The sequence below is a fragment of the Pseudorca crassidens genome, chromosome 10 (assembly GCF_039906515.1).
Source record: "Pseudorca crassidens isolate mPseCra1 chromosome 10, mPseCra1.hap1, whole genome shotgun sequence".
In the NCBI taxonomy this organism is placed as follows: Eukaryota; Metazoa; Chordata; class Mammalia; order Artiodactyla; family Delphinidae; genus Pseudorca; species Pseudorca crassidens.
Genome location: NC_090305.1, coordinates 90,792,435 through 91,369,150, shown reverse-complemented (window position 1 = coordinate 91,369,150; position 576,716 = coordinate 90,792,435). Strand labels below are relative to the sequence as shown.

Here is a 576,716-nt window from a genome sequence, read left to right as displayed (position 1 = left end):
AGTTTTTCTGACTCAAAAGTACACATTTATCAAATTTGTCTTTTCATATTACAATAATCCATCATGATTTTTGGTAACAATCACATGCTTTCTTGTGTTGGTATTAAATTATTTCATGGAGGTAATCTTTATTCATCAAGAGTTTGGGGGCAGCAAATAACAAAAATCCAACTAACTGTTGCTAAAATCACAGCTATGATTATTTCACTTAATAGGAAGTCCAGAGATAGGAAGTTAAAGACTAGTTCAAATTTTAATGTAATCATCAGTGACTTAGACTCTTTCCATTTGCCCATTCTTTTTGACACATTGGCTCTTTTGGTTTTGTATGTTTCATTGCCTTAGTTTGTTTGTCTTAGGTTTATTGCCTCATAGCTGCAAGCTCCAGATGTCACAGTTATATTTAAAATTAGAAAGAGAGGGGAGGGTTTTCTCCTCCTGAGTCTATGTCTTCTTATCAGGAAATAAAAGCTTTAATTGAAGACCCGCCCCCCCCCCCCAAAAAAAAAGATATCTCGTTACATCTTATGGGCCAGAAAATGTTCCCATGGCTATAAGTGACACTGGAAAATTTGTACATGGCAAATAGGAAAGATGGAGACAGGGGTTCACTTAGAACAGTCATGATTTACTCCCTGATATTGGACATATTACTGTTCTTCAAAAAAACAAAACAAAACAAAATGAAAAAACAACTGTGGTTCTGATAGCCAGCAAGAAAGGGGGAGTTGTGGATAAGTAATAAGTAAGGTCTCTCACATAAACCTTGAAGGAGCTCTGCGTTCCCTGAGCAGAGGAAAAGGATCTTCCTTTTTATTAATTTACTCAATGCCATGGGAAAACTGTTCATTTTTTAAGTACTGAATAATCCCATTCATTCACCTATCAATTTATATTCATATTTTGACAAGGGGCATATTTATTTTTAGGGAGGAAGGTAATTTCAGCAGGAAAAAAAAAAAAAGAAACTGAAAGAATGAACAGAAATTTTTTGCCATGAGACTGACTTAATGATTCACTAGATGAATTTGTCAAGAGAGCCATGTCTAGTAGAGTTTAAGCCTTTGTGACTGAAGCAGTCATGAACACATCAAAAGAAATGGAGAAATAGTGGAAATTCCTTCAAATTTAAAAACTTAAGTTTTATGTATATTTAACATTTTAAACTCTCAAACTTTAATTTTTGTGTGTTTATATTTGCTTTGGATTTTAAATTAAACATGAGTTAGAGTTTCAGAGTTGCAAATGACAAATACAAAGATTAAAGAACCCACAAATTTTCCATTAACCCTTCTTCAAGTTCAATGCTTTTATTAAACTATGTCCAATCTGCTCATAATCCCACCTAATGATGTTTTCTACAGATGTTGTATTTTTTAGTTCTGGGATTTCTGATTGCTTCATTTTTACACTTTTTATTCCTTTCCTGAGAAAATGCCTTCACCCATTATGTCCATGTTTTCTTGTAAATTATGTAACATACTAATAAGTTATAAAGCCTGTGTATATCTGAGTCACCTTTGGGTCTGCTTCCATTGGCTCTTTATTCTCTTGAATGTGATGGCACTTCCTGATATTTTCATGTATATAGTAATTTTTTATAGTATTGTTATATTGAAAATTGAATATAATGCTTTGTAGAAATGCTAGATATTGGTAGGTATCTCAGAATTTTTTCTAGCACACATTTATATTGTTTACAGATAGCTTTAATTCTGTGAAAGTTTTTACTAGGTTTTGTTAGGGCAGGACTCTTTTGCTTTTGCCCTTGGTCCTTGGGCATGGCCCTTACTGGAGACTTCATTCCTAAAGTATACCCCTTCTAAGTTTTACACAGAAAGCAAGGTTTTTATCAAACCACCCCAACTTGACAGGACTCCAGCACAAAACTCTTATTCTCCAGTGTTGAAGCTGATGAAATCTTTGCTCACATTTTAAGGATTCTATTTGTTGCTTTCTGCTGGGTCCCTTGAAGTCTTGCTCTATACATTTACACTTTAGGAATAAACTGAAAATTTTACAGGAGTCTGTATGCATATTTAGGTCTTCCTGTTCTGTGTCTAACTACTTTCTATCATTTTCCTCTCAATTTTTAATCTCTTTGTCAGTTTCACATTGTTATGTCTAACTCTACAGTCAAGTAAGACTGCATCTTTCACCTTGAACTCTGGGGTGCTCACATAGACTGGAGAATTCCCTCAGGGAAAAGTCAGTTAAGTGTGGATCTCACCTAGTTTATTTCATTTCAAGAGTTCTATTTCTCTCTATTCTCTCTGCTTCTGGTGCCTCTTTAATGCCTTCAAACTCTTTTTAATTTGCATTGGCAATTTTTAATGTTTCACTTGTGCACAACTGAAATTTGTCTTTAAAGTCACAGAAGGAAGGAAAGGCAGTTGTCACGGCATGAATTCAAAGATACAGGATGCTGGATAAAATCATAGGACTGCTCCTCTTTAGCCTTAGGAAAATAAATAATGTGGCACTAAATTAGATATTTATTTTTAATTATATTTCCATGTAAAGACATCACCCAGATATCTGCTGAGCCACAGACTTTCTGGGTAGATACCAAGGATGCATCATTGATCTTACTTTGGAATAAATCCCCAGAAGGCAGATATCACCAATGGGTGGGAGCTCTAGGGACAAAGTCAGTTCTCATTCAGAAAGTGGACAGAAATTTAAAGCAGTCAAATATGGATCCTTGAAAACTGGAAAAGAAAAATTTTATGACATTTGATTTGAAAATAAAAATTATCTGCATATCAAAAACTATAATTATCAAGAACAGAATCAGGCCTGCTTAAACAGTACTTACAACTTACTGATAAGATTATAAATAAAAAGTGAAACTCTTCTGTCCTTGAAAGAGATAGAAGACTATATTTTTTCCTGCAATATTATAGGAGAGCCACCAGTGTTTCACTCTGTGTCTCTTAAAATGTCATTTCTTCTTCTATCCACATTCTGCCACTTTAAAAACAGTAAAAGCTGTTCAATATGGCAACTTCTGCTAAGTGAAAAGATGCACTGTTTATTGACTAAAAGATTATGAATGAGGAGAAAGCTGAATATTTTTTAAAAATACTAATTTACCCATAATGGGATCATTCCCAGTACGTAGAAGGAAAAATAAAGACTGGGATTTTCTTAGAAACAAAAATAAAGCCCAATGATGTAAAACATTCTACACATAATTTCTAATTTCAAAGCATCATTAGAAACTCCTGATCAGTTTGTAGCAAGAGAGCAAACAGAGAAATTTGGTGTAACAGTAGAGCATATTTCTAGCTACTTTCATTTAAATAACATCAGCCTTACCAATTGTTACTTTTCTTTTTCATTTAAAACACTGATTGCAGGTTAAATCCTAAAAGCATGAAAGTAATAACAAGTCTCAACTCAGGTATGAGCACAATGATTTGGGACTACTATTTCTGTCTTACAGAGAGGACTTAGAAGTGTTGCTACCTCTTTTAAACATATGACCCCAAACTTACCTGATTCCATATAAGTGTGTAAGTAAAACAAGTTCTGTATTTTCTCAAATAATTTTACAAGTTGATGATAAATTTGATTTTAAAGATAAAACTATTCCTTTAAAACTTAAACATAAGACCTGACACCATAAAACTCCTAAAAGAGATCACAGGCAAAACATTCTCTGATATAAATCGTACCAATGTTTTCTTAGGTCAGTCTTCCAAGGCAATAGAAAAAAAAGGGGACCTAATCAAACTTACAAGCCTTTGCACAGGAAAGGAAACCATAAACAAAATGAAAAGACAACCTACAGAATGGGAGAAAATATTTGCAAACAATATGACCAATAAGGGCTTAATTTTCTAAAATATACAAACAGCTCATACAAGTCAACAACAAAAAAATCAAACAACCCAATCGAAAAATGGACAGAAGACTTAAATAGACATTTCTCCAAAGAAGAAATACAGATGACCAAGAGGCACATGAAAAGATGCTCAGCATTGCTAATTACTGGAGAGATGCAAATCAAAACTACAATGAGGTACCACCTCACAATGGTCAGAATGGCCATCATTAAAAAGTCTACAAATAATAAGTGCTGAAGAGGGTGTGGAGAAAAGGGAACCCTCCTACACTGTTGGTGGGAATGTGAGTTGGTGCAGCCACTATGGAAAACAGCATGGAGATTCCTCAAAAAACTAAAAATAGAATTGCCATATGATCCAGTAATCCCACTCCTGGGCATATATCCAGACAAAACTGTAATTCAAAAAGATATATGCTCCCCTGTGTTCACTGCAGCACTATTCACAGTAACCAAGACATGGAAGCAACCTAAATGTCCATCGACAGATGAATGGATAAAGAAGATGTGGTACATATATACAATGGAATACTACTCAGCCATAAAAAAGAACAAAATAATGCCAGTTGCAGCAACATGGATGGATTTAGAGATTATCATACTAAGTGAAGTAAGTCAGAAAGAGAAAGACAAATACCATGTGATATCACTTATATGTGGAATCTAAAATTTGACACAAAGGAACCTATCTATGAAACAGAAGCAGACTCACAGACATAGAGAACAAACTTGTGGTTGCTAAGGGGGAAGGGAGATAGCAGAGGGATGGAGTGGAAGTTTGGGATTAACAGATGTAAGCTATTATATATAGAATGGATAAATAACAAGGTCCTACTGTATAGCACAGGAAACTATATTCAATAACCTGTGATAAACCATAATAGAAAAGAACTTTTTAAAAAAATGTATGTATATGTATAACTGAATTACTTTGCTGTACAGTAGAAATTAACACTACATTGTAAATCAACTATACTTCAAGAAAAACTATGCCTTTTAAAACATTAAGCCTAAAAATTTCATCCATTTTCTTTAAGAAATGGATTATTAAAATCAGTTTTGAAATGAGATATTAAATTTATTTAAATCTTGGATTTTCTGTACTTAATAATTTTTCTTAAAGAAAAAATTAAAAACAGGAAGAGCTAGAATATGCCACCAGGACAAAACTGATCGGAAGTGTCTTCAGTCACAGACTCTGGACAACTAGTCTTGTTTTGAATTTTCCAAAGCTTGAAGTCTCCCTGGTACTAGAGGATGAGAATAATGTGACATTGAAAACAGCCAGTCAAAAACAGGGAATCCCAAGTTACCTTTGTTCAGTTTGGTTAAAGCAGCATGTGTCTTTAGCATCTCCAAGTTTTTTAGCAAATGCATCAGCTTGAAAGTCAAATCTGTGGCTTAGGGCTGTTCGGTGAAAAGAAAGACCATCATGATAAGGTGGAAAAATAAACTGGAAGATGATTAAGATGATTAAAAATAAACTGGAAGATGATCCAATAAGTAGTCCAATTAGAGCATAATGGCTGCCATAATAACCAAACACAGCAAAAAGCTCATTTTCAATCAATTAGTACAGCAAACAAGAAAAAACACAGGAAATAATTCATCTGGCTAATAACGATATTTTTGTGTGTCCCAAATTCCAGTGCCCCAGTTCATGACTTAGTACAGCAAGCACCTCCTCATTATTACATGTTTGTTTCTTATTCTGTAGTGCCCAAGTTGTAATCCCAACCAGCAGCTTCACTCACCTGCAGAACCAAGTTCTGGGCGTCCCCTGACCAGGGAACTTGACAGAGTGCAGATCCTACGTATTCTAATCCTCAAATGAGGAGTTTTGCTGACCCTAGAGCCTGGCCTTCCCGTATCCAGGCAAGCTGCTGAGTCACGGTCTCTCTCACTATGGAGCATACCCTCTAGATTCATCTGACTAGAAACAATTGTTCTTTTTTTTTTCTAATGTGTTTTGTCCAAAGCTTATAATTATTTCATCAGGAGGGCAGGTCTGATATCAGCTATTCCACCGTTACCAGAAATGAAACTCCATTTTGTTTTTAGATGTGATAATGTTGTTCCAGTTATATCTAAAGAAGAGAAACATTTATTAATTTTGACAAATGTATACTGAAATATTTACAAAGGAAATATATATGTCTGAGATTTGCTTCAAAATATTACAAAAGTGGAGTCTGGATCAAGATGGTAGAGTAGGAGGATTCTGAGCTCACCTCTCTCTGTTCATGGACACACGATAACTACAACTACATACACAACAACTATTTCTGAGAACAACCTGAAGACTAGCAGAATAGAGTTTCTGAAACTAAGGATATAAAGCAAAGTCCATGTCAAGACAGGGAGGGTGAGCTCGGGCATGGTCTAACCAGAACCCACACCCCTGGTGCAGTGACCCATAAACAGGAGGGGTATCACAACCGTGGAGGTCCCCCCTCCCCAAGAGGCAAGGACTCCAAGCCCCATGTCTGGCTCTTCAGCCCAGGGGACCTGCACCAGGAAGATGAGCCACCATAAGTCTGGCTTGGAAAACCAGTAGGGCTTGCATCTGGGAGACCTGGAAGATTGTGGGAAACTGAGACACCACTCTTGACTCTTGCACAAACTCACTAGCTGATACTCACAGTGCAGAGGCAGCATCTTGAAAAGCACCTGGTTTATATGAGAAGGAAATTCCTTGACTAATTTTAGGTGTGTGCTAGAGAGGCAGGGGTCTGATGGAGCTTTCTCTTGAGATGGAAGTGCTTGCAGGTGCCATTATGATTTTTGTGCATATCTGTCACTCTCCATCAACTTAGCTAATATCCTGTGCCCCACCCCAGAGTTCCCCCAAGGACCCAACCTGCCTAAGTTGCCCATCCAGGCCTGCCCCTTCAACATGGCTCCTGCCCTGTCTCACCCAGTGGGCCGTCTCTACCAGCACTGGCACCCCTCCACAGCAGCTCCCATTCTGTGGGGACAGTCCGGCATGCCAGTGTGCCCCTAAGAATTTCAGCCAAGTCTCAAAGCCAGCTGGGCCAAGGGCCAGTCCCACACATCAGCGTGCCTGCAGTAGTCATAGCTGGCCCTCTCAGCCAGCTGGGCTGGGTGCCAGACTTGCCCAACAAGGAATCCACAGCAGTTGAGGCCAAGCCACACAGCTAGCTAAGCCGGGGGCCAGCCCTGCCCACCAGCACAAATGTAGCAATGGCAGCCCAACCATAACAGGAGGGCACACACAGTCCACACAGGAGATACCCCTGGAGCACCTGGCTCTAAAGACCAGAGGGTATTGCGCCACTGGGCCTCACAGAGCAGGTTCTACATGAGCCCACTGTTTCCAGACCGACAGAGGTAGTGGATAACACCTAGTACATAGAAACAAATGCAGAAAGTTAGGCAAAATGAGACAAACCACCTTCCAAAGGAAAAAAACAAAATAAAAGACAATCAAAAAAGAACAAGACAAAACCTCAGAACAAGAACTAAACAAAATGAAGATAAACAATTTAATAGATAAAGACTTCAAAGTAATACTCATAAAGATGCTAACCAAACTCAGGAGTAGAATGTCCATAATCAGACAACTTCACAGATGAGCTCTGCCAGATATTTAAGGGAGAGTTGGTACGTATCCTTCTCAAACTGCTGCAAAAAAGGTGAAGAGGGACGAATGCTTTCAAACTCATTTTACCAGACCAGCATTACTCTGATGCTAAAACCGGATAGAGGGAAGAGATATGGGAACATGTGTATATGTATAACTGATTGACTTTGTTATAAAGCAGAAACTAACACACCATTGTAAAGCAATTATACTCCAATAAAGATGTTAAAAAATAATAATAAATGAAAAAAAACAGATAAAGACACTACAAAAAAGAACATTACAGGCCAATATGCCTGATGAACCTAGATACAAAAATCTTCAACAAAATACTAGAAAACTGAATTCAACGATACATTAAATGGATCATACACCATGATCAAGTGGGATTTATTCCAGAAGTGCAAGAATAGTTCCATATCTGCAAATCAAGCAGTACACCACATAACAACATTAAGGATATAAATCATACAGTCGTCTCAATAGATGCAGAAAAAGCATCTGCAAACTTCAACATCCATTTATGATACAAAAAATCTCAACAAAGTGGATATATAGGGAACATCCTTCAACATAATAAAGGCCATATGTGACAAACACACAGCTAACATCATACTCAATAGTGAAAAGCTGAAAGTTTTCCTCTAAGATCAGGAACAAGACAAGGATGTTCACTCTTGCCACTTTTATTCAACATAGTATTGGAAGTCCCAGTCACAGCAATCAGAAAAAAGAAAAAAAGAAGAGGCATCCAAATGGGAAGAGAAAAAGTAAAACTGTCACTATGTGCAGATGATATGGTACTGTATATAGGAAACCCCCAAAATCCCGTAAAACCTATTAGAACTAATAAATGCATTCAGAAAAGTTTTAGGATACAAAATCAATATATAGAAATCTGTTGCCTTTCTATATACTACTAATGAACTATTAGAAAAAGAAATTAAGAAGAGTTCCACTTAAAATTGCATCAAAAAGAATAAAATACCTAGGAATAAATTTAACCAAGGAGGTGACAGACCTGTACTCTGAAAACTATAAGACATGGATGAAAGAAATTGAAGATGACACAAATAAATGGAAAGTAGCAAATTTTGAAGGAAAGTTAGCAAAACCTGGGCTCAGAAAGTCCAGTAACTACATCAGGATCTAGAGAAGGAGAGGAGCTGATAGACTTTCTCAGATCAAGCTAGAGTACCTGGATTATCAGTCTCACCAAGGCTGCAAGAAATGAGGAGGAACAGTTCCCTAAAGGAAAACAGAGTTGCAGCAACTGGAAGAAAGTGAAACGGATGCAGGTAGGAAAACCTATTAGGTATCACCATCCAAGACAGCAGGAAATCATTGCTAACACTACATTAAGAATAAAAAAATTATAATAATACTGTTTTGCTTTAAAAAAAATTCCAGCAGTAGTTAAAGCAAAATGTTCACCAGCATACCCATATTAAGGACAGGTAGGAAATGTTCAAACATCAGCCAACAGAAATAGATTTTCTCTTTTGCTGTACCTGCAGTAACTGGTTGAATTACTCAATATGGTAATATAAAGCAGACAATATGGAGACTCAGATGAAGAACACAGAAAGATTCTGCTCACCGCTGGAACCGGTGTCACACCTTTGAATTACAAATGGAGATTATCCTTCCTTAAATTCTTAGAGCCATTTTTCTTGTATAGAATCCAAAATAAAGGCCAAAATTTCCATTTCATTTTCAGCGAGGTAATTTGGCCATGAAAGAAATAAACCCCACAGATGTGTTCATCATAACTCTTTAATTAAATATTCTAGAAATCAACTTGAGCTAGCTTATAGAGATATAATGGGAATTCATTATGAAGATTCAAAGTGTTTTGTATTTTCCAAGGGTGAGGATGTAGCAAGGCCTCAGAGAAGGATGGTAACAAGGAAGAGAAGAGTATCTGGAAAACAGGAATTATTTGATCTCTATTTTTTTTCTCTGAGAAACTACCCGTTCTTCCTTTTGCTTCTGATTGATAAATAAGGGCACCTTTGGAAAAAGAATATGATTGGCCCAGTTTAAGTCATTCATCTTCTTTCCTGGACATAATCACATGTGTCCAGGAGAGTAGTCTTTTATTTCAAAGTTAACTGCAGCATCCTATTCCTATAGGTAAAAGTATTGATGAATAGATCATACAGAGCCTGAAAGGCATTGCAAAAGTTACCTTGTTCAATGAATATAAGCTGTGTAAACTTAAGCTAACTTTTGTCTGTGTGTATGTCTTTTTCATTTCCCTTTTTTTTTAAACAAAAACTGGGTTTGAGTTTAGAAACAATGTAAAGATAAACAAAATGTTAGAAATATGTGATATGGATCACAAATTAATAATAGTGAGAAAAGGAATTAAAAATCTTGCTGGGGGAACTACCAAAAGAGAATCACTGTTAAGAACAGTGTGGCCAGAGTGGCCTTGTAGCCGAGAACAAGAAGGTTGGTCCTTAAGGATGAAGCTCGGAGGCAGTCACAGCCACCTTCAGGGTGGATCTGTAACACCAGCAGTTACTGAGGTGGGGCTAAATCATCAAGCCTGAGCTAAGAAACCAGACCCCAAGGTCACCAGCCGTAGACTATAGTAGCAGAAAGAGCTAGCTGTCCTGGAGTAAAGCTCACTAACTGTACCTCAGCAGACACCACCAGTGAAAACACGAATACCAGATCCGTCGCCCTGGAGAGTAGACCAGTAGTAGGTAAAACCTCAGACAGCTCTTACTCCATGAAACATAGTGAAGACCTGTCACTTACGTCCAGATGCCACCTGGGGGAAGACTGAAGGGGAAAGGTGAGGCAGCCCTGATAGAGCCTTGACTTCTAACCTGACTAAATATTTAACATAGAGGGTCTACTTAAAATTGAAATGTGCTGTTAAAACTGGAAGATGCTGAAATATTGCTGATAAACAACATATGTCTCCTCACTGCCTAGAAGGATAAGAGTCTGTGACAATGTCTAGGTCAGTTGCATAAAATAATTAAGCTATAATTTTCATGCACATCTGACTATATGTACACTTTGACAATCCAGTTACGTTGGAAAAAGCCTAATAACTTGGATCTAAATGGTAATGGTAATCCCCTAGTAATGGTAATGGATTATCAGCTCATCATAACTTTCCAAATCTAATATTTTGACTAGCCATTTGCTAAAAAATGCCATTAGGATATATGATTAGTCATAAATATGCCAGTTAATTCATTGAGATTTCTGTCCTTTGTTGTTCAACAGAGTCCTTCCTGTTGAAGGACTCCCAAAGAAAAAGTGTTTAATAACTTAGTGCTTTCTATTTATATTCAGAGAACTTTGTATTCTCTATAAACATTTTTACAAGTGCATAAAACATATTTTGTTCCAGTGCTTCATGATCTAAATTGTGATTCCTTAAAAGCATGGTGGAGCATATATTTTTTTAGAAAACACAACCCCAGTGATACCCCAAAAGGTGTGCATTTAACTTTTAAGGAACTTACCACATTTGTTCTCTTTAACTGTCATTTGATTTAGCTACTATAGACATCTGCTACAAAGCTCTTTCAACTTTCTATTAAGGCAAATTACTGGAAACCTGGGTTACTGTGGCAATGAGGGATAGCCCTTATTTTTCCATATCAGTCATCTCAGCAGTGTTAGTCTGGTAGTAAGTGCTAACCAGTAGGGGAGTGAAGACCAGCATACCTTTACAAAGCTTTAGATTGTGAATCCTGGGATGGAACCTCTCAGATGGAAAGGCCTGTTTCCATGGCAACAGGAGCAGCTCCTACTGTTTCAGTTTGTCACTCATCATAGCAATGTTTGCCTTGGGAGACTGCGCTAAGCATTTCTAGCCGCATTTTGTTGTGGATTCAAGAGATTGGATGGCAATGCTGCTATGGTTACCAGGGTTTTTGTCTTAGGGGAAATCCTAGAATAAAGTAATCTCTCTGGTTCCAACAGAAATTTTAAATAACTAGCTGTGGAATAGAAAGAAAAGAAGTTGTGATAAGTAATTCCCTTCTGGGACGATGATAACAAAGTCTGACAAGTCTGACTTCCTTTTTTTTCTTTTTTGGTGCTTGTGGTGATGGGGTGGTTGGAAATGAGAAAATGAGAATTGGGAAAGGTTAAGGAAAATTAGAACAAGAAGGAGAACATAAAATGATTGTTTACCATTTCTTTAAAAAATAAGAATAGAAAAGAGAAGGGCTGAAAGAAAAATGTATAGTAAATATTCATATATTCAAGGAATTTCTTTTATCATTCTCTATATAACTTAATTTAAATGATTTTCTCCCCACACTTATAAAATAATTCATTTTCCTAGTCAGATGATGACCTCTTCCCCAGCACTGATCATTTAGGGTGTTGAAGGAATAGTATAGAAAAAGGAGAACCTTCAAGCTGACAACATTTTTAAAGATTTTATTTGTTCCTTATTCCCACTCTTCATGGGTCCCAAGATTGATGCAAAGAAAGAAATAGCCATTGAGAATTACAGAAAAGGCTACAACCAATATTGTTATCTTTTCTCAAATTATATGGTTACTATTACATCCCTGGAGTATCAGAACACTGCAAACCTGACAATGATTAGCACAAATTTATTTTATAGAAAATTATTAAAAGCACAGGAAACTGTAGTACAAACATTTACAGATGAACACTATTTTTATTATTTTATTTTGATTTCATGATCTCATCTTAGTATTTCTCTTATATAAGATTCTATGATGTGATAAGTATTGAATCAAACGCAATACCTGCATTGTTTCACTTAAATTTCACTAAAAACTTTTGAGGAAATTATTATTATTCCTATATTCAGAGGGATTACAGCTAGCTGGCAGAATTACTTGAAATTAGACACCGAGTTCTACTACTACATCTATCCTGGGATAGAACATCCTCATTTTTTAATCACCCCAAATCAAATCATACTGTGTGTACTCCCTTATTATTTCCTGAGCATGAGTGATCTGTGAATTATCAAGAAGTTGTCAACAGTGAGATGTTATTGTATATGTCTGTAAAGAGTGATAACTTCCTGCTTCATTTGTGGACTTTGACAAATCTTTTACATTGATAGAGTTATAATGCATTCTTTTGATCTCAGCAAATATTTAATGAGCAACTAATTAGTCTGTGATGAACTCTTTAATAGGTTATGAATATATATGATATGCATTGTTTTTTTTTTTTTGTGGTACGCGGGCCTCTCACTGCTGTGGCCTCTCCCATTGAGGAGCACAGGCTCCGGACACGCAGGCTCAGCGGCCATGGCTCATGGGCCCAGCCACTCCGCAGCATGTGGGATCCTCCCAGACCGGGGCACGAACCCGTGTCCCCTGCATCAGCAGGCGGACTCTCAACCGCTGCGCCACCAGGGAAGCCCCGATATGCATTGTTTTATCAGAACATTCTTTTGGAAAATACAGCATAAGATACTTGAACTATATTTAATATTTTGGGCCTAGAAATGGAGTGGATGTAGCCACAGTTGATAGGGCACAAAATACCTAGGAGACATCTGAGAAGAAACCGTGTTCTGCCCATATGGCAGCGACTGACTGTTCACCCATTGAAACGAGAATTTGGCTCTAACTCCCTAGGCACCTGTTCAATGGTGTATGTTCTCCATAAGTTATATCTCCTAATTCCAATTCTGAGAATAAGTAGAAGGGGGTCTGTAAGAAAATCCAGCTTCCCCCTTTTTGTCTTTTCCTGGATTTTGGTCACATTGCAATAAGAATTATTTTTTTAATGCTATTTTCTCTCATAAACTTTATTCCCAGCATAAATAACTTCATGAAGAGCTTTTAGAAGAACTTAGCATGAAATATAAGGGCATTTTGCCAGAAGTAGTCAAGGAATGTACAGTACAGGAGACATGGTAATTGCAGGTGTTGAGAAACAATTTCATCTTGCATGTATATGTACACATATGTGTATCCATAATTGTGTATGTGTGTGTAAATATATACATAGCTAATACCAAGATTTCAGAATTTTTTTTTTAAGGTTTCAGAATTTAATAAGAAGGGTAATGAGAGCCTATAGTAGTGCCTTTGCATAAGTAGTATTCTGTAGATATTTTTGGAATGCATGAATGATGAATGGCAAGAGAAAATGATGAATATCACTGGACTGCCTTAGTTAAAATGGAAGTTTATTATAAATCTCAACTCAGAGTTTAGAATTTTCATAATCATTTTTCTTTATTGTATTTCTCCTTTGCTTAATATTCTAGTTGCTTTTACATTTTATGATTAAAAGGTAATTATTTTGTTATAAACAAGTAGTACCAAGATCTATTTTATGCCTTGCATATGTGCATTCTTGAGTTTAGCAAATTGTTTACTCTTTGTCTTCTATCTGGTGCCACCTCCTTGGAACATTCAGTGTTTTTCTTTCATTCAACAAATATTTATGAAGATCTTCTCTGTGCACTATGCTGGGTTTTGATGGAGGGGAGATGAATGGGTGGAGGGGAGATGAATTAGTCATACATACATCTGTGAAAGCTCACCTAGAGTATTGTGATTAAAGGTCAGTGCATTTTAAATTATCTTAATTGATGAATATATTAAGATCAATCAAAAGTAAATGCCTACCTTAAAAAAAATTAGCCTAACTTGTAACTTCTAACAATAAATTTGTCATCTGACCATGCACATTTACTGAGCATCAGTTATCTAAGTGAAGCTTTACTGCAGAGAACAGATGTGAATCATACAATGTCGTCCAGAATATGAACTGTCCCATGAACTGCCCAGTGCCCCACAGTCTTGAATTCTGACATTCCATCAGCTTGGCAGAACCTTCCTCCCCTGGTCCTCTGTGTCGAGACCCAACTCAAAAATCACTTTCCACTTATGCCTTCCCTGACAGTTTTGTCTCCAAGAATAGGGTTAGTACCCTTTCTGTGCAGTCCCGTAGCAATCCAACCATAACTCTATTATGGAACAGAGTACGTTGATATTTTCATTAAAGTTTTATTTCTAGATAATTTAAAATATACTCAAAGAAATCATGTAGAAAAAGCTCTAATCCAATCTTGGGTGGGGATTTAAAGAAATCTGCTGAGAGCAGAAGCTAATTAAGGTAGAGTATAAAGAATGATCTTTCTCCATCTAGGAAAAAAAAAAAAGATAAAGAAAAAATCTTTTGAGAGGAAAAAGTCATATGTGCCGAGCTCAGGGATAAGAGGGAGCACCAGGCAAACTGAGAAAATGTAAATAGCTTGGGAGGGTAACAGCTTTGAGGAATTTAAGGAGAAGAAGATGTAAAGTTGAGCAGAAATTAAATAATAAAGAGCCTTGTATGCCTCTGAGATTTGGCCTTCACACAGAGGATAAAGGCTTGAGAGAGAAAATGATGGTCTCATTTTGATTCACATCTGCTTCCTCTTCCCAACCGGCACTATCTTAATTTAAACAATTAATATGTGAGCAAGAAAAGAAAACCCAGTGAAGGAGACAGAGGAGGAGTTATCAATGACAAGAGACGAATCCTTTGTAGCCAGAAAACTAGAGGATATAAAGTGAAATAGAAGCCAATGCAGAGCTTAGAGTAGGGATCATCAAACTACACCTGTGAGACAAGTCCAGCCCACAGCCTACAAATAAAGTATTATTGGAGCACAGCCAAGTCGACTCATTAATACACTGTCTATGGCCACTTTTACATATGATGGCCAAGTTGAGTAATTGAGACAGACATTATCTCATAAAGTCAAAAATATTTACTATCTGGCTCTTCACAGAAAATGTTTGCCAGTCCTTTTTTTAAAGCAAAAGAGCAGTTGATTAAAAATAGGACTACCAGGAGTCCTTTGGGTTTATCAGCAAGTAGGTTTTGGGAGACTCTGTGAGAGGAGTTTTCAGTAAAACGGTTGATGCTAAATATAAAGAATAGGATAAAAGAAAGTGGAGAGAATAAATGCAGTAACCTTCCCACCACCAACTCATTCCTGCCCCAGTCTCAGCAATAACATGTATTATCTCCATTCACTGAGGAGGAAACAGTTTCAGAGATTTTGAGTAACTTAGCCAAAGTTGCACAGCAAGTACTTAGGGGTTGGAACTGGAATCCAGTTCTGTTTAATCAAAACCCATGTTCTTTCTGCTAGATTGGATTTTCCCTAGAATTTAAGTTCGAGAGCCCAGAATTCAAGCCTCATGAAATTGTTTTAGATTCCAAAAATCGTGAACTTAGAAGGCAAAATATTCTTGCAGAGAAATGAGATATGAAACCTCATCTGTTATCCCTGTCAACATGCACACTGAAGGAGTGAGACTGTTTAATAACTATGTTCAATTAACCCCAGATCATTCTCTCTGCAAATGTAAACGTATCTTACTCCCCAGACCCTCCTAATGTACAGAAACCACCTACTCAGAGTAAGTTTTCATAGACATAATGGAATTCACTTACATCTATTCTAAAATATTGTGCACAGCAAAGAAAATGAATAAATGAAACCTTTTAAATTAATAGCCATTAAGGGAACAATAATAACAACAAATAACAATGGAGAGAGACATTTCTAATGAAAGGAAAGAGAAAACTGGAAGACCAGAACCTTCCTATCCTATAAAGGTCTACATGAAAAACCTGAATAAAAGAATGTAAACAATTTTTTCTAACATGTAATTCACTATTGTCCAAATTCAGAGATTTATGTTAAATGAGACATATTAGCCTCATTCTTCCTCATTCCTTTATCAATTTTCAGGCCAACAATTTTAAGTATGATAGATAGGAGGGAGAGGTTGCTATAATATATGTCACCATTAATTAGAAATTACTTTAAAGCGGTAGCACTCAGTGGGGGCAATTTTGCCCCTCCGGGGACATTTGGAAATGTCTGGAGGCATTCTGGATTGACACAACCTGGGGTAGGGCAGAGTACTACAGACATCTTGTGGGTAGAGGCCAGGGTGCTGTTAAACATCCCACAAAGCACGGGACAGCCTCCTGCAACAAATTATCTGCTGGCCCAAAATTTCAGTTATGCCCAGGTTGACATATGTCACTTTAAAGGAGCACCACTGTAGCACAATGGCATTCCAGCCAATGGCACAGTCTCCAGCATTTCAGACATACTAATTATGCATAGGCAAATGGTATCTGCAAAGTCATGAAATATAACTCTTAAACTCTCACAGTTGGAAAGGACAGCCTAAAAGAAAGAATTATGTAGGGATGATTGAAAGATTAAAAATATTGTATTATATAAAAAATAATACTATATCAATATTACCATGTATGATTTTTAAGAAAAAGTTGTCCTCTTCTTCAAAGATGGTATTACGTATATATCAAACTGTATACATAAACCCTTTGGACAGCAGCCTATAGCTGCATAAAAACAGTACATTAAAGACCCGTATGAGGCATGTTGCCAATTCATCCACAAAGAGAGAGATAAATGTGTGACTGAAAAAGTACTTGTCGAACACAAGCTGCAGCTGTGTCTAACTAATACCTAATTACTCAACTAGAACATATTATACATCAGGCAGAAAAAAGGTGGGTAATTTGCTATCATCTACTGAGATGATTTACCAAATTACTGCATAAAAATACACTTAGCTCATATTAAAGTTATGACACTAACCAAACACAAGCATATTCAGAATTAATGGTGATCTGACCTAACTTTCCTTTGTGGGGATTTAGAAAATATACTCCACAGGAATAAACCAAAGATAGTATAAAAATCTTAATTGGAAACCTGAAATTGATATCAGAATTCTTCCGGAACTAGTATAAAAGATTTCAATAGGGCTTCCCTGGTGGCTCAGTGGTTGGGAGTCTGCCTGCCGATGCAGGGGACGCGGGTTCGTGCCCCGGTCCGGGAAGATCCCGCATGCCGCGGAGCGGCTGGGCCCGTGGGCCATGGCCGCTGGGCCTGCGCGTCTGGGGCCTGTGCTCCGCAGCAGGAGAGGCCGCGGTAGTGGGAGGCCCGCGTACCGAAAAAAAAAAAAAAAAGATTTCAATAAAGTTTGGTACTCAAAAACTATAATATGGGAAAATGTCAATAATAATTTAAAAATAAATTACATTTGTTACTGTTTTGGTTACTTATCTGTTATAAAACAAATTTATATACAGATATTCGTGTATAATTTAATCTGAACAGAAATGTAATGGTGATGAACACTATCTTCTTGGATCTTAATAATAAACTCTATGGAGACGTGAATTGGAGAAAATTCTTCTGACAGCTAACTTTGTCATCAAGTGAGCACTAGAAACGTCCTCTGGTAAATAGGTTCATTGCTCTTAATTCTTCACTTCTGTCCTGTATTCAAATTACTCCATACCATTTGTCACAGGACTTTGCATTACCTCGCACTAATGAATATGTTTACTCATTCAACTGATGTTGAGTTTAGCCGCATGACTTGTTTGTCCAATAGCATGTGGATTAAAGTGATGGGCCCTAGACACAAGCTGAAGCCTTTAAAGGCATTTCATAACTCTGCTCACCTTTTTTGTTTTCATGCCATTTGCCATTAGAGAAACATGCCTCACGTGACTATTAACTAATTAGAGAAATGCAGAGCTGACCCACGACTTGAAAGCAAAGAAGGTATTTGTCGTTGTAAGCCAGTGAGATTTTTGAACTTGTTTGTTAACAGCAGAAATTACTATTTCCCTTAATAAAGGCTTTTCCAGAAACGTTTATACTATGGATGTTTCATGTTTACCGCCCCAGCATTTGTCTCCCTGATTTTTAATCGAAGATCCACCTTCATTCCATATCTTTAGGAAGGAGTTTCTGGAGTAAACCAAGTCTTGGCATTTTTCTGGTCACTGTAATTTGATTCAGTTATGGACATAAGATTTTAGTTTGGCCAATCACAATAAATTTCAGGACTTCTGGAAAAGCTACCAGAAAAGAATTTCACTGTTTCCTTATAGTCTCTTACTAGAAGAATGGGAAGTTTAAGCTGCTTTCCGACATCTTCCTGACACAAGGAGAAATCTAGTGCTACCTAGACTTAAGCCAACCAAGTTGAAAATAGAGTCAAGAAACAGAAAGAAACAAATCCTGAGGAGGTGGCCCAGTCTCTGAACCCAACTATACTTGAAAATTAATCTAGCTCTGGATATTTATATGTGTTGACAATTTCCATTTATTCCTTAATCTAATTTTAATTGAGTTAATGGTCTCTGACCACAGAGAGCTTCCTAAAGGATACAGTATCTATGGTGTCAATTTAAAGGATAAGAAATAGAGAAAATATTTTTTTTGTCTTTTTAAAAATTAATTAATTTGTTTATTGAGGTAACACTGATTTATAACATTATATGAGTTTCATGTGCACAGCATTATACTTCTACTTCTGTACACCCTACAATGTGCTCACAAGACAAGAAATAACAAGTGTTGGTGAGGATGAGGTTGGTGGGAATGTAAATTGGTGCAGCCACTATGAAAGTCAGTATGGAGGTTCCCCCCAAAAAATTTAGAATAGAACTACCATATGATCCCGTTATCCCACTTCTCGGCATTTATCCAGAGAAAATATTTTTCTTAAACACAATTTTCCTTTATTTGAACTGAAACACTCAGTTATTCTGTAATGTGTATAAAAAGAAGAATTTATCGCAGGAACAGAATAATTATAAAAGCATATGCAAAATACATGTCTAAATCTTCTATTCATATAATTTTCTTGTAAAAGTGAGTATCATTTTGACATAATTATAGTTTATCCAAATCCCAATGTAAAATTAACATTTCAAAGATATAATAGAATTATAATATTTTTCCTGCAGGCCAAAATATTTTATCAGTTCAACCTAAATTTATAATCTTCCAAACTTCACAGGAAGTATAAGAGACTATCTAAGGGAGGCGGGGCTGCCGAGGAGGAGCAGGAGGGGCGCCTGGCTTCCGGCAGCTGGGGGGGGCCTGTCCCGGAGGTGGCGGTGGCGCCATCTTGTCGAAGGGGGGATCAGGAAGTGTGGACGGCGGGGGCGACAGTGGAGCCTGGAGCGGAGGCCGGGGGCTCCTGCCCGCCGGCCCTGGGGCAGCAGCAGCAGCCAGGGCCGCGGCAGCAGCTGGGGGGGCCGGGGGGAGGGGGACAGTCCCGGGATGGGGGCGGGGCCCGGAGCCGGGGCCTTGCCTGGGTGGGGAGCTGAAGCTGCTCCAGTTCCTTCTCCCCCGCGGCCTCGAGCGCTTCCGCATTGCCAGCGCCTTCCTGGACCAGCTGAGATGCGAGTTCCCGCTGGCTGAGGCCAGAGGGGCCGGGACGAGGGCCGCGCCCGGACTGCATCTCTCCCCACAGGGGTCGGTGCCTGGGGATCCCGTCTGCATCCACTGCAACATCACGGAGTCATACCCAGCTGTGCCCCCCATCTGGTCAGCGGAGTCCAGTGACGCTAACTTGGCTGCTCTCTTGGAGAGGCCGGTGGACATAAAGAAGGGGAATACTCTGCTGTTGCAGCATCTGAAGAGGATCATCTCCGACCTGTGTAAACTCTGTAACCTCCCTCAGCATCCAGATGTGGAGATGCTGGATCAGCCCTTTCCAGAAGAGCAGTGTACACAGGAAGATGTATCTTCGGAAGGTGAAGATGAAGAGATGCCTGAGGACACAGAAGACCTAGATCACTATGAAATAAATGAGAGAAGAAGCGCCAGCTGAGGGCAAGAAATCTGAAGATGACGGCATTGGAAAAGAAAACTTGGCCATACCAAAGAAAATTAAAAAGACCCAGAGGCAAGATTACTTAGATGGTGCGGTGTCTGGCTCGGCGCAGGCTACTGACCAGGTGATGAAGGAGCTCAGGGATATATACTGATCACTGAGGTTCAAAGGCAGAAACTATACAGTCGAACTCGTGAATGACAGCCTGTATGATTGGAATGTCAGACTCCTCAAAGTTGACCAGGACAGTGCTTTGCACAACCATCTCCAGATCCTCAGAGAAAGGAGCCGACTTCATCCTACTTAACTCTTCTTTTACAGATAACTTTCCCTTTGACGTGCCGTTTGTCAGGGTTGTGTCTCCAGTCCTCTCCGAGGGTATGTTCTGGGCGGAGGTGCCATCTGCATGGAACTTCTCACCAAGCAGGGCTGGAGCAGTGCCTACTCAGTAGAGTCAGCGATCATGCAGATCAGTGCCACACGGGTGAAGGGAAAAGCACGAGCGCAGTTTGGAGCCAACAAATCTCAATACAGCCCGACAAGAGCACAGCAGGCCTACAAGTCCTTGGTGCAGATCCATGAAAAAAACGGCTGGTACACACCCCCGAAGGAAGATGGCTAACCCGGGAATGCCATCCCCTTCCTCCTTCCCTAGGCATCACTAGACCAATTACCCTTTTTTTTTTTTTTTTTTGCCCTACGCGGGCCTCTCACTGTTGTGGCCTCTGCCGTTGCGGAGCACAGGCTCCGGATGCGCAGGCTTAGCGGCCATGGCTCACGGGCTCGGCCGCTCCGCAGCATGTGGGACCCTCCCGGACCAGGGCACGAACCCCCATCCCCTGCATCGGCAGGCGGACTCTCAACCACTGTGCCACCAGGGAAGCCCCAGGGAAGCCTCTGGACCAGTTACCTTTGAATGCTGTATTTGGATCTCCCTCTGCCTCTGTGGTTCCCTCCCTCACTTTTCCTGGACATGATCGCTCTGCCTATTGCAGGACAATGATGGCTATTCTAAACGCCAAGGAAAAAAAAAAAAAAACAGACACAGAACTGTTTCAAGTACTCAAGACTGACTTACAGACCAACCAGCCACCTGGCTGGAACCTTTGCTAGCAGGCATTCTTATAAAAGAAACTTTCGAGCCTCATTATACGGCTGGAAACTCAGCTGTGCTCCAGACGAGAGCCTCCTTACCTATGCTATGGATTTTTAATTTATTTTCCCTTATTTCATGTACACTGCTTTTTTTGGTTACAGTGTATGATGGATGTTTATGAAAAAAAATGTATCTTTGGGAACACAATTACAGTTTGTTAACTTGAAAAAAAAAGACTATCTAAAACTCTACTAAATTTAAAATGAACAAATTTAATACCAGGTTTATAAACACGACACAAAAACACCTCAGATGAAGGAGAGAATAAATTATATCTGTCCTAGAGTCAAGTCTACATAAACCTATTTTTCTGGATAATATAGGTGAAGTGTTTTTTCTGTAATTGAGTAAAGAAAACTTAATCAGCTTGCCTCGACACAGTAAAAAGTTTTCTTTGGCGACCATCAGTAAAGTGGCCAAGTACCTGATAATTATATTATCAGATGTTAATATTTCACTTCTGGTTGCTTAGCAGCCACCTGTATTTTAGAAAATAATATTCTATTTCTCTGACTATATGATGCATATCATTTTATATTATTTGGAAAATACTGAAAGGTATTAAGGAAATAAAAGCCTGCCATGTTCCAAACACAAGATAGTTATTACTGTTAACAGTGTATTGTATTTCTCTCCAGAATTTATTTTCTAGAATTGTATATATAATCATCTGCATCTTGTTTTTTTAATATACACTTATTATATTTGATATTTTCCTATGACAATCATTTGCTAAAAAAAGAAAAAACTTTCAATAAACATACATCTCACTTTAAGTAAGAGCCTAATTCTTGCAGAGGTCTACATGAATTGCATCCTCTCATTATCTATCTGACCCAACTACCTCCCACTCCTTAACTTTACTCTGGTCGCAACAAATCCACTGCAATTCCTCCAACGTGCCGTGATGGACCCAAGTTAATGCCTTTGTAGTAGCTGTCCCCTTGGCCTGCAGTCCCTCCTCTCCTGACGTGCATGGTTCATTCCACCTCCTCCTCCTCCAAATGGCAAAGTTCTGTGGGATGTACCATGACCTATCAGGTGACTGTGGTCATGGTCTCTGGAGTCAGAATTCACATGCTAGCTGTGTGACCTTGGGAAAACTGCTGAACCTCTCTGTCCTTTGGGGAATAACAATAACTATTCTCAGGGCCCAAACTCCACTCTGTTTTTTTTTTTTTAAGTCTTTACTGAATTTGTTACAGTATTGCTTCTATTTATTTTATGTTTTGGTTTTTTGGCCATGAGGCATGTGTGATCTTAGCTTCCCAACCAGGGATCGAACCCGCACCCCCTGCATTGGAAGGTGAAGTCTTAACCACTGGACCACCAGAGAAGTCCCCAGCTCTTTTCTTAATGCTATTTTTTCCACAGTCCATTTGTATTTCATAGCATACTCTATTACTTACTGGTTATTACTGTTATTATTATAATTTACTGATATGTTATGTTTATTGTGGACTGTCTCATCTCTCACTAGATTGTAAATTCTACAAAGGTAGGTTTTCACCCTGAAGTGTTCCTCAAACAAAACTGCACTAAAAAATACACCCATATACACAAAAAATTAATACTAATATAGAACCTAGAATGCCATCACTGTCCTAAGCTTTTAAAATATATTAATCATTTGCTCCTGCCACAACCCATGGAATAGGGATTATTATTATGATCTCCATTTTATAGATAAGAAAGTTGGGGCATTCAAATATATAAGCAACCTTCCCAACTGGTAATGCTAGTAAGTGGTGAAAGAATTTGAACCCAGGCAGTCTGGCTCCAGACAGAATATTCTTGATCACTATGCTATGCTTCTACTGAATATGTATCGATTGAATGAACTGAACCAACCAAAGAAGGAAGCGCTGTCATATCAACAGGATCACGTTTCTTTGGTAGTCCCTACCTCCTTCTGAAAAAAAGTGAATTCTAGTTCTTCTAAGATTATCTTTTTCTCACCAGAGGAATGCAGGCAAGAAGGTAGAATAGTGAGGTTTTCATTTCTCATCTCACCTTCAACATGAGATGGGCCACCTTCCTGTTGGCTGAGTGTCCAAATATGTTGGATTTTCCTTTATTATTTTCGTCACCTTCACTCAGTTTCCAGCTCCACACTAATGATTTGCATCTGTAAAGCAAATAACCTTTGCTAGCCAGTGTGTTTTCCCTTTAACTTGAGCACGTTACCTTTTTATTTTAAATAAATATAGCACAACTTGCTAGTATACTATTAATAGCAGCAGTTTTCGAACAACTACATCATAACTGTGTTCAATTCACTGGAATACTGTGTTCTTTTGCCACTCTATACATACTGCCCTTTAATATAATTTCTTTTATTGGGATACGAGTTGCTTGCTGGATGCATTATGAAACTCCACAGGGCTGTATTACGAAAGCAATACTTTCTAGCTGTGCGCAGCTCTGCTCTAGCTTTGCTTAAGTATGTCATATGAGGGAGGGAGGAGGGCTTCTCCTTTAGTTCTTGAAAGGGAGTGACAGAAACTACTGTTCACTGCCCCTCTCACCAAAAGAAAACAAAAATACACTTAAACTTAGCTGTCCTCTAGGACTGCCTAGAACACTGTTTCTCAAAATAGAACCCACAGACAACAACTGCATCACAGGCAGCTTGAGTGCTTGTTAAAAAAGGAGGACCACTACCCCTCATCCTGACCTTTTAGTGAACTGAAATTTGAGGAGGTAGGACAAAAGGGTTTGCATTTTTAACAAGTACCCCCAAGTAATTTGTGTGTGTATAATATATACATTAAACGTTATTCAACAAATAAATGTTCAGCCTCTACTAGATGCCATTTCCTATACTGATTTCTGGGAATATAATAATAAACAGAAAGAGATATAATCCCTGTCCTCATAAAATTTCAGCCTAGTGAGGAGCCAGATATTTGTAAACAACCACCACACAAACAAGCACAGACTCTCAACAGGGATCCGGGCTATGAAGGAGAGAAATTCAGAAATATGGACAGTTGGGCAGGAATTTCAAGGAAGGCATCTCTGAACTGAAACCCAAAGCTGAGTATAAATGAACTCAGGAAGAGGGGAAAAGGGGGTTGTGTTCCAGCCAAGAGGAAAATGATGTCATAAATCACGCGGTGGGTAAAGGAGCTTGCAGAGAGAAGGACTAATGCACAAAGCCCAGGGCGTGATAGCAACAGGGAAGGGGAAGCAGATTGTGAGAAGAAGCCATTGAGGTGACAGCTGAGTCTTGTAGACTAGCTCCTCCTTTATTCTACAAATACAGAGGGAACCTCTTGGAGGCTTTAATGGGGGAGAGGACCCTGGCAGTGTTATAGTTGACATTCGTCTTATCCTAGAGCTGCACTGTCCAATCAGGTAGCCACTAGCCACAAGCCACATGTCTATTTATGTTTAAATGTAATAAAATTAGAAGTTCAATTTCTCAGTCACACTATTTACATTTTAAGTGCTTAAAAGCCACATGTGGCTGGTAGCTACCTATCTGACAGCACAGATACAGAATATTCATTGTCCCAGAGAGTTCTATTGGCACAGCTGCTCAAAGTGTAGTCTGCAGACCCCAGCATGGCAGACATCCCCTGAGAGCTAGTTAGAAATGCACAATGTCAAGTCCCACACTGCATTTGAAGGTGATTCTTAGGTGACCTGTATGCATATTAAAGTTTGAGAACCATAATTCTAAAAGGTAACTGACCTTTTAATGGAATCCTATTAATCATTTGCTACTTTTTTAAAATAAATTTATTTATTTATTTTTGACTGCATTGGGTCTTCATCGCGGCACGTGGGCTTTCTCTAGTTACAGCGAGCCGGGGCTACCCTTTGTTGTGGTGCGTGGGCTTCTCATTGCAGTGGCTTCTCTTGTTGCAGAGCATGGGCTCTAGGTGTGTGGATTTCAGTAGTTGTGGCATGCAGGCTCAGTAGTTGTGGCTGTCGGGCTCTAGAGCGCAGGCTCAGTAATTGTGGCACACGGGCTTAGTTGCACTCAGGCTTAGTTGCTCTGCAGCATGTGAGATCTTCCCAGACCAGGGCTCGAACCCGTATCCCCTGCATTGGCAGGCAGATTCTTAACCACTGCGCCACCAGGGAAGCCCCTCATTTGCTACTCTGAATGGGGTGAGAAGCACAGAGAGAATTCCAATATAGAGAATGACTGAAGAGATGAGGATATTGCCTGGTACCAATTTGAGCCTCAATTTCATGAGATCTCCTCAAGTCCCCTTGGGAACTCAGTGAAATATACACACCACTTGGTTCCAATCAAATGCTTTACATCTGGGGGGAAAAAAGATTGTCTTACAGTTCTTTCCAAACATGATTTCCAGGTATTGCCCTGCTGTCTTCCCTTCCCATCCTTTCCCCTGTACTATCCCTCTCTAACGTCTTGCTGTTGTGAGTAGGATTGCTACGTATCATACCAACAGAATACAGGCTGTGATGCAAAAAGCTTAATTATCTTTTTTAGCGTTCCGGTGAAATGTTACTTGTTAGATCATTAAAAGAAACTAATGAACTCACTGGCTTCCTGAAATTGTAGTTCCGTTTTTCAGAAGTATGGTTGCCTATTTATTTTTAACTGTACTATTATTCATACAAATAGATCAACTTGTGGTTGGTACCCATTTCAGATGCGTGCTCCACTCCACTTCTGTTACACAGTCTGTTACATGACAAAATACCTGAGGAAACGCACCAAAATCCCAGACTTCTAAACAAAGCATTATAACATATGGGAGGATAGAAAAAACTTCCAAATAGCTAACCTAGGCTCAGGTTTAATATTTGAGCTAAAGAAAGACTAGGAAAACAAAATGATAATAATCTTAAAATGAACACTTACTAATCATTAAGGACTGAATGTATCCTCTCAAAATTCATATGTGGAAGCCCTAACCCTCAATGTGATGGTATTGGGAGAGAGGGCCTTTGTGGGGTATGAGGGTCAAATGAGGTCATGAGATTTGAGAAAGTGTCTCTCCTTGACCAAATTTTAGTCAGGTTCCTTTGATCTTCTTCCCAACTGGGCCTCAACTTTTGTCCTACTCTTTCTACCTCTTGCATTGTACAATTTTAGCAAGAGTCCTGCTAAGTCAGTTTAGCCAGAATTTCCCACCTCAATATCTGATCACCCTCAATAGCTAATTGGGTTCCTCTTCCCCCCGCCTTACGCCAGGTGACATCTGATCTCCCTGGCCCCTTAAGCAAGAATCCTGTTAGGTTCATTTAGCTAGAATCCTCTCTTACCCCTGATGTTTCTTCTTAGCAATATTCCGTCTACTGACCCCCACCCTGATCCTTGGCTACAAATTCCCACCATTTCTTGCTGTATTTAGAGTTGAGCCACCTCTCTTACTTCAAAAACCTCATTGCAGTAGCCCTCATACCTAGCCTGATAATCCTGAACACAGCTTGCCTTACCACTTTAACAAGGCTCACAATAATTTTTTCTTTAATAGGGTGGGATTCTCATGATGGGATTACTGGTATGATAATAGAAAGATATCTCTCTTTCTCTCTCTCTCTCTCTCTCTCTCTCTGTCTCTCTGTCTCTCTGTCTCTCTGTCTCTCTGTCTCTCTCTCTCTCTCTCACACACACACACACACACACACATTCTTTCTCTCTGTCTACAGAAGCATGGAGGAAAGGCCATGTGAGGACAGAGTGAGAAAGCAGCCATCCACAAGTCAGGAAGACAGCTCTCACTAGAAATCAATTTGACTGGCATTTTGATCTTGATCTTGGACTTTCCAGCCTGTAGAACTGAGAGAAATACATTTTTGTTGTACAAGCCACACAGTCTGTGGTATTTTTTTATGGCAGCATGAGCAAACTAAGGCACTATGTGCCATGCCCAGTGCTACATACTTCACAGATATTGTCTCATTTGATCTTTACCTACATTATTACTAAGCTAAAGTTACTAATATTATAAATACTTTACAAATGAGGAAACTGAGGCTCACTGAGGTTAAGTGACTTCCCAAAATCCCTCTGTTATTATTCCAAAGCCATCTCCTATTTACTTTGAATCTGAGTCCAAAGATACCCCATGCAAAGCTTTAAGCAATAGGTATGTTAAATGCTAGCAGCTATAGAGCCATCCGAAGCACCCCAAGTACTTGAAATGTTAACACATTTTGACATCTATATTAAACTATTACCTGCATTTAAACAGATGCTATTATTTTTACAGGTATAATTAGGCTTTATGTACAAAAGAAATATATCTGTGGCTATTCCTTGTTTTTTTTTTATTCTTTATTTTATTCCTTGTTTTTATCCAAGAAATCTTACTAATTCGGGTTCATGTAGCACAGACAAGATGGCTTGCTAAACATATAAATGCACATCAAAAGCCAAGTCCTGTATGGATAGGAAACCTGAATTCTAATCCTATTTTGTAACTAATTATGGGACGTTGGGCAGGTCACTTTAGGACAAATCTCATAGGACAAGGTGTTCCCTTATGGGAAAAAGGGGCTGTTGGTCTTTAGCATTACCCCTCCCCCAGAGTTAATACTCTGATTTTTGTTCTCAAAGGAAGTCTTATCAAGAACTCCATTATCTCAGCTGGCAAAATAAAATGTTTGATCTTTATAACAGGTTTAGGTCCTGCCACTTGATTACTTTGAATTTTGGTCCCCAAGGTAAAAAAATGAAAGAATGAAAGAGAGAGAGAAGAAGAAGAAGGAAAAGAGAGAGAGAGAGAGAGAGAGAGAGAGGGCGGGAGGGAGGGAGGGAGGAAGGAAGAAAGAAAAAAAAAGAAAAGAAAAGAAAGAAAGAAAGTCGGTCAATCATATGTGCTATTCTACAAAAGAAAAATAAAATAAAATAATAAGAAAGTTCAGACGTTGATTAGCTGATAGAATCTGTCCTGCTAGCAAATGTAAAATAATTAGCTATACTGGTTAGGACTTATTCAGTTACAAGTGACAGAAACCCCTTTCAAAATGGATAAAGCAAAAAAAAAACAACAAAATATTTAGTGATACGCACAAATGAAAAGTTCATGGGTGGTATGGCTTCAGGCAAATATCTTTGCCTGCTGGCAAAGCTCTAGGCTTATACTCTCATCTTCACTTTCCCAGAGAGATGTCCCAGAATTAAATCTCATGGGCCAGAAAGGGCCATGTGCCACATTTGAAGCAGTCCTATGGCCAAGATAGGCCATATGCTTATACTTTGAACCAGAGATGAAGGCAGCCTCACTTTTAAACACCTAGAAACCACAAGGAAAATCCAGTAAAATTACTGTAAGATTCGAGAATGAATATTTGGCAAGCAAAAAACAGTAGTCATCCACCTTATCAAGAAGAATATTAACAGTAAAGACATAATGGTAAGTGACAAAGTGGTTTCCCCATCTTACTAAAGATAATAATAGCTGTAAATTATTGAGCATTTCCTATACATCTGGGATTGTGCTAAATGCTGTACACATGTTATCTACTTTATCTTACCCACAGATGAAGAAGCAGAGGCTCAAAAAAGTGATGTCACTTGCACAGAATCCCTAAAGCTAATAAAAGGCAGAGCTAAAATACAATATGGATTTATCTGATTTCCCAGTTCAGGTTCTTGAGACTCTTAACCACTATACTGCTTCCATAAGAACTAACTTGATATCTTATTTTCAGAGAATACAAGAAAACAGAAGCTGCAAAGTAAAATAACTTCATTACGTGGCTTCAAAATATGATGTTTGTTTGTAACAACAGAAGAGTACAGTAGAATATGGTTGACTAATAATGTCCATAACCAATCTGTGACAAAATCAGTATCATAGTGTCTTAAATAATTCAGTTACCTTATTTCCAAAATACAACAGTGTTCCAAAAAATGATTTTCACAGTAGATATGTACATGTATGGATGTGTATGTGTGTGTACACAGAAAATTAGAAATCAGTGTTTCCAAAAGAGTTATTAACAATTAGAACATGAGAACCATCCACAGCTCTTACTAGTTATATCAGAATTATGAGTTATATCAGTTACTAGTGATATCAGAATTATTCAAAGTCATACTGGGACATCACTACCCAGTAATTTGAAACTTGGCTGTTCATATGCCCGCAACCCACCAACCTCTACAGCCAGTCATTAAGTTACCACTTACGTAAACAATTTTCTACAGTAAGATTTGGCAAATGATGGTCTATCATTCAAATCCAGCCTGATGCCTGTTTTTTTCAGTAAAGTTTTATCAGAACATAGCCATGCACATTAATTTACATATTGCTTATTGCTGCCTTTGCACTACAATGGCAGAGTTAAACAGTTTCTACAGGGACCATCTATCCCCAGAGGTTGAAAATATTTGCTATCAGTCCTCTACAGAAAAAGGTTGCCATGTTCTAGAATATGGCATGCATGCTTCAAGGAGGATTTGAATGTTTAAAGATAAATTCCAAAAACCCAGAAATTTTTCTCCTAGCTTGTAAATCACTGGGAAGGAAACTAATATTTTATTAATACATATTGAATTTCTCATGCTATAAAAGGAATGTGATATCATACCTCAAACTGACCTTTGAAAATGCAGTAATGATGTGTTTATCAGGCAAGCCGCCTCAGAACAGTTGAGATGCCAGGAGTGTCCTCTCCTGCTTTAGGGCATCTTACTTTATATTGTTTCTATTTAGACCTTTAAAAAAGGAGTTAACGAGCTGAAACCTTTTCATTTACTCTCTGTGGGGCAACTGTCAATTGGAGGCTATGACATATACTTTTTCTTGAAAAGTTTCCTTAAAATCTTTTAAACCTTAAACCTTTCCTTAACAGTTTCCCTTGCATTGGTTTCTACAAATTATATATACCTTGTTCCCCTCCCACTAAATCATGTTGACCCTGGAGTCATATATAAATTAGACATGTTCAACTCTTAACAGGCATTCATGGCTACTGAGGGACTTGTCCTTTGAAAGATCAACTAGGCACTTGGCCTTTATTGGTCTGTTCTTGGAATTACTGTGTTTCATCTGTTTTCCTTAAGCAGCTTGGGCTCTGGATGACCCACTTTCAATAAAGAAGGCTATTTGCTTAAGGGAAGAGCATACTGTATTTTCCCTGATTCTGAATTAAACTCTAGGGATAATATTTCCGTTTTTTACACGCAAACTGATTACTCCAATCTTCCCTGATTGGGTGGAACGAGGATATTTTAGATGTGAAATTCAAGTTCTGATACTTTATCCTAAACTCTAGACTGCACAGGGAATCCCTGATAAAATTTCCAGCAGTTACATGAGACATATTAGGCATCAGGGTATACCACTGAGAAATATCTCTATGGTGTGCAAGTTGCTGCAGACATTTCACTTGTGCTATTTAAATAAACTAGTCATGTTTCATCATGCACCATGTTTCACTGTTAGGCACACAAACCTTAAGAATTTTCATATTTTCAACAAACTCAAGAGTAAAGCCATGAATTTGAAAATGTATAAGTGTTCACCCCAAGCCAGAGCAGAATATAATCCCCCTCAAAGGAGGAACACATTTTTGGCTACCAGAAAAGCAAAACAAACTACAATCCTTAGAATATTTTAAAATCAGCACAAGAAAGCTGTTGACAAGGAAAACAGGATTGCAATGTGGATGAGAGAATCATATCTCCCAGTTAAGATCTTACTAAGAACAATTCATTCATTTCTGCATGTTGCTCCACTTATAGAAAGAAGTTGTGGCCCCCATTCCAATTCCAAATAGTCCAAAGGAGCATTTGCATCAGCCCTCATATCTGTAAATTACACTCCTGGAATGTCAATTTCCTGGTACTGAAACTGCTAAAATGCAAATAGGAATGCTTTCACTAATCCTACAGTTACATATGTCTTGATAAGACTGCCTTAAGGCTTGTTTGAAAATATACTGAGTGAGTTTGATATATTTTTTCTCGACCAAGCATCCATCCAAGGAGAAAACTGTGTCACCATGAGGTGGCAATCTGTTCCAGCAGTCAGCATATGACAAACAAACCAGCTGGAGACAGGTCTTTCTTTATCACTCTTAGAAGAAATGCATTCTCTTTCCACTGAGGATGCCCACCTGCTCATGGGTAACCTTGGAGCTTTAAGTATATTTGCTCCAAAAAGGCAGAGTCTGTCTGTAGGTGCAGTCAGCACAAAGAGCAGAGTTAGGGGACTCAAAGACAAATCCCAAAGGGCATCATTTAAGTCCAAGAGAGAAGTGCTACCTAATGGAAGAACCACCGTAACTTTTTAGTTAGTTGAAGTTAATAAGTTCACTTTTTGCTTAAGCTGTTTAGAGATGGGTTATTGTCACTTGCAAGAGGATAGTCACAAGGACAAGGTATTTTTACAAATGCTCAAAACGTAATGAAAGCTCTATTATGATATGCTTATCAGACATCAAAATTTTGAAGATATGTGATACCTGACAGGAACATTTTGTGAGGGAGGAGGAGGAAGAATCTAGAAGCGTAAGCACAATCCATAGGCTCTGAATGGAATGCAGAATAATCAGGTACCCAGAACAGAGAGGTGGGGGGCTGGTGACGGGAGGGGCATTAAAAAGGGAAGCGAGCAGAGGTAGAAGACATGTTTTCATGTACTTGAGTGCAGTGTTTGGGGTTAGGAATGATTTAGCAAAATGTGAGATCTACAGTTTTATGCAGAACTCAATCTAAACTACTCCAACAAAACTATTTCTCCACTGATATTACCTCTGCCATGAGCCAGGGTGTCCATTATGTTAATATTCATTTCATATTTTTTACCTTATTAAGAAATACCTCTACCACTTATTGGCTGAGAGCTTTCCAACCACTACACTGAGCTACTTGATGACATTTCTCTGTATGGATGAACAGGTGGGGCCTGGAATGGCCAAACCCTTGAGCACATCATTGTGAACCATGAAAAGCCATGAACAGTAACAATGGAAATCAGTACAGTCATATATGTTTTGTTCAAGTCCTTTTACCTCCCTAAGACTAAGTTTACTCATCTGCAAAAAGGAATAGAATATAGAGATGATATATTATAGAGATTTGCAGTGAAAATTACACTCAGTATAAAATAATATATGAAAATTGTCTATGTGGCGCCATAATACAGTAGGTACTAATTAAATTATAGCTGCTGTATTTTCTATAAACACATTTTACATTTGTTTGCCAATTACATTTGCCTTTGTCTGTAAATGCACATATTTAAGACAGAATTTACTTTTCCCAGACAAAATGTATACATGAAAGGATCTATAAAAGGAAAAATCTTGATTTTTCAGAATGCTGTATTGTTGTCATGGTTAAAATACTGGAGTTTCAGAAGAAAAATGCTTAGAATCATGTAAATATCTAATTAACCCATCCTCCTAATCAGGTTATTTATTTTTTATAAAGCAGTTATTCACACTGAAATTATTGAATGGCACAATAGAACAAAATTGGGTTTGTGCAATAATTTGAGGCAATCATGTTTTTATAAGTAAATAATATGCATAAATGAAACAGATTAATAATCTAATTAAATTATGACTTCTTTTAGAGCCCGTTAATGTCCTAATTTCAAAAATGTGTGTGTTAATCATGCTGTTTAACAGTGCAATCACAAAGGTCAGTGTACTTTACAAAAGCTGATAAGGGTCTAACAGACTTGCAAAAGGTATTAGTCTCAGCAGAAAGCTAGCATTTGGAAGTCAATGAAAAACCTGCAAAGTTGTGAAAGCAAATACAGAAAGAAGTGTCTATGCATAAAATATTCAGCAAGATAATAAGGTAATACGGCATTGGTGAACTTTATTTTTTTATTGAAGTACAGTTGATTTACAATGTTGTGTTAATTTCTGCTATACAGCAAAGTGATTCAGTTACACACACACACACACACACACACATTCTTTTTTTATATTCTTTTCCATTATGGTTTGTCATAGGATATTGAATATAGCTCTCCGTGTTATACAGTAGGACCTTGTTGTTTATCCATTCTTACATATAAAAGCTTACATCTGCTAACCCCAACTTCCCTCTCCAACCCTCCCTCAACCCTCTCCCCCTTGGCAACCACAAGTCTGTTCTCTATGTCCATGATTCTGCTTCTGTTTCATAGATAGGTTCATTGTGTCATATTTTAGATTCCATATGTAAGTGGTAACATATGGTATTTGTCTTTCTCTTTCTGACTTACTTCACTTAGTATGATAATCTCTAGTTGTATCCATGTTCCTGCAAATGGCATTATTTTGTTCTTTTTTATGGATGAGTAGTATTCCATTGTGTGTACCACATCTTCTTTATCCATTCATCTGTTGATGGACACTTAGGTTGTTTCCATGTCTTGGCTATTGTGAATAGTGCTTCTATGAACTTTGGGGTGCATTCATCTTTTTGAATTATAGTTTTGTCTGGATATACGCCCAGGAGTAGGATTGCTAGATCATATGGTAGTTCTATTTTTAGTTTTCTGAAGAACCTCCATAGTGTTTTCCACAGTGGCTGTACCAACTTACATTCCCATAGCATTGGTGAACTTTAAAAATTGTAATGCAGAGTGCATATGGAAGAGAACAAAAAAAAATTTCAATGGCTAAAGATTTGTGACTTTTTTCTGGGATGAATATAGTAAAAATCAATTAAAAAATTGAACATAAGTATAAAAGAGATACTATGTTTTTCTGATAATAAAAATGGCAATTAAATATAAAGTACTTGCTTCTCATCCAAGTCTCCTCTTCCTCTTTACCCCAAACCCATCCTTTAGCACAGCCTCTACTTTCTCTCTTTTATAATACACTTTCTGAAACTGAAATAAAACATACAAACACAAAAATGCATACAGAAATTTATAATCATTTTTGAAGCTTTTATAAATGGACTCACACAATATGTATACTTTCTTTTGGGGTTTCCTTCACAAATTATTATGGTTGTGAAATTTTCTTCCATGTTGTTACATGTAGTAGTAATTTTCATTGCTCTAATGTATATACCACAAGTTTTGCCATTAAAATAGTGTATTGTTACAAATAGCCTGGACCACCTTTTCTACTTACGTATTTTTGGAATATAACTAGGAGTGGAATTGCTGGGTCAAAGCACTGTGGAGCTCATCCTTTAGGTTTCCAAACTGATAGTGCTAACTTACGCTATTGCAAGCACTGCTTGGATGTTTCCATGGGTCCATAAACCCCTCATTAGTATTACCATGTTTACTTTGTTTTGAATTTTAGCCATTTTTTATATGTAATGACATCTCACTGGGTTCCTGTTTTATTGAGGTATAGTATACATGCAACAAAAGGCACATAAGTATCGATGGGTTTTGACAAATTTATTTACCCATGTAACTACTATCCAAAGCAAAATATATAGAATATTTCCATTATCCCAGAAAGTTCTCTTGCCTTTTTCCATTCAATTTCATACTCTCACCTTAAGAATTACTGTCTGATTTCTGTCACTATAGTTTCTCTTGTTGGTCTTCAAATAAGTAAAATCCTACAGCATAAAATCACTTATGTGTGGCTTCTTTTGCTCAACATTGTGTGCCCGACGTTGTGTTTGTAACATTTGTCATGGCATGTGTCAGCATTATTAATTTCCTTTTCACTGTCAAGCAATATTCCATTGTATGAATATACCACAGATTGTTTATTCCGTTCTCCTTGTGGATGAGCATTTGAGTTGTTTCAAATTAGGTTATGATGAACATTTTTATAAATCTTTTGCAGACAGAGCTTTTAATTTATCTTGGGTAAATACCTAGAATGGAATTCCCAGGGTGTGAGATAGAATGTATATTTAATTTGATAAGAAACTGTCAAACAGTTATGCAAAGTATTTGAACAATTTAACCTTCCTACCAGCATTTATGAAAGTTACAGTAGCTCCACATCTTTGCCAACAATTGGCATTGTCACTCTTAACGGATATATCCATTGCAGTGGGTGTAAAATGATACATGATTGTGGTTTTAATTTTCTGATAATTAATGATGTTAAGCGTTTTTTTACATGCTTGTGCTTATTGATCATTCTTATATCTCCTTTTGGGAAGTGTCTGTTCAAAAGTTTTACCCTTTTTATTGAGTAATCTGTCTTTATAACATTGATAAGTAGAAGTTCTTTATATATTCTAGTTAAAAGTCCTTTCTCAGATTTATGCACTGTAAATATTTTGTTTCCGTCTGTGACTTGCCTATTCATTTTCCTAATTTTTTTCATAAATAGAAGGTTTTTTTTGTTTTATTTGTTTTTTAAAATTTTATTTATTTATTTATTTTTGGCTGTGTTGGGTCTTCGTTTCTGTGCAAGGGCTTTCTCCAGTTGTAGCGAGCGGGGGCCACTCTTCATCGCGGTGCACGGGCCTCTCACTCTCGCGGCCTCTCTTGTCGTGGAGCACAAGTTCCAGACGCGCAGGCTCAGTAGTTGTGGCTCACGGGCCTAGTTGCTCCGCGGCATGTGGGATCCTCCCAGACCAGGGCTCGAACCCGTGTCCCCTGCATTGGCAGGCAGATTCTCAACCACTGCGCCACCAGGGAAGCCCAGAAGTTTTATCTTTAATGTTGATAAAGTTCATATTATCAGTTTTTGTAATGACTAGTGCTTTTTTATGTCTGTCCAATAAATCTTTGCCTACTCAAGATGACAAAGACATTTTCCTACAGATTTATGGTTGTATATTTTAGATGTAGGCCTTTGATCTATCTTGAATTAATTTAATTTTGGAGTGATATATGGAATTGATTCAGCATTATTTGTTTAAAAAAAACTTTCCTATCCCATGGATTTAATTTCGCACCTTGGTTTAAAATAGCTGGCTGTATATATAGGTCTATATCTCAACTCCGTTTGGGTCTACTGATCTATTTGTTATTGCTTATACTGATACTACAGTCTTAATTAACGTAGCTTTATAGTGGTTCTCAATAGCAGGTAATATGTCTTTCAACTTTGTTCATTAAGAAAAAAAAATACATGCTTTTATATAAACATATATTTTATTATATTTTATATAAATATACATATCCTTTGCAATTGCATTTTAATTTTAGAATAAGTTCATGAATTTCTTCAAAAACTACTGCTGGAATTTTGATTGGGACTGAGTTGAATCTACAGATTTCTGACTGCTTTTGTGATTTATTATTTATCTTTTGTTTTCAGCAATATGACATATGGCATATTTTTCTTTGTATCTGTGTTTCTTCGGTTTTATACCACTTCTTGAATCTCTGCCTTGAACACTCTATTCAGTTTTTTTAACATTCTTAATCTCAATATTCTCAACTATTGTTTCTGCCCAATTCACTCTTTTGTCTGCTTCTAAGACCCCAATTACATATTTGTTAGACATTTTTGTACTATATTCTAAATATCCATTATGTTCTTCTCTAAATTTTCTATCCTTTTGGAGCTTCACCTTCAGTTTGAATATTTTCTTTTGACTTATTTTCCAGCTTCTTCTTTCTTCAGCTGTATCTAGTCTGTTGATAAACCCAACCACTTAGTTTAATAAAATCTCCACTGTTGAGATCTTAACCACTCATTTTATCACTTAAGTTCTAGAATTCCCATCTTTTAAAATTTCCAGTTCTCTGCTAAAATTCTCCATCTTGTCACAATTTCTGAACATATTAATTAAGCTATAGTTTATAACTCTAATATGTGGTTGTTCTCTTGGCTTTTTTTTCTTGTTTTTGGCCGGTTCTTGATGTTTTGCACCTGATTGTTTTTTATGGAAGTATAGTTGATTTAAAGTGTTATATTAGTTTCAGGTGTACAACATAGTGATTTGATATTTTATAGATTATACTCCATTTATACTTATTATAAAATATTGGTTATATTCACTGTACAATACATCCTTGTATGTTATTTATTTTATAAGTGCCTGATTATTTTTTATTGCTCACCCACATTGCCTACCATTGTATAGAAAATTAGTATCAATCATTTGAAGCTTTAACTAATGTCATCTTTCTCCAGAGAGGAATTATTTTTGTTATCATGAAGCAGGGGGGTACATCGCCATAATCCACAGAGGAGATGAGATGATTTTAAGCTGGGCATTAGTTATTATGAGAGCTTATTTAGTTCCCATTCAACATCACATGTAGAATGCACTACCTTTAGATACCAACTGACAGATCGGGGTATTTACCCAGAGCCCTTAATACCATAGTTTCCCCAGCAACATAAGACAGCCCATATTCTGCTCAGTTGATTATCCTCTCAACCACTGCTTTAGCATTTGGCATTAATCTTACTGGTAAAAGTGGCTCCAGATACTGAAATAACCTCCCTTGGTATTCCTCATTTTCTGTCTCCTGGTTCTTTAAGTTTTCAATGTATTGGTACCTTTTTTATGTCTTAAAACTGATAATTTTCTAAATATTTTTCTAGCTTATTTCATTGTTCTCAGCAAAAAGGCTGTTCCGAAAACTCCTAGTTAGTCATTACTAGAAGCAGAATTTCTTTATCATTGCTTAAAAAATAAATATTTGTAGAAGTTAATGGACCAGCTTTCAAAAATATTAAAATATTATCTTGTCTGATAAATCTAATAGAGACAAGATTTCCCTAATGTAAATTTAGTTCAATGACATGCAGAAAATTTAGCTGAGATATGTCAGTCTGTAATTGGTAATTTATGATATTGCTTGATGATAAGGAAAAATGCAACTCATGAGTATAACTTACTGAGAATAGAGCAAGATGAAAAAAAAAAAGGAACCAAAACCAAAAAAAACAGCATAGTAAAAGCTGAAAGAACTGAGCTGAAATTTACACCACCACCCACAAAAGACAAGACAGATCTTACAGTTCAGATGTATCCAGACTGGTTGCCTCCCAAAACAAAAATATCCACACTCCCAAGAGGATTATAATAGAAACCAGAATGTATAAAATATAACATTAACAGTGGCCAACATACAACCCAAAATTGACATGGAAAGACGTAGGAAAAAGAGACTCATTTTTAAGTGAAAAGACAACAGACAAGGTCAAGATGACCCAGATTTTGTAATTATCCGACAAGGACTTTCCAGCAGCTATTTTAAATATCACTATTTGTTATAACTTTCATAACAAATATACTGAAATGAATGTAAAGATGAGAAGTATCAGTAGAAAATGAAACTATAAAAAATAACTAAATGAAGCAATTATACTCCAATAAAGATGTTAAAAAAATAACTAAATGAAAATTTTAAAAGTAAAAAGTACACTATCTTACTTACATAAATAGTTCACTGAATGGGCTCAAAACCAGACTATGTATATATATATACGTATATATATAAAAGGTCTAAAGTAAGTTACATTGTTGTCCTAGAAGAAGAGAATAAAGAGTTTAGGGCAGAAGTGTATTTGTAGAAATAGCATTTCAAAATATGCTAAATTTGGTGAGAATCATAAATTTATAGAATCTAGAAGCTCAGTACATTCCAAATAGGATAAATCCTAAGGAAAACATGCATAGATACATAATAATCAAACTGCAAAAAAATCAAAGACATTACAAACAAAACTTAAATATGTTAAAGAGAGGAGGAAAGCCATTTAAATAAATCACTGGATTTCTTATCAAAAATCCATCAAGAATAGTAGTTAGTGAAATAAAATGCTGACAGGAAAAATAAAAACATAAAAGCTCCGATTATATATCTAGCAAAAATATCCTTCAGGAATGAAAGGGAAATAAAGATGTTGTCAAATCAAGGAACAACAAAGACAGTTTGTTGCCAGCCAGTCTAAACTATAAGAAAAAATTTAAGGAAGTTCAAGTTGAAGGAAAATAATAGTAGAGGAAAAATTTAATCTTCAGGAATAAATGAAGAGATTGAGAAAATTCTAACAAAATGCATGCTGATAAAAAGAATGAAACTGATTTGGATAGCTAGATACAAATATCAAAACCTTAAATTAGATTTTTGGCCCTAACTATGGAGATTTTTCAAATGTTATTTTAATTTCAATTATAAATGAAACCATCAATTCACTAGATATATGTAGTAGAAGCTGTGTCGTGCTGCCGAGATACTTCCTAAAAATTGAACAAGACTTAGGGATCTGTGGAACAATAGGAAAAGGTCTAAAGTAAGTTACATTGTTGTCCCAGAAGAAGAGAATAAAGAGTTCAGGGCAGAATTGTAATTGTAGAAATAACATTTCAAAATATGCTAAATTTGGTGGGAATCATAAATTTATAGAATCTAGAAACTCAATAAATTCCAAATTAGGATAAATTCTAAGGAAAACATGCATAGATACATAATAATCAAAATGCAAAAAATCAAAGACATTACAAACGAAACTTAAATACGTTAAAGAGAGGAGGAAAACCATTTAAGTCACTTTTGTCCTAAAGGACAAAAGTTCTTATTTCCTCAGCTGCCAAGACTTGTTGGCTACTGAACACTCACAGAAGAGACCTGCTCAAGAACTGCCCTCATTCACAGGAGCTCCCTCACCCCCATTGCACCTCTGTCCCAGGGGCCCCCACATTCAGTGACTGGTCTGTGCTGGGTACAAAAGTCCAGCCGCCTCGCCGGAATTCAGGACAAATCTGAAGGGTCACTGCAGCTCCACAGCTCCCCACAGAATCAGCCTCTGTTCTCACATCACAGTACAACTTTTTTCTCTGCGTGATCTTATTTCATCCCTCCCTGGTAGGTGTTGCTCGAAAGGCACTCCCCAAAAAACCTTGTGCATGCAAATCTCTGTCTCCTAGTCTATTTCCTGGGTAACCTGACCTAAGAGAGTTTATCATACACAGAGCCCTTCTAAAGCTGAGTCCTTTGAAAATACTGCGCAAGATGAGGGGGTGAGAAAAAACAAGCATAACAGCAACTTTCAGTTGAAAATAATCACTTAGATTGTTTCTCTCAGTATGATGGGCTAAATAAAACACATTAATGGAAAGCCAAATGACAGTGTTGAGACCCACTTTCCATCTAGACTCTACCAACTCTAAGAGCCATGCGTGGGTTCCATCTACCACCAGTCTGCAGTGCCAAAGATAAAATAATAGAACACGACTGGAAATATATGAAAAAATGAGAAAATGCTGCCTTAAGCCATAAAGCGTGTAGAGAAATAGGTGCTGAGTTATCATAAGAAGCCACAGTTATTCACTGGCATTCACAGCAAATAGACCAAATCTTCCTTAAGAGGCAATGACAGCTTTATGCTGGAAAAACCATCTCAAGTTCTTTTCTTAGGTCAAGCACATTTAAAAAAATTACAAAAACATTCTCAATAAGTCTAAAATGGGGATTAAAGGTGTTTTGGTTGAGGTTTTTGCTTACCCTGTTTCTTCTATTTGAAAAAAAATCCAGTCTTCTTAATAATCCCTTTCATTATATAGCTCCCTAGAGTTTAGAGCACACTATTGTATACAGTATCTCATTTATATTTTTGTTACTGCCCACACAGTACACGATTATTGTAGAATTATTGAAAAACACAGAGAAGCAAAAAGTAGATAACAGATTATAGGTAATCCTAGTAACAAGATAAATATTGGAGGCATATTTTCTTTTGCCTTCTTAGTATTTCATCCTCCCAAAGAGCCCACTGTTTTTCCTGTAGCAAACTCAATTCAGTCCTCCGCAATTCAATCCAAGTGTGGGTATGACGTACCCTACCCTTTACTCAACAAAAGCATGTTTGTCTCAGGCCTAACTAATCAAATCTCAAAATGATTGGTTCAGGGAACAGTATGAGGCAAGACAAGCCAGTGAATGTTGGGACGTTTGAGGCAGCAATTAAGGAAGATTTTTTTTTTTTTTCAGCTGGGGATGCTAACCTGGTAGGCAATGGATTTGCATGTGGCCATTTTAGTCAACATATGTGGTGGTCCTACCTGAGACTAAAGCTAATACAATGGAAGCAGAGTACAGGTGAAGCCTAAGAGTTCATTTAAGCCTTTGAATCCAGTTGTGCTCAAATCTCTTTTGAACATTTCAGTTTGAATGAGTTAATACAGTCCCTTTTTTCTTAAGCCTATTTGAATTTCATTTGCATTACTTACAATTGAAAGAGCTCTAATAACACATAACTGTTCATGATTTGCTTATTGTTTTTCCTGGTTATGTTTAGATAAATATACACAGTTTAATAAACAACAGAAAAACAATAAAATTTGGAAGTATTTCATCTTTATTCATAAAGCCATCCAGCATAGCAGTTAAGGCAAATATTATTAATTCTATTTTACAGATAAACAAGGAAGAAAGGACAAGGCTAATACGTTATATCTTGGACTGGAACCTATGTCTTTCTGATATCTGATATTTTTTATATTGTATGACATTGCCCTTCCCACTGTCTCATTATTCTAACAATTTATTTCCTGAATATTAATAAGGATTACCTACCATCTGAGAGAAAAAGTGAAGGAAGAAATTGTGAGTTTATAAAGAACTTTATCAATCCTCAGAATGAGAATTCTAGAAAATAATGATATTGCAAAGAGAGCTAGGACCTCCAAAATTATGGATAGAGGTTTAAAAATATCCATCCCTTCATTCAACATCTATGTGTTTTGTGCCTTCTTTGTACCAGTGTCTGTCTCAGGACACTGGGAATGCAACTAAGATCAAACCCTAATTCGTCCCTACCCTCATGGAGTTAGAGAACAGAAGGACACAGAACACATCCAAGTATGTACACAAATGACATGAAGATTCCAACTCTGACATGTACTTTGTAGAGGAGATATTTTGCTGCTAAAAGAGTTCATATTAGGGCAGTTTGATGTAATGAGAGTTAAGGAATGTCCAAGAGAGGAATGATGCTTAAACTGAGATCTTCAGGATGAGCAGACTTAAAAGGTGATGGAAAAATATTCTAAATGGAGGCAACAGCATGTGCAAAGATCCTATGAAGGTGGGGGGGTTGATGAAGAATACATAGGACCAGGAGAAGGTCTGTGAGTCTGGACTATTTAAAGCAAATGACTGAAGCTGTGGCTGGCTTTCGTTTCTTTAGAACTTAGATTTCTAAGATTAGGTATCAATTTTTAAAGTGCACTCAATCCACTCTGTCCCAACATATAAGTAGACATTTTCCCCACACAAATTAGCTACCTGTTGTTACAAAAATCTGTAAAGAGATTCTTTTAAAAGAATATAACTAAGTTAACAGTTTTTTTTTTTTTTTTTTTTTTTTTTTTTTTTTTGCTTTGCAATATGTAGCCTATCCTTTTCTTGCTTCAATTTAAAATATTTTAAGACAATACCTTTTCTGTGCTAATGCTTCCTAGAATTACACAATTTTATATATGGAAGAGATCTTAAAGATTTTCTAAAATAATCCTTTAATTTTAAGGATGGAGAAATTAACCCCCTCAATGTGACTTACACAATCACCCTGTTAAAATGGCACAAATGACTAGTTATTTCTCCAAAAATCATTTTTGCCAAACTAAATCCCAATTTCTATATCCACCTATTATCTTGTCAATTCTTTAATCCTTTTCATTGACTCTCTCATTTTCCCACATCTTTTGTTAAGCTGTAGAGCTCAAAGCACGTCACGTAGTACAGTAATGACAGCCAGCGTACTGAAATGAAACACCAAAATGAAAACTGCAGAGTTTTTCACATTGTATCCCTAAAATATTTGTGCCTATATGTTACGAATGTGTTTAATATTGCCATCTAATAAGACTGTAAGTCTTACTACAGACATGTAAAAAGCTCTGTGATAATACAACTACAATTGACTTTGTAAACTCATATATTAGGAGGCATATGTTACTCAATCTATTTTTAATAAGAAATTGTCTTAACAGTACATTTGAAGAGAGATCATAAATACGGGAGCCAGAAAGAGATAAGATTTGTAACTAGAGAGTTAAAACCATCTGCTATAAAACTAATTGTTTAAATTTTCCTTTTCTTTTATATAAGTTAAATATTTCACAATGAATTGCCTAATAATTAACAGCTTTATTGGCAGCCTGAAAATTCACATTCGTTGTAAATTTATTCAGCCACTTCCCCTTGCCCTTAAATCCTTTTCAGAATCAGTTTTAGAGTTTAAGTCTGCCTTGGTTTTTTTGTATCACCTTTCGTTTATTTTTTGATAATAAAATGGATTAAAAATTCTGAGCAATTATAAATGGAGCCATCCTCCAGCTATCATGAAATAATTACACCGAGAAAAATGTTGCTTTTGCATAGTGTCACATAAGAGATAAAGTAACATAAAAAGCAAGCAAATTGATTCTCCATATTGCACATAAATTAATAATTTATCATAGTAATATCGGGAAATAATAAAAATTAAAGAGTACATAAAAATTATAATGAAAAGCAACCATCCTCACAATTGCACTCTTTATGTCATTTTTTTGTAATTTTGAATAATATTTTTACAGCTCTATTTCTTATGTCATTAACCTCAGTCAGTATAATAGTTTTGTCAAGGTAAGATGGACATATCATCACCCATGCCCTTCCATCTTATCTTCTCCCACTACTTTTAACCTTCTATCTTTTCTCAAATATTTCTTTGTTTGCATATTTTTAAGATTAAAATTAACATTATATTCTGGGTGTACTCTGATGCTTTCACAAAAATGTTCCTATGAAAGGGTTTCATCTTCAAGGAATTCATGGAAAAGACTCTGACAAGTACAGGTTTCTGGTAACTGACTATACTGCTGAACTGAATGAATAAGCATTTTCAGAACTCTAATGGAAAACTGATGAATTCATGAAAGTGCTAACAAAAGATCAAGATGAAAAAAAAGCTAATTACATGGGACTGAGTGAACTGATGAGGATGATTATAATTTTTGTGACTTTCTGTTTGAATAAAAAAAAAAATCCCACAAGGACTCAGAGGCAAAAAATATACAAAACAAAAAAAACAAAAAAAATAAACAACATTATATTCTATTTTCATAATTTTGTCTGACCTTTTGTACAGATGTATTTGTAAAGTTGAAAACTAATAGTCTGTATCAATATTATTATGAATGTCCTAACTTCACATGTCTTTGCCATATTGAGAACTTTCTACTTTATTGTAGCTTATTTCGATTCCAGAGTAGCTGTGAGGAATAAGTCAAATAAAATTACCTTTTCTTACACTCCTTTACTTCAAACCATTCCACATATTAGTCCGCTTCATATTTTCCTATACAAAATTTGATTTTTCCTGAACAGTCTATTTGCCTTTCCTTTTTCTTCTTGACCAAAAACCAAAACAAGAAAAAGCTTCACCATAGCTTCAATTTATCATATACCTATTGACAAAAATATCACATATTATATAAGATCTTTTCCCCCAAATATAAAAATACCAAAGTGCTATAATCTTCTCCAATCTTAGAGTCATGTGGTCAAAAGCTGTTAACCTAGAACTTCTGCACTCTCCTAGGCTATAACTATACTTTCCTGGATCTCATGAGCTTTGTTTTTCTTGGTTTTCTTCCTAATTTTGCTAGAGTATTTCAAGAAATTTCTATGAAAAGATACACAAATGGTAAATGCTGACAGTCTTGAACATTTTTAATGTTTGAATTGATTGATATTTTGGATGAATATAGAATTCTAGATTTAATATATTTTTTCTCAGAACTTTAAAGGTATTGCTTCATTAACTTTTATCATTTCATGTTACTGATACCTGCCTGCTTTGCTTTACTTTGTACATATCCTATCTTCTGTTTAAGTATTTTTCAACTTAGTTTCAGAGTCTTCTCATCATTCATGAAATCACATAAATGTGACAAGGTGTAGAAATTTTCATGTTCATCAACGAACACTTTTATGTTAGAGACTCGTAGTTCCCTTCCACAGTGTGAGATTTTCTGGTGTAATTTCTTTGATGATTTTTCTCTTGTCTGTTTTCTTAACTCTTTTTCCAGGGCTATAATTCTGATGATGCATGTTCTATACTAGCTCTCTGTTTCTCAAGTTTTTTCAAATAGTTTCTGTGTCTAATATTTTAGCTCTTCATTCTGGGATATTTTATTTAGATTAATTTCCAACTCTTCAATTGATTTAAAAATTTTGCAATCATATTTTTAACTTATAACAGTTATTTTCATGCTCTATAATGCTTTATATCACATAATCTATTCTTCATGTTTTATGAGTGCAATTGTTTACCACTCAAGGAAGATTAAAATTAGTTTTCAGGTTTTATTATATTCTGTTTTGAAGACATCACTGTTTTATTTTTAAGAGATAGTTTTAAAGAATTATTTCTGTATCCTAAGGAGGTCAGTTTTTCTTCAATTTACACCTATCTTTTTCATTATTCTAGCTTTCTTCATAATCAGGTGATATCTAAGTACCATTTCTTATTTAAGAATAAAGAGCTGAGGGGACTACTTTAGGTAGCTAATATGAGTTTCTTTTGCTTTTTAATAACCTTTTTTGTAACAGATCTTTTTGTAACAGACTTTTTTGTAACAGATCTTTTCTCAGAGTGGCATGCCAGATTAGGAAGTCTGGTGTTAACTATAAAGCTTCAATTTAGGGTGATCACGCAAGAAAATGCTAGCAGGCCAAGCATGGTTCTATTAAATGACAGAATTAAGAAGGGTTTTATTCCAAGTCGCCATCACATGTACCAAATGTATTAGTTCTCCCAAGAGACTGCATCTGATTTCTTTATAGAAGACCCTCCTGGATTGGTAGTGGCTGTTTATACTGGGTTGTTCCCTGGTCAATCATTCCCCCAATTCCTACATTCATTCTCATTATTTCTCTCTTTCCTTTCTTCTAACTCCAATTTGAGCACCTTTCTGAAGTTTTGTTTTGAAGACCGAATCTTACCTCCACAAGAGTTCTCTAGGGTCATATGTTGGGCTACAGCTTCTAAGAGTCTGAAATACATTCATTGTTCAAACAACAGACTTTCTAGCTTGCAGAAATGTCTTGAGATCTCACATGTTAATTCTCTTTGTCGTTCTGGGTTTATTATTATTTGTACTTCAATGCCATGATCATAATGGGATCTCCGAGGAAGAGATCCAAACTTTCCAACTTCCAAAATTGAGCTAGAAGCTAAAATTATTTATGTTAATATGTTCAGCGAATTTTCATCCCTTTTGTAATGTTGTAGCTGAATTTCTTTCTTCTGTGTCATTTGCTGTGATTTCTTGAAATGTGCTTTATAATATTGTTGTTACACATTACTTTTGAGTGGTTTGATCTAACCTTTGTATTTTTAAGTGTCACTTGAGGGAAATAAAAGCACACATTAAGCCAAATACTGGAGCAAAATTGGTAAACCCTGATTATTTATAAATTAGTAGCTTTTTAGAATGTACTGGAGTCTACCATAAATTATATGGGCATATTCTTTTTTCCTTTGGCTACCATTTCACCATATTGACAGCAAATTAGTGGAAAATTCATCTATCTGTAACAGATGCTGTCAGAACCGTGCCCATTCCCCCATTACTAATTCAGTGTTCACTGCATCTTCCAACCTGCAGCACCTACACTGCTTTGCCTGAGGGTTTTCTCTGGCAGGATGAAACCTGCTTTTCTGACTATACAACAGATTAAAAGTGCTGAGGATTAACAACCTCAGGAACAACACGCAACTAATGAATGACTGACAGGTGTTTGGGGTATAAATATCTGGTGGCAGGTATTTATTTCTCAGGTGGCAGAATTCTGAGAAGTGGCTTCCAGAGTTTCTCCAACTATTTATGTGACTGTCTGTCTTGAAAAGTAAGCACTGACAATGTCTTTCTTTCTCTGCTCAAGTCTCCTCTTCAGCACCTGGAGTTACCTCCCAAATAAACTACCTGCAGTCAAATCTTGTCTCAAGTTCTTCTGGAGGCACCCAAATTAAGACACCATGTGACACAGAAACTTTAGTTGCTTCATATATTAAGATTCTTTAGCAAGTAATAGTGGGTACAGGAGATAAAGCACTTGATTCCTAACGCTGATCTCACTTTCTAGGAGTTTTACTAATGAGTTAACAAAATCCCATTAGTACTCACTGTTAATGCCTCCCCAAACCCAGAATGAAGCAACTGAGTGGACATCCACTTTATTTTTCCTTTTTGTATTGAGGAGTATTGGAATCTGAAGGTTAATATAAAGAAGACAACAAAGGAAATGACTCAATCAACTAAAGTCTCTACATATTAAATTGAGAAAAAAGTCCAAAGCCCAAGGGTACACCAAAAGTCTCTCCATGAAAAAAATACCAGCCTTCAAATTAGACAGAGTGAAACCTGCTTCAAGACCTTAACCAGAAGCTGAAAAGTGCAAGAACTCTACTGAGTTCTCACTCACCTCATCTTTACATCCCTCGTTCTACTATCCCATATAAATCTGCAGGAACATGGTCAAGATACACAATCCCCAACACCTATCTCTACCTTGAAAGGAAAAGCAAACTAGTGTCAGATATTCCAAGAGGAGAGTCAAGATTCATTCACTCTGTATATAAACGAAAAAATTTATGGGCAGAATAGCCAAACATAACCCAGATGAAAGAAACCACATGGCAATAATGGAGATATACTACAAAGCAGAGAAAGAAGGAAGGAAGGGAGGGAGGGAGGAAGGGAAGAAAGGGAGAGAGGAAGGGAAGGAGGGAGACAGAAAAAAGAAAGAGAGTAAGTAAGGTGTAATAGGAAAACAAGTAATCCAGTTCAGAAAAAATTAAAATTTCAAGGAAAAGAATAAAATTCCTCATAATTATTTTTCACAATAGACAACAAATCAATTAGAACATGAATTTGATAAAACAACACAAAACAGCAATGAAATAAATGATAGTATGAAATGAAACTCAGATTGCAGACCCTCCCAAAGAAACACATTGACCAACAGAATGGCATCATCATTACAGAGCTAAGAAATAAGTTAAAAAATAAGAAGGGGCCGAATAGAGGCCACACTAAAAACTGAATTGTTGACATAAAAAGAAGGCTTAAGCAAAGTGAATACAAATTAAAAAGTCAAAGGGTTTAAAATTATAGACATTGATATAAAACTAAAGAAGCCAGAAATGAGATAGATTTATATATTTTACTTTAAATGAAGAAAATACTACAGATTGAAATAACCCATCCTGTTTCAAAAAAAAGTTGATGTAGACATTCCACACCTAGAAATAGCCTAGTTAGTACCTCAAACATAAAGAATTCTTTTAAATACCCAGAAAGAAAAACAAACAAGCAACCGATAATGGAGAAATACAAAGCAGCTGGCTGTCCTTACCTCTGAGGCAAAGTTCGATGCCAGAAGACAACAGAGCAACATATACCAGTGTCTGAGAGAAAAAGAATATAAACCAAGATTATCCACAATGAAAATGTCGATCAGTTATTTAAAACAAAAATAAAAAGACACATGTGGGTGGAGAGGAGACCTGGGAGAATGTCCGTGTCTGAATTGTTTATGATAGGGAAATGCAGGCTAAAGAATATGACTTCAACTACCTAATGCATTTTATAATCACTTTTTTGAACCTAAATGTCATTTACAAAATATTTCTTGAAACAGATATTTACTTGTTCATTAAAGTAAATTTAATTCAAATAATAAAGTTATTACTCTCAAATTAAAAAATAGCAGTAATTATATAAAAAATGTAATATAGATTACTTACTTTTTAATGTAAGTCTGTCTGTCTACCTGCCTATCTAGCATTCTATTTACCCTGCTACTACATGTAAAACAGGAAATGACAGTCACCTAATGTTCATAGTGGTGCATTTTACAGTTTATTTTATTGCCGTTGTTTTAATTTTGATCTTACAATAACATTATAATTGTTGGATTATTTTAGTTTTTATGCTGTGCAGTTATAATTTTAACAAAATTAATAGAGTAAGAAGTTGAGAGACACAGAATGAGAGATAGAGACAGACAGAGAGAGTGAGAGAGAGAAGAAGGAGGAGGAGGAGACTAGAAATAAAGAAAGCAAGCAAATAGGCTAAGATTTCCACAGCAGTGGAAAATATGGAGGAGTATTATTTTATTATATGCACTTTTATAAATTTTATGAATACTCAAAAGTAATTTTTTAATAAAATAAAATGAACATTTTTGAAACTCTGCTTTCAGCAGCAAATTGTTCCTACAATTAAGCTTTTAAAAGTTCAAGAAACAGCCAAATATGTCCAAAAAAATACAGTGTAAGAGTCATTGAGCTAACCTAATTTGTAGCTAGAAAAGGGGTTAGGGGAAACTAGTTTCACATGTTATCTGTCAAACTTTTTCATCACAAAATTGATTAAGGATGGGTTGTATGTTTATTAAACAGCAGTTTCCACTATCACAGAGATGTCGGCCTTCTCATCTGCCCAGACTGAGTCTGCTTTGCCCTCGCATCGAGTAAGACATGGAATCCAGCCCCTTCACTAGTTTCTACAAAAAATATGAAAATGTCAATTTATTTTTGCAAATTTTATGGTCTTTACTGAGATTTAGGAGTGAGTAGATGTCCTCATGTTACATTGCAATGTATTTCATTTGAAAAATATCATTTCAACTTTTCTCCTCTCCAAAGTTCCTTCATCCCATGCTTTTGGCAGCAATTTTCTTTTAAAAATATTTTACCCACAAGGCAGTGCCTAGCTACTCTTTTATTATACAAGCTTCTACTCTGGGATGTTCTTCAGGCAATTAAAATCCCTCTCCTCATGATAAAACATAGCTCTTCAAACATGGCCCAGATCCTTCTGCCACATTTCCAGGGCCCAGCCCATCACTTCAAGGAATCACAAGTTACACTTTTTTACAGTAATCTTATGAACGTGGAGATGTTTGATATACAATAGAGCAATCCTACTGGTTCATTTTGATTTCCTCATTGTGGCAGACAAATGCTAAGAAGGCTCCCAAGGTTTCTGCCCCTTGGTGTACACACTGAATAATCTCCTTCCCTTGAGTGTATGTGTGACCTGTGAATACCATGAGATAGTCATTCCCTTAATTAGGATACATCGTATGATAAAGTTGTTGCAATGATCTCTCTCCTGACTATGCTATATTACATATGACTCTGCCTTAGGAGACTAATGAGAGCTTCTTTTCCTGGTTTTGAAGTAAGTTGCCATGTTGTGAGAGTACCACATGGCTAGGCTTTGAGAGCAGCCTCTAGGGGCTGACAGTGAACCCCAACCGTCAGCAGGGACATAGATTCTACAAATAAATTCTGCCAAAAATTAGAATGATCTTGGAAGAGGACTCCAAACATCAGGTGAAATTGCAGCCCTAGCCAGGTTGGAACCCTGAGCACAGTATCTAGGGAACACATACCAGATTCCTGACCTCAGAAACTATGAGATAATAAATTTGTGTTCTTTTAAGCTTCTAAATGTCTGGTAATTTTTACACACCAGTGGAAAACTAATATAATGGATAAGTTCACAATAAGGAGACAATCAAAATCAGAACATAGAAGACAAGTGGACAGGTATATGTAGAGAAAAGTAGACAAAAATTCAGTAAAAACATAAAATGTTTAAACAGTACCATCCCCCAATTTGAATGAACTTTTATAGAACACTGTAGTCATCAAGCACAGAATACAATTTTTTCATGTTCTTTTAGAATATTTACTAAGATTTACCATAATCTGGACAATAAAAATGTCCCAATCAATTTATAATAAAATTTAAAATATCAAGCTTAAACCAAAGGAAAATTTTAAAGGAAGTAATAAAAATAGAAAGAAAATAAATGAAGTAAATAACAAATAAATAATAGAGAAACAATCAGAAATTGAATTTTGAAAGGATTAATAAAATTGATAAACTCCTAGCATGATGGATCAAGGAACAAAAAATACAAATGACATAATTCAGGAATGAAAGAGGAGACATCAGAACAGATCCTGCAAAGATGAAAAGGACAATAATGACAATAAGATAATACTATGAACATTATGCTAATTAATTCAGAAACTTAGGTGAAATAAATTCCTTAAAAAACAAAAATTACAAAAAATATTGCAAGAAGATATTGAAAATCTGAATAGCTCTATATACATTAAACACTGAGCTCCTAATCAAAAACCATCCCACAAAAATATCCTGGGTCTAGAGGCTTTCACTTGTGAATTTTATTAATCATTTAGGAAAGAAGGAATGTCAATCTTAGACAGCTCTTTCAACTTAAAAGTAGAAGGAACACAACCCAATTTGCTTTATAAGAGCAGCATAACCCTAATATCAAAACCCGACAAAGAAAAAAATTACTTATTATCACTCATGATCATAAATACGAAATGCTTAAGGCACTATTAGCAAAGAGCATCTAAAAATATATGAAAAGAGAATATATCATAGAGTTTATCCCAGTAATGTTAGGTTAATTTAACATTAGAAAATCAATCAATATTACAATGTTAACAGATGAAAGGAAGAAGAAAAACATACCATCATTTTAATAACTGGAATAATAAAAATGTTTAGTAAACTAGAAATAGAAGGAAAATGCTTCAATCTGACAAAAAGCCTAAACCTCTACTTAATGATAAAACATTGAAGGCTTTGTCCCTGCATAACAAATGAGACAAGAATATTTTCACCCAACACTTCTATTTAACGTTGTACTAGAAGTCTTAGCCACTGAAATAAAATAAGAAAAAGGAAAAAGAAAAGCATACAGAGTGGAAAGGGAAATTAAATTTTTTAATGATTTCTATATGACAGAAATGTGTACATAGAAAACACCAAGAATTTTTTTTTAAATATACTACAATTAGTGAATTTTGTAAGGCCAAGTGACATAAAGTCAGTAATCAAAATTCAATCCTAGTTCTATATCTTGTTAATGAACAATGGGAAAGTGAAATTTTAAGAAAACTCTTTGCATGTCAAAATATCAAATACCTAGGAATAAACGGGGTAAGTTCTCTATACTGAAAACTACAAAACATTGTTGAGAGAGAAACCAAAGATGATCTAAATAAATGGAGAAATATACCATCATACGGATTAGAAGACATCAATGTCTATTCTCACCAAAACCAATGAATAGCTCAAGTAAATCCTGATCAAAATCCTAACAGGATTTTTAGAGAAACTGACAAACTGGTTCTAAAATTTATAATGAAATGCCAACAATCTACTATACCAAAGCAATCTTGAAAGGGTAGAACAGGGAATTCCCCGGCCGTTCAGTTGTTAGGACTCTGTGCTTTCACTGCCGAGGGTGCGGGTTTGGTCCCTGGTCAGGGAACTAAGATTCCACAAACTGTAAGACTCCTACTACATAATGTCAAGACTGCATATGAAACTACGTTAATGAAGATAGTGTTCTCTTGGTTTTAAGTATAGTTAAATGATAAACAGAATAGAGAGTATGGAGATACCCACAAATATTTTGCAAACTGAGTGTTGACAAACCCCAAATTTTTTGTTAGAAAAGAACCTTTTAGAGACTGTTGTTGGAAAAATTGAATATCTGAATATCTGTTTTCATCTATTTAAGTTTTTTAAATATTTAAAAAGAAATAATCATGCAAACTAAAAAAAATTAAAAGTGGTTACCTCAAGGATGGTATATATAATATATATTTTTTTAATTTTTAATTTTTTAAAAATTTTTATTGGAGTATAGCTGATTTACAATGTTGTGTTAGTTTCTGCTGTACAACAAAGTGAATCAGTTATACATATACATGTATCCACTCTTTTTAAAATTCTTTTCCCATATAAGTCATAGCAGAGTATTAAGTAGAGTTCCTTGTGCTAAACAGTAGGTCCTTATTAGTTATCTGTTTTATGTATAGTAGTACATATATGTCAATCCCAATCTCCCAGTTTACCCCTCCCCCACCCTTTCCCTCTGGTAACCACAAGTTTGTTTTCTACATCTGTGACTCTACTTCTGTTTTGTAAATAAGTTCATTTGTACCATCTTTAGATTCCACATATAAGCAATATCATATGGTATTTGTCTTTCTCTGTCTGAATTACTTCACTCAGCATGACAATCTCTAGGTCCATCCATGTTGCTGCAAATGGCATTATTTCACTCTTTTTTATGGCTAATATTCCACTGTATATATGTACCACATCTTCTTTATCTATTCCTCTGTCTGATGGACATTTAGGTTGCTTCCATGTCCTGACTATTGCAAATAGTGCTGCAATGAACATTGGGGTGCATGTATCTTTTCAAATTATGGTTTTCTCCAGGTATATGCCCAGGAGTGGGCTTGCTGGATCATATGGTAGGTCTGTTTTTAGCAAGGAGCCTCTATACTGTTCTCCATAGTGGCCATACCAAATTACATCCCTACCAACAGTGCAAGAGAGTTCCCTTTTCTCCACACCCTCTGCAGCATTTATTATTTGTAGATTTTTTGATGATGGCCATTCTGAGCAGTATGAGGCGATACCTCATTGTAGTTTTGATTTGGACTTCTCTAATAATTAGTGATGTTGAGCATCTTTTCATGTGATTCTTGGCCATCTGTATGTCTTCTTTGGAGAAATGTCTATTTAGATATATCACCCATTTTTTATTTTTTTTTTAATTGGGCTGCATGAGCTGTTTGTATATTTTGGAAATTAATCCCTTGTTGGTTCCTTCGTTTGCAAGTATTTTCTCCCATTCTGTGGGTTGTCTTTACGTTTTGTTTATGGTTTCCTCTTCTGTGCAAAGGCTTTTAACTTTAATTAGGTCCCATATATTTATTTTTGTTTTTATTTCATTATTCTAGGAGGTGGATCAAAAAAGATCTTGCTGCAATTTATGTCAGAGAGTGTTCTGCCTATGTTTTCCTCTAAGAGTTTTATAGTATCTGGTCTTACATTGAGTCTTTAATCCATTTTGAGTTTTTTATTTTGTATGGTGTTAGGGAGTATTCTAATATTCATTTAATGTAGCCGTTCAGTTTTCCCAGCACCACTTATTGAAGAGAGACTGTCTTTTCTCTATTGTATATTCTTGCCTCCTTTGTCATAGATTAGGTGACCATAGGTGCATGGGTTTATCTCTGGACTTTCTATCCTGTTCCATTGATCTATATTTCTGTTTTTGTGCCAGTAACATACGGTTTTGATGACTGTAGCTTTGTAGTATAGTCTGAAGTCATGGAGCCTGATTCCTCCAGCTCCATTAATGACCTATCTGAATGTGTTTTGTTTTATTATATGCAAGTTTTATTTTTGAAATTTTAAAATTCATATATACATATTTTTCAGTAGAACATAAATATCAATGTTTTCCCTTTTATGAGAAATCCACATTCATCTTAAGAGTTGTCCTCACCCCCAGGGTTTGGCATCAACAGTTACAATTTTACTATATACACTTTTCCTGTGGACATGGTTAATTGATAAAGGGCTGGACAGTTGACACCAACATGGGCCAAATTCTGTATTCCATTGATTTGCAACAAAGACACTGATCATCCTGTTTGCTCATACAAACATGAAATTGAGAGCTGTGGCATGGACATATGAATGGAGAAATAGAAAGCTATCTGCAGAGATGAATGCAACAGACAAGTGACTGTGTTTTCTGAAGGGGAGAAAACAAGTGAGTAGTCACTTGATTTCCTGATAGCTTTGCAGTTCCTGATTCTAGCCAGTCCTTAGGAAGTCCAGTCACACTCCTTGCCCTTATGTTGTATAAGACATGTCTATATCCAAGTGATAAAGTATCCACTTTTGCTTATGAAAATATACATTATCAGACATAATACAAGCTTATTTGTCCAGTCCAATAAGATAGTAGAGTCAAGAGGAAGACAAAGGACTGGTAGGCTTTGATAGAAGCATCAGTGGTGTTCGGAAAAAGTTCCTAAGAGCAGATTCTGCTCAGATGCAACTCTGTGAAAGAAGGAGCAGGGTTTGGGAAGGGATTTATGAACCTTGATAGAAGAGATTTATCTTAAGATTCAGAATCATTAGGGTTAGTGAGATAGGGTGGGCGAATTGGATTGTCAAACTCAAGAAAAAAGGGAATAACCTAATGCAGATAATTTAGGGGAGTCCCTTATCTTAAGTCCCAATATTTCACATGAATTCATTTCCTCTAAGGGTAGATTTATTCCAACATGAAGTGAAGAAACAAATGTGCAAATGAACAACAGAGAAAGATGGACTAAATGACTTAGAGCAGTGGTTCTCTAAGTGTGAACCAAGAACCAGCAGTATCAGTACTACTTGGAAACTTACTAGAAATACACTCTCTGCTCTCCTCCCTAGACCTCAAGCACCAAACCTATATCCTGTTTCATATATTTGGAAGCAAAAATTGGGATATAGGCTCAGAACAGTGTTTGATTAAATGAAATTAGGATGCTCCCTGAAACTTTAGCACACATTTACCAAATTTTGCTGCTTAGCTACCACAGTGAAATTTCATCTTCTCCCTAAAAAATACCTCTAATAACACAATTTATTTTTTCATTATTATACTATTTTAGTTATGAGCAATAATTACAGTCATAATTTACTGAGCAGTAAATTCAATTTAGTGTTATCTACATAATGAAGAGATAATACAATTCAATTTAGTATTATCTCAGGGTTAACCCAAGTATCAATACAATAGTATGTGTATCATGGAAGATACACAGATATTTCTTATATTAATATGTATGCATTCATTTTCATGTGAATTAGAAAAATACTGCTTCCATTTATAGTTTTCTTTTTAAATACAATAGTCAAAATATGGGTACATTTATAGAAGCATTAAGTAAATTATAGGTGATATGTAAATATGGCGACGATTGTGAAAGTATTCATGGGAAAATAATATTTCAGAGAAGTTGCTTTTTATCATTCAATCATCAAAATAGTGCCATAAAACAGGTATTATCTCCAAGGATCAGAGAGTTTCTGTAACTCTACCAGAATCCTACAGCTTGTGTGTCCAGAGTTAACATTTAAACCCAGAGCTGATACCTAAATCCATGTCCTTAATCTTATGTTATATCCTCTTCTGCATTTCCAGTTTTATATTTCCCCAAAATATATACATTTGACCCTTGAACAACACAGGTTTGAACTGCGTTGGTTCACTTATATATGGATATTTTCAATGTAAATACTAGAGTAGACAAGATCCGAGGTTAGTTAAATCTGTGGATATGAGGAATTGCATATACAGCAGGCCAGCTATAAGTTACACATCGGTTTGAGACTGCATGGAGGGTCAGCATCCTAACCCCTGCATTGTTCAAGGGTCAAAATGTGTATACATGAAATATATACAAGTAACTGTGTATATATCATTATCATGATAATTTTTAATCTTTTCCTAATTTTACTTGTTTCAATCGCACTACTCTGTACTGTATGCATATTATTTTAAATATCCTCTCTGTCATTATTCCTGGGTTAAACTTTTTGAAATTCTCTTCATATTATAATGTAAATTTTTATAAATTAGGATTGTGTCTGTTTACTTATATCATGAAATAAAATGCATACACAATAAAATGTGTATGACAGTACTATGTGCAGACAGTACTTGGTCGTGTGTGTGTGTGTGTGTGTGTGTGTGCGTGTGTGTGTGTAATCCTTAAATATGACCAAATTTGGTGGCATATGGTGCGCTAGTAAGCAACCAAAAAAATATCAGATAGCATTTTCCTTGGGAGTGGACAATCTTTGATGGACACATTGATTCCATTCATTGCAACTGAGGAATAAAGTGCTGGAAAGAGAAAAATTATGTTTCCTGTCAACGAGGAGTTTTCCATTAGTGAAAGAGTAAATGAAACTTGTAACACAATTATAAGTAAACTGTGGGTAAATGTATGCTGTATGTGGGTCTGTGTTTTGTTTGTAAGTGCACATTTACAATTTAGAGAGGTAAGGTAAAGAGAAGAAAGGAGGAAAGAATGAAGAAAGTGTTAAAATTTAGATTCTCTACAGAAGAGCAATGACTTGTTCACAGTATAAGTGATTTAGAGATGTGGAATTCTGTGGCGAGTGAAAAGAGCAAGTAATTGGCATAGGGAACTTGGAGAGCAGACAGGGATTTCAGGCTTTCATTACTTATTTATTGCATTTACTCATTTATTCAACAAATGCATAATGAATGCCACTACAGTATGTGCAAAGTGCACTGGGAGGTGCTGGAATATAAATAAATCCACGTCTAGAGTAAAACAGAACAGATCGTAATGGTAGGTAGATCTTTGGAGAAATACAAATGGTGATGATCTTGATTACAAATTAGAAAAGGGGAAGATACTTGTCCACATAAAATAATGATGTCAATAACTATAAAAGTGAAAATAAATAAAAGATTGTGAGATAAACTTTATGTTTCTGATACGAACCTTTGAAATCTCAAATGGACACTGAAAGTAATTTTAACAGAGAAGTGTTTTTCACACACCCAAATAAGCCTCTCACTTTAGCTTTTAAGGTTACTCTTTCAAGAATATCCTAAATCATACACATTAAATTCACATTTTTTTAAAGAGAAAATAGCATTTATTTGTACTTTTCTGGGAGAAACCTAAGTTTATATCCTATTAAGTATATAATCTTTCTAAGCATTTAGTTCCTTATGTAACATGGGTATGATAATACTACCTACCTTATTTGTTTTCTCATCAATAATATCAGTACAATAATAACAACTGCCTTTAAAGACAGTTCAGAGTTTCAATAAAATAAACTATATAAAGAATCTAGCTCAGCAGCTGGCACATAATTAGGGCTCCATAAATATTAGCTAATGTCATTATTATCCCAGTTAACCTCAATACATTTTTGCTAATTTTGAATGTATGCTGAGAAACTTTGGGGAAAGAAATCGATCCATTGCCAAGCAATTGAATAATTAAAAACAATATTACTGTATTAATGTGCAATTAGGTAATCACTTTTAGGAACAAAATTGGCTAAAAATAAGGAAACTAAAATTCTTTACAACTTATCCCATATATCTCTATAAAGTTAAGGTTATTTTGTGATCCCAGAGTCCCCAATCATTTATGATAGTTTATATTATGCGAATTCAGTGACATGGAAGTATAATTCAGAACTTTTGCATCTGACTATGAAAGAGTGACAGGTATGAAACTTGCCTTTCTGAAATAAGAGATAGAAACTTGACTGAATATAGGAAAGGACTGTTTTCAAACATTTGAACAAGAAGTGTAGGACTATGATCCCTGAGGGAAGTGAAAGAAGTAGTCCACCTTAAAAACTGCCACAGCTTACTACCTAGAGCCAATTTCAGAACAATGGCACAGGAAGGAGGAACCTGAGCAGAGAATGGAGATCTTGATAAGCTTAAGATACACTGATTGGAGTTTGGGGAAGCGAAATCAGCTGTAATTTGTGGGACAGAGTACTGAGTGGGAGGGAGATACAGAAAAAAAGGGCTCCAGTAGTCTGCATAGGAGGTTTGCAGAGTTTTCAGCTAAATAGTAATCATCATTTTCAAAGGGAAATATTCCATCAGCTGAAGCAAAACAAAACAAAAAGAGTTGGATATCTATAAGCAAAACCTTCTAGAACTCATGGGAAGTAGTGAGACCTTGTTGAACACTGAGGCAATCAGCAGAGCTGCCAGAGAGTCACACCTAAATATTAAGACTAAACCAGCTTTACTGTAAAGGTTACTGTAAATATGCTCTAACAAAGCTTAAAAATAAAAGAGGGTTTTTAAGAGAAGTAAAAGGAAAAAGATAAGCTGATCAATAAATGAGCTGCTTGACTAAAGAAACTTATATTATAGACGTACAAAAAAGTAGCATACATTATGACCCATAATCACAAGGAAAATCCGTCAATAAAAACAAACCAAGAAATGGCAAAGATAATGGAAATAGCAGTGAAGGAGTTTTAAAAAAGCAATTACAGTTATTCTAAATATGCTCAAGGATTTAAATAAAAGCATTAACATAATGAGGAGAAAAACAGGAGATAAGAAGAAGAACCAAATGGAAATTCTGGAGGTGAAAAACACATCATGTGCATTTAAAACTAATAGAATGTCTTAATATCATATGAAATACGAAAGAAGAAAAGATCAATGGACTTGAAGTTAAAAATAATAGAAATTACCTAAACAGAAGTCCAGAAAAAACAAAACACTAAAAAAATAAACGCACAGACTTCTGGTTTCAGTTTTGACATTTAAAGACCTTGAAACTCATCATGCTTGCCCTTATAAACAGAAAAATCCAAACATTGAAAATCAATGACTTTTCTTCAATCCATCAGTTAACCAAGCTTGAGGACAAACTAAGACTCTGAAATCTGGAGAGAGAGAAGAATAAAAGGAATCACAGCCAAGATTTACTTAATTGGGGCAGAAGATATAAACTAGTAGGACCACTTAAGTGATAAATTTAAGGAATTGCTGGAGGCTGAGTGTGGACTAGCATGAAAGTGGGAAACTCCTGGGCCCTCACCCAGGGATCTCTGACACTTTAGTGAGCTTTACCACCTGGTGAAGATCAGAGAATGATTCTCTCATGGTTCTGGAAAGGAGAAGGAAAGATGAATCCTTGAGAAATATGCCCAGAACATTCTCCATAACAAAGGCATGCTCTCCAAGAGAAGAGATTCCAGATTCTCCCAGCTGGTAGAAAATCATTTTGTCCCCCTCTCATCTTCCTGTCTTCTTCTAAAGGGGGAAAAAATGCTGTGCCACTGGAGAAAAACTCTTGAAGGTCAAAGCCCGACCCAGAAACACATAAATGATTTAGCCATAGATTATACAACGCATCCCCTCCCTCCACGTTACAACCACACCAACAGGGCTGTACATAATAACAGTGGATTACAGCTGAAACAGCATAAAGTCACAGTGTCTCTAAGAAGAAGTACTTAGGGAAGCCCAGACCAGATTCAACGAAGGAGCCAAAGATAGCAGTTGAAGAATTTGAAGGCTCTGTAATCTACAGCTTCAGCTAACATTAAACACAGCCCAAGTCCTAGCCAAGATTAAAATAAATCCTCACATTAAAAGCCTGTTTACCGGGCTTCCCTGGTGGCGCGGTGGTTGGGAGTCCGCCTGCCGATGCGGGGGACAAGGGTTTGTGCCCCGGTCCGGGAAGATCCCACATGCTGCGGAGCAGCTGGGCCGGTGAGCCATGGCCAATGAGCTTGAGCGTCCGGAGCCTGTGCTCCGCAACGGGAGAGGCCACAACAGTGAGAGGCCCACGTACCGCCAAAAAAAAAAAAAAAAAGCCCGTTTACCTGGTTTTTTTTTTCCTAATCTATGTGTCCGAAGTGAGGGAAGTTAACTAAATTTGTTGTGGCAATCATTTTGCAATGCACACAAGTCATTATGGTGTACACCTTAAACTTATATAGAACTATATGCCAATTATATCTAAATAAAATGAAAGAAAAAATAATTATATATGAGAAAAAAGTCTGTTTGCCTCAGTTCTTATTACATGATAGAAGATATCCAGTATTCAACAAAAAATTACAGGCATGCTAAAAGGCAAGGAATAGCACAGTCTAAAGCGACAAAGCAAACAACAGCATGAAATTCAGATATGACACAGATGTTGGAATTATCAGATGATAAATCTAAAATAACCATGATTAAGAAGGTATTTTTTAATGATAAATTTAAAATAACTATGATGAAGAAGGTACACTACTTCCATATTAATGGATAGGATGACTCAGTATTGTTGAAATGTCAGTTCTCCCCTACTTGGTCTATAGATTCTGCACAATATCAATAAAAATTCCAGCAAATTATTTCATGACTATCAACAAACTGATTCTAAAATTTATATGGAAAGGCAAATTAACCTAGCATGGCCAATACAATATTGAAGAACAAATTCAAAGGAATGGCATTACCCCAAAATTCAAGATTTAGTATAAAGCTACAGTAATCAAAGAAGTATGGTATTGGCATAAGGATAAAGCTTATAGATCAATGGAGTAGAACCGATGGTATAAATCGTCAATATCAGGAATAAAAAAGCAGACATCTGTACAGATCCTACAAACACTAAAAGAAAATGAGAAGAAAAGATTAAAGGACAATTTTTGCCAATAAATATGAAAAGTTAGATGAAATGAACAATTTCCATAAAAGAAACATTTTTACCAACAAAAATGTAAAATACAAAAGGAAAAAATATGAATAGTCCCATATGTATATAAAAAAATTAAAATGCTGTTAACCTTCCAACAAGGAAAAAAATCAAATCAAGATCGCTTTACTGATGAATTATTTCAAACATAAGATAAAAATGTTAGACAAACTATTTCAGAAAATAAATGGAAAGAACAATTCCTTTTTATCTTATTAGGCCAGAATTAATGAGATACTAAACCAAGTCAAAGGTAATCCAAGGAAAGAAAAGTAATGTCCATATAAATGTAGGTGCAAAAATATTTATCAAACATTAGCACATGAAATCCAGCAACATGTAAAATATATAATACTAAGTGGGATTTATCCTAGGAATCAAAGACTCCTTTAACATGAGGATTTTAATAAACATACTTCACAATATATTCAAAACAGAAAGGAAATACCATATGTTTACCTCAAATGATACATTAAAAGTATTTCATAAATTTTAGTACACATTCATTATAAGAACTTTCAGAAAACTAGGAATTAAATAGATTTTCTCAATGTGATAATGAGTATCTATGAAAAACTTACAATATTACACTTAATGGTGAACAAGTGAATCTTTGTCCTTTAAGTTTGGGAGCAATGCAGGGATGTCTGCTGCCTCGACTTCTGGTCAATATTGTACTAAAAGTTTTGGTCAGTGCAAGAACATAAGAAAAAAAGAAGTCTATAGAATAGAAAGGTAGAAAATGGAAGAAGTAAAAATGCCATTATTCCTGGAAGATATGATTGTGTGCATAGAAAATCTAAAAGAATATACACACAAAAAACTCATACTACTAGAAATAATAAGTGGATTCAGTATGGCTGCAAGACATAAGATCAGTATACAGAAAAATAAATGGCACTTTAATATCTTATCAAGGAACAATTATAAAGTAATTTTTTGAATATCATTTATATCTGCATTAAAAAACACCAACTTCCTAGGGATGAATGCAATGGAAATTGGGCAATATCATTACAATGAAAACTACAGCATTTAAAGAAATTAGAGAGGACCTAAATAAATATATAGATAAACTGTTGTTAAAATTTATATGGAAATAACAAAGATTAGGAATGGGCAAACAATTTTGAAAAAGAGAATAAAGTCAAAATTCAAAATAAGAGCAAAATTTACCCCTGATTGCAAGACCTTCTATACAGCTCTAGTAATGAAGACAGTGCAGTTTTGGTATGAGAGTAGACAACTTGCTCAAAGGAACAGAATAGAGAGTCCCGAAATAGACCCATAGTATGTAGCCAACTGAAATTTTGACAAAGGTGCCAATCGAGTTTAGTGTGGAAAGGAAAAAGCTTTTTAACAAATGGTGCTGGTATAACTGAACATCCATACGGGAAAAAAAAAATCAACATATTTTACTCCATATCCTTTCTGTACAAAAATAATTTTATGATAGTTCTTAGATCATATGAAAAAACTGAATTTGGCCGAATCTCAAAAATATTATGGAGAGCTAAATGAGCCAGATGCAAGAGTACAGACTCTGTGAATTCCATTTATGTGAAGTTGTAAAAGAGGCAATACTTGATCTACAGTGTCAGAACACAAAAGAAGTGGTTGCCTGGAGGTGGACATGAGTGCACATTTGACAAAACTAATTAAGCTATACACTTAAGTAGGTTCATATTATTGTATATGAATTGTATCTCAAAAGAGTCATTTAAAATATCATTTAATGTCTAAAATTACAATAAAGTTAATAAACAAACTGCATTTCAATCACAAGTTATTACAGGACAATACATCCACTGATTAAATCAGAGAAAGTTTCCAGAACATGGAGGAAACTTTGATATGGTTTTGTTTCTTCGATGCCTGAAAAACTGCTTTGTATTCTCAGATGACCTACAAAAGTTCAATGCTAAAGACAGATGCACTTTACAGTAGTTTGACATGTTCATTCTTACACTGCACATATGTATTGAAAGAGTGCATATAGTATTTCAGTGATTCATCCTCTCCATAGTCCAATTTATGAATGTTAATGCTGAAACTCATATATGAGCCGGGACTAAAGGAGAGGAAAAAAGTGAGGGAGAGAGAAAGAACACTTTTAAAAATAGTGGAAATTAAACATTAATAGTGTATGTTGATTTTTAATCCCTGTCACAACTCTAGGTGAATGCAGCATTTTCTGCAGTGATTTTTCATTTAATGTCCACCCTGAGTCTCAGTAATAGATGAAAGGAAATTAGCTTATTCAAAAGAAGTTTTGAAGGAAAGAAGCTAATGTTAGTGAGATTTTAAAAATTCCCAAGTGTATCTGACTCATTCATTTAATAATGTCAGTGCTTAGTACTGAGTCTGGCACGTGTGAAGCATTTAATTAATGTTAGTTCTCGTGGTGATGATAAAGATGGTAATATACGGTATGGTACTCTTTCTACCTCTCAAAGAGTGAAAAATATAAATAAACAGAACTAAACAACTTTTGTTTTCATTATAACTTATTCTCTAATAGTACTAAACGTGATGACAAGTTACAAAGAAAACAAAATTGTTTTGTTTTTAAAGGACCGTTACACTTCACTTGAAAATTTGTTTGTTTCCAGATAGGAAGTTTGGAGAGATTCAGATAAAGAGGTGGCTTTTTTTTTTTTTTTTTTTTGCGGTATGCGGGCCTCTCACTGTTGTGGCCTCTCCCGTTGCGGAGCACAGGCTCCGGACGCGCAGGCTCAGTGGCCATGGCTCACGGGCCCAGCCGCTCCGCGGCATGTGGGATCTTGACGGACTGGGACACGAACCCGTGTCCCCTGCATTGGCAGGTGGACTCTCAACCACTGCGCCACCAGGGAAGCCCAAAGAGGTGGCCTTTGACTTGAGAACTACCATGAGGATCTAGACTTATAAAAAAGGGAAGAGAGACCTGCCTAGATGGTAGGAACAGTATGGATAAAGGCACTGCAGAGAGAAAACAGGCTACATTTAGAAAACAAAAAGTACTCCACCTGTCTATGGCACAGGATTAAGGAAAGAAATTCCTGCTGCTACAATATCCAACAGCCACAAATTCCTGCCATCATTTATTAAGTGCCTTATCTGCATTACTTCATGTCGTTTTTACAGCCTCCGTTTGTCCCTTCTCTGTTGACTAACTTGCCCAAATTATAAAGCAAGTAAGGGGCAGAATTAGAATTTGATGTCTACATGACCTCATATCCCGCACTGGAAGACTTAAGAGGTGTAAAGAAATGACAGGGTTGGCGAGAACTCAAAGATTTAGGACAAAATTGAGGGTATGTGTTTATTTCTGTGCTGGGTCATGCACTTTACAATTAAGTCAGTGAGAAATGATGGCTTGTACCAGCTTTTAAAAAGGAAAACACAGGAAATTATATTGTTTTAAGCAACTACTAATTTATATAATATTTCAAAATATATCCAATACTGAAGCACATGTGGTAGTTGTAAAATCAGCCAAAGTCAAGGACTTTTATTAATACACCTGATAATTAGCAGAAGTTTAAACCTTTCTTCGGTTTCTGACATTTAACTCTTGCCCTACAAAATGGGCTCCTAGAGCTGAAAGTAGCTCCCTGATGGCATTGGCCAAATTGTCTATTTAGACTCTTAGTTCTTTTAAAATACTGGGTACCAAAATTCCTTTGAAGTTAATAGCTTTAAAATATAGGCTATTAACCAGAACTGGCATGCACTGCTGGTGGGAGTGTAAAATGATATAACCGCTTTAGAAGTGAGTCTAGTGGATTCTCAAAAAGTTAACCAGAACTAACTCTAAGACCCAGCAATTCCATTTCTAAATATTTACCCCCAAAGAAATAAAGCATACAGGCACAAAAATGAGTTGTATAAAAATGGTCATAAACACTTATTCATAATAACCTCAAATTAAAACTAACCCAAATATCCATCAAAGGGAGAATAGATAAACAAAGTGTAATATATTCCTACAACCAAATACTAGTCAGCAGTAAAACGGAACAGGTTACTTATATATGTAGAAGCTCAAAAACATGTTGGTAAACCAAAGAGACTAGAGACAGTATGCGAACAGTTTGATTCTATCTATATGAAGTCCTAGAACAGACAAAACTAATCGTTGGTAAAAGAAATAAGAACAATTGCCACAGGTGCTGCTTGAGAAAGGTTATGACAGAAGTTTCTGGGAAGTTGAGAAAATTCTATGTCTAGATAGAGTGAGACTCAGTGAGTCTTGACATGTATGCATTTGTCAAGACTCACTGAGTTTAAGATACATGCTTAATAATTTATACATAAGTTTAAAATGTTTAAAATATTTGCTCTAACATCCCATTGGAATCAACAACTTCAAAATGTTAACTACTTTAAATCCCTCTGGAATATACTTTGGAGGAAGCGTATGCTTTACAATTGACCAACTGAATTTGGATCTGGACATAGTCTTAATAACATTTGAAATATTTTTAAAATACTTAAGTGAAGATCAAGTTGCAGAATTAGTGTGTGTATGTCTACAGTGTAAATCCACTCATTCATACCCAAAATGTTCAATGAATGAATAAAATCTGAAATGATACACAGTGAAGTACAAGTGTGAGCTTCCAATGTGAAGTCTCAGTTTAGCAGTAAACATTAGGAGACAAGGAAGGATAAGAAGGGAGGAAGTATTTCATACTGCTCAAACATTTCAAAGAGAATGTACTAATTTGTACCAATATTACAATTTTTAAGGGAGGAAACGTTTCAATATGTATAGCAAACAAATTATACATTTTTAGATTACTTAGCAATAGAATAATTATTTCTTCACTCATACAATCAAGCATACTCATAGTGATTTAATGACCTGAACATTTTTAAATCATGTTGTCATATTTTACTTTTAGTTAAATTTACAGTTCTTCAAGAATTAATTCTCAACAAGATTTCTTCTTCTGTTTTCAAATATACAGATGTACTACTGTTTCTTCAGAACACAATTTTTTTTTCTATGTTGGATATAGAAATATTAATTTTGGATATAGGCAGCTAGTATTTCAAGATCACTTTTACTGAAATATAAATTACATACTATAAAATGCCCCCATTGTACATGTACAGTTAATGACTTTTGGCAAGTAGATGCACTCATATAATGCCCATCACATTCAAGATATAGCATGTCCATCACCTCAAAAAGTCGTGTCTATCCTTTCCCAATCAATGCCACATCCAACGCCCAGCCCTATTCCACCACTCTTGTTTTCTGTCACTATAGATCAGGGAACTGAGTTTGCAAAGTCCATAAAACATTAGGCATCTCTGGTCTCCATTTTAATCAAGATAAATGATTTCAACTGATAAGAGGTAAGAATATGTAATTCAGAAAAGACTTTCTTCTGCTGTCCCATCTATGTGTCCCTCCTCTATGCAGAAATGTGGCAAAGGAAAACGATGGCAGCTGATGGCAGCTGAATCTGCGCACAGCATATGTTAGTACATTTGAACACTCTTGTCTCTGTTCATAGTTCTTCAGACTACGATGCTGTATCCAAATATACTATACACTATACACTTATATGCCTTTATCCAGAATGTACAAATAAAATAAGCTTTTTTGTTTCAGTTATTAGAAATGTTCTTAATCCTGCTGAGTTAGTTTGAGGGTGGTTGATAAAGACACAGGAGGTGATAGAGTTAAGCTAATATTTAATTGTTACATGTTGTGTAGAGAGATATGCTTGCAGCTTCACTGAAGATCTTTCAATAACCCAAACACACAAAAACATAAGGTTCTTTTCACCAATTCAGTTCTCCAAAGCAACTGATATAGAACCTAGGCAAACAGCAGAAACTGAAAATAAAATATTTTCTTACCCCTTCAAAAAATTATCTGTCAGAATCCTGCCATATGTATCCTGAAGGATATATAAGCAACGGATAGTTTGCATACATCATCACCACCACTTGTACTGACATAGTCATTCCTGCCTTGAAAAGCCTACCTATTTTCTTTGTCCTGAATCTGCACTTTGCTCTTGAGATTCCTCTCTGTTATCAAACATTTGTAGTGAAAAAAAATGTTTCCTGGGTTGAGCAAGCAAATGATAGTTATTATCCCTTAGAGTTGTGCAGTGCACAACTTGAACAGCCATATGTGGTGAATATGTGCATATCCTCAGCATTTTGCGATAGAAAATGATCCACTAATGACTGCCAGTTCTCCATTCTATTTTATAGGGGCTATGCTCCTATATATATGCTCTGCACTGCGTTTACAGTGCTCTGCACTGCGTTTACATTTCCCTTGGCAATACTACAGCTTTATGCAGAGATTGCATAGAATATGAAAAGTATTCTATTATCCCATAAAAATCTTCCAAAATAGGGTATTAATATATTCACTGTTGAAGCAGTCTCTGCCCAGATAGTGCTGATAATTGTGCACTGCAATGACGTGGCATAATCTGGCTGGTGCAGTGAAAAAACTTCAAATGTTAAGCCAGTTTCTGTAGCTCTTCTGATGATGCTTTGCTGTGTTGTGGAGTGGCGTGACTTGCATGAAATGCTGACAGCACCGTAGACTTAACCGTTATTTTAGAGTTTTTGAAAAATATCCTGTGTACTCTGAGGTACATTTAATTATGCTTTTATATGCTTGTGACATATGCATTACTATTGTCCTCTGTTTGAACTGTAAACTCCTTGAAAATATTTAATACCCTTTTCAGCATTACTCATAATTTCTAAAAATCCTTCAATAAATTTTTGGATGGCTGATTAATTGAAACATGAATGAAAGTATGTGTTTTAGTATCCCATTGATTAAGTGGGTCATTATCTTATTAAAACAGAATAATGTATTACTAAAACATGAATTATTTAATACCATTCAACTCAAAGTCACAAAATACTTCAATTCACTTTTAAAGAAGAGAGAAAAGAAGTTGAAGCATGTGAAAAAAATACTATATTCTACATCTGACAACTGAATTATTAGTAACTTAAAACAGTCATTTCTGGAAACTTAGCCTTATAACCTATACTGCTTTTTATTTTTGTGTATAAAAATACCAACAGACATTGTAATTTTTATTACTTTTTAGCTTTCAAAATTTCCTCTATATTATCTTTGATATTAGATACCACACATCAGGTCTCGTATCAGATTTTTAAATATTATGTTAAAATTAAAGTGGGTGACGTACAGTAATCAGAAGCACTGAAAATTACCCTGTATCTAGCTGAATTCCATTCTATGTGTCACAAATTCTAAAAGACCAACTTCTCTTTATACAAATTCATTTCAGACAGTAAGTTTCTAGATAGTAAAAAATCAAATCCACTTAGTATCATCCCCTGTTTTCTCTCCAGCATAGTGGCAATATTCAGAGAAACCAAGCCTTAATCTTTTGGCTACATTCTGAAGGTGTTCCCATGTGGGACTGAGTTAGATTGCATAGTGTGGAAGATGGATTATTCAAAGAAATATATATATAAGGAAAGATCATGCTGTCCTTTTACTTGTGACTCTAATATGCAATCATGGCTTCTCCAATAAATCTATCTGTAAATTCTTGTGCATTCTTACATTTCATGTCTAAACGTAACATAGCTACTCAGAAAATATATGTATAAGATCTAACATTTGTCAAATGTTTCCTATAGGTCAGGTATATTTAAATGCTTTAAATGTATTTTCTCATTTAATCCTCTCCAAAGCTCTATAATATATGCACCCTTAGTATCCCCCACCCCCTCGCATTTTACAGATGAGGAAAGTGAAGCCCAGGATTGCCCAGTATCCTGCAATTAAAATAATGGCACTGAGGCTTGACCTAAGTTAGTGTAACTCCAGAGTCAGCTGTTAGCTTTCACATTACACTATTATTTGAAAGAGCTCATATATCCCATAACATTGTCTCTTGCTTTAAAAATATAGTGCTTTGGAATTGAGTAGAAATTGTGAAGCCATAGAAGAGGAAACATAGGCTTGATTCACAAAATTCTTTTACATATTTTCCCATGTAGAAATTGGGAGCATTATATATGTTTTAACTTAGAAATAGATATAATTAGGAACAAAGACACATGTCAGCAATTATATAATAGATAAGACTTAAATACAAGACATATGGGCCTGGTTACATTATTTGTCCAGAATACAATTCATCATGAAACCTGAGTCCTTGTATTAGACAATAATGATAAAAACTCTAAGTTACGGGCTTTTTGATTATTTTGGTGACTTCATCCAAATAGATTGGGATGGTACAGAGATGTATCAATTACACAGAAGATAAATTTCAAATTTTTAAGAAAATGCTTTCAACGCCAACTTCTTATCTCATGAAATCAGATAAATGATAACCTATAATGACTAAACACTTTCTTTTCAGAGGAACGTCAGATCTGATTTTTTTTAATCTACTCATAAGCCATCTTGTTGGCACAGCAGTCACAGACATTAGATCAAACACAGACTCTGGCAACAACGCATAGTGTCCTTCATAAAATATTGTTATGTATCCAAATGCCACATTATATAAAATTGGCATAAAAGAATTCACATTTCGGTAAGCTAATAAAATTGGTATCCAGAGGCTCTAATTTTTATTACAGGAACACTGTATACTCAGCACTTGGATAGTGGGCATGGCCAATGTTCTGAAACAGTTCCAACAAGAGAAGGAATAGAAAACCCTACCAATAAATCTAGCCAAGAAGAACTAAAGAAGCGATGTTAATCCAACCAAGAATTTGCTTTTGTTTTCTAATTATAACTATCAGCCAAATCTGAAATGTATGAAAGCCAAAGAGTCTGAGAAAAAAGAGACAAGATAAAAGAAAAGAAGATAGAGGAAAGGAAAAAAATGGACAAAAACAGAAAGAAAACAATGGATGTAAAGAGCTGGTAGTCATGGCCAGTGGAGATGTAGAGAGACTAGGAAAAATTACTTGAGTATACAGCAGGTGTAAGTGGTGGTCATAAGCAGAATACACCATTCATAAATGTATTTTCATATGCTAATTAACTGGCCCTTAGGAGCTCCCCTCACAAAATTCACTTTTTTTTAGAACTGCCGTCCAGTAATCAATGTTATTAAAGACGATCCCGATTTTGGAACCTGTCAAGCAAAGTCAAGCGTGTTCTACGTCTTAAGGAAGAACAGAGTACATTACATTTAAAGAAAAAATTGCATCGAAGTGGATAACATTTAAAGTTATGCCAATTAAAGAGAAAATGCCCATTTATCCAAACTTTCATTGTTCTCCAGTGCCTAGTAAACTTGGCACACCGTAGAACTACATCACAGTAAAACCCTGTTGCTGAGATGTGGGTCTCCTAATGCATCATTTAGATTTTCTATAATTTTACCAATATCCTCAATGACAAAAGGAAATTATGTAACCTAAAATGAGAAACGTCTACTAATAACTTCAGAAAGAAATTTTAGTGGAAATGTTAGTGGTATTTTACCATATGGCATATAGACGATTCATTTTATTAATGATACTATTAACACAAACAATAATGTGAATAAATAATAGTCTTGTACATTTCTTAAAATGACATTGGCTCAACAAAGCAGAAAAGTACTACATTCTTAAATCAAAAACAGTAATGGAAAGTCCACATTTTATCTGATTTTTAAAATGACTTACCATACATCAGTAGCTGTACTTTCCTTTTCACCAGAATTGATCAAAAACTCTAAAGATAGTAGCCACTGGGCATTATTTGAGGCGCATCAGGAAGAATTCTTCCCTTCCCCAGCGCACCAAAAGATGGACAGCAAAAACCTGTCCCCTTCGTATTTTTTAAGATAAAAATTATTGCTCATTGTGTGTGTATGATTTGTCATGAGACAGAAGGAAGAAGTGGTGTAATAACCGATGGCCAGGAACCTCAAAGATTGAAAAGAGACTGAAATCGTAATACATACCAAACAGAAGTTGACGCATGCCCTCAATTCTTTACCACCTTGCCATTATCTCCAAGCAACCTGTTAGACAATCAATTGTGCTTAGTCATCATAATAGTAGTGGTTGAAAGCTAGGTATACACAACAGAGCAACAGCTTTGCAAACATAATTGAATCTACAAAGAAAAGTACATCATTGTTATAAATCAACTCAAATACATTTTTTAAAAAGCAGAGTGGTGGAGATGAAAAAATTCTAAATCACGCAACAATGTATCTTTTAAAAAATACACCCTGGTCTTCAAAAACCTGACTGAACTATTCTGAATGACAAAAAGAACTAAGGCATTGGCTTTTGATTTTCCTGCTGAGAGCTTATAGGAATTATTCAGTCATTTGAATGAAAGCTTCCATGTTTAATTGCAGCAGATGGTCTCAGTCTTTTTCACCTGCTGATCATAGAATGTTCATGTGCAAACATCCAAAGAGATGATCTTTTCTGTGATAGTTTTCAAATATAAGGAATTTTTTTCCTCATTTGAGAATAATTATTTCCATGAATAAAAGTGAAAATCCAGCTATCGCTTATACAATTATTGTATTTGATAAAACTTAAAACACCGTTAATTATAAGACAAACCAATAACTTATATTCCCCTGAAAAACAAGAAGAAAGTTGCCAATTTGATGGATTATACATTCATATTGCCTGAAATTTTTTTAAAGATATCGTAGAGATGTTTTAGACTTAGCTAACATCTTTAACATATCACGTTGTGTACACATGAAAAGGGAAATATAAACCAAATAAATTGGGTAGAGTATTCTCAAAAAGTTTTCACATTCAGAGTGCAATTCTCCTGAATCCCTTTTCTACTCAGTCATCCATATCCATGTTCTTTTTTATTCCCACAGTATCTTCCCCATCGACAGCATTGGTGATACAGCACTTCTCAAAAGATTGCTCCTCAGTTGTCTCCAGTTTTTTCCTTTAAGCTGCTGCCACACTTCTGGTAAGTTTTTAGTCAGTGCTTTCTTGACCTTACACAAGGAATTAATGGGAGGTTTCAGACCACAACCAGGACTCATATTCTTTCTTTAACGTGTTCATACATGGTGTGTCAACTGAAAGGCCAAGGGGTAGTTGTTTTCTCATCGTGTCATCATGAGTGAAATCCAAGTTGATGCGTGCACAGCAGGTGACAACTTGCACTGCACCTGCTGCCCTGTTGACAGTGATTGTTACATCCTATTGATTAATCGACACTGTTTTCAGAGTCACTAAATATGTAAGGAGATGTGTATCTTAGCAGCAATAAAATATGAAATTTGGTGAAGTCAACCTAGAAATGATTTCATATTTTTCGAATATATTTGAATATTCAACATGAATAATTTGAGTTAAGTAATTTTTAAAAATTGCCCCAAATATGTCCCTTTACCAGGACGTAAGTTTATCTCCTTTAAAGGGGGAAAAATGGTTAATCAAATATTGCATGCTACAAAATTTACTTATGTATGATACTTAGGATATATTTTCCACCTCCCCCCACTAGCATGTTAGCCTCACCAGAAGAGGGATTTTGTCTGTTTCATTCACTGAGACATCCCCAGTGTTTTGAATAAGACCCAGTACATGGTTAAGTACTTAATGAGCATTTGTTGAAAAAACTGGATCACAGAGAATTTTGATAATTTAATCTTCATTAGAATATAGTTGTGCCATTACTACTTCCCTTTTTTATTCCTTCATCATGATTCTTATCATATCACAGATTGTGATTATTTGAGTAAATCTTGAAGTTCTGAGGTCAGGAATGGTGTCTTACTGCTATCTTTATGAGTAAGGCCCTTAGTGCCTATCATGGTATAAGGCATGCAGTAAGGGCTCAATAAGTTTTTGTAGAATTCTAAGCAAATAGCAAAATATCATAGTTTAGAGAAGTGTTATGCTAAATAACTTTTTAAAATTAAGAATTAATAATTGAATTAGAGAAGACAGGATTCATCAGTGAAACCAAAGTATTAAACATGTAACTTTACCAAAAATTCAATATCTAGATTTGATTTTGAAATATTCAATGAGACTCCATCACTGAATCATCCAGGTACCGATGCTTGATGATTAATGTTGTGTACATTGGGTTTTTACATTACAAGCGTTTAGGTAACTGTGTTTCACATTTAGAGATTTACTTTGGACGGTGTTAAATAGCAGAGATGCAAATTCAATTTAAAAGGGTCTGTGTTAGCTGTGTATTGAACCTCCTGCAGCAATAATAGTAACAATGATAACCGTAACAATAGCTCCATGAAAGGGTTCAGTCTGGCCAGTACATTAAGTTTCTTCAATATTTAATGTTTATAGGCAACATTACTCATGGAAGTGTATCAGCTATTACATTATAACTCTAAGCATTCCTAAAAGATATAAGGTCCCTTTGTAAAATGTTGAAGTAAGTAGTTACACAATTTTCTCTATTACATATTCAGGATTCCCAAGACTCAAAATTCCCAATCTTCTTCATAGCCACTTAGAAGCTAATGTTGATCCCTCTCATTCATACCACCCAGCTTGATTTGCAAAGGGTCTTTACTATATGATGCAAACGGTATGCTATTGCGGAGTGAAGAGTGTTAGCTACAATAAAAAACACCAAATGTTTATGCTTTAGACTCTTTCAGATGAGATACTCAAAACAGCATCTAAAGAGAAAGAAAGATAGTATACTTGAGTGCATATGTTTTAAATTATCCACTTAAAAGAAGCGATGTGTAGTGAAGGTTGGCATGTGGTTTGCTGTAGGACTTGATCTTCAGGCATAGCGCTTATTAACAACGGAAAGAAATGCATTCAGAGACTGTAATTCTTCAAAGTGAAAGGAGACTAAATATATATATTTTGAACTGCATAATGTCAGTTTCAATTGAATTGCATGTTTAAAAATAAAGCTACTGGGACTTGCCTGGTGGTGCAGTGGTTAAGAATCTGCCTGCCAATGCAGGGGACACAGGTTCGAGCCCTGGTCCTTGAAGATCCCACATGCCGTGGAGCAGCTAAGCCCGTGGGCCATGACTACTGAGCCTGCGCTCTAGAGCCCGTGAGCCACAACTATTGAGCCCACGCGCCACAACTACTGAAGCCCGTGCGCCTAGAGCCTGTGCTTCGCAACAAGAGAAGCCACCATGATGAGAAGCCCGTGCACTGCAACGCAGAGTAGCCCCTGCTCGCCGCATCTAGAGAAAGCCCCCGCGTAGCAACAAAGACCCAATGCAGCCAAAATAAATAAATAAAAATAAATAAAATAAAAATAAAGCTACCTCCTTCAGAATACCTAAGTGTTTATCAGAATATAGCCTATATCCAAAACTGGTATTATTAGTCATATTAAATAATATTTAAGAGCCATAGCTCCAGTAAAGAAAACTAAAAATTGACAACTGAATATTTCATTAGAACTTGTCAAAAAGCTGCAATCAATTAAACATAGTTATATACAATACACTGGAAATATGGACTATAGAACAGCTGATCAGGCCACAAAATGTGAAAGTTAAGATGTACAAAATATAAGTTCCTGCAGTAAATATTTCTCTTAATGATACAACTCAGTTGCATTTTAAAACTGAAATGAGAAGCCTCAAAGGGTGAAACATTCTGGATTGCTTCTCAAGGATACCCAGAAGTTTAGAAGGTTAACTGAAATGTATAAATATTAAAGGTTCTTTGCCACCTTCTAACATTTTTATAACTCTACTCATTGTGAGGTGGAGAAAGTGAGCAGAAAAAATCAAATCAAGAAAGCCTATATTAAAGAGGTAATGGTCATATTCGGCAGTGTATCAACCCCATGTAAAAGGAAGTATAACTGCAATTTATGAAAATCTATGCGGGAGAATGCAAATGATCAATGACTAGTTCAATCAGGGATCACTGAAAGAAAACACAACCATTTTGTGCACTGCGTAGCTCTCAGATAATCTATGACTTGCAAGTTTTGCTGCCCTTCTTTCTTCCCACACAAAATGGTTAGCCTCTCCATTCTGCCCACTGATAAATTACAAGTTTCCTGAGCTGACAAGAACCTAAAGAGAAAAATAAAAGTCTTGTGTTCTTGAAGGCACTAGCAAAGCCCCAGGTTGATTCCCTGAAAATGAATTCATCCACTCTCATGTGCTTCTCATGTACTGTGCATTGCCATAAATGTCTTAAATCCATTTTTGATACTGCGAAGCAGCATATTTTATGAAGTATGTGATAAATTCACACATTTGAGATTAGAATTTGGCTGATTGTCCTTTCACACACTAAATAAAAACCAGGTTGATTGCTGTAGCACTTTGTCAAAGATACCAAATGAAATTCATATATCAAAATGGAACTAGGACAAACTCACTCCAGATTCACTGTAAATATATAAATCAATTCTTCAAGAAATGTCCTTCTGTAAACCACCATTAAAAACCACGGTGTCTTTCATGGTGTTAGAATCTCTTCTGAAACATAATTTTCATAAACTATTTGAAAAATAGTTCCAGTGGCATGATCTAAATAATTTAAATGGCATTTTCTTTGTGTTTAGTGGTACCAAACTTTTCCTCCTTGATCAGCCTTCTATAAAATATTTATAAAATTGTATCTAAAATGTAAAATCTTTAGTGTTCTTGCCCTTTGTTAACTCTCTACAGAGTGATATAACTAACAGCAGTGAATAAAATGTGAGATAGGGCTTCCCTGGTGGCGCTGTGGTTGAGAGTCCGCCTGCCGATGCAGGGGACGTGGGTTCGTGCCCCAGTCTGGGAAGATCCCACATGCCGCGGAGCGGCTGGGCCCGTGAGCCATGGCCGCTGGGCCTGCGCGTCCGGAGCCTGTGCTCTGCAACGGGAGAGGCCGCAACAGTGAGAGGCCCGCGTAACGCAAAAAAAAAAAAAAAAAAAAGTGAGATAAATGCATCTGCACAAAAATTATATTGCATCTAAGCAGACTTTGAAGAGAAATATATATTTAAGTTAAAGAGAATTATTCATGGCTTGGCAGTAATTGTTGTAACTGTCATACAATCATCCATATTGATATTCTTTCCTGAAATTAAATTTAAAATAAATTGAATAGTTTTTTTGGTAACAAGTCTTTTGGGTTGTTTTTTTTTGTATTTTTTGGTAACAGTTTTTGAGAAGTTGACATAGACAGTTCATTTTTGTGTTTTGAGACTAAAAATAAGACCCATAAGAACACAAAAAGTGGATTGATGTTGAAAATCTCAGTAGCCAAACTTTTCCTGTTCAAGATTTGTCAAATCAAAGAACATCATTACTGTACCTGATATACCTTTCTACAAAAGTTATGACCTATCAGCACTTATTCAAATAGGGTTGAAAGTGGTCTTTACCTGATTGGATAATATAAATCTTGGGACAATAGTAGAAAAACAACTGAGGAGGAGAAACAAATCTTTTAGTGATCCCATAAATCATGTAAAAGAGCCTTCAGCCCCTATGTACCAGGGTTAAATTTACACATTTTAGCACACTTTAATATAATGTGTGGACAGAGATGAATATTGCATAGGGGGTTGATTTATACTAGTTTTAGAAGTTTCTATAAAACTAATTTTGTGTTTCCTTATAAATTAGTATCATATACCTACTGGAATATTTAATGGAAAGCTTTCATTAATATTTAAACTACAAATGAACACAAAATACAGAGACCTTCAAACAGTCACCATTTTCTACATAAAATTTTGCCAATTCTTTTGACTTTAGTATCTTTCTCCAAGAATAAATCAAGTATTAATGTCAAGGCATTTCTAGTAGCAATAGATCTAGATGTCAAGGACAGTCTGACATTAATTAATCCATAATGAAAAGTGAAAACACAAAGGAAAACAGACTATTCCTTATTCAGTATCAATTTAATTAATCAAATAGTTAGACATAGTAGGACATAAATGTTGAAACAGAAGCTAACTATCCATTTGTCCAAGTTATGGAACAGGTTGGGTTAGATACACTGAAAGGCTTCATGATTCTAGGATTCTAAAATATCACAAGGATAAGAATAAGATTAAGGATTAAAGAGTACTAAGTCTCTAAAGAGAAAAGGAAGCATTTAGTAAAAACTCACTGTAAACAAGTTTTGTTATGCAGTTGCCTACGTGAACTCATGTTTGGTCATAAACCTGCCACATCATGATGGAGTAGCTGCTACTGAATCAGTGGATACATACCCCAGCATCTTTCAGTTGGGATTATCTTCAGCTGCACTCTACCCTGTCTCCCAGGGTTCTCCAGTAGTTGTTAGCCCCAGTTGTCACAGTGGTAAATGTCCTGATAATGCTACACCATTGACTCCTTCCTTTTTCCCTACCTCAGTTTTCCACTTCCTACTGGTGTCTCAGAAGTCACTTGTCAATTAAACTACTTTTGTAGAACTCCTTGTCTCTGGGTTGGCTTTTAGGGGAACCCAAACACAGGGCAAACACTAACTCGAGAATGAATCAAAGAACTTTACATGGGAGACTGACTTATGTTGGACAAAAAAAAAATCAACTTGCTGGTTATTGACTAAAAGTGCATTTTATAAAGTATGAATAGAATATGTCAACGACTGAACACTGCTAGGTATTATAGCAGGGTTAGAAAGTCTTGCCACTGTTGACATTTTGAGATGGGTAATTCTTTGTTGTGCAGACTGTCCAGTGCATTGTAAGATGTTTAGCAGCATCTCTGACCTCTACCCACTAGATGCCTATAGCACTCTCTCTCCTGTTGTGACAACCCAAAATATCTCAAGGCATTGACAAATGTCCCAGGGGGGCAGGATGCAGAAAGACAGAATCCTATTATCTCCCTTTAAGAACCACTGGGTTATGAAATGACTTCACTTAATTTAACCAATTAAATTCACTCATCCAACTCTTACATATAGAGTGAATACTACATACCAGGCATTACATTAGTAAGATGGTGAAAAACACTACATTTCCTGATTTCACTGAGTTTATATTCTAGTCAAAAAAAAATAATTAAAACAAACTATTGCCTCACACTGAGAAACTGTCCATAATTCTGAGGCATTTTCTAATAGATACTGTAGAATGAATCATTTCTTTCCAAACTATTTCAAGTGTGAGCATATGTCTGCAAACGGTGTATGATTTTAATTCTGATGAGGCAAAAGACGGTTAATTTTCATAGTACGAAGTCTGCCTGGTGGGAGTAAAGGATGAGATATTTGCCCTTTGTTCTTGCTTCATGCCTTCTGTGCCGAAATACTGTGGGAGACTGAGCACATTTTGCTTTCTTTCACTACTGCAATTTTACTCTTTTTCTTTCCTCATTGCAAGTACTTAGCCCATACCTTCCACCTACCTTCTCCCTGTAAATTTTTTTTTAAAGAGTATACATGCTTCTGTTGAAAAAAATTTAAATGATTATTCTAACAGCAAAAATGGAAGAAGCATTGGAAGGTGATTTTTTGTTTATGTTTAGTCTTGGTTTCTTAGAATTTCTATGCAATTTTCCCTCCTAACCTCATATAACTTTCTTTTTATGAATCATACAAAAATCATCTTCACTCTATCCTGGTATGACAGTTGCAAGAGGCACAACTGGTCTCCCCTGATATCTCTTTGTGCTCATCAGTTCTGCAGGTGTGGAAGTCCTTATCCTATGATCACCTGATACTTTCTACCTAAGGGCTTCTTCTTGTCCTGTTGAGCTCTACATGGGACAAAAAAAAAGTGGAAAGTGCAAGGGCATTAATGCCTTCACAACAGCCCACAACCAGTAATACATGAGAGCTGGAGAATAACTATTCCAGCTTCTCAGTTGTTTCCCACACTCCCTTCTAGAGTTTTCCAGAGGAATTGAACCACCACCGGTGCTACTTACTGGCTTCCTTCCCTTCCCTCTCTCAGTTCCTCATGCCCCTATGATACAGTTTGGATCATTTCACCAATAAAGCATTCCAAAACATCCTGCATTGGAATGATGGGCCTAAAGAAAGATCACCAATTTTTGGAGTTTACAATGTAGGGTGAATTGTAGAAATTATTATTAATGTATGAAATATGACTATTCTCTTAGACACTAATAGGGTCTGTAGTTGAAGGGAGAAACCAGGATAGGGATATAAATTTATAATATATCTGCATCTTTTCTCCACATTGATTAAAAAGTTTTCTTTCTTATTTTGTTTTTCACTGGGGGGGGGACAGTAATGTTACAATAGTATTAAGTTCCTTTGGCATTCTGACCTTTTAATACCTTGGATATTTTTAATGTCATACTGGTCGCCTGAAAGTTAGAATTCTGACAATCACTTATTAGGAAGGTATGTAAGAAAAAACATAATTCGTTCAGCTTGAAAATAATCCTTCATATTCACACTCTGATCTGGCGAAAGCTACATTAGTACAGAACATCATTACCTTGATAGTTCTAAAGACACAGGGAAGCATCTGGTATATCTGGCATGACTGGATTTTTTGCAGAAACTCAGAGCTGACATTAAGATAAAAATCCTACCGGGTCTTCCTGACAAAATGCAACTCTTCCGGCCCCTGGTGTATTCGATGCGTAGATGAGTAAAAACTTCCTTAGGGTCCAAACAAGCAAGTAGACTCAGCTTTGGGAGCCAAGACCCTGGTCCACCTTGATGTGTCAGCACCATGCAGAGCAGCTTACTGCATACCCAACCCTGTAATGCTCGAGTCACTCAAATGCTGGTAAAGAGGCACACTACATTGTTTCTAGTCGCATGTGGCTGACAGGGTCTTGGTGCTCCAGCCAGGTGCCAGGCCAGAGCCTCTGAAGTGGAAGAGCTGAGTAGGTCATTGGTCCACCAGAGACCTCCTGGCCCCACGTAATATCAAATGGCGAAAGCTCTTCCAGATATCTCCATCTCAATGCTAATACCCAGCTTCACTCAAAGACCAGGAAGCTACAGTGCTGGACACCCTATACCAAACAACTAGTAAGACAGGAAAACAACCCCACCCATAACCAGAGAGGCTGCTTAAAATCATACTAAGTTCACAAACACGCCAAAACACACCACTGGATGCGGTCCTGCCCACCAGAAAGACGAGATCCAGCCACATCCACCAGAACAAAGGCACCAGTCCCCTCCACCAGGAAGCCCACACAACCCACTGAATCAACCTTACCCACTGGGGGCAGACACCAAAAACAATGGGAACTACAAACCTGCAGCCTGTGAAAAGGAGACCCCAAACACAGTAAGTTAAGCAAAATGAGAAGACAGAGAAATATTCAGCAGATGAAGGAGCAAGGTAAAAACCCATCAGAACAAACAAATGAAGAGGAAATAAGCAGTCTACCTGAAAAAGAATTCAGAGTAATGATAGTAAAGGTGATCCAAATTCCTGGAAATAGAATGGAGAAAGTATAAGAAACATACAACAAGGACCTAGAAGAACTAAAGCGCAAACAAACAATGATGAACAGCACAATAAATGAAATTAAAAATTCTCTAGAAGGGATCAATAGCAGAATAACTGAGGTAGAAGAATGGATAAGTGACCTGGAAGATAAAATAGTGGAAATAACTACTGCAGAGCAGAATGAAGAAAAAGGAATGAAAAGAATTGAGGACAGTCTCAGAGACGTCTGGGACAACGTTAAACACACCAACATTCGAATTATAGGGGTCCCAGAAGAAGAAGAGAAAAAGAATGGGACTGAGAAAATATTTGAAGAGATTGTAGTTGAAAACTGACCTAACATGGGAAAGGAAAGAGTCAATCAAGTCCAGGAAGCACAGAGAGTCCCATATAGGATAAATCCAAGGAGAAACACACCAAGACACATATTAATTAAACTATCAAAATTAAATACAGGGACTTCCCTGGTGGACAATGCAGGGGAAACAGGTTTGATCCCTTGTCCGGGAAGATCCCACATGCCATGGTCTAACTAAGCCCGTGCACCACAACTACTGAGCCTGTGCTCTAGAGCCCACGAGCAACAACTACTGAGCCTGAGTGCCACAACTACTGAGCCCGCATGCCTAGAGTTGGTACTCCACAACAAGAGAAGCTGCCGCAATGAGAAACCAGTGCTCTGCAATGAAGAGTAGCCCCTGCTCACTGCAACTAGAGAAAGCCCATGCACAGCAATGAAGACCCAACACAGCCAAAAATAAATAAATTAATTAATTAATTTTAAAAAATTAAATACAAAGAAAAAATATTAAAAGCAGCAAAGGAAAAGCAACAAATAACATACATGTGAATCCCCATAAGGTTAACAGCTGATCTTTCAGCAAAACCTCTGCAAGCCAGAAGGGAGTGGCAGGACATATTTAAAGTGATGAAAGGGAAAAACCTACAAACAAGATTACTCTACCCAGCAAGGATCTCATTCAGATTCGATGGAGAAATTACAACCTTTACAGACAAGCAAAAGCTAAGAGAATTCAGCACCATCAAACCAGCTTTACAACAAATGCTAAAGGAACTTCTCTAAGCAAGAAACACAAGAGAAGGAAAAGACCTACAAAAACAAACCCAAAACAATTAAGAAAATGGTAATAGCAACATACATATCGATAACTACTTTAAATGTAAATGGATTAAATGCTCCAACCAAAAGACATAGACTGGCTGAATGGATACAAAAACAGGACACATATATATGCTGTCAACAAGACACCCACTTCAGACCTAGGGACACATACAGACTGAAAGCGAGGGGATGGAAAAAGATATTCCATGCAAAGGGAAATCAAAGAAAGCTGGAGTAGCAATTCTCATATCAGACAAAAGAGGCTTTAAAATAAAGATTATTATAGGAGACAAAGAAGGTCAGTACATAATGATCAAGGGATCAGTACAAGAAGAGGATATAACAATTGTAAATATTTATGAACCCAACATAGGAGCATCTCAATACATAAGGCAGATACTAACAGCCATAAAAGGGGAAATCAACAGTAACACAATCCTAGTAGGGGACTTTAACACCCCACTTTCACCAATGGACAGATCATCCAAAATGAAAATAAATAAGGAAACACAAGCTTTAAATGCTACATTAAACAAGATGGGCTTAATTGAGATTTATAGGACATTCCATCCAAAAACAACAGAATACACATTCTTCTCAAGTGCTCATGGAACATTCTCCAGGATAGATCATATCCTGGGTCACAAATCAAGCCTCGGTAAATTTAAGAAAATTGAAATCGTATCAACTATCTTTTCAAACCACAATGCTATGAGACTAGATATCAATTACAGGAAAAAAACTTTAAAAATACAAACACACGGATGCGAAACAATATTCTACTAAATAACCGAGAGATCAATGAAGAAATCAAAGAGGAAATCATAAAATACCTAGAAACAAATGACAATGAAAACACGAGGACCCAAAACCTATAGGATGCAGCAAAATCAATTCTAAGAGGGAAGTTTATAGAAATACAATTCTACCTCAAGACACAAGAAAAATCTCAAATACACAACCTAACCTTACACCTAAAGCAATTAGAGAAAGAACAACAACAAAAAAACACCCAAAGTTAGCAGAAGGAAAGAAATCATAAATATCAGATCACTTATAAATGAAAAGGAAGTGAAGGAAATGATAGCAGATATCAATAAAACTAAAAGCTGGTTCTTTGAGAAGATAAACAAAATTGATAAACCACTAGACCGATTTATCAACAAAAAAAGGGGAAGACTCAAATTGATAGAATTAGAAATGAAAAAGGAGAAGTAACAATTGACATTGCAGAAATACAAAGGATCATGAGAGATTACTACAAGCAATTACATGCCAATAAAAAGGACAACCTGCAAGAAATGGACAAATTCTTACAAAAGTACAACCTTCTGGGACTGAACCAGGAATAAATAGAAAATATAAACAGACCAATCAAAAGCACTGAAATTGAAACTGTGATTAAAAATCTTGCAACAAACAAAAGCCCAGGACCACATGGCTTCAGAGGCGAATTCTATCAAACATTTAGAGAAGAGCTAACACCTATCCTCAAACTCTTCCAAAATACAGCAGAGGGAGGAACACTCCCAAAGTCATTCTATGAGGGCACCATCACCCTGATACCAAAACCAGACAATGATGTCACAAAGAAAGAAAACTACAGGCCAATATCTCTGATGAACACAGATGCAAAAAACCTCAACTAAATACTAGCAAACAGAATCCAACAGCACATTAAAAGGATCATACACCATGATCAAGTTGGGTTTATCCCAGAATGCAAGGATTCTTCAATATATGCAAATCATTCAATGTGATACACCATATTAACAAACTGAAGGAGAAAAACCATATGATCATCTCAATAGATGCAGAAAAAGCTTTCAACAAAATTCAACAACAGTTTATAATAAAAACTCTCTAGAAAGTAGGCATAGAGGGAACTTACGTCAACATAATAAAGGCCAGATATGACGAACCGGCAGCCAACATCATTCTCAATGGTGAAAAACTGAAACCATTTCCACTAAGGTCAGGAAAAAGACAAGGTTGCCCACTCTCACCACTATTATTCAAATTAGTTTTGGAAATTCTAGCCACAGCAATCAGAGAAGAAAAAGATATAAAAGGAATCCAAATTGGAAAAGAAGAAGTAAAACTGTCACTGTTTGCGGATGACATGATACTATACATAGAGAATCCTAAAGGTGCTACCAGAGAATTACTAGCGCTAATCAATGAATTGGTAAAGTAGCAGGATACAAACTTAATGCACAGAAATCTCTTGCGTTCCTATACACTAATGAGGAAAAATCTGAAAGAGAAATTAAGGAAGCACTCCCATTTATGAGTGCAACAAAAAAATTACATAGGAATAAACCTACCCAAGAGGACAAAAGACCTGTATGCAGAAAACTATAAGACACTGATGAAAGAAAGTAAAGGTGATACCAACAAATGGAGAGATATACCATGTTCTTGGATTAGGAAGAATCAACATTCTGAAAATGACTCTAATACCCAAAGCAATCTACAGATTCAATGCAATCCCTGTCAAACTACCACTGGCATTTTTCACAGAACTAGAACAAAAAATTTCACAGTTTGTATGGAAACACAAAAGACCTCGAAGAGCCAAAGCAATTTTGAGAAAGAAAAACAGAGCTGGAGGAATCAGGCTGCCTGGCTTCAGACTATACTACAAAGCTACAGTAATCAAGATAGTATGGTACTAGCACAAAAACAGAAATATAGATCAATGGAACAGGATTGAAAGCCCAGAGATACACCCATCAATATGGTCACCTTATCTTTGACAAAGGAGGCAAGAATATACAGTGGAGGAAAGACAGCCTCCTCAATAAGTGGTGCTGGGAGGGCTTCCCTGGTGGCGCAGTGGTTGGGGGTCCGCCTGCCAGTGCGGGGATGCGGGTTCATGCCCCGGTCCGGTGGGATCCCACGTGCCATGGAGCAGCTGGGCCCATGAGCCATGGCCGCTGGGCCTGCGCATCCGGAGCCTGTGCTCCGCAGCAGGAGGGGCCGCAGCAGTGAGAGGCCTGCGTACCACAAAAAAATAAAATAAGTGGTGCTGGGAAAACTGGACAGCTTCATGTAAAAGAATGAAATGTAAAAGAATGAAATTAGAACATTCTCTAACACCATACACAAAAATAAACTCAAAATGCATTAAAGACCAAAATGTAAGTCCAGACACTATAAAACTCTTAGAGGAAAACAAAGGCAGAACACTCTATGACATAAATCACAGCACGATCCTTTTTGACCCGTGTCCTAGAGAAATGGAAATAAAAACAAAAATAAACAAATGGGACCTAATGAAACTTAAAAGCTTTTGCACAGCAAAGGAAACCATAAACAAGACCAAAAGACAACCCTCAGAATGGGAGAAAATATTTGCAAATGAATCAACAGACAAAGGATTTATCTTCAAAATATATAAACAACTCATGCAGCTCAATATCAACAAAACAAACAACCGAATCCAAAAATGGGCAGAAGACCTAAATAGACATTTCTCCAAAGAAGATATACAGATTGCCAACAAACACATGAAAGGATGCTTAATATCACTAATTATTAGAGAAATGCAAATCAAAACTACAATGAGGTATCACCTCACACCAATCAGAATGGCTATCATCAAAAAATCTACAAGCAATAAATGCTGGAGAGGATGTGGAGCAAAGGGAACCCTCTTGCTCTGTTAGTGGGAATGCAAATTGATACAGCCACTATGGAGAACAGTATGGAGGTTCCTTAAAAAACTGAAAATAAAAAAAAAATTAAAAAAAAACTGAAAATAGAACTACAGTATGACTCAGCAATCCCATGACTGGGAATATACTCTAAGAAAACCATAATTCAAAGAGTCATGTACCACAATATTCATTGCAGCTCTATTTACAATAGCCAGGACATGGAAGCAACCTCAGTGTCCATTGCCAGATGAATGGATAAAGAAGATGGGGCACGTATGTACAGTGGAATATTACTCAGCCATAAAAAGAAATGAAGAAATTGAGTTATTTGTAGTGAGGTGGATGGATCTAGAGACTGTCATACTGAGTGAAGTGAGTCAGAAATAGAAAAACAAATACCATATGCTAACACATATATATGGAATCGGAAAAAAAAAACCAAAAACAAAAGGTTCTAAAGAATATAGGGACTGGACAAGAATAAAGACGTAGAGAATAGAGTTGACAACACAGGGAGGGGGAAGGGTAAGCTGGGACGAAGTAAGAGAGTGGCATGGACATATATACAGTACGAAATGTAAAACAGATAGCTAGTGGGAAGCAGCCGCATAGCACAGGGAGATCAGCTTGGTGCTTTGTGTCCACCTAGAGGGGTGGGATGGGGGGTGGGATGGAGGTGCAAGAGGGAGGAGATATGGGGATATATGTATACATATAGTTGATTTACTTTGTTACACAGCAGCAACTAACACAACATTGTAAAGCAATTATACTCCAGTAAAGATGTTAAAAAAAAAAAAAAAAAAGATTAAAATCCTGCCTTCCTGGTACTCCAAAATGTAGAAAACATAAATTGGCCAGTTGCAGCAGATAACAACTGTATATTATTGAAGTAACAGACTCTTGAAGTCCCAATCTACTATTTAAACTTTTACAACTGAATGTTTTATCCAGATTTTTAAAACTCCTGTTGTGCATGATTTATACAGTGCTATTTTGCTATTTTCAAGTCTATGTTAATATAGTGGTGGGCGTAATAATTTCTTAATACATAATTGTAAACCGTTCTGTGCTCCTTTTAGCAAAGTGTGATAAAAGATAAAATAGTCATATAATCGTGTTTGTGAGAAGGATGTTTCTAAGGAAAGAAACATTGTCTAACGGAATAATTTTGCAATTGGAATATATATATTTCCAGTATTTTTTTCCACTAAATATAAGAGATTATATGACAACATAGACTTGATATGTACATTGTTTGAACTAATAAGTACTTTCTCTAGATAAAAGTACAATGTTTTAGGGCACTAGTTTTTTGTTTTTATTTCTTGTTTTCTTTTTCTCTCACCAAGATACCTCTCAGAATACATTTCTTAAGCTCATGAACTAAACCATATAGGATTAGAAAGGAAACACATTCTGAAATGCAATGATAAAAATATTAATAACATATATTTGTAATATAGAAATATGTGCACTTCTTTAATTACATATTAAATAACACAGTCTAGCAATGAGTTTAACAATAACCATAATTTCAAAGTAAAGAATAATATTTCAGGATATCAGAAATATATGTAACGTTGTACAAAAATATCTGTAATTTTTATTAGGTACTACTAATACTAGGGTGGTTTGTTACCTACAATCATAATTAGGGGACATGCTGAAAATAAAGATGTAATATTTTATATTTTCCCACTCCAATTCAGAAACCTCCTGGGTTCTATCAAGGACCACTGGATAAGAATTGTGGTTTTGGAGTAATAATATGATATTGATAGATGTTGCTAAAAGAACCTTGAGGATGTTTTAACCCAAAGTGATTTTAAGAAAGAAATGACTAGGGGCTTCCCTGGTGGCGCAGTGGTTGAGAGTCCGCCTGCCGATGCAGGGGACACGGGTTCGTGCCCCGCTCCGGGAAGATCCCACATGCCGCGGAGCGGCTGGGCCTGTGAGCCATGGCCGCTGAGCCTGTGCGTCCAGAGCCTGTGCTCCGCAACGGGAGAGGTCACAACAGTGAGAAATCTGCGTACCACAAAATAAAAAGAAAAAGAAAGAAATGACTAGAAGTTCTCAATGTTTCCACAAAATAAATTTTCATTTCTGAATTCCTAAGAGCTGCAGTAGCAACTCAAGTATTTACAGAAAATGAATTAATAAAATGGGCCAACAGGAACATAGGACTTGTGAAGAACACACAGGCTCTTTCTGAAAGAAATCACATACATAAGCCAAATAAACCGTCTTGGGACCCGACTAGTCCAAGGGCCAACAATTTGTAAACTCTGATAAAATGTGCAAAACCAAAAGATAGTTTTAAATATTTATTTTTGAAAGTTATTTGCAAATAGTGTCTTCTTTCTTTACCAGCTATGTATATTGCTACAGGTAAACAGATATTATCTCTGCTTCACAACAGACAAACAGATGAAGAACAATCTAGGTCACATAGTTAGAAAATCTAAGCGTAATAGCCAGTATTCCACTTTCCTCTAAGGAATAAGTCATTCCTGAGACCTTGTGTTGGTGACACATATTTAGAAAAATAAAAGCCAAATTTAGCATATTGTATGAGCAAACAGTAAAACTTAACTTGAAAATGAATGCATAAGATCGTAAGTCCCTGTGTGCTGAGCTGTCTACTATATGTGTTGTGCTCAATTCTTGACAGGTATGTATTCTGCAAGGGAGGTGTTGGCATCAATATTAGATACTGTAAATAGTATTAGACAAAAAGGGAGTTCAGTTAGGGAAATCTCAAAGTGTCCAAGGGCACCATATAGCCAAAGTCTCATCATAACTGTTCTGTCACATTTCCAATTCCATTATTGGCATAAACTGAATCTTCCAAAACCAATGCCAACATGGAAAGAATCTTTTAATCAGAATGTTACTAAGTCCAGCTTTGTTGATTCAACATTTCAGAGAATGTTTTAACCTCTGTATATCTGTTGACTTTAAGGATGTCAAGTAGTATGGATCAATTTTAATCTATGAACTTTTTAAAAATTGAAATTATGCAATCCGTACTTTATGGAAGAGAGGAGCAAATCTATGGCAAAACTCAATTTTGTTAAAAAGGTTTTATTATTTTTTTTAGTCAACTGAAAATAAAATTTAAATAGATACATCTGCATAAATATCAGTGAATAACAGTTAAAATCTTTAATCCTCTTAATAATACACTACTGGAAAATTTGAAGCTATTCATAGCTTTCCAAAGGTTACCATGGTCCCTGAGCAGGGAGGACATGTAAATTCATGAAATGTTCCATATTTTTTAAAGCATAGCTCTCAAAAAAAATTACAAAAGTTAATATTAAAAGTGCTTTATATATACACACAGATAATGTAAGATGCATTTTATACTTTCAGAAGAAACCATGTGAATATAAATACATAGGTTAAAGGTGAAACGATGGAAATAAATATACCATCCAAACACTAATCAAAACGGAAAATGTAAGAATGGCTATAATAAAAAAAAACAGGAAATAAGAAGTGTTGGTGAGGGTGTGGAGAAGTTGGAACCTTCACAGATTGCTGGAGGAATATAAAATGGTGCAGCTACTTCTTTTTTTAACATCTTTATTGCAGTATAATTGCTCTACTATGGTGTGTTAGTTTTTGCTTTATAACAAAGTGAATCAGTTATACATATACATATGTCCCCATATCTCTTCCCTCTTGACTCTCCCCCCGTCCCACCCTCCCTATCCCACCCCTCTAGGTGGTCAAAAAGCACCGAGCTGATCTCCCTGTGCTATGTGGCTGCTTCCCACTAGCTAGCTATTTTACGTTTGGTAGTGTATATATGTCCATGCCAGTCTCTCACTTTGTCCCGGCTTCCCCTACCCCTTCCCCATATCCTCAAGTCCATTCTCTAGTAGGTCTTTGTCTTTACTCCCGACTTGCCCCTAGGTTCTTCATGACCATTTTTTTTTTTAGATTCCATATATATGTGTTAGCATACGGTATTTGTTTTTCTGACTTCCTTCACTCTGTATGACAGACACTAGGTCCATCCACCTCACTACAAATAACTCAATTTCGTTTCTTTTTATGGCTGAGTAATATTCCACTGTATATAGGTGCCACATCTTCTTTATCCATTCATCTGTTGATGGACACTTAGGTTGCTTCCATGTCCTGGCTATTGTAAATAGAGCTGCAATGAACATTTTGATACATGGCTCTTATTGAATTATTGTTTTCTCAGGGTATATGCCCAGCAGTGGGATTCCTGGGTCATACAGTAGTTCTATTTTTAGTTTTTTAAGGAACCTCCATACTGTTCTCCATAGTGGCTGTATCAATATACGTTCCCACCAACAGTGCAAGAGGGTTCCCTTTTCTCCACACCCGCTCCAGCATTTATTGTTTGTAGATTTTTTGATGATGGCCATTCTAACTGGTGTGAGATGATATCTCATTGTAGTTTTGATTTGCACTTCTCTAATGATTAATGATGTCAAGCATTCTTTCATTTGTTTCTTGGCAATCTGTATATCTTCTTTGGAGAAACGTCTATTTAGGTCTTCTGCCCATTTTTGGATTGGGTTGTTTTTTTGATATTGAGCTGCATGAGCTGCTTGTAAATTTTGGAGATTAATACGTTGTCAGTTGCTTCATTTACAAATATTATCTCCCATTCTGAGGGTTGTCTTTTTGTCTTGTTGGTGGTTTCCTTTGCTGTGCAAAACCTTTTAAGTTTCATTAGGTCCCACTTGTTTATTTTTGTTTTTATTTCCATTTCTCTAGGACGTGAGTCAAAAAGAAAGGATCTTGCTATGATTTATGTCAGAGTGTTCTGCCTATGTTTTCCTCTAAGAGTTTTATACTATCTGGCCTTACATTTAGGGTTTTAATCCATTTTAAGTTTATTTTTGTGCATGGTGTTAGGGAGTGTTTTAATATCATTCTTTTACATGTAGCTCTCCAGTTTTCCCAGCACCACTTATTGAAGAGGCTGTCTTTTCTCCACTGTATATTCTTGCCTCCTTTATCAAAGATAAGGTGACCATATGTGCATGGATTTATCTCTGGGCTTTCTATCCTGTTCCATTGATCTATATTTCTGTTTTTGTGCTAGTACCATACTATCTTGATTACTGTAGCTTTGTAGTATAGTCTGAAGTCAGGCAGCCTGATTCCTCCAGCTCTGCTTTTCTTTCTCAAGGTTGCTTTGGCTCTTCGGGGTCTTTTGTGTTTCCATACAAATTGTGAAATTTTTTGTTCTAGTTCTGTGAAAAATGCCAGTGGTAGTTTGACAGGGATTGCATTGAATCTGTAGATTGCTAGGTTAGTAGAGTCATTTTCACAATGTTGATTCTTCCAATCCAAGCACATGGTATATCTCTCCATCAATTTGTATCATCTTTAATTTCTTTCATCAGTGTCTTATAATTTTCTGGATACAGGTCTTTTGTCTCCTTGGGTAGGTTTATTCCCAATATTTTATTCTTTTTGTTGCAATAATAAATAGGAGTGTTTTCTTAATTTCACTTTCAGATTTTTCATCATTAGTGTATAGGAATGCAAGAGATTTCTGTGCATTAATTTTGTATCCTGCTACTTTACCAAATTCATTGATTAGCTCTAGTAGTTTTCTGGTAGTGTCTTTAGGATTCTCTATGTATAGTATCATGTCATCTGCAAACAGTGAAAGCTTTACTTCTTCTTTTGTGATTTGGATACCTTTTATTATTTTTTTTTCTCTGATTGCTGTGGTTAAAACTTCCAAAACTATGTTGAATAATAGTGGTGAGAGTGGGCAACCTTGTCTTTTTCCTGATCTTAGTGGAAATGGCTTCAGTTTTTCACCATTGAGGACGATGTTGGCTGTGGGTTTGTCATATATGGCCTTTATTATGTTGAGGAAAGTTCCCTCTATGCCTAATTTCTGGAGGGATTTTATGATAAATCGGTGTTGAATTTTGTCAAAAGCTTTTCCTGCATCTATTGAGATGATCATATGGTTTTTATCCTTCAATTTGTTAATATGGTTTATCACATATATTGAATTGCATATATTGAAGAATCCTTGCATTCTGGGATAAACCCAACTTGATCATGGTGTATGATACTTTTAATGTGCTGTTGGATTCTGTTTGCTAGTATTTTGTTGAGGATTTTTACGTCTATGTTCATCAATGATATTGGCCTGGAGTTTTCTTCCTTTGTGACATCTTTGTCTGGTGTTGGTATCAGGGTGGTGGTGGCCTCGTAGAAGGAGTTTTGGAGTGTTCCTCCCTCTGCTATATTTTGGAAGAGTTTGAGAAGGATAGGTGTTAGCTCTTCTCTACATGTTTGATAGAATTCGCCTGTGAAGCCATCTGGTCCTGGGCTTTTGTTCATTGGAAGTTTTTTTTTAAAATTAATTAATTAATTATTTTTATTTTTGGCTGTGTTTGGTCTTCATTTCTGTGTGAGGGCTTTCTCTCGTTGTGGCAAGTGGGGGCCACTCTTCATTGCAGTGCACAGGCCTCTCACTATCGCAGCCTTTCTTGTTGGGGAGCACAGCTCCAGACGCGAAGGCTCAGCAGCTGTGCCTCACGAGCCCAGTCGCTCCATGGCTTGTGGGATCCTCCCAGACCAGGGGTCGAACCTGCGTCCCCTGCACCGGCAGGCAGACTCTCAACCACCGTGCCACCAGGGAAGCTCCGTTGGAAGATTTTTAATCACAGTTTCAATTTTAGTTGCTTGGGATTGGTCTGTTCATTTTTTTTATTTCTTCCTGGTTCAGTCTCAGAAGGTTGTGCATTTCTAAGAATTTGTCCATGTCTTCCAGGTTTCCATTTTATTGGCATATAGTTGCTTGTAGTGATCTCTCATGATCCTTTGTATTTCTGCAGTGTCAGTTGTTACTTCTCCTTTTTCATTTATAATTCTATTGATTTGAGTCTTCTCCCTTTTTTTCTTGATGAGTCTGGCTAATGGGTTATCAATTTTCTTTATCTTCTCAAAGAACCAGCTTTTAGTTTTATTGATCTTTGCTGTCATTTCCTTCATTTCTTTGTCATTTATTTCTGATCTGATCTTTATGATGTCTTTCCTTCTGCTAAGTTTGGGGGTTTTTTGCTCTTCTTTCTCTAATTGCTTTAGCTGTAAGGTTAGGTTGTTTATTTGAGATGTTTCTTGTTTCTTAAGGTAGGATTTTATCGCTATAAACTTCCCTCTTAGCACTGCTTTTGCTGCATCCCATAGTTTTGGGTCGTTGTGTTTTCATTGTCTTTTGTTTCTAGGATTTTTTTTTTTTTGCTGTACGTGGGCCTCTCACTGTTGTGGCCTCTCCTGTTGCGGACCACAGACTCCGGACGCACAGGCTCAGCGGCCATGGCTCACGGGCCCCGTCGCTCCGTGGCATGTGGGATCCTCCCAGACCAAGGCATGAACTCATGTCCCCTGCATCGCCAGGCAGACTCTCAACCATTGCGCCACCAGGGAAGCCCTGTTTCTAGGCATTTTTGATTTCCTCTTTGATTTCTTAAGTGATCTTCTCATTTTTCAGTAGTGTATTGTTTTGACTCCATGTGTTTTGTATTTTTTACAGATCTCTTCCTGTAATTGATATCTAGTCTCATAGCATTGTGGTCGGAAAAGATACTTGATACGATTTCAGTTTTCCTAAATTTACCAGGGCTTGATTTGTGACCCAAGATATGATCCTGGAGAATGTTCCGTGAGCACTTGAAAAGAATGTGTATTCTGTGGTTTTTGGATGGAATGTCCTATAAATATCTATTAAGTCCATCTTGTTTAATGTATCATTTAAAGCTTGTGTTTCCTTATTTATTTTCATTTTGGATGATCTGTCCATTGGTGAAAGTGGGGTGTTAAAGTCCCCTACTATGATTGTGTTACTGTTGATTTCCCCTTTTATGGCTGTTAGTGTTTGCCTTATGTATTGAGGTGCTCCTATGTTGGGTTCGTAAATATTTACAATTGTTATATCTTCTTCCTCTATTGATCCCTTGATCATTATGTAGTGTCCTTCTTTGTCGCTTGTAATAGTATTTGTTTTAAAGTATATTTTGTCTGATATGAGAATTGCTACTCCAGCTTTCTTTTGATTTCCATTTGCATGGAATATCTTTTTCCATCCCCTCACATTCAGTCTGTACGTGTCCCTAGGTCTGACGTGGGTCTCTTGTAGACAGCATATATATGGGTCTTCTTTTTGTATCCATTCAGCCAGTCCCTGTCTTTTGGTGGGAGCATTTAAGCCATTTACATTTAAGGTAATTATTGATATGTATGTTGCTATTACCATTTTCTTAATTGTTTTGGGTTTGTTATTGTACGTCTTTTCTTTCTCTTGTGTTTCCTGCCTAGAGATGTTCCTTTAGCATTTGTTTTAAAGCTGGTTTGGTGGTGCTGAATTCTCTTAGCTGTTGATTGTCTGATTAAAAAATTAAACGTTTTAATTTCTCCGTCAAATCTGAATGAGATCCTTGCTGTGTAGAGTAATCTTGGTTGTAGGTTTTTCTTCTTCATCACTTTCAATATGTCCTGCCACTCCCTTCTGGGTTGCAGAGTTTCTGATGAAGGATCAGCTGTTAACCTTATGGGGATTCCCCTGTGTGTTATTTGTTGTTTTTCCGTTGCTGCTTTTAATATTTTTTCTTTGTATTTAACTTTTGATAGTTTGATTAATATATGTCTTGGCGTGTTTCTCCTTGGATGTATCCTGTATGGGACTCTCTTTGCTTCCTGGACTTAACTATTTCCTTTCCCATATTAGGGATGTTTTCAACTATAATCTCTTCAAGTATTTTCTCAGTCCCATTCTTTTTCTCTTCTTCTTCTGGTACCACTATAATTCGAATATTGGTGCATTTAATGTTGTCCCAGAAGTCTCTGAGACTGTCCTCAATTGTTTTCATTCTTTTTTCTTTATTCTGCTCTGCAGTAGTTATTTCCACTATTTTATCTTCCAGGTTACTTACCGTTCTTCTATCTCAGTTATTCTGCTGTTGATCCCATCTAGAGTATTTTTCATTTCATTTATTGTGTTGTTCATCATTGTTTGTTTCATCTTTAGTTCTTCTAGGTCCTTGTTAAACGTTTCATGTATTTTCTCCATTCTATTTCCAAGATTTTGGATCATCTTTACTATCATTACTCCGAATTCTTTTTCAGGTAGACTGCCTGTTTCCTCTTCATTTGTTAGGTCTGGTGGGTCTTTGCCTTGCTCCTTCATCTGCTGTATGTTTCTCTGTCTTCTCATTTTGCTTAACTTACTGTGTTTGGGGTCTCCTTTTCACAGGCTGCAGGTTCGTAGTTCTCGTTGTTTTTGGTGTCTGTTCCCAGTGACTAAGGTTGGTTCAGTGGGTTGTGTAGGCTTCCTGGTGGAGGGGACTAGTGCCTGTGTTCTGGTGGATGTGGCTGGATCTTGTCTTTCTGCTGGGCAGATCCACGTCTGGTGGTGTGTTTTGGGGTGTCTGTGGCCTTATTATGATTTTAGGCAGCCTCTCTGCTAATGGATGGGGTTGTGTTCCTGTCTTGCTAGTTGTTTGGTATAGGGTGTCCAGCACTGTACTTGTTGGTCGTTGAGTGTAGCTGCGTCTTGGCGTTGAGATGGAGATCTCTGGGAGATTTTTTCCGTTTGATATTACATGGAGCTGGGAGTTCTCCTGTGGACCAGTGTCCTGAACTTGGCTCTCCCACCTCAGAGGCACAGCCCTGACGCCTGGCTGGAGCACCAAGAGCCTGTCATCAACATGGCTCAGTATAAAAGGGAGAAAAAAAAGAAAGAAAGAAGAAGATAAAAGAAAAGAAAAGAAAAGAAAGTATTAAAATAAAAAATAATTATTAAAAATTTTTTTAAGTAATTAAAAGAAAGAAAGAAGAGAGCAACCATACCAAAGAACAAATCCACCAATGATAACAAGTGCTAAAAACTATACTAAAAAAAAAAAAAAAAAAAATACGGCCAGAGAGAACTCTAGTACAAATGGTAAAAGCAAAGCTATACAGACAAAATCACACACAGAAGCTTAGACATACACACTCACAAAAAGAGAAAAAGGGGAAAAACTATATATATCATTGCTCCCAAAGTCCACCTCCTCAATTTGGGATGATTCATTGTCTATTCAGGTATTCCACAGATGCAGGGTGCATCAAGTTGATTGTAGAGATTTAATCTGCTACTCCTGAGGCTGCTTTCTCTTGTTTGTTCACACAGCTCCCGGGGTTCAGCTTTGGATCTGGCCCCGCCTCTGCTTGTAGGTTGCCTGAGGGTGTCTATTCTTCGCTCAGACAGGACTGGGTTAAAGGAGCACCTGACTCGGGGGCTCTGGCTCACTCAAGCCGGTGGGAGGGAGGGGTACAGAGTGTGGGGCGAGCCTGCGGCGGCCGAAGCAGACATGACGTGGTGCACCTACTTTGGAAAACCATTTAGCAATTTCTCACAAAGTTAAATATAGAACCTCACAACCCAGCAGTTCTACTCCCAGTGTATACCAAAGTGAAATGGAGACATATACACATGAAGTGTGCAAGTGTATTATTCATAAACACCAAAAAGTAGACACAGCCAAAATGTCCATCAACTGACAAATGGATAGATCCAAATGGGGTAGGTAGAATAATGGCTCCCAAATATGACCATATCCTAATCCTCCGAACCTGTGACTGTATTAACTTACATGGCAAAAGGGACTTTCTAGATGTGAGTTAGTTAAGGACCTTGACATGGGGAGTTACCCTGAAATATCAGGGGGCCCAAAGTAATCACAAGCGTCTTAACATTGAAAGGACACAGAAGGGTCAGTCACAGGAATTCAATGTGAAAACTCTGCCTGCTTTTGTTGGTTTTGAAGATAGATGAGGAGGCCCGTAAGCCAAGGAATATGGGCAGTCCCTAGAAGATGAAAAAAAAAACAGGGCATGGATTCTCCCCTAGCCTCCAGAAAGGAATAGAGCTCTGCCAACACCTGAGACCTGTATTGGACTTCTAACCTACAGAACTGTAAAAGAATAAATGTGTGTTTTTTCAAGCTACTAAATTTGTGGTAATTTGTAATATCAGCAATAGAAAACAGATCCACACAGCTACAAAGATGAACTTTGAAAGCATTATGCTAAGTGAAAGAAGCCAGTCACAAAGACCACATATTATATGATTCCACTTCTATGAAATGTCCAGAATAGGCAAATTTACAACAGCAGAAAGTAGACTAATGGTTGCTTACACCTGAGAGTGGGGGTTCTAGGAGAAATGGTAACTACTAATATGTGTGGAGTTCCTTTGAGGGGGAAAGGTGTTCTAAAATTAGGTTATGATAATGGTTTCACAATTCTGTGTAAATATACTAAAAAACAGTTATGAGTGAGCTGTATGCTATAAGAATTATATCTCAATAATGCTGTTTTTAAAACAGAAAGTAAAAAACAAAGTTGGGATGACTATGTTAATGTCAGATAAAGTTGACTTCAGAACAAAATCATTACCAGAGATAAAGAGGAAGATTATGTAACAATAAATGGGTCAATTTACCAAGAAAACATAGCTATCCTAAATGTGTTTACATCCAACAACAAGAGTTTCAAAATACATGAAGGAAAAACTGATAGGTAAATAAAAGGAAAAGTAGAGAAATCCAGAAGTATAGTTGAAACTTTCAATCCTCCTATTTGGTAGGTCTGTTTGCTGAAAAGACCTGAAAGCAATGAAACCCTAGTGGCAAAATGCACACCTAGCACCCATATCTTGGTTTCTAAATACCATCTCCAATAAAAGGAACCAGAGCTCCTTGAAGAAATGGCTGACATGGAAAGTACAACAGGATGAACTTAGAGTATTTTGTGCCAGACTGTAAGAATGTTTTCAAAGATTCATTGAGGACTTCCCTGGTGGCGCAGTGGTTGAGAGTCTGCCTGACGATGCAGGGGACACGGATTCGTGCCCCAGTCTGGGAAGATCCCACATGACGCGGAGCGGCTGGGCCCGTGAGCCATGGCCGCTGGGCCTGCGCGTCCGGAGCCTGTGCGCCGCAACGGGAGAGGCCGCAACAGTGAGATGCCCGCGTACCGGCAAAAAAAAAAGATTTATTGAAACATATCAAAACAACAGTGGAGTCAGGTTAAAAGGACTACTACTGGCAAAGTCTGATACACCTGAGCAAAATAAATTATCATGGTGATGAATTATAAGCCACTTAATAAAATAAGTATCCATGAGTCCATACTGATATAAATAAATGTGAGAAACTAAAAAAAAAAAATGGAGGAGAAAGATAAACTCTTCTTTAAAAGAGGATTCCAATCATAAATACAGAACTGATGAAAGAATTAGAAAATCACTACATGACAACCACTATAGTAATAATTTTTTCAGGCAAGGACTATAAATAGATGCTAAGATGGGTGAGCAAAAATCTAAAAGTGTCTCCTAAGAAGACACTTACTAATTATAAAGAGGAAATTAGTCACTTTATAGTAAAGAAAACTGGTAGCTGCCACCTAAACCAAGTGACCAAAGTTAATATCACCAGTAATTGGACAAACTGCCTCATTTTCCTACTGGTATGATGCACTGAGAAGGGTACTTCTGTGGTATTCCTGCCAAAAATGCATAACCTGAATCTAATCATGAGGAACCATCAGAGAAACACATTGAGGAATCTTCTGCAAAATAATTGGTCTGTACTCCTCAAAAATGTTATTGACATGAACGACACAGGGCTGAGAAAATGTTACAGAAAAAGGAGACTAAAAACTCATGATAACTAAATGCACTGTGTGATCCTGGATTGGATCGTTGATCAGCAAAAACAAAACAAAACAAAACAAAAACAAACAAACCCCCGCCCCCCCAAATTTTGATTAAAACGGCATTAATGAGACAAAATTTGACTAAGGACAACAGATTGAAGTATTGTGTTAATATAAATATCTAGATTTTCAAAACTGTCTGTGATTGTGTAAGAAAAGGTCCTTATTCTTAAGAAATACATGCTGAAGTATGCAGAAGTTACAAAAGTGCTGTGGACAGGGTACTAAAAAGGGATATCTGAAAAACATCTAGCCAAATTTGGGATATAAGGGAGAGTTTTCCATAGGAACTGATAATGGTACTTTAATTTCCTATTTCTATTGTAACAAATTACCACAAACTTGGTGGCTCAAAACAACACAAATTTATTAAGCTTTGGAGATCAGAAGTCCAATGGGTCTTACTGGGCTAAAATCAAGATGTTGTCAGGGCTGTGCTCCATTTGGAGCTTTAGGGGAGAATCTGTTTCGTTGCATTTCCGTTTCCTGGTGATTGCCCACTTTCCTTGGCACTTTGCTACAGACTTCCATCTTCAAAGCCAGCAATAGGTGTTTGAATCTTTTTCAAGTTGTATCACTCTGACACTAACTCATCTTCCATCTCCTTCTTCCAATTTTAAGGATGCTGTGATTACTTTGGGTACATCCTGGTAATCCAGGATAATCTATTTAAGAATCAGACAATTAGCCACCCTAATTCCATTTACAATCTCAATTCTCCTTTGTCATGTAATTTAACATTTTCACACAGGGATCAAGGTGTGGACATCTTTGGTTGGCCATTATTCTGGCTACAGCAAAAGGGCTTAGTCTTCCTTCTGTACCAGGTACAATATTGTTAATCTTTTTTTTGGAAAAACAACTCATATCGACTAAGAAATTAAATAACGTTTTTGGTTTATGAAAGTAAAAAGTGCAGAAGAGGCTGGATTTAGGACAGGCTTGATATCTTCAAATAACTGGTTTCTATCAATCTCTCTGTTCTGCTGTTTTCAGCATTGATGTCATCCTAAGTCATTCACCCTCATGATCCCAAGATAGTTGTCAATAGGTCTCACAGATACAAAATTATCCCTTCACGTAAGAAATAGAGAGGTTATTGTTGTCTCAGCAACCTGAGCACACCTTCTGAGGTTCATTCTGATTGGAGCAGCTCATATGCCTTTCACTGCACCAGTTCTGTGGCCAGAAGAATGGAATGTGGTAATTGGCTTAGCCTTGGTGCCAGGTCCCAGGAATGGATTCAGCTTCTCCAAAACAACCAGGATCTCAAATGGAAAATTCTTGAGAATAGAATAAGGAGGAATGGATGGAGGGGGACAGCTAACAAATGTCCAGTCTATCCCCATATCCCAATCTCATATAGACAATTAGAATATTTTATTAATAAATTGTGAATAACCTAGAATATTTTAGAAGTTCTGTAATTTTACCCAATAGTATCAAGTAAAGCAATGCAAATTAAAGGAAATATGTGGACACTAAGCTCATTATTACATGAGTTACTGAATCTCAAGGTAAAACCAACCAGGCAACGTTGTCTTGTTTGAAACAACATCTGCTCAGTCTTCCACGGAAATTAGAAAACAAGAAGTCTTTGGTTGGTTCTTGAATGCAAAGGAGAGACAGATGGACAACTCTGCTCAACATAATCAGATTTCTGCCTTTTTTTTTTCCCCACAGCAAATGTATTTTGCCGGTAGTTAATTTTTTACTTTAATTTTAAATCTTTTATTTATTTATTTTTTTACTTTCATATTAAGAAAAAAGACTCATGAGTTACCCAGCTAGTTTTTTCTACCCCACTCAGTTTGCTTAAACCCAGACTTAACAAGTAAAAGTCCTTTGGTGCCTCAGGTTTTTTACACCCTATAGTACCTTTCCTTTACAAAACCAAACTCCTCTCATGAGAGACTCAGTTTGGAAATAATCTCATTAATTAGCTTATAACTGAATCACAATTTTGCATGGCTGAAAAGTTAAGTTACATATAGAAAAACAAAACGGTCACTTAAATTCTTCATTGTAAGTTTTTTTTAAATGTAAAATGTATTTATTTATTTGTTTTTGGCTGCGTTGGGTCTTCGTTGCTGCACGCGGGTTTTCTCTAGTTGCGGCAAGCAGGGGCTACTCTTTGTTGTGGTGTGTGGGCTTTTCATCGTGGTGGCTCCTCTTGTTGCGGAGCACAGGCTCTAGGCGCACAGGCTTCAGTAGTTGTGGTGCGGTGGGCTCAGTAGTTGTGGCTCGCGATCTCTAGAGCGCAGGCTCAGTAGTTGTGGCGCACGGGCTTAGTTGCTCCATGGCATGTGGGATCTTCGCAGACCAGGACTTGAACCCATGTCCCCTGCATTGGCAGGCGGAGTCTTAACTACTGTGCCACCAGGGAAGTCCGCATTGTAAGTTCTTAAATATATACTGTAAAAATTTCAAAGGGGGGCTTCCCTGGTGGCGCAGTGGTTGAGGGTCCGCCTGCCGATGCGGGGGAAGCAGGTTCGTGCCCCAGCCCGGGAGGATCCCACGTGCCGCGGAGCGGCTGGGCCCGTGGGCCATGGCAGCTGGGCCTGCACGTCCGGACCCTGTGCTCCGCTACGGGAGAGGCCACAGCAGTGAGGGGCCTGCGTACCGCAAAAAAAAAAAAAAAAAAAAATTTCAAAGGGGAGTTTCTTTTTTTCTTCTACAAAGAGTAGAGTGCTATATTAGTTGTTCTCTTTGTTATTTCTTTTAGATTTTAAAATTAACAAACAGTAAAATGACTTTTTGTCTGTATAAAATTCTATGAATTTTAATGTAGTCGTATACATGTAACTACCGTCACCCTGAGTATACAGAATAATTCCAACACCTCCAAAACACCCAAGGGTAATTTCTTTGCAATTACACACTCCACCCAACTTCTGGCAACCCCTGGGTCTACTCTCTATCACTATAGTTTTGTCGTTTGGAAAATGTCATATAAATAGAATCATACAATATGCAACTGTATTAGATTCTGACTGCCACTACAACAAATTAGTACAAACTTTGTAGCTTAAAACAATGTAAATTTATTATCTTACATTTTGGAAAGTCAAATGTCCAAATTCAGTGTCAGCAGGCTAAAATCAATGTGTCAGCAGGGTTGCTTTCCTTTTGGAGACTCTAGTGCGGAATCCACTGCCTTGCTTTTTCCAGCTTATACAGCCTGTCCTCATTCCTTGGTCCATGCCCATCATCGTGTTGCTTTGTTTCCCTCTGCTTTCATCATCACATCACTTTTTTCTGCCTTTTGACCCTCCTGCTTCCCTCTTATAAAGACCCCATGATTACACTGGACCTAAAAGGATAAGCTCCCCTTCTCAAGATCCTCAATTCAATCACATCTGCAAAGTACCTTTTGCTATGTAAGAAAAAAATGCATTAATGGGTTTCAGGAATTAGGACACAGACATCTCTGGGGGGCTATTATTCTGTCTGCTGCATCCTTTTGAGACAGGCTTCTTTCAGCAAAATGCCTTTGAGACTCATCCAAGTCTTGTTTATCTCAGTAGTTCCTCCTTTTACTGATGAGCATTACGCTCTTGTGTGAATGACCACGATTTATGTATCCATTCACCAGTTAAAGTGTATTTGAGTTGTTTCAGTTTAGAGCAATGATTAGCATCACTATTAACATTTCTATATAGATTTTTGTATGAATAAATTTTTAAATTTCCTTGGTGTATACACCAAGGAATGGGATTCCTGCATCATATGTTTAACTTTATAAGAAATTGCCAAGCTGGTTTCTAGAATAGCTGTAGCATTTTGCATTTCCATCAGCAGTGTATGAGAATTATAGTTGTTCAGCATCTTCATCTACACTTGATATTGTTAGTTGTTTCATTTTAGCCATTTTAATAGGCTGTAGAGGTATCTCAGCATAGTTTTAATTCATATTTCCCTAATGGCTAATGGTGATGAACATTGTTTCATATGTTTATTGCCATTTTTGGAGAAATGTCTGTTCAAGTAATTTGCCCATTTTTAATTGAGCTGTTTTCTAACTTTTAAGTTTTGAGAGTTATTTACATATTTTGGATAAAGTCCCTTGTCTCCACTTGCAAATATTATTTCCTAGCATGTCTTTTTACTGGCTAGGACTTCCAGTACAATCTAGAATAGGGGTGGTGAGAGGACATCTATATTAGTTGTATATTGCTACATAAGAAACTGCTAGAAACTCAGTAGCTTTAAAAAAAAAAACACATATATAACCTGCTAATTTCCTGTGTGTCAGGAATCCAAGCATGGCTTGACTAGGTTCTCTGTAGAGGATCTCAGAAGTCTGAAATTAAAGTGTCAGATGTGTTCTCCTGTAAAATTTGGGGATCCTCTTCCAAGTTCATACAGGTTATTGGCAAAATTCAGTCCTTTGCCCGTGTGGGATTGAGGATAGGTCTTCATTTTTCTGCTAGTTGATGGCTGGGGTCACTTTCAGAAAGTAGAGGCCACTCTCAGGTCCTAGCCATGTGGCTTTCTCAGCACATGGCAGGATACTTCATCAAAGTCAACAGGATGCTCTCTCTCCAACTTCCAAGACAGAGTTTCATATATTGTAATTTTGGAAGTTACAATTCTATAACCTTTGTCCATTAACGTTAACCTAATCAAGAGAGTGACTATCCCAACATCTTTACAAGTCCTGCCCACACTCAAAGGATAGGTATCATGTGAGACATTTAAACTCTGGGGTGGCAATTTTGAGACCATCTCCAAATTCTGCCCACCACAAAATCCTTACCTTGTCCTCAATCTTAAAGAGAAAACATTTAGTCTTTCAACATTAAATATGATGTTTGCTGTAGCTTTGATTTAGAGTCCTTTTATTAAGTTGAGGACATCATTGTAATTGCATCCTATTCATCCCACTGGTGAGGGAAAGGTTCCTGCCCTAGGGTTATGGAGATGGCAGAACACAGGACAGTCAACACTGGACAGATGAGATCAACAGCAGTTTATTAGTCACATATATTCACAGCATGGGGGAGAAGGACACTGTACACGATGCAGGGCCACAGGGGTTTGAGCTTGGGAACAGAATAATCAAAAAGGGGCAGTGGGAGGCAAGGTTTGTAGTATCAAGAAGGTACCGTTTAAAAAAAAAAAAAAGATTCCCTTGAGGATATGATTTGTTTGTTTGAATAATTCCATGAGGTGGCAAGGAACTGAAACTCACTACTCAGGGATAAGCACAAATTGTGCCAGATTCCCTTGATAAAATGGGATGTTTGGCTAGGGGACCTTGTCCCCAAAAGCAAAGGAGAGAAGGAAACTTGTGCTCAGGCTACTTCAAGCCCTCCCAGTCTCACCAGATGACGAGGCAGCCCATAACATCAGACCTTACACAACATAAGTTTTCTTATATTCTTAGTTTCCTGAGAGTTTACATTACAAATGCAAGTTGAATCTTGTCAGGTGCTTTTTCTGTATCAGTTGAAATGATCATGTAGCTTTTCTTTTTTTGACTGTTAAAATATGATTTAATTTTATTGATTTATGTTCTAATATTTTAAAGCCTTGAACTTCTAGGAGAAATCTCACTTGGTCATGGTATATTATTCCTTTTATACGTTGCTGAATTCTATATGCTGATGTTTATGGAGGATTTTTACAGCTATGCTCATGAGGAGTATAGGTTTGTAGTTTTCTTCATTCATATTGTCTTTGTCTGGCTTTGGAATCAGGGTAATGACAGCCTCAGAACACAAATCGGATGTATTCTGCATGTTCTGTTTTCTGGAAGAGACTGCATAGAATTGGTGTTATTTCTTCTTGAAATGTTTGGTAGAATTCACCATTAAATTGTTTGAGCTTGGGTATTTCATTTTTAAACGTATTAGTAGCAAATTAAACTTCTCTAATACATAAAGCAGTATTTAGATTACCAAATTTATCTTGGGCAAATGTTGGTAGTTTACGGTTTTTAAAAAATTGATCTATTTTATCTAGTTTGAAAATTTATGTCCATAGAGCTGTTTGTAGTATTCCTATCATCATTTTTATGTCTGTAGGGATATTCTTTCTTTCCTGCTATTGTTAATTTATGTTTTTTCTCCTTTTTTGTCATTCTTGGGAGAGCTTTATTTATGTCATTGACTTTTCAAAGATTCATATTTGTTTCATTGATTATTCTCTATTGTTCCCCTATTTTAAATTTCATTGATTTCTGCTTGTTTTGATTTATTTTACTTTTTATTTTCCAGTCTCTTATGGTGGAAGCCTATAATGTTGAGTTGAGACCTTTCTCCTTTGTAATATAAGCATTTAATGCTATAAATTTCCCACCACGCACAGCAGCAGTTGCATAGCACAAACTTTTGACATCTGGTGCTTTAATATCTATTCAATTTAAAATATTTTCTAAAATCCCTTCAGACTTCTTCTTTGATCCATGGATCATTAGGAAGTGTATTGTTCGACTTTCTTGGGTTTTAAGATCTTCCTGTTTTCTTTCTCCTAATGATTTCGAGTCTAATTCCATTATGATTACTGTATACAATTCGTGAGTATAGTCTATTTCAATTCTTTTAAATTTTCTTTATGATTCATGATTAGGTCCACATTGGTGAATGTTCTAGGTCAACGTCAAAAGAATTTGCAGGGCTTCCCTGGTGGCGCAGTGGTTGAGAGTCCGCCTGCCGATGCAGGGGACACGGGTTCATGCCCTGGTCCAGGAAGATCCCACATGCCGCGGAGCGGCTGGGCCCATGAGCCATGGCCGCTGGGCCTGCGCGTCCGGAGCCTGTGCTCCGCAACGGGAGAGGCCACAACAGTGAGAGGCCCGTGTACCGCAAAAAAAAAAAAAAAAGAATTTGCATTTTCCTGATGATATGGATTAGGTATATCAGCTAGATCCAGCTGGTTGATGCTGTTTTCTAGTTTTTCTCTAAGTTTGTGATTTTTCTGCCTATTAGCTTTATTGATTACTGAGAAAAAATATTGAAATCTACAAATATATTTGTATATCTGTCCATCTCTCCTTTCAGTTCTATCAGTTTTTGCTTTATAATGTTTTAATATCCTACTGTTTGGTGCACACATATTTAGGATGTTATATCTTCTTAGTGAATGAATTGAACTTTATCATTATACCTGCAAATTATTTTTTCTCTATATTATCTTCAGAGCACTGTAATTAGTCACTTGAGCTTTCTTTGATTACTGTTTGTATTGTATATCTTTTTAATTTTAATTAACCTGCATGACTGTATTTAAAGTGAATTTCTTATGAGCAGCATATAGTTAGGTCATATATTTTATATGAGACTTTTAATTGTTGTGGTTAGAACATTTATATATTATGTAATTACTGATATATGTGGATCTATCTCTACCATGATTTGTTTTTGATGGCTCTCTCTGTTTCTGTCTCCCTATTTTTCCCTTTCCTGTCATTTTTTGGGTTTTTTGAATGTATTTAGGTATCCAGTATTAATGTATCTTTTCTATGTACATGCATATCTCTGGAATCTCTTCCTCTTCTTATAAGGACACCAGTCGTACTGGATTAGGGCCTCACTCTTATGACCTCATTTAATCTTAAATACCTTTTTTAAAGACCCTATCCCCAAATACAGTCATACTGCAAGGTACTGGTGATCAGGACTTCAGCATGTGAATGTGGTGGGGAGACACAATTCAGTCTATAATACCATCATAACCAAATTTAAGTGTACAGTTCCATAGTATTAAGTGCATTTGAATTGTTTTCAGATCATCACAACCATCCATCTCCAGAACACTTTTCACTTTGCAAAACTGAAATTGTGCACCCATGCAATAAGTCCCCATTCTCCCCTCCCCTACTTTCTGTGTCTATGAATTTGACTATTCTAGATGATGTATTTAAATGGAATCATACAGTATTTGTCTTTTTGTGACTCGTTAATTTCACTTAGCATAATGTCTTCAAGGTTCTTCCATGTTCTACCATAGCATGTGTCAGAATTTTCTTCCTTTTTAAGGCTGAATAATATTCCATTGCATGTATGTTTATCCATTCATCCATTGATGGAAATTTGGGTGTTTCCACCCTTTGTCTATTGTGAATATATTTACTTTTAGGAGACATAGAATAACTGATTCATGCATGCTATCCAGGTTTTACAGTTGCTTCTGGTAGGAGACACAGGGTGGAGTGTCTTTACTCTGTATTGTCTACAGTCAGAACCCACTGAGAAGTTTCATTTTAATATGCAACCAGGATACTCATTATAAGCATAACAGAAATTGTCCTATGGTATTTGATTTGAAAGATAGCATACATCCAAATATGTCTACCTCTTCTACTACTATCTAGAGATGCTTTGTTTAAATGAAAATATCTCCATCTTTAGACATTGTGTTTGAAGATGCAAACGACCTTGGAAAGACTAATACAATTTTTTTGTACAATATTAGTCATTGATATTTTAATATGACTTAGTTTATGGGTTCTTTTTTCTTTATAATTAGTTGAGAGTGGGGCATTGAGCAACTTATGATTAAATAACAACTCAATATGCAAAAACGTAATATTTCCACTCCCTCTACTTATTGCCTCCCATTATCCTCAAATAACATATATTTTATTTGAGGTAATTATATATGATGATAAAAAGTCTTTATGAAAAGGATATTTCTATCAAAAGAACCCCTTAACTCCCACCACCATGCTGAGGGAACTCAGAGGAACCTTTAGATTCTCCTTAGGGCTTATTTAAATTTGCACAAAATAATCTCAAGCCAGAAATTGTCCATAGATGTTCCCTGATGATTCTGAATTGGAGATTATACTCTTAGGACTGGAGAAATGACTGACCATCCCAGTAAATGCATTCTAGGCACTATAGAGTAGTCAATCCAATTGCCTTGGACCTAAGAAGTTTAAATTAAGCCTCTTCTAATTTGGGGAAGGTTTCAATTGCTAACAGGATACTTGTACCTGATTTCAAAGTACAGGCTGTAGTTTTCTTTTTAAAAAAATTCATTTTTGGAAATAGAGCAATTCCCTCAGAGGAAGGATGATAAAAAACAACAACTGGGGCTTCTCTGGTGGCGCAGTGGTTGAGAGTCCACCTGCCGATGCAGGGGACACGGGTTTGTGCCCCGGTCCGGGAAGATCCCACATGCCGTGGAGCGGCTGGGCCTGTGAGCCTGCGCGTCCGGAGCCTGTGCCCCGCAACGGTAAAGGCCACAACAGTGAGAGGCCTGCGTACCGCAAAACAACAACAACAACAACAAAAAACCAATAACTGAGTTTTCCCTCATGCCTGAATTTACTGCTGTATCTCATACTGACATAATTAATAATAAACAGACGTGTCCTTTTTCTCTTTACTTTCATGTGTTCCCATATTGTCTTACCATATTATGATTATAGCAATTAGTAATGGAGGAATTAGCGCTGCCTCTGCGTATTACCATCATCCTATTAATTTACATTGGAAATTCCCTGTATGCTTTGATATTCTGTGCTCTTCTGTGTTGAGCCATCTGAAGTTTCAAAGAGAGCTCTCATTATCAAATTAATTCTGAAACAAGTAAGCTTTTGCCCTTCCCATTTCTTTCAGGAGAGACCTACTAACAGATGTTCTTTTATGTTATACACATATCTCTGTTACCCACTTTGGGGGGGGGGGTGTACATGATTTATCTGCTTTGTATGATGCAAATGAAGTGAGAATTTGAAAAAATGGTGTCATGGACTTCTTTGTACTTACCTTCTTAACCCTTTAAATTTTAACAGAAAGTAACCTTTTCCTTATTTTATGTTTAATTAAATCTTCCCCACTCTTCAAAGAAAACCATTTTTTCTCTCCATAACGTAAACTGGAGATTGCTATTGAACCTTTCTTCTCAGTCAGTAGTTTTTAAATATTCTTTCTTCAATCAGCAAATATAGTGCCTGCCAAAGTTGCATTTATTGGATGAATGCTTATTGTGTGTTTACAGTGAAAATGTCTGTCTCAAAAGATATTATTCTAAAAACTTAATTTATTTTCAGATCAAAAGTTGATATCTATTTAGATTTTATTTGAATATAAACTAGAGTACAAATTAAAAGGGATAAAGATAGTTCCACAGCTTTAAGTTAAAAAAATTTTTTTAATTCTTTTTTTAATAGCATCTGTAATTTGGACAAAATACTCTGATAGGGAAAAAAAGTTATTTTCTACTCTGGTTGAAAGATACCCATGATTCTTTAAGGAATCAAAATCTGCCATTTATTTCAGATATGTATCTTTACAAAAGTTTCACAACATATCTGCTTCTGCTCAAAAAATGTTTTGATGATGTACAGTTTTACTGATGTTAAAATGTTAGAATATTTTTACTTCAATAAGTACAATTCTCTAATAGTATTCTTTCTAAAGAATAAAGCAGGTGCTTTGAATTTTTCTTACGATTTGAGGCTAACAACAAAAACTGAACTGTCACATCACATTTGTGGTAACTAACCTGTAGTCATTGGTAATTATTTTATTCTCTTTGCCAGAGTATATGCTTTACACCCTAACTTTTAAGAATAGTTAAGAATATTTTTGGTATCTTTTATGGAACTGCTTTGCAATGGAGATAAGCCTAACAGATGAAACAGGTCATGTGAAATCATTCATTCATTCAGCAAATAATTATTCAGCTCCTACTCTAACCCAGCACTGTTCTAGGTAATTAAAATATATCCCTGAGCCACTGAGACAAATATTCCTGTCCTTATAGAGGTTATAGTCTAGGATGGGAGTTAAAGAAATATATGAGAAATATAATAAGTAAATTATCTACAGTACAGGATGATGAGTACTACAGATAAAAGGAAAAGTCAACTAAAATGAAAGGAACCAGGAGTTGGGGTGTGAGCGTATTTTTCAGGATTCAATAAATGGTCAAGGTAGGTCTTTGAAGACATACTGGAAGGTGGGGAGGGAGTTAGCCATGTAGATTCTGGGGAAGAGCACTGCAGACAGGGAATGATTGAGGAAGAGCCTAAGCAATGGTCAAGGAAGGGAAAAGAAGTCATATGATTTAAGGGAAAATAGCAAAAGGGGGAAAACAGCAGGTCCTCCAGGAGGTTAAAGCGCTGAGAAAGGGGGCTTGATCGCTGTGTATAAACAGCAAACTCCCCTCATTTCCTGAGGTTTAGGTTTTCATGACTTTCAAAATCTCAGCTTTAAAAAATATTTTTCCATAAATCTTTTGTAAATAAATATCAGAATTGAATATTTAGATTACCCTGAGTTATTTTTGCCTCATTTAACAAAATAAAATTGGGTAAGATTGTGTCATTAGAAAGTAATGAATCAGATATGTTCTGTTCCTATTTGGGAGAAAAAGACATCTGCAACAATCACCCTATTTTGATGCCAGCACCTTATTGTGATAGATTGCTGCCTTGCTGAAGAAGGCTCTGAGAGTAAATTAGCGTCTTAAGAGTTTTATAATTGAGAAAATGTTACCAAAGTTGGATCTGAAAGCTAGGCTCAAGCCCTAACATACAATAACCACAGAAACAAAGAATTCTATTGAAAAGAAAAGAAGGAAATTATGAAAGAGGGAGAGGGGAGGAAAGAGGCATTGTGGGAAATGTGTACAATGGTTAAACAAGCCAGACGCAAAACAAAATATGGTCTAAAATCTTGACAAGTCATGTGCACCATTTCAATATGGAAATTAGATCTATTAGGAAGAAAACATGAAATAAGCAACCAGAAAAAACACACTTGTTTCTCTCACAGTTTGACCAAATGGCCACAGTCTACTAGAAACTATATAGACATTAAGATGAAATACCCCTGGCGGCTTTCAGACTATAGAAGGTATTTTAATTGGTATTTTAAAATCACAACACATTGAACCTAGACAATTCAAACTAAAACCTTTTATCTTCCAATGCAGAAGTAACCCAGTCAGCTATTCCTATCCTACCGTAACTTCAATATGCTTTATAAAGAGTTACACTTACCCCGTTTAGTATCATTTGGGAGTTTAATAATTGTTACTTCTCTTTCATCATGCCTAGGAAGAAGTCTATTTATTTGATATTAAAATTTTTATAACCCTCCAGATTTTCACTAAGGGTTCTATTATTTGAAAAGCATCAACAGACTTGAATATATTTGAAACTTTGAGTGATCCGAAGTCAAATAGTTGAAACCCTTATCCTAATTAAATTCCTTACTGATTTAGAAACATGCATCAAGTTAAATTAACTATAATAAACTAAAGAATGTCACTCACCATCTGGTTCTACAAACTACTGCAATCACTAACCTGCAGTATACCCTGAAAGGAATTCAAGAGTGAAGATCAGTAATGAGGCACTCTGTGCTTGAGGAAAACAAGCAGAAAAGACCCTCAGATAGTTAGATATATTTTCAGGAGAAAGTTTTGTGAACCTAAATTCTTGCATCTTCTCATACTTAGAAAAGCACTAAAATATGACCTAAGATATCTGTTCCTCGTGATAGCGGCAATCTTCCACCAAGATGTGTGCTTGACTGCACGTACCCCTTTGCCAAAGTCACATATATTCTACTCCCCCCACACACTTCTTCTGAACAGTTCCTCAGAGCTATCTGAAAGGCTGTCTCCCAGGCAAGAGTCCTCAGTAAGATATAGAATAAATTCAACTCACTGCTCTTACACTGTGCATTGTTTCCAGTTTACTCCATTTTTGTTAAGTGTAATAAAACCACAAAACTTGTCTATTATTATCCATGACAGATTATCCATGATAGCTCTGGTTACCTATTAAATAAACAAGACATTTTTATTATATGAATATAATCTGCTTACTTAGGTCTAAACCAGTCAAAGAGAAAAATATTTATATATTAACTAAGCTTAAACTTTGCTTTGGTTTCCTATGTAAAGATTAATTCTCATGCAGGTAACCCCCAAACACGACAACTTCAAAAAAAAAAAATCCTATGTAAATCACTTATTCTTACAATTAAAAAAAAACGCAGGGGCTTCCCTGGTGGCGCAGTGGTTGAGGGTCCGCCTGCTGATGCAGGGGACACGGGTTCGTGCCCCGTTCCGGGAAGATCCCACATACCACAGAGTGGCTAAGCCCGTGAGCCATGGCTGCTGAGCCTGCGCGTCCAGAGCCTATGCTCCGCAACGGGAGAGGCCACAGCAGGGAGAGGCCCGCGTACCACACACACAAAAAAAAAATTGCAGTAAATACTATCCTTCAAGGACACTGATAATTATGGGATTGAACAGGGTCATTGCTAAGATGATTCTCACCTCTAATTACAGTAATGGCAAATGTGTGCATAAATTAATACAGTTGTTTTACAGACTATCGTCTGCTTGATACCTGGGATAATTCTTTTCCTTTTAGCTTCTACAATAAAGCAGTGAACCTCTTTTACACTAAACCCTATGGCCTATAAAATCTCATCATTAGTAAAAGGTGGTTTCAAGTCTAGAAAAAGCACAATCAGTAGAGTTAGAATGCCAACTTGACAATTGTCCACAGTTGGCATTTCTGTAATTCCCCTACACTCTTTGTCTCAACGAAGTGAAATCTGCATTTTTCCTCTTCAGAAATTCAATATAAATCATAGATAGAATCCACTAACATGAAAAGGTATTCCAAGTAACTGATGACTATTATCTTTCCAGAATACAAATGAAGAAATTTTTGCCAAAACAGCAAACATGACTTACCTTGTTTATCACAGAACTGTGGCATTTACAGTACACTCTATTCTGTGATACCACTTTACCTCTGCAGATTTCACTATAAGTCACATGCCTTTAATAAGAACAATGAAAAAATACAAAAGAGATTTGTAGGTTTGAAAATCTGCAGAAAAGAGATACCTACTGACATTCAGCACAGAAGCTGATACTTTCTCTTATCGTCTTCTTTTCAACACAGATATTTGTATACAGAAAAAATTCCACACATATATAGGAGATGACAAAATAAATATGTTTTGTGGAGTTTGCAATGTAAGAGAATTCAAGAAAATGAAAGATAATCCAATGAAGAAAAGAAGGAAATGTGATGGAGGCAGATATGAAATTTAGAGTTTACTAAAGAATAAAATACAGAAGACTCACCTTTTAAAAATAAAACAGTATCTCATGAAACATAAAGAACCCTAACATTTAATAAATGACTACCCTAATGACTGCAGTACAATTACCCACCCCATTCCCTTCTCTGGAGACATATTCTGCTCCTGACCTATCTACTTTATTTTACCCTAAAATTCTCAGCTCTCCCAGCACTTCATCATTCCTTACATAGCTGTTCATTCCACATTTTTTATGGGTATCACTAATGATGAATGTAATGGGATATTTTTGGACACTTAACAGAATTAGGCAACATAATCTTATTTACCTTTGCAACTTCCACTTGAAATTTATGTCCAAAGCACATTATCACAATACTCTGTCCTACCCATAATCCACATGAGATTGGGGCAGTGAAATTACAATAGCGAAGATGCAACATTTCAGCTATTGCCTCTGATTCTATAAAAGAAGCAGTGGGCTACACAATTCTCTTGAGACTTGTGATATCTAGTTCCCTAAGTTAGCTACAGTGGTGGTTTACACCAGAACTATTAACAAGGGACTAAGTTTATATATGCTTCCGTTAGGGTGTATATATAAAGGTGTGGAGATATATTTACATACTGTTAGTGGTGGTTTGCAGACTTTGTAAAGTTTATCACTGAAGCCCCAAGTTACCCATGAACTTGACGTTAAGAACCCTGCCTACAAGAAATCCTTAAGAGCATTCTCTGCCTACTTCCTCCCTCATCAGTCATCACTCAGGGCAGGAGCAGGCAGCTGTGCTGAGAGTTGCTTTTTACTGTGTCTACAATGAATTACTGACTCCAGCCCCTCCAAGAAACCAGGAGGTGTTTTTGTTCTGTGAGGTTTACCTTCAGTAAGTCAGTGAATAATATTTTCTCGGTATTTTTTTAGTGTATGAGAACGTAATCCCTATATTCAGCATTATGGGGAGAATTCAAAAATAAAAATAAGAACTCTGAGATGTTTGTTTTCTCAGGAGTGAGCCCAAAGCATAACTGGGCATCAAAAAACCCGGTATCTCATACAAGTGAATAGTGTCTTTATAGGCTGCTTTCTGATGGAAGATTTGCACTTTTAAAATTGAGTTTTATCATTAAAAACATGCTTTTCCTAAGCAAATATTCAGTACTGTATTAGTAATTCCAAGGAGGAACCAAACAGACATGAAACTAACCATATATAGGCTTTCATTTCAACTGCATCAGCAGAGCATATTATTTTGCTAATATGTTTCTGGTTATGAACCTTTTTCTTCTCTTGCTACATTTGTTTTGGGGGTTTGAATTGTTCTTGTCTCCTAGTGTTATAAAGCACTATTATGCTCACAACAAAGTTGACACTTGTCAACTGACTGGAGAGTTGATGGCAAGAGGCACAAAGTTCAGACCAAGTTAAAAACTACCCATTGCATAATGGTCTGGCCCAAGCACTCTTGAAACTCACAACCAGCTGATGTGATAGGGAGAACACTGAATCTGGAGTCTAAAGGAAAGGTTCCTTTCCTGCCTACCAGTGACTACAGTTGTATGACCTTGGATAGTAAACCTATCTCAGGCTGTTTCTCATTTTTAAATTGGCTATAATTATAACTGCCCTATATACAACACAGGGATATTTTGAAACTCAAATTAAACGATGAGCTAGATCTCCTGTCCCAGATATGAGGGAAAGAAAGAGAAGGAAAAAAATTAGGAGAGCACAGGTAAGGTTAGGTAGAAATCCTTTCCAAATTATTACTTTTATGTTGGCTAGAGATTACCATTAGAGGAAATGAAGGCCAAGAAATACTAAAAGAGGTCATCAAGAAAGCATCATTAGGGCTTCCCTGGTGGCACAGTGGTTAAGAATCCGCCTGCCAATGCAGGGGACATGGGTTTGAGCCCTGGTTCGGGAAGATCCCACATGCCGCGGAGCAATGAAGCCCGTGTGCCACACCTACTGAGCCTGTGCTCTAGAGCCCGTGCTCTGCAACAAGAGGAGCCACCGCAATGAGAAGCCTGCTCACCGCAATGAAGAGTAGCCCCTGCTCGCCACAACTAGAGAAAACCCGTGAGCAGCAACAAACCCAACACAGCCAAAAATAAATAAATAAATAAATTTATTTTAAAAAAAAAGAAAGCATCATTAAAGATTTGTGTTCTCTTTTACAAACTAATTCTCCCTCCTACATCTCCATTTTCTGATCTGCTTGATCGAGGGGAAAATTTGCTGTCTCTAAAATGCTAAAGAGTCTAGAATAAGACGCTGCCCCACTTTAAAAAAGTGCAACTAATTTCACTGTATGCATGAGAAAGAATTTTAACAGATTATGTAGTCAGTTCACATTCTTGTAAATTTCCTCTCGTAATTTTGATAATTTTCAAAACTTACATAAGTTTTTGTTTTGTTTTGCAAGTGATAGCAACAAGAGAATCACCACACTAGCAGATATTGTACTATGTGCCAGGTACTGTGCTAAGTTCTTCGTACATTTTATGTTATAGAAACCCAATAGTACCTATGATCTTGGTATTTTTATTACTCAAAATGTATAAATGAAAAAAATGAAGCTTGTTCTCAAGTATCAAAACCTAGATTTGAATTCACATGTGAACCCATATCTTTCTGACCACAAAGCCCATATTCATTTCTAAGTACTAATCATTGTATAAGATAATAGTCATTAGAAAACAAAATTAGCAAGATAAAATCTTTGTTCCGTAGAACTTTACAATATAGATGAGAAAATTAAATGAGTACACAAATGATAAAACCAAAAGAAGATTGAAAGGAGAGTAATAGAAGGTAATATTTATTTTTTCCAGCTTTATTCAGATAAAATTAACGTATAATATTGTATAAATTGAAGGTGAATAATGTGATGATTTGATACAAGTATCTATTGTGAAATGGTCACCACAATGAGGCTAATTAACACATCCTTCACATAATTACCATTTTGTTATTTTGCTGTTGTTATGGTGAGAACAGTAAAACTCTACTCTCATGGCAATTTCAAGTGCACAATACGATATTATTACCTGTAGTCACCATGCTTCCGTTAGATCCCCAGACCTTATTTATCTTATAACTGAAAATTTGTACCCTTTGACCAGCATCATCTCACAGCCCCGGGCAACCACTATTCTACTCTGTTTCTGTGAGCGAAGTGCTTTTAGATTCTACATAAAAGTGAATCGTACAGTGTGTATATTTCTCTGTCTGACTTATTTCACTTAGCATAATATCTTTAAGGTCCATCCTTATTGTTGCAAATGGCAGGATTTCCTTTCTTTTTTTACAGCTTAGTAACATATGTATGTGTGTATAACATATATATATATATATATATATATATATATATATACCACATTTTTTTTAAGAGCTAATATTCAATGACTATTTATATGATGCCAGTCCTGTACTAGGCACTCAACATCTCCCAACAGTCCTACGAGATCAGTGTAATAGCCATCCCAATTTTATAGATGGCAAGACTGAAACTTCAGAAAAGCTATGTAGTTTGTTCTAAATCACACATCTAGGGAATAACCGTTTTGGGGAAAAGCTCAGGCACAAAGACTCCAGGGGCATCTTGCTAACTAATAAGAGTAGCACAAAAGTCAATGGAGAACAGAGAGTGTGAGTTAATGAATGTCCAGTTAGGGAGATAGGGATATAAAAAGATCTATGGTTTAAGAATATGTAAATATATATTCATTGTGATATTGTGATATAATAAGAAATACATACTTTGGTGTTCATCCTCAGCTCCCGGCCAGAGCTCTTAAATCCCTTGGATAAAGGTGCTAAAAGCAACTTTTGTTCTAATATCTGATCTTTACCCCAGTTCCTGACACAGAGCTCCTAAATCCCTTGGAATTTCCTTGGTGGTAGGAATGTCGTTTGTTCTAATGAGGCAACCCTTGGTGGGCTCCTAGATAGCTTCAGGATGGGGGCTGGTCCCCAGAAACTCCAAGCCATGATTAGAAACTTAGAACTTTAAGCTTCATCCTCTGTCCTCTGGGGAAGAAATGGAGAATGATAATTATTAATCATGCTTATGTGATGAAGCCTCCAAAAAGTCCCTGAACTAGGGAGTTTGGAGAGCTTCCAGGTTGGTGAACACATCCACATCCGGGAGGGTGCTGCACCCCAACTCCACAGTGATAGAGGCGCCTGTGCTTGGGGCCCTTCCAGTCCTTGCCCCATGCACATCTTAATGTAGCTGTTCATTTGTGTCCTTTAAAATGTACTTTGTAATAAAGCAGCAATAAATAAGTAAACTGTGTCTTCTAGGTTCTGTGAGCTGCTCTAACAAATTATCAAACCTCCCATTTATAGCCAAGTCAGACAGAAATTCTGGGTGACCTGGGGGCCTACTACTTATGAAGTAGGGGGCAGTCTTGTGGCACTGAGCCTTAATCTGCGCCCTAACCTCAGGCCGTTAGCATCAAAATTGCTTGGTGTAGTAAACCCACACATCTGGTGTCAGAAGTGTTAAGTATGAGAGTAAAGGAAAAAACAGTGAGTTTTCCCTACAGGTGCACATACAGGTACAACAATATACGCATATGTATAAAAATAACTTGAATTTTTGACTCCTTATCTGGGAATTATCTGTCCAAAACTCCTGAAGAGCTGTCAAAGAAATCAATGACTTTTGGCTGCCAAAATCTAAGTCTGGATTTTGTAGCAGATAAACAGGAAACGCGTTAGAAAATATGACTAAAACATGAAACCGCCGTTCACGGTACCTGATCCTTCCACAAATACCAAATCACTGTGCAGACCTCCAAGCACTGTCACTCTGTAAGAAAAAGGGCTGATTTTCTTTTGTTCAAATTGCCTCTGACTTTACATACACATCATCAGTGGTATGATCTCTACGATGCCTTGAGAATTAAAGGTCAATGTCAACCAAGAAAGAAGGAAAGGGAGCTAGTCCTAATTTAGAAGGATTTCAGGACCAAGTTTAGGATATTAAAATGTTCAGTCATGCCATATTAAAATGAAGTTGCTGAAGTTTTACAAAAATGATCCAGATAAAAGAAAATTCAGAGAAGTGTGGAGGGTGTGTGAACATGGACATGTGCTTACTGAGGCTGCAAGCAACAGATGGCAGGGTTATGCTTTTGTACCACATTAGAAAATAAATTTAGGTCCAACTGAGTCCAAGAATACACACATTTAACATTAGCAAAATAAACCTGAAGAAGTCAGCAAAAAAGTGAGATCCATTCCTTTATTTGTCGTAATGACTGTGAAGGTATTTTGTAAATTACAGAGCACTCTTTACCTATTTTCAGAACTTAGGGAGCTGATTTGGCTGTTGATAGTGATATTAAAATCTGAATAATCTTCAGATTTGCACTTCTGTTCATGCACATGTTGCCAACGTTTACCCTCACTCCAAAACAATTAAAAATGGACTAGTCATCCCTCAGTCACCTATTTTAACACACTCATCTTTTAAGGCATTCCAAGAGTTATATTTGTATTGTGGATTTGAGCAATGGTGATTTCAAAGGTATTGATGAAAAGCAGTTTATGTTTTTTTAATGAATTCAGTGGATTCAACAAATTGAACTGATTAAATTCAATGAATTATACCTCATTCCTCTTCACAGACTTCAGTTTGCTTTTGAGAAATAACCAAAGGTTTATTTTTAAGTTGTGTCTAAATTGCAGGTATCTATGTTAATAAAAGAGACTATGACAATTATTGTTTCAATATGTATATAAGTATTCCTTATGGCAATTAGCAGGAAAAAAAATGAAATTTAAACTTATTAATGTCAAATAACTAGATTCACAAAAAGAAACATGCTAAAATAAAGCAAAATCTTTCTATCAGAATCAAAGATCAAAGTTTATGATCACCCCACAACTCTGTAGCCTTATTTTTATTGCCCTCAAATTAAAAAAAAACAGTATTTCTTTCCTATAAGACTGAAAGGAATGTGGTGTTAATGCTCTTTTGAGTATATCACCTATCTTTTCTTTTTTTTTTTTTTTTCTGCTGCTGGCCTCTCACTGTTGTGGCCTCTCCCGTCGCGGAGCACAGGCTCCAGACGCACAGGCTCAGCGGCCATGGCTCACAGGCCTAGCCGCTCTGCAGCATGTGGGATCCTCCCGGACCAGGGCACGAACCCGTGTCCCCTGCATCAGCAGGCGGACTCTCAACCACTGCGCCACCAGGGAAGCCCTATCACGTATCTTAATGATAATAAGACTCTTTGGAATGTTTGCAGAAAAAAGTTTTAATTGTAACTCTCTCTTTATGGTACTATATTTAATTTAAATTTCCACTTAGTAAATGTATCAATAGACTTATGCCCATAAATTAATATGTGATACAGATCTGTTTAACTAGAAATTAAAAGATTATTTCTGAAATAAAAGATAATCATTTTTAATTAAAAGTTTATTTCTTATTTTTGCCATAAACTAGAGACTTGAGTCTATTTTTTCTCCTTCTCTGATGCTTGTATCTACCATCTTTCTCATCTTCTCTTCTAAACAGCAATCTGCTTCCTCTGATAAGCACTCTCTCCTAATGTATCTTAATATCAGCTTCTCCATGTGATACTGAATGTGATGTGTTATACAAGCCTGGAAATGCATGATGGTGAGATTACTCATGGGATTGAAAGTAGAAGTAGCCACGGCTTAAGGTCATCTCTGATGTAAGATCCACTTAATTGATCCCACATCTAAACTAAGAATTGTGTGTTATATAATAGGAATGGCCACAGACTGAGAGTCAAGAGACATGTTATTGCAATCCATGCAGTGAGTGACCTTGGATAAGTCACTTAGCTTCTCTGTACTTATCTTTGTCTATTTACTATTTAGTACTCCTTTCTTAAACTTCAGACTACTTAAGAGTCACCTAGGAAATGTGTTCAAAATACAGATTTTTGGGGCCCTACTCCCAAGATATTCTAACTCAAAATACCTGGTGTAGCCTGCAAAATTAACAAGCAATTAATTCTGATGCAGGCAGTACAGTGGGTGTTTTTGTTTGTGTGTTTTTAAGTTAACTTATAAATTTATAATTGCCTGTCCTTGGCTTATAAATGGAATCACTCATGCATAATTTGGCGTGGGGAGTCTGACTTGTGGCACTCAACACAGTGCTTTTAGTATTGGTTCATGGTATTATATTGGTAGTTATTTTTGTTCAAATGCTCTGTTTCATTACATTTAAAGTCTGTCTCTTATAAACAGCACATAGTTGAATCTTGCATTTTCATCCAGCCAGAGAATATCAGATTTTTAATTGGAGTGTTTTTTGAACCAAACAAAATTTAAAAGTGAGATCCCTGTAATCAAATTTTGGTAAGTGTATGAACATATGCTAAAACCATATCCAGTTCCCTGTATATTCTCCACCTTTTCTGACCATGTTGACACCTCAGCTTAACATTCCTGACAGTCAGCTGGTTAAGAAGACAACACTACTACGTATATACAAATTGGGGTTGACTTTACACTGTGGTTTCATAGGTTTTATTATGAAGTGCAAGCGCATAAAACCTTCAAAACACACTTTTTTTTTTTTAAAGAAAAGAAACAGAAAACACTCACTGAAAAACAAAGTTTGTAAGTCAAATGGATAGAGTTGTCAAACTAAACTGCAAGGATTTTATACTCCAAAAAAAAAAGTATCCTTTTAAAAAAAGAGATAAGTTTTAATAAAATAATACAGCATAAGAGAAAAGACCCAAATGAAGAAAGAAGAGAAAAAAGTTAAGTGATTGCCATTGGAAAATTTTAACTAAGTAATTTCTATTGAGGTAACACAATAGAAATGACTTTTGGGAAGTTATGATAACAGACTCTATTTTCTTGGAGTAGTTATTAACTATCTACCAGAATTAGTGATTAGTTATACATATAGGATTATGTTTAAATCCTTTGTCTAATATATTAAATCTTTAGTTTGAAAATGGAAATATTCCATTTTCTTTAGGACTAATTTACTAAGTATCAGCACCAGGGTTCTATTATCCAAAATGTTCAATATTTGCAAACTGTTTTTTAAATCCTCATTATCTTTGGTTGTTGTAAACAAAGAAAGCATTTGAAGGGGATTAGAAGTATGTGAGTGAATTACCATTTAAATAAAGTTGATTCAGCCCAGAAGGGGCAATAGAAAAGCTTTCAGTCTCAGTAAATCCACTTTAATGTCAGTAAACAAATGGCCCAAAGTAGTTTTATCTGGTTCTGGCTGTAAAGGGTGACATGCAAGAGACAAGATTGGGAAAACAGTCTTTTTCTGTATCGCAGCCAGCAAGAGAGAACTGACTTTGATTCTTTGATTGTGTGCCAGTGTGCTCTCAGCTCTTTAGCTTAAATGTTATCTGTTTATATAATCTCATAACTCAATTTATCCATCTATTTTAATGTATTTAAATGTGGTTTTCACACATGGCCTCAATTTCTTCTCTAAATGGTCATAATAAACATCCCCAAACTGGCATTATGAATGACTGTGATGGAATTTTAAATTGTGTCATTTAGAGATCCAAAATATATTGCTCTTCTTAATGATTTAAATTCTAGTAGTTGATGTTCACACTCTTAAATGATTTGTACACTGGCAGGACCATTCAACATTGTTTTTTTAAATGTCCCAAATATTCACCTCTGCAGAATGAAAAATTGAAATGTATTTATTTTGAAACATAGAGGTTATGAGAATCAAGAAAATTATATATATATATACTAAAATTTACAGGTGATAGAATTAATGCAAGGATAGTTGATATAGTACTGCTAATAATGCCAAACTGATGTATCTGATCCTTATAATAATGACATAATACCTAACATGTGGTTGTGGCTCAGGGCTATGTATAATAGCAACTAGATGTTAGATGTGCATTATTTCCATTACTTTTCACAACTCTATAAAGTTAAGTACCATTCTTATCACCTATTTTACAGTTAAATAAACTGAGGCACACAGTAGTTCAGTTTTTTGAAGCAAATTGAGGATTTGGGTTCAGATAGTTGGTCTCTAGAGCACATGATATATAATGTAGGCCTATGGCTATTTACTTCTAGTGCCTGACACATAATGAGATCTCAAAAATTACTTTGTATGATCAAAAGATTTTAAAAGGCTTTTTTAAAGTTCCCAGTCAATCTGGTATTCCTCATTTGGGGGCATCTACATTAAAATCAGCTAATTGTATCTAAGATTATTCCATTACATTGTTTCTGTTACTTTCAGTTAATCATTGACTTCTGGATATAAAAGTGTCTACACTGAGGCAGTGGTTCTTTCTCTCTTTAGTTAATAAAACTTTTTTATGTTGGAATAATTTTAGATTTACAGGAAAGTTGCAAAGATAGTACAGAGAGTTCCCTTACACCCTCTGTCTCGTTTCCCTTAATGCTATCTCACATAACTATGGTGCACTTGTCAAAACTGAGTAATTAACATTGGTTCAACACTATTAACTTAATTACATCCAGTATTTGGATTGCATGGTATTTTCACTAATATCCTCTTAGTACACTAGGATCCAATTCAGGATACAACATTTCCTTCGTCTTCTCTGATCTGTGAGAGTTTGTCAATCTTTTCTGTTTTCAATAGCTTGACCTTTTTTTAGGATACTGATTAGATATGTCATAGAATATCCCTCAATTTCGTTTGTCTGGTGTCTTCTCAGGATTAGACTAGGGTATGGGTTTGAGGGAAGAATACCAGAGAGGTAAAGGGCCCTAGTCATGACATCAAATCGGGGGTACATGATATCAACATGAGTTACCATGAAAGATGTTAACCTTGGTCAAGGTCATGCTTGCCAGGCTTCTCCACTGTAAAGTTATTCCTTTTCCCTTTCCATACCCTATTCTTTGGAAGTGAGATACTAAGTCTAGTCCACACTCAAGTGGAGGAGAATTAATTTCCCCTTCCTGAAAGGGAGAATATCTATATACATTAAATTCTTCTGCAAGGAAGATCTGTCCTTTTTTAAAAATGCATCATCTACCTCTGGAAGAGAAGAAGAGAAATCAAGAAGACAGAAGAGGAAATCATTATTAGTCATGAATGTATAAATCTGATCCATCACTAGGGTCAATTGTATATTTGGCCTTGCTATTGGAGTGGCTCATTCCATCATTTAGCCATTGAGCAGATTTTCCACTCAGCTCTCCGTCCCCAGTAAACTGGAAAAAAAACCTATCATCTCACCCTCTACCATATTATTTACTGCCTTCTAAGATCAATCATACAGAAAAACCTTCATCAAAGCCTTGCATCTCTGTTATGGGTAAGATGTCTAAAGGAGGGAAGCAAGAATAGGGCAGAGAAAGGACATACGCAAGGGTGTGGGATATGGTTTTATTTAAGTCTAACCTTGCCTGATCCATGGGGGACTCTGCAACATAAATTGCACAACATAGGTGAATCACCTTGAGGTAAGGGAGTGGCCTTTAGGACCTCCAGATCAGTGATTTACTATGTGACTTCCTGGGTGGCATGGATGCTATCAACCGAAGCTAACTCTTTGGAGAAGGAAGGCTAATTCCCTTGGAGTAGCAAGCCACTAGCTGCCATCATTCACGATAGCTGATGAATGGACGTACTGGGCTGGAAAAGCAGGATCTAGGTGGGGAACCAACAGCATCCATTACATTGTGCACCTTACCTCTCAATCCAGATGACCAGATATTTACGGAGAATTACGGTACATATACAAGTTCTAATAGCTATCATGCGCTTGGTTTTATTTAATTGATGGTTTCAAAAGAGAGATGCATAATATACTACACATTAGTAACAGCCTTCCTTTCCTTTGTCTGTTTTTTCATGAATTACAGGTGTTAGTTTGCAGGATGGTTTGTTTTCTTCCCTTGCAGAAAACAGGCAGATATCTATTTTGAATAGATACGGCCAAAATAATAACATCACATTTTAGAAAGTAAATTAAGATTTAATGATTTACAGGGGAAAATCCTCCAAAGCAATAGGGTACATTTTCACAATCTCTAGAGCACAAGAACAATACGCAATTCTTTATGTGAAAAGCAAATGCCATGCTTTTCTTGTGTAAATGGCATGAAATTACCCTTATAAATAGGGTATTTGATAACAAAAGGGAGTCAAGTTTGCTTAAACTGAGCATTCAAGATAGATGGCTCAGCATTAAAAGAATTCAGAAAGCAAGGTCTTCAAACAAGTGCATGAACAGCCACCAGTGTGTATCTTGTGACTGAAGAAATGTATAAAGATCTGTTTTGTAATAATAAATCAGCCCTTTGGAGAAAACAGGAGGTGTTGGAGACTATAACTGGGTCAGATGCAGAATATAAATTCTATCACTTCTGCGTCAGTTGTTCAAATCCAGAAAACCCTATGACACAGAGATGGGCAGAGGTTCTCAAAAGTCTTGCTGAGAGTAAAATGTGAAAGCAGCCTAACAAAATTGGAGTGACACTGTGCATCTTAAAGAAGCATTCATGTTTTTCTGAGCATAGAGGGAAAATACTGATTTTAGAGTTAAAAAGTGCTAGGCCCATAGAATTTACTTTAAAGTCTCAAAAGTTGAAGGATAGAAAATACCTCAAAGTTTTAAAGAACTAAATTTATGCAACAATTAATAACACCCCTCATAAGTGTAGAGACCACATCTGATTAGAGTTATGTCCTTATGACCTACCCAAGGACTAGAAATTTAGAATATTCTCCACTATCTGTGGAGTGAATTAATGTGTGAATAAATGAATAAAAATATGTATGAGGTAGCTGTAGAAGCATCATCCTTTCCTTGCCCTGTACAAGTAAACAGCCACAGTGCTCATCAGGCCTGGGTCTCCGTCCAACCCCTGCTAATAGCTACCTCTGTGACCTTAATCAACAGCCTTAACCCCATGTAGCCCTCTTGTTCCAACTGTAAGCTATGTTATTCAAAAGGAGATTAAAGGTCTTCAGCAAATCTCACTTTCTAAAAATTTGCTCGTTAACCATAGCTATCATCTTAGTGCCTAGAAGGGACAGCATATGGAAGCCATGAAGAACCGTATTGTGCAGTCATCAAGTACAAGGACTTGGAATTCAGATGGGGAAACAGACCTGATTTCAGCCTCATTCATGTCTACCATCTACTAGCCTTAGGATCTCCAGCTGGCTATTTAACAACTCTTTATTTGTAAAATTCTGATGTGATAAATATTAAATAATTTAATTCTGTAACAGACTTAGCATAATTCCAGGCACATAACTGTTACTATGGCTGTTGTCAGAGATTGAGAGAGTAAGAGGTGTTCCTCAACAGCATCACTGTTCTCCTTGTTTTCCTAAGACCAGATACTTTTTCATTTTTAGCTTAGCAAACTACTACTATCACATGAAAGCAATACTCTGAGAACAGAAACAAATCATTTCGTACTGTCCTCAAGTAGAATTATAGAAAAGTAACAAAACCCACAAGATTCTTGTCACCCTCCCCCATTTCTTTCTTTCTTGCTCATATACATGCATACATGTACGTATGTATGTATGTACACACACACACACACACACACACACACACAGAAGGTTTGGTACCTTCTTGGATGGTGTGACCATTCCAGATCAAACATGAAGATTTTTATGTCCAACACTGTTCGCAGAAACAAAACAAAAAAATGTAGAAGTCACACATATTTTACTGAGGGAAAAAAATGTTTTTTAAGTGTTACATGGTTTTAAATTTTGCTGTTGTATCTAGTAAAGGCCTCTTGGTGTGTGTGGTTGTTATTCGTGCTAGTTCACCAAATATCTCCTGGTTTCTATTTCTAATCATATAGTAAACTTATTAGTCAGTGTTCTCCAGAGAAACAGAATCAATAAAATATAGAGATATACATATATACTTACATAGAAAAAGATCTATTATAAGGTACAGACGCATGTGACTATAAAAGATGTCCCACAATCTGCCCTCTGCAAACTGGAGCCCCGGGAAAGCTGCCGGTGTGGTATAAGCCCTGAGGGCCAGAGAGCTGATGGTGTAGATTCCAGTCCAAAACTCAAGGCATGAGGGCCAGGAACACCAAGGGCGAGAGATCAGTGTCCTACCTAGAGCAGTCAGGCGGAGGGCCAGTTCCACCTGCCTCCACCTTCTTGTTTTATTCAGGCCCCCAATGGACTGGATTATCCCCCCCACCTTGGGCAGAGCCATATGGTTTACTCAGTCCATCAATTCAAATGCTAATCTCTTCTGGAAGCACCCTCACAGACACACCCAGAAATAATGTTTAGCTAGACATCTGGGTATCCTTTGACCCAGTCAAGTTGACATATGAAACTAAACCATCAGAATAGGCTCACATTTCCTGGACCCTCCTGCTGCTTGGTGGGACCAGGAAATTTGATGGGGTCATTATTGTGAGCAGAAGTGATATATGTTGCTTCTCACTTACAGCAGTTAAATTGCCAGCTCAAGACCCCTCGGAGCCCTCCTTCCGTCTGCCACAGTGATTGGCAATAGATCAGTACCGTCCAGGAGAATTTTCTGCGAAGATGGAAATGTTCTCTGTATTGTCCAATATATTAGCCATTAGCCACAGTACATTGGGCTACTGAGTACTAGAAACGTGGATAGTGTGTCTGAGGAGCTGTATATTTTATTTTATTTCATTTTAACCAATTTAAAGTTAAACAGCCACATATGGCTGGAGGCTACTACCTTGGACAGTAAATTGTTAGGTACTGACTGCTCTCCCAGCCTTGGTCCTAGAGTGAGGACAATGCAGAGCAGAGCCCCCCCGGGCAATCAGCAATGGAAATGTGCCCTAAGTAAGAAAACTTGTATGAGTCACTGGGACTTTAGGTCTGTTTGTTACCAGAGATAGCTCAGCTCTTTCTGATAAATATGGGTTGTCTTCAGGCTCTTTCAGTTGCTATAAACTAGCTAAGCTACCCACAGGCACACTCTTAGCAAACATGTTACTAATGAGTGATACAACTCCTGCTCTAGCTGATTGGTCCAAAGGTAGACAGTTCATCTGAGGTGGGTTAGAGTCTCTTTTCTGAAAATGTAAAGACAGACTGGGCTGTATCAGCAGCTAAACCATTATGAAGAAGCTGTTGAATTTGCTATTATTCTTGACCTTCGTTGTCAAATTTTTTTCCCCCTTTGGATTCAATGAGGTAAGCCAGTATCTTTCTAGTAGACTCTCCTTTTTCTACCTTGACAGTAGTAATTAATACCAAGGAACACAGATTTACATGTCTAATGAGGAAAACAATCACTTGAATGAAAACTGACAAGAAAATAGATTAGCTAATGTTTTTCAGAATGTTAAGAAAGAAGGAGGGTAGAAGCTTTGCAATGGCATTATGATTTAATGTCCTTTCTGATAGATTTATTCAGCAAATATATATTTAGTGTTTGTTATATACATATTTTGGACTCTAGGCTAGATACGGGGAATTCAGTGGAAAACAAAATAGATATGGTCCCAGTCTCCATGGCATGTATAGAATACAGATAGGTTTGAGTGCTTCAATGGAGTCAAGTGTCTTTCATTTCTAAAGACTGTGCGTAGATCCCTACTGGTGGGTAGGGAAGTATTCTATCATAGTCCGGGTGGCTGAGATAACAACAAATGCTTCCCCTCCCCCCTCCCTGTTTTCTGCACTTAAGAAAATCCCAGCAAGTTCAGGGATTTAGAATTTGGTTACAGAATGAAAATCTACTAATATACTTTATCCTTACTAGCTTTACCCAGACATTCACAGGTAACTAATTACTTATATCTTAAGAGATCAAAATGGTATGACTGCCTGATTAACAAACCATCTTACCAGCAGGAGACAATAATAATAATAACTACAATCCAGTAAGAGAAGTATCATTAACTGTTCCTTGATTTTTTAGCCAGGCAGTATACTAAGGGATTGGATATATTTGTCATTTATTCCTTATAACAACCCTATGAAGTAGCTGTCATTGTCTCCATTCTATAAATTAGGAAATTGATGCAAGATTAGAAGGAAAGAGACCCAGGACTCAAACTTAATTATATCTGACATCACAGCCTTTGTTTCCAATCACTGCCTCCCTCCCAAACAAAGAAAGGCTCAACAAAGAGTAATGACAGTACTTAGACCTCCAACTTCTAGTATGTGGGATGCTTTAAACTTTTTGAAATAAAACTTTTCCATTTTTTCATGCTGATTCTCTAATTGATGTACTTTAACATATTGATGTGTTTTTAAGGTTACTAAACACAAAAGTTTTTACTATAATCAGCCTCCTTTCTTGGTATTTTCACTGAAGCCTGGGATTGATCTAGAATCAACATTTGAAAACCAAATTACTTCAGTAGTTCTACACACAGTGGAAAGTTTGGGGCAGGATGGGAAATAATCAACCACTACAGTCTCCAAAATATATGCTTGTTTTTGTGTATTTAAAGCATACTCAAAGCGTGTGACATTCAGCTTCCTATATGTTACCAGTTTCAGTTCAGTAAGTTAACTTTAAATAGTCAAAAATAAATTTCCAGATGGTAAATACTAGAGAATGTGACATAAAAAGAGAAACACGTACAAATTCCACCCAATGACAGTAAATGGTATCAATCTTTGCCTTCTTTTATAGATGATAAACACAGTATTGTATTAAACATTAGTGAAAATAATTCTTTCTGAAGACTTACTATAAAAGTCATCCCTTAGAAAATAATAAATACACAGTCAATTGTATAGATTACAATGTGGAAAAATTATAATACACAATAAATTAATTTGCCCACATTACTGACAGATAGATCTTACTAATTAAACAAAATAAAGAATATCCTTTCTGGTAAAGCAAACACAGAAATGTTACTTGAAAAAAAAGATACTTATAAACTTCAATGGAGTATAATACCACCAATAGTACATGATGCCATCTTCCCAAAGGTGAATTTAGAATCAACAAATTCTTTTAGCTTGAAGAAAATTACACTTTTTTTTGAAAATTACACTTTTAATGAACAAATGAAGAAATAAAATTAATTTCCATATTATTCTGATGCTAATATGTTTGTAGGTGCATACGGAAAAAGGTTTAAATTTGAAAAGTTTTCCAGAAAGCACTATAAGAATTCAACAGCATTAAGTGAGAAAAAAGTGAATGAAACTAGTTTCCTTTGAAACCATAAGAGACATTATATATTACAAATTTTTAGTGTTAAAATCTATATCTCAATATACAAAATTCAGTATACTTTCATTCTATCAAATTCACTAATTTATTTGAAAGTATATATCTATATCCAGTTTCAAAAATACTTTAAAATTGCTTGTACTCTAATCAGATTTTATTTTGCTTTGAGAAGGTTCAGCCTAACCTTAAACACTGTTTTTAATCTCTTACAAGTTCTCCTCTCTTATCACAGCAACATTGCAATGATGAAGAAATACCCCCTAGAGATGGGTTAAGATCCCTTAATGGAGTAGGAACCTGGTTAAAATGTGATCAATCTCATTTAGGTAACAATTAGAAAAATATCAGTCATGATGGGACTAACCACACTGGGTAATGTCTTCTTATGGAATATATAAAATAAAATATGCTTTATTAGAAGAATATATTCACTTTTATTTTTTAAATTTTATTTATCTATTTTTTTGCGGTACGTGGGCCTCTCACTGTTGTGGCCTCTCCCGTTGCGGAGCACAGGCTCTGGACGCGCAGGCTCAGCGGCCATGGCTCATGGACCCAGCCGCTCCGCGGCAGGTGGGATCTTCCCGGACCGGGGCACGAACCTGTGTCCCCTGCATCGGCAGGCGGACTCTCAACCACTGCGCCACCAGGGAAGCCCTATATTCACTTTTAAAAACACACGTTCACTATGTACAGTCGTCCAATAGAGTTCAAAAAGATGATGGATTTCCGAGAACATTCCTCAGACATGCCAGCAAAAAATCCTCTGCTTTAAGCCACCCTAATCACTGCCACTCTACTCTCTCATTAAATCACACCCAAAATATTCAGAGGGGAGCCATCCTAAAAAGTGATGGAAAATACATGAAAATATTTGCAGAAAATAAGAAGTTTCCACCTAGTATATTGCACCAATAAGCTGCAATATGTTGTTGGAGAGAGGAGGGTTTACACTTTTCTTTATGGACATTCTTTAAATTGTTTTCTAAAATATTGCTTAGCAGCGAAAGTAAAAATGATTGCTCTTGTCATATATGTCCTACATAAAAAGTTCACTACCACAACAGTAAGAGGCTGGCCTTTGCTATGGAACCAGCTAAGTGTGGTAAAACACAGACACTGAGAAAAGGTGCCCCTTCCTACCCATTTTCCGATGCTTAATTGTGTAGCTTGATTCTCACGTTGTTTGTTTTCTTTTGCTTTTTAGCCCCTCATCATTTTCAGGTGAATTTTTTTTGTGATTTGGAACCTATTTTTTAAAAAACAATCTGGGCACAGAGAATAAAGAAAGGTTGGCTTTTCTGGAAGAAAAGGAATTGATCATACAAAAGATGCCATCATCTTTGACTCTGATATAAAGAAACATTCACTTTTGATGTTTCCACCAAAAAAGGGTGTGTACGTCAACTGTGTGTGTGTGGTTAAACAACAAAGCGAGTAAATTTAAGATGTTTCAACCTAATATGTTCAAATTATTTCTCACTTTCCTTTATCATTCAGGAATATCCTATCTTTCTGAAGACCTGAACATCTCTGTATTTGTCCTATGCTTTTAAATCAAAGTGTCTTTCAAAAACCTACCTGAAAACTAGGAGGGGGAAAAAAAATGACCTCCTTGAGGTGGATTCATTTCCCATTTTTGCTGCTTTTATTCTAACAATCTCATCGACTATTACACTTCCTCCCACAAAAATTAATTTGTCTCACAGACCTCACCAATTTTTAGATTAATTCTAATTAATTCTTTTATTGATCCTACAACCAAATGCAATATTTTTCTATTACGTGTGTTGTTCAATTATGGGAAGAAAAAAATACATCTTAGTCTTTTGAATTGTCTCTCCATCATCCCTTCCTTTGAGGAAAACATGCCTTCACTCCCATTTTTATAATAATCATTGTCAGTCATAAAATTAGCATGAATCCAGTCTTCTCCCCCTAAACTGAAAGCGAGTGATCCAGGTTTGACCGGGGCTCTGGTGTCAGACAGCCTGGATTATAATTCCAGTTCCACTACTCACTAGCTTGGGTAAATTATTTATCTTCTCTATGGCTTAGTCGTCACATCTCTAAAATTGGAAATAATAGGACCTACCTCATAGAACAGTCCTGTGGATTAAGGAGTTCATACATGTAGAGTACTTATAACATAGTAGATACTTAATAAAACATTAAAGTATTATTACTTTGATAGCAATAATTATTTGAGCTGCCTGTCATCATCTGGCTGCCCAATGGAGATGGCCTAAATGATGATGACGCTGAGGCAAGTGGAGCCAAGATAGGGAAACAAAGTCTTAATAACAGCATTTGAAATCTGGAACATGCTGATTTAAAGCAGGTCCTGAGACGTGACAATCATGTTACCCAATACGATACACCCTCCTGTTTCCTTTCTTTTTCCTTTTTCTTTCTTTTCTTTTTCTTTGCTTCTCCTTTATTCTTTCTTTCTTTCTCCCTTTCTTCCTTCTTTCCTTCCTTCCTTTCTTCTCTTCTTTCTTTTCTTCATAAGCTTATTTGAGTTGGATGCTTCTTATCTGTAACTCAAAGAGCCTTGAACTAATTAAAGTGTAAATCTTCACACAGGATAAAAGGTTTATTTGCCCCTCCTAAAATGAATTATCCAACTCAGGATAAAAAGTATTATAGGGGGCTTCCCTGGTGGTGTGGTGGTTGAGAGTCCGCCTGCCGATGCAGGGGACACGGGTTCGTGCCCCAGTCTGGGAGGATCCCACATGCCGCGGAGCGGCCGGGCCCGTGAGCCATGGCCGCTGAGCCTGCGCGTCCGGAGCCTGTTCTCCGCAACGGGAGAGGCCACAACAGTGAGAGACTGCGTACCGAAAAAAAAAAAAAAAGTATTATAGGATTTTTCTGCCTAAACAGACAGCCAGGATATAAAGTTATTCCAACTTCACTTTCAATCATTGTAGGAAGAGAAGATTCCATTAATGGAGTCATCTGGAACCAAGAAGGATCCGACATGGGTCACAGTGTGATTATCTTTAAATTACTCTTATTAAGCTGAGTACAAAAGACCACAAGAATCCTGCTGCAATGAGAAGTGTCGTGACCACTGCTGTGAGTATTGAGACCTACCTTGTCTCTTCCTTATACCTAGTAAGTCATATTATCATTTCTGCATTTATATTGTGTTTTGTCACGAAAATTCCCATAGTGCTTACTATGAAGTCTATGTGTAATTAATTGAGTTAATTACTATCTGTTCTTTTCCCACAAGTTCCAGATTCATCTTTTTGTTGGTCGATTTTCTGTGAAAGGTGCATGCATGCCATGTTCCCTGTATGTTTGGAAGCTTTCTCTGTAATCTTTTAGAAAGTCCATTTTACTTTATCTCAGAGAAACAAAGTCTAACCTCAATATATGAACTGTTTTGAACTGTTTATAATGGTATTGTTTTTTTTATAATGAACTTACAAAATATTATGTAGCTGGATCTGGTCCTTCTGCAACTTCCTAGTTTCATAAATTTTATGTCTGGAAAGAAACTTCCCCAAAAGATGGACTATTTCTGTGTTTCAAAATTTGATAGCATATAAGCATCATCACAGTGTTCCCAGTGTCTGGAACTCTTTCCTCTGAGATAGTGATTCAATGGATTTGCCCTACAGCTCAAGCACCTGCTTTGCATAAACTCCACAGGTAATTCCAATAAACTGTATGGTGAACTACTGGATGATGAGGAATGCAAGTCCTGGAAAAATCTAGGAATTAAGAAAGTTCCTTAAGGACCTACTGCTAGCTTGAGCCAAAGCTAGAATTAGAATCCAGAGTTTTAAATGCCAAATCAGGACTGTTTCCATATTACCACACTGCCTGAATCTGTGTAGTGTTTATTTCTTACAGTCAGCTGCTCTTACCCCTTCTATAGCACTCCATTTTCCAAGGAAAGAGAGAGAGAGGAAGTCAATCCGACCACTAGGCTTACCAAGACATTTATCATAAATTCTCTTTTTTTTTTTCCTTAAGGTAATTTGAGTCAGGTTTGTCACTGAAGAAAGTATCCTAAATAATAGATACTCATTCTGAATGCTACATACGATAAAGACAGAACTCAAGTTGGATGAACTCAATATATATTGTTTTGGCATAGACGTTCTCTGGCATCATAAGGAGTCAAGAATGGTTTCTAGGAGGTAGTTAGTACTGACCATGACCCTGCATGTGGGAGAGCAAAATGTAGGAGTTCAATCAGCAGATGGACAGTGGCCTTGCAACAATATCTGGGCCCCAAATGAGGCCAGGAAAGAGTGCCTAGATTAGGAGAGCCTGGACAGCAGGAATCAGATTTTGTTCTGTTTGGCATGACCACACCTTCCCACCACGGTATCTTTGAAACAGTGAGGGGGCTGACTGTGTTCTTTTAAGTGCTGCTGCTAACATGCCTATCTGGGAGAAAACTGTCTTCATCCAGAAACATTCCTGAATGGGCACAATTACTTACGAAGGTGAAGTCTCCTGGGTTCTGGCTGGATGGCTTTGAGGTAAAAAAAAGTGATCATTGGGCTTCCCTGGTGGCACAGTGGTTGAGAGTCCACCTGCCGGTGCAGGGGACACGGGTTCGTGCCCCGGTCCGGGAAGATCCTACATGCCGCGAAGTGGCTAGGCACGTGAGCCATGGCCGCTGAGCCTGCGTGTCCGGAGCCTGTGCTCTGCAACGGGAGAGGCCACAACAGTGAGAGGCCTGCGTACTGGGGGAAAAAAAAAAAAAGTGATCATTAAATTGTTCTACATAAGAAATTAAGAGAGTTTGGGTTGGTGGGAGAGGTGAGTGAGGAAAAGCAGAAGAAATGAGACTGAAAGATAAAGAGAAAAGGATGCAGGGACCAAGAAGCACATCAACAGGTACTGGCCTTTAAGAGAAAGCAGGGCAATGAGACGTGCCCAGCATGCTAGCTAAATGACTTTAAGAATGAGGATGGCTAATATTTAACTTCTATTCACTTCGTAAATTCATAATTTATAAATGTCACTTGCTGGGTAGAATTGGGGTACAAACTCTCTAGTTCCCACCCACAGTGTCCCCGTTCCACACATCAGTGAACTGCAAGAATGGTGTCAGAAGCGTGGTGCCTGTTTTGTCAATAGTGCAGGGACGGGAGTAGGACTCCACAGGAGCAATGCTAGATGGGGTAAAGTGTGGATGGAGCAAGAAATCAGAGTACAGGATAACCATGAAACTTATGCTCCTTGACCTTCAGACATCTCAGAGGGAATATTATACTTCCTGGGGACAGCAAGGTAGATTTGAACTAATTTTATCTGCATCTCAAAGGACAGAGTGAGTTACTTCGGTTGTTATCTGGGTTATACCTAGAACATAAATGGTACTCAGGAATTCTTCCTGAATGACCTACTTCTAAGTGGATACTTTGAAAGTTTGAAAACTTGCTTTTTACAGTAAAAATTTTCCCAGAGTATTACATATTCTGTTAGGCACTTCAGCTGGCACTAAATGGTGAAATCTGAGAAGCAGAAGGATATCACTTTGCACCCATCATTTTGGGAACCTTTAATAATAAAGTTTATTTTAATTACCTAGTTTTATGTGGGGTAAATGAAAATAGCCTGCTTATTAAACTGGCATGGTAAAAACTTTCTGGAAGGCAGTTCCAAGAGATCTATCAAAAGCCTTAGAAGTATGAGTTCTGACCAAGAAATTTCATTTCTAGGTATTTGCTATAAAAAATGCTCAGAGAGAGATATACTGCAAAAAGTCCTATGATAATGAATTGGTTCACTAAGTCCTGCCACATCCATACAAAAGATAAAGTAACTTTTTTTTTTTTTTTTTTTTGCGGTACGCGGGCCTCTCACTGTTGTGGCCTCTCCCGTTGCGGAGCACAGGCTCCGGACGCGCAGGCTCAGCGGCCATGGCTCACGGGCCCAGCCGCTCCGCGGCATGTGGGATCCTCCCGGACCGGGGCACGAACCCGCTTCCCCTGCACCAGCAGGCGGACTCTCAACCACTGCGCCACCAGGGAAGTCCTTTCATTGACTTTTAATCTAAATATTAAGTCTTCGACGTTAGTCTATGTCTGTATATAGAAGGCCATCTCCTTGTAAAATGTCTTCATATTATTTTATGGTATGGATACATTGAAACTTATCCAGTCATCCCAGTACTAGACATTTAGTTGTTTCTATGCTCTGAAATCATTTATACAATGTAATTTATATCATGTAATAACATCTGATTTTTGAATCATTTATAGAAATTAACTTACTTTAGCCTATTATGGTTTAGGGGCAAATCTCTGAATGACTTTTCGATTTATTCCTCATATAGCCATTTGTACAGGCTTGCTACTACCTGAGTCAACTAGGAAAACGTATTTGGATGAGACCTTTCTCCTCATAATTAAAAGAATTCCACATATAAGAGAACTTCATGTCCTATGAGTTGAAAACTTAAGGAACAAAAACAGACGTCAGTGATTTACTCACTTGAAAAATACCAGGACTCCTTTATAGATTTTCAGTGTAAAACGACCCCCTAACTTCTGAATAAATTCTCTGATTCCTCAAGTTTTCAAATGCTTTTGCCCTCTTTTCAGGTGTATATCATCAATGCTTTCCTTTCTAACAGCCTTTTAAAAAATGTGTCTATTTTATGAGTTAAAGGTCCTTTCTCCACTCTAGATTGCAAAACCAATTTGGAGAAGCTTTTTGGAAGGCGAAGGTGGTGGAGGTCCTTGGGTTACAGTCATGTACATGTAGGGAGGGAAAAAGTTCCCCTTGACCCTCTTAGAGTACCTGGCTGGGTCTGAAAATTAAACTCACAAATATAGATTAAAAGGGAAAAAAGCACACACATTTATTTTTATGTGATGCGGGAGCCTTCATTAGGAAATAAAGACCCAAAGAAACAGACCTGAGTGTAGGTTTGATGAAGAGCAGGTGGAGGAATATGAATTTAAAGAATATGAGAATTAAGTGTAGTAAACTGGGGGAAACAGCAAATACCTGTTTATTAGGATTCTTTTTGGTGTCTGTCATCAAAGATAAAAGATGCTCCATTCTTCTGGGTATACGGAGGGCACCCCTCATATGAGAGTTTTATGACCTGTTTCAAGGGAGAAAGGTCAGAGTAACCTTCCTACTTCTCCCACTTTCTCAGACTCCTTCAGCTTAAAATATTCGATATGCCCAGGGGTCATACTTCCGGGTAGTGTCTCTTCAAACAAACAGCATAAGCCCTACATCACGATTTCATACCCGTAGTCTTGGCCCTTTTTTTCCTCAAAATATTGTCTGGAAACTCATATATTTGGGCAAGATAGAATTCACCTATTTTTAAATCTCTTCCATACAATTTATGTCCACTGTATCCTTCCTATTTCTATTTATTTCTGTCTTTTCTTCTTTTGCTAACTCAGACTTTCATGTTCACATGTACATAATTTTTTTTTTCTGTGCAGCAATATGTTTTAGGTTTAACTATAAGGAAGTTTGTACTAGGTTCTTAGCTTACCACAATTTTTTATAACCAAGCTTTTAGTTTCCCTTCCTTACTCCCTCCCTCCCTCTCTCTTTCTTTCTTTCTTTATCTTTCTATGTATGTATGTTTGTATTTACTGCTGGTACATATCCTTGAGTAATTCTTTCAAAGACGTAATAAAATTCAGAGTCCTTCCATGATAAAAATGATTGTACACTTGAATCCGAGGAAATTCTGAATTTTAAATTATTTTCTTCTTATTGTTCTCTTATATTCACTGTTATTGAAAATAACCCTGATGTCATCTGCATTTTCATTTATTTGCAGGAAATTTGTTGTACGCTGTAGTGTTTTTTTCCTCATTGTTTGCCTTTTCACTTTTATTTTTAATCCTTGAAATCCTAGACTTTCACTAGAGTGGCTGAAAAATGAATATTTTTTGTTTCATTCATCCTATTAGCTGCCCGTTGAGAAATTTTTCCATTACTTTCTTTCATCCTCTCTTCATCTCACTGAAACTTCTAGATGCCTCCTCTCATTCCTATTACCTTTTAGTCCTTGCTTTCCATCTCTTTTGACTTTTGCCACATATTTTCCGAAAATCCCTGGGCTTCCTTTTCTTGCTCCTTCATTTCCTCTGTAGTGGTGCCCATTCTGATATTCAGGAAATTTATTATTATTTCACAAGAGTTTCTTTAAAAAAAATTAAGGTCTTGAATAGGTTACTTTTCCAGCCTGTTGTTGAGGTTAGGACGCTAATCCCCCCTGATGGCTCTGATACAACTTAATTAAGCATTCCTGAATCCTCTGCTAACTCTTCCCCCCAACCCCCCACCCCAGCTCGAGTGTTTCTCTTCCCTTGCCTGAGTTTTCCTCACATATATAAAGATTGTCTGCTATCACACTGCAGTTGAGAAGCTGACCATGATTACAAGAGTCTGCCCTTGGCAATTTGGAGAAAGGAGCAGAACAGGCTATATGTATGTATGTATGTATATACATAAACATATATATGTATACACACATACATATATAAACATATTCTTTCTCTTATTTGAAGGGATTTGGAACAGAAGGGTGTATTAGAGACATGTGTTTATTTTGTCCTCTGAATCCAGATTTCTCAGTATTTTGTGTATGTTTTCACCCTTGGATTATTGCCAAGATTGCCTCACTCACTTCTATTTTTAAATGATATGATGGGTATCATTTTAAAACCATTACAATTCATTCCTAGAAACAGATGCAATAGAAAGAAATACATAATATTAAGCATATAAAACGTAGGCCCACATCTTCCTTACAAGGTTTTATGAGCATTAAATAGGACAATATGTAAAAGAACAGCATAAAATGTAGAGTGCTACGTAAATATTATGAGCCATGTTTTAATTTCCATTGTAAGCCCTTGTCTATTCAATTGATTGATGAGTCACATTTTGCTGAATGAATAACCTTGTCCATATCACATTTCATTTTCAAAACATACAAATTATGAGAATATCATATTTTATATGCACACTAAAAGCACCTATCTATGAAAATAACAAATACACACCAGTTTACATTTATTCTACACTTACAATGTATGAGATACTGTTATGGGCTGAACTGTAACTCCCTCACATTCTTATGTTGAAGCCCTGACTCCCAGTACCTCAGAATGTAACGATATCTGGAGATAAGGTCTTTCAAGAAGTAATTAAGTTAAATGAGGTACTTAGGGTGGGCCTAATTCAATATGACCCATATCTTTATAAAAAGAGGAAATCTGAACACAGACACATGCACAGAAGAAAGACCATATGAGGACACAGCAAGAAGGCTGCATCTATAAGCCAAGGAGAAAGGCCCTAGAAAACAACAAACCTGCCAACACCTTGATCTTGGACTTCTAGGCTTTAGAACTCTGAGGGGAAAAAAAAAAAAGTTCTGTTTTTTTAAGCTTCCCAGTCTATGCTATTTTGTTATGACAGCCCTAGCAAATGAGTACAGATACGCTGCTGTGCTTTAAGAACAATATCTCTTTTAAACATCAAAATAGCAATACTGAAGTAGATGCACTGATCCCCCAGTTCATGGATGCAGTAACTCAAGTTTAGGGTTACTTACTCCAGAGTTCGGTACAGGCCGGGCTAAGTCATCCAACAAGGTTTTCTGATACTCCTGTCAGCGCTAGGCTTAGATACAATAAATACTTTACTATATGCTTAAATACTATGCTATTCAACTTTAGGATGCTCAGACAAAAACAATTTGACCTTTTTAAGAAAATTGTGGTAAAATACACATAAAAAGTTTACCATCTTCCCCGTTTGTAAGTGTACAGTTCAGCAACATTAAGTACATTCACATTGTTATACAATCACACCGCTATGCAATTAATCCCTAGAACTCTTTGCAGTTGAAAAACTGGAACACTGTACCCGTTAAAGAATGTCTCCCCACTGTCCCCTCCCCCAGGCCCCTAGAAAACTCTATTCTACTTTATGTCTCTATAAATTTGACTACTTTAGGTACCTCACATAAGTGGAATCAAACAGTATTTATCTTTTTGTGACCGGTTTATTTCTCTTAGCGTAATATCCTCAGGGTTCATCTATATTGTAACATGTGTCAGGATTTCTTTCATTTTTAAGGCTGAATAACATTCCATTGTACTTATATATTCAACTTTTTTTATCCATTCATTTGTTAATGGACACTTCGGTTGCTTCCACCTTTTGGCTATTACAAATAGTGCTTCTATGAACACGAATGTACAAATACCTCTTTGAGACCCTGCTTCCAGTTATTTCAGGTATACACCCAGAAGTGAAACTGCTGGATCATATGGTAATTCCGTTTAATTTTTTTTAGAAACCACTGTACTGTTTTCCACAGCAGCTGGACCATTTTACACTCCCACCAACAGAGCACAAGGGGTCTAATTTCTGTACATCCCCAGCAATACTTGTTATTTTCTGTTTTTTACCAGAAATTTTAAGTTGCTGGGATTTGAGTCACTTTCATGGTAACAATTTACATCTATACATGTTCTACTATTTACAATATTATTTTTTTCTTCCTTAAGTCTTCACTATAAACCTACGGGTATATTACTGTCCTCAGGTTATAAACAAAGAAACTGACATTCTTTCAGTATAAATAACTAGTCCAAGACCTCATGACCAATGAGCAGAGAAACTAGGCTGTGATTCTAAGATTCCAGCTACAATTTATAGACTTTTCCCATGACTCTATGTTGCCACCTTCGTTATGTACTCAGCTTTTAAACATGAAAAAAACAATTTATAATCATGCAATACTTGAAACTAGGAGGAAAACATAACCTGTAAAAAGTAAGATTATGAACTCTTTTGCTCATAAATGTGGTAACAAAATGCCAGTAACTTACATATTATTATAAGGCACTGATGTCAGGTTTGAAGAAAAGTAATAGAACAACAAAAATAAAACTGCACAATAAAAGATTTTTTTAAAAGTTTGAAAATATTTGATGCATTAAGATGAATGACTTAAAATGTCAAAGTTCATCATCCATATGCCCCAGTAATCTAAACTAAGGCCAAGATAACGTATCTATTTAGACCTATTATTAGGGTTCAGATACAGTAATTAAAGCACTGTGTGCATGATGTGTAGATACTAAATAATTGACCTGCTGCTTCAAAACAGGCGTCTGAGATTGGCCAGTAAATATGCATGTTATAGTGGCTCTGCAGTAGTATCAGTAATAGTAATAATAGAGAAATAAAATTTATTAAGCAATTAATATATATCATGACAGTCACTCTCTGATCAAGGTTATAGTTCCCATTTTAAAGATGAGAAAATGAGGCTTAGCTATTTGCCCAAGTTCACAGATCCAGGAATTAAACAGTTAAGACTAGAGTGACCAGGTGAGACTGGCCACAAAACTATGTCCTCTAGCACTGTACTATACCACCTACAATTTAGTAGAGGATGACTAAACTGCCATAAACCCAGCACACATCCCATCAGACTATCCAAGTTTTCCTTCATTGATCATAACTCTGATTGAAGTTTAAGTGATGTTATTAAATTACCTCTCTCCTTGAACAGATTTAGATGCAGATGTTATTGTGTCATGTGCTAGTTAATACTGACAAAGTCTAAAGGGAGAAAAACGTAATAATAGCTCCATTATCAGAAAAATATGCCTAAGTTATGTGAATATCATTTAGAATGACCAGCAGTATTTGTATTTTATAACTTTCAAAGTGCTATTCATCTATAGGAGAAAATTAAGCAAAAAGTTGCTTCAAGAAATTCAAATTACAGGGCTTTCCTGGTGGCGCAGTGGTTGAGAGTCCGCCTGCCGATGCAGGGACACGAGTTCGTGCCCCGGTCCGGGAGGATCCCACATGCCGCGGAGCGGCTGGGCCCGTGAGCCATGGCCGCTGAGCCTTGCGCGTCCGGAGCCTGTGCTCTGCAACGGGAGAGGCCACAACAGGGAGAGGCCCGCGTACCGCAAAAAAAAAATTCAAATTACAAAAATTCGCTGATTAGTTGGAAGAGGGTGTGTTTACATTATGCTAATGAAAGCATTATCCTTTAGTGTGATGTCTTACTGAAAGACATCACACTAAAGGATCATAAGTGGAAAAAAAGGGGGTGAGGTTGGAATAGAGTATATATTCTCACGAAAGAAAAAAGGAAAAAATGTATAAGATCCATAGAATAAGAAATAAAGGCAGATGGGAAGTAAATTAACCTTCAGGTTCATTGCAGCATGATAAAGGGAGATAGAACTGAAAGTTACATTCAGCATTTCATTCCAGATGTGAGGAAATATTCTAACTGTAACTTCTCTTAAGGTGATTTGTTACCAGTAATGAAATGATTATATTTAGACTCTAACTTTGAGGTAGAATAAATCACTGTTCCACAGTTAATCAGTGAATTGTTCATTCATGTAAGATTTCACAAGGGGAGGTTCAAAACATATATTGCAGAATATTAACTAACTACATTTGTCTAGAAGTTTTATTTATTTTTAAAATAAGTTTACTGGCAGTCTGGTGACAACATCTGTAATATTTAGGGATACATTTAAGAAAAAGATGTTGGTCCTTTAGTCAATTTTCCAAAGAATCTTAAACAGAAGTGAACATTTTGGAAAAAATTAGCTCAATGATTATGATTTCATGTTAATAAACAAATTGCCTCTTTCTAAACTTCTTCTTCAAGTGAAAAAATTCTAAGAACAGGATGTGAAGGACTGATAATGGGCCAAATCATACACACACACACACATAAATACCCTCTCCTTTCAAGCACAACAGAAGCACTTGCCTCACGAAAACCCACCAAATTTGCAGCAAGCATCTTGCTGCTTTTGCTCCCTTACCCTGAAAAGTCCCTCTTATTCCCCAGGTTTGAGGAGATACTTACTTCCTTTGAGAGTTTTTCCTGTTGCAATGACCTAAATAAAATGCTCATTCCCTTACAGTTTGAGTCTCAGAGAATTTTCGAGAGTTCAACATAACTTATTAAAAATGACAACTTTAAAAAAAAAGTCATAATCTACAATATTTCATATTATTGAAATAGTCCTTAGGTATCTATATATTTTAATATATCATTATTATGAAAAATAAATCGAAACTATAGAAATTGGAGTATCTTAGAAAAAATATATTTATGGTACAGATACTTAGGCAAAATAGAGAAAGCTTCCCCAGTGGTATATAACATAACTAGTGTTTACTTACATTTCAACACTATACATTCAAGATGAAAATCCACTCACATAGAATAGGAATTCTTTTTTTTTTTTTTTTGCAGTACGCGGGCCTCTCGCTGTTGTGGCCTCTCCCGTTGCGGAGCACAGGCTCCGGACGTGCAGGCTCAGCGGCCATAGCTCACAGGCCCAGCCGCTCTGCGGCATGTGGGATCTTCCCGGACCGGGGCACGAACCCGTGTCCCCTGCATCGGCAGGCGGACTCTCAACCACTGCGCCACCAGGGAAGCCCGAAATTCTTTTTTTTACAAAATAATATATTATTATCCCTATGAAAGTAATCAAATGATATTTTTGCACCTAGTCACAGATGGTAACCAAACATTAATAATATTCTCATATGTTCTTCCTTATTAAAAATCACACTAAAAGTTAATGTGACTGTATTCAGTCAAATCTCTAGCTTAAACTCTTTAAAAGGCAAAGTCTTATCTTTTCTATTATTTCCCCCAAATTGCTGAGGAGTTAATAAATACAGTGTCAGGTCTGGGAATTGATGTTTACACTACTTACAACCTAATGTGACCCTGTTACTGTTCATGGATGCTAAGACACAAGATTCGTGGGTCAGAGACGAATGACTTTATTACACACAGCACAGGCAGCAGCACACTGTCACCCCTGCTCCCGAGTCCTGGGGTGGGTGTGGAGAGGCAATGTGTTTGATGCTGCACACACAGTGGGTCTGTGGCATAGTTGAGAACTCTGAGTTTTGGGAACCATCGTTCTTATAGCGAATGGTAAGCAAGCCTGTGCTTTGTCCACACAAGATGTAACCTGGTCGCTCAAGGTTACTGGCTGAATAAATAACCCCGAGAAATACCTGAGAAGGGCTGTAAAAGCCTGTAGCTTTAGCAGAGCCAGCCAGACACATAGGAGAGCAAGAGGCCCAAGGACGCTGTGTCTACCAACTGCCTCTTCGAACACGGATCAGAAAATAAAGAAGAATCAAGGAAGAGAAAGAAAGATCTTCTTGGTAAAAACAAGCCTAATCCTTATCCTTAACAAGTTGTTCTCCCAACTTCCCTGCTCTCCACTCCAGCCACTTTGGGCTCCATTCACTACATCTTGATTTTTTTAACTTCTTTCCCATCTCAGGACATTTGTACGTACTTTGTGTGTGTGTGTGTGTGGAATGTTCTTCACTAGTCTTCTCTTGTTATTGTCCTCACATATAGCATCTCATTCCTGGTGTGTTATCTCACAATGTATTCACCAAAGCCATCAGTAAAATGTCAGGTACCTAACGAATTTAATTTTCCATATACTTAGGGCATATGTTTTTTTCATCCAAAGCCTGTCTTCACAGTGCATTCAAACATTTACATATATTTTTTTTCATTCAGTTAATATTACCGTACTAAATGCCTACTTTGTCACAGGTTCTGTATTAGGTGTTGAGGACAAAACAGTGAACAAAACTGGCATGGCTTCTGTTCCCTTCGGGAGCTCTGTCGTGATCTCATACCCATATCTAAGCTGCACTGGAAAATTATCCCTTGTCCACTTATAGTTATACTTGGGTACATGTATAACTATACATGTACGAACGATCATTTTTAACAGCTGTGAAAAACATGAGGTAAACCACATCTGAGAGGGATTCTCCTATACTACTTTAGACCTAGGCCAAGAATGATACTGAATTTCAAACTGTACGAAGTCCATCTGCATGATTTAGAATAATTTCTTTCATGGATTAATAGTTTGAACCACATGAAACTGCCACTTTGGTCAGTCCAAAATGGGTGGATATTAGTATTTCATCAGGTTTAAATATAAACAATTGTATGCAAAGTCCAGAAGAATCACATTAGTCTCATATCTATGGGCTATTTAAAAGACTTTTGAAATATCTCCCTTTGTAGGATCCTAAATCAATAAGCTTTCATCTTCTAATACAGAATAGTGGCTTCGTGTAAGAAGACATGAAACATTTCGGCATATGGTCCTCAATTACTTGGGAATTGGGAATGAAATGCGATGTATGTTAAGAAACTTAGCATATGAAACATGATAAAAAAGTAAAATTCACTTTAGTATATATATGAATCTATAACTGCCGCTATCATTCTAATTAAGAATACCAGAACCATTTAGATGCTTGGAAATAGAACTTAGGACCTGCTAAATCACTTCAAATTTGAAAAGATCAGATTTTTGTGCTCCAGGTGTATTTTCATGGTTTAAGTTCTCATATAATAAAGATTATATTATTGGCCTTAAGTTATTGAAATATATAAAATATTTTATTAGAACTATTTAGTAACTAATTTCTTAGCTCTCTGTCCATTTTTGCATCCTTCTTCAGATCATAGTAAAAGACCACCTGGCCCCAAGGGTGGCATGTGACTGAGGCCTGATCCTCATTCAGTTGAACCAAAAGAAACTGCCTATACTTGACTATTTTGAACCTATAGAAACAGAAATCACATATGATTCAAACTAATAGTTTTCCAAGGCCAGGCAACTGTGATTGGTCCAAGAGGTGAACAGGTGAATCAAAGCAGGGCCAATCAGATGCCTTCCCCAGATAACCAGGCAATGAGAGAATTTGCTGGTTTTGAAATTGCTGCTTATGGCAGTCGTGATCCTCACTACGTGGAAAGGGCTTTGCTGAGGTGGAGGAAGAGGCCCACAGAGAGATGCAGAGATGGAAGGCATACATACAAACAGTATCTGGGAAGCACTGAGACTTCATTTTTAGTCCCTAAGGCCTTAGATCTCTTCCTTTCATTCTGAGAACTACCATGTTTCATTCCCTCCTACATCACGAATAAATAAGTTCTTTTTGTTAATCTTAAGGTAGTTTGATTGTGTTGTCTGTTACTTGAAACTGAAAGAGTCCTTACACAGGGATTGCAAGTGTTCAGGGAGAGCATGACAGGTGCAAGAATGAAGATGAGACAAACTCTAACCTAAGATCTTTCTCTACGTGGTAAGAAAATAAGACTGGGAAATCAACACAATCATTGTTATTGTATGGAAAGTATCCCCCCTTTACCCCAGGAGAAAACTGCAATGGGGAGTCTGGATCCAGAAGCATAAAGGTTAATCAGCTCAATCCAAATTTGTGTTAAAAGGACATATATGTGACAAAAGTAATTAATTAATTGAACTGAATTAAATAATTAATTAGATTAGTTCTAGCCTTAGGAAAAAAAATCACTTTATGTCGACATTTTTGAAAAATAATTTTTATGCTTAATTATTTTACACGAGCTGGAGATAATGTGAAGTAGTAGAAATGAGAAGGGAAGATAGCCTGGACAGGTCCTAACACATAAATAAATGAACAAGAGTAGCATTTTGAAAATGCTATTAAAGGCACAGGGTCTACTAAAACAGCATACATTGTGAAACATGGAAGAGAAAGCTGGAAACGAAAGGCCAGATTATATGAAGTCTTCACATAACAGCAACCTGTGGAAAATACCGTTAAATGACCTTTATGGCTCTTTTCCCTGTACTCCCGTACATGGCACAGTTCAGAAAGGCTCTGTTTATAAAGGACACATGTATATCGCCTATACCATTTAAAGATTAGCAACAAAATATGGACATGTAATTTTATCCGTATTTCTATTTTACATTTTGATATATGATTTTGTGTGTGGCTTTATGAAAAAGGCAAAGAAAGAGAAAGAGAAATGGAGAGAGAACCGAGAGAGAGTGCAAGCAAAAGAGAAAGAGCGAGAGAGGAAGAAAAATTGAGATCAGAATTTACCATTTTGCCCTCAAGGTCCCTTCCCTGGAGGTAAACCATTCTATTTTTGATTTACCATCTGAGAATCTGTGTTTTACTTATCAAATGATGTCAGACTGGCTTAGTAAGTGCTAGTAGGTGTGATTCAGAGAGCAACAGACAAGGTCTGCAAAACCTGCTTCTGAACTTGTTACAAGTTGAGAAAATTGAAGTCATAAAGATAATGATCAGTAGATGTGCCACCATTCTAATTAAGAACACCAGGGTCTGTCAGATGTTTGGGAATAGAATTGATGACCTAAAAAATAACCTCGGATAAGAAAATATCAGGTTTGTGTTGCTCCAGAGGCTACTGAGACAGCTGTGTCAGCTGAAATATTCTTTCAACAGTGGATTATAAAAGTGTGGGAAATGGATAAGGCTGACCACTCTCAATGTCCTAGGGCATTCAACATAAACTAGGGCAGTCACACAGATGTTTGTACAGGTATAAGGGTTTAGAAAGAAGATCTACTTGAATCTCATATTCTTCCATTTAAAACATTTGTCAAAAAAAAAAATTTGTCATTCTAAGTGATCCTTTCACTTTGATGAAACTGTTCACCTGTTATGAACAAGAGCTGGAGAAAGTTTTAGATATAGCTACTTTCTTCCATCTTATGAAAGGCATTATGGAATTGAGATTTATGTTATGTTTGAACCTAACTTGAAGAAATTTTAGGCTGTCTCTGCCCTTATGTGGAGACCTTTAAATGAAAGTGTATGCCAGTGGATAATGTCTTTATCATTCTCAGTAATGCACTGTTAAGAGGTTATGGCATTTAAATTTACTTGCGAAACAAAAAGTTATTTGTTTCCTTATAATTCAAGTACTGCATAAGCTGACAACCTCTTTTGTGTAATGCAGAACAGAAAATTACTAGCTTGTGGCTTTCTTAATAGAAAGTACCATTTAAGTCTCAGTTTTTCAGATATTTAGTATTTCTGTTTCTTGATATTTTGGGTTCTTATCAATGGGATTTAACCTAAATATATTCCAAAATCCACCTATAGGGAAGGCTTTAAAGGGATTTTTCAGATCTCTGCATCCAATAAATTGTAAGCTTGGATATTTTCAGGTTAATGTTCATGAATTTAAATTTCATCATATATTGTTTATGCAAGGAGAGTTACAGAATCATATTCTCAAACTAACTGCAAAATGAAAGACTTTTATGGGCCAAGTGGTCTTCTAATCTAAGGCTTTCACTTCATGTCCTAAATCACTTACTTTTCCACATCTGCTGTAATTCTCTGTTTTTTCCCCAGCAGAGGGTGCAAAATAATAAACCATAAAACTATTACATCAAGTTGTATTAAATCATATTCATTTACAAATTCCAAAAAAAAATCCTTAACTGTTCATGGGGTCTGACTTGATTATGGGGAAGAAGGCAGTTAAATAACACAGCCTCTCTGAAGGGAGGGTCAGGATTGTTAGTGAATTATTAAGGAGGCAACTTACTTGGGGGGGGGGTGTGTGTGTTAAAAATGAGGGCCATAATAAGGACAATCTAGTATGAAAGAAACTAACCTTAGATTTAGTAAGCATAGCACAGCAACATTTTGATATCCGTAAGTGTATACAATTTATACTGTAAGTGCAGTAAAAGGACAACTCACAAGCATCAACTCAGGGGATCTTCAAATATGATTTCAAATAGAATCATCCTTGGGTATCTTGGATGCTGACCACAAATAAATCCCAGAACAGCAATGGCTAAGTGAAACTATCCAACTCTAGGATTGCTATTTCTTTCACGAATCTTCTCTATAACCCGATATGCCAGATGGAAATTTTGGCCACAATTCTCCACCCCAGCCTGCACCTATGTATGCCCTTTGCTCCAAGATTTTTCAGTTCTCATACACTCAAAGTATACTTACCCACCCATTGACTTCAGGCTTAGCCATTTGGATGTTTTTTACCAACTCAATATTATTGTTTTTTAACTGAAGTATAGATTCTTTATAATATTGCATTAGTTTCAGGTGTACGACATAGTGATTCAATATTTTTATATATTATACTCCATTTAAAGTTCTTACAAAATAATGGCTATATTTGCCTGTGCTGTACAATATATCTTTGTTGCTTATTATTACCAACTTGATATTCACATCATGATGCAAGCAAAGGCTTGAAATATTTAAGCGGTAGGGCTTGCTCGCTTGCATTTCTGCCATCACCATGAGAAGGTGATGGGTAATTTGCTGCATCTCCCGCCAGGCCTCCAGCGTCAACACGTGGTTAAAGACTGAGCCCAATTTGTGGTGAGGAGCCTAGACCAGCCAGACCCACACTTGGAAGCACAGCTAGGTCACCAAACCACAGACACATGAGCATGAGTAAATGATTGCTATTTTAAGCCACCAAATCTTGGGGCAATTTGTTATGAATGAAGTGTTATCATTGTGAAGATTAACTTTTACACCAGAGTCCATCCTCCTCTAAAGGAACTGTCTTAATTATCTTAGCTTCAATACGTTGTTCCATTTATATAACATGAAAAATACTTATAGACCAAAATTTATCATCTAGGCACGGGAGATAAAAAAAATGGAAAAAAAAATAGCTTTTGTCTTTTGAAGGGCTCACAGAATAAGGAAATGTGACAGGCACATAAACTAAGAAACGTAACATGATAGAAGCCTATGTATAGTGGAGTGAAAGATATGTGGAGTGAGCCAAAGATAAGTGGTCAGTTCTATCTGACTGAGGGTTAGGAGTGTTGATAAGAACTACTTCTCAGAGGGGCAACCCTTTATAAATTCACGGGAGCAAGGCAAAATACGGATTTCACTACCAACTACAATCCAGACCATCAAGGTACACACAAGACACAGACAGTTTAAAGACAAATGCAAAAGATTCATGCTATTCCAACAACTATGAACTATGTACCAACTTTGTACACAGAATCCTGTGCCAGGCTCTTAGTAGATACATAAATGAATAGAATGAAGGTCCTGTCCTTCAGGTAATTGTGACAATATTGTAAGGCTTAAACAAGCACATCATAAAAAAATATAAATATCACATAGGCAAGGTATAAATAGGCCTTGAACTCAAAAGGTTACTACTATCTACGGCTTGCACACAACAACACTAATTCAAGGCAGAAGATAATGAGGACTCAGTGTGAAGTTCAGAACTTGCTATGAAGGTTTAGAGGAAAGTGGCTTCTGGAAAGTTTCAATAAAGAGAGAGATAATTTTAAAGGTGTTGGAAACAGAAGGCCAGAGGCTGCTCCCCTTTTTTGAGGCTTTCGGGATATTAAAAAAAAAAAAATGTTAATGCCAAAAGTAGGTTATAAAAGTTGGGGTATATTTTTAATGTCTTTGCATCCTATTTTCTACTGGGGGATGCCCTGCTTAGCAGAATTATACCTTTCATAAATGGCTTTTGGATAGGTCAGTGGGGGAGGCAACCAGAAGGCTGTACTGAGATGCCAATTTGACCACTACACTGCAGTGAGGGTCTGAGTGGCTTAATGCAATTGGGAGGTCCCAGGTGTCAGAACAATTATCTTACCCTCCTTGCTATGGGATGTTCAGTATATGATTAAACCTATGTTGAACATATAATTAAACATCTCAGAGAGGTTACAGCCACGAAACTCTGGGCCAAATTTAAGCCTTTGACTTAAAAGAGACTCAGTCTCCCTAGAGACAGCCATCTTTGGGAATGAGACTTGATTTCCAGACTAGATTTTGGACTAAGAACTGGTAGAAAGATTTCCTCAAAATCTTATATGGCTGACTGCAGTCTCTTGGGAAGAGGACTGTATCTCCCTAGACCATGCTTGATATTCATGACCTCCAACTAGGTACAGAATCTCCACTACCATTCCCTTGTGCAGTGGCTGATAAAACCAAAGAGGTCTCCACAACAGGTTGTTTTAGGGACATAGGAGAAGATAAGAAATGTAGGCTATGGCTTCTGATGGATGTCTGTTGTTACTTCCTGCCCAGCCTCAACTCTCTGTTTGTCTACAAGATCTTACTTTTCCTATGAGTATCACAGCCCATGCGGCTGTGGGGGGCTGGCTCCTAGGTCTATGCCTAGGTCCAAGGGTGGGACTATGGCTCAAGTCCATCAATCATAGCATCATCTCCTCTGGTTCCAGAGCCTGGATCAAGGATAAGCAAGTAACCTAAGGTAGGCCAAGGAGTACAATGAGATTTCATTCTGGAACTTCTTTTGGAACTGCTAGGATTAAGAGCAGTCTCATTCAGATACCCTTGAACCATTAAGGATGTAGGCCTGGAGCTGCCAGGAGTTGCCAAATGGTGAGAACACAAGTTTGACACTGAATTTAATGCAAAGGATAATAGAGGCACAGGAGAAGAGAGAGACAAAGGAGAAGAGAGCTGATGAGATGATTTAAGGCTCTGGATCTAGGGTCTCCCTGGTGGCGCAGTGGTAAAGAATCCGCCTGCCAATGCAGGGGACACGGGTTTGAGCCCTGGTCTGGGAAGATCCCACATGCCGCGGAGCAACTAAGCCCGTGAGCCACAAGTACTGAGCCTGCACTCTAGAGCCCGCAAGCCACAGCTGCTGAGCCCGCGTGCCACAACTACTGAAGCCCGCATGCCTAGAGCCCGTGCTCCACAACCAGAGAAGCCACTGCGATGAGAAGCCCGCGCACCGCAACAAAGAATAGCCCCCCTCAATGCAACTAGAGAAAGCCCGCGTGCAGAAATGAAGACCCAATGCAGCCAAAAATAAAATAAATAAATTTATTTTTTAAAAAAAAGGCTCTGGATCTAGCTTTATCTAAAGCTAACTCTAGCTCTGGATTTTGGGTTCTATGAACACATTTTCCTCTTTTTTTGTTTGAGTATCTACTATTTGGTACCCAAAGCATCCTAATGCTAATAGAATACTAATAAGAAGCATCATGTAAAGTTGAGGAATTTATATTTGATTTAGTCGGCAGTTGCAAGTTTCTAGAATTTAAGGTGTGGGACGGTTGAGGAAGAGGTGACTGTGAAATGAATTTGCTCTAAGTCAACTATAATTTATTTTAAAAAAAAGAGAAACAGAGAGAGTTAGGTGGATAATAAGATGGTTAAAAGGATAAATGAAAGTTTCTGTGGACTTACTTCATGTATACATTAAAATACTTGGAGTCCTCCAGTCTCTCTTAGAGTTTAATCATGCAGATGCATGTGAAGAGGGGAAGGACATCATACAACCAGAGGTGTCCTGTTCATAGTACATACCTATGAAATCATCTGTAATTGCGTGCGTTTCATAACAGAGAGCAGATCACATTTAAGACAGATTCAGAAAGCAACAGTGCTTTCCAAATATCTAATCTACAAAACATTGTAACAGATGCAGGAGGTTGGAGGCTTTGACCATTCTATTTAACAAGCAGTAAAGGGAGAAATAAGGAAGGAGAGACACATTTTCCCTTGTTCTCCCAGATTTAATGTCCAGAATACTTCCTGGCCCATTGAAGCCCATATGCCTCTACCCGCTTCATGTTTTAAGCCCAAATATTTTATTCTCAGATTAAGGGTAGTCGAACCAAGTGTTTTTCCAGTTTTCAGGATGAAATGTTTACCACAAGCCAGAAACCACTTTAAAAATCACCTACTAGTTTCCCATGAGTCCTGCAAGCAAACAGATATGCTATACAGAGAAAATGCATGTATCTTACTGCTGACAGTTATCCAAGTAGCAAGGGGAAAATGGTATATTGGGAAAAACAGGTCTTTAAAACAGATATTTATATTTAAAAATCTATATTTAATCTGGGAGGGGGAGAAAATAAATGATGCATGGAATATAACAGAGACGTCCCTAAAATGAAATAATTGTTTTCATAATACTACTCTTAGCCTGTATTTTACAGACATGCTTCCTTTGTATTGTTTTTGGAAATGGGGTTTTGTTTTTGCATTGATGGGTCTCCGTCAGTGATGAGATTCCCTATGACTATTCATTACTTGTTACAGCTCAGTCTCTGGTGAGTTGTGAATATTTATGAAGGCTGTTCCTTTTTTGATTGGCTCTGATCCTGGTAGCCTTTTTAAAAGTAAGGTTTACAGGAGATTTGCACTCTTGGTAAACAGGGCAGCATACCAAATACAGGGTAGAGTTGGAATGTTTTCAGCAAAAGCAGCACCTGGGAGTATTAAAACTTGGAAGAATGTGTGTAGCCCCCAGGCTGCTTTTGTGGAACGTATGCCAGTTTTGAGATTCTGCCACTTCTTACTTAAAGTTAATGATCTAAATGTTAAATGCAAGAACTCTCTAAAAAAGAGTGGTGGCAAAAAGAGATTAACAATGCCGAAAAGGCAGATTTACCCTCAAAGGCTCTATCAGTGAATCACAAGCCCACATGTCTACGAACCCTATCATCACTTTTTAAACACGCAGTATAAAAGCTGTTCCCTAAGAAAAAGACACCAAAATCAATGGCTACACTAATTTAAGAAAAGAGGGAAATGCATAGAAATGTGTGCAGCAGAGGGAGGGTATGACTGCTTGTGGAATTATATTGTTCTCTAGTAAATATTAATTGCCCGAGCCTTGTTAGATAGCTTTGGAGGTCCACAATGTGGATTGTGGCTAGTTTCCAGTAGCGAACTTCCAACATGAATCAAAGAAAGGACACTGGAAAAATAAAGAAAAGGAAAGAAAGGAAGGAAGGAAGGCAGGCAGGAAGGAAGGAAGGAAGGGAAGAAGGGAGGGAGGGGAAAGGGGATGAAATATACTCAGGGACACAGTGCTTACCTATTTTATACAAAAGTAATCGATTTTTAGTGAGCCAAAATTTGGATATAAGAGCTAAAAAATGATAGCACTATATATATATTTTTTTTTCTTTTTTTTTTTTTTTTTTGCGGTACGCGGGCCTCTCACCGCTGTGGCCTCTCCCGCTGCGGAGCACAGGCTCCGGACGCGCAGGCTCAGCGGCCATGGCTCACGGGCCCAGCCGCTCCACGGCACTGGGATCCTCCCGGACCGGGGCACGAACCCGTGTGCCCTGCATCGGCAGGCGGACCCTCAACCACTGCGCCACCAGGGAAGCCCGATAGCACTATTTTTTTATACATCCCCAGTTACCTACTAAATTGAATGTCTTTAACTATCACCTGAAAACCTACATACAAATCCAAGACATTTTTATGCTAGTGGGAGGGCAGAGTTGAATTCGAAAACTACAGTTATAGGCTTACAGCAGCTTTGCCAGGGGGCTTCATGGTGGCGTGACCCATGCGGTTGCCCTGCTCTTGGTTTAACGCTATGTTGTGGCTGCCTTGAAATTCTTAATAATTTTGTCTTTGGACTTGTGTTTTGTTAATGAAATCCACTGGACAACAGAATATGTGCTTGCGCAGAGGAGATGCGTACAATGCCGGCGTCGACAGTCCTTGTTGTGCCATTCACAAGTGTTCTTGAAGGCGCATAGTCACAGACTTCTGGTACACTCACTGTGCCTGGGAATTCAGCAAGAATCAAACTTAAAGTAAAAAGTAGGCTAGTTACATCCACAACTGAGTAAGCAAGGTGCTGATAGCCCTGAGAGGCCACATTTTCCATCGGAATCAGAATTTTGCTTCCAATGCAGAAAAAGAGCAATGGCATTCTGAGAAATCCTAACAACCAAAGAACACTATTTATCCTTTCTTATTTGCTATTATTCCCTGTACTAGACAATTTTCACAAATGTGAAAATTACGGCACAGGAGGAAAGTGAAAGATAAAGCAACCCACGCATGCTTTTCTTTCAATCCTTCCTCATTCATCAATAAGCAGAAAATAGAGAGTTTTGCATATCAGATAAAATAACAACAGCTGAGTTAGCTTTGTCCAGTCTTTCCATTGTTCTGGGAAGAACAAAATACATATGCATGTAAAAGCTACAAAACACAAATTGTATAATTTCAGTGATACCACATATGAGTTAAATGCTCTTATATTTGCATTTAAAACTGGCATTGCATAACATAAATATGCATGGTAAAATTCATGCTAAAAATTAACATTTTTAATTCTCCTTTATTTAGAATGACATTAAACGGAAAATAAAGAAAATCACGACAACTCAAGAGAGATCAACTGTGGGAAAAAGAAAAAAAGCTACATTTATAGACAACACTTTTTTCCTGTGTTTCGAGCAAGGGGTCCCACATTTTCATTTCACACTGAAATTATACCACAAATTATGTCGCCCACCATTAGTTATGTATAAAATACTGGCTGTCCATAGGGAGAGAGAGCTTTCCTCTCCAATCATCTGGGTAGTATTATTGTAATCCACCACCTTCCTTTTATTATGTGTGTTTTCCCTGCTAAGAATCCTGAGGATGTAAAAGCCAGAAATAGCCCCAAAGATATATGCCTAGTGGTCAAAATAGGACTAGCCAAAATACCCGTAATGCTTATTTCTAGAAACTAGCAACCTTTGCTAACAGAAGTTAGAAGCCCTCTCTCTCCACCAGTGATACTTCTATTCATGTGACTCACTAACCCTTAATTGTTAAGTTACCTCTGTTTTGTGATTTTAACTGTCAAAAAACATCTCACTTGATAACCTTCCCGATGCTTTCCTATTTGCACATCTGCACTTGTGGGTCTAATTTGTGATAGCTGGGGTGTCAGATACACAACAGTCATATTGGGGATTATAATTTACAAACTTCTAGACCTGCTCTGAAGTTTCACACACATTCATGCTATAACCAGAATATCCTTGTTAACTGGAGAATCACACTGCAGTTACTTATTTTATCATCTAAAATGGCTCACTGGGAAGAGGGCTGCTTCCTCAGCTTTTGATTACTAGGTTGTTTGCATCCATGTCCAAATCATGCCTATACGTGTCTTCCCAGCAATTGTGATAATTGTGATAATAGTTTGAAAATGATTAAGAGTCACCTAAAGTCTCTTTGAATCTCATTTTTAAAATAGTCTGTAGTGTAGGAACATTTCATAAATACTGAAGAAACAATTGGAAGAGATTGTTTTATGGGAAAATATAGTTGGGAACTTATTACCTTGACAGAAAGAAAAGAAAGTCACCTCTTCCTTTCATTGTTTTCAAGTATTAAAATGTTTTAGGGGCTTCCCTGGTGGCGCAGTGGTTGAGAGTCCTCCTGCCGATGCAGGGGACGCGGGTTTGTGCCCCAGTCCGGGAGGATCCCACATGCGGCGGAGTGGCTGGGCCCGTGAGCCATGGCCGCTGAGCCTGCGTGTCCGGAGCCTGTGCTCCGCAACAGGAGAGGCCACGGCAGTGAGAGATCCCCGTACTGCAAAAAAAAAAAAAAAAAAAAAAATGTTTTGATTATAGTGATTGAATCCTGCAGCAATTGAACTTGCCTAAAAGAGAAAATACTAGAGTAATGTGACTCAGTATTTTATGGACCATGATAGAAAGAATGTAAGCAAACAAATGCTTGGACTAACAAGTGGCAAAGTCTAATCCTTAAAACTATAATGACCCAAAGAAATGTTTCATCCAAATAAGTGCTTTGAATTTTTCTGCCTGGCTTAATGACTGAGGTGAGGCAGAGGGAGGAATGGAAGGAGGCAGAATATTTGCTCTGGCATAGTCAGTGAAAATGGCTATTAATTTAGAACCCACCCACCAATTCAGCTAGCTGACTAAATGAGATGAAAAGGAGGAATTACAAACTGCTGGCCAGCCTACTCCTTGGATCCATTAAGAAGCGCTGTATTCATTTGCTAGGGCTGCAGTAACAAATTATTATAACCTCAGTAGCTATTTTTTTAAAATAAATTTATTTATTTTTGGCTGCATTGGGTCTTTGTTGCCGCGTGCGGGCTTTCTCCAGTTGCAGCGAGCGGGGGCTACTCTTCATTGTGGTGGGTGGGCTTCTCATTGCGGTGGCTTCTCTTGTTGTGGAGCATGGGCTGTAGGCCTGTGGGCTCAGTAGTTGTGGCTCGCGGGCCCTAGAGCGCAGGCTCAGTAGTTGTGGCTAATGGGCTTAGTTGCTCCCCAGCATGTGGGATCTTTCTGGACCAGGCCTCCAACCCATGTCCCCTGCATTGGCAGGCGGATTCTTAACCACTGCGCCACCAGGGAAGTCCCCCTCAGTAGCTTAAAACAATAAAAATTTACTCTCTCACAGTTCAAGAGGCCAGCTGTGCAAAGTCAAGTTATCAACAGGATGGCTTCCTTCTTGGTGGCTCAGAGGGAACAACTGTTCCATGCTTCTCTTCTGGTTTCTTGAGATTTCTGGAAATCCTTGGTGTTTCTTGGCTTACAGCTGTACAATGCCAGCCTCAGCCTCCACCTTGCATGGCTGTCTTCCCTCTGTGCCTCTCTCTGTGTCTTTTCAGGGCATCCTCTGCTCTCCGTATGTCCAACTTCCCCTCCTTATAAAAGGACACCAGTCATTGGATTAGGGCCCACTCCAATTCTGTAAAACATTCCCTTAATGTAACTAATTCCATCTACAAAAAACTGATTTCCAAATAAAGACACATTCACAGGTACCTGGGGTTAGGACTTCAACATCTCTTTTGAGGGGACACATTTCAACCCACAATGCTTCTCAAACTTATCTGCATACTAGAATTACATGGGAAGTTAAAAAATACTGATACCTGGGTATTGCATCCCAGAGATTCCGAACTAATCAGGAAGAGGTAAAACCAGGGCACCCAGATTTTTTTAACTCCCCCAAGTGATTCTAACGTGAGGCAAAAGTGTCAGAACCACTAGAATAAAGGATTCTAGTTGTCAGTTTCTCGAAAGGATATTTTAGCATAATGAAGTGTGTGCATTTCAATGAGAAAAATCTCTTTCCTTTAATCATATTGACAAAAATGAAAAAAATTGAAAGTAGGTGATCAAAATAAATGGCATGTAATCAAAAAGAATTTTAGAAATTTACCACTTGACACATGTTCATTCAGTGAACATTTTAATGCATGCTGTGTGTTGGGCCCTGTGAGAGGTCCAAAAGTGGTCATCAGAACCTTAGAAATCAGCTGCTTTTCCTCCAAACTCTGGAGGAAGGAAAGGTTTCCTTGCATTTTGGCCAGCTGTGACTAGGTGTGGAAATTATTCCTTCTCCAAGACACTGCCCAATTATTAGTAAATAGTGGAAATAGAAAACTTAATGTTACATTAAGTTATTAAAGAAAAAGCACTTCACTGGGGTAAACTGGCTGAAATGTAAAACAATTTCTTACATTTCTTTTTTCAGAGCCTAAAAGACCCACTTCATACAGATGCCTATAAATGTTGTCAAAATACTATTCACCATACTACCCTGTAAGCTCATTAGGAGCTGATGATAGCAACTAAATCAACACAAACTTGTTCTTTCTTGTCTCTTGGTCTTCTGTACGATGGTTTCTACCTAGCATAGATTTACCTCAACTTACTTTGTGTCATTGTTATGGACTGAATGTTTGTGTCCCCCCAAAATTCATATGTTGAAATCCTAACCCCCAGTGTGACAGTACTGTGGAATGAATTACAGAAACCTCAGCTAAAATTGGAGTCTGTGCAGGTTTATAGGGGGAGCTCTCATGCCTGCCATGCGTGGTCATTTACTACAAATAGGAAAAGACACATGCCTACATCTCAGGGAGGAAGGGGCTGTCTACTTTACTATCTAGCAGGGAGGAGAAAATGTAACTCTGCCCTTAGACAGCCCAGCCCATCAGACCGTAGCAGCTCAACCAATGAGAAGCCTCCATACTTTGTACTCCCAGCTTCCTCCAGTGGACTCTTTGGTTATTACAGCCCCTTCCAAACCACCTCCCCCACACACACAAAAAAATTCCTTATTAAAGCAGGTTCCCCTTCCCTGTTCCCTGGATTTGCCTATGAGCCACCATAGTTTGGGTATCCCGAACTGCAATTCCTCTATTTCTGCATAAACTCACTTTTGCTGGTAAAATAACTGGCTATTATATTAAAAACTTGACAATATTAAAAGGTAGAGCCTTTGGGAAGTACTTAGATCATGAGGGTGGAGGACTCATGAATGGGATTTGTGCCCTTACAAGAAGAGGGCAGAAAACACACTCTCTCTCTCCTCCCCCACCTCTTTCTCTCTATCTGCTCTCTGCCATGTGAGGATACAAAAAGAAGCCACCATCTACAAACCAGTAAGAGGGCTTTTACCAGAACCCAGCCATGCTGGCACCCTCATCTTGGATTTCCAGCCTCCAGAAGTATGAGAAATAAATGTTTGTGGTGTAGGCCAGCCAGTCTATGGTAATTTGTTCTAGGAGGCAGAGCTGACTAAAACAATCTTTGTTTTCATTCTTTATCCCTCATCCAAGATACTTTTCCGGCTAATAACAGTCATCCTCTATTCATAAAGAAACAGTTTTTGTTTTTCATTCTCAAACTCCCCTGTGAAGAACTTTATTTCATCTTAAGTTTAGAAAAACGCCCTGTGTCTCACCATATCAGCTAAGATTTTTTAGATATAAAAGCATGTCAAAGATACACATAGAGCAGAAGCCCAGTTTTAACATCAATATATTAATTACTGTCGAAAAATTTGCATCATAATAATATGAGCAGAATGAAAATATAAATACGTAAAGGATGTTTTTCTGCATTTCAGCGTATGAAAAAAATCTTCATTTTTATTCCAAGAAATATTGGCAGTCTTGGGGAAAACATTTTAGACAGACAAACCAATAAAATACTTATTAAAACCCACAGTAAAAAAAATGATGAGGTAAATTAATGAAAGGCAAGTTACTTTGGGCAAAAGCCCATATTTTCAATGAAGTGACATATGTACCTCTTTTTCAAAACATGATCATATTTAAATAGGAAAGACAGTGTTATTCCCATTAATATTGGGAAAAAAAATCCCATAAATAGTTACTAAATGGGAAACTTTCATTGCTTGTGCATAGTAACATACATTAGGGGGAAGGGCTCTTACATGTAGCAGTCTTCAGCGTGCTGTGTAATAGGTTTTCAATTCAGGAGCTCTGAACTTCAGGTGCCCTCATTTCTTCCTCAGGGTGCAACAACCTCATCCCTATGAAAGTGCAACCGCTAAGTACATCTGTGCACACCCTCTTTACCAACTCTCTTAACCTTGTCAGTCTGTTGCCATTTCAAATTTCCATGAAATCTACTTTTAAAAAACTGATCAGGGCTTCCGTGGTGGCGCAGTGGTTGAGAGTCCGCCTGCCGATGCAGGGGACACAGGTTCGTGCCCCGGTCCGGGAAGATCCCACATGCTGCGGAGTGGCTGGGACCGTGAGCCATGGCCCCTGAGCCTGCGCATCTGGAGCCTGTGCTCCGCAATGGGAGAGGCCACAGCAGTGGGAGGCCTGCGTACCGCAAAAAAAAAACACAAAAAACAAAAAACTGATCAAGAGGCGTCAGCGCTTTCTGACCAAAAAGAGCACAGGTATCAGGTGGTCACTATCTCAGCTCTGCCACCAGTGAACTGGGAAAAGTTACATAACCTTTCTGTGCCTCAGATTCTTCTTCTGTATAGGAAATTAATATACGTTGAGATTTTACTTTGGACTAGTCACTGTAAACCTAGAAGAAATAATTCTAAGTCAAACTCTATGATTTCATAACTATTTAAGTAATTCCAATATTGCTTTTTAACCTCCATTAATTTCCGTCCCTAAAATTTGGGATGGGCCAACTGGATTATATGTTAACATGAAAACCTAGCTCTTCGAAGTCTGGTCTCTGGACCAGCAGCTCCATGCATCGCTTGGGAGCTTGGTAGAAATTCAGAGTCTCAGGCCTCACCCCAGTCCTGCTAAATCAGAATCTGCATTTTAACCAGATTCCCAGTTGCAGGCATATTAAAGTTTTACAAGTGTTGGACTGGATGGGTAGCAAAGTCCACTTAAACTCACAGGGATGCACAGAAAGCAGAGGGTCTGGCATTGGACCCCACAATTCGAGGCTAAGCGTTGCTACTTACAGCTTATGTAATCTTCAAACAGAGAGCTTCCAAATACATGAGTTCACTTTTATGTGTCTTAGTTCCTTCATCTGTAAAAGACAGTAAAACAATAGTTACCTGCTGGGGTTGTTTTAAGGGTTGCAAAGTACTGGGTATAAGCAACGAGTACAATGCCTGGCACACCGGAAACTCTTTCAATCATTAAACGAACATTTACGGAATCTGAATCATGTGTGGGTCAGATATGTGCTGGGGGCTGTGAATGCCACAGGAAACAAACAAATAAAAGACCACACTTTCATGCAGCTTGCATTCTAGTGAGGGATTCTGGCAACAAAAAACATGTAAAAAATAGGGTCACACAGGGATATGTTCTGTGACATAAAGAGAATGACAGCAGAGCTATTACAGACAGAAAGTTTGGCAATCACCTTTAGAGGACAAAGCAAGTGAGTAAGATACTTTAATTAGTTATATTTGATTAGCACCCAGAGCTAAGTTCCAGGCACAGTGCTAAGCGTTTTACATGCATTCATGTTTCCAGAATCCTCCAGTTTGACCCTCTTACCAGAGAAATGGAGAACTTGCTTGAATAAGGGTATTCAATGGACAAACATTTAAGGTGAAAGTTTCATGGAAGATTTTTTGCCTCTGTTATCCAGTTACTGTAACAACTTTAATTTTTACTCCCGTTGGGATGCTGAAAACTTACTACTGCTCTTTAGCCTGACTCAAGGAACCTTTCAGAACCACCCACCCCAGCACTAGAGACGACAATTCTGTATACTCAGTAATATAATCTTTACATCTAGATATGTACTTGGGGACAGTAACATGGCAAAGTCCATAAGACTTATCTTTCCACCCATGGAAACTAAAAGACTCCTCACCTCTTTTTATAGAAATGGGTATGTTTAACTTAGTAACTTGGCTACATTCCAATTTATACTTTTACCGAAGAATGTCAGTCTGTGGGTTTAGTAGATATTTTTCTTCATTTCCTTCTGCTACACAAGAAACAGGCAAACAAATAACTGTTATGCGGTGTCAGTGGCATGAAATAGCTTTTATATTCCAACACAGACGGGGTATCTTAATAATGGGAAGATAATCTCACACTTTAAAGAGCTTTGTTATAAAAGATGCCATATAAAAAGGAAGTTATTATTCTTAGTTATAATATACCCTAAAAAAAGGATTTACCATCTAAATGGCTGCTGAAACGTAACTGCAGAATTGTTTATAATGCTACAATCAGTTGAGGCCAAATTCAAGAAAAACTCCATCCGGCATTCACACTGAGAAGACCCACATGTGCCTTTAATTTTTCTTTTTTTTAATTTCCTGGGCTTCCGGCCCAGAAATTGGATGGAAATTTTATTTAAACCTGCTCTTGTGTATCAACTTCTGGTAAATATCAGGTCTTCAGTTGACTCAAATTATGCTTTACATTTTGAGCAAAGGGAGGAAATAAAATGATGCATATCTCCTTATATACATATATTTATACACCTCTTACCTCTTCTGACTATGAAACTGTGCCTCACACGAAATGGTCATCATTACTCCTGCAAATTTAGGATGTCCTCCCTTCTGCTGCGACCATAGATTCGAAATTTCATTAAATTCCTTTCCAGCGCTAATCAGCTTTCACCAGCACAGGCAACGAAAGTAATCTGAGCTTGGAAATGACTAATTATTTGGAGACGGCAGTGGGGGGTTCAGGTTTAGATTTCTCTCCCTCTAATTTAAAGCAACTTCTCTCCTGTCTTTTTCCCGTCATTTTGCTGCCTGGGGAAAGCTCCTCCTCCTTGATAAAAATGCTCTTTCCCTTCCCATTACATAGGGTCTATGTTTATGTATGTATTAGAAGGAAAATGCATTATGAGACATCGACTTGAAAATATTAAGAGAAGAGGCACTCCTGTGATGGATGTGGGCCTGGCAGTAATTGCACCTGCTAGGTGCAAGGCATGAGCATAATTTGCATGGAAAGTTTTCTCAGTTCCTTCCAGAATACACCAGTTCTACCCAATAAAGCATTCTGTCACACTCAGGGGGTTTGCCAACACATTGCCAGATTGCAAGCAAAAAGATTATTTACAGTAACCAATAACAACTGAAACGACCATAAACCACAGTTCTGTACCTGTTCTATTTTTTTCTTTTGCTAAGTAGAGAGACCTTAAGGAGCCCAAATTTACTGCAATTTAATTCTCACAGGAAAAAGCACATTATTTTTATTTATAGTAGTGAGCTCCATCTATCCTTGCCTCCCCTCTTTTGAAACATAAATAACCCCATCTTTTTTTTTTTTTTAATCCAGCCATTACTTTGACAGGGAAGAACAGTTTTCCTGGTAAAGTGAGAGATAGGATAAAAGTGGCCAAGAGCAGACAAAGTTACCCAGTGTATCCCAGGACCCTGCTGTGTGCTCAAGGGAAAAGGAGACATCACTGCCGAAACAGCTCTGGGGGAAACCCCGCCTCACTGGACCCTTTGAAGCAGTTGCTTTCCACCAGCAAGAAGGACTGGGGCCCTGCATGTAGGCTTCAGTGTAGGCAGCAGTGCTCTGCATCTTACTGACCTGGGTTTTCTACCTGTTATCTTTTAAGCCCCCTGAAGGAGAGTTTTCCAAAAGTTCAAATTCCATTCTGAGTTGCAGGGGACTAAACAGGAGCACTTATTCCTGGGAGAAATGAGCAAAAATGAGATAGAGGAGCCAAACAGCTATTTCCCTTAAAAGCCCTCTCAGGTCTTTTTCGCCCTGGCTGCTGCCCTTGATGAGCGGTTGTGTCCCTCTGACAGTAGGAATCAGAGAGAGGAAAGGAGAGAAGAGGGGACACGGCTGGAAACGCTTAAGTCTAATTAAACAAACAGGAGTAGATTTTTTTTTTCTATAAAGAGAAAGTAAATTTATGCTACACTTTAAAAACAATGTCAAAGAGTTATAAATTTCAGCCCCAATTTCAGTTTTATTCACAAGGACTACTGTTAACAGTATCCTGGGTCATCCTTCTAGAAATGGTGAATGCATAAACATGCATGTGCACATGTATATAAGCAAAAAACTGAAAATACTTTTCCTGAAACTTCTTCCTCCTAGTAATACCTCTTGGAGGTCATTTCATGCCAATACTAGTAGATGTACTTCCCTCTCTGTAGGTGGCTGCATTATATTCCATCCTGTCTCCACTATACTTTAATTAGCTGTTCTTTTAATTAGCAGGCTTTCATTCAAGCCTAGGTTGTCCAACCAAACACTGTCTTGTATGTATTTAAGACAATAAAGGCGATAAGATCTACCTTATAGGGTCCTTGTAAAAAGACAAAAAAAATTAGTGATTATTCTCATAACTAACTCATTTCAGCCTTAGGCAAGTTAATTTCCTCATCACTAAATCAGGGAGTAATAATAGACCCAGGGGTGTTCTGGGGACAATCAAGAACTAATTCACTTAAATTGCGCAATCCGCTACCTGGTACGTAGGCGGCCCTTAATAAATATAAGCTTTAATACTAAAATTGCCCATCTTTGCGCACTTGTGGGAGAGCAGCTGTAGGAGGCTTTTCTAGAAGTGGAACTCCTACCTTTAACCCGTGCTCCCCGGGGCCCGACTGTGCGCGTACAAGGCCACCCAGCGGTGATACGCTGACCGCCGCCCCCCTCTGGAACCGCGCCCAGGGCCCTGCGGAGGCCGAACGCACGTGGGCGCACGCTGCCTGAGCGCAGGGCGACGCGGGGTCCTGCCGGGCGCAGGGGCGCGGAAGCGCGGGTTGGCACGCGGGCGGCGCGAGGCGCGGGACCCCGTTGGCTGCTCCGCCGCGCTCCCCGCCCCTCCCGCCCGCCCCTCTCCCCTCTTTCCCGTGCCCGCGCCGGAGCGGCGGAAGCGCAGACACCGCTCGCTTGGCGCCAGCAGCGGCCACAGCAGCCTGGCGCGCGGCGGCGGCGGCGGCGGCGGCGGCGGCGGCGGCGGCGGCTGGCAGGCGGGCGCCGCGGGCTCGGCCGGGAACGGCGCGGACCGGGAGGCTGCGGCGGCGGCGTCTCGCGCGGGCGCGCACGGCTGCCCAGCGAGCCCCGGCGAAAGGCGGCTGACCGGCCGGCGGAACTGGCACCTGGTGAGCTAGCTGCAGGGACAGGTAGGTTGGGCATGCCCGGCTCCTCTCGCCGGCCCGGGTACTGGGATGAGCCAAATGCTGGGGCAAACTTTCCGCCCTGGCTTCACGGCTCCTCAGCCCCAAAGTTTGTTTGCGGGGTAATACACTCGATGGGTCGAGAATAAAGGCTGCCTCTCCTGGCTCTTTTGCTTGGGGGAGATTATTTTCCTCCTTCTCGGTAGAGGATTGGTTTTCTGATGGGAAGACTCCGCATCCTCGGCACGAGCGTGGGGTAATGCGAGGTGGGTTCCCCTGGATTGTCCTTATCTCAGCGGATTTGGCCAGGGAAAGTTGGGGGAAAAAAAAAAGTTGTTTACTGTAAGGGTGCAGAGGAAGAATCCCAGGTCCATGGTGCAGAGGATGGAAATGAGATAATTTTTTGCCAGAAACCCCCTTCCTGGCCTCCAGCTCTAAGGAAGCCAGGGTGGGGGATGCCTCCGTTAGCCATCAAGTTTGCCGAGATGCATTTTCTTTCCACTTTCAAATCTGCAGTCTTGGATGGAATGCCCCGTTGCGTTTATTTGACAGGTTTTCTCTGATGGGCTGTGATCCAGTTTAATTGAGATCGGCCCCTGTTCTTGGCTGCTTCTCCGTTCTCTAAGGGGCCCTGCAAAGCTAACCAAGCAGGTACCAGAATGTTGAGAGGTCGAGATCAGAAAACCAGGAAGTGCCAACTGCACTTGGGGTGCACAGCACCTTGGGGGATTTTTTTTTCTTTTTTCTTTTTGGTTTGTTTGAAATGAACAGCTTCTGGGTTCTGGTTGTGCAAAGCTCCGCACGGCTCGCCAGTCCTTGTGTCCTTTCCTGTATTGCATTTGCGTATTGATTTACAGCAGGGAGATGCACCCAGAGGAATGATTTAATAACAAACGGTGACCGGTATGGGGAGGAGAGGAAATCTCCGTTCTGAGCCGAAGGGAGGGGAACAGAGTTCTGGGAAAGGGGTGGCCAGCCTGTTCATCTCAAACCAAGATGTGGGGAAACAGAGCTAGAGAAAGCAACAGACAGGAGTTGTGTCATGTGCAGGAGGGAGGTCAGAAGCCCCAGCTCATACAGTGAGTAGGTAAATCTAGAAATAATTTTAAAATGATTAAGCAAGAATAACTGGAAAAAAAAAAGTAGGAACGCTGTATGTGCTGTGGTTTCTGTCTGCCCACATCTGTTTCCCATCTCCCCACAGAGATGAATATCACACCAGTTGAAAAAGAATTCTGATCTGTTAATAGATTAAAAACAGGAATTAATCAGAACAATGATTCAGAGCCCTTCAGAGATTGAAAGGAGTAATTGCCTTTGAAAGAGCTATTGCCTCTCAATACTGAAGTCAAATGTGTTACTTTTGCCTTGTTAACTGTGTTTACTAACAGTCATAGGACTTTGGCTGCTGTAACCTGGTATCTGTGTCTGTGGTTTTAACCTTTTGTGAGCCATGGTACTAGGGAGGAAGTTGTCTGCCGGTTAATATTCATACCCATTTGAGCAACATTAGCAAAATGCCTAATATGTGCCAGTTACTGAGTACAGTAAGATAGGTTCTTGTAAATGTTGTTCATAAAAGATGTCTGATTGGGTTCAGCCTCCTTAATGGAAAGACTGTGCCAATTATAAAAATAGTGGCTTCAGGAATTGCTGATCTTTGAATGCTTGCTTGAAGTCAGTTGAGAGTCAACATGTGGTTTGAGGACCCTGGAAAGGATCCATGTCCACCAGGGACATAGAGCAAATTGCTGCACATTTTTTTTTTTTTTTACATGAAAGGTGAGGTTGAATCCATATGTGTGGCCCTCCTATCTAAAGATGGGATATCGGAGGCACTGAATGGCTAATTGATCTGCAGGGGAATAGATTCAGGCAGTGGCTGCCTCAGACAGTAACATTCAGCCCCATGTCCTATTTGCTATGTGGATGTCATTAAGGTCAGCCGGAAGACGTGAAGGCATTAAGTTCATTTCTCCAGGAGAACTCTAATTTTTAAATATCCTTCACACCACAACTGGGTAGCCCAAGTGTTCCTTAAAATGGCAACAAAACATTTAATAGGACCAAAGTGCTGAGCAGTTTCAACTGGAGCAGAAGATTAGCTGCAGCCTTTCCGTTGCTGATTTATGTTCAATTTTATCACTGTCACATTTCATCTATGCCTAGTTATTACAAACTAATAGCCTCTTCACTCTGCTGGCGAAGTGTCTTTCTCTTTTGTAAGTTCCTAACTCCTTCTCATGCATTCAGTACACATCTTCCAGCTTTGTTTTAACTATGTAATTTAAGTGTCCAACTTGAAGTTCTCATTAACTCTTAATATGTTTTGTGCTGAAATAGTATATAAGTGCCCCTTTCAAACTGCCAAATCTATGTATAGTTCACTATATTGTTGCAGTGCCACCAGAGAATTGTATGACTGGTTCAATGTTCTGTGTTTTCCAGTCACCAGTTAGTAAGTTGTTAGCAGTAAAATAATGTTAATTTTATGCATTGGGAGATATTCAGATGGCAGGAGAATTTTATAGATGCTGTGCATGTTTGCTTGCCGTCTCTGATTCAATGATCCCCATCAGTCCATCTTTAATAAGGCTTCTGATCTTAGGGAGTTACTTTGTCTCTTTGAAGGTGGGCATCTCTGAAGTGCTCCCATGGTTTTAATAAGCATTTATTAATCATTTAATGCTGGTGGACTACTTCCTTTCTTATGCTTGATAATAATGCATTGGATAATACCCTGTTCGCAAAGATATTTGGCAGTAATTAGCATGTTGGAGCCACAGAGTATTTTAAGATAGAATATTGCTTTAAAATTGATGGGTTACAGATCTTAGTCTCAGATCTAATTTGCATAAAAAATTCAGAATCGGATCACATGTACTAAATGGTTTTTGTAAAGGACACCCCCAAGTGTCCTCCCCGCCCCATTCCCCTTCCCCACCATGGCTTAGTCTATCTCCTAAACACCATGGAACATTCTTTTTGAAAACTTGCTGCACTAGAAATGTACTTTCTTGTCGAGACTTTGTATGCCAAGTTTCAATCCATAGTATGGTTTTATTTCCCCCCTTTTTATGTGCATGTTGTGAACAAGAAATAAGGCTTTGTAATAGAAGTGCTGGCAGAACTTTATTGCATCTCAAACAGCTCTGCTACTTGGAATGTAAATATTTGTAGAATCTTTACTGTGCAAGAAACTGCCTTGCAAAAAAGTGAGGAAAAAATGCCTTTTATTAAGTAGGATAAGATAATTCACAAGGTATGCATGTTCCTTACTGCAGACATATTGACATTTTAAGAAATAGATTATATACGTTACAGAAATTCCATAGCACTCTCTTAGGTGCCTTTAGAACTCAGACTAAATTTTCTGTGTTCTAAAACAGAACAACTTTGTCCCATTTGTTTTTCTAAATCTCTTGATTTTTAATGCCTTTGAAATGTTAAAAGATGAGCTCTGTAATTCTAAAAGCAATTTGATTATATTTCTGATAAATAAGCCTGACAGTATACTATTTTTAATAGGAGAAAGAATTCTTGGGATCATTGCAGTACTTCAGAAAATCTTATTTTGGGAACTAGTGCGACTCAGTTCTCGTGTCCTTTTGATTCTAACTCTGGAATATTTCTTCAGTTGGCCCACTTCCCTCCACGTCCACTCACATCATCCTACTCCAGGTCACCATCTTCTCTCCTGGGACAACTGCACTGGCTTGCCTGCCTCCTTTCTTACTTCTTTCCCCAAATCATTCTCTGCACAGCAGTCAGGGCAGTATTTTTCTTTCTTTCTTTTTTTTTTTTAATTTAGTTAAATTTAGTACTCCTCTCCTTCAAGCACTTAGGTAGCTTTCTGCTGCATTCAGAACTATTCAGTATTACCTAGAGAGCGATGTAGGATTTAAACACTGCCTATCCCTCCAGCATCATCTCCTCCCATGCTTTTGGGAATAAGAACTTAGTAGGCTTTTTTTTTATGTCTGTGGTTTTGTTGACCTCCTTCCTACCTTAGGGCTTCTTCTGTTCCTTTGCCTGGTAGCTCCCCTTAGCCTTTACCCCCAAACACACAAAACATGCTTGTGTGTGTGCGTGCGTGCACGCACGCACACACAGAGGCACACACATTACAAATTCTGACTAGTGTTCATTGCTTCTTAGCTCACAGTTTAAATATCAGTTACTAAGAGAGGGCTCTCTTTCATATCCTTCCTCCTCTAAATTAGGGCACCTCTGTTACGCTCTTTCTGTTCATGTCCTCCTTAACTTTCTGATAATATTCCTCCTTATCATAACTTGGAACTATTTCCTTACCTGATTCCTTGTTGACTGTTCTGTAAGCCGTCTCGTAAGCAGTTACCACATCTGTTTTACTCGCTACTGCAAAGCAGCTCCTATCACAGTACCTGGCTCACAGTGGAGTTTGATCCACCCATGAGAATTGTGCTTTTGGGGGTGCTGAGTTTGAAGCATGTGACGGGGCACCCCTGTGACCAAAGATTCTGTCAGGAATGTCCCTGTTCAACAGAAGTCTGCAGCTGGCTTTCAAAGGGTTCTTTCTGTGGCTTCGCCTACAGTCTCTTAGATCTCTAGAATATCTGCTACTTCAGACTTATTTTGTCAAAATGGAATTAATCATTTTTCTTCTCAGGCTGGTTCCAGTTTAGATGATCTCTTCTTTCTTTGATTCTCATTGTCTTCAAGGCAAGTGACACCAGTGGTCTTTAGCACCATCCTCTTCCTTTGTTCTGTAACCAGTCAACTGATTAAAAATACAAGAAGTTTTATTTGGGTTATTATGCACCAGCTTAGGGTTCAAGTGCTTTATTCCCTTTACACTTCTTACCTAAATGCAGCAGATTAAGAAATGACCCTCCTCCCCACACTCCCTTTCTTGCTCCAGTCTTTCCAACACATGGTGCTATATTAATCCATCTTGTCATTGGACACCCACTGCCGAGAGAAAAACTGCCACTGATGCAGCCTGTCTACGTGAGACTTCTTCCCCTCATTTCCCTCCATATAGAGTGTTCCAACTACAGGTGCCGTCTTTAACTTCCCTTACAATTCAGTGTAACACTTATGGCTTCACGGTCCCTGCACCCATGGGTTCCACCCCAAGCCCCTCATTCCTGTCTCAGCTCATGTCTACCCTCAATTCACTGTTACTTCTGCCAGGAAAGCTCTTTACTTTTAATCCTACCATTTGCCCAGTGATACCCATCCATCTGTTCCTCCAAGAAGGCTTTACTCTCCCTCCCAGACTAGATTTGAGCCCCATGCTGTCTGCTCTCACCTGTGTTTTAAAATGTTCTTCTTTAGAGGGAGAATGGATTAGAGTTTAATTAACACTGTACATTAGTTTAATATCTGCCTTTCCTGATAGTCTGTGGGTGGAGTGGAACACACTTATTAGGATTTTGGTAAATATTTGTGGAATGAAAGAAAGATAGTCAGATTCTACTCTAGTTATATTAGGGCATCTTTTTTTGGACTTAAAATTATTTTAGTGTATATTTAAAGAGTTTTATTTTATCTTGCACAGTTTCTGGGTGACAAGTCATTCATTGACAATAGATGAATATCTTGATATGGTCTGAATTTAGAAAATTCTCTGACAGACCTATGCCCTAGAAGAAGCATAAGCTAGGGACTTCCTTGCTGGTGCAGTGGTTAAGAATCCGTCTCCCAATGCAGGGGACACAGGTTCGAGCCCTGGTCCAGGAAGATCCCACATGCCGCAGAGCAACTAAGCCCATGCACCAGAACTACTGAGCCTGTGCTCTAGAGCCCATGAGCCACAACTACTAAGCCTGTGTGCCACAACTATTGAAGCCCACGCACCTAGAGCCTGTGCTCCGCAAAGAAGAGTAGCCCCCGCTCGCCTCAACTAGAGAAAGCCCACGCACAGCAAGGAAGACACAACACAACCAAAAATTAAAAAAAAAAAAGCATAAGCTAAAAGGTTGCCAGTACGAAGGATTGGTCCTTGGTGTAATTGTTTTATTTTAGTGCGAGGGGGGTAATTTGGAATTCTCAAATTTCATTATTTTATTAGAGTAAAACATTGGCATAAGAAAGAAAGAACTAAATGACTGCATCACAACAAATCAAAAGCACTTCTTCCTAAACGGTAACTAATTACTTAAAAATGGAGGAAAGCCTTATGGGCATTAAACAATCTCACCAATCATCCGTCAAACAGAAAGCCCCTCTTACAGTGCTGAATATACTCTACTTTTCTTTCACTGCTTCCCAATTAATGATCTTTTTAGAAACATGAACTGTCCTGTTGAAATCATGGAAATTCCTTGGCCCTTACAGGACTTTCTGAGTTACCTGTGGGAGTGAGTCTTGGTAACCTGCATTTTAAAACTTTTTGTTTTGAAATAATTATACTCACAGGAAGTTGCAAAGATAGTACAGAGTGCTGTATATCCTTCACCCAGCTTCCCCTGATGGTCACATTGCCTATAGCTGTTGTATGATTCCGGAACCAGGAAATTGATCCTGGTGCATTACTCTTAACTAGACAACAGATCTTATTCTGGTGTCACAATGTTTTTAGCCTGATTGCAAGAATATGTGTATACCTCTATGCCGTTTTATCCCATATATAGATTCATGTATCTAGAATTTTAATTTAAAGAACAACTATCCTGAGAGCTACAGTTTCCATGTAGTCATACACTGATGTAATATTTTTGCAAGTATCTTTGAGGTTTCAAAAGTTCCACTTCCATAGACCTTTTTCCATGCAAATATTTGTCTTCTTAAATATCATGAAATTCTTTACCTTGGAGTTGCCTGTATGTAAAAGTTGCTATGGAAATGGAAATCTTGGCATTTTATAAACCAGGATGTGACATTTGGGTTGTTCTCTGGGGTCATCAGTTTGGGAATCTGTGTTGACTTTCCATACTACTTTTAAAGAGTTCTGCAGGTAAGAATGTTTGTTTATCAGTGTAATCAGACTTGGACAGTATTTTTATGCCACCAGGACAAAGACCCAGCTGAATACTTTCTTGTACTTTCTAACTGAATCAGAGTCCATTATTATTTCTTACATAGAAATAGTTGCTCTTTAAAATAACTTAACACATTGCAGTAGTCGGTAATGACCCTTTTCAGGCAATTAAAATCAACCCGAACAATGTAGCTAGTGATCTAATCTGATGGCTGCTACTCAGTTGGGCTGGCTGCTTCTGTGAATGTAAAGCAGCAGAAAGTTGCTGATTACCATTCCTTGTTACTAATTCTGATGAATATTCTGAAGGCTCTGGAATACAGATAAGGCACAGTTGTACCAAAGTCGGGTGCATGCAACAGTAGACAGTACCTCCCTTACCTCTATCCATCCCCTATACTTACAAAGGCATTTACATTTGTATATACTAGACAGTTTGTCATTTTTCTCAACTATTCTTAGTGACCCTTTACTAGGACTTTTTATTTTTGCCAAGTAAAACCAACTAAGAACTGGGTATATCTGTGCAATTTGGAAATTTGAGCCTTGTGTGTCAAAGATTTTCTCTCTCACTTTTTCATACCATTAAATGAAATGTTTCTCATATGCAATGGAAAGATATAATGTTTATATTTAGTACTAATTTACTGAACTGTTATGGTGAGCCCACCATGTAAAGAAGCCCAGACAAGCCTTCACTAATATTAAGCAGTAATTGCCCCTGTGGAGTTGGTTCTCTAGTATTTAGTAGAAATATGTTTTTAAAAATAACAAAAGGGTCTCAATATATGCGTTCTGTTATGTCATGAAACAAACCACATATTCTGTGAAGATGCTTATATGTGGAGGGCATATTTCCATATAATGCGAAATGCTAGACTTATAGGCATTATTTCTTTTTAATCTAGTAGGGTCTTAATTGTCTGTTGCTGTAAATGGTTTTGCATTACGACTTGCTTGGAAATATCTTTTGTCATTTTTCTAGAAATTTCTCATGGGGTTTTCCTCCTGAATCTTGATCTTTTTAAAAATTCTTACATCTGTTTATTAATAATCTGATTATTTCTTTGTCATTCTTCTCACCCACTTTGATCCTCCCCACACACAGATTACCCAAGACATAGATTAGAATATGGAATAGATTAATACCAAATCATAAAGTCATAGGGTAAGAAATACATCCATTTTGTATGCTTTCAAGCCAAAGAGAATAAAATCAAATATGGGGAGGTGTTTGCACTTTTATATAGGATTAAATGCCCGTGTTATTTAAAGTTAGTTTCTTCTTCCTCCTCCTCTTTTTCGTCTCTCTTCTCCTTCTCTTCTTTTCCTTAGTTTTCTTTCTTGCTTTAGGGTCATATTTTTGAATTGACTCTTCTGTACTGACCCCTAGTGGGTAAATGTTTTCAGTTGTCTCTAATTGAAAATATTACATGTATTTGTTTGCAGGTGTTCCACCCCGAACACCCAGGGATGGGAAAGGCAAGTCTAAAATATATCAAGTTTGACCATCAGAGAAAAATAACCTTAGAAAAAGATAAAGCACACATCAGCCCTGTGGGAGACTGTTTGCAAAGATGGCTGCAATAATACTGTCCTTGGTACTCTGCACAGTGACGTGCTCTTTCTTTGCTTTAAGCAATGAACCTATTTCCCGTCCCTTTGAATCTGGGCTAGCCTATGGAATTTGAGCTATAAAATGTGGACAAAGTGAAGTGGCATGATTGTGAAGGCCGAGCCTCAGCCTCAAGACACTGAGATTCCATTGTTGCCCTCTTCCTGAGACCACCATGTAAAGAAGCCCAGACAAGCCTTTTTGACAGGAGAGGCCAGGTAAAGACAGTGTCAATAGCCAGAATTGGTAGTCAGTCATGTCAGTGATCAGTTAAGTCGTCAGAAGATTAAGATAACGTGAGTGACCCCAGGCAGAACTTGCAAACAAATTGCTCAGCTGAGCTCAGGTCAAATGCATAATCAGCAGCAAATAAATATGGTTAAGTGGTTCAATTCGGGGGTAATTTTTGCAACAGTCACACATTCGAATTTAAAAAGCATATTTTTAAAAATGTAGCTAAATATTTTAAAAATGTGGGGTCTTATCTCTTTTTTGTTATTTTTATAAATGTTTTAGTTAGCTTTTCTTGGGTAACAAATGATCTGAAAATCTCAGGGACTTCTAACAACAGATTTTCCTCACCTGTATTACCTGTGAGCCGAGGCTTGATTCTGGGACAGCCTGGCTCCCTTCCATGCTGTGGACTGACTGTGCACCTGCCCTACGTGACTTTTCATCCTGGCGTCCAGGTTGAAGGCACAGCCATGTAGTGGATACTGTAGTGCTCCATCCAGGGCCACCAATTTAGGGCCAACATATCTACCCACGTCTGCTTGGAATATCAGCTGCCGATGGCCCACTGGTTCATCCGTCACCTGGGAATTTCCTTTTGTGCAGGGAACTGTCTCAAGCCAAGGCTGTGCCTTTTCTTGGGTGATGGCTCATGCCAGCGACTGGCTGATACAGGGGCAACAAAACTTGGTCCCCTGGTCTTAATTTAGGACAACTCTGGAGGGTCATCCCAGCCCCAAAAGCCCTTTAGGACCAACTGATGCCCCCATTGCAACTACTTTAAGTTTCACAGTCCCCTCTGCCTGTTCTTGCTTTGTTTATTACTTCCTTAAACCTGTTTTTTTCAAGAGCATTTCTGCATAAACCTTCTTTGTCTCAGATTTTGTTTCTAGTGAATCCAAGTTAAGAAAGGCCCTTATCTGGGACACATTCTCATGGCAGGGGGTGGAAACCCAAGAGGCTTAGCTGAACTGTGCAGTTGCTTAAAACTTTGGCTAGAACTGGTCATATATCAGGTTTTCTAACATTTCATTGGCCAGAAGTCACTGTAAGACCAGTAAAAAAGGTAAAGATAAGTGAATGTTTACAAAGAACAGTATAATCTACCATAGTCTACCTTATACACACAAAATATACTTTTAGTCACATGTACACAAATTATGCTCACTCCCTCCACAAGAACTATACCCAAAAGTCTTACCTAATCATGTCATCAGGCTGGAAGTCCAAGATTTTATTAAGGTCCCAGTATCTTATGAGACGGAACCAAACCAGTACTAGCACATTATAGTTTCTGCTGGGTCCTGGCATACGGCTCATACCTTGATATGCTACTGAAAAACTGCATGCCCAAGACAATGGGCAGAAACGTATCCTACATATAGGCCTGGGGGTGAAGAAGGAATATTTGTGAATAAGAATACAGTTTACCTATATGATTTAGCTACTGCCACAATGATTCTACATAAGAAGCAACCGGAAAATTTCAGTAGCGTCAGAGAAGAGGCATTTATCTAGTTCTCACTACTGTGGATTGGCTGGGGTAGCTCTGCTGAGCTCAGCTGGGCTTGCTCATGTTTTTATGGGTGAGCTGAGAGTTGGCAGATCTTGACTGGGCTTGGCTGGGGTGCTTTGCTCAAGCTGCAGGTCTGGCTGGCTCAGGTATTTCCACATGCTATTTTGGGGTTCAAGCTAAAGGAAGCTCTGTGGTAGAAAGTATGCTTATGCCAATTGCATGGGTGCAAAAGGTAAGTGGAAACATATAAGGTCTGTTTTGATCTTGGCTTGCGACTAGCGTGCTATCACTTCTGTAGTGTTCTGTGGGCCATCACAAGAAACATGGCCAAACTCAAATTCAAGGGAGGCGAATTCTCCTCTGCCCCTTAAGTGGGAGGAACTGTAAAGTCACATGGCCAAGGGCGTAGGCACAGGAAGGGGTGGAGAATTGGGGCCAGTAATGCAATCTGCCATACCACCAAATCTCATATCCATTAAGCATTGTAAATTCCCTCTAGATTTCAGTTGCTTTTCAGATAAGAAACAGGAAATGTAAATGTCACTTTATTGCCCATGAATGGATTATAACTCTCTAATTGCTGCCTAAGTGGAGGAGTCCTGTATAAGGCCCAGGAATACAGAGAGATAGAAAATATAATGAAAGCTCTCAGGGAACGTACAGTTGAATGGCAAGAGCTGACATGTATTTAGAAACCTAGTGAACAGTATTATGAAATTGTGCCTCGTCATAATGCCTATGCTTCTTAATCCAGGCAAACTTCGTTTACCACTTAATAGTTTGTGCCCTTGGCTACATTAATTGACTCTGTGCAGTCTAGTTTCTTCATCTGTAAAGCTGGAATATTGGCTCCAGCTGTGTAGATTTGTTGTAATAAATGCAGGAGGTAAGGACCTTAGGAGATGCATGAGGCCCTTAGGAAAACTCAGTAGTTTTGCTACCTTTTGATGTTTGTGTTTGTATTAGTGTTGGTGTCCATATTATTCACTATTTGCATTTTATAGTATATATATGCGTAGAATAATGGAGATGTGGTTTATGCCAAACGACAAGAGAGTTGAAAAGAAAAGGAAACTGAGGTGACTATCAAGCAGAATAATCAGGGAAGGCTTCCTGTCAATCTAGGACTAGGCTGAATCCTCAATGCATGGAAGGCTGGAAGTCAAAGCACACGCTGTTTGGTTGGTACGAGCTGCCCTGGGCAAGTTCTTGAACCAGTGAGTCATTTCCTTGCTTGTTGTAGTTGAGAGCTTGTTAAGGGGCTACTTGGCAGGTTGTAAGTTGTAACAGTAGAAGATGTTGCTTTGGGCGTAGTGTCAGATATTAGCACGTGGAGGTAGATTGGAGGCGTGTCCTGTTGTCAATCTCAGATATTAGGAGACCAAGGAGGGGGTGGATCTAGGTAAACTCTCTCTGTAAATATCTTTCATGTTTTTGTCCAAAAATCCTTATAAAGCTTAGCATGTTGGAATCTGTGTTACTAGTGAGGCCAAAAAGATTCATAGAATGCTTTAGATCAAATAACAGGTTAATGACCTAACCAGAAATGGAATCCATATTGTCCCATGTCTGGAAGCAACGCATTTTTCACTCCAGAACAGCCTCCACGTGTTTTTTTGTTTTTTTTTTTTTTTTTTTTTTTTTTTTTTGGCCGTTCACGGGCCTCTCACTGTTGTGGCCTCTCCCATTGCGGAGCACAGGCTCCGAACGCGCAGGCTCTGTGACCATGGCTCACGGGCCTAGCCGCTCCACTGCATGTGGGATCTTCCCGGACCGGGGTACGAACCCGTGTCCCCTGCATCGGCAGGTGGACTCCCAACCACAGCACCACCAGGGAAGCCCCAGCCTCAACTTTTGAGAAAAAAATTTATATGACTGTAAATGGGAGCTATTGACTTGTCTTCCATAGTGATTGTGAGTGAACTTTTCTACTCATCTCAGACCCCAAGGGACCCATTTGTCTCTCAATGTAAGATTTCATCTCTAGGACTAAAATTGAGTTTACTTTTCAGGACCTCTTTCAGCTTCCCATCCCAGCTTAAACCTGTCTCTTCCCTTCTTTGCAAGGCGGTCCGCCCTCTGCTCTTTTGGTCATGGAGTCTTTGATTGGTTCATTTTCCTTCTCCCTCATATGAATCATTTATTTTTTGCCTCTTTTTCTGTTCATTGTAAAGAGAGGAACACAGAATGTAACAAAAAGTTTCATCCACCACTGGTCCTTTCCTTTCCATTTTTCCGTATTAATATCTGGAATCCTCTTAATGGTTTTCTTTACTCCTGTCAAAATCATATGCATGTTTTAAAAAATTCAGTTTAACGACTCTCTTTTTTCTCTCTCTTTAGCTCAGTTAGCTTTATCTAAAGGTCTAAACCTATTTATGTTGTTTGCTTTATTACTGATTAGAAACTGTTGGTAATTATTTACCCCTCCCCAGGAGAGGATGATTTTTTTCCTGCCCCATCGTCGATGGCAGGCTTGGTCCCTTGACTTACTTTGGCCAATGGAATGTGAACACTTCACATTTAGTTACTTCCTGCAGGGGCTCTGGGAGCCAGTACATGGTTCTGTGTGTCCTCATCTGCTTCTGCCGCCATAGAAGCCCATGTTAAGATGGAGTTTCTGTGAGCCTGAAGCCTGAGTGACCGCCATGTGCAGAGCGCTCTGTTGACCTGCAGTAGACATCATATATGAGCATGAGATAAACTTCATTGTCACCATCTACAGAGAGTTTCAAGTTATTGGTTGGTACAGCATAACCTGCCTTATGCTGGTCAATATACAACATCTACTTGGATGTTTCAGAGCCCTTCAACCTCAATATGTGTAGAGCTGAACTCTTTAGCATCCTGGCCAGAGTTACTTTTCTACCAGTGTTCTCCACTGTCCCCACAAGAAAGCAACACCAGGATTGAATCACTTGCTCAACCCATAAACCTGGGATTTCCTGCTGACTTCTTCCCCTTTTTGAGCCCATATTGAATTAGCAACAAGTCTTGTCTTTCCTACATCCAAAATATCTGCTGAAACTGCCCAGTTCTCTCCACCTTTAAAGCCAACAGCTTCAATTAAACAACCATCATCATTTTTCCCAGTTATTACAAAAACATCCAGCCTGGTTTCTCCTGTCTCCAGTATCTATTCTTGACTATTTTGATTCTATTTCCACACCGCAGCAAGTGTTTTAAATATGCAACCCTGTTGAAATGCTTACCAAAACTTTAGTAACTTTCAGTTGACCTTAAGGTAAAGTCCAGGTTACTTGACCTGGCTCCTAAGGACTGTGTGATCTCTCCCCTTCCTGCCCTCACTGGCCTTACTCCGGGGAGCTCCTCCCTGTGCTTTCTGATGCTAGCGATGACGGGCATCTTCCGTTTCTTGAGCAGGCCTTTGCGTATGCTGTGGCCACTGGCTGGAGTACGCTTCCCCACCCCCATTGCTTCTGCCCCATCCCCGCACATACATTCATACACACTCACCCAGCAGCCATTGCCTGGCTCACTCCTGTGCCTCCTTCAAGTTTCAAAGTAAACAGCACTTCCTGACCAGATGACAGTCTTTTGCTCTACCTTCTGTATCTCTCATTATTCTTCCTGAGTGTCTGTTTTCCAGACTGAGTAGTTTGAGGGAAAGGAATGTGTCTTTCTTGGCCCCTCCTGTCGTACCCCCCAATGCCTGGCAGAGAGTAGGCTCTCAAAAATCTCCAGCCAGTTAGATGAAATCCACAAATAACCTGCAAACCACTCATGAGCCTTCCCTGTTTGAATGCTTCTAACTCTTTGTATAGTTGAGATTTTTCAGCACCATTTAATGTGGAATAATTATGTACTAAGTGCTATGCTAACCACTTCATTTAATCTTTACAACAAATGAGCACCGTAGCTACCTTTCTGATGATGCTTATCATATTGCTTCAACACAGTTATTTCTAGATTTGGAAAAAAATCTCCACATCTATATTTTAACTCTTTGTTACGATAGCATTTGGTATACTGTATTATAATTGCCTTTATACCTCTCTATGCTATAAAATGTTCTACCTGCTGGTCACTTGTTCCCGGCATACAACCTGTATCTTCATAGGCATTCCATATTCATTTGATGAATTACTAATCATGCTTAAACTCACATTAAATTGTTGATATTACTGTGGTTAATTTTTTCTCTGTGGCTTACAACTAGAGATGCCTCACTGGAAGGAAATATTTGTTCATTGATTCTTTTGTAGAATTAATAGGAATTCCTTACAGTATTAAGGAAGGTAGTGTAACTATGGAAATGACCTGGCATTGAATTCAACTATAAATGTATCGGTTACTTTTTGCAGGGTGACAAACCATCCCCGAATTTAGTGGTTTAAAACATTCATTTTTATCATTCACAATTGTGTGAGCGGGTTAGGAATTCGAACAGGGCTCTTCAGGGATAGCACATCTCTAATCCATGCGGTGTTGGCTGGGGTGACTTGGCTGGGCCTGGGAAGTCTGAGATAACTTCACTCACAAGCTTGGTGCGTCAGCTGGGGTAACTGGAGTGACTGGGACCTGAGTGGGTTGCTGTTTCTCACCTGTCATCATTCAGTAACCTAGGCTTACTTTACTTTCCACGAGAGTGAAAGTGGAAGCCTCTTAAGCTCTAAGCTCAGGACTGGCGGAGCGTCCCCTCTACTGCATTCTGTTGAGTAAAGCATGACACAAGGCCAGTCCAGAATCAAGAGTAGGGGAAACACTTGATTGGAAGAAGCAGCGTGGTGCACAGCATTAAGAGGAATTGTTGACTGCCATGTTTACAGACAATCTGCCACTCTAAGGGAACTTTTTATCTTCTAAATTTTCTTCTAGAAGTTTCCAAGATACTCTTAATTGGTATGGGGAATAGAAAGTCTATTCTGTTAAATTCAATATCTTGTGATTTACTAAAAGTTAATATTTTTTTGTAAAACCTGAAGTCATTTCTAAAACTCCTAAAGGACTTATCCATTCTATTTCCCTCATTATTACCACATTTATTTTTAATATTGCCAGAAGTGTCTAATTTTTAATGATTAAGAATAATAAACAGAAATTAATCCTGATGAGTGAATTAGAATGAAAAGTGTCACCTGCAAAGATGGCTTTGAACATTGTAAGCTTGTTTTAAGTATGTTGTGATGATACTTGTTTGGTTTTAAAATTTACATATGCAAAGTACAAATCCCTGAAAAAGAAACTTCCAAGTCCACAGTAATGCAAGTTTGCAAGAAGTTTTCTTCTTCTATGAGTGCTGCTCTAACTTTATCTGTTTTTAAAAATAAAAGTGCTGATCAATGTCATGAATAATTAAGTGAAAGGAGTTGTGGGATTTGGGGCTGTTTTCTTTTTAGTAATTGTAAATTCCATTTCACAAAGCCACAGCTCAGTGGCTAGGATGAAAAAAGTCTGGGTTTTCCTTATTCATGAAAAAAAATCTCCCCGATAAAATGGAGTTCTAGAAAGATTTTTGCTTAGAGTATAGAGATTTTTCACATACGATATTAAATCATGTGAAGAGGTTTATATGCCTAATGAAATCATTCTTCCAAAGATAATGATAAAGTTTCTCTCTGAAATGGTTAGAGAGGGTGGTTTTCTGGTACAGGACCAAACCTTGTATAAGTCTGATTGATAGAAGCTTGTATACAAGCAATCTGCATTGATAGATTCCTGTGTTGGACCTCTGAACTGATGAGATGGTGAATGGAGGCCTCTTACCCTTTTCATTACTTTGTCGCCTTAGAGTTCTATGTAAATGGAATGGATGGTGTATTTAAATTGACTGTTCTCCTGCCAGTGTACCCAGGGGTACGGGAGGGACCTCACTTCCAGGGCAACATTGGTCATGCTTCCCTTGAAGGGAAAAGGATTAATTCTGGGTCCGTTAGGCACATGTTGATGCCATGTTGGAGACATTGGAACTCTGCCTCAAAAACAGTAATACCTCCTGGTGACAGAATTATACCCTTTCCAACTGGAAAGACCCTTGGTGCTCAAGTCCATTGCCTTTTTAATTTTGCATTCATTGATTTGCCCAGGGAATGGGAGCCATTGATTTCAGTGCTGGTGATACATTGTGGGGTTTTTTGTTTTTGTTTTTGTTTTCCATACGTTGTTTAAAACTTTTCTGAAATAGGAGATGCTATTTGGAATATGTAACTAGAGTACTGTGATTTTAATTTAAGTGCAAACACTGATGGACTTGCCCACTGCAAACAACCCTGTAGCCTAGCACACCCACATGGAGTGCAGTAGGATATTTCCAACAAACTGGACGCTTACAGTCTATTGAGAGGCTTCCTATGCTAATTGGCGCACCCTCATCTCTCACTGGGCATGTAGCAAGGAGAATAAAATCTTCCCCTTGGAGTTTCATCTCTTCTCTTCCATGTTCCCTTGGTCTTTTCTCTCTCTGTCTTACAAAGTGCCGTGTCTCCTTCTCCTCTAGAGAGTGAATTGTCAGTCACTCTGTTCACGTTACTCCACTATACTGTGGCTTGGTGGTGGAAGGGGGTCAGGAGAAGATATATATGTATATATATATATTTGATAATTTTATAACAATTTTTAAGTCAGTGACACAGCTTACTCTCTAGGGCTTCCTCTTAGCAGATGCTCAAATAACAGAGGCTGCAGCTAATATTGATCCTGTTCTCAAAACAATACCAACCAGTGAACAGGAACAAAGCCCTGTATATATTTATTTTAAAAAAAAAGAAAAAAATCAAAATGTGTGTATGTGTATGTATATACACACACATATATGTGGCCTTTAAAGTTAAACTGAGCTTGTTTTCTCATCTATAAAATCAACTTTTCAACATTAAAAGTAATACATTTTCCAGCACAGAGATACTCAGTCATTGGTACTTGTAATTACTCTGCTAAAATAGCAATCGTATTTTCTTAGCGTTAATGAGAATATTTTCTCTTCCTGTGAGCACATAGACTTTATAACACCTTTAGGAATTCTGGACTAGTATGTTATATTTTTGGAAGTTTAAAGTCACATGTAGTAATCTTCTCTCAACCTTACAAGTCTCTCCATTGTTCTTTGATGTTCAGTAACAAATCACCTTTGCACCAGAAGTTGTTACAAAAAAGAAGAGAAAATGGAGTTTCTATTCTTTCAACCACTTACATGCATTGAAATTTGAGAGAGAGAGAGATGATTCAGTAGGATCTGAGGAGAAGGTATCACAACGCTAATGTATTATGTATGTCAAACCACATAAAAGTCATTAATTAGCCACAATGCATTTTAGACTCTGTGTCATAAATTGTTCTCCAGTGAAAACAGATTTGCCAAGCTATAAAACTCTCAGTTAATTTTCCAGTCAGAATTTGTGCAACATCTTCTAAAAACAAAATTCAACATCTAATAATAAATGTTAGACTTGAGTCAGTTTGCATATTCATTTACATTTTAGGAAGCTAAGGTTATTTTAAAGCTATATTTGTACCTAAAACCTACTAGCCACTCAGTGGCTGCTAGTTTTATGAAGTGATTAAAGGTAACGATTGTTGACTTAGTAAATTGTGCATATTTTGTTCTGTAACCTTACTAGAAAAGGAGATTTCCTAGAGAGAATGTATGATCAGTGAGACGTATAGACCCAGAGATTTGTTTAAGCTTTTTAAAAGATAAGTTTATTAAGAACACTAGAGGTGAATCTTCAGTTAGGTGTGACCCACAATCATTTGCTGTGAAGAAAATTCCTATTAAGAATCTGTGCTTTGGGCTTCCCTGGTGGCGCAGTGCTTAAGAATGCGCCTGCCCAAGCAGGAGACAGGGGTTCGGAGCCCTGGTCTGGGAAGATCCCTTGTGCCGCGGAGCAACTGAGCCCATGAGCCACAACTACTGAGCCCTCGTGCCACAACTGCTGAAGCCTGTGTGCCTAGAGCCCATGCTGTGCAATAAGAGAAGCCAGCATACCGTAACGAAGAGTAGCCCCCGCTCACTGCAACTAGAGAAAGCCTGCACACAGGAACAAAGACCCAACGCTGCCAAAAATAAATTAAAATTTATTTAAAAAAAAAAAAAGAATCTGTGCTTTTACCCTCATTTTTGTTCAGGGAAACAGTGATCCAGAATGTCAGCCTCATAGCCAAGGCCCGTGGGGCAGCCACATCCTGACGTCTGAGGGCTGAGAGAAAATGTGTGTTACTTTCTTTAAGAATTACTAGATATAATTTGTATGTGTTTCATTTTGTTTTTCTTTTTTGCCAAGTGATGCATTTTGGAGTAGATGTATTTTTCAACCAGTTCTCAGTTCTAGGTTAAAATGAATCAACAAATCTTTTCATGTTTCATGTGGAAATCAGTAATCATTGACAGGAGGTTTCTTCCTATTGCCCTCCTGTACACTGCTGAGCTTCTAGAACATGCGCCCTACACCTGCCCCACTTGATTTCTTGTCCTCTCCTGGTTTGTATGGCTTTCCTGTCTGCCTTCTGATCTCACCCCTATACAAGTGGCATTTCTGCAGTCACAGGCAGCTTCTTAGGTCAAGATCAGTGGTTCTGTGTCAGTCCTTGTTTCCAGGCTCTCAATGCTATTTGCTGCCTATCTTTGCCATCACTTTACCTCTTTTGACTTTCATACCACTGAACTTTTGGTGTTCTTTTATTTGTCTGCTGTCGGGCTGATTTTTATCCTTCATTCCCTTGCTCATTGTAGATGTTATCTGAGCTTCAGTCCTTGACTGTCTTTTCTTTTTTCCCCATCTTTCTTCCATTAGAGAGTCCTTCCATCCTCTCTATAACTCTGTTATTCCTGCGTCCTGATTATGTATTGTCAGTCCCAGTTTGCCAACTGCTGTCCACCATTTCGATTTGAATGTCTTAGTGTTGATTTAAACTTGAGTGTGTCTGAAATTGAACTCATCTTTCTCCTCGGATATGGCTTCTTGACTCACACTGCCCAATTTCTGACTCTGGACCATCAAGTCTTCCCTATCAGGGGAGCCAGAAACCTTGGAGTTCCCACTGATTCTTTCCTTACCTCCCTAACCATGCACTTATCATGCTGGAATCTTCTTTATGTTGTTCCTCAGATCCATCTCCCCCCCTCCATTCCCCTGGTTTAGGCTTTTATTGTCACATTACCATGGGTACATCTGCAGTCTCCAGGTTTCTCCTCTCCTCCTGTCACTCTTTATGGTACCATATTGGTTACCTTTGGACACAGCTGTGTTCACACAGCTTTCTCACTGCATGAGTGTAATACCTTCCTGCTGCTTGTAGGGAAAAAAAAGCTATTAACCTGGCATTCAAGGCTTCCTACATTTTGACAACAGTATTATTCTTTCAATTGCTCTCCTCGGAGTCAGTCGTTCTCCAACATCATGCACGTGAACTAATACGTAGTAACATCCCCTTTATATACTGACATGACATTTATAGTTAATACAACAAAATTATCCACATGATTTCAAAAGGGCCAACGTAAGACCTTGTGCGTAATAAAAGGAGAAATACAAGGAAACTGATTCATAATGTAATCTGTTGTTTTTGTTTTAATCTTTTAATGCTCAGTTATGCCCACCCCAGAAGATAAGATGAGGTTGTCTGTCCTTGCATATACTTACAATAAAGCTTGGATTGAAGAGACATTTAGACAGTAGTCAGCTGAACATCAGAGACAGTTTTCTTGATATTTGACATTGAACATGATAGCCAAGCAGGTATATGTGAATATATTCATAAAATCGCTGTGAATGTGGTGGCTGCAGCTGCAGACCAGTTACCTGTGAGTCAGGTTGTTGATCGGGTTCCCATTATGAGTTTTGCCACTGGTGATGTGATTTTCTGACATGATGGACAACTCTTGGTATCATCGGAACATTCATTGCAAATTCGGTCTTCCTTTGATTCACACAGGAGTTGCATCCTTATATATTAAGACCATGCAAATAGTTCTTTGTAAGCTCAAGTAATGATAGATAGGATTTTTTCTTACATAACCTTTCCATTTGAAAGCCCTACGGGAATTGCATTGCAGGACATCCAGCCTCCATGGCCTCTGCTTTCTTAAGACCCTGGTATTCCCCAGTGAGCAAACTAGAATGCCCCCAGATGTTTTCCAAAGTATCTACACAGTAGGGTAGGGGACGGCGCCTTGAGCACTGCATAGGCATCCCTGCCTCTGTGCTGTACACTCACCTTTACCTGTGTGTGCCCTTCTTCTCCTGGGGAAAGTCTGCCCTCATCTGGCTGCTTCTCAAAATCCAGTCTATGCCTAAGGCTCACACTCTGATCTCCCATCTGCTTAAACGTGCCCTGTGGTAATTTAGCATCTGTATTATAATTGTATGCTTATTTTTTGTATATCAATACTGCCTCTTGTGTAGTAGAAGGTGTACTTTTGGTTGCAAATATCAGATATGCAACTCAAACTGGCTCACGCCTCTACCCTCCACTCCCTCTAAGTGCATTGGCTCTCCTTACTGAAAAATCCAGGACAGATTCACTGGGCAGAATGAGACCAGGAGTTTGTCCATGGTTAGTGGCTAGTTCTGTCTGTATCTCCCTCTTTTCTTTTTTGCTCATGTATCAGTCGGGCAGGCTAAGTCCTCAAATTCACTCTAGCTTCATGCAATTACAGCTTATTTCTTGCTTGTGCTACATGGATAACCTAAGTGGCAGGTGGAATATGCTCATTGTAGTTACTCAGGGACCCAGGTTGACAGAAACACAATTCTGACATGTGCCTCTCTTCTCGCAACCATGTAGAAAATGGAACATGGCAAAATGTGTAATTGTCTCCAAGCTTCTGCCCGCGGCGGGTACAAGTCACTTCTGCTCACATCTCAGTGACCAAAAACAGTCAAATGGCCGTGTCCATATTCAAAGGGGGTTGCAGTCCTATCCTGTGCCTGAACTGAAAGGAAAAAAGATGACATTTGTGGACAGATAAGCCCTGATGTTGAACACACTTGGGTTTCCTTTGTGTTGTCATTATCTGCCTGCGCTGTCTCTGCATCCACACCCCCTCTCCCATGCTTTACCTGACTCCACTATTATTTTTTTTAATGCTTTTTTATTCCTCCATGGAAAAATAGGTCATTTTCTTACTAATAGAGACCAAGTTCTGAAATTGATTTTTGGGGGCCAGGTCTGGGCCATATGTGTATCCTAGAATCTGAGAGAGAACGAGAGAAGTGGGAAATGCCCCACCTGAATTATAAGTGGGGAGAGTAGCTGGGAGGGGGCAGCTCATTATGGTAAATTCAACACAGAAGAGATGGGAGGCAAAGGCAAGGAAACTCCATGGACACTCCTATGTTCCCTATTAGATTAAACATTACATGAGCAAAGAGTGTTTAAGATAGTACATTCCTTGAGTTGTTGGCTTTATTTATTCATTCATTCATAATACAATTATTATTATTAGGTAACCTGTATTACAATATTCATTACAGTATGTTTCAGATACTTTTTAAGTGACTTATGTCTATGAATTCATTGAATCCCACAAACACCGCATGAACTAGATACTATTGTTAACCCATTATACCAGATGGGAAAGAAGAGGCTCAGAGAGGTGAAGTAGCTCAACCAATTTCTCAGGACTACACAGTTCTGTACTGGGGATTTGGACCCAGCAAGTCCAGCTCTGTGCTCCACCGCTATAGTTATTTACCGAGCAGTCACTTGATATGTTTATTAATACATTTTGCCTCAGACTACACAGTATATCTGTCATCATTAATGCAGGTTGGAAGACAGAGAAGGGCTGTTAATTCCACAAGATCAACGGGAGTGTTTCTGACAGTCAATGCAAGTAAGAAAGTTAATGGGGTATATATGTTTTTTAGCATTCTTCCTCCAGTCTCCCACTTTATTAATGATCTTTGTATGTTTTCTTTATGAAATATCCATTACATGTTTGGTTGAAAACCTCTACCACTATAGAGGAACAAATATTTTGATAAGTGGGTTTCTCAGATCTGGAATCTCTATAGAGAAATCATTGCCCGAGGCTACATGCCCTACTTTGTTTGCTGTCTTGTCCTGTGCCAGCCAAGATAAGGATATTTTGCTTTTCTTTGTAGTTTGAAGACACCTAGCAGCTTGTCACAACTTCCGAAGTCTTTGAGGAAACGAAGTCTGAATACCAAGACAGTAATTTTACCATTATCCCAGTGGTTTGGTATTCTACTTGATACATTGTAATTTTAACAAGGAAGTTACAAGAAAAGAATTTCATGCTGTGCCTCTGTAGAAAGGTGAAATAAAATAGAATGCAATTCCCATTTGTTCTCCTGTAGCTCATTTTGACAGCTAAGAAAACTCTTAAATGGGCACAAATAGATCCCCTTTTAATCTGTATTTATCCGATGTTAAAATAACATTTTTAGTTTTGTTTATTTCAAACAGTACAATCATTAGATTTTGTTAAGACAGCCATTTAGTATTTCAGGATGATAGATATAAAAGTTTTTGAAAGTTAAGAGTTTTAATTTTACACTGTGCTTTAAAATGTGCATATACTTAATATTTAATGATCAAATCAGCATGTAATGTTTTCTTATGTCCTACAAAAAGCCAATATTTTTCCATAAGAGCTTTCAGTTCCATTGCAAATACAACATTTAATTCAGTTTATAAATTCATCCTTTATAAAGGATGGTCAGTTATTTGTAGTGTTCTGCTTGTCTAAAATCTGATTTCAAAATAAGAAGTCTAATGCAATTTAAGCCCACAGATGTCAGTAAATGATTAATTCTGTAGTTTGCAAGGACTCGATTCCCACAGTTCTTTTGCAGAAAATCCATAGAGTTTAGACTTATGTACCATTTTTCTTTAACATTGAAGGTAATGTGAATTAGATACTCCAACTTCTGTTTCAATCATATATAAAAGCAGTCCAGGATTTACAACTTTTAATTTGATTCTCCCCATCTCTCTCTAGCTTGGATTCATTTGCACAGGTCCTCACTGTGACTTGTGAATACTGACCCATCAGAATCCTTTAGTGTAATGACTCTCCATACATGTAAAAATCTCAGCTTCAATATTTTATTAACGCAAGATATGCCACTTACTACCCTTTCAAAGGAATTTTAAAATGGGGAAACACTCCTCGTATGAGTTATTCAACTGGTTGGATTAAAAAAGCGCAAAGCAGAAGGACCCTTTTTCTTCCCTCTGGACTTTGGATTCTGTATAAAGATGTGATGCCCAATCAAGAACAGCCATCTTACAGTCAAGAGGGTATTAGCCGATTTACTGAGGCTGTCAGGATGGAAAGATGGAAGCAACCAGAGTTCTTAATGATAAGGTTGAAATCCCGGCTCCACCCGTTATCCGTTTGTCATCTTTCAGCTTGGTGCTTATCTAAGTCTCAGTTTCCTCAACTGTCAAATAGGAGTGATAACAGTGTTTATTTAATAGGCATGCTGTAAGGATCATATGCAATAATACACGTAGAGCACCTTATACGTGCAATCCTGCAGTTTATACCTTCTGAGAAACAAGATTATATAATGACATGTTATTTTCCTATATATTGTCTCATTTGGACGTCAACGACTATATAAGGTGTCACATTCTACTGTAAAAAAAAATACAAAATTTATGTATTACATAGAGTAATCATATATTACCATTATATTACATATAATTGTCCATCCTGGAGACACGTTTGATGAAGGTTTTAACAATATAATCATTGATATTAGCTTTGCTGTGATTACGATGATTATGATTAGATTACCGTCAGTATGTGGCTCACCTATATTGTCATGTTGTCAGAGTGGTTATGCAGGTAAGAAGTAAGGACTGTTAGCCTAATTTTTTTCAGGTGAAAAAGCTGAGGCTTTGAAAGGATAAGTACCTTGGTAAAAAAGTCATAGAGATTTTGGGATAAGAACCAGGGGCAGGAGCCAGAACTGGAAGTTAGGACTGTCTGTCTGCAAAACCTGCGCTTAGAACCACAGTAGTTGTCTCTTATTGGACTCGAAGTAAAGGATAAACGCGAAAAGCAAGCAGTAAAAGTATACATAGCAATTCTGTGCTTTAAATGTATAATCTTCCTTAACAGATTTTTTTTTCATTTTAAAATGTTGAAGTATAATTAGTATCCAACTAAATGCACAGATCTTATATGTTCAGTTTGATGCATTTTGACAGTTGCTTTTGACTACCCAAGTAGTCACAAACTGACAACCACAGCAAGATATAGAACACTTTTCATTTCCCCAGAAATTTCCCTCGCGGCCCTTTCCAGTCAATCCCAGCCCCCTGGCCCCCCAGGCAGCCACTGCTAATCCCTACCACGATAGAATTTTACTTGTTTTCAGGCTTCATATAACTGGAAACATAATGTATATATTCTTCATAGCAGTGGTCCCCAGCCTTTTCGGCACCAGGGACCGGTTTCGTGGAAGACAGTTTTTCCACAGACTGGGGTGGGTGGGTGGGTGGGTGGGGTGGTTTCGGGATGACTCAAGCGCATTACATTTAATGTGCACTTTATTATTATTACATTGTAATATATAATAATGATACAACTCACCATAATACAGAATCAGTGGGAGCCCTGACCTTGTTTTCACTCACCACTCACTGATAGGTTTTTTTTTTGGTGGGGGGTACGCGGGCTTCTCACTGTTGCGGCCTCTCCCGTTGCGGAGCACAGGCTCCGGAAGCGCAGGCTCAGCAGCCATGGCTCACGGGCCCAGCCGCTCTGCGGCATGTGGGATCTTCCCGGACCGGGGCACGAACCCACGTCCCCTGCACCGGCAGGCGGATTCTCAACCACTGCGCCACCAGGGAAGTCCACTGATAGGGTTTTGATATGAGTCTGCAAGCAATTGATTTCTTACGGTCTCAGTGCAGTCAAACTTCTCTGCTAATGGTAATCTGCATTTGCAGCCACTCCCCAGTGCTAGCATCACTGCCTCAGCTCCACCTCAGATCATCAGGCATTAGGTTCTCATAAGGGGCGTGCAACCTAGACCCCTCACACGCACAGTTTGCAGTAGGTTTCGCTCTCCTATGAGAATCTAATGCCTATGCTGATCTGACAGGAGGCGGAGGTAATGCGAGCGATGGGGAGTGGCTGTAAATACAGAATGGGGAGTTAGTGTTTAATGGGTAAGAGTTTCAGATTTACAAGATGAAAAGAATCTAGGGGATGGATGATAGTGATGGTTGCACAACAGTGTGACTATTTAATACCAGTGAACTGTACACCTGAAAATGGTTAAGATGGTAAATTTCATGTGTGTGTATTTTAACATAATAATTAAAAAAGAAAAAATGAAAAAAAATACAGATAAAGCTTCACTCACTTGCCTGCCACTCACCTCCTGCTGTGCGGCCCCGTTTCTAACAGGCCACAGACTGGTAGTGGTTTGTGGCCCAGGGGTTGGGGACCCCTGCGGTATAGTCTGGCTATTTTGCTCAACATCATGTCTTTCAGATGTATTTAGGTGGTGTTGAGTCCTATCATTTTTTTTTTTAATTACTAAGAAGTATTCTTTTACTACAGGGGTATACCACAAACTATTTATTCACTAGTCTCCTCATGGACATTTGGTTTGCTTTCCACTCTTGGGCTGTCATTATTCTAACTGTGTTTCTTAGATTCTGTATTGGTCTATTTGGTATCTGTTAATTACAGGGCCAAACTACTGGCCAAAGTTGTTTATAACTCCCCTGTGATTCAGAGTCCATACTCTGAACCACCTCCTTTATCTACTCTCACACACCAAGCCAGGATTTCCACTGCCCTAGATGAATCCAGAACCAGGTGCCAGACAACTGGGGACAGTCCCTATGCCCCAGAGCCCTCGGTAATTTTTCACACCAGCCAATCCTAAGCTGTTTATGCAGCCCTGCCTTGTCCTTCCCCCAATAAAGGCTAAGGCTTATGCCTTCCACTCCCTCCTGCTTCTGCTGCTTCTCCAAAACTGGTGTTTTCCCATGTGGTCCTTTGTGGTCTGGCATGCCCCCTTCTCTTGGGAAATGTAAGCAGTGAATCTTCTTTCAGTGGCATTTTCCTCTCTGTGTCTTCTCTCAGTCACCTCCATAATTTAAAATCCCACAGGTAGAAATGACACAGTTATAAATATGGATTATAGAAACGTGTGTACTGTTCATTTTGTGGGCATGCTTTCATTTCTCTGGGTTAAATACCTAAGTGTAGAGCTTCTTTGTCATAGGGTCATACATGCGTGTGTGCACACACACACACACACACACACACACACAGACACTTAGCAGTTATCTAAAGTGGTTGTACCATTTTACATTCCTATCAGCAGTGTTTGGAGGTTCCTATTACATTTCTTGTCTGGGGATATCTCTGCCAACATTTGTCAGTCTTTTTTATTTTAGCCATTCTAGTAAATGGGAAAGTGTATAGTACTCTGGTTTTAATTTGCATGACTAATGTTTGTTAAGCATCTTTTCATATGCTAATTTATCATTTATACATCTTCTGGGAAGTGTTTATTCAAGTGTATTGCCCAATTTTATAGGGCTTTTTATATTTTCATTTTTTTTTTTTGTACGCGGGCCTCTCACTGTTGTGGTCTCTCCCGTTGCGGAGCACAGGCTCCGGATGCGCAGGCTCAGCGGCCATGGCTCACGGGCCCAGCCGCTCCGCGGCATGTGGGATCTTCCCGGACCGGGGCACGAACCCGTGTCCCCTGCATCGGCAGGCGGACTCTCAACCACTGCACCACCAGGGAAGCCCTATATTTTCATTTCTTACTTACATATTCAGCATATAAGTGTACTGTTAATATTTTTCGTAAACTGGCTTGTGTGTTAATTTTTTAAATGATATTACTGTTTATGATGAGATATTTTTAATTTTGAAAGAATCCAACTTATCATTTTTTTGAAGTTACCAGTGTTTTTGTGTGTCCTGCCCATGGTCACAAAAGTATTCTCACATATTATCTTGAAGCTTTCTGGTTTGCTGTTTGACATTTAGATCTATGAGTCATGTCAAGTAAGTGTTTGTTGGTGGAGTGACAAAGGTATTGAGGATTTTTAATATATAGCTATCCATTTTTGCAATAACATTTATTAAAAACACTTTCCCCCCATGAACTGCCTTGGTGCCTTGTAAAAACAAAAAACCCCAAAACATTGACCTAGTATTTGGGGTCTATTTCTGAACTCTGTCTTCTCTTCCAGTGATCTCTTTGTCTATCTATGCAAACTCAACACTGTCTTAATTGTTGTAGGTTGAAATCAATTAGTGTCCTTTAAATTTGCTCTTCTTTCAGATTTGTTTGACTCTTCTAGATCCTTTGCAGTTGCATGTAAATTTTAGATTAATCTTATCTGTTTCTTCAAAAGGGCCTGTTGGGATTTGGGAAGGAATTGCATTGAATCTATAAGGCAGTTTAGAATGAATGGACCTCATAACAATATTTAATCTTTAAATCAATGAGCATTGCATAGCTTTTTATTTAGGTCATCATTAACTCACCAATATTTGTGGTTTCCAGTGTAGAAACATTGCACATACTTATTTTATTTCTTCCTGGGTATTTGATGGTTTTACATGCTATTAGAAGTATAATTTTAAGATTTCATTTTCCAATTTGTCATTGTTGTATTTAGAAATATGATTGATTTTAGTGTATCGACCTTGTATTCTGCAACATTTTAATCCAAGTAGTTGTGTGTGTGTGTGTGTGTGCGTTTTTTGTAGATTTTATGGTGTTTTCTAAAACACAGTTATATTGGCTGTTAATAATGAACTTTATACATATATTTTTCCATCTGAATGCCATTTATTTTCTATTTTCTTTGCTTGCTTTATTACACTGTCTAGGATCTCCAGTACACTGGTGAATACAATTGGTAACAGACAACATACTTACCTTCTCCCTGATGGTACTGGGAACAGGTTTAATTTTTACCATTAAGAAAAATGTTAGCTATAGGGTTTTTGTGGATACTCCTTAGTGTATTGAGGTGGTTCCTTTGTATTCCTGCTTTGTTGAAAGTTTTATCATGAAGGTCATGACTTTGGTCATAGGCATTTTCTTCATCTGTTGAAAATGATTATGTTTCTTTCTCTTTTATTTTATTAACATGGCAATATTACACTGATTGGTATTTTGAATGTTAAACCAATCTTATATTTTGGGGTAAACCACATTTTTTTCATGATGTATTTATTACTTGTTTTATATATTTGTGTGTTTAACTTGCTAATACTTTTAAGGATTTTTGCATTTTTTAGGATTTTAAGGGATTTTTTTTCATGAGAAAATATTGGTCTATAATTTCTTGTAATATGTTAGATATTTTTAGTATTATGATAATGCTGCCTCTTAAAGAGTTAGGGAGTATTCCTCCTTCCTCTATATTCTGAAACAGTTTGTGTAAAATAATTATTATTTTCTTGATGTTAGAATTCACCAATGTAGTTATCTGGCCTGAAGCTTACCTTATGAGAAGGTTTTGATTTCAGGTTCAGTTTCTTTAATAGATACGGGGTAACTTTGATTTTCTACTTCACCTTGCATCAGCTGTGGTATTTTTTGTTTTCGAAGCAATGTGTCCTTTTTATCAAATTCCATGAATTTATGGCATAAAGTCGTTTGCAGTATCTTCCTTTGTTATCATTGTAATATTTGCAGGATCTGTTGTGATGCTGTAATTTTTTATTTTCTCTCTTTTCTTTCCTGTGTAGAATTGCTAGTGATTTATCAATTTTATTAATGTATTCAAAGAAACAATATTTTACTTTGTTGATTTTCCCTGTTGTTTGTTCTTTAAAATTTCATTTATTTATGCTCTTTTTAAAATATTTTCTTTGTTACATTTATTCTGAACTTCAGTTGCTCCTCTATTTTTGCTTCTCAAGTAGGATCTCAGATGATTAATTTAAACCTTTCTTCTTCACTATTAAGGCTTAAAACTGTAAACTTATAAGAGCTGCATTTTCTGCAACGCACAATTTTGATAGGTTGGTTTTCATTTCAAAATATTTTCTGTTTTTATTTCATTTCTTCTTTGATTTATGGTTTATTTAAAAGTATATTGTTTTTTTCCTAATATTTGTGGATTTGTCAATGTGTTCTTTTTAGTTCTAATTTAATACTTTTATTGTCAGAGAAGATACTATTTATTATTTCAGTTCTTTGATGTTTTCAAAACTTATTTTATAGAGCAACATGTGGTCTATCTCCGTAAATGTTCCAGGTGCTCTTGAAAAGAATGCATTTTATGTTGTTATGTTAGTGATATATACATTCTGGTTAGGTACAATGGGCTGATTCTATTTTTCAGATTTTCTCTGTCTCTACTGAATTTTTCTGTGGGGGGTGGGCAGGATCTACCTGTTCTATTAATATTTATAACTGAAAAAGTGCATTTAAAATCTTCAACTATTATTGTAGATTTTTCTTTTTCTGATTTGTCAGTTTGTGCTTTTTTGTATTTTGAAGCTCTGTTGTTAGGTGCTTACACATTTAGGATTGTTATCTCTTCCTAATGATATGATCCTTTTATCATTATGGAATGCCCTTTTTAGTTTTAGTAATATTCTTTGGCTTAAAGTCTACTTTGTCTGCTGTATAAAATAAACCTAAATCTAGGTTTATAACACTAGCTTTCTGATATTTAAAGTTTGCATGATAATTTTTTTTTTACCTATTTACTTTTAATCTGTTACCTCTATTTAAAGTATATTTCTTTAAAAAGCATATGGTTGCCTTTATTTTTTTATTTAGTCTGATAGTCTGTGCCTTTTAATTGCAGAAAGTAGTCTGTTTACATTTAACTCAGTTGTTGTTTAGGTAAGAGTGTCACATATTGGCATACATGAATTCACACGACTCCTGTTGAGGAAGGGGATGAATTCACCATTTTAATTTTTAAAAATTTATTTACTTATTTAATTCTTTAACTTTGTTGAGGTATAATCCACAAACATGGAATTTTTAAATTAAAGCTAGGCAAATCTTTTAAAACTAGGTAAACTTTTGCAGCTAGTGATTAAAACCTTGTAATTTTTGTCCCCTTCCCTAAGGCCTTTCCAGAACACATAGAAAATATAATAAGTCATGGGGTCCTTTATGTCACTTTAACCTTTCTGGAACATGCCACTGTAGCCAGCTGTGAATTGTTAATGATTCCTGATTTCTTGATGCAATACTCTCAGGTTAATGAATGTGATTGTAAATGAATTTGTAGCATGGGCTTGTAGAGAACAGATGTCCATATTCCACTGTATGGAGGAACACTCCTGTCATTTAACTCTAGATGACCTGTCAGTATTTCACAGAACAGGATTTCATTAATTCACTACTGGAAGTGTTGCATTGCATGAGAATCTCCTTAAGTTGTGTGTTACTTGTAATTTTTTACATGAATTTCCAACAATGGAGAAACCTTTGACTGTGGCATCTGGTAGTATAATACTGGACTTTATTTTATTTATGCACTCTTTCCTATAGTGTATTTATAGCTTCAACTTTTTCTTTTATATTTTATAACCAGAGTCTGGTTACAGGGCTGTTTAATAGTCTATCTCTATTGATAACTTGCTTAACAAAAATGAGAAATTTCAGTATATAATCATTTAGGCTTTTAAAATAGGGAGTTAAAAAAGAGCATTAGCTTTACCTTATAAGGAAGTTGCTATTTTTAATGTTTACTTTGCAGACTGATATGGATTTATCAGAAATTTATTGTAATGGAATATAGAAAATTTAAAATAAATATATCCTTTTTAAAAAATCTAAAATGAAACTTACATCAGTTAGATATTCATTAGTAAATTCAACAAATATGTATAAAATGCTTGCCTTGTGCCAAGCACGTTTCAAGATTCTGCAAACTGCATATGTATCGGTAACATAATTAATATTAAAATATCTAATTATAGGTTTCTGTCAGTAACATCCATCGTTGGTTCAGGAGAAAACTTTTGCCAAAAACTAATGCTAGTATGTGACACAAGTCTTTAGCTTTTGCCAATGTTATAATGATTATTTTTTGAAATACAAAACCTTCTTTCATTGTAAAGAAAGGTGATAGGTTAGAAATGCTACTCATCAAGAATGGAAATGGCTTTTCTTTTTTGGGTGAGTGAGAACATATGGATGTTACTGGGAAGGAGTGATCATGAATAATTTAGAATAACTTGAGCTTTTGTGTGGTAGTAAAAATGAAATATGCATTGGTTAAATGAGAGAGAACTATGCTATTTGGGTTTGAGGTCATTTCAGTAGCATACACGTACTATAATTCTTTCTCTTTCCTTCACTGTTGGAAATGTATAATAGAATAAGTAATGCTGTGAAGCCAATCGAGGAATGAAGCCAGATGCATTTTAATGCAATCACTTGGGAAGTTTGAGCAGTTAGAAATCACAACTTCCAAGAAAGAAACTGCTGATATCCCTTGGATTAACAATCTGTTTTAGTGAAGTCTTCATTTTTATAGTGCATGGAAGCATTTGATACTCATTTGATATTAGTTTATCCATTCATGTAAAACATCTGTGGCATGGTTCCCTGAATGGCATTTCTCCTGATTTTAGGTCATGAGGACTTGACTTTGTATTCTGGGTATAGCAAGTGGATCGTTCTCTGTGGAGAGGTGTGTGTTTTGTTTTCCTTCCTGAATGAAGTAGGGATACCGTAAACTCCCAGGAGGTGTTTATTTACGTTACTCTCAGGTATAGTAGGAAGACTCTGCTTATGAATTCTCTGCTGCTTCTCCTTAGAAAGTCAAAGATGGTCACTAAGATTCTTCAGGAATTGGCGGTTAATCTGAGAAGTAAAATCAGCTTCAAAGTGGGAGTCTGAGCCCAGAAAATAAACACTATACTGGAAAGTAGGGAAATAGGATTTAAGGCTTTCTTTGAATTTGTTTCTTTGAAAACATGTACTTGTTAAAAAAAAAAAAAAAAAAAAAAAAGGAATTCCTTGGCAGTCCAGTGGTTAGGACTTGAGGCTTTCACCCTGGGGGCCTGGGTTCCATCCCTGGTCTGGAACTAGGAGGATCCTGCAAGCCGTGCAGCATGGCCAAAACCAAACCAAACAAAACCACAAAAAAAGAAAAACATGCACTTGTTTAAAAACAGTGCATAGGAATACTTTTTGTCTTTTCTAAATAGAAAAAAAAATCATTAAGCATCAGGGTATGTGCCCCCCCCCGCCTTTTTTTACTTAGTATAAATTTAAAATTATAATATCAGAAATACAAACTTTTTAAAAGAGTAGATACAGTTTAAGGGCTTTTTTAATAGAAAAAAATGTACGATCACTCTTAATTTTTATCTCAGCCATTAAAAGAACTTCTTTTCTGGTTTACATATAAATGATTAATGTAATTTCAATTTCTATTGATTTGTGAAATTGTTTCTTCCTTGCTTGTGGCTAGATGAAGGATTATTTTTTTCCTACACTCAAAAAATTGTGTTTAGTCTGATTAGGTTTTGGGGGTGAATTTCTCTTGTTCCATTTTAACTAGACATATTATATGTAATATTGAATTTTTTTTTCTCTTTTAAATGGGAAGGAAGAGGCTAGGAAGATTAGCTCTCCAACTTCTTTCATTTTACTGATGAAAATATTGGAAGTTTATTTGATATGCTTAGGTCAGAGACCTGTATTTGTTTTCACATATCTGCCTGGCAGGATAATTTCTGAAGATATAAATTTGTGTGATTTTCCTACTATATTCCTTTGCACTGCCTCTCAGGAAAAATTTCAGATTCTGGGTATGAGGGAAGGAAAAAGGAAGAGGAGAGGGATGAGGAGGGAGGGGAATGTGCTCATAGGAGGCAGGAGAAGGGAACCTAACAGAAGAAGGTGGAGGTCTTGGGTGTTGGAAGCAGTAGTGCCTGTGGCCAACCCTGCACAGGTGGTAGAATCTTCCTGGGCTGTGGGGGAGGTTTGGTTGGGGCTGCAGAATGTATAGGGTACCTAGGAAAGCTGAGCTCTGGGTACCACAATGGCCATGCTAGTGACAGTTTACCCACCCAGGCTCGGCTCTGAAAAAGTACAGGTGCTGGGTTCCCTGGAACCCCGTGGGCTGGGATAGCGGGTATTTCCATAGTAACTCTGTGGGCTGAGAAGCCTCTCAGAAAGATTTCACATGGTTTAAGACAGGGACACCCAGAAATGAAGGAAACTTCGGGGAACAAAGCCAGGCATTGAGACACCCCCCCAAATCAAGGAGCCACAAAAGATTTGGCTCCGCAGTTTGAAACATCATGTGTGTAGGGGTGTGTGTGTGTGTGCACTTGTGCGAGAGACTGAAGGGGCGGTGATTCACAATTACATATCTTAAAAATTAATCACTTTATTTTTAATAGGTAGAAAATTCTTTGGAGAAAAGCATATATTTTCATCACAATTATCAATATGCTCTTTAATATCTCATATTCACTTTCTCACCAACAGTTTTAATTTTTTTTCAGTGGTAGGACTAAGTATAGGGAGGTAATGTGGATCCTTCAAGAAATGTCTGGTAAAAGCTGATTTTTCCAAGAATCTTACAAAAATAGGTTAATTCAGTTTGGTAACATCTGATTGCAAACGTGATTGGGGCTACTGGAATGACTGAAAACATAGGTACGACACTGGGAAAAAGAAAAACCTTGTTAGAGAAAAAAGACATGAATTCTATGGGAAAATCTTTAAGTTCAAAGGCAAACCTAAGTGGCTTTGGTTTCGTCACGATGAAATATGGCCAGGAATTAAAGAAGTTCAGTTTAGTTCTTTAAAAGCGTTCTAAGCGGTAGTTTTTTCTTGAAATACAGTATAAATCACCTACCATTTAATTCACGATTTTCAAGTGTACAGTTCAGTGGGTTTTAGCATATTCAAAAGGTTGTGTGACCGTCACTACTGTCTAATTCCAGAAATTTTAATCACCCTAACAGAACTCTGTACCCATTGGAATCACTTCCTATCCTCCTCCCCCTCCAGCTCCTACCAATGACTAATCTACTTTCTGTCTTTATGGATTTCCTGACACTGGAAAGTTCAGATAAATGGAATCATACAATAAGTGGCCTTTTGTATCTGGCTTCCTGTACTTAGCATTATGTTTTCCAGGTCCATCCTTGTTGTAGAATGTATCAGTGTTTTATTTATTTTATTTTATTTTATTTTTTTGCGGTACGCGGGCCTCTCACTGTTGTGGCCTCTCCCGTTGCGGAGCACAGGGTCCGGACGCGCAGGCTCAGCGGCTATGGCTCACGGGCCCAGCCGCTCCGCGGTATGTGGGATCTTCCCGGACTGGGGCACGAACCCGTGTCCCCTGCATCAGCAGGCGGACTCTCAACCACTGCGCCACCAGGGAAGCCCAGTGTTTTATTTTTTATTGCTAAATAATGTTCCATTGTGCATGTATAGTTCTAATAGTTATTTTGTTGATTCTTTTGGATTTTCTGTTTATAAGGTCATGTCATCTGAAAATTCTAACCAGTTTCTTTTTAATTCATTTATTGATATATTGATTTTTGGCTGCGTTGGGTCTTCATTGCTGTGCAAGGGCCTTCTCTACTTGCGGCAAGCAGGGGCTACTCTCCATTGTGGTGCACGGGCATCTCATCGCGGTGTCTTCTCTTGTCGTGGAGCACAGGCTCTAGGCTCGCAGGCTTCAGTAGTTGTGGTATGCGGGCTCAGTCGTTGTGGCTCACGGGTTCTAGACCGCAGGCTCAGTAGTTGGGGCTCATGGGCTTAGTTGCTCCGTGGCATGTGGGATCTTCCTGGACCAGGGCTCAAACCTGTGTCCCCTGCATTGGCAGGCGGATTCTTAACCACTACTCCACCAGGGAAGCCTCTAACCATTTTTTAGACTTGTGATAGAAAGCAAAAATTGACATGATGCTTTTATGTCTGGCATGTATATTAAAATCATTTGATCTTCAGTGATCCATGTGGCATGGTAAATAGCACGATTTTTAAATAAGTATTTCATTCTCATTTAATGTAGATATAAATGTTATTACCGTTTGACATATGAGGAGAACTGAGGCCCAGAGAAGTTAAGTAAATTTCCCAAGGTTACAAGGTAACAAGTAGCCAAGCCAGAAATTAAACACTGATGATCTGGCTTGAACAGCTGTCCTATTCAGATAAGAGAAGAAATAAAGAGTACTCAATAACAATAGCTGGTTTTTCTTTTCAGTGGTTCCTATATCATTGAGTTTTGATATATACATATATGTTTTTGTGTATTTGATCTATTTCTGTATCAATATAGATGATGTATAAATCTATATGCTTTTTCAAAACGGGAAAATGTTTCATTGACTTATGAGCTTTTTGTGCCATTTAATGGCAGTTCTTGAGTAATGATAATGTTAATAATAATAGCTGTTATTTACTGAGCATTTACTCAGTCCAAGGCACCCTTCTGAGGGGGGTGTGTGTGTGTGTGTGTGTGTGTGTAAATAAATTTAATTCTCACAACAGCCTCTATGGGTCAGATGCTTTATAATACTAAGACACAGCTTAAGAGTCTTGCTGAAGTCTTAGCGAAGAGACTTGCTAGGAGATTTGCTGAAGTTTCCACAGATCACAAATGACATATCCTAGATTCAGTTCTAGGCTGTCTGCTTCAGGGCACCTCTGTTGAAATTCATCACTTCTTGTTTCTGTTGAGCAGTTTTCTATGTTGAACAAGCTCTTTCTCCACTACCTCCTTTAATAGGAACATAATATTCCAGTAGTGGGTATACCATAATTTATTAATCAGTCTCTAACTGTTGGATATTTGAGTCGAGTATAACTTTTACATGTCTTGAACCTTTGAAAACATTTTCGTGTATAGGTAGACCATGACTCCTAGACTATTATATAGCTTGGCTTGGGCATTGACTACTCTAAGCTTTCATTCCTACAGAATTTATCTTCCATAATCAGAATACCAATGGTGATTGTGACTTATATAGATTCTGAAATATAAATGCAGAGGGAATGCATTGAGCTTACACTGTGGTAGCCCAGTGTTTTGGAGCTGGTGCTTATGAAAGCTGACACAATTAAAGAGTCTTTCCTTTCTTTAACCTGCCCCGTCGCCCACCCCCATCTCATGCCACCTTCAGACAGTCTGCTGTGCCAGTCTCTTTATGTCCTTTCCCTGAGGCTTGGGCTGTCCTTCAGGTTAAATAGGTCCTTCCCAATTTAGTGGTGTCCAGTTGATCCCCTCCATTGGTTTGGGTAGGAGGCATGCAGCTCTGGGCTTTAGGCATTCAGGCAGGGAATCATGTGCCTTATGGAAACTGCTATCCCCACTTGCTCTGTGGAGATAAGACAGGAACTTCCATTCTCTTCAGTCCGTCTAAGCACTAAATGTATTCCAATATGGCGATTTAAATATGGCTCTTGCAGTCCCCCCAGGCACTCACAGAGAACTACTTAAAAGGTAGATGAATTCAGACTTTACTCATTCTCTAGATTACAGGTATCCTCCCATGCATGCAGGCAGGCACCTCGTCCCCTGGCTTCTCCTGGCTTCTCATAAAAGGTTTTACTTATCACCAGTTAATCTGCTGCAAGGGGAGAAGAATAGAGGTCAGTTATTCTTATTTTAAAAATTGGAATTTGATAAACAAGTATTTAATTATACAATTAATAAATATATCCTTTAATAAAATCCAAATAGCAGGTAAAATTCCCCACCATTCCAGAGATAATCAAATTTAAGAGTTGCATTTGTGTGTTGTGGGCCTTTTTTGCGAACACACACACACTTGCACATACACAGTAGTGTTGTATGTTCTCTTAAAAAAATAATGTCATAATGTGTCATTCTTCATCATCCTTTTATCACTTAACATTATGTTATGTTGTAAGTAGATCAAACTCTTCCTTTTATCCCGTAGTGGAATATATCATAGTTTAATTAGCCATTCCCTTTCTGATGAACATTTATATTGGTCCCAGCTTTTTGTTATTGGTCCCAGGGCTGCAGTGAATGTCACAGGCTATGCCTCTTTCTTCAAATGTGGGAAGATTTCTTTTTCATGTGATATTCAGAATTAATTGTTGATTCATCAGTAAGTGTATCATGCAAAGATAAGTCCATTTTAAATTTTGAATAATTTCCAGTTGCCGTTCAAAGCGATAGCACTCATTTCATTCCCTCAAGCAGTACAGGAGAGTTCTCATTGGCCTACTTTTTACCAGTATTTGATATTACCAGATTTTAAAATGTTTGTTAACCTGATGGGTGAAAAGTGGCATTTGCTTTTAACTTAGCCATCCATGGAGACCCAGGAAACTGAATTGCATTATGTATGTAAGTTGGTGACCTTTGCGTATAGTAGTTCTTAGTGAAGAAAGTAGAAAAGCAAGGCAGGCTCCTTTACTCATTTAGAAGTAACTCAGAGACCCTGAAGAAGTTGATGAGAAGATTTGCAAAGCCTTGGGGCCCACGGCAGGTGGAGCGCAGATGGTGGGGCAGTTAAGGCAGAGGTCAGTATATGACCTAAAGCCACCAGTGAGACGTTTAATAATATTATGCCTTAGTTGACAGCTGTGAAAGCCTGCAAAGCCAGAAAGAGAAAAGATGAACTTGGGCAACTAATAGTTGAACAGGAAGAAAGTGACAAAGTATGTTAACATAGGATTTATAATTGGTGTTAATCAAAGAGAGACCTCAAGTTCTGTAAGTTTTGTTTCCTAGTTTCAGAGTGTAAAATGATGGTTCCTAATGTGTATTATCTAAAGAAATGACTAGATTATTTTTTGACAAAAGTCATCAATAAATATGAGTTCATGTTTCCTGTTGTGATAGATTTTTAATGTGTCTGAATAATAGCTACCACTTTGTGAACATAGAGGACAGGCATTATGCTAAGTGCTTTACGTATATTAAGCCATTAAAGGCTCATAATAACTCTGTTATGAAAGGGTTCTATAAAGCAGGCAATAAAATAGTTCCCATGTTACAGATGGAGGAGCTGAATCCTGAGAAGTTAAGTGTCTTGTCCAGGGTGACACAACAATGAAAGGCCCAGTTGTAGGTCTGAACCACCAAGCTAATCACCATCTTCATAAAAACCCAGGCCACATCCCAGGCCAGTCACATTAGAATCTGGGTGCGTGGGGTAGGGGTGAGGAAGCAAGCATTCCCAGGAGATTTAAAGCTCCCCGATGATCCAGTGGTCAAGCCAGGGTGAGAGCCACTGATTCTGCTGATCATAGGAACACTGTCTGAAATACAGTGATGCTTGTTATGTGCCAGAGACCACATTAAACACTTCAGATGTATTAAACGGCTTTCAAATTACATTTACTGCAGTTTACAGTATGAAGTGTATTTTATATTGTTACCGAGCACACATATACAGATATATGTAATTCAGAAATTATAGTTTCATGTAAAAGCACTTATCCATGCAGATGTGACACACTATGATGTTTCTGTTCTTTTGAGTTCTATATTTTGTTATCTTAGAAATGCCTTAAATTTAAACATGAATAAATGCTTTATTATCATATACCCAAGGAAAATGTTCAGTCTAAAAGTCAGATCCTTCTCAGAAGTTAAATAGCAAACACGTTCAAGTTCAAATGCATTAAAATCTGCAATCAAATTCCTTGTCTTTCAGTTACAATTTCAAAACCGTTAGTAACAGTAGATTCCAAAATCCGTTCCCTCCAATTTATTCTAAGTGATGCCTCAGAAAATTGGTGATCCCTGCAGTTTGAGGAAGGAAGACCTCAGAAATTGAGGCCAAGACTCTGATGCCTTTTCGTTTAAAAGAGCCAGAGAGTTAATGTGACACACAAGATTATCACACAACATTGGCTCCACTGCGACATAATCTGAGTTGGAAAAAAAAAAAAAACCCTGTCTCCAGTCTCCAGAGCAGTTATCCTAGGCAGCATATGTTTGTGGAACCCAGCATTTAATGTTGCCAGAGACCCAATGCTCCAAGACCAAGAGAAGCTGATAGAGTATCTTGATTTCAGCTTCACTTGCAGAATCTTCCCCATGAACAGAAACTCTGTCTCTTCATAAGAGCTTCAAGTTGACGCTATCCATGTGCCGTACCTAGTAGAAGAATCCACCTTTGCATACGGCTTTTCTAACTCAGAGAATGGTATTTTGGACATTACTCTGTTTTGCAAAGTGTAGTAGGCAGGATTGTAAGGTGGCCCCAAGACTCCTGAGCCTCTGGTGTACTTGTATAATCTAATTGAATATGGGTGGAACTCTGTGAGTATAATGAGATCTCACTTTTCTGCTACTGTTACCTTATATATGACACAAGGGAGATTATCCAGGTGGGCCTGATCTAATCAAGTAGGCCTCTAAAAGCAGAGCATTTTCTCCAACTGGTTGCAGAGGGACGAGCTTCCTTTGGCTTAGAAGGAAGCAGACATCCATGTTGTGGACTGTTTTGGGTTCCTATGTGGCAAAGACTCGGGTGTGAACTCCAGGAGCTAAGAGTGGACCTTGGTCGACAGCTAACAAGTTAACGTGAACCTAGTCCTACAACTTAAAGAAACTGAATTCTGCCAACACCCCAAGTCACCATGGAAGAAGACCCCAAGTCACCGTGGAAGAAGACCCCGAGTCTTGTGTGAGGTCACATCCTCAGCTGACACCTTGAGGTCATCGTGGTGAGACCCTGAGCCGAGGATGCAGCCAAAACGTGCCCAGACTCCTGACCCACAGAAACTGTGAGAGCATAAATTTGTATTGTTTTAAACCAGTAAATGTGTGGTAATTTGTTACGCAGCAACAGAAAATGAATACGCAAAGTGAAAAAAATTGCAGCGATGGTAGCTCTATTAGTAGGTCTTATTTATCTTATCCAGTAGACGTGCGTTCATTTTCACTCCGTCGAGCACTGAGTGGAGCGTGGGCTTTATCTCTCGATGCAGCAGTTCTCTTGATGCTGGGCATTTTCACTTCCTCGCCTCTGTAACCCTTCTGCTACCTAAGTGTCTCCTTAGCTGATCCTTGGACTGGAGGCTACTGTCAGTTCTGCTGAAGCTTGTGCCTCAGGGGCTATTGAAGACCAGTACTTCTGTTTGAAAACTGGTTCGAATTCTATTTATTCCTCTTCCATGTTTCCTCAAGACCCAGACCTTACTAGTTCACCCACCTCTATGATCATACCTTAAAGTCACTGAGTAATTTGTGGGCTTTCTGTCCTTGAACCCGTGGAGAAGCAAAAGGACTTCAGCGTGAGTCTTACCACAACTTCCTGCCTGTGGCCCAGAATACAGAATGGCTTCTAGGGCTCTGGACTTAGTGCTGCTGACCTCGGCCTGGCGCTCCAGTTCTCTGTGGCAAGTGGAGAAATTCTGTTAAAAATTGCAAAAATTGTTTTGCCTCCCAAAGCCTACCAAGGTTTTTTTTTCTGCGATAGACAGCCGGCCCTTGAGGCTTGAGGCCGCCCACCTCACCTGTTTGGAAACAGTCCTGCCTCCCCTGCCACTGCTGTCTGGCTTGGCTTACCTGCCTCTGCACTTGTGCTTAAGGCCCGGGTTGTGCTTTAGTTCCTGCCTCTGTAGAAATAGTTACTCATTTGGGGCAAAGCTCTGGTGTCTCTTTCTTAGGTTGGATACCCGCACACTGACCCCTAGGTGAGGACGTTTGTGCTAGTGAGTTTTTGAGGAAATGTGTCCCGAAGAGACTGGTAGATAAGTAAGGAACAGGACAGGAAAGGGGAATAAGCCAAGCAGTGGGCAGATTCAGGGCAAATCCTGGCTGATCCTGATCCTGCGAGGAACTTGCAGTTTAAATTACCCCCCAAAGTCTGTCCCATTTTAAGGGAAGGGGGCTGGGCTTTCCACACATTCAGCTCTTGGCTTTGGGTCACACCAAGGAATGTAATTCCCAGGCATTTTCTGTTCTGTGCTTGTAAAGGTGATCCATCTCCAGTAACACAAGGAAAGGCCTTTAATGGAGGTCACAGGTGACAGGTATGAATGTCTAGACACAAAGCATACAGAAACTGGGAGTGAGACACACAGGACCTGTCAAATGGATCCCAGTGAAGCTTGGTAGAATACCAACCGTATTCCCTAAATCCTCCAAGTTCAAGTTACCATAGGCCCCAGGCTTGAATTCTTTTTCTCAGGTCATGGCTGTTTAACCCTCTTGGCCTCATATAATGTTTATCCAACCATTAACATTTATTTTTGGGACTTCTCTGGTGGCGCAGTGGATAAGACTCCACGCTCCCAATGCAGGGGGCCTGGGTTTGATCTCTGGTCAGGGAACTAGATCCCACATGAAGGCTGCAACTAAGAGTTCGCATACCACAACTAAGGATCCCGCACATCACCACTGAGGAGCCGGAGAGCCGCAACTAAGGAGCCCTGGAGCCGCAACTAAGAAGCCTGCCTGCTGCAACTAAGACCCAGCACAACCAAATAAATAAATATTTTTTTAAAAAATAATTTTTTTTTCCATACACTAAAGTCCAAGACTCAGCCATCAACATTCATTTTCCTTACCCCCATTCTAAAATCTAAGACTAGAAGCCACAGATCTTAGTGTTTGAGAGCACCATTTGCTACACCAACTTTGGCACTTTGATGTGTACTTCATATCACCCTGAGATGGCTCACTGAAGGCTGAAAGCTTTGAGAGGGCCCCCAATAAATAGAACCCGTTTACCTACTTACATTCTGAAACAATGGAAAATAAAGCAAAGAAGAGGCTATGGAAGCCAAATTGTTACCTTTGTTACTGGTAGAGGCCAAGTGGGAGAGCACAGTTTTAGTGCTGTTGGCTAAGTGGGCTTGTTAAGGCTGAACCCTAGAACTAGCACATGTGTCTATCCTCTAGTAAGCAAAGATGTACAGGGTAGGCCTCACTGCACAGACCCTGTTCCAGAAGATCAGTAGAACGAGCTTGGAATCAAAGGAGAGCAGCATGTAGTGAGCTGAGCGTGTTCAGTTTATTGTTTCCGACAGGACCAGGCACTTGTCACTCCACATCGCCTGGAGGAGGGGAATAAGAAGTACACTAGTAAGTTAATGAGATTTAGTCCACATGGAAGGAGTGAAGGAAATTGTTCTCCCCAAACACATATACATATGCTCACATTGAAGTGCAAACACACGTATTTAGAGTCTGCATTAGCCCTTCTTTAAATACAAATGAGAATATTTCCATTTGCTGTTGTTAAATCACTTAGGAATCCCTACTTAAATGTCACATACTTTTTTTAAAAATTATTAAACACAACAATTTCTTTGTTGGACAGCACTGATAGAATATTGTCTTGCAGTCATAGAAAACTGATGGCTGCCAAAATGCTTAACAATCTCCTTCTCTTTTGGTTTAGAAAGTTTTGGGACTGCCATTAGGAACTATGTTCTTGAGAGCAGTCACCAAGTGGACCTCAGTTACTAACTCCCAGTTTACAGAGAAAGACCAAGAACTGTTCCAATCTTGCTAATGCAGATACTCCTGTAGTTATTTTTCATAGATTACCAATTTTTCAAGGAGAGGGAATCCAGTAAATTATAACCAACAGTGTATTGAACCCAGCAAATTGTTCCCTCTTTGTCTTCTCTTAGCTCTTTTCCATACTCTTAAATCTCCCATCAAATTGTTTTTGTTGAGCTGTGTGTCTCCTCCATGAAGCTCTGAGCATCTTGAAAACAGATACCCAGAAGCCGTCATCAGGTTGTCAGCAGAGGAAATGATCTTGTGGTAAAAGCCTTCACCCTTTATCTCCTCAAGATTCAAAGGGGCCTCGCTCTTGGAAGATAGGCAGGTGCCTTCTGTTCTCCACCAACTAAGTCACCGTAGGTGCCATATTTCAGGTTTTGTAGTTGCTCTAGTGCTTATCCTGGTATGTGTCGCACAGCAGGAACTCAAACATGGTGAGTTGATTGCTGCCTGATACACATCTATCAAGGGTTAGGAGGCCTCTTGAAGTGTTGTGTTCATGACGGTCCCTGTGGCAGAAGCTTTAAGTGCCCGCTATCGCAGACTCTGCATTTCCACATCCATTCTATACCCCTCTCCAGTGAGCTCTGTGCCCTGAGAGGCTGACTCGTATGGATTACTCTAACGGACTTTCTTGCTGCCCAGCCCCACCTTCTAGTTGAGATCAGCCAGTGGATGACAAGACATCAGAGGGTGAGGAGAGTGCAATCACAGTGGTTACTCCATCATCTGTATCCATGTTGGGTTGTCATAAACTGGTTTTGTTCGTGAACTGGAGGCCACAGCTTCTCATACACAGCGCTCTGTTAAGCTAGAGCCCCTCTTCAGTGCCTGGTAAAACCTCTATTGTGGGTTGGATTATGTACCCCCCAAAAAGCTGTGTTGAAGTCCTCACCCCCTATACCTGTGAATATGACGTTATTTGGAAATAGTATCTTTGCAGAGGTAATCAAATTAAGATGAGGTCATACTAGATTAGGGTGGGCCCCTAAATAAACCCAAGGACTGGTGTCCAGTGTCCTTATAAGGATAGAGAAAGAGATTGAAAGACCAGTGGAACCATGTGAAGATGGAGTCAGGGTTATGCTGGTACAGACTGAAGGAGGTCAAGGATTGCCAGCAACAACCAGAAGCTTGAAGAGGTAGGGAAAGGGTTCTTCCCTGGAGCCTTTGGAGGGAGCCTGGCCCTGCCAACACCATCATTTTAGCCTTCTCTCCTCCAAAACATTGACAGAATAAATTTGTTATTTTAAGTCAGCTGCTTTGTGGTACTTTGTTATGGCAGCCCTAGGAGACATACATTCCTCCCTTTGCCCCTTTAGGCCTACGAGTGGTAAGAGCTCTCAGCTGTTGCTAATTTTAACATAATATCCCACGATAATTTTCTTTAACCTTGTTCATACATTTGTGAATAGTTCCTTGATTGAACTCTTCTCAGTTACACCTTTTGAATCTGCCATCTCTCTCTTGCTGGGACAACCTTGACTGACACACTTAGTTTCCATTCTTCTCATCTTCCTTTCAGTTACAGAAAACCTTGCCCATTACCATTATTACTAAGTTTTGGCAGGGCACAGGTTCACAAGGTTTTTTGAAATGTCCAGGCTCCCTTGCAGCTAGGGGTGGACATGTGGCTAATTGCAGATTGGTGGGATATGAGTGAAAATGATAAGTTCTACTTCTGGGTTCCATTCTGTGGTTCATCGAATGATGGTCCTTCAAGTGTGCCCATGTCCTAATCACTGGAACCTGTGAATACGTGTGTTAACTTCTGTGGCAAAAGGAACTTTCTGTATGCAATTAATTGAAGAATCTTTAGATGGCATCCTGGATTATCCAGGTGGGTGGGCCCAGTGTAATGACAAAAGTCCCTATAAAGAGGGCTGCAGAGGATCAGGGTCATAGAGGTGTAATGAAAGCAGAGATTAGAGTGTTGGCTTTGAGATGGAGTAAGGAGACCGAAGCCAACGAATGCAGGCAGCCTCTAGAAACTGGAAGACCTCTAGAAGGAATGCTTTTGACACCTTGATTTTAGTTCATAAGATCCATTTTATACTTCAGACCTCCAGAACTGCAAGGTAATAAGTTTAGGATCTTTTAAGCCACAAAGTTTGTGGAATTTTTTTTACAGCAGTAGTAGGAAAAAAATCAAAAAAGAAAACTACTTGTACTCCACTCAACTATTTTCCTTTTCCTCTGTGTTGAACTGTGAAAATGGTGGAAGCTAAACTGGACCTTGCAGAGGAGGAGGACGGAAAAAGCTGTAAGGAAGCTAGATCCCTGGGTGACGTTATGGCACAGAGCTATTGACATCTGACATGTGGACAGTTAAGAGAAAAAAAAAAGTGTCTGTCTTATTTGGGTCACTGCATGATGTGTTTCTTTGTACCAGCTTATATGCTAACCATCACATATCATTGTTCTCCTCTGGCCATATTTGTCAGGATTCTTAATTTGTAAGCAGTATAGGCTGACTCTGCCTGTCTAAGCAGAAAGGGAATTTATTTAAAGGATGTTTGATAAGTGAAGGAGAAAATATCTCTGAGGGCCAGAGAGCTAAGCCGAGAATTTACACAGCCGAAAACCGTGGACCTCACACCTTTTGTCATGAATATCTTGACCCGTATAAGATCCAGGTGCTAGAATCGCTGCTGTGTGTTCTCCAGGAAATGTACCACCATGGCCATACCTCTCTACTGAGATGGATGCTGTCAGTCCCTGTGACTCTGTGCCATAAGCTTCCCATTCAGAGTCTGGGGAGGGTGGATTTACTGGTCAGAGCCTAGGTCATGGGCTCCTGGGAAAATAGGTTTCTGGTGACTGAAAAAAATAGGTTTCTCGTTCTGTTCTGGGGGATACTGCCTCAGAATTTGGGGAGAGCTCTCATGTGTAGGAAATGAGGATGGTGGCTACCCAGACAGAATGGCAGAAGTCCACTCCACCTGCAATGGGAATGTGAGGGTGACTGGAAAGTGGATTCCATTCTTACTTAGCAGTAACATCCTGGAACTTGGCACTTGCAGATGTAACCTTTTCAATAGACAGTGATGTGTCTGTTTTTAACTCCCACAATTTGAAGAATTAATGTGATTTTTTTTTTTTTTTGGCTTACTGGGTTTCAAATGAAAAAGGTATTCTGAAGAGGGGAAATGAGAAGGCAGAAACATCTGCAACTTGGCAACCAAAAGAAGCATGAAAGAAGAGGTGGGTTGAGTAGCAGAATGTGTAGAAACAAATAGATGGAACCCAGCATCTGTGCTGGGTATGCTGTTTAAAGCCATTCCCCCAGAAAAGGAACGGGGTGGGGGGGCAACCCATTATTGAGTTGTATGATGCATTGGAACGTTGAGCTAATCAGGCGATCTAATTGACTGAACATCTGCAGCTGCTTTATCATTATTCTCAAATGGGCGTTCTCTCTTTGCATGCTGGCGATGCCTCAGTGTCTCCTAGCCTGTCTAATAGAAGCTCACTGGGGGGTTTACATTTTGACTGCTTTTAATTGCACTGAAATTCAGGTGATTAGATTTAAGGTCAAATACAGTAATTTTTTCTTTCTTTTGTCTGAACTGCTTTGAAGGAAAGGGTTGGAGAAGTTAAAGTGTCCTGGAGGGAGAGGCAGTCCCGGTGACTTGAGTGAAAGTGCTCTGTAATTGTGTTAACGTAAAGCATCCAGGCAGAGTTCAGTGCTGAGCCAGGGTTGCAAAGGGACAGGCAGAGAGGAAAAACCTTGTGCAGCCAGTGTTTTCAAGAGTATAGAAGCTTTCACCAGCTTATTTTTGAGCAAAAGGATTTACCTTTCTGGCCCCATCATTAGCCCCTCATTTTTTTCTTTTAAATTTATTACCTGGATATAATTTGTGTCAATGCCTAGGTCCTAATTATTTTCAGTAATCATTTTCTGGGTGCTGTTGCCATAGCATCTAATTCTTTGGCAAACAGAGAAGAAATAAAAATGATGTGTGTGCTTTCCCTTTAGACACCAAAAGAAAGATTTAAAGGGGGAAGAAAACACACACAAATGAGAAATTTAAAAAGGGAGAAAAACAGTATTATTTTGGGAAATTATGAAACTAACACCAGATGCAACAAAAGCAGGTCTAAATTTACTTTTACTCAGGTCTGACTGTGTAAAACTTGGATTGTGTTTATTTTCACAGCTAGTCATATATACTAGAATCCATTACCTGCAAATATGTTAGCAATTTTTTTTTGTTTTGTGTTGTCAGTCGTTTCTGCTGGGAATGAGAATATAAAATGATGTGACTGGTGGAAATACGGGGAATATGCCAAGAGGCTTATAGGATCTCAGTCCCAAGGGTTTAGGTGAATTACTGTCCTGGCTGAGTCAGATTTGTGAGAATAGCTTACTCATATCTTCTGGAAACGTTTTCTAAGACTCTTGCAGAGCTGCATTTTGAATGCTAAATCCAATTCAGTCTTTCTTACTTGTGAAATATATGGTCAGTAGAAATAAAAATAAAATGCATTTCTATAAAAAACATGATTGTATGTTCTCTTGGTGTATGAGAAGGCATTTGCTCTATAAAAAAATGATTTCAGGAAATCATTCATTTATAAAGTACCTGGTGAGTTTTAACTATGTCTGAAGTATTGTAGAAGGTGCTGAGGATGTGATGGCTATACCCAGTCCCTTTCTCATGGAGCTTCCATGTGAAAGGAAAGGAGATGAACAATAAATGTAAAAATAAATGAACGGCATAAACCAGAGAGTGATAATGGTTATGAGGATGATGCAACAAGGTTTTGTAATGGAGGAGGCGAGGGATAGAGGACCCTTCTGGAAGGAGGCTTCTCCTGAGTCGAGACCAGAAACATGAGAAGAAAAGCCAGTCTGGGGCAGAAGGAAGATTCGCAGACCGACTTTAGCAAGTGCAGGTACCCTGAGGAGGGAATAAATCTGACTTATTTGAAGAACAGGAAGAAGGCCACAGTGGCTGGAGTGTAGTGCAGGAGCCTGAGCGTGAAAGAAGAGGAGGTTACAGGGAGAGACAAGGACCAGAGGTGGAGGTCCTTGTGGCCCATGGTCAGGAGTCTGGATTTTGTTCCATTGACAGTGGGAAGCCATTGGAGAGTTTGAAGCCAGGGGCTAAGTGCTGATTTGATTTTTAAACTTTGGCTACTGAAAGGGGAATGAAAACGAGGAGGGCAAGAGTAGAAGCAGACTAGTTAAATGTCGATTTCAATAATCCTGTTAAGAGACCAGGGTAGTTCTTCCTGGGATGATAGCCTGGAGATGGGAGGCACTGATAGATTATTTCTAAATTTCTATAAATTTGTGTTTGCATTCATGTATACACATAAATGTGTACATGTGTAAATAGACATAAATTTCATTATATAATTTATTTCACATGTAAAATTAAAAATTATAAGGCATTTATACAAAAGACATCGGAGGCATGTATAAAAAATATCTTGACTTCTCTTGAGGTTATCATCAATAATAACATCATCCATAATAAGGGGGTAGATCCAAAAAAGATAATGCTGTGATTTATGTCAGAGAGTGTTCCGCCTTTGTTTTCCTCAGAGAGTTTTATAGTAATCAGTCTTACATTTAGGTCTTTAATCTATTTTGAGTTTATTTTTGTGTATGGTGTTATGGAATGCTCTAATTTCATTCTTGTATGTGAAGCAGTCTAGTTTTCCCAGCACCACTTACCGAAGAGACTGTCTTTTCTCTATTGTATATTTTTGCCTCCTTTGTTGTACATTAACTAACCATAGGTGTGTGGGTTTATTTCTGGGCTTTCTGTCCTGTTCCCCTTGATCTATATTTCTGTTTTTGTGCCACTACCATACTGTTCGATTACTGTAGCTCTGTAGTATAGTCTGAAGTTATCTTTTTGGATCTACCTGCTAGAGTAATGAAAATAAGAATAAACAAATGGAACCTAATTAAACTTAAAAGCTTTTGCACAGCAAAGGAAACCATAAACAAAGTGGAAAGACAATCCACAGAATGGGAGAAAATATTTGCAAATGAAGTGACTGACAAGGGATTAATCTCCAAAATATACAACCAGCTCAAGCAGCTAAATATTAAAAAAAAAAAAATGGGCAGAAGATCTAAATAGACATTTCTCCAAAGAAGACATACAGATATCCAGAAAGCACATGGAAAGATGCTCAACATCGCTAATTATTAGGGAAATGCAAATCAGAACTACAATGAGTTATCGCCTCGTACTGGTCAGAATGGCCATCATCAAAAAATCTACAAACAATAAATGCTGGAGAGGGTGTGGAGAAAAGGGAACCCTCCTACACTGTTGGTAGGAAAGTAAATTGGTACAGCCACTATGGAGAACAGTATGGAGGTTCCTTAAAAAACTAAAAATAGAGCTAACCTATGATCCAGCAATCCCACTCCTGGGCATATATCTGAAGAAACCCATAATTTGAAAAGATACATGCACCCCAATGTTCATTGCAGCACTATTTACAATAGCTAGGACATGGAAGCAACCTAAATGTCCATCAACAGAGGAATGGATAAAGAAAATGTGGTACATATATACAATGGAATATCACTCAGCCATAAAAAAGAATTAACGGGACATCCCTGGTGGTCCAGTGGTTAAGAATCTGCCTTCCAATGCAGGGGATGCAGGTTCGATCCCTGGTCGGAGAACTAAGGTCCCACATGCCGCAGGGCAACTAAGCCTGTGTGCCGCAGCTAGAGAGCCTGCGCGCCACAACTAGAGAGAGAAATCGGCACATCGCAACTAGAGGAGCCCGTGCACAGCAACAAAGAGCCTGTGTGCCACAGTGAAAGATCCTGCATGCCGCAACTAAGACCCAACACAGCCAAATAAATAAATTTAAAAAATCAATAACCACTTGTCAAAAAAAAAAAAAGAACTGAGTAATGCCATTTACAGCAACATGGATGGACCTAGAGATTATCATACTAAGTGAGGTAAATCAGACAGAGAAGGACAAATACCATATGATACCACTTATATGTGGAATCTAACTTAAAAAATGATACAAATGAACTTATTTACAAAACAGAAACAGACTCACAGACTTATGGAATGAATTTATGGTTACCAAAGGGGAAAGGTCGGGGGGATAAATTAGGAGTTTGGAGTTTGGGATTAACATATACATACTACTGTATATAAAATAGATAATCAACAAGGACCTACTGTATAACACAGGACCTCTACTCAGTATTCTGTAATAACCTATATGGGAAAAGAATCTGAAAAAGAGTGCATATATATGTATAACTGAATCACTTTGCTGTACACCTGAAACTAACACAACGTTTTAAATCAACTGTACTCCAATATAAAATAAAAAATAAATTAAAAAAAGTAACCCTTATCAGGCAATCACCCTTTACCAGGCACTGCGTTTGGTGCTCTATAGGTATTAACTCATCTAGTCCTCAAGAGGTAGGTGCCATTGTTATTCCTGTTCTAGAGGAGGAACTGATGGTAGCCAGCCAGTGAGGTTACTGCTGGGATCTGTACCCAGGGTTGTCTGGCTTCAGAGCCTGGGTGGTGCTGACACTGTGTACTGCCATGATTTATAGTCATCCAGTCCACATGGGTGACAGGAAAAATAACGTGCCTATTGAGTTTCCCTCTGAGTAAATGATACAAGATCTTACTGTCCTTGGAGATGCGTGTTCTGGACTCAGCGATTGGACTTCTGGATAATTTGAGTGCCCCAGTGTCTTGGATGCTAAATTCCATCATAACCGACACAGTTGTCTCCATGATTCTGGTAATGGGTGCCTAAAATACACTTTGGTGAGCCACACAATCTATATTATTATATTAAGCAATTGCATAGTGTGATCAGGAAGCCATCTAAAAGAGACGGGAAAAAATCGAAGTAAAATTAGAATGGCTGCATCTCCATTTCCTCTAAGGAGGCAGACTTTCTTCCTTTACTCTTTTTCTCCTTTGTGCTCTGCACAAGTGCTAAAATATTGCTCAGTGTTGCTTTTCCTTCTTTTCTTTTCTTTTTTTTTTTGGTCCAGGTTGGTTGTGTTTGTCTTTGTTTATTTGAATCTTCTATGTTTACCCTTCGGTTCTGTCAAGACTGGCTGCCAGCGACAGAGCTCCCTGCTCGCTGGAGTAGGCTGGGTAAGTCACAAGGTGCCCACAGCCACTGCCAAACACCGAAGTCCCTGAGAACATGGGTTCCTCTTAGCTGCTGGGGAGCAAGGCTCTAACAAGGCCCCAGAGGAGCAGGGGCGGCCAATGCCTCTTTTTCACTGCCGAGGAATCAGCAGCATCCCCGGGGTTGTTAATACCAAAAACCCCACTGATGCAGATCATTTGGGTCTTTGTATCTAAAGAATAACAGGGTTTTTTTTTGGAGAAAATAGCTTAGCAGTTCTTCCTCTGCTTTCTTCATTTTGCAGTTAAGGAAACCGAGGTATAGGCTAGGCAAGGAAACTTGGTAAAGCTTTCACAGTGTCACAACTGGGGCTTAAACCCACTTGTGTGAGTTTTTTCCTAGTAATTTTAATTATGAAAATAATAGCTAATTTTTGTTTGGCTCTATGCTTATTACCTTTTGTGCCTTTGATTATTTAGTTCTTAACATGACTCCCTGAGCACAGGTCCTTTTATTTAACACCATGTTACAGGTAAAGAAAATAGTGTGTATATATAAGATATTAAGTAATTTACCCAAAGACAGAGACACTAAATAGCAGGTTAAGGACTCAAACTCAAGACTATGAAAATCATCTTTATGCTGTTCTTTTTTCCATTTGACTCTTGGAATGATATATATCTGATTAAAAAAAAAAAAAGAACAGGAGGACTCAGATCACCATTTTTAATATATGGCATAGAAATACATGGATGTGTCAGTCACAGTTGTTGAGGAATGTTGCAAAGATTTACTCCTAAAATTGGAAGGTACCTTAGATTGTGTTCTTTGGAAGACCAACTGTGAGACAGAGATCTGCATACCGGAAGTTTAGTTGCGAGTGCTCTCAGGATCAGGCCCTGTGAGAGAATAAAGGAAAGAGGATTGAACCAAGGAAGGAGGTGAACTGTGATGCAGTTACATTAAAGTCCAAGCACCTCCTATGGGGAGATCTGGGCTGTGATGGCTCTAGAGGGTTGCTTTGCCCTGAGTTCTAAGATTGTGCCTTTATACCACCTTACAAAAGGCAGTAATTGCATGCAGGCTATCATTAAGGAGGGAGGAACAACTTTGAGTGAGGTGATTCTCTTTAGCTGAATCTCTTCAGCTCCTGTACGACTCAGTCACCTGTATTTCCAGTAGCTGAGGTCATGAATGCCTCATTCTGAGGGGACCACTACAGTCTACCCCTATGTTGAACACATCCACTTGCTTTGTGTAATAGGTTTTGGAAACAGCTTCTCCAAGATTCTTGTTCGTCTTATTTTTTGGAGAAACTTACCAAAATGTTTTGTCCTATTAGGGGACAGCCAATAGGACAAAATACATGATTTACCTCTGCATTTGGTCTCCAAGTGCAAAATCTGTATATCATTATACAGATAATATGTTAAAAATACTGTATAAATAAGTGTTTGTGGAGACAGTTATTGTTTTTCTACTTTACTGTCCATTCTAGATTCTCTTTGGCTGGTATTTCCTTTTTCCTCTTTCTTTGTTTATTGTTTATCTTCTAGCATGAGGACCCTGAAGTGACAAGGTTCAAACTATAACTTAAAGTTTAGTGGGACTCTGGATATGTCCTCTAGTGGAAATGTTCCCTTTCTGCAAACAAAGATTCTTAAATTATCAGTTTCAGAAAATGTAAAGAAGAAATTTTTGATGTGGGTTGGTGAGAGTCACAAGTGAGGCCACTTCTACTTCTATTCCTTGGTTCCTAAATGTATGTGTTGTACTTATTAAGGACATAGCACCATAAAATGGTCATTGATTTAGGGCATATTCTGTGTACTGGAGAAGGATACTTCATTCTTGCAGGGAATACTGTACAAGCTGATGCCTCACTGTACCTTCGAAATGCCATTACAGTGGTGAGACAACTGGGTATCCATATGCAAAAGAGGTTAGACCACTACCTCATAATATAGGCCAACTTATTTCAAAATAGGGATAGGCCTAACTATAAGAGCTAAAACTATAAAAATCTTAGAAGAAAAGTGTAAATCTCCATGACTTTGGGTTAGGCAGTGGTTTCTTAGATATGTTATCTAAGTGTCAAAAAGAAAAAAAGACAAGTTGGACTTTGTCAAAAGCACAACATTTGTGCTTTAAAAGGATACCATTAAAAAAGGGAAAAGACAACCAATAGAATGGGGTAAAATATTTTAAGTCATATACCTGGTAAGAGACTTGTATCCAGAATGAATAAATAACTTTTACAAGGCAACAATAAAGAGATAACCCAGTTTTAAAAATGGGCAAAGGATTTGAATAGACATTTCTCTAAAGAAGATATACAGATGTCCAGTAAGCACATAAAAACATACTCAAGACAGTTAGAAGATTAGCCACTGACTTGGAAAAAATATTTATGAAAGATATTTCTGATAAAGAACCGTTATCCAAGATATACAAAGAACTCTTAAAATTCAGCAATAAGAAAACAAACCACCTGATTAAAAAATGAATCAAAGATCTTAACAGAGACCTCACCAAGGGAGATATACAGATGGCAAATGAATATATGAAAAGACGTTCCACATGATATGTCATCAGGGAAATGCAAAAGAGAACAACGAGATACCACTACATACCTATTAGAATGTCCAAAATCCAGAACACTGACAATACCAAATGCTGGTGAGGATGTGGAATGACAGTAAGGCTCATTTGTTCCTGGTGGGAATGCAAACTGTAATAGTCACTTGTAAGATACATTGACAGTTTATTACAAATGAGACATTCTCTTAGCATACGATCTAGCAACATGTTCCTTGGTCTTTACCCAAAGGATCTGAAAACTTATGTCCATGCAAAGCCCTGTATATGGATGTTTATGGCAGCTTATTAATAATTGCCAAAACAGGGCTTCCCTGGTGGCGCAGTGGTTGAGAGTCCGCCTGCCGATGCAGGGGACACGGGTTTGTGCCCTGGTCTGGGAAGATCCCACATGCCGCGGAGCGGCTGGGCCCGTGAGCCATGGCCGCTGAGCCTGTGCGTCCGGAGCCTATGCTCCGCAACGGGAGAGGCCACAACAGTGAGAGGCCCGCGTACGGAAAAAACAAAACAAAACAAAACAAATAACCCAAAATATTTGCCAAAACACTGAGGCAACTAAGATATCCTTCAGTAGATGAATGAATAAATTAAGTATGAAACATACAGGTAGTGGAATATTATTCAGCATCTAAAAGGAAATGAGCTATCAAGTTATGAAAAGATATGGAGGAACTTTAAGTGCATATTACTAAGTCAAATGTGCCAATCTGAAAATGTTATATGCTGTGTGATTCCAACTGTATGACATTCTGGAAAAGTCAAAACTATGGAAACAATAAAAAGATCAGCATTTGCCAGGGTTTAAGGGGAAGAGAGGGATGAGTAGGTGGCGCACGGATGACTTTTTAGGGCAGTGAAACTACTCTTTATGATACTTTAACGGTAGATACGTGTTATTAAACACTTGCCAAAACTCACAGAAGGTACATCACAAAGAGTGAACCCTAAGACACCCATGGACTTTGGGTGATAATAATGTGTCAATGTAAGTTGATCAGTTGTAACAAATGTACCCCTCCGGTGTGGGAGGTTGATAGTGGAGGAGGCTGTGTGTGTGTGGAGGTGGGGAGTCTACGGGAAATGCATGTATTTTCCACTCAGTTTTGCTGTGAACTTAAAACTGCTCTAAAATATAAAGTCTGTTTTAAAAAGTGGCCTTTATATTTATCAGGCTGACAGCTTCTTGGTATTGTGGAATGTTAAGACAAGTGGCCTTTGTACCATTGTGCCCTCTGGCATCTCCATGGCTGCAGAGTAGTTTTTTTGACCTGAGGCGGTGTTATATGTGAACTCATGTTGGATGATTTAGACACCCGGTAAGCCCTTGTATAGTGGTGCTAGCGTGGACACATGGGCAGAAAAGGCAAACCTATATCTAAAATATAGATCAGTTTCCATCAAGATGAATTACTGCACCTTCCAGTATGGAAGGAGTTTGATATAATCAACCCATTGCCAAGTTGCTTGTTGATTGCTTGCGGGATAGTACCATTCTGGGGCCTCAGCACTGGTCTCTTGATGGCAGGTTGGCCTAGCTCTGGTGAGTGGGGAGACCATGCTTTTGGGCCCATCCACAGCCTCTATCTGTGCTGCCATTCCATTCATACACCAGCTCTATGGTAGATGGTGACAAAAGTGGCTGATACCATCTGGTGAGCTCTTCTGCCTGACTTGGGTATTTGGTGACTCTCTGCTGTCTGTTAACTTGTAAGGTCTTCACATTTTGTTCCCACTTCTATTTCTGCTCACATGACTGTTCCCCAGGTTACCCTGTCCATGGTCTATAATTCTTCATTATTTTAGGCTCCTGACCAACATAGCCAAACTATTTACCACTGCCTGTCAGTCCATGTATTCTTACCTTGGGGTACTTCTTTCTCTTTTAACAGAAAATGGGTGTTCTGCCCATTGTGAAGGTTTTCCTTCACTGCTGTCTTTCAGGGTCATCTCTGATTGAAGATGTCGTACAGTGGTTTATGTTTGATTTGCACCCACATACACAACGGGCTGGTTTGTCCCTGCTCATGCCTGATCCCAGGAATGCCATTTTCATGTTATGATGGATTTCTGATATGCCTGCGTGACCATATGATTTGGTGGGTTTGACTGAACCCAGGTTGTGATGGTCAGTTGCGTTGCAGTGGTTATATAATGTCCCATATAATGTCAGGCATCTCTCTTTACCAGGGCTCAGTGGCATTCCTGGGACTTTTTCAAGTGATGTGTAATTCTTCACTGCAGATGGCGTGTACTTGCTCCAGGACCCTGAGGGGATATGCTGTGATTCTCTTATTGGGACTTGCCAGAAATTTTACAGTGTGTTTAGCCACCATTGATACCTCTAAACCCATAGCATCTGCTGGGTCATATGGCCCTAGGAGAAGGGCCATTTGTGTTACTGGCTTGGTCTGCTGTGGAATCTTTTCCTGCTCTGGGCCCGCTCAACCTTTGCATCACATGGTGAACAGGTCAGAGAAGTATTCATAAGCAAAGAGGCCAAACTGGTGGTGGGAGGTTTGACATACAGTAATTTGTCCTTCACTTTGATGAAAATGTCCCCACATGCCCCAGATCATAGGACCATAAAAATTAAAAAGTTTGGCTATGAGTAAGACCCCTGGATGTTGGTAGGGTTTTCCTCCCACCTTCTGGAACACATGTATTTTATCAGGTTTTTCCTTTTTTTTTTAACATCTTTATTGGAGTATAATTGCTTTACAGTGGTGTGTTAGTTTCTGCTTTCTAACAAAGTGAATCAGCTATACATACACATATATCCCCATATCTCCTTCCTCTTACGTCTCCCTCCCACCCTCCCTATCCCACCCCTCTAGGTGGTCACCAAGCACTGAGCTAATCTCCCTGTGCAGGGTTTTTAACATCCTTGACGTATCTTGCTTATTTGGTCTGATTAACATGATGTTATTGGCATAATACCATGTTCTGCAGAGGGTCCATGTTGTCTAGGTCCCTTGAAACTATATTATGTCAATGAGTGGAAGAGTTACCATATCCTTGGGGCAAGACTGAAAATGTATACTGTTGTCTGTCCCAAGCAACTGCCTGAGAAAAATATGGAAAACTCAGCAATTCATATTATGAGTCCTACATAATTTCAGTGTCAAAAGCTGTTATGGTGTATTAAAAGGAAGTGACCAAAATACATGTGATTTTAGGAAAACTAATTCTAACTAAAATGTAAAAATTCTAACTAAAATACCAATAATTGGTATTCAGCAGTGTATGAAGAGGATAATAATTCTGACCAAGAAAGGTTTATTCCAGGAAAGTAAGAATATTTTACTCTGTCATCAGAAACAACAGGTTATTTTGGAAAAATCATATGACCATAGTAATCCGATAAGGTCCAGTTGCCACTCCTCACTTAATACATAGACAGAGTAAAAACAGAAAATATTTAGATATGAGAAAGGCTGTGTACCAAAACTTGTCAAAGCCACATGTATTCATCTAAATTGCCAACCACTAATATTAAATTAAGAAATTGACAAAAATGCCGTAGATCACCATTATTTCCAAAAACATGTTATTACCAAATCAACATGATTTGACATAAGAAACAGACAAATCAATTGGTGGATTAGCATATAGAATCAGAAATAGATACTAGTATTTGTAGGAATTTAATATATAACAGAGTTAGCATTTCAGTGTAATGGGAAATGGATGCTTCGTTTAAGAAATAGTACTGGCACAAATGACTATCCATCTGGAGTAAAATGAAGGAGGACCCCTTGCCTTACTCTGTGTGTGTGTGTGTGTGTGTGTGTGTGTGTGTGTGTGTGTGTGTGATAGATAACTAGATAAATATGAATTATATATGGATTAAAGAGTTAAAATATGAACAAAGTAAAATTGTAGAAGGACATTTAAGAGGCTACATATTTAATTTAGTGATGAGAAAACAATTCTTAATCAAATATAGCAACCCAGAAAAAAAATACATATTTTCTATGTAAAACTTAATGTAAATTAATTAGATAGAAAATACTAGCATAAAGAAAATCAGTAGGAAATCTATGTTGAGGAAAATTTGCAAAGTAGATGACAGGTGCAAAGGGTTAATATTGATAATATACAAAGAGTTCTTACAATTTGACATTTGTAAATTATATGTCTATATGGATAGTTCAATAGAAAAATGAACAAAGAAACAAACTAGCAGTTCATGGAAAAGTAAAACCAAGGAGCTAGCAAATATATAAACAGATGCTCATATTCATGACAGAGCAACAGTGAAAAAAGTGATGACATTTGCTTTCCTGGTAGAAATACAAATTTTTTCACACCTTTAGAAAAGCAATCTGGTGTTGTCTTAAAATTTTTCAAATTACATTTTACATATATTTTCATTTCTGGTAATCTATTTAATATACATCAAAGTGCATGTGTGTGTGTTACATGAGATCTATCAAAGCTTTGGAAAGGGTTGAACACGTATACATCTACTCGTATATTATATAACTATTAAAAATGATGTGTGAGAGTTATGCCATTGACTTGGAGAAATTTTCATCGGGTGCTACTAAGAATAGCAAGTTGCAGAAAAAACTATAAATTTTCCAAATCAATGACACTTCATGTAAATATACATGTGTGAATGAATATGTATGTATGAATGTATACATGTATATTTAAATTAAATTAAATTAATAAATATAAGGAAAACTATGGAAGAATAGCTGTGCTATTGACTTATTAACCTGGAAGAAGTGAGATGGGAATGACAGTTATGAGTGTGGATAGGGAAAAGAGTAAAGTGGAGAGAAGAAGTAATAAAAGAAAATAATTTTACTAAATCAAGAAAATTTAAACAAATAAAATGAAATAAAACAATAAATGGAAATTTTAAAATTATTTTGGATGCCTGTGAATGTAGATAGTTGTTGACTGATGGCTTAAATTATCAAGAAAGGAAAGCAAATGAAGATGAACTTTAAAAAGTTACTAAGAGATGGTGCAGTTGAGTGGTTAACAGCAAAGAGTGTACCCAGTTCTCAACTCGGTCCTTCATCTCCTGAGTATGGTACATATGGTGCAGGCTATCAAAATCAAGACAGCTTTATTGATGTTATGATTTAAATGGTTCATGTTTTGTTTGTTTTTGATTATCAGAGTTTTTTTCTGGTAGCAAATCACACAACTAATTTATATTATTTGCTTTATATCACTGAATATCTGGGTATCCCTAAACAATGAGTTTCATATTTAAAGATTCTATGTTTTGTCAGAACAAAAGAAAAATCAAGAACTTAACCTTGAAATGCAATTTAAATAAAAGATCTTCCCCTTGATCATAATGAATTTATAGCGTAAATTAATGAAGCTACCATGTCTGTGAATTATAAATAAAATAATTACACTGATGCCTGTGAATAGACAGGTGGAGTTTTATGGCCACTTCAGGCGTGGTGGTGGCATTTGAATCTGGTAAAACTGACACCAAATGGATTTTGAGTTATTAAAATATTATGGAGGGTTGAGTGGATTCCAAGAGGATGGTTTCCACAAAGCCCTAATTGAGGATGGGGCTGGTCAAATAGCATATGTACCTTCAGAAAATTATTTTGACAAAACTGAAAAGACTAAATTGACAGCCCATCAGAGATTAGAGAAATGTTTAGGATAGATTTCTGTTTAGAAAATTTTAAAGCAAATAATAGACATTCTAATTTTAGTTTGGGGTAATAGCCACTAATTGCTGTGAGTTAACTAGTGGGTTATTAAAACAATAGCTCTGCAGGGCGAACACCTCCACAGTGTCTCCTGGAACTTGTCATATTGTCATATTGTATATGGTGTTTTAGAATTATGTCAGGTTTTTTTTAAGATTGCTTGTTCTTTACCTTATAATTGTTTTTAAAGACTTCTCCATTATTTCTCAACCTCATTATACCAGAGAATCACCTAGGCTGTATGTATAAAGCGTACATTCCTTGATCTCACATTGGTGTCCTCCTTAGTTAATCCAAGAGTGGGAAGCTGGCTGTATAATTGCTTTTTAAAATAAGCATCCCAAGGGATTCCGAAGGGGATGGTTTAAGCCTTATCTTTCTAAGAGCCCTCATACATTCTTTATTTTAGAGTAGAAGATTGTCTATCTTCACCCTCTCAACTTTAGAAGATTTATTATGGACTTATAAATGACAATGTCTATCCATCATTAAATAACTTTTAGTGCAAATGCTAAAAAACTATATTGCAAATACTATATTAAAAGCAAAACATGGTTCAGTGTTCAGCAAGATGATCTGCAACTGGATAAAGCCTCCTTTAAATTTCAGAGTTTCTCAACGTCAGCGAAGTTATACTCTTGAACTGGTCAATGTACATTGTTAGATCTTAAGGTTGTGAGTTCATATCATAATTTATTGAGAAGGAGTTCTAATAACGTCTTTTCCCTTTCAATGCCAGCCTGACCTACCATGTCAGTTCCTCCAATTTGTTTCCTACCTTGTGGTCTGTGATCAATACAGAAAAAACAGTTTGTGTTCTTTCTGACTCTTGCATTCCTGGAGTTTCTGATTAATTTATCCTCAATGACTCTACAAACTCCACCATTGCAAATTGAAAGTTTAACTTGAACTTGCCAGTCAAGTATGATGAAAAACCATTTGCAAAGAAGTAATAATGTTCGTTCGTGTTCTTTGAGCTGTCTTTGTACTTGACCTTCCTTTCCACTGGAAAGACTCTTAATTTGAGAGCTTGGTTGGATGATAGCCACGTCGCTGCTCTGTCCAGTTACATTTCCCATACTGTCTCAGTTGTTCTGCCCAACCTTGGCATTTCTGTGGTCTTCTGATTGGAAAAGTGGGGCTGTCAGGTCTTTGCTAACCATGGTCCACACACAGGTTTGACTATATATCGCCTGTGCTTGTGCAGTTGCTGTAATGAAGTGTCCCTCTGGTTTTTTTGGGGGGATAGAAATAAAAATTAATACCTGTGCATAACATATCAATGTTACAAATATCTTCCAGGTAAAATTAGATAACAGTATTGAAGATCTAATGTGTAGTACTTGTGACCTTCTACTAAATTAATTTATATCATTAGACCTGGAACTATTTTAGCTTATTCATATTAATTCACATTTCCTGTGAATGAATTTTTTATCTTTCTCCATTTTGGATTTCAGAGTGTTTTCACTTTAACTACTTTTTGTAGAAAAACAGTAAGTGTCATAACCAACTCTTTGCCAGGAGCGTTAAATCCCCAAAGTCTTAGCTTGACTACATCATTTTTGAACTGTTCTCAGAAGATCTGTTACCACCAGGGTTTATTGTTCCCAAGCAATAAATTTTGTGCTAGTTTTAAACCTTTTCTCTGGTAACATTGTCTTTTTAAATGCCTACGTGTTCTCTTTTATCTTGAAGACTGTATCCCAGTTTCCTACGTGTTTTCTGCCTGTTGAATACCATGAAACTTAACACACTGTTTTTTACTGTCAAGTCATCTTGGGTAGCATTGAAACTGTGTTCTTTTAATGAGTACTTTTTATTTTATAAAGGAAATATAAAGCTATAAGATAACTTTTACGGTTGTAGAAGTAGAAAGAAAGAAATAGAATCAGAATTAACGATTTTTTTGCACACTATTTACACAGTATGTATGAACTGACACATTTACACTGCTAGCTACAGTAAATCAAGCCTGTGTGGTTACTGTTGAGTCATGTCAGACTGGAACAGTCATTGTTTCAGATTCATCATATTATCTAATACTACTTAGTGCATTTGAGTAGAATAATTACTGATAACTTACTTAGTGATTCTCACATAGCTGAGTTGATCAGAATTACGTTAAGAATCTTTTTCAAATATGTACATTCTCAAGCCTCAGATTTGTCTTGGGTAGATCAAAGACGTGTGGATTTCAAAAACTCTCCCTCGTAGTAATCCACTATTTCAATGGTCTGATTTATCTTATTATAATTTTGCAAGTTGCTACCGGGTTAATTTCCCTGTATCACTTATTTATTCATTCATTCATTCATTCATTCATCCATTTTTGGCTGCACCTCGCAGCTTGTAGCATCTTAATTCACCGACCAGGGTGGGATTGAACCTGGGCCCCGGCAGTGAAGGTGCCAAGTCCTAACCACTGGACTGCCAGGGAATTCCAAAATCACTTCCTTAAATATATCTTTATTCCAAGAGCTTGGTGGTTCCTCATATTTATAGAAGGAAATTCATACATTGTAGTGTTTCATCAGCCCCTCCTCACCCTAGAGAAGGCTGGAACGTGCTACAAATACAGCCTTAATTCTAACATATCATGCACTACAAACCCATGGCCATTGCACTAAACTCTGGGTGGCTTCCTCTTGAACCCACGGTAGACGCTGGCAGTCAGTCATGGCATTCCTTCCAGGTGAACTCACTTTTGGTCTGAGCACCCTTCTTAACATAGTTTTAGAGAAAGCTATAACCCAACAGTGAGTTGACATGCAAAGTAAAACCATTTGCCATCATATTCTAGCTGAACTTTTTGTTCTAGTCTCCATCTTTATAGTGTTTAGGAGAAAAACTGTATTATTTGCTTTTATAGTGAAACATTTCATTCATAGAAAAGCGTATATGCTGCGTGTACATAATTTATAACGAACAATAAACTCTCATGAGCTCTCTGCACACCTAAGAAAGAGAACATTATCAGTGGCTTTGAAGGCTATTTTATGTTCCTTTCTATCCCAGTCTCTCTCCTTACCCTAGATGTTGGCACTGTTTGAATTTTACATTTATCATTTTCTTGCTTTTTGTTTTAGTTTTTATTATGTATTCATGTACCTCTGTACAGCTGTTACGTTTTGTATTTTTTTGAAGTTCACATAAATGGGATTCTACTCTATTCTTCTGCAGTGTGCTTTTTCATTCAGTATGTTGTTGAGATTTCATTATGTGCATGTGTAAAAGTATACTTCATTAATTCTCTCTGCTCTGTAGTATTCCACGGACTGAATCTACCACAGTTCATTTATCCAGTACTTGTTGAAGGATGTTGGGTTGTTTTATGTTTTTGCTACTACCCATAGTGCTGCTAGGATCGTTTTTGTACATCTTGAAAGGCGTACGTACACGTGCAAGAGTGTCTCTAGTGTGTGTATATCCAGAAGAGGAACTTCTGTGCCTTCACGTTTACCAAATGATGGCCCGTTGTCATCCATGGTAGTTAGTATGAAAATACACTCCAGCAATCAGGGTAGAAGAGTTCTTTTTGTTTCACTGACTCACCAACGCTTGATATTCTCTAACTTTTGAACTTCTGCCGATGGTTTTATGTAGATTATGAGATTTTTGGTAATGTTTGACATTCTTCTTTTTCACTTTTTATATTTTATACAATGAATTTGTATTACTTATTAAATTAAAACCAAAAGTTTAGAATATTTTAAGTGGAAAAAAGTAGTCTACAGAACGATCTGTTATGATTGCAAACATGTAAATAAAATATACTACCCATCTGTATGTATGTGTGTATATGTCTATACACATATAAAATAGACAAATGCTTAATTAATATTGCTTGATTCAGTGAGACCACTTGGCAGTGTCATGTATTCTTTGTATACTTGTTGGCTTAGGGATTAATTATGTAGTTTGGATAGAGAAAACCAGAAGAAAGTCTTGGACAGCTAGGAGGGTGGTGTAGAGGAGTGAGAATAGAGAGAGAGAACTCTGGGGATTGTCTACCAGCTATGTCACTAATTAGCCAAGTGCAAATTGCTTAATCGCTCAAACTCAAATTCCTTAGTGTAAGAGTAATGCCTACCTTATCTTTTTGTTTGAAGTTTAAATGAGGTAATCCATGTAAAACACTGTCTGTAGAACATGGCATGTAGTAAGTGCTCAGCAGACTTCCGTGAGCATCTGCTTGGAGAAACAGGATGTGCATAAAGCAAATAACAGTACAGGAAACATATACTAACTGCCAAAGCCAGGATGATATATCATTTATAATTAATCAGTGTTCATATAAACCCATTGCTTTAAGGATAGATATATTAACTGTTAAGCACTACATGAAGAGAAATCCCCCAAACCTGAGGATCTAAAGCTGTTCCTTATTATTTGTCTATCCACACTTTTCCACATTACCCTACCCCTTTTACTGAAGAACCGATGAGGGGAATCGCTGCAAAAAATCTCAGAAAAAAAGTATAAGCAGAAATAGAAACCAGAGAGGAATTAACGATGTTCAGAGAGCTGGCTTTCTATTTCAAGTATCTACTTCGTCGAGCACGGATGGCTGCCAGCCCTCAGAGAGAGAAGTGTTTTGCTAGCCATGCACTTCCCTAGTTCTTAGAAACTTCATCCCCTGGAGTGGTAACCTTGTAGAAGACGAGCTTCCCTAACAGAACATGCTTGCATGACAGGGCTGGGCTGGATTTTATGTGTGCGGTTCTAGAAGGCTCTCTGCCAGGTCATTCTGTCATTTCTTAGAGCAAACGGAGCCTACTTTCTGAACAAACACAGTGTGGAAGTGGGGAGTTAAGCCTTGATATTTAGACTGCATTGTATCTACATGTTCCTTTTTTCCTACTCCTTTCCTGTCTTAGTTCTTCACCCACCCTCTCCGTCCCCTCCTCAGACTCTCAAAGGAGCAAGGAAAGTACAAGCATGTCAGTGAATTCCAATGTAAAAATGAGAAGTGATAACCGGTACGTAACAAAAAAGCAGCACGAGAATTTCAAGGTGGAAATATCTATGTAGGGACTGCCTGGGGGACAGTATATTAAATTATTATGTTGTTGTTGTTCTATCCCAGAAGGAATGGATGGGTTTTTTCTTGTTTTGTTTTTGTTTTTGTTTTTTTTAAATTTATTTATTTATTTATGGCTGTGTTGGGTCTTCGTTTCTGTGCAAGGGTTTTCTCTAGTTGTGGCAAGCAGGGGCCACTCTTCATCGCAGTGTGCGGTCGTCTCTTGTTGCGGAGCACAGGCTCCAGACGCCTAGGCTCAGTAACGGGCCCAGTTGCTCCGCGGCATGTGGGATCTTCCCAGACCAGGGCTCGAACCCGTGTCCCCTGCATTGGCAGGCAGATTCTCAACCACTGCGCCACCAGGGAAGCCCAGGAATGGATGTTTTAAACTGATGAACGATACACATGGATATTTTAGGAAGCAGAAATATAGCAGCACAGTCTTAAGATTCCACTGGAGTGGACTCCAAACTACTTTTCAGTAACTGGGTGATGATAGACATATTACTCCCTTAAGCCTTAGTTTCATTCTCTCTAAGGAACATTCTTATTGCACCAAAGTGTTTCACAAAGGGTTACTAATTAATCTGCACAAAATCCTTTCAACTAAGTATCACCCCCAAGTTGATGTAAGAGGTGTTAAGGGTTGGAATCGTGACCCCCCCCAACCCAGGTTCAGATGGCACAAAGAATTCCACTTCCCATATTTCTGTAATTCAACTTTAGTGTGTGTGTGTGTGTGTTTTTAATGGCAAACCCTCATCCTGCCTCCCCAGGTGTCCTGTTATATTTCTCAGAGGCTTCACAGAGCCTGTGCCTTGGAAATTGCGTGGTAACGACCAAGACTTGGAAGGATGGATCATAGGTCATTCATCCGTTGAGGTTGTCTCTTCCCGTCAGGCTGCCTATCCCAGCTCCTGTTTCTTGGCATCTTTCCCAAGTTCATCTCCCTGAGAGCTCTGCGTTCCTCCCTCTTGAGTCTAGTCACCCCCTGTAGACTTCCAGACCTCCATAAATGGGAAGTATCTTCCTTCTCTGTTCGAGTGTTTCCAGCTGAGGCCTTCGTTGAATCTTCTCAGTGTTTTCTTGGAAACAACTTGTGCTTTTGGAAGCAATTAGTTGGGAGAACAACTTTAACTTTCCCTTCTGCCTCCTCCTTCCCTGTATCAGGGAATCACAGAGCTAGTGAAAGGGGGATATTCAGGGGAAACAAACCAAGTTTAAAATGTTAACAGTAGCCACAGAGGTGAAGATGCCTTTCAGTCTTGTCACCGGCAGCTAGGACAAGAATTTGGAGGCTCACTGAGGCCTAGCCAGTGCTTCCTGTATGCATCAATGACCCTGCAGCAGAATTACTTTGGGAAGTTAAAAAGAAAAAAAAAAAAAACAAGCAGTTCTGGGCCTGGTGCCTGGAATTTATGGTGCAGCGGGACCAGGGGATCAGCGTTTCTGCCTAGCTCCCCCAGATGGTCAGATATGTAGCCAAGTGTGGCAACTAGTGCCCTAAATCTGATGTTCATTAATTCCACACATATTGCTTTGAGTGTCAGCTGTGGGCCAAGCACTGCAGTAGGCTTTGGGCATATAGTGGGGTGCATGGAAATGGCTAGGCAGGCAGTGCGCGCAGCAGAACTTATCTCCATGTGAAGAAGAGCGTCTCTCTTAAGAGGATTTTTGCTATTGTTATTCTATTCTTTTCTCCCCTGTGACTGTATATCCAGAGACCTCAAATTCCTGGCCTATAGGCCACATCATGTCTACAGGCAAGTTTTGTTAGGCCAGCCCCCTGTTAAAAAAGGAATTGCCAACATGAAAAATAAAAAGACATGAGCAGCTATTTCCTAAAACTGAAAAGCAGCCGTCCCTTTTTACAGCTGCTTCTCAGCAGCTCCGTGCCATCCCCACCTGGCACTATCACTAACTTAAATGTTCTGGTTCTCGTGTTATGAGGATATTAAGAAAATTGTGTATGTGTTTATGAAAACTGTGACTTGTTTTTGTTATTTTGAAATGTGAGGGTGCAATGAACAGAACTTGTTGTGGATCTACAAAATGAAATGTGTCTTCATATGTCCACACAGTGGGACTTCATTTGGAGGGTCTAGAGGAGCAGGAAATAAGCAGAATCTGTGTTCTGAACAAACCAGAAATCTTACAAGTCCATTCCCAGAAGCATATGTATTATAAATGTATTGCTCCAGGTAGAATTCTAGGTGCTGAAGAAACAGCACCTGGTATTCAGGGCTGGACCTTCACCTACAAATCCGCATGTAGCTTTTTGGTTAAATTCACTTCCATCTCCTAAATCAAACTATGTGGGGAAATGAAACCACAGTGATGACTGTTGTGTGAACTGAACTATATCAACTCTTAGCGGAAGCTCCAAATCTTCACTAAGGTCTTCAAGCTTTTCCTGCCAGTAGTTACAAATGCTTCCCTAGTATTTCCTATGTGGCATGCATAGAAATGTTAATATCTGTGTGGCACATCTAGGTAGACAAGGGAGGCTTCTTGTGGCCAGAAGCAGCCTGTGTACCCAGAGCTGAGGAAATCTCCATTAGGGGCACAGTCTTTGGGACCTTCTAAACTTTGCTTGCAAAGTTTTGGTTCTTAGACCAGAGGTCATTACTGGATGAATGAGAACCATCTCATTGAATAAAATGGAATACTTTCCACGTAACAGAGATCTCCTACTCTGAAAACTGAGGGGGATGCATCCTTTCCTTTGTTGTCACACTTCCCCCAATGGAAAGATAAAACAAAATTTAAAAAAATGTATTCCTGATCAGAAAAAATATTGAAATGTTTTTAATAATGAAGTGTTGCATATTTCTCAAGGAGCAACAGAGTGATCAGTTATGCTTTTCCTAATTTTAAGCAGTCGCATGCATTTTGGTCAGAGGTTTCAAGATGGATTGTATCTAAATTGCAGACATGTTTTGTTTGGTCAACACAAATGTTTTGGCGTTGTGGTTTTAAATAGTTGCTTGCTAACATTTGAAAACTAGGAAATCTTATCTAAAGCTCTGTAGGTCTGGGCCTCTCATTGCCCCTGAGGCTAAGATGGGCACATGCACTCCTGTTCTCAGGCTCCACCCTTCCTTAGGTGTTATGTCATTACATTCCAGATTATTCCATACAGGCAGTCAACTTGTGGTTTATGGGCTTCATCCGAACTATTATTTATTTGTTTGATAACAAATAGAGGTTTGTTGCAGTGGGGGAGGGGGCCCGGGGTACTTTTCCTTTCTGTCTCCTCAGTTGAAATTGATACTGTGGATATAAATTCAAGCTACTATCACAGTTTGCTTCAATTTATATTTACACTTCTGTCTTGATAGATAAGCAGATAACTATTCACAGCCACGATTAGCATTTCCTAAAGGTGTCAAAATCACTCCATTCATTGTGATAAAGCAACTTGAAAAAACACAGTCAAGCAGCACAAGTGTTTAAAAAAAAAAGATGTAAGCAGTCCATAAGGTGTTAGTGTCTCTTTAAAATGAGTTAGAGACCTATGTTTGAGTTAGTACTTTATTTAAGTCTTTGATTTGTCTCCAGTGAAGGTACCAGTTATATTTAATCTCTTTGAAATAAGAGCAGTAACTTTCAGATCTTGGACACCAAGGAGCTGGCTCATCATATACTCACAATCATATTTAATTCTTACAATAAACCGATTACATACGTACTTACCACCCCCATTTTACAGATGCAAAATTCAAAGGCAAAAGAGATTTAAGTAACAAGTAACTTGCCCAAGGTTATACAGCTGCGTGTGTATATACATACACATATACACATGCATATATATTTATGCCATATATATGTATACACACACATATACACACATACTGTGTTCATTCTGCCTCTCATGTTTTTAAACTATTTTTGACGGCCATTCATAGTAAGAAATACCAGTTATTTCAGGTCTTAATGCTTAATATGTTGTCCTTCCATAGTATCATTGTAGAAACCAGTCCTAACCCTTGTTTAAATTGAGTACATTTTGATCATTTATGTTCTGTTCAATTTTAGTCTAGTCTAGTCTGTTCTCTCATTTGCTCCCGTAACAAACACACAAACAAATTTTTTAAAAAACCCTATTCATAGCCCTCTAAATGGGACATAACCTAAAGTTTGAAAAACACTGACTTAGAAGTTACATGTCAAGGAAGCTCTTTCTGGTGGAGTATGTGAGAGAGAATGAAGAGGGCAGATACTTTTAAAATGAGGCCACAATACAGGGGAATTTGCCATCCAGTAATTCATGGAGACATATATTTGTCTCTCTGTTCATGTTTTTCTTACATCAGAAAGATCTTTGTTTTATTTTACAATAAAAATAATTCTTCAAAATTCCATATTAAAAATTACACGGAGATGTTCATGTATGCAAATTATACCTTAAATAACTAAAAAATAATAATCAGGTGGGAAATGGGGTGAGTGGAGCTATAAAAAAACAAGAATGGCAGATTTTTGGTATTTGTTGTAGTTGCTGGTGGGTATATGAGTGTTCATTACCCTATAATGTTTACTTTGTATGTGATTGGGGTTTTTTGTAACAAAAACTTACTTTGAAGAAGTAGGTGGGGACTTCCCTGGTGGCGCAGTGGTTGAGAGTCCGCCTGCCGATGCAGGAGACACAGGTTCGTGCCCCGGTCCGGGAAGATCCCACGTGCCACGGAGCAGCTGGGCCCGTGAGCCATGGCCGCTGAGCCTGCGCGTCCGGAGCCTGTGCTCCGCAACGGGAGAGGCCACGGCAGTGAGAGGCCCGCGTACCGCAAAAAAAAAAAAAAAAAAAAAAAAAAGTAGGTGGGTCTCCATGGTCTTTTATTCTGTTTTCCCACAAGGCTCATGGTTGAATGAGAGCAGGACCCTATAGGTTGAAGTGTGACCTTTATTCTGTAAAGTTGTGAACAGTAAGTAGCCAGGCTGGACAGAATCTGGTTTTAGGGTCTTCTGATACCAAATTGCTCTAAAGTGAGGCTTCTTATTCCAACATAATTGACATTCCGGGTTGGATAATTGTCTGTTGTGGGGAATTGTCCTTTGCACTGTTGAATTATAGTGGCCTCCGCCCCCGGCCTCCATTCTCTAGATGCCTGTGGAACATCCACACCCCTCCACTCCGTAGCTGTGACAACAGAAAACCTCCTCAGACATGGACAAATGTCCCCGGTTGAGAACCACTGCCCTAGAGTCTGAACCTATCGCCTCACCTTGTGTATATGTCTAGCTGAGCTTTGAACAGAGATACAAAGCTTCAGAGAACCACATTCTACCTGTGTCTTAGGGTAAATGAAGAATAGATTAGGCAGAATCATCACAACTAGGGATTGATTTAGTAATACCAGACTCAGGCAAGGCCACCTGTGTGAAACTGGGCATGGTTAACTCTTCTCTACGTTAGTTACCTCATCTGTAAAATGGGGATGGTGACAGTTTCTTCTTTGTGACATTACATGTGTTTTTAAAGCACCTAGAATCTTGCCTGGTACACATGAAGTACTTAGGGTTTGCTGTTGTTACCTACCGAGAACTTGTTGTGCTGGAATTGTGGTTTAAATAGTTGGGGGATAAGGGGATTCTGTGGAGCACTGTAGTAATAGCATGTTTGGTTGTTAGTGTTCCTCAACATATCTCAGTGCTTAGAATGTTTAATCTGAGTCTGCTGTCGGAGTAGGAAATGGGGTGGGTTCTAGAGCGCCTGAAAATGGTGAAACTATGGTTTCTAAGTTAATTTACCTCACAAAAATAAAAATAAAATGGGAAGACAGGACATGCTGAGCATCTCATGCTCTGTGACCCTCTGGAGACACTAATAAAGAGCTACAGAGACCAGCCTGAAATGCTCCAGAAACTGTCTCCACCCCAGAGTTCACCTTTTCTCTTTTAGTCATTGAAGAGTGGGGAATCATCATTGCTCTTTCCTTTTTAAGATATATCGATACTTTGAATCTTGCTCATGTGATTATGGCTGAGGCAGAGTCATTACCATGCAAGTTCACTCTGGGAAGATTGTCTCCACTCGTAAAATGTACCTTTTGTTTCCCATGTTTTAAATTCTTCCTCTCAGTCTATAAAGAATTTTCCAACTTAGAAATATCCCTCACTGACTCTCTATCGACCTGCCACCCATCTCTAACCACAGTCCCATCTCTTTCGTTCTGAATTATTGAAAGAGTAGCTGATTTTAGCCGTTTCCATTCCTCGCCCTCTATTCACACTTCTACCCACCACAATGAGGCTGATGCTTCCCCAGCACTGGCCATGATGACATCGCGAAAGGCATTTGCAGGCCTTGATTTACTGCCTCTCTTTCTCTTTTTTCCCCCTCTAGCTTTCCTTCTTGTTCTTTGTTGCCCTCTTTCTCTCTTTATTTCTACCCTTTTTTTTTTAAGTAGCCTTATTGAAGTAAAAGTTACATACCATAAAATGCACTCACATTAGTGTACAACTCAACGATTTTAGTAAATTCACAGAGTTGTGTGACCATTCCCACGACTCAATTTTAGAATACTTCCATCACCCTAGAAAGAACCCTCCTGCCTGTTTTCAGTCACTCCCTGTTCCCACTCCCAGCCCCAAGCAATCTGTTTCTTTCCGTGATCTCCAGCACGCCCTTGCGAAACTAAACACTCTGCATGCGCCCTTAGCTTTCATAACGCAGTCACGCATGAGTTGCTTTGGACCTCTAGGCATGTTCCTTTTCTGTCATCCTCAAGGATTTGATCTTCCTCTGCTCACACCCTGCACACTGGGCTTCTCCATCTTTTTGACTCAGCCCACTGTCTCTGGATTTTCTGTGAGTCATTTCACTCACTCCCGTGAATTACCTCTGGTGCTAGGTTTTGCCGTTGCGGTTACATCTCCCCATACCTTTCTCCTTACCTTTCTCCTAGGTCAGCCCTCCCTTTTAAGAATGACCTCAGATGCCACCTATACTATAGAGTCTTCCCATTTTCTAACCACCATTCCTATTCCTTCTCTATAACTATACCTTAAAGAAATGTAGCTCATGAGCTATGACCCTCAAGCAACTTTGTTGTCTCTCTTTGTCCCCTTATGTTCTTTCTGTGAATTTCTTTTCTTAGTTCCTCTTCTGCCCCTGGAAGAAAACCCCAGTAGCCCTGTCCAATCCATATTTGGTGATGCTTAAGTATCTGACATAATTTCATTCCAAAAATTAGAATATTCTGTCCTGTTTAATAGCTACAACTTAGAACTTGATTTAAAGATAAAACTAATCTCCCTCCCTACTGCTTCGCTGCTGCAGAGGGGAAGTCTGCGATCAGAGAAAGAATGCTTTGGCTTCTTTTCTCACCTAGTATGTCTACATCTCCTCCCCCTAACTTGCTGTTTCTAGTTCTGATTACTGTGTTGCAAAGGAAGAGAAGAGGGGGCAGCACGTTTCACCTGATTAATTCCGTTGTTGTGATTTAGGATCATGGCACTTTGGACTTAGCGGGAGTGTAGAACTGGTGTTTTCTTTCAGTGGTTCTGTCCTTAGATGCCCTGCCTTTCCTGTGGAAGGTCTTCCCCTGCCCCACCCTGCTGATTCTCTTGCTCCGGGTGATTGACAGCTGCATCCCCCCAGGCACTCCCAGGTGCGTGTCTGGCTCACAGAACACACCATGCATTCTGTACCCGTAATGTCTCTGAGGATCCATCTCCTTCATAAATTGCAATCTTCTATTCTGCTTAGCCTACTCTTTTTCCTTAGTGTGATCCTAGACCCCTGCATCCCTCAAAACGCAGCTCTCTGTGGTCTCCTTATAGCATGTCCCCGCTCAGTGGGTTTAAACGAAACCCTCCTCCCTCCCCCTGCGTGGGTAGAACTCATCAGAATTCTCTCGGAAGAAGCTTTTCTCAAATCCTCTACTGAGGCTCCAGACATCTCTGATGTGAGCAAGGGTTTCAGAGCCAGACAAATGGCTTTGCAGTATCTCCTTTGAAAATTTGTTCCTCAGCCTGTTCTGACACCTCCCTCACCTTTAGGGTATAACACTGCTATGTCTTGGAGGCTGAAGAAGGAACTTCCTGTTAACATCCTATTACAGACCTCTCTCCTCTGGTCCAGAAGCTTGTTTTAAAATGTTTCTGGGTCAGTTTGCTTCTTGAGAGTTTAAGTACCTGGAGGTCAAAGATGATGATTTATTTTAAAATATTGTCTCTGTGCTTGTACCTGACATGCAGTAGGCACTCAGGAAATGTGAGTTTTCTCACCAAGATCATTCTCCTTTATCCAAAATTACAAGTAAAAAAAAAACAAAGAAAGTATGGCCTTGCTTAGTGTGCACAACCAGACTACCTGCTGAGTACTGCTTCATCCTGGCCAAAAAGCACTTTTTAGCCCTTTTCAACCTCTTGACCCCTTTCTACTTGACCCTCACAACAAAATTATTTACATATTTTTGAACCTGTTGTCTTGTTACAAATGGAGATTTTTTTCCCCCTTTTTCAAAATGTTTGGTAATGTTTTGAGAAATCAATATGTGGCCATCGTAGAAAATTTAAAATATATAATTGAATGTAGAGAGAAAAGTAGTTTACCTGGTTTCTGTTTCGAAATACACAGTTCCCCTTCGCAGAGACAACTGCTTTCTCCAGTTCTCGAATATTCTTTCAAATTCTTTGCGCTCATAAATGTATATAAGTGTATATTTTTTGACTCCGTACGAAAGGCATCATACTTTTCACACATTGTGCTGTATCTTATGTTCGTGGCTTAGTGTATCTTTGAGATTTCTTGATTTAATCCCAAACAGAGTTGCTGCATTCTTCTTAATTCTTGCCTGCAATAGGGATGGTACGTTATCACAGTGTATATGCTTGAAATCAAAGCAGAAGGGTTATTTATTTAAATAGTCCAGTACTTTCCCTTTATAAAAGAAATTTAATTTGTGAAAAATGTAATGAATTTAACTGAAATTTAATGCAGTATCAGTTACAGAACTAGTTTCAGTTGTCAACTGTATTAATACAAACCTTTAAAAGTATATAAATGATCAGAAGAAAAACAAATATTGTATATTAACGCATATATGTGGAATCTGAAAAAATTGGTATAGATGATCTTATTTACAAAGCATAAATAGAGACACAGAGGTAGAGAACAAACGTATGGATACCAAGGGGGAAGGAGGGCGTGGGCGTGGGATGAATTGGGGGATTGGGATTGACATATATACACTATTGATGCTGTGTATAAAATAGATCACTAATGAGAACCTACTGTATAGCAGAGGGAACTCTACTCAGTGCTCTGTGGTGACCTAAATGGGAAGGAAATCCAAAAAAGGGGGGATATATTTATATGTATAGCTGATTCACTTTGCTGTACAGTAGAAACCAACACAACATTGTAAAGCAACTATACTCCAATAAAAAGTTAAAAAATAAATAAATAAAAATGTATAAAAGATCAGGTTATACTTTATGGTTCCCTAACAATCTGACTGCATAAACATTCCATTTGCTACATATCGTGTGAAAAATAATTGAAAATACAGAGGTTCTGTCTTTATCTATCTTGGGTAAATGTCTTAACCCATGTGTGTCTTTGTTTCTTTATCTGAAAAATGGGGGTGATAATAGAATGAAGTGGGTTAATGTATGAAACAATATCTGGGAAATAACAAACAATAAAAGGTAATGATATCACAGTTCATTTTCCTTTCTAATATTTGGAATATTGTCTTTGTAGAAAAGCATTTGCATCATATGGTGGTTTTTTTTAAAATAAATTTATTTATTTAATTAATTTATTTTTGGCTGCATTGGGTCTTCATTGCTGTGCGCAGGCTTTCTCTAGATGTGGCGAGCGGGGGCTACTCTTTGTTGGGGTGCGCAGGCTTCTCACTGCGGTGGCTTCTCTTCTTGCAGAGCATGGGCTCTAGGCGTGCGGGCTTCAGTAGTTATGGCATGAGGGCTCAGTAGTTGTGGCGCACGGGCTTAGTTGCTCCACGGCACGTGGGATCTTCCCGGACCAGGGCTCAATCCCGTGTCCCCTGCATTGGCAGGCGGATTCCTAACCACTGCACCACCAGGGAAGTCCCTGCATCGTATGGTTTTTAAGGTATTTTTAAATTCTAAATAAATATATAGTGGCAAGGAATGTTGTGATGTAGGCTTAAGAAAGTTACATTGCTCCTCATTACCATATCATGAGGTCTATAGTAATTTCCCATTCAGTAAGAAAGGAAGAAAACCCATGCATCATTTATAATTATGGAAATTTGTCTTTGTTCATTTTGTTCCTTGTTTAAGTTAGAAAATGTCAAGGATAAGTATATAGCAGAATTTGCTTATCGTTTAGTTTTCTAGTTATCATTAAATGTGGTAGGACCCAAAAGTCCAAGTCCCAGGGCAGGGTTCTTTTCACTGGAAGAATTAAATTAAAAAAAAAATCCCCACAAGAGCACCTTCGTTCTGACTACCTTGGAAAAGCATTGGACAGTGTCAGTCATTTTTTTTAAGGATGAAGATTCCATTAGAAGATGCTGCAACTTTTCAAAACTTGGACCTGCTCCAAAACACAACATGCTTCAAGGGTTGTTCTTGCATGCCAAGTAGTAGTCACCTATGATTGGAGAGATGTTTGTAAAAACATTGTGCCCTGGAAATGGCCACGTTTAGTTTGAGGCTTAAAGGAAAGCAAGAGAATTGAAGTAAACCCTCTGTCAAGTATACTTAGAAATAAGGACATTTTGTCTAATATTTTGAAGCAAGAAACCGGTTGGCATGATTTTGTAGCTGTGTCTTTTCTCTTCACCTTGCAGTTGCATGAAATTAGTGGAACCAACTGAAAAATGGAATTGCAATTTTTTCTGAAGTGGTATCAGTGAAACTCTCTTTGAGTTGAGGACCTCTTGAGTTGCCAGAGAAGACCTCGTTGAGTTGAGGACAAAGTAAAAAGAGGCTCTGAAATCAACATGAGGTGCCTCAGGGTGTTCTGGCAGTATTTTTATATAGCTGGTTCATCGACCGCAATGTATGCCCCAAAAGAGGTCTGATTCGCTTTGCTACTGCCTTTGTACTCTGATTGCTAAAAGATCAAAAGAAAAAAATTAACTGGATGTCAGAGATGAGATGCTACTCCATACCGAAAACAGGTTCATGATTTCAACCTATTTATCAAGCTTTTCAACAGTGACCTTCTCAGGAACAATTATTTTTCAACATAATTTTTTTCTTTTCAATCTGCATAATTTATACTTAATTCCATTTTGATGAAGTCGTCATTAATTTCTGCATGAACAAAGAAAGAAGAAATAAATCTCCAAATACACACATATATATATACACCCACACACATATGTATATAATATATACACCCATATAGAGGTACACACACATGTAATAGCTATGTAAAAGAAATTATTTTCCAGTGTAATAAAACAAATTGTGTACAAAACAAAAGTTAGCTTATGTCAGTCTATCTGTATTTGGAGTAGAGAGGTAAGAGGGTCCATAGATTTGGCTGATTTCTCAAAAACGACCTTAACCTACAAAAGGTTATGAATCACTGTTGTTTTGCAGATTGTAGTCTAGTTAGAGAGAAAAGCCATAGTCTCTGTAACTATAATGGGAGGTGTTGAAAGTGCTGAGGGTTGGAGGAAGGACTATAAAGGGCTGTATGTGTCCTCAAGAGCATGAGATAAATGGCTTCTAGCTGGCATTCGCCTTATTTGTTGATTGTGCTACTGTAAATACAGAACTGTTAGTGTGAAGGTCACATCAACCTGGGCACATTATATTCTCCCCTCTTCTTAGCTGCGGAACACTTATGAACTGTAGGGAGGATGTGTGTGGAGTTGTCAAGAATGTTGGACTTTGAGCCCAGTATTCATGTGAATTTCATCCCGTCTGTTCAGTTTAAGCAGGAAAGAGGTATAGTATGCAGAGTAGATCAACTACATTTCTGGAAGACGTGCAGATCCTGAATGAATGATTATGAATGAAAACAAAGTGGGTGTGTGAAGCCTGATTTCTGAACTGGCAGGATGTGCAGTCTTATCAAGTGTTAAACTCATTTATTCATTGACTACCATGGTGTTATGTTGTATACCACGATAGTGAGCTAATTTCTCTACAAGACTGAAAATACAACACCATAGGCATCAAACTTTTATGCATTAATGATTAAATATTTTTCTCTACTAAAAGGCTCTAATCTGCTCAAGGTTTTTTGTGGGTTTTTTTGGTACAGGTTGGGAATAATGTATATTCATGAATAGATTTTGTGTCTCAAATATCAGAGTTGGAGGTGAGTTTTTTTTGGATGTGAGAGATGTGTTCAGCAATCCTCTCAACAAATTGCTGTAGGGTTTGTCTCTTTGAAAAGGAGAATGCGCCTTAGGTACCTGTTACTCTGATATAAATGAAGTCAAATCATTCTCACACAACTTTCCACCGCATAAAGAAGCTTAACTCTGAGCATTTGCCAAGACGGCATTCAGAGCTGTGTAGTATATTCAGTATAAATATATATCAGTATTTCATGATCCACAAGCTTAGTAGCACGTTTGTAAAGTGTATGACAAAAGCCACAAATGACCTCTTCTTTTAAAGCAACTGGGAACAACTATTTAGAGCATTTTTTGTTTTAAGTCCAAGGTCTAGCATTTTTAGCTGAGTTGACATTAAGCATAGATAGTACAGTTGTTAATATATACTAAATTTGGGGGCTTTTTAAAGACCACCATGAGAAATGTGTTGTGAATTTATTAAGCTTTAACCCCTAGAAGCAAATGTCTATTAGCAGAGAAAATTCTAAAGGGTATCTATTTTTTTCTTTGATTTAAAACATTCCTGTGAATAGTAGAATATTTTTATTGTAGCAGATGACATTTTGATTCATATCTGTCTTGCTTCAGTAGCTTCATTTGTATTTATTTTAACTTGGTGATTTCAGAAGTGGTACGAGCTTTTATATGACCTTTCTCTCTGTGACAATACTTGGCAACACTGAGAAGTCAGGTCACAACTGTATTAATTACCTTCATTATTTATAAAGTCAGTGCCCTACTTTAGCATTGATTAAAAATGAGCAACATAATTTTTAAAAATAGTATTCCTAAGTGAAGTTTCTTTTTATCTTTGAACTTTATACAGTGTGTGCCTGTGTGTATGTGTATGTGTGTGAACCAATATAAGACTATTGGAATATACATATTTCTTCTCTTAAATTAGATAGTTTGGTTAATATTGTCTAGCGTCTGACTTCTATGAATTTGAAGGCAAGAACAAAATTGGTGTGTTGCAAAATGTGTTGTCTTTTTATCCTTTTAAGCCTGATACAGATTATAATATCGTCTGATTTGAATGTTCATTGTTAATCTGATCATGTCAACTCCTGGTTAAAATTGTACTGCGTTTTCAAAGGGCTTTATCCTGGTACTAATATTCTTAGCCAGGCATAGAAGCTTGACCCCTATTATACATCTGCAGTCTCATTTCACACCACAGTGAACTTGGCCATCTGCATTCTATCTCATCAATCTTCTTTCTGTCCGTACAATAAGCCATGAACACTGAAGCCACAGGGCCTTTTGCATATTCTATTCTTTACGCCCAGGGGTGATTGCCAAAATATTTAACCAGCAGTAGGAACATGGGCACTGATCAATCAGAAGTGACATGGGCTAGAGCAGAATTCTGGAAACCCCCTGTAGAGCCAGTCACTAATTTTTAGGTGGTACGTCTAGTTGGTGGGGTGGGGTTCTCGGCCAGCCTGGGAGACAGGGTGGTTAATTGATAGGAGAGGGTCCAGACAGTGGCTACTCACCAGCCTGTTTACCAACTCAAGGCCATACCAAGTCTTTGTCTATACCTGGAAAATTTCTTCCTTTTCTCATCCTGCAAAACATACACACATCTGGTTATGTCATCTCTTCTTTTCTTCCATTCACTGCAGTTCTTCAGAGGAGCTTCTCCTGACCTTCCTGATGAGGGTTGTTCTCATTGAGATTTTCACTAGAAACTCCTATCCCTTCATTGTACCTTTCACAGTGGTCAGTTTACATATACTTTGTAAGTAATTGAATCATATATCAGTCCCATTAGTTTGTATATTCCATGAGGGCAGGGATCATCAATTATCTGAGAACCCCATCTTCATCTTCCTCCAGAATTAAAATTCTAGCACCTAATAGGAGCTTAATAAATATTTATTGAATGAATGAATTTTCAAAACGACTGTAGGACTTCTTTGAACATACTTATACTTTGCAAATGTAGCTGATATGCGTGTTAGTTGTGGGGTGCATTGTTGGGAAGATAACTTTTTTTTTTTAATTTACCATCTACTTAATGCCTTCTTATACATTTTTCTGAAATAATTTTCAAGTGGTGGCTAGATCCCATGCTGTGGCTTATCTTTTCTTTCCGTAGAAATGCTTCTCACTCACTTGATGACCAGTGAAATGGTTTAATCTCCCAAATTGACTTATTCATTTTTCTTAAAGCTCAGCAAGAAAAATTACTTAAAAGCCTAAAATGATGTACAGGGTGTTAGAAACATTGCAGCAACCAGTGGTGGAAAAGCTGTGGTCCTACTTTCAAAGATGTATCAGTCTAGTAATTTTCTCCTTTTCCTACTTACAAGTGTTTATAATATTTTCTTTTCCCGTTGCAGTATTAGAACATAGACCATATGTTTTGTTCTCTGTATGACATAGAGCAAAGCCTCACACATTTATATGGATGCATTTTAATGATTGTGATGATGTTACTACAGGATCTGCTGCTAAAGTTTGTCCTTTCTTCTTGAAAATTCCAACAACCTGTTCTTTTTAAATCTATTATTTTGTTATTACCAAATTCTTTATAAGTCCATTTAATGGATAGCTTTAACTCCTCAAAGAATGAAATACTAGTTTGATAATGTTTTACTCCTCAAGGCTTTCCTGTGTTTGAGACTTAACCGTTGTCCCCAGCCTTTAATATACCTTGCAACTGCTCCCTAACTTTTTATGAATATTTGACATTTCATGTATCATATTACTGCATTTAATGTTTCCAACGCCTTTTATGAATAATTGTCATTGTATTTTATTTGAAAAGTTTAAAAAAGTTTTTTGCTTTTCTACTGTGTATATGTGTGTGTATGTCATTCTTCTCATGATTTCTGGACTACGGTTTCCTCACGTGCATGATTAGAAGGAAGTTATGGTGGTTATGGCTGTCATATTTAAGTGTAATCTAGAATGATTTAAGTTATTATTCAACTTAGTAATTGAAAATAATTATGGATACAAAATGTCTTACTGATTAATCAGGAAAAAGGAAGGCAAGCTAGGTATCTGAAAGCCTTTGGTCCAAGTGGGGGAAATCAACCACTGGAAAGGCTTGAGAAGTAATTATTGAATGAAGTAGAATGTGTGTCCTTCCTTGTATACTTAAATAATTTCATGATTTTGGCCATAAGTCTCCCGGGACTGAATGCTATTGAAAATAGCTTCAAAATGTCTCAGTTTCATATGCACAGTGTGACAGACACCACATGTGACTCTTGCCATTATCACTTCAGTGCACACATCACTTCCACTTGCCACCAAATGCATTGTTTGAGTGGACATAATGTTTTGTTTTGTTTTTTTTTTGCCTCTGAAGCCATTTTGCTGTCCCTATGAGAGGCTAGAAGTGCTATATCATTAATACTCCCTGAAAATAGCCTCCAAACGATGACTCATGGGAGTTGGCGTATAAATACCCCAGATCCCTTGCCCCTTGGCAAGGATAACTGGACAACTGAAGCATAACTCTGGGATTACTCTGAGGCATACGTTCTACACAGGCTGGACTTCCAGAGTTTCCCCAAAAGGAATAAGCTGTACTTAGACACAGGGGTTGATGGGTTCATATCTTACCCTTTATCAGCTGCCTTCCTTTCCCTCTCTTACTTTGCCAGGTCCTGACTGTTTTTGTCATTCACCTCTCAAGTAAACTGCTTGCACTTGAATTCATTTTGCAGTGGTTGCATTAAGGGGAAACTAAACTAAGACACTTGCAATTTGTAGTAATGGGGACAGTTAGAAACGGTCACAGATCCCATGATGGTGTAAGTCGCCAACCTGCAGTTCCTAGAGGAGTAGTTCTCAATTGTATTTCCACCTGTTTCAGAGTCCCATGGGCCAAGTCAGAGTTATGCCGAAATCCCGGAATTCTAGCCATTCCACCACTTACTCTCCTCGCCTTCCCCAAGAATGTGTATTATATTGCAAGTGAACAAGAGCAGCATTACTATAGGAATAACTGATTTAATATATTATTTTAAGTATGTAACTTGCAAGATGTCATATTTTCACACTTGAAATTATTATTATTTGGAACACACTTAATTCTAATTGAATATATCCCATCACATGGCAGGATCCCATAGTTAAGAACTACTGAGATTTCTCCCGTTTGCTTAGCAACAGCTAAGACAGCCCAGTCCATAGCAGCTACTGACTGAGAGTTGTACAGCTCTGCTAAAATGGCTGACATTAAAGTCATTCATTTCCCTGTGTGGAACCAGCTGAGTTTTAGCAATCGAAAAAAGTTTCTCTGATTTTAAGTGTGTGCATCCAGCCTACTTGATCATTAACCATGCAGTTTAGGTAGTTTCAAATGGCCATTGAAAATGACACAGGGTATTCACACAATTATTTACTCTCAGCCAGCACATTCAAGTTTATGAAAATTCAGGACAGCAAAAAATAAAGTGGTTTCATTTGCAAGATTCTCATACTGAACAATTTTCATCATTAACATTGTTGTAACATCTTTATTGGAGTATAATTGCTTTACAATGGTGTGTTAGTTTCTGCTTTATAACAAAGTGAATCAGTTATACATATACATATGTCCCCATATCTCTTCACTCTTGCATCTCCCTCCCTCCCACCCTTCCTATCCCACCCCTCTAGGTGGTCACAAACCACCTAGCTGATCTCCCTGTGCTATGCGGCTACTTCCCACTAGCTATCTATTTTACGTTTGGTAGTGTATATATGTCCATGCCACTCTCTCACTTTGTCACAGCTTACCCTTTCCCCTCCCCATATCCTCAAGTCCATGCTCTAGTAGGTCTGTGTCTTTATTCCCGTCTTACCCCTGGGTTCTTCATGACATTTTTTTTTCTTAGATTCCATATATATGTGTTAGCATACGGTATTTGTCTTTCTCTTTCTGACTTACTTCACTCTGTATGACAGACTCTAGGTCCGTCCACCTCACTACAAATAACTCAATAACGTTTCTTTTTATGGCTGAGTAATATCCCATTGTATATATGTGCCACATCTTCTTTATCCATTCATCTGTCGATGGACACTTAGGTTGCTTCCATGTCCTGGCTATTGTAAATAGAGCTGCAATGACCATTTTGGTACATGACTCTTTTTGAATTATGGTTTTCTCAGGGTATATGCCCAGTAGTGGGATTGCTGGGTCATATGATAGTTCTATTTGTAGTTTTTTAAGGAACCTCCATACTGTTCTCCATAGTGGCTGTATCAATTCACATTCCCACCAGCAGTGCAAGAGTGTTCCCTTTTTTCCACACCCTCTCCAGCATTTATTGTTTCTGGATTTTTTGATGATGGCCATTCTGACCGGTGTGAGATGATATCTCATTGTAGTTTTGATTTTCATTTCTCTAATGATTAACATCATTAGCATTTTTTAAATTCAACATATGTAATTGAGGGCTTTCTGCAATTGTTTCTGAAAAAACAGGCTTAAAATGAACACTGATAATGTTATTTATAACTTATATGCCTATGAGGGATTCAGAGACTATGAAAAGCAGTGTTTCAAGATATCAAATCTGCTGATTTGACTCTTAGTTTAACCAAAAATATTATCATGAGAGAAAATGAGAAAAATTACAATTTCAGGGTGATATTTTACATGTTGTAATTACTATCTAGCAAAAGTTTCAATACTTAATATACTAATATTTAATATTTTAGTATTGTCAAACATTTCTAATTTCGTGACGCCTCTCTGTCTGCCTATCAGTTACATAAAGAGTTTTTTAAGTATCTACATATCATACATCTTTTTTGCACCAAAAAAGATTAATTTCATTTGGGGATTTTGAGTGGTTGAGAGTGGTACAGTTTTATGAAAAGAAGAAAATCTATGTTTTAAAGCAATTCATTTTTTCAAGTCTGACTTCTTTGTATATTTATTTTACAGATTAAAGGATTCACCTGAAGACACAGCATTCTATTCATCAGAGACTGGACAAGAGTTACTCTTGCTTTTGGCAATTAAAGATGATGTTGTCATGGAAACAGTTGATCCTGCTTTCATTCATTGGCTGCCTAGGAGGTAACAATAAGCTATATCTTCTAAACTGAAGTTAGAACTATACTTGAGTCATTTGTTAAATAATTTTTTAAAGTTGAACTAATCCTCCCTCCACAAGTCTTTTTTTTGTCCCAGAAAGGAAATTCTAATTTTCTCTTCTGATAACTGGGTTCTCATTGTGCTCCCTAATGTTTGCAGACCATTATATTTTCATTACAAATATAATGGCATTTAATATCAGGGATCTAATAAGAACCTGCTGTATAAAAAATAAAATAAAATTCAAATAAAAAAAAGAATAGATACATGGGTACAAAAAATATTACGGATCTACTGTAGTGTTATGAATATAACAATTAATCAGAATTTGAGAATGTTAATTCATGACTTTGTTACCAAAATGGCTAAATCTTGTAATCTGTAGTGTAAAGGGAAAATACAGATTTTAAAGAATATCAGTATTTTCATATCTAATCTTAAAAACAATACTATTTTTCTTTCAGCAAATAACTTATTTAAGGGACCAAAAATAAGGATAGAATTTTTATTTGTTAATATTGAAAATTTGAAGTTTAGAACAAAACAGAAAGAAAAAGGAATAATTCTCATATATTCACCATACAAAAGCAACTCTTAAAAATCATTTGACGGGCTTCCCTGGTGGCACAGTGGTTGAGAGTCCGCCTGCTGATGCAGGGACTCGGGTTCGTGCCCCGGTCCGGGAAGATCCCACATGCCGCGGAGCGGCTGGGCCCGTGAGCCATGGCCACTGAGCCTGCGCGTCCAGAGCCTGTGCTCCTCAACGGGAGAGGCCGCAGCAGTGAGAGGCCTGCGTACCGCAAAAAAAAAAAAAAAAAAAAAAAAATCATTTGATGCATTTCCTTTTTGTTCATTTTGTTTCATTTTCTTGAACAGGGGAAGAGTAAGACAAGGATTTTTTAAAATGAAGTAACATGTGTACAACGATTAGTTTTTTGCTTTATTTTATTGTATTTTATTTTTTTATTGGGGTATAGTTGTTTTACAATGTTGTGTTAGTTTCTACTGTACAGCAAAGTTGAGTTCCCTGTGCTGTACAGCAGTTTCTCATTAGTTATCTGTTTTATACATATTAGTGTATATACTGTCAGTCCCAGGCTCCCAATTCATCCCACCCACCCTTTCCCCCCTTGGGGTCCATACGTTTGTTCTCTACGTCTGTGTCTCTATTTCTGCCTTGCAAACAGGTTCATCTGTACCATTTTTCTAGATTCCACATACAGGCGTTAATATCCGATGTTTTTCTCTTTTTGACTTACTTCACTCTGTATGACCATCTCTAGGTCCATCCACATGTCTACACATGACCCAATTTCGTTCCATTTTATGGCTGAGTAATATTTCATTGTATATATGGACCACATCTTCTTTATCCGTTTGTCTGTCAGTGGCCATTTAGGTTGCTTCCATGACCTGGCTATTGTAAATAGTGCTGCAGTGAACATTGGGGTGCATGTGTCTTTTTGAATTATGGTTTTCTCTGAGTATATGCCCAGTAGTGGGATTGCTGGGTCATATGGTAATTCTATTTGTAGTTTTTAAGGAACCTCCATACTATTCTCCATAGTGACTGTATCATTTTACATTCCCACCAACAGTGCAGGAGGGTTCCCTTTTCTCCCTACCCTCTCCAGCATTTATTGTTTGTAGATTTCTTGATGATGGCCATTCTGACCGGTGTGAGGTGATATCTCATTGTAGTTTTGATTTGCATTTCTCTAATGATTAGTGATGTTGAGCATCTTTTCATGTGGCTCTTGACCATCTGTATGTCTTCCTTGGAGAAATGTCTATTTAGGTCTCCCATCCGTTTTTTGATTGGGTTGTTTTTTTGATATTGACCTGCATGAGTTGTTTTTATATTTTGGAGATTAATCCTTTGTCCGTTGATTTGTTTGCAAAGTTTTCTTTCTTTTTATTATAAAAACACTCCAGCACCTAAAGGGTTGAAAGAATAGTACAATAAGTACCTATATATGCACAATTTAGATTTAACTATTGTACCATTTACTGTACTTGTTCTATATATATACATATGTGTGTGTATTTTCCATTCGTTGTTTGATTGACTACACCATTTGAAAGTAAGTTACAGAAGTTATCACCTCTTACCTCTAAAAATTTCAGCATCCATCTGAGAAGACGACCTACCTTCTAGATAAACACAAGTGCTTTATGATACCTAAGGAAAGTAGCAAAAAAAAAGTAGCTTGTCATTTTTCTTTTCTAAGAGGAGGAAATTGGTATGGAACGAGGCCAAATGCATTGTCAGGTAGAACATATGTTATTTGAAAACATGTTTATATTGGAGTAAACTTCCAAGCCCTTATCTCAAACTTAAACATTCTTGAAGTATTTAAATGATATTCAAACCTCCAACTTTTAAAATAAAGTTTTTTTAAACAGGTTTTCCGCTGTGATGCCTCAATTTTGTTTCCTAAAACATTTTCTTTCCTACTAATCTAGCACTGAGGAAAAAAGGAGTAATTATTTATAAATTTCTACTGTTTTAAATAGTTTTTGGAGAAAGACCAATACAGATATCAAAATAAATCTTTTTTTGGATTATTTTCATTTACAAAACTTTAAATTTGAGTTCTTTTGTACAACGAGAAAATGAATACACTACAGCAGTATTATTATTCGCAGTATCAACTTTCATAGAAATAACCTTGAACTTCTACAATTAGTTGGAAACTTTTACAATTAGTATTATTATTCGCAATATCAACTTTCATAGAAATAACCTTGAACTTTTACGATTAGTTGGAAACAGGTAGATATACTCAGAAAGTAGAAGTATAGCTAAAGAAAATGAGATCAGTATTTTAAAGGTTTAAAATTTTGAGTTGTAATTTTACACTGTGTGCAAATTGTATTGCTTGTTTTCAATATTTTTTAGAAATGTTTTACAGACTTATGAATGAATTTATGGAGAAAGCAGTATCCATTTTATTAAAATATTAAGACATTACAAAATTTAAAGGTCAACTTGATTTTCTGGGTATGTTGGTAAAAAAGCTATAAAGGTTGGTAAAGGAGAACTGGACTAATTGATATATGATAAATTATATGTAGGGTATTACTTAGAGAATTGGTAATCTTTATAATTATAGTATGGAGAAGAATTTGTCTCTAATTTTCTAAAGAGTATTGATTGCGTACAGTTCTTTATGTACTGAATATTGGTACTCGTTTTGGATTTACATAAAATTTAGATTAAAAAGCCAGCTTGTGAGTGTGATATTCTCTTAACCAATATTGGGTCATTTTTTAAGTATTAAAGTTAAAATCTGTTCATGAGGTAGGGAAGATCTCTAGATAAATGCCAAGTAAAAACATGTTATGTGAATTCAGTTGTGTAGAGTAGAGTTTATCCAAAGACGTAAACTCAATAAATATAGCAAATGTTTGATAATTTGTGTTTTCTGTTTTCTCAGATTTAAGCTTTTTGTTATCCATTATTTTCTGCATTTTTAAAACTGTTTCCTTCTGTTGTTCTGTCTCTGCTTGTTTCTCTCTGTAGCAAAGGGGCAAATAGTAATTTTTGGCTGGGAATTTTTCCGAAGGTGAATTTAATCGTGTTTTTCCTCCAAAACACCAGGCTGCATTCATTCTTTTAAAAATATTTATTAAGCATCTGTTATGTGCCATACATTGTTTCCAGTGAAGAAAATGGACAGAGATCTGTGTCCCTGTGGGGTTTATATTCCATCATGTTAGGGTAGAAAATGATATTGATTTAGTAGATGCTCGTGCTGTGAAGGAAAAGAAGCAGAATAAGATGAGAGTGTGGGGGACTGAGAAGTGAGTTACCAGAGGTCATCAGGTCCATCCTCATAGAGAAGGTGACATTTGGGCTAAGACTTTGTGGCGAATGAGTTGACCTCGTGAGTATTTAGGGAAGGGAGCTCCAGGCAGAGTCAGCAGTCCATCCAAGTGTTTAATATATGACATGCTGAGTATTTCTAGAAACAGCAGGAAAGTTCGCCTGGTTGGACAAGGAAGAGTTATGGAAAAGAAGTCGTAGGTGAGAGCCAAGAGTTAACGTGGAGATGGATGCAGCAAAAATGAAGGCCTTGTATATCACTGAAAATATTTAGAGCTTTTGCTCTGAATGCCCTCAGGAGCCACAGTGTGGTTTGATCAGAGAAGTGATGTAATCTGGCTTTTTCTTTTCTTTTTTTTTTTAAGGATCTGGCTGGCTGTTGTGTTGTGGATTGATTGTAGAGGTGCAGGGGAACAAGCAGAGGTATCAGTGGGAAGTTAATCAGGCAAGGGTTGTTTATGTCTAACTCCAGGGTAGTTAACAGGGGCAGTGGTCAAATTTTGGATATATTTTGAAGGTATATTCATGAGGATTTGTGGATGGAAAATATGTAGGATATGAGAGAAAAGAAACCCTTTATGATAACCTCAAGGCTCTATGTCACCTTGTACCCACATCAAGGGGTGTACCTTATGAATGAAATGAAGACCCTGCACAAAATAGGGATGAGAGTTTTCCAAACTAAAAGTCACTACCAAATAGTGGGTTAAAAAAATCAATTCTGTGGGTCACATTTAGCATTTTTTATTAGAATAAATAAATTAAAATTAAAGTAAGAATAGAGTGTAATATATCAGCATACACTGCCCACTTAGTACATGTTGTCTGTTGAGCACTTCTGCACATTTGGGACATGGCAGTGAATAAAGCAGACAGTGTCCCAGTCCTCATGGAGCTGTCCTTTGAATATTGTGTATTGGGTCTTGATCTGACGTATATTTCTTACTGAGTTGCTATGAAAAAAGTTTAAGAGCCAGAGTCCTAGTTAGAGAACAGAGAGACAGAGACAAGAAGAGGAAGGAACACGCAGATGAGGAAAACAATAGTAATGACAGGAAAATTAATAATACTAACAATAGTAATTAATGGATGCTCATTCATTGTGTACCAGGCACTGTGGAAAATGCTTTACTTAGGTCATCTAGTTAACAAAAATAAAATGAGATAGATATTATTTCTATTTTGGAGATTAGGGAACAGTCTCTAAGAGTTTAAGTAACTTGCCCAGTCTGCATGGTTGTCTCAAGATTTCTGTCTATCTCTGAAATCAGAGTATAGTTCCCTATCATTAGAATTTACCACTTCAGTAGTTTCTCTTCTGGAATAAAGTCAGAGGTATAGGCCATGGGCTAAAAATCATCAAGGACCCAAGGAGATTGTAATCTTGCTCCTTAATTACCTATTAGTTCGTTGCTTAACAGTATTAGATACTTCACATGTTCACTGTCCTATATGGGAGCTGCTAGCCACGTGTGGCAGGTGAAGATTGGAATTGTACCTAGTCCCAACTGAGATGTGGCCCGATGGAGACTCTAAAATGCAGTAAAAGTCTTTTACAGAATGTAAAAGACTTGTAACCAAAAATATTCAGAGTTTAAAAAAATTATTTAAATATTTCAATAATTTTTATTGATTAAATTTTGCACTGATAATAATGTAATTATATTTGGTCAAGCAAAAATATTATTAAAATTAATTTCACCTGTTTCTTTTAACCTTTTTTAATGTGGTTACTAAAATTTTAAAATATGTGTGTGACTTGTGTTATATTTCTATCATTTATAAAATAGAAACCCGACCATTTTGCAAAGGTTTTCTAATATCTAATACCCCAAAGGGAGCCCAAATCATAGAAGATAATGGGGACTTTTTGTTTTTAATTTTTGAATTTTATTTAATTTACATTTTATACAGCAGGTTCTTATTAGTCATCCATTTTATACACATTAGTGTATAATGTCACTCCCAATCTCCCAATTCATCACAACACCACCCCCCACCCCCCACTGCTTTCCCCGCTTAGTGTCTTTATGTTTGTTCTGTACATCTGTGTCTCAGTTTCTGCCCTGCAAACCAGTTCATCTGTACCATTTTGCTAGGTTCCAATATATGTTTTAATATACGATATTTGTTTTTCTCTTTTTGACTTACTTCACTCTGTATGACAGTCTCTAGATCCATCCACATCTCTACAAATGACCCAATTTTGTTCCTTTTTATGGCTGAGTAATATTCCATTGTATATATATACCACATCTTCTTTATCCATTCATCTGTCGATGGTCATTTAGGTTGATTCCATGACCTGGCTATTGTAAATAGTGCTGCAGTGAATATTGGGGTGCAAGTGTCTTTTTCAATTATGGTTTTCTCTGAATATATGCCCAGTAGTGGGATTGCTGGGTCATATGGTAATTCTGTTTTTCGTTTTTTAAGGAACCTCCATACTGTTCTCCGTAATGGCTGTATCAATTTACATTCCCACCGAGAGTGCAAGAGGGTTCCCTTTTCTCCACACCCTCTCCAGCATTTGTTGTTTGTAGATTTTCTGATGCTGCCCATTCTGACTGGTGTGAGGTGATACCTCATTGTAGTTTTGATTTGCATTTCCCTAATAATTAGTGATGTTGAGCATCTTTTCATGTGGCTCTTGACCATTTGTATGTCTTCTTTGGAGAAATGTCTGTTTAGGTCTTCTGCCCATTTTTGGATTGGGTTGTTTGTTTCTTTAATATTGAGCTGCATGAGCTGTTTATATATTTTGGAGATTAATCCTTTGTCCGTTGATTTGTTTGCAAATATTTTCTCCCATTTTGAGGGTTGTCTTTTGGTCTTGTCTATGGTTTCCTTTGCTGTGCAAAAGCTTTTAAGTTTCATTAGGTCCCATTTGTTTATTTTTGTTTTTATTTCCATTACTCTCGGAGGTGGATCAAAAAAGATCTTGCTGTGATTTATGTCAAAGAGTGTTCTTCCTATGTCTTCCTCTAAGAGTTTGATAGTGTCTGGCCTTACATTTAGGTCTTTAATACATTTTGAGTTTATTTTTGTGAATGGTGTTAGGGAGTGTTCTAATTTCATTCTTTTACATGTAGCTGTCCAGTTTTCCCAGCACCACTTATTGAAGAGACTGTCTTTTCTCCATTTTATATCCTTGCTTCATTTGTCATAGATTAGTTGACTGTAGGTGTGTGGGTTTATCTCTGGGCTTTCTATCTTGTTCCATTGATCTATATTTCTGTTTTTGTGCCAGTACCATATTGTCTTGATTACTGTAGCTTTGTAGTATAGTCTGAAGTCAGGGAGTCTGATTCCTCCAGCTCTGTTTTTTTCCCTCAAGACTGCTTTGGCTATTCAGGGTCTTTTCTGACTCCATACAGATTTTAAGATTTTTTGTTCTAGTCTGTAAAAAATGCCATTGGTAATTTGATAGGGATTGCATTGAATCTGTAGATTGCTTTGGGTAGTATAGTCATTTTCACAATATTGATTCTTCCAATCCCAGGACATGGTATATCTCTCTATCTGTTGGTATCATCTTTAATTTCTTTCATCAGCGTCTTATAGTTTTCTGCATACAGGTCTTTTGTCTCCCTAGGTAGGTTTATTCCTAGATATTTTATTCTTTTTGTTGCAGTGGTAAATGGGAGTGTTTCCTTAATTCCTGTTTCATATTTTTCATCATTAGTGTATAGGAATTCAAGACATTTCTGTGCATTAATTTTGTGTCCTGCAACCTTACCAAATTCATTAATTAGCTCTAGTGGTTTTCTGGTGGCATCTTTAGGATTCTCTCTGTATAGTATCAATGTCATCTGCAGACAGTGACAGTTTTACTTCTTCTTTTCCAATTTGTTTTCCTTTTATTTCCTTTTCTTCTCTGATTGCTGTGGTTAGGACTTCCAAAACTATGTTGAATAATAGTGGTGAGAGTGGACATCCTTGTCTTGTTCCTGATCTGAGAGGAAATGCTTTCAGTTTTTCACCATTGAGAATGATGTTTGCTGTGGGTGTGTGGTATATGGCCTTTATTATGTTGAGGTAGGTTCCCTCTATGCCCACTTTCTGGAGAGTTTTTATCATAAGTGTGTATTGAATTTTGTCAAAAGCTTTTTGTACATCTATTGAGATGATCATATGGTTTTTATTCTTCAATTTGTTAATATGGTGTATCACATTGATTCATGTGCATATATTGAAGAATCCTTGCATCTCTGGGATAAATCCCACTTGATCATGGTGTATGATCCTTTTAATGTGTTGTTGGATTCTGTTTGCTAGTATTTTGTTGAGGATTTTTGCTTCTGTATTCATCAGTGATATTGGTCTGTAATTTTATTTTTTTTTGTAGTATCTTTGTCTGGTTCTGGTATCAGGGTGATGGTGGCCTCATGGAATGAGTTTGGCAGTGTTCCTTCCTCTGCAATTTTTTGGAAGAGTTTGAGAAGGATGGGTGTTAGCTCTTCTCTAAATGTTTGATAGAATTCACCTGTGAAGCCATCTTGTCCTGGACTTTTGTTTGTTGGAAGATTTTTAATCACAGTTTCAATTTCATTACTTGTGATTGGTCTGTTCATATTTTCTATTTCTTCCTGGTTCAATCTTAGAAGGTTATGCCTTTCTAAGAATTTGTCCATTTCTCCCAGGTTGTCCATTTTATTGGCATAGAGTTGCTTGTAGTAGTCCCTTGGAATGCTTTGTATTGCTGTGGTGTAACTTACCCTTCTTCATTTCTAATTTTATTGATTTGAGTACTCTCCCTTGTTTTCTGGATTAGTCTGGCTAATGGTTTATCAATTTTGTTTATCTTCTCAAAGATCCAACTTTTAGTTTTATTGATCTTTGCTACTGTTTTCTTTGTTTCTATTTCATTTACTTCTGCTCTAATCTTTATGATTTCTTTCCTTCTGCTAACTTTGGGTTTTGTTTGTTCTTCTTTCTCTAGTTGCTTTAGGTGTAATGTTAGGTCGTTTATTTGAGATTTTTCTTGTTTCTTGAGGTAAAATTGTATTGCTATAAACTTCCCACTTAGAACTGCTTTTGCTGCATCCCATAGGTTTTGGGTCGTCGTGTTTTCATTGTCATTTGTCTCTAGGTATTTTTTGATTTCCTCTTTGATTTCTTCAGTGATCTCTTGGTTATTTAGTAACGTATTGTTTAGCCTCCTTGTGTTTGTGTTTTTTACTTTTTTTCCCTGTAATTTATTTGTAATCTCATAGCGTTGTGGTCAGAAAAGGTGCTTGATATGATTTCAATTTTCTTAAATTTACCAAGGCTTGATTTGTGACCCAATGTGTGATCTATCCTGGAGAATGTTCCATGTGCACTTGGGAAGAAAGTGTAATCTGCTCTTTTTGGATGGAATGTCCTATAAATATCAATTAAATATATCTGGTCTGTTTCCTTATTAATTAACGTTTGTGTTTCCTTATTAATTTTAACGTTTGTGTTTCCTTATTAATTTTCTGTTTGGATGATCTGTCCATTGGTGTAAGTGAGGTGTTAAAGTCTCCCACTATTATTGTGTTACCTTCGATTTCCTCTTTTATAGCTGTTAGCAGTTGCCTTATGTATTGAGGTGCTCCTGTGTTGGGTGCATATATATTTATGAGTGCATATATATTTATAATTGTTATATCTTCTTCTTAGATTGATCCCTTGATCATTATGTAGTGTCCTTCCTTATCTCTTGCAACATTCTTTATTTCAAAGTCTATTTTATCTGATATGAGTATTGCTTCTCCAGCTTTCTTTTGATTTCCATTTGCATGGAATATCTTTTTCCATCCCCCTCACTTTCAGTCTGTATGTGTCCCTAGGTCTGAAGTGGGTCTCTTGTAGACAGCATATATATGGGTCTTGTTTTTGTATCTATGCAAAGCAAGCCTGTGTCTTTTGGTTGGAGCATTTAATCCATTCACGTTTAAGGTAATTATCGATATTTATGTTCCTTTGACCATTTTCTTAATTGTTATGGGTTTGTTTTTGTAGGTTCTTTTCTTCTCTTGTGTTTCCCTCTTAGAGAAGTTCCTTTAGCATTTGTTGTAGAGCTGGTTTGGTGGTGCTGAATTCTCTTAGCTTTTGCTTGTCGTTAAAGCTTTAGATTTCTCCATTGAATCTGAATGAGATCCTTGCTGGGTAGAGTAATCTTGGTTGTAGGTTCTTCCCTTTCATCACTTTAAGTATATCACGCCACTCCCTTCTGGCTTGTAAAGTTTCTGCTGAGAAATCAGCTGTTAACCTTATGGGAGTTACCTTGTATGTTATTTGTCGTTTTTCCCTTGCTGCTTTCAATAAGTTTTCTTTGTCTTTAATTTTTGCCAATTTGATTACTATGTTTCTCGATGTGTTTCTCCTTGGGTTTATCCTGTATGGGACTCTCTGTGCTTCCTGGACTTGGGTGCCTATTTCCTTTCCCATGTTAGGGAAGTTTTCGACTATAATCTCTTCAAATATTTTCTCGGGTCCTTTCTCTCTCTCTTCTCCTTCTGGGACCCCTATAATGCGAATGTTTTTGCATTTAATGTTGTCCCAGAGGTCTCTTAGGGTGTCCTCATTTCTTTTCATTCTGTTTTCTTTAGTCTGTTCTGCAGCAGTGAATTCCACCATTCTGTCTTCCAGGTCACTTATCCATTCTTCTGCCTCAGTTATTCTGCTATTGATTCCTTCTAGTGTAGTTTTCATTTCAGTTACTGTATTGTTCATCTCTGTTTGTTCTTTAATTCTTCTAGGTCTTTGTTAAATATTTCTTGCATCTTCTCAATCTTTGCCTCCATTCTTTTTCGAGGTCCTGGATCATCTTCACTCTCATTATTCTGAATTCTTTTTCTGGAAGGTTGCCTATCTCCACGTCATTTAGTTGTTTTTCTGGGGTTTTATCTTGTTCCTTCATCTGGTACATAGCCCTCTGCCTTTTCATCTTGTCTGTTCTGTGAATGTGGTTTTTGTTCCACAGGCTGTAGGACTGTAGTTCTTCTTGCTTCTGCTGTCTGCCCTCTGGTGGATGAGGCTATCTAAGGGGCTTGTGTAAGTTTCCTGATGGGAGGGACTGGTGGTGGGTAGAGCTGACTGTTGCTCTGGTGGGCAGAGCTCAGTAAAACTTTAATCTGCTTGACTGTTGATGGGTGAGGCTGGGTTCCCTCCCTGTTGGTTGTTTGGCCTGAGACAACCCCACACTGGAGCCTACCTGGGCTCTTTGGTGGGGCTAATGACAGACTCTGGGAGGGCTCACACCAAGGAGTACTTCCCAGAACTTCTACTGCCAGTGTCTGTATCCTCACAGTGAGACAGAGACACCCGCTAATGGGGACTTTCTGATTTCCCATGAAAAGTTGTAAGTGTCTCCTGAGTGTGTATTAGCAGCAAATACTGAATCCCTTTTCAGATGAGTTCTGATTTCAGGTGTCAGTACTTGGTGAATGTAGGTAAATCCTTAATCAATGCATGTGGAAATTCTAAACTTTGCAGAGACTCTTCTGTTTTTACTTTTAATCTTTTAGTGGGACTGCTAACAAGGCAAATGAAAGTCTTTTGGAAAGGGAAGCTTCCTTGGATACCTGAAATCATTGTCGATGCCTAGTTTAAAACACCATCGTGGAAAATATCATATATCTGTAAAAGTTCTAGTGTTGTTATTTCATCAAATTATTCTCTTATAATTGTAGTGAACAATCAACCCATTGCAATCTATTATTATTTTGGTAGTAGCTAGAAATTACTTGTGAAAATAAGTAGCCATTAATCCAAAAGGGAAGATGATTTTTAGTTGTGTTTAACTTTCTTGTAGTGGATATTGTGTTGGTATCTCTGATATCTACTGTTTTCTGCAATGATGAAGCAGCCCTGAGGCCTGGAAGAGATTGACTCCATGCAGAGCTCCATATATGGACCCATCTGATTTGCCCCAGTGATTGGCTTAAGCCATTGAGCTTATGGGATTTTTTTTTTTTTTTGGCCATAAGATTTGATTGATTCAAGGACTTTTTGTTCAACCTTTGTGGGAAGTGCCCTTTCTCCCAGTATATCTGAATGAGGAATCCCGACATCCTGTTTGCTGAAGGTGGCTAACCTATAATCACCTGGGAAGCCAGCCTGAGGGAAAAGCTGATTCTTGCATTGAGGTCAGAGAAATCAGAAGACACCAGGTCCTTGATGAAATCATCTTGACATGTCTCCCACCCCTCCCCCTTTCTGGCTTAAACATCATCAAAAGTGGTAAATGCCCCACCTCTAGCCCCTATGACCTGGCATAACCCTATTCCACAGAGCTGCATTAACCTATGAAATTTATGTTGGCCTCTTTCAGGAGTTACCAAGGCAGTAAAGGCTTGTGTCCACTCACAGGTATCCCTAAATATATTATAACTGAGACTATGAGACCATACCTTTACGAGATGATTTAGATCACCTAGATTAAATTATTTTTTTAAAAATTGTTGATATTATAAATAAGGATAAAATGCGTGATCGTCAAGCATGAGATGAGCCTTGGCTTCCTTTAACAGTGTAGTGTGTAATGGACAATATATACAAACAAAAGAGACATGTTTGGGCTGCATTTGCAAATCATAAACTCTGCTTGTTTTAAAGCCAGTAGTTTGTGTGCAAATACAAACCAAGCCTACTGGTACCCATCTTTGAGTGCCCTTAATCATATATTCCATCCTGTTCTTTGTCATCTTAATGTGAAAGTCTTTCTGTGCTAGTCTGTCATACAAATAGTGATTAAGGAAAGCTTTGGAAGCAAAATAAACTTTCCAAGTTCTCTCTGAGATAATTGGGGAATATTTTTCAATTGGTTCTAATACCACCACCCTGTAATCACTGAGAAAATGAGTTTGTGGCATTGGATGTGGCACTTCAAGTAAACTGTTGTCATAAGCTCAAATGACTGTCGTTTTTTTCTATAGTATTTATTTGTGTGTAGTGTAATATGATTTGATAGCATTGATACTGGCGAAATGGAGGTGTCGCTGATCTCTGCTTATAAATCTTGACATCCTCCGTGTTTTCACCAGTAAACTTACTTCAGATAATTCCCTCAATTGCCTAAATCTTGAATTGCTTTTCATTTATCCTGTTTAAATCTTGATGGCTTATCAGAGTATGCATGTGAAAATCAGGGGGGGAAAAAGCAACATTGTTGGTGTGTTTTGTTCCTATAACCTTGATCTCCACCTATTGCATTTTTGTAAGCTTCACGGTGCCTAAGAAGGCTTTGGAATAATGTGTATTTGAAATGCTATTAGAGTTCAACAAACACATAAGCTTAAATAAAACCCATAATTTTATTTAGCTCTTAAGGTAGCTGTTGTTTCGAAAGTATCTGTCGGTTGGTTCACTGATTCCTGCAAATAAAGTGCTCATTCAAACCAATTTCATTGACTATTGCTTAAGTGTTAAGCAGTCTTAAAGTACTCATCATATGAAAGTGTTTTTAAGTACCCCTGTGCAAATTACGTCTTTCCATGAATTGTATTAGCAGAGCTAAATGGATTTGGGTTCCTGGTATGTAAGGGTACATTCTTAAGTGTTAACTCATGAATAATGGTGAACTTTGAGTATAACATACTCACACATATCTATGCATTTATACAAGCCACAACAAAAGGAATCTTGATTCTAGTCAATTGACACATGTTTTGCAAAGGGAAGGCAGTGGTTATGCTGTTACACTAAATTACTCTTCCTCTTCCTTGTCCCCTATTCTCACCCCATCCCTATTCCCACTTCCGGTACACCTTTCGTAGGCAGGTCCTGTCTTTATTATCTCTCATCTCAACTATTGCCCTGGCCTTGCTCCTCATCTTTCTGCCTGCTTTTCCTTCCTTTCTACAGTGCATCTCTTACATTGCGACCGGAGTTGCCATTTGTCAGGCAGTTACTGAGTGTTTGCTTTGTGTGAGGCATTGTGGTAAGTGCTGTGGAGGAGTCCAAGATGAATTATTCGGGTTGCTGTCTGTCTAGGAAGGAAAGAAGACACATGCAAACAATTGAGAGGAGAAAAAAATGCTAAGATTTAGGATCCTATTTAAGAAAAATACTAAAAAACAGGCATGGAAGCTCTAAGAAGACAGATCTTATAGAAAGGAAGGAAGAAAAAATATTTATGGAGAGAACAGCATTTGATATGAGTCTTAATATAATAATAATTAGAGTGAACATGTAGTGAGTGCTTGCTTTGTACCAAGCACTGAGCAAAGGGCCTTGCCTGAGTTATATCCTCTGAACCTTGTGCTATTGTGATCCCTATTTTGTAAATGAGGGCCTGAGGTTCTGAGAAGTTAAGATATTTCCTAAAATTCACACAGCTAATAAGGGAAGTCAAAGAGTAATCTATAAGACAGCTTCATTCCATAGCCCATGGATATAACCATTATGTTAAAACTGGACATAATCTAAGAGAACAAGGCAGTGTCTTAGTCTGCTCAGATTTCTGTAACAAAATACCATAGCCTGAGTGGCTTAAACAGAAATTTATTTCTCATAACTCTTGAGGGTGAGAAGTCCAAGATCATGGTGCCGGCTGATCACTTCCTCACAGGACACTCTTAATGGTTTACATTTGGCTCTGTTCTTGCTGTATCCTCACAAGGCAGGGAGAGACAAAGAGCAAGCTCTATGGTCTCTTCTTATAAGGGCACTAATCCTATTATGAGGACCCCACCCTCATGACTTCATTTAATCCTAATTTCCTCTCAAGGGCCTTTCCTCCTAATGTCACCACTCTGGGGTTGGGGCTTTAACATACGAACTTTGGGGAGGACACAAACATTCAGTCAGGCAGAAAAAATTCATTCACGGTTAGAGCAAAGTGTAAAATAGAGTGGGCTCCTAGTTATATGTATTTGTGGCAAGCATGCAGTAGCTTTGTTAATAATGACGATCAATGTATATTGGAATGTATTGCATGTCAACCCCAGCTTAATCAATCTGTTTGTGTTAATTAATTTCATTTAATTCTCCTAATAACTTTATTTTTGTTACTTTACATGAGGAAACTGAGGTACAGAGAGATTATTACTTTGCTTAAAGTCACATGCAGTTGAGTGGAGCCAGGTTTCAAATGCAGACTATGTTTCTCTAGATCTGTGCTGCCCAGTGTGTTTGGTACTAGCCACATGGGCCTGTTGATCTCTTGAAGCATGGCTAATCCAAATTGAGAGTTGTCATAAGTGTAAAATACACACTGGATTTCAAAGACATATTATGAAAAAATATGCAGTTATATTGATTGCATATTAGATTGATAATATTTTGATATATTGGGATATATACAGTATACAAATAAATTAATTTCACCTGTTTCATTTTCCTTTCTTATTACTAGAAAATGTAAACTTATATATGTGTTATGTATCTTTCTTTTTTGGTGATAAAATTTAAGTTCTACTCTCTCAGCAAATTTCCCTTATAGAATACAGTGTTATAAACCGTAGTTATACTTCCATTGGAAATTATAAATCTAAATTCTGCCCATTGCACACTTGGAGAGAAGAGGTAGAGGAAGGCTAGATAAAAAGGTTGGGCCTAGAGATTGCTAAGTCAGGAATGTTGGCATCTTAACTTTGCTATATACAGACCTTTGCCCCAATAGGATGTTCGTAGGATACATTGGAAGGAAGAAAAACTAAAAAAGGCTTGCTTGGAAGTTACTGTCAAGTGAGGGATAACTTATGTGCAGACTAGGGCAGGTGGAGTCAAAAAGATAAGATGGGAGATGAGAGAAATTACAGAGTCACAACTGAAAGGATGTGAAGGACAATTGGATGGTTGTGCCTGGTGAGGGAGAAGAGATTGCTGAAGGGGACTTTGAGGTTTTGAAGTTGAGTGGGGAGATAATGAGAAAATTAACAGAAATAAGAAACACAGAAAGAGGAAGGGATTTGGATGTATCTTGGGCATGTTGAGTTTTGAGGTGCTTGAAGAGTGTCTGGGTGATATGAGCTGGAAGTCTGTTGAAACCAAAAGATTAAAACCCAGTTTATGTGCGCATGTATACGTGTGTGTGTGTGTGCGTGGCTGGGGTATCAGAGCAGGAGATCAAGATCAAAGGGAGGTGTCTTCATAGTGACACCAAGAAGAAATAGTTGGTGAGAAAGCAAGGAAGCACATTGATAACAGTAACCTTTGGTGAAACTGGATTGCATTTATGCTCATGCACATACAGTATGCTTTTGTACACATGCTTCTGTGATGCCGGCTCTGCTCACATTGTCAGTGAGAACAGTACAGTTCAGAGTGTTTCAGGCCCTGTCTCACACACAGCCGTTACTGAGTTACTGGTCCAGTGCTGTCTTGTTCTAGATTGCCTGAGTTTCTGTCTGGAGCTTTCAGCTGCACTAAGCCTTTTCTGAGTGTGGTGTGTTGTAGATCCTCCTACAGCAAAGAACCAAATGGTTCCTCTGTGGTGCTGGGTCAGGGAGAGTGTTGATACTTTGCAGTGTTTGGGAGGCAGGTGTGTGTGTGCGTGTGTGTGCGTGCGTGTGTGTGTGCACAACAGACTAGGGGTGCACTGGAAGGAGTTGTGTGTTGAAAACATTTTAATGTATTTTCAACATCTTCTACTTGCTCTCCAGGTGAATAGGCTCAAGTGAATTGACAGAAAGTGTTGCCCCAGGGAGACTGGGGTGCCGGAAGGAAAATGGTGCCTATGAGGTAGATAGAGCTGCTCCGAAGTCAAAAAGTGGGAGGCTTAGTTGGTGTTAACTGGCTCGGGATTGCCTTGGTGGGCCAGGTGGCTGAGGGACACATTGCCATTCATGATACAATTCCAGCCCTGGCCTCTGTGTTTATCTCCTTTGTCTTTCCCTCTTGAGGACTGTCAGGTGCTTTTCTGGAATGGATTGTGGACACCCACTAATGTGTATCGCTTCAGGTCACTCTGCTGATTCATCCAGCTCACTGCTGAGTGTTTGGAAATGATCACCAGTGTGGAAATCAGCCGTTTCCTCACTAATACCAGCTGTCAGTCAGTGCCTCTGAGCTTGCATAAAAATAATGCCCATCATTGCTTGGCTGTCCTCAGTGGTAGGCACTGTGCAAGGTGTTTTACTATGTTTTTCTGTAATTCTCACGTCAGCTGTGTGGTGTCCAACTCTTACATACTTTTTATCTTTTGTTTTCTCTCAGTTTTAAAACTTTTTTTTTTTTCTTAATATATCATGCGGATCCTGTGACAGTGAAAAAGCCTGAGGGGTATTCCATGGGGATCCCTTTCCCCACTTTCTAGGATCACCTGCCGTTGGCCATTCATCTTTTCCAAGCCTCACCTGCACCTAGACCCCCTTCCCATTTCCATAAATTCGTAGCTTGGATGTAACAGAATATCCATAAACAGGCACCGTTTTGCATCCATATTACTTTCAAAGGAAAACCTTTGAAAAGTAATATGGATTCTTACTCAAAAACTGCTGCATATTTTAATTGGGGAAGTGGCAGGGCTCCTTAATCCCGTTTTGTTGGTGAACCCTAAGGTGCCCTGTCGCTTTTTCCTCCCCATCCATGAGACATGCAGATACAATTATGTTCACTTCTCCATGTTGCTTTCTTTGATCATTAGTCCACACTTTAAGCTTGAGACAATGTCAAGTGACAGAACTTTGTGATTAGATATGCAACACTGGATGCTATTTTAGATAAAGATATTTTTAAATTTAAAATTATTTTATGTGGTAGGGAACAATCAAATTACGGATGCATCTTTACATATATAAGTTTCTCTGTGTATAATTTGAAGAAACTATAGGAGAAGATAGTCATTTTATCTGTTCTGATACGGCTTTCCATAAGCTTAAAGCCGTATCACATTATTGAACAACTTTTTATTTGCCAACTGTGGCAAGGAGAGGCTTAGCCATTTTTCTGTGGTGGGTAATTGTCCAGTGACTGCCAGTTTTCTTTTGTTTTTACAGAAGGCTAACTAACAATGCCCACAAGGAGCACCACATTTATTTCTTTGAAGGGTGTCAGTGAAAGTGAGAAGGTAAATGACGTCTATAAATGGCTGAAATGTTAGAATTTATTTGTCCCTCAGTAGATAAATATATAAATGAAAATTATTCAACATCCTTTTTTATTTATTATTTCTTTTATCTTTCAAGTCAGTGACACAATCATTGGAGCCTGAAATAACTGACCTTGGATTACAAATGCAATCCTGCAGTTTTGGGTCAGTGCAATACTACTACTTATAAAATCCCATGTTAGATGGTTAAGATTAAAATATTGCTGATAATAAAATGTTTGCTCAGCATTCTATTCATTTTGAAAAGCATCTGCTGAGTGTGAAACACTGCTTTTTGGTCACACTACATTTTGGGTATTTATTGCTTAAAAAGAAGGAAAAACAATAAACTTGATCTTGGCAGAAAAAGAAAAGACAAAAAACTCCTGCACCCCTCCCTGACCCTAGATTTGCTAATGTGCTTCCTCTTCCAGCTTCTGCCTGGAAGCTGAGGAATTAAGCTCTTACCTTGGTATTTGACTTACTGCTTTCTCTTTATACCACCTGGGTTTACTTTTCTTATTTATGACACTGCTGGAGACAAAGGTAATATTCCCACCTGTCACTTAAACAGGAAGCAATTTGTTCCTTTTAACTAAAAGGACAGTTAAAAAAAAAAAAAAAGAGGACTGTCTCAGGTAGACCTGAGCCCCAGCTTGTGATGAGTGACCTTGGGAGACTATTTCAAGGAAGAAGTGGCTCTTTTCTTCAAGGAAGAAGTGGCTCTTTTCTTCGTCTTATTGCATAGTCACTGAAGACCCATCATCTGTGGAAGGTAGTCAAGAAAGAAAACCTAAGGCATGGTGTGTGATGGTGTGAGATGGTGTAGTGACTCATGAATTCACATCCTCTGAACCTGTGACTCCATTCACTTTTTTGTGTGTGGACACCTTTATGGTGTCTGTTGACGTGCGAGAGAGAGTGGAATTTGTAGGCTGCTGTTTTGAGTGGCTCTGGTGACTAATTCATTGTTAATTCCAAGCATGTGAACATTCTTTGCTCCTCTAATCCTACAAGCAAGGAGGGGTGGTGAAGGCTGCTATTGACTGGACTTAATGCATCCAGGCAGCACTGGGATCAGTTGCTGCCCTTGTGATGTTGATTGGTTTTGCCCCTGGACAGAGAACACCTGAGTACTGGGAATAGCATTTCCCTGTTCTACCTTGTTCATTGCGGCATCATACACTCTCTTGTTCTGTACAACATAAAGGGCAATCTGATGTACCACCTTGTCTGTTTACAGACAGAGGGCAACATGTGTGTTTTTTGTGTGTTTTTGTATTAGCCTTAAGTTTCTGTAGCAGGGCTCCTGGAATTTTAGCCTCCAAATGAGATTTTCATTACTGGGGGTTCTTTCATAGGATTTTTAAATACTTTGACTGTATAGGAAAACAGAGCTTTTCATTCTGATCCCATGAGTATGTATGTGTGTGTGCACACTCTTGCACAGGATATTTAAACTCAAACATATGTACAAGAAATATATAAAAGTGGTCATATGCAGAGCAGAATTATGTAGGTAGTTATGAAGTGTTGGCTGTTGAACAATGTGCTGCATGGGTTTCTGAGTAAGCTTCCATCTTTTAGTTAAGATATAATATTTAGTGCAGCGTATGCAGTGCCCCACATGCCTTTTTTATGTGCTTGATTACACAGCAGAGTAAAATGAGAATCCTTAGTGCTGTGGCGCAGTTATTCCTATTACGGGAGAAGAGAGAAAATAAACATTCAGCTTACAACAGTATAAGAGAATCTCATGTTTTTTTCTGCTTCATGGGGTTTTTGAAAGCTGTTTGCTCTGGTTTTGTTGAGTTTTCCATTGATAACTGCTTTGGTGAGTAATTATTTGGAAACAGAGTGGAGAGTAAATACTTGTTGGAGGATCGTCTCTCAGTGAGAAATGGTGCCGTGGGTGTTATTAAGATTCCTTTTTTAAAAAATATTTTGACGTTATCACCCTCCACAGATTAATAGGCACCTTTTGTCTTAGGCATAATACTTGCAATTATTTGCTCAAACCAGATTTAGAGAACACAGGTGCCAGTGTTCACAACCACCATGAAGATAAGGACAATTCCTTCCTACTTTTCATGCCATGTAGTTATGAGACTCTAATGAATTAAGTCATTTATCAGACCACAGTGTCATAAGTTACTAGTCCTCAGTCAGAGGTAATTAAAAGTTTTATTTGAGGGCTAAGCACAAATAGGCAATAGCAATACCATTTATGGCACTGCTGCTGTATTAAATTTTTTTGCTTATCCTTGCAACAAAAGCCCTATAATATTGGTATCATTCCTGCATAACAGTAGAGAACTCAGGGGCTCTGAGAGCTTAAATGACTTGCCTAAAGCTAGATGGAAGTATTAGGGAAAAAAATCTTGTTTATCCCAAGGCAAAGTCGCTGTTCTGCTAATAGACATGGTCCTTCCTAAAGCAGTGGTCGGCACACATTTTTGTACAATATTCAGATAGTAAATATTTTTGGCTTTATGGCCCATATGGTCTCTGTCATAACTACCCATCTCTGCTACTGTAATGTGAAAACAGCCATAGACAATACATAAACGAGTGGGCATGGCTGTGTTCCAATGAAACTATATTTATGGACACTGAAATTTGAATTTCATATAATTTTCATGTGTCATAGAATATTATATTTTTGAATAATGTGTCATAAAAAAACAGAAGGCAGTTGCGTTTGGCCCATGGCCCATAGTTTTCTGACCCCTGTCCTAAAGCATAAATACATGTTTTTTAAGATCATTTTTTGTCAAGCACTTGCTGTACTATCGTGGGCAAAGTATTTTGCTGTAAGGCAATAGAAAGCCATAGGTTGGGGAAAAAGGAGGAAACCTGCTCACAAATTACTAAAATACAGAGGCTGGAGAGAGGTATAATCCAATTGAATTTCTGATAAAGTGGGATTAATTTTGGCTGGACTATCAAAAGAGACGCTGTGTCTTGAATGATAGATTGGGGAAGCATTCCAGGCAGAAGGATGGTATCAGTCAGTTCAAGACAACTTATTTGGTAAACACAGTTATTTTGCACGTAATTATAGGTGCAGTTCTTACTGACAACCCGGAATGTGTTACTCCCTGTAGGGCTGCCTGCAGGGAGAGCTGAGAATGTGCTCTCTCTGTATGACAGTGCCCAGATGAGGCATGCCAGGAGAGAAAGAAGGCCCAGTATTGCTAGACCTATGAGTTTTTTTAAGGGTGAAATTTGACTTTGTGCCAAATACATTTGGATTTTTAAATGAGTCCAAACCAAAGTTTCCAAATATATATGATGGGTCACGTCATACACGTTTCACGTAATTAAAGAATCTCAGATTTACAAAACCCTGAAAAGACAATCTAGCTCAGGTTCTATCTGAAAAACAAACGTGGCTTCCTAAGTAAAGCTCAAATTCTGAGATAAAGAGACAGAACTGTGGAGTGTGTTCAGGCAGCCAACAGGTGACTGATTGAAATCCTAACATTCTATCCTAACCTTAGAAGAATTAGACTATAGTAAGAATTCCATGCTGGTTACACGTTAAGTAAATTTGTGGTTCACATAAATGATGTATCACCGATGTGGGGTTGTTTTGCAAAGAGATCCACTCCATGGAATGGTAAAACTTGTGCAGATGCTGATGTTTTGAAACCCTCTTGAAACCCCTCTTGAAAGTAACTTGAAGCACAGAAAACTTCCTTGGAGATCTGGGCAATAAACAGCCTACCAAAAGCTCAACTTCTTTTTTTTTTTAATGACTCTGGTGGCTGTTCAAACAAGTCATTAAAATCCAGAAATGGGGCTTTGCTTCAGCACTCAGCAATTATACAGGAGATTACTAATAAAGTGCTGCTGCTTATAAAAGTGCCATTCATATGTGGCTTTAGGGAAGCAGCTCCTGCGTAGTACCTGTGTTTTCAGTGCTCTGAGGGAGTGGCTGAATTGTCGGTGACCAAGATCCTGCAAATTGCCCAAACAGAAATAGCCACCTAATAACAGTGAATGCCTTGACTGTAAGAACACGGGGGGTATTTCTAAGAGTCAGAGATGCAGTTACTCAGTTAGCTTCTGTAAGTTCATATTTTCATGTAATGGATTATTTTGTAGTTGGACATACATATTGCAGTTGGAGATAGGATAGCTGCTTATAGAATTGTCCTGAGAGTGGCCAGATTCTTTCTTTGATCAGCAATAACATTTTGTAAGGTAAAACCATTTGCAATGAAGCATAAACACACACATTTCCTTTCAAATGTTAATTTACCAAGTTATGCAATATATACAGTATGATGGGGATGCTTAGGGGGGTTGAAATGTGTGTTCAATATAGTCACTGTCTTATAAAGTTTTAAAGACTGGGGATGGAGGAGTTGTGAGTGAAAAACAAGTAACGGTAATATATAGTAGGCTAGGGAAATTGTGATGAATGAAATACACAAAAATTGTTCTGAGAATTCAGAATGGGGAAAGATTGCTACTAAATGGTTATATGGAGGAAGGATTAATGAAATAATCTAGTGGAGTTTCTTTAGACTTCCTACATGACTGTGGCTTCTCATACCTACCACCAAAAGGTTCTCCAGAATGGTGGTACCAAAAATATAGTGAGATGTAACTCATCCTCACCAGCCCTCAGGATTCTTATTTATAATCCATGTCAGTATTAACGAAAGCAGTACCATTCAAATGAGTACCATTTTTTATTCAGTGTTTAATATTCACTTAGAATTAGGTGACTTGGTGGATGCAAAGTGTCTAGAGTAGGGCCTGATGGTCAGTGTTTATTTTTTCTTTGTTGACATTGGAGACTGTGCATGTGTTTGTGAAGTATTTATGATGAGGGATTTTGCTCCATATTATACAGAACTGAGGAGCACTGTTTTTCAGAATAAAATATGTTTCCTTCATTGCCAAGGCTAGGAGTAGTGCACAATATTGTTTGTTCTCCCCAAGCCTACGGAGGATGTAGCTGGTAAACAGATTTGGAGAAGGCTCTCTTGTCATCACTGCATCTTGCAACCACCATTTTGAATGTGGTTGGTTCTTTTCCTTCATTGCCAAGGTTGGTATCATTCTTAAGTGAAGGAAATGAAAGAAATACCTTATAATCATTACAATTCCACTCCCCCCCCCAAATAATAATCTAGGACACTGGGGACAAGAGAGGATGCTTCTAGACCATGGATTATCAAATTGGGGGTAGAAAATGGAATAGAATAGAAGAGAATAGAAAAAATGTTATGATTCAGCATGCAGTGAGAATTAGTATTATTTCCAGAAACTTTTTAATCAGTTGTATGTGTGTATATACACATGCACACTGTGTCTACAATAAATCACGATGAAAAATAAATCTTAATTGTGGATCAAATGAAACATAATTTGAAAAATTATTTAACTATTTAAGTTTCTGCAACTCTGAGAAACTTTCCCCCACCAACACCCGTAGTTCCAAATACAGTTTTGGGAGTGGTTGTCCTTTGTCCTGCTTTCTTTGATCTCCGTACCTACCCTACAACCCACCTTAATTCCCCTCAGTGGTCTAGAAATATAAAAGCAGGATCCTTGTTTGGGGAAAGAAGTGGGAAGAGAGATCTAGATGGTGTTTCATATACTTAGACATTTACAAACACAGTGCTGGCTTCTGCTTATGGAGGTGGAGTCAGGAAAAGAGTACGCTCTTTTCTACTTCCTGAGATTACAGCTGCAAAAATACTACAAAATGTAATCACCAGTTCCCGTTACTTTTTTTTTTTTAAAAGCTTAATTTATTAGAATTTAAGTACTCAAGAAGATTTTGTTTGTCAGACAAGTGAAGTTTGTTTTTTTTTAAATTTATTTATTTACTTATTTTTGGCTGTGTTGGGTCTTCGTTTCTGTGTGAGGGCTTTCTCTAGTTGTGGCAAGCGGGGGCCACTCTTCATCGCGGTGCGTGGGCCTCTCACTGTCGCGGCCTCTCTTGCTGCGGAGCACAGGCTCCAGACGCGCAGGCTCAGTAGTTGTGGCTCACGGGCCTAGTTGCTCCGCGGCACGTGGGATCCTCCCAGACCAGGGCTCGAACCCGTGTCCCCTGCATTGGCAGGCAGACTCTCAACCACTGCGCCACCAGGGAAGCCCCCCGTTACTTCTTAATGGCTTCTCCATTACAACCATAGGAATCCTTTATTGTATAATTATTTTTTCATAGAAAACAATAGCCTTCAACTAGAGTTTGATATGAAACATTCTTTCTAAAATACACAAAGAAAGTCATGCTTGGGCCCCAGAAAGCCTTGACCCAATCTCTTTGGTAAAGAAGAGAAACCACAAATATAACCAGCTCTATTAAATTCTTTGACAGAAGTATACTAAAGAAATATTTTTAAAAGAGTTGATTAATGAAGTGTTTTCAATTCAGTATGATCGGGGAGAACCTTATGAATTGGCACACTTCAGAGATACTCAGTATAAGTTGGTATAATAGAAAGTGGAGTTATAAGTGTTTTTTTTCTTTTCAAATAAATGAGTCATGGATTGTGTATTCCTGGGTATATTGTACACATGGCGCACTGCATCTAACAATAGTACTGTAACATTTTTTTATCATGTGGAGTTGCTATTAAGCCATCTAGCAAGAAGGGTATAATTATGGACTGGGTATTACGGAAAGATGTCAGGGAGATTTAAAAGCACTAAAACTCACATTCATAAAAAGACAATAACATGTATTTAAATAAAGAAAGACAGAGTATTATGAAAACATTTTAATCTACTAAGACTTCAACCCATCTCCTCTAAGTTTGTTTTCTCCCCAGTACATTATTTCCTGCAATATGACTGTAAATTGGTTAAACGTATCATTGAAATGTAAAGATATTTCACAAATCAGAAATATAGCCATTGGATTAAAAGCATCAAGATAAAATATTAGCTACCCTCAGAAGTATTCCCAAATTCTCTTATTTTACTCAACTATATTACATACTGAATATTCATCCATCCAGTGAAACAGATGACAGCTTTCATCAAAATCTGTGATTGGTTTACTGAAGTGCTAAAGTCCAGATATTTGACCTTAAACATGACTATTAGGCAAGTAAACGTGTATGGGTATGAGCCTTATTGTGTTTTTTGTAGGCACGTTGCAGTGAGAGGAAAAATACAATTCTTGGTTTAAAAAAATTGTCATGCGTTGAAAGGGATCTGCCACTTTAGGGAGGAGCATTCATTTATGTGAACATTTATTTCTAGTACTTGTAAAGCTTAAACAGCCACTTTCAGTTCTAATTCTGTAACTATTGAATACTGCTTCTCACGCAGTTTCTCCCTTTCTGTTTATGGACAAAGCATGAAGTAACGATTGAGCAAATCAAGTAGTGAACTATTAACTTAGCAATTTAAAGAATTTTATCACTTTCTAATGCTCTCTGTCATGCTGTCATACTCCAGATATATGTCATACTCCAGCATTTTTCCTTTTAACCTAATTGCTTGATAACATTTCCAGGCGTGGGAAATGGATGAATTAGTTATTCCTCGTGTTTTATTCTTTCTCATCTAAAGTATGCTATATTATCTTTTCCCTGTTTTCTTTTAGCATGTGAGTTAGAGTAGATTGAGCTGCAGATGACAACAATGAGTCAGAGGTTTATTTTTCCAACACATGATGTTTAGAGTTAACGTGATTCATGTTGGTTCAAGAGCTCAAAGATGTGAGGACCCTTTCCTAGAAGCCTCTAGCAGATTTTCCTTTACCTCTTGTTATGGGTTGAAATGTATCCCCTCAATATTTGTGTGTTGAAGCCCTAATCCTCAGGACCTCGGAATGTGACCTTATTTGGACACAGGGTCATTGCAGATGTAATTAGTGAAGATTAGATAATCAGGGTGGACCCAAATCCATTATGGATGTATCCTTATTAAGGGGAGAAATTTGGATATAGAGACACACGGAGAGGGAAGATGAGGTGAAGAGACCCAGGGAGAAGAGGACACCTATAAGCCAGGGAGACAAGCCTGGAACAGATCCTCACCTCAGAGCCCTCGGAAGAAATCAACCATGCCCACACCTTGATTTGAGAATTCTAGCCTCCAAACTGTGAGACAAATTAAGTTCTGTTGCTTAAGCAACCCAGTTTGTGGTACTCTGTTATGGCAGACCTAGCAAACTAATACACCCCTTTTTGGCTGTTACTGGTCTCATAACCCGATCTCCCCTGTCTACCCTGCTTTCCAGTCAAAAACTACAAAGAGTCCTAGAAAGGTAACATATCTGGTGCTTTCAGCATCTCTGATGAAAAGGCAAGTTCTGAAGGCAAGGAAAACACTTAGGGAAGAACTGCTGTATAGACAACCGACAGTATCTGCCACAGCTAGTTTTGCACATGGTGTGCGTGTCTGGCCTTCAAATAGTTGTTAAAGAAATGAATTATCTTAAGATTGAATTCTTCGGCCTCCCCTGACATTGGAAGAATATAAATGGAATTTTATTCTAGTCATCCCTTGCTTTTTTTTTTTTTAAAGCATTTTCTAGCTGTAGACTGCTGATACCAAAGTCAAAGGTGATGTCCCACTGCTACAGAGTGTTTCCATCTTGAATTTTCTTTCCTGTGGAATAGCAAGGCCTGGAATTTAGATCTCATCTCACTGGCAGCATATTCTTTTACTTTCTCTGATGTGGGCTAGAGATCCTTCTGTTTGGGTCAGGTATCTCTTTTAAGTACATTGAATATTCCTTTCTAGATCCACCCTCTTATTTACATTCTGCCTTAAACAGCACTACCAACCCTAGCTCTCTTTTTGGATTTACCCTCTTCATTTCCTCCTTTTTTTTGGTCATGTAGCTATGATGTAAGTCAGCAAGAGAAAATGGGGTATGCTTTCCTCTTCTGTAGGAATTTCAGAGATAACACTGTAGTATTTTAGGACTTTTATTTCTTTTAGTAAAAGTAATGCAACTGCCTGCAATCCTTTGTTCCTCTCGCTCATTCTTCATAGAAATTGTATGCAGTATGACCATTAGAATTGATTGGCCACAGCTTGATCTTTTAGTGACATTACCTTAGGAGCTCATAAAGCTTCTGCTTACATTCAAAGGGAGTTATTACTCGTAGCCTCTGGGTGTTCGGAGGGGAAAAAAACCACCTCAGGATTGGATTTTTGGAATTATTAGTCCTGTTCAGAAGTGTTATATGCCCTTTATTTTAGGTTATAAACTTAAAATGGAGCTTAGGAGCCAGGCCAGCATAACAAAAAAATGCCCCCGTCACAAAAAGTAAAGTTTAGCATCAATCTAAATGTTACACGGAATCCATTTGGTTAGGCATGAGGCCCCCTTCTGTTTTCAGCCAGGCTGCTTTTTGCTGGTTATGAATATCTGTATGAATAGTCAAGGTTTTGTCCTTTGGAGGATCAAAATTAGCTTTGAAGAAACTGTTGGATAATTTCCTTTAGGTTAGCAAAGACTTCAGAATCTTTTCCTTTTAAGCTTATATTGCCAGCAGGAGACTAGAACATTATAACCCAGCATCTCTCATCACCGATATTATTCTGGGGAAATAAGATTGAGTGGCCTTTGTGTCTTTTCTGCGTATGAAGCATGGACCAACCTGTCATGTTTGATTTTTTTCTTTATAAATTTATTTATTTTATTTTTTATTTTTGCTGCGTTGGGTCCTCATTGCTGCGCACAGTCTTTCTCTAGTTGCGGCGAGCGCGGGGCTACTCTTCGTTGCGGTGCGCGGACTTCTCATCGCGATGGCGTCTCTTGTTGCGAAGCATGGGCTCTAGGCGCGCAGGCTTTAGTAGTAGTTGTGGCACGCGGGCTCAGTAGTTGTGGCGCATGGGCTCTAGAGCACAGGCTCAGTAGTTGTGGCACACGGGCTTAGTTGCTCCGCGACACGTGGGCTCGAACCCACATCCCCTGAATTGGCAGGCGAATTCTTAACCACTGTGCCACCAGGGAAGTTCCTGATTATTAATTTGTACTTAAATTTTAGGAGTCCTTGGAGACTCTTGAATGGCTGCTGATGGTCTGAAAAGCCTTTAGGAGCCTTAAATTTCAGAAATGGCGGGTATGTGCCTCATAGGCTGTTAACTCCAGTATCATCAGGAAATACTGAAGTTGAAGAAGCGAACTGATGGTTAATTTTCACCTTTGAGCATATTGAGAACAGTGTGGTTTAATGGAAACGGAAACAAACCAAGACTGTGACCACTGGGGTGTGATCCCAGGGGTCTCACTAAAACATTGTGTTACCTTGGTTGGTTATATAACCTCTCTGGGTCTCATTTCTTCTGGGGAGGCCAAACAGCTACCAGGTGAGAAAATAAGCTCTGGAATTAAAATCTTAGCTTTATCAGTCACCAGCTGTAAATTAATATCTGCCTTATATTGAGTTATTGCTAGAGTTTCTTCATTCATCTTAATTGTGCATTCAGCAGACAGATATTGAGCGTTGAGTATTTGCTATGTTCTAGGAGTTGGGGAGGCAGCAATGAATTAGATACAGATAAATAACAAACACTCATATAAACATGTATACTGTTTACACGTAGTGAGAGACAGCTGATATGTGGTGGAAGTGAGGGGTGAGTAATGACTTGGGGGGGGAGGGGCAGTCTCATTTAAGCTGAGAAGATGACAGTTATGCTGAGTTCTGAATGACAAAAGGAAACCAGAGCACAAGAAGAAGAAGGAAGGTCAACCCAAAGCTCAGCATGTCTGAGAGGCAAAGACAAGGTTGGCAGTGCAGTTGGACCTCAGAAAGTAGGGGATGCGTCAAAGGCATCCTGGGAATAGGGAGATGAGGCTGACACAGTGCCTGGCACATAAATGTTAGCAAATTAGCTATTATCCCTCTTTCAGAAGGGTCTCAGAAAAAAATGTTTCTAAGTATTTAATACCATCATCTAAAATTTATAGCAGTCTCTAGAGAAGAATTAGTACATCATTTGGGAATTTGACTTTTATTGGATGATGATGAATGTTTGGGTTTTCATAGTGGTCACTTGTAGGAAATTTGTTAAAACACCTCTCTTTGTCTTTTGCATTGAAATCACCCCCTTCTTATCTAGACCCAATTTTCCTTCTGTTGGTTTTCTTCCGCAGTTTACCTGCTAGTTTCAAATGTATGCCATTATGTTAAAATATTATTGCTTTCAAGCCCTGTGTACATCAGTTTGTCAGGACAGTGGTGCTATACCATCTCCTAAATGAATAAAATATATGTCACTGCAAATAAATCAGAAACCATTACACTAGAAAACATGCTATGAAGAATCCACCCTCTTTGCAAATATTTACAGACATTGTAACAGACAGAAGGATATTCAAATTAATAAAACACTGTCATTTTTGTATTTATTTTTATGCAGTAAACTGTTTGAAGGGAAAAAATTCAAGAAAATGACAGCATTGGTTCTTTTTTGATTAGGGACTATTTGATTAGTAGCTGTTTCAAAATTCCTTTCTTCTGGAGGTTGTCCTTTTCCACAAAGGAAAAGTGAGATTTTCTTTTTCTTTGTGACGTTTTCCCCTTATGTGTAAATAAAAACCAGGTACTTGTGGCATTGACATATATACACTACCAAATGTTAAATAGATAGCTAGTGAGAAGCAACCACATAGCACAGGGAGATCAGCTCGGTGCTTTGTGTCCACCTAGAGGGGTGGGATAGGGAGGGTGGGAGGGAGACGCAAGAGGGAGGGGATATGGAGATATATGTATACATTTAGCTGATTTCATTTTGTTAAACAGCAGAAAGTAACACAACATTGTAAAGCAAAAAACAAAAACGAAAACAAAAACCAGGGACTTCCAAGGATAGCCCACTGCTTTCTTAAATCATGGTGAGCAGTAGTAAGGGTTAACTGCATGGTGATGTTGCAGTGGAAGGCTTCCCAGAGTTAGCCAGACTTTGAAGTTTGAGCGCACAGTTCCCAGACTGCCCTCATTTATATCATCAAATGTGAATTCTGAGTTTGGTTATTCACAAGAAGGACTGACAGGAGTCACTGAAAGCTATTATACTCATGATTATGGCTTATTACCGGGAAAAGACACATATGAAAATCAGCCAAAGGAAGAGAAGCATAAGGCAGACTCTAGAAGAGTCCTGAATGCTAAGCTTTTGTTGTCCCCAGGATGTGTTACCATCCTGGTGTTGATGTGTGACAGCACACGAGGAGAATTGGCAACCAGAAAGCTCGTCAGACCTCAGCATGCAAAGTTTTTACTGGGGCTTCATTCTGCAGTCATGGTTGATTGATTGCATATGGGGTTGAGAGCAGTTTCCAAGTCACCTCATCCCATGTGACCAAATCTCCTACTGTCAGTCATGCGGTTGGTCTTTCTAGTTTGGTCAGCCCCCATCAAGGACTATCAGGTGTGGCCACTCCCACCCTCAGACCCAGGCGACCCGTCCTCACACTAAACAAAGGCATTCCTATCAGGTAAGATATAGATTACCTCCCAAAGGCCAGATTAACGGCAAGGCCAAATTCACTGGGCAGAAGTCCAGAGGGTATCACTACATGGACTGGAATCAGATAATCTCCAGTGTGTACGTTCTGAAAAGCTGTGTGTACTTGCTCACTTCACCTAACCACTCTTATATTCAACACTTCTCCTCTGTGCGTTGGGAATAATTACGGTACTTACCTCACAGAGCGTGGTGGAGATTAAAGAAAAGATGTGGGCACGTGGGGTTCATGTGGTGGCTTTGCTGCTTTTTCATAATTTCAGTGATTATTTTCAGTATTATGTTATTTTATTATTCCAGTTATTATGGGAAACATTTTTATTAATGTTGTAATGTTATTACTTAGTTAAGTAGCCAAAATGGTTTCTGGGCTTTCGGGGGTTATTTTCCGTCTCGTTTTCTTTGTCATCTGTTCATGGGTTGTCTTTGTCTCTTAGTCTGATTATTCATTCTCTGCAACCTTACTGAGCATTTCAAGATAGGAGAGAAAAAGAGCGCCCCCCCACCCCGAATGTTTGTATTCAGAAATGTTCTGGTAATGATTATACAATTGCAGTAGCACAAGCATTTGGTGATGGCATTATCTCATTCCTTTTGAAATTCATAGTACAAAGACACAGGTTTTTAATTTTTTTTGTGTGTGTGTATGTGGGAATTCTCGGAATGTTCAAGTTCTCTTAACCAACGTAGAAACACTTTTTAAAGGACACTTGTTCAGTGCTGTATCCTTCTTTTCAATTTGCTAGTAGTAAAATGGAAATCCCACCAAATATTGAGTGTTTTGAGGTCAGAATGCAAAATAACATTGTCCGCATTCAGGTTTGCAGGCATGGTAGGGCTTTAGGAGAAAGACAATACTCAGGGATTCAACTGATTTCCAGAACAGCTTTAGTTTTGTAAAGAGGCTTATGACAGAAAGGCTTCCTAGACTAGGTAATTTACCAACGATAATTTAGGTAGAGTTTATGTTACAAAAAGTAATTAGTACAGCCTTATTTATTCTTTTAAGTAATCTTATTAATATGGCAGTGGTTTTGATAGTAATTTTCATTCTCTTAGAAGTGTTACCAGGCTGTTAAAGATGGCTTAAGTGATGCTTATAAACAAAGCAGTGCCTACAGGGCATCTTCGTGGATGAGGGAAGAAGCAAAGCCTGCTTTTTCTTCCTTTTTTTTTTTTTAAAGAGCAGACACTAGTTGCTTGCTTTTCTTCTTTGATTGTAGAGTGCAGCTTGTACAGTAGCTTTTACTTATTACGATTATTTTTCCCACCCATATAGGTGAGCTGCTCTTACAAGGCCCAGTGTTTATCAAAGAACCCAGCAACAGCATTTTTCCGGTTGGTTCAGAGGATAAAAAAATAACTTTAAATTGTGAAGCACGAGGCAACCCTTCACCTCATTACAGGTACAGTGGAATGTTTGAAAATCCAAATTAAGAAAAAACGATGTGGCGATTGTGAACTTTTTTTTGCTTCAGTATATTTATGCTATCGGTAAGAAATAATACATGAAGCTATAGTTGTCTGCTGTATTCAGCAGAGCTCATACATAAACATTTGGCTCCATATTGTATATATTGATTGATTATTCATTTTACAGTAAGATTTCTTGATTAAAGAGAAACGTGGTAGCGTCTCTTAAATAAACAATGTATTTTCTTTGATTTGTGGTAAAACAATGTATAGATTTGGATTTACATGTAGTCCTTGGGAACACATCCATTGTGGGGGTGAAATTCAGTGTGTTGCAAAGGTATGTAGCAATCATAGTTTGTGAGAAAGGTAACAGCATCTATCCTTCCTTTGCTATTTTACTGAGTATATGTTAGAAGGTTCATTAAGTATAGAAGAATAAAATGCATTCCTACTGAAGTCATTTTATTTATTCTTGAAGGGAAAATAAATTTATTATATTTTTTCATGTGAAAGTGTATATCTCAGATTATATAAACAATAACTTGTTCACTGAAAACTTTCAAACAACACAGAAAGGTACAAGGAAAAAAGAAAAAAAAAGTGAACTCCCATCACCTTAAGATAAAAATATTAACTTTTGGGAGATGACGGTGGATTATTTGGATGGGATGGATATTTACTTTGTTAAATAATACAAGATTAACGATTTTCACTTTTAAGGATGCTCAGGGGGCCCACTTTAATGAAGAGATGAATTATTTATCAATAGCATATGCTGCTTTTGTATAAATGGTTATGAGAAAATGCTTGAGGTACCTTGAAAACAACATGCTCTTTTGAGTACTGTGAGCATTGGTCTGAAACACTCTGTTTACAGTATTAGTTCGCTTGGCAAAACCTTTTCTATAACCTGCAGAACAAGCAGACTTCAGCCTTTTATTAGTGAAATTCTAAATGTTTCGAGTAGATCTTCTATTGTTTGCTTAACCCGTGTAGATAATAGAAACGAACAGTCATTGTTAAACTGGGTCAGCATTAGGCTAGAAGGTAGACCTTGGTATTTTTGCATCTGGAAGTAATCAAGGTCAGTTTCTTTCAACAGTATTCAACAACATATTTATTGAGCACCTGTTGTGTGTTTTCAACAAAATAAATGCAAAGATTCCAGGTTACTGGTTAGAATTGACAGAGGTGATAGAAAGTTTTCTGTCTGCCTCTTCCTTAACCTATAGAAATAAGAAAAGTATAACATGATTTTATTTTTTTTTGGCTGCACTGTGCGGCCTGTGGGATCTTATTTCCCCGACCAGGGATTGAACCCGCGCCCCCTGCATTGGAAGCGTGGAGTCTTAACCACTGGACCACCAGGGAAGTCCCTAACATGACTAAAAAAACAAGAAACTGTGTTTTATGAGCGAGTTCAATTAACCAGACATAGCACATACAAAAGCTGAAAATATTTTCTTCTTTTGGGGGAAGATAAACTGATCCGCTTAACAAGACATGATCCTGGAAACATTTATTCCTGGCATTTTTGTAGGACATTCTAACACTTCCTAAATATATCTGTTTGTTTGTCCCTGAAATGGAAGATTATCCTTTTAGATACGACTGTGAATATTATAAAGAATCCATGTAAATGACTCATGTGTGGGCTGGGTTTGTTTGTTGTTGTTGTCAGTAAAGTTATTTCCTGGCATTTATCTTGTGAATAATTTGGTGATAAATGTGTTCAGCTGCAAAATTGTCAAGGTACAAGATACAGTCATACAGCAGTTTATTTCTAAATGAATAGATGAATTATGTTTGTAAAGTTTAATCAAACAGCAAGAAGACCTGAGCTTAGAAATCCAGAAACAGCCTTTTGTTGTAATTATTTCTTTATATATCAGGTATTTATTTTAATTCCAGATTAATACATTTCAAGCGATACCAGGTATTTGCACGATGCCATTGTGTAAACATAATGTATTTGTTTAAACATACTGATAACGTGTATAAAATGTTGATAAAATTCTGCCTTTTTCACCATACTTTTTATGATTTGTTGTATGTCCTGAGATATTATATGTTGAAATTTAAGAAAGATCTGTATCTGAGATTAGGAGATGTGTGACTGAAATTGACTTATCGGGTTTAAGTCTGATAAATGAAGAAATTTTACATGCTAGTTATTGTTTTAAAATATTTGGTTTATAGGAAAATAGAGCAGACGCTTTCATTATAGCTCGAACGATTTTCTAAAGCTAAGAATTCTAACCAGTATTCATCCACGTCTCTACAAATGACCCAATTTCGTTCCTTTTTATGGCTGAGTAATATTCCATTGTATATATGTACCACATCTTCTTTATCCATTCAATCTAGAGACTGTCATGCAAAGTGAAGTAAGTCAGAAAGACAAAAACAAATATCGTATATTAACGCATATAGGTGGAATTTAGAAAAATGGTACAGATGAACCAGTTTGCAGGGCAGAAACTGAGACACAGATGTAGAGAACAAATGTATGGTCACCAAGGGGGGAAAGCGTCAGGGGGGTGGGGTGGTGGTGGTGGGATGAATTGCGAGATTGGGATTGACATATGTACACTAATATATATAAAATGGATAACTAATAAGAACCTGCTGTATAAAAAAATAAATAAAATTCAAGAACAAAGAAAAAAAGAATTCTAACCAGTATAAAATTTCACTTTATAGTCATTAGAAATTGAGACCTTGGGGGCTTCCCTGGTGGCACAGTGGTTACGAATCTGCCTGCCAATGCAGGGGACATGGGTTCGAGCCCTGGTCCAGGAAGATCCCACATGCCACGGAGCAACTAAGCCCGTGCGCCACAACTACTGAGCCTGCACTCTAGAGCTTGCGAGCCACAACTACTGAGCCTGCGTGCCACAACTACTGAAGCCTGCATGCCTAGAGCCAGTGCTCCTCAGCAAGAGAAGCCACCGCAATGAGAAGCCCGCGCACTACAACGAAGAATGGCCCCAGCTCACCGCAACTAGAGAAAGCCGGCACGCAGCAACGAAGACCCAACGCAGCCAAAAATTAATTAATTAATTAATTTAAAAAAAAAAAGAAATTGAGACATTGAAAAAGCACTAGGGAACCTCCTTTCATTGTGAAAATATTAGACTTTCCTATAATAAGCAACAACTCCCTGTTATCTATGGTATCTGTATAAGTAATAGATTGTGCTAATGGAATAAATGGGAATATAGACTGATGTGGGTTGTAATCATGACCGTGTCTACCTAGATAACACCTTCATTTATGGCCTGATTTTTTCCCTAGCTTTTGACTTTAGTAGTCAACCAGGTAATATTCTGCATTTTTCTTTAATTGTTCCAGAAGAAAATATGCTTGCTTGTTCTTATTTTTTGCTATCCTTTAAAAATTACAGATAAATAGTGTAAATAGGTAATGACTTTGAGGACATAAATAAATAGCATGGTTTTTTTTTTTTTTTACATGAAGTCAGAGAAAGGATACCTTTTTGTAAGTATTTACAAATCTAAGCACATAGATAGAGAGAGGGAGGGAGGGAGGGAAAAGAAAGATATCAAGGAGGAAAATTAGTGGTTCGTGTGAAGCTGTAAATTAAAAGCAGTCCAAACACATTTCCCAAGTTTCAGAATAAAGTGTATGAGTCTTATAAAAGAATGTCCTTTGAAAGCCCAGAGCTTGTCTTATAGACTGAGGCAAACTTCTCTGATGAGAAATCTTGTCTTTGTTATTATCCCACTGGGTAAAAAGAACTCTTAATTGGCCATATTAGAAATCCAAAAGTTCAGAAATTCTCAAGAGAAATTACTTGTTTTAGGGTTTAATTGAGAATTTTTTTCCTTCTTTTGCATCTTCCCGCCTGAGCCCCAAAGCCTGTATTTAAAGGTTAATTAGTATTCAGTCTCATTTTAATTGCTGACGATGCTGAAAGAGGTTACCCTGAGGACGTATTAATAACTTTTTTAAATGGGAAGGATTTTCTCCAATTTTTAAAGGGTTAAAAATGCCCATCATTTGCTAAGATGAAAGATCCCAAACAGGAGGCTCCCTGGTCACCTCTACTGATTCCATTCAGGATTAAAAGGGACCACATATTTGGGTTACACTGGAGTATAGTATTCAAATGCCAATGGGGACCAGGTGAGTAACAAAACTAAAAGAGGTGGCCCTGCCTTAGGAACTTATGGACATATTGAATAATGACTGGAGACCGTCCCACATTCAGCCACAAGTCCGTCCACTGGTCACGACTGCCCCTTAACACTAGCCAGTTGTTACCATCCAGGAATCATGGTCCAATATTACAAAACCTTTTCAAGACATGTTTAAAATTGAGAAACTGTCTTTTTTGAACTACTTCTAATGTTGACTTTTTCTTTTTAAATATAATGTAGACCAAAGAAGATAAGCCTTAAAAGTGAATGTGTCCCATGTGGCCTTTGTGTTCACAAAGTTTAGTCTAGCTGGAGACTTACAGGCTGTGCTGTCCAATATGGTAGCCGGTAGCCAAGGGTGGCCATGTACGTTTAAATCCGTTAAACTAGGAATTCAGTTCCTCAGTCACAGCAGCCTCATTTCAAGTGCTCAGCAGTCACATGTAGCTAATAGCTACTGTAATGGACAACACAGATGAAACTTGTGGTGCTTGCAGAAGGTTCTATCAGACAGCACTGCTCTACTCTGACCCTTGGATCCACAGCCCTTTTCTATAAATGCTCTTCTGTTTTTCTCTCATCACAAGGAAGCAGCCAGAGCATCATTCTCTTCCAGCTTTATATAACAAATAATTTTAATAAAGTACAGTGTGAGGAATCTTGGATATACATGTTGTAAGGACTATATTACATTGCAAAATGCAGATTTCTCAGCCACAGTTTCTCCCTTTTAAGTTCCCTATAATGGAGTTACATCCTGCACATGTTTAATTTACTGAAATGCATTCAGTCTAAGAACGAAGAAAAAATAATGGACTAATTTCTGCTCACCATTTATTCAAGGAGTAAATGTAAGGTGTTTACTCGTTATCTAAACACACATCCGTGTGGAGACCCACCCCATAATACTATACATGGTACCACATACAGTGTATAGGATAGAGCATATATAGCATATGTATTGTGTATAATATATGATACATTCTATTTAATAAAATGTGAAATATATTTAAAGTATATTTTTGATTATATGCAATTTGTCCCTTATGTATATCTTGTTGCCACATAAGATCTGATGTCACTGTTATTTTACTTTTGTGCTCCAAGGCAAGTAAGAATTATTGTTCCTCTAAATTCCCTTGGCCCTAAGGAAATGTAATTTGTTCTGCTAGATTACGAGGCCCAATTCTCTGAGCCTGTCCTCAAGCTCAACTCCTTTTAGCATCCTGACTTCTCTAGCTGATGAGCTCTGGGCCCCGCACAGAGTCAGCTACTAAGAGCAATGAAATGTTTACAAGGTTGGAATGATCGCACACCATAAAGAAGAAAGAATTTCTTTGGTGCCTGAGGCAAGCAGAGGTGGACAGTGTCTCTTACAGGGCATTTGAAACTTGGCTGTGCTACTGTCTCTCCCATGAAGCCTTCTCGATATCCTCAGAGCTGGGTTCCGTGCTTCAGCCATGTACTGCCCATTGCACCTAGGCCTTCCTGGATTATAAAACTTACCAAAATGAAGTGGGTTTGCCTGGTCGGATGTAACTTCCTTCAAGGTGAAGACAGTGTGTTCTTCATCCTTACATTCAGAATGCTTAGCAAACAGTGAAAGCTAAATTGGTGGCGTGAAAAAAGAAATGGAATGAAGTTAACAGGGAGGAAACAAAGAGAGGCAGTTTGGGGTTAGATCGTATTTCGGGAGTCAAGAGTGTCTTGAAGGATCACAGGATCAGAAGTGGTCCATTGTTTATTCTGTAGGATATTCTTAAATTTGGATTGAGTCCTTCTTTTTGGCTCTATTTTAAGACAGATTGCCCTTGAGGTGACAAAGATGACTGCTTAGGTCTACTTATATCCTCCACAGAATATTAACTGGAAAAAGAGGACATCTTTCCTGTTAGAGTCATCAAAAGCTCTGAATGGCGTCAGAAAAACATGAAATAAAAACATAGCTAATACTGTCAGCAGTCAGAACCCAGGAGAAATGTGGAGGTTAGATTTTAGATATTAAAGATGACAGTTAAAAAATTAACATCTTTTTGCTGCTGGTCTTATGTTTTGGTAGTGAGGCAAGGGGGAAGGAAAACACATACTGATCAAACACAAGTTAAATCAGTTGGGTCACAGTTGTATTCTTGACTAATCACTAAGGCCTGAGATACGGACTGTGCTCATTGGCCACTCCTGGGCCCTGGGAAGAGTGGCCTCTTCAAAGGAGGAGGAGAAAGATGCTACCAGAAAAAGCTGAAATGGATGCAGGGAAGGCAGAAATAGCAGCCGTCTTCTATAATTCTCAGAGTAATTGAAAGACAATCAGTGATGAATTTAAACGAGGCTTTACCTATGTAAACTGAACAGTTGTTTTTAATCACAGTGTAGCTTTAATCTCTGTTTGCCTCCTTTTTTTATTATATATGTTTAAAATTTATCAATGAGTGACAAATGAGAATCTGTGTCATAAAACACATTTAAAAAACTTGATTTTTAAAAACACAGCATCACAATTTAACTCATTTGTATCTTCAGCAATAATTGCTGAAGCCTAACTAGTTATTTTTGGATAAAGTATTGAATATGCAAATTCAGACATTCATTCTTTCAAGGACTGCAATTATTCTCATCACTTCAGTAAACATATTAACAAACATTGCATTTGAACACAAATTCATTTGCTTATTAACTTGAAAGCTGCATCTAAAACCACAAATTGCTTCTGTGACTAAATTCCTAATTTTCCTCTCAAACCCCAAATAAAGTATTGCCTGTTGACTTAACAAGTATTTAATGTGGGCATATTTTCCAAACCCAGCCCCAGCCCCCTAAAGATGTTAGTAAATTATTTTGTCCTTTTTGTTTGGTTTTAGATCAAAGTCTAACACGTGATATTTGTTTTTCTTTGGAATATTGTTTTTGTTTCCATTTTCCTGACCAGACTTTATAAGATGGGTGTAGATATCTTGAAGGACAGTATTAATACAATCAACCATGAGCTGAATGACATCCTGGGATTATTTTGAAACTACCTGATGTCACCCAGTTTATTGTCACTCAGTTTTGTTAGTTTCAATTTCAAAGGGTGACTTGTTACAAAGTTCTAGTGGAAGACCCAGTTTAGGACTCGGTGCCTTAAATTATACTGACAACAAGATACAGCTATGTTTATCTTCATTATTTTCATTCCATACTAGTGTGGTTTTTTGTAAGAGGTTGCCATATACAGTAATAGCTAGTATGGTAAATTAAATAACAACTCGTATGGTAAATGAAAATAATTATGCATTCATTCCCTGTCTTTGAGATGTTTGTTGGTAATATGGATGGCCACAGTTAGGGACGACTGTATGGAGGCTAGTGATGGCTAGGTTTGAGGGTAAAATAAGATTGCTCCAATTCAGGAAGCTTCTGTGAGCACCTACCATGCATAACCTATTATGCCCGATGGTGGGAATTCAGCAGTGATTGACAGTCATCCTCCAATGAGGCTTATATGGTTTGAAAAGCACCTCTCAACACTGAGAATCTAGGCTTTTTATACTGATTTAACTCACTGTTATGTAAATTTGTGTTTGCACACAAACACACACACACACAGTCTTACACATAGTTTGTTCTTTGTGTTGGAAGGCAGCGATTCACGTGCTCTCAGTTACTGATGTTTTAGTTATTTCCTGGAAGTCACCACTGTAGTTTTCATCACTTAAAAGTAATAACTACCAGTTGAAATATCTCTCATGTCACATACCTTATGTTTTATATTCAAGATTCAAAAACTGTTAACCTGAGGGCCTGTACGATGTTTTAAAGAAATTGTATTTGAGATTTTTAGGGGAAAAGGTGCCATAGCCTTGACAGTTCTATCGTGGCAGGCTTGGCCCGGTTTTTCATGCTCACTTTACCTCCCTAGCCTCTCTCCAATGAGGTCGATACCAGCTTCCTGTTGTGTAGAGGATGTAACTGAGACTTAGAAGTGGACTGATCCAATCCATGCTGCCTCAGGTCAGCGATCAGAGTAAGTGGCCCAGGACTTCTTCCAGACCCCCAACCTCAAGTTACTGGCCTAGAAACAAATTCACATATAAGCTCCGCACCAAGCAGTTAAGGGGGATGAGAGCTCATTGCCTGATAATCAGAGCTGTGAAATATGAATAATAAACCATTTCTTACTTGTGGATTCTAAAAGCAAATCCTAATTCATGTAGAATGAGCGTTTGATCACTGAAGGCAGACAGTGAACTTACAAGATCATTCAAGAGTGTTACAAGATGATGATTATGCAGAGGTGCTTAATCTTGTGACATTTGCCACTGAGCTAAAGCTACAATGTTAGTGTGATTCTAGAGCACAGTGTAAATGTTACATGATTGAAATGCTGGTGTACGTAGCCCCAAGAGCCCCAGAGCTGTCTTCTTTTACTCCAGATCACTGCATTAAGCCTTTTGGAATGGAATTGGGGTATGCAAATGTTACTTTTATGAAGTTTTAAACAATTTCCATATTTCAAAAAGATTTCACTCTGAGATTTTAGAGTCCTCAGGAACTTCAAAATTCCTTCATAAGGTAGACATCTGTAACTTTTACAAAGGATTGTGAATGTGCAAAACTAAAAGTGTCTACCTCTGAAAGCTTCCCAAATTTATGACCCAAATGTGCCACTTACCTGTCACAGTCTTACCACCATGCATGATGTTATGAACTCTGAACAGCTGGATTACAATTTACTGCAAAGGAATTAAGTCTAATTTGTAGATTTATTGGACACGTTCTTTGTCTAAGGAGTATATGTGTGTGCCTTCAGTTTTCATGAATATTTCTTATACAGAAGATCATATTAGAAATATTCAGAAATCGGGCCCAAATATGAATATTTTGTATTAGGAACTTAAGTACATTCTTTCCTCAGGATAAAATAATATTTCGATGCCCAGGCCCAGAGATTGCTTACACATTGCAGAGTTTAAACCAAGACAACCCTTTTGAATTCATATATTTTCAGCAAGAGGAAAAACAACCATTGTTTAATAAGATATTAAGAAATTTTATATCACCTGGGGATGAGTTCCATTTAATGATGAATAGTGTTAAGGAGGAGAGAAGTAATGATATTGCTTTGTTAAAAGAAAATTAACCTTCTTCAGAGTATCTCAAGTATATCTTTGCTCGAAGAGTTTGCTAAAGCAAATGCACTTATACTTTCGGTCTAGCAGAAACATACGTAAAAGAGAGTAGCTTTTACCTCTTCACATAGTGAAATAATATAGAGATTTTGTCTATATGACAAAGACCGAGCTAAAAGAAGTAAGAAACACTTATGCATAATAGAAGAAATGTTTTCCATTTTGGATCTTCAGTCAAAACTTTGAGATGATAGCTTTTAGATCTTAGACATTTACTGAAATACGGTATTTTCCCACATACTTTATGATCTCTAAATCTTTCCAGCTATTAAATGGGCAAGAAGAAGTGCTTCTCTATATTTTTATTTAGCTTTACAATTTTCCACATAGCCATTGTACCTTTATTATTCATCAGCTAAACAAGAAAACAGAATTTTCAAATGAAGCCATCAGACATGCTTCATCAGGCCGTAAACATTCTAGACTCTGGAGCTGAAATCCTTTTTCCTTGGTACAAACTGTTCTTTGTAGGTAACAAAGCCACAAGTACCCTTTGTCATGAGAGTTTTCCATTCAAAAAGTATGTGAAATTAACTATATTTTTCCTGCTTTGCATTTAGAGGAGATCTCCCCTCCCTCCTCCCCTGCAAGTATTAAACCATTTAGGAACTGGCAAGCCATTTGCAGCTTAAAAATTCAACCCACCCACTTGTGATTTACTATCAGATTTATTCTTTGAAGGTCAAGCCCAGCATGTGTTTCGTCCCATGTTTCCCTGACTTCTCAGGCAGGTACAAATGCAGACAAACCCTATGTGGAAGACACAGCCCGTTCCACACGAGAGGAGATCACCAAAAGCATTGAATCAAGCAGGTTACGAATAACCCACGTCTACTCTAGGAGGGTGGCAGAAGAGAAAAACAAAGCAGACAGATGGAACCTCCTCCCTTGTTAACAATGGTGCCGGCCCATTTGTTGGCTGGCTGCCCTGAGCCACCGGCTTTACATACATTGTCTAAATAAATTGATAGAACAACCCTATGGGAAAGATGACGTTCTCTTTATTTTACATGTTAAAAACTTAGGTTTAAAGGAGTTAGCTTAATTGCCCATGGTCACACAGCTGGTGAGGGATGAGTCCAACCCATAAAACATGGAGCATTTGTTTCTGAATTTCATTTCTGTTCTTTCTGCTGTTACATGGTAGGATTGGATAGAGCCTGGGACTGGACAAGAGGGAAAGGGTAGGAACTATGAATCATAAAAAAGTCTCCCCCAAAATGTAAGTTCCATGAAGGCAGGGACCTTTTTCACCCCATTCTTAGAACCTGGAAAGTTGCCTGACATATAGGCGCTCAATAAATGTTTTTTCACCAGGAAGGGAAGGTTGCTTTTTCTAATCATACTTGTTGAATATGAAATAGGCTAAATCAAGAGCAGGGAATTCTTATCTATGTCCCTTATAGGCATGGTTGCTTCTTGGGGATATTATAGACCAGTTCTTCCAAACTTGAATGGGCATATTAAACACTGGCAGATCTCACTAGGATGCCAATTCTGGTTTAGTAGATTTAAGATAGAGCCCAAGATTCTGCATTTCCAGCAAACTCTCAGATGGTGTTGAGGATGCTGATGATATTGGCCTGCTGACCACGTTGTGTATCGAGTGCAAAGTATTCAGACAGAATGCAGATGGACAATTTCCCTTGATTTCATTTCCTTTTCTGAGTTTCTGTGGTTCTAGGATTTGGGCAGGAATAAGATGAAGAAGGGTTAATAAGTGTTCGTGGTTCGACTTCAGATTTCTAAGGGCAGGATTAAAGTCATGAGAGAAGAAAGTGACCTAAAATGGACATGCAAATATGGACTTGCCTTGGGAAGGAGCGTAAGAGAGATACTCTACAAACAAAGCAGAATCAAACCCATGGCGGAAGTCTGCCACAAACGAGAAAGCAGTTATGGCTTTTTCATATTTCTTTGTAATTTTGCTCTTTTACGTTCAAAAGAATAGACATGGGGCCTCCAGTTTTTCCTCTTAATTTCATTTTGATTTCTCAGAAGAAATATTGCTTTAGACCTGGGAGACTTGTATGTGCATAAAGAAAGAAAAAATCAAGAAAGTCTTGATTTTTAAAATGAGCAAATGATATAATATTGCTTTGAGCTGTAGAAACTAAACTTCTAAATTTATTCATTTTCTGTAGCCTCCATTATTAAAATTTTACTATGCACTATTTCAGATATAGAAAGTGATATAAACATATAATTAAGTGTAATGATGAACATCCATATAACCACTATTCAGTTTAGGAAATTAAACCAAAAAAGCTAAATTTCCCAGTGTTTGCCCCATAACCCTTTCTCACTTTTCTCTCCATGAGAGCTCTAAAGTACCTTAAACTTGAAGTGATTCATCTTCATACATCTTAAAATGTTTAATACATTCTTAATATTACTTTATATGTTTTAAAACTTTATATACATAGTATCACATTGCACTGTAAAAAATGTTTTCACCTTTGTAAGACTTTTCTATGTTTGCAAAAGCTCATACATTTTCACAGCTGTATAATATTTCATTTACCTTTATGTGCTTTGGTTTGTGATAATGTTCACATTTCACCTCTTTTTATGCTTTCACAATATTACTATTTCCAGGTTAAATATTTAATATATTAATACAATTTTTATATGACCTATGACATGGTTAAAGACCTCTGGGCTAGAATTCAAATGGGTACTAGTTCTGATCCAGTAATTAATAGTTTGGGGAGAGTTGCAAACTCACTCAGCTGTTTTATTGAAATCCTCATCTGTGAAATGGTCATTTTATTAACCACTTCCTCAAAGTTATTATGAAAAGCAATTGAGATTGTTGCCATAATACTCTAAAATTTATAGAACGGATACCAGTGTAATTTTATTATAAAAATCAAGTCCTCCAGGAGACAGATGGCTTAATTTATACAATGGATGTGTTCTTGAGACTGTGCAATGAGTTTTTAAAGGTAATAATCTACTTGGATGTGTCAGGTGTGCTTTTGCTGTTTAAAAAATTCTGGTTTTTCTGTTTGAAAACTCTTGTTTAAAAACCAGCTTCTTTCTTTTTTTATTTTGGCTTCCCATTGATAAATATGGCTCTGGGGTTAGTGCCTTTACTATTTCCGACCCCCTAGGTGGCATTTAGAATCTTTTACCACAGTGTACCATTTAGTAAATATCACTGTGATGGCTTAGAAGAGCGGAGGGCCTCGGGGACAGGTATTTACTCAGACAAATTGAAATGGATAGTTGAGCACTTACCCAATTAATTTATTAAATGTGCTCAGTCAGTCTGGATAAATCAAAGAAATGTGCTCTTTTCCCCCTTCTTTGGCAGCATGAGACTGGCCTGAAGTATATGATATAATTACCTCAACTTTCTACTTCGTCTTTGTCTATACAGACCAAGCCTAATTTTCCCCCTAGTGAACAAACTAAATTATTCTCACCTCTTCAGAAAACCTTGAAAAATCGTTAGCTTTTAGATGCTACTCTCTTGTGCTTTCTACTATAATTTAACCTTTTGTTTCTGATAACAAAACTTAGGCATGTTTGATTTTTCAGTTATGTAATAATTGAATGATATATTTGTTACCTTTCATTTATAAGAGAGCTGATGTTTAAAGTAGATTATATAATGCAGATTTTTTAAAAAGTTTAAATATACTAAGGGGAAAATCCTGGACATTTGTTTTACAGATGGCAGCTGAATGGAAGCGATATTAATCTGAGTATGGAGTATCGTTATAAGTTGAACGGAGGAAATCTTGTGGTTATTAACCCCAACAGAAATTGGGATACAGGAAGTTATCAGTGTTTTGCAACAAATTCAGTTGGAACAATTGTCAGCAGAGAAGCTAAACTCCAGTTTGCCTGTAAGTATATGTTCACACATATAAGTCCAACATTTAAAAATATATAACTGAATTTGTGTGGTCGTTTCGGATTTCAGAAACAATATGTGGAATTTATTAATTAAGGAAATAGGTTGAGAAAGTAATTCAATACGATTGAATTATATACTGTACAAATCAGAGTTTAAAATGTGTGTGTATGTGAATGTGGGTGTATGTGAATGTAGGTGTATGTGTGTGTGTTATCTGTTTTACTGTTTTGTAAGGATTCTGTTTAGGGGAGGAAAAAGAATCTAGTTAAGGATGTATTTATTCATTAGTTACTCTGTGCTTTGTACTATGTTAGAACTGAAACGCATATGAACGAACTGTCAGGCATGACCTTCGTTCTGGCAGAACATTGAAATTAGAGAATTACATCTAACAAATCTGAAAATATAAAGGAGCAAAGACAGTGAGAAAGAAAAGAACGTGACATATCTTTGACCTCCACTGCAGTTTTGCCCAGCTCATGATGACCTTCAACACAGGCCCCCACTGAGGCCTGGCTCTGGAAGCCAAGTTTGTACCTTGTTAATTGGACCAGGGTGAACCCATGTCCCATCCTGAGAAAACCACATGCTTTTTAGCAGGGAATTTAGAATTGGGACCAGAGACCTAATTTAGTGTTTATCTTCCTGATCTATCTTTTGACTATTTTCTAATTTTTGTTTCTTCTTACTAGTCTCTCTTCCTTTGTTTTTGTTGTATGTTTCATATATAATGCATATCAGCATTACCTTGGTTCTAAGATTTCTTTTAGTTCCTTACACCTCAATTATTCTGAAATTAGAATGCAGATGTTCTTATAATGTGGTAGTAGTCTCCCCCAACTGCCACAGACCGTTAATAAATTGATGATGTGTCATTTAATGCATAGCTTATTCTATTGCTTCTGTTTTTATAATGGCAATGGTTGGTTTTGTTCCTGCCATTATATTCTGTGTTCCGTTTTTCAAACTTCCTTGCTCTTTCTTCTGCTTCCTCTGTTTCTTTTCCGTCTATGAACAGGTTTTTTTTTTTTCTTCACCTGTATCTTCTCTGGGCATTTTGATAGCTATATGTCATATTTATGTTACACAAGTTTATCTTTTAGTTTATAAAATTACTTTTTAATTTATAAAAGTTTACTTCTCTAGTAGCCAGAATTTTAAATTTTTGGAGTCCCCCCCCATTTTATTTATTTATTTATTTATTTATTGTGGTACACGGGCCTCTCACTGTTGGGGCCTCTCCTGCTGCGGAGCACAGTCTCCGGACGCACAGGCCCAGCGGCCATGGCTCACGGGCCCAGCCGCTCCGCGGCATGTGGGATCCTCCCGGACCGGGGCACGAACCCGTGTCCCCTGCATCGGCAGGCGGACTTTCAACCACTGTGCCACTGGGGAAGACCCCCACCTCCTTTTTTTGTTGTAATTATTTTTTGTTTCTCTTGGTTGACCATGGGATAATTTTTTTCTTCATTCTTTTAGCTAAAAACATATATATATATAAAGATAAATATATATATTTCCAGCATACAGATGGGTTTAGATCTCTTTTTTATTTGCTTTGCTTACAACTTGAAAAATTATTTTATTATATCGAAACTTAGACATCTCATACACAATTCAGGAACTTTTCCTCCATCTTTTAGTTGTATGTTTGATTTATTTATATTTTTAAAAGGATTGAAAGGGATTATTTTTGTCCCATTTTTTGAAATACTATTTACTTCAGGTTGTTCTTTCCTATGAATTTCTGTTTCTGATTGATTGAAGCCACATCTATTTGTTTGTTTTATTCTGAAGATACAGGCAGTTTTCTGAAATGCTATTTTGGATCTTAGAGGCAGTCTTTCCTCCTACTTCCATTTGATGTTTCCATTTTTATGCTTAATACCTTTAATAGGTTCTAAAGCAAATTTTGTCTAAACTCAGCTTTTGTCAACACATGTCAGTCGGTTACCCTGATTTTGCTTTCTTTGCCACATGCAGAGATCAGATTCACTTCTCTGATCTAGAGGGGAATGTGAAGTTTCCAGTCTAATTCCCTATTCCCCAGAGTCTTTGACAAAATACGTTATTCCTCTTAAGCAGTGCTATTTTTCTACTACAGATCCTTGATGCCCTCTAATACCGGGAGAAGTATCATTAACTTGTAGGTTTTTCCTCAGTCTTTTCTTCCTGGAGAGAGTGGCTTGTTTGCAAATACTTCTAAAGTTATATCATGTCTCTTGCAGGCTGCCCCTACTTCCTGGCCAGAACATTATAGGCCAAGGGGGATAAAGTTGTTGAGTCTGGGATTTTATTTTACCCTACTTACGAGCTAATAAGCTAGGCTGCTACTCTTCCATGGATGCTAGCAGAGGACATGATATTCCTGGGCTCGCCCCCAAGTCCCACAGAAGTGATATGATTTAGCCAGGAGAGATGCTACACCCGCAGCCGAGGAACACTGAGATTAGAGAATCCATCTCTTTTATAGCAGGGAGTAAGCAAGCCTGCTCTTTGTCCTAGCGGGAGAGCTTGTCTTATCCCTCCTGGTTGGTCTCTGAAAACACATCCCTGAGAAATGGAGCAACTGGGCCTTTCATTCTTGGCACATCCAGGAACACTTAACAGGAAGCTAAGAGCACATAGTGAGTGGATTCCCTCTTCCAACAAAAGTTTTCCTTTTTTTTTTTCATTTGGTGCTGTCCTTGAGTTTCTCTTTGGGGTGCATCCTATCAGGATACGTGTGATGAATAAGGCACAAAATATCTTCCTACCTTTGTTGTGAATTCTCTCTTTATACAGAAAACCCAGGATGTACCTACCATTTAGTCCCTTGTATTTCCCCACAGTCTGCCTCATCGGCCTCATAAGTTTTATTTACTCATATGCTTGGCATTTGATTGCTTTTGCAGTTTTTGATGTACAGTGAGATTCTTTTGTTTTGCAATTTTTTTTTGGCGTTTTCACAAGTGGTTTTGGGAAGTTACAAAGAGCAATATTGGTTATTCTTAGCCTGATGCCACATTAAGCTGGAAATATAAAAAATGAATGTTTGAATTCATATGTTTGAGATAATAGGTTTCTGGTAAAGAAACCAAAGAAGGTGGCAAAAAACGTGGAGGATATGTAATATATCAGAGATTCCAAATTACCAGGTATAAGAGAGCATTCCTTTAACTTGACAACCTTGAAGGGATGTAATACATTAAGTGAAAGAAGGGGTTAATAAGAAGAGTCTTGCACTGCTACATATACATCCTTCTAGATGCTCATGACTCCAGTTCAGGGGAACTGTGACTGTTTTTGCCACAGGTAAGTAGATAATAAAGTGTTGTCATGGAAAAAATGTTCTAATTATTCACTATAGCTATGTTTGCATGCTTAGTAATACTTCTTTGTTTCTGTCAGCCATGGACAAAGTACTTAAAATGTGCTTCATGGAGAAACGAGTAAATGACATTATCCTCAATGCACCACTTTTAACACTGGTGAAAATCCAGTGAAATTTTATCTTAATTTTCAAGATGCTTAAAAATAGTATTTGTAATTAAATGAAAGTGAAAAGCTCATTTATAGTTTAAGAAGGGTACTTTCTGTAGGCATTTTTTATTCCTTTTAACAGATTCTTTGTGGAGCAATCACAAAATTTAGGGAGGGGGAAGATACGTAAAATGATGCAATGTTTGAATTGTAGACATTTTCTCAATGATTTACTGTTACGTTGCATGTGTATAATTTTTGAAGCTTGTTTAATATATTTACAAATGTTTTTGTCAGATTCTTAATTCCAACCACGAAAAGTGAGGGTAGTACCTCCAAAACCCCAAATATCTTTGCTTTATTGATAATTAGTTTTACTTCTCTTATTCTTGAATTTCCTGTCATTCTTTATTAAAATGTTTTTCTTTTAACCATTTTTGAGGTGCAATACATTTTTAATCATGAATTATATTAGACGTATAAATGGTATGGAGAAAAGTGTAAAGAATCTCTGTGTAGCCACCACTTATCTTAAGATTTAAAGATTCAAAGTAATTAAAGCTACCTGATAACTCACCCTGATGGCATTATCTTCTCTCTCTTAAGCTCCCTCTGAATATGTGGCCCGTGTTCTGAATTATATGTGCTTTTTTAATCCTTTGAATAAATATGTATGTGCTTCTAAGCAACATGTAAAATTGTTTTACCTTTTTCATTTCTTAAACTTTTATGTAATGACATCAGACAGCATTCCTACATCAACAACTTCCCCCCAACAATATATTTGTATCTGTTGATCTACGTCTTTGCCAACATTTGTTATTGTTCAGCATTTTAATTTGTGCAACTCTGGTGAATATAAAATTGTAGTTTACTTTTTAATTTGCATTTTTATTTTTAAATTAAAATGTAATTTTGGTTTTAATTTGCATTTCTATAATTACAATGAAGTTAAGCTCATTTTCATAGATTTGCTGGCCATTTATGTTTCTGTTATCCAGATACTTTTTCACTGTATGGTAGTCTTTTTTTTTTTTAACTTAAGAGTTGTTTGTATACTCTGGATTAATCCTTTGTCAGTTATATACATATCTTCTTTTTAGTGGCTTTTTTTTCCCTTGATGGTGTCAAATGATAAACAGATGTTCTTAATTTTACATTAAAGTATTGATTTTTTTATAGCTCATGTTCTCTCATGAGTTGTTTAAGATTTTTTCTTCCTTTTCCTGAAATGGTAAAAACATTCTCCTAAATGTACTTATAAAAGTTTAATATTCTCCTCTTTACATTTAAGTCTTTAATTATCTGGAATTGATGTTGTATATCGTGTGAGGTAGAGGTACTGAGTTATTTTATTCCAGGATGGGAAGTCAGCTGTACCAGTGTAACTGATGGATGAGGCCATTCTTTTTTTTTTTTTTTTCTTGCGGTTTTATAAATTTTTTAATTTTATTTTTGGCTGTGTTGGGTTTGGCCCATGTGAGAAGCATGGGCTTCTTTTGTTGCGGAGCACAGGCTCTAGGTGGGTGGGCTTCAGTAGTTGTGGCGCACAGGCTCAGTAGTTGTGGCTCGCAGGCTCTAGAGCGCAGGCTCAGTAGTTGTGGTGCACGGGCTTAGTTGCTCTGCGGCATGTGGGATCTTCCCAGACCAGGGCTCGAACCCATGTCCCCTGCATTGGCAGGTGGATTCTTAACCACTGCGCCACCAGGGAAGCCCTGATGAGGCCATTCTTAACCAACTGAAAAGCAGTGTGTGGTCAGCATGTCTGGCTTCTTGGGACTTCTGTGTTTGGAGAATCATATTATCTGCAAGCAGTGAGAGTTTTTCTGTTCTTATCAACCCTTGCTCCTTTTATATATTTTATAGGAGTGCACTTTCTTTAGTCCAGTACAGTGTTGAATAGATATTTTGAGTGTGAATATCCCTATCCCTGTTTTGCCCTTGATTTTCAAGAATGAATAAGATTAACATTTCACCATTTGGTATGATGTTTACTATAGATTTTAAAGATACTCTTTATCAAGTTAAGGCAGTTCTTCTCTAAGTTAGTTGTTTTTTTTTTTTTAAAATCAAGTATTCTTGTAAATACTTTTCCTACTTTTACTGGGATATTCATGCTGTTTTTCTCCTTTAACCTTTTAATGCAGTGAACAGTTTTTAGTATTAACCAAACTTCTAGTCCTGGTTTAGTTTCAACTTGGCTTTTGTGTAAGGTTTTTTTTTTTTTAATAGTTGGATGTTATCTGTTTTTCAGTATTTCATTTAGCATTTTGCATATATATCAATATAGGAGCTTTTCTTTTTGTTTTTTCTTCTCATACTATCCTTTTTTGGCTTTAGTAGCAAAGTTATATTCGTCTCTATAAATGAGCTGGGGAGTACTCCTTATTTTATACTCCCTATAAAATTTTGAGAAATATTGGAATTATCTACTCCTTGAATAAAACATAGAACTTACAAATAAAACTATCTGGGTCTGGAATTTTCATTCAGGAAATAGTTTAACTATTGATTGAATCATTTGAATAGTTAATAGGACTAACCATATTGTCTCCTTTGTGAAAAATTGTGTTTTTTCCCTAGGAATTATATCCATTTTGTTTATGTTTTCTAATGTATTGTCAAAAAGTTGTTTCAAAGCATTTTCTCTTACTGTCCTTCTTATCTGTGCCTTATCTATACATACATTCCCTATTTCATTCTAACTATTATTTTAGTATCACACTTGTCAGAACTTGATGTTGTTATTCCTTACCTTTGCATCTTTTTATTATATTTCATTCATTTTACTCTTATGTTTATTGTTCTTCCCAGCTTCTTGGATTATTTTATTGTTCTTTTTTTAGTCCCTTAAGTTATATGGGTAACTCATTACCTTCCTACCTTTCTTTGGTCTATTTTAAATATGTGTAGCTTTAAATTTGCGTTCTGACATATAGCATGTTTATTATGGTTCAGTTCTACACATGTTATGATGTCATTATGATTTTCTCTTGAATCCATGAGTTATCAGACATGTGTTTTTAAATTTCCAAACATATGGAGTTTTTCTAGTCATCTTTCGTTACTGATTTCTAACCTAGTGACCCATTGACCAGAGAAGTGTCCTCCTTATGCTCTTTGGGTTAAAGTTGGCAATTGTGTTGCTCAAATCATATATATATTATTAATGATGCTTTATCTAATTAATCTATCAATTTCTCTCACAGTGATGGTGGATTTCTCAGTTTATCTAGTATTTCTATTTTGCTTTTTGTAATTAGTAGGTTATTGATGTATAGAAGTTTAGAATGGGTATATTTTTGGTCCAAATGAGGTGACTCGCTATCTCTAATAAAGCACTTTGCCTTATAGTTTAAATATTAATATATTAATATGAAAATGTTAATATTTGTGTTCTTCTCTTTGGACTGATTGAGAATTTATTTCCCCCTGAGTAACATCACAAGTTATACACTCTATTTGTTTTCTTATAGTGATTGCCCTAGAAATTTTAGTACACGCATTTAACAAAGTCCAAATTTAATTAATATCTCCAACAATAGAGGACTCTGTAGCATTTTACACTGTAATTCCCTCCTCCAGCATACTGTACTATTGTTGTCCAGTAAGTTGTTGAATTTTTGTAACATCATGAATGAGATATTATTGGTATTGTTCCTTTCATCTTCTAGTTTTTCTCTTATATCTGAAATAATGTAAACCTGTGCAAACTTCCACATAGTTGGCAGTTTTTTGTTTGTTTGTTTTTAAGAAAAATGTCAGACTTCTGCCCGTATTGTTTTTATTTCTCCTTTCCTAAAGGAAATTACTTTTAACTTTTTGACTGGCTCTTGATATTTACTTCAGTTTTTTAAATAACTTGCTTATTTGCTGCTTCTTGATTTTTCAGTTTTAAGCATTAATATTGGCCGTCAGATCTGGCAACTGATGCTATAATACTATCATACCACCACCTTGCCACCGCAGAAATGTGAGGTTGCTTTTTTATGAGGTTTATGAAGAAAACAGCATTTTTAAAGTCATGGCTCTTACAAAAACACAAAGTTAAAAATAGGGAAATCCACACCATATTCCACTTACTGTACTTTGACTGGATAGAGACCCAAGTGATCACAAGCCCTTTCCCCAACCCAATCCCCATCCAAACCTCCACAAAGAATAAACATTTCACCTGTCTCTGTTTGAAACTGAGGGAGCTGCAAAGAATCCAGTTGCCAAATGATTAACATTTGAATATACATGAATTCAGAGCATGTTATTACAGGATTTTATTGGGTCAAAATTTGAATTAGGTCAATATTCAGTGTTTACATTACTCTGATTTTGTAAATGATATTCAGAGCTGACTTTTGTAGCAGACTGTAATTATGATTGTTTTTCCTTCCGTGCATAATTTTCTTGTCCTTCAAATTAGGAACCTTAATTTTTAATTTCTTAATTTTCTGTAGTCTTATACTTGTGTCCACCAAAATTTTGGCCAGTTTTCTGGGGGTCCTCTCAGATTTTGAGAGGCCTCCGATATTCTATCAGTTTTACCTTCCTGGAGAAATCTGTCTTGCAGGTTTTGGGATGCTCCAGTTTAGATTGGTTTTCCTGCACATTAGGGGCAAAACTCTCTTTCCAGGATCTCCCTTCAGCTATATTCCATGTCCACCTCTTCCTCGTTCTTGGTGTTCATTGTCTTAGAGCACCATGTCCTCAAGTGTCCCAAGAAAGGAGGAAGACTAGCTGTGATTGTTCTGGACCATGTGTTCTAAAAACTATACTGGCACACGTGATTGAGAGACTCAGCTTTGTAAATATACGATGTTAGAAGTCATCTTCCTTCAGAAACCTGAAGATATTTCTCCTTGTTTCTTGGCATCCAGTGTTGCTGTTGAGAGATCTGTTGCCATTTTGATTCCTTATGTAGAAGGCCCTGTTTTTCTCTAGAGGAAGCTTGTGGGATTTTTTCTTTGTCTCTAGTGTTCTTAAATTTCACAGTGATTTGATTTGGTATGTGTCAAATTTTATCTAACATCCTTGATACTCTCTGAGTCCTTATAGTTTGAGAACATGAGGCCTTTAGTTTTGAGAGCTTTTATGATTACCTCTCCCTGGTTTTCTCTATTTTCTTTTTGACATACATCACTATTTGCATTTTGGACCACCTAGATTGGATTGCTTCTCTCCTCACTTTTCCCACCTCACCACTCCCCCGCACACCTTCTATCCAAATTTTCTTCTTTTGACTCATATCTCTGACTCTTGGTGAATTACTTCAACCATGTTTTGAACTCTTCTGTTGAGTTTTTGATACCAGCTGTCATGTTTACAACTTAAGAGACCTTCTGTTCTCTAAATTGCCTCCTTGTATCTTATTCTAGTTTAGTAGTTTTATCCTTTCAGATCTATATGAAGATATGAAGGATGCTTTTCTTCCTTTACATTTTCTTCCCTAGGACAAACTTTTTTCCAAGTAGTTTCATTTCTGTTTTATGCTGGATGGTTTCTGTATTTCATATAAGAAATTTTTCGTAGATATCTGGTAATCCTTGGTTGTTTGCACAGACTTAAAGAGTGGGAAACTAATAACCTAACAGAAATCTCCAGTTACTTGGTGGAACTTGTCACGATGAGGTTAACTATACTGTGGCTCATCTCACTGGGGATCCCTTAGTATCAGTAGTTTTAGTTCTTCCCTTTGGGACAGGTCATATTCCGCAGAGGAGAAAAGAGTCCAGACTTCCCTGTGGGTGGCAAAAGCCACCACTAGCATTCTGGGAGCCTGGCGGGAGAAGAGGCCTAAGAGATTGCAGCAACCAATGTGTATATATTTAGTTAATCCACCTGTTTCCTCACACTATCCTTCATAAAATCTGCCTAGTGACCTGTTGTCAAGACATCCTGTGTCTTACCTTCTTTGGAGAATAAGCCTCCTCTCTCCTGGTGTGGAGTGGCACTCCCTGGGTATGTAGGTGGGACAGGGGATCTGGGTACCAACCATTGCTTCAAATTCCGACTTCTACCACCTCCACCTCTTCATTTCCTCACTGTGAGTTTAAAAGACATCTTCCTCCATGATGCCAAGCCTGTCAACACCATCATTTCTGTTTTCTAGTTTTCAAAATTTTATTGCAGTTTGCTCTTCTATTTTCCTGTCTTTGTGAGTGTGTGCCTTCAAAAAATATCTCTTTACTGCCAGTACATCTTACTTTGGGGAATATCTCAGAGGAAGAAAGAAAGTATAGATGTGTGTGTTTGCCCTAGAAGACTTATTGTTATTTTACATAATCCGTGTTTCTTTTAGATTTATCCACATGTTTCCTGTTTCCTTTGTGCACCCTCGTTCATGCATCTGTGATCTTTTTTTTTTTTGCATCTTTTAGAAATTCATTTAGTGAGTTTCCATTGATGTGTCAGTACTGTTTTGGTTTTTTTTCTCTTCTCCCCTTTGGTCTGAGAGAGTGTGTTATTTGCCCTTATTCTTCCAAATATAATTCTGCTCTAAAACGTAGTGTTAAAGATGTAGAGACTGGAGCCAGACTGCCTGGGTTTGAATCCCACCACTTAGCAGCCATGTGACTTTGGACAAATATTGAACCTCTCTGTGTTTCTGACTCTTCATCTGTAAATCAAAGGTAACAGTAGAATTTGCTTCATCAGCTGTGAGCATTAAATGAGCTACAGTATGTCAAGTATCTGGAGCAGTGCCTGGCCCACAGTGCCTGCCGTACAAGGATAAGCTGTTATCATATTTAAACAATTCTAAGCTATGATTCTCAAATCTCGAAATACACGTCTTATGGGAACTCTGAAAATTTCACAGCTGTTATCTCTTCCAGTTTTGTTTATCCCCATGCCTGTTCTTTACTCCTTCTGGTTTTCCTTTTTTAATATATTTTGAAATTGCTCATTTCACCATGTCTGTTAACCTGTCTTTCATGTTTTCTATTTCCACTTGCTTAGTTCTAGCATGTGGTTCACTAATCTTTCATCTCCTCCCAATTTACTATTAAACTATCCTTTGAGTTGTTAATTCCAGTGATTACATTTTTCTCGTCTAGACATTCTGTCTGGTTCTTTTTCATATGTTCTTGTTCTCTCTTCAGAGCATCCTGTTTTTGCTGATGGTTTGACACCCAACCCCATTTTTTATTACTTTGTTTAATTGTTTAAAGTTTACTTAGGTATTCTTTCATAATGTTGTTCTGTAAGCTCAGGATATCATTGATGTTAGTCTGTTGACTCTCATTTGTAGTACATATTAGCATTTTTTGTAATGTTTGATGTGAATCTGTTCTTTAAGAGAATTTCCCCCTCCCATGCCAATGTGAGATTCTTCTTAGCCTTGGTTGACGAAGTCCATACCCAACAGCTTTTATGGCTTTCTCCAGGAACCAGGGATATAACCAACCTGGGAAGTGTATTACGTTAATATATTGGCTCAGTGTAGCCCCCATGTAGAGTCAATTTTTCTTATCAGTCACCAATAAAACTGAATTAGCAAATACTGCACTATCGCTTTTAGGAAATACAGGGTTAGCAGGTTCCTGCAAACTTCTGGTCATGAGGTTTTTGTCCACCATTGGATGCATAACCTTGTTTTATGGATGTTTCTGTTTAAAGGCATCTTATGTAATATACATTGTTGATTTGCTAACATTAACCACATGGTCAGGAACTCTGCAACTCATGCCTGAAGGAAGCTTATCTAACATGTGTTTTCTCCATAAGGCCCAGCACAGCCTCTTTGTGCTTGAGAACATTAGATAGCATTTCAGCACTGTGCTTGGAGTCCAATTTAAATAGCACTAAGATGCAAAAAAAAAAAAAAAAAAAGGCACTAATATACAGCAAAAAAGATCTTGTTTACAGTCCGAGAGCTGAAACAAGAAGGCAGAGCATTGCTTTATTCAACCTCAGCTGGAAACGTGCATGTGGGAATGACTCAAATTTTTCACCATTTTGAGCATATCTGAGAATGACCACAAAAGTCTCACAAATATTGATTCAGGTCTTTACAAATACATTTTAGGGAGTAGGTGAATTCACAAATATGAAATCCACAAATAATGAGCATCGATTATATGTTAAATACATATGAGACCCCAAATCATGTGAGATATAGGCCCCCAATCATGAATTCTTCATTGAAATATCTGCTCCCTCCAAATCTCCCACCTCACCACAACCCACTCCAAGGAGAAAAGAAGATGGACAGACTAACACCCTAGCCTTCTCCCTAGGTCCATGGGTGGGTTTAAGCAAGAGTGCAGCCCTTTAGGCATGCAGCTGTGTGCAAAGGGGCTCATTTTCAAATGTCTGTTTCCTAAGCCTAGGACCTCCACACCTCCTGTTTCCACAAGGGCAATTCAACCTAAGCTATCAAATGGCCGAGTCTGATCTGCTGTTCTCCACGCCCTCATTCCACTGCCCCAGCTGCCACAGCATAGGCTCTAGAAGGAACTGTTGTGCTTTGCGGCTTTGTTTGCTCAGCTATGCTATGCTTTCAACTAAATTTTTGTTATATTTTAACCAGCATTGCAAAGCAATTTGTGGAACTCGAAGTCTCCTACCATTTTTTGTGCTTCTTTATATTTCTGTTAAGTTTGATTACCTAGGAAGATAACGTTCATCACTGAAGCCAGCTTTGTATAAACAATAAGGAGTAGTGAGGTCTGGGACGGACCAGAGACGATGGCGTGCTTTTCCTATAGGGGGCGCTCACTGTGCAGCTGCCCAGGTTTTGTAGACACTCGTTTAGTATTAATGAGTGAAATACTGAATGAGAAATGCAGGAACTGTGTTACTGTTGGGTTGCACCCTTCAGGTCTACAAGCCCTGTGCTTGCCCAGCTTCAAGACCGAAGAAAGAGCTGGGAGTCAGTGACAGAGACATCAGTGGTTTAATGGATGGGGGATCTTCCATGTCTGCAGCAAGGTCCTGGAGAGACACTCCACTGTGTGCTGTGGACAGGGGGCAGGACATGGCAGCAGTCTTCGCTCTTGGGGGGAAGAGGAGATTGCCAGTCATGGGGGAATTGAGGTCCAGTTGGCTCATTGGTTACCAGGGAAACTAGGAGAGGGGCAAGCCCCTCACCAGCCTTTTGGTAAGAACAAACACTAGGTGGGGCCTCGAGCAAGTATGTAGGGAGATCAGTCAGGTGAGTAGGGTATAGGTGAAGCAGACACTGGTCAAGCAGGGGATGTACAGAGAGCAAGAGAACAGCTGTCTTGGGTGGCCTGATCATACAGTTACCAAAGCTAATCGCTTTTCAGGATAACGCAGAATCCATTATTAACATACAATGCTTGACGTTTTACATATTAGAGACTAAATTTAATTTTTATGTAAACACTGCATGGGTCAACCCTATCTGCAGCAATCGAGTCTGAAGGCAAGATATAGCCCAGGGGTCACCATTATTGACCTCCGACCTAGATGTTGAGAACAGATACACTATGAAATTAAAAGGACTACACTGGATTATGAATGATCCTACCTCCTTCTCAGAAGATATGTAAGAGCACATATATTAAGCCCAAAGTTTCTTTTTCCTCTTTTTAATTCCCTTTTAGCTGCTGTCTGTTTTGCACTTTGTATAAAACAGAAATTGACCATATTGCCCCTATAAAGGGTTACTCTTTCTTCTACTAGCAGAGGGGTTGTAACATTATTCACTTTTCTTAGACCTTAATCTTTAAGAGCACGTGGAGACTTAGTCAAATAAGTATGAAGAAAGGTTAAAGAAATGCAGAAATTTTAGGATGAATCCCAGAGTGGCTGGCTGTATCTGAAAAGAAAAATTACTAAAGACTAATTAGCTAAAATTGTTCTGTTATAATTAGTAGGTGCTTAGTTTGCTGTGAGTTCTAGGCAATGCTATTTCTCATAACTAAATAGTGCAGCTAAAAACATAAATTTCATCTTTGAACATAATGACTTTGATGAAGTCCAAGGCTGCTTTGCTCTGATGGTCCAACAACAGTTAAATCTCAAACAAAAGGCTGTAACTTTACCAGTACACTATTCATCTATATGAAGTTGGAAAACAAAACAAAACTTTTTGTCAAACACAATACTTTTCAACCTAGTCACATAGGAAGGTTGTGATTTTAAAACTAAGATTCTATAGAAGCCAACATTTTTTTCAGTAACTGCTCAGTCTGTGTTTTATGCTTTTCCATATAAATGGAATATGTTTGCTGTTTGCCTTTTGAATCAAAAATATTTTAGTTTGTAAAATAACTGCAGCTGTCTTAGGATATTCATTATATGACAATGTACTGTTTCAGAAAGTTACTGCAGAACTTAACAGTCCCACCAGGTTCCAAGTTTTTAAGGTTCCAATTTTTCCCATGCTAGCCAACACTTGTTATATTTGTCCTTTGGATTAAAACTGTCTTAGTGGGTATGAAATGGTATCTCACTGGCTTTGATTGGCATCTCCCTGTTGACTCATGATTTGAACATGCTTTCATGTATTTATTGGCCATTTCTCTGTTTTGGAAAATGGTCTGTTAATATCCTTTGCTCATATTCTAATTGGGTTATTTTTCTTTTATTAGTAAGTTGTAAAAGTTCATTATACATTCTAGATGCAAGTACTTTGTCAGATTCATGCAAATGTTTCCTAACATTCTGTTGGTCAGATGAGTTTTTGAGTCACCTTTTTAAAACTCTGGGGTCAGTGGTAGAAATGTGTGATTAACACGCTGAAAAGTCTGAGGGTCATCCAACAGGGTTAAAATGAAATACTATAGATACTATACTAGTCACACCAATGCGATAGGGTAGAATTAATCCAAGATGAGATGTTGAAGATCTTGGTTCTAGTTCTGGCTCAGCCATTAAATGCGAGTCATTTGACCTCCCTGGGCTTCAATTGCTTTATCTGTAAGGAGGAATTTAGCACCTAAAAAGACTGTCCTTTCTACCGTTGCATGATTCTAAGTTTCCAAGTTAAGCTGAACAGAATGAACCTAGGTTTCCTTTCAAGGCAAAGATTCTAACTTTAAGCCTTTGAACCAACTGAGAGCTTTGGATGGAATATCTTTTTTCCTCCTATTTTATTGAGAATTCTCCAAATATCAAAGTTCGCCAATGGTCCTTAGAATCCCCTTGCCTTTCCCCCTTCCAGGGAGTCCTTGTTGAAACTAACAACTAAATGACAGGCTTATAAACTCTGTTTTCTATAAAATGATATAATTCACAATTTAGAGAGTATTGTTAAACTCCTCCAGAATCTGTGGTCTGAAAGAGCCTCATCTGTCGTGTGGATGTTGATTATTGGGAGTGGCCCTTGTTTGCTATAACCACAGGGTTGTTATTCTGATACCTCCCTTTCTGTGTTGAAATATAGTAGCATTCATGGAAATCCAGTTGATTGTTAATGTGTTTTTCTTTTTTTTTGCTTTTTCCCCAGCTGTGATTTTTGTGTTATCCAGATGGTTTTGGCTAATGGCATCATTAAAAATTTGATCAGTTAATTCTGTGAATTCAAATAGGTCATTTCCCTCAGACATGTTGGTATTAGAATGGAGCCATCTCCATCAATATGGGCCAATTGCTGGATATTATATGAAATTCATTAAGTTAGACTCTGGTAATGACGAAAATATATCTCATATGTGAGCGTCTAAAAGATTTCTGATCTCTTAATTACATGTACATTTTAGTTTTTATTACATTTCTTTAAAAAAGAATTTAGATCGCCTTTGATATTAAGCCTTGGCTGGATTTTAGCCCTCTTCCCTTTTCTGTCCATTATCCGTCATGGAAAACTTCTAGACTCAAGATTTTGCTTGAGTAGCAATAACATTTTATTTTAACTTCCTACAAATATTTAAAAATACAAAACATGTATACAAAACATGTTGTATATATCATTGTAGGGATCAAAGAAAGAATGTTGACTAGCTTTTTATGAAGCTGATTCAGATTGCTTTCAAATTGAAAACAATTATATATATATATGTATGCAGTTATATATATACACATATATATATATGTAAACACACATATATATTAAATTCGTCTTATCAGAGTCCAGTATCCCAGAGACTTGGAAGTTTCCCTAAGCTGGCAACATCATCAGCCCATTTGGCCCTTTGATTAACTGGCATTCTTTCATATGGATTTTCTTCTGTTCCAATTACAATGCCATTACAGTAGAAGTAGATTAGATGCTTCTCAGGCTAGATCAGTTTTATTTCCTTGAACCTCAGAAAAGTTCTTGCTTAGAAGTCATCTGCCTGTTGTTTTGTTTTACTGTCCTCCTTCGGTCACTGTAGAACTGTGCCTTTATTGCTGCTCTGTTGGGAATTTTCTTTTTTTTAATCACTTCTTAAGAACTCTAAAAGCAATTTCTTGTCTATAACAGAAGTGTTACGGCTTGTCTGTGAAAGAAACTGTTGCCTGGTGAAGGAAGCAGCTGCTTGAGTGGTATATTTAAAGTTAAAATCAAATAGCTTGTGAAAAGGCTAGAACTGAACTCAACTCTTTAATTTAGGATAAGGCACTATTATATGTGTATGGTATTTTCTAGTGTGTCTTGTACCATAATTTTTAGGCTGTTGTGTTCTCCTGCTGTAGCATGCTAAAAATATCCTGTAATTTCTTCTTCTACAGGAGCATCTATTTAATTGAGTCCTGGTTTAATGCTCATCCATTATACTGCTGTGATTCTATTTTGCAGATGTTGGAAAATATCTTTAAAGTCATACCTGAAATCCTGTAATTTTCAGAGTAATGATCTCTTTTAGAGGATTTTTCTCTCTCTTCTTCCCCCTTTCCCTTATTTTTGTTCAATTTGGAGTTATGGCTTTAAAAATCAAACAAGCTTTTATAAACATATTACTTCACTTTACATCTTTTCATTATTCTGTGTTTGGTAAGGAATCTCTTGTTTGTCAGTTTTAAAATGATTTGATTTGCAAAAGACATACAAATATTACCTTCTTTCCTTTTGTGAATTGTCTCCCCTAATTCTTCTGTGATAAAGCAAAGAATATGCTACTCAAGAGTACATTATATCGTTCTTTAAAATTGTTTGCTTATAAATTATACTTCAGAACTTTAATTTCAAAATCTCAAAGGACAGTACTTTATAAAATAGAATATTTCATCACTTCAGTTATTTGATTTGGTAAAGTTATTGATAAAAATTTCCCGCTGTGAACACTAATCAATTTTTCTCCTTTATATGTGCAGATTATGATTAACCGTGCTTTCTGTCACTTTCCCACTAAATTTGTATTCCTCTCTTCTCAAAAACACTAATATGTAATGATTTTAAGTCAGTAGATAATATTCATTTCTTTAACATTTGTTTTTTATTCCTAATATCTTGATTATGACCTTGATTACCAAGTTCACATTTTTTAATAACTGCCTTCTCAAATTGTTGTTTGTTTTAATGCATACACTAAGAATGTTTCCTAAAAATCTATATTTAGCTCCAGGTTGTTCAGGAGACAACTTATTAATAAAACGTCTCCCTCAACCCAGGATTTTCAGATAAATTTTCCTCCAACTCATCTAGGCTTGAATCTCCTTTCAGAATAGATATTAATGATAAGGTGTATAATTATACATATTATAATTTATGTATCAAAATAGTTATGTCTCCAGGGGCTTCCCTGGTGGCGCAGTGGTTGAGAGTCCGCCTGCCGATGCAGGGGATACGGGTTCGTGCCCCAGTCCGGGAAGATCCCACATGCTGTGGAGCGGCTGGGCCCGTGAGCCATGGCCGCTGAGCCTGCGCGTCCGGAGTCTGTGCTCCGCAACGGGAGAGGCCACAACAGTGAGAAGCCCGCGTACAGCAAAAAAAAAAAAAAAGTTATGTCTCCTAATGCATAATAATAGTTACAGAGCATAAATTTTAGGAATTGATCTCAATTTCATTATTTTTTTCTTGACTATGAATCTTTGTTATTCATGTTTTAATTATGGATTTTTTCTATCATTGTGTCTCGTTGGTGTCAGCAATTCAAAATCCCTTCGTCTTGACTAGACCCTGAGTTCCTCTGCAAGGAATTCAGTGTCCAGTAAGACTAATATTATGCCACATAACATGTTTACCTTCTCCCGTTGTCTGTTACTGCTTCCTAACTAGCCTCTCTTCCTGCTGGGAGTCACTTGCCCACCCGCCAAGCTCACTTGTATTCTCCATCTTTCTCTCCTGCTGGCAGCATCTTTCTATGTCTGTTCAGGCCCCACTTCTTTTAGCTTGGACTCTTTTAGTGACAAGTGATAGAAACTCAAAAATTAAAACTGGCTTAAGCTCCAAAAGGGATTTTTGGCTCCTGCAGCTGAAAAGTCCTAGGCAAATTGACTGTAGTCAAGACTTGACTACAAGGGTTCAAATGATGCCCCCAGGCCTTGGTTTCTCTGATCTCTACTTTCCTCTCTGTTGGCCTCACTCTGGGTCATCTATGTCTAGTCCATGTCAGGATTGCTACCAGAATCCCAAGCTTAGCAGTCTCCGGAGAACGGAACGTGCTTCTCCCTCAGGGGTCAGACATGGATCCCAGGTGTAAGCCTTATCCACCTGAAATAGGAGGTCTGCCTTTTCTGGACTAACTCTGACCAGGTGGTTGGAATATACCAGTTGGTAAGCCTCATTCAGTATTTTTATTGATACACTGAGGAGTTGTGGGGTGGGGGGATGGTGACTGGAAAGGAAATTAAACGTTCTTTTACCAAAGGAGGAATAGAGGCTGCACAGGTAGAAATGAGTGTTGTACTGTAACCATTTTCTTGGACAGAGAAATATATTTTGTTTGTGCATAGATGGCTCCTGGACAAGGATAATAAAGTATTTAATGCCTTGGAAACAGTCACCACTTTACAGTGCTTTCTACATTCTTTCTTTTAGAGAAGCAGCAGGGGAAAACCATTTCAGAGGTAGTTGGTTAATTGAGGCTGTAGTCCAATTGCTTGCCTTTTTTTTTTTCCTATTGTAACTTTTTACTATCTAGTTATTTTTTTCTTTCTGAAATAATGTACCAGTCACCACCCTCCTTAACTGATTCGTGAGCCTAACAACAGCGTTAAGGACCTTTATTTTTTGTGCCTTTGGTCTATACGTGCAACACTTAGGTACTCTGTGTGGGATCGTTTTATAGACTTTGTGTCCCCAGCATGGTACACAGTGCTTGAGGGAAAATAATTTTGGTAGCTCACTGATAGTTACTGAGGGCCTTCCGTATACCAGCTGCTTTCTTAAGTATTTTGGGAAGCATTTAAGGAGCAGCTGAGTTTAATAGGAAACCGAGAGTGTCAGAGGATTCTTAGAGAATATCTATTTACTAATTTCAACAGAATCATATTTAATAGAAACAGTAGAACATGGTACATATATTGTCTTGGCTGGAAACCACCATTTCTTTTCTCTGTGGATTTTGTTTTCAAATTCGACAGTTGTGTAATATGGGTTTACCATATAAGACAGACTTCTTTCCTGAGTTGGCACTTTTCACATACTGTCCTCTGGGTTCAGTGGTTCTTCAGTAAATGGTTTTGATAGGCCTCCTCTGGACTGGGGTATAAGTACTATGGGCTTTAGCCCCTGATTTTTAAGCTGTCAGCATGTTCTCCTACTGTCATTCTCTCCTTTAAATCCCTCTTACGTCCTGTCTTAGCATTGTTTTTCTACACCCCTGCCCTTATATCCGCATATACCATCAAGTATTTCAGCAAAGAAGAAATCACAATATATTAGCTTGGGTCCCATAACCAAGTTTATTTGGGGGCCAACAGGTAATACATTCACTTGAGAATTTTAAGTGCTACTTCATAAAGGCATACAGTTTATGAGTTTTCGCATATGCATATTTGAGATATTGTAACAGTAAATATTATCTGTAAAGCAATTGCTATAGGTTTGTACAGTGCTAATAGAGTCATTTGCATATTCATGTCATTTAATCCTTATAACAACTCTGAGGTCACACAGCCAGCCAGAGGAGAGCCATATTTTGAAGCCTAATATTTCTCATCCAAAATCCATGCTTTAACCACTACTTAGATTTTGACCCTAGGGGAAAAGAACTATGGAAGACATTTAAGGACCAGCTAGATTTATTGGGAAACTGACATTGTCAAGGGATGCTTAGGGAAAGTTTAGTTACATATTTCAACTGGATCAAATGTAATAAAAACAGTAAAACCAGACACATACACCCTTGGCTGGAAACCACTACTTCATGTCCCTGTGGATTTTCGTTTTCAGATTCAACACTTGTTTAATATAGATTGATTTAAATATGCTGGTGGACAAGACAGAAGATTATTTAGACAACAGCATCATTTCATTAGAGAGAAAGTGAAAGGTGTGAATAAGACACACTAGCTCTCCAGGAGATATTGACCTGAGAACAAAACGACAACATAAGACATGTTTTCCCAGGTTTCCCTAAATGACCAGGAAACCAGCCAGAACAGTGTTAAACTGGTAACATGTAACGTTTCTAAGATAGTCTGGTCCCTGCTGTGAGCTGTCTGCGTGAGGTGCAAACTCATTTGACATCTTATGTAGGAAATCTGGAATTCAGAAAACCAATTAGTTCCTTATAGAGGCATTCGCGAAGGGAGTTGGCTTCATAATGAGAGAAAGAACCATGCATTGTAACAGCAGGAGACTGCGATAGGTATGCCCCACTCCCTCTCCAAGCTGCCCAGAATCCTACGTAGAGAGCTTGTAATCATCTACTTTTACTTACTAACTGAGATTCATGTCTAATCGTATTGATGCTAGCTATAACTCATTTGCAGATATTCATAAATATTAAGCATTATGGGAGAGACAAAAGGACATGGCACAGACTCATGGGGTTTCTAGTCTTTTGCAGAAAAGAGATACACAGAATATACAAATTAACTAAGTCTAGATGTTGTATAATCAAACACTTAATGGATCAGAGCTGTTACAGATCTTCACTGAACCAATGATCCTGAGCACATTTGATGCTTTATATAAATTAATACTCCTTTATGAGCAGGTTCTTTGTGCCAGTCTTTACGCTAAATATGGGGGTTATAAAGACATACTTCCATGACCTTAATTGACTCATAGCTTACCAGGAAAGACAGATTAATCTACAGGTAACAGCTTGAAGAAATTACTTTAATACAAAGTAGGGAGAGATGATTAACAAGTTCAAGAAGGTTATGCAAGGTTGCACTTCGGAGATTCCAGTTGTTCTTGGACTTCAAAAACGTATAGGTCTTTCTTAGATAAATAGAGGACAGGTTTTGTTTTAGGGATAATAAGGGCATTAAAGATGAATCTGAGAGCTCTTAACCTTAGGACATTTACAGACTAAAAGGGAAAATGACATATGCTGTAACTGTTGAAAACAAAATGATGTGATCCTTACTTCAATATCTATACAGGACTAAGGAAATCTGGGGGAATCAATAGAAATATTGTAGAGGAAGTAGCCCAATACATAGTTTCCTGAAGAATGCTGAGGCTTGGGGCTTCCCTGGTGGCGCACTGGTTGAGAGTCCGCCTGCCAATGCAGGGGACACGGGTTCGTGCCCCGGTCTGGGAAGATCCCACATGCCACGGAGCCTGTGCTCCGCAACGGCAGAGGCCACAGCACTGAGAGGCCCGCGTACCGCCAAAAAAAAAAATAAAATAAAAGAATGCTGAGGCTTTGGAACCAGACTGCTCTAAAACTTTACCAACCAGTGGGATTTATTGGCTGATAGTCCATCTGTTTGTTGGTGCCCATGTCACACAGCTCATCAAAAACTTTCAATACTGACACTGCTTTCAATGTTTAGAGATAACATTCTAGGTAGTAGTCTTTTATTTTTAAAAATGTTTTTGCCCGTGCCACGTGGCATGTGGGACCTTCCCCAGCCAGGAATTGAACCCATACCCCCTGGGTTGGGAGTGCGGAGTCTTAACCACTGGACCTTCCAGGAAGTCCATCTTTTTAAACAAAGTATAGACATACGGATACAAAGGAATAGGTTTTTTTGGTTTTTTTCTTTTTTTTTAGTAAATTGTGTACAAAGGAGACTGGTGAGAAATAAGATTAGATGACATAGGTCTTATATGACATTGTATGGAATTTGGGACTTAATTTCTAGGCAACGGAGAGATATTAAATGTCAGAGTTGACAAGGTGACCAGATTTGTGCTTTCGGATGTTTCACCTGGCAGGATGATGTGATGGTTTGGAGGTGAAGAGGTTAGAAAAAGGAGGGCTAATTAGAGTGTGTATATAGATGCAGTAGGAAAGGAGCTGATAAACCTGTCCAAGCTAGTGTTGACTAGACTGAATAAAGAAGCAGGATGACTTTGAGGATGATTCTTAGCTTTTAGATTCATATAAAAGGAAGACTGAGAGTGCTGTGATAGATGGAGAAGATTGGGTAAAACTACGGTTTTGTTCTTTGAGAAGTTTGCTGTAGTATTCAACAGCCAATATTTTAGTTGTTATGCATTAGGGGAGAGAAAAATTTACATGTAATGTAAGGAAAGGCCACATTGTTGTTGCTCTGCCTAGTATATTCTAATTTAGAAGGATAAATTATAATGGCAGGGAAGGGGAGACAGGTTATTTGAGAGATAGGATGCCTTCTTAATATACAAGTAGTCATTATCTGATTCCTTACAGTTATGAAGTACAGTTGAGTAGAAAAATGATTTTAACAAGAAAATATTCATTAGGGAATTGACCACTTATAAAAGGTTTACACATTGAAATATTCCTCCTTAGTAATATCCCTAGTAACAGCCATGCCTATTCCTTAATTTTTTTCTCAAGCCATCTCAGCAATTATCTGATAATTTAAGTATCCAATAATATGATGCAAATTAGATGCAAATAGATTGAAAAGTGAAAGTGCAGTTTTACCAAAATTCCAGAGTAATGGAGATTAATGCATCTAGGTGGGGAAACAGATAATACCTGAACCTACTGATCAATTTTAACATCACAAAAAAAGTGTCATCCAGAATTAGGTGCCTCTTGATTTGATGCCATAGAAAGTATACAGCAACACCTATGAATGATGGTTAACTTAAATAAATAAATAATAACTTGACTCTAATCAAGTTTCTAAGTCAAACTACCAGTTTAGGGGATAGAAGTTCAAGTTGAAAGAAATCACAGAAATGCAGTTAGTCCACATTATAATCATTTGAACGGCACAGATAACTGATTTTCTTCACCCAGACTTCTCCTTGTATCCTTACATTGTGGAAGGAGCAAAAATCAATCAGTATATACATCATATCAACATGCTACAGAAGAAAAATCACATGGTCACGTCAGTTGACACAGAAGAAGCATTTAACAGTTCTGGCACGCATACATGATGAAATCTCTCACCAAATTAAGAATACAAGGGAATTACCTCCACTGTAGTTAAACATTTATTTAATGGTGAAAGACTGAATGGTTTCCACATAAGATCAGAAATAAGTCTGTGATGTCCATTCTCCCCTTTCTTATTCAACATAGTACTGGAAATTGTAGCCCCTGCGATGAGTCGTGGAAAAGAAATAAAAGGCATACATATTGCAAAGTAAAAAGAAAAAAATAAGAAGTGTATTTGCAGATATATCTAAAATCCAAAGGAATTTACAAAAATCTCTTAGACCTAAGTTCAGCAAGGTCAAAGAAAACAAGTTCACACAAAAAACAATCATGTTTTTATATGATGACAAGTGAACTCACTGAAACCAAAATTATAAACACAATCTCAACTGCAGGTGCTCCAGAGAAAATGAAATCCTAAGATATATGCTTTGCAAAATACATTCAGTATCTTTATGCTGAAAATTGTATAATGCTAATGAAGGAAATCAAAGAATACCTTAATAAATGGAATAAAATACCATGTTCATAAACTAGAATACCAACATAATAAAGAGGTCAATTCTCCCCAAATTGATCTGTAGGTTTAATGCAATTCCAAACAAAATCCCAGAGAGGTTGATTTTGATTTTTGTTTTGTTTTAAGATACAGAAAAACGTATTCTAAAATTTATACTAGGCACAGACTCTGAAAGCAATCCTGTAAAAGAAGAATAAAGTGTGAGGAATCACTCTGATTCCTGATACTAAGGATTAATATTTAGCTAGAGTAATGAAGACTGTTGTATTGGCAGATAGGTGGACACATAGACCAAAGAATAGAAGAGAGTATCCAGATAGAGGAGCCAGACATAGACCGACACATATATTCTAAATTGATTTTTGTGTGTGTGTATGTGTGTGCGGTACGCGGGGCTCTCCCTGTTGTGGCCTCTCCCGTTGCGGAGCACAGGCTCCGGACGCGCAGGCTCAGCGGCCATGGCTCACGGCCCCAGCCGCTCCGCGGCACGTGGGATCTTCCCGGACCGGGGCACGAATCCGTGTCCCCCGCATCGGCAGGCAGACCCTCAACCACTGCGCCACCAGGGAAGCCCCTAAATTGATTTTTGACAAAGATGCAGAAGCAATTCAAGATAAAATAGCCTTTTCATCGCATGGTGTTGGAGTAATTGGATATGCATAGGCAAAACAATGACTCGACCTAAACCTCATACTTTATACAAAAATTGACTCAAAATTAATCATGAACTTAAGTGTAAAACGTGAAACTATAAACCTTCTAAAAAATAGGAAAAAAATTCTTGAGACCTAGGGCTCACTAAAGAGTTCTTAGGCTTGGCCCCAAAAGCATTATTCATAAAAGGAAAAATTTATGAATTGGACCTCACCGATTAAGAAAATGGGAAGAGGATGAAAATATATCCTACAGACTAGAAGAAAATATTGCAAACACTGTGTGCTAATGGTAAAGCTGTTAAATGCTAGCTGAATTAAAAAATAAGGTCATAGCTATTAGAAATAATACTGCAGTACAGATGTCTCTTTGTATCTAAGGGGGATGGGTTCCAGGACACCATCCCACATACCAAAATCCGCACCCCCATGCTCAAGTCCCTTATATAAAATGGTGTTATATTTGCATATAACCTATGCACATCCTTCTGTATGCCTTAAATCATCTCGAGTTTGCTTATAATACCTAATACAGTGTAAATGCTATGCAAATAGCTGTAAATATAATGTAAATGCTATGTAACTAGTTGCCAGCTTCAGGCAAATTCGAGTTTTGCTTTTTGAAACTTTTTAGAACTTTGTTTTGAATATTTTCCATCTGTGGTTGGTTGGATCCCAGGATGCAGAACCCATGGATACAGAGGGCTGACTGTATTTAAAGTAAAATAATGAGCTGTTTGGATTTGCTTTAAAGTACTCCGGGAAAAATAGAAAAGTAGAAGTTAAAAAACCTAACTAAAAGTGTGATTGGAGGTAATGAAAGATGGACGTCATCCTGTTCAGGAGCATTTAGGCAGGCTACCTTCAAGGTTAAAGGCAGCTTTTAACTGAGGACTAATTGGATGAATAGGTGGTGAAGACAAAAAAGTGAAAAGGTTGAAGAAGAGTTTCAACAGAGGGAATGGCATGTGTAAAGGTTTAGCGGTTGGAAAAGCAGCAGGCATAGGACATTCAGGGGCATGAGGGGAGTTTGATGGTTGTACCCTAGAATTTATAGAGATTAGTGGAAAGAGATGAGGCTGAGGAAATAGACGTGCAGAGATCTTACAGGCCTTGTTAAGAAGTCAGGTCAGTGGGAAGACTTTGGGGTGGTATAAGCAGGGCAGTAGGGGAGTGAGGTTTGCACTTGGACGGTTTGGGGGGATGTTTGGTAGAACGGATTGATGATGGTGGCCTGGATAAGGATCTTAGCCCTGGAAATGAAGAGGAAAGGCTCAGGAGGTATTCAGAAATAAGTGTCAGCACTTGGTGACAGATGGTTAAGCAGAAGAATGAGTGAAGAGTGGTAGCAAGATCCCTCTGGGTCTGGGAAGACAAGAGGGTGTGAAGAGGCAACACGGAGTAAAGAGGGCGAGGTCTGTGGAGGAAACTTTGGACAAACACCCTGTTACAAGGCAGAGAGCTCAAGATTCAGGGAGCCCCGAGGGCTCCAGTCAGTGCGAGTTGGCTGTGGAGTGCTAGGTCAGGCAAGTGGAGGAGGGCTCTGGCTGACCTTCACACGAGGCAGATGAGTTTAGCAGCCTTTTACTGAATAAAATACAGCTCTTGTATTGAAAGATACATAAATTGAGAATGGAGATTTACAGCTCGTCTGTAGCTCCCAGTTGGAAGAAAACAGAACTGGAAAGATACAAAGCTGTGTTTTATTGAGTCTGCATGGCTACCGGGTTTGGAACCAAAGAGATTTTTTTTTCCCCTTAATTATATAGTTCACGCCATTTGGTGTCTATAGATCTACAGGTGTGGACAATTGCACCAATGGCACAATCAAGAACCTTCTTTCCAGCTGCCCCTTGTAGTCCAATTTCCCATATCCCTTACCTTTGGCAACTTCTGATCCCCTCTGGGTCCTTGGCTGTGTCATATAAATGGGCTCATACAATATATAACCTTCTGAGTCTGGCTTCTCTGAAGGACATATTCGTCTCTGTCATACGTACTCAGTTCTCCCTTTGCAGTCGATGGACAGCCATAGGACATGTATAGATAAAATGGGCTTGACTGTGTTCCAGTAAAACTATTTGTGGGCACTGAAATGTTCTTTTCTTACAATTTCACATGTCTCCAAAGAGAGACGTGTGATTTTTCTTTTCGTTATTTTCAACTAAATATAAGAAACAATAAATAACAAAAATAGATGGCGGGCTGGATTTGGTCCTCAGGCAGTAGTTTGCCAGCTCCTGAAACCATTAGCCCCAGGTACCTAGTAAATCCTGGAAAATGTAAACTACTTTTATTATTGATAACTATATAAGTCTTAGGAATTTCCGTTGCTGATTAGAAATGGATAAAGTATGTGTTAACTCCAGCAGAGAGCTGTGTACCTGGACCTCATCAAATTTTCAGCCACTCCATCCCTCAATCTCTATAGAATTACTTGTACTGATAGATTTCAGCAAGGATGACCACTGATCTCAGTTTGCCTGGGACATTTTCAGTTTACATCTGTTTGCCCTTCTTCAGGCCTAGTTAGTAGCTGTTGTCACGTTCAAAATTGTCTTGGTGTAGATCATGTTATATGGTCAGCCCAGAGCTCATCAGCCAACATGGAAGATGCTGTGAGCAACAGCCCTGAAGTACTCACCATCGTCTACCCCAGGGAAGATGTAGTTGAGGGTGCTGCTGTTTATACCAACAGAATCCTCTTTATGGGACTGTGTAGTATCAGGTATGGTTGTGTTTCACTTGTGGAATGAAAAAAAGAAAAAAACTTTCTGGACATAACGAATTGCTGAACCAAACAAATATTTGTTTTCTTAATAATTGTTAGAAAGCTCAGAATGAAATTTATGACCTGAATGTAAGTAGGTAGGACTTTATAGCAGTACCTGACTCTGTTTTATATAGTTTATACCACTGCTTTTACTTTTTACATTCCTTAGATCTTTCTTGTTTGTTTGCTGTCTTGTATTATCTGTCCTTCTGAGTCATGCAGAATGTTTTCTTAAACAAGGCAAGGCATTAAAAATTTAATGAGTTTTATGTTCTATCAGACTTTATGAACACTAAATGTAAAAGATTTTTTAGTTTTAACAATGAGTATGAGGCAAAGTAAACATAAGGAGTCAAAGTAAACATTTTTTCATTTAGCCAGTTTCATTGGCCTAATTATTTTATATATCTATCTATTTATTTTTTTGCGGTACGCGGGCCTCTCACTGTTGTGGCCTCTCCCGTTGCAGAGCACAGGCTCCAGACGCGCAGGCTCAGCGGCCACGGCTCACGGGCCCAGCTGCTCTGCGGCACGTGGGATCTTCCCGGACCGGGGCACGAACCCGTGTCCCCTGCATCGGCAGGCGGACTCTCAACCACTGTGCCACCAGGGAAGCCCTGGCCTAATTATTTTTAAAGGGCAGTAGGAATGGCTCCTTAGCTTCTCCTATCCCACTGTGCTACAAATGCTATTTTAAATGTGAATAGTGTTTTTTTGTTGTTGTTGGGGTAGTTTCTGGGAGGGGTGTCTTACTTCATTTGGTTGAGGTAAATGATATTATTCTCTTATCCCCATTTTACTGCCTTAGGCACATAGTTGATAATAAAGTATAAATACAAACTTTGGCTGAACTCCCTGCTGACAGTCATTGTCAACTCGCTGTCCTGGAAGAAAACGTTCCAGTCCCAAGTAGCTGCCCTACCTGATGTCACATGGAGCAGAGACGAGAGTTCCCTGCTGAGCCCTGGCCACACTGCATATTTGGGAAGAAAATAATTATTATTGTTATTTTAAGCCACTAATTTATTGGGGGTGGTTGTTACACAGAAGTTGATAACTGGCGCAAGGGCTGATCAAGATCTCATAGGCTTCTAGCACTCTCAGAGCCATGAAGGTCGAGGCAGATGCTTAAGAATAATAGGGTTAAAGTTAAGTACTTCGTGTTCTGAGTTCTCCAGTCAAACCCACTTGGAACTGAGCTTTTGGAGTGATCAAGTCCTTAAATTCAGAATAATGTATGGACTGCACATATGTGTAATTAGTCTAAAGCGTTGAGTCCCTGATGTGCGCAGGAAATTGAATACTTGGTATATGTCTATATTTTTATAACTAGAAGATTCAAAGGCCTTTTTTTAAAACTGTGTATCCAAAAACTGTATGTATGTCAAGTATATTTCAGACAGTTACAAAGCAGAATATAAAACCTTGCCTACCAAAGTAGAAGATGCTTACAGCTACCATTTACTCAAACCCTACTATGTTTTAGAAATTGGGTAACTTAATTTTCACAAGCCTGAAAGTGAAAGACTGTTTTCATCTTTTAGGTAAGGGGTGAGGGGAATACACTCAGTGTATTTCATTCTCTTGCTACTAAATGATTATGTAACTACTTATGATCCCAAAAATTATCATTAAAGTAAGAAATATACTTTAACGTGCTCTTTTGAGAAACATGGAATTAAATTGCCTTAAGTGTCCAGAAGTTTCAAACGCTTCTCTTGTTTAATGACAAGTTTCCAAGGATATTCCTCTGGATCTTAGGGTCCTGCGTACATATTTTTTACTTACTCCATGATGGAGTAGTCAGTTGTTCTCCTGAATATTTGGAAAAAGAGCAAGTAATGCCAAATGGCTTTTGGTAAATGTCAGAATCGAAATGACTTCAGTCAACCCAGGCTTACATTTTAAAGAAACATAAATTCTGTCAGCGGGTTTTTCTATCAAGTAGACTACCCCTTATGCAAAATATTAAAATGTGTGGCCCTCAAATCACTAGCCGGACATATCTATTTTATATTTATATTTATATATATTTTCTATTTAATAAATCCACAGGGCTTCCCCCACCTGCAGAATCCGAATCTTTAGAGTTGGAGCCTGGGAATCTACACTTTAAACATGCTTCCCTGCTGACTGTTATAAACCAAAGTGAATTTCATTCTTTTCTCTATTAAAAATGATGGCTGGTTTTCTTTTTAATTGAGCAAAGATGACTAAAGAGATTAGTGTTCTAAAAGAGTATATAAATAATTCAGATTTAAACTCTTTACTGTAATGGTATGATTTAAGACTCAGAATCTCATCTAAAAAATGATCAATTTAATTTTCAGTCTTCTTCTCCTACTTTGTATTTCTTGTGGTAGGATGTCAGTTGCCAATGAAATGGCCCCAGAGCAGATGCAATAAGAAGCCACAATGAATCTCCATTAATTTTATTATAAATACATAGATATTTCTTCATGATTTATACTCAGTGGCTTCTGAAAAGACTTGAGTTGGCTTACAGAAGGAAATTAGTACGAAATAGGACAATCACAGATAAAAATGGAAGAAGACCATTGAAAAGAATTAGAGGCACCTGGGAGATATTGATTCTAACAGCTGGGAAGTATCCTGATAGCTATAACCAAATGAAACATGTTGGCTTATACATTTTTCATCTAGGTTATAGAAAGCATATATGGCTGTCAGAAGAGACTGTGTTCCTTGAACTAAATAAGCATGGATGAATGTGGGATGTATAGTGATGGATATTGTATAACAGAGAAAACAAGGAATGTTTTGCAAAAGAGAGAAAAATATTTGTGAAATGTATTATTCTGGTAGACTGAGGGCCTTGCCGTGAAAGGCCATGAATAGACACTTAAATACAGCCATGAAAGACACTTCTGGTTGGGCTGATGCCTTATAATAATAGCTAATATTTAGGGTTTATACTGTCCCTGTATATGGTCTCTCATTTAATCTTCAAAAAAACCCCAGAGGGGCTTCCCTGGTGGCACAGTGGTTGAGAGTCCGCCTGCCAATGCTGGGACACGGCTTCGTGCCCTGGTCCAGGAAGATCCCACATGCCGCGGAATGACTGGGCCCATGAGCCATGGCCACTGAGCCTGCGCATCCGGAGCCTGTGCTCCGCAACGGGAGAGGTCACAACAGTGAGAGGCCTGCGTACAGCAAAAAAAAAAAACCAAAAACCCCAGAAATGTATACAATACTGTTCTCCTTGTTTTACATCTTAGAACCTTAGGTGTGTGTAGGGAGGCTAAGTAATTTGAGTTGCTTGGGTTACCAAGTGGCACCCTGACTTGAGAGCCTATTATACTCTATACGTTATGCACTTGTCAGAGTCATCCAAGTGGTTTGCCTTCTCCTGCCCTAAGTTAAAATAATAAATTGCGCATATTGGAGAATAAGGATGACTAGAGAGTTTGTATTTACATTATCACAGTCTTTCATTTTCTAGACCAAGACAAAGGTCTCAATCCCTTTTTATCTAGTGTCCTGAGGTGAAACTGGTATCTAGTGGTTCTGTTGTTATTCTGTGTTGTTGGTTAAAAGAAGCCCACCTACTTATGCGTCTTTCCACCCCGCAAAAATATTTGTTTGTAACGGATGTAAACAAGGAAGGAAGGTGAAGTTGCCTTCTTATTCTCACCTAGACCCTGGGCTCACCGATTTCATTGTGGGTGTGTATCACGGATTTCCTGAAGGTAGCCTGGAAAGATTCACTGTCCATAGAAGATCTTTGAATCAGGTTGAATATGTGTGTAAGCAGTTGGTTAAAAACCCTAGAGTTCTGCCCCATGTAGCATAGAAGACAAAGCTTTAACCTGGAAAATCTTAAAGCAGATGTTCCCAGCTGAGTGCCTCATCCATGAAATGACATCAGGCTGTGGGCTGCAGTGGATCGTGCAGTTGGAAGCTGGGCTGCATCCCGATGGATCTGCCAGAATGAGTTATTCTCCAAGTAGCTGAAAAAACAACCTATTGAGGTTGTTTTCATCTCTTCATTATAAAATGCATCATGTTTTTCAAGTAGAGCGATTTAATTTGAGGTCTAAACGATCCCTTTTCCTACCATTAAAAACTTGGAGCAGTGGAGCTCATTATGCGCTCCTCACCTAAGGGATAATAATGTCTGAAAACCAGGTCATTCATTCTAAGAGAGAAAGTTGATGGTAAATCTTGAACTTGAAAATAGGACAGGTGGTGAGAGGACTATTGTGACCTCACTGGAGACAAAAATGCCAGATCCTTCAACTAAATTCAATTAAAAATGTTTGGGGGAGCATCTTAGTATGTCTTATTTTCCATGTAATTACTGATCCCTTTATTCACTTGGTTGACAAGAAAACAATAAAAAAACAAGCTGTGCTAGTTGTCTTCCATCTGTCCTTCCACATCCACTTTCCACCCTGTTGTCTGCCCAAGGAGACCCATATGGACTACATCAGAGGGTTCCCTTACCATGTGGCTTTTGGGTGGTTTTGGCTAATGGGAGGCAGTGGTAGGCAGTTGGAGAGTGGGAAGAGGAATGGTCAGGGTATTTAATAACCCAGCTCTTTGGCTGCTAGATTACCGTATGTTACCTAGGATTCCTGTGCAGCCATGGGTGGCAGGCCTGACATCAGGTCTCCAGACCAATAAGCATAGGCAAATTACTAGAGTTTCCCCTGTTTTTTTCAAACGTTAATGAAGCGTATATGCTGATGCCATCACAGAGGCCCTCTCTTGTCCTGTGATTCCTAATGACGGGGAGCACATCTTTCTCCACTAGCATGATTGTCACATTCCTCATTTTTGTTACCATTGCTTTGGTGATACACATCAAAGTACTGCATAAAATGTATTGCTTTCCAAATTAATGCCTTAGTAGCACTACTTTTGCCTACTGTCTTAGTTAAATACATATCTTATTAAAGCATTTCTCTTTAATTTCACTGATTCTAGTAGAAAGCATTCATAAAACACGAGTAGTTTTGTTTTTTGTTGTTTGTTTTTTTTTGCGGTACGCGGGCCTCTCACTGTTGTGGCCTCTCCCGTTGCGGAGCACAGGCTCTGGACGCGCAGGCTCAGCAGCCATGGCTCACGGGCCCAGCCGCTCCGCGGCATGTGGGATCTTCCTGGACCGGGGCACGAACCCGTGTCCCCTGCATCGGCAGGCGGACTCTTAGCCACTGCGCCACCAGGGAAGCCCAGCCCTTTCTTTTTTATCAGTATTTCCACACAATATTGATTATCTAATTTTATCTTGTAGAGGTATTGCTAAAATCCCTCTCTTCCTCTCTGATTTCTACAGTCTTACTTTGGACACATTTCCCATCTAATCTGTTTTACTGTAACAGCCTCCCACCTGATTATATAATCATTAAACAAGAAACGAAATTGAATAGAACAGGAATGTAGCAATCTCAGTGTTCAGAAAGTAAAGCTTACAGAATATATACTTAGGGAGAAATATTTTAGAATATTTAGAATGGTTAGAATGGTAACCTAAGTTTTCGTGTTGGTTAAATGCAGAAGATTCATTTATGGAAAGAAGCATCCTCTACAGAACTGATGGAGTGCATTTCTCCTACCAGCTTCATGATTGCTGGCACTTTCAATGAACAGGTCCAAAGGGTAATATAACCCATTTAATAAGTTGGCCCATTTATTCTGACAACACTATATTTACATTTGTCCCATTTTCACTTTATTTTACCCTCTGCATCAGCACATTTGCCCTAATTGCTTTCTAATTTGTTTACATGTTTGTGCTTTAAAAATTTAAAGCAAGAAACCTTTTTCAGGAGTTCTTTAAGTACTGAAGTGTAGGGGATCTAGTAGACTAATGGAGCCATGTGTCACCTAGTATCATGTGTAATGCATTTCTCTAGCACAGAACTGCACTCTTGTACTTTGCTTATTCCAGAACTCAGATATAACTTACAAAGAAAACAAGTAGTATGAATTTGTGCTTGCTTTCTTCAGAGAAACATAGGCAAATGCACATTCAGAGGTCTGCTGATAGTGATGTTTCCATGGCAACAAGCAGGCTGTGCTATCATAATATTTATATCCGTCTATTATGCTTTAGTTTATTTTAGGGTTTGGTGTTAAAATGACAAAATAACATATGCCTTTATTTTCTTAAATATATCTTAGGTTGATTTTTTTTCTGGGTTAAATATTTTTAAAGACCTCATAGAAATTAACAAGAAATCATTGTTACACATGTAGATTTTTGTTATTCCCTATTAGTTTTAAATTTTGTACATTTGTTTATAAAAGTTTTAAAATAGATGTACATGACACAGTAAGTGGCCAGTGTTAAAGTTAGGGAGAAATACACACATTTCTTTAAATTTCACAGTTATATTTTGGGGGAGATTTTTTTTTTAGCTATTTTTCTTTGTAACTTTGTAACTTAAGCTTTAAGTTAATAATTCAGGAGCTCTGCAACAGAACAACAGACATCAGCTGTGCCCGAGGTAATGATCTAAGATAGTATAAATCTTTCACCAATAGACAAATTAGTTTTTATGTGTTGTTAATATAGGGGCATAAGAGAGTGAGAGGCTTTATTGAAATCATATGATAACATCTGTTTATATGCTTAACACGTAATATGTGCCCAGGATGTAAAAATGAAGCAGAAGAAAGACTATACTTTTGTGAAGCTTACTTTCTAGCCAGGATGCGGGGGGGTACTAAATAAATAAACAGTAAATACATTCTACAATATTGTATAATGACTTTGAAGAAACATGAAGCTACATAAGGTTATAGAGTGATGAGAAATAGGAGCATTTACACCTAAATATTTTGCTGTCTGTCGTTTACACTTTGAAAGCTCTATTTCCTTGATCATTACCTTTGATTGTTATATCAAACCCCAAGGGGATTCCTGGGTGGGTGTTATCCCTCCTTGTTGACAAAGAGGAAACCAAGGCACTGCATGGTTAAGAAACGAGTTGCCAAGTTTCAGAAGAGTAAAGACATCTTCTTTCAGCCTTGTTTGGCACTTGTTGAATAATTTGAATGAATGATTGAAAGAATGAACATACCTTAAATATGACTTGCGAATTATCCATTTCAGTTTTCTAAGGTAGAACTTCTAAAGACTGAAAAGGAGTCAAAAGCTTAAACTGTAATTCAGATATGACGGTCCTCCTTTTTCTCCAAGTTAGAAATCAGAGGATGTGTCACCTGCCTGGCTCTGACACTTAATTAGCAGCATGGCTTTGGGCAAAATCTAACCTCTCCTGGACTTGGTTTGCTCTTATAAAAATTGGGAATAATTACATATGCATTGCCTGTCTCACAGATTATTGCTGAGAATCATATGAGATAAACTATGTCAATCTCAAGAGGTCTGTACACATGTAAGTCATTTTGATTCTTTAGAAAGTAATCTTCATTTAACTTGAGTTAGGTAAGTATTTTTTTCAGGCGGTCCATAACTAATCTTTGATGTGTGTCTCTCTCTTTCTCTTTTTGATGAAAATTGTCAGTATGAAGTGATCATATAATTAAAATAAATCTAATTAGCTTCTTTCTCTGTAACAAAGGTGATCTTTGAATGCCAGACCATAGGTGTTCTTATCATCTGTGATCCCTGCTGTTAGTCTGGTAATGTGCTGCTGAGGGAATCATTCAAAAATGATTCAAAAAAAACTATTTATAAATAAGGGTAACGATTCAGTATCTGATATTTTTTCTTGTAGTGTTGGAGGGTTATTGCATTATGCTAATTTATTTTCCATTATTCTAATAATGGATAGAAGTAAGCATATAATGTAACACCATATATTCGTTGCTAAAATCACATGTGTCTTAATGGCAACTGTTCCATGAAATGTATAAACAGTCTCAGTGACTCAGCCAGTTTAGCAAATAACAGGAGCTTTTTTTAAAAAAACTCACCTCAAGTGTTGAATTTCAACAAGTATTACTTAGCATCTATTCTACTAATTGCAGGGGGAAAACAATAGAAATTATGATGTTCCTGGGAAGACAGACATGCCTGTTGAAAGCAAGAGGCTAAATATAGACAAACTGGAGTAACTGTTGAAGGCTTCAAATGAGAAAGGATACTTTCATCTGGGTTTGAATGACATAGGTCTGGATTGATGAGGATAGAAGGATATCTAGAGCTTATCCTTGCCCGGGGAGGGGAAGCAGCTTGCTAATACTTACTGAGCACCTAATACATTCCAAGAATTTTGCGTTTATTTTCTCACATAACCTCTCAGCATGTTTCTAACGCAGGTCATATTATCTGCATTTTTCAGAAGAATCTGCATATCAAAGAGTCTGAGAAAATTGTATAAAACCACAGAGCTTGTTTTAGTAGGAGAGACTCTAACGGAAATCTAACTTCAAATTCTTTGCTGAAGAAGCCACTAAGACATTTTAATCTAGGCTGTTAAAAAGCTTTTTTAAAACGTTTGAGAATATTATAACTGCATTGATAACTGCATTGAAGTGGCGTGATTTGTTCAGATATTCAGAATATTGTCATTTTATGTGATCTTTTTATTTCCAAATTGGCAAGTAGATGTTTCTAAGTGAAAAGACCAAGCACATCCTTGTATAACTAATCATTAGAATTCCTCTGTGACACACCCAATGATGGTTAGTTTCTGAAATATAACATTCTTAGATAGTCTTGAAAATAGTTCTCTATATTCGGTAACGTTTTATGTATGAATGCTGGCTTTTTCTATGGCCCTGTTAAAATCAAACTGACTTTTAAAATATGGTTTTCATGCAGATTTTCTGAATTATCTCAAACCTCTGGTATACTTGGAGATCTTAGTTTCAAAGAGAAGGAAAATGATTTGTAGTATTGCCACATAAATTTTTTACATGTGGTTTTAATGATAAAGCTAGCTTTTTTAAGGTACATGAAGTATAAGAAGAAAAAATTTTCAGAAGGTAAGATTTATAGTACTGTTCAGCTTACATTAAACTGTTCATGTTTTAAAATTTAGTATTACAGGTGAAATTAATATCCATAATCAACTGGGAAGAGTTTTTTTTTTCTTTTTCTTAGATTTAATATACTGGAAGAGCAAAACTGTCAATATCAGAAACATTATTCTTAATTTTTGTTGTTTGATTTAATAATCCAGCATTAACTTTTTCCCAAATACATAAGGGGCTTTTTTATTTGATATAGTCAGGACCAGTAGTTGGGCTCTTAATTGAAAAGCTCCTTAATAAATTAAAATAGGTAATCATTTAAAGAAAAGTTATCTTTTATTATAACAATTTTATTTTTGCTTAAAACATGAAACTATATATGTCTTCTGCTTTTTGTTTTTGTTTTTTAATGCAGTGCCAAGCACTCTTCGTTGATGGAAGGTAGGAATTCGTTGTGTTATTTGTATAAAACACACCTATTATGAATCTCCTGTGATTTCCAGCTATTGTTTTTCTTTGAATTTGAGTGATAATTTAAAAAATATTTCTTAAGTAATCTGGGTACAGAAATAGTCTAAAGATTTTTATTTTTTTATTTATAAGCTTTTATGGTATTTTGCATCATGTATTCTATTTTAGCATCAATCTTGGGAAAGGGTGAATTGCTTTCGTTGAGTTTTTCAGAAGTTTAAAATTTTTTTTATAAACAACAGTTCCCTTTTTTTCACACACTTATTCCCTCAACTTTTTAAGTATTTCACTAGTAATTTAATTTCATGTAAAAAGGGTGATTCAGTTCTGTTAATAAATACAGGCAGTTCAACTGATGGAAGCAGAAGGGCTTGCTAGAGAGCAGCTACTAGGCACAAGCATTCTGTGTGCTCTTAACAGTGGACGGTATCTTTTCTAGAGGGGACAAATCATACTGCTTGAGTTGAAGCCATTTGTACTGGATAGGTGCTTTTTGAGGTCTGTGGAAGGCAAAAAGGAGATGGAGGTGAACTGAGCCCTCAGCCTTAGTCTTGTGAGACAGACTAATCTAAAACTCAGTTATCATGTAGTCCAGAATTATCGGAGAATTCTTCCTTCACAAAGCGTGAACATTTTTAACTAGACCTTGAAATATAGATGCTTAACATAAGTTGAAAGGAGAATGATGGGGCATAAGTAAAGTTTTAGAAGCTGAAATACTCCAAATGACAAACCGAGCTCTTTTGTGGCAATACCTGGAACACAGGTACATATTTCACACACATATACATATATATGTACATATACTAATACATACATGTCAAGTGAATGACTGAATGTTAGGACAAGAAAATGGACTTCATCATCTAGGCAATGAGAAATTCATGTAAAATTTTGAGCAGGTATTGAAAACTGGATATGTGTTTTATGAAGAAAACTGAACTCAACTCTCTGGGCACAAGACAGATGGATTGGATGAGAGGGGAGAGATCGCAGGTGGGGAGACCAGCCCAAAGGTTGGATGGACTTATCCCATAGTATAAAGATGAAAAGAGCTGGACTTGAAATCAGTTGAACTGGCTCCACCTCTCACTGCATCACCTTCGTCAAAGTCTGTAATTTCTTTGAGCCACAGCTTTTTTGGAAAATGGAAAAATGATACCTTTAAATAGAGCTTTTGTGAAAATTAAATGAGATAAATTCCAGGAAATTCTATCACACAGCCTAGCAAATTCCTTCATCCATTAATTCCTTCATATGTGAAATTAGTCAGTTTTGGTAGAGCATATTCTTATGACATTGGGGATGCAGAGTTTTGATAGACAAGCATACTGGAGCCATATGCTTAATACACGCCAGGTGAATTTGCATCATAAAAATTTTCCAGTAAAATTAAAACGGTGGTAGTGAGAAATTAGAAATGGGACGAAAGAGGCTGAACTTTGCAAAACAATTAACATGATAAAATGGAATGGATTAAACAAAAGTAGGAATGAGGAGTGACAATTTGGAGGTGGGAGTCTTAGAAAGTAACAACACAATGATGGAAGTTGTAGGGTTTTGTAGGGACTACTCTAAGCGTAGGAAAATGAAATGTTGAATATGAGTTGAATAGCCAAAATGTGTCTGGAAGGCATGCAGAAAATGCATGTTTTGAATCAAAATTTTGATGAGCACATCTTTGGTATAGGCACAATGGTAAAAGCTTCAGACATGGTGAGATCTATGAGAGGATGTAAAGAAAAATGATAGCTATTATTTTTTGAACACACCGTTTTAAGTAAATGATGTAGACTGTCTTATTTCTTTCTCACAACAATAGCAGAGATAATTGCTATTATTATCCTCAGTTTACAGATGATGAAACTGTGGATCAACAAGCGAAGTAATCTACCACAGGTCAAACACTTAAGTTTCAGGAAAGGGATTTGTAGATGGGTTTATCTGACTCCAGAGGACCGAGACTTAAATTCAATCCAAGTTAAAAAGTGGAAGGAAACAGAGAGATGGTCGTGGGGGGAAGGAGGATTTGTTTAAGAAAAGTGGAGCATGGGAGTTATTGGAAGATATATTTTGCTTTTTAGATGAAGTGATCTTTGCATGTTTGAAATCATAGATGAGATGAGAGAGACTGAAGTAAGGAGAGTTGTAAAACCAGAGTCTCAGAAGGAATAAGGGAACCTTGCACTTCTATAATTCTATTTATTTATCAAAGGGCTTGCAGATCTACGATGCTAGAGAGCCTCTCTCAAAAAACTCTGTGAGGTTCAGAGGGCAGGTGTTGTCCCCAGTTTACAAATAAAAATCTGGGAAGCACAGATGATCAAGGGGTAACTCCCCAGTCTTGCAGGTCTGGATTATGGTGGAGCAAAGACAGGATCCCTGGTGGGCCCACTCCTGTTTTCTTTTCCTAAATCTCACTGGTAGAAAGTTAAGAAATCTGCAACCCAGTCACAGAGGATTCAGCTTCGGTGGGGGACCCACCATGGAGATTCCAAGGAAAATGATATGATGGATGCAAATGTATGTTGATGACCCACACAATGCCAACAAATATGTAATAGCCTAGAGATACAAAGATGAAAATGACAGTGTTCTAATCTTGGTGGACCCCCAGGATAGGAGAACAAAATAGAAAAATAGAAAAATACAGAAAATACAGAATTGGGAGCTTCCCTGGTGGCACAGTGGTTAAGAATCTGCCTGCCAATGAAGGGGACACGGGTTCGATCCCTGGTCTGGGAAGATCCCATATGCCACGGAGCAACTAAGCCCCTGCGCCACAACTACTGAGCCTGCACTCTAGAGCCTGCGAGCCACAACTACTGAGCTGGCACACCACAACTACTGAAGCCCGCGCGCCTAGAGCCCATGCTCTGCAACAAGAGAAGCCACCGCAGTGAGAAACCCGCGCACTGTGGCGAAGAGTAGCCCCTGCTTGCTGCAACTAGAGAAAGCCTGTGCGCAGCAACGAAGACCTAACACAGCCTAAATAAATAAATAAATAAACAGAATTGAAAGGATGGAGGTAATTTCGAGAGTTTCAAGAAAGGGATGTGGATGAAGCTGGTTTTGAAGATGAATAAAAGTGCAACGTCAGTGAAGGAGTGGGAGAGCACAGTTGCGTGATTTTTGACAAGCGTTTTGTGCTTGGGGAAATCCAAATAGTTTGTTATTGTTTCAGTGTATGTGGCTGAGAGTTGGGGTTGCTGGAGCAGTGGGGTGATGAGAAGCAGGGAAGGAGCTGAATTATGATATATTTGTGGGGAAAGGTCTTGTAAAGTATTCCTAGGTGCTTAGAGTTCACCCATTGTACCAGTATTTCAACTGTGTATAAAAAGCAAAGACAGTTCCTGAAGATGTTAAGATCTTATTAAGTACTTCCCTGTTCCCTAAGGAGGCTTAGAAAATACTGAATATGTAAGTCTGCTTGGAAACTTACAACACAAACCTGTTGTAAAACCTGGAAAAAGGCTGGGCTTTTAAGTATGAAATCTATTTGCAGTAGACATTTTTGGTATTCCCCAAATGTATTAAATCCCCTCTGCCCACCTCTGATTAATGTGCAGTGGGGGGTGGACAGTTCCATGAAAGTTCACAGTGAGAGCTCTGATGGGAAGGGGAAAATGATTGCCCCCAGGGAAAACCCTTCACTGTAAGGTTGGGAGCCTGTATTCAAATACCCCTGACTCCCGTCTTTCAAGGTGATGGTTCTAGAAGGCATTCTGTACACTTATCAGAGGTTCATGCAGAATCAATCCCTTATTGACTACAGTAGCAGCTTCAGTAATGTAACCAGCTGGTGGCTTTTCTTCCATCCCTCTTTTATTCACCCCACTCCTTCCCTCCTACTTTCCGAGATCATCTTCCATATACCGCAGATCACTCAAGTCCTTTCTTGGCTCTGCTTTTGGGGAAGGAAAACTAAGATACTATTGAACTTGTTGAGCAAGCCATTGTTTTTACATAAGGAACTATTTTTGTTTTCCTAGGACACACCTATAGCCTGCCATGGTAGAATTTTCCCTTAGAAACTTTACTGGTTTTTTTTTGGCTGCGTTGGGTCTTCGTTGCTGTGCACGGGCTTTCTGTAGTTGCGGCCAGCGGGGGCTACTCTTCGTTGCGGTGCGCGGGCTTCTCATTGCGGTGGCTTCTCTAGTTGAAGAGCACGGGCTCTAGGCGCATGGGCTTAGTTGTTCCATGGCACATGGGGTCTTCCCAGACCAGGACTTGAACCCATGTCCCCTGCATTAGCAAGCAGATTCTTCTTCTTTTTTTTTAACATCTTTATTGGAGTATAATTGCTTTACAATGGTGTGTTAGTTTCTGCTGTAAAACAAAGTGAATCAGCTCTACATATACATGCATCGCCATATCTCCTCCCTCTTGCGTCTCCCTCCCACCCTCCCTATCCCACCCCTCTAGGGGAGATCAACCTGAAAGTGTGAAGTGTTTGAGCAGCCCATAGAAAACCTAGCCCAATAAATAAAATTAACAGACAGGTGTCAAGGTAGAGTATTTTATACACCAGGAATGGTCCATGTGAATATTCATAGGAAAAGCAGTCAAAGTAAGGAGTGTATTTCTCTCCTGGCTCTGCATACCTCCTTTTGATATCTTGGGAGATAATGTCTCCAGGGTGTGACCAGAACTTGGGATATCTTAGAGCAGCACAGCATAGGTGGTGACCAGAAAGGCAATCAAGGTGAGCCACTTGTGGCCTGTAGGTGGGGTGGAGGAAGAGGAAAGAAAGTAAAAAAATATGGAGAGCTAGATTTTATCTTTGTTTTTTAATTCGGATTTCCCCAGTTGTATATGTACTTATTTGTGTGTGTGTGTGTGTGTGTGTGTGTGTGTGTGTGTGTGTGTATTTAGTTCTCTATAATGGTATCATGTATAGTTTGTGTATCCACACTGTGGTCGAGATCCCTCACAGTGCCCTTTTATAACCACACCCATATCCCTGCCCCAACTTCCCTAAACACTGACAACCACTAATGCATCCTCTGTTTCTGAAATTCTGTAATTTTAAACATATTATATAAATGGAGTCGTACAGCATGTAGCCTTTCAGGATTGCTTTTTTCACTTAGCATTATTCTCTGAAGATTCATCCAAGTGTGGGGTGTGTCAATAGTCCATTGCTTTTTATTGCTGAGTAGTATTCCAGGAAATGTGTGCACTACTGTTTGTTTAACCGTTCATCCATTGAAGGACATCTGGGTTGTCCCCAGTTCAGGGCTATTATGAATAAAGCTGTACAAACTTTTCTGTACAGGTTTTCTTGTGAAAATATGTTTTTGCTTCCCTGGGATAAATGCCCAAGAGTGCGATGGCTGGATCATATGGCAATTGTGTGTTTAGTTTTTGAAGAAACTATCAAACTGCTTCCAGAGTGGCTGTGAAATGCTGTACAGTCATACAGCCACCAACAATGTATGAGCGATTCTGTTTCTCCACATCCTTTATGGGGTTTAGTGTTGTCGCTGTAGGTCTGATAGGGGTTGCTAACCATTCTGATAGGTGTGCCGTGATACCTCATTGCAGTTTTAATTTCTATTTCCCTGATGGCTAATGATGTTGAACATTTTTCATGTCCTTATTTGCCATCTCTGTATCTTCTTCAGTGAAATGCCTGTTCATTGTTTTGCCCATTTTCTAAATGGATAGTTTCGTTTTTTACTATTGAGTTTTAAGAGGACTTATTCTGGATACTATTCCTTTACTGGATAAGCGATTTGAAAATATTTTCTCCTGTTGCCTGTCTTTTCATCCTTTTCCCATGCACTTTCACAAGGCAAAAGTTTTAAATTTTGTAAGGTCCAGTTTATTACTGTCAAGCCTAAAACCTTTTTGCTTAACCCTAGATCCCAAAGATGTGCTCCTATATTTTTCTCTAAAAGGTCTATATTTCTATATTTTTGTGTCTTACATTTACATTCAAATCCATTTTGAATTTTCATATATGAGTGAGGTTGAGGGCAAGGTTCATTCTTTTCCCTATGGCTGTCCAGTTGCTCCTGCACCGTTTATTGAAAGGCTGTCCTTCTTCCATTGAATTGCTTTTGCACATATGTCAAAAATCAGCTCAGCATATTTGTGTGCATCTGTTTCTGGATTCTCTGTTTTATTACATTGTTCTATGTGTCTGTCCCTCTGCCGTTCCCACACTGTCTCGCTCATTGTAGCTACATAATAAGTCTTAGTACTAGGTAGAGTGGTTCTTTCCACTTTATTCTTCTTAGTCAAGATTGTCTTAGTTATTCTAGGGCCTGTGCTTTTTCTATGTAAGTTTTAGCACAAGCCTGCCTACATCTACAAAAAATATAAAAGTAAAACAACCAAAAACCTTGCTGGAATTTTGACAGGAATTACATTAAATCTATCTATCAATTTGGGGACAGTTGAAACTATGCTGAATCTTCCAATCCATGAACACAGTAGGTGTCTTCACTTCATTTAGACTGATTCTTTTTTATCAGTATCTTGGAACTTGCAGCATATAGATCCTTTGTATGTTTTATTATCTGTATACCTAAGTACTGTATTTTCTTTGAAATGATTGTAAGCAATTTTGTGTCTTTAATTTTGGTTTCTGCAGGTTTATTGTTACTCTCTAGAAATTGTATCTTGTGACCTATTTATAACTCACTTTGTAGTGGGAATTTTTTGGTTTGCTTTTTGTTTTTGTAGGTGCCTTCCTATTTTCTATTTAGACAATCGTATCATCTGCAAATAGGAGTCATTTTATTTCTTCCTTTAGAAACTGTATGCTTCTTATTTTTTATTCTTTTCTTATTGCAGCGGTCAGAACTTCTAGTATGATGTTGGCTGCAAGTGGCTAGAATGAACATCCTTGTCGTATTCCTGATGTTGGCAGAAAACATTGTCTTTCACCATCAAATATGATGCTAGTTGTAGTTCTTTGTAGATGCTCTTTATGAAGTTGGTTTCTTCTTAAAATCTGGCTAATTAGAGGCTCACAAAATGTGAATAATGTCACATTTTGCAAGAATTAGGAGACAGGAAGAAAAATCTGAGAGGTTTCTACCAAATAATTTCTGGAATGACTTCTTATTTACTTTGACTCCTAAACAGGGCTTGTTCTGATACAGTTCTTGTCAAGATTGGACCATATGCAGCCTTGACTTGGGTTTAGGTTGCATATATAATCTGCCAGGATATTTCAGTAATCTGAGACTTTTTGGATATTTTTACTACTTTGATCTCTATAGTCCCTAGGGTTAAAAAAAAAAAAAAAGCCGGGAAAACACTTCAGGCCACTACAGTTATTTTTGTTTGCTCTTCCTAATGCATGTTCTCCATGAACTGGCCACATCAGGTATCCAAAAATAATGTTCTTTGCCCTTATATACTGTAGAGATAGTATCACTGCAAATGTCCAGAGCAATGGACAAACCTGTGACAGTGTTAGTGTTTAGGCAAAAGAGGTTTTCACCTATGGAGGAGAAGAGACATTGTTAGTTTCCGTAGAACCTTTTTTTTATCCTTTTTGGTGTAGTCTAGGTAAAATCAGTGATGAATATGTTTTATGATATGAAGTTATATAACAGAAGAAAACAAGGAATTGGACAGAAAATCAGTAATTATGATGCATACTTGGTTGTCAAAATATAATGATTTGAAATTATTTTTCCATGTATGGGCTACATTCTGATATGATGTACTCCTCCACTTAGTCTTTGGGAAACGTTTAGATAGTACAATTTTGCAGTTCCAGCTCAGTTACACTTCAAAAGCCTTAATGTTTTGATAATGCTGCATTTGGTTATAGATTTAAGATGATATAATGCTACGTTATATCACTTTTGTAGGGTAACTTCTGAATAAAATAAGTCCATAAACACTATTTTTTCTCCTTTTATAGTCACACATTTGTGAGTTTTGCTGAATTGCTTTATTCCATGCTTAAAAGCTAGCAATTTAATACTGTTTTTCAGTAACAATAAAATGAAACACATAGGCCTTCTAATTTCCCATTGATGTATTGATTTATGGTGCTCAGAAAATTCATACATGTCTACAGTTGGTAGTTTTATCAAGTTGAAGAAGATTATTTTGGTTTTTGCATTTTTCAAAGTTGAAATTTTTCAAGTTGTGTTTTAAAATACGTACACTCCTTACTTTTCATAGTCACCACATAGGCAATTTATATCAACCCTTAAAAGCTATGAAATGAGTATATTCTTTCACAAATTGACAGTGTAATTGTTCTCATACAGAAAGTGACACCACAGTATATATTAACTATGGAATGCACAGTCCTTTTTTTTTTTACTGTATGCGGGCCTCTCACTGTTGTGGCCTCTCCTGTTGCGGAGCACAGGCTCCGGACGCGCAGGCTCAGCGGCCATGGTTCATGGGCCCAGCTGCTCCGCGGCATGTGGGATCTTCCCGGACCGGGGCACGAACCCGTATCCCCTGCATCAGCAGGCGGACTCTCAACCACTGCGCCACCAGGGAAGGCCAGTACTTTTTTTTTAAATCATAGTTTAGAGAAACAAATGTTTCTTCTTTTTTTCCCCGTAGGCTTAAGCTTTGTTCAAAATGAAGCCCGTAGAATTTTCTCCATGCTATAATTTAAGCTGGAGAATATGAGTTGGAATTTGCTGTCCTGGATTATTATTGAAAGAAATTAAATGGTTTTTAAAAATAACCACTGGTGATCAAAATAATATTTGCCTTAATTGCTTTATTAAATACTTGAAAAAAATTATTTGACCAATAATAAAAACAGTTTGTATTTTTTTTACAGCTACAGATAAAGAGGGATATGTGGGTTTAATTTACAGGATTAGTGGGTACGTATTTTTGTTTCTATTGCTGCATTTCTAGAAGCCTTAATAAAGAAATCAAAATCCTACTTTTCCTTCTCAAAGCAAATGTTAAATGTTTTCCTCCTGAGGTTCCTGAGACGGGATTTTTTATTCTAAAAAAGAGGAATGTCTCTGTGTAAACATTTTAAATTTATGGTCCTTTCTGAAATTCTGTTTTGTTTTGTTTTCAAATCAGATCTGGAAAATTTTAAAACCAAAATGAGAAGTACAGTGTCAGTGCGTGAAGGACAGGGAGTTGTCCTGCTCTGTGGCCTCCCGCCACACTCTGGAGGTAACAAGTGCTCTGTTTTTGCTTTTATGTTTATTAAACAAGTTTTGGGGCGAGACCCACAGCATATGTACTGTTATTGCTTCCATAAATTACCCTGAGAAACTTGATAATCCAAGCATTGGATTCTGTCAGTTGAGTTGCAGTATAAGAAACTCTACAAAAAACAGTCTATCCAGAGGAGATTATAAACGTAATTTACTCATTTCAACAAGGAAGGTTCTAAAGGCAAGCAAGATCAAGTTAATTTCAATTACCTAATGGTGCTGAACAATGCTTCATCCTTACACTATTATCATTCATTATTTAGTTGTAGACCGTGACGTACATTGGTGTCTTTGTGGTTTCTCTCTCTCTCTGTCTCTCTCTCCAGCCTTATGCATACACGCTTACACATGCTTATTGATATATGCTGTTGCACCTCTTGATATATGTGTAATATATATATTGAAAATGAAATATGTATGTGTATTCACATCATTTTATTGGGGTGTTGGAATTGCAAATTTTATGCTATATTGCTATAAATTGAAATATTGCTGGAAATTCACAAGGTTAACAAAATAGTTACCAAGAATGAAAATGAACTTCTGCACATATGAAAATAATTTAATAAGTACCGCTCCCCGGTAAGAGCCTGAAGTGCTGGTTGGATTTTCCTCTCACGCTCACTATTACAAACTTGGTCACTTGCAGGAACAAAGAAGGCATTATTAATGTATGAATCATTGTTGTCAGAGAAGCAGACACATTCTGTTATGAGAGGATGAGAATTCCTGAGAGATAAATAGGTTAGAGAGAAGCTTTCTGAGATGAAACTGAGAAGTCTTCTTCCCATTATAATAAAGCTTATTCAGATGTCAGTATGCTGGACTTTCTTTGTTCTGTGACATCCAAACCAAAGTCCTTTTTGCCCAGTGGCTCGGCAGTTTTAATCACAAAATCCTCAGCCCAATGAAACAGACATTTCCCGTCTTCAGTATTTGATCATTTGAAATGTCTGAGCCAGCTGCAGACTGCAGATTTGGGCCTTGATTAGCTGCCGTGCCTGCCCTCGCGTTGGTGAGTATGGGTTTAAATTGGGCTCCCCAGTCTACTTCGGGAGTGTCTATTTTGCTGAAATCATGAAGTTTCCGAGGACCTGTGACTTTGAAGGGAAGCATGGACTCTCTTGATGAGCAGTAAAAGTAACTGAGCTCAAACTGGCTTGAAGAAAATAGGGAGTTTATACGGCTCATATAACTGGGTTGAGCATGTGCTTCCTACTAGAGCTGTGTGGTTGACACAGCGATGTACCACCCAGAATGACTCGCCGCCTCACCGTGGGCAGCAGGGTCAGCCAGTGGCCTCCAGCTCTCAGCTTCTCCCTGATCTCCTTGGCTACAGGAGCCGCTTGCCCAGGGTCTCGCCCTTCCAGGGACTGCCTGCATCTGGTGACCGAACAAGGAGAGGATATAAGGGGTCAGCCCCTTCTGCCCAACACTGGACAGTTCTAGTGGGGAGGGCTCAATCCAGAGCTTCCTTCCAGCATGACCAAGGCTTTTTGGGCCACGACAGTCTGACTTCTTTCTTATCTCAAATCCTGCTTCTGCCTCCTTGCTTTCACAGGTTTTGAGCTTTGGTCAAAATCTTTATCCCAGACTCTAATATTTGCTCCCTGAGAACCCGATCTACTGGACCCAATGGTTTAACCAATTTCATAAGCGGCTGGTCTTTCTTGCTGTTTCCTGGCTCTGCTTCCCTCCGTGTTGATTCCATTGTCATGTAGACTCCCTGTGGTAGCACAGGTGGCTCCTGGCACCTCCAGGCCTTCTGGTCCTTAGTGCTAAGGATCCTAACGGACCAGACAACCTGTTGCTCAGTGCCTTCTGATTTTCATTGGATCAGCCTTGCTCATGAGATTTTCCCCTCCAGCAGAGAACCAGAGTCAGCTCCATCTACTGGCAAGCACTGAGATGAGAAAGGCGTACTTTCCAAAAGAAAAGAAGGGTTTTTTGTTGTTGTTTTGTTTTTTCGTTTTTTTTTTTTTTTTTGCGGTACGCGGGCCTCTCACTGTCGTGACCTCTCCCGTTGCGAAGCACAGGCTCCGGACGCGCAGGCTCAGCGGCCATGGCTCACGGGCCCAGCCGCTCCGCGTCATGTGGGATCTTCCCGGACCGAGGCACGAACCCACATCCCCTGCATCGGCAGGCGGACTCTCAACCACTGCACCACCAGGGAAGCCCAAGAAGGGTTTTATTATGAGAAAAAAAAGGGAGTGATGTTTTAGGTAGACATTAATAATGGTTAGAAGTACACCTAGTAAGCAAGTATCAAAATAACTAAAGTTTATTCTTTAAAAGCAACATAAAATAGTAGCTGGGCGGTCTTGTGTATGATGTGTGTTGGAACTGTTGACCCAAATTAAAAGTCTAAGTGATCTTCTTTAAACATTTTTATGATTAGATGTACTTGCTGATAACAAAGGAGGGGATCTTTTAGTTGACTGGGCATGCACACAGTGAGGAAGTCTTAATAAGCTGTTGGATAAAACATGTTCCAAAAGGTGAATCTTTTCCATTGTCATGAAATTGGAGAACTGCTGGCCAGTCACAACTCTCCTAAGTAATGACAACCTCTAAGTTATGATTCCTCTCTGCCTTGGCGACTTCATATAGTGGTCTTTTCATTTTTAAAGCTCACAGTCCGGGGTGACTGTGAAAGTCAGTAGAATTGTTGGCAAAGAAGGAAAGAGATCTTTCCAGATGCGGTGCATTAGCTCTTAAGACCCCGTGGCATGCATGGGGGAGCGAACCACTGAACAATAGCATATCTTCCTGCATGCTAGATTGTGCAGGAAAATGATAGGGACCAGAGCGTCAGGTTTAGATGCTGAGAACAGGATTGTCACTGATCCAAGTCTACCTAATGTTGAGTCTGCCAAGTCACAATTTACATCCCCTGCCCTGACTTCTTGGTATGGGAGCTTCTTGAAGACAGAGCCTATGTCCAGGTTTGCTCTGCACCCAAGTGCCTGACACAAGGCTGGTTTATGACAAGCAGTCAGTAAATAACGGTTGAACAAATGAACACATTCATGAAATGAATAAAGGAATCCTCTTTAGATTGGGCCAGTTACAGATGCTTTCTGAGAATGCACTGCAAACTCTGTTTCTAGAGGTGAAAGCGTTTAACAACTAATACGTGCTGGGTGCCAAGCAGACAGGTGCAGACACTGACAGATGACGGTGAACTCTGCCCACAGCAGCTGGTATCAGCTCCGCTTCATCCCCTTGTGGACTGAGGGACTTTTCATTCAGTGGAGGATGTGAGGCAGTACAGAGCAGCTGAAGCCGTGACTCCAGGATTTATCAGTACATGTGATATGGGGCACACATGGCCCCGCTGTGATCCATTGTGTCCTCTTTCCACAAAGTCCCGTGGTCTCTGCAGGACACGACCTTCCCTTCTCTGTCTTAACTGCTGTATTACTTTTACTCACTTCTACTTGGTCCCTTCTCAGTGGTCGGAAATTTTTAATTTTGTTGTTGTTTTCTGATTACTGAAGACATCATCGTATTTTATTATATCATATGCTCTAACAGAATCACAGCCTGACAGAGTAGACACAGGGGTGAAATAATAATAATAACAAATAATAATAGTAGTCTCTATTTATTGAGTGCTGCTTAGTTGCTAAGCAGGGTGCTGGCTGTTGGTGGAAATAAATCATCTGCTAGGAGATTCTTTTGATGAAACGTATGGAGAGGAACTGGATAAGTGACAAGGGAGATATGCAAAAAAAGAACCCAAATAGGAGTCCCAAAGTATGGAAACTGAATATATTATTCAAACTCCCTTAAATCATTTGTCTATGCAGATAATTTATAAGCAAGTAGCTGCAACCTGGGGTTGCTTTGCTTAAGAGCAGTTGCCATTTATATGACGCCAGAGAAGGAAAAATTGTTTCCTGATGGGTGACAGAAATGTTTCCTGGGAGTCCCCGTAACTCCTAAGCAATGCAGGTTACTGTCATCTGAGAGGGGTCTCATCTCCCACTCATTCTGTGACACTTTCTGCCACTTCCTATTCATTGTCTTCTCTGCAGGATAATCCAACATCTCTCTAAGGTGAAAGGAATTAGTATCCTCTTGAAAATTCGTTGGAAAATCAGGAAGTGACATGCCAAAAATAAGTTACCAGCCATGGATTATCCGTGGGTTAGTTATCAATCTAATTACCAATAGTGTGAAAAGCTGGGAATTAGTGTCGTTACCAGTCAGTTGCTGATATCACTACAAGATCGTTGAAATTCAAATGCACAAAAATATTATCCTAATATAAATAAGGATACAAGACTAGTTCATGGGCTTTTCATGATAAATACTAATTAGACAGGAATTCATAGGTTAATCAAGTTATTGCCTCCATACATGTTAATAAAGACTTGGTTTTTGTCCAAGGATGCCTGATGAGATTTATTCTGAGTTAAAAATAGACCTGAGTATTTCCCAGTGTTTCATAAGCAAACAGCTTTGGTCTCTGATCCAGCTTCCAACGTCTGTGCTCTGTGCATATTCTTCTTACAATGACAGCCCTGGACACTGCCATCCTTTGGGATGTGAAAAGGAAGAGGGTGAGATGCTAAACAGCAGGTAGTGGAGGCTGAAGCAACTTCATGCTAAAAATTTCTTTGTAAATCCTGGTGTGACAGAGGTGACAGCTGTTAGCAACATAACCAGATGGCATGGGATTTACACCCTCTGTGCCAACATCTTTTTTTTTCTTTCCCTAGGACCAAAAAACAAAAGTCACCTCAGGTAGTTTAGATGGGGCAACTTGAAGAAAAATTTCCAAGTAGGAATGTTCTGGAAACACTTGTGCAGTTGCTAGACCTTGCTTCAGGGCGATGAGACATTACCTAGTGTTTTGGGATGTGATTTTGACCCAAAACAGTAGTTTCCCCAAATACCTTAATGTGTAACCTTAGCACCACCTTGGCTTAGGCATTCATCTTTCCTTGAACTACACTCTACTATTCATGTTTGTAGTCTAGTCAAATTTAAAACAACAGCTTTTTACAAAACTTTGAAGTAGGGAATATATAATACGTTCATGGGCAGAATGTGCTTTCTGGCTCCCATGGCATTTGCATCACTGGTCACTATATAAAACGTTGCTTTGAGAACCCAAGGGTTTCCCCTTCCCTGAAGCAATGTATCTGAAAGTTGCATCGTAGCAGGTCTTTCTGCCATCACAAATTATGAAATCTAGAGAAAGCTGATGGTTGGTGGGTTATTGAGGAATAAGCATCTCTCTGCACTATAGAATATCGCTCCTAATTTATTGCTTCTAAGCCTGGGAGTCAGATATGTTAACATGTCACAAGAAAGAGAGAATCCATCTGTAGACTGCATGAATAATATATCACAATTGTAAAAGTGTTTTTTGAATATATGCCAATGCTGATGTGACTGTTGACCTTTATGGGTGCCCAGAATATTAATAAATTCGCAGCACTATTCAGACAGGTATGTTCTGAATCGGTTGACACATAAACCTCAGGTGCTACTATGTGGATAACAGTAAAATTGATCTCTAAAGGGAGTATCTGTTGTCTCATATAGTCTTAATTGCTGAACATCCATTTTGTAGTTGGAAATGGAGATGAAAAATCCTGGGTTTCTCCGAAGTGCTTGAATGTGGAAACTGTGAACTAAAAATATTCATTGAGTCTGCCCTCCTCCCTTCCTTCCTTCTTCCATCTGTCCATCTATCCATCCATCTATTTTATTCATATTTTGATTTACTCATGCATCCATCAAATATCTGTTGACGTGTAGAAGATGTTTATGTCTTATAATGCTATTTTACTGTGATATATATGGCCCTTTACTTGAATAATCTTAGTATTGAATACAGAAGAAACTGAAAGCACTGCTGATAAACTTGATAGGAATGTATTCAAGTCAGTATTTTTGAACCCTACCCAAACCACTTTCCGAGTTAAATGTACTTTTCTCAGGGTGCAAGACAATAGAAAGATAAATAGGAATCCCCCTGTCCCCAGGAGCATATGTGTGAGTGGCTTGAAATGTCTGATTTATATATATAGATAAAAATATACTATAATCCTAATATGTTTACTAGGTAGAAAAATATAAAATTAAAATATGTAAGTAAATTTTTAAAGAGGGCTTACTATATTTTCTTCATGTACCCCAGGGTACATTTGTACATTTTTTACCCCGTTTTAGAAAACCTGTTTCTAGACAGCGCTTGGGTTTCCTTCCTCCAGCCGTCAGGGTTGGATTATGTGGTGGAGGTTTTAGATTCGCTTGCGTTTTGTTTAACGACACAAGCAGTGACTGCCTCTCCTCCTGGGTATTGCCTCCATTGCCTCCATGGGCTTGGAACCACACCTAGCATGTTCCAGCAGGCCACTGCTGATTGGCCCAGAGGAGGACACCTGACACAAGCTGGGCCAATCAGCTGCTCTCTCCTGCCAGTTTGAAAATTGACCTGACAGGCTCTAAGTTTTGAATTTGGAAGTTTGAGGCAGATCCTTTCTATCATGCCAAGAAAGCTGACGCACATGGTGTAGAGATGCAGCCCTGCAGAGGCTAAAAACAGAGACCAGGAACAGCGTAAAGACTAGGGACTGCCTGGCTGCGGGCCATCCAACCTTTCTCCCTTGGAAGCTGCTTTCTTGCCCTTGGGCGCTATGCAGCAGCCCCAGTATATGGATATATATTCTGTTCCCTTTGTTATTTTCAGCTGAGTCTAGTGGGTGTCTGTTTTTTACAACCGAAGTCTCATCACTAATGTAGAGGGCATTATTGTTAGGGCTACACCCGTCCCTGGGCTGTCCCAGCATCCTTTTATGACTGAAGTCAGAACTGAACATACCACAGATGGCCCTGGAAGGAGGCAGGGTCACAGAAGACAATTTAAAGAAACTGTGCATTCATTATTATTTACGTGTTCAGTCTACGAGTGAGTTTCCCCCAGATTTCAGGGTTGCCAGTGACTACTCCACATACATTTCATCAGAGCAGCATGGGTTCAAGCCCGCTCCCCCCGCCCATTTCATTCTCAGATCCCATAAATAGTCTGCTATAGTACAGTGAGCAAATCATTTTCTCCCACTCGAAAGACCGCCGAGTTTTCCTTGCTGTGATTCCATCCACCCACAAACAGAAGTCAGAAGGAGTGTTAAGCTCATCAAAAAAAAAAATCACGTGTGTGAGCTGCAAGTTTAAATCCACTGTTAGAATGATAGTGCTTCTACAAGAACTTACTTTAAGATAGGAGAACTCTGATGTTTTCTGCTTTACGTAAACATTGCATTGTTAATTTAGTACAAATCAAGGATGGTAAAGGCTTTGATTCCTGACATCTTAAGCAGAAATTAAGGGTGATTGTTAGTCAGTGCTTTTTGTCAGAAAAAAACAAATAACATAGTAGCGCTAGGTGAAACCTAAGACTTAATCTGTACGCTAGCAAGAGGGAGAGTTAAATGTTCGTTGCTTTGCTGTAGAAATGCATTTATATGTACTGGTGTTTTAATTAAGCTTACGTGAGCTACTGTTAACAAAGAAACCTGAAAATATATTAGCTTAAACTGAACTGTATTTCTTGCTCAGATAAAATCCACATCAAGTGCTTTTGATCATAGATCTCTGGCCTCATCCATTTATGCCTCTCCGTTTCAGCATCTAACATCTGTGGTCTCTGCCTCTGTCTTGGTCCAGCTGGCAGGGAAAAAAGGGGAGAGATGACCCATGGATGGTTCTTGTGGACATGTGCCTGGAGGGGATGGCACGTGTCACTTATGTGCACATTCTGCTGACTGGTTCCCAATCACATGGTCACACTGAGAGCAAAGGAGGTCCATTGTGTGTCGTGGGGGAAGTGGGAATGGGTTGGTAGTATAACTGGCTTCTCTCTGCCACCTTTAGATAGACCTGTGCTTTTGAAAATAAGCACAAGCAGGTTAGGACCAGAGACGTATAAGATACAGTGTGTCTTAAGAGGCTGTGTTTCATGATTTCTAGTGGCTGTATAAGAAGCTCATTTGGAGGACTTGTTAAAAATGTGTATTCCACGATCCCACTCTCAGAGATTCTGATTCCTTAGTGTGGAGTCTTTTCTGGGAATCTGCATTCTTTATGAATGACCCAGGGGATTTTTGACTCAGCGGGACATTGAGCCACACTTTGAGACCCACTATCATCACGTCGTACAAATTTAAATGCCTTAAAGAAATGTTTTAAGGAGTAGAGAAATGTCATTTATGATGGAGCAAGTGTAAGCATTGAAGTATTTCAGGAGTTGCATTTTAGTAAGTAGGACATTTTGGACTTTAAAAGGGAAATGGAATTCTTGGCTTATATAGGACATTGATGTTCATTTATTTATAAGCTAGGCAATTCCTATCCCAGCTGAATTTTTCCTTCATTAACATTAGCTGCCTTAGAGAGCACGGTTGACGGTGTGCCTAGGCGTGTAGCTGAATATTTCACGGCATTCATCCACTTTCCCCTGTGTGGAGTAGCTGGTAGGTGCCGGGCAGTCACCTGTGCTTGTTGATAATCACAGAAACTGGGCATTGGTTAAGTGTGCGTAGCTTTTAATCCTCCAGGCACTGCTTGGCATCTTACCCCTGAGTAGTTTGGATTTGTTTATTGTTGTTATTGTGTCTGTGTGTTTCTGTGAGAGTGTTCATCTCAAGGGAGTATGCCCATCTGGAGTAAAAATCAGACTGATATTGTAGGGGAGGATTTTCAAAATCAGTTACTTTCCTTCTTCCCTTTTAGACCTGGCTCTTATTTAAAACCTATTTTTCCCTATTAACTTTAGGAAGTTTGACTTTGAAAGGATACCAGTATTGAAAACTAAAATTTTAAAATGAAACATGTGCAATGTTTTCAGTAAGATTACAAGGGTCAGTCAATGCATCCAAAGAACCATCACAGTGACCACCTTTCTGTATTCTCAGAGGTCTGCAGGGGCCAGCCAAGTGCTTCAGATTAATGAGCAGGGCCAGGTTTTGAGACTTGGGCAATTTTTTGTTCTTTTCTCAGTAACATATTGAAATCACTTAACAGCATCATTTACTTCATATGCAATTTTCACAACACAGAAAATACAGTTCTTTTCTGAGTTTATTAAGCGTTTTGTCACACATATCTTCCATTTGCTGGTTAAGTTATTACTATGGCTTTTTTCCTAATGTCCTCTTAAGTTAAATTCACTAGACACAGACACGCTTGGCATATTAAATACATAGAGATGTTACTTTCACTATTTATATAAAATTTGCTGCGTATCAGTCAGCTTTTACTAGGTTCTGTTGCAGTAACAAATGACTCCAAAGTCTCAGTAACAAATGACTCCAAAGTCTCAAGGGCTTATAATAATGAAGAGTTATTTCCAGTTTTGTAGGCTCTATGCTATGGGTTGGCTGCAGCTATATTCCATGGGACCTGTTTATTTTGGGAAAAAGTAGCCCTTGTCTGGGATATGCCATTCTCATGGCAGGAAGAAAAGAAACTTGTCAGACTCATTCAGTCTGTTCACAGGTGGTATATATACATCATTTCTGCTCCCATTCTATTTTTTTAATTAATTAGTTTATCATTTATTTTTGGCTGTGTTGGACCTTCATTGCTGTGCGCAGGCTTTCTCTAGTTGCAGCGAATGGGGGCTACTCTTCGCTGTGGTGTGCGGGCTTCTCATTGCGGTGGCTTCTCTTGTTGCAGAACATAGGCTCTAGGGCACACGGGCTTCAGTAGTTGAGGCTCGCGGGCTCTAGAGCACAGGCCCAGTAGTTGTGGTGCACAGGCTTAGTTGCTCCGTGGCATGTGGGATCTTCCCGGGCCAGGGATCAAACCCGTGTCCCCTGCATTGGCAGGAGGATTCTTAACCACTCCGCCACAAGGGAAGGCCCTCCTGTTCTATTTTGCGAAACACATATTATGGCCAATACTGATCAAATGGGCCAGAAACCATTCTGTCACAGAGAGGAGCAACAAAAAATTTTAATAATAATGTAATCGACCATAAGTTCTCTCTTATTTTCTTCTTTAGCTATTTGGCCTTTGTAGTCTTTCTTTCAGTTTCCCCAGATGTGATGAGATCTAGATCCAATAACTAGTTTAAGTTATCCTAACTCTTCCAACAAGAAGATGTAAGAACAACAATATATCATGATGAAAAATGACACCCAAAATGTTCAAACCACCCAAAGCGTTCAGATGCTGCTCAGTTCTAGCTGATTAGTGCCATGGAAAAAGCAAGAACAGGTAGAAACTCTATGTTGGCAAAATTTTCCAAAACGCTAACAATATGGGTCAGACAGTACTTGGTTTGAGGGTGCCTTTAGCCTGTGGGCCACAGTTAGAAGTCTCTTCCTCAAGGGCATTCAATTAATGCTAATCTTTAAAAATGCCTCATTCACTCAGTAGCCTAAGTGTATACGTGTCTAAGAGTTAAGAGTATTTTTTATAGCCTTTAAAAATTCACTTTGGTTAGATTCAAGAGTACAGAAAATAATTCCAAACAAGGCTAATTAAAACAGCTAATTATGGGCTCTTGGAGGCCTGCAGTATTTGGAAGTAGCATCTCAGTCCTTCTGGAAACAGTTTTCCAGATTCATTTTACATTCTCCCCATCTAGTCTAGTTTACATCATTACTTTTCTTAGCAAATGTTTTATGCCCCCAAAGTGGGGATAAACCAATCAACTAAACAGAGCAAAGCCACGGGGGTCTAATGTGTGAGGTTTTATTATATGTAAGTACAAACTCTGTAATTTTTGAGACCACATTTGATTTTATCTAGAAAGAGATGAACTTGGAAGGTCAGTGATGTCAGCTAAAGCCCAGTTCCCATGAAGAAGCATTGTATTCCCAAGAGTAAACACAATAATTAAGCAGAATTGTAACTAATTCTTCCATTGTAGCTATGAGTAAATCATTTGTTGTTCCTAAGGTAAATTTTTATGTAAATCTAGAAGTTTAAGAATTTGGGGGGAATTCCCTGGTGGACCAGTTGTTAGGACTTGGCGCTTTCATTGCCGAGGGCCCAAGTTTGATCCCTGGTCGGGGAACTAAGATCCTGCAAGCCGTGTGATGCAACCAAAAAAAAATTTTTTTTTCTTTTTTTTCTCATTTTTCTAAAATAATCTTAATGTTTTCAGTGACATTAATGTATTTGGAAATATTATGCATTTTGCAACCCACTCCTATCATTTCTTTTAATTTCCCCTTTGATTTTTTTTTTTTTTTTTTTTTTTTGCGGTACGCGGGCCTCTGACTGTTGTGGTCTCTCCTGTTGCGGAGCACAGGCTCCCGACGCGCAGGCTCAGCGGCCATGGCTCACGGGCCCAGCCGCTCCACGGCATGCGGGATTCTCCCAGACCAGGGCACAAACCCGCATCCACTGCATCGGCAGGTGGACTCTCAACCACTGCACCACCAGGGAAGCCCCCCCCTTTGATTTTTATACAACATGACACATACATACTCTCTGCACTGAGTAGTATTGATCACCCTCCACAGATAAGGAACCTTCCTGTGCACTGTGTCCCTGACAGGATCATCTGATTCATGGGTTGATATATTAAATACAATAGGTAAAGTTACATTCTGTGTTCCTACCATAGACTCCTTATTTTCTCTTGTGGTTTTATACGTTTGCTCACAGACCATTCGTGTGACACTGAGCAACATTTTTTCACTATGTATTCTTATGCAACAGGCATCATACAAAAGAGTGAGGCAGTTTTTTAAAAAAAAAAAAAACACTTTTGCAGAAATGCTGGGGAAAGCAAAAGAAAGCATCTTTCTTTTATTTGTCAGAGCTTTTATTTTATTTTTTTAACATTTACTTATTTATTATTTATTTAGGCTGCGAGGGGGTCTCAGTTGCGGCATGCGGGATCTAGTTTCCTGATCAGGGATCAGACCCAGGCCCCCTGCATTGGAAGTGTGGAGTCCTACCCACTGGACCATCAGGGAAGTCCCTGTCAGAGCTTTTAATAGTACAGTACTAATTTTACATATCCTAGAGGAGGAGTCTAGCGGACAGCTTCTCCCAAACTTACTTGACGAGAGAACCCTTTGTTTATATAGCATCTTGCGGGACCAGATATTCTGAGAAGTCCACTTCAGGAAATGCTTACATAGCTTGAAGTTCATGCATACCAGTAATTTTCAGACTATTCTCTGCTAAATGCTCTAAGGGTTTGTGAAAGGGTACAGCTTAGTGTACAGACCTCAAATTTCCCCAACCCCCTCTTCAAATAGAGCAATTCTTTTTTTTACCAATTTTAAATGTTGTAGTTCCACATAAATATTCTTTAAAGATAGAATTCTGTACTGATAAGTTATAAAGAGAAAGGGAGGGAGGGAGGGAGGGAGGGAAGGAAGGGAAGGGGTAGAGGACAAGTGTATCTTATTTTATCAGTGAGCAGTTGGAGTCAGTTCCCATTATTTGTTCTGATTCATCTTCACTGTAACTCTTGATATATTAGGGGGTGGATTCTTCATTATATCATTATGAAAACTGGGGGAGAAAATTAAGGGATGTTTTTGACTAAGTATACTTCTGGCATTTTATAAATTCAATTAATTATGTGTGGATCACATTACACCTGTTATAGTAATAACAACAGACTCGTGTTTTCTGGTGAGGAAACGAGTCCATCAATCATCTGTAATCACTGATCTTCAGATAAGGGGACCTGTGCTGGCTGGCTTACAGAAACCATAGTGTGTTTTCAACACTACTGCCAAAACATAACTGTATTCCGCAAAGTTCTGAAGAAGGCCTATTCTGTTTTCCACTTGTGATGTGAAATGACATCTGAAGTGGTGACATATGTAGACTTAAAGCAAAATCTTTTTCAATCATTATAACCTTTAAGCACCACTAACCTCCCTCAGGATTCTTTGACCTTTTCTCTCTGTATTAGGCTTTTTGACAGCTCAGAGAGAGAAGTGGTGTACCTGACATCTGGTATAAACATGAAATGTTAATTCTTGACTCATACTTAATATTGCCAGCTGCTTTCAGATGCTCATGTGATATATTTTGTTTTTCCCATGGCTATAACACAGAATCTGTATGAGTTTTTTTAAATCCAGTGCTGTAAGGAGTAAAAGTTATTTCTTAGTTCTGAGTCTTGGATTCCACACCGTAGATTAGGGGGGAGGCAGAGACTCAAGAGTCCTTAGCCAGGCAATGAGAGAATTTTGTCTGCTCCAGTACCAGAGTAGAGAATAAGAAAGCTTAAAGGACTATTAGAACAAGATATAGATGTAAAATGAGGGTGAAATTAAGGCTTTGTTAATCTATTTTTGAAGTAGAACAGAGACAAAATTCCATATCTCCAACAGGCATTGGAAGGTATTAAAGTGACCATGACTTATTTCTGATTCTTAATGAAGTATATTGGGGGTATGTATTCCAAGCTACAAAGCATTGTTAAGAATCCTCACCTAAATTGGAAGAAATGCTGTTCGCTAAAACCAAGTCATGATCAGACCATAATAATACAATGAAGGAAATCTCCAGGAAGTAAAAGGAATAGGTGAAATACAAAACTCACTGGATTTCCAGATATCTCCAAGTTGGGAGAACTAGAAAACAATGCAAGAATTGGCTTCCGAGTCAAAGGAAACAAACCTTCGGAACAGCCTGGGAATTTCAGTTGGAAGTATTGTGTAGAGAAAATTTAGAACTGAAAATGAGAGAGTGTTCTGCTGAAAGAATAGCACCTATGTATATCTCTTGTTACATTTGTGAACCTCCAGGTCTTATGCACATGAATAGAGACAGATTCCTTGAATCCATTTTTTGTTTTTTTTTGGGCTGCATTGGGTCTTTGTTGCGGCACGCAGGCTTCTCGTTGTGGTGGCTTCTCTTGTTGCAGAGCACGGGCTCTAGGCGCGCAGGCTTCAGTAGTTGTGGCTCGCTGGCTTCAGTAGTTGTGGTTCAATGGGCTCTAGAGCACAGGCTCAGTAGTTGTGGCACACGGGCTTAGGTGCTCCACGGCATGTGGGATCTTCCTGGACCAGGGATCAAACCCCTGTCCCCTGCATTGGCAGGCGGATTCTTAACCACTGTGCCACCAGGGAAGCCCCCTTGAATCCATTTTAATAAGAATTGAGACAACTAGCAGTTGGGATATTAGGACTATGATAAGACATCCTTATAGGGGACATAACTTACAACACTTACATATATGCAAAGTTCTTGAACAGTTTGTGTCATGAAAAACTGATTCATCTAAGCCGTGTGTAGTGTGTTGGCAAAAGGACTTGAGAACCTTTACACCTGAAATTGAAAAAAATATAATCAAGTTCATAAATGTATAGACAATCATACTCTATCTTAGTGCTAGTAGAATACTAGTGTTACTTAGGGAAACAACCTTCAAATGGTCTCCGGAACAACGGGAGGCTTCACTAGAAGACAAAAGGACAGATGAATTCTATGAAAATTCTTCTGGAACCAGAGGATGCAAGAGCCTTCTTCGCAGGGAAATTGCCCTGAAGAAGGGAAAGGAATTCTTTAACAAAGCTGCATACAAAATTCCCCATGGAAAATGAAGGACATTTTCTAGAGAATTCCAAGTTAGTTTACAAAAGTTCAGCATGATCTCTGTCAGGATTGGGGGGTCGGGTGTGAAGGCATATATTTGAGAATGTCTCCAGCAGTCTGGCCCAGTTTGGAAATGCATCAAGAGACATTCAAATTGTAAGTTAGTTTCAGGCTTCAGTCATGTCCCCTCCAAGAAAAGGGACAACTTCCAAGTGCAGTTGAAAGAATGAAAACATGCACTGCCTCTTGATCATGCCCTATTCTTGTCTGTCTGATTTCTGTGATACCCTTTAAAAACCAGCCAGTTACTGTACTAGGGAGATAATCCAGGGATAAGACTTGCTCAATGCAAACCTTTTATTAAAGGCCTACCACGCTTTGTTCTGAGGAATTTTGTTTTCCTTTTTTTAAACTCTAGTTAGATCAGATTTTCAAAAGCACATCAGAAATATTCCTAGTCTTAAATCCAGGGATTTATATAACACAAAGTTGCAAGACCAGTGGGAAATTAATTTCCTTTGAAGCGCGTGAGTTTGAAGTCTGCAGCCTGCCACCATGGCACAGAATTTATTCAAGCACTGTTGATGACCTCTTAAGATCCTTCCTACCCCGAGTTATAAACTGACTGAAGGAAGCCAGTGATTGCCTGGGCCATTCTGGCTAAGCTGGAAAGTATCAGGTCAAAGAAAGGTCAACTAGAGACTCATCGCGTTGCTCACAAACACCAACCCCCACTGGAGATGGTATCCTGTATATACATGGTGTCTATGATATGTACCCTACCCACATAGGAGGGAAAATATGGTTCCTTATACTTTATCAAGCTGAGACATCTTTGAATGGATGCAACGTGGTGTTACATTTTACCATCAAGTATTTGTTTACCAGTATTCCAATCTTGGTATGGGTCTTCTGCGAAGAACATTTGGCCTGGCTATATTTTACTCACACCTTCGTTATTTTCTCAGTTACGATTCTCCTACTGCCCACAGAGGTTGTGTGTTATTCTTCAGTTCATTGTTTCTCTGAAGTTCGATATTGCTCTGTCTTGGGCATTACATACAGAAATACAACAAATTTCAGTTGATGACTAAAACTGAAAGACTTCCGTCTTCAGTTGTAAGGGAGAATGCAGGACCCCTTCCACTCTACCACATTGTTCTGTAAACCTGAGGTCTGAGAACAGGATGCTGAACACAAGAACTTTCATTTTTCTTATATCCCTTTGTACAGTTTTCAAGATACAATGTAACAAACGAAGTGGAGTTGTCATTTTAGCCTGGAAAAGAATTAATAAGTACGTGTTCACTGCTGAAATTCTCCTATATATCTTTTCTTTATTGCTTTCTTCCTCTGGCAGAAACAAATAAATACTAGCAATGAGAAATAACGTATCTGTTGCATTTTAGCTATTTCCTTTGTGTGTGCGTGTGCACATGTAACTTCTTTTCCTTTTGGAAAAATTATAGATTCGCTAAGTAAGAGAATTGTCTGGATGAAGGAGAATGGCACACATGGAGAAGGAGGGTTTTATTGGCACATACTCTCCACTGAATATAGTTAAAGTAAGGAACATAAAAAAGTAAGATTCCAAAATGAACCCAGGCTTTTTCAAAAAAAAAAGTTTGTGCTGTTTTTAATTTTTATCAGGTGATAAAATAAATGATACTTATTATACACAGCATTTAGAAAACTTAGCAGGTTTAAATCACAAAGGTAAAATCATCCATATTACCACAGTGCCAAAGTAGCCATCATTTTGGTCTGTTTACTCTCTTATTTTTTTCTTGAACATATTTTTTTCCATAACTGAGAGCAACTGTGGTGACATATCTGTATTTTTTTCTATTAATGTTATATCTCAAGCATTTCCCTGTTAGTGTGAACACCTTAAAAACAATCTTTTTTAACTAAAAACAATTTTAATATAAAAATAATGCCTTTAAATCATTCCTTATATTTTAAGATGATTATCATTTTGTTTGTCATATATGGCACATTTTTTTTCTGTTTTTTCCCATAATTTTTCACATTTTCGTATTTTAGTTAGTGGATTTCATTTTTGTTTCCTTATTTTGCCTTATTAAAGTATTAAAATTTTATATAGTAAAATCTCTGATTTACATATGTTTTTCTGCCTTGGGTGTCATTTTTGATAACGTCTCCACATTATAAATATTTTCAAATATATATATATATATTTAGGACCTTTATGATATTTTTTATTTTAATATTAATCCATCTAGAATTTGATGTCATGTGTGAGGTAAGGATTTGGCATCATATTTGTAACATGGGTAGCTAGCGATCCCCACACACTTCAATGGATAATCCAGTCTTTCCCCTACTTCTTTGAAATGCCACCACAATCATATAAAAATACATATAGATTGATACATACCTACACACACACACACGCGCGCGCACACATGCACACACGCATGGATCAATTTTTGCACTCTTTATTCTCTGTTATTGTTCTGTTCCTGCAGCATCACTATGATATTTTAAATGCTACGCCTATTTTAATTCCATAATGTTTTAATAATTTATAGGACAAGTCCTCCTGTTGTACAGCTTACGTTGCCAAAAGAGAAAAGAAATATTGTCTTTCAAATACATTCATTCTTCTAAATGCACATCAGAATCATTACATTTAAAAGATTTTTTAATTTACATATTTTTTAAAACATTGTGACCAGTATGAGAAGACTACCTAGTTTTTTATATTTATTTGCAAATTTTCTGGCCACTGTATTAGTGTCAGTGAACTCTTGGATGACCCTCATGTGTTCCCAGAAGATACAGTGACAGGAGCCATTTTTGAAATACACCATTGCTCTTGTGTAACTAAGGGTACTGCTTTCTGTTGTTCCGATAGATAATCATTATCATGTTGAAGGAAGTAGCCCTTCATTTCTCATTATTCTTTTGTTTGGTCATTTAGATTATTTGGACGTTTGCTGTTATAATGCTATGATTAATATCTTTGAGTGTAAAATTCTGTTCATATTTGAGGTTTTTGTGAAAGATTTTTCTACGTTTGAAGTCTCTTTCAAGAGCACAAGTAGTGAGGCCTGATAATACAATTTCTGTAGTTGGAATATGAAACATTTTTGTCTAATCCATCTTTCTTTCACTTCTTTTCCACTACTTTAAAAATGTCCCTACAGATAAGCAAACTACATTGTTCTATAATTATGTCAGTATTTTGCAGTAGTGTGCTGAGCGTTAAACACACTGTAGAAAAAGGTAGTTTAATTTATTTATTTTACAGATGAGGAAACTGAGACCTCTATAGATTAATAGATTTGAGCAAAATCACATGGTGTATGTCAGGGTCATACTCAAACTCAGGTTACCTGATAACTCTAATCCTTTTAACTCCAGCAGGCTTTCTCCTGGGTTCTTTTAAGGACATGATGAGTTCTACAAGGAAAATTCTTTTTTAAGCTTTTCTTAAAAGGAAACAGACTTCAGTTTCAGTTGGGGGGAAAAAGTGAAGTTGTAGTCAAAGAGAGACAGGCATGGAAATGATTTATCATATTCAAGGCCCCCCAGTTAGAGAAACCAGAATAATGGACCTTGAGAAGACTTAGCCATCCTCCTTTTCTTTTTTTTGTCCAATGTGTACAACATCCCTAGCTTATTGGAAAGGCTTAGTAAATAATTGGTGAATTGACAAATGTTTGTGAGTTCACTTTTACCACGTTCAATTAAGAAAGAAAATTCCTGATCCCTTGCTATCTTTTCTAAAATAGAATGGACTCCTTATAGAGATGAATTTAGCCTAAAAGTTTAGGTAATTGTTTATTTTGTATATATTTATTTTGTGCCTGTTGTGCTGGGGGAAGGGGTCCCATCAAAAAGATAAATCAGAAATAGTTTGTGACGTGTAAGAGGGAGGCTTAGACATTGCTCTAAATAAGGAAAGAGAGAATGGTGAACCGGTTAAGATCCAAATGAATGAAAGTATTAGGAGCTTAGAACAGGGAAGACTTCAAGGAGGAAGCAGCTTGTGAAAGATTGTTTTACCTGATAAAGAGGAGGAGTTTCCTGGTCAGAGTAGCCTCGCGGAATCAGAGCATGGAGTATCAATAAATCTAGACAAAGGAGAGAAAAGAGAACCAGAGGAGAATTAATTGAACTCCCTGCGTTAATGAGTTTAATGGCAAATGAGAAGAAGGAGGTCTGAATATTTCTGAAAGCCCAGGAACTTCCGTGTGGGTTCATGGTCACCTTGAACAGGCTCCTATTTCCTGTAGCATTTCTCTGAGTGCATATTCTTGCAAACAAAAAACTGAAATTATAAAGTATTGAACACCCACTGCTTTGCGGTATGGGGGCTGGGAGGGATGTGGCAGAGGGCACTCAAACACCAGGTTAGGCAGCTTGGATTAGACCATTACGCTCTTTCTGGCTGTATTGCCTTCCTTTCTACTGAAGAACTAGAATTTCTGAACTGATCAGTTGACATCACAAAGTTTGTGGGTGGAGTCACATTTTTGGTTTCAGCCCTGATTCAGCCACCTAGCACCTTGTGACCTTGCATGAGGGATCATGAGACCTCCTGACTCCTCAGGCTGGGAGACTGCATGTGAGGTGAGCCGTGTTCTTCTCTTCCCTTCATCTTCTCTCAGCAATTAACACTCAACAAAATCTGGCACGTTTTTGCAATTCCCCGATTCTGGTGGAAAGTGCTGGTGTCCGCACTGAGGAGTCTCCTCTCTGATTTCCCAATTCCACTATAACCTCTCGGTACAGTCCTGGTCCACACAATAGCCAGTTGTGGCTTTAAAATGTAAATTCAGTCACCTAGCTCCCTTGCTTAAAGCACTTCGGCACCTGCTTATCACAGGTGAAAAGTCAAATTCAGATTCATTGCCCTGCTCACACAGCCTGGAACATCTGCTATCAGCCCAGGGCAAGACACTCTCTCATTCCACTCTCCAACTTCTCCTTCTGCCTAGACCTGCTATCCCCTTACTCCTCAGAAACCCCAGCATTTAGGGCAGTTCCACTGTTGTTCTTTTGCCTCGAATATTCATCCCCCATATCCTTCCTTGGCTGACTTCCTTTGTGTTGAGGGCTCAGTTGATATGGCCTGTTTCCCAACCATCAGAAGCAACTCCTCCAATCACTGTCCTATCACCCAGATTCATTTTCTTCGTAGCATGTATCATTTTCTCCCATTTTATTGCTCTTTTATTTTGTATATTATAAAAAATGTTGCCCCTTTGCCAATGCTGTTAGAATCTACCTCCAAGTGAGTTAAGACTTGGCTAAATGTTTTAGCCCTGTATCCTCAGAGCCAAGAATAATGCTTAGTGTATAGCATACACTCAATAAACAGGTGCCCAGTACCTGCTGGAGCATGTAAAATGTTCTTTACTGCTTACTTATTCAAAGTAATGTGCTCTAGGAAGTTTCCATGACAAAGATTAATCAGGTATTGTTGTGAGAGAGAAGAAGGAAAAAAAGGCATGACGCTAAATAAGACAAGGTAGAAAGTGGTGAGTTCCAAAGATTTAAAATTTTACGATCTTAGATGCGGCTTCATTTGGTGGGGCTGTCATTAAAAAAAGACCATCATTAATGACCCACCCAGCTAGATTATTAGAAACCTCATGTATTCTTGACATAATTCCATATCCATGCCTTAAGCAGTGTTTCTGTATTTTTTTTTCCCTAAAAAGAGGAGAGAAAAAGCACAGACCTTAGGGGTTCGGGGACATAGCCATGGGAAAACAACCATAAACCCAAGAATCCTTTGAAGTCTCAGATCTTACTTTGAAGGTGCTTGCAGTTTTTGCCTCCTACCCTATACTATATCCACGTGGTAAAATGGATGCCCGTGGAAGAGGTGCGGTGTGTGCCCCAGGGCCTCACGTATCCCCAGAAGCCAAGCTTCTGCTCCTGGGGACCATACCCTTCAGTCTAAGAAACATAACAGACCTTGTATCTTTTGCAAAGTTTATTCTTAGGAGAAGATGGGCTTCATTCATAAGAGTTTTCCGAACCAAAGCCTGTTGCTTTAAAGTAGATATAAAATGCTGCTATAAAAGCTTAGCTCTTGAAGAAAGATGAGGGTGGTTAGAAGAATGGGCTATTCTGGAAAAATGACTCTGAGTAGCAGAGATGTAGGGTGTGTGGAGGTGACAAGATGAGGGAGAGGAGAGGCTTGGGGAGCATTCGTCACAGTGTCTTCACCTCCATCCCTATGGCTCCCTGGAGCATCTCTTAGCATCAGTTTATTATGTTAATGAATGCTTATGCCATAAGAGTTAAATTAAGTTCCTCAGACTCAGTATACTAAGAGAAAGAAGTGTGCCATACATTTTAGAATGGTTCTTACAAATACTTGCAAATGGTTCTTACTAATTTTTTAATGTTTAATTAGGCCCCTAAATCAGCTTGTGTCAGATAACTGGGGCTGGGGGCGGGTGGGGAGAGGAGAATGAATGAGAATATGAATAAAACATTCAAATTCAACTAGATGGATTAAAGATCTGTGGCGTATAGGTGAGTTGGTAAAAAAATGTTTCTGTAAATACTGGTTTCCTATATTCTCTTTTTGATCTTGAGCACAAGATTTATGAAAACTAATTTGGTTACAGTAAGGACAGTTAGAATCTCTTTTAGTATAAACAGTTAAAAAGTTGTGGTTAAAGAAGACCTCATCTAGTGTAGTGATTGAGCTTCAAGAGTTAATTAAATTGGATCTTTGTAAGCAGTGGAACCAAAATGCATGAGCCTTTTTTGATATTTTCATTAATAACTGAGTTGGTCTCTTAGTAGACAGGCACATATAACCTGTCAGTTAAGGTGCATTTTTCTATTACAAGGTCACAAGTTTATCCCTCTTGAATTTTTCTTCTCTCCTCGTCTTACATGAGCATTAATATATATTTAATAGAAGTAGTCAAAATTCTGAATGTCTTCTTATTTGGAAATTCACAATAGAAGGACTCCTTCTTTGCTCTGATCTCATAACTGGTACTAAACACTGGTCCACAAATTTATGGAAACAAATATAGTAAAGTTCCCCTTGGTATGCAAATCAGTTCGTAATATGTCATAGTTATTGCTGGATTCCTATAACCTATAAATGGTTCCCAAGAAATTAAATTTTCATATATACCTATGTAACCCAAAGTAATCACCAGCACTCATTTACAAAGGTGAGTACCCAGGGCTTTTATCTTTTCCTTTGTAAGGTCACCTAGTATAGCATGCATGGTAATCTTAATCCTTAAATAGTCCTCTAATTCTTTAAGAGTAAACAGCTAGAAAGGGGCACATTGCGTTGCCATGGTTGCAGAGAATTGTTGATCACAACAACACTTTTAAACCTGAAATGGCATGGTGATTTTCACAATGGCCTGCAATTGCAAGTTCATATAAAGCTTTCCGAAATAAGTCTTTCTCAGATAAAAATTTTCCACACTGGAGTTCTACAAAGGGTGATGATTTTGCAGGCTAAAGAAAATGTGTTAATTACTCGGAAGCGGATTCTAATTGGAAGATCTAGGACTTCTATCGTGACCCCACCTGGGATGGTGCCCCTGTTGCAGAAAGCAATTTCACAGCATCTCTGAACTTCAGTGTTCCCATCTGTTAAATGGAGATGATTATGAACACCTCATGTTTGAAGATAAACAAATGGGAAAGTTAAAAGAAAAAAAGTTATGGGATCTTTGAAGGAGAAAAGAAGAGCCTTGTATTAATTTGGAGACTCTTTGTGTAAAATTTACTGACAAATTTTAATTAGACACTTCATTCAGAAATTTATTTTTAACCTTTTAAGACCCAGTTATAAGTCTCTGTCCAGAGCAGTTTAACTTTTTCATTTGTGTTATACAGCCAGGCATAAGCAGACTGCTCATGAGTTTTTGATGCTCCTCCAGTATCACTGGTTCATTTAATTCAGCAAGCATTTATCTTACTCTACGCTGGGCTCAAAGGATATAACAGTAAAGGAGACGTCACTGTTGCGTTGATGCTGCTCCTGTAGTCTAGAAATGGAGAAGCAGGTAGACTTATAAGCCACATGGTAAGCAGTGAATGGAGGCTTTTACAAATTGTTCTGGGGGTAGACAGGTGGAACCCACAGGTTAGCAAGGGACTGATGTTTCACCTTTACCTAAAACTATAACACCTCTCTTACTGTATGACTTTTCATCATCGAAACACACTATACCAATAGTAACCTATTTAAGAGTAAAATTAGAGACACACATCACAGCAGTTGAACTAGATCAGTTTTTAAAGTGTAGACAGAGCAGTAGGGAGAAGAAGTAATGTTTTTTGAACACCTGCATGCTAAATACTTTCCTATTCATTTTCATATTTTACTCCTGACAAAAGCCCTGTGAAGTAAGAAGTATTCCATTTTTCAGGTAAGGAAACCCAGGCTCAAAGCAGTAAAATAAGTTGCCCAGGATTGACATGGTAATAGCCAGCATGGGATGGCCTCGATTGGTTTTTGTTTTAATAAATCAAGCACTTATATAACCTTTACTAAATACGAGACACTATCATAAATGTTTAATAAATCTGTACTTATTGGGAGTCAGACTCAAGTATGTCTTGCTCTAATTTCAGGGTCTTCCTAATTTCCGTGTGTACGTGCGAGCGCGCGTGCGTGTGTGTGTAAAGTTATAGCAGGCAGTGATGAATGCTTAACATACTGATGATTACAGAAGAGCTGAATCAAGTCAATCTTGGTTTTGTTCTCCAAAACACGTGCCTTTCCCTCAGTTGCTGATTGGGTACAGCAGTTCAAATGCATGAGTTCGTACATCTGCTGACCTCTTACACCATCCCACACTCTGGGGCCACGGAGGTGAGGACGATGTTCCTGCTGTGAGATGCTTAGAGTCCAGTAGGAGAAACAGAAAAGGACATAAACAGTTTGCACGGAAACAGAATAAACATTATAGGCCTGTGTAAGCAAGTGTTATCTAATCTAGACTTCCCAGGCTATTCAGTTAATTTCAGTTGTTTTGATCATTGTACCAATTTATATTATTTGCATTTTTATCTTATAACTTTGTTAACATATATATCATTTTCATTGCATGTTAAACATTTTCCATGTATTTATTTATTTGAAAGAACGAGAGTTCTATGTTTACAGACTCTTTCTGTGAGTTCAAAGCACTTCCATGCATATCAAATTTCTGATCATCACAGCAGAGTAACAAGGAGTGATTAAATTCATATCTTCTTTTAAAATTAGAAGCCACCAATAAAGATTAGAGAGGAATCAAAGGTTTTCTTAATTGTGATGGTTATTTTAACATTTATTGCAAAAGCTTAAAAATTAGTTTCACCCTAGCTGTGTTATTCCACACCGTCTTTTCAAATCAAATGACTAAAAAGAGAGACTAACTTCCCTATTAACATTTGAAAAATTTTATTTATGTCAAGGTAAACATAAATATACTTTCCTCCATGTCTACTGTTCTTTGTTTTTGTTTTACCATGCTCATCATCATCTTCAGAATGACCTTTTACTGTTGGCCAAACAGACAAATTGAGGTTAGGTGTCATGTGTCCCAAGGTCACGTGTCACTCAATTAACAGATCCTTTGTCATTTTGCTCTATACCAGATTAATAAGTCTTCTGTTTCTGTTTTCCAAGAGCCTTAGTGTATATTGCTTCTGAATCACATTATTTTTCTATTGCAGTATGCTTAGTTAACATCTGAAAAGTTGATGTATTTTTTTAAGACTATAATGTTCCCACTCATCAGTTGCCGGCTTGTTTTTTTTTTTTCTTTGTATTTTATAGTTATTAACTTACTACCCTTTGAGTTTTTACTTAAAAAATGAGAACAGTTTGTCCTTAAATTTAAATCTCAAAATCCCTTACCTTGTGTAGACTCATTTCAATAGTAATTTGAGATGAACATCTCCACAGACTGGTCTAATGAAATAAGTGTATTATTATTATTCTTTTTAGCTTTTCCTGTGGGGAGTAAGCTATTTTCTGAGCTCTCTCAGTGATGTGTCTTATTCTGCTACACAAATTCTCCTCTACCTGATATGTAATCTTTTACCTCTTTGCTACTGAGATTTTTATAGAATGTACTTTTATGGTGTTCTAAGTGCTTCGAATCACAATTGTTGATCTACTTGTATTACTAAACTCTCAGAGGCACATCAGCTACAGTTGTGCTTGGCATTCTTCATTTATTGATGGCAGGTAAAAGGTCAGGTTCAGCATTAAAAATTCTGCACATGGAACAGGAAAACTCTGTGCTGTCTGGCAGATTTTGAATCACAGGCTACTTCTGGCCCTTTCTCCCTCTCAGACCTCATCTGCCTCCCTTGCCCCCTTTCCCACCGTGTTCCAGCCACACTGGTGGTCTTCCCTGTTCCTTCTACACAGCAGCCTCAGTCCTGCCTGAGGGCCATTGTGTAGGATGTACCCTCTGCCTTCTCCTCCCTGTCAATCACATCTCAGCTTAAGTGTTACCTCCTTAATAATACTATTCTTGCAAATCATCAAGAAAGGGACAGCCACACACTTTGAAAAACACGCCCCAGGGAAGGAAGGATGAATTTTAGAGGAGGAAATTCAGAAGTTTTAGAGTTGTGTGAAAAGATTTTCTAAATTCTGAGATGTCAGAGCATGTAAATTTAAAGAACAGTCAGATGAGAACTGCTGGTGGGAGCACAGAGTGGTGTGCGTTCTGTAAAGAAGTCAGGCGTTGGTCAAATTATTCTTCTTGTAGATTCAGAGAGCAACTTTCTGCTTCTACTCAGGAACTGAAAAAGATCATATAGTTCAGTAAGCATTCATGTTTGAGGATGTTCCTTTCAGTATTGTTTAGACGTCTGGAATGTTGGAAGCAACCTTGGACCCATTACTGGGTTAGAGGATAAGTAGACATGTGGTTGATGCCCATCACAGAGTATGTACAGAGGTTAGAAGGCACAGGTAAAAGGTGCAGTAGAGATGGGTGTTAAAATAGTGCCTGGTGAAAAAAAAATTAAGAGAGTTAGATATATAGCACAGTATCATTTATGAAAAACTAAAGTACATAAACCAAATCTCTGAGCATGTTCTGGACTCTGATCTTGGTGATAGTTGCACAGGTATATACAAATGTAAAAACTCACCCTGTTGTGCACTTAAAATGGTGCACTCTGTGGATGAATGCTAAATCTCACTTCAAAATTTAGGGAATTAAACCCTGTTGCTGAGCACCCTGTCCAAAGGAGTTCTCTCTCTCGCACCTTCTGACACTTTGCTCATAGCAGCTCTCATCAAATGATATGATTCTGATATAAATTTTTGTGTTTGTTAATTAATAGAGTATCTTCCACTACTAAAATATAGGCTCCCTGAGAACAGAGAATTCCTCTAACTTGTTAGTTACAGTACACTCACACATATACTGGCACTGGATTCTCTCTGTCTTGATCGGCTATGCAATATCCTCTCTACCTGATACCTAGTCTTTTGGTTTTTTTTGTTGAGGTTTATGTAGAATGCACTTTTATGATGTTCTAAGGGTTTAATGACTCCTGAATAAACGTTTCTTGGGTGAATGAAGGAAAGAAGGAAGGAGAGAGGGAGCGTGGGAGGGATGGAGGGTAGGAGGGAAGCAGAAAGGGGAAAAAAGGAGGAAAATAAATAAGGAAGGAAGGAAAGAAAGGATGAGGAGGGAGGAGGTGTCAGTAGAACAAGGAGAGCCATGGGCCTTCTCCCCTTGCCTTGTCACCTCTAATTCTCTCCACTGGTAACCCTCCTTGGCCCAAGCACGGCCCTCTCCATTAGAGTAATGCTTTTGAATTAATCCCCCTGAATTAAATACTCTGCATTCCTAGACCCTGGTTTAGACTCTGTCCTTTTTTTCTGCCCTCTCTCCTTCCTCACTTCCCCCTCCCTCTTACTTCCTCTTCGTCCCTTTTTCCATTCCTTCTCATCCCCTCTTTGTCATTCCACAGCTGATCTCTGCTTACATGAATACGGTCACATAACAATTCTCATCGAAATTAGAGGGCACTGTCTTTCTCACAAATCTAGTAGGAGAGTGCAAAATAATAATACAAGGAATAAACTATACTAGTACTAACATTTATTGAGCATTTAATTTGAGCCACTGAGGTATATTAAGTTATTTAATCTTCACAACAGCCTCATAAAGGTCAGGGTATTATTTTCTCCATTTCACAGATAAGGACATGGAAGCTCAGAGATAGTAAATAAGGTGACCTTGCTCAAGGTCATGTAGTTGATGGGCAGCAGAGTCAGAGTCTATCCTCTTGAGCACTACTTAACACTGCCTCCCAACCCAGGAAACAGATATTTACTGTTTACAGAATGTCCACATTCTTAGCAATTTTATGTCTATGATAATAATATGCCTTCATATGTTCTTTAATCTGAACCCATATCATTTTAAGGAGGAAACGTAGTTAGGCAAGGATAGATTATTCATGTGGAGGCTGTTTGCATTAAACAGGGCTGCTAACTTCAGCGTGAATCCCAAGATGATCATAATGTTTTATTGGGCTGCCAAACCCAAAGTTATTAAAACACCTTCATTCATATCACAGGCTGTTACGTGTTTAATTCCTCTGGTTAAGACCCATCTCCCGTAATTCATGACCACGAATGGGCTCTTATTATACTTTGATAAATAGAATCGTGGCAGAGAAACTAATAAATGTGAAAGGGAATACTTTCGGAGCGCACGATGCCTTAATAATCCTACCTTTTGACTTAAATTAACGTTTGTAACATAACTCTGATGGCTCAGTTATGTTTACCCGTTTGTCTGAACACTGCTAAACCTGACTTTTATTGTTTTCCCATTACCACCTTTATAATGGTGTAGTCTGTGTCGGGAAAGCGTCTGTAAGTGTTAAGTAGGGATCTGAAGAACAGGTGAGTGGGTGGGTACTGTGCACTAGGGGAAGCGTCAGGCTGGCCCAGGTTGCTTGGCCCGCTGAGGTTGGTCTGTTCATGACAGTGATGACAATGACCTTGTGCAATTCTCGGAGGAAGGACTCCTTTCCTTCTGTGACTTCTGCTTTGTTTCTGGTGCCTCATTTTTAGACTGGGCTGTGGAGCTCCCAAGTGGGTTGAGTCTATTTCTTGAATTTTTTTTTTTTTTTTTTCACAATGCAGCTCAAAGCATTCTTGGGGCCTCATGGAAGAAAGAACATTGACATAGAAAACTGTGGAATCAGAACCAATTATTCTGTCATGAAATAGCCTTTTCTCTGAAAAAAGCAGACTCCCAGCAGAGAGAGAAAGTATAAAATGGCGCGCTGTTAGGGCTGTTTAACATTTTTCTTCTATTTAGTCCAACCCTTTAACAAAAGCTGGCATTCTGGGCCTCTGTCCCACCCAGGTCAAGTACTGAGGGATCTGGGAATCCAGCTCAGTTACAGCTCTACGTCGATGGTCAGAGTGGTGCTCCTTAATGAGATCAACTTGGCTAATAAATGACAATTTTGTCCCTAGTGCTTCACAAAGTACTTTTTGAAGATCATTGCATATAATTCCTGGTACCATTTAGCTACAGTGAGAGGGGAGACATGTGAATAGGGGATCAGTTTAAAAGAAGAGATCTGAAGAAAGGTAGGGGTGTATGTTGACTCTTACAAGTTATTATCATGCTTGTTCTCCGGAATCTTAATTACTTCTTCCAGGAGTGCCTTATTTATTTCAGAGAGAATAATAAGGCTTCCTTCCAAGTCATTAGGCTCGGAATCTAAATTTTAGGGCTTCAATTTCTCTTTTATCTTTGGCATTTAGAACAGAGCTTGGATTAAAGAGGAAAAAGCGATAATGGTGGCAAGTCTGAGTTAGTGGGTGCGAAGCTGCTTAGATTTTAAGAGCAGGGACTTGGGGACCAGGCTCCGTTCAACTTTGCTTTCCTCCCTTACTATGTATGAGATCTCACTTAACCTTTATGGGCCTCAATACTCTCATCAGTAAAATGGGATTAAAATTACCAAGAGATACTCTTCTCATGTACGTACTACTTCTCAGAGCATAGCATAAAGACAAAAATAAAGTCATGGCCCTTATGTGAATTTTTTTTTTTTTTTAACCATGTTTGTAAGAAGTGGTTTTTAGATAGACTATAAGAGTCAGAAATACTCGTCCCATGAGAAAGGGGGATACCTGTTTCCTCTCATGTAACTAGTAAACTCTTCCTTTATTGAGCACCGTGTTAACTTCCCAAATTAATCCAGCCTGTTAATTCAGTGACAATATCAGGGTCATTTAATTTAATTTAGTCTTTCTGCAAATGTTAAAGCTAATGTAATTCCATAAGTTTATCTGTACGTTATCTACTTTAACATACAATAGTTGAGAGATAAGGGTCAATAGTTTTAATAGTTAAAATTACATTTTAGATGCCTTAATTTCTTCTGCCAATAACTTGCGTACAAAGTCAGTTGAAGCTTCACAGTAACAGACTGAATCCAAACTGAAAAATTAATCCGTTGTTTGGAATAACTGCCAAGAGTATGTATACTGACCTCTAATATAGAAAACAGAGGGCATTAGCTTCCGTAATCAAATTAAAACTCGGTAACTAACCTAAGAGATGAAAAAAGGAGCGTCTGATGGACTAGCCATCCTTTTCTCTGAAGTAAGTGTAAGTAAAGGATAAATCCTTATAAAATCTGATTTCCCTGATTTTATCCAGGACTTTCTGCCACGTGGCCTACAAGAGTGCTTTCTTTGTTGAGATTATAAAGGCCAGTCCGTTTTCTCTTGCCTGTGTGCCTGTAGGCAATTTTGTGAGATGTCCTGTGAAGGAAAATGGGTAACCTATATTGCGTATCCAAAGACTATTTTAGCTGCCCCTTAGAGTATAACTTTTCAGGAAACACTTGTTAAATATAAAAATTAGGATTTATTTTAAAACTTTTTTGTGGGGTAGGAAAGTTTTTAATAAAGATAAATATATTACTGGGTTGTAAAAGCTATTTTCTGTGTATGTTTCTTTCTTTTCCTTTTTAAAACAATTATGAAACATCTCTGAGTATTCATATGCTATACTTTCTCTGACACTGATTTTTTGAGCCATATTTAAAATACTTGAAATGCTAAAATCCGTGATTTGACAGCCACTCAGTTTGAATGTATCTGATCATAAAAATTATATAATTAATATTTCCAAGATGTTTAATATACTCAGTAAACTTCTAATGTGTTATGTTCTCATAAACATTTGCAATGTAGACTTTTATTTAAATTCATGTTCCTTTTAAAATTTGTCCATATTTATTTGTTTTTTACTATCTGTTAGGTGCCTACCTTTTGAGGAACACTAGGCGTATTTTAATTCAGCGATATGGTTTTTATCAGAAACCATCCTGGCACTGGGATGGGCTATTCAGAGAGCCTAGAATAAACCATCCTGACTCACCCGTCAGCCAGGAGAACTAATTTGGCCTGATCATCTGCCTTTAAACATTCTCCCTTTAACCCCAGGATGACAATTCATCAGCTAAAGAAAAGTAGAGAACATTCTTAATTACTGGGGTCCCATTTTATGTGTATGATATTAGAATATTAACTATAAATTGTTTCTTTTCCTACCTGTGTCATTATGTCATCATCAAGGTTCACAAGTTGAGTGGGATGGGGACCTGTTCTCATTTTACTTTTATTTATTTATTTATTTAATTTCTTTTTGGCTGCCTTGGGTCTTTGTTGCTGCGCGCAGGTTTTCTCTAGTTGCAGCGAGCGGGGGCTTCTCTTTGTTGCGACGCATGGGCTTCTCACTGCGGTGGCTTCTCTTGTTGCGGAGCACGGGCTCTAGGCATGCGGGCTTCAGTAGTTGTGGCACGCGGGCTCAGTAGTTGTGGCGCACGGGCTTAGTTGCTCCGTGGCATGTGGGATCTTCCCGGACCAGGGCTCGAACCTGTGTCCCCTGCATTGGCAGGCGGATTCTTAACCACTGTGCCACCAGGGAAGTCCCTTTAACCACTGATTTATTATTTTTTTTTTTTTGGCCGCACCGTGCAGCTTGTGGGATCCCCCACCAGGGGTCAAACCCAGGCCCTCGCGGTGAGAGCGCTGAGTCCTAACCACTGGAGCGCTAGGGAATTCCCTCTGTTCTCATTTTCATTTAATATCTGTATACATCTCAAAACAATGGCACACCGATGAGCATTTAATTAACAGCCCTTGCAATTTTAAAGGCAAAACCTCTCTCAATATCCTCATAGAGATGTCAGGAGGTACTTCTTTGACTTAAGATTATAGACAGTCAGTTGATATTTAGAAATGATTATTCCCATATGGAAATATTCCAAGAGCAAGTTAGAAATAGAACTCCAATTCATTGCTAGCTTTCAGCACTCTGCAGAGCAGCGTACCCACTCCCCAGCTCACTTGACACCACCTGTACTGTGAAGCCTCGCTTTTGTGGCACACTTAGCTCATCTGATTAATTGAGCAGAAAGGATGCTGCATTTTGTCATGCTTGCATTTTGAATATTTCTCCGCATCAGTATTTGCTCCTATTACCTTTCTTTTCAAGTGAGATTTTCAGCACACTTACCTTGGCTTATATTTTCTCTTCAGAGTAAACTTTAATCTTGGTTGTGCTATATAATGATTTTAATCTGCTCTGTTCAGTTCTGTCCATTCTTTTGTTTGAGGAAACTTTATTCTTGCCAAGTTCCCGTTCTGTTTTTCATACGTGTTAGTAATTATATATCCAGCAGTGCATATCTCAGTGTCTCCTAAAAGTACATCAAAACACTGTCAACAAGCAACTCGCACCGCTCAACCTAGCTGGTAATAGGAGTCAAACATCTTCGTGCACGGCCTCATTTTAGAGCTTCTCACTGTCCATAAAGCATAGACACTTGTTTGAGCCCTGTTTGCCTTGCCCTCTGCTAGCAGCATCTTAAGCACTTCCAGTTGGTTTGATCTGCTCCCTAGATCAGCCAGTGAAAATGACATCTTTCCTGCTTGCATCTGGATGGGCTGCAGTGTCTGTGTTATGCGGTCCTGCCTCTCTGCTTCCTCCACAAAATCTGCGTTTTGCGTGTTTAACTTCTTTGTAGGATCCCCACAGAGGACAGTCAAACAAGAGCAAAACAATAGCCACAAACATTTATTGAACCCTCACTAATTGTCATGCATGCCTGTAAATACTTTGTATGTATCTCTTAACTAATCCACAACCAAAACTATGGGGTAGGTACTACTATGATCTTTATATTACAAACAAGGAAACTGAGGCGTAGAGAAGAAAAGAGCCTTGCCCCTTGGTTACGTAGCTTTAGGTACCAGAACCAGGGATGGATCTCAGTCATGGTTTATTGCTGTTGTTTGTTTTTTCCAATAACTTTTGTTTTTAACCTCTACCCTAGACTGTCTTTTCTTAAGAAATAAAACTTGTAAAGGAGAATATTTAAGGGATAAAAGGAATCTGAAATACCAATAGTCTTCAACCCTTTTGAATTTTTGGATTCCTCTTAACTGTCAAAATTCTACTATTGTCACATCATTTAGACACTACACAGAGAAGACAGCCCTGTGTAGTGGGTTAGCTTTTGTTCCACATTGCCTGGATTCAAATCCTTCTAACGTTACTTATTACCTGGGACTTCCTTAATTGTCTTAGTTGCCTCGTCTGTGTAAAATGTATGTTAATAGTACTTGCCTCATAGACTTTTGTGAAGATTAAATAAGGTAATATGTTTAAGTTGGCTAAGAGCAGTATCTGGCTCGCAGTAAGTACTCAGCTATTTCTATTGCTTTTTGTGTTTTTGAGAAAGTACATGATACCCAAAAGTCACGATGACTTCAGTAACACTTTTTAATTGAATATATGTTTTTGTTAATCACAGTATGGCTCTCACATTTTAAACAGCAGGATCTGTTTATATATTTTGTAGTGTAAAATTTGTTTGGTCTCTCCCATCAAGTAGATGCATGTGGATTCTCTAATCTTACGGCAATTTCACAATTCCCAAAGAACCCATATCCTATAGGTTAGCAACCAGGGCAATCTCATACAACCCACAGGTTGGCATCCAGGGCAATCTTATGTGACCCTGTCATTTTTCATATAAGAGAAGAAACTGAGACCAGAGATTTTAAGTGAATTTACCAAAGGCACATACCTAGGATGAGAGAAAGTCAAGTTTAAACTTCAAATCCTAGGACTCAATGCAGAAGTACTTCTTTCTTTCAAAGATGCCCCCATGGGCTTCCCTGGTGGTGCAGTGGTTAAGAGTGGTTAAGAGTCCGCCTGCCGATGCAGGGGACACGGGTTCGTGCCCCGGTCCGGGAAGATCCCACATGCCGCGGAGCGGTTGGGCCCGTGAGCCATGGCCGCTGAGCCTGCGCGTCCGGAGCCTGTGCTCCGCAATGGGAGAGGCCACAAGAGTGAGAGGCCCGCGTACTGCAAAAAAAAAAAAAAGCAATATTGTTAGGGAGAATAAAAAGAAGATGTAATATTGAATTAGAAGTTAAAGGAATGAAGTTCAGTATCCCTCTCATTGAAAGAGGATCAATGAACATTTATGTCAAGCACATTAAAATTTCTAGATAAGTTTATTCTTGACTTTGATCAAGGCCAGATCTAATGCTTTTGTACTGAGGATCTACATATTTGCTTCTTGGAAAGAAAAGCTTTTCATCATGTTGGCTGAAGAATACTCACATGATTGCTGCCGTTCCTTTTCAAGAGGAAACCTGTCTCCTTGATTAGAAGCACTTTATAGAGAAATGTCTGAAAGAGTGAGCAGATGGTGGTTTTGTATTTCTTCGTGTTGTTTCCGGTAAATATATTTAGAGCCAAAAAGAAAGAGCCAGTGCTCTTTAACACTTCTGTTATCACTGTTTCTTGTTTGAAAAAAGCAAAAGGAAAGAAATTAATTAAAGTTAGTAACCATAAAATTTACTGCATTTTAGGGACAATTGTCAGTAGAACTGCCTAGAGGCAGACCTCAGAGATACTGCGGGTTTGGTCCAGATCACCACAATAAGCAAATAGTGCAATAAAGTGAATCACACGAGTTTTTTGGTTTCCCAGTACATACAAAAGATACGTTTGTACTAAGCTATAGTTTATTAAGTGTGCAATAGCTTTATTTCTACTAACTTTGTTTTTTTTGGCCACACCACGCGACATGCGGGATCTTAGTTCCCCGATCAGGGGTCGGACCCACGCCCCCTGCAGTGGAAGTGTGGAGTCTTAACCACTGGACCTCTAGGGGAGTCCTAGCTTTATTTCTAAAAAAAAAAGTTTTAACCTTAATTTAAAAACATTTTATTGCTAAGAAATGCCAGCCATCCTCTGAGTCTTCAGCGAGTCATCATCTCTTTGCTGGTGGAGGGTCTTGCCTCGATGCTGATGGCTGCTCACCGATCAGGGTGGTGGTTGGTGAAGGTTGGGTTGGCTGTGGCAGTTTCTTCTTAATGAAGTTTGCCTCATCAATTGGCTCTTCTTTTCAAGGATGATTTCTTTGTAGCATGCAGTACTGTTTGATAGCATTTTACCCACAGTAGAACTTCTTATCAAAATTGGAGTCAGGCTTCTCAAAGCCTGCATCAACCAACTTATGTAATATTCTGAATCCTTTGTTGTTGTTTCAACAGTCTTTACAGTATCTTCACCAGGAGTAGATTTCTTCTCAAGAAGCGACTTTCTTTGCTTATCCATAAGAAGCAACGCTTCATCTGTTAAAGTTTTATCATGAGATTGCAGCAGTTCAGTCACATCTTCAGGCTCGGCTTCTAATTCTAGTTCTCGCACTGTTTCCACCACAGCTGCAGTTACTTCCCTCACTGAACTCTTGAATCCCTCCAAGTCACTCATGAGGGTAGGAATCCACTTCTTCCAAACTCCCGTTTATGTTGATATGTTGACCTCTTCTCATGAGTCATGAATCTTAATGGCATCTAAAATGGTAAATTCTTTCCAGAAGGTTTTCAATTGACTTTGCCCAGATCCATCAGAGGAATCACTATTATGGTATCTGTGGCCTTACAAAATGTATTTCTGAAATAATAATACTTGAAAGTTGAAATTACTCCTCGATCCGTGGGCTGCAGAATGGACATTGGGTTAGCAGGCATGAAAACAACATGAATCTCATTGTACATCTCCATCAGAGCTCTTGGGTGCATTGTCAAGGAGCAGTCATATGTTGAAAGGAGTCTTTGTTTCTGAGCAGTAAGTCTTAACAGTGGGCTTAAGGTATTCAGTCAACCCTGTTATAAACAGATGTGCCGTCATCTAGGCTTTGTTGTTCCCTTTACAGAGCACAGGCAGAGTCGACTGAGCGTAATTCTTAAGCCCTAGGATCTTCAGAATGGTAAATGATCATTGGCTTCAACCCAAAGTCACCAGCTGCATTAGCCCCTAACCAGAGAGTCAGCCTGTCCCTTGAAGATTTGAAGCCAGGCATTGACTTCTCTTCTCTGACTATAAAAGTCCTAGGTGGCATCTTCTTCTAACATAAGGCTGTTTCATCTACATTGAAAATCTGTTGTTCAGTGTAGCCACTTTAAGTTATTATCTTAGCTAAATCCCCTGGATAACTTGCTGCAGCTTCTGCATCAGCCCTTGCTGCTTCCCCTTGCACTTTTACGTTTCGGAGACGACTTCTTTCCTTAAACCTCCTGAAATAAGCTCTTTTAGCTTCAAACTTTTCTTTTGCAGCTTCCTCACCTCACTCAGCCTTCATAGCATATAAGAGAAATTAGAGCCTTGCTCTGGGTTAGGCTTTGGCGTAAGGGAATATTGTGGCTGGTTTGATCTTATATCCAGACCGCAAAAACGTTCTCCATATCAGCAGTAAGGCTGCTTGCGTTTTTATCATCCGTCTATTCAAGGGACTGGCACTGATCATTTCCTTCCAGAACCATTTCTTTGCCTTCACAGCTTCCTAACTGGTGCAAGAAGTTGTGCCTGTCTCAGCTTGCCACGCGCCTTCCTCTAAGCTTAATCATTTCTACCTTTTGATTTAGAGTGAAAGACGTGTGACTCTTCCTTTCCCTTGAATATCTAAGAGTCCGTTGTAGGGTTATTAGCCTACTTTCAATACTGTTGTGTCTCAGGAAAGAAGGAGGCCTGAGAAGAGGGAGAGAGACGGGCAAATGGCAGGGTGGGTGGGTGGTGGTGCAGTCGGAACACAGATTGGTAGGGGCAATATCCCTCCTCTACTCTTCTTAAGTTCTTGTGGCTGCACTAATCATAAAATTGACACAAGATAGAATAACAAGAGGGAAAGAAACACATTTTGATTCATGTGCACAAAGGCCTCATAGAAATGGGGCCTAAGAAGTAGCCACAACAAGCAGCTGTTATAAGGGTTGGAACGAGAAACAGTAAATCTGAGAAGAAATGACAGGGCAAAGAAACTTCAGCTTTGGGTTCTCCATTAGTGAAGAACTTAAAGGGTGGGCTTGGGGTAGTAAAATAACGAAGGAACAAGGCTTGTTTATACAGGCCTCTTGGCCCAGGATTCCTGTCTCTGGTGATAAGGGGGTCCTTCTACCTCCAGATACGGGGAATGTACCTTTCACCTGAGAAATGTATTTTCTGCTTTCAGGGAGATAGAAAAGAGGCTCAGAGTGTACCTCTTGCATTGGCCATTTAATTTAATTCAAAATAATCAGTATGCCATCGAGGCATATTTTGGGGTGGCCTGCCCTGGGCCCCAGTAGCTTGCTGTCTTATGTGGATGCCCTAAACGCTTAGAGTAGTAACATAAAAGATCAGTGATCACAGTTCCCCATAATAAATACAATAATAATGAAAAGTTTGAAATATTGCAAGAATTACCAAAATGTGACCCAGAGACAGGAAGTGAGGAAATGCTATTAGAAGAATGGCCCCAACAGACACAGGTAACACAGGGTTGCCACAAGCTTTCAATGTGGAAAAAATAGGATATCTGCGAAGCAAAATAAAGTGAAACTCAATAAAGCGATGTATGCCTTTATACACGTGTTATTTAGCATAGCAGGCAGGGAAACGTGAAGTGGTCTAAAAGGTATTTGTCTGACTCTGTCATCTGTCACTTTTCTGAAAGCCTGCAAACTACTGTCTGTATTTGACTTGAACCTGAGGTGGCTGTGAAATCTCCAGAGCATATCCTTTAGCGCCTAAAGAAACTGGCACGGATAGAGCCCTGCAGGTTTGAAGGAAGGGAATTACTTCTGGTGATGGATTTCTCTGGGCCTTGTTTTTTGTCACCATGTTTATTTCAGTTATTCAGGCATAATTGCACATCCGTCCATAATCAAATATTTATGTGATGTGGACTCATTTGATTTTGGTTTGATTTATTTGATTTGTTTTTTTAATCAGGTGACTTAGGACTATTTTAGTAGTATAATTTATAATGGAACCACCACTTTCTAAAGTGTGTTATTCAGAAGAGCTAGATCGGGAAGATCCATTTTAAAATACATTTTTAGATGGTATTTAACCCTATTTTGATGAACAGTTTGATATGTTACTAATAGGTAAGTAGTAGTACCACTTTGTGTGTGTGTGTATGACAGAGTGTGGGTTTGAGTGTGCGTTTGTGTGTGTCTCTGGAGGCTGGACAGGGAGGGAAGGAGAAACATTAATTTCTCCAGCTTCCTGAGGACTCATTTGTTGTCCCCACTTGGAAGACCCCTGTGACTTGGCAGAATGACTTTATCTTCTGCTAATAACTTCATTTCTATTTACCAGTGAAAATGAACATTTATTCTGCTTTAAAAAATCACCCACATGGCAAGAAGGGAAATAGCAAGTCCCCATGACATTCCTTAAGGAAATCATTTTAATTTTCATAAAAGAAAATGAGACCTCATGAGGAATGGACAGAGTTATTGTGATGCTGCTTCTTTATTCGCTAGCCCTTAATTATTTCATTTATTCTGTTGCACATTTTCCCCCTCCGTAGACTTCTTTTGTATTATTTGCAACCCAGTGAAATCCCTCTCTGGAATTAGCTTCTGAGAGTTGATGTGCGAGTTATAACCCAGAAGCACCACCTTTGGATTCATTAAAGGGTGGGCTTCTCACAGTTAGCTTGTAGTGAAGAAAATTTCCATTTTGCAAGGGCAGTGTAAATTTTGCATATCATTTTAATAAGCAAGGCAGGTCAATCAAATTATAATTGGCTCCAATTAGCACTCGCATGAGCAGTAGGACTCTTTCACTTCTCCTGGACTGCACTTAAAAAGAAAATGTTATTTACTGTCACTGAAGTCATAAAAAAAAATGTCTATTATTCAGTATAAGTGATGAAGCAAGTGCAAACCTGGCCAGAAGGATTTGGCATATATTTAAGATGCGTGCACCCAAGTGCACATTGTATCAAGCGTAGCAGTGTGCAAAAATGTGTTTATTACAAAGCATTTTCTTTTAGCTGCACAAACAGGTGGTGGCAGCGAAGCTTCTAGTGTTGGCAACATTTGGGTTTAGAGCTGATCTTAAAGTCGCTTTCTAACATTTTCAGGGTCTCTGAACTCCTCTGGAAAGGTATATTTTAATAATAAAAATGAGGAAGCCCAGAAGAAATGCATTATATTCCCAAAGTCTCTTCTACCTTAAGTTCTGAATCTGCCATTTTGGGGCACTCCTCCTGAGTTGAGTGTCAGCACGATACCAGCAAGTCCTCATACGAGCTGGGGAATAAGTAACTGCAGTTTGGGTCTGTGGCATGAAGGTCTTGTCCTGTCTTTATAAAGCATCACGGTAACTCCATCCTGTCCTTGTTAGATCTCATCTTCTCTAATGAATGTCTGAACCACTTTCTGTAGCAATGCCTTGCTTCTTTAGCACCCTTGCGAAGGAAGTATGTCATTAAGTGGCTTGCCGGTGTCTTTGCTAGTCCGTCTCCGCATTAACCCCAAATCATTGCTAGGCATCAGGTATTGAGTGTCAAGCTCCCACTTGTATTTCCTCATCTTGAAATTTCCTTGCAGCAAGGAGACAATCCCACCAAAACAACTTGAACTAAGAATGAGAGAGAGGAGGGTCACTGGAAAAATAAATAAATAAATGTTCTTCATGAAAGGAAGAATGTGTATATACAAGCAAAAATACAAATAGCCTCTAGAGGGCACCACACATTTTTGCCTCAACAAATATGGAAGAAAGAGCTTCACTTTGGCACCGTATCAGTTTTAGCAGCCGAGGTACCAGGAGAGAGATGAAGGCCCTTGTTAGGAGAGGAGCTTCCCTGGCAGAAGCCTAAAAATGAGACAAGGATGTCAGTGCCTACTCCAGTCAGAATGTGATGGAAGATGTGGGTACCCACTGAAGATACTCCCCATTCCTAAAAGAAAATAGTAGAACTAAAAGTGGTGGTCACAGGGCTGCATTATTTCTTGGAAGCTTCTATTACACAGTGGAATGGTTGGTATGTAGTCCCTGATGGTAGCGACTAAAGCAAGAGAGAGGAACAAAGAAATGTGGAGTACAAGAGGCTAACGGTCTCGCATGACCTTTGTGAAATATTTTTTCACAAAGGTAGGACAACATGACAGCCCTATAAGGAAAAGAGGAGGAAAAATAAATAAGACAAGGGATCTTAAAAGATTGCCAAACTCATAATTTGGTCTGGAGATAATATTAACCTAGAACAGGAGTCAACAAACTTTTTCTTAAAAGATCAGATAAATCTTTTAAGCTTCATGGGCCATATAGTCTTTGTCGAAGCTACTCACTCTACTCTTAAAGCCTGAAAGCAGCCCTAGACAATAGCAATTGAATGTGCGTGAGTTTGTTCCAAAAGATGTAGTTTACAAAGCAGGCAGCCGTCTGGGCTTGACCTCCTAGTCATTCCTTGCTGACCCATGGTCCCCCAAGTATGAAAGGAGGAAAGAGATGTCACCTTTAGTGTTTTCCCTCCCTGATCATTGTTCTCCTAATCTTAGAAGCTTAACAAGCCAGGCTTGTTAGTACTCTGAATCAGAATGGATTAGGCAGACCTTTATGGGCTAAGCAAGGAAACCTATATAAATAATATTGTCACCAAAGCAACAACTTACAAAAAAGCTTTTGAAAGACAAGACACTGAAATGACAGAAGTGGTGATAGACCCCTTCTGCTTCGAGGTACAGACTTTTCATTCCTAACCATTGATCTGTCTGTTCTTCTTTGAAACTTAAATTGTCTTCAGTTTTCTACATTTTAGATTTTTGAGTGTGTCCCAGACCTTCCATCAGTGTGGTGTCATGTGTAAGCTCTGTAGCAAAATTTCCTTCCCAACTTGTATGAATCAGTTAAAATCAAGATAAAAATCTTGATGACATCAAGCAAGCTCTCAGACCCTTTTAAATATGTTTTATTTAAACATACTTAAATATGTTTAAATATTTAAAAAGCAGGTCAGACTTCCCACTTGGCACCACAGAAAACTGCCAAAGTTACTTGCACAAATTTGCCCAACTGCAATTTTATTTGACAGAATTTCTTCTAGAAAATGCCTATACAAAGGATTAGATACCCCTCACAATAGAATTTTATAATGGAACTAGAAGTAAACCCTTAAATGTCAGTAGTATGTGTATTAATGTATCTCCAGGTAAACACTAAGGTGACATGTTTCATGTTAAATCTGACTGGCCTTACACTTAAGTGACGCAGGAAGGAATGTGATTGGAGGAGTGATGTCCTCCATCAAATATTACTTTTTAGAAAGCAGAGTTTCAGTGCTCCATTTTGTTAATTTATGGCTTTGATTGGTAAAACCTCTTTGTCCTCTAGTAAAAAATATTTCACATTCCCAATATTCATGTAGCATTGTTAATAGAATGTCCAGCAGCCCAGAAGTTTTGGGACAATGTGCTTGTGCACATTATACACAGGAGGCTGGGAAGGGTTCTGTAAGGCCTAGCTTGTTTGAGTATATAAAATTATCATTTTTATTATAGCTCTTTATTTATCATCATGCATAAAATGATGTTGAAAAGTCTCCAAAGAATGCTGATTTGATATATATGTTACTTTGCAGTATACAATTAACATTTATTGCAAATGCAGATTTTTATGATGAATAAACTCTGAGAGTATTACGGCAGGTATTTTTTTACCTTATTCAGAACACAGTAAATCACATGATTTTCTAATGTTTTCAGTCAGAGTGATGCCATATATATTTCAACAAAGACATGCAAGCAATACATGAAATAGTGCAGATCTTCTCTCTCTTCACTCTAAGACATAAAACTTATATTTCGTTCCATCTCAATGAGAAAATCTATAAAGAAACGTAGGTCAGTGCTACAGAATTCTGTGTACCTTTCATTACAGGTTTTATTTCTTTCCATAAGTCTTTTTTTTTTTTTTTTTTGCGGTACGCAGGCCTCTCACTGTTGTAGCCTCTGCCGTTGCGGAGCACAGGCTCCGGACGCGCAGGCTCAGCAGCCATGGCTCACGGGCCCAGCCGCTCCGCGGCACGATGGGATCTTCCCAGACCGGGGCACGAACCCGTGTCCCCTGCATCGGCAGGCGGACTCTCAACCACTGCGCCACCAGGGAAGCCCTCTTTCCATACGTCTTTAAGGGTCTGAATCTTTGTACAGAACGATCAGTCACTAATTGATTTGCTTTGAGGTTATCGTAGTTTGATACCACTTTTGGAATTACCCCTCCCTAATTGTACTGATTTTATAAACGGATTATGTAAAATCTAATTCTTCCCTAGGCATTAGGAGCGGAGGCTTTCTCCACTTTTTTGTCCTTGGTTGTTTGCTTTTCTTTGAAAATTGTGTCTACAGCACTTAGTACCTGATACATAGTGAACACTTCATTGTTAGCTGGCATCGTTGTTTGTATTAGTTTCCTGTTGCCACTGCAGCAAATTACCACGAATTTCAAGGCTCAAAATGCCACAGGTTTATTATCTTATAGTCCTGCAGGTCAGAAACCTGTGGAGGAGGAAAAATAATTTTCCCTCTACCCTTCCAAGCTCTCTCTCTCTCCATATATATATATATATATATTTATATATTTATATATTTATATATTTATATTTATATATGTTGTGTGTGTGTGTGTGTGTGTGTATTTCATATATACATAGGCGTTACCCAGGATAACTGAAATGGTGCAAGCCACCACCTTAAATATAAAAGAAAAGAAAATGTTGGGGTGTGGGAGGAAGAGGCCTGTTATGGGAGGTGGTCAGGAAAACTACAGTAAACAAGGGTAAGGTGGTTATGCAGATTTAAGTTCTTGTCTTCTCCATTGAGAAGAGTTTAGTCATCCTTTTCTTCCTGGTACAGGGAGACAGGCATCCTTACAAACAGAGATTCCCCTTAAAAATGTAAACGTCTCTTTAAAAAGTGTAATTTCTACTCAAGCTTTCAGAGCTTTTTCTGTCGGCTCCTTCTTAAAAATCATCAACTTAAAATGATCTTTTTGCCAAAGAGACATATTTTGTGGTGGTATATTCTGCTCCCCTTCAAGTCCAACACGAGTCTCAGTGGGCTAAAATCAAGGGCTTTGTTCCCTTACTCTTGCAGCTTCTAGAGGCTGCCCGCATCCCTTGGCAATCTTGGCCCCCAGCCAGCAATCCCATCACCCTGTTCTCTGTTTTCTTAGTCAAACTTCTGACCCTCCCGTCTCTCTTTTTTCCTCATAAGGACCTTTGTGATTACATGTTTGCCCTCCCAGATCCATTTCAAGATTCTCAACTTGATCACATCTGCAGACTGCCTCTGCCATGTATATTATTTCCCTATTGCTGCTGTAATGCATTACCATGAATTTAGTAGCTTAAAACACACAAATTTATTCTTTCATAGTTCTGAAGGTCCAAAGTCCAAAACCACTTTCACCTGACGGAAAATCAAGATGTTGGCGGGTCTGCCGTCCTTCTGGAGGCTCAAGAGGAAAATCTGTTTTCTTGCCTTTTCCAGCTTCTATAAGCCAACTACATTCCTGGACTTACGGCCCCTTCCTTCATTTTCAAACCGAGAGTTTAGCATCTTGAAATATCTTCCTCTGACTACAACTTCTGCTTCTGACATTACATGTCATTTCAATGACTTCCCTCTTATAAGGACCCTTATGGTGACATTGGGCCCACCCAAATAATCCAGAATAATCTTCCCATCTCAACATCCTTAGTTTAATCAGATCTTCAGAGTCCCTCCTGCCCCACCAGGTAACATGTTCAGACTTTAGGGATTAGGAGGTAGACTTCTGGGGGCCACTGTTCTGCCTATGTTTATTAGGCCCAGGCTCTCTCTTAAAGTTGTATTTATGTCTCTACCCACGTATTGGGCATTTACTTCTAGGTTACCTGCCTGAGTCTCAAAATCTGTTTTCAGTACAACCTTTTCCATCCCCAGAGTGGTTTTTCTTCCTAATTTTCCTGTTTCTTCTGCTTATTCCAGCTCAAAACCTTAGAGGTAGTTTTTTGTGTTGTTAGTTAAAGATCTTTTTTTTTTCTCTTACTTTTCTGAGGATGCGTTTGGAAGAAACAGTGGAGGAAGACCATTGTATTATTCTAGTTACATCATATTCCAATAGATAGGCCATTGTAAGCCAGTGGTTTAAGGCTTCTGCTCAGTAACTTAGCAGAGAAAGATGAACTTTCTGTCAATGGTGGAATTTTTCCTTCTTTGCTTGTTGGGGTTGGGGGATGGGGTGGTGGTCTCAGGATAGGCTTACACTGACTCTGGGATGCTGACTTATCTGGGCTTGTCTGGAGGGCAGGTACTAAGAATCAACCAGGGATTGGTTTGTATATTTGAAGAGCTTGGGGGATGAGGTGAGGGGACTATCTGGATGCAGGTTGGGGAGAGGGACAGTTATCCGAAAGGTACTCAGTGAAAACAGACATTTCCTCCAAGGGGAGGGGCAATTTTTAATACCCAGGCGAGTGTGTTACTCAATTTCAGCAACACCATGTCAGTTCAGGTCCCCTGAGGAGACTACAAGATGGCATCAGAGAATCAGACATTAAAAAAAAGAAAGACCTGAGGAAGTGCCTGTGAAGGATAAGGGGGGAGCGAGCAGAAATGGGTAGAGGGAGACTCAGACCGAGATTCAGGTCTGATAGCTTTGAACAGAGAGGGGAGGAAAACTTGCGCAGGAAGAATGCCAGGGCACAGCACAGTTCTGAAAATATTGTGGCCCTTCTGTTGGGGAGTCCTCAAGCCGTAGTTGCCCTTATGAGGAATCCTGCAGGAATGCCAGCATTAACACCCCCCTGGAGCCCCATTAGCAGGTAGCAACCTGGGGAAGTGCAGCCACAGCACGCTTGCACGAGTGACTGGAGGCCATCGGTTAACTGTGTGCCATGCAGTAGGTTCTTCTCAAGCGAGACCTACTTGGGACCCTTCCGTGTCTACCACAGTCCACTCTGTGACTCTTACATATGCGCTACTTCACGCTCATTTTGGGAGCAGCCTTAAAATGATTTTAATTTTGATATCCTTCCCTTACTTCTCTTAACAGTCATTACTGGGTCATATAGGCAAAGCTGCCACAATATTTCTTTAACAATATAATAATAGTACAATATTTAAGTAGTATCCATTTTAATTTGGGATTAAAAGAAATACTACAAATGCAGTCTTGTTTTATTTGGTATCGAACATTTTCAGTCAAAATTACATAGGTAGTATTTATTCCAAGTTGTTGCATGTAGCTGTTGTTCATACATTCTTCTTGCTGTATAATATTTTCTTTCATGAATTTATTAGATTTTAGGATTTCTGAATCAGTTTCTTTCCAGCAGCCACTCTCACTTTAGTATAAACTAGTTTAATAAGATTGACTTTTTCTAATACCCAGCTAAGATCTATTATGTCAGGGAGCAGTAGATGTTTTACTCACCCTGGATTAAAGGGAGAGGTACAGTCATATTCACATCATAAATAGAACACTCTGGAAGAATAAGATTGCTTTGCTTCCTTTAAAGCAAGGGGAGGTTATGGGGCCATGGGGAATGTTGGGATGGGACTGGATACTTAGAGCCAAGGGAAGAGCCTAAAGGTTTATTTGCTTTTACAGCTGTCAGTTTTAACCATCCCAGAACACATTAAGCCTACCTTACCAGCATTCTTCAACTCTGTGGTTTGTTTAGCAGTAGTGCAAGAGAAAGCACCATCAGGGTAGACAGGAAGCCAATTGTGGAGTGGATGTTTGAGATACATTTCTTTTCATACAATCCAACAAACAAATTTAGATTTCACGATCTATCACATGACTGAGTGGAATTTCATGAAACTCTCTACTGATATGATAGCATGACATAAAGATCAGTTCGAGATTACAAACCATTGTTTCTGAACATCTGCACAGTATGCCATTGACCTGCTAACCTTTGGAAATCATCAGAATTTGCTTTGAACATGGAAGAGAGGCACAATCATGTTTCATTTCCATCAGGTACTTAACTGCCCTTTACCCTGTTCCCCTTGCACATGCTCTTCCCTCCACCTGGAGCACTTTTATCCCTTCATATTCACCTGTTCTTTAAGACCTGTTCTTCAGTCCTGAGAATGTCACCGCTCCTTCCTTTTGAACCCCACAGGAACTCTCACCCAGTCCTGACACATTATCTCACTGTATTTTTGTACTGACGTACTGTCCCCCTCTACCAAGCAGAAAGACCCTTCACCATCGGAATTATGCTTTAAATACATTTTTGAACTTGTTATTCATTAAAATTGATTTTGATTACATATATTTTCTAAAGATTCTCTTGGAAAAGCATTACAGTATGAACCAGTGCCATAAGGTTAGTGGAATTGTAAAAGAAAATAGGGCCACAGAAAGAAGGAATCAAATAAACCAACCACAATAACTATACTTAAATAACAACTTGCTTCTAAAAAATATAGGCGTCTGGAACAAAGCAGCATAGTATTATTTAGTCCTCATTATCTCAGAGGAGGAAAACAACAGTTCCTTTGGGGAAAGTTAGTTTTCCTTGATCCCAAAGTTCAGGAAAACTCTAATAGTGGACCTGACGTAGGAGATAGTAGCATAATTTTAACGTAATTAACTCAATAAATATTTATTGAGGACTGTTAAATGTTCTTGGATGTTTCAGTTTGCTAATTTTAGGAGGAGAAAGCAGGCAGGATAAAATCTGACATTATTTGTTTACCAAGTGGTGGGAGGACAGATAAGTAAATAGAGCATTGCATAAAAAGTGGTAAGTACTTTAAGTAGTATAAGCATAGAGTTGTTCTGTACAGAAGCACTTACTCAGAGGATGAGGGTTGAGGAAGACTTCTCTGAGAAGGTGATTCATGATGTTGGAACCAAGCTTTGAAAAACATTTGGAAGTTATGACAGAATGGGGTTTGGTGTTGAAAAGGAAAGAAGCCTTGGAGAGAGAAAAAGGACACTGCAGCCTCCGAGAGCAGCATATATAAAAACCCAGATGCAAGAAAGAGTATTGGGCTTCTCAGTTGCTAAAGCCATAAGCAGGGGCCTAACCATGCAGGGTCTCATTTTCATGTTAAGCAATTTTGCATTATTCCAGAGACTACCGAGGAATTGCTGCAAGTGTTATGTCAGGAGTTGACGTGATGAGATTGGTAATTTTAAAAGATCATGGGACATGTAGTATGGAGATACAAAATAAAAGGGAGCAAGACTGAAGCCAAAGATACTTGTTAGGAGGTATCTGGAGTGGCGATAATGATGACAGTGATAATATCGCTCCCAGAAGAATGCTAATCAGCAGTGACCTCCATAATAGTTTAGAATGAACACAGCATCATGTCTCATAACCGTTTCTCTTCATGACCTGCAATAAAAGCACTCAGCATTGCTTTGCAGTAAAGGTGATTTCAGATATTTTTAATATACTGTGGAAAATTTTCCTTCATGATGGAATTTCTTTTCTCTAAAAATTTTATTAGAACTATCATATGCTTGGATCTTCAATGAATATCCATCATTTGTCGAAGAAGATAGTCGGAGATTTGTCTCTCAAGAGACAGGCCACCTCTACATAGCCAAGGTGGAACCACTGGATGTGGGAAATTACACGTGTGTGGTGACTAGTATGGTGACAAACGCCAGAGTGCTGGGTTCTCCAACTCCTTTGGTGCTACGTTCTGATGGTAGGAAATGTTTCAAGGGGCAATTCTGAGTGGAAATGCTGTTGCGAATACAAGAAAAAACAAATTGAGAGAAGTGAAAAGTATATCCTGAAGAATTATCATTTTGGTTTTTTTCAGAAGAAAAAATATTTATGAGTACAATGGCTAAAATGATTCCGTCAACCATAGGTCCCTGTACATAATTCTTACTCAGGACTGGCTTCCTGATTTGCAGGGACCAGTGCAGAATGAAAATGAGGAGTCACTTGTTCAAAAATTATGAAGAATTTCAAGATGGTGGCAATAGGTCATTAAGCCAAACGCAAGGCCCTCTGAGCCTGGGGCTCACCTTGCGTTCCCGTGACGTCAGCAGTCCTTATTTTTGCCAGTTTGAGGTTATTAAAGCTTTGGATATTTTGTTATAGGCTAAAAAGCATCTCTAAAGAAAATTAAAAGAAAAGATGTGTACATTAGATCCCCAGAACTTATTCATCTTATTATTGAAAGTTTGTACACTTTGACCAACATCTCCCCCATTCCCCTACCCTCACCAGCGTAGTGATTATATAGTAACGTTGTGTTGTGTACTTGAAATTGGCTTAGAGAGTAGATCTTAAGTGTTCTCACTACAGAAAAAAAAGTTAATTTTAAAAATTGAAAATAGTAATTGTGAGGTGTTAAATGTGTTAACTTGCCTGGTGTAATCATTTCACAGTGTGTACATATATGAAATCATCACACTGTATGCCCTAAAAAAATCACATTGTACAACCTAAGTACATGCAGTGTTTGTCAGTCATACCTCAATAAAACTGGAGGGGAAAAAAGGAAAACAGGTGTTTCTTCAGCCCCTCAATGACTGTTTCAAGGGAGCCCATGAACTGCAGAGTAAGCAGATTTGGAAGCTTGGGTAACTGTCCCACTTATGCAAAACCGTATCTGATACAGCACAATGCCATGGCCACAAAATACTTTCCAGTCAGTTATAATTGAATTTGACCTTTCCCATTTATTAAGTTACCATTTCTTGTCTCCTGGTAGTCAATTAGTTTAAGATTGGTGTCTGTGCTACCAGGGTACCATTAAGTAAATTTCCTCCCATAATTTTTGCTCTTTAGGATATTTTAAGAACTCATAATACATTGTATATTTCGGTTTGACTAGAAATGTCCAAATTGAATACAGAATAAAAAAGCCTCTCGTTTTATATAATGTAAAAGGCCTAGTGGTTTTCTCAGAACTGCTCTTTAAGCTGTAACTTAGGAATCACGGAATCCAAAGTTCCCACATATTTATTAATGTCGCAAGTTTGGCCCAAGGTAGCACTGCTTCTAAAAGTACCTACCAGACGGCTAGTGAGTAATTCAAATCATAAGGAAGAGTTAGTTCAAAACAGAGCAAAAAAAAAGAAAAGTTTTAAGAAAAATGGGACAATTCCAAAGGAAACGTTGAAACCACTAATTTTGTATTGTGGATTCACAGGAGTGATGGGTGAATATGAACCGAAAATAGAAGTTCAGTTTCCAGAAACTCTTCCAGCAGCTAAGGGTTCAACTGTGAAGTTGGAATGTTTTGCCCTTGGAAAGTAAGTTTTGTAACATTTATACCGATACGCTAAAATATTAGGTTGCTGTAAGAGATCAAGATAGCTTTTAACAGCCTCTTCTTTTCCTTCTTTTCTAAAATTTTCTTTCATTTAGAAGCAAAGAAAAAATTAAAATACAGGGGAAATGTACATGTATAATTTAGTTTGAAACTTTAAAGGAGATTTACGGAGAATGACTGTGTCTGCCTAATTTCATAAACTAAATCGGTGTTATTTTTCTTTTGCTTGTTCATTTGTTGTATTATAATACAGTGAGTATACATTAGACTTTTTTCTCTAAATCATGAATTAACTAGAGAAAATGCACAGTTTATTTTATTAAAATATCAACTTAAAGAGATAAATCTTTGCATTTGCAGGTTTGTATCACTGACAACTGGCTGTGTTCTGCATTTGAAAATCTGTGCCTTTTTTGTTCTAGCCTAAGAAAGTTTTATTTTGTCAAGCCTAAAAGGCTTCCAGACATCTGTTTAAAACAGCAAATAACTTGAAAAATTTCTTCTTAGTCCTGTACCTCAGATTAATTGGAGAAGAAGTGACGGACTGCCTTTTTCCACTAAAATTAAATTGAGGAAGTCCAATGGTGTGCTTGAAATCCCCAACTTCCAACAGGAAGATGCAGGTTCCTATGAATGCATTGCTGAGAATTCACGAGGAAGAAATGTCGCCAGGGGGCGTCTCACTTACTATGGTGAGCCTTCACTTTGGGCATATTGGATTTTTAACTTTCGATCTCTCTAAAAGTTATTGTTATTGGGACTGGGTGGGGGTGAGTAGGAGGTTTTAGCAGAATCCCAGTGTCCAGCGTTTTCTGTTCTACATTTTGTTAAATGAGGATATTTATCATAGAAGGAATTTAAAAAAATTAATTTCTGCAATGAAGTTGGAGGCATGATATACTCGTACTGCATTTTAAACTGATTGATATGATAATGAAATATTTCACTTTTTTTCCTAAGAGTAACCATTTACTCACTTAACCGTAACAAGGAGAGATCTTTCTATCGCCCTTACCTCTAGAAAATGGGATTTTGTATCTTTCTTTATGGTCTTCACTAAGCAGAAAGAAACTGTCTACTGGGAAAACTTGCAATTACTGCGTTAGACAAACCACATAAACCCAGGCTTACTTGACTTCCTCAGTGTTATTCTATCCTTTCCAATAGTGTAGGTGTACCATGTTTGCTGCCTTTAATTTGTAAGCACAGTTATTTGATGTACTGCTCAATTTGGGTAAAGAAAGGTTAGTAACGTTACCTTTATTTAAAGTCTATTTGTAGGAAAATTAGATTATCCTTTTTCCCCAAACTTGCTTTCAAATCCCTTTTATTAAAAAATATACTAGGTATTTTGTTGAAAGCAGGTTTTAGAAAGCAGAAATAAATGATTTTACAAAATGTACTATTAAATATGGGAACATGTAAGCTCAGTGAATAATATTTTGCAGTTTAATCATTAGAAACATTGTAAAACTAACAGGAATTGAACACTTGTGAAAAGCAAATGGCAATATATTCTGTTTATTTCAAAAACTGGAATTTGAAATAATTTTCAGTGCAAACTTGTACAGTATATAAAATGTTTCAGAGAGGAAAAACTTTGCAAAGACAAATACTAAAATTATAGAGCTTATTATGAACCCCTTCAAAAGAATGTGAAGTTTGTGCGTACATTATGTGTGATTAGATTGACACTTATTTTATGGTAAGGTTATAGGATTCGTCAGGAACAAAATGGAGGCATGGTTTAATAGTATGAGTCATTCCATGTTCTAACTCTCCCATCTTGTAACAGGATTAGGTTAGAATACGTAGCACCAAGTTGGAATTTCCCAGGTGTCAAGTTCTACATGTTGGTGGGATGATACGGAGATAAGTTGGGGACACTTAACCCATGTGGCTGTATAGCTCTAAGTCGACTGCAAACAAGTCCTAGTTTATTTTCGCCTTTCTAAGCAGCCACTACCTGACCCAGGGTAAGAAGTGACCATGACAGGAAAACACAGGATATTCCAACTGTCTTAATGTTTCATTAGGAATGTTTTTATCTGTATGGAACAGTGACCCTGCACAAATAATAAAACACTTGTATGACAAGACATCCAAAGCTAAGTTGACATTTATGTGCCTTATATTCAGGTCCTGGCACATTTTCTCTGTGGTGTGTTTTCTGCCCTTATCTACTTTTTCCCTTTCTCTGCATGTTGGTTGCCCTTACAGTCACAGAATGGCTACCAGCAGTGGCTAGCACATTAGTTTTTGTTCATCCTTCCTTTCTCTAAAACATCTTGCAATTCACTTCTCAAATCTCATTGGCTGCGTGTTCATTCCTAAACCAATCACCAGCTAGAAGAATTGGCATAAACAACGTAAGAGCCTCTTTTTGGAACATGGAATATGGTCAGGTTTCCCTGGATTTTGTGGGCAATGCGAGGTGATGGAAGAGAGGATAATTCAACGAAAAGTTGGGTCATCTTAGAAATAAAGAAGAGAGGAAATGGCTGCACAATAGACAGCCAACATCATCCACTATTCTTAGTAAATGAGGTAGACTGTTGCTTTAGTCCATTATGTAGGTAATGTGATACATACCTAAGAAACAAATTAGAAATAATGAGATAGAAGGACTTCCCTGGCAGTCCAGTGGTTAAGACTTTGCACTTCCACTGTGGGGGATGTGTGTTCGATCCCCGGTCGGGGAAGTAAGATCCCACAGGCCGCGTGGGCCAGCCACAAAAAAAAAAAAAAAAGATAAAAGAAAAGAAATCAATGAGATAGAAAGTTTCATGAAAGCTACTTTACAGTTCTGGCTTAAGACTAGTATATTCAGGGCGTCCCTGGTGGCGCAGTGGTTAAGAATCCGCCTGCCAATGCAGGGGACACGGGTTCAAGCCCTAGTCTGGGAAGATCCCACATGCTGTGCAGCAACTGAGCCGGTGCGCCACAACTACTGAGCCTGCGCTCTAGAGCCCTTGAGCCACAACTATTGAGCCCACCTGCCGCAACTACTGAAGCCCACTTGCCTAGAGCCTGTGCTCCGCAACAAGCCACCTCAATGAAAAGCCTACCCACTGCAACGAAGAGTAGCCCCTGCTTACTGCAACTAGAGAAAGCCACACATGGCAACAAAGACCCAACATGGCCAAAAATAAATAAATAAAATAAATTTATTTTTTAAAAAAGACTAGTATATTCAATAAATGCTGTGCAGTTCTCTGCTTATCTGCTCTAATATTTCATGTAAAAAATGGTCCAGTAGAATATTTGAATCTCATATGATGGAATAAGGGGAAACATCACAATAAATGTACCAGTTGTAATCTCAGGATTGGCTTAGTCCGGCAAATTATCTTCCCATTTGGAGAACAGTAATATGAGGAACCAGTGGAAATTTTTGCTAGAAACTTGAGTCTTAGTCAAGGGATCATGTGTGAGTTTATTTGTAGTCTCCATCCACCGAGGCTGATAATTCCTGAAAGAAGAAAATGTGTTTTAATATAGAGTAGAGAGGAGTGATTTGGGACTGAACTACACTTCAGACTGGGCAAGTCGTTTATATTTTTTAAAAAACAAAATAAGGTAAAACTCAGATGGGTACATTTTCTCTAAAAGCGAAATAGCTATATTTTCATTTCAATTTCAGTTATTAAAAAAAGCAATTTTATGAGATAGAAAGGGAAAGACAAACCTTCCCATGGTTAAAATCAAATAGAAATAGATAAACTGTTTCTGCATATGGAGGATGCAAATGTAAATCCCGAAGTACACATCCCATGCATAATGCAATGTGAAACCAGGAAGACATCTCACCTCCTAGTCTCGGGCCTAAAACACAAGCTGAGACTTGGCTGAATATACTATGAGTATTGAATGACTTTCATCATGAGTGGTACATTGCTTTCATCTGTAAAAGGATTTCCCAAGTGTCTTTTAAAACGTAAGTAAAAATGACAAATGAACCTGGTGCAGCTGATTTGCATACATCATTTAAGGTGGCACGAGTTACTTCTTTTTCATAAAACATCATTTGATTCAAATTGAAGCAATTTTTCCATCTTTCCCTGCCTACACTTTCATTTGCACAGAGGTTCGTAAGATGTTCACTAGTTTGTATTTAATTAAGAGTTATTTCTACATTGAAGGAAATAGTTTTTTCCTCCACTGTAGAAGTTTCTCTTCTACGGATGCTGATTTTTAGTGCAAATTTAGACTACTGATGCTGATTTTTAGTGCAAATTTAGTGCAAATTTAGACTACTGTCTAAATTTACACTGTCTAAATTTACATAGACTAAATTTACACTGTCTAAATTTACATAGACTGCTACGTAGACTGCTGTCATTCACATATTAAGTTGTTATCAATTGTGATCTCATAATTCAAAAATGCACTTGGACAAGAAAATCTGTTTTGTGTACCTGCATTTTTTTCCTACTAATAGACATCTGAAGAATGTAATACAGTGCCCAGAATTTCAAAAACAGAGAAAGCATAATGAGTTTGACTTAGGGAAAGGCAGATTGTAACATCCATCCTCAAATATAGAAATGTTTCATATACCCACTTAGTAAATACTTAGGGAATTAAATATCATTTTAGCCACTGTGCTTACGTTAATCTGTTATTGCCCATAGTCATATCCATTTATGTGGATAAAGTATTTGTTTTTTATTGTGGAGTGGTTTGAATTTCTTTCCTTTTTCATTGCAGCAAAGCCTCATTGGGTTCAACTCATAAAAGATGTGGAAATAGCTGTGGAGGACAGTCTTTACTGGGAATGTCGAGCGAGTGGTAAGCCCAAACCCTCCTACCGATGGTTGAAAAATGGAGAAGCCCTTGTGCTCGAGGTAAGGTAACATGCCTGCTTAATCCACCCTGTCCCCACTTTGTGTAAATGAATGCCTTCCCTAGTGACCAGTGCCAGAGTCAACTGGTGAGTTTGCATACATTCATCTGAACAGTTCATACCACGTTCATCTAAGAAGTGGTACAGAGGTAAAAAGGATAAAGTCAAGTACTCAGTGTGCCAAGGAGGAAATATTTTCAATATTGAATTTCATTGGGAAAAGGTGATTTTATGAATTTAGTACATAAAATGATATACAGTCAACCCATGAACAATGCAGGCGTTAATCCTCGTATAATTTATAGCCTGTCCTCTGTGTCCTCAATTCCTCTGCCACAGATGCAGCCAACCAGGGACCGTGTAGTCCTGTAGTATTTACTGTTGAAAAAGTGTCTGCAAATGAGTGGACCCCTGTAGTTCCAACCTTGTTGTTCAAGGGTCCACTGCACTATTTTTTTTCATTTTGAAATTAGAGAAGGCTTTATGTTAATAAAATGTAGAATGTAATTTCCTTTTTCGTATTTGATAACTTGCATGGCCTCTGGAGAATAAATGTATCGATTACTTCTTTACCTTGTTACATGAGTACTTATTTTCTCAATCACTTCTCTTCTCAAGCCAGGTAATTTTTGCTCTTTTTAAAAACTGTGTACTAAGTTATATTCCTTCAAATTTCTACACATAACCATTCATAATACCTGCGAACCTTTAATAAATGTGTTTCCCAGAACCCTTTTTAATACATAATGTATAATATCTTCAATTTGCATGATTTTAAAAACTGGTGAGAACCTTTCCAGTTGATGGGGTGGGAAGCATGGTAGATTTCTTAAAGTCTGCAACTTTATCCACGGGGAAAAATGAAATAGTTGCAATATTTTACATTGTGCTTTGTTATTTATTTTACTGATATACTTTTTGATTGAAGGACGTTTATTAGTATTTCCAATGCTAGCTGTTATGTTAAGTAATTCTCACTGTTTCAAATAAGGGAAACGTTTAAACTTCAGGTCAGTTTGCCTAATCCCATGAGAAAAATTAAGGAGGTTTGTGTATGATTGATACAAGATTCAGTGGTTATCTTTTTTCTTCTAAAATGGTATATACAAGACATTTTTGTTATCATCTAGGGGAGAACACAGATAGAAAATGGTGCCCTTACAATATCCAACCTAAATGTGACCGATTCTGGCATGTTCCAGTGCATAGCAGAGAACAAACATGGTCTCGTCTATTCCAGTGCTGAGCTCAAGGTTGTGGGTAAGACTAATTTTCTTGTCTTTTTTTTTTTTTTTTCTTAAATCCTCCATACTTGCCAGAAGCAGAAATATTTACTTTTCATATTAGAGTCCTACATCTAATAACATTTTCAGTATCACAGCAGAATCATGCAGGGTTTCTAATCAAGGCACACATTTTAATGATTTCTAAGGGAAAGCAGCAATTATGACCAGAATTAAGGCCCAAAGATTGAAGAAGAGAAGCAACAGGGAGAGTGTGTTGACCTAAGATATCCTTATTATCCAACTCCAGCAGTACCAACTAAGTAGTACCTTTTAAGAGAATAAGTGACTCTGGTGTTCTCTGTTGCTGGTCCATAAAAGTAAATATCAAAATTCAAATCAGTAGTTTTTTGATCCAAAAGGAGTTGTCTTTGTGTTTAATAACTCTGCTGAAAACATCAAGCATTCGGCAGACCAAAGCTTTAATTGACCAAGGCTCAAGTACTTGAAATTATGAATTATTTATTTCTTGTACTTTAGGTATAGGAGAAGAAAGGAGATGTTATATCATGTTTAGGGCAGTTGTCCAGAAAAACAGTTTAAGATGCAAATGACTTAAAGTCCAACCAAAATTGTCAGAGCATAACATAGTATGTATAAATAAGAAAGAAAGAGGGGGTGGGGGGAAGGGGGGAGGGAGGGAGAGAAAGAGGAGGAGAAGGGGAGGAAGTTTATTGCTCAGTGTTATTAAAATGGAGAATTTGGATTTCAGCTGGACTTGACCCAGGGCTCAAACATCATCACCACTCTCTGGCCCCATATGATGTTACCCAGCATGTTGTTTTCATTACCACAGTCAATCTAGTGGCAGAAGGATGGCTTTCTTAATTGTTCAGATGGAAGTCACAGTCCTACATGTCATTGGCCCCATGTACCTGATTTGAGTCACATACCCATGGTTGGTCCAACCCAAATGGCCAGAAGGTTGAAAGGCCCTGATCTAACTCAGTATTTCCCAACTGGGGATGATTTTGTCCCTAGGGGATAGTGGGAAATTCTGGAGACCTTTTTGGCTGTCACAGTGTAAGGGGAAGGTGGGGAAGAAGGGAGCTAGCGTGTGCTACTGGCATCTGGTGGGCAGCTGCCAGAGAAGCTTCTAAATATCCTACAATGCCCAAGATAGCCTCTCACAACAAAGTCCTGTCTAGCCCGAAATGTGAAGTGTCTCATTGAAAAACACTGGTTTGAGGAAAACAGGTCTTCCTTGGTGCCTGGAAGTTAAGAAACAAATTATATGCACCAGGAAGACTGAAGCTTGGGAGGGGCAGATCATCAACTCAAAATCTGGCTAGTGTTATCCATGACAGAGAAGTAGGGTGTCATGACGGAAAGAAAGTGGGATTTGCCCATATCTTAAGTCGAAGCGTGGCTGTGCTCTTACGTTAAATTAACCTTATGAGCCATAGTTTATTCATCTTTCAAATGGATGGGTCCCTACCCAGTGTTGCATGGGGTTTTCATATGGGAAAATATATGATCTATGCTTAAAAAAAAGATTTCATTGAAATATAAAAGTATTTTTCATTTGTGTTAGTGAAAGTTACTCTCTCAGGATCCTAATTCTTAAGGGCAGCAACCTTTGGATAACATGTCTTCTTTATCTGCAATCATATATATATATATATATATATATAGTATAATTCCTTCTATGATTTCCACTTATAAAAAATAAGTTATATTAACTGGGATATGACATAAGACAGGGGATTAGCTATTTGGGGAAATGCACTGGGTTCTTAACTTTTTTCTGCATTTGAAGTAAAAGGAAGGATGATTTTCTGAGTTAACATACTTAATTCAAATGATACATTTTTATGTCTCTTGAATGTTCAGGTATTGTTTCAGGATCAGCATTCCATCCATTATTAGCCAGCATAATGTTTTCTACATATTATAGTATTTAATGGAATATTGTAACTTAATATAATAATGCATGTTATAATATATTTCTCCAACTTGGAAGTTAAAGCTAACCACGTGAAAATTTTGTAATAGATCTTGTTACTGTTTATACAAGAGAATAAGAATTCAGTACTCGGCCTTCATTCTGAAAACATACTGAGCATCTAATGAGTGCCAGGCCCTGTGCCACATCTATGTCCTTGAAGTCACAAGAGAGACCAACCCTACTGTTGTCCTCATGGAACAAACTTTCAAGATTCTATTAAGTGCTTTTAGTTTTAATAAACTCATGATTGAGCTATTTCAAAACTTCATAGTAAATTTTAAAAATTCTCATATAAAGTAATTGTCTCAGGAATTGGAACTTGCCAGAAAACACAATGGTAGGACTTACTTTTTAAGCATTGAAATCGTCCTGTAGGTGGTACCCAGTCAATCAAATAAATCAAGTACCGATATCTTATGTGTCAAGAAACTTTAAAAAATCATAAAGTCAACCTTTGAAATTTACGGGAATTTAAAGAAATGAAATCAGACATGCAATTGTCATTCTTTCTTCTTTCGTCCTTTCTAGCTTCTGCTCCAGATTTTTCAAAGACTCCGATGAAAAAGTTGATTCAGGTGCAGGTGGGCAGCGAGGTCAGCTTGGACTGTAAACCCAGAGCTTCCCCCAGGGCGCTCTCTTCCTGGAAGAAAGGAGATGTGCCTGTACAGGAGACTGAAAGGTATTCTGTTGTCCAGAAAGGTGGTGATTTATGTGCTTCTCACTTTCCATCGTGATGCCAAAGTAGGTGTTCAGTATGAAGTGAAATGCAGTAGCATTTCAATAAAATGTGAGGTGTTCCAAGAACCGCAATAGCAGTATTTTTGTTTGTAATTCTCTCAAGATGATACTCACCAGGTTTTGAAATCTAGAAACAGAGATTTATCTCACCTCTTCCAACATAGAGTATTTTAGAAAGGAGTTTCCTCCCCATTTGCCTGGTAAGACTCAAACTGGGATGACAAAGGAATGCGAGCCCTGGACCCAGGCCCTCTCTCAGCTCCTGGTGGCCCAGAGCATCACAGGGCAAAGAGAATATATGACGGCAGCATACGCCAGATGAATACCAATCTTGCCGTTGCCCTATATTGAAATAACTTAGCTTTACAGGTATTAGGTTAAGCAGAAGCTTTCTTGATTTCCTGTTTACTGTAATAATATTTAAAATGAAGAGGCAGAATGGGGCCTACTTAAAAGCACAGCTTCTGGACCCAGACTGCTGGGGTTCAAATCTGTTTTCTTCTGCCAGCTACACGAAGTGACTTACACTTTGTGTGTTTCATTTGTTAATGATTATGATGATATTAGCACATACTTCACATTATGAGGGTTGCTATGTGGATAAAAGACGTAAATATCCGTATAGCACTTAGGTCAGTACCTGGCATAGAGTAAACATAAGTATTGGCTATCATTATTGTTTATTGAGTACTTACTACCTGCTGGAGCATTATGCTGAAAGCTTCTGGTAAGCAGAATAATGGCCCCAAACATGTCCATGTCCTTATCCTGAAGACATATGATTTACATTATTACATTACATGGCAAAAGATAATGAAAGTTAAAGATGGCATTAAGGTTGCTAACCGTTTGCCCTTAAAATGGGGAGATTATATTGGATTATCTGGGTTGCCTTAAGTATTCACCTGGGCACTTGAAAGGGGAAGAAGACAGAGGAAGTGTTTGAAAGAAATGTATGGTAATGAGAGAAGAGCAGGAGAGATTTCCAGCATGAGGGGGACCCTGATTGGGATTGCTGGCTTTGAAGATGGTAGAAGGGGGCCGATGAACAAAGGAATTTCAGACTCCTCTATAAAATGGGAAAATCCTCAGCTGACAGCAAGGAAACAGAGATCTCAGTCCCATAACCTCAATGAACTGAATTCTTCCAGCAACCTGAAGGAGCAGAAAATGATTCTGGGACCTTCCAAAGTAACACAACCGTGACAGCACCTTGATTTTAGCCCATTGAGACCCATACTGGACTTCTGACCTCCCAAACTGTAAGATAATACATTTGTGTTGTTTTAGGCCACTAAACAAGTTTACAGTAACTTGTTATTGGAGAAAAAGGAAACTAATACAGAACTCTACACGTATTATCTCCTTTCAATATCTCTGCAACTCTGTGCTGTTAGATCTTATTATCATCTCCATTTTTACTAATGAGAAAACTAAAGCTTAGAGAAATTATGTAATTTGCCTAAAGTCACATAGCCAGGATGAGCCCCATAGCTAGGGCATAACCATCAAGCTTTTTCAATGCCACATTGTGTACAGGGAGCCCCGAATCTGAGAGGTGGTCTCATCCTTTGAAGTCATGGGGTCCAAATTATTCTCTTGGGAGATGGGGGAAAACAAACAAACAATTTCTTAGACTAAGAAATGTAGATTTACTTTTCCAAAATTGCAAAGTCTTATTGTAGACAGACAAGCAGGTTGCGCTGCTTTTAGATTACAGTCCCAAAGATTTTTTTGTGAGTTGCTTATGACAACACAATCTGCTCTCCCTCAGATATTTTATGGGAGACACCTCCGTTAAAAGGCAGCCACAGCAGGAGGACAAGGCCAAGTTGTCAGCTGAGTGGTTACAAAACACAATCCAACTAAGTGCTAGGCGGCACAGAATAGATTTCTGGAACAGGAAATTAATTAGTGATTTGGAGTTTAGTTGTTGAAGCCAGTTTAAACAATTATAGGCACAAACTAGTTAATTTTGGCTGTGATGGAAGTTAAGTGTTCGTGTATAACTGGTGACTTTTTGTTGTCAAAAACATTTTAGAGTTTTAATTGTATGCATAAATTAAATAGTGATTATGTTCCAAGGACTTAAATGCTTTGCAAATAATAAACCCACTTGTCCTCACAGTAGTGCCTAGAGGTTTTTAATCTTAATTTTAATTTTAAAAGGGGATAAAAGATTAAGAAATTTAGCTAAAGGCACACAGGAGAGATTTACTCCCACTTTAGAGAGTGATGGGACAATGCAGGGAAAGAGTTTAAATTCTAGAATCTCACCTGGTATTTTGACTTGGCCACTTGCTACCTTGGTATCGTTAGGTCAGTTATGTAACGCCTCTGAACATTAATTTCCTCATCTATAAAACAGAAAGAATAATTGCCACCTTATACAGTTGCTATAAGTAAGCATTTACCATGATGTCTGATATCTGTAGATCCGCTGATCAGGAAAACGAGGTTATGTTACAGATAAAAAGTTGGAAGTAACAGTGGCTGAAAGAGAGAGAATTTGTTGGTTGGTTGGTTGGGCAGTTCATTGGCTGGCTGGTCTCTTAGAAGGTAGGCAGTTAAGACTACCTGGAATCCACAGTCATCAGAGATGCACGCCCCTTTTATCTTGCTGCTCTACCATCCTCACATCAGGAACCAGGACGGCTGCTGGGACATCAGCCTCCCAAGGCATCCTTCCCAATGTCATCCCAGTGTCATCCCCCAATGACAGGAAGGAGGAAGGTAGAAATCAAGATACATTTACTCCCTTTTAAGAATCTTCCCAGAAGCCCCATCCAATAATTTTCCTTATGCCTTACTGGTCAGAAATTAATTCCCTGGCCAAACTTAGCTGCAGAAGAGGCTGGGAAATACAGATTTCTTTCCTGGGTGGGAGTGTGCCCAATGAGAAATTGGGATTATGTTTTAAGAAGAAAGGGGGGAAAGTGGTGGTTACTCCAACCATGTCTTATGTTCATAAAAGTTATTTCTCTGACCCTTTCAAGCTTACTGACCCTGTACTTTGTATTAAGTATTTCTAACATCTCCCCAGTGAATAAGGAAACTGTCAGGTATAAAAATAAGGTTAAAAGAGGAAACATGTTTAGGAGAAGGCTCCATAGTGCTGCAGTCTTTCCTAGGTATCTTAGTTCGAGCTTTTATAACATAATACCATAAACTGGCTGGCTTGAACAGTGGAAATTTACTTCTCACGGTTCTGAAGGATGGAAGCCAGAATCAGGGTGCCAGCGTGGTTGAATTCTGGTAAGGACAGCTGCCTTCTCCTTATATCCTCAGCAAAGCAGAAAGGGAGCCAGAGAGCTCTCTGAGGTCTCGTCTATAAGGACAGTAATCCCATTCATGAAGGCTCTACCGTCATGGTCTAATCACCTCCTAAAGGCCCTGCCTTCAGATACCATCACATTGGATATTAGGATTTAACATATAAATTTTGGGGAAACCCTAATATTCAGTACATGGCACTAGGTCTGGTGGTTTGGATTTTGCTTTTATCTCTTTGGACAGCAAAAGCACTGATATGCCAGGGCCTTGACGCTTAGGGGAAAAGCTGCTAGAAGCAATTATGGAACAAGTTGCAGAGTTGAATCTACTCCAAGTTCATGTGAAATCAGAGTGGGTCTCAGCCATCACTTGGCAACAAAAGCGCCATGTCCATCCCTCTCGGTCTGCAGGCTTAAGCCAAACTGGGGAAGCACTTTAAATGATAGATTTATTGTGGTTGTTCAGTCATGGGCTGTTCCAACATAAAACATGCAGACTCAAATCTCATCTTGGGGACAAATGAATTCATTGATGCATTTGAAAATATAAGAGAAGGCAAAAATTTTTGATGGGATATTTATGGCAAGATTTTAAATCTATAAAATTTTTACTTAGTTTTTTTCCTTGTGTTTCGGTTTTTGTTTTGTTTATTTGGGGTTTTTTTGGTGGATCAACATGGGTTTGTCAGTGAATAAGACATGATAAATAGGAAAGCTTTCTCTAGCCTAGCATATGGGCTGTTGACAAATGCACTTTTGATTAAGCCTATATATACATACATATATATATATATATAGTATGATATAAACATAGATATCTATGTATTTATATAGATATATAGTATCATTCAAAGCCTGAATCAGAACAAAAATTCAAGGATTAAGTATGTCTTTTAAAAATTATATAAATTGATAAATATGTCTACTATGTAAACCACACAATATGTTTGAATAATTATAATCTATCTAGTTTGAAAGTTTTTATATCAGCACAGTTACAGTTTTGAATCTTGCATCAGCCATAGTAATGTAGATCTAAGTGAGCGAGACGCCTGAATTACAGAAAGGTTTTGAAGAAATCAGTTAGTGCTTTCAAGTAGAGAGAGCATTTCAAGCTAAGGTAATAAAGGGATTACTTCCCAACAGAGGTCTCAGTAAAGCTTCTGTGAATAGATAACAAGGGCTTATAATGCACATAGTGATTCCTGAGCTCTTAAAATTAAGTGCTCATTCATTCATTTGAAAATATTTTGAATACCTACTGTGTGCTAGGCACTAGGTATTTAATTTTCACCAGAGAAGTTAATCCCATTATTTGTAGATTTTCAGGGTATCAGGCAGGTAACACAGGACCTTTATAATAAAACTCAATTGACAAAATACAGAATGTTCGGTGATTATCTGAGGAGGCCCCATCTCCAATTTAGGGTGCAGAGCAGGCTTTCTGGAGGATGTAGTGTCTATACCAAGGCTTGAACGATGACTAGGATTCACTGGAGAAGAGTGCTCAAAGTAGGAGGAACAGCCTGTGCAAAGGCACAGAGGCAAGGACAAGAATAGACATTTGATGTTCAGTGCAACTCGAGTGAAAAGTCACTTAGGCGGGAGGGCTGCAGAGGGAGCGAGGCCATGGAGGTAAGCGAGGATCTTATTGTGAATGACACAGGAAGCCAAATGAGATAGAGTTTGGGCTTTATTTCCTGTGAAAGCAACATAATAAGGTAGCAGTTAAAAGATCAAATTTATTTTTTAAAAATTTATTTTATTGAAATATAGTTGATTTACAATGTGTTAATTTATGCTGTACAGCAAAGTGATTCAGTTATACATATGTATACTTTCTTTTTCATATTCTTTTCCATTATGATTCATCACAGGATACTGAGTATAGTTCCCTGTGCTATACAGTAGGACCTTGTTTATCCTTTCTATACATAATAGTTTGCATTTGCTAATCCCAAACTCCCAATCCTCCCTACCCTACCCACTCTTCCCCTTGGCAACCACAAGTCTGTTCTCTATGTCTGCGAGTCAGCTTCTGTTTCGTAGATAAGTTCATTTGTGTCATATTTTAGATTCCACATATAAGTGATATCATATGGTATTTGTCTTTTTCTTTCGACTTACTTTGCTTAGTATGATAATCTCTAGGTCCATCCATGTTGCTGCAAATGGCATTATTTCACTCTTTTTTATGGCCGAGTAGTATTCCATTGTATGTATGTAAGTGTGTGTGTGTGTGTGTGTGTGTGTGTGTGTGTGTGTGTGTGTATATGTATCACATCTTCTTTATGAATTCATCTGTCGACGGACATTTAGGTTGCTTCCATGTCTTGCCTATTGTGAATAGTGCCGCAGTGAACATTGGGATGCATGTATCTTTTCGAATTATAGTTTTCTCCAGATATGTGTCCTGGAGAAAGATCAAGTTTATGTTTAAAAAAAGTCACTACAGTGGCAGCAGAGAGCATGAATCGGAGCAGTTGGAACTTGAGGCAAGATTCCCAGTTAGCAGCAATTGAGCAGTTTGAACAGGAGAGGATTAGAGCCTAAAATAAAGAAATGGCAACGAGAATGGAGAGAAGTATTGAGGGGTTGTGAAAAAGTTAAATCAGCAGGACAGAGGACTCCATTAAAGATTTGGAGAGAAGATGCTAGTCAAGGCTGAATCCTAAATTTCCAATTCAGGCATCAGGATCGTGGTAGACCTATCCCTGTCGTGAGATAGACCTATCCCTGTCGTGAGACAGGGAACATACAGAAGGAGCAGAGGTGAGGGCAAATATGATAAATTCAATTTGAAATTGTTTCAGTTTGAAATGCTTGTTGACAAACCAACTGGCTATATCTGCGTGCTTTTAAAGGTTGACTCTCTAAATCTGGAACTAAGGAGAGCGGCCTGAGCTACAGATAGAAATTTAGGTGTTACGTGTATACAGATGGTAGCTGAAACCATGACAGTGGATAAAAGTTTCTAGGAAGGTACATATCATTAGACAGTAAATCATTACATTAAAGGAGGGTCTGTATCTTAATTCTGAAGCTTATGGAAATTTAAATGTAATTCGAGGATGCCTGTTTTTACAATATCATTTAAATGACTAACAGTCACGATGTATAAAGCAATTGATATATTAAGTCAGGGTCCAGTTAGGTCACCTGGAATGCAGATATTCTAAACTTTTAAATTACTAATATTAATTCTGAGTAGAGTTTTTTTTCCTTCTTTTGGTTTGATATTTGCATCATCCAGTACTGAGAAAAACTATTCTGCTTTTCACCCTTCAGAAAGGAGGTTTTCTTTTATAAACAGAAATGCTCTACCCTTTGAGCATCCAATGGTTTTTCACTAAATTTCTACATTTTAGTGCTGTTGGATTCATTCACTTAAATCCACATGTTTTCAAAAGACTTGAAATAAAACAGGAAGTTTTGTCTCCTTTAAGCCAAGGAAAATTCTAAAAGACCCTGGAGACTGTGACTAGGCTTGGGATGCAAGAAGAAGTAGCCACAGCTGGCATGTTTTAAAGAATGTTTAGCTTTTCTGTTTCACTTAGTGGTACTTAAAACACATTAGCCAATTATCTTTAAAAACGGGGCTTTCACTTGAATGCTATTGCTTATATAGTAAATATTTTATTACAATGGCCTCAATTCAGAAGAGAGTAAAAAAATGGCCCATTATTTCTAATTAAACACATTAAAATTGTTTCAAAGGTTCTAGGCAGCATTTAATACTATAGAAATTTAAATGCTTTTTAAAGAAAGAAAGATTTTCCCCAAATATTAATAGCCATAATCCAGACAGTGTTTTTTTAAAATGTATTAACCAATTTTAATGTATTTTTTGCATGTAGTTAGAAGCTGACTTTAAAAGACAGTGAGCTTGGTATGCTGTATGATTCCGTTTATACGACAGACCGGAAAAAGGCACGCTTTACAGACGAAAAACAGTGATCACTGCTTGTCAGGGGCTGGGAGTGGGTGGAGAGATTGACTATTTTGGGGCATGGGAGAATTTTGGGGGGTGCGGGAATTGTTTTAGATCTTGATTATGACAGTGGTTACATGTCTACATTCATTTGTTAAAACTCACAGAACTGTACAGCAAAAAAGGTGGATTATTTTCTCTATAAATTATACCTTAATTTTTTAAGCAAAATTTTGCAAGCGATTTTACAGTCATCTCATCCTGATTTCATGAGTGGCTTCGTATAGGAGTTTCAAAGCTCAAGAAACGCCCCCAACTGGTCATTTTGGCCCTTTTGTGAAACACTGAGTGGTTGGATGACGTTACTTCGAAGTAGAATCTAAACTTTTGCCGGTAAACAGGATAGTTCCATCAGAGCGAGAACCACTTGGCATTTCTGCCATCGCTACTACTAGTCGCCACAGTCTTGCTTTGTAAAGATGTGTCTGGGGACTCTGTTACTATCCAGCGAATCTGTTAGATAGTATTTCCCTTGGCTTGAGCTCTTAGATGACGAAAAAGAGCTCATTTGCCAGGTCGTTTCTATCTCCATTCCCTCCGCATTTCCTCACATTTCTTGGCTTCTCTGTCTCTTATCACAGTGGAGTGGATTTTTCTTCATGCTGTTCAGAATACTGCTCTCTCTCTGCCTGCCATTGCTCCTTTCACCAGACAGCCATCTGGGTTATCTTCCCCATCACCCTTTGTCTCCCCATCTCAACAGCTGTCCCCTCACAACCATCAGAGAGGTAATGAAGCCCAGAGAGTATCAGTTCATCTACCCTTGGGTACATAGCCAAGATCTCAGCCAGTCCTCTACTTCTGTACCCTTAACTCCAGATTGATCTCTCACTGGTAAATTTACAAGACCAAAGAGAATTTTATTTAACACATGTGACGTTGCCTCCTGTCAGAACCTGGATGTTAGTTGTATCGAGGTTGATGTCCTTGCTTCCTGTCTGCAGGGAAGGTACTCAGGCTGTCCACCAGTTTGTCTTATCTTTATTCAGCACTGGGGACAGTGCCCAGCACTGGGAATACAGCCCTCAAGGAGCCCACACATTCTTTTAGGATGTGGAAAATTTACCCATCAGTTATTCTGGGAGAGACTGTATAATTAAAGTGACCGTATATAATTTATTCTACAATCTGGGACATTTTGAAAGAGAAAGGGGACCCTGTTAGTAATTCCCGCCAAGACAACACGTAGAAACCAAGGTTGGCCCGAGGAAGCAGGACATTGCCACCCTGTCTCTCATGGGGTGTCTATAAGCCAGTAAGAAGCACAGAGAAGAGATGCTGTCTCAGCCAGCACCTTGGGGCAGTGGACAGGCAGTTCCATACAGAGAGGTGTCTCGAAGGAAGTGATGTAGCTCTATTTTGAAGGATCTGTGAAACCAAGGAAAGCAAAAAAGTAGGGAAAACACCATTTGAACAAAATGATTGCATAGACAGGAGGTGAAACCGGTTATGTATTGCGATTGGGTCCAAGGTAAAGTTCACATGTGATCAGGTAAATAAGAAAGCCTAAGCTGAGTTCCTTCCCAGATCGAGAACCATCTCTCTCCTTCAGAGGAGGTGAACATCGAAGTTAGATAATTTTTTTTGAAGGCGAGATTGAGATGCCTGGGTAAATACGCAAGAGTCTCAGAGAATAGAGAACAGTCTCCTTCTGTCTCTCTGTTTCCCAACCCATATTTCCATTTCTCTCATGCTTCCAGCTGGAAAGAGAAGAGGAAACGGTGCATTTGCCCCATAACTCCCACACCCTATGAGAAGATTCAGCTAGTATTTGAGAGTGAAGATAATCAAGAGAGGAGTTAATGCAACCCAAGACTTTGGGTTTGGAATGCAACTCATGGGAAGGGTTTGAAATGGGACTCATGGGAAGGGATCATAATCACTTTCTCTCCTCCATTCCCCATTCTCCAGCCACCAACAGAGACCTACAGGTCTTCTCCTCTTATACGCAGGCAGCTTAATTTTCTGCATATTTGTATCATTACTTACATGCATTATTTATGCGTGATTGACATGCAGTATACTAATCACTCTGCACATTATTCACCGTGTCAGATGAAGTTAAGTGTAAGTTTTATTTGCTGCTTGATTTAATTTTAGTACTTGGTAAGAGCAGAGCGTCGAAGTCGAAAAGACATGGGTCAAATCATACCACCTGTGTGATATTAGGCAGGTTACTTAACCCCCGAGCCTTGGTTTCCTTACTTTGTGCAACAGGGCCAGAAATTCTTACTTTGGAGGGTCAGTTGGTCTGTTAGGTGGCATTTGCTTGGTGGCATAGCCAACTCTGAGCAAGAGGTTGGCTAAAAAAACCCTGATCTCCCCTGACAGGCAGAGAAAGGACAAATTACTTCCAACTCTGCCCTGCCCCATTTCTCTCACATTCATTCCTTCTTTTTCTCAGGAGACTCAAGTTGCAATGATAAAAATAATAAAGTATGTGAAGCATCTACTCTGGTGGCTTCTACATAGGCTCTCAAAAAAGGGACCTGCTACTGTTGATACAGTTTCTTTTTTTTTTTTGCGGTACGCGGGCCTCTCACTGTTGTGGCCTCTCCTGTTGCGGAGCACAGACTCCGGACGCGCAGGCTCAGCGGCCATGGCTCACGGGGCCAGCCGCTCCGTGGCATGTGGGATCTTCCCTGACCAGGGCACGAACCCGTGTCCCCTGCATCGGCAGGCGGACTCTCAACCACTGTGCCACCAGGGAAGCCCGATACAGTTTTTTTTAATTTATTTTATTGAAGTGTAGTTGATTTACGATGTAATAATTTCTACTGTACAGCAAAGTGATTGTTATAGAAAAAATATGCAATCTTTTTCATATTCTTTTCCATTATGATTTATCCCAGGATATTGAATATAGTTCCCTGTGCCATACAGTAGCACCTTGTTCTTTATGCATTCTATATATAATAGTTTGCAGCTACGAATCCCCAAATCTACAGTTTTTAATTTTTTTTTTTTCATCGTGTTTCTCAGATACGTTAAGAGTAACAAGACTGGGTTAAAAGAAAGGTGAGTAAAGACCTTTCTTTTTTACAACAACCAGATTAGTTTTACATTATTTAACCATGAATAAATTCTACGCAAATGTTATTAAAGAATTTGCAGCTGTGAAATGGTTTCTAAAATTATATCAACTAAATTTTGCAGATGACCATGTGGTTCTTAAATCCATATTTTAAATTTGATTTTTATGGATTATAAAAGTTAGGGCCCCTTTAAAAATATTTTGTCAGTTTTATGATTTTGGTAGGGGAAAGCAGGTTAGTGAATTCTAATGCTAGGCATTGGAATCTGCTTCCAGCCAGTTCTGTGTTAGAACCGGGTACATGAATTCATAACCGTGCTCAGCATAGATGTTTTATTTACTGGGTGTGTCCCTCTGTACCGCATCCATTTGGTCATACAGAATTTCTCACTCAAGCCCCCAAATCCCACATGCATTTTCCTACGGCTCAGTCAATGTTCTATATCTCTGCTTTCACTGAAAAGTCAAAGAAAAAATATTTTATTGAGGACCCCTGTCATATCATAACCTACTACCATTGCACTTTTTCTCGTAATAATGTTTAAGACAGGAAAAAGCAGGAGACTTCTCTCAAAATAAGAATATTGACTCCTTTAACATTATCAAGAGTGCCTACCATTGCCTTCTGAGTAATTCTTAAAAAGAAAGGAGGACAAAACAGAATTCTCATTGCACTCTGCATTTATCCTCCTGTGATTTACTCTGGCTGGAATGTCTTTTCTTGTCTTTCTTGCAAACCCCTGCTTATCACTCAAGGCCCAGCTTAATGTTACTCACCATGAGAAGCCTTTCCCAAGCCCAATAGGTGAGGTTAATTGCACTTTCTTCTGCTTTACCCTTGTGGTTTCTTTAGGCCCAACTGTGTCATTTAACACAGCGTATTGTGGCTGTTTGTGCAGAAGGCCATCTCACCTGGATTCTCACCTTCTCTATCTTTGTAGACTTGGTCACTGTTCCATACATGTTTATTCATTTCAACATTCATTTACTCATCAAATATTTGTTCAGCACCTACTGTTCCCACTAACTATTGCTGCATAATAAATCACCCTAAAATTTAACGGTGTAAAACAGCAATTGCTTTATTATCGCTCGCCGTTTCCATGGGTCAGGAATTGGGGAAAGGCTTGGCTCGGCAGTGTTTGTTCGGAGTGTCTCATGTGGTTGCAGTCAGGCTTGGGCTGGAGCTGGAGCTGCTGGGGGCTGGCCGTGCACCGCTTTCTCTCTGGCAGGCCCATAGCCTCTCCATGACCACGTGGTCTCTCCACGTGGGCTAGTTTGGGTTCCCTCAAAACATGGTGGCCTCACGGGGAGTTGAAATGCTTATATGGCAGCTAAAGTCTTCAGGAGCGAATATTCAAGCAAGCAAGGTGGAAGTTGAATAGGCTAGGCTCAGAAGACACAAAACCTTACTTTCCTTGCATTCCATTGGTTACCAGTGAATCACTGAGCTGACCAGGTTCAGGAGGAGGGGGATTTGACTCCACCTCTTGATGGGAGAGTACTGTAGCAAGATTCTAGGAGAGCATTTGGGATGGGAAATCTTACTGTGGCCACCTTTGGGAAATACAATCTGGCACACCCACCCGGCATGCCTTGTTCCAGGCTCGGAGAAAACCACAGTGAACAGGACAGATATGGTCCCTTCCTTGTGGAACTTGCAGAAGGGAGAGACAGCATACGAATAAGTTAAGAAGATAATTTCTTTAGCCATTAAGGGCAAAAAGTGTATAATCATATAGGGTATTTCAAGAAAGCCCTCCTTAAGGAAGTAACTTCTGGACAGAGAACTAAATAGTAAGAAGCAATGGGTCATGCCAAGAATTGGAAGCTGTGCCTCGCAGGAAGAGGTCCCAACAGAACAAAGGTCTGGAGATGGGAATGAAATTGACTCATTTGAGAATCAGGAGCAAAGCCAGTGTGACTGAAGAATCATGCATAGAAAGGGAGAATGATGAAATATGAGGTCCCAGAGACAGGCAGAATCCAGAAATGGGGCCTTTGAAGACAGTGATAAAACTGCTGGATTTTATTTTAAATGGAATAAGAAGTCATTGGTGATTTTAACACAGAGTGTGACGTACTCTGGTTAAAAAAGGTAACTCTGGCTGTAGTGTGGAGAGTGGGTTGAGGAGAGAAAGGGGGAAAGCAATGAATCTGGTTAGGAGGCAACTTGGAGTTGTCAGGGTAAGATGTACTGGAGGCTTGATTTAGGGTAACAGTGGAGGAAATGGAGAAAAGGATATTGTGTGTTTTGAGGTAGCGCTTGATGAATTTGTACCTCAGATACAAAATTTCATACCAGAGCATCAGATTTTCTTGATAGTTGTGGTGCCCCCCCCGCGCCATTAGATTGAAAGTCTCTAAAGGATAGGGGCTAGTTCTTACTCATACATGTGTTTTTCAAAACACTTAGAGTGTCATAAGTACTCAACAAATATTTGTTGAAGTGAATTTTATTCTTTTTTGGATCGCTTCCCATGTCTTAAAAGTACCTATAATTTTCTTATTTAATTTATTACAGCAATTTCTTAGAAATGTATAAAATTGATTTTTTTATAGATTTCTACTTGAGGCTTCCTATTCAAATATGAAAAGTGCTATATTTTAGTTTATTCTTCCCCCTCCCTGAAGCCCTTAATAGAAATAGGGGGGAATGGATGGAAGAATGGTTGAATGAATGATTAGGTGAGGTGCAATTGCACTTCTGTGAAAAAGGAATAAACACGCGCGTTGTTGTTGGTGATGTTTGATGCCTCCCACATAGTTATACTGGAAAGGAGTTATTCATAATTTATGATCTGTTCTGTAAGTTCTAATGAATTGGTACACTGAGTTACATTTCTTACTACCTAACAAATTTAAAAAAAAACCATTTTGTACTTGCAGGTGTTTTCCACTTCCTGATATTATCTGTGGTATTTTATAATCCTGCCTTAATGTAGATGTCATTGCTAGAGCAGTTTTTGTTGGCGCACGAGAGCGTTTGACCCTTTGAGAGTCTTGCAATTCTGAAAAAAACCTCTGTAATTGGGACTGAATATATAAAATCTGTCTTGTTTTGGGAAAAAATTTTTTTCTAACCTGTTACAATCAAATGCTAAAGAAGGAAATACCTTTAACTTAAAGATTGTATTAGGCACTTAATTTTCTGCAGTATTTATTGATTTACATAAATGGGAAAATCGTAGTTTTTAAAGCTTGATATGAAGTATATGTTTTTCTAGTTTAGGCTCTTGAAACACCTTATACCTTACTTAGTTTATTATATATTATTTTCTTATGACTACTCATTTTAATACCTTTATGTCTTCTGGTTTATTTCATTTACTAACATCATGCCTCATTCCAAAAAGAACTTGAGGACAGTTTATTAGAGTACACACAAAATGAACATTGAAGACAAAAAATATGCCAGAGTTCAAATTTCCTAGAATGTAAGTTTTATTAGGACAGAATAAATTCTTACCAGTAAATCCTTTTTGCTTATTGCAGAGCATGGTCCATAGTACATGTTCAGTAAATACTTGTAGAGTGAATATCCGACGTTAGTGTACCAAACCTATGCCAACAGATCCATTCGCTTAGTTGAGATCCACAATTTTGGCTCAACACTTTTAACAAATGAGCAGAGAAAAATACTGCTAATAACACAATCCACACTGTCTGTAAGATTGAATGAAGCCATTTGATAAGGAGATATGCAACTCTTCCTAGGCAAAAGTATACAAATGGATCTGTCCAAATGCCATGGATTGTGATGGAGAGAACATTGAGTAATATATAAGTTAATGTCCTTAAAATGAAATATGAATTTTAATTTTTTTTCTTTGTCATAATCCAAGGGTAACTTTGAGTTTTAAGACTTAAGACGCTTGAGGAATAGATAGACACTGTTTTTCAGCTAATCTTACATGAATATTATTTCTCACATGTATGGTTTAATAAGCATGTAAATAGAAATTATTTCAAGGTTATTTTCAGCGTCGAGAATCTGAGGTAAAGAGAAGGTGCTGCTGTGAAAATACAGAGTCAAATGCTTAAAGAGTCAACTGAACTAGTATTAAAGCTTATATCATCTTATTAGAGGTGTGATGGATCACCAGACCCTGTGTCTGAATAGATGATGGTGATTAAACTCTGCATGGAAGAGGGACAACAAAGTTCAGATTATTGGGGCTGAGATTTTTCTCAGAAAACCTTGGGACCCACTCCAGTGTGTGGATACACGTCCGAGCTAAGACTCTGCCTTCTTGAGCTATGCAATATTCCCTCTCTCTTTCTGTGCAAGATAATTTTTAAGGAGCCAGTCATCAAATGTACACAGTCATATAAATAGAAAATCTCAATAAAGCACATCTTAAAAGATTCACACTAAAGCATCCAAGACAAAGAGATTCCAGTGCACTCCTGTGTCATTGGATGAGTTGAATTGCTAGCAGGAGTCGCTAACCTGATGTCCACAGAAGCTTAGACAATTCATCCTGAATCGTATCAGATCTTTTGTTATTGTTATGGTTGTATATGTGTTTATCTGTTCTGCCGAGAGAGTCCTCAGATTTTTCAAATATTCAAAGAACTTTGTGTCCCAGAAAGGTTAGAAACACTGCATAAGGTTGTAAATGAGTCAGTTAAATATTGATGGACATCTATAAAAGAGGACGACCTTGGAATTGAAATAGTGGGGCTAAAACCATTTCATCTTGCAAGAGCTCAACATCAGGGTATGTGTTTGGGGGGGGGCCATTCTTGATTTGTGATAGAACCTTGTAGAAAATTAGAAAATTGTATAGAAAATTGTCTCAGAACCCTTCATATTCATTAAGACAACAAATATTTATTGAACAAATACTATGTGTGTGTCACCAACTATTAGTAACTTGTATTTTTTAGGGATTTGGGCACTCTAGCTAAGAATTAATACAAGAATATTGAACAAAATTGTTAGATTAGCTGTAGAAACTGACTTAGGAATGGACAGGAACTAGTTGGCTCCAGGAATCCTGGATTGCCCCATCTTGTCAGGGCAAGTGCTGGAATGAATAAACTAATCATTATTTTCATCCTTGTGTCTCAAATCAAAGTCTGCAGAGGGAGAGCCCAAAGGACGTAGCCTAGATGACTGTTTTTCAAAGTGTGGTCCTCATATCGGCAGCACCAGAATCACCTGGGAACTTATTAGAAATGTAAGTTCCGGGGCCCTGTCCCACACCTTATCTGGTGGTGGGCCCAGCAGTGGGTATTTGAAGGACTGAGTCCTCCAGGCGAATGGTGCATAGTAAAGTTTGGGAAATGTTGCCCTGTGTCCGGTATTTCCCCCTTGGCTAGGATAGGATGGGGCCCATGACTGGTTCCTACTAAGACTGCATACAGTAGTGGAAGAGAATTCTCCAAAGGAAGATCTGTGTTGGTTCCCAAAGAAAGGGGAATAGATTCTGGGCAGCCAAAAAGTATCCAGCACCTTCTACATCCCTTGAATCAATGAAATTTCCCTTTTGCGTACAAGGTATCTTGCTTCTAGCATTATTGTTGGAGGTGAGCTCCATTCCAGGACTGCTAGTCTCTAGGGGGAAGGACACCCATTTGGGTAACACTTGTGTCTCTCTTCAACCCTTCCCCAGAGAAAGTGTCTGACTCCTGAAATTGGGTGGAAGACCTTGACATTGTAGCTCAGACGTCTTCCTTCTTTCTCTTTGGTGTCTGCCTGCCTGCCTGTAGAGAATGAATGTATTCTGCTGTTCTGTTTACCATACAGGAAGGGAGCTTGCCCTTACAGGGAGGGCCTGTGCTCGTCTGCATGTGCCAGGAAGCTTAGGCCTGCCTAATTCTGGAATGAAGTGTCAGGAAACCATAGCTGCTCACTTAAGCAGTTTTGCGTCAGCTTTCTGTGTATTACAGCTGACGTCTTGATTTGCATTGCTTTGACTCATGAATCTCTCAGGCAAAGAAGAATAGTGTCGAGTATGAGGCCCCTTTGAATCTTATTTAGTATTCTTTACGAGTTTATCTTTGAATACATGAGCCATCAGAGAACTGTTGATTTGTCATGTTTGTTTGTTTTACTAACTCATCTGAGCATTTATAATTTTTGCAGATCCTCTGTTGTATGAGGATTTAAATGTTTCAAATGGACTGTTGCCTGGGCCTCACGAATTACTTAGATGAATAGTTTTATTTAATCATTCAAGCTGGAAATCTTATTTTAGAGGCATTTTGTTCTATAGTGTGAGTCCATTTTAGGAGGAAAAAAACTGTTGAGTCTCTGTCTTAATATATTTAGCTCCAAATATATTTGTTACGATAGATGTACATTTGGAAAGGTTTTATACGTGTAATGAAAATGTTCCTTTATTGTTGGTTCTCTTCTTATAAATATGAGGAAGTATTAATTAATGTGAAAAATGTATATTTATCTTGGCTACAGTGTGGAGCCACACCCTGTTTCTCTAGGACTTCAGGTGCCTGTTCTGTGTAACATGTGTAGCAACAAAGTAACACAGCTGCATATTATTAGCCTGGTGCTTACTCAAAGAAAGGATAATTAACTGCTGAATCTTCTCTACTCTGCCTGTCTTTTCCTTGGAGACTTTCTAACCAATAAATCACTAAACTGACACTGTTTAATTCATAAGATGAAAGCTCAACATGGTATAACTAAAAGAATGAAAATGCTAATATTATTTTCCTAAATACTATTTGTAGGTTATCTTTGGACTCAAGGGGGAGACGTTATTTACCAAGCATATGGAAATGAGATCGGTTGTAAAGGAAAATATACACTATATGCTCTTTGTCTCTGGCGTTTATTTTCTCATGCGTTTTCATCAATTTATATGTGATTTTCTTAACTGTCATTATTTATCCTGTCATATATGCATTGTGAGTACTTTTCTCTTGTAGCTAATTTTAAACATCCGTCTCTTACAATATGTACTAACAAAGTGAAGTCCAAAATAGCCTTGTTATTTTCTATAGAACAGTTTAATCATTACAGTCTCATGTGATCTCATCTCCACTGAGATGAGCTTCCTGAGAAAATGTAGAGTTGCAGTGTGTTTGTTAAAATTCAAGTTGAATAAAGTACTGTAATATTCAGAAAATAGGCAGGGGGAAAAGAATGTTTTCAGAAATCCTGCCTTGCGTGCATAATACTGCATACCTTTCTCATTCTAAAACACGGTGTCTTATTATGGGTGCTTAAATGTCATCATACAGTATAGGTCAACGTTGCCTAGACAACAGTCTACTTTCAGAGCAAACAGTGTTTCTTAACAGTCATACATTCAATTCCATCACTGAACTACAGCATGGACCATTAGACCAGCTTAGAGCAATTAAGTTTACTTATCCCAAACTAACCACAGGCTGCGTGAAGTTAAGTGAAATAACCTCTTTTCCTACAAAAGGAGAAAACCAATGAAAGGGTACATAAAAAGGTATATTATAAAACTGATCGAGGAGTTAAAATGCCACAGTGATTAAAATTGCACATGTTTCAAAGCAACCTGGAGTGCCACATTTCTGAATATTAATCTCATAAATCTTCATTTAACTTTTTGTGCCAAGACTAGAGTTACTCATGGTTATCTACATTTTCAGCTCTACCCATTTGCAGAAAAACGTGTTCCCAGAAAGCTCAGAAAGCAATTTCATTTATAGTGAAGTGGTATAAAATTTTCACTTCAGATCTCTGTAGGGAAGCATGGGTTATTGAAGGTTTTCTGTTGAGAAGCAATTACTCCATCCATTTACTCAATATTGTTTATTTTTATGTGTGTGAAATGCCCTGTGGGCCTCTTAGAACTTCCTGGAAGAACCAATTGAGGAGGAAAATATCCAATTAGCTCAAAATTTCACAATGTACAGAGTTTTCGTTCTTTGAGAGTCAGTATGTTTGTTTTGGACTCTGTGTGTGACTCCCGAGGTGTTAGCCTTGCTTTTGAAACTGTTTCTTATCTCATTGTAGTCATGAGGCTAGGCCTGCTCATTTAGAGTTATTAAACCTCCTACACTAAAGGATTTCTAGTTCTTCCATCATTGCTAATAGTTCTATATTTGTAGTGAAAGGTTGACTGTTAACACAAGTTCATAGCTTGGGAAGATACCTGAAATTGCCCGTCTCTGCTCTGTGGTACCCAAATCAGAAGCTCTAAGCTTAAGTTGAATATTTGTTCAGTCAACAAGAGACATCATTACTTTGTTTTATTGCTTACTAATCTCGGAAGTGGTTGATCACCCAGCCTCCTGGAGCTTTCAATTCTATTTCCACCCTCTATCTCAGAACAGATAAGGTTGCCTCACCGTTTGAATGTCTTCAAGACCTTCTGATAACCATCTTTCTGATATCAGCTTGCTTTCTTTACATGGGAAAATCTCTAGCAAATCTACACTTTCTTTTTAAAGCAACGGTAGGTAAAACTTACTGAGCAGTGCTGTGGATCGAGGACTATGTTCTTTGGGGGTCTTGGCCAAAAATTTGACAAGTAGGATTAGCAGTCAGAATGGGTCAGGAACATTGCCTTTGCTTATACTCATTCCTTCCACGTCTGAGACTTTTCTCAACAAGTTTTCTCTCTCATTCTCTTTCCTCCCTCCCTCGTTTCCCCTGTGCTTCCCTTATTTTCAGTCCCTTGCCCTTTATTGATATCTTCCTTAATAGTACAAGTGCATTTTCAGTCCTCTTATCCTAGGAGTTGTTCAGTTCTCTTCATCCAGCCCTCTACTGCTTCATCTTTCTTTGTTCCACATATATGTTTATGCACATATGTATAGATGTGTGTGTATATATATACACACACAGACATTTATATAGAGAACATGTATACGTATGTGCATATGTATATAAATTTATGTGTGAGTAAAAGTCTGCACGCTTTCTGAATTTCCTTCCTTGTAATTTGTAAAGTTCTCAGTGCCTTGCAACCTGCCATCACTAATCCCATCTCTTCTACAGTGACTCTTTAAAGGCATACAGTCACTTATTCATTCAACAGGCATTATTTTTGGCCATCTTCTCTGTGCCAGGAATAGTTCAAGGCTCTAGGAATGCAGTGGTGAGTAATCCAGACACTATTCACTCTCCCTGCTTCAAGAGACCTTACTGTCTCTGAGCTTACAGGAGGAGAAAAATATTAGTCAAATAAGCACACAGATATATACTTGGCCAGTTGCCAAATGCTATGACAAAAGCACAGATGATTAATAATCAGTACAGGAAGACGTAATCCAACGCATGGCTTCAGGGAAGTGACCAAAATCTGAAGGTTGAGTATACATTTATCAGACATAAGGAACAGGTTTTATAAAGGCCCCAAGACAAGAAGAGCATAAAAGCAATTAAAAGAAGGCTTGTGACACTGGAGAAGAGCAAAGGGTAGAATTCACGAGGCCTTATGTAGGTAGAGGGGCGGGGTCCTGATGGGAGGGTATGGCTTAGGATGTGGTCTTCGTCCTTCAGGCAGTGGGATGCTAGGGAAAGGGGTCTAAGCCTGGGTTGGGCAGGAGGGAGTAAGGCAGGGTTAGTGATCAGATTTCTATTTCCTTAGCTTATTCCCCATGTTTCTCAAAAGACTCTTCATTTCCAAAGCTTTCATTCATGTGTACCTCCCTGCAGACTTTCCTCTTTCAGTTATTATTGCACACTGTTTAAGAAAATCTCTGCTCTATGACAAGATATAAAGAAATTTTTTTTGATCGTCTCTTTGCAAAAAGTGATCAGATTACACTTCACACCCAACATAGTGGCCAGGATTTCATGAAGGAAATCAGACATAGCACCTTTTTTAAAGCTTCTTACGAAAGTTCTTGGAATTTTTAACCCTTCAGTGTAGTTCCTCAAATTGAAATATAGTGCTATGTGTTCCCTAATTAGCTGTCCAGGCCATTGCTCTCAAACCCTGTATTTGAAATGTATCTTGATATGTTAAAAAAATCACATGAGCAACTAACATTCATGGAAAGCTCTACCCAGGATCATAAACAGGTCCCTATGCACCACCTCCAATTCCCCTACAACTTTCTCACCCAAGAAAATATAACCAGAATGCAAGCAAAAGTGAATCACAAGCTATGAAAACACACATATATATACATAAAACATAAAATCCGTATCTTGTGTATTTTTAATACATAAACTTGTCCTAATAATCACATTTTTGGCACACATCTAAAAATCTTACAACCAATGGGGTAATATTTAGAGATTGAGTTAAGATCCTCCAACTCTAGTCTCATGTCCTCAGCATCTTTCCTGTCCGCTCTACTGTATCACCCAGAATTGGGAGGCATTTATTGACGGTTTACACATACCATGCCATGCTGACGCTGGAGTTGCAAACCTTCTAAGAAGTTTACCATCCATTTGGATAGATACTAAACTCAAGTATCAAAGCTGTGAACCATAAAAGATAAAAGGCATTCTAAGTATTAAATGCATGGTATGGATAGTAAAGAATATAGGGATTCAGAGAAAAGAAGAAGAATTCTGGGTAGACCAGATGAGCAGTAAAGATTCATGAATCAGACTAATGACAGGTCAACTCTTTCTCATTCTTCTTTCTCAGTTCAAATGGCACCTTTTCTAAGAGGCTTTTCTGAAGCACTCTCTCATGGGAACACTCCCTAGAGCTATTGCTTTTATGGTATCACCACTTCTGAATACTTCTCAAAAATCTGAACTTATCACATTTACCTATTTCATCATCTGCTGTCTGTGCCACTCACTAGACTGTTCTTTCCATGAAGGAGGGGACTTTTTTTTTGAATTTTATTTTATTTTTTTATACAGCAGGTTCCTATTAGTTATCTATTTTATACATATTAGTACATACATGTCAACCCCAATCTCCCAATTCATCCCACCACCACCCTGCCCCCCCCTTTCCCCGCTTGGTGTCCATACGTTTGTTCTCTACATCTGTGCCTCAATTTCTGCCCTGCAAACTGGTTCATCAGTACCGTTTTTCTAAGTTCCACATATATGCGTTAATATACGATATTTATTTTTCTCTTTCTGACTTACTTCACTCTGTATGACACTCTCTAGATCCATCCACGTCTCCACAAATGACCCAATTTCGTTCCTTTTTGTGGCTGAGTAATATTCCACTGTATATATGGACCACATCTCCTTTATCCATTCGTCTGTCGATGGGCATGTAGGTTGCTTTCATGACCTGGCTATTGTAAATAGTGCTGCGGTGAACATTGGGGTGCATGTGTCTTTTTGAATTATAGTTTTCCCTGGGTATATGCCCGGTAGTGGGATTGCTGGGTCATATGGTAATTCTATTTTTCGTATTTTAAGGAACCTCCATACTGTTCTCCATAGTGGCTGTATCAATTTACATTCCCACCAACAGTGCAAGAGGGTTCCCTTTCCCCCACACCCTCTCCAGCATTTGTTGTTTGTAGATTTTCTGGTGACGCCCATTCTAACTGGTGTGAGGTGACACCTCGCTGTAGTTTTGATTTGTATTTCTCTAATAATTAGTTGAACTGGTGTGAGGTGACACCTCGCTGTAGTTTTGATTTGCATTTCTCTAATAATTAGTTGAGCAGCTTTTCATGTGCTTCCTGGCCATCTGTCTGTCTTCTTTGGAGAAATGTCTATTTACATTTACAAATATCTTCTGCCCGTTTTTGGATTGGGTTGTTTGTTTTTTTAATATTGAGCTGCATGAGCTGTTTATATATTTTGGAGATTAATCCTTTGTCTGTTGATTCGTTTGCAAATATTTTCTCCCATTCTGAGGGCTGTCTTTTCGTCTTGTTTATGGTTTCCTTTGCTGTGCAAAAGCTTTGAAGTTTCATTAGGTCCCATTTTTTAATTTTTGTTTTTATTTCCATTACTCTAGGAGGTGGATCAAAAAAGATCTTGCTGTGATTCATGTCAAAGAGTGTTCTTCCTATGTTTTCCTCTAAGAGTTTTAAGTGTCCAGTATTAAATTTAGCTCTCTACTCCATTTTGAGTTTATTTTTGTGTATGGTGTCAGGGAGTGTTCTAATTTCATTCTTTTACATGTAGCTGTCCAGTTTTCTCAGCACCACTTATTGAAGAGACTGTCGTTTCTCCACTGTATATCCTTGTCTCCTTTGTCATAGATTAGTTGGCCATAGGTGCGTGGGTTTATCTCTGTGCTTTCTATCTTGTTCCATTGATCTATATTTCTTTTTTTGTGCCAGTACCATATTGTCTTGATCACTGTAGCTTTGTAGTATGGTCTGAAGTCAGGGAGACTGATTCCATCAGCTCCGTTTTTTTCCCTCAAGACTGCTTTGGCTATTCGGGGTCTTTTGTGTCTCCATACAAATTTTAAGATTTTTTGTTCTAGTTCTGTAAAAAATGCCATTGGTAATTTGATAGGGATTGCATTGAATCTGTAGATTGCTTTGGGTAATATAGTCATTTTCACAATGTTGATTCTTCCAATCCAAGAACATGGTATATCACTCCATCTGTTGGTATCATCTTTTTTTTTGTGGTACGCGGGCTTCTCACTGCTGTGGCCTCTCCCATTGTGGAGCACAGGCTGGCTCCGGATGCACAGGCTCTGCGGCCGTGGCTCATGGGCCCAGCCGCTCTGCGCCATGTGGGATTTTCCCAGACCGGGGCATGAACACGCGTCCCCTGCATCGGCAGGTGGACTCTCAACCACTGCGCCACCAGGGAAGCCCTGTTGGTATCATCTTTAATTTCTTTCATCAGTGTCTTACAGTCTTCTGCATACAGGTCTTTTGTCTCCTTAGGTAGGTTTATTCCTAGGTATTTTATTCTTTTTGTTGCAATGGTAAATGGGAATGTTTGCTTAATTTCTCTTTTAGATTCTTCATCATTAGTGTATAGGAATGCAAGAGATTTCTGTGCATTAATTTTGTATTCTGCAACTTTACCAAATTCATTGATTAGCTCTAGTAGTTTTCGTGGCAACTTCAGGATTCTCTGTATATAGTATCATGTCATCTGCAAACAGTGACAGTTTTACTTCTTCTTTTCCAATTTGTATTCCTTTTATTTCCTTTTCTTCTCTGATTGCTGTGGCTAGGACTTCCAAAACTATGTTGAATAATAGTGGTGAGAGTGGACATCCTTGTCTTGTTCCTAATCTTAGAGGAAATGCTTTCAGTTTTTCACCATTGAGAATGATGTTTGCTGTGGGTTTGTCATATATGGCCTTTATTATATTGAGGTAGTTTCCCTCTATGCCCACTTTCTGGAGAGTCTTTATCATAAATGGGTGTTGAATTTTGTCAAAAGCTTTTTCTGTACCTATTTAGATGATCATATGGTTTTTATTCTTCAGTTTGTTCATATGGTGTATCACATTGATTGATTTGCATATATTGAAGAATCCTTGCATCCCTGGGATAAATCCCACTTGATCATGGTGTATGATCCTTTTAATGTGTTGTTGGATTCTGTTTGCTAGTATTTGGTGAGGATTTTTGCATCTATGTTCATCAGTGATATTGGTCTGTAATTTTCTTTTTTTGTAGTATCTTTCTCTGGTTTTGGTATGAGGGTGATGGTGGCCTCATAGAATGAGTTTGGGAGTGTTCCTTCCTCTGCAATTTTTTGGAAGAGTTTGAGGAGGATTGGTGTTAGCTCTTCTCTAAATGTTTGATAGAATTCACCTGTGAAGCCATCTTGTCCTGGACTTTTGTTTGTTGGAAGATCTTTAATCACAGTTTCAATTTCATTACTTGTGATTGGTCTGTTCATATTTTCTTCTTCTTCCTGGTTCAGTCTTGGAAGGTTATACCTTTCTAAGAATTTGTCCATTTCTTCCAGGTTGTCCATTTTATTAGCATAGAGTTGCTTGTAGTAGTCCCTTAGGACGCTTTGTATTTCTGTGGTGTCTGTTGTAACTTCTCCTTTTTCATGTCTAATTTTATTGATTTGAGTCCTCTCTCTCTTTTCTTTGTGAGTCTGGCTACTGGTTTATCAATTTTGTTTATCTTCTCAAAGAACCAGCTTTTAATTTTATTGATCTTTACTATTGTTTTCTTTGTTTCCATTTCATTTATTTCAGCTCTGATCTTTATGATTTCTTTCCTTCTGCTAACTTTGGGTTTTGTTTGTTCTTCTTTCTCTAGTTCCTTTAGGTGTAACGGTAGATTGTCTATTTGAGATTTTTCTTATTTCTTGAGGTAGGATGTATAGCTATAAACTTCCCTCTTAGAACTGCTTTTGCTGCATCCCATAGATTTTGGATCATTGTGTTTTCATTGTCATTTGTATCTAGGTATTTTTTGACTTCCTCTTTGATTTTTTTAGTGATCTCTTGGTTATTTAGTAATGTATTGTTTAGCCTCCACGTGTTTGTGTTTTTTACATTTTTTTCCCCTGTAATTGACTTCTAATCTCATAGCATTGTGGTCAGAAAAGATGTTTGATATGATTTCAGTTTTCTTAAATTTACTGAGGCTTGATTTGTGACCCAAGATGTGAACTATCCTGGAGAATGTTCCGTGCGCACTTGAGAAGACCACGTAATCTGCTGTTTTTGGATGGAATGTCCTATAAATATCAATTATATCTCTCTGGTTTATTGTATCATTTAAAGCTTGTGTTTCCTTATTAATTTTCTGTTTGGATGATCTGTCCATTGGTGTAAGTGAGGTGTTAAAGTCCCCCACTATTATTGTGTTACCTTCGATTTCCTCTTTTATAGCTGTTAGCAGTTGCCTTATGTATTGAGGTGCTCCTTTGTTGGGTGCATATATATTTATAATTGTTATATCTTCTTCTTGAATTGATCCTTTGATCATTATGTAGTGTCCTTCCTTGTCTCTTGTAACATTCTTTATTTTAAAGTCTATTTTATCTGACATGAGTATTGCTACTCCAGCTCTTTTGATTTCCATTTGCATGGAATATCTTTTTCCATCCCCTCACTTTCAGTTTGTATGTGTCCCTAGGTCTGAAGTGGGTCTGTTGTAGACAGCATATATATGGGTCTTGTTTTTGTATCCATTCAGCAAGCTTGTGTCTTTTGGTTGGAGCATTTAATCCATTCACGTTTAAGGTAATTATCGATATGTATGTTCCTATGACCATTTTCTTAATTGTTTTGGGTTTGTTTTTATAAATCCTTTTCTTCTCTTGTGTTTCCCACTTAGAGAAGTTCCTTTAGCCTTTATTGTAGAGCTGGTTTGGTGGTGCTAAATTCTCTTAGCTTTTGCTTGTGTGTAAAGCTTTTGATTTCTCCATCAAGTCTGAATGAGATTCTTGCCGGGTAGAGTAATCTTGGTTGTAGGTTCTTCCCTTTCATCACTGTAAGTATATCATGCCACTCCCTTCTGTCTTGTAGAGTTTCTGCTGAGAAATCAGCTGTTAACCTTACGGGAGTTCCCTTGTATGTTATTTGTCGTTTTTCCCTTGCTGCTTTCAATAATTTTTCTTTGTTCTTAATTTTTGCCAGTTTGGTTACTGTGTGTCTTGTCTTGTTTCTCCTTGGGTTTATCCTGTATGGGACTCTCTGTGCTTCCTGGACTTGGGTGGCTATTTCTTTTCCCATGTTAGGGAAGTTTTCGACTATAATCTCTTCAAATATTTTCTCGGGTCCTTTCTCTCTTCTCCGTCTGGGACCCCTATAATGCGAATGTTGTTGCATTTAATGTTGTCCCAGAGGTCTCTTAGGCTGTCTTCATTTCTTTTCATTCTTTTTTCTTTAGTCTGTTCTGCAGCAGTGAATTCCACCATTCTGTCTTCCAGGTCACTTATCTGTTCTTCTGCCTCAGTTATTCCGCTATTGATTCCTTCTAGTGTAGTTTTCATTTCAGTTATTGTATTGTTCATCTCTGTTTGTTTGTTCTTTAATTCTTCTAGATCTTTGTTTAACATTTCTTGCATCTTCTCAATCTTTGCCTCCATTCGTTTTCTGAGGTCCTGGATCATCTTCACTCTCATTATTCTGAATTCTTTTTCTGGAAGGTTGCCTATCTCCACTTCATTTAGTTGTTTTTCTGGTGTTTTATCTTGTTCCTTCATCTGGTACATAGCCCTCTGCCTTTTCATCTTTTCTGTGTTTCTGTGAATTTGGTTTTTGTTCCACAGGCTGCAGGATTGTAGTTCTTCTTAGGTGGGGTCTTCCTGTCTTGCTCACACTGTGATCTCAGAGACCCTCATAGCGTCTAGCTCATGTAAAGTTCATTTCTGTTTCCTTAGTTAACTAGTTAGACCAAAAGCTTTAAGTACTTTAAGCGTATGCTCAGAAACTCAGATGTGTTCATTTACGTTGCCCACATTTTTGCAGTAGTTCATGGGTGACCATGCAGATGTTCTTTTGCAAAATATGGATTTATACTAGGTTAGATCTGACTCTCTGAAGTTCATAATGAAACACCAGGGAGTTTCTCATTTCTCACAAACTGTTTCAGATTTATGGAAAATAGTGTCATGTCTACTTCTTATTTTCTCCAAATTGATAAGGCTAACCCATGAGTAATCTACCTCACCACATATCTTTGGAAAACGTTTCACACTTAATTGATAAAGCCATCCCTAAAACCATATGTAATGTTAAGTCATGCTGTTAAGTAAAACTGTGTAAAAATATCAAGAAATGTTCAAATTGGTAAAGCTTCATTTTTAGTCTGCTGTGTGCATGTGTGTATAAATTTTCTTTTAATTTTCTTTAGACCCAAGGAGGCTAAGGGCTGGTTTATGTTGCCTTAAATATAGTAGCTTAAGACAATACTTCTGTTAACAAAAACTCTATTTATTTTGAAAAAAAGTGACTAGTATACATTTATTTGTCTCATTTGTATATTTAGAATTTCTTTTTTAAAAGATGGAGGACTCAAAATTGCCAATGTGACTAAAGCTGATGCTGGAATTTATACGTGCATAGCAGAAAACCAGTTTGGGAAAGCAAATGGCACAACACACTTGGTTGTTACAGGTAGGTGCATTTCTGAAAGATTGCTTTACGTGGAGATAGACTGTGTGGTATGTTATTAAGATCAAAGAAAAATGTTTTTCACAATATGCAGTGCACTACGAAGGTCGACCTTACGTTTGCACTTGTGTTTTCTCTAACAAGTGAAAGTCAAGGGAACAATCCTTAATATTTCTTTATACACCACGGTGTGTACCAGGGACACATGAGTTACCATGCTGTCAAAATTGGCCGTAGAATTATAAGTAGCATATGTGGCTGGTCTGCTTTTATTTCGTGCTATTCTAGTATGTCAAATCTTTTGGGTACACTTTTTCCTTTTCCATTATCTTTGATATTTTCTGGAGATGTTTGAGTTCGTGGAATAACCCTTGCTATCAAAAAGAGTCACTTAGGATTGTGGATGTGTTTGTTCATTTATTCATTGAAGAAAAGCATTGAGTATCTACCATGTGCCAGGTGCTTGGGTTATTCAGTAACAAACTGACAAAGAATGCTGCCCACATGAAGCTTACCTTCTACCAAAGGTAGAAAGAAAATAAATGGTAGGAATATAAGGCAAAGAAATTCTTAGAAGGAAAGAAATTGCAAACGATTGTAAAATACAGAGGAGTGTTTGGGAGAAGTAAGCTGGAGCATGAACCCAAGTGATCAGAGAAGGAGAGATGTGAACAAAGATTTCATGGAGATGGAGTTCAGTAGATTTCTTGGGGACAATCGTGTAGAGGTTTTGTAGACTTTGTTAGGACGTCAGCTTTTAGTTGGCATGAAAAGTCGAGGTTAGTGCACAGTTTTGAGCAGAGGAATGAAATGATGGGAAATATATTTTTAACGGTTACTCTAGCTGCTCTGTTGAGAACAGACTGTGGGGAGTCAAGGGTAGAAGTGGGAGCAATGTCAGGAGACATTGCAGTAATCCAGGCGGGAGTGATAATGACCCAGATGAGGGTGGCAGCGGAGCAGTTGATGGGAAGGGATTTGATTCTGCATGTATTCTGCATGTAGTCAGTAGGCGTTGCTGGCAAACTGACTGTGAGGTCTGAGAGAAAGAAAGAGAAGGATGCCTGCAGAGTGTTTGGTGAACAACAGGAAGAATAACAGTCAAAACAACTGAGATGGGAAAGGCTTGAGGTTGCACAGGTTTCGGTAGGAGGAAGACTGTTGTTGTAGAAAACATAATCAATGCCTCTTTGAAGACTTTTGCTACAACATGGAGCAAAGAAATGGGGAGCAGTGCTGGAAAAGTGGAGTCAAGGGAAGCTTAATTCCCAACTATGGAACTATGGTGATGATAGAAAGGACATTTGCATTTGGGAAAAAACAAATTAGTGAACATTTTAACTTAGTATCCTACCTATTCGAAACATTTTTGTAGTCTTTCAAAAGTTTGAGTCTATTTAAATTTTGGTAGTAATACATTTTCCAGTCATTGAAAATACAGTGGTTTCTATTTCTACTGGTATATTTCATGAAGCAATAAAGCTAAAATGAAATTGATTTTGTAGTAGTATTATAACCCTTGTTTACAGGTGACTTCAATTTTTAAACTTCAATATCCCATAAATGTAGATACCCTAATTCATTTAACAAGAATTTGTGTATCCAGTGAAATATGTTATGGGTCTGCATCAAAATGTCTCTTTTCATCTTGAAGACTTTTCATGATACAGAGGTATATGTATGTATATAGAAACATATGTATGTCTACACACACATACATACTATGTTAGATTAACAGTCTGCCTGTTGAAAACTGCTTTCATCAAAATAAAAATGCTGAAGTTTTACTTAAAACTTTATTATTTCCCCAATAGAACCAACAAGAATAACTTTGGCACCATCCAACATGGATGTCTCAGTGGGCGAAAGTGTCATTTTGCCCTGCCAGGTACAACACGACCCCCTATTAGACATCATGTTTACCTGGTATTTCAATGGGGCCCTCACAGATTTTAAGAAAGATGGATCTCACTTTGAGAAAGTCGGTGGGGTAAGTTGTGACCCTTTCCTCATGCTTTTTACATCTGTCTCTGACATACTGTCCCTAAAGAAACATCGGGCACATATCTGTTGCTCCAGTAATGTCTGTTCTGTGAGTGAATCGGGGCTTGCAATTCTGTAATGGTCTAATTTTATTATAGTAATTACCAGAAAGTGAGCATATTTACTTCAACCCGTAAACTATAATTTTAATTAAAATCGATGTTTGCTGTGTTTATGTTAATTGTTATTTTGCACGATACTTTTGTCATTAGTATTCCACAGAAGGGAAAGTGTTCTTATACAACTGTTTACTTTCAACATGATATATTATGAAGTTGAACGAAGTCACATTTGCTAAATGCCTTCCATGTATCAGGCCAGGTGCTTCATCCCAGTTCATCCTTGCAGTGACACTGGATGTCAGTAGTAAGCATTGCCCTTTTACAGGTGCATAAACTAAGGATTTGTAAAGATATTAACTTGTCCAGGGCCACTGAGCTAGCTAGTGGTGGAACTTACATCCAAGCCTAGATCTGTGAGTCCCCAAAACACAAATACTTTCTCTTGTTTCATTCTGTCTCCTTGTTTGCGATGGTTCTATGTGAGGAAGAATTACAGATTTCAAGGGAAAATGGACACCCTGAGGAGAACTGTTAAGAAGGAATGCAGTGTTGTGAACCACACAGACTAACAGCAGGCCTCGCACCTGGCCACGTGTCTGTGAATCCATCGTCACAAGGCCAGTTTCCCTTGCAGGCCTGTTTTCTTTGACACAGGGTTTAGCTTCGTTCATTTTGGCTAAGACGTCAGTGGTACATCATAGTAGAGTCTGGGTTTTCTCCTTATGGACAAAACGATATAATGGTCAATTCAGCTATATTTATTTTAAGATATTTCTTGGGAATTCTCTGGTGGTCCAGTGGTTGAGACTTGGCACTTTCACTGCCATGGCCCGGGTTCAATCCCTGGTCGGGGAACTAAGATCCTGCAAGCCACATGGCCAGGTCAAAAAGAATTAAAAACAAAACCACCACCAATATTTCTTCTTCAATGTATATATGTATATACATGGGGTCTATTAATGTGTTAGGGTTGTGTGCAACTTGAAAGGATGGTGTTAGGACTTGAATTATGTTTCCTCAAAAGAAAAGTTCAAATCCTAAGGCCTAGTTGTGATAGGATTGTGGTAGAGGCTAGTAATAATAGGATTATTAGCCTCTGCCCCTGGATCCTGGCACAGACCTCCTAAAACCCCTGGAATTTCCTGCGTGATGAAATGTCTTTTTGTCCTAATGAAGTGACGCTGTGGGCTCCTGGATAGTTTCAGGATGGTCACCAGAAAGACCAAGCCGTGATTAGAAACTTGGAACCTTCAGCACTCCCCATGGATCATAAATTCAGTGCCCAGCCCTCCATGCTTCAGGAAGGAGGGAGGGGCTGAGCACTGAATTATGATCGATCAGGCCTATGTGCTGAAGCTTCCATAAAAATCCCAAAAGTAAAGTACTTTTCATCACAGAGCGCTTCTGGGTTGGTGAACATATCTACCCGCGAGGTGGGTGACACACTCCGCCTCCCCTGGGATAGAAGCTCTTGTACTTGGAGCCCTTCTGGATCTCACCCTATCTGTCTCTTCATCTGGCTGTTTATATGTATCCTTTATGATACGTAAAGTATCATAAAGTAAATAAATGTTACCCTGAGTTCTGTGAGCCATTCTAGCAAATTACTGAACCCAAGGAGAGTGCCATGGGAGCTTCAGTTTATAAGTGGTTGGTCGGAAGTACAAGTGACGATCTGAGACTTGCAGTTGGTGTCTGAAGAGGGGCCAGTCTCAGGGGGCTGAGCCCTTAACTTATGGATCTGATGCTAACTCCAGGCAGATAGTGTCAGAATTGAATTGACTTTTGGGACCCCCCACCTGGTGTTGGAGAATTGCTTGGTGTGGAAAACACACACATCTGGTGTCAGAAATGTGACGTGTTCCGAGTGTGCGTATAGTATTGACTGTAAAGGAGATACAGAAGAGTGTCCTTTACACTAGCACCTCAGAATGTGACCTTATTTGGAAAGGGTTGTTGCAGATATATGTAGTGAAGTTATGATGATGTCATACTGGAATAGGATGGGCCCTAATCCAGTATGACTGTTGTCCTTGTAATAGGAGGGAAATTTAGGCACAGACCAACACACAGAGGGGAGAATGTAGACACAAGGAGATGGCCCTGTGAAGGCGGAGGCACAAGTCACAGAATGCCTGGGGCTGCCAGAACCTAGAAGAGGCAGGGAAGAAGGGTCTTAGCCTAGAAATTTGGGAGAGAGATCTTGATTTCGGATTTGTGGACTCCAGAACTCTAAGAGGATAAAGTTCTGTGGCTTGGAGCCACCCAGTTTGTGTTACTTTGTTACAGCAGCCCTAGTGACCCACTACAGCTGGTCTTTAAAAAAATAAAATAAAATTCAAAAAAGGCGATATTTAGATACCTAGCCACAATTAAGTACAGTTTCGATGCTGTTTCTATGTTCTATCATCTGGCTTACTCCATTTTCGAAATTCTGGTTTTCCAAATTGTTCTGACTGATTCAAGGCTTTCAAGAACTTCACCAATTGCTGCAAACCATTGGCATTTCTTTTACTATTGCTTTAAATGCTTTATTTTTTACTTTTATTTTTATTTATTTATTTATTTTACATCCTTATTGGAGTATAATTGCTTTACAATGGTGTGTTAGTTTCTGCTTTATAACAAAGTGAATCAGTTATACGTACACATATGTCTTCCCTCTTGCGTCTCCCTCCCTCCCACCCTCCCTATCCCACCCCTCTAGGTGGTCACAAAGCACCGAGCTGATCTCCCTGTGCTATGCGGCTGCTTCCCACTAGCTATCTATTTCATGTTTGGTAGTGTATATATGTCCATGCCTCCCTCTCACTTTGTCACAGCTTACCCTTCCCCCTCCCCGTGTCCTCAAGTCCATTCTCTAAGTCTGTGTGTTTATTCCTGTCTTACCCCTAGGTTCTTCATGACATTTTTTTTTATTTCTTAAATTCCATATATATGTGTTAGCATACGGTATTTGTCTTTCTCTTTCTGACTTACTTCACTCTGTATGACAGACTCTGGGTCTATCCACCTCATTACAGATAGCTCAATTTCGTTTCTTTTTATGGCTGAGTAATATTCCATTGTATATATGTGCCACATCTTCTTTATCCATTATTCTGTCGATGGAAACTTAGGTTGCTTCCATCTCCTGGCTATTGTAAATAGAGCTGCAGTGAACATTTTGGTACATGAGTCTTTTTGAATTATGGTTTTCTCAGAGTTTATGCCCAGTAGTGGGATTGCTGCTTTAAATGCTTTTTTTTTTAAGTCACTGATTTCTTCTGTCACAACTGGAAAAGGCATATGCCAGTATCCTCAGCCAACTCTTTACTCCATACTTAGGGTTTATCATTTGCCTTTCCTTGGAGACGAGTCAAGGGAAAAAAGAAAAGGCTAGACTGTTACCTTCACTGCTGTAACCCAGCTCTTGCCCTAACTTTAATTCATAAAGAATTTGATTTGAAACATTAATTGCCTTTGCTGTATAATGTAGATAACACCGTGATTTATCTCCTCGATCGTGAACTGTTGATAATATTGTATCCAATACAATGTCCTTCGTCTGCACTAATGCTAAAGAAATACACATTTAAAGACTAAAAACCCAAAGTACTTTGATTTGATTTTTTTAAATTAATTAATTTATTTCTATTTATTTTGGGCTGTGTCAGGTCTTAGTTGTGGCACGCAGGATCTTTCGTTGATGTGCCTGAGCTTCTCTCTAGTTGTGGCGTGCCAGTTTTCTCTTCTCTAGTTGTGGCGCGTGGGTTCCAGAGCTTGTGGGCTCTGTAGTTTGCAGCACGCAGGCTCTCTAGTTGAGGCTCGCAAGCTCAGTAGTTGTGGTGCACGGGCTTAGTTGCCCCACGGCATGTGGGATCTTAGTTTCCTGACCAGGGATGGAACCCGAGTCCCCTGCATTGTAGGGTGGATTCTTTACCACTGGACCACCAGGGAGGTCCCAGCAGTTTGATTTTAATATGCATCAAACATCCTCAAACAAACATTTCACTGACACTGAGCTAGATGGCTGCTTTCTCTAAGAGGGTCTTGGGATTAAAAATATTCAAGATAATACTTTAACTTAGCTGCTCCTGTGCTACTGATAGGTTCTACGTAAGTTATTGGGTCAGTCATCTCTCTACAGGAATCAAGTATCTGAAACATGAAACTGCATGAATTAACCCTATCGCTTGCCAGTTCTGGTCTTTTTCTAACATGTTTGTTCATGGCCTATGAATTTTTTTATTGACTTGTGCCATTAGTAACTTAGTATTCTCCCATCAGTATAAAATGTAAGCCATACAAGATGACATTACCCTTAAGCACAAGCAATTAAGTAAATTGCTCTCCTATTGCATGAGGAGGGAATCATATAACGGCTCTTGTCCTCTGTGTATTCATTGCAGCATTCACGTTAATACCTAGGAAGTCTGCTTGTCTTTTATCCCAGTGTGTTCATAGATATATCCTCTGTTTTCAAAAGCAACAAAATGTGAGGGAGAAGCCGGTAACTGGGAAGGTTGCTTAGAAAGCTGGATAGTGTAGGAGCCATGTTTTAAAAAGAGGGTGGGTAGTTTAGAAAATGGAAAATCTAACTGACAGCTTTCAACTGTTTCAGCCACTTGTCATTGAGACGACTCTGGGTATTCAATATTCATTCATTCATTGTAAACAAACAAACAAACCCACACCTTTTGGGGAAAACCCAAAAGCTCCAATTTAGATCAGATCTGTTGTGTAGACTTGCATGTCATGCCAAAGGAGTGTGATGTCAGTGTTGGAGGAAAGGAAATTGTCACGTCCAGGGTCCCGCTCAAGTCCTTGGGACAGACCTCCAAGTGAGGGTCCTTGGCTTCAAGCCGGAAAGAATTCAAAAGCGAGTCAAAGTAAAGTGAAAGCAAATTTATTTAGAGGGTCACATTCCATAGGCAGAACGTGGTCCTGCTCAGAAAGTGAGAGCGGCCCCAGGGCCTGGGGTTGGTCTTTTTTTGTGGGCTGAGTAATATCACATGCTAAAGAGTAGGAGGAATATTCTTGCTATTCCAGGAAAGGGTGAGGATCTCCAGGAATTGGGCCACTTTTAGTATTAAAATGAAGGTATAATGAGCTAAAGGTCAAGGACCAGACTGTTCTCCATGCCACCTTGCTTTCAGCCGGTTCCAGCCAGTTTTTATCACATCCTAAGGGCTGCACCCCTTCTTCATTTATCTAGTGGCTGTATCCTGCCCCTTTCCCTCCTGTCTCAACAGCAGTTATAGGTTTCTGCACTGTCAGAATGTATAGCATTCAGAAGAGCTTATCAAGCCAAGTGTCCAGAGGAAACTGACATACCACAAAGGAGAAATAGGGGTCATACACAGGCTTTGTTCCATGGGACAAATCAGCGTTGTATAAATAAGTCAGCAGTAAAAGGCAGCCACTTAAGTCCATTGTTTGCCAAGCAAATCTTGGTTATAGGCGGAGTGTGGTGTAATTAGAGAAGCAGGGGATTTGGGTTCAGATACAGGTGAGGTCTAGATTCTGTTGCTTACTAGATGATGTCCTTGCATGAGTCACTTAACTTTCTGTTCCCCATTTTCTGGTTTCTTTTCACATCAGTTTTTAGTATTTGCCATGTTCCCTCCCACCACAAGATTTTGCACACACTGGTCCCTCTTCCAGGAACATTGTGCTCTCTCCTTTTGGGCTATATCTAGATATCTCCATATGTAGTTGTGCATATGTAGGTAAGAATGTATGTAGTTATGCGTATATGAATTTCATATATGCACAGTAATAGGAAGAGACACAGTCCCGACAATATGTCTGCGGTAGCATTCTATCATAGCCATGTTTAACCAACAGAATTCCACTCCATGCAAAAAAAAAAAAAAAAAAGCAAGAGAGAGAAAAAAGAGATTGCATCATTCACCCAGTTCCCAGTATAACATCTTTCTTTCTCAGCTTTTAAATATATCGAAGCTTCCACTGACAGGAAAAAGGAGATAATAGCCCCCAAATTCAAGAGAAATGAAAGAACATTTTTGCCTTGTACCTGAGGATTTAGGGGCCTGGAAATTTAAGTATGCTTTTAAGAGCGTTCAAGAATAATTTGGCTTGCCTTGATAAGCTAACCTTTGGACTTAGACGTATTACATTATGGAGACTGACTGTAGCTAGAAACTGTTGAACCTAAACACCCCAGAAGTTCCCTGTATATTGTAAGGATGTTTAGATAGATATGCTTTGATAAACTTGATGTGCGGCAGATACTTTAGAAATGAGGAATGTATAGAGCCAAGCTATAGAGCTTCACACATTTTATGGGATTGGATCTATGATGAATTAGAATGTGTGCGGATAAAAGTCACTGGAAGCAGTAAGAGGTTTAGCAGTGACAGCCCATCTGCGACTCACTGAACTGGCTGCCTTCGGTGTGCTTTATCTCCCACAGGCCGCAATCTCAGTCTAGTGCTTGAGAGCTTGAGACCTGATGTATTTCCCAGCTCTCAGTGGCAGAAAAGAGTGTCTTTGAAAGAAACCTTTTGTGCATAGTAATACAATATGGTCACCTTGACTTGATTTATTTCATAGAATTACTTGGGTGTGAGAACTAAAAGTTTGACAATAGCAGTTATTTTACAACACAAAATTCTGTAAGAGGTTTTGTGTGCATTGTAAATACAGAACTGAGGTAAAGCACTCATTCAAACACTACCTGTGGTGACACACTGCGTTTGTAAACATCTCCCACTTAGAGTGTCTTACAAATTTTATATCTTGTCCAAATTCAAAATATAAACTGACTTGGAAGGATCCTTTAGAGAATACATCCAGTAATGAGTCCATAAAAGTTGGGGATTAGACCAGGGGAATTAATATTATTCATCTTGAGCATACATCCCTGAAGCCCAGCCCCTCCCACAAAGCTATTTGGGGATGAAAAAACAAAGATTCTCCAATGCCTATTGGAAACGGGGAAATGCACAAAAGAGTTGAAGTTGAGTTTATTTCACTAACTCATTGTTTGCTCAGCCAGGCATCCTAGAGTCTCAGTTCCTACCTAGGGTATGATTAGTATCCCAGGGCTGCGTTTATTACGTACGATGTTTGTTAAGATGAATGGTCCAATCCACCCCTAGTGGAAGCCCTGGAAGATTTAAATTTATAAGAAGACGAGCAGAAGTCAAACCACGTAACGTGTAACTTGAATTAAAACCCATAAAGACAGCGGAGTTACAACAAAAACCAAGGCTGTACATGAAAAGATGTGCAAATATTTATCAGTCAAATTCAACAAAAAGAAACACGGTAACAATTACTAATTTAAAAACTAATAAGAATTCAAGGCAAGCCTTAAGAGTAAAAAAGGTAAGTTTATTTTGGAAAAAGTTTGCTCTGCCATGTAGGGGTAATAATCATAAATCATAATATTCCAGTTAATGTACCATTAAAATATATCAAGTCAAAAACAGAGAAAATGAGAAACTACATTGTCATGTAGTCTGCTGAGAGCTCCTCTTTCAACCATCAACAGATCAATTTGCCAAAAATCAGAAACACAATTTAATACTATTTTGTAATGGAAGTAACAGATACACATAAAAAATTGATCCTAAAAATAGAAAATACACATTCCTTTTCATCTTTTTCACACCCTTGTAAATTTTAGGAAAGAAAGTAACAAAACAACTATATATTAAGGAGATGGAAGAATAAATGGATGGATGGAGCAATGTCCAAAAGCAATAGAGGAGCTCTGGAAAATATTAATGAAGAATAAAGGTTAAAGCAGCTAAAATTAGAAATGAGAAAGAGAATGTAGTGGGTGAGAAAGAATTAAAAATAAACAGAATATTCCATGTCCAAGTCATATATATGAAAACCCAATTAAGTAGAAAACTTGGGGGAGAATGTAAGTGATCAAAATTAATAAGAATTTAAAAAGCCAAGTAGATTCATAATCATGAAAAACTGTAAATTAGTAACATCCCCCCCATAGAAAAAGATTCTAAGGCTAGAATTTTACTGGTAATTTCTTTTAAGAAATAGATAAATTGTTATATAGACTATTTGACAATATAAAAATTTTTAAATCTTTTCAGTTTATTTTGTAAGCTTAGCATATTCCTGAGAACAAAACCTGGCAAGATAACAAATAATTGGTAAATGTGAATCGATTTCATGAATATAGTATGAAAACCTAAATAAAATTTTAGCAAAAAACAACTGAACGTCATACTGAGTCAACTTTCATAAGCACTAGGTGATGATCTAGGAAATGTGCATGCTTCATATCAATAGATATAATAAAATAGACCACTGTATTCTCAATGGGCATTTATAAGACATTCAATAAAATTAATGACCAGTTGTAGGAACAGAAAAATACTTCTTCCACATCTCAAAAATGTCTTTAAAGGGAATATCAGGAATACTTTTATTTAAATCAACAATAAGACAGAATGCACACAGGTACCATTACTTTAAAACCACTTGGAGGTGTTTGGGCCAATTCAGTAAGGGATGAACAAGAATAAAAGGTCTAACTTTAGAAATAAGGAAACAAAATTACCATTATTTGGACAAAACGATATCAGGGCTACTCAAAACCCAATAGTATCAACTCTAAAAATTTAAAAAAATAATCAGAGTTCAGTCAACTACTGGGATACAAGATAAATTCACAAAAAGTAATAGCTTACTTATGTATCAACAGTAACCAATAAGCAGTATAACGGGACAAAAAGGTCCCTCAAAAGATGTATAAAATGCATGTTAATAATTTGCACAAGTACACAAGGCCTAAATAAAGACAACTTCGGTTCTCTCTTAGGGTGGATGGATGGATGGATGAATGGATTGGATGTGGAGCGAGACAGGGAAAGAATCATGAAAAAAAAAATCAGTGCTCCTAGATGAAATAAAGCAGCTATTATATTGTAAGGCTTTTCATTTGTCTTCGATTTTTTCCCATGCTTCTAAAATGAATAGCAATCAGACACCACTTTAGACAATTCTGAGAGTATTTAGGTAAGGAAAAGAATAGTTAACAGTATTTTGAAAGAAGAGTAATGACACCTTGTCAGTAATTCCCAGGAAGTTTTCTGGGGGATACAAGATAGGACTGGAATTATAAATATAGTTGCATCATGAAAACATCGGAACTCAAAATTCCATCTCTTGTAACCTATTTCATTCTCCTATGAACTGTTGTTAATCTGTCTTTGCCTCAGTTTCTTCATCTGTAAAACTGGCATGATAATAGTCATTTATTCTGAGGTATGTGTATAAAATACTTCAGAACAACCCATGTTAGCTGTTGCTGCGGTTGTTCTTGCTGTTACTGTTACTGCTACTAGCACTGCCGGTAGGATTGCTTCTAAAGTGTTCTCTGGGAAAGCTGCGGCAATTTACATTCCCATCAGCAGAGCAGGAGGTGCCTGTTGCCCCACATTCTTTTCCACACATGATTTTTTTCCCTTGATTTTTTAAATAAAAAGTTTCCCAAACAGATGGTTGAGAAGTGATATCACATTATCAACAGTTTCTCATTTCTCAGATTAATAGTAAGATGGAGAATCTCTCCATTTTGCTTATTAGTAATTTGGATACTTAAGAAAGATTCAGAATGATGACTGACTCCTCCAAATCAAGAAAATTGGGGGCTTAATACTGACTCATGAAATGCATCGTTACTTCTGCAGAAAACAAAAAATTACCTAATTTCTAGTTAGAGAAATTCGCAATAGCCCAGCTGCCTGGATTATTGTGTAGAAGAGTGTTCAAAAAATTATTTTAAATCTAGCAATAGAGAATGACTTCCGAAAGTTACAAAAACAAAACACACACTGCTTCAAGACAACCATCAACCAGATAAGACCTATTTTATTTTTGCTAGAAACACAGTAATGATATTGACATTTGCATATAATAGATTTTCATCTCATGTATATTTTGTGTCCATTGGACAGTGTTCTCCTTAGGCCACAGCAGGAAATCCTTCACTTACACACAAATTCACAGTGTGTACTGGCCATTTCCTGTCCCTCTTCCATACCTTGCAGATTTGTATCTGTTCATTTCTTCCATTAGAAGTCAAGTCTTTTGCTTTACAGATTTACAGTAGGTCCTTATGTAGTCAAGCTATTAATTATATCTTAGTGTGATTCACTGGAAATACCTTCCTTTGGTTTGTCACTTTTATGTTAACTTTGTCTATTATTTTATCACTCATAGAGTAAAAGTTTTCATTTTCATGTAGTCAAAAAATCTGTATTCTTCTTTTCCTAATAGCTTTCATAACTTTTCTTGGGTTGAATGGGATATTCAAGCTGTAGGAATTTGAAGGGGAATATGAAGATTTTAGAAGTAGTGTTCCAGGAGGGTTACATAAGAAACTTTGGGGAAGTTAGATAGGCTAGTGATACTAGGAGAGAAACTTTGGGAGAGATGCAGATGTTTAAAGAATATTTCAGGGAGATTTTGTTGTGAATTTCATATTTTTCCCTACAAATCTTCCATAAAATGACATCACTCCAATTCTTAGGAATTGACTTTTTTTCTCAGGGGTGGGGTTGTCAGTTGTTCACTGTTGAGCTTAGGACATACTGGGAATCCACCCCTGGACCCACCCTACTGTTAGCCAGTTGAAAACTGTAAGCTACCATCAAAGAGACAGTAATGTGTATGTTTGTGTACCTGTAAATACGTTTGTGTATATACCAGCACATGAAAATCCAAACACCATTATGTACAGATACTTAAAAAAAAATCTCTAAAGAAAGTTCTAAGAGAGTCAGAAACAATTCATTCGATATTATGATTACTTAAGATCCTCCAAATTGTGATTAACAGATATTTACCTGCATCTGTGATGTGCAGAGTTAAAATATCTCATCTCTGGAGGCAGAGGAAAGAACTAGCAGTTTATAATTTTGGTTTGGTTTTGTTTGGCAAAGGGGGTGGGGCTAAGGTTCATGAATACATTCTGAAAAAGAGGACTTGTCAAAAATAGGCGTAAATTGGGCTTCCCTGGTGGCGCAGTGGTTGAGAGTCCGCCTGCCGATGCAGGGGACACGGGTTCGTGCCCCGGTCCGCGAAGATTCCCACATGGCTGGGCCCGTGAGCCATGGCCGCTGAGCCTGCGCGTCCGGAGCCTGTGCTCCGCAACGGGAGAGGACACAGCAGTGAGAGCCCCGTGTACCGTAAAAAAAAAAAAAAAAAAGGCTTAAATCTAATAAATCCAATAAATGAACAGATGAGTCAAACTGAATGAGGAGGTAAATGGTGTCTGCTAATCATAGCATTAGCTTTTATTCATGATGGCTTATTTATTTAACACTTTTATTGAGAAATAATTCATATAATTGAACTAACGTGTACAATTGAATAGCTTTTACTATATTCAAAGAGATGTGCCTCCATCACCATCATCAATTTCAGAATATTTTAATTACTTCAGAAAGAGACCTCACACCCATTACCCATAATTCCCCCAACTCCTCCACCTTCAAACAGTCCCAGCCCCAGGCAACCACAAAGCTACTTTCTGCTCTGGTATTTGCCTGTTCTGGACATTTCATATAATGGAATCATGAAGGATGTGGTCCTTTGTGACTTGTAAATTTTTTATTTATTTTTTACTTGTTATTAATAACTATTTTAGTAACTTTATTAATAAATTTTAGAGCAGTTTTAAGCTCACAGCAAAAGTGAATGGCAAGTACAAAGAGTTGTTCCCATACAACCCCTGTCCCTCACACGTGCACAACCTACTCCACTATCAATATCCTGCATCACAGTGGTCCATTTGTTACAATCCATGAACCTACATTGACACATCATTATCACCCAGGGTCCGTGGTTTACATTAGCGTTCATTCTTGGTGCTGTACGTTCATTGGGTTTGGACAAATGTATAAGGACATGTATCCACCATTAGAGCATCGTACAGAGTAGTTTCGCTGCCCTAAAATTCCTCTGTGCTCCATCTATTCATCTCTCCCTCCCCCAACCCTTGGCAACCAATAATCTCTACTATCGCCATAGTTTTGCTTTTTCTAGAATGTTCTATAGTTGGAATCACGTAGTACGTAGCCTTTTCAGATTAGCTTCTTTCACTTAGTACTATACATTTATATTTTCTCTGTATCTTTCAATGGCATAATAGCTCTTTTTTCTTTTGACTGGATATAGTAGTTTATCCACTCACCTACTGAAGGCCACCTTGGTTACTTCCAAGTTTTTGAAATTATGAGTAAAGCTGCTTTAAACATCTGTGTGCAGGTTTTGTGTGGACATAAGTTTTCTATTTGGGTACATATCAAGGAGTAAGATTTCTGGGTCATAGGGTACGAGTATGTTTAGTTTTGCTTTCCTCCTAGCAGTGAATTATTATTTTGAAAAAACTGTTATCTATTAGATAAATTAGGAATATTACACTTATTTATTTTCTAATGCTCTTTCCTTCTTTATGGAGGGCCGTGTTTCTGACCTATCATTTTCATTCTTTCTGGAGAGAGGCCTGTTGTTTGATTTCAGATATAAATTTGGGAAATTCTCAGTCACCACTGCTTCAAATATTACTTTCTTCCTTTTTCTCTTTCTTCTCCTTCTTATATCTCCATTACACAGTTCTTAAGTATTTTGTTCTTTATTTTCAGTTATTTCACCTTTCATTTTAAGTTTTGGAAGATTTGATCATCAGATCCTCAAGCTTAGAGATTGTCTTCTCAGCCATGTTTAGTCTACTAATGAGCTCATGAAAGCCATTATTTATTTCTTTACAGTGGTTTTGATCGCTAGCATTTCTTTTTTGTTTTTTAGAATTTCCATCCCTCTGCTTACATTATCCATTTCTTTTTGCAATCTATTTTTTCCATTAAATCCCTTAGCATATTAATCATAGCTCTTTAAAATTTCTCGTCTGATACTTCACGCCATATCTCATGCCTGTTCTGATGTGTATTCAGCCTCTTAACACTGTGTTTTTTGCATTTTCACATGCCCGGTAATTGTTCTGTTGAAAGGCATGCGTGACGTGTAGTAGCGGAAAGGAACTGCAGTGAGCAGGCCTTTACAAATATCGTGGTGAGTCTGTGGGGTGGTGAGAGGAAGTGTTCTCCAGTCCTGTGACTTGGTCTGCTCTTTTGGTGAGCCTGTGCCCCTGGACTATGAACTTCCACAGTGCTTCTTCATCTCCTCCTTTCCCATCTGGTGAGACAGGATGGCTGGAGGTACTGGAGCTGTGTATTTCCCTTCCCCCGTGTGGGAAGCTAGAGGGATCAGGATTTGGGTATTTTACTTAGGAAGAGGTATTAGGCTCTTACAAAACCCCAGCAGGTTGGGCTCTGGTAAATTAGTTTCTCCTAAAGGCAACCTTGGTTCAGAAGAACAGAGTGCTCTGGCTTATGTCATAATGGTTCATTTTCCCTTCCCCTGCCAGAAACATGAGGGGATCTTTCTTCACCATTCAGCGTGAGGACCCAGTAGAGCTCCTGGAGGTAAAACTCAGAAAAGTATGGGGAACCACCTGTGTCTGGGTTCCCTGGAGTGTTAGCTCTCAGACCTGTCCACGCTGACCCTCCAGCAATTCATCCATCACAGTTTGGGTTTCTCTACCCCAGTCTTGGCTCCCAGGGAAATTTCTGCTGGCGGATTTCTGCTCCAGTAAGTTGTGCTTCTCTGTATTTGTCAGTCTGTCTCTCCACTTTTGAAGGCAGTGGTTTTTTCCATGGCCTCACTTCTCTGTCAGATCGAAGCGGAATTACTTCAGCTTTTACTTGTTGTTAGAACAGGGTGATGACTGCTAAACTGCTTATATGCCAACTGAAAATCAGAAGTCAGGGTGACTGGCCTGTGTTTTAATCGGGTTATTTGCCTTTTTATTACTGAGTTGTAATTGTCCATGGTGGCTTGGATTTTTATGCTCCGATTTCAGAAAGAAAAGTATTCTACTTCGCAAGACAGTATTTAATTATACCATTTAATTGATCTGGACATGAATAAGAAAGTGAAGAATAAATGGCTCATTTGGGGCAATTTAAAATTTTAGACACAAAAACCAGGAATTTCAGCTGTTTTTTGTAACAGCAAACACTCTGATTTTGTAAACCATTTTTTAATATTAATTAAATAATATAATTAAACCATAATATATTAAACCATATTTAATATTGACTTTAAAATTTTAGATCATAACTGTTTACAAAAAAAATAGTCTAATGATAGATTGGATTTGGCATCCAACCTAGTCGTTTTTGTCATCTTTTTAAATATGACTTTGATATATATATATATATATATATATATATATTTATTTATTTATTTATTTATTTATTTATTTCCAGAGTATCAGGAAAACTGTGGGAATACATTGGTCTGAAGTTGTAGTAAAGTTGGTGTGATCTCTTTGGGAGCAACTCTCCTGGGAGAGAGTGTAATTTTATTCTCTCTGACTGCGGGTATCCTTTCTCTGGCTCACACGTAGGCTCCTGACATGAAAGGGCGTCTAGATCAGAGTTGGTGGGGTGGTTTTAAGTCTGTCTTGGGTTCTTGGCACAGTCAGAGTAAAACAACCCTGCAGGGATGAATCTTGATAAACAAATACCACGAACTCACTATTCTCCCTCCCTCAGATTTCCTGATGGGAGGAACCCAAGGAAAAGACAGAAAGTAAGGGCACCATTTTATATAGTCCATGTAGGTCAGCTGCCTCCAAAAGAAGCAGTACGGCAGGTACAGAATGGATCTGGAGGGACGTGTCCAATGGTGTTTTCCAAAGATGACTGCAAAAGCACACTTTGTGCCCAACTTGCTCGTCTTTCAATGTGACTTTTACAGTCTTCCCCATCAAGTGGTGAAACGTATGCCTCTTGTCTTGAACCCAGGTAGACCTTTGTGACTGCTTTGATCAATAAAGAAAAGCAGGAGTGATGTTCTGTGATTGCTGAGGCTAGCTCATAAAAATGCATGCACTTCCACCTTGTTCCATTGGTGCAATTTCTCTTGGAATTCCTGCTTGGAAGCTCAAGCAGATGGTGGAGAGGTCTACCTTAAGGGAATGGCTGAACTCCCAGCCAACAGCCAACACCACTCTCCAGTCATGTAAGCTGGCTTGCCTGTCCCCATTCTAGCTGCCCCAGCTGATGAGGTTTACAACAGAGATGAGCTGTCCCCCTACTGATCTCTGCTCAGATTATATATTGCTGAGCAGAGTAAATGATCATCAGTTTTTTAAGCCACTAAATTTGGGGGGTAATTTGTTACACAGCAAGAGTAATTGGGACTAGAACTGAGCACAAGACATTTGCACAACTTGGTCAAGTTTCCATGAAACAATGGCTTTTTGTGCCTTTGTATCAATGGATTTCCTTTTTCATACACTAACATTATAATTCTGCAAGGGGCAGATCTGCTCCCAGTATATTTTAAACCTCTAATATGAGGGTAAAAGCAACAAAGACAAAAAAAAGACCTGTGATCTATGAGATAAATTGTTACTCAGGGTAGGCTTTTGTGACTTGAAATACTTGCATTCTAAACTGTCGTCACATCAATTCAGAGTAATCCTAGGGTGATTCACATTGACTAACAGTAAGTTTCTATATGACTCTATAGAAATCTATCACCATGTTGAATTATTTCAATGACTACTTGTTTTTAAAATGACAAGTACACCAAGGCAATCTAATGTCAAGGAAATGCACCTTGTACTTGACATCTAGTACCTGTTTCACAGACACTAGTTTTCTCACCCATCTTCCAGAATGAAAATATGTACAGGTGTACTGTTCTCAGCTTATAAACCCAGCACTAAACAACATAACTTAAGGATTATTTTATGCATTTATTAATTGCAGAGTTTTAGAACTAGGGAAAAGAGTGACTATCTTGAAGCTTTTATTTCCAGGAGAAGTGATGATGTGAAGAATATAAAATCTCGGGCATTTAATGCTTTTAGATACTAACTGATCATTAGAATCAGCTAAAGCGTCTCCTCTTTCTAGTTCATTTTGATTTAACTGTTCTGGGATGTGGCCTAGGGATTTCTGGTATGGTTTTTTTTGTTGTTTTTTTTGTTTTTTTTTGCGGTATGCGGGCCTCTCACTGTTGTGGCCTCTCCCGTTGTGGAACACAGGCTCCGGACGCGCAAGCTCAGCGGCCATGGCTCACGGGCCCAGCCGCTCCGCAGCATGTGCGATCTTCGCGGACCGGGGCACGAACCCGTGTCCCCTGCATCGGCAGGCGGACTCTCAACCACTGTGCCACCAGGGAAGCCCTCTGGTATGTTTTTAAAGACTCTCCAGGTGAATTTACTGTACAGCCAATGTTGAAAACAACTGGGTTAAGTGATCTGGGTAGCCCAGTGTTTTGCAAAGCACAGACTAGGCAATAGGCAATATTAAATAATGCAGAATGAGATCTATTCTATTTTCAATTTCATTTCAATCATTTAGGTTAAATCAAGGAGAATAATTCAGTATGGTGTTAGGTTTGTCACGAATGATTTTCTAATTTTTGCTAATCTCCCTTTTTAATTAAAAAAGTAAAGGTCCAGGTCTCAGAGACTTTGAGAGTGCCCAGCTAGTGTCCATTTACATTATTTTCCACTCACTGTTTTCATTTTATCAGTTAACTATTACTGTGATCAGCAGTTTTCCATGTTAGATAAAAGTACACATTTTCTGTATTGACTTACATATTATTTAAGAAAGTTAAACAGTTTAAGAAACAAGTAAATAGTAGAGCATTTAGTACTGGAATATGGCAAAAAAAAAAAAAATGTGGAGGTGTAACTCTAGTGGGTGAAGTTTAGAAAACACTGAGGTACAATCACTGTGGGAATAGACACTGGATCCTGAGATCACCAACTTCCAGTAAGATGCTCCATAAACACTACACTGGCCAGAAAAAGAAAAAAATCCCCAAGTTGTTAATGTGAACTTGATGTTGAAATAGAAAAGCTGATACCTTTAAGGTAACTTGGGCATTTGATACAGTTTAAAATATGCATGAAGGTCTTTGACCAAGTTTTTATCTTTCATGTGTTATTCTTTCAAAACACTTATGACGGGACAAGCTGGGGCGCTAAATCCTGTAATGGATCAATTATTTCAGTTTATTGGTACCAAAGAAAGTCGAAGAATTTTGATGTGAACAGATTGCATATTACCTGCCCTAGATATCACCTGTTTGGACAACCAGGCATCAGACCGTTTCAGATGAAATTATTAATCAGTCAGAAAACCCAAAATGGTTTACAGTGTTAGGGCCCATTTTCATGTTTCAGTGGTTGCCAATTATTTCTGTTCCTTGGATGAACAGTGTCCATTTGTAACAAAGGTGGCCTTGTTGCAGCCATTTGGGGTAGGGATGGGGCAAGATTTGGTTGGTCAGAAATACAGAGGTGACCCATCTGCCACCAATTCCCTTAGGGACCTTCACAGAGAAAAACACCACTCAGGTTTCAGAAGTAACCTGGAGGCTTGACTGTTCGCTAGTCACCTGTGTATGACTTACGTGCAGTGTCAGGACTTGGAAGGCAACCCAGTGACGGGATGAACGATTAACATTAGAATCTATACAAAAACAGGCTGTGTAAAGTGATTTTTAAAAAGGAGGAGCTTCTATTCTACCTTGCCTTCCAAATAGTTGTCAAAATGCTTTTCTCCCCCTTAAATTGGAAAATTATGCTTCTTGGCAGTCCAGCAGCAGCATTTACATCACGAGTGCTTACTAGGAAATTAGTTTTTGCTGAAAATTTGTTGTATTCAAAGTGCATGCTACATTTGCAGGGGTCAAGAGGTTTTCCAAGTTCCAAGGTTTCTTTTATACCTTGATTTGTAGCGTATGGTAGATCTCACAATGTACTCTCAGCTTACGTGTAATTAGTAATGAGTTGTCTGCTTTCTTACCTTCAGCTGGCGTGGGTTATCACATCATGCAGTGTTTTTCTTTCAGTGCAGAGTGGTTTTTCAACTACATCAAAAATTCCACTGGCATCATCACCTAAGAAAATATAGGGAGAAAGTTAACAAGCTTATCTTCTTTTTCGTCTCATGCGCTCACTGGATTTTCTCTTAGCATTTATTTCAAAGGTGACTTTACTTATAAATCTTTGTTTATACCTGTAACATGTTCTGGAAATATGATCTTTTCTAGGGGAAACCTATATAATTAGGTGAACAGCTAATTAGATAATTAAGTAATTCTAGAAAAGCTTACAAGTTTTTTCAAATACAATAAAAATTACTATCATTAAGACATGAATATGAACCTGAAATTAGCTACGGTGAAATTTTAGTTTTCTGGGGACAGAAATGGAGCTTTTGGTAGTGGGAGAAGCCTATTCCTATGGATTTGTGGATTAACTATCCCCCCTGACATTGCCTATCCCTCCCACTCCCAAAAGAGACTATGTTGTCACCTGCCTTAGAGTCTCTGCATGTGTGTAAGTGCTCTAATGTAGACTATTTTTTTCTTCCCTCTTTTGCTAGATAGCTTGTATTCATATTGCAAATCTTAGCTCAACTATCAATACATTGAGACTCGAGAATCATAGATTCGTCTGTGTATTTTGAACTTGCATTACACCGTAATTTTACGTTGATTTGTGGTAGTCATTTGATTAATGGCTGTCTTTCAACTGTAAGCTCCATGAACATAAGGACGGTTTTTTTCCCTCACTATTGTATCCTCAGCGACTAAAGTATAGCCATTGCTTAATGAATAGTTTTGGAATGAATGATCCTATTTAAAAAGGTAGAGCTTCTGAGAAAGAGCTAAAATTCATATGACTTAGGGAAATGTCTCCCTCTTCTTAAACCCCCGTTTAAGCTGTAGGAATAGGCCTCTTGCACTGTTAAAAGCTCCATTTTCAAATAATACTGTGACCAGCGGCATAGGAAAAGGACTTGTTTTCTGGAAAGACTGGGAATTATACTGCTGCACTTTGAGGGGGACGTTTTAAGGGCAATAGGGATAAGCGAGGTGAAGAAAATGAAGCTTTGACTCTGCTTTGTCCCAATTCTAGTCCGTTCTATTTGAGGGAAGGGGGCCAAAGGAGAGTTTAGGAAAACAATACAAAGAAAGACTAACAGACTAATTTAGCAGATAATAAAGTAGAAGCTATTTTTATTCCAAGGGTTATTAGTGTTCCTAAGAATTTATTCAAAGATTATTAATGTTTGTAATGTTTGTAAGTTGTTTTATACTTACACTCTGAGGAATTAGAAGCATGTTTCTAAATTTATCTAAATAATAGATGCAATTTTACTGATAAATATACTGAAAAATAATCTGTCAAGTGCTATTTTACCACAGTTAGACTAATGCTACTTGGATTTTTTTGGACGTTCCTCTCCTGTCCCCTTTATCATAGTTAATCAGTAACAAACTATATTCTAACCATTAGCAGTGAAAATTGATGGGGACAAGAATTGGTTTGATGTAAGTGAAACTTCCCTTTGGAATTTCCTTTTCCTTTTTTATATTTTTTTAATGTCTGGGAATAATCAATTGCATTTTAATAAGAAGTTATAGAATATTCTAATTAATTGCACTTTTATTATTAAACGTTTAATTCTTGTGAAAGAAACTGGACTTTAGAATAACAGCCATGTTATTTGACCTTTTCAGTGATGGTCCTATTTATAGTGGAGCGTTTAGAGCTATAGTTGTACATTATAACAACTGCATCTTGAGAGTCATTATGTTCTGCCAAAAAATACACAAATTATAAGTGTGTAGCCCACTGAATTTTCACAAAATGAACACATTCAGGTAACCAACGATGAAATCAGGAAGCAATATGACCCCTATTCCAGAAGTCCCTGTGATGCCTCGTTGCAGTAGTAAATATCCCTCCAAAGATAGTCACAGTCTAGATTTATGATAGATTAGTGTCATTGTACTCCTTTCTATCTGATTTATATTTTTTATGTTGAGACTTAGCTATGTCAGTCCATATAGTTATAGTTCATTGATTTTCATGGTCTAATAGTATTTCCTTAAATGAGTGTTCCACTACTTACTAAGCTACTTTTTGTGATGGACACTAGGTTGTTTCCGTTCTTTAGCTATTATGGTTAGTACTGCCACAAACGTTCTTTTAAATGTCTTGATGAACATACACACACACGTCTGTAAAGTATGTATTACTTAGGAATGGAATTGCCAGGTTGTAGATTATGGGTATATCCTGCCTTAGTAGATATTTCTAAACAAGGTTCCAGAGTGATTGCATCAGTCTCCATTCCCATTAGCAATAGCAAGAGTACCGGTCACTCCACATCCTCGGCAGGACTGAAAAATTTCCTGCCTCCTGCGTTCTAAGGTTGTGTACACATGGTATGTGCCATGTGATTTTATTTAACCTTTATTAAATAACTTCTCTAATTTTTTTTTTTTTTTTTTTTTTTGCGGTACACGGGCCTCTCACTGCTGTGGCCTCTCCCATTGCGGAGCACAGGCTCCGGACGCACAGGCTCAGCGGCCATGGCTCACGGGCCCAGCCGCTCCGCGGCATGTGGGATCTTCCCGGACCTGGGCACTAACCCGTGTCCCCTGCATCGGCAGGCGGACTCTCAACCACTGCGCCACCAGGGAAGCCCCTCTAAATTTGTAAACATAACTTGTTTCATATATATATATATCCCTGACTTGGGTTTACATCCTAGAGAGCAGAGGTCATGTATAACACACTTCTCTAACCTCGAGTGAATCTAGTATGGCAAGCATTCGATGAACTTTTGTTAAGATGAATCTTGACTCTTCATATTGCTCCGTTAAAAGACAATAGATAGGGTGAGAGAGAAAAAGCACTAGAAGAGGAACAATATAAATATAGTCTACTGAGAAAGACAAAAAGTAAGTACAGGATCCTTAGTTTTTGCTATATTTTATTTTTCATTTATGTATTCATCCACTCAGTTTCATGTTGGTGCTGAAAAACAAAATCAGTGGTTCCTACCGTCTACATGTTTATTGCTTCCGTTTTCACTCTACAGTGTAAAATATAATTAAAAATTATATTTCCCTACATGGTGAACCTAACTATATTTCTTCAGGAAGATGGTTTGGTTATTACACAAGCTAGCTAAGTTATATCTCTCTTTACCCATCAATACCAAAGTGAAGAGAAATGACAAACCCAACATCAATCTCTTTTTTTACTCCTTCAAGAAAGAAAACGAGCTTATGTGCCTAAAAGCTGTATTCGTGTGTCTGAGGACCGAAAGACAGTACTACTTCCAATTCTCTTTTTTTACCCAACTGCTTTCAAAATAAGCAAATAAACACAGGGAAGAATAACAACTTACCCCAGTGCCTTGATGGAATTTCATCGTAACAGTTCTTACTTCACTGAAAATAAAAGATTCCTATAGAAATGATAATCTCCTGTGAGTATATGGAGCTCATAAAATTTAAAGAGTTTCTAAAGGTCAGCAAGCATTGAAGGCTTTGTCCTGGGGATAAATTTCTAAGTAACCCTGAGGAGAAAGAGAGAGGGGGGGAAAGGAAAAGGTTTAACTTGATGAAAGTAAAATGTGCAAACTCAACAGTTTCTGGATTATCATTTAATTACAGCCATCAGTCAGCTCACATCTGCCTTTTCCCGATACTCAAGAAATTCAGGCTAAAGCCATACAATCCAACCAACGGAGAATACATAGCGCATTAAGAGTCCTAAGGATAGGAAGCGATATTTAAGAAACTACCTGATAGGAGATCTTAGGAAGTTACCTGAAAGCAGGATAGTGGAATCCATCTTTCAACAAATATTGGGAAAACCCAAGAGTAAAATTATCCTTTAATTAATAAGACAAACTACTTATTGCTTCCTCTTCCGTACCAGTTTAGAGATTTTCCATTAAGTGATCCTTTTCAAAGGGCTTTGCTTTCTAAATCGTTTTATTTCAATCCATACTTTTACTAATGCATGAAACTGGCCTGCAGTTACTCATTTTATGAACATGATTTTACATTCTTTTAAAACAAGGACGATTTGAAGTTGAGCTTTTAGAAATACATTTGCTTCATTAATTGGCACTGGAGAATGCCAGCCTGTGTCTTTATGGGCAGTTATTATTTTTTGGTTCAAAATGTTTTAATTTCTTCTTATTGAGGGGTTCATACTGACTGTCCCTAAATTCTGTAGCGAAGGAATTAAATAGCATTAGGCTTTTTAAGCTTCAAAGTGTTCAGAAAAGTGTTTCAACCATGGTAATCCCCTTGTCCTGCTGCCTTTATCTCCCGCCAGGTACCTAAATGCTTCCGTCTTCTTCTCGGGCAGATAATTGCAAAGAGGATGGAACTAGAGAAAAGAGTTGAGCTGGTGCCGAGCAATGGATATAAAAAGAAGTGTCACCCTAGTGAAAGTAAATAGACTCTGAGACTGTAATCTCTGCCCTTATTTATCTTTGAAACCATAAATGCCCAGGGGAAAGCTTGTTGTTCATGTAGCTACAGAAACCTATGTCTGCAATCATGTATGGTTTTAACCTGTTTTTATTTCCATACTTTCCATCGTAGCAATCTTGGAACCACCTAGGTTTTCTCTCTAAATTTGGGTTTTATTCCAGTGGCGTTGTTGGCCATAGCCTTCGAGAGTCTCTGTGTTTTCAAACTAATAATATGTTCATTACCTGTTTTTTCCAACAGAGTTCGTCAGGCGATTTAATGATCAGAAACATTCAGTTGAAACACAGTGGGAAATATGTTTGTATGGTGCAGACAGGGGTGGACAGTGTTTCATCTGCCGCTGACCTCATAGTAAGAGGTAAACATTAATGGCTCCGTGTGCTTCTTTAATTTCGCCTCTTAACTGAGCCTTTCTAACTGAAAAACCATGATGAGATAGCATATGAACATGTGAGTTATATAATATTGATTTGATCCCCCTACCCAAATAGACCAGAAGATGTGAGAATAAGGATGGGTGCTAATTCAAAGAAATAAAAATCTCAACTCTGTCGCTCCAATAGCTCTCACTGTAATAAGCATTCCACAGCTGCTGTCAAGCTGATGTGTTTTTGAGTATGTCATTAATACAGCAGTAGTGTTTAATATGAAAGAGAGTAGCGATAGTGGGTGTGTGTGTCTGCTTCCAAAATAAAACACAGGATCGTCTAGGATGCCCGAGAAAATTTGCCAGTCTGAGCTACCGGCCAAAGTACTGATTTGCTACTGAGCTGAAAAATCACCCAGCGTGCATGGTAGAATAAAACAGCTCTGAATTACAAACTGGGAACTACAGAGATGTCCCAGGAGATTAAAGAAAAAGGTTTCGCACCCGAAGTAAAGGATATTGAATTTGGAACAGGGCAGGAACCCTGCTGAATAGAGGGCTCAAAGAGCAGGTTTCATTTGCAGTTGTGGAGTATTATGCCTTTGGAATTCATGGTTCAAAATGCAGATTTAATATCTAGCAACAGGAATGTGAAAGAAAAAAAGTGGAAGTTTTGTTGCCAGGTAAATGTCCTCTTTCCCTAAGTGCTTTTGAAATTGGGATCCGTTGAAGGGGTCCAAGTGCTATGGGGCCTGTTCTTCACATTGGTAGAAGAGAATGACGTTTATGGAACTGCTAAATATTGTTTGCATTTTTGCCTTAGGTTCACCTGGACCACCAGAAGACGTAAAGGTAGATGAAATTACAGATACAACAGCCCAACTCTCTTGGAAAGAAGGTACAGACAACCACAGCCCAGTTATATCCTATTCTGTCCAGGCACGGACCCCTTTCTCCGTGGGTTGGCAGACGGCCACAACAGGTAAAGGGGGAGAGGCAAATGCCACCGGTACCTATGTATGGATTTCAGGTCAACCTTAAGACGTGCAGACGTTTACCTCTCTGAAATATTCCTTTGTAGTGCCTGAGGTCATTGATGGGAAAACACACACAGCTACGGTAGTCGAGTTAAATCCATGGGTGGAATACGAATTTCGGGTTGTAGCCAATAACAAAATCGGAGGTGGAGAACCCAGTTTACCCTCAGAAAAAGTAAGAACTGAGGAGGCAGGTTAGTGGTTTTTGTTTTCTGAGTCATGGCTTCATAGGTTTTTCTGGGTGTGTATTTCCACTTCCCTTGCGCTTGATCTCCAGCGTCGATAATGCATTGTCGCAATTATCTGAACTATCTAACGGCAGACTGGCCATATGGCATTTGTCAAAAGACACGTGTAAGTGATTCTGATGTAGTGTGACATTTGCAAGAGTTCAGTCCATCGTCAGCATTCATTAGTGCATGTAGAGTGAATATGTTTTTGTCACTTAAGGTTATAATTACTATCTGATACAGTCACCCTGTTAACAGGGGAAGTGCTGTTTTCATTTATAACAAGCATTGACAAATTGGTAGGATAATGACTTCTGGGAGTTCAGCTGCTAGGAAATCTCATTCTGCCACCAAGCTTAAGCGATTGATGAATAGGTATATTTTGGCCCCTTGAGTATTAAATTAAGAGAGAATTATTGTTAAAATTTTCCATGTGGGGCAACCATTAATATTAACCATAAGACTCTTTTTATAATGCTAAAAATAGCCTAACATTGAAACTGCAAAGTAGAAAGTGTACATGGTATCACGTTATTGAGGCATCAGAGAGGACTTAAGACTTTCCTTTTCAGAGTCCGTACTATTAATTAAGACTAACTAAAATTATGTTTGAAATACAGCCAATATATCACTTTGGAACAAAGCCAAGATAGAAGTCATGGAATACATTTCAATAATTTTAATGATGCTCTTTTACACGGGACAATGCATATAATGTTTATGCCAGGTATTGTGAGAAATCGGGGAGCCATGTCTGTCTTGGTGCTCAGTTCATTTATTCACACAGCACATATTCAGGAAGTACCTTCTGTGCGCTGAGCACTTTCTAGGTACAGTGGGTACAACTCTGAACGCAGCAAAGACCCATCTTCAGGGAACTTACGTTCTAGGTGTGTCATGGGATTTATTAAGCATAAATTTCTCAGCATAAAAGCCTGTGTGAGGTTCATAAAGATTATCTCATAACGGGATTTGAGGATTTAAGTATGGGTCATCTGTATATAGAGGCAATGTTGTTCTGAGAACTAAATCTGTACTTGAAATAGTCACAAGTTAAATGTTCATGCTGACGTGGATGGACCTAAAGATTATCATACCAAGTGAAGTCAAGTCAGACAGAGAAAGACAAATATCACTTATATGTGGACTCTAAAAAAATACTGATACAAATGAGCTTACTTACAAAACAGAAATAGACTCACAGACATAGAAAACAAACTTATGGCTACCAAAGGGGGAAGGAGAAGAGCAGGATAAATTAGGAATTTGGGATTAACAGGTACACACTACTATATATAAAGTAGGTAAACAACCAGGACAACCAGTTCCCTGTATAGCACAGGAAACTATATTCAATATCTTGTAATAACCTATAAGGGAAAAGAATCGGAAAAAGAATATATATGTGTGTGTATATATGTGTGTATATATATATACAAACACTGAATCACTTTGCTGTATACCTGAACAATTGTAAATCAACTATACCTCAATTTAAAAAATCGCTTTGAAACTGGGGGAAGAAAAATGTCCATATGGGATTGATTTATCATCATCCCTGATGAATCACTTTTTCTTGTTTTATTAACCTTCACACTGAGTCATTGTTTTCTTACTGTTTGAGATATTTTGAATATTTAATAATTTTATGCAAATATAAAGCATGTGATGATCTCCCTCAAAGATATATATATATACACATATATATGCACACACATATATACACACATATAATTGCATATATACACCCACGTGTGCACGTGCGCGCGCACACACACACACACACACGTGTAATGTGCCAATGATCAAATTATTTTAAGTATTAAAAGTAAACAACAGGGCTTCCCTGGTGGCGCAGTGGTTGAGAGTCTGCCTGCCGATGCAGGGGACACGGGTTCGTGCCCCGGTCCGGGAAGATCCCACATTGCCGCGGAGCGGCTGGGCCCGTGAGCCATGGCCACTGAGCCTGCGCATCCAGAGCCTGTGCTCCGCAGCGGGAGAGGCCACAACAGTGAGAGGCCCGCGTGCCGCAAAAAAAAAAAAAGTAAACGACATTGCGTCTTCTTTCAGGTAAATATTACTAGATGCTAGCAGGGTTTCAGTCTTTCTTTCTAACCTTGCAGTGCCGGAAGTGCCTCCTTCAGATGCCAGTGGAGGAGGTGGGAGCCGGTCTGAACTGGTGATCACCTGGGATGTAAGTGTCTGCACAGCGCCTGCCCCTCAGGGTGACGCCCTTCCCACACTCATGGCATCCTGGGTGGTGCTAGTGGTGGTGGCTGGAACTAATAGCCAATAGTTTTGAGTGTTCACTCTGTGTAAATCATTGTTCCTAGCATTTTGAAATTTTTTTCATTTTATCCTCGCAACATTTTTTAGGTGAAATCACTAAGGCATAGAGATGTTAAATAATTTGCCCGAGGTCATCTGGCTGGTAAACGTAGGGGTGAGAGTCTAGTCCTGGCTGTTTACTCTGGAGCAGCACCTCTGGAGCTGCTCCCCCGCTGGTGATGCACACGCCACTTCTCCAGCCAGGGCTGCGTCCTAGCCATTCTCTCAGCCCTTGCTTTAAGTCATAATTAGGAAGAATATTAATTAACAAAGTCAGAAGGCACTAGAATTGTCTACATTATTTGAAGATGTGGATGGAAAAATAAGAAGTCGAGAGATTATGGAGTGTCAATAGGAATTTTTGGCATGATGCAAATACAGCTTTGAGTTTAATATATTGTTTTTATTTCCTTTTTTAAAGTTTTACTCTTGCTCTGAATTATCATGTCAATGTGTAGCTTTTTTCTATAAAATCAGCATTATGGATGAGTTGATTTTTATTTGATTTAGAGATGCAGTATTTCAACTGAAAGTATATCTTTATTATTCAGAACTCAAATTAGGGCTGCAAGATGCTCAAAAACCTGAATAATTTAGGAAAATTCCAGTGAGTTATCTGATGGCTATGAAAGAGTGGCATATGTTTATTTAAAAGCAGCTGACTGTCCCCCTGACCTTTTTCTCCTTTTTTAATCCAACCACTTAATACAATGTGGATTATTATTTGATGGTTTTTACAAAAGACTCCGCATTAGAGCTGCATTTATTTTTGCCTTGCTCTCGTGTGAAAGCGTGAGTTAATACGCCTTTCCTTTACAGCCAGTCCCTGAAGAACTACAGAATGGTGAAGGTTTTGGATATGTTGTTGCTTTCCGCCCTGTCGGAGTAAGCAACTGGATCCAGACAGTCGTCACATCTCCTGATACCCCAAGATACGTCTTTAGAAATGAAAGCATCCTGCCATTTTCACTGTATGAAGTTAAAGTGGGTGTTTATAATAACAAAGGTGAAGGACCATTTAGCCCAGTGACAACAGTGTTCTCTGCAGAAGAAGGTATGGAAAGGCTATGATTAGACAGATGGTCTTCAACTTAATGATTTTTTGACTTTACAGTGGTGTGAAGTGAGACACATTTCATTAGAAATTGCACTTCGAGTTTCTAATTTTAATCTTTTCCTGGGCTAGTGATATGGAGTAAAATGATCTCTCAGGATGCTGGGCAGCAGTAGCTACAGCGCCTAGTCAGCCAGACAACCACAAGGGTAAACAATGGATATACTTAAAATTATTCTGAACCATGCAACCGTTCTATTTTTCACTTTCAGTACAGTAGTCAATAAATTACAGGAGATACTCAACACTTTATTGTAAAATAGGCCTTATATTAGATGATTTTGCCCAACTGTAGGCTAATGTAAGTGTTCAGAGCCTGTTTAAGGTAGGCTAGGCTAAGCTTTGCTGTTTGCCATATTAGGTATATTAAATGCATTTTTGACTTATGATATTTTCAAATTAAGATGTGTTTATCGAGATGTAACCCCATTATAAGTCAAGGAAGATCTGTATGTCAGTTCCACACTTAATCAGCCAATTGTGCTCCAAAAACCCATTTGGAAGTCCTTTGTGACTTCAGATATATTTCTTGAAAAGGGGAATGACTGAAGTCATAGTTACTAGTCCAGGTAATAAAGATCAACCATGCTTACTTGAAGTGTGAGACTCAATGGGTAGTTAGAGGGGGTAATAATTAGTTAAAAATATGCTTCTGAGGAATATATTGAGTTCCAGTCTGTGAAGCAGGAAGCAGCACAGCCTTCTACAGCTTTCTTTTCTGGGAGGTAAGATTAAGATATTCTTTTTGAAGTGCTGTAGTCTGAAGTTTTATAGTGGTTCCTAGACCTGAGAAAGAGGTTTAGCAGGTCGGAGAGGGACGACCAGAAGCCTGACGTTGGGGAGGTATGGAATATGGAGGTTTGAGGATGGGTTTCACCAGTTCTAGTCAGTATAGATTCATACATACTCCACTCTGGACTCACTCCCTTTCTCTGCCTTTCTGTCCCAGAAAGTAATAGTAAAAATAATAGTAATGTTAGGAGAATCCTATGAAATTGCCATTTTATAGGTCAAAAGCAGCTGAATATTGGCTATCTCATGCGGTTCTAGCTAGTTAGAATGGCAGGAGCTAGCATGTATTAGATGCTTACCATCAGCCAGACATTACCTAATTTGAATTTTCCAAGGAGGAATGACAAGTAGGTACTTGTCATTTGTTATTTCCCACTTACACAGGAGAAAATGGAAGCTTGATGAAAGAAATTAATGAACTTGCCAAAATCCATACAGACCTATTGAGCTAGTATTTTAACCCCGGGCCTTTGCTCTTGAGTAGTTTGAGCTCACGAAATATGATTTCACAGTACCTCCTCTATCCTCCAAGCCTTACAGTAAATTGAGAAAGTGGGTCCACAGTTGTCATTCCTAAAAACAGTTAGGAGGCTCAATTTTTCATCATGCTGTCACCTCCTATGTTTGTTCTCTCTTTTCCCACTGAGTTCTGAGAGAAAAAGGGAGCAGGATTTTAAAATTTTTTGCAAAACCAAGAGCTTTTATATTCATAGCCAGACCCCATCTCCAAGAGTTGCTGAGAAGGATTATCATTACAAGAGCAGGTCAGGAGTCTGAGGGGTGATGACAATTCAATTAACCAGGGAGTTTGGGTAGACGGGGTTGGGGGCGGGCGGCAGCTGGGAAGGAGGGATGGCCAGAGCCTTTTAATATCGTCTTGCCTCCTGCACTTTCCTTCTCCTGTTTCCATTCTTGCCACCACTGATGATTTGGTTAAAGGTCTTTCTGTTCCAAATGTCAGAAACTGATTTGACTTGTCTTTTAAAAAAGCAGGGATTGGGGCTTCCCTGGTGGCGCAGTGGTTGAGAGTCCGCCTGCCGATGCAGGGGACACGGGTTCATGCCCCGGTCCGGGAAGATCCCACATGCCGCGGAGCGGCTGGGCCCGTGAGCCATGGCCGCTGAGCCTGCGCGTCCAGAGCCTGTGCTCCGCAGCGGGAGAGGCCACAACAGTGAGAGGCCCACGTGCCGCAAAAAAAAAGCAGGGATTTATTGGAAATATACTCACACCTTTCATTGAATCAAAGAGAGAGGTAAATAGCAAACCTCATGAAGAGCCTTAATCAGAGAAGCTCTGGGCCCTCAGAAACCTAGGGCTTCTCTAGGGCACCAGGGCTGGATTGATTGGCCTCAAGTCTTCCTCGTTTCTCCAAAGCACATTTCAAATTCTCAAGAGAAAAAAATCTAATAGGCCCATCCTTGGACCAGGGGTCTATCTCAGTATGCATCAGCCATGGCCAGGGGGCAGGATCCTTTAACGTAGAAATGGATGTTGGGGGAGGACGCATCTCTGCTCAGAGCTCCTAAGAGGAAAGAATCGCTGTGAGATCCATGAAGCCCCAAGAGTTCTCCATTACAAAGGGGATTTCCTCCTGTGTACTAAGCTCCGTGTGTGCTTATCTCCTCCAGAAGAGTACAGGATCTCATTTAACTTTGCCCCTCTTGTGGGCCTGGCTAGACAAGGCACTCACTAAATGCTTATTGAATAGATGAACTCTGGAGACCTTGACCTTTATTTGGAAAAACAAAAAATAACCTAAAATAAGTAGCACTTGTGGGCATAGGATGTCCCATAGGCACTGTGGGACGGAGAGGAGAGAAATAATGATGGGGGGAAAGTAGGATGCCAAGAAGGGAGTGCTAGAGAGGGAGCAAGTTGCCCTGGCTGTTCAGCAAGGAAAAGCCTGTGGCTGTGATGCTGTCTCTTCCTAGGAAATGGAAAGTGACCAAGACATGGTTCATGTTTTCAAATATTTTTACAGAATATTTTACATGTTCAAATATGTTAAAATGCTTTTTTTAAAAAAATAAGAACTTCAATATATCTTTCTGTTCCCAAATAGAGCCTACAGTAGCTCCATCTCAAGTTTGTGCAAATAGCTTGTCTTCCTCAGAAATTGAAGTTTCTTGGAACGCTGTTCCTTGGAAGTTGAGCAATGGACACTTGCTCGGCTATGAGGTAATGTCTTTTAAAATTAATTAGCTCGTGTAAGTATGTTGCCATGCTACCTTGTCTGCTTTCATTTAAAAGTCTTCTTAACAATGACATCTTAGCTAAAGTCTGACTTTTGTTCAATTTTATCACCGTATTTTTCTGTGTGACTATCAAAGGATATTGACTTTAACTCAACCAGTTGAATGAAAGTGACTTTAGTTGAGGTATAAAAGAAAAAAAAAATAAAATGAAAGGAAATCATGTATACTGTGGGCCTAATCTGTAGCTAGTTTGGCTAAAAAATAAGAGTGAGATCAAAACATAGTATTTAAGTTCACTGGGTATATCTGCTAATAGCTCTTCCAGTGCTTTGTCTTATTTTCTTGGTGGCCTTGCTACTTCTAGGCTCTAGAGAAGTCAGCCTTGTAGAATGTAATTCTTGCCTTCAAATCATTGCCTTTGGTGAAATAAGATGAAAGGTCTGAAACGGCATAGCACAAGACCAAATGTAATGGAGTTCGGAATAGGCCACACAGAAAGTGGTTGAGGGATGAGTGACCTTGAAAAGTTTCATAAGGGTAGTAAGGTTTAACAGGACTTCAAGGAAAAAAATAAGTAAACGTAGAGAAAGTGGAAACATTCCAGACTGAGCGTGGCACATTGAAAGAGTGGAAGGAGTAGAGTTCCACCTGCAGCAGGTGGTTCCTGTAGGGCAGGTGATGGTAGAAGGGTACAGCGGGGCCAGGTCACAGATGGCTCTGAATGTTAAGAAGAACCATTCTGGACTGGGCTCCATGTTTAGGACGGAGCAGTTAGAGAAAAGTGGGAGCAGTTGAGCTGAGAGCTGACAAGATAAAAAGCGAAGTCTTAAAGGTTTCTGTGACGATGAAACTGTGGTAGCCACAGCTGTGATTTCACCCCGACCCACAGCTATCTTCTTAGCAAGCTTCCCTCCTGCTTCTAATTCCTGATTCAGTGGCATATTTACATGCACGTGTTTGCAATACAGGACCGTGTACCCTGCCGCTTGCCAACATAACCTCAGTGGCTGCATGAGGGTGGCCACTTGCTCAAAGGCAGCTGACCCATGGACAGTTAAGCTGAGCTAGTCAGAGTCTTTTTTTTTTTTGTGGTACGCGGGCCTCTCACTGCTGTGGCCTCTCCCGTTGCAGAGCACAGGCTCCAGACACGCAGGCTCAGCGGCCATGGCTCACGGGCCCAGCCGCTCCGCGGCATGTGGGATCCTCCAGGACCGGGGCACAAACCCGTGTCCCCTGCATCGGCAGGCGGACCCTCAACCACTGTGCCACCAGGGAAGCCCTAGTCAGATCCTTGTTTGAAGTATTGAAGCAAGCAGCATAGAGATTGTGTTTAGTGAGTATAATGCAGTGATATGTCAAATTTAGGGCCCAGTTCAGACTTCCCAAGCGAAGGCCATGGGCAGATAGGACAAAGCTGATTTACAGAGATGAGATGGAGCAGACATACTTTCATGCAGCCCTAAAGGATGGAGGCGACAAGGACCCATGGAGCTTAAAGAGCAAAGTAGAAGAGCTCTTTGACAATTGTCCAGTTCCTGAGTTGGCTCTTCTCTTTCTCATAATGTCACCTTGTCCTCCTTTTCAGCCATCAGCTCCCTTTACATTTGAACTTGAGAGAGTTCCTGGTCCTTGTAACCAAACAAGCAGTGACTTGAATAAATTAAAGATAAAGTAGAGAAAGGATTGGCTAGAGCAGTGGCGTTCAAAGGATGCACCATGGGCCACCTTCACCACAATTGCCTAAATTTTTGCTGAAGATGAGCCCCCAGAATCCTCCCTGGGCCCACTGAACCCAAACATCTAGGGGTGGGTGTTGTGGATGTGCATTTTTAGTAAATACCCGTAGGGAAACATCTTCCTGCACACGTATGTATAGGAAGCCCTGGTCTTGACAGAGAACCTGATCAGAGACAGAGCTGTCCAGACTTAAGGAAACCGAAGTGATACTGAAGAAGCAAAACACCACATAAATACAGCAGCATCTTAAAGGAAGCCAAGAACACTTGGATGGAAAATTCCTTTAATTCCCTGACAGTGAGTAGAAGCAGTGAAAGATAGTGGGCAACCAATAGTAGCTCCCCAATGATTAGAGAAATGGCATTGACAGGAATGGTAAGTGGGATGGAAGGAACACAGATGTAAAGGAGCATGATCCTGAGGTCGAACCTGTGCCAGACCCCAACTCTGCCACTCGCTGTGCTGGAAGAGTTACAGCAATTCTGTGAGCCTCACTGTCCTCGCTTGCAGAATGGGAACAATGGGCCTAACCTCATTAGGATTTTGAGAGGATTGAATGAGATTAGGCACCTGTGCTTCTCACAGTTTCTGGCTCGTAATAATAAGTAATGAATACGTGTGAGCCATGTTCCAGAAGAATTTTTCAGATATTAATTTATAGATTTCTCCCCAGTAACTATTCTCAAGCAGTTCTTCGACTCCAAGCTCTTTTGCCTCATGAGAGTTTGTGACAGCTATCAAGATGGGGTTACCTGTGAGATCCCTTCCTTCCTCGCTTTGTTTCCAAAGCTCAGGCCTTTAAGGAGATTATTTCATGTATCCTAGAGGGTGAAGAGAGAGAACATGCCACAGAGGAAAAACTACAAGAGAAATTTCAGGTGACCTTGGAGGAAACGAAGCTATGAGGCTTACAAAATCTCGTGGGTCCCACAGCTTTCGACCTGGCAGTGCCCGGGTTGGTGGCCAGACCACAGAAGGGAACAGCTGTGCTTCCCACACTCAGCAAGGACTTCTTATTCCCCAAGCATGGCAGAACTGCTGGGCCTAAAGGGATAAGACCAATGTAACAGTTAAGTTATCTTGGCCAGGCTTTCGGAAGGGAGCCCCAGGAGTGACTGAAGTGGAATTTTCCATGAGCTGAGCAGGATGTGAAATTCAGTGTTAAATAAAATTTACTTAAAGAAAATAAATGAGCACATGTTGCATCCCTCCAACAGCAGACTGAAGTACACATCCCCCATTCATAACTTTGTCCTTTACAAACTGTATGCTAGGATCATAATTTCTGACTTGGTTGTAGCTTGTGAAGTAGTTAAGAGTAATAAGCAAGAGACTCTATATAAATGGGCTTTGTGGGCTTCCAGGCACCACAGGAATGTTACCAGTCACTGGCGATGGTTCTGACAGCTTGGCGGCAGGTAGATTTTAGAATATATCAGTTTAAGCTGATCATGAGTCGTCCAGATATGCATACTCCCTAAGAACGTAGAATTACACCACTGTGGCTCAGGTCAGGAGAGAGAGGTTGATTGAACAAGAGAGAAAACCAAAGAATCCCAGTAGTGCCACTGTAGTATCGCATGAAGTCCACACCATTTTGGAATCAGACAAACCTGCCTTCAAATCCACTGGGACAGGATATAAGCTCCACCAGCGACAGGGGATTCTGCCCGTTTGTTCACTGATGTATTCCAAGTGCCAAGAGTTGTATCTGGCACACAGGAGGCAGGCAAATCGTTCATGTTGATTGAATAAATGCAATTTTGGCTCCATTATCTTACTGCTGTCGGCTTTGAGCACATTACGAATGCTCTCCAAGGCCCAGTTAAACCAGTAAATAACTCTCAGCATCACTGGAGAAACTTTAAGTGAGATAAAGCAGCCATTGTGAAAATGGCCCAAAGAGACTTTGGGAGCTTCTCCTTTTCTGTTTTGAATATTGGGCATTGGGATAAGATTTCATTGAAAGGGGAAATTTGAAAACCAGTGAAGTAATACAGAAACACTTAGCACAATCTGAGTATGGGACGCGATGCTGTTGTTTGTGTTGCTACTGGTGTTGCTCTTAGGTGGGGGGCAAAAAGATGCGGAGCGATGAGCATATGGGACTTTGCTCGAAATTAATGATGACGTCTTGCCTATCTGTGTAAAGAGTACCAAATTTAACATCCAAATGGAGGCTGAATACAGTATTGAAAGGACACAACTAGTGAAAGTCTGTTCCCCAAGTGCTTGGTATGTATGGAAAGAAAGAAGCAAGCTCAGGAAAAGGTATACTAATTGGGGCAACTTAAGAAATAATTTATATAATTATGCCAAGATAAAAATATGTATTTTCATAGTCTCAGTAATGATTTAAACAGTAACCTGGAAGAATAAATGACTTAGCAGAGCATTTAACTCTCAGGCATGTGGCTAACTTTCTGGGTTGCAGTTTCCCCAGTGTGGCTTTACACTCGTTAATAGCACCTGCTTCCCTCTCGTCTCATCATGTGCCACATGGCGTGCTGAGCACACATCATCATTAGTATCTAGACTCATTTTCTTTCTGATTTGACCAAGTAGTCGTCGAGCAGCTCATTTCCCTGGGCTCCAATTTATTTCATCTTCTAAGCCACAACACTCAGGCTCAGATCTTTTCTTGTGCCCTTTGCATAGGAACAAGAGATACGTACAGACAAGATAAAGAGGATGCAGATGATTTAAGTTCATGGGTAGTGGGTGCCTGAGGAACAAAAGCTCCAAAGTTCTAGCTTGGTATATACAGTCCATTTCTTTAAAGTCATTTTGTGTCTTGAGAAGATAAAACTTGGGAGAATGACCTTGATAAGTGATGGAAACAAAAATCTGTACTTGTGAAATACTACAGGTAAGCATATTTGTGGGACTGTTGCAGGAGGGGGACCCCTTCCAGGGCCCGAGAGTGGGCTCTTGTCTAACACTCAGAAGTGAAGTGTCCGGAGAGACACACGTGCTGACAAAGCAGAAGACTTTATTGGGAAGCGGCTCCTGGGTGGAGAGCAGCAGGGTAAGGGAAGCCAGGAGAACTGCTCTGCCCACGTGGCTCAGTCTCGGGTTTTATGGGAATGGGGTTACTTTTGGGGTTATCTCTGGACAGTCACTTTGACTCACGGTCCTTCCTGGTGGCACGTGCATCGCTTGGCCAAGATGGATTCCAGCGAGAAGGATTCTGGGAAGTTGGCAGGACATCTGGGCTGGCATCTCCTCTTTCCTTGTGACCTTTCCCGAATTCTTCCGATTGGTGGTAGCTTGTTAGTTTCGCATTCCTTACCAGGACCTCCTGTTGAAGATAACTCATGCAAGTGGTCACTGCGGTGCCTGGCCAGGGGCGGGCCATTTCGGTCAGTGTTTCCCCGGGAGGGGGCGCGAGGGGGAGTTGTAGATTTTTTTTAAATGTTTGGCAGCGAAATAGAACTTGGGTAGGGAGGGAGGGGAACATAGTAGATTTATTTTTTTTCATGTGTAGCAGGGGAACATAACTAAAAATGTGTACAGAAGGCCAAACTAAAACTTCACTGATACCTCTATCCTACCTCCTGTTCTAAACAGCTGTACAGAATGTGTTTAGCTCCTAAAGTTTTAAGTAGAATGGAAAAAGACGTCAAATATTTGAATACTTTTTTGAGAATACGAAAATTCTACTGGAAGAAACAAAGACATATGGAGAGAGTCTAATTCCTTACTATCAGACAGAGAATTAACTTCACTCTAGAATGAGTCACATGTACGTAGGAAAATTGGATAGAGACAATTCAGGTCCATATAAATAAACAGGAAGGCAGCAAAAATGAATTGAGTAAATAAAATGCAGACTTTCTGGAGGTGGTGGAAGGATTTGTTATGCTGGAGAGAGCAGTAAGTATGTGTGTGAGTGAGAGCCACCCAAACAAAGCTGGGTTTGTTATTAGGCAAATATAGTCCCTACCAGACTGGCTCAGCATTGAGGGATCCAGGGGAGTAAATATCCCAGCCTCTCTCTCCTCGCACCAGCCCGTCTCCTGGCTTCTCTGTTTCTGAATTCAGGTTCGCTGCTCTCCTCTCAAAAGCCAGTACTCAAGAGACAAGTGCTGGTAGGAATGGAAAAGTGGCTTTATTCAGGAGGCCAGCAAACTGGGAAGATGGCGAACTGGTGTCCAAAAACCAACTCTGAAGATGCTGCTCGACCATGGAAGTTTTTAAAGGGAGAATGATTTGGGGAGGCCTTCAGGGTCTTCATTTACCTTCCACTGTGTGCAGACTTTCTTCTGATGGGTTGGTGGTGAGGTAAACAGGGCTGTGCTCCAGGAAACTTGTGCTCAGGCTGAAGTTACCATCCTCCACCTGGGCAGGGCCCTTAGTTCCTGCAGAAGAACTCAAAGGTGTTGTTATGTATATTCCTTGAGGTGGAAGCAGGACCCTGTGCCGCCACTCCCACCCCAGGCACTATTATTTCTTGCCTGCTTCTCCTTTGTTTCTGTATTCCCTCCCTTCCCTGATAAGCAGTTATTTGAATCCTCCCTTTGGAACTCAGGGTAGGTCACGGAGGCTAAATGAAGCCTATTTCCTACAAACAAGAAACTGGGTATACAGAAAGGATTTGTACTGGGAGGGCCGTACAGGGTCCTGCTCCATTTCCTCTCCATCCGGTGAGAAGCCAGAGGGTCAGCAAGTTGCTACGTAATTCACATCGGTCAGCCCTCCAGGGACTGAGAGCTAAGTAAAGAGTAGGAGATAGATCTGGATGTGTCTTCTAAAACCTGTCGAATGCATTTGCCTGCCCGATATTTATTGAAATGTGTTCCGTCTAACAGCTAAGATGAAATATTTGTCTTCCTGAAAATCTGTAAGTATACACAAAATTATTTCAGTCTGTTCTGACTAAATACCTGTACTTTAATGGCTAAAAAAGATGCCGTTTTTCAATATATTATTTTTATAAACTGCATTTCATTTTAAGCTTAAGTGAAATCTCTGATACTGTGATATGAGGGACTCCTCACAGCAGGGACATTCGTTTTTGGAATAACCAAATTACTTGCAGAAATAGAGATAGCATTTTAAATCCTGACATTCCTCAAGTTTATTTCTGTTTACTTACCGAGATAAACAATATATTAGCTTGTGAAAGGGTATCACATTTCTGAAGAAAAAATTATTATCAAGAAATTGGAGTCCCAGTGTTTCATGGGCACATAGAATATTAGGACTTGAGTAACTAGCTTGGTGAATTAAGGAAAAAAAAAATCTTCCTCTCTGCTCTATCCACAAAACAGTTCTGACACCAGAAATGTGGGGTTTTTCCTCTGCACCAACCAGTTCTCTGACACCAGCTGGGGGGTCCTAAAATTCAATTCAGTTTTGATCCTCTCTACCTAGAGTTAGCTTCAGATCCTACGAATTGAGGGTTCAGTCCCACAAGACTGCCCTCCCCCCCCCGCCACACACACACAAACGTCAGATGCCAGGCACAAGTCCAGCCCTCCACTGACCAACTGAGGGGTTCCCACAGCCCCCTCCTTGGGTTTGATAACTTGCTAGAATGGCTCACAAAACTCAGGAACGCACTTTACTTACCATTATCCATTTATTGTAAAGGATACAACTCAGCAACAGCTAAACGGAAGAGGTGTGTAGAGCAAGGTATGTGGGAAGGGTCACAGAGCTTCCATGACCTCTCCATGCCCTCCACTCTCCCAGCACTTCAATGTGTTCACTTACTTGGAAGCCCTTCAAACCTCTTCAGTTAGGTTTTTTTTAATGGAGGCTTCACTGCATAGGAACGATTGATTAAATCATTGACCGTTAGTTAACCAAATCAAATCAACCTCCAGCCTTGTGTCAGGAGGTGGACCTGAAAGTTCCAACCCTCTAATCACAAGGTTGGTTACCCTGGCAACCCGTCTCCGTCCTGAAGATACCCAGGAGACCGCAGCCACCAGATGTCTCATTAGCATACAAAAGACACTTACCGGGGCTTCCCTGGTGGCTGTGGTTGAGAGTCCGCCTGCCGATGCAGGGGACACGGGTTCATGCCCCGGTCCGGAAAGATCCCACATGCCGCAGAGTGGCTGGGCCCGTGAGCCATGGCCGCTGGGCCTGCATGTCTGGAGCCTGTGCTCCGCAACGTGAGAGGCCACAGCAGTGAGAGGCCCGCGTACTGCAAAAAACAAAAAAACAAAAAAAACCACACTTACCACTTCTGAGATTCCACGGGTTTGGGGGGGCTGGTGCAGAGACCAAATACGTATTTCTTATGTGTCTCTGTGGTGGGAAGAAGGGAGGCATTTTTAAACTGCCTGTGTTTAAGTCATTCAAGAATTCACCAATATTGGGTACTTAGTGTGTACAAGCTTCGACCCAAGCGGCAGAGCTATGGTGATGACCAAGACAAACCTGCCTCCAGAACATGATTCCACCTTAGCATTCGCCCCTCCTGCTGTTTTCTGTGCCAAGGGATGCAGTTGCTGGCACTGGCGCACACTCACACTAGCAAACCAAGGCAGGGTGACCCGCTACTGATGGAGAGAGTGGCCTGTGTCTCTCAGGCTGGGTGATGAAAAAAAATGTTGAGAGCCACAATTCAGTCTTAACCACCTTCTCCTTTGGAGTTGATTTACCTTTTATTTTTCCTCCCTCTGAACTCAGAGTGAATCTACAACATGAAAATATCTGTGTTTCTTCAGTTCTGGGAAATTCTGAGACATTTTCTCTTTTATTGTTGCCTTTTCCTTAACCTCTCCTTCTGGAACTCTGGTTGGAAAATGTCATTCATCCTCAGTGTTTCTTAACTTGGCTTTCATAATTTTTCTTTCCTTCTCCGTGTTCTGGATTTATTCATTCTGTCTTCTACCTTGCAGTCTTCAGCTCAATCCTAGCACTGATTTCTTTTTTACTATTGTATTTTTCAGGTGTCAGAATTCTACTTGATATTTTTTAGATTCGCCCCATCTTTTTTCTTCGTCTCCTATTCTTGCATTATAAATTTAGTCCCTTCTCTGGTAAATTCGAACATTTTAAATATACTTATTTTAAGATCCATGTCATCTAAACGTATAATAGGCAGTCCCCTGTGGTCCAGTCTGCTGACTTTCTTTCGTGTTAGCAGAGTTCCTCATGTGCTTTGTAATAGTTCTCTCTCAGCTCATCTTTTGTAGATGCTGCCTTCATGTTCTGACAATGTTATATTAACTCTTTTCTGCACAATTATATTTTCAGAGTTTGTTCCTTCAGCCTGGACACGTTTCCTTTCTTCATCCCTGTATTGTGGTTGTGCCTATAAAATCCATATTAGTGTGGAGTTATATTCTGTCCTCTCAAGTGTAGAACTTTTACCATTTAAACCCAGAACACAACTGAGAGGAAAAATGGTGTCTTTTCTTCTTGGCTTTTTCCTCTATTTAAAAAAAAAAAAAAAAGACTATCCTCATATAAATATTTTTGAACAAAATTTTTATAGAACATAACTGATTATTACTTGGAAATATATATGTCACTGCTTTATTTCTTTATGCTTTAGTTATATGCATATTTATTCAACTTTTAAAGTAAAGCTATTTAAGAAGATTATATAATAAGTTTGAACTAATATCATGCTCAATTTTGGCACTAATTTTCTCTATGATTAAATATTTCCAATACCTGTCAGAAACTAATATCTAAAAATAAATCTCTCATTCTGATACATGGAGATTGGTTAAAGTACTTCAGAAACAAACTGCTATCAAGAGCTTTCAGACACCTTCTATGAACTGATTTATAAAAGATAATCCATATGCTAATTGAAAATTATTTTTATTCTTTAAATCAGTCTCCTAAGGAATGATTTCTTAGGCAACTTATATTGAAGTAATTTGAATACAGAAAGAATGGCGCATGGATGGAAACCTAACAAGAGGCCAGTGTGTATCACAGGATGATATTGATTGAGTTACTTGAGTTCTCCCTGCCTTTGCCATTCCATGTGTTGAATGACAATTATTAAAGCTCATAATTATGTGATTTTTTTCCCAATCTGTGCTCTATTCTAGGCCACAAGTTTTCAGGCTGACTACAGTGTTTTATTATAATTATCGATTGTGTCATTCTTAGTTTCATAACTAGACAGTGTTTTAAAGAGCAGGGAGCGTCGTATCATGGTGGTCATCTAAACCTAAGCAGTACCTCCGCTGTTTACAGTTGGTGGATTTAGAATGTTTGTGAGTTTTCGGTATCCATTAACAATTGGCGGGGTGTGGCTTTATAAAAGACAGTTTGGCATGTTATCCTTAATTAGTGAATAAAATCTTTGTGGTTTTCTTTGATAATGGTAAATGGTATCTGTCATATCTGTGGATGTGTTTTGCTAATTTATATTTGATGCTTTAAAGCTGTAGGAGGTGCATATTCAATTCAGTCCTAATTATTTGGGTGTACGTCCTCCTTTCAAGGTTTTTCTGAAAAGTAATAACTTCTTTCCAGGGAAAACGCACATATACACATACATGAGCCCAGCATTTTGCATGAATTTAAGGGGGCCTTGATATCATTATAAATATACATGCATAATATACACACACATATATACATGCACATATATAGGGAAAATATTGATCTTGCATGATATTAATATGCTAATTTGGGATTATTATGGAAAAACTTGAGATTTTATATTTTGCTGTTAATCTTTTTTAAAGAAATAATTTTATAGTTGCTCATTTTTTTAAAGTAACTTTAGGTGTATTTTTCTCAGAGGCCTGAAATGGGTTTACCCTATGCAACCCATAAACACGTTTTGTTTAGCCCACAGACAAATGGGGCCAACTCTAAATTTGGGACATTTGACATTAAAATCAGGATTTTTTGCTTTCTTTTAAAAAAAGACCTGTAAACACTGGGTCCATCTTCCCCCCATCGACCAGAGCTGCGTAGAGGCTCCATTACGAAGATGGAACGTGCCTGTCTCCTTTGCCGCAGTTTCCACACGTCTCTACTGCCTTCATGACTCTGATGGCTGAGCATCGATTGCCGTTTTCATTGTGCTCAAGCAGCCGTTTACTTACAGAAATTATAGAACTGGTTTCCTGTTTTCATATTTTGCTATCGAAGTAGATAAATGAAAGTCAAACCAAAAGGGCAAAGACTGCAAGAAAAACAGGAAAGTGCCTCTTTCTTTCTTTGTTATTTTTAATAAATTTATTCATTTAATTTATTTACTTTTGGCTGTGTTGGGTCTTCGTTGCTGTGCGCAGGCTTTCTCTACCTGCGGTAAGCAGGCTTCTCATTGCAGTGGCTTCTCCTGCTGTGTAGCACGGGCTCTAGGCTCCCAGACTTCAGTAGTTGTGGCACGCGGGCTCAGTAGTTGTGGCACACGAGCTTAGTTGCTCTGCGGCATGTGGGATCTTCCTGGACCAGGGCTCGAACCTGCGTCCCCTGCATTGGCAGGCGGACTCTTAACCACTGCGCCATCAGAGGAGCCCCAAGTGCCTGTTTCTTTAGGAAAGTAAAAAATATGTACTCAGTCTGCTTTATGTATTTGTGTTACATGTCCAACCCCTGCTTTAGATGGTCAGATGGTGATATCTGGTCTCAGCACGAGGAATAGTTGCACTTTTCATGAGCCATTTGTTTGGTGGTTTTGTTGCTGTTTTTATTTTATGAAGGATCCAAACTGTCTAGCAAAGCATAGTAGGGCTTTATAGCATAAATCGGAGTTCACTGGGGAACATGTCTTCTTATTGTATTTTTCTACTTTTATTTCTTTATTTTGTCAAATACTCTCAAAACATTTTTATTTTTTATACTGTAAATGTATATATCTTCATAAGCAGTCTCAGATCATTTTGCACAATTCACAACAATGAAATACAAGTAAAACATTTCAATATATCCATATATTAACCTATGTTACCTGCCTTCCTGTTCTCTGCAGCAGCTCTGCCTACTCGGGGGTCTTGGTGACACTTGGCCATCACTGTAGGACGAGCCAGTGGCCAGCTGGCTTTTCAGTGGTCTTTGCTCTGACAGGTCCCTTTCTTCACAGAAAGCATCTTCACCATCCGTCAGAGTTTAAGCATAGCTGTCAGCCTTCCAGCGTTGAGCCTGAGCCAGGTTGAAGGAGAAGCAGCTCACGCTCTTAGAAATGCAGATTTTTTCCCTTCATTTTCCCATTTATAAGGCTATGGGCTAGTAGCATGTAGCACTTACTGTCTTTGAATTTATCTGGTTTATTTGTGTACTTATTACCTGTCTCCCCCAGGAGTCCCTTTTCTTTCACGTCTGTGGCACAGAGCCTAATGCAGCACCTAGCACATAGTAGGTCCTTAAAAACTACTTGTGGAACAAATGGTAAAGTAAATAAATTACAGTGCCCATTTTAATAAAAATCACTTAATTTAAAGGATGCTGTTTTGTCAGTCCTTCTCATCTTTTATGTTTTCTGTCCACCAGGTGCGGTATTGGAATAATGGAGAAGAGGGATCATCGAGCAAACTGAAAGTGTCAGGAAATGTGACATCGGCCAGACTCCATGGCTTGAAGAGCAACTTGGAATATTACACGGCTGTCCGGGCTTTCAACAGCGCTGGTACCGGTCCCTTCAGTGCCACAGTTAATGCAACCACCAAGAAAACTCGTATGTATCTTGTGATTTTTTTAACGTCAAAAAAATACTTTGCATTTAAAATGGTAGCCTTCTTTATCATTTTAGATGGACAACACAAGTCAGTAAGCCCAATGAATGATGGAAACCCAACTCCAATCCCTTGTAAACTCAGAGGCACACATACATGTCTTCCTGATACCCCTAAATCTTCAGTTAGAAACCCCATGTGAAAATGAATGTGCATCTTTTGAAAAATTTTAGAGTGGGCTGTTTAGTCACGTCCGTCCACTTTTCTTTTAAAATGTGATCAAGCTAATTGGTTTATTTCATGTATTTTTAGTTCTCCAAAGCTTGAGGATTTTTGATAAGCATGAATAACTTAAAGTTCAGGCCAAAGAATCAAGAGTGATGTTTTTCTTCTTTTCTTTCCTACTTATTCAAAAGAGGGCAATGTACAATAAAAGGTTACCAGCCAAAGATGTTGCTTCACATGAATACATGGATATTTTAAAAAATCTGACCAGAGATGTCAGTCAGTGTTGCCTTCAAAGCTGAATCTTTGTTAGCTGTGTATTCACAGATACATTCACAGGCACCAATTATGAGCTATATATTAACCTGGCTTTAAATTAGGCTACAGAAAAATCAGTGATTTGCAATTTTGTAGTGTTTCACATATATTTCCATGAAACTGATAACAGCAGTATATATTTAGTTATTGTATTGTATTGTTACTTTCTCACAATGCAACCATTTGAATTACTCTTGTCATCATCATCGTAGCTAATAGCAATTAGAACATTTTATGTTCACATGCTTTACATGTATTCCCACACCTAAACTTCATACCTACCACATGAGGTAGGTGTCGTTTTTACTTCTTTTTGAAAGATGAGGAATGTGGGCATGACAGGATTAACTTTAATTTTAAAACAATGGTGCAGTAATTTTTTCTTCTTAATTTATTTTTCTTCTTAATTTATTTTCAAAATTAATTAACCCAGTAAAAGTGTTTTGTTAACTGGCCCTATATGGGAATGAGACAGTTATTGTGTTTGACTGCCAATTTCATTAATGCATTTCTGTTTCCGTATATAATTCCCAAACTTTCGTGAGAACGTACGTTGGCTGGCTAAAATTGCTAAGAACAACAATAGTATAAAATCTAATTTTATTACTAGTGTTATTTATGGGTAAGTTAAAATATATATAAAACACAATTCTACTATGGATTTTCATTAACCAGTGTTCATTTGATCAGGAAAGTTCATATTTTTACCTTTGTATTATCTATTGAAAAGAGAATTTGGAGAGAAAGTTTAGCAACCAAACATTTTAATCCCTTTAAGTAGCATATATTTACAAGCAACCAACTAATGTGGTAATTAATTATCCTTCACTAATTATTAGGCGAAGCCTGACTCCATCTCTTAGAACACATGGTTGGGGCTAGACCAAGGAGCGTGTCGGTTTGCCAATAAACTGAATATATTCTGCGTTTAGAACTTTTCGCTAAATATATTTGGTATTCCCAGTAGCGCTTCTGAATTAGTACGATTTAAATATACATAATTATTATATGTTCAAAGCACAGCATCAATCAAAAATTCTGATTGCACTGATGCATGCATACAAGGTTATCTGGCTCTTCCCTCCGACTTAATAATTGATGTGATTACTTGCTAAGAAATTATGATTGTAAAAGACTGTGTGACATCATCATGAAATCAGTGAAGAGCTTAGTGAATTGGTTAGACAGAAGGAAGAGATTGATTATAAATCAATAGGAATTTCATGGTAATGTACAGTGAGTGAAATAGAATTATAAAAAAGCACAACCCTTTAAAATTTAAAGATAGCATATAAATACCCAATCTAAAGTAGGAATTTGCAGGTTACAGTAATGATGGTGATTATGATTTTAATGACTAACACTTACAGAGCAATTTCCAGTCTCTGTTCTAAGTATGTTTCATGTATTGATTCTTAATTCTCACAGCAACACCGTGACTTGGAAACTATTAGTAGTCTCACTTTAGAGACGATGTGGAAGCACATAGAGGTTATATAACTTTACTGAGATCACAGAGTAAGTAGCAAGAGAGCCATACAAACCCAGACATAGTCTTAACCGCTGTACTAGCCTCTTTTTCAACCATATAATTCGAATGTTCATGCCGTATATAACACCGGTATTTATTGGGTTTTTACTCTGTGTTTAGGAAGCAGGTAAGGTGATCAACAATAGACAGGACTTCTGTGCTCATGGACCTGGAGTCTCATGGGAATTCCAGTAATTGAACAAAATCCCCCCTGCAAATGATACATTCCTATCGCCCCAGTTTAACTGGAGTCTGCATGTGGGGCTGTAGGTGTTATTAAAGAAAGGTTTCCTACTTTGAGTGGGAAATTCATAGAGATAATTAAAATCCCTAACTATTCTAAGATTGTGTATAAAGACCATCGTTAAGTTTTAAATTTTACATTCATAATTTTTCTAATGTACCAAAATACAAGTAAGACAATCTTTGAAAACTATTTCTAATATTATTTTACTGGCAGCTCTTAATAGTTATACTAACGTTTGACACGGTGTTAGCTTCAAATCCTAGTTACAAATTTTAATAAGGCTTTTGTGATTATCACTATGAAGAGAATTATTGTCATGCTTCAGGCATAAAGAACGAAGATAACATCTTCGAGTCTTTGCTTGCTATCTGTCTTCCCCTCTGGATTGTAAACTTTATGGGGAAAGAGTCCCTCTGTGTCTGTTCACCCAGCCCCAGTGCCCAGCCTGGCACTGGGAGCCACTCATTAAATGTTTAGTGGGTAGCTAGATGGATGAATGAGATCTAAAGAAGCAGGCCAGCCTGAAGTACTATTATTAATCCCATATACTTCCTCTTGACTGAACATGGTGAGTTCAGAACACTTACTGGAGTCCTTCACCATCTTACTTAAAATGTGCAAGTTTCATGTACTTGTCATCATGGAATTCTGTATGCGAGGCTTTACATCCATACAGATCTTGGGTGATATTTTTGATTAATGTAAATAATACAAGGATTCTCAGGTTAAGGACTGTAGCTTCCATTACACACTTAATTCTTGATATCCAAATACTTGTGTTTTTTTAAAGCATTTCTAAGTTAAACACTAATTAGCCTCTTTAAGTAATCAAAGATGGATTTTTGTTACTTGCAACCCAAAGAGAGCTAACTCTTAAGAACATCTTTTATCTAAAGGCACTGATGAGGAAAAATTGCAGATAGCATATAAATGACGAAATGGAACGGCTTCTAAAAGGAAACATACTGAGAAGTTTATGTTCGGAGATTGCAAGAAAGAATGTGGAGGGCAAATATTCTGCTTTGAATGACTGAAAAGTCAAGTGGTAATCGTGGCTTTCAGTATGGATAAATTTAACACTCAACATCCTCAGCGATCACCTAACATCTCAAATTGATTATTTCTAAAACTAAGTTCTTTAAATCATCCACCCCATTTAAAACCTGGCCCTTCTACCCTATCAATATTCCCCATCTTGGTAAATTCAATCCCGTTATTGCAGTCGCTCAGCCACAAAAATTTGGGGGTCATCCTCAACTCTTCTGTTTCTCTTATACCCTGCACCTGGTCCAGAATCTGCCTGCTGCAAGAATCTGCCGCTTCTTAAGGCATTCACGGCAGTCGCCCTGGTACAAGTTGGTACAACCCTCACATGGATCAGGGCAGCGACCCTTTATCATTCAGCCCATCTGCCTTTGTCTCCCTTAGGCCAGAGTGGTAGTGATGATGTTGCTTCTCTGCTCAGAACCTTCCAATCACTTCCCATCCCACTGCAGATAAATGCTAAATCCTTAAAATGCCCAACAAGGCCTTTACAGTCCATCCTGAAATCCTACTTAGACTCATTTCGTACTATTTTCTACCCGCTCCTTCCACCTTCCTTTCAGGGGCTCTGCATTTGCTGTTCCCTCTCCCCCGAAGGCTGTTCCTCCAGATGCCCAAGTGGGACTCTCCCCCATGCTCACATGTAACCTCAGTGCCACCTGACCGCCATATGTAAAAGTACAGCCCCTCAGTTCCCGACACTCCCTGTCTCCTTTGCTGCTTTATTCTTGGGCATCGCACTTAGAGCCACCACCCATGCATGTTCGTAATTATTTTATTGTTGTCTCACCAGCCTGCTTTGACTGAAGGCCAGACTCCTTCAGGGCAGAGATTTTGCCTGTTTTCCTCATTACTCTATCCCCAGAGCTCTATCTTCAGTGTCTCAGTAATCACAGTTGGTGCCCTGTAAGTATTTATTAAACAATCAAGAATGTCTTCATCTCTTGGCTCTGTTCCATGATGGCGTCATTCTCACCAGGTCCCCTCTTCAGAGTAACAGTATTGCCATTAAGCACCTCAAAGCCTATTCCTGTCAACTAAGCATGCTGGGAAGAGGGCCAGCTCCTTCCTCATCCCTCCACTCAGAGCCAAGGAGGGGTCTTGGCTCTTCTGGAGCCAGGTTTTGTGGCAAGTAGGTGGAAACGCTAGATTGGCCTGGCCTGCATCACTTGCCCAGATTCTCCCCTAGAACAAGAGAATCCTATTTTTAGTGCCTTCACCAATGATTATACATGAGTATCTACTTGAGAAAATAGTGATATTACATGGTGAAATCAGTTTTTCACTTGAGTGTTTGCATTTCCAAGTGGAATGTTCATCCATGTAGGTTGAGCCAAAATTAATTGTCTGAATTTAAGGAAACCAATTAAGTGTGTCCTCCGGAAATGAAAAGGAAATGTGAATAAAACAAGCCCTGAAACAATGTGAGTCAATATCTCAGAGGTTTTTGATAAAATGAATATTTCTGCCTCAAACACCTAATGTAGAAGTTTTCAAGTTTTCAAAGGTACGATTTCATTATATAATCATCCACTCTAAGTTAAGAGTCAGGTACATATCAGTACAATGTTTTCCAAATTTTAGATGGTGATCTGCCTTCTCAATGTTTGCCATTTCTGTGGGCCTTCTCTGCTAATGTGTACCTAGTATTTTTTCTTAAAAACTAACTTACCATTTTTACTTATATAAACCTAAAGAAAACGGAAACTAATTTCCTGAGTATGAAAACCAGTATCATTGCCATAAGTAGATGTTAACAAAGTAATAATTAAACAATGAACAATGCCAATAATAGTAAATATAATGAAGAAATAAGCTGTTCTCCATTTTAAATATTAGCAACGTGGTCTTGCCTATTCAGACAACTGAACCTGCTTCCTCTTTGTTTGTGAGGTTAGCACTGAAGGCATATGAAAGAGCTAGTAGCCCCCAAATCCAGCTTTCTCTTGAAACTAATGGGAAGACTAAAAGGGAATTAATTCCTCCCTAGGTGACTAAATGTTATTTGTTGGCTTTTCTGTGTGTCACATACCACAGATATATGTCACCCACTCGTGTTTGTGTATGATACGCCACAAATCACACATACAACATTAGAATACACTGTTTACTAATAATGCACATTCTTCAGATTTAGAAGGGTTTTCTTTTCCTGTCTGTGGACTTCAAGAAAGTGATGTCTGATTTTGTAAGCTCTGAAGCAAGATAGCAATATAATATTGAATTTAATCAGAATCCAATTAGGAAGTTTCAGCTAGTATAGAAACAAATACTTTGGCCAAATGTATAAATCTTATGAACTTTAGTTTGTAGGAGCTTTGGTACTTTTGTCCACCTTGCCCGTGAATTCTCTAGAAGCTTGTAAACGTTCTGATTATAGGCTACAAATTTTCATGTTGTTATTATCCGAAGAAGGAGAGATTTTGGTCACAGGAATTCCCATTCATTTAAAATGAAGAAAGGCTTTCTTCCCTGACATTCTAGATTAGACCCCAAGTAAGGTCTTTTCTGAGTTTTAGATGTGTTAAGAAGCACGTGTTTTTGTCTTGTTTTTTAAAATTGTGTCAATCTCTTATGATAAATTAATTTATAATAACTTCAATGATGTCAAGACAAGTATATCTCATTATTTGGGAAAAAGTGGCTTTTGGTAACTTGTTTTCTACACAGTGTCAAATATTTAAGCTGTTTCATGACAAATGTTGATGTTTAACTCAAGTGAAGTCCAAGTGGAAAGTGTACCTTCAAGCTACCACTTATCATGTAAGTCAGCTCATTACCATCAGGTAGTCAAGACATCTGTTGAGTTTTACATAATTAAGTCACGGCAAATATCTTAAAATTCCATGTTTTGAAAGTCAATGCCAACTTCACTCTCAGCACTGTGAAGATATCACTACTGAAAATTCTGGACAGTAATATTCTTTATTTTAACAACCTCTACTTTTTATATGTAAAGGAAAATGTATTCACTGCTGAAATTAGGGGAAAATCATCACCCATAATCCCATCCCTCAGAAAGACCATTGTTAGTATTGTTGATCTTTCTTTCCAGACTTACGTTCTATAAAATGTTTCTCTTAGAAAGTGGAGGTTATGCCATATATTTAGTTACCTGGTATCAGAATTTTCCCCAGGTCATTAATAATTTTCATAAATATGTTAGTGTGTGTGTAACATTCCATTGTGATAATGCACCACAGTTTAGCCATTTTCCTGTTGGTAGACACGTCTTATATTCCCAGCTTCCTCCATTCAGCACCCTTGCGGTAATCACCTAGTAGCAGTCAAGTGGCTATAGATTTAGTAAAATCTATGGGGCTGTTGTTGAGGAGCCTGATAATCACATACACGGAGGATGTCAGGATAGGTGCTAAAAGAATGGCAATAATAATAAAAGCCTTCGACATACTATTATTCTTGTCACATACCATTTGAAATTATTGAAATAATGGTACAGCCTGTCAATTAGTGTTGTGCTATAAATCTAGTGATATGCTACTTTTCTACTAGAATTAAATTAGTTTTTATCATTTGTTTCTATTTTAGTGTACTGTCAACACACTAGAAGTTGAGTTGACAGAGGAAAAATCTACAGGATATGAAAGTTGAGATATGATTTACAAAAAATTTCAAAATGTAGACCATATATCTAGTTAATTCTCATAAGATGTGGAACTCAGCCAGCCTTCTGGGTTGGGCTTCCAACGTCATAGAACATGAAAAGTGAAACTGGAAGTCCTAAAAGATATGCTGTCAACTCTCTCCTGCCCATTTCCACTTCAGTATGTGACTCAATGCCTTTACAAAATTTCATTGTGTTACATTGAAGCTTAGGCTACTGTTTAATAGCTGTATTAGTCAGATTGGGCTCGTATGGGTAGAGTATCCAAAACTCCCAAACCTAGAGGCTTTAAGCTACAAGTGTTTCTTTCTCATTCATACTACATGTCCATCATAGGTGCGATTCAGATCTGATCAATTGCATCTTCACTTCAGAATCCTGACTGAAGAAGCAGCCACTCTCTGGGCCATGCTGGTCTCATGGCAAAGGGAAAATGGTGAACCATGCTCTTCAGTTGCTTTTAAAGCTGTCATTTCACTTTCGCTTACATTCCACTGGCTGAAACAAGCCATATAACAAAACCTGATGTCTGTGAGATGCCAGTGAGAAGGGGAAGTATGTCTTCCTAAAGGCATGGGACCACAAGTCCCATGGCCAGGCTGAATGTCAGTGAGAGTGAGGCAGGGAAGCATAATCTTTCCATGGAGGATGAAGGACAGAAGACATGCAAAGACTAAATAATAATACACCCCAAATAATCTACCCCAAAGTATTTTTAAACAATAATACAGTCAATCCTACCAGCCAATAATAAGGACCATTTAAAAATGTTTCCAGAGGATCTAAGAATAAATCACAGGTCCTGAGAGATCCCTAGGGGTCCACGAGTTGTTCTTTCATCTGCCTTTACTGTCTGCACCTTCCTCCTTCATATCCCTTCCCTCAGCATCTACAGCCTCAAGCCTTTACAGAAATAACAAGGTAATTTATTCCATCCAGATAGATTACTTATATAAATATGTCAATAAAATATCCTCAAAATATGTAAAAACTACCCCAAATGACTCTTTATTTAAAAAGAGGAGTAAGGGCTTCCCTGGTGGCGCAGTGGTTGAGAGTCCGCCTGCCGATGCAGGGAACATGGGTTCGTGCCCCGGTCTGGGAAGATCCCACATGCCGCGGAACGGCTGGGCCCGTGAGCCATGGCCGCTGAGCCTGCGCGTCCGGAGCCTGTGCTCTGCAACGGGAGAGGCCACAACAGTGAGAGGCCCGCGTACCGCAAAAAAAAAAAAAGGAAAAAAAAAAAGAGGAGTAATAAAGTCAAGTGCCTTCAATGGCCAGGCAGGTTTAAATGAGCATTGGTGGGTATGTGGGGCAGTCTCTTGTTGCTCCATCCCATGCTTTCTATCCATCATCGTAGGACCAGTGTTCCTGATCGTCTAGTTTTGCACAAGAAACCAGAAATCTGGAACATAAATGAAAGCTCCCAAGTTCTAAATGTTGGTAACTAAACAAAATTAAAATACAGTATTTGGGTTAGGCAGAAAATGTGTGCAAGGTGGATCTAGCTGAAGTTTCAGGTTGCAACCTCTGATGTGAAGCTTTACAGTTATAGACATTTCACTATCTTGTGTTTTTTAATCCAGCAACAGCTCTACCAGCTGTTTTCCTTCTTTTGCAGTTGAGACTCTGTGGCTTCTGCTAGGTTAAGGGACTAAAATCAATACAGGTGAGTTGTAAGTGGCCACATTGCTTCTAGTACATTAAGCCTTAAGTATATTAGGTAGACCTTGTCTGTGGTGGTGCAAGCTTGCTGTTTGTTGGTGCACAAGGGTAAATCGTTTTTATAGAGAGTTTGTGGAAGGAAAGAATTAATATTTGAAGTTTGACATTAGTAAGATAGAAAAGAAGGGCATTTAAGGCTTAATATGAGGTAACTGAAGGTTGGTAAGGATGGAAACCAAAAGTAGGGATAAAGATACTAAAGGGAAGTTTGGATCATACAATAATCAAACTTTACTTTACTCATAACTTGCCCAGTGTTTTGCAATCTCCAGTCACTGAATGATCCTTGCAAGATTTTAGCCACATACTCAACAACCTGGATTATTATTTCCCTAATGTATTTAATACTTAAATATATTTATTTTAAAAGGCTTTGTATCATTGCTATAAACAGAACACGACTAATACTCTCTCCTTACAAGATAGTAGTTTTAATTTTCTTCCCATAAAAATGAAAGCAAAGCAGTTACTTAGAGAAAAGTTTACAACTTAAAACTACAATGAATAGCAAAAATAAACATACTTGATTTGCCAAAAATGTGTACCTAGAAATAAGTTTTGCAGTGAGCTAACCAGAGTGTTGATGACTGTTATTAATAGAGTGATATTCTGTTCTTGATCACTTAGTTTAAGATGAGTTATTTACTGTAAATATATCCTTAGGTCAGAGTCAGTTTGAATTATGACTGTGTTTTTTGGGGTGTTTACCAGACATCTGTGTGCTACTGAAAGCATCTGAGTTATTTATGTTTGTGTAACACCCTATTTTTTGTGTCGTTATTTAGAACCTAATTTTAATCTATGTGTGTAAAGTATATTACCACTGATGTACCAATATTGGCCTCATCCAAAAGAATTATATCTATGAATCAATTAACAATTAAAACAATTAAAAATGTCATCCACCTAAAACCATCGTATTTGTACAAGTACTGGTCTCTGGGAACCACTAATGTGGTCCATGATTAGAAGTCAGAGAATATCTTTATCTCTGTGCTTACTGTACTCGGGAGAATCCCTGACACATGCGAAATGCTTATTAATTCCGTAGTGACTGAAAGGGAATTCTGGATAGAAACGTTGTTCCCCGAGATGCGTGTCATTCACCCGGGCTGCCGAGCTAGAATTAGCCTGCCTTCTTGTTAGCACCACCCATATGACCTCCATCATCAGGACCTATTCGCAAATTCCAGGTCTGTTCCATCCCTCCAACTCTACTGCCATCACTTGCACATGAAGCTTTATTATCTTTTAGACAAAGTGCTGCAGTGCACTCCCTACAGAGCTCCCACCAAGATTCTCCATCTTCTCCCTCTGTCCCCACAAAGATCTGTGAAAGCACAGACCCGATGGCATCACAGATCTGATCCTTCTTCAGTGCCTTGCCCATTGCCTGCCCCCCAAAATTCCTTTTCTCGTTCCTTTGGCCTTCTAGACTCTTTAGCATATGGCTGCTACCTGTCTCTCCAACTGCCTTTGCAGTTCCTTCCCATCATCCCTACCTGTAACCCGTCAGAACTGAGCTCCCTACGGCACTATGCTAGTTCCTGCCTCTGTGCCTTGGCGTGTGTCATCCCTCTGCCTGGGTTACCACCCCCAAACCTCTACATGTGAAACTCACATTCATCTTTCAAAATCTACTCGAGATGTTGTCACCTCTTTATGCATGTTTCCCTTAACACTTAAAACATAAATATTTAGTAAATACATCATTTAAGTATTGAATGAATACACTAGTTGTTTTGCTGTCTTTCTTATTCTGTTCTTTCTTTGTGTTTTGTTCCTTATCGTCTTAGCCTCAATATAATCAGCCATATTCAAGCTCTCAAGCTGATGGTCAGTGTTAATGTCCCAGTTTTGTCTTTGTGAAATTTATGCATTTATTGGGATGTGTCTTGGAGGACTTTCAAAACCATGGAGCTAGAAAATTCATTCTAAATTCTGAGCTGCCACATTTGAGAACTGTGACCAGCCACATGTTACCCCGCTGACACCATGGTGAATTGCTACTGATACTTGTTCTGAATCTTTCCCCATTCAGCATTACTTTGTCATTGCATGACTCATCCCTTAGGGACACGTAGGGAGTAAATCAAACTTATTTTTTGATAACACTAGAGAAGCGTTTTCTTAATCCTTGGGTTGTGTTTCTTGCATTAAAATAGCAGTCAATTACATACAAAATCTAATTTGGTATCTACCTTTAACAAGACGTTAGGCTAGTGAATAAAAACTAGCATATGGGCCTATCGATGTCAGAGACCATATAGGACATTTTGTCTTCAAGGAACTTATGAATTAGTAGGAAAATTGGATAATAAACATAAAACCACAATTAAATGTAAAATGTTCCTTTGCTGAAAATGATGAAGAAAGGGAACCTGGTATATGAAAAGAGGCCCCATTTTACGTTTAGTCTGAGAAGTCAGGAAAAGCAGTCCTAGGAAAGTGAAAATTGAGTATATTTTGAGATGAACATGTTTAATATTCATTTTTACATCATTGACAAATCATTTGTCAATGGTTCAGGAGTTAACTAAAGTCACAGATAGTTACCACAACATAATAGGGGAGGCATAGACTTTGGAATTAACCGGAACTGATTTGAATCCACATGATACCTCTTACCAGCTGTGCATCTTAGCAAGTGCTTTGCTTTTATTTATTTTTTTAACATCTTTATTGGGGTATAATCGCTTTACAATGATGTGTTAGTTTCTGCTTTATAACAAAGTGAATCAGTTATACATATACATATGTTCCCATATCTCTTCCCTCTTGCGTCTCCCTCCCTCCCACCCTCCCTATCCCACCCCTCCAGGCGGTCACAAAGCACCGAGCTGATATCCCTGTGCTATGCGGGTGCTTCCCACTAGCTATCTACCTTATGTTTGGTAGTATATATATGTCCATGCCTCCCTCTCGCTTTGTCACAGCTCACCCTTCCCCCTCCCCATATCCGTTCTCCAGTAGGTCTGTGTCTTTATTCCTGTCTTACCCCTAGGTTCTTCATGACCTTTTTTTTTCTTAAATTCCATATATATGTGTTAGCATACGGTATTTGTCTTTCTCTTTCTGACTTACTTCACTCTGTATGACAGACTCTAGGTCTATCCACCTCATTACAAATAGCTCAATTTCGTTTCTTTTTATGGCTGAGTAATACTCCATTGTATATATGTGCCACATCTTCTTTATCCATTCATCCGATGATGGGCACTTAGGTTGTCTCCATCTCCGGGCTATCGTAAATAGAGCTGCAATGGCCATTTTTGTACATGACCCTTTTTGAATTATGGTTTTCTCAGGGTATATGCCCAGTAGTGGGATTGCTGGGTCATATGGTAGTTCTATTTGTAGTTTTTTAAGGAACCTCCATACTGTTCTCCATAGTGGCTGTACCAATTCACATTCCCACCAGCAGTGCAGGAGTGTTCCCTTTTCTCCACACCCTCTCCAGCATTTATTGTTTCTAGATTTTTTGATGATGGCCATTCTGACTGGTGTGAGATGATATCTCATTGTAGTTTTGATTTGCATTTCTCTAATGATTAATGATGTTGAGCATTCTTTCATGTGTTTGTTGGCAGTCTGTATATCTTCTTTGGAGAAATGTCTATTTAGGCCTTCTGCCCATTTTTGGATTGGGTTGTTTTTTGTTATTGAGCTGCATGAGCTGCTTGTAAATTTTGGAAATTAATCCTTTGTCAGTTGCTTCATTTGCAAATATTTTCTCCCATTCTGAGGGTTGTCTTTTGGTCTTGTTTGTGGTTTCCTTTGCTGTGCAAAAGCTTTGAAGTTTCATTAGGTCCCATTTGTTTATTTTTGTTTTTATTTCCATTTCTTTAGGAGGTGGGTCAAAAAGGATCTTGCTGTGATTTATGTCATAGAGTGTTCTGCGTATGTTTCCCTCTAAGAGTTTGATAGTTTCTGGCCTTACATTTAGGTCTTTAATCTTTTAATTTTTAATTGTGATAAAAATACACATGACATAAAATTTCCATCTTACCTATTTTTAAATGTACAGTTCCTTAGTGTTGGGCTTGGTTATTGTGCAGCCGATCTCCAGAACTCTTTTCACCTTACAAAACTGAAACTCTGTACCCATGAAACAGCATCTCCCATTGTCCCGTCCCCCACCCCTGGCAACCACCATTCTACGTTCTGTCTCCATGGATTGACTACTCTGGCTACCTTGTATATGTGGAATCCTACAGAAAATTTGTCTTTTTTGTGACTGGCTTATTTCACTCTGCATAATTTCCCCAAGGTTCATCCAGGTTGTTGCATGTGTCAGAATTTCCTTCCTATTTAAGGCTGAATAGTATTCCTTAGTATTTTGATTATTTTGATTATTTTGATTATTCACCTGTTGATGGACACTTGGGTTGATTCAACCTTTTGTCTGCTGTGAATGATTCTGCTATGAACATGAATGTACAATCTTCTTTTTAAACTTTCTGGGTCCAGATTACCCATGTAGCAAAATGGGCTTTATTATAATGCAGTGTAATGAGGATTAAGTAAATTATATTATATAAAACCACATTCTACCTTGCCTAACATATTATAGGTTTTAATAGGCATTAGTTGCTAACAATAATAGGATTTTAAATTTGGAAGGAAAGTTTATCTGATCTAGGATTTTCCAGAAGATGTTATTCTTACCAGTAGCGATAAAAAATGATTTTAGAATAGTCCACAAATATTTTTGAAAATTTAATAATGCTTCATTTATTATATAGAGTACCATAGGAATGTAACAAGCATACCAAGGCTCATGACTGTGTGCATATTAGTGTTTAGGACAAGGCTAAAGTTGATGTTTAAGTCAAGTTCATTTTTTAAAAAATAGCAAAAATGATGAAAACGGGACGTGACTATCTGAGGCTTGGAAACACCGATATGGAAAATAAGAGTGATCAGACCCAGAACAAAACTTTTATTTTTTTCCCCTTTCCCATTTCCTGTTTTTTTTTTATCTTTTTGTCCATTCAAAAAATATTCAATTCAGGCTGAACTCTCATCTGTCTTCGGACTCATACAAAATAAGCCCAAGTTTTAACCTTGCAGTTAATTTTTTTGCAAGGCTAGTGTTGGAATAAGTGATTCAACCAAAATCAACTCAAGTTTTCTATAATCTACAAGCACACACCTCTCGGCAGGACACACCATGCTGAAGCACGTTATCTGAGCTGCCTCAAATGGAACCTGTCCTTTTATGGTGCCGCCAGGCCACAGGAAATCACAGACTTTGGGAAACTGTTCTAACAATCGTGCGTTCATAGCATTTGGATGGAGCCCCGCAAAACACAGTCATTAGTATTTCAGCCCTAAGTCACTGCCATATCTATGTTTTGTTATCTAAGCATTGCAGCTTAAGAGTGCTCTGAGCTGACCTAAGCTCACTGTTAATACCAGATCACAAATTTTAAAGGCAATGTAGAATTGTGTTAAAGAGCAGACAGTAAGCCAGAATACCTGCAGGGAGTACAATCTTGTTTGGCGTCATTAGTCACATGACTGTATCTGAGCCCTCTTCCCATCTGTAAGTCCAGCCGTCTCTCCCTCATGGCATGAGTCAGTGATGTTGAGAAATTTCTCAGCCTAGCCAATCTTTTATTTCATTTTCCCATGACAAATTCAGTTAACCAAATCACATTCTGTGGCTAAATCCACAAGTACAACATATTTCAACACTGTTTTGGGCAGTTGTGATGTTGCCAAATGGATAATATTATGTTTGCTGTTTTGTGATTGACAAGAAACTGAATTTTCAGTGTCCTATGTTGCTCTTGACAAATGCTATCAAACCGCCTTCCCCCGGCCGGCATCTAGTGTTCATGAGAGGGAGCTAAATTATGAATCCAAGTTTTTAAACCTCAGAGAGTTGCATTAATTATCTAATGGAGCTCTCATTAACGTTTCATTGTTTTGCCTTATTTTTCTCAAAAATTGATTTAAACTTGGAAAACGAAGGTAAAATAGAGACTCTGTGCTGCAGTTTTTCATGTGTATAGCTATTACTTCTTGGGACTAAATCTAGGTAATCCTTATCTTTGATTGCCTCCTATTTTGCTCATCTCATCATACATGGATGGTTTTAAAATCATCCACACTTCATTTCCTGCAACTCTAATCTGCTCAGTTGGCAATTTCTCTCAGCCTCTGGATGTGTCAGACAGGACACACTGCCTGCCTTTCCTAGCCCATCACAAGCATCCCTCTAGTGGTGGATAAAAGAATTTCTTTATCTCCACTATCAACAAGTTTTCCAGGAGACCATGTCAACAAGTGAGAAATGCCCTGAAGTATATGATGAATATGATAAAGCAGATTGTCTCACAATGTTATGGAAATGCCTTTGTAAAAGGAAATTTAGCTGCTCTGTTATTTTCTCTGATTCTCCTTATACACTATGTGTTACCAAAGAGATTCTGCTCTCCTTTGGCTGCCTCCTATGACTGTCATTTATCTGTTCTATGTAAGATATCACTCCATGCTCAAATCTATTTTAATTTCTCCTTTTGCATTTCAAGCTCCCAGTCAGCCACCAGGAAATGTTGTTTGGAATGCTACAGACACGAAAGTGTTACTTAATTGGGAGCAAGTGAAAGCCATGGAGAATGAATCAGAAGTAACCGGGTACAAAGTAAGTTGTGTCATTTGCAATGCTTTCTTTTCCTACCTCTGGCAGTACTTTTCAAAGGAAGCTAGATTTGAACAGTTTTTCTAAATGTTGATGTGTGATCTTTATAAACTACTTCTGACATACAGATGTCAAGCTGTTTATGAAAAGGGTATTTTTCCAAAACATCTGATTTCTTAAATACAAATTTAAGTGACATGATTCTGTTCACGGGGGAATTTTAGGCCAAATGTTGGTAAGTTGTTCATTATGTTAGTTTCCTATTTCTGACGCTCACCCATATACTACTTAAAAAACAACTAATAGCATTGGCTCTGATTCTTTGGTCTCCTGTTCAAGATCTATACAGTAGGACCTTGCCCCCATCTCTCCATCCTCACAAATACCCAAGCAGCTGAACTTTTCATAGAAGAACTTTTTCTTCCCCACCTCCTTCATTTTGAGCACTGATGATTCTACCACGTGCTGATCCCTAGTCTAAGGTGACAGAGCTATGAATGCAGCCTGTATTTTAGTGGGTATGGAAAATAAGCAATATAAATGAAGTAACATCAGAGTAATACGTTTATGAAAAAAATAAAAGAGGGCACTATAAAAAAATCAATGTGTTTGTTCATGCATTTTAGGTTTTCTATAGGACTAGCAGCCAAAATAATGTGCAAGTGCTAAACACAAACAAAACTTCAGCCGAACTTCTGCTGCCCATTAAGGAGGACTACATTATTGAAGTTAAGGCCACAACGGATGGCGGGGATGGGACCAGTAGCGAACAGATCAGGATTCCAAGAATAACCAGTAAGTTGGTCGACGTCAACATCTCCTTAATTCCCAGCATCAGTTATGAGCCCCCAAGAGAGAGTCAGTCGGTGCCTCCCTCTCCACTCTTTGTTTTCCTACCGCTTCTTTCATCTGAATGCTGAGAAGGTCTTGGAATATGAGAGATGACGGCAGGAGGAATTCCTCACGAGTGGTGCAAAATAAGAACGATAAGAACAGAATAACAGAAAAAACATTGAGAAATATTTAGCAAATTTTATTAATTTAATTTTTTTCTCATTCTGAGCTATGCATAAATTTGCCTTTGGATTGTCATAAAACAGAATTCCTTAAGCATGTCTCAAGGGCGACGTTGAACCCACAAAGTGTTTTTAAGATCTTTAATATTCCAGTTGTTTGCCTCTGAGAAATTATAGATGAATCTTATCAGTTCTTTACCAAGTAGAAAATTTAGCATTGTTAAATTAAGGTCAGAACCCATTTGGCCAAACCAAAAGACACTTTTTAAAAAAAATTCTTAGTTTCTGATTTCAGTGGAGTTTCATACTTGCTTTTCTTTTCAAAATCCAAATGAAGCCTATTGTATTATAGAAATTGTACTTTTAGAGTTCAGGGAAACAGACTTTTCATACGTATTTTACCAGTGACCGTGTTAGAAGAAATTTTTTCTTTTAAATCTCAAGGGTGGAGTTTTGTGGCCTCAATTTAAGTACTGCAGAAGCCATGCTATTCTGCGGTTCTTAGTAACCTAAATTACTTTGCTCCCTGTTTCTTTTCATTGAGGTTGGCCTAATCTATAATCTTGGGCATTCAAGATTAAAACCCTTATTTGTAATCTTGGAAAACAAAATGAGGGACATCATTAGCAAGTAAAGAGAAAGGGAGATGTGGAAACTTGGAGGAATTGTATCTCTTCATGAAATCATAAAGACTGCAATACTTAGACCAAAGCAAACAGTAACTAAATGGAGAAAATGGGAAATATTTATCTCAGAACTGAGTTCTGCAACATAAAAATATGTAAAAACCATTTAGGACTACAGACATTTTTAAAACTGTATGTGCTTCAATAGAGCAAAACCAGGAATTAATTTAAGCTTATTATTATTATTATTTAGGTTTTTAATTAAGACCTGCTATCTTGTTCCTAAGATAGCTCAAGGTTCAGAGGTAAAATTACAATATGGCCAAAGTGGAACTGTTGAAAGGAGTAGGTTCTGTGCTTTCGCAGGAACAGACAGATGTTAGCATTTGAGGGTCGCTGAGTCAAGAGTAGCCTTTCCGTCTGACATCTGCCTTCTTGTTGAGTTTGCATAGATTGGTGCAGACAAAGGCCAACTATAGGAAAATGGAGCTTTTATTGATTGCTTTTTTAAGATGATATTTTATATTATACATAATAACTTATCTAAAAATGTACAGAAGAGAAACAAACATATTTCCTAACCCTTCTCCAATGAAGCCTTCTATAATTAAACCATTGAATTATCTCAAAAATGTCTGTAATGGAGTATAATTGTTTTCAAAATGATGAAGTTGTTTTTCCACTTTCAATTGAAGTTAAATAATACTAGATGAACAAAGCCCAGAATCCCTTAAGAAAACTTAAGTATATAAGAGTGTTTAGAGATACTCTTGGCAAATAATCTATACTACATTGTTACATAACATGAAGGCTAATGTTAACTTGTGGTAGTTAAGTTAGTTACTTAAATTGATACAGTCCTTATTAATGAGCTCTTTATCATCTTTGACAGATACGGATGCAAGAGGTTGTACATCAGCCATCTCCAATGCCCACCCTGTGTCAAGTTATATCTCTACAGTACTGTTCTTTATTGTAAACACCCTGTGGTGATAGTCACTTTTTTTTATTATTATTTATGGGAAAGTTCATTGGTTACAAAAAAAGTGCTTTCATGAAATGCAGTGATTATGCATGTTTTTTTCCAACTCTGTATTTTTAACTTTCTACATAGGTAAAATATGAATATAATAAAAAAACAAACCCAGTAAATCCTTTTAGGGAATCTGAAATGCCTTAATATTTACTTGATACACCAAAGGAATTTACATATTACATACATCCGATTTTTGATAGAGACATTCTTATGATTTTAAGCACTGCCTGTGGATAAAGGCTCACATGCTTCCATGTATACACACCCACATGCAGACACATACTTTTGTGGGTTTGGTTTTGTTTTTTTTTAACGTAGAAAAACTCATTTACTCCAGATGCTTTGCTCCCATTGTAACAGCACTGTTTGGAAGACATAATTAGTGTTATTTGGAAATGCTCATTTGAAATACTCAAGGGTGAAAGATACATTTTAAAAATTACCCTGTTGGGCAGAGGGTGCATGTAATTCAAAAGCATGTTGTTGGAGATGCTACGGTAGACTTTGGAAGAGTGCTGTTTCGTCCGGGTATACTGCTGCGTGGTTGTGACATTCTTTACAGATCACTGCTCTCTCTACTTCTCAAGCACTCACCCTTAAAATGTGGAGATAATAATACCCATCTTATCTGCCTCTCCCCCGTGAATTACTTGCTAAAAGATAAAGAAGGAAATGTGAAAGTGCTTTGTTAGCCCTAATGCACTAGGCCTGTGCAATATATTAGTATGAATTTATTTAATCATATTGAAGTTCTGAGGACCAGCCACATTTTTAAAGTTTGCACTCCATTCTAGGTAATGCTTTCCTTTTCATTCCATGATATTATAAAACTGAAATGATCACATTTTATCCTCTCTCAAAAGGTTTAAAAAGTGAAATAAAGTAAAAAGGGATTGTTTCCTTCACACCTAAGAAAAAGCTTTCAGGTTTTATTAAAACATGGTGGAGAAAATTAGGAACAACCTGAATCTTAATCCAGATATTAAACAAAATGTACGTGATCCTTCATTTCCAATCTCTGATTCCATCAAGGGACCCTCTCTTTTTTGGATGGTGGAGATGGTTTTTAATGAAATCCAACCGTTTATGAGAGTGAGTCTGGCAGGCTTTTTAGTTCCTGAGCTAAATTTGTAATAGAACCATGGCCATGCTGCTGACTTAGATATGTATGACTCAGTCTCTCAATACATGGTGTTCAAAGGATTGTCGAAGACATGACTTCATAGCAGTATGTAAAAAATATATGAAAATCAGCAGATTGAGTGTTACACATTGCAAAGTCAATTTTTTACCTCTTTCCTGTCCATTTCACATTTTGCAGGAACTTGTTCTTTGCAAAGATATCTGAATTTGAAACCAACAGATATCAAAGGAGAATACATATTAGCAAAATTCTGATATTACCATAGAGGGTTACTTTACATTTAGAGATCACATTTAAGATAAAGTCATTATACACAAAGAAGAAAAATATTTCTAACTTTTCTCTTCAAGGTCTGTATATGCTGTATATATCTAGAAAAATTCTGAATGACGAGTAGATTTCATATGACCATTGTTATTTCGGGTCAAAAAGTGGAGAAACACTTTCTCCAATACCTGTATTTTATGCTACATGTAATGGAGTTGTACCTTTTTATTATTTGGTAATTCCTATAATATGTTCCTATACTTTTCATTTTCAAGGCAATTACTCTATTGTTTCATGGTGTTTCTAGAACTATATCTCCATGAGATATGTACTTTGTTTCATATTGAAAAGTATAAAATTTACCTTTAAATTCCTGTGTGTGTATCCTATGGTTATCTGTATGTATTATTTTTTATTATTCTAATAAAATTTATAAAAATCAAATTCCCATGCATGTTGAATTGTGGTATGGTCAAAAAGAACATTTTAAGGGGGAAATAAGTGGGCACCATAATAGTTATGCTGATGCTATCATTTCTTATATTCTTCAGCCTACTTTTAGTCTTTCCATCTTTTAATCTTTTTTTTTTTTTATACCCTAATGACTGAGTAAAATCAGCAGTTTGAGACAACGCCCTCTCTATTAAAGGGATTTCAGCTCTGGGGAGACGAGAGGAAAGAGAAGCAGAAAATTCACTTCATAGAATTACGGTATCTAGTTTCTTCTGACTTCTTCTGAAGTTAATGTGGCTACTCCCACTTTTCTGACAAATACCCTCTTAAGATTAATATCAATTTATAAGCTCTTTCGTTGACTTTCTCCTTGGTATCAGTGTTAGAGACTTGCTTCTAAACAATCCTTGCGGTATAGTATATTCTAAATGTTTGAAAATGTATACCAGAAAAAGATTAGTTTTCAATTAGTAAAGAGTGTAAAAGTTATTGTTGATGTAAGGAAAATTAGAGCTAAAATAATAATCATTTTCTTAAATGGAAATTCAAAGATATATTCAGAAGTAGGAGAATTAAGTGAGAAAAGTATATGTAGGGGTGGTACCACGGTATGAAGGTGTGTGTGTGTGTGTGTGTGTTCGTGTGTGTGTGTTTGTGTGTGAGTTAGTGTGTGTGTTCATGTGTGTGTGGGTGGCTGTAAATTTAAGTCTAGTTGTACTAGGTGTATTAGTGTACCCTAATAAAGGGCAAAGAGCTGGGGAATATGGAGAAACAGATTATAACACCAGAACCAGCCCTGATGTCCTCTCCCCCGAAGCCAGGGCTGTTTGATGTGGCACAATCAGGTCAGCAGTGAGTCATACTGCCTTGATCTGAATTGCATCCTCACCAGTTAGTGGCCCTGTGATCTTGTACTAGTTCTATAACTTCGCTAAGCCTCCATTTCCCTGTCGGCAGAATAGGACTATGGTGGTATTATCCTCATAGAGTTGTCAGATCTTCAGTGACTACTAAACTCCTCTGCACTGAAATTTCCTCTTTTATGAAAATGGAGGTTATTGGTGCTACCCACTTAGAGGGCTGGGAGTTAGGAAACAAGATGATGTGTGAGTGCTTAGAACCATGCTCTCAGCATTCTTCTTCCCATCAGTAGGTAACTATATGACACTGGAAGACAGAAGACGTCGTTCGAAGGTGGCTTTGTTGTATACATTTAGAGCTCTCCTTTGATCTCATTCTACTGAGAAGAAAGGTATATGATTCCAAGAGTTCCTAGAAGAGAGGGTAAAGTAATGCTAGTATCAGATTAATTTTTCATAGTAATGTAATACTGATCCTATTAAACAACATATCTTCACCCTCCATGTGCCAGGCTCTGAGTTAAGCACTGTACCTTTGCTAAATTCATCTTTACAACAGTCTTCTTAGTTAGGTACTATTATCAAACCCATTCTACAGATGAGGAAACTAAGGGTCAGGAAGATTAAGGACATTGTACTAGGTCATTCTAGCAAGGGCATAGTAAAACGGGAGTCTAACCCAGGTAATCTGGCTGTAACCCCTGAGTCTGAGGCATGAAGAGGTTTTTAATCCCTTTCAAAATCAGACCCATTAGATTTAGAGATTCTGAATAAGCATCTGTAATGTCAATTTGTAGTATAATTTGTTCTGCCCTCTATTATTGATCATAATTCAAATTGGAGAACTGAACACCTGGAAAGACTTCTTTTGTCTATCATAAATTTTGATATTCTCTAATTCTTACATGGAAGGCTATCCAAGCTAAAATTGATCAAGCGTAAGTATTCTTTAAGTAAAAATTATAAAAATATCTGTCTGTTTTTTAAAAATAATTTTTAGGTTTTCTGTTTAATTTTCTCCACACATTTTTTTTAAAAAATTGAAGATGGTTGATTTTCTTTTTTTTAAATTTTTTTTGTTTTTTTAATTTTCATTAATATTACCATTTACAATGAAAACCTAACAATATAATGCAGTTAAATAAAGAAAAATGATTAGAATATTACAAGTTCTTATTTTTCAATTAAAATCACCCCTGTCGTTTCATGTTCTTATAACTCCATCTTTTTTTAAATTTAAAATTAATCTTCATTGGGTTCATTTTTTTCTGAAGTATTTTACTCTTTTTAAAAATGAAAATTGTGCCGATACTCATTATCATTTGGAATCACTTCAGTAAATATTGGAGGTAAAATCACCACAGCGGCTATTACAAATTTAGCAATTAGTAAGTTGTACCATTCTTTTGAAAGAAAATATGTAAACAGAGAGGACTATGGTTCATGGAAATGGTTAGGTGTTTCTGCTGTGATTTTTATTTGAACCCTGTGCCCTAATTTAACATGTCTTGCTTTACATGTAGGTGATAATTACCTCTTGAACTTGCATGTGGAATAAATGCCCTGATACAGAATTTAAGTTGTAAGCGAGGGTGCTTCTGTTATTTGTCAGCATTCATTCTTATTCTTTACTCTTATTCTGCCTGCTGAAATTATCTTATAGCCTGATGATTCTACCTTGGTCATTAATACTGTGGGGAAGAGAAAGAATTATATCCTGTGTAATTGGATGTTACCTGGGAAAACTCAGAAAAAAACAGACACAAATGATAAGAACAGCAAATTGAATTATTTTACCATCGGACAGTAAAATGGGACAGACTAATATAAATGACAATGCTAATGTAAAATGTCTATCGAGACTGGCTAATGAGGAAGTGAAGGGTCCATCCAGTGTGATTGGCGTATTGGCCTTTCCAAAGCATCCAGGCAAGAATGGCTGCCCTTCCAATACTAAATTTCAAGGTCACATATGGAAATGCTCATTGGGATCGTAAACTGTGGCACAGTAAGTACACGCATTGTGTGTAGCTCATATTTATCTGTTCAGTACCTAATTGTTGAGTGAAATCAGGGAATTACCATTTTGTCTTAACCCTCACCGATTTTGCTTGCTTAATTTTTCCTCCTGTGCGACCCCTGAAGATATTAAGATATGATGATTAGGAGACTAAGAGGTATTTTAAAATGTGTTTGAAATAATGATAAGCAGTAGATCATCTATGTTGGGAAAGTTGACCAAATTGGGATGAAACAGTATAGCATAGTGGTTAAGAGCATTTGTTCCCAGTCATAGGTCTGGGTTGGAGCCCTAGCCATGTCCCTAAATAACTGTGTGATCTTGGACAAGCAGGTTAAATCTTTCTAAGACACAATGCTTACCTCTAAAAAGACACCAATGGAAGGAAGGACCTGCCTTGGAGGATTGTCATGGTAAGAGGACATGATCTAACCATAGAAAGCTTTTTATCATAGTTTGGCTAATGGGTACTCAATCAGAAAGTCTAATAAGTTAATAATAATATTATTATTGGGGTTTGTTTTGTTTTTACAAGGGAATATTATGGTTTTCCTTTTTATTTAATTAAAGAATGGCGGATAAACATAAATACAGCACGGTTACTCCAGATCACTTTTCATATTGTATACAAACAGACCAATGAACGTAATCTGAAAGAAAGCTGCAGTCAGCGATGAAATGCATGGAGCTTTTCCTTCCCTCGCTCAAAAAAGTTTAAAAACACACAAACTTAGAATCTCATCAGCACACACTCTCCTGTGACAAATGATTCAGCCATCAATAGTGGGTGCAAAGAAACTATATGCTAACATATGTATAACCTTTGTTAATGAAAAGCAGAAGCAGCCATAATGATTAAGATACATTTGGTTACTGATAACTAGTTGTACCCTAAAGGGCATCATCAGAAGAAAAATTGTGCTGCAGAGAAAACCTATATATACATACACAATGGAAAATAAACTGCAAGATTAACGCACGCATGTTTAATACTGGAAAAATCACAGCCCTCCAAAAATTTCTCCACATTTGTTTTAAAAGCCCTCTGCACTCAACTAAAATTAAAATGATCTTAAAAGGATAATACTTGTAAAGTTTACTTAAGTCTTTTCAGCCACAGAGACTGCAATGTAAATAAATGTTCAGAGTCATTTTCAAAACAGAAACAAACATCTATTCTCCTGATAACATGCATGGTTAAAAGGTCTATGCAAGAAACATTGCTCTACATTCCCAATGACTAGGAAAAAAAACCTCATCAATTTTTAGTTTGCAGATGGTCAAAGGATTTTGTATTCCAGCAGGAGTTCAAATCTGGATCTTTTCACCAACAACTACTGGATTTTCTTTTCTGATTTTCTCAGCATCAGCTTTGTAATTGTAAGAGCAATTGTGTACATCTGAGTAACGGTGTACACCACAGTAAACATTTCCACACCGGCATTCAAACCCCATAAGTCCCACTTTCTTCCTGCACGTGAAACGGCGATTCTTTTTTTGTTTTGATTTTTCAAGAGACTTACTTTGCTCTTCAGATGACTGCTGTGCGGTTTCTGATCCTGAAGCTTGCAGGTCTTCTGTTGCAGGTATTGCTTTGTTCACAGATGTGCTGTCCACTTGGGAGGATGCTACAGATTCTGATAAGAGTGACTGATCTGATACAGGGCTTGGCTGCATAGACGAAGATGTAGAGTCTAATGCCAGCTGAGCTTCTGGGACACTGCCATCTGTGCCCTGAACTGGTAAAGACTCAGACTACTGACAGAAGGTGCAGGTGGGCTTATTCTACCATTACTACTATTCTGTCTCTGAAGATGTTCTTTATAACACATTGAACACATGCCATTTGTACGAGGGTTTCCATGAAATCCGCAGCCAGTGGAACAAAGTATAGGCACTTGGCTGTGGTTAGTTTCTTGAGCTATGTTCCTCCGTTGCGCACTCTGATGAAAGTATAGGGACTTTGGATTAGGGTTCCTACTGCACTGAGGATGCTTTGTAGTTCTTTCTCTGTAGAGCAGTCCCCACTTCCCTATGTCAGGTTGTCTTTCCTGCTGTTGCTTGGGCTGGCGGCGGCTCTCTCCGCCTGACGCGCTGCCCGCTGCCGCCGGTCGCCGCTGGTGAATGAGGACAGGTGAGGCCACCGAACTCCTGCTCGCTCGGGCCCGGCCGCCACCTCCAGCCCCTCCGCCTGCTGTTTATGAAACTTTTCTGTTTGGTTGTTCGGCCTGTGCCGCGACCGCGGGGGAGAGCTCCAAGAATGGCCGGCACCCGGCGCTGACCTGATTATTGGGTTTTAAATGCTCAATTATTCTTCAAGGGTTACTTGAAAATACACAGGATGACAGTATTAAACCTCAAAGAGTAGTTCATTAATTCTTCCAGAGTTTCAGATACTGGTATTGGGACAAGATGTCTCGTCTCCAGGAGGTTACATGCAAGTTATAAAGCAAAGGAAAGGACTACAGAGTAATTTGAGGATGAGAACGATATTGTAGAATATATGCTCAAGTAGTTGTGAGAACTAAGGTAATGTTTATAGAGCTTTTAGCAAAATACTGGGCACATGTCAGGCACTCAGCCTCTGCTGGTTGCAATCCTTATTCTCTCAAAACAAGATCCAGATGGCAGATAGCTCAAAATGTTGCCACCGTCAAAGCCAGTAATACTATTCAGAGAATGTTATTCAGAAAGATGTTAAATCTCAGACTAAAAGCTTCACTGCTTCTGCCTTAATCAATAAGGCCTATTCATGACCTCATACTTGTTCCTCACGAATTATGGTAATTAAGTTGAAAACTGGGTCCCTTGGCCTGGTAGAGCTCGTTTGGCTACAGAGAAGGTTCTAGATGTTAGACTGAAGAACATGAGGGGCTGAGAGTTTTTAGAGAGGCTTGGGAGAGGGGAATGTGTTGAGCAAAAGGAAATCATGGGACTGTCATACAGAGTGAAGTAAGTCAGAAAGAGAAAAACAAATACCGTATGCTAACACATATATATGGAATCAAAAAAAAAAAAAAGGTGCTGAAGAACCTAGCGGCAGGACAGGAATAAAGATGCAGATGTAGAGAATGGACTTGAGGACATGGGGAGGGGGAAGGGTAAGCTGGGATGAAGTGAGAGAGTGGCATGGACATATATACACTACCAAATGTAAAACAGATAGCTAGTGGGAAGCAGCCGCATAGCACAGGGAGATCAGCTTGGTGCTTTGTGACCACCTAGAGGGGTGGGAGGGAGGGAGATGCAAGAGGAAGGGGATATGGGGATATATGTATATGTATAGCTGATTGTTGTAAAGCAGAAACTAACACAACACTGTAAAGCAATTATACTCCAATAAAGAAGAAAAGAAAAACAGAAATCATGGGAAGAGTGTCCAGAAGCCGCATTTTGAGAACGGTACTTAGTTTAGTGTTCTTACCTAGAGCGGGTTACCTTCATCTGCCAGGACCACTGCCCGTGAGTGACAAAGTCCTGCTGGCCCTGGAAGTGCCAAAGGAGATTTCTCTGCTACCATGTGGAAAAAAAAAAGCTTTCTTACTTGCGAAATTAAGCACATTTGTCTAAATTTGCAACACCTGACTAGGCCCTTTCTGTAGGAAAGAAAGCCATTCTCTCCTTGGGTTTTTCCTCTTCTATAAGAGGAGATGCTAAGGAACGCAGAATGGGGGGCAAAAAATTCTAGTTGCCTCCTGCGGTAGCTCGGGAGGTTCATTATGTAGTAATGAAATGATCTCAAAGAGAGAGAAAACGATAAATCTAGGCCAAGATTTCAGTTTAAAGAAAAGGCAAGGGGTAGAGTAAGCGCTAGGTATATTTTCCAATGTAATGCTAATTGAAAACATTTCACTTGTGTTCAGGGACATTCACCTCTCACTGAAAGGTCGTTCAATACCTTCAAAGAGAGTTTTCTTTAAAACGGCACGTACCCATACTTCTAGCCAGAGACTTAAGTTATTTGGATAGCTTTCAGCTGACAGCCTGTGTTGTTGAAAAGGCAGCTAGTGGCTACAGGTGTTGTGAAGGTAGATGAGCCCCAGCTGCTCAGGAGAGAAGTGGGGACGCGGAATGCTCCTAGGCAACCGGAAGGGACTTGGCAGCAGACGGTGGTTTGCCTGGGGGAAGAGCTTCCAGGTCTAAGCAACAAGCCGGTGGAAGGAAATGATGCAAGCTGTGAGCTGAGCATCCAGGCTTGGTAGGTACACTTAAATTGTATTTTAGAAGGGATGGTAGAGGAGGATTTGGGGAAAGATGACGATGGTGTGCTTTGGAATCAGATAGCCTGTAATGCCTGAATCTGCCTCTCACTTGCTTGGGGCTTTTGAGCAAAGTGCCTGAGGGCTCTAAATCGCTTTCCTCACCCATAAAACGGAGGTGGGATATGCCTGCCTCTAGTGCGTGATAAATAAATGAAATAATACACAGAATGGGGTTATTGCGCTACGTGAGGAAGGAAGCCCTCACGGCTCCGAACTTAGAATCAGTTTCAACTTTTCTCCCATCTCCAATATTGCAGGAATGAGAAGGCTAGCGCTAATTTTTCTTAATACTTGAAATTTCATTCTGTTTATCATTTTCTTTGACCGCATGTGTAGACTTGCTTATTGCTCAAGGTGAAAACTGACACAGAAAACGCCATATTGAAAGGAGACGCCCACTGTTTTTTCTTGGGCTTAAAAGGGAGGTCAAAAAGAGAAAGCCGGGCTTCCCTGGTGGCGCAGTGGTTGAGAGCCCGCCTGCCGATGCAGGGGACACGGTTTGTGCCCCCGGTCCGGGAGGATCCCACATGCCGCGGAGCGGCTGGGTCCGGGAGGATCCCACATGCCGCGGAGCGGCTGGGCCCGTGAGCCATGGCCGCTGGGCCTGCGTGTCCGGAGCCTGTGCTCCGCAACGGGAGAGGCCACAACAGTGAGAGGCCCGCGTACCGCAAATAAATAAATAAATAAATAAAAAGAAAAAGCCTTCTTTACTGGTTCAGAACAATTTCCCAAAATGGTCATATGTAAAGAATTTTAGGTTTCTGCATCCTTAAGTGTTCGATTTCAATTATTTTCCTTAAAACTAAATGGTATTTTCAAGAGAAAAAAAATTGCATCAAAAATATTGTTTTCTCCTCTTCTCAGATAGCATATTCCCATCTGAGTGTTTCAGTTGTTCTAAAGCCTTTCTATACAGATAATGGAAAAACTTGACTCTTAGATACCTTCACATTTTTATGAGTAAAACATGCATGACATCCTGGAATACCTTCGGGCTCATTCTTATTTATGACATGTTTTTGAGAATTTGAGTAAGACTCTAACATGAAAACAGAGTTTAATCGTGACGTTGTGATTTTTAAGGCGAAAAGTACCTTAATTAAACATATTGATCTGGATTTTTTTTTTTCTTGGACAAATGTGAGATCACTTGTCACTTAATAAAAGAGGAGTCACTTTTCCAACAGCAGAAAACTCCCAGGAAGCTTTTCAGCCACTCAACCTGAGATAGAAAACCTTTGAGTGCTTTTCTATCAGCATCTACTACAGATTCTTTTCTTGACTCTTCCTTGAAAATCCTGTGTTTCCTAGGTTGAAATAGACCCTGTGCACAGCTGTTTGTGATTTATAGATGATCTTGGTGTTGAGAACTACCAGCAAATCCCACAATTTTCTGTATTAGGACATCAGAGGTTACTCTCTAGATAACGCTGCCATGGCAGAGCATGGAGTATACATGGAAATAACTTATCCTGAGAATTATCTTTAAGTAAAGCTTCATAGAAGGCGGAGGAGTTTGTTTTCAGGTCTTCTTTCTGTATTAGAGGTTTTTAAACCAAAGTATCAGAATTGGGTTCCTGCCCAGCTGTCTTGAATCAGAGTCTTTGAGGCTAAGTCAAGGAATCCACAGATTTTTGTCTAATGAGCTGATTAAAATGAACCATCAGATGTGGTATCCAAGGTTCTAAAGTACAAATGAGTAAAAAATATCTGGGGCAAGACAAAAACATTTCTTAATAAGACGGCGTGTAAAGTGAAATCAGACATCATGATTAAGATCTATGAAAGAATGAATCTGATTAAAGCACAGCCTTTTGGCCTTAAGAATTTATAAACTGTGAGATTTACATCAAAATGCTTTCTTAGTAGTATAAGAAGGATATTCACTGTTGTCTTTGAAAGAAAAACAAATGTTAACAACAATTTAAATGTCCACAGAAGGAGATAAATTAAATACGATATGATAAATAGATGCTGTGGACTAGCATGCAGTACTTAAAAAGAAATCTGCGAGTAAAAAATATACAAGACAGGTTGTTGCTTCATAACCTCCTCAGGAGCTTCCTGGGTGTAAAAGGAAACAGCCTCCCCGCTCCCGACCCCCAGTAAGCAGAGGGCAAGAGAGACCAAAGAAAAAGGCAGACCCTTCCAGATTGCTAGGTGGCAGGTTTAATAAGCAAGAGAGCTTACTTAGAAGAAGCTTTGTCTTGTGTGGCTGCAAGACGAGTAGATCTCCATACTCACCAGCCAAAGGTGAAATGTTTATATAGAGCCCCTAACTGGGTTTAGTAACATACCCAGTCCTATTTCGAGGCTGTTTCCTTGGTGCAGTTTCTAGGAGCAAAGAAAGCAAGCTGAACACACATCCCAAGACAGTGGAGGCGGGATGGGAAGCCTCCAGTGGCCTGGGTCCAGCCTGTAGTTCAACTGGCGGTCGAGTCTTCTTGATGACCTCCTCCCACACAGGTTTTGGGGTGTTACAGGCAAATATAAGATGAAAAAATGAATGGTTCTAATTATGTGAAAATTTAAATGATAATTTTCATTGTTATACGTTCATGTATAAAACCATAGGTCTGGAAGAGAAGGCACTAAATCAGTAATAGTGGTTACTTACGGAATGAAGTGGCAGTATTGAGATTAGGAGTTGTGCTCAAAGATTTATTTAGCCTTATCCGTGCTATTTCTGTTAAAATATTCACCTTAAATAAAATAACGTATTGCATACTTTATAATTTGCTTAGGTATGTACAAAAAACAAAGTGGCGTAACTGTTGTAAAGTTACGGCAAACAAGCAAGCCTCATGGGGTATAACTATAAAGCATCTTATTTTTGTCTTATCACCTTGTTTTATGTTTTTTCCCACTTTTATTGAGATATAATTGATGTATAGTACTGTGTAAGTTTAAGGTGTACAGCGTAACGGTTTGACTTACATATATCATGAAATGATGCCTGCACGTTTTGTTAACATTCATTATCTCATATAGATAAAAAACAAATAAAAAATATTTTTTTCTTACAGTGAGAACTCAGGATTTTCTCTCTTAACAACATTCATATACATCAAATGGCGTTGTTAACTGTTGCCATCATGTTGTATATTCCAACTCAGGAGGGCAGGCTGGACAGCTTGTCCTTCATATAGTTCTGTATGGGAAACGTGTTACCGAACTAAACTTGGGTCCATCTGCCCTCATGTGGTAAAGCTAATCTACTAACACAGGGCTGTGGTGGAGGAAAGTGCAGCGTTGATTACAGGCGCCATACAAGGAGTCCAGGCAGCTCATGCTCTAAAAACCCAGAAGCCGCAGCAGATTTCAGGGAAGCATTTTTAAAGGCAAAATGAGGGAGGGAAGTCACAGGTTATGTGGTCAGCTCTGCACAAGTCTCTGATTGGTTGATGGTGAGGTAACAAGGGTGGTGTCACAGGGGTTAACATTATCAATCCTCAGGCTCCACTCTGGGGGCTATGTGCTCATGGTCATCAAGCAGTTAACTTCTTCCATTTGGTGGGGGCATTGGCATCTGAAAAACAACTCAGGGACTGTGCATCAGATGCAGTTATCTGGGTACTTCAGGGAGGAGCTAAAGATTCTGTGGTTGACATATGGCTGATTTACTATTCAAATTCTTACCAGTTCTCCTGGCCCAACTGCTGTTTTTGTCACTACATGTTCACACCCTTTCAATCATTAATTCTTTTTTTTATAATTTTAGCATCTTTATTGGAGTATAATTGCTTTACAATGATGTGTTAGTTTCTGCTTTATAACAAAGTGAATCAGCTATACATATACATATATCCCCATATCTCCTCCCTCTTGCATCTCCCTCCCACACTCCCTATCCCACTCCTCTAGGTGGTCACAAAGCACCGAGCTGACCTCCCTGTGCTATGCGGCTGCTTCCCACTAGCTATCTATTTTACATTTGGTAGTGTATATATGTCCACGCCACTCTCTTCGTCCCAGCTTACCCTTCCTACTCCCTGGGTCCTCAAGTCCATTCTCTACCTCTGTATCTTTATTCCTGTCCTGACCCTAGGTTCTTCAGAACCTTTTTTTTTTTTTTTTTAGATTCCATATATATGTGTTAGCATACGGTATTTGTTTTTCTCTTTCTGACTTACTTCACTCTGTATGACAGACTCTAGGTCCATCCACCTCACTACAAATAACTCAATCTCATTTCTTTTTATGGCTGAGTAATATTCCATTGTATATATGTGCTACATCTTCTTTATCCATTCATCTGTCGATGGACACTTAGGTTGCTTCCATGTCCTGGCTATTGTAAATAGAGCTGCAATGAACATTGTGGTACATGCTTCTTTTTGAATTATGGTTTTCTCAGGGTATATGCCCAGTAGTGGGATTGCTGGGTTGTATGGTAGTTCTATTTTTAGTTTTTTAAGGAACCTCCATACTGTTCTCCATAGTGGCTGTATCAATTTACATTCCCACCAACAGTGCAAGAGCATTCCCTTTTCTCCACACTCTCCAGCATTTATTTTTTGTAGATTTTTTGATGATGGCCATTCTGACTGGTGTGAAGTGATACCTCATTGTAGTTTTGATTTGCATTTCTCTAATGATTAGTGATGTTGACCATCCTTTCATGTGTTTGTTGGCGATCTGTATATCTTCTTTGGAGAAATGTCTGTTTAGGCCTTTTGCCCATTTTTGGACTGGGTTTTTTGTTTTTTTGATATTCAGCTGCATGAGCTGCTTGTAAATTTTGGAGATTAATCCTTTGTCAGTTGCTTCATTTGCAAATATTTTCTCCCATTCTGAGGGTTGTCTTTTGGTCTTGTTTATGGTTTCCTTTGCTGTGTATAAGCTTTTAAGTTTCATTAAGTCCCATTTGTTTATTTTTGTTTTCATTTCCATTTCTCTAGGAGGTGGGTCAAAAAGGATCTTGCTGTGATTTACATCATAGAGTGTTCTGCCTATGTTTTCCTCTAAGAGTTTTATAGTGTCTGGCCTTACATTTAGGTCTTTAATCCCTTTTGAGTTTATTTTTGTGTATGGTGTTAGGGAGTGTTCTAATTTCATTCTTTTACATGTAGTTGTCCAGTTTTCCCAGCACCACTTATTGAAGAGGCTGTCTTTTCTCCATTGTATATTCTCGCTTCCTTTATCAAAAATAAGGTGACCATATGTGTGTGGGTTTATCTCTGGGCTTTCTATCCTGTTCCATTGATCTATATTTCTGTTTTTGTGCCAGTACCATACTGTCTTGATTACTGTAGATTTGTAGTATAGTCTGAAGTCTGGGAGCCTGATTCCTCTAGCTCCATTTTTCTTTCTCAAGATTGCTTTTCAGTCATTAATTCTTCAGCCATGCTTTTGTGACTCAGGGGGCCTGGGAGACTACAGCTTTTCTACAAATAAGAGGCAAGCAGAGGACATAGTGGAAGGGCTCTGTCCTGGGAAGGCACCATATGGTCCTACTCAGGCACACACATGTCAATCCAGTGTGTCCTCAAAATACAGATGACACACAAAGTGATCTCCTTGAAGCCTCTCAAACTGAAATAAAGAGGAAGAAATCATTCTCTTCCCAGTTCAGGGAAATAAGTGTTTGTGATAATAAGACCCAAAAGCCTCATCAAAATTCTTTTAATAACTTTGTATGGAGTGTATTCTATATAAATATTGCGTTATTATGTATACCTGAAACTTATATTGTAAGTCTTCTATACTTCAGTAAAATTAAGTAATTAATTTAAAAAAATCTTTCTCTATTTCCTCACCCATAAATTTCTTATGCTTTTTTAGCATGAGTCAGGGGTTTGACTCATAAAACCTGTTTTGCCCCATGCTGGGCTTTTTAAATTATTAATTTAATTTTTTTTTTTTTTTTTTTTTTTTGCGGTACACGGGCCTCTCACTGTTGTGGCCTCTCCCGTTGCGGAGCACAGGCTCCGGACGCGCAGGCTCAGTGGCCATGGCTCACGGGCCCAGCCGCTCCGCGGCATGTGGTATCTTCCCGGTCCGGGGTACGAACCCGTGTCTCCTGCATCGGCAGGTGGACTCTCAACCACTGCGCCACCAGGAAAGCCCCCTCATTTTTTTTTTTTGAAGTACAGTTTGCAAGTCTCACTTGGGGGTTGAGCTCCACACTCAAAAATGTGGACTCTGGTGTCCTCAGGCCTCATCTCAGATTTCTGTTTCAGATTCAGTTACCATAGTGTTATCTTCTCAGGGGTGGCCTGAGCGTGTTTTCTTTTATGGGCCCATAGGCCTGGCAGTGGGTGAAATAACGCTAATCCATGCAAGAGTCTTAAGGGACAAAATATCAGTACTTTGTTCTCCCCAGTCCTTAGAGCCAGCAAGTTGGACTTCAAATGTAGGTTTTCTTCATTGATTCACATAGACAAATGCTTGAGGATATAAGTGGAAAGTTTACCTTTTCTAATCTTAAATCATTCTTGGAGCCAAATAAAACAGGACAAGGATGGGCTCAGAATTTGAATAATACAATAAAGCACAGGACTGATTTGCATATGTAGGTGAAGGACGGGGGCTACGAATGGAGGAGTTACTTAGGGAGAGATTGGGTGATTAATCAGAAGTGGTCAAAGGAGTTTCTGAAATGCTTGCTTGGGAGGAGGCCCTGAAGTCAAATTAAGGTTACTAGCTAGAGCCTGAGGGAAAGCTCTATTTCGTAAAATCTCGGTGTTGTATATATATCTTTCTGTTTCATTTTTCTTTTTTCTAAAGAATATATATAAAATATAATTGTGTAATATGTATGGTGTATATAGATCATGTATACATTATAAAATAGGCATATTCTTTATATTCCTTAACTTTTTAAAAAATATTTATTTAATTTGGTTGTTCTGGGTTTTAGTTGTGACAGGCAGGCTCCTTAGTTGTGGCTCCAGGGTTTCTTAGTTTCAGCTTGCCACCTCCTTAGTTGCAGCACGTGGGCTCCTTAGTTGCAGCAGGTGGGCTCCTTAGTTGTGGCATGCATGTGGGATCTAGTTCACTGACCAGGGATCAAACCTGGGCCCCCTGCATTGGGAGCTCAATGTCCCATCCACTGAGCCACCGGGGAAGCCCCTATATTCCTTAACTTTTTAAACTTTAATCTCTAAAAATCTGGAATAATGTAAAACAAGCATACTTGAAAAAAAGAGAATATGGAAAACTGAACATAGAAATTATAATGAAATTTAAACAAAGTTTTTAACTATGGGAGTGTATAATAATTAGTGTTATATGAATGTCAAAGCAGAGAAATGTATTTGACTATAGGGTAAGAAAGGAAATAAACTGTAAAAGTCTTAAATAAAAATAAATATTCCAGGAATGGAAATGCTTTTGTCAGGTATCTGTGTTTACAATAATGTGTTTATACTCCTAGCAATGTTAATTTGAATAGATGCTTTAACTTTGAGTTGTCAGTGTAAAAATATCACTTGGTTTACGAGACAATCGACTGTCAAATACATTGCATAGATATGCTGGATGTTTTATAGCTTTGTCGTCTAGACACTAATTTTATCCTTAAGAATTATTGGAAATCAAATTTAGATAGTTTTCCTGAAAAGGGTAAACTTGTCTATTTATTGTGAGAATAGAAAAGTTGAAACCATCTGTCAGGCAGTGGCACTTAGGAATTAACTTCAGACAATCAAAGATGAAGTTTTGCATGAGAGCATGCATTAATCTGACAGCTTTATGTCTAAAATAAATAACAATATGATATGATTTGGTGGAGTGGGATAGGTTTGTAAATAGTCAAACATTAAGAAACTAAATTTTCTTGTTTTACGGTCATATGGGTTTTTCTGTTTCCTTCTGAAAACTTTTTTCAGTTATGTATCTATATACTAAGATGTGTATAATTATTTATTTGATGAATTGTGCTTTCAGTGTTTCCCTACTGTCTCATAAAAGCATCTGACACTGATTGGTTTTGCACTGTTTCATTTACTCAGAAGTTAGGTATATAGTTAACTCTTGCAAAGTGTTCTATAAATACCATCTATTAAAGAAGTTATCACAGCATATTTTTATCATTGGTTTGCTGGTCTCTCCACTCAAAAGACAGTAACTGAGTCTAGGGCAGGGAATGTGTTTTATCTGTCTTTGTATCTCTGGCATAGAGGCATTCTGCTTGGTAATTGGTAGACAATCAGTAAATCAAATAATTAATGAAATAAATTAATAAATGAGGGTTCTGGTGCCTTCTTTCCCATCTTGCAGTCAGATGTAATCCTCTCATTCCTGTTGCTTCCTATGCCAGTCTCTAATAACTGACACTTCTGCATGAATCATGGGAAAAGACACGAAATGTCTTTTCTCTTAATTAAGTGAACATTCCACAGTCTCTCCATTCTCCAGCAAGAGACAGAAGTGAAACCAAGATTCATAAATGATTAAGCACAGCAGTAAAATCTGCAGTGTTTTTTTTTTCTGTAAGCCTAGCAGACGACTTGCTGAAATATTCTTATTTCTATGGCCTGTTGAGATAAGAGAGTCAAGATTTCCTAATCTGCAAAATGAGAATAATTGTCATAGCATCTCAATGAAGTTGTTGAAATGATTAACATAGAATACACATAAAACATGGTGCATAGTCTGGTATTGTTAGGAGTGCACTAAATATCGATAGCTGTCATTTACTGAGACCTGACATTTTCATAGAGGAGTGCTTCAGATCAGGCTCCTGTTGAATGTGGGGACAGAAAGTCAGTAACGTAAACAAAATCATTCTCTTCTTAAGCTGTGTTGTACTTTTCCAGCGTAAACAAAGAAAGGGTTTTTGAAATTTTATTACTATAATATTTTCCCTCCCTTGTCTCTACATTTAATTTCCATTTATAATTACGACATTTTCAAGAAATCCCTAAAGCCTCAAGGACTTGAGGCTTTAATTATAAAACATCTAGTGTTGTGTGCATGTGCTTTACATCTATTGTCATTACTTTATCCTTGGATCTGCAGAACCTTCATCTGTAACGTGTGTCTCATTCAGTAATTAATGTCTGATTATCTATTGTAAACAAAAAATCAGTCTAAGAAATGGAAAATTTTATTTGAGCAAAATTTGAGGATTATAACCCCAGAAGAGCATCTCAGAAAGCTCTGAGAACTGTTCCACCAGTTAGAAATCAAGGCACAGTTATGTAAGATTTTTTGAGGTAGAGGGCTGTACATCAAATGATGTATTATTATTGACAGTTTACATAATCCAGATCTAAGTGTCAACCTGGTGGGTCACATGACCCCTTACAAGATCAAGAAGGAATGTTATCTCTTTAAGGAGTTGTCTGGATGCTGGAAGAACATTGTTCTTTACGGGTGACAAGGTATTCCTGCTGATGGGGGAGGTTTGGTTGACGCATAAGGCAGATACACAGTGCACAGTAAGGGGGAGAGAGGAGGCCAAAGGGCAGAGAAGAATTTATGTGTAAATTTTTCTTGTCTTGCCATAAAATAGAAATGTTATTTCACACTATTCTGAGTGGGCCTTCATCCTAGGCACTGGGATATAGCAGTTAGCAAGAAAAGCAATACTTCTGTTCTCATTGAGCCTCCATTTCGTAAGCAGTAATAGGCATTAGACAGGTGATCAAAAAATGAACTGAATAGCTACAGACTGTGAAGAAAATAAAGTGAGAGAACTTATAACGGCACTGGTAGGAAAGGGGGCCTTACAGAATGAGAAGTTAGGGGAAGGAGGAGATTTCAGCCAAGAGCTAAAGGATGAGAGTTTTCTCTCCGTAAAAGGAGTTCAGACTGTTGTCGAACCCAAGTTTCTGTGCCCGGTTACAGTGCGGCCAAAGAAAGCAGAATGTCGGAGTTTGAAGGGAAACGGTTTATTGCAAAGGCCAAGCAAGAAGAAAGGGCAGCTCATGCTCAAAGAGGCCAAACTTCCCTATGGTTTGGGGGGAAAAGTTTTTATAGGCAAAATTTAGGGGGAGGACTGCAGGGCATGTGACCTTCCTGACTCGGTGGTGGGGAGGTAACAGGGTGGTGTTCCAGGAATCTAGTCATCAGCCTTCTGGTTCCACGCAGTCTAGGGTCCAGTGATTTTGCTCAGCCTGAAGTTACCAGCCTCCACCTGGGTGGGGCGGGGGCCTTAATTCCTATAGAAGAGCTCATCGATCTGTACCAGATTGTGTATCCCTTGAGGAGGAACGAGGACCCTGCTTTATCACTGCATTATTATTTCTTGACTGCTTCTCCTTTGCTTCTGTATTCCCTCCTTTCCCGAATTTGTGTCTGAATCTGCCCTTTGGCACTCAGGGCTGGTTTAGGAGGCTGAAGTCTTTTTCCTACAGATAAGAAACAGGGGACGTGGAGACGCTTTTGCACCCAGGAGGACCCCACAGTACCCTGCTTGGTTTCAATCCCCCGTTTTCTTTTATACCTCTCAATCTGGAGGGGAAAAGGTGTTGGACAAGAAAGGGAATAATGTTTTGGATAGACAGGTTTATCATAAACTGGGCAGAGGCACTCGGTTTTAGGGGGACTTGGTTTCACAAATATTATCTTTCCAAACAAATCATTAAGTCAAAGGCTTTGAGGCAAGAACAGAGTCTGGAGAAGAGAAAATGGTATCAGATGAAGTGGAAAACATCTTGTTGACTTCTAGGTCATGATAAGAAAGTTGGATTTCATAGGCAGTAAAATGGGAAGCAATTTAATGTTTAAGCAGAAGAGTGGCATGATCTAAATAGTTTTTTAAAAAAATCAAACTGGCCACTGTGCATTAAATGGATTACAGTGGGGAGGCCAGTTTGGAGGTTAGTGTGATTGTGACAATGAGAACGTCTGGTGTGTGGGCTGGAGTAGCAAAAGGAACGGTGATTGAGAAGAATGGGAACACTTGTGAGATTCTGGGGGCAAGATCAGTATTAGTAGTAGTGGATTCAATAGGGGAGGATATGGGAAACTAGAAATAAAGGATGACTTCTTACTTTGTTTTTGTTTTGCTTTTGCTTGATCACCCGAAGTAAAACTCATAGGCCCTCTCATTTTAGATCTTTAAAAAAGTCTCTGCAGCAGAATACGTGAGGATATTTTTCTTTTAATGTGTACTAGGTCCTCTCATTTATACCACATGTTATAAATGTTGTTTTCTCTTTAGGTAGATTGTAGATCATTGTCAACAAAAATCAAGAAATCCGTCCTACCCTTATGCTCAGTTCATACTTTTGGTCTGAAGTTTATTTTTATCAAATTAACACACCTGCAAAGCTTAACTTTGTAAATCGAGTTTATTTTGAAAGGTAGTGTTGAATTATTTTCCAAATAAAGCAGCTTAAAAAAATTCAGATGTGGTCCTGTATGCACAGTGCTCTGAGTATGGTAGGATTTTTTTTTTTAGCATACTAATGTTTATTTGGAGATGTATAAAAAATATGCAGTCCTACAAAACTTTAAAGATTTTTCAGATCCCTGCTAAGTTTTTTTTAGACCCTTTTTTTCTAGAAAACAATAGGTTCGATCAAATTTATCCTAATATTTCAATAACTAAGATACCACTCAGAAATATTTTAGACATTTGAAATCACAGAATGAGTAAAATGGGAGGAAGAGCTTTATATGCCTAAGACTGTCTCTGTCTATAGGGGAGTTGGTTCTCCAATTTTTAGCAAAAAGTCTACACTGGCAAATTGTTGAACCACCATTAATATAAAAAATTTGGTCAATCCTTGACATCTTTAATGCATACTTGATAAGAAATATATCCATAACATTGATATTTTAGCAATAGTTTTATCTGATGGTGTATAGAAATGAGGCCAAGGTTATATTGTACTACATTCAGTTTTAACTTTACTGAATACCACAAAATTTCCCCAGCCAGCATTACAATAGAAGTCAGCTTGTTGCCCTTTTACTTCTGTGTAACACAATATCAAAAACATTTTATCTGCCAATATGTGATTCTGGTGACCTTTGACATTTTTGAGCATATATTCTCATGCATCATCAGAGGTTTCATGCCAAACCAATAACACACTTCTCTGTTGCTTTCAAATGCCTCCTATATCATAAGGTTAATGATCAATAAAATGCACTGACATGGTTCTTTTTGCTGCCATACCTCATTATTTCTCTTTTCACTCAATCTCCACATGCTTTTAATAGTTCCTGAGTAGCTTTTGTTTTTTCATTTAATAAAGAGTAACAATGTGCCATTTTCTCTTTATAAAATAACAGTCTCTCTGATGGGATTCTATCCGGGGGAACCAGTTGTATTCAAGATGCCTTTCATTTGACCTAGGACAGTGTTTAACTCATCATTTGACAGTTGTGTGCCTTTAAAAATTAAAAGTCTGTGTGAGATCTCCAATTTGTATGAGTTTGCACGAGGTTATAGAATTCACGTAAATGCTGTCTGGCTTAGGGGACTAGGAACTAGCGTTGGATCCTAAAAAGTGATCTAAAACAAGCCTCAGCGAACAGGACCATTAGGTGAAATCTGGCCCACAGCTTGTTTTTGTAAATAAAGTTTTACTGGAACACATCCATTCCTGTGCGTTTACTTATTGCCTCTGGAGGCTTTCATACTACAATGGCAGAGTTGAGAAGTTGCAGCAAAGACCACGTGGCCCTCAAAGTTGAAAATATCATCTGGCCCTTTACAGAAAAAAAAGATTGCTGATTCCTGATCTAAATAAAATTAAGCCTGTTTCTTTTGGAAGCTACGCAAACCAGAAGGTTAAGTTTTGATTTCAAACCTGAAGATAACATCACACATATTACAAATAGGGATTCACTTGGCCAAATTCTTCCTTTTTTATTTTTACCATACACTAGGAAGGTTTTCAGAAATTATGGTAGGTCATTTAAACAGTAGCTTCAGGTGTTTCTGAAGATAATAACTAAGGGCTTTCCAAAATCTGAGCACATAAAATAAATCTTATATAATATTTAAAATGTATATAACTTGGTGTTTTTGAGGATACATCCTGTACTTCGAGTTTATTAATATTTACAATCATAGATCACTTAATTGTTGAAATATAACTAGTGTCTATCTCTTTTTTTAAAAAAAGAAAGCAACGTTTATTTGAATTTTAACTCATTTGCTCAACAGAATTTGACCACCTTTTGTAAGCTAGGTGCCACTCTAGGTGCTGGGAAACACATCCAGTGAACAAAGCAAAAAAAAAAAAATCCTGCCTTTGTGGAGTTTACACTCTTGCGAGATTTTATGACAGGAAGTACAATGGTTAAGCCTAATACTGCTTCTGTTCTTTTAAAATCCCGAGACTTGGCTACATCAGAGTATTTTTTTCTTGGTGTTCTAGTAAAAGAGCATTGTGTTGATTAGAGAAATACCTTGATCCCAAATAATGGCTCCACCTTTGTTTAAGATATTGATATTTAACCTTTATTCATCTCAGACGCTTTAAGGATCTTTTGAGAGCAGTGGTCCTTTCCCCAGGAGGGAACAATCCATTTAGTCCTTTAAATCATAATTTTACACATAATTTCCAAAAGCACAAGGACCGTCTCTAGTCCATCCACAGAGCTAAAAGCTATTAACCTAGACCAGCTCTTAGATAAGTTAATAGGATTAAGGATAATGTGCTATTAGATATTTATAGAACTATTTTAAATATACAAATCTATTATACATTTTATTCATTCAGTGATTGATTTACTCCACACATATTTTACTAAATACTAACGCTCTTAGGTGCCAGACACTGTGCCAGGCAACACTATTATTCTCAAAACATTTTTTTTATATGATTGGTTTTATGATACAACCTGTATGTTAAGTAATCAATGGAGCATCATGACTGAACCAACTTTTTTTTTTTTTTTTTTTTTTTTTCTGGCTGCGTTTGGTCTTTGTTGCTGCACTCAGGCTTTCTCTAGTTGTGGCGAGCAGGGGCTACTACTGTTCCTTGCGGTGTGTGGGCTTCTCATTGCGGTGGCTTCTCTTGTTGTGGAGCACAGGCTCTAGGCATGCGGGCTTCAGTAGTTGTGGCTCGCGGGCTCTAGAGCGCAGGCTCAGTAGCTGTGGCTCACAGGCTTAGGTGCTCTGTGGCATGTGGGATTTTCCCGGACCAGGGCTCGAACCTGTGTCCCCTGCGTTGGCAGGTGGATTCTTAACCACTGCGCCACCAGGGAAGTCCCTAAGCCAAATTTTATATAAAGTTTACAAGCAAACATTTGTGCATTTACTAAGCATCACCCCTTCTAGTTTCTATCAGGACTTAACTAAACAAGAGGAAATTTGCTTCTTATATTTATCAGGACTGAAACAAGAGGATTTGGCTATGTAATTGTTAGAAACCTATATTTCATACAAAATAAGTAGAAATAAAAATAAACTGTGGGGTTACTTTTGTTGCATTCCAATGTGTTTCCTTTGTGGAGTGCAAGATTATACGTAAGACAAAAAGAAGCAGCTTCATTCACTGAATTCCAAAAGACAAGTCGTTGAACCCCTTGTATGTCTGCCAAGTATCTGTAATAATTTGAAACACCGTATTAAATATTGCATATTTTAATTAACATAGTTTAATTTTTCCAAGTGGCATTGGTAAGTTTTAATGTAATAAGCATTACCAACTTTAGATCAGGTCTTGTGAGAGCAGGTGACACCAGAATTATAAGTAGAGAGTTGTCTGCTATGAAATTATGCATTGATTTAAAATCAACACACTCAAGGATCTTATGGTTACAAATGAGATTTTAGTCCCAGAACAGCCTCTTTGTGACTTAATCTTTACGTACATGTATTATTCTTATCCATGATTAAGTACTATAGGAAATGCAAAACTTTCCTTTTGAGGTTACTAACTTCTTGCAACTGTAGTCCAGAGAGATTGTCACTTACCAAGTGATAGAGTTTTTTAGTATAGAAACTAGCATAGAATGCAAGTCTCTGTGTGAGCCTGTCAATAAACCATTATCGCTTAAAATATAGAAAGAAAATTATTGAGCTTCAATAAAAAGAAGATCCATTAACAAGGGGAAGATTAAGATATGTTAAATTTCTTCTTTAAATTTAGTTATGAGATAATCCATGTCATCTATAATAGTTTTTCCCCAGATGAATTTTAGCAAGGCATATCATTGAACTCTAAAGTTTAACTAACTGAATGGATAATGAAAAACTTACCCTATGGTTCCATTTCTAGTAATATATGAGCAGATAAGGATCTAGCACCAATCTTTCTTCTGAAAACACTAAACAAAATGGAAAAGAAAAGAGATGCATATGTAGTCTAACAAGAAAGTAAAGAAATTCGGGCTTCCCTGGTGGCACAGTGGTTGAGAGTCCGCCTGCCGATGCAGGGGACATGGGTTCGTGCCCTGGTCTGCAAAGATCCCACATGCCGCGGAGCGGCTGGGCCCGTGAGCCATGGCCGCTGAGCCTGCACATCTGGAGCCTGTGCTCCGCAACGGGAGAGGCCACAACAGTGAGAGGCCCGCGTACCACAAAAACAAAAAAAAAAAAAAAAAAGAAAGTAAAGAATTTAGAGCAATAGCTAAATGAAGGCAAGAGCCTGAGAATAATTGGAACACTGCAGCCCGCTTTCACCTTGAGGGCACGTGGGAATCTCAGTTTTACTGAGTACCGTTTCTTGGTATTTCACAGGACTGGGGAAGGTGCTACTATGGAAGAAAAAAAATCCTAAGGCTGCGCCAAAGTGAGAAAACCAAAGCAGGGATCCTCTTTTCTTATAGCTGGAGCTCAAAAGTGCTATACTCTCCATCTAAAGGTGAATTAGAAGGAACTGTGAATTCACATGAAAATAGGGAAATTGCCTATAACCAGAAGCTGATATTTGAACAAGTCTGCGACATAAGTTCATACTATGTGGTCAGTCCCAAAACACTTCAAGCCAGAAATTTAGATATGTGTTTCTCATGTAGGAGTACATTTAAGACCTGTGGCAGGACCAGATGACAAAATCCTCCCAGGAGGTACCCACCTGCGTCTCATGGCTCAAAGAAGTTTCGTACGTAAGTTTACAAACGAAATGAGCAGAAAGCAGTTAAAAATCGATAAACACATAGGAAATAAGGCACCATGAGTGAAAGCCGGAAGAAGTAAGAGAAACAACAATTAAACTCACCTTTCTTATAAAGTGTGTCAGTTTTCATCTTGGGATAAAAGTCATAACTCATTACCTTAGAAAACGCTTGATTATCTTATAGCCATAAACATTTCTTCACTATTTTTTCCTTAGAATATGCAATGCTACTGTATACTGGTAAGGTAGTATTTATTGTAACATACTTAAGGAAGGTTGGGAATGGTGCCACATCAGAGAGGCTACCATTCCTGGGAGACGACTATTCTTTCTTGTTAGGGAAGAAGTAAAAAGGCTAAAAACATGGGCTCAAAATCAGACTAAGTTCTTTTACCCTGTAATATGTTTGCTCAAGGTCCCAACTAGCAGTGTATTTAAATTTGAACCTTTACGCTGTTCATTTGCAAAATAGTCTTACAGTATCCATATTCCCAATACGCATAATGAGTTGCCGTGGGAATTGAGACAAAACATGTAAACGTTGTATCCCAGTTCAGCATATTAATTCGTTGGTTCTTGTTAGCTGTATTACCTGTTCCTCCTTTTCCTGGGCCACTCCCATGAGACAGAGTAACTTGCTCTCCTGTACCCTACAGAGGAGAAGGATCGCCTGTTCCCATCTTTATCAGGTTTAAGGCTCCTCAGTTTCCAGGTGGGTGAATTGGGCCTTTAATCCGTGCCTTTGGGTCTGTGTTACATAATTACTCACTAGGTCTCAGGAAAATCTGAGGACTCATCTGAGACTCACCTGTCAGCTAGCAGTATAGTTTCACTGACTCGAGTAATCAGATATCAGAGCTTTTCAAGTGCTTCCTCATGACCCTCCCATAAAAGGGATTCAGCGGCATCTGCTCAGTGTCTGTGGCATTTTGGTTTCTGCATTCTCTGACAATGCGAACCCCGCTTTCATGGCCTTTGAAGTATTTACATATTTGCTCACTCTGTGTGTGTAACCGAGGTAGGATTGCCACCATCACCTGCTGAAACCCCACCACCTCTCCTTTCCCTGTCCACGTCCCTGTGCCTCGTACTGAGCACTGTGCCCCCAAACACCACCTCACTGCATTCGCCCCCTGCGCAGATGCCTTCGTCACCCAGAATAGGCCCAGCCAAGCTGCTTTCCCATGTGGATGACAACTTCTCTCTGCTCGGGTTCAGACACCCCTGTGATAGACCATCTTCCACATGGATGCCCTCTGAACCCCTCCTGGGCTGTAACTCCCCACACTAGATAGCCCTCCCTGCCCTGCTAGGACTCCGACACACTAGGCCAGGCTTCCTCCTCCAGCCCATCCCAGACTTGCTAATGAAGACCCCACCTTATCTCTGATATCTGATCTCTGGTCACCCTGGTACCTCCCGTCCCCTGAACCCCTCCTGGACACTTAACCTTGCTCACTTCCGTCTAATGACTTTAGGCCCGAATTGTCTGAGGAGGGAATACCATGCTAAATTTAGTCATAAGGAAAGTTAGGCTTATCAGCTCCTCTTGGGAACAAAATAAAAGGGCCTTGGTATCTTGAATTCTAGAATATACCATCTTCTACTTGCTTAAGTCTCCCAAGTATTGTCCAAGTGTTGAAGTCTCCTTTGTCTCTGAGGATGTTAGTATAAGACAGAATTTACAAAAGTGAATACAAGATAATACACAGAGTTCATTTCCACAAATACATGTATATACCGCTCTCATAGAATCCCAGATTTTTGAAAATTAATTTACATTTCCATGATGTATACAATTTCTTATTAGAAAGAACTGCAGGATAGAATTACAAGGTTGACTTAACAGGAACTGATATTTGAGATTTGCTAGTGGATTTATCTGAGAAATGGTTTATCCCCTAACACTTTTCACTTTGTCAAACACCCTAAGATCTAAAGATTATGTGAATAATAAACACCTTGCTCACCATGTCCCTAGAATAAGCTTTTGAAGATGAAGCTCTTTAGAACTTAACTGGACAGTATTCTCCTGGGTGCTATAAGGAAGGACTTTTAAGACATTTCAATATGCTTGTTTTGGGACATAAAGATCATGACTGAGTGAAGGAGGGTGACTCCCAAGAAGAAGCTGAAATCACTGTGTGTCAGGTAAAATGAACAATGCCCTTTAGGCATATTTCTGGTGTTTTACATAATACAGAAAAAGTCAAACCATTCTTAACATGTCCTCCTAAGGTAAGAAGCAAATATAAGTAAAAATACTGTCTTCTCCCTCTCCCAACTTCTTCTGAGAGCAACATTTTAAACTCGGCTACATTTCTATGAAATTTTCATTTGTAGCTAAGGCTGTTCAGTCCAGATATAGGAACTGTCAATATCCAGGATTTTCATGAATTACACACTTCTTCTCCTGGGTAGAAGAGAAACCATTTGCAAACCCTGTTCATTACATTACATAATTCCACATGAAATACCTAGAATAATTCTCTTTTTATTACTCAGAGCTCATTAAGGAAGACAGGTGCATTAAAACAATACACATACAGTGAGTGGTATGGTTTTCACCTTAAAATAAGTAAACACCTACTTGAAACCTTTTATACCATTGGTTTGGCATCCCCATTGGCTCACAAATATAAGTTAGGCTCTTAATCAGTTTCACTCACGTACAAAAAGACCCCAAAAAAACTCTATTTGGATATTTCCTGACTTTTTTTGGAAACATAATTCCAGTGTTTTAATGTAAGTTTTCAGCAGCTTTGCTATATTTTATTTTGGCTCAAAAGAAGCCGGAGATTTTTCACATTCTCATATAAATACGATATCATAAGAAACAGTCCATAGGATTTATTAGAACTTCATAGGTGATACCTTTTCTAAATAATTTACAGTTGAAGAATGAACTGAATATCTGGGAGAACTGATCATTTTTAAAGACATTTCACTGCAAGTAGACAAGTGGCTATAATTCTCAGTAGTTGCATTTAGTCTGAGAAGATGATTCTGTCTTTGGAGACTCAGCTACATATGTCTCGAAACGCCAAAGATCATGCATGAAAGCTTTTTTGAGGGTGGTCTTTCAGATATTGGTCATTAATTCAAATCTTTAATTTCATTGAGACATAGGATGCCATGAATATTGTGAAATCTTACACAGATAAGAGTAATTCAGAAAATATCACGTTTTGTTGTCAAGAGCTCAGGTGGGAGATCACGTACCCTAAGATTCAAGTCTTAGAAATGCTACTTACCAGCTGGATGACACTTGGGCTTTTGACTTGAGCATAAACTAACCTTCAACTTGTTTGACTGTAATTAACAAACAAACAGTATATTTATATGTTTATACTATAAAAGTAATATATATATCTATTTATAGACACAGGTAGATAAATATAGCCTGGACATAAACATAGATATAGATACATAAATATAGATATATGTTGCCTCTTAAAAGTGGTTAAGTTGTAATGCACTGTGAAGAATTTACCATAATGGGTAGAAAATATAAAGCAATTTCTCAGAGTGTAGGTCTTATAAGTGATGAGGCAGAAGGCAGCGTGAGTTTCCCCAATCAGGGGTTAAAATAGAAGGAAAATGATCCTCTGTGTTAAAGAAACATGTTTTACTAACCATGGCCAATTTAGCAATTTATATTAAGATACTCTTTTTCAAATGTGACTTTGGTATGAAGCTGTACTGTCCTTCAGTGGAGGGAGAGAATATCTCCCAGGCTGGCACAGGGAAAAGCAAGGTGTATATACAAGTTGAAAAGATGTAATGATTTTCTTTGTATAGTATGGATACCTTTTGGTGCCGAGGTAATATTCTGAGAATTTTGCTTATTGCTTCACGCTAAAAGGAAAGGTAGATTTCATAGATAGAACTCACTGGCTCTGCTGATGACACCTGAGCACATTGGTGCAGGAATTGTTACAGAGCTGATTGTTGCTGGAATCAATACTATTTATCATAGGGTTTAATCCCATAGAAATCATTAACTAGGGTGCCAAGCAACTAGAGTGAAAAAGTAAAATATATAAAGAAGTCTCCAGAGAAAGAGAGAGCTACTGTTTGTTTTGATTATTGATCCCTTTGAGCTTAACCTCCTCATCCAGCCTCCAGTCAGTCATCTGAGCAGAGCCAAATGGAAATCCTTTATGTTTATTTCTTTTGGTTTCAAGATGTAAACCAAGTCAACCATACAGTCAAGTTTGCTGTTATGTGGACACTCATGGATTGGAACCGGAAAACCATTAAAAAAAAAAAAAAAGCAGTTCCTAGGCTAGCTCAAAGTCCTTCTCTGGGAATTCATGATCTCTTTCGTTCTGCCTCCCAGGCCTCTGAATCCAAAGCCTAAACTCTCCCCTATGCCGTACTGCTTCTACAGATGTTAGTGACCAACGTGATTAAGTTTAATTTTTCTGAACGCCAGGCTTCAATAGTGAGATCCACATACCTGTGCTCTCTCCTTGAGCATGCTGGTAGGCACCGAGAAAAGCTGAAGGTGAACTCTTGATCTCCCCAGTCTCTGAACGTGGAGGAAGTACCACCACCACTCCTATCCTTATAATACCCTCTACTTCCATCCCACATATTCACTTCACCACCAAATAATCTTGATTATTTTACTTTCCGAATGTATATCAAATCTGTCTGTGTTTTTCCATGTTCACTACCATTATTTTATGTCAAGCCACCATCGTGTCTGCCATGAAGTATTAATAATTAATACTTAATTAATAATTAATAAGGGTTGGTTGTTTCCCCCTGTTTTTCTTCTCCAATCTGGTCTCCACACTGTGGCCCAAGAGATTTCTTTAAAAATGGAATCGGCTCATGACACATCTAATGTGTAAGTCTTCAGATCTTTTCTGTTGTTCTTAAATTTTCAACAAGGTCACGAATACTGTAACCTCTTTGTCCTTCCCCCACCTCACCCACCCTGGCCACGTAGCACCTTCTTTTTCTGCTACCCAAAGTAGTTTCCCAAGTTAAGGCCTTCTCATGCTCTTCTTGCCATATGATTCCCCAGTTCAAATCTGACCCACTCATATCTCCTCTCCTGGAAGCCTGTAATTTCCCTCATATTACATGTGTCATGAGGGCAGGAGTTACATTTTGTTCATCTGTAGCCCTGGTACCCAGCCTAGTACCTGGTACAGGTGCTTAATGATTTGAGTGAAGGAGAGAGAAAGAAAAGAGAAGATGATAGATATTTTTAGACCATTCGCTTCAAATTTAGGGAGCTTTTTATGAGGGACACGATTTGTTTCTCAAAGGACCAAATGGAGAAAAGCGAGTAAATTTAAACTGGAGTAATTTACACATGAAGAATTTAGCCAACAGAGACAGGAGGAAAATCTGTCGAAGATTTGACTAAGACATTCCCCTGGATGTCTGTATTAGTGCTGCTTTGGAACATCTTGAAACCCAGTGATTGTATAAAAACATATGGTGATGATAAATTCTTATGCGTTCATTATTATGTCATATAGTTATGTATGAGACAACTTTCAAATTATTGTTGACATTTTCATCTCGTTGAATCGTTGAGATGGCCGTGTCCCAAATCAAGAATCCTCATCTGCTGTCGACACTGCAGCTCTCTAAAGGTACAGAGAATGCCCTGGAATTACGTGCACTCCTATTAATGGTGGAGTTCCCCTCTTAGATTCCTTTCTGATCTTTGACACAGTTGGACAAGTCTGGATGATTTGAGAGCCTCAAGAATTCACAGAAACTTGGAATAATTTTTCCGTGGTAAAAAGCCACCATTACTGGAATGAGCCTAAACCAACTTGTCAACTCTTTTCTTTAATCAGAAGAATCCTTAGTATGTCTCCCATTTCCCCTCCTCTCTCCTGATAAGGTGGGGTGTGACTGGACAAAGAAGTTCTGGTTCCTAATGTGTTTTGCTTTCGGCAACCAAAGGCGATGATCAATTGGAAAGGTTTGGGAGGTCCCCTACTAGGCCAGTTATTAACGTCTGATTGCTAAGTTCAATGGGTGGGTTGAAAGGAATAGTGTGGGTAGCGAAGGGGAGGATTTACTTGTTTCAATGGTGTGACTACCTGTACAAAATTGTTTTTATATTTTGACAACCAATATAGATAGTGTTACCAGCAAAATATCCCTTCTGGCCCAGGCTATCCCTAGTAATTATTTGATATAAAAAATTGCATTGGTAAAACTACTGATATATGTTTGGGAAATTTTAGCTAAAAAAATTTTTTTTTCCTAGTGATAAATGGATAGTATCCTTTAGCTCAAGGATTCTCAAAGCATCACCTTGGAACTCTTGGAATGTGTTAGAAATGCAAATTTTCCTTTTCCAACTCTGACAAACTTGGGCGGGGCCCAGCAATTTGTGTGTGGTTTTTTTTTTAAACATCTTTATTGGGGTATAATTGCTTTACAATGGTGTGTTAGTTTCTGCTTTATAACAAAGTGAATCAGTTATACATATGTTCCCATATCTCTTCCCTCTTGTGTCTCCCTCCCTCCCACCCTTCCTCTGGATGAGTTAAAACACCCTCAGGGTTTGAGAATCACTGTGTTAAGTCGTTAACACAGTCCACACTGTCAGAATGTGGTCGTCTCTGGCCATTTTAAGCAGCTTGGTTGAGGACCTATGTTAATGCAGAGAGGTGTTTGTGAGATGCCCAGCTTCTGGGCAATGAGAGTGCTCAGTCACTAGCTAAGAGACTTATTCTTGAGCACCTATCTCTCGGCAGGCAATTCAAATGCAGGTCTCCAGAAAATTACAAATTACTGTATGTCATAGACATTCATAGTTACTGCCAGTTGTCAAAATCATAAAATTTAAACCTGTGAATGTCTGTGGTCTACTGTATTGACTGTAAAAGTGTTAAATTTAGAATGGTGAAAGTGGATTTTTAAAGGTGTAATAAGTAATGGGATCTGGGATTACATTCATATTGAATTTTTTAAAGTAGGTAAAATGGTACTGCTGTATTTAAAGGCACTTTAGAAATCAGATGATTATTCTACCTGGGAAGGACATATCTATTAAAGGAAAAAACAAAAAAACAAAAAAAAACCTCAGGGGCATTATATTGCCCTGAAAAAGTGCTTACTTGAAAAAGTATACTTAGAGGGTAAAGATTAGATTCCAAATCCTTTTCAAAGAAAAAAATATCGTTTTTCAGGTCACTTTTGAATTCATTGAGAGTTCACTCATCTCCCTATTCAGTAAGGGGTCCACGAGTCAAACCACCACATGCAGCAGAGAAACGTTCAGAGTATTTGGTGGTGATCCTTGCTCAAGCTCAAACTTTGTTTTGACATATTCTTATTTACATATTCATTTCTCTTCTTGAAAGCTATATTCTAATTATATTTCATCCACTCTTTAGTTTGTGCATAGAAGTATAGTTTAGCAATAGAGATAGAAAGTTCAAGGCTAGATATCCAAACCTTTAATGGTTCACAAAAAAACAAACATTAACAAAGTACTGGATAAATTTTCTCATCTCAAGGTATTAATCGCAGTTCCAAGTACACAATGGGTGTGAGAACTCTTGAGTATTTATTTAAAGAGCCTTTGTTCCTTTACGTGATTTTCTTTTCACTTATAAATATGTTCACCTCCACTGCTTTACGGTGAGGTGAATTTCTCTCTCCATGCTTCTGTCCACACAATGCCTTCTGAAGGGGAACAGAGGGCACTGCCTTCTCCACTTGTGCACAGATTCCATCTTTGCTTGTAACTAGAGTCTCGATTCCAGTCCTGACTGTAGCCATTGCTGCATTCAGCCTAGGGCATTGGCTCTGTCTCTTGTCTGCCCGGAGCCTCACTCTCTGTAGAAAATCACCCCTTCCTCCTTCCATGTGTTTTGCTAGTGCCATCACTCTAGGGCCTGGCCCACCCCTGTGGTTGTGTAGATTGGACAAGGGTGAGATATGGCCTGAGCTCCTGGCTCCAAGCCTTGGCCCCATGGGCCTAGAGGGGGAGCAGCCTTTTGATCCTGTGCTCCCTTGTAATTATCTGCCCCATAGAAGGGGCCTGTCTTATTATTTCTACGAAGGATCTGGCAAGGCCTTGCTCCTTATTAAAGCAACAAGACAAAAGTGAAAACGTTAAGCCTTTAATCACTTTCTGTGATGGTAGCAGTAGGAATCTAAAACAGAGAGGTAGCCCACTCCCCTGTCCCATTTCTTCCCATGGAGCTGCACATCCGTGTAGGGTTGGGTGGAGGTGTCAGCCCTGAGGAGGGATGGGTCCTCCCCTTTTAAAGGAGCTGGGACCCAAAGGCTCTGGCTGTTTTATGGACCCTGAAGTTGAGGGGAGTGGGAAAGGGAAGATCTAGGAGTAGAAAAGTGCTTGGTACGGAGTCACAGGGATCTGACCCCTCCCTAAAAGGGGGCCTCGGCTGAGGTACCTGAAGGAGATGTCTGCCGGAGACTTCAGGTAAAGAGACTGAGGAATGAGGGCTCTGGGGCTGGAAATGTAAACGTGTGAAGAGCACGACCGGCCAGGGACCTGAGTCCTTGACTGCATCCCCTTTCAGGGACTGCACGGCAGTGGCTCTGCCTGCCAGTTAGAGCCTTTGGAATCTCCCATCCTCAGGTCTGAAAAATCACAGTCAGCATTTTAACTGGGAGACAGACTCCTCACTAACCCTGTCCTCTTCTTTGCCGCTTTCGTGTTCAGGCTTGTGTCCTGAAAGCTACAATCTAATGTAAAACATGTTGAATTTTCGTGTTAGTTCATTTTAACCTCATTTTATGTGCTCCTTGGGGAATCCTATCATTCACTTGGGGAAAATGGTCTTTTTGACCTTTACCACCAAAACGTCACCTCTTTTTTTTGATCTTGTTGGTTAGTTACGCTCCTGGTCTCTGCCACTCATATTTTGTATATTTTGTAAGAATAAACTCAGCATGCACCTCTTGGGTTGCGGTGTCCGACACAGCAACTTGCCCTTTCTCTTTCTTTCTGAGACATAGGCTCTCTCTCGTCTCCTTAGCTGGAGGTAGACTTCTCTATTATCAAATTCGGCATGTATTATATGCTCCAAAAATATGTGTTGACTTAAATAAGATGACTCCTTTTATAAAAAAAAAAAAGAAGAAGAAGAAGAAGCTCCCATTTCAGAGTGGAGTAAAGGAAAGCTCTCTGAAATACGAAGCTGTAAGTTAGGAATCCAGAGGAGAAACAAGAATGTCTTCAGGACATTGAGAGCAGTGAAACACCTTATGTTGCTGGCTCTAAGGAGACACAGACATAATTTGCAGTGTTTCACTTTCTTGTAAAAAGAATATTTTGCATTGGTGAATGCTTGGAGTTCGTTGATTTAAGAGGGCAAAAATAGAATTGAAAAGAAAAGTACTCTGTCTCTTCGCAAAAGAAAGTATCTTCCCTTGACCATTCTGTTGCTTAAGGATAAACACATTCTTATGTATTTCTTTCAATACATAATACATTATTATGTATTTCTTTCAATAAATAAATGCAAAGTTTGTTGCATTGAAGGTGTTTTAACCTCTCAGCTCTGTGTTAAACTGATAGATTCAGCTTCTATCAATCCAGGTCATTGTGTCCCTGGGAAGGGTTATCTCTAGGTACACACCAAAATTATGATGTTGTCTAACTACTGAATCACTACATCCCTTGAGGTCAGGAGAACTTATCACCTATGTCAACTAAATGTTATCCCTGCCCTCCCTGAAATTGTAAGCTTTGTCCACTCTGATTGTAGGAACAGTTATATTTCCCTCTTTGGAATTTGGGTTGCTCCCCATATAGTGCAGGTGTGATTTATTTGTGTTTGTGTTACATTGTGGTGTCTTCAGTTTATAACTCTCCTTATTTATCTTTTCTTTCTCATCAACCTATGATTTAGAGTTTTCCTCAGAAAGGTCAAGTGAAATGTACAACCTAGAGAATTTCCTTGCTTTCTCTTGATGGACTCACTTGCCTGTCTTCCAGAGAAGGTTGGCTAGATTGTACTTAGGATATGATCGCCTTTCTAGCAATGGAGGATGTAGCAAGACTAGTGATAGAAAGCTCCGTTTTTCATGTTCTCTATTTAACTTCTTCTCCAGCGCGTCCTATCAGGCACAAGATTTCCAGTTGCTCGTTAATGTCTGTTCTCAGGGTTGGCCCCTCTCTCAGTATCATACCTAAAGTTCATTGAAGTCAAGATATAAACTCTTCAAAGTAAAAATGAAGAGTTTTGCCCCTCCCATGGGAATTTCAAGATTATTTCAAGATTATGTGCACCATAATTTTGACTTCGTGGTAGTATCATAAAGTTATGTTTTGGGCACCGGAGAAGGGCCACAAAACTGCCTGTATAACAGTTGAAACTCTCTCTCCTTCCTACTCATCTTGTAAAAAAAAAAAAAAACAAACAAAAAGAAGGGGGGTGGGACATTAAAAGTTCTTTCTTTGATTTTCTCAAAGCACATCTCTTTCTGAGAAATGAATAATATTCCCAGCTATGGAGACTTAGACTGCCTGTTGCCAAGTTTTGAACGGTCAGCTATAACAAAGATTCCATGTGCACAAGGCATCCTGTTTTTTGTAATTATTATAACATGCAGACAATTCAAGTATATTAGTACAGATAGATTTGTTTTTAGATAAATAATACTTGACTACTTGAGGGAAAAAAAAGTTGAGATTTCTGTTTCACAAAATGCATCTAAATAAGTGCCTAATGGAAAAATGTAAATCCTAAAATATATACTCTACTAAATATATATAGTATTAATAATAAATGAAAAAGGAGAAAAATGTATGTAAACAGGTAAGAAATACAGAGAAAGGAGAGTTTTTCCTAAGTAGAAAGGCAAAGAAAGAAAACATAAAGGAAAATTATATATATAAATAGATAAAATATAGATGTATCTGAATAAAGGTTAACATCTTCTATGTATGATAAATATTAGACAGAAACAGAAAAACTGTGGCACATGTATTATAAAGTAAAGTTAATATCTGTAATGTATAAAGAATTCTTAGTAATAATTACAGGATAAATGACTCTATTGAAAAATGAGCCAAAGATATGAATAGAAGATTTTCAGAAGACTAATAACTGTAAAAAGTAACAAGGCCAACTTCACTAGTGTTCTAAGAAATACAAACTAAAAGAGAAAAAGGCAATGTTTTGCCTTTCAAACTGGCAAGCCCTTTCTATCACCTGGTGTTTAACCAAAGAAAAAATTGATCCATTTTCACCCAGTTGGAAAAACTAGCTGGGTTTGGACTTCTAGAAAGATTACATGTTAGACTTTCTTCAACATACTTCATTGCACAAGAGATTTGTAACAGCAGCCATGTGTATGTATATTTAAAAAATATATATATTTAAAATTTTATTCCTTTTTTGAACCTGTATATTTTTAAACTCCATTGAAGTATTATTGGTAAACAGAAAGCTGTACATATTTCATGTATATAACTTGTTGAGTTTGGAGATATTTTTAATAAAAATTTCCAAGCATAAAAAATATACAGAAGAATATACCCATTAACTAGATTCAACATTTATCAAGATTCAAAAGTAATTTTGATCAAAAACATTTTTTTTGTTGTTTTGTGACCTAATCTTGGATATGACTCCAGCATATGGTACTTATCAAGAGACTCATAATGTGCAGAAATTTGACCTTGAACTTCAACCTCTAAGGTGTTATTCTAAAACAATTATCTAGGATTTGAATATGACTCATTTTTCAGATGTTAAGAATGATAGAAAATCGCTTACAAATTTACTTTTCCTAAATGAACCTTTATACTATTTATGAAATCGGGCAGAAAATAATTACTCTGCTTAAACGATTTGGACTTAGTCCAAATCATTAGACTCCATAAGCCCTCCTCTTTTCAAACTCCCAGAAACTAATGGGTCTAAACCTCATAGACAGATCATGCACAGTGCTCAGTGACTCAGTATGAACACTTCCACCCTTCTGAAAGCTCTGAGGTTGATACTATGGTTACTCCTCTTTCCCAGATGAGGATGTGTAAATGGCCTAGTGTTAACACACCAAGGTCATGTTAGCATCTGGGCATCCAGGATCCAGCGCTTCCTTGTTAAACACTAGACAATTACTGCAATGCTAAAACAAGAAAACGGAGCCGCTTTAAAAAAATGAGTTAGTAACAGATGAATCCAGAATGACGGGTCCTGCAAGCGTGCCTGGTGTTTTTTTGGCTTTTTTTTTTTAATAAAGGTATTCATTTTTCCTTTTAATTTGACTTTAGTATTGTTCTAGTAAAGCAAATGCCTTGGACATATTTGCAAAGAACCTGATGTGTAGAAAAGGTGATATTTTATTTTTTAAATTTATTTGTTTGTTTATTTATTTATGGCTGCGTTGGGTCTTCGTTGCTGCGTGCAGGCTTTCTCTAGTTGCGGCGGGCGGGGGCTACTCTTCTTTGCGGTGCGCGGGCTTCTCATTGCTGTGGCTTCTCTTGTTGCGGAGCATGGGCTCTAGGCACGTGGGCTTCAGTAGTTGTGGCACGGGAGCTCAGTAGTTGTGGCTCGCGGGCTCTAGAGCGCAGGCTCAGTAGTTGTGGCACATGGGCTTAGTTGCTCTGCAGCGTGTGGGATCTTCCCAGACCAGGGCTCGAACCCGTGTCCCCTGCATTGGCAGGCGGGTTCTTAATCATTGCGCCACCAGGGAAGCCCAAGGTGATATATTAGCTCTTGGGTAGAACCACACTCTCCTACCAGACTTTTCCTTGTTGTTGTTTATATATTTTTATAATAAAATAAAATACACTTACAAAAAATCCCCACACAAAGGAAATGTATGCCCTAATACATTCTTTCATGGCAACTACCATCAGGTTAAGAAGTAGAACTTTGCTGCCTACCCCAGTGCCTTTCATGGACTCGTCCTCAGTCACAGCCCCTCCCTTCTCCTGTAAGTAGCCATTACCTTGACTCTGTAGTAAACATTTTTAGTGGTTTTTTATCTCCCAAATGTGCAGACAAGACACTTCAGTTTAGTCTTGCCTCTTTATTTTAGTCCTTTAAGTTTTTCTTAATCTATGGGTTCTCTCCCCATCTTTTTTTTCCCTACAATTTGTCAGTGCAACATTATTTATAAAACCATTCTTCATAGGTGGTGACACGCTTTTCCTGCAAATAAATTCAGTCACCGAACATGAGTAGTTATTCTGTGTTCAAAGATGTTGAACAACCCTTTAAACCTCAACAGATGATTCTTCCAGATCTTCCAATGTGAATATTTCTCAGTGTTTATTTTCATGCTACTTCGGGGAGGGAAATTGTCTAGAAGTTAAATTTAAACTTTGTTTTGTTTTAAGAAATAAAATTGATTGAAGAGGTAAAGTGAGGCTTTCTTGGGTTTGCTAGTCTCAGGTAGCCGAAGCCCACTGAGATTAGCTAAAGGACAAAGAATATAGGTGACAATGACCCAAACGTATTGCAGGGAATCCAAAGCTTGAACTGATAGACTGTGGGAAATAGAGTGCTCCGGAACAGGGCATCAAAAATTCACGTGCATGCAAATCATCTGACGATTTTCTGAAAATTCAGATTTTTTTTTTTTGCGGTACGCGGGCCTCTCACTGTTGCGGCCTCTCCCGTTGCGGAGCACAGGCTCCGGGCGCGCAGGCTCAGCAGCCATGGCTCACGGGCCCAGCCGCTCCGCGGTATGTGGAATCCTCCCGGACCGGGACACGAACCCATGTCCCCTGCATCGGCAGGCGGACTCTCAACCACTGCGCCACCGGGGAACCCGAAAATTCAGATTTTTGATTTACGGTGTAGTGAGAGATAATGTACTTTTAATGACCTCTTAGGTGAGGTCAATACTGCTAGTCCACGGAACACTCCCGTAGCAAGAGACCACTCACCAACTGTGTCCAGTGGGGTGTTGTCATGTACTGTGGAAAATTCCACTGTATTCATGTGTCAAAGTAGAGGGAAATAAAGCATATATGCAAGTGAGTTGGCAAGTGCGTAAAAGAGCAGGTACCCACTGCAGGACACCAAGATGGAAGCCCTGAAGACATTTTGTTTCTGTTGAGCACAGGGAAATGGGCTACCAGATCTCCGGAGAAATCCCACATGGGGATTACACCCCTTCATCCCTAAATCTGCCCTGCCATTCTTTGAAATGAAGTTCAGAATAGCCATTAGAGTCTGCCTTGAGGGAACTGATAAATCTATTCTATTGCTTCCTCTGTAAATGGAATGATCATTCCTTACATTTTGTGGATGAGGTAGAAAGTTAAAAGCATAGAGCATGCTGGGCTGTCCTGGGTTTATTATTTAATCTGAACTCGGTCTCCTAATTAAGCGTGTATTGTTAAATGAAGTAACACCCAGGCTTCAAAATTACCCAGCAGGTGTTTAAAAGACATCAGTAAGCATTTCTGGGCAATAGTCTAATTAGTATTCTGATACATTTTACAGTGCACAGTCATCATATTTCTTCTTCATTAGTTGCTGATATATTGTATAATGCATCTTGCAGAAGTGTTTTGAACAAGTTTCAGAAAATATGAGTGCGCCCAAGGAAGAGGTGCTACAAATGTGTTTCTTTAAATACACAGATATTTTTTTAAAAAACAGCTTGTAATCTAGGCTTAACATTTAGTTGTATAGGATAAAATAAACTTGTAAATATTTATATTTGTGCAGTTCTATTGACTCTGTATTGCAGAACAGTACTTTATATAGTTAGAAAAATGAGCCGTTGCCATTGTCTTTTTTGTCGAAAACTCCTTAGCCATCAAATGTGGTGTTATCCTCTCTCCCCTCCCCAGTCCTACCACACACACAGTGCTGGGTAAAAATTCAGCCATAATAAGATATCCTCTAGCACATGAATTCCTTTTTTTAATCGAGATATCATTTATACATAACATTGGGTAAATGTAAGGTGTACAATGTAATGATTTGATACACATATATTGCAAAATGGTTACCACAGTAAGCTTAGTTAACACCTCCATCACCTCAAGTGATTAGCACATATGTGTATCTTTTGTGTGTGTGGTGAGAACATTCAAGGTTTACTCTTTTAGCAATTTGCAAGTGTTTAGTACAGTACTGTTGACTCTTGTCACCATGCTGTTTCTTAGATCCCTAGAACTTGCTCCTCTTATGACTGGAAGTTTGTACTCTGACAAACATCTCCACATTTCATCCCCCCTCCTCCCCGCCCAGTCCCTGGCAACTTCCATTCTACTGTTTCTATGAGTTTGTTTTCTTTAGATTCCCACATATAAGTGAGATCATAGAATATTTGTCTTTCTTTGACTTATTTCACTTAGCATAATGCCTTTAAGGCCCCTATATGTTGCCACAAATAAGAATATTTCATTATTTATGGCTCAATAATATTCCATTGTCTGTATATACTCTGTTTTCTTTATCCATTCATCCATCACTGGACACTTAGGTTGCTTCCATGTCTTGCCTATTGTGAATGATGCTGTAGTGAACATGGGGGCTAGCAAACACATGTATTTTTAATGGATATGCAGGATATATTGCACTCAGAAAGACAATTTCTCCTTAAGGGGAAATTCAATTTTAGTTTAAATCAATTAAATTAGTCAATTTTCAATAAATTTAAAGGTAATATAATTTTTCTCCTGTGGTGAAGGGAGGAGTTCATAGTGAAAAAAATTTTAGAAACACTGCTGTAGCATATATAGGTTTAAAGAACTGAATTTGCAAATTCAAATTTCAAATTAAAAATTCAGGAAAGATTTCTTAGGTATCCGTCAAGTTTGGGGCACTGTATTGAGTATGTGGGGAAGTCTTAAAGAGAAGAGACTTGTCCCTTTAGATTACTTAGGATGTTTTGATTTTCCTTATGTAACTTCAATAAAAAATTGGTTAAAAATAAGCATGTTTATTATCACATCTACTTGTAGAAGCCCAGTGATAGGGCAGCTCCAGGTGAGGCAATTTCAGTGGATGCATGGCATCATCAAGGACCTAGGTTGTTCCGTCTCTCTTTTCTTTCATGATGGCTCATTATTCTAATTCTGTAAATTCTGTTCTGTAATACAGATTAAATCAGTTGTAAAAACACGAATAGTCACCAGTTTACTTATAGTCAAATAAAGTTTGTGAGTTTCGGCTTTCGTTGATTGATTGCATACTGCTGCTGCTGCCCAGGTATTGTAGCAGAGGCAGGAAACCTGGACCTTTCCTAGTGTCTCTTTCTTTTTTTAATATTTAAAAAAATCTATTTATTTATTTTGGCTGCATTGGGTCTTCGTTGCTGCACACAGGCCTTCTCTGGTTGCGGTGAGCCAGGGCCGCTCTTCGTTGCGGTGCGCGGGCTTCTCCTTGCGGTGGCTGCTCTAGTTGAGGAGCACGGGCTCTAGGTGTGCAGGCTTCAGTAGTTGTGGCACGTGGGCTCAGTAGTTGTGGCTTAGTGGGCTCTAGAGCACAGTAGTTGTGGCGCACAGGCTTAGTTGCTCTGAGGCATTGGGATATTCCCGGATCAGGGCTCAAACCCGTGTCCCCTGAATTGGCAGGCGGATTCTTAACCCCTGCGCCACCAGGGAAGCCCCGCCTAGTGTCTCTTTCTTAGCAGCAAAAAAACCTTTCCCCAAGCCCCAACGGCCCTCCGCTCGTGTTACCTCAATCAGGAATGGGATCACAAATCTTCCTCTACATCAGTCATTAGCAAAGAGAATGAAGTTTCCAAAATTGAATTAAACTAATCATCTCAGGTATGCTCTCTCTTTTTAATAGCTTTTAATTTTGTGGTTATAAACCTAGTGACGTTGAATTGACAGGTTTACATATAAAAAAATTACATAAGTAACATATTTGAGAATTGGCCAGATAAATTCTGCAATACGTGGTTTATATTTATTATCCAAAAAAATAATGATCAATAAAAACAGCAAATGTCTTAGATGACTCATAGGGAAGGTGTATGAAAAGAAACAGATTATATAGGTAATAAGAATAAAAAGCACCTGAATCCCGTATATATATATATATGTGTGTGTACATATATATATATATTTTTTTAGTTTTCCCAATTCATTAAAGGAAGTACTCGAATAAATGCTCAAACTCATAGTGTTAAGAATTTGATATATTATTTTTTTAAGTATTTTATTCCAAAATTTTACTTAGCTAATTTTTTTTAATTTACAATCATATTTTGACATAAAGGTAAAATCAAGTGAAACAAAAGTATGCACAGAGCCTATTTAGAGAAAAAAGGAAATTAATTTTACTGGAAACCTGGGGTTATTTTTCAGGAGCTGACATTTTATTTTTAAACTTCCTTGCAACTGATTTTAGCCATGTCTCATAATGGTACCATAGATGCTCCTGTGAGGGAAAAATTCCACAAATTAGTGGATTTTCAAATTGGAAATAGTAGAAATTCCAAAATTGTTGGGATTTTGAGGATGGCCAAAAGTTTGTTTTTTAAAAATAGTTTTTAATGTATTATAACACACATAAAGTACACAGATGATCACCTACCGTTCAATCAGTTCAATTCACTTGGCACAAAATGAGCCCACCCATATACTAGGCACCTAGAATCTCATCAGCTCCTAGTGACCTTGCTACCAGAATAGTTTCACCAGTTTCCATCAACTTGCTGATGTGTAACCTTTGCCTTTATCACCTTTTCAAAATGCACGACTCAGTTTTAATTCAGTAAAACTAAATGAGAATAATTAATCCAACAAAAAATAGTGCACAGTAAATTCTGAAGAAGAACTGTAAAAACCTCTCCCTGAAATGATTTTGACGTTGTAGTTGTGAAGACATATACCCAACACATACCTAAAACCTAAATTGTCCAATAATAAACTTTTTTTTACCTCAGCAAACCTGCCTTCTGTCTTGAATTTTTCAACTCTACCTCTTTACTTCCTAAGATAGATACTTTGGTATCAGTTTATTGTCCTATCACTCCTTTAAACTTCACACTTAAATAGCCACCAGTTTCTTTCAGGAAATTTCTTTCAAGTCTGCCCACTGTTCTCTGTACCTAGTATCATTGCCTTCGTTCCAGGCTTTTTTCCACCTCACACAGATTTACATAAGTTCATTGTCTTTTATTCTTACCGTGGCTTTGTCCCTACTTCAGTTCATTTTCCATAATACTGTTAAGAGTACTATTACATTATTAGAAGAATCTCAGGGTGCTTATGTGGTACACAGGCTATGTTGGAGAGGCCCAGGCCGGAGACACAGTGGATGATGACATTGTATGTTTTTGTTCATCATGATGCCTGAAGCTGCTGGGACCTCATTTCACTCAGTATATCACACAGTTCCTTATTATTGGCTGACAGGGTTTTCTAGGCACTGCAACACACTCCCTGCCTGCCCACTGTCCCAAACCTTCTCATCTTCTACTGCTCTCCTCCTGCTGTCTCCATCGACAATGGGGTTCTTGGGAGTCTTTTTCAAACCAGTTATACTTTTGCGATTGTTATTCACATCCCCTCTGATACTGACATGGCTCACTTCATTATTTTCCGGTATGTGCTGAAATGTTACCTTGAGCAAAAGGCCTCAGATGATCCTATATTAAATAGCTCTTAGGTCTCCTCCACTCCTTACTCTGCATTCAATTGTCATTCTTAGCTGTTATCAGCGAGTGCCTGGTATATTCTGTCCACTGTTTATTTTCTCCTTCTTCCCATTAACACAGAGGCTCAGTGAGGGCAGAGCTTTGTTGTATTGTGTACATTGTTGTGTTTCTAGCACTTGTGAAAGGTCTGGTCGCATAGTAGTTGTTCAATACATATTTATCAGGTGAATGAATCAGTGAATTTATTGGGCCCTGACGGTGACGATGAGATTACGGATGCTCATCACAATGTTGATTACAGGTTGGTGAGGAGATGAAAGGCAGAATAAATGAGCAAAATCCTCATATTTTAACTAGAGATTTAATAGTGTCTCACATCAGTAAATCTAGGAAGGTCAATGTAGGTGTCCTATTTGGGATTTGGAAGCAATCATTAAAAGACTTAATATCAAATGTTTCAAAGTAGTTGATTCTGTGAAGTTGGGGGAGAGCGTGGGGAATGCAGTAGAGCTGGACACAGCTGCTTCATTTGTAATGCTTTGATTTCTTAATATGTGAGTTGTTTTGACATGATTTTTGAGTTTAAGAATGTTCTCCAGGGTTCATAGATGTACCTTTTCTCTTCCTATCGGCGTGACCCACTTGCAAACATAGTATATAAGGAAAAGGGGAAGGCAAAGACATTACTTGAAATATCTAAAAGATTCCGTATTACAAAGGGAGACAATAAAATCCTTAAAGGAAAAAAGGGAAATTTCGATGTAACTGAGTATTTGTCATGTTTACACATACACTGGAAGAGAGAATAAATGAACACAGAAATTCAGACTAAATTGGTAAAGCGGTTTTGAATTATCTACTGTAAGACTTTGGCATTGAAGTTGAGTGCCTGGCATAGATCCAGCTAATTCAGTTGTTGAATCTCTTCCTTTGTAAGTCTCCACAGTGTCTATAAAGCAATTTACAAAGATAGATTTTAAATAAACCCAATTATTTAAGATTGTATTCCCCAGACCTAATCTTGTCAATGTGCGTTAACAATTCAGAAACCTGTAGCTATGGTGGAAACAAAAGTTACATAGAAATAGAAACCAAGGTTCGTGAAATCAGAAACTTGAAGACAGGGTCTAGTCTGAGTACCAGTGGTGCAGAAGATAGTAAAGCAATTTAGCAGATGAGGCATGACAATCTGTTTTATGAAATTGTTTGGAATGGACCTCTGGGTTTGACAACTTGTTAAAAATAGGCTGGGGAACAATAGAGCTAATCTTTGTTCTTGAGGCTTGCCACTCCAGGAAGCCAAGGTTGATAAGCATGACACCACATAGAAATGTCACTCAGAGAATACTAGAACTGAAATAGCCATTTATTTTGACCTGAGTTGGATGCTAAAGAGTAACACTTGTTTGTTCAGTGTGCAACACGTTACTGAATGATGTCAAACACTGTAATATCAGAGTTGAATGCTAGCAAACCTCTTGACAGATTTTTGATTATCAGGGAAGGAATTCAAGTACATTGATGGTGTGTAGCACATCTTTTAAGAAAAGAGCCATGTTGACTTGAAACTACAATAATCTTGTGCGGTGGGCAGTGGGAAAACAGTGCAGAATAATGAGTGTGGCGTATGGAGAATTAGTTCCCATAAGAAACATATTCGCGAGGAAGGTTTAGCTTGTTGGATATGCAAAACTGCGCCTTCTTACCCTCCCTCTCTCTCAAAATGACAGGAGTGTCACAACATTCTTAATGGGAATATTGTGGCATATAGACAGAGTAAACTAAAAAGGAAAGGCAGTCTCACGTAGTTGATAATAGTTTAATGCGTGGACATTACTTTTGAATTGACATTTTGGTCATCCCATATGCAATTAGTTGTGCATGAGTTTCAATTTGTGCTTATCTGGAATGTTCTTGACTATGTAAAGCAAGCTGATTGACCTATTTATCAACTAAGTGTAGGAAAGCTATCATGCTTTATGACCTCTGAAGTTATGTCCATCCATGTTAATGAACCATGAAGGAGGGTTTAAAAACCCATTAAGATAGCAGCACACTGCATACCTGATTGTTCCTGAATGACAAGGCCTATTCTGTAATAAATGACTGAGACCCCAAATATAGCAAATTCCTTTAGAGTACGCAGGCCCAAATAGCTTGAAGATATACTTTAGCTCTCGTAAACCACCAAGTGAATATCTGAAGCTCATTATTTTATGACTTACTCTTAACAGATATTTAGAACTGCAGGTTTTCAGAGCTGTAGATTACGTGATTCAAGCCCATTCATTTTACAAACTGAAAAATCAGTTGAGTGTGATGAACTTCCAAAAGGTGGGGCAGACTTAGAGGTGGGAGTGAATGGTACATGATATCGTTCTGCATCTGTTTTCCTTACTCATCTTGTCTTAGGCATCAAATGAAGCCGGGGACTTCAGGACTCTTAGCCCCTTGGGCTGCACACCGCACTTTCCCTCTACCATTATATATTCTACCTTTAGGATCTTTGATGAAACCTGAAGGTGCAGAGCGTGTAGTGTTGAAAGAAGGTTTGTATCAAGCTCCTAGACAGAGTGTCCCCTAACTTTTATGAGGATTTTACTGGGGTATGAATAACCTGTGACTCTGCTGCCCACACGGGAAAACTCACCTGCTGTGTTCATTGCCTCTTTCAGCCTAGTAGACATCTTTTTTTTTTCTCATTAGTACAAAAGAGGCATGCTTTCACATTGCAAAATCCAGAATAGCATAAAAACAAGAATGTAATTTTCCTCTTACAGAAAAAATTTAAAGTAACGTCCCAGACCTTGACTTCCCAAATCCCAATCCCTAGAATTGGCACTAAAACTCAGGTGACTAATCTGGGACCTGGTCCCCTCGGTCACCATTTATGGACCCAGGATTGATAATGTGTCCCATGGTAGATGAATGAGATACTCCTATTATGTTTGAATTCAGAGGTACTAGTCAGCCTTCCCCAGTTGCTTGAAGTGAGAATATGTGAACTTGGTTACAGTGGGGTGTTCAGCTTCTGCCGTGGGTACACAGAAGCAAAGCCAGTCTAGAGAGGAGAAGGAAACAGGTGCTCAGACAGAAAGTCTTGAGGAAAAAGAGATTCCAAGCATGTTACCGCCTTGTTTCCCAAGAGCTCTCAGGTCCCCACTTCCCATGTCTCCTGGAGCCCAATTGTACTTCTAACCTTGCCTGTATTTAGATGCCCCTGGATCCTTTCGATAAATACACCTTTTATGCTTAAGCTAGATCTAGTAGGTTTCTCCTCCTTGCAAACACGACAGCCTTTGCAAAGAAATTCCCAGAATCCTTTTCATTCCGTGATATCCAAAAATTGTGTGTATATTAAAATAGAACTCTGTAGAGTCATATTTTACATAACGTTTAGTGTCATGCTTTGCTTTATGCACTGTAGACCTTTTTCATGTTGTTCTATGAGAACAGTTTTAATGGCTTCAAAGCATTCCATTGTGTAACTAAGCAATAATTGATTTACCCAGTTCTCTTTTGGACATTTATTTGCATTCTAAGTTTTTACTTTTCGAAACTACATTGAAGTGTAACAAGTTGATCCCATTCTACCGTTTAGGAAATATTTTTAGAATTAACCTTGCCGTTTCAAACAGCACGCGAACTTTTAAACCTTTACAACATGCTGTCACGTGTTTTATAAACGTACACTCCCAGCGGCACTGTTGTCTTCTGTTGGGGAGGGGAGCTGACATGAGAGAGGTCAGTAATAAATTGAGCTCTAAATGTGGGAAGGAGATTCAGTATGAGCTTACAGATTAAAAAAATACACTCAGTATGAAAATTGTAATAATATGAATATAATCAAAAGATATCTATAGGTAGGACAAGGGCTGGCAGTAGAAAAAAAAACGTTGGTTTAACTCAGATTCAGATTTGAATCCCAGCTCGGCAAGTTAATGCTATACCTCTGCCTCTTGACTTGAAAGTAGGGATAATTGTGCCTACCTGAAAAAGTCATTATGGAGATTTAATGAGAAAATTTTGCAGTCTACCTAGTATAGAGACTGGCCCATTGTCAAAGTTCAATTTTAGAAGAATCTACTTTTGCATATATTATCGATAGATATTTTATTTAGGTATTTAAATCTTCTTTAATAATTCCTGTGCTTTAAAAAAAAATAACTCTGTGCTTTAGAACTCAACTGATTATTTAAATTCTAGTTTAATTTCATCATTCCTACGTTTAATTAAACATAAAAATTTTGCTAAGGGCTTCCCTGGTGGCGCAGTGGTTGAGAGTCCGCCTGCCGATGCAGGAGACACGGGTTCGTGCCCCGGTCTGGGAAGATCCCACATGACGCGGAGCGGCTGGGCCCGTGAGCCATGGCCGCTGAGCCTGCGCGTCCGGAGCCTGTGCTCCGCAATGGGAGAGGCCGCAGCAGTGAGAGGCCCGCGTACCGCAAAAAAAAAAAAAAAAAAAAAAAAAAGTTTTGCTAAGGATAAAGAGTTAAGTGGCTTAATAGGGACTATTTCCAGAGAATCACCAAGATCTTAATGGAAGTGGAGGCCTTCAGTTAGCTGGTTAGTGTTTGGCCTCTTTTTTTTTCTTTCTTAAACGAAACATTTTATTACCAGGTGTTGCCTCTTTTTTGATGTTTTCCTCTTTTGCAGTGGTTTACAATGCATACAAAGCCTTGAGTGAGCAATATCATATAATTAACTAAATGAAAGTTAAAAGTCAGTAATAAGTATCACTTTCCAAGTTCAACAGAGGATGCTGTGGCTGTTCACCACGTCAAAGCCACAGCAGGAGGATGTGGTCCCTGTGCTTGAGAAGTAGAAGAGCTAAGATGAAATACAACCAATTTCCAGTGATTTTGCTCTGATTATAAATTATTGAGAATGGTGTGGCTCTCTTTCTCCTTTTTAATCACGTGGATTTTTACAGCTTTAATTGAATGAATACTTCCGTCAGGCCAATATAGCAAATACTCAAATCTGTCTGTTCCACAGACATACCAGACACTTACGTTTCAGAATTCCTGAGGGATCCGCTCCATTCGTACTTATTTGATGACGGGAGCTGAGCTGTCCTCCTGCCGTCTGCCCACCTCCCAGTCTCGGTCCAGTGGGGTTTCTGTAGAGCTGGGCACATCCTGAGAGTCTTAGGTGGACAGCACACCATGATAAGGCAATCGGCTCTCCTCACGTCCCTGCCTAGAGCGATCATTTCTTCCTTGATCTTACGGGAAACTCAAGCTGACCGGGGCCAGAGGGTTTTGTCTTAAGTGAAGACATTTTGTACATTTAATCTCTGAACAGGGTCAGGCATCATTTACTGAGCATTCACTCTATTAAAATTGTATTAGTTATGAAGCTTATGAGCAAGTATCTGGCTTGGTTTTGCTACATTAGTTACTTTACCACATAATTTTTTTTGTCCATATGTGTATATTTTCCTCCAAATTTTTGCTCACTTTCAGTGATTTGTTTTCAATGGTAATAACTTATTACAGTAAACTTGAAAATACAACCTCTAGGATGTAAATTTGGGGGGGCAAGACTAAAAGTATTCTGTAGAAGTCTCACAAAGATGTTGTTGGGTTGCATGTGCATACTTAGACAATTACCAAGGTTAAGAAAATGTGACACTATGATTGGCTTAGGCTAAGCTCACGTGATCCACTCTTGAGCTAAGTGAGAAAGGAGTTCGTTACTGAGAGAAAAATCTAGGTATTCTTACCAGAAGAAAATTGCATGAATGCTGGAAAGGAAAATTCTATGCGCATTAGTTAGTGCTACCTGGAAACCCAGAATGGCCCTGATTCATCTTCTTTTTGCAGTACGTGGGCCTCTCAGTGCTGTGGCCTCTCCCGTTGCGGAGCCCAGGCTCCGGGCGCGCAGGCTCAGTGGCCACGGCTCACGGGCCCAGCCGCTCCGCGGCACGTGGGATCTTCCCAGACCGGGGGACGAATCCGTGTCCCCTGCATCGGCAGGCGGACTCTCAACCACTGCGCCACCAGGGAAGCCCATCTTCTTTTTTTTAAGAAAGGAAGTTATTCTTCTTTTGATTATGAGAATTATCCTTTTTTCTTCCAGTTGACTTGTGTGTGCTTATATGAGTGTGTGTGTGTATACACATGCGCATGTGGTTATTAGGTAGAGTCTCTTTGTGTGGCTTGTAATCAAGAAAATCACATGAATGCTTCGTTTCCGGTGATTCTCTTTATTCTTCAATTCTTCCTTATGATCAGCAACTCTTCTCCCAAATTTCAGCCAGAAACCCAAGGAGACAGAAAGATCTGATAATATACACAAGAACCCATCAAAATGACCTGGTTGTACTACATAGGATTCTGATTTTTTTTTTTTCAAAATTTCAGATTCATTGTTCAAAACACAAGGGCCTATCTAGCTTATCTCTAATGTCCTGTGTGTAACTTAAGAGTTTTTAATTTTAGAGCATCTGAAGCTTTTCTTTCAGGTCACTGTCAGGATACTATTCAGATCAAGTGCAGCATATTTAAAACTTGGTATGAAATTGTTGATTTAAATCCTATTTAAAAAAAATAATAATTAAGATGACACAAAATTCTCAGCTATAAAAAGAAAGGTTCTATCTTATGATTCCTAAAATTCTGATTTCAAGCACTAACTTAAAAATGCATTCATCAGAAAATAACAAACCACCACCTAGTGTGAAACATAGCTATGGTTTGGGGCCAGTTATGCTCTATGAAGTTTTAGGTTTCACATCCTTCTCAGTGTGTGGCTATTTCTCCTGAGAATCAATTATCAGCTACCTATTCAGCTTATTTTGAAATAGTAATTAATCAGGCATTTTCAACCCTAAACGACAAATTTAACTTTTTTTTTTTTCCTCATGATTTTGTTGTAATACCCCTTTCCCTGAGTGGAGTTGTTTGCCTTGAAAAACCAGTACCATCGGTATAATCCTTGGAACCTAATAAAGTTTCCATCAGTGTACAGTTGTCATCCTTAGGCAGAAAGAGAACCAATTCAATTATGGTGTTGGTTGAAAACTGAAAGGCTTTTTACCTTGAGGGTGGAAAAATTGTAGTACATACTAAAATGGTTAGTACAAAATTCGTGCATCTAGGCTAACACATGCTAATATGTTCTTTTGTTACCCACTAATTTATATGATTCACGTAAGCCTCCAGCCAGCGAAACTTGTACGAAATTTCATGTGCGTTAAAAAATAGCAAAGCCAATGAACTGTGAAGTTATTAACATTCGTGTCTACTTGCATTATTAAGCCATACACATCAAATCTGGTAGTACAAGGAGGGAAATGTCATAATGAAGTACAACAGCACTTAATCAGAAGAATTTCTAAAGGTCGTCAAAGCATCCTATGCTGCCCCTTCACGCGTAACTGCAATCTGAAACAAACATCCGACATAACATAATAACTTTAATAACTGTACCATGGCCTGTTTCTGTTAATGAAGGGATTTACCATTCTGACGTTGGGAGATAAAATGGATTCTAGTCCCAAATCATATATGCTGCTCCCTAACTTAATTACAGATTAAGGAGGAGATAAGATTAGTCTGCTTATTTATCTTCTACCAGTGAGTAGATGACTGGCCAAGCCCGACATAAGAGCTATTTCATCATCTAGAGGAGCCCCAGGCTACACAATTTGTGTCCAATAATTTATTAAGATTTTCCAACTTGTAATGGTAGTTTATGTGCTTCAGCACAGCGATTCACATTTTCATACTAAACAGCTGCAAACATTTGACCCCTCTAAATATTTCACGTGAACAGTCTATGGAAGGACTAATAGACTTTTGCGCTTTGTTACGAGGCTTTAGTGGGGGAAGAATAGCAAAGTCAATGCCCCTATAACTGCTTGGCTCTAGATATAGTCATATATCGAACTTTTAATATGTGGAGATTTTTCAGTGGCTTTAAAGGCGGTTATAGTTTGTTGTTGAAAAGACCAACAGGGGAACAGAACACAGTTTAAGATGGTTACGGTGGATTGTGCCTGGAACCACCATTTACTGCAACTGTTACTTTTTATTGCAACCCTTCACACTTGACTTTGACCCTGCAGTCATAGCCAGGGAAAGCCTCCTTCACTCCTTTATAGACTCATGCCTGGCTAGGCTATCTTTACTATTTCTGGAGAGACTTTGGTGCCACACCCCATTAGTAAGTGGGCTCCAAAATTGTTTTGAAGACTTTGATTTGCTTCTCCTGTTTCCTGCTCACCCCCCTGCTCCCATCCCAAAAACATTTGCCCTGTTTTACTGATAAGACTGTTAGGCTCATGTGTACTTACTACCCTCTTCCCACATCCAAACGAGAAAGGTGAAATTCTTAGCTTATTTTACTTAAAGATTATATAAAATGTCTACTTAAATAATCTTATGGTTGGAGGGCTAAATATATGAAGTTGGATATCCAAACCTGTGTTTTCGATGAAATAAGACAATGTTTAATTTTTGGTATTTCTTCCGTGTTTGTTGAATAGCTACTCTGTTCAGTGGTCGATGAATTCTATCATTTGATTTAAAAACTTGTTTTCAAAGTATAATATAGAGGGCTTCCCTGGTGGTGCAGTGGTTGAGAGTCCGCCTGCCGATGCAGGGGACACGGGTTCATTCCCCCATCCGGGAAGATCCCACATACCGCGGAGCGGCTGGGCCCGTGAGCCATGGCTGCTGAGCCTGCGCATCCAGAGCCTGTGCCCCACAACGTGAGAGGCCACAGTAGTGAGAGGCCCGCGTAATGCAAAAAAAACAAAACAAAAAAACAGCAAAAAAAACAGTATAATATAGAGAAAAGTATACATATCATAAATGAAGAACACAGTGAGTTTTTTCAGAGTAAAAACATCCATGTAATCAACACCTATAGTTTTTTAAAGAGGACATTATCAGGATACTTAAAAGCCCTGGGTCTGAACAGCTCAGATTCGTTTGCCTCTTTTTCCACTTTATACGCTTGGATTCATATAGTACATACTCTTTTGTGTCTGATTTATTTTACGAACATTGTATGGGAGATTTATCCATATGGTGTGTGGTTGTAACTATTTATTCTCCTTGCTGTATCACCTTCCGTTATGTGAGTCCACCACAGATTATAAATCCATTTCAGTACTGAAAGGTGTTTTGCTATTTTCGAGTATGACAGTATCGTGAATGATGGGCCTTGGTGAAGCGTATTAAGACATGGATATAATGGGTGTAATCCTAAAAGTGGGATTACCGGGTCGTGGGATATGTAGTAGATACAAAAGCAGAGATAATTTTCAAAGGATCATCTGGGCTAAGCCCCCTTAATGGCAATGTGATACGTGGACTCAAATAAGATGGCAATTGGGAAAATATCAAAGTAGATGTTAGTTCCATTATTATTGTAATTTTGGGGAAACAGTATGAGATTCTGGTGAAAACTAAGTGTACAATAACACTGACTGGGTTCAAATTTTGGCCCTGTGAGCTTCAGAAAGTTATTGATTGATCTGTGCTTCATTTTCCTTATTTACAAAATGGAGACAGCTAGAGTTTACCTCATAAGCATACTGTAGGATTAAACAAGGTAATGCATGTAAAGTGCTTAGAAGAATTCTCAGGTTGGAGTAAGTGCTCAAATGTTGGCCATTATTCTTATTATAAATGCAAATTTCAAGAGATTATTTCCCAGAATTGCAGACTCAAACAAAACAAACAAAAAGGAATTTATTTATAACAGTATAACTCATACTTATGGTGTGATATAATCTAATTTCCAGATTCTTTGAGAAACGCTAGAATTATAAGTGAGTTAATCAGATTTCGTATGTCTTTTGTCTCTAGATTAAATCTCCTAAATATGCCCTAGGTATGTGACCTCATCTAAGCATTGCAGAAATCCCCTCCTCAGTGAAGTGTCTGTTAAACCCCAAGCCCCCAACTCCACTTCCTCTTCTCCTCCCTATGTAATCTCTAACTCGTATTCAGTCCATTGTTATTCTTAACTCACTTTATTGTTTTTATTTATAGTTGTATTTGCTTCCTGTTTTCAGCTATGATCATGCAGAGTGCAGAATCCATGTGTTCAAAATAGAATCAATATTTAATAAGTTTGAACTGAATTAAAAAGATAACAGAAGTTTTCAATATCCAGTAGCGTGATCTTTCTCTACATTATGTTACTGATGGAATTCTTGACTCTAATAGTGCCATTAAGTCATCACCATTAAGGAACTTAAGTTTGTTTTCCAAAAATTTTAAATATATTTTTCAATAAAAATTATATATTTAGTGGTTGATTATAGTTGAAATAATGCTATGTATTTCAGCTATTTCAGCTATATATATTACTTAGAGTTGTATAGACTGATTGTAGAAATAACTTGTAATTACATAGTGAAATATGTGTTCCAACATGGAAACAATTGTCTTAAAGTTGAATATCTAATATGTAATTTATTTATAACCAAGTTCTGATTGACTGTATGTGACAGAAAATAATCTTAAATTGAATGGAATTTGGAGACTAAACTTACATGCTTTAGCACTTCTGTTTGTTGGTTGGTTTTGCTTTTTATACCACTTTATTTCAACCTGAGCACCTTAATATAAAACTAGACACTGGTGAACTGTTTTCCTTACTAATTCTGAATTACTACAAATGTAAAAGTTCTGCTACCAGTTCAACACTTAAATTGATTAAATCTTCTCTGACACATGGTAAATTTCATATAATGAAAATACCTAAAACAGGGTGGACTCAAGATGGCGGTGTGGGAAGACGCAGAGTTAGAGTCTCCACACAACTAGAGAGCCTGTGGGCCGCTGGTGGGGGACTCTGACGCCCAAGAAGACAGGAGGAACCCCAAAGTGAACCAGTAGGACATAGGGGGACTGAGGGGGGAGGAGAAGTGAAGGCCAGACAGGCTCAGCGCCCCTGAGACCTGGGAGATCAGGAGAGGCAGGCGGGAGGGACTCTCTAGGAAGAGTGGGAGAGGAGTGGCCTACTCAGGCTGGGGAGGCTGCTGAGCTCCCAGGCCAGTCCTCTGCCCTCCAGATCCCCATCCAGGCCATGTGGGTCCTTGGGGACATAGAAGGGGAGGCCGGGGAGAGCAGGAGAGGCAGGTGGGAGGAGCTGGAGAGGAGCAGAGGGTGTGTGCCCTGCCCACTCAAGCCCAGGAAGCCTGCTGGGCTCCCAGGTGAGTCCCTCGCCCTCTGAGACCAGGGGTGAGGGACACGCCTGGCCCCTTCTGTTCCTTGAGCCTCAGCCCCGCCCTGCACAGCCTCCAGGGCCTTTTCCAGCCCTGTGGGTCCTGAGCATTGGCCCCACCCACCAACCCAACCTCACCCTTGCTTAGGCCTCACCCTCCACAGCCAAGGCCTTCCCCCCACTTTGTTTTTTTTCTTTTCCCTCCTCCTCTTCTTTTACTACTGTGATACTGATGGACCTTCCAGTTGTTGATTCATCTATATTTTTATTTTTATATTCTGTTTAACATATCTGTTATTTTCCTAGTCTCGTTTTATTTTTTACTTTGTTATTGTTCTCTTTTTTTTTTTTTTGCCACCCCACGTGGCTTGTGGGATCTTGGTTCACAAGCCCAGGGTGGGGCCGAAGCTCCTGCAGTGGGAGCTCTGAGTCTGAACCACTGGACTAACAGAGAACCTCAGACCCCAGGGCATATTCATCGGAGTGAGGTCTCCTGGAGTTCCTCATCTCAGCACCAAGACCCAGCTCTACCCAATAGCCTACAAACTCCAGTGTTGGAAGCCACAGGCCAAATAAACAGTAAGACAGGAACACAATCCCACTCATACAAAAAAAGAAAAAAAGAGAGACAGCAAAAATATGTCACAGATGAAGGAGCAAGGTAAAAACCTACAAGACCAAATACCTGAAGAGGAAATAGGCTATCTACCTGAAAAAGAATTCAGAGTAATGATAGTAAACATGATCCAGAATCTTGGGAATAGAATGGAAACACAGATTAAGAAAATACAAGAAATGTTTAACAAAGATCTAGAAGAACTAAAGAACAAACAAACAGAGATGAACGACACAATAACTGAAATGAAAAATACACCAGAAGGAATCAATAACAGAAAAACTGAGACAGAAGAGCAAAGTGAGCTGGAAGACAAAATGTGGAATTAACTGCTGAGGAGCATAATAAAAAAAAAAAGAATGAAAAGAATTGAAGACAATCCCAGAGACCTCTGGGACAATACTAAATGCACCAACATTCGAATTATAGGGGACCCAGAAGAAGAGGAAAAGAAAGGGTCTGAGAAAATATTCGGAGAGAGTATAGTCAAAAACTTACCTAACATGGGAAAGGAAGTTGTCACCAAAATCCAGGAAGCACTGAGACTCCCATACAGGCTAAACCCTAGGAAAAGCACACCAAGACATATTAATCAAACTAACAAAAATTAAATTCAAAGAAAAAAATCTTAAAATCAGCAAGGGAAAAAAAAATAACACACAAAGGAATCCCCATAAAGTTATCAGCTGATTTTTCAGTGGAAACTCTGCAGGCCAGTAGGGAGTGGCAGGATACACTTAAAGTGATGAAAGAGAAAACTCTAAAACCAAGATTACTCAACCCAACAAAGTTCTCATTCAGATTCGATGGAGAAGTCAAAAACTTTTCAGACAAGCAAAAGCTAAGAGAATTCAGCACCACCAAACCAGCTTCACAACAAATGCTAAAGAAACTTCTATAAGTAGAAAACACAAGAGAAGAAAAAGACCCACAAAACAAACCCAAAACAGTTAAGAAAATGGTAATAGGAACATACATATCGATAAGAACCTTGAATGTAAATGGATTAAATGCCCCAACCAAAAGACACAGACTGGCTGAATGGATACAGAAAGAAGACCTATATATATGCTGTCTACAAGAGACCCACTTCAGACCTAGGGACACATATGGACTGAAAGTGAAGGGATGGAAAAAGATATTCCATGCAAATGGAAATCACAAGAAAACTAGAGTAGCAATACTCATATCAGATAAAATAGACTTTAAAATAAAGACTGTTAACAAGAGATAAGGAGGGACACTACATAATGATCAAAGGATCAATCCAAGAAGATATAACAATCATAAATGTTTATGCACCCGTAATAGGAGCACCTCAGTACATAAGGCAAATGCTAACAACCATGAAAGGAGAAATCGACAGTAACACAATAATAGTAGGGGACTTTAACACCCCAGTTACACCCATGGACAAGTCATCCAAACAAAAAATAAATAAGGAAACACAAGCTTTCAATGACACAATAGATCAGATAGCTTTAATTGATAGTTATAGAACATTCCACCCAAAAGTGGCAGAAAACACTTTCGTCTCAAATGCACATGGAACATTTTCCAGGATAGATCATATCTTGGGTCACAAATCAAGCCTGGGAAAATTTAAGAAAATTGAAATCATATCAAGAATCTTTTCTGACCACAACAATATGAGATTGGAAATTGGAGATTGGAAAAAAACTGTAAAAAACACAAATACATAGAGGCTAAACAGTGCACTACTAAATAACCAAGAGATCACTGAAGAAATCAAAGAATAAATTTAAAAAATACATAGAAAAAAATGACAATGAAAACACAATAACCCAAAACCTATGGGATGCAGCAAAAGCAGTTCTGAGAGGGAATTTGATAGCAATTCAATCCCGCCTCAAGAAACAAGAAAAATCTCAAATAAACAATCTAACCCTACACTTAAAACAACTAGAGAAAGAAGAGCAAAGAAAACCCAAAGTCAGTAGAAGGAAAGAAATCATAAAGATCAGAGCAGAAATAAATAGAAACGAAGAAAACAATAGCAAAGATCAATAAAACTAAAAGCTGTTTCTTGAGAAGATAAACAAAATTGATAAACCATTAGCCAGACTCATCAAGAAAAGAAGGGAGAGGATGCACATCAATAAAATTAGAAATGAAAAAGGAGAAATCACAACTGACACTGCAGAAATACAAAGGATTATAGGAGACTACTACAAACAACTATATGCCAATAAAATGGACAACCATGAAGAACTGGGCAAATTCTTGGAAAGGTACAATATTCCAAGACTGAACCAGGAAGAATTAGAAAATATAAACAGATATATCACAAGTAATGAAAGTGAAACTGTAATTAAAAATCTTCCTACAAACAAAAGTCCAGGACCAGATGCTTTCACAGGTGAATTCTATCAAACATTTAGAGAAGAGCTAACACCCATCCTTCTCAAACTCTTCCAAAAAGTTGCAGAGGGAGAAACACTCCCAAATTCATTCTACGAAGCCACCGTCACCCTGATACCAAAACCAGGCAAATATATCACAGAAAAGGAAAATTATAGACCAATATCACTGGTGAACATAGATGCAAAAATCCTGAACAAAATACTAGCAAACAGAATCCAACAGCACATTAAAAGGATCATATACCATGATCAAGTGGGATTTATCCCAGGGATGGAAGGATACTTCAATATATGCAAATCAATCAGTGTGATACACCACATTAACAAATTAAGGAATGAAAACCATATGATCATCTCAAAAGAGGCAGAAAAAGCTTTTGACAAAATTCAACACTGATTTATGACAAAAACTCTCCAGAAAATGGGCATAGAGGGAAACTACCTCAACATAATAAAGGCTATATTTGACAAACCCACAGCAAGCATCATACTCAGTGGCGAAAAACTGAAAGCATTTCCACTATGAGTAGGAACAAGACAAGGATGTCCACTCTGGCCACTCTTATTCAACATAGTTTTGGAAGTCCTAGCCATGGCAATCAGAGAAGAAAAAGAAATAAAAGGAATACAAATTGGAAAAGAAGTAAAACTGTCACTGTTTGCAGGTGACATGTTACTATACATAGAAAATCCTAAAGATGCCACCAGAAAACTAGAGCTAATCAATGAATTTGGTAAGGTTGCAGGACACAAAATTAATGCACAGAAATCTCTACCATTCCTATACACCAACAACAAAAAATCAGAAAGAGAAATTAAGGAAACGCTCCCATTTACCACTGCAACAAAACGAATAAAATAAAATACCAAGGAATAAACCTACTTAAGGAGGCAAAAGACTTGTACTCAGAAAACTATAAAACACTGATGAAAGAGATCAAAAATGACATAAACAGTTGGAGAAATATACTATGTTCTTGGATTGGAAAAATCAATACTGTGACAATGACTATACTACCCAAAGCAATTTACAGATTCAGTGCAATGCCTATCAAACTACCAATGGCATTCTTCACAGAATTAGAAAAAAAAATTTTACAGTTCCTATGGAAACACAAAAGACCCTGAATAGCCAAAGTAATCTTGAGATAGAACAACGGAGTTGGAGGAATCAGGCTCCCTGAATTCAGTCTATACCACAAAGCTACAGTAATCAAGACAGTATGGTACTGGTACACAAACAGAAAGATAGATCAATGGTACAGCATAGAATGCCGAGAGATAAACCCACACACATATGGGCACCTAATTTACGACAAAGGAGGCAAGAATATACATGTAGAAAAGACAGCCTCTCCAATAAGTGGTGCCAGGAAAAGCGGTCTGCTACATGCAAAAGAATGAAATTAGAACACTCCCTAACACCATACGCAAAGATAAGCTCCACATTGATTAAAGACTTAAATGAAAGGCTGGACACTATAAAACTCTTAGAGGAAAACATAGGAAAAACACTCTTTGACATAAACCACCCCAAGATCTTTTTTGACCCACCTCCTAGCATAATGGAAATAAAAACAAATATAAACAAATGGGACTTAATTAAACTTAAAAGTTTTTGCACAGCAAAGGAAACCATAAACAAGACAAAAAAACAACCCTCAGAATGGGAGAAAATATTTGCAAATGAAACAGCAGACAAAGGATTAATCTACAAAATATACAAAAGGCTCATGGAGCTCAATATCAAAAAAACAAACAATCCAGTTAAAATATGGGCAGAAGACCTAAATAGGTATTTCACCAAGGAAGACATTCAGATGGCCAAGAGGCACATGAAAAGATGCTCAGCATCACTAATTATTAGAGAAATGCAAATCAAAACTACAATGAGGTATCACATCTCGCTGGTCAGAATGGCCATTATAAAAAAATCTAGGCACACTAAATGCCGGAAAGGGTGTGGTGAAAAGGCAGCCCTCCTGCACTGTTGGTGGGAATGTAAGTTGATATAACCACTATGGAAAACAGTATGGAGGTTCCTTAAAAAACTAAAAATAGAAGTACCATATGACCCAGCAATCCCACTACTGGGCATATACCCTGAGCAAACCATAATTCAAAAACAGTCATGTACCACAATATTCACTGCAGCACTATTTACAATAGCCAGGACATGGAAGCAACCTAGATGTCCATCGACAGATGAATGAATAAAAAAAGATGTGGCACATAAATACAAGGGAATATTACTCAGCCATATAAAGAAATGAAATTGAGTTATTTGTAGTGAGGTGGATGGACCTACAGTCTGTCATACAGAGTCAAGTAAGTCAGAAGAACAAATACCGTATGCTAACGCATATATGTGGAATCTTAAAAAAAAAAAAAAAGTACTGATGAACCTAGTTGCAGGGCAGGAATAAAGAGGTAGACGTAGAGAATGGACTTGAGGACATGAGGTGGGAGGGCAAAGCTGGGGCGAAGTGAGAGTAGCATCGACATATATACACTACCAAATGTAAAATAGTTGGCTGGTGGGAAGAAGCCGCACAGCACAGGGAGATCAGCTCAGTGCTTTGTGACCACCTAGAGGGGTGGGATAGGGAGGGTGGGAGGGAGGCTCAAGAGGGAGGGGATATGGGGACATGTGTATGCATAGGGCTGATTCTCTTTGTTGTGCAACAGAAACTAACACAGTATTGTGAAGCAATTATACTCCAATAAAGATCTATTAAAAAATAAATAAAATTGCAGTGCAAGGAAGTAAAGTAAATCAGTACCTCCCCTACCTCAATCTCTAACAGCCAGCCATGCCCCACAACCTTGTCACTTAGAGAAAGGAGTGTGGGAAGTTGGTGGAGGGGTCCCTGTACCCTCCGTATTCACCCTTCAGAGCTGTGTATTATCTTTCAGAGCGCATCTCTTTGTAGAAAAGCCTTGAAATTGTGGGCTTTTTTTCTTAGTCCCATCAAAAATGAGAATGTTTAAGGCCTTTTTGTGCTGTAGGAATCAGCCCTCCTCCTTGAGCCTTCCCTCTGAGAGCTTGATTCACCCTCAGCAGAACCGTACATGGCCTCTTCTTTGGCGTCTCTCCCAGAACCCAGTGGACACTGGACGTGGCACACAGCAGGAGCCATAAAGGCAGTCACTACTGTAGACTGATTGACAATGGCAGGGGCTGGATTTGCTGGAATAAATGTAAAGTAACGACCAGAGCTTGTCACATAATAATAGTAGACAACCGGTGTTGGAAGAGATGGTTAAAGCCCAGTCCACGGCCTAAACAGGTCCCATTCAGCTTTCACTATCCCATGTTATTATTTAGCAATAAGTAGGACTTGGTCAGCAGTGTCAGTGGTTAGCTTCACTATTCTTGAACTAAAGTGATAAGTAATAAATGACACTCAGGATTATTTTAAGTTTGTGTTTGGTATATTCTAATTCATGGGCGAATATTAGAGAAAAGAAGGAAAAAAGGCTTATTTTCCATTGTTACTTAAAGGAATAAAAAAATTTTTGTTGTAAAAAAAAAAAAAAGAAAATACCTGAAACAATTCATGCAATATACTAAACTGATCAAAATAAAAGGAAATTTGAAAAACAAGCCCGCAAGATTGTTGCTAACTTATTGCAATACTTACGTTACGAATTAATGGTACGTTTTTATCATGGTTCTAGCTAGTGTAGGAACAACCAAATCCCATTCCTTTCAAAGGGGGAGAGAAGGAAAAAATTAGCTGTTTTAGTGACTGTACATCTTGTATACTTCTAAGCACCTCTTTTAAAATTTTTTAAAATTTTATTTATCTTTCTAGTGAAGTATAGTGGATTTACAAGGTTGTGCTAATTAAGCAATTCTTCAGTATTACTGAAAAGCAACAAACGCACATGCGCTTCCTTATTTACAGTACAGCTGAAGATTGAATTTAAAATAATCTAGTTTGAATGTACATAATTGTTAGTGTGTCGCCTATGGTATTACGTCCAAAGGGAGCAAAAACTGTTCCCAAGCAACAAAACCTATAGACTGGCCAGCAGCCATTAAAGAGAAATCCTAGTCACCTGGGTTGTTTCATTTTTGTTGAAGAGCTCACATGTTTGAAGGGAATACTATCCACTAAGAGGCATGATCAGTCTTTATATTCCTAACACAAGATGGGGTTACATGTGACTTTTTTAACCCTATTTAAAAAATAACAGGACTGGTTATAATTTATGAAGGTATAATGTGATCTGAGGAAAGTGGTAAGTCATGATTAAATGGTTTTCAATTTTTTGAGGTGAGACTCTTCTGGCACATGTGCACTTGCAGGCACACACACTTGGCGCTAGGATGAGCACGTTCAGATCTCAGTCCCTTTGGGCTGACAGTATTGAAGACAACTGAACAGGCAGATTCAGCGTGTTTGTGGTTTATTTGCTCTGTGGCACTGAATATTGATTAATGACATAACAGATCTTTGGGACTAACTTGCCGCCGTGGACATATCATGTTGAAATGAGAGCTACAAGCATGAGTAGTGGTGATGAGATGTATGGCAAACAAGATAAGCTGGTCTGGGCCCGTGACTGATGAATAAATGCTTTGGGACAGTTAGCTGCTCGCTTTTCCTCAACCTTACATTGTAAAAGTGTCTTTCAGAGCCATCCTCAGATGCTTTCATTAGTTTCTATTGCATTTAGTTGGATATAAAACTTTCTACTCTGTCTGTATAATCTTAGGGAACAAATTCAAAAGGCTGATACTTTAAATAGATGGTTCTGTTCATTCTAGGACTGTGGATTTTTTTTTTTAAATAAGTTATTTATTTTCGGCTGCGTTGGATCTTCGTTGCTACACGCAGCTTTTCTCTAGTTGCGGCGAGCGGGGGCTACTCTTCGTTGTGGTGCGTGGGCTTCTCATTGCAGTGGCTTCTCTTGTTGCAGAGCAGAGGCTCTAGGTGCACGGGCTTCAGCAGTTGTGGTGCACGGGCTTAGTTGCTCACGGCAAGTGGGATCTTCTCGGACCAGGGCTCAAACCTGTGTCCCCTGCATTGAGAGGTGGATTCTTAACCACTGTGTCACCAGGGCAGTAGGAGTGTTAATTTGAACTTCGTGATATCAAAAGGATAAAAGGTATAGATAAGGATTTAGAAAGATATGCACTGAAAACTTGCTTCTGTCTCTTACTAGTTGTGTGACTTTGAACTAAACCTTGGTTTGCTTATCTACAAAATGGGATTTTGCCAAATTGCTACAATGTATGTAAGACATCTAGTAGAGTGCCTCCTACATGATAAAGATTCAATGCATAGGGGAGATATTTCACCCTTCTCAGTGAAGGAAACAATTTCTCCCACCAACATTCATTCATTTAGCCATCATTCTTGAAATACCTCTCATATTCCAAGCACTGAGGTAGCTACCAGTTATAAGTCTTGGTGGGAGAGTGAGGGTGGAAAAACCCCTTTATTATAGCCTCTAATATTTAAATTCTCAACAGGCTATATACATCACTTATTGAATAATATAACAAATTATGAAATACAGTGTTTATAGGAGGGCATGAGGCCAGATAATTGGGAGTTAAAAAAGTGACATAAGAGCTACTCCCAGCCCTCAGAGAACTTAAGAGGAGAGCTGTAGTTCTATATCAGAAGTAATGTTCCGCCAGGGTGACCATTTTGGTTGTCACACTAAGGAAGGGAATGTATGCTACTGGCATATAGTGACCTGGAATGACAGTAAACATTCTGCAGTGCAAAGGACAGCCACCAACACCAAAAATTATCCATCCCCAAACGTCAATAGTGCCTAGGGTCAGAAACCCTGGGCTATATGAACCAGTAAAACAAACACACGCAGAATTAGGCCACAAAGGGCATTACACAGCAGCTCTTTACAAAGGTACAGACATTTGGTTGTAATCATAGTAGCCACTAACATTCTTGGTGCCCTTATTATCTGCCTGTATGTCTTAACAGTCATTTAACCCTCTTTATAACTCTATGATGTGGAGGTATGATTTTTTAATTCATTCCACAGATGAGGAAACTGAGTTCCAGGGAGATTGCATTAATTGCTCAAGTCAGAAAATTAGTTTGTGGTAGAGCCAGGATTTGAACCTAGGAAGTCAGCCTCAAAAGCCTACCATCTTAACCCATTATGCCAATTCTGCAAAGCATGTTGGGACCTCTCCTAATAAGAGTAGCAATTTTTGTCAAAGGATGAGGTTGAGAATCTGGACTGTAGTTTCACTGTGGCTATAATCTCTCCGAGCTTCAGTTCCCAAAAGGAAAGATTTAGATTTTGGCAGTTGTACTGTCCTTTTAAAGTTCTTGTTCAGCTTTAAAATTGTATTATTCTGGTATTAACCAGATAGTATCCTTTCAACACATTTTTGATTGTCTAGTATGATATAGGCAATGTGTGGGTGCTTGGAAAACACAGGAAAGATATTATTCTATGTGAAATAAAAGACAGTAAAATAATGTTCCTGGACTCAAAGATTTTACATACTCAATAACAGTCTAAATTACATCAGAGGAATTTACACAAATTTCTGTGCACATATAGAAAAATGGCTGTAACCAATTAGGCTCTGAAGTCTCATTTTCCCAGTGAAAAAATTGAAGGCCAGAGCATTTGAATGATATCACCAATAATACAGATCACATTTTAGTACTTATATACATTATGTTTTAAATAGTTTCAAAAGAAATTGTGCATTTACAGTTATGAAATTCTTTGTGTTGCAGAGTCATGTAAGTGATATGAGGGGATAGTTTTAGGTCAGTGCCTAACATGAAAGTAATGCTGAACTGTGTCTAGTTAAATTTACCCTTGAAAATGCCTTATATTTCCCGCCAAATATGGGATACTTGGTGTAATAGTTTCCTAAGGCTAAGTGTCACAAACTGGGTGGCTTAAACCAACAGAAATGTATTCTTTCACACTTATGGAGGGTAGAAGTCCAAAATCAAGGCATTACCAGCCCATGTTCCCTCCGAAGGTTCTAGGAAAGAACCTTCCCTTGCCTTTTCCTTGCTTCTAGTGGCTTCTAGCAATCTGTGGTGTTTATTAGCTTGTATTGAATAGCTGCATCACTCCAGTCTCTGCCTGTGTCTTCCTATGGACTTCTTCTTTGTGTGTATCTCTATGAGTCCTCTCCTTTTCTTTTTCAACTTGCTGATTTAAACTTTTTTCTTTTTCTTTTTTAAAAATTTATTTGGCTGTGCCGGGTCTTAGTGGTGGCACACAGGATCTTCGTTGCAGCATGCGAGATCTTTAGTTGTGGCATGTGAACACTTAGTTGTGGCATGTGGGATCTAGTTACCTGACCAGGGATCTAACCCAGGCCCCCTGCATTGGGAGCATGGAGCCTTAGACACTGGACCCCCCTCCTCTTTTTTATGAGGACACCAGTCATTGGATTTAGGGCCCACCCTTGTACTGTATGACCTCATCTTAACCAATTACACCAGTAAAGACTATTTCCAACTAGGTTTACCTTCTAAGGTTTCTGATGGACATGAGTTTTGGGGGACCCTATTCAATCCACTATGTCTGATATATATATATATAATGCTGTATGAGAATAGTGATACTTACATGTACGATGTGCACCTAGAAAAAAACGATCTTGCAAATGGAGTTCTCCAGCACTGTATCTTTAAACACTAGAATGAGATGCAGCATAATGAGACACTTAAATTATTCGTAGCTGTAAGAACCAACTTGTATTAACAACCTCAACTCATGCATGGTGAGCAGAATTGCCCACACAGTTTTTTTCTCTCACTCTCTTCTGTGCATGGTTAATTCCATTTAACTAAAATGACATCTGATGTGTATTTCCCCAAGAAAAAAATGATGAATCCTTGTAATTATATTACCTTTTTGTGATTTTTCCTGTGATTCTATTTAAGTGAACATTACTATTTTAGATAGATCAAAATGTTCTAACCTTTATTTTGCACATTTCAAAATTCTTAACCCTGCTATCTATCATTATCCTATTGCAAAGTTCTGTTTTGGATATTTACCATGATCACTGTAAAAAACTGTTTATTATAGGGCTTCCCGGGTGGCACAGTGGTTGAGAGTCTGCCTGCCGATGCAGGGGACACGGGTTTGTGCCCCAGTCCGGGAAGATCCTACATGCCGCAGAGCGGCTGGGCCCGTGAGCCATGGCCACTGAGCCTGTGCGTCCAGAGCCTGTGCTCCACAACGGGAGACGCCACAATAGTGAGAGGCCCACATACCGCAAAAAAAAAAAAAAAAAAAAAAATACAAACTGTTTATTATAAACTCTACCAGAGTCATATAAAATCTCATGATATCGATATACATGGCAGTTTTTTTAACAGTTTGAAATCATAAAGTTCTACAACAAATGATGCTGAAAGTATTCGTTGAATAGGGTGCTTAAGAAAGCCATATGGAGAACAATGAAATAAATTAATATGATACAAAAATGAAAAAGCAAACCAGAAAAAAAGTACTCTGGAATGGCACAGTAAGGACCTCTGAAAATTTGCTCCTACCCAAGGGTAATAAATATACTTGAAAAAACAGTGAAAACCAACTTTTTCAGAGCTCAGGGAAATTAATCACAGGCTTCCAACAATAGAATAAAAGCTTATCCAAGAAAAATAGCTGAATCTTGGTAAGAACAGCAAACTTTTAAATTTGCTCTATTTATACCCCCTATTCCCCAAGTCTTTTGTAGCCTTGAAAATCAGCAACTTTGCAAACACAATATATGTGGGAAGTAGTGGCCTAGCAGTAACTAGAGAGGCAGAATGGGTTTGCAGCTCCCCCCGTAATCACACACCCAGAGAATCTTCACTATCTGACAGCTCACTGGAAAAGCTCCATTTTTAGTATTTGTCTTTATTTGACTTACTCACAGCTTATACTACAGAAAAAGCCTTATCCTCAGGGTACTTGAAAATAATTAGGAGCAACTGTTTAACTTTAAAGCTTCCTGAGGCAGTGATACCAGTTAGGGTAATAAGAAGATGGCCAAGAAAACTTAAAAAGAAAAATTGAGGAATGAGATGTCATAGGAGGCTTTGAAAATCTCTGACATGTTCTGGATAACCTAGAAGGCCATGCATATATGCAGGGCTGTTCACATGCCCAGGAAAGACCCGAGAAAGCCCTGATTTCTCACCTCTGTTTGACACTGGAGCTCTGCACAAGGGGGAAGTGAGTACTAAGGCAGAGCTGTAAACTGCCAAAATTTTAAAGGTTTGTTCCAGCACACACAGAGTCATTTGGCAAAGGATGAGAGACTGAGTCATCTAAAGCAATTAAGAAAATCTCTGTCCAGTGATTCACTGACCACAGAGTTAATTGAGTTGAGACTTGAGTGGCATATGATAAAAATACAAACTTTACATAAGTTTGCTGCTGCAACAATAACAACAACAGCAAACTCTGGTGGGGAGAGTTGGTTATAATTTCCACAGTTGTCCCAGTAAATTATTTAAATCATCAATTGTTTAACAAAAGATTACAAAACACACAAAGAAACAGGAAAATATGCTCCATAAACAGGAAGAAAACAATCACTAGACAATATCCCAGAGGAAGTTCAGACATTGGAAGCAGCTATAATAAATATGTTTAAAGAACTAAAGGAATCTACATGTAAAGAGTTACAGGAAAGTATGATATCTCAGCAAATAAGAGATTAATATTATTTTAAAAAGAAACCAATAGGAAATCTGGAGTTGAAAATTACAATAACTGAAGTGAAAAATTTACAACAGAGGATCAACAGCAGATCTGAGTTGGCAGGTTCTGAATCGGCAAACTTTTTTTTTCACAGTACACGGGCCTCTCACTGTCGTGGCCTCTCCCATTGCGGGGCACAGGCTCCAGATGTGCAGGCTCAGCGGCCATGGCCCATGGGCCCAGCCGCTCCACGGCATGTGGGATCCTACCGGACCGGGGCACCAACCCACGTCCCCTACATCGGCAGGTGGACTCCCAACCACTGCGCCACCAGGGAAGCCTCTGAATCAGCAAACTTGAAGATAGGTTGAGATTATCTAGTCTGAGGTCAAATAAAACAAAAATGAAAAAAAAAATGGACAGAGTCTCGGAGACATTTGGGATACCATCTGCATAGTTGGGGTTCCAGAAGCAGATGAGAGAGAGAAAGAGGCAGAAAAAAATATATGAAGAAATAATGGCCCCAAACATCCCCAATTTGATGAAAAGCATTTATGAATATTTACTCATACAGGAAGCTCAACAAATTCCAAGTAGAATAAACGCAAATAGATCCACACTTAGACACATCATAGTCAAACTGTCAAAAGCCAAAAACAAAGTCCACCAAAAAAAAAACTTGCACGTAGTTGTATGTAGCAGCTTTATTCATAATTGCCCTAACTTGCAAGCAATCAAACTGCCCTTCAGTAGATGACTGGGTCAATGAAGCGGGGTGCATCAAGACAATGGACTATTATTCAGCACTAAAAAGAAATGAGCTATCAAGCAATTTAAAAAACGTGGAGGAAACTTAAGTGCACATCACTAAGTGAAGGAAGCCAATCTGTAAAGGCTACTTACTGTATGATTCCAGCTCTAAGGCTTTCTGGAATAGGCAAAAGTAGTAAAAAGGTCACTGCTTGCCAGTGGTGGACATGGGAGCAGGATTGAATGGACAAAGCACAGGGCAGTGAAAATAGTCTGTGTGATATTTTAGCAACGGGCACATGTCATTATAACCTTTCTCCACACCCAAGAGTGTACGACACCAATGAGTGAATGCAAAGGTAAACGATGTGCGTTGAGTCATTACGATGTGTCAGGGTAGGTTCATCCGTTGTAACAAGTGTACCATCTGGAAGGTGATAATGGGCGAGCCTCTGCATGTATAGAGATACTTGGGAAATCTCTGTGCTTTCCTCTTCATTTTCCTGTGAACCTAAAACTGCTCTCAGAAACCGAAGCCTTAAAAAAAGATACAAAATGAAAGAAATCAAAGCAGTAAGGCAGAGTGACTCATGTAGTACAAGGGCTTCTCATCAGAAACCAAGTAAGCCAACATTGCTTCTTATATCATTAGAAAGTATGGAAATAAAAAATGGGGTAAAAGTCAGGTTTCTGGCTGAAATTAAGAGAAGCATTGGCTTTGACCATGACCTTCCTGATTGGAATTACAAGTGGTGGTGAGAGTGAGATTAATATGCCATCTAAAGAAAGGAATCATCTAACAAAATATTTCATTTCTGGCTTTTATTATTTCATAAATCATCTCCCCAGTGTCTCTTTGGACTGAAATTCAGTCTAATCTCTCATATCACATGCTTACTCTTACTAGGACAAGCAAATTAAGGCAAATAGTTTACAAGTATATGACAGATGCCAGCTGTGTTGGAACAGGTGTGTATTAAGCATTTGACACAAGCTTTATAGATTATTAAAACTTCAGAGTTTTATGCTTAGAACTGTCAGGCTGCAAACTTTAAATTGATAATTTGTTTGAGTATATGTTGGTATGTGTGACAAAAGAAAAAAATCCAAGAAAGGTCTTTATAACTTAGAAAGTCCTGTGACTAAAGAACTGTTCTAAGATCAAGAATGGAGAATAGATACAAATCGTAACTAGTCAAGCTAGACCCGTTGAAAACCTGGCTGACTTCAGTTAATTAATTCCACCCACATCAATGAGGAATAAACTTCATTTTGTACATATATGGGCAGCCACACTCTTATTTATGAGGCAATACAGCATCAATGGTTTTCTTATCAATATGAAGTCCTTTCATAAATCCTGGTCTGGATCTCATAATGGTGCCCATCCTGTCAGCTTTTATGCAGTCCAGAAGGGCTTCCTCTCATATTTCATTTTGAAATCTGATTCCAGTATTGTGATTACCAGTTGGGCCTTTGGTCACTTGTTATTTTAAATGATTGCCTGTTTGTGAGTTTGGATTATGTCCACTCAGACATTGAGTGAGCATATGAGTGGTTTTTCATCTCCATCCTGTTTCTTCTCAGTACATGATTTCTATTATTTTCACCATGATTGACAGCTCTCTGAGGCCAGGGGCTGTCCTTCATCTCCTAATTCTTCCTAGCATGTAACACAGTTTTTGGTGAAAAAGTGCTCAAATTTTGCTTAAGTGAATAGCTCTTTTTTTTTTTTTTTTTTTTGCGGTACGTGGGCCTCTCACTGCCGCGGCCTCTCCCGTTGCGGAGCACAGGCTCTGGACGCACAGGCTCAGCAGCCATGGCTCACAGGCCCAGCCGCTCCGCGGCATGTGGGATCCTCCCGGACCGGGGCACGAACCCGTGTCCCCTGCATCGGAGGAGGACTCTCAACCACTGCGCCACCAGGGAAGCCCAGCTGTGTTTTTTATATAAAGAAAATCGCATTAGTTTTGGAAATTTGGCTATTTCTTTCCTGGGCTGTAGTTTCTTGTTTTCCATAAACATGTTAGAACTAATTTCCAGTAATCAGTCAAAATCCTCTCTGAATTTGTAAGTAAATGCATTACTTCCTCATCAGTAAAATGGAATAAAAATAGTGTTTACCTCTTGGGGCTATTAAGCAGATTAAACAATTCAGTATATGGAAAGTGCCTGTTATATTCATTCATCCATTGTACAGATCCGAGTGAGGGCCTACTGCTAGAGATATATCAGGGAACACAGCAGCTAACGAATTCCCACTTGTGTGGCTTACAGTCTCTTAACAATATGAATATACAGTTCTGAGTACACAAGTGAACTTGCTACCAAGCCAGAAAAATCCAAAGTAATGTTGTGTAAGGTTGACTTCTGAGCATGTAGACAAAGTAGTAGTGATTGCTTAAAAAATGTAGATTCAATAAAAATATTCACTGGGGACTCAACTCATTCCCATTCTATTTTTGAGGCCAGTAAACTATAAAAATGGCAAATATAATGACCTGCTCTCGAGTCTCAGTATTCCAGCTGTGCAGTTACAGGAATGGCACTGGGGTTTAAAACGCCTTGTGTGGGAAGTGTTCAGGAGTTTAACTGACCACAAGATGAATATGAGGAAGTAGTATGATATGAATAGAAAAGAAAGTAATTTCTTTTTAATTCTATGGCTATCATAGAAATGTATAATTCAGAACAAGTGCTGTAATGCTCTGGCTCAATTCTGTGCTAAATATAGTATGACTCTTACAACTCTGAAAGAAGTATAAATAAACCAGAATGCTTCTAGTGAAGAACAATCAGTATATGAATGGGTGAAGAATAATGATATATGGTAAAAGAGGAAATCTTAAGGAAACACCAGATCTGACATGCAGAGAAGATTTGAGGGGAAAATAAGAGCTGAAAGATCACACAGAGGAAATGAATTTATTGATAGACAGGATGCAGATCAAATGAGTGAATCTAAAGAAAGGCAGCTTTAAACTAAATGTGATTAAGGGCAGAAAGAAAATAAAGTTCACACCCTCGTGAAATTTATGAATGCAGTACCTATAGAAGAGTTCCCCGAGAGGCTGAATGAACACAGTGGCCAGCTGCATCCCAGTCTGCTTTTTTGAAAGCATGGCCCCTTTTGACTTTAGTCCCATTGTTAAAATCTAATGGCTAATCTTTTGAGCAACTTCACATAGACTCAAAGAATTTTAAGTTTAGAACAGATAGAAATGAATGTAGATAATCTTCACAAGAGCAGGTTTGATTATTACTACTGCTAATAAAATACTTTCTCTTGGGACTCTACCAAGCATAGCATTTATAAGTTGTTTGGTGAACCTTGAAATTCATTTTTCCCTTAAAAAGTAATGTCTTAAATCTTGATTAATTACCCCACAGCCTCTTTAAATCATAAAATCGATGAAGATTGAGATCAAGAGATTAAGGGAAGCTTATAAAAAGGCAACCCTTTCCTGAATGCTGTGCTAACAGTAGAGGGGGCAAATAGCTTTCTTCTCTTCAATCAGCTCCACTTAATTGGAAATGCCTGCCTAGAGAGCTGTGTTTAGAAGGATTCTGAAGCACAATCTTTCATCACTAGGGAAAAAGTGCCATGATAAGTATCCTCTGTCATTTGCAGAGGACCCATACCTTGTTAAACACAACATGTCACATAGCATGAAATGAAGCAAGTCATTGGTCTTGGTGGGTTAGAGTTCTTCCTTTCGGGTTTCCATTTGTCCTTGACACCCCGCTTCATATCCACCTTCCCCTTCTGGAGGCCAGCCTGTCTGATCTGTAACAAGTGAAGCCCAAAACCAGATGCAGAAGCCGTAGCCTTGCATGGACCTCACCCCCTGCTCGCACATTTGCATAAGGTCCTATCCTCGTTTGTTTCTCATGGTGGTCCCACTCTGATCAAACCCTCCCTGATACACTTGATTAAAATCATGCACGAGGGCTTCCGTGGTGGCGCAGTGGTTGGGAGTCCGCCTGCTGATGCTGATGCAAGGGACGCGGGTTCGTGCCCCGGTCCGGGAAGATCCCACATGCCGCGGAGCGGCTGGGCCCATGAGCCATGGCCGCTGAGCCTGCGCATCCGGAGCCTGTGCTCCGCAACAGGAGAGGCCACAACAGTGAGAGACCCGCGTACCGCAAAAAAAAAAAAAAAAAAATCATGCACGAGATGGGATCAGATGTGAAAGGCTGAACCAAGTGTACAGTATTTTCTGTTGGCTAATAGTCCCTAATAAGAACAAACACTTAATGGTTCCATATATCACATAAGCCGGTGACGCAACACAAAGTCCTCTGTAGGTTCCTGCTTCAGTCAAATGCTGAGTCAGATCTTACTGTGGATGACCACTGTGTGACTAGGAATAGGAAATACCAACACTGTACTTCATGTGTTCCAGGTTGCTTGTTTCTCGGATTAAGTGGAAATGAATGCTTTTGCAGCTTTATTTCCAAGCGTTGATTTTGAAGTGCATTTTAAGGATACTGTGTGTGCCCTGTACAGTGTTAAGAATGACTTTGTTTAAAAAAATGCCTTTATTTTTGGGAAAAAGTGATCAGATCTCTTTGCCTTATTGTTGTGACACGTGAGAAACGTTTATTAAAATGTGCAAGCATTAACTTTTTAAAACTTCCATGAAAAGAAATGGAAATTTTATATTAAAGAATTTTTCCTCTTCAGATTTATTAGTTAAAGAAATACTAGATACACTTATAATAAATAATGCGTGTTCTCCTTATGGCTTCCTAATAGAAACAGGCAACTGATTAAGAAAACCTCTCTCTGTGGTCTCTCTCTTTCAGGGTCTAATCTGTATTTTCTACACAGAAAAAAAATAGGGGAAAGCCCTTGAATCAACAAATTAAGGCAACTCTGTCCATTTGGTAGAATGAAAAACTTTAAAAAATGCAGTTCCTCCTCCTTTTACTGAGAGTGGATTTTACAATGTAGGGACGTTCTAATTTCTACCTAAAACCACTGTAAAAAAAATTTCATAAGAAACTGCAACATTTCTGCTCACCTATAGGCAGCTCAATTTCTACAGCTAGTTTGAAGGAGATGCCAAAACTCACATCTGAAAAGAGGTAAATAATGGTTTCCCTATTCCTGAAATGCACGCATACCCCCCCCCCAACTCAATTTTGCCTGAGGGACAAAAACAGAATTCAGAGTTCACAGTGAGTTTATTTGATGAATGCAGCAGCGTTTTTGCATTTTCAATTGTATGCTCAATTTCCTACTTTAAAAATATCCTAAAATTCATCAAGCATTAAGCCCTGCTGGAGAGTTACAAGAGGGGGGCACAGCGGTGCCCATGAGCCCGAGTCTTTTCCTTAGGGATATTCCTAATTAAAAACTGGCTGGTGCCTGCAGGTGGCTTGCATTGTTCTATATAGAGATCACCATGAATTCCAACCTCTACAGAGGTGAAGGTGTGGTGTGCCAAAAAAGGGAAAACCTATAGCAAATAGAGAAAAGTGATTGTGTCTCCTGGATTGACCAGGTAAAAAGGGAATTCAGAGATTTCAGATTTAATATTCTTTCTCTTCTGCTTAGAATTCAGTTTTTTCTTGATCTTTCCAGTTCAATGGCTTTTAACCATCAGGAGTTTCCTGGGAAACATGATTTAAAAACATATAGCTCTTTCAGGGACCCCTCCATTCATTGTTAAGTGAATCCAGAATCAGTCCTGGGAATCTACTTAGATACCAAGGTCTTCAGAAATTATGGCACATGGTACCGTTTGAGCACCACGAATCACAGTGCAAAACATCCAGTCAATAATAGGAAACTATAAAGTAAAAAATACAGAAAACATCTGGTGAAGAATTAGTACAGTACTGCACCCAAAACCCTCATGGCCCAACACTCTATGCTCTCTGCAGCCTAAGTAACTGTGAAGGAAGAAGGTTCTCAGATCCTTCTGTGTGTGACCAGTATCAGTTGTCTGAGCAAAATATCGATTCTCTGGCCTCTCCATTTTCCCCAGACATTTAATACATTTGGCCTCGTACCCAGGAATGTCTACTGTTAGCCTTCACGCCGTGTGGCCCTGCCACACGTGCTTTTGCAGAGTACACTTGACAAAATTCTGCTTAAGGAATGAGGTCAACACAACATGGACACCAAGGACGTGATGATAACAGCTGTAACGTCACATAGTCACAAAGTAATTGAGAAGAAATGAATCTACGTTCCTCTGTGAACTACCTAGAATTTTCTCACCAAGTACGTGAACCTTGGGTATTTCTGTTCTGATCTTTTCTATCTAGTGATGACAATTTTATATCCCTCTGTGAGTTTATTTTTATTAATAAGAGAGAAAACCTCTTGGGTTATGCATTTAAAAAGCCCAGTGTTAGCTTTGTCTTCAGGCATCAGATGGTGTCGCCAGAACTGTTTCTCCCTAGTTGTTTCCTCTGCTGTTCACATGCTAACTTCTTCCTCTGCTGCAAGCCTCTCTACTTTGGTGGACAATTGTTTGCAGGAGCTCCATCCTCAAAACCCCTCGGGTTCAAAGCCAGTGGGAGCAGCTAGAATCTTGTCAGCTGGTTCTGCAAAATCTTGAGAGTTACTGTGACTGGACAGACGTAGGTCATATGGTTGGTGGAATGTGATTGGTTTAGCCTTGGTATACGTGTCGATGGGGGCGAAAACCCCCAAGAACATACTTGCTGACAGAACATAACGGGGGTACCCACTAATTGCTGCTATTGCCAGAAGGAGGGAGATAGATCTGGGGAGAAATCTCCAGTAAACGTCCACTATGACACTGTGTATGTATAGAAGCAACCAGAAATAACAAGCAGGGTTAGCACCTGGAAGGTTGCCAGATGACTGGTATTGAAAGAGACAATTTAGTATTTTGAGCTTCCTTGCTAGAAAACACAGTAAAGAAAAGTACTAGAGCTGTCAATGTTTGTGGTTTCTAATTAAGGCAGTTTATTTGTTACCTTGTTGGGAATCTGTGGTTTGTACTTGAACTCTCAGCTACTCCCCTGCATATGGCAGGAATTACCTTTCAGAATCTCTGTACATGTGTGTGTAACCCTTCCTTGGGGGTTCTTAATCTTTTTTTGTACCATAGACCCCTTTGGCAGTCTGAGGAGGCCTAAGAATCCCTTCTCAGAATAGTTTCTAAAAGCATAAAGGAACGTACATACAACTGCAGAACAAATCCATTTTATTAAAAGTTTCAATATGTTATAAATAAATCTGTGATATAGAATTATGTGCTTCTTTAATAACACATTGTTCAGTAAAAATCTGTCTTTTTTTTTTTTTTTAACTTTTGCTATCCCAGTTCACAGACACACTGAATTTCAAGAGATGTCCATAGACTCCAGATTAAGGAATGCTATCACATAGATGCTGGTAGCCTATTAGCAAAGATGACCATGTGTAGTTCCTCCATTTGAAGCCCTCCACTTGCTCCCAACTTCAGGGTGAAGTCTGAAATCCTGAGCATGACACACAGGCCCTATTATAACCCAAGCAGGCTCAGTTTCTCATGCTTCCCCGCCTTGTACTTGAAGCTCAGACGATACTGGACAGCAAACAGTTCCCTGAACGAGCAGTGTCGTCTCACCTCTGGGCATTTTCACGCAGTGGGCCCCTGCCAGGGCAAGCTCTGCCTCTCTCTCTGCCATTCTGCCTGGCAGACTCTTCATCATCCTTTGGGATTCAGACTCATCTCCGTCCCAGACTGAGCCAGCTCTGCCCCTTCCATGGGCTTCCACTGACCCCACTCACCCTGTTACATTCTCCTAACAAGGCAGTAAGCCAGAGAATCAGGATGCGCAAATAGCTGGGAAGATCGAGGTACTTAGAACACTTAACCCCTTACTCACCCGTAGCTGTTGCAAGTTTTCAGGCCAGGGTCTTCACTAAATAGTAAGTGCCCATATTATTAAAATTATTTCAATACTTTTTCCCACATTTATGTCAAATGTTAGTGTGAAGATAATCTTAGTATTCTATCTAATATATAAATCTGTGATTGAAAAAAATGAATGATGGAGTCAAATAAGAGCGAAACCTCTATGTGTTTGTGTGTATTTTAAATTGTACCATCAACTGGATAATAATAGTGTCTTATAGTTGTTTAGCATTGATGATGTTCCAGGACAGTTTTCAGCACAGTTTGTATATTACCTCATTTAATCTTCACAACAACTGTACAACTACTGTTATTAGCCTTGTTTTCAGGAAATTGAAGCTTAGAGAAGTTGAACCACTTGCCCAAAGCCACATAGCTGGTAAGAGATTTGAGTCTAGAAGATAAGGCTTCAGATCTCTTCATCTTATGGCATAATGTTTATTTTTATCAATAAACTACCATGTCACGTATGCATATAATGGAAGTATAGGTATTTATGCGTACGTGTACATACCCACACATAAATAAGTTTTTTGCATGCATCATTCTTATAATGTTTTTCTGGTTGAACATCCTGACTGAGGATTTGGTGTTAACATTTCTCTTCTAGAATTTGGTAAAATTGTAGTTAGAAATAGCTAATGAAGTAGGTATTCTTGTTGCACCTGAGACCATTACCATTTTCCTGCCCATACTGATTCTCTGACTTATCAATTTTTCTCTAAAATGTCATCTTGAACTAGTGCTTAGGTAACAGAATTTGGAGGTAGCAGACCTGTGTTCAACCCTGACTCAGCTCTTTGCACCTTTGGAATTAAGCTACCGACTTACCCCAGACTTCAGGCTCCTCATTGGAAAAAATGTGGTGCGTGACGCCTGCTCAGATTTACTTAATGAGCTTAGCTGTATTTGGGGTTTTCTAACTATATCCATTCTTATTTGATAAAATTTTAGGAATTTGAGGTACAGGCACCTTAACGCAAAACGCGTTGCGTCTCTTTTAGTCTTTTGAAAAACGGCCTCTTCTATAGACTCCTAAGAAAGGAGAGGTTTATACATGACAATTTTCCAGGTGTCATTATTTTTTTCCCACCTTTATAATTCTTGTCCCATCTAAGTATCATCTAATCAAAAATAATATTATTTATTCTAAGCTGATCCACTTTTTCTTATTAAGTGATTAATTTAGAAAGTAAACATCATTTCTGTAAACTTACTGGGTAGATATAATTTTTTCTTTACTATGTTAAGATAAACAGAATGCAAAATGAAAGCATCAGTAGAAATGGCTCCTCATCTTACAGCATCTGGCGTACGAATGGTGGTATTTGTACTCGGTTTTGGAAATGCTGGCTGAAGACTGTCACCTGAACGAGCCCTCTATCAAACCTCGCCTAATTAAAGTTTCTAGCATGAAAAGGGGTCATCTGCTCGCTCACTGGCATTTACTGTTGACCTCTCCAATTATACACGCAGCTTTCACCTCGTGGCATTAAATCTGCAGCTTTGACCATGGTTAGGAGCTAAGGGCAAAGCAGGCTATTGGCAAAACTGCACAACCAAAAAATTATTTAACTTCAACATCACTCTATCTCTTCCTTTTCCATTTTTCTTACCTCGTCAAGAATTCTAGCTGCCCAGATGCTTCCTGTGTCTACCCCTTACTGAAAGCCCATTTACAGTTTGTCCTCTAGAAGCAGAAACGCTTCCTGGAAGAAAGCATTTTCTTCCATCTATATTCATGTCCTCTGTTCTGTCTCAAAACTTCAGAACACAGCTTTCCTGGGTAATGTTCTCTCAGATACATGGTTGGTAACTCTCTGATCTAATATACTGATTCTTGATGAGATTTCTAATTGATAATAATGCAGCCAAATTTCTTAGTCTGTGCTGTTGAGGGATTTGAATTTTAATGGGGCAGTAGCCTTGAATCATTCTCTTTTATTCTAAAATGATGCGTGTCTGAGAGAGTTTAATCCTCTTCCTGGGTAGATTTTTCTTCAGCAGAGAACTTGACAACATCATCCTGCAGATCATACTGTATAGCCTAGAAATTCTAAATCTTTGGGAACTGAAGTCCCATTAATCTTTCTGTGAAAGAGTCTGGGATTGTCAAAGAAATAAACAAGCAAAATTTTTCTTTAAATATTTTAAAGTATCTGTTAGTGTTCTCATTTTCAGTAAGTTTTACAAGTATAAAGTAGAAGCAGAGTAGCTGGCAGTAAATTATATTGCAACTTGCTCATCATTTTTATGAAAAGCTAGAGCCTGGCTGGTTTGTGTCAGTCACAGTCTACGATGGAGATGCCCAGCCTATGATAGGAGAGCCTGAGGCACTCACCTGGGCCCGTACTACTTGGCGTGAGCCCTACACACATTTCCTAACGCGAGCCAAGGCTGTGGCTGGACCAGCCCTTATGATTCTTATTATGATTGCAAGACTCATGTCAGGAGCAACCATCAGGGAACTTTGAAGGAGCAAGAGTTATTACTCTCTTTTATTGAAAAAATGTTTATTTTCTATTGGGGTATACTTGATTAACGATGTTGTGTTAGTTTCAGGTGTACGGCAAAGTGATTCATTTAAACATATACACGTATCTATTTTTCTTCCCTTTTAGGTTACTACAGAGTATGGAGAAGAGTTCCCTGTGCTGTACTGTAAGTCCTTGTTGGTTATTTGTTTTAAATATAGCAGTGTGTACTTGTCAGTCCCCAACTCCCAGTCTATGCCTAAGTCCTGGAGGGTACAGGACATGCCTGAGGGCCGCACAGCACGGTTGTAGGTTGGGGAAGGGGGAAGGAGGGAAGAGAGAGAGAGAGAGAACCTGGTGTTCTGCCTCTTTACTGGGGTCTAATGATGGAGTGCCTAGGATTTTGTGGGTTCACTATTAGGGAATTTAAAATGTAAGAGAGAGAATTGGGGCACAGGATGGGAAAAGCTGGTCACTCGAGTGGTAGTTATCTAGGTCACCCAGGCCTTTCTAGAAGGGGAACTTCGTGAGTGCGGGCAGCCTGGTTCCTTATCTGGACGTTTTGCTGGTAGCTCTGTCGTACATTTGGCGGTGCGTTTATTTGAGATGGATTATCTTTGACATGGATGCCTCGATAATCAAAAGCTTACTGCCAGGCACTTACACACCCCGGCCCCAGGCTATTTGTGCCTTGACCAATGGCCACCAGTGTACAGTTCAGAAGCACCAGTGGATGTGTGGAGGCAAACTTGCTGTGAAGCTAGTGAAGCTGAGTGAATATGCAGGGCTCCCTGTGTGCACGGCCCCTCGCCAGGCTCTGGAAGAGTCCAGCAAAGTATACACCATGTGTTGCCTGTGATGTGTTCCTGTAAAATTTGCAAAAATAAGACATTGTGACTTCAATCGTTTAGGACCACGGTCGCCCACCTCTGAATTGCTTTCCATCACATTTCTTCTCCTGTTAGTGACTTTGGCCATGATTGTGTATGGGATCTGCTAAAGGAGATGGAGTTGGGGGTACACTTATCTTCACTTGGGCGGGGGATACACTCAACATGTGGCTCAAAGTCACTTCCATGTATCTGTGCGATACAGGCCAGCCGTCCTGACTTAGGAATGCCTCCATGGTATTTCTCCTGCCAATTTCCCTGACATCTTGACACAGAGGTGCAGGGTCAGATTTATGTCAAAATATTAATTAAATATTATGAGGGTTTTTTCCTGCATTTTGTGATATTTGTGGCATTTGTTAGGTTTTTAATATTCTTAATCAGTTGCAGTTTCTTTTGTCCCTCCAAATAAGCATCCCCTGTTAGACCAGTTTTTATTAGTAATTTTTTAATCACTTAATGAGAAGCCCCAAATTGTACATGCTTCAAGCACTACAGTTCTACCTTTGGGTACCAGCTATAGGTCTTCTTCCAGTTGGGACTAGTGAGACCACTTCAGCAGACTCTGCCCATCATGGGATGTTTTGTCACTGTGTTTGGTTTCTGGAATATCAATGGCTCCATTATGATGTTACTAATTATTAGTAGAGATGTCCAGTATTATTCACAACTTTCACCACCACCTTCTTCAGCGAGAATGTGGCCCACAGAGATGGCTCTTTGTTTTCCATTTATTCCCCAAGAAGTTTTCATTTTGGTTTATTTCCTTCATCCTTAGGGCACGCCTCTTAAACTAGTCTCTTTGATATTCACTCTCTATCTTCCATGCCTTGGAACAATTTCCCAAAGATTTAATTAGCTCTGGCCTGGGTGAAGCAGCTCTTTGCTCTGGTGCCTCTGTTTGTAAACAGGAAAGTCTTTCATCTTTGGCTGCCTAGAGAATTTGCTACTCACAATCCACTTCCTATCCAGTTTATTACTTTTTGAGTTCAGAAGTATCCATACCTATATGTTTGCTCGTAGCTACCTTACCTCAGGGACTCAAAGACTCAATGACATATATGGCATCTTCCAGTTCAATACTGGATTCGTTGTTGGGAAAAATACCCAAAAGTCTCCACATTTCATCTCCAGCTTTCATTACTTTGTGGATTTTGTAGCTAAACTATCTTTAAAAGAACCATTTCTAGATGGTTCAAGTGCCTTGTTAAGGGTACGTTTTACCAATTACTAATCAATGATCGTTTGCATTGCCAAAGTGCTGTACTATTATTTTTTATAAATAGTGAGCGCTTTATTTCGTTACATTGATTCACTTCTCTTTCTTCTTATCTCTTAAAATGTTTCCATCTTGCTTACCCATTCCAGCAGTTATAAACAATTGCTAGAGAGGATACAATCCAAAAATCTTTTATATTTGCCTCTGAAATAAATCTCAATAGATCCATATTTAATGAAAACGGATTGTTTAGTCTAACTTGCTTAACCTGAAGTTTCTTTTAGTTTTAAGATTTATTGTTGGTGATTTTAAAATACATGTTTCTATTTTCTTGCTTTATCATGTTTACATGATCTAATTAAATCTTAGTGTTTGAAGATTTCATTGCGCCTAAGGTCATTATTCTGATCCCGATCAATTCCAACTTGTACAACATTTACAGAGATTGTAAATGTCAACAGGACAGGGTCCAGAGTTGATTGACTCCAGAATTGAGTTGGAAAGTCAAAAAAAAAAAAAAAAGGATAAAAAGAAATCATATTCCTTATCTCAGTTTTTTCTACTAAACTGAATAGATTTAAGAACACAAAAACTATGAATTATTAAAAGTGTGCATCCCAGTTAGGACTTTTTTTCTATGTACTCATTTTCAATATGCCATATTTGCTTTCTAAATTACTTGGAGGCTAGTATTGATTTGGAATTGGCTTCTGTTTGAACACACAGGTGGTGAGAGGAAAAGGTAACAGAAAATATTCTGCTTGGTCTTTAATAGCCTGGCTCTGATACCTGAGATCTTAGCTGTTAAGCTGTTCTACCTTCACCAAAGTCATGAAATAATGAAAATAGCACTGTACATTTAGGTGGTATTTTAGGTTTATATTAAGCACATTTGCATCCAGTGTTTGATTTATTTTTTACCATGGCCCTATGGAAGAAGGAGAGCAGATATAATAACTTCTTTCCATAGAAGATAAAGTGGATGCCTTGGGAAGTTGATTGCTACATGGGAATAATGATTATTTCCAAAGGTAAATGCCTTTATTGTTTAAATGTGATACATTGTACAGAATTCAAGATAATGAAAATGTACATGATGGAAAGTAAATCTCTGTTCCCTGAACTTCACAGATCCAATTTATTTTCCCCAGAGACAGCAGTTGCTGCTGGGTCTTGTGTAGCCTTCCAGAGCTGTGGAGGATGCCTTCCAGCCTGCCTTTACCCGAGGTTGGAAAGCTACCGCCCTTAGGCCTGGCCTGCTGCCTATTTTTGTAATAAAGTGTCACTGGAACACAACCATTCCCATCCACGTATGCACTGTCTACGATGCTCTTGTGCCACAGCAGAGCTGAGTAGTTACAACAGAAACCATCTGTCCCACAAAGCCCCAAATATTTATCTATCGCTTTACAAAGAAAAGCTTGCCGATTTCAACTTTCAAGGAGTAAGTGTAAGATAGGGAGTTTCAACCCCCACGCCTCTCTTACTCCAAGGCCTGCCTCCTGGTAGTGGGTAATTTGTATACTATTTGTTGAACGTTGACTGAATCAGAGAATAATGCTCATTTTGATGTACGTACCCCTGTCCATGTAGAGGTGAATGTGTCTTGTAAGCAGGTTATTGACCTGTTTTGCTAAGAAGGTGCCTGGGTCTCGAGCGCTGTGGCTTTTTAACATGCTGGGTCATTTGATTTTGACCGTGTCGGTATTCATCTCTAGCTTACTGTTCTCACAGTGTTGGTCATTATCCTCTGGAGAAACCCTCAGAAGGTCTGAAGCGTGTCTACACATACTTTTGCCCCCCAGGAGGGAATAATGATGTGACTATGGATCTGATTACGATAATTACATGCTCTTTTAAAACTTCTCAGATGCTCCAAATCTTAAATTAGATGGTAAAGTGAAAAGTACGCATTGCTAAAATTACCTTTGAAAATCCATTAGATTTCCCATAGAGGATAGTGTCCAGGCATATCATTTCTCAGTAAGTCCAACATGGTAAGTTCTTCCTTCAGTGCTGTTTTGTTGGTTCAGGAATAGATGAAGATGTTGATTGGTGTTTAGGAGAAGTGTTGTGTGCAAATACTCAACCTTCTTCACTAGAATCATTGTTAAGGTAGAAGATGCTCACATTCTCAGAAGTCATTGAAAGCTAAGACCAAGGAACAAGCATCTTCATTTCTTCAATCCTATGACCATTTCAGCACATGATTTACTGAGTGGGAAGAGGGAGAATGATTGCCGACTCTAACTAAAATTTTTTTCTCTTTTACTTTTTCATGCTTTTAATTCTTCATTTTGTCCAAGTAAACTGTGTGTATGATTCAACTTTACCAACAACTTCCTTTTATAATTTTTCATATTTGAAAAACTTGGCATTATACCGTTTTGCAACCAATAAATGCTAAAAGTTCACCTGCTAATATTTAGGACTTCAAAGAAGGGAGGGTTCCCCATGCTGAATGCTGCTTGCCATGGACTGTTTCAAATGGCCTTTTTTTTTTTATTAGTGGAAATTCTGCTCATTTCCTAGCTTGCTCAAACCAGACAGAAACCCCTTTCAGGCATAAATAAAACACAAGACATCAAAGTTCCTGAAACCTCTTCTTAGAGTTTAGGGAATACAGACTTCAAATAGTATACAAATGGAATTATTTTTGAGGTCATTCTGTGACTCTTAATAACATTACCTGGTATTTCAAAGTCAGGAAAACCAAGCATTAGTTAAGGCACAGTGTAATATCATTCTAATGAAATTACTGGTTAAATTACTTCACAATAAGGAATGCCTGCAATAGTCTGGTGTAGGTGAATGATTACAATATTTTCTCCAGCGCTCATGACTGAGGGCTAGGTTAAACTAACCTCTCTTGTCCGCTAGTCCATGTGAATAATAGGCTGTATTTCATCATAATGAAAAGGAGTTAACATGCAAGAACATTTGGAAGAGTTTCAAAAGTCCCTTCGGCACATCTTTACTAATCGATATGAGCAGAGTTGGAGGAAATCTCTTTGCTTTGCTAAAATAAGAATTTGTTTACAAAATACTTGAGATATCAGTGATGAATAGTAAATTCAAATTATTGTGAAATACGGTGCCACCACGTTTTCTTAGGAACATGACTAGAACGTACCATTCTAACTGGCATGGCATTAATTCTAAAACTTTTAAAGCTGTCAAAAATTCTTTTCCTTACTTTATTATAATGCTTTCCGTATGATCCATATTATCAAAGAAAAGAAAAGGAAAATAACTGGCTGTGTTATTTTCATTCTGTGTTGAGTTTTCAGTTAGTGTTTAAAAAATAAAAACAAACCCTGCAGTGCCTACAGGCAGAAAGCTTTTGGTGCAAGCTACTTAGGTTTTGTTCAAGAGAAGCAGAATTCATATCCAATGAGAAAAAAATATATCTTTCTTTATGAGAAAGACCCTATTCAATCATACATGCTCCTCCTATGCATGCCTACTAAATCATCAAGTTTCAGGTAACCCGGTTTCAGCTGTGAATCATTGGAAGCTTGTAAAATAAATTTCCTAGGTCAACCTCAAGAAATTCAGACTCAGCGTCACAAGATTGAGAATGTTATGATAATGTCTGCCACCACAGTTCTATCAGGAATATATTTTTATGTAAATGGTGGCTGTGATGGACACAGCTGAAAAAAGATCTCAATAAGTACAGTTTGCCAGGTATTAAAATCCATAGGAAAATGTCTGGACTAGCTCTCGGGACAGTTGGGTGCTTGTTTTTGCTGGGAATGTAGCAGACACAGTGCTCATCATATAGTCCCCTGTCCCCTTATGTTTCCCAGTCTTCCTTGTAATAAGGTTGTGGTCACATGACTAGTTCTGGCCAATGGACTATGGTCAGAAGACACATGTGTCAATTAGGGGCCAAGACAGTTAAGAGGACATGCCTCCTGTTTCTTGCTCTTCTTGCCTGTCTCTGCAGCCTTAGAAGGCACAGACAGCATAGCTATAAGATGGAAGAAGGCCACCCAACCCTCATTAGGCTTTATGTCAGAGACAAAGGGATCTAGAAGCCACTATGGTTCTGTAAGTTTGCCTGATGTGGTAGCTAATGTTAATTATCCACTGGAACAGAGAACATAAATCATGGATTCTATTTTTATTCAGTTTTTATATGAAGATAAACTACTTGTTTATTTCAAAAAAAAAAAAAAATAAAATCATTCCAGTAAAAATATTTGGTAAAACTTCATGCTAGTAAATCACTAGCCCCAAAACTTTGGAACAAGTTAAACTGTCACAGGTAAAGGAATATATCTGCTCAAATGTGATCTCACAAAGAATTTAATACTGCATTTTCACAATTTTTGTTGTTCACTCTGGATTTCTCCAGTTACAATTTAAGGCCTTCATAATTTATCCTGTTTTTGCTAAAAGGTGGGAAAATCCATTCACTCACCTCAACATAAAAAAAGCTTTAGATGCTTGAAATAAATACTTTGAATTCAATAAAAATTTAGCACCACTTTTATTTCTATCAAAATAATTATATAGGGATATTATGTTTCTCAAACCTCTCACAGTTTGCTCTCCTCACTGCTAGAGCTCAGAATTAAGCACACGATTTATTGGTGATGGATTCTATCAGAACCTGTGGTTTTGAGGTTTAAGGTATATCTTCAAATCATAATTAAGCCTGCTCTAAATTAATGGTTTATTTTCAGCCTGTAGCCCTGGAACATTTGGACCTGTTTCAGAACCATAATCTTATCTGAATTTATATTTTCCATTTACTTTTTCAAACCTTAATTTGAAAGCAGTCTATAGAGCAGGAAAATGGGTGAGAATCTGATTTGGTTTAACAGTATTTATTTACTGGTTTAGGTATATATATATATATATATATATATATACACACATGTATATATATACACATGTATATATATCACACATATATATACATACTAACTGTTTTATATACATATTCTATATATGTATATATACTATTTTATATAATATACACACCGTTACACATACCTCAGAGGTATGAAAATAGACTCAGTTTGCAACATGAAACAAATGATTCAGCTTTTTATTTTTTTGTTTCAACAGAGATTGTTGTAAGATTAAATTTATGCAAGCTGTGAGAGAGGTAGGGGTACAGGGAAAAAAATCATTAAAGACTGAGATTATCTCCTCTAAGAACTTGCAATAACTAGCAAAGAGATGTCTATACATGGAAAATGTTACATTACAAATCAGCATGTGATTGAGCTAAAACTGTGAAGGATTCATTAAATGCCTTTGAAAGTTTCAGTTGTGGAGTCAGACTTAAGCTTGAATTCTGATTTTAACACCTAGCAAAACAGGGATATTGGTATATTTATTTCAAAGAGTGAGTTAATGAGCTTAGCCACTGGCCTGCAGCAATTACCCAATGAAAGCCAATAAAGGCACTAATAATAGCTGTATTAACATTACAGGACAAAGATGGGTACATGAGTCCAGATAATTCATTAGTTCTATTATTCTACCAATATGTATGGAACATTTGCTACATTGAAGACTTGTGCTGGACTCCTGGGGCAAAGCACAGTTGTATCAGCATGGCAGGGATGGCTACTTATCCACTTAAAAATTCGTGCTCCCTCTTCCGCTATGTAAAGTTTTTGCTAGGCTGCCGTATAGCCTGGAACTGCACGTCCTCTCCTCCTTTTCACCTCTGTGTGTCCATGTGACTAGTCTTTGCCAATGGAAAATAACAGGGAGAGTATGACTTCTGGTCCTTTAAAGAAGCAAGTATGTTTTCTTCTTTGTTTATTTCCTGTACAATGGCTGGTGCGGAGGACTCCGAGGCCCTGAAAGGGTGGAACCACAACACGGACAAAGCTTGGGTCCTTGAAGACTGACAAGGACAAAACCTTCCCACATGGGACTATTAAATAAACAATAAATCAACGTTAGCTGTTTTAAGCCATTGACATTTGGGGATTAATTTCTTATAGTAGATAGTACTAATCCTAACTAATATAATAAGGTAGGACTTGGCTCTAAGTGACTTAGGGTCTAAAAGAAAATACCTGTTGCGGCAGGTTGCCTTATTCTTGTGAGCTGGTGGATGGGTCTGAGCCGGTCAAGCCCTTTGGAAATTCAAGATTTCATGGTCATAACAGGACGGCTCTTACTTCCTTTTCCCCGTGTCTTGCCTTTATTTCCCCCTTGATTAGAGAGATATGAGATGAGATGAAGGTATGGATTCTTGTGTTTGACTTGTGTTTCTTTTCCTACTCTTCACCCTTCCACTGGTGAAACTCAAGGCCAATTTGAGAATAGTTTGAATACTGTTTACCACTCTTGCTGTTTCCGGTCACTCTGCCATACGATTTTGCTGTACACTGAAACTGGTTCTAGGTTTAAATACAAATTTAATTAAAGAATAAAGTATAACCAGGGAGTCAAGATTTCTGTAGACTATAAATATAAAATGACATCAAATGAACTTTTTATGATTGACTTAGAATGACTCAAGCTCTTATCTTAAAATGGCCCTTGCAAAATATGTCTTATGTTTTGGTTTTAACTGATCCAAAAAAATCCTTTGAGACTGTAAAGGCCATTTCCAGAAAATGGCTGGTATGTCCCTCCAGTCAGCTGTAAGTGCTTTGTGTTGTTACAAACTCTCCTTACAGTGACTTGGCAAAATGTATCCTATAATTTGCTTCTGTGACTTTTTACATGACTTTTATTAACAGTCAGGTGGCATACAAAAATAAACATTGATTTCTCGTGTGTCAGAGCTGATCTTGGCTTGGTTCACTCAGACGTGTGGGAGTTAGCAGGAGGTCAGCTGCTCCAGACGGGGCTTGGATGGGGCACTCATCTCTGCTCCACATCTCCCATCCTTCCCTTGGGGGTAGTGGGCCAGCCCAGGCACATCCTTCTCTTGGCCATGATAGGAGCACAAGAACACAAGCCCAATCTCACAGATAATTTTCAGGCTTCTGCTTACATCACGACATCATGACAAACTGTTCATCAAAGCAAGCCATATGATCAAATCCAGATTCAAGGGGCTGAACAATGTACTCCTCGTCTTGTTGGGAAGACCTGCACAGTTACATGGTGGAGGCATGTCCTTGCAAAATGAATTGTTGGTGTCATTAAGGCAGTTTACCATAATCATCCTATATTCCCATCGGAAGACAGTAACTTTCCAATTCACGCTCCCTTCTTAAACACAGGCATTTCCATTTGAAGCTAAGACTTATTTTTATTAATTCATTCAGGAAAAAACCTATGTCCTTAACAAGAACAAATTACCTAGGAGGCAGCACAGCAATATTTTTAAAGGAATTTTGAGTATTAAAATTTCAGCCAATAGCAAAATTTATCTTTCAAAGAACATATGTAAATATGTGTTCACAAATTTATTCATTCATTCAACAAATATTTGTGGCACTGATAATTTACAGAAAGCCTAAGTGCTTCAAGGAGCAAAATACTAATAAGATTATGTCTCTGCCTTTTAAAATGAGTCACGGTTGGAAAAATGACCCTTCCCTGGACCCATCAAAATATCTCAGTACAGAAGTCCAATTAGGCAGTTGACGTTTTATATTTGTTTTGTACTGTCTAGTAAGGTTCTCATCACAACTTCCACTAAAACAGGTGCATATTATTACTTACATTACTTAGCGTTAAAATACGTTTGCTAACAATCAGTGATATTGGATAAATAAGATTGCCCCCAGGGCTCTGTTAAAATGGAAAAAGAGAATAAAATAGAAAAGTTGAGCAGCGCTATATTTGCATGATGTGTTGAAATGAGTCCTGCGTGTGTAGAAAACAGTAACATAGCAGTCCTGGGACCACTCTCCATCAAAAGGGCTGCTTGTAATGTTAACCCTTGGCTGGCATCTGGGAAACCAGGATTTTGAAAGGGTTCCCACCATGCCTAGAGATAACAATGTCTCACTCTGTCTAAACTGTTTATGCAAACAATATAGTTTATGCAAACAATATAATTTATGCTGAACATCTACTTTCCTTCAAGGAGTCTGGAATTTTGGTGTGTGGTAGGCAGTGGGTGTGTATGTGACAAACCCTTAGTAAAACTCTAGGCTGTGAGTCTGATGAGCTTCCTTGGGAGACAACATTTCACATATGTTGTCCTAACTGCTGGGGAATTAAGCAGGTTTGCGTGACTCCATTTGGAGAGGGCTCTTGGAAGCTTCTGCCCATTTCCCTAAGTACCTCACCCCATGAGTGGCTGTGCTCTGAATCCTTTTGCTGTAATAAGTCATAGCTGTGAGTATGATTGTTTGCTGAGCCCTGGGAGTTCTCCTGGAAAATCATCCAACCTCTTTGGGGTCTTGGGGTCCCTTGATCAAAGTACAGTCTTTTGTTTCTTTGTTCCTAGATCTCAGAGGTGACCTTGTATGGCAAACTCACTCCTCCTTTCCATGGAAATTTACTGAGCACTTACTATGCGATAGGTACTGTGCCAAATAGAATCTGGGATTAAATTTGTGAATAAGACCTACATGGCACCTGCTCTCGTGGAGCTTGCATTCAACAGGGATTGAAATGATAGACTAAGACAAAGACAAAATTATTTTCAGCATGTCCTTTCTTTTTTATGTTTTCTAAAATGGAAAACATGCCAACTAATTGTAAAATAGTAAATAAAGGACCCGACCCTTTAACAGAACACACTTCAATAAAATATAGTGCTTGGCTTTTCTGTTTTCCTTGGAAAAAAATTGATTATGTTGTTAAGAGTAGCGTATGATTTTAAAACTCAATAAAGATGTAAAGGCAATTGTTAGATAAGCACTTTCCAGTTATGTAGGATGATGCTAAAATGGTTACTGTATATTTTCTTAACAAAGTTTACCAAAGTACTTCAAGGACTTCACTTGCAAGAGAAAATAACAGATGTCATACATGTATTATAACTGGAAACTCTATTGCTATGAATTCTGACAGCAAGTTCAAATAATGAATTTGTAGGTGGAAACAAAACATAATGGGTATTGTAACTGATTTTTTAAAACAACTTCAACATCCTTGAAATAATTAGGTCAGACGTAATATTTGAAATGTAAGAGTGGGTTTCAAAAAGAATCAGATGATGAAGTGAAAATGGTAGCATTATTACCCCTTTGAAAATTGAAAAAAAAATTGCAATGACATATTGGAAATTTAAATTGCTTGCCTACTTCTGCAGCTTTATGCACAGTTTTTCTTGGTGCAAATCAGCCTCCAGTTTTTATTTTAAGATGTGCTTAGAACATATGAACCAGATTAAGCTAGCTTCCATCTGCACGAAAGTGGGAAGGTTTCACTGCCTTGTGTATCGACCAGCAAATATTTTCTCTTCTTGTATCAACCTCTGCTGGGAGATTGAAAAAAGTAGATGGAATAGAAAGAAGTACCATCATGATCTAATTTCTTTCAATTACCTTGGGTCTTACTGGAGAATATGTCATATTTTATGGACACCCATTTATCTCCTGTGCTTTGCTGCTTTTGTAATCTCATCATTAACCATACATGAGAGGAGTAGTTCTTCAGATTTAGGTGTAACCGTGATTCGTTCATGGCTGCCAGCACATGGCAGGTGGATTGGCTTTTGTTATGAATCATCTGTGCACATAATTTAATATATGCTTGGACCATAAGTCTGGCTTTGATTTTTACACATTTGGCAGGTTGAGTCAATCTTGCGAGAATGTAAGTAAAATGCAGTATGCCCTCAACATTATCTCCCTAAGCACTGGTTTTTCAGGCATGTAATCAATTGAGGTCATGGCTGTTGTGAATTCACAATCATTTAAAATTATAGTTTAACCTGTGTTGGTTGCCCAAAATCTTGAACAGAACTGTTGAGAGAGTTTGAAAAAAATAACACAAAACAAAACAAAAAACACTGAACTAAGAAGCAATGAAAACATTACACTTAGTGATAAGAGAAATGCTTTTGTCAACAGAAAGATCTGGGTTGAAATTTCTGGACTCTTTGTATTGTATGTACTTGGGTTGTTTCATCAGCCTTCAAGAACTTATTTCTTTATTTGTAAAATGAAGTTAAAAACAGGATCTGCCTTCTGAAATTGTTTTGAATATTAAATGGCATAATGCTTGAAATGTGATTATCTCAGGGCCTCAATAAATATTTCCTATGACATATAATGTAAATTTTTGGTAGTTTAACATACATAAAAAAATGCATAAAAACCTAACTGTATATCTCAATAAATTTTCAAAAAGGGAACACATCAGTCTCCATAGCCCTAACATCAAGAAATGGGATATTATTACATGTTCCTTGCAGAAACTACTTTTCACCATTACCCAGGAGTTACTGTTAACCTAACTTTTTTCATCATAGATGACTTTTGCTTAGTTTTAAACTTCACCTATTGATTCTTTCAGATTTTCTCCAGGTGCTGTCATGTTGTCTGTGAATAAAGATGTATTTTTCTTGGCTAACTTTTCTGCTCCCCTCCCTCATTGCATTGGATAGGAGTTCCAACACAGTGTGGACCAGAAATGGTTATAACAGTCATCTTTCTCTTATTCTCAAGCAGAAAGCATTTAGTAATTCATCACTGTATATAATTTCTGCTGCATTTAAAAAATGATCTTATCATATTCAGAAAATTCTTGTCTATCCCGCTTTGGCTAAGAGTATTTGTATTTTTGTTTTGTTTTTAGTAAAGAGTGTGGAATTTTATCACAAACTTTATTTGCACTCATAGGATTTGCCTCTCTTTTTGTGGTTAATGTGTTAAATTACATTTTTCCCCAAATGTTAACCAACTTTGCATTCACAGAATAAACCTCACTTAATTGTGGTGTATTATCCTTTCTGTATATAAGTGAGTTTGATATGATATTTTATGAGGATTTTACATCTGTTTGATGAAAAAGATTTGCCCATAATTTTTCTTTCTTGTAGTGCCCTTATCAGGTTGTGTATCAAAGACATGCTGGTCTCATTAAACAAGGGAGAAGCAAGCACCCCTTCTTTTTTAAATCCACATTTTCTTCCTTAAATGTTTGGAAATGCTCACTGCTGGAATCATCTGCACTTAGGATTTCTCGTGTTGGGTTTCATAATCAGTAGTTTTCAAGAAATATGAACTTTTCACTAAATTGTCAAATTTATCCTTTGTTCTTTATTATTTCCTTCCTTTACTTTCTTAGGATTAACTTGCACTAGAATTTTCTAGTTTCTTTAGAAGGATACTTAGTTTATTCTCAATCTTTCTTATTTTCTGATCTATGCGTTTTTTTAGACGTGCCTCTAAGTACTGTGTCAGATGTGTATCTCCGAAGATTTAATATATTACGCCTTCATTACCATTTAGTTCCAAAGGGTTATTGATTTTCTTTGTGATTTATTTCTTGACCTACATTTTATTTTTAAATGTATGGCTTAATTTCTAAGAATCTGGGGGATATTCTAGTTATTTTTTTATTGGACTAATTAGTTAATTAATTGTCGTATGTTCCCAAAACATGATTTGAATGAATTAAATTCTGTGCAGTTTGTTGAGGTTTATTTGATGACTTGTCACATGCTTTGTTTTGACAAATGTTCTCTGTGGACTCAAAGAGTGTCTATTCTTTTATTGTTGGGCAGAGTTTTCCGTAAATGTCAAATTAGGTTAAGACTGTTGTTCAGATCATCTCCGTTACTGATTCTAGTGGTTTTGGGTGGGCGCTCTGGTATCCTGACAATGATTCCATCCTACTTTTGAGTGGATGTCACTAATCTGTAGTTTATCTTAATTCTGCTACTTAATAGTCATGAAAAATAAGTCTTAATTCTCACAAAAATCGTCTTCCTATGCAAATTGATGCTTGAATATTGAATCTTAATATCAATGAATGTGATTTAGAATTCACATTCAGAGCGTTGCTCTACTTAGTTGAAAAGCCACCTGAATCCTTATTTTTTATTGACTCATTAATTTTTCTAGAAGACATTGTTGTCATAAGTTGTAACATTTTCTCTTTGGAGGCTTAAAGGTTGTTGAGAATAAAATGCTAAATCTTATTTTATAGTTCAGTGAGTCAGTGGGTAATACTAATGATGCCTAATTGTCCTAAAGTTGGCGAAGTTAAGCAGACCAGCTTATGCCATAACAATTAGGGCTTCATTAACTCTAGGTGATTTGGTAGCTAGCTTTCTCAGGTGGAACCCTAAGAGGACTTTGAAATAGTACATGAGTGAACCGTCAGCCTAGGATTTCTAATTGGTAATGATTTTTCATATAAATAAGCTAAATATTTGAGGCCAAAATATTGAAACATTTGTTGTCAATCAACAGGTTAAGTTGTATCTAATATGCTAATGCTCTAAGCATGGGGCTATGGTTCAACTTTAAACAAGTGGTGGGATTCTGAGGGTACCATTTACGGATGAGCTGGTAGGACAAGTTTTCAGTTTCAGACCCTTAGTTGTCATCCAAGAAATTGCTTTGTTGGTAAATTTGGTCCGAACTATCATATCTGTGAGCAAATATATGGGACTAATACAATTGCCTTAGTGCTGGGAATTATTTTGTAACTTTTTACCGCATGTACGTGCGGTATATAATCTCTATGTACTTTTTACCGCATGTACGTGCGGTATATAATCTCTATGGCTTTTGGATTCTTTTTTTTTTTTTTTTTTTTTTTTTTTTTGCGGTACGTGGGCCTCTCACTGTTGTGGCCTCTCCCATTGCGGAGCACAGGTTCCGGGCGCACAGGCTCAGCGGCCATGGCTCACGGGCCCAGCCGCTCCGCGGCATGTGGGATCTTCCCGGACCGGGGCACGAACCCGTGTCCCCTGCATCGGCAGGCGGACTCCCAACCACTGCGCCACCAGGGAAGCCCTGGATTCTTTAATGTGAAAAATGCATAAGGATGGATGCCATGATAATAAGCTTAAATTGATATTTTTTTCATTACAATCTTTTTAAAGATT

At 38.3% G+C, this 576,716-nt stretch overlaps 1 protein-coding gene and 3 pseudogenes across 1 annotated transcript; 2 read left to right on the top strand and 2 right to left on the bottom strand.

The window, feature by feature from the left end:
* Positions 1–5,056: 5,056 nt before the first annotated feature.
* On the bottom strand, positions 5,057–16,327 carry LOC137232933 (CAAX prenyl protease 1 homolog; annotated as a pseudogene).
* A 3,383-nt stretch (positions 16,328–19,710) lies between these two features.
* On the top strand, positions 19,711–20,801 carry LOC137233139 (ubiquitin-conjugating enzyme E2 Q1 pseudogene; annotated as a pseudogene).
* Positions 20,802–163,172: 142,371 nt separating this feature from the next.
* Positions 163,173–485,006, top strand: CNTN3 (contactin 3). Its single transcript, XM_067755220.1, has 23 exons — positions 163,173–163,355; positions 245,676–245,810; positions 277,404–277,530; positions 290,553–290,728; positions 335,887–335,982; positions 382,417–382,620; positions 384,082–384,184; positions 384,712–384,896; positions 388,915–389,051; positions 390,181–390,310; positions 392,810–392,960; positions 420,093–420,220; positions 422,032–422,207; positions 444,952–445,069; positions 445,902–446,060; positions 446,160–446,309; positions 448,469–448,539; positions 449,493–449,727; positions 452,642–452,757; positions 464,937–465,120; positions 480,373–480,485; positions 481,109–481,277; positions 483,017–485,006. The coding sequence occupies exons 2-23, from the start codon at positions 245,756–245,758 to the stop codon at positions 483,115–483,117; spliced, it is 3,084 nt and encodes a 1,027-aa protein (XP_067611321.1). The 5' UTR covers positions 163,173–163,355; positions 245,676–245,755; the 3' UTR covers positions 483,118–485,006.
* A 4,206-nt stretch (positions 485,007–489,212) lies between these two features.
* Positions 489,213–512,732, bottom strand: LOC137232932 (AN1-type zinc finger protein 6 pseudogene; annotated as a pseudogene).
* Between the last annotated feature and the right edge of the window lie 63,984 nt (positions 512,733–576,716).

What these genes read in the sequence shown, in the direction of transcription:
- CNTN3 (XM_067755220.1), top strand. Translation starts at nt 245,756, where the DNA reads ATGATGTTGTCATGGAAACAGTTGATCCTGCTTTCATTCATTGGCTGC. An exon ending in CCTGTACAGGAGACTGAAAG is followed by an intron (nt 392,961 to 420,092) that starts GTATTCTGTTGT and finishes TTGTATATTTAG; the next exon opens with AATTTCTTTTTTAAAAGATG. An exon ending in CAGGATTCCAAGAATAACCA is followed by an intron (nt 481,278 to 483,016) that starts GTAAGTTGGTCG and finishes CATCTTTGACAG; the next exon opens with ATACGGATGCAAGAGGTTGT.